The sequence below is a fragment of the Drosophila takahashii genome, chromosome X, assembly GCF_030179915.1.
Source record: "Drosophila takahashii strain IR98-3 E-12201 chromosome X, DtakHiC1v2, whole genome shotgun sequence".
Taxonomy (NCBI): domain Eukaryota; kingdom Metazoa; phylum Arthropoda; class Insecta; order Diptera; family Drosophilidae; genus Drosophila; species Drosophila takahashii.
The window spans coordinates 7,697,470-8,265,840 of NC_091683.1; the positions used below are offsets into that span (position 1 = coordinate 7,697,470).

The following is a 568,371-nucleotide window of genomic DNA, read 5'->3' on the forward strand; positions in this document are numbered from 1 at the left end:
TAGTGTGGAAATACTTTTACTCGGACGGAGGGCCGAGAAAATCGAGAGTGAAGGCGCCATCGCAATTAGGGTAGGATCACTGGGAAAATAAATTGGAACAGGGGGTCGACTTGGTAGATACCCAGGAAGTATCGATTTTATAATATAATATAATATAGCTCATTGTCAATTTCATTAACATTACATTTAGATTAAAAATATTAAATTAAATAAATAAATTCCTAGTAAAGGCACATACCTGTAGATGATCCTGATGCACTGCATCTTGAAGTCCAGTTCCAGCCAGATGACATCCCAATATATGAATCTCCTGGAGACACTACACAACCACCAACACCCACACCAACATTCGGTCAACTGATTTATCGGCACCTAGGTCGTAAATATTTAGCTAGAACTAGTTGGGAATTATAAGTACTCACAGGGGTAAAATTTATTTAATTAATATTATCCATGACGTGGCCCATTGTAAAATTAATTAATTTTACTCTTACATCAAAAATATTTAATTCAATAAATAAATACCTAATTAAGACAAATTTTGTCAAAAGTTCTTTTTTCATTTTTTAAATTTCCCAGTCCAGCATGCTCAAGTGTAACTCCATTTTACAGGGTATCTCTAAGGCAGACAAATGTCGTGTTTGGGAATGGAAAACGCGTGCAATTAATCAAAGTGGAACCGACTGCACACCATCCACCTACCTCCTTGTCCCCGTCCCATCGGATCTCAGAAAATGGCATGGGCTAAAAGCAATTTGTGATTAGAACAGCCACATGCGACAAGCTCCCCGAGTTGTTGGGCCTTTCATCTGGCGACAAGTCGCTACAGATACAGATTCAGATACAGATAGAGATATAGATAGGGATATAGAGAGCAGATATTTAGACATATAGATGGGGAGATCGCATCGCAGATCGACGGATAGATACACGTCGGTGGGTCATTATTTTCGGCCATACGAATATGCCGCATAATTTATTGGCATTTTTATTATAATTTTATTTATGATTGCTGAGTTTTCAAATTTGTTTGGATGTGCTCCGCTTTCGCCGAGCTTTTATTGTTATTGCCATTATGCAGATAGAGATATTGTAGAGATACAGAATACATTCCATACTATACTATACTATATATATATCGGCTTACTATATCTTTTCGCACAGCCATCTATTAAGATCACACGATGACATCGAAAAGGCGAAGACTCTCGAACAAATTGATGAGACAGGTGGAGCTGTACGAACTGAACAAGAATCTATATCCATATGGGTGGCAGGAATATGTTTCTGATAATTCCGCGGCGGCACTGAGAGATTTATTTAATTATTTTCATGTACACGATTTTCGATTTAATGAGCAGTTTACTGGGGCAAAACTGAATCGAATCAAATCGAATCGAATATTGAATGCGGCAAATGGCCAATTCCCATTAGACATTAGACATTGGACAACTGTATGAATACATGTACTATATGTATGTGGAAACTTATGAATCTGAATCTGAATATATATATATATTCGATCGTAAAGCGGCGGGAGGCGGTCGCAAAGGCGATCAAAAATGAGAAAATCAAAAATAGATACGGCCGCCAGCTTTAACGGTCGCCCAAAGTCGACGACTGCAACTTTTAATGGCAAATAAAACAAATGCCGGGCGGGCCAATCGAATTAAATGGCAAGAAATTTATGAATAAGGCAGCCAAACACACAAAACACAAAGTTGGTGGATCGTTAACGTTTCCTGTGGTTCCGCCCCCAAAACTACTTTCGGCAATTACTTTTTAAGGTTCCCATAAATGCTGCTTTTAAACTGAAAGGTGTGTAAATGGTAGCCATTTGTCAAACTTTATTGATCTGATTTTCTTTGAAAATAATTGACAGCTCTTTTTCTAATAAATGTTTTCAAACCAACTTAATTATTATTTATTTTTCAAAACTTTCTCATAATTACCGGTAAAACACCGCACAGCAAACTAATAAATATAGCTTGCCAGCATATTTTCGTTATGATTTCACAAATATTTCTAGCTCGATGGATTAAAAAACGTTTTGACAAAACGATTCCAAAGCCCCCAAAAGACAGATCTTTTGGCAGACTCCGCCAAGGAATTAGCACTCGTCGAGTATATAATTTTTAATTTATTATAAATAAATAAATACAAATACAGATACAATTATTTAGTTTAGTACGCACAACACAGAACTAGGAGAGGTGGCCAGAGGACTGTTTTGGGGGGACTACACTTGAAGCCACGTTTGTATGAAGCCACGTCTTTCGGGATCTTGAGTTCTTGAACTCACAGCTGTGTTTAATATAATATTTTAAATATTATTGAAAATATTTTCACTGCTAATATATTTTTAATAATTTAATTTAAGTTCTTGAAAACCTTTTTTATCTATGTAGACACACACAACTGTTTCAGATTACTCGAGTCCTGGCAAAGGTGGCTGGATACCGGTGAGCATCTAAGCCGGCGGAGGAGCAGGAGCCGTTCCAGGATCAGCTGTGCCCGCTGCCGCCTCCTTCTGCTCCTGCTGCTCCTGCTGCTCCTTCTCCAGGACCTCCAGCAGCTTGTCCGCCTCGGCGGCCTTGGCCTGCAGCTCGGCCAGCTTGCGCTGCTTCTCGGCCTCGTCCGCCAGCCGCTTGGCCCGGCGCTCCTCCTCGCGACGCAGCTGCTCCTCCAGGTGGCTGCGCAGCAGGCTGTCGCCCAGACCCAGCTTGTCCATCACCTGGGTGATGTCCCGGCTGTAGCGGAGCCGCGTGTTGTTGGCCAGCTCCTCGGAGCAGTCCTCGCGTCCCTGCTGCAGTCGCTGCAGCACAGACATCTTGGCATCGATCACCACGTAGTTGGAGCTCGGGATGAAGGCGTCGCTCTTCTCGTTGAGATACTGCACCAGGGTGCGCAGCGAATTCGAATTGGCCTTGGCGTTGATGGCGCCGCTGGCAAAGTCCTGCGACTTCATCATCTGCGCATGCGTGGACTTCTGCTTGCACTCCAGGCAGTTCCAGTTCGGATGCGGCAGCCCGGAGATCTCCGGCACCACCAGGCCCGTGCAGTTCGTGTCCCGGCAGTAGAGGCCCGAGATGAAGGCGCCCTTCTCCTGCAATCGAGAGGTCCAAGGGATCGAGAGGTTAGCGGTTGTAGGATGTAGAAAAAAAAATTTACATGAAACGTAGATCGATTTTGCATTATTTAAGATCAATTTTAATTTGTAAATATTAATATTTGTTCATGTAACAACGATATGGGTTTTGTATGACCTGAAATTTACATGGCCATATCGATTTTACAGGAACATGTTTTTTATTGTGTATGTATATATTTAATCAGAACTTAAAATCGTATAACCTGGTTTTGAACTAAAGCTTAGGTTAGATGTTTCCCAATTCTTTTACCTAACAGAACTATAAATATTAGTCATCTCGGAGGAAAGAAAGAAATTGAATTACTTAATTTGCTGTATATATCGTCTGGCATTAAAAAAAACCTGCCTTTAAATTTAAAGTTCGGATAAATAAATCAAAACCCTTTCTCGCACCCATGTTCATAACTTTATTTCTCTTGCGTATATTTATGGAGTTCCTACGTTTTATTAAAGATTCCACTTCTAAAATCCTTAAATTATAAATTATATGAAATATCGAACCTCATTTTTTTACACATTAACTTATGAGGTTTTAAAGATATAATAGTTGGATAAGAATTGTTAATTTGTTAATTGTTAAACAATACCTTTAATTCCCCAATTTTTATGAATTTATAAAGATAGGATACTTATTTAAGTAACATCACAATTCACCACAATTTATGGCCATTATTATCCGATGATCGACACATAATTATCAATCCCATCGATAATCGGCACACTTGCCAGGCCATCGATCACTTTGGGAACTAGCACAGCACTCGGGATACTTGGCGCGTGAATCATTGGGGCCAAATGTCTCGGCTAATGAAAAGCGCTTTCGCATTTCTGGGATTCCGATTCCGATTCCTATTCCGATTCCCCGATTTCGGTTCCAGCTAAAAATAATCCGAAAACGGATTGAACAAGCGCTCCAACAAGTGATCGCCGTGTATCTGCGATATGAATATGTATCTGCTGCCGAAGATCCGCGAGATTGACATATAAAAAATAGATGGAAAATTAAAATAAAAATAAAAAAAGATGTCGCTCCGTGTGCGTTTTAGAATTCGCTCGTGCGATCGATAAATATCCACACACAGGTTGTTAAGGATGTCGGCCACGTCATCCCCATAAAATTCTCAATCCGAATGATCGTTCGCCCAATTTGCTTGCTCGTAAATTAACTCGGATAATTAATGGTTCCGATCCGCAGACTGCACTATACAGACTAGACAACAAAAGTCAACTCTTTTGATATATGTATTAACCAAAAAAAAAGAATATAGGTACCTAAAATAATTAAATTCTAGTTGTGAAATAAGAAATAATTATACAATATTCATAAAACCCTAATTAAAACCTTAATCCTGTATCCTAATATTTTTCCCTAGAAAAATATACTTTTTGCCCATAGTATTCTGGATAAGAATCGGTGCGATTAGCGGATGATGAACACTTGGAGCGGAGGAAACCTAAATATAATACATAAATATAAAGTCCCTTTGCGGGAGTTCGCTGAACTATAGCTTGAATTATATTTAAAATTTATTACACCAACACGTGCCACAGTCAAGGGCAGGCCACTAGCAACTAGCAACAGTTGTGGCTATTTTTGACATTTAACAAATGGGCAATTTAAGTGGAATTGATAAATGGAAAAACTTTGTAGCGATGAAAACATTAGGGAAATGTATTCTTACAAATTATGGCAAGCAGAAAATATTTGTATAAAAAAGGAAAAAAAGTGAAGAAGTTTTGTACTTCTTATAAAAAATTAATTTATTTAAAACTGAGTATAGAAAATAAAACGAAGGTTTTTCAAGAAAAATCAAGACTAGAAAAACATAACAAAAACCTTCACTTAAATCCTTCCTTACAAGGAACATTTGTCAATTAAAATTTGTATTGTTGGTATCAAAGAAATATTAATTGTTTGTTTTGGCCTGAATTTAGCCATTTCGGGGATTTCTATAGCTCCCCGTCGATATTTACAACAGAAAGACTCGTTCTACAGTCTGTTTATGGTTAAATTAAGATGATTTCGAGGGTTTTTCGTTTAGGCATAATTCTCTAGGCTTTCATCATTTGGCCTCTGAGTTGCGCCTCGCATTCTCGGCGAATGTCAAACGGGAAATTACGATCCGAGGCGCTATATGTGGCCATGGCCAAGAAAATCTGTTTCTATATGCAAGCTGCTATGAAAACAAAAAGAACAACAGGCGATGCGGGGCGAATAAAAAATATATCAGTCGGTTAACATGAGAAAAATGTGACAAAAATCAAATCAATATGAGCAGAAAGATTCCAACGAAAACCGAAAACCAAAAATGCCACAAGATATATGAAAACCGAGAGTTGTGATTTTTAATTTGTGTTTTTTTTTAATTCCAACTTTTTGCAGGAATTTCTTTATTTCGAAGAGATTGCCAAACGAATTAAAAAGCTTTTGGAATCCATCTATTTATTTGTGATTTAATTGAATTGTTTTCGGCCCGTTAAAAATAAACAAAGTTGTTTATAGCCATGTTTTTTTGTTGTTGTGGCCTGCCACTTGTTGCGCCTGGAAAATGGAGGGAAAACGGAGGGAAAATCGGGGGAAAGGAAATCAATCGATGGCCAAGAACAACAAAGTCCGCCTCTTGTAATAATAGCTGCAAAAATCGATCTGGCCGCGAGTCTTTAATTGTTTTCGGATGAATTTTGATGGGCGCAGGAAATCCTTAATGAAACTTTTCGCACCCGAAACAATTGTGGCGAAAATCAAAAAGCATCTAACTGTGGAAATTGTCTTCTTTTGATTGATCGTGGCCCGAAAATGGGCGAAAATCGAAAATCGATTGGGAGCACGTACTTCAGTCCACAAAGACAATGCCGACCTCAATCGCCTTCGGCAAAACTATAAAGATGTTTGATTATTTCTTTGCTTAATTGGTTAAATAGTTTATTCAGCTGGCCCATCGATCATCGCTGGGATTTTTGGATCTTTGGATTTTCGTATTGGATTGCTGGCCAAGTGATTTCCGATCCAGAAGATGCGCAAAATAATTGTTCTTTTGAGTAATCATCATAAAATTAAGATGTTTAAGGGGGGGTATAACATAATCCATAACACTAAAAACTAAAAACTAACAAATTAAGGAACACATTCAAAGAAATGAAGAAGATTATGAAGTCCTTTATTAAATATTTCTATTAAAATAGTATTTATCTTTGGGATTTTATATCCCAAAAAATGGAATTCAATTTGTAAATATTTGGAAACTTTCTTAAATGAGTATTTCATTTCTAAGTGAGTGTCTTTAAACTAAGTTTGTTCTAAAAGGTGAGTTGTTTTCACAATTTAAATAGTTTATGTTTTGTACTATATATTTTAAAAATCCCGTCGGGCTTTGTATTTAGTAAATCTAAACATAATATAAAATCTATGAATACTAACTTAAATAAACAATTACTTGTATTTGATTTGTATTAAAAGTAAAAACTTATTACCTGGTTAAATAAAAGGTTTGTTTGGATAATCAAAAGATCGTTTTTAAAAATACTTCTTTTCTATCTATTTAAAACGATATTGAGCTTAAAAGTAATCTAAAATCTTAATATTAAGATAAGATTGATATGTGCTGGTCGTTTTTATATTTTCCAAAGATCGAGTTATAATAAAGAATATGTTTATCTTATTTTACATTACTTGTTCAAATGTATTTTATATGATGTGATAAAATATCAAGTTGATATGTTTGAATCATAGATTTGACATAAATAAATGGTAGAAGTGATCCTATTTCATATCAAATTTTTTTTCTGTGCAGATACAGTTCTCCATTATTAAAAATCCCTTATATTAATATTAAATTTAATATTTTATTCCAATTCACTCACCGTGGGATCGGAGCATCGCGGGCACTTGCAGGTGAAGCCCTTCTTCATCTTGAGGAAGAGGTGGCGCGCGATGTTGCCGGTGAAGAGCTTGGTGTAGGTGGTGGTCACCTCGAATCCCTCGGGGATGTCGATGGCGGCGCGGACGATCATGTTGTTGGTCTTCTCCTCGAAGGTGTAGTAGGCGTTGGGAATGCAGTCGTGGTTGACGACCCCAAAGAGCGGATAGAGGGCCCTGTAGTTGAACTCCTGGTTGTCGTTCGTCCGGTCGGTGGTCTTGTCGAAGCCGTTGGTCCTCAAAACGGCAACAGTGCGGTTCATGATCTCGATGAGCTTCTTGTCGGTGGGGAAGTTCTTGAAGCACTTGGCCGCGTTCCTCACCTCGGTGCGATGGTTGTTGTCCAAATTGGCCTGCAGGCAGTAGATCAGATCGCGCTGCTCCTTGCTCAAATTAATGGCCCTGGCCACGCAGAGCAGCCGGATGATCACCGAATTGGCCACATCCGGCTCGTTGGGTCCCCAGCTCTTGAAGAGATCGCAGTCGCTCTTGTGGACCTTCTTCTTGGCGCACAGGGCGCAGATCGGTAGACCGCATCCCTGGCGGCACATGAACCGCGTATCGGGAAGCATTTTCAGGCACACACTGCACGCATTCAGGGAGTCCTCCTCGTGCGCCGCCAATCCTATGAGCAGCGGGCTGTCCCGGAAAATAATCTCGCCCCTCTTCAGGCTCCGCGTGGCCACCACTCCGCGTCCCGCGATCCTCGACACTCCGATCTCCCAGGCGGGATCCTTGTCCTTGAACGGCGCCAAGTGGAGGTCCAGCAGCTCCGAGGTGCGTTTCGGGCAGATCATCTCGGGTTTTTCGGGTTTTTTTTTTGGGTTTTTGGAAGGACTTTAAACGTACGCGTCACTCAAAAAACAAGCGAGTTTTTCAACCGTGGCACTCGAACAAAAAATATTATCACAAGGAATCCTCCTCTTTCCTTAACACAATCTCTTATGATCTCTAGATTTGATCGCTTTTCTTCTCTGCCCAAAAATTCGATTCGCCTGCAGCGTTTGGTTCGCGACTGCCGTGAGTAAACTGTCGCCGTTTTCCAGCCTTACATGATTTTTATGTGAAAAGTCGGCGGAAAGCTGAAAATTCGAAAAGCTGTCGACGATCGCCAGAGCCGAGCGGTTAACGAAGATCTCCGATGATGTGGCGGTGGCATCTCTCTTTTCCCCCGCCGAATTTCCGACAGTGACGATACGATCCCCGAATTTTCGGCTGATCGATGGATCTGGGAGGAGGTTGTTAAGAAATGGGAAGGGAGGAGCCCAGACAATCCCAATCCAGGGCAATCCTGGTGTCCACTCGGATGGATTGATGAACAGCGCATGGTTGAATGCCTGCTTTGAAGGGTGCACTGGGAGAAATTACGATTATACAAGCTCAGGGTGTACCAGAAATCGCTTCATCTTTGAGTAACGTTTAAAGTAAAATTATTCCTTCACAGATAAAAAAAACTTAGTATATCCAAAGATTTCATATGAAATGTAAATATTCATCCATTGCGGTTTTTATTAATTTTAAATTTGAAAATATTACATTTAACATTTATCTATTTAAATTTTTATATTTTAAACTTTGATTGAAATATGAAATTCTTTCTTTTTTTAAGTAAATATGAATAACAACGAATCTAATATATTCGAGCCTAATTAAAATATTTTCTAATTAAATAATTCAATCTAAATTGTTTTGTATTAAAAATTATGATTTTGTAATCTTTGTCTTCAATATGCAAATATTTATTTTAACTATTACCTTTTTTATCAATGTTATTATATATTCCTTAAAGCGTTAATAAAATCCTACAAAATAACAGAAAATATTTCACATAATACATTTAAAATTTATATTCGTATTTACCTGTATCCTTATCAATTTGTTCTATTTTTTATAAATATTTCCATTACTTTATATTTATGATTTCACTAAGCCAAGTGTCGAATTCTTATCAACATTTCAAGTTTATGTTTAAGGTTCACAGGTTGGAATTCGGTTTTATGATCAGGGTCTGACGTTTGCGTAGCTCACTAATATTTGATTATATTTTAGTTGCTTTGTTTTTAATCAAGACTCGCTTAGGAAATGTGTCTTAAAATAGATATTAGTATTACCGGAAAATAATACCTCATTTTGGTAATTTAAAATGGGGACTTCTTAAATATTTGGTCATATTTTTCCTCCGTGCAGTTGAATGGACGGGCGGATGGATGGTGGATGCTACGATGCTGTGATTCTGCGGGCGGACGGATGACTTGTCGGCTGGCGGATGTACAGATATCCGTACATTCGAAACGAGTGTACGGGAATGTTGGCATACAGATACATTTACAGCCAAAGATACAGATACAGATCGGCATGGATTTGTGCACTTCTGACAGCGCTCTGGAGTTGAGCCAAGAATGCCGCCCATCAGCGGATGATGAACGATCTCCGCCGGGGTTTTGTGTTTCTGGCGGAGATTGGGGTGTCTGGGGTGGCTTAAATCACTCAGCCTCGCCCCTTATCTCGCCCCCTTTGATTAATACGTGTCCGCGGAAGTAACGACCCCAAGCAATGACCTCCGTAACCGGAATAAATTCCACCTAAATTAAGCAGGTACACTGAAAAAATGCTAAAATATTTATAGAAATGTTCGAAATAGCTTACAGAGTTCTGGGATTGTTATATAAAATTTATCAATATAATAGTTTAATTAATACGTGTCCACTGGAGTAAAGACCCCAAGAAATGATCTCCGTAACCGGAATAAATTCCACCTAAATTACGCAGGTGCACTGAAACTTATATTTAAAAATATTTTCAAAATAGCTTACAAAGTTCGGGGACTTAGTCAGGAATTTCTATGGAATATTTATCAATATAATATTTTTTTATTTCCATTCTTGGCCTTGGCATTGTAATTAGGCGTTTCAATGAAAACAAATCTTATCAGCCGGAAAAAGGGCGGTAAACATAACCCAACGATCTCAGATTCCACTGAAAATATATGTGTTTGTATATTCCCTAAAAGATTAGCCGATCTGAGCGCTCCTATAAAAACCGAGGCTGTTGCTATTGATCTATTAGTTTGTTATTTCGTCTCAATCGTAAAGCAAGCAGAAAAAACCATTCGAAATGTTCGTCGCCAAGATCCTGATTTTGTGCAGTGCCTGTTTGTTGGTCAGTGGCACTCCCCAGGGATTCGGAGGATTCGGAGCCCCAAAGACCCTGGAGGGCGAGGAACTGGTCGAATCCCAGCGAACATTGCAGGCATCGCTCACCAAACTGGCCGCCGGCGAAGGACCCCACTATCGGTGAGTCGGAACCCCAGGAAATTCGGGAATAGCCTTGATATTCCTTCTTCTTTTCCTTTACAGCATCTCCAGGATCATTTCGGCAACCACTCAGGTGGTCGCTGGATCCAAGGACGAGTACAACGTGGAGCTGATCGATAGGGAAGGTGTCATTAAGGTGTGCAATGTGGACATTTGGTCGCGCTCCTGGCTCCCCAACGGCATTCAGGTGACCTTCAGGTGCCCCAACGAACCGGAACTGGTTAGGACCCACAATGCCTAAGGAAATATCATGGAAATTTGATTATTACACAAAGAAAACATTAAAATCACGGAGCTTTTAAAAACTTCACAAAATATGTTTTCTGATCTAAAAACTGGGTGTAATAATACTATTTGTCAGTTCCCTTGAGTTCAGGAATTATCACATCACAAATTCCTCATTTAAATTACGAAATTTCGGACTGTTTGTATTTTGTTTTTTTTTTTTTGTTAATGGCAAAAATTAATCTTATTGATTTATTTTTGTAGCTTTACTAATTTGCGTTTTATTTTGGTATTTTAATTATTATTTGATATAGTTGCAGTTCATGAGCCCTTTAGGGTTCTTTGTTCAAATTATAATTTATTGTATACTGAAATATCATTGGAAAACTCGATTGAATGTTTATCAGCTAAAATTTACTCCTTTCTTGAGTCTTCGAATAATCTGTACTAATAACACTGCTTTGTTAAACTCTTATTTAAGTTATATTTATTTAAGTAAATAGTTATGTTAATATAAGTTAGCAGATTTATTGTTAACTATAAACCCCCAATAAATAAATAGTGTTAATACTGAATAATTTAGTTTTAATTCATGGGAAATTTTGTTGTATTTTTAAAAGTTGTTTTGATTCACTAACTGAATATTCTAGTCTCTGTTTTCCTTTGGGATGCTGATCATGCGTCGAGCAAGTGCCAGAAAATCAACCTAATGAATCCGACAAATTGCAAATTGGCCACTGCCTTCGCCGCCCCTTTCGTCACCTATTTCGAATTTCAGACTCTAGATTTCAGATTTCAAATTTAAGATTTCAGATTTGGGATTCCGATTCCTATTCCTATTCCTATTCCTATTCCCATTTCCACCCCCTTTTCGGTGCGCCCCTGGTGGCAGCGATGACGAAGACGCCTCACGTGCATCGAATGCATCGCAAATTGGCCAACTATTCCGCATTTTGCCTTCCGACAGCAGCAACTTTAATTTAATGAAATGCAAAATAATGCCAAGCAAATCAAGCAGCGCGAGAAGAGCAACAAAAACTAGCTAAAATATTATAATAAAATTCGATGTATGCAAATGGCTTGCAAAATATGCATATGCCGCGGAAAAAAAAAACTAGAAAAAAGTATCTCTAAAATACGGAAAAAAAACCAAACAATTTATTGGCGCTTTGACGCGTTTTTGCCATGCTCCGCTGGCAATGGGGAATTTGGCGCCACCATTGGCCATGTCGTCGTCCGTGTCACAAAGTTGCCACCGCGGAATATCCCATCCGTTTGGGCAAAAAACCAAAAAGCAAAAAATCCAAAAAATAGAAATAATTATTTTCTCGCCAGGTGACTGCACTCCAGCCTGCCTGTCTGTCAGTCAGTCGGCTTTTCACCTGCACTTCCGCTGGGGAAATTGAAATGCAAATGGAACAGCTAATTACAAGTTAATCGAGATGAAAACACATTGGTGCCGCTGCAAAATCTCGCCAACGCTGCACTTGCAACTAAAAAATAAGGCAAAAAATTGAAAAAAACATAGAGAACGGCAGCCAGATACTAAAATAATATTTTCGCAATTTATTACAAAAAAGAAAAACAAATGAAAGTCTGTTAGGCGGTAGAAGTCGCATTAAAAGTACCCTATAATTTAAAAAAAAAAAGAATATATATTAAAAAATAAATAAAATTACAAGTTAAGTTATTAATACATTTTCTAGATATATTAATAAATATTTAGCCCAACTAAACCCAATTTGTAATCAGAGTTTTTAAAAACATATAAATATTACTCATACGTATACAAAAATCACTCATACGCAATGTTGTATCTTCAATAAAATTATTATTTATTACAAATTTACATTTCGACTTTGATTCCATCATTCTCCCCTTAAAAATATCCTCCACCATATGCCGCACGAAAATAATCTATGAAAATTAGCTGAAAACCGAATGTATGCCATTTTCCCCGCTTTTCTTCTTGTTGCGCCGCCTGCTTTTTCCTCCTCTTTAATTTTCAGAGTCAATTAAAATTTGTTAATTTTACTTATAATTTTAAGGTAGGCAAAAATGCAATGCGACGACGAAAAACGACGAGGAGGAAAAAAAAAAGTGGCAATTAAAATATTTGCGCGACTTTGTCACGTCGGCAAACACAAAAACAGGCGTTGGGGGCGGTGGGCGGAGGCTGGGCGGAGGACGTGGCTGATGGCGGCAAATTTGCCGTCGAATGGACTGCATTTGCCGTATGGATGATCTCGCCATGGAAGGATAATGCCGCTGATTGGAGATATATATAGGATATATAGAGTGCTTCATTTATATCTATTTAGCTATTCAGCAAAATTAATGTGAATATAAATGGGAATGGTCTGTGTTTACCTCATATCGCACTCGATTTTAGTTGAATTGCTTGCTAAGAAAATGAGGTGTAGCCAAATAATAAGTTTATTAATTTATTAGTGAGTGAATAGAGTTCGTTTGGAGGTCGAAAAAAATAGTAATAGTAAAAATAGTATATTAAAAACCTATACAAAATAACGAAAAGTCAATTAAAGACAAGAATTGGGATAAATAATAAAGGTTATCCAACTAAATTTAATTCTAACTATTTTATAGCATACTTTTTGGCAGTAAGTAACTATTTTGTAAAATTTTTAAAGTTTTTCTTCATTTATTAAAATTTTTACAATTATTATAATTATTATCTAATTATTACAAATGAAAATTGAATGGAATTCCATTCAGCTAAAAATCCAAGAAGACCTGGGTATTTTCCAAAATTTGTGTAAGGCCAATCGGAACCGATGCGCATGAGTCCCCGTTCCCTCCGCCAGATGGCGTGCCAAACTTCATTCACCTCAATGCCAATTACACGGCATGGACATTTTCAAAGTCCCAGCCCCAAAAGTCCACCCACCGACCGCACATCTTTTTTTTGGCGAATTGCGAATTTCGCATTTGATTTTAATACACTTAAACGCAATCAATTTTATTGCTCTCGTTGCGGTTGCCTGTCGAATCGAATTCAATTTGATTTGCTTTTTGGGCTTCTGTGGATGCGGATTTGAATTTAGATTCGAATTTGGATTCCTTGGGTCCACAGCCACACCTGAAGAATCCGATTTGGCGGAGACGAGACGAGATGTGGCAGGGAGAAACTTGTTTACAAGCTAAATGCTGGCGTGGAATGTTACGAAAATGAAATGAAAATCGAAAATGTTGCTGCGCTCCATTCCAAATCCATATGCACATGATCTGCGGATGATCATGATCTGTGTATATATACTTTTTAAAAAATATATATATATCAGCGACTTATGTGCTAACATAAAACAGATGACGAACGGCAGCTGTGACTGCCAATTTCGCATCAAAAACAAAACTTGAAAAGGCCGATATCGATTTACCAAGTGCTCTTTTGATTTTCGAATTTCTCAAAACAGATGCCATTCGAAATGCTATATGAGCTGTTTCTTTAATCTTTATTAATTTCAGAAACAAATGTAAGATGAATTACCTAAATTTACTTGTAAAAATACTAAGTAGAACTGTTATCGCAGGGCAACCCATTTCCACTTACCAGGTTAGTCGGGTTGGATAAGTCCCACCGATCTTTGTAGAACTTAGTCCAGCTTTGCGACTGCAGCGGAGGAGATCTCCAACGGAATGGCACGGCGATCGCATATCTGGTTGCTCAGGGTGAGTAAATGAGATTTAGGCCCATTTGAACCGGTTGAGAGCGGAGATTAAGGGAACCACTCAAATAGGTCATGCATTTGCGGTTATACTGGATTATTCAGATTGCCGTCGGCTGCGAAGATTATCAAATAGTCGATATATAAAGCTGTGCGAGTGAAGATCAACATAAGAAAACACGGTCATTTTGTCTAAAGTCATAATTCTTATTTTCTGCCCTATAAGATCAGTATTTTGTCCGGCACGGTGTCAAATGAGATCCAAATATGGAATGTCCTACCTTGTTGAACTCGTTATAAAATTCTTAATCGATTTGCATTTAAACCAGAAAATTTTTAATTTTTTTCATTTTTTGCAAAAAATCATGATGTAACCCCTTGTCTAAAATGTGAAAATTGGGTTAAATATTTATTTTTTTAAATCAGCAGAAAAATGCACGGATGTTTATTACTAGGTTGTTAGCTGATCAAAACAGTACGCCTTTTTGATTTGGGACCATTTTTTCCCAAGTTACAGCAAAAAGTCAATTAAGAAAAATTTCAAATTTGCGCCAAAAATCAACATCCTGATTTTTAACCCAAAAAAATGTAGTATTTTGGTCATAAAAATTTAAATAGTGATCCAAATGTGGAATGTCATACCTCGTCGAACTCGTAATAAAAATCCCCATCGATCTGCATTTAAACCTGGAAATTTTTAATTTTTGCCAATTTTCGCCAAAAATTATTATCAAAAAAGTGAAAATTGGGTCGATAATTGATTTTTCCAAATCAGACTGAAAGTTTACTGATATTAATTATTAGGTTGTTAGTTGCCCAAAACAGTACGCCTTTCTTATTTGGGACCATTTTTGACCAAGTTACAACAAAAAATCGATTAGGAAAAATTTTAAATTTGCACCAAAAATCCAAATCCTGATTTTCCGAGCTTGTACTGAAATTCCCAATCGACTTGCATTCACAATTTTTTGCAAAAAAACATGAAAACATTTTTTTAAAAACTCAGTGCTGAACATTGAAAAACGTAATATAATTTTATTCAAAGAATCAGTTAACGAAGGGGGCACATTTCTTCCATTTCGACACACAAGAAGCACTTATATCCACCTAGGCATTGTGTTTCCTAACCAGTTCCGGTTCGTTGGGACACCGGAAGGTCACCTGGATGCCGTTTGGCTCCCAGCTGCGGCTCCAGATGTCCACATTGCACACCTTGGTGGCACCTTCGTTGTCGATTAGCTCCACGGAGTAGACGTGCTTGGAGCCAGCGACCACCTGAGAGGTGGCAGACAGGATCTTGGAGATGCTTTGCGATGAGAAAGGAATATTATTAGGAGTATTTCGGGGATTTTCCTGGGCTCTGTCCCATACCGATAGTGGGGTCCTTCGCCAGCGGCCAGTTTGGTGAGAGATGCCTCAAGAGTCCGTTGAGCACTGGCCAAATCCTCGCCCTCAAGAGTTCTTGGAGCCCCAACTGCTCCGAATGAATGGCCATTTGCACTGACCAGAAAACAGGCGGTGAAGAGGATTAGGATCTTGGCGAGAAACATTTTGCTGTTGTTTCGATTGCAACGAAATAAACAAACTGATGGATCGATTGCTGCCAGCTAGGTTTTTATAGCAGAGTCCATAGATTAATCGCCATCGGAGCGGTCCATTAATTAGTGCACATACATATATATTTCTCAGGGGATTATCGCATCGGTTGGGTCACGATTGCCTCCTTTTCGAGCGATAAGGCTTTCGGTTTCACTGACCGACTAATTCCAACGCCAAGGCCACAAAGTGCGTTTCATGTGAGACGACTTCTTCAACCCATGAAGAAAATTTTGGCAGTTTTTGGGAATCATTGATGTAACTTCTTATTTTATATTTAAAAAATTGGTTAAAAATTTAAAACAGTACGGATTTTAGCAATTGTTAAAATTACAATTGAAAACGGATAGAAAAGAGTACCTATTTTTATTTTTCCCGCCCTTAAAAATAAATATATAAAATCACAAAATTAATTTTCCAAGTCATTATTATAGCTTATTTTTTTTGGTAGTTATTATACATTTTCATAACCTATTATACATATATTAATAATATGTTATGAATCAAATTAATTTCCAATCCATTATTTTTTCCTATTTTTTTTTGGTAGTTATTGTACATTTTCATAAATATTATATACTTATATATATATTTTATTTTATTAATATCTTTGTATGAGAATATCTTTATGATATAGTATTTGTTCCGACCTCAGTCAGAATTACAATTTTTCCTTGTACTCAAAAGAGTTTCGGTTCATTTGCAGCTGTATTTACTGCTCCTTTCGTTGACATTGGATCCTTCAGCGGTCCTGGCCATCCGCTCGCCCCAGTCGCTGGCACTCCTGCGGGCTCGAGATCAGTGCGGCAGGCAGCTGACCCTCGCCCAGCGCCTCCACCTGGACAGGATGCAGTTCGAGGACGCTCCGCACGTGCGCCACTACCTCCATTGCTTCTGGTCGCGCCTGCGGCTCTGGCAGGATGCCTCCGGCTTCCAGGCGCTGCGCATCGTCCAGAGTTTCGGTGGCGAGAGACGCCTCAATGTGGAGCAGGCGCTGCCGGCCATCAATGGGTGCAATGCGAGGACGCGGTTTCGATCGGGATCGAGATCGGTTTCGAGATCAGGATCAGGATCCCAATCAAGATCCCAGGTCCCAGTGGTCGACTGGTGTTTCCGGGCCTTTGTCTGCGTGCTGGCCACGCCAGTGGGCGATTGGTACAGGCGCCACATGTCCGATGTCATCAATGGAAATGCCTAAAAATCGAATTTTATAGTTTAAGAATAAAATATAAAAAACTCATAAAAAAAAATATAAGTGTCAAAGAAATTTGTCTAAAGCTACAAAGAATTAGGATTGCCAACAGTAAGGTAAACAAAAATTATACATAAATATATAAATATTTGTAATTATTCAGTAAGTTATAAAAACAAGAATACTTCCATACAAAGAATGTGAATTCATGAAAATTCTACATTATAAATCAATAAAAAATAAATAAGCAAAGTAATTTTTCCATACAAAGAATTAGGATTGTCACCAACTTTTCTATAGCTATAAAGAATTGGGATTGCCAACAATAAGGTAAACAAAAATTATACATAAATATTTGTAACTAATTAGTAAGATATAAAAACAAAATTTTAGTATATAAAAGGGATTTTCCATATAAAGAATTAGGATTACCAACAAATAATAATAACCGTAAAAAAATACAAAAATATTTGTAATTACTTAGTAATTTATAATAAGTAAAATTCAGAATATATTCATATAAATAATGGGAACTCATGAATATAGAATATGCGCTACCTAAAGATATGCTGTTCATATTAATTTACAACTAATATTTAGTTACTTACTAGAGCATCCAATCGAATGTAAAATACAAGGTTCGGAACTCGGTTGCCAAGTAGTGTAGTAAAATGCTCAGTGTGGCTGCCTGGAAATCGCTTTGCCCGAAATTGTAGTAGGTCATGTCATGTCATAGCTGCAAAATTCGAAAATCTGCTACAATAGAGCCAATCCAACGCAGAGCCTTCGGCTGAGAGGATCGTAAAAGCAGGAAAATCAGGAAAAATGAAAGCCGGAAAACTGTGCGAACCGAAGTCAATCATCATGGGGCGCAAGGCGGGCAGGATGATGGGAGAGCCGCGAGGATCCGACCATCGCGACCCTGAGCCCCTGCAGGATCAGCAGGATCAGGGGCAGCAGCAGCAGCAGGCGCAGGGTGAGCAGAACTCGAAGGCGGCGAACAGCGGCGACGGGGGTCAAAGTGCCTCCGGATCCAGTGAAAACCAAGGGCAAGGTCAAGACTCAAACCAAAAGCAGAGCCAGCAGGATAATCGCGATAATCAAGAGGAGAACCGCGACCAGGATAACCAGAAGAAGCGCTGCGACAAGTGCGGCAAGAAGCTCGGACTCACCGGGGGATTCCCCTGCCGCTGCGGCGGCACCTACTGCGCCGTCCACCGCTACAGTGACCGTCATGAGTGTAGCTTCGACTACCGCGGCATGGGCGCCAACGAGATCCGCCGCGACAATCCCCTCGTCGTGGCCAGCAAGCTGAGGAAGCTCTAATCTCTAATCTGTAATCTACAATCCCAGGACCCCCCCTTCCCAATCAAAAAGGACCTGTCACGGCTATGACATGACAAAAAAAAATCCCGAGACGTCAAAAGCAACAACACCTTCTGCTACACAAAAGGGAAGACAATTAAGTGGTAGACTGCTATAATAAATCATCACCAATCACCACTCATTTCAATTTTAGTTTTAATCTGAAGAAGTTGGGAGAAGGCTATTTTTTTGATATTTCAACTCATGTTAATAATAATAATTTTCATCTGTCAAAATAAATTACTGCCATATTTTTTTTATATAGAAAATATATATTTATTAATGTACATCATACATACGATATTTATATCAGTTTCCGTATACAGATTTAAATTTTCATAAATAAAAACTATAACATTTTTGAAGGAAAGCCAAAATGCAAACTTTCAAACATTTGGATTAAATTTACAAAAATCAAACTAAAATGTTTTTGACTAATTTTTAGATAGATAAAAAAATATTTAAACTATTTTTGGTACAAAGAAAATGAGTTAAGAGTGTGTATACATATACTGAAAAAGTTGATATTTTAGTGTAATAAATTCAATGAGTATATTTTATGGTCTTTGAGTAGAGGTTAATACAAATATGATAAGCCAATAAAGCAAAAATCAAAAGCAATGCATAATAAGATGTTAAGAACAGTAGCCACAAAATCGAATGAATGATACAAAAATTTTCTTACAGTGCCTAAAAAAAATAAAAAATATATCTAAAATTTAATTTCTAATTTTCTTTAAATTCTTTTAGATTTCCGAAATGTAAGTCACTGGTAAATTTAAAAATAAGGAATATAGAACATTGAATGAAATGCAATACTCGGAATACAAAAACGTGGCAATACCTGCATATGGTGGAGTACAGATAATGGTCATTTGAGAATGGTTAAGTAGTTAAGTAGCGAAGGATCTACTTGAAGAGCAGCGGCAGGCGGCAGTGGGGCTCCGTCTCGCTGGGATTGTCCGAGTACAGGGAGATCGTCCTGGCTGAGAGATCGAAGATGCCCACGGCAATGGTCTTCACCACCTCGTCGCAGCTCTTGTTCTCCCGCCAAACGCAGTAGACGCCGCCGGAGACGTCGCCCAGCATGTGGCGCACATCCTGTTCGCTCATCGGCGGCTTGTAGCTACCGAAGGTCTGCATTCGCGAGATACTCGAGTCGATCATCAGATCGTTGGCCTGATCCTGCCGGATGCGATCGAACCTGGTTAGCAAAATATATAAAATAAATTAAATAAAATATAATAAATAAAATATATATTTCAACCCACTGGTTAACATGGTAATTATGCTCGCCCAGCGGCACCTCCTTGATGTTCAAATGCGACTCGTTCTTGCGCTCCGGCGAAGGAGCCATCTCCACATTGTAGCACATCTGGCGGGGATCGCTGGTTTTTGGGATATACAACATATATAAGATGGGAATCCTTAATTTTACATATATATTTCACATACGCCAGGAAGGTAAAGTTGATGGAGCAGGCATCCGCTGCTCCCACGCCCGCATCCTTGAGCACCCGGAAGGCATCGTCCACGTTGCTGGTGGCCAACAGAGCTCTGGTGATAAAGTGTCGAGCTGAGGGGGAAAATTTATAAAAATATAGAGTATTTTAAAAAGCTAGTTAAAAGGATTTTAAATGGATTATTCAATTTATTTATTCTTTGATTTTAATACTGGGTTTAATTATATTTGTGATAAATAAGTATATTTTCTCTAAAAAAATATATTTTTTAAATCTTTTTTTTTCAATGATAGATACTAAAACCTTCGCATAATATTCTCATACAATTTCCCGCATTTTAAGGGGAAAATGAATGCAGAACATAATATAATAAAATTATATTTTATATTTTTAATAAATGTTTTGACAATTTCTTAGTTGTTAAAATTCTTGATATTACTTTAGGAGTAGCAGAGATGATATATCGTTTTTTTTTAATTTAAAAAATATATTTTAAATTATTACAATAATATTTTATATTTTTAATAAATGTTTTGACTATTTTTTTGTTTCTAAAAATCCATATTAATATTTTAGGACTAGCAGAGATGATATATAGTTTTTTTTTTAATTTAAAAAATATGCTACATCAGTGGGTTCAATTAATACTTAATTATTATCACTTAAAAAAATGTATATTTTAAAGTAGGTATATTCAAATTGAAGTCTAGACATTAGGGCCTTCCAATAATATTATAATATATTTTCCCAGATCTTTTTAGCACACTTACGGGTCTTGCCGCTGCGCAACAGCTCCGCACTGATAGTGTTGATGCTGAAGACCAGGCCGTGGTGGTTCTGGCTCATCGTGTATCCCGGAAGGTGGCCGGCGTAGCAGAGGGACATGAAGTGCTCCTCCTTCACGTTGTACTTGCCCTGCGGCTTGTCGCTGATGATGTGGGCCACCACGAAGTAGTAGTGGTTGAGGGTCTCCGTGAGGGCGTCCTCGGTGTGGCCCAAGAGACGCTATTAAAAAATATTAAATTAAATTAAAAAATATTAATAATTATAAACATTATAAAAATTAAAAATCTACTCACGCAATTCTTCTGGTTGACAATGATCGTGGAGCAGCCGGTGGGTTGGTTTTTGCTGCGCGGCTGGTGCTTCAAAGCCTGCGGCAGAATCTCATCCAGATGCAGTAAAAATAGCTGAAATATATAATAGTTCTCAATTTATTATTTATAATATGTGCCCATAATTTGTTTTTAATCGCTTTGGTCATAAAAGCAGCTGCTGCGCTTTTGGCAACATCTTTTGCTGCACATTTTTCCATATATTTTTATAACCAGTTTTGCATTTTGCTAAAGTTTAATGTTAAGTTCAATGTCGTTTAACAAATATTTTAAAAGTATTTTTAAAAGTAGTCTCATTATCAAGTGATTAATAAACTGTAACGAAACCCAGTAATATAATGGCTCATTAGTTCTAAAACTTAAATGAGCGGGCCAATAAATTTGGAATAATTAAGTATTTATCTCGGGTATATATTATCTATTATTCTATCATCTTGGCAGCCCCTGCTAATAAGGCAAAGAATTGTAGCGACCGCAAGACAATAATAATTGTGTGTCTCATAAAATCGCCTGCTTTAATGCACTCATAATGCGACTAATTTGAATTATAAAATGCCACCGCCACCTGAGCGGCATAATGATCAATCCAAGCGATCCGACAATCCAAGCAATCCAACAATCCAAGCGAGAAAAGACCAAGACGAAGGCGACGCACCGTGACCATAGCCAGATATTCTATGTAGACTTGGCCAAGGTCGGTGCGATTTTTGCGTGCAATTAATTGGCATCGGAGAGGCGAGCGCAGAAATTATAACACATTATCGAGGCCCCCAAACTATCCGATCCGATCTCCATCTGCCCATGGCGGAGCTACTTAGCCATGCAAATGAGCCCGTTTAATTGATGGCTTCTACTTCTCAGCACCCTCTTATTCCCAATCTTCATTCCCATTCCCAATCCTACTCCCAATTTAAATTCAAACAATCGAATCGAATTCGAATCGCAGTTCGAAGAAGCCAAAGAAGGGTTCCTCACCGTCTTTCCTCTTTCGCCGGCTTCTCTTGACGGCTTTTTATTTATATGTGCGCCTTGGCCAATGACAAATTGGCTTAGAAAATAAGGTAATGAGTATAGAAGCTTTTGAATACCCTTCCCATTTAATAATTATGATATTCTAATAAAATCCCTCATATAAGAAAATAAAAACAAAATGTAGAAACTATAATATTATCCTCAATATAGAAAGGTAAATTTGGATAAAAAGAAGTAAGAAAGAATTGTTATAGATTTAAGTTCCTAACCTAATAAAATCCCTCATTTAAGAAAATAAAAAACAAAATGTAGATATAAAGATATTATACTGAATATAGAAAATATGTAAGTATTTAAAAGTTTGTTATAATACGAAGTGTAAAATTGGGAAAAAAAAGCAGTAAGAAAAATATCTTTAGAGATCCTAACTCTACAAGTTTATAAATGAGAAAAATAATTGTTATAGATTTAAGATCCCAACCGTAGCACGAAATCACAGCTAGCCAAGTGATCCCCCATAAAAGGGTATATAGTTTTGAGAGAGAGACAGTCACCTGGCTGAAAGACCGGCTGTCTATCACATCATTCTATTCTCAAGACCCCAGCAACGGAACTAGTTCAATGTCTGCGCTCTGCACGGTCAACATTTCGAGTTCTGTTCGCGCACAGTGGTCACCGGCTAATCACGACTGGCTAATTAACAGCGTATTTGTTTTTGTTAGCCACCTAATCGATTGTGCAATCGAATTAATTAAAACGGAATTAAAGGCAAACCATCTAATTGCACGATTGATTAGATAACATCCGATCGATTCGATTGCGATTCGATCCCATCCCATAAATATGGAATAGGCTAATGGCCAGTAGCCAATTACCACTGTACTTGGGGCAGTGCACTCGCAAATCGCATTTAATGTTGTCATTGGGGTTACAATTGGCAACCGAACACGCAACACGAAACTTGGGCCTCTTAAACTTGGGTTCGGACCTATAGATAGACCCCATTACCGTTAGAACTTGGAACTTTTGAGCATGTGAACCCACTCCCACGACGACGGGCCTTGCGGTGCGATTATTATTGTTTCGATTCGATTGCCATTACAATATTTGAGCCACAGCCAGTGCAATGCAATTATGTGTATTCGTTTTAATGGCCATTTAATTGTGTATTATATTATATTTGCTAAAATGCTTATTAGCTTATTAGCTGATTAGTTGACTAGCGGCCCGTTTACAGTTGGGTGCTAATTGTGTGGACTTGACTCACCTTATGGAATTCCACCTCCGCACCATCGGCCACGCCCTCCAATTCGCGAATGTACTGGGGGAAGCTGTCCTTCACCGATCCCAGGGTCTCATTGTAGATTTGCCCTGGAAAGCAAGCCAGATCATCATGAATCACTAAATCTTCACTACACCATCACTTTCGGTACTCACTGCCTTTTGGGGAATGATAGAGCGGCAAGTAGGTCTCGTTGAGGGGCTTCGATAAGATCAGAAAGTTCTTGATCATCGAGCCAAATGTGCGGCCCTGCAATTAAAATGTATTTTTTTTATTATAACATTTATTACTCGAAACGATTAAGTGCTTTCCCATTTGGACACGATCTCGGAACTCTCAGATCGATTCGCCAAAACGCTCGGGGTGTTTGTTTAATGGAAGACAACAATGAAATCGAAAACAGAAACAGAAACATAATCGATCACGACCGATCGGTGGGGTAAACAAAGCCACCAACTAAGACACAAAAAATATGAATAATTATACAAATTAAACAATATATTGAACACGTTGTCCGTTGTCCGCTGTCCGTTGTCCGTTGCAAAGTGTATAGAGTTTGACTTGAGGTAACCTTTTTGGGCGGGTCCCGAACATAGCGACATAAATGGACACGGATGCCGAGGCACGTCCATCGAAAAATGCTAAATATTTTATTACCGAAAGGAAAAGGTCCCTGAACTGCATAGCCAACAAGTCTTTCATTTTTAGAAATGCATTAAAATATTTTATAATATTTAAATATCAAAATGGGAATATAATTACATGGAATCTTTTCTTTACAATATAATATTACTTTATTGTTAGTTCTATATCTTCATAAGTTCTATTGTTTTTCAAGTGTAGCTAATATTCTTGGCCCGATTGGTAGAATAAAAAAAGACAGTTAGACAAAGCCACGAGAATCACGAATCTGCATTTGTAAACAGCGTCTGGGTCCGGGAGTTGTCAAACGAATCGAGGTCTTTGGGGGGCCAGACATTAAGATATAGCCCAACTGGCTTTAGTTTATAGCAACCGCAATCCAGATAAAAATGTGGGTTATCAGATAGAGTCCCATATAAGAACGACCCATTTGGGGGTGCAAAAAAGTGCAAAATTTCTAGTCTTTCATATCACAGGGAGCACTGCCTAAAAGAATCAATGGTTTGGTGGGAATTGTGTTCTACCTCATTCTCAGTTAAGTAATTGGGTTGAGATAATCCTAATCCATTAGGTCATCGTTTGTGGTTAAAATATGTAGCTAATTATGCTAGACTTTGGCCCAAAAAAATAATATTATATTTTATCTTTATGTGGTAACTTGATATTCTTTTATTTATATTTTTTAGTAGGCTATGAAATTATAATATTCTATATTATTATTACTGAAATTATTTCTTGATAGTTAGATTTAAATTTATAAATTTGAATGTATCCCCAAAATAAACAAACTCATTAAAAATTTAGCTGCCGTGACCGAAGGTAAACGAAAGTTCTTAAAGGTCGCAAAGGTTTTGGTGGGGGGAGTTCGATTACTTACAGTGCTGCCATTTTGTCCTTTTTCCGGACAGATCTGTCCTTTTTTTAACGGGTTTATCCGGAAAAAATTTCAAACATCCCCTATCCGGAAATCTGTCCTTTTTTCAAAAATAAGGTTTTGAGTGTTATTTTTGCCAGTCGAAAGTGTGTAAACCTGTTTTTATATGCTAAAACGCCTTTTTAACCATCAATCTTACAGTTCGGCACTTAAAAAATAATTATTTTTACAAATTATCAAAGAGACGTAAAGCAGTCGATGGATTTTCTTTATAGTACGATTTTTTCTGTAGCAAAAAAAAGAGGAAAACACTTTAAAAATTTCTCAACTTTTACTCTCTGCTTTTTTGTCAGAAAAAAATTTCAGATTTTTACGTCTCGTCGGGTTTGAGGCAGATATTGAATTTTTTTGTATTACCAATATAGTTACTTGAAATGCTCTTATTATTTTAATAATTTTAGATTATTACGTATACACACAAAAAAATTGCTTGGTAAAATTGACCAACAAAGATAGTTACGTAACTATTATAATAGTTACGTGTATTTTGTTTTTGCTTTGGGTTTGTGTCTTTGCTAATTGTGTGTATTTTGTTGTTGTAAAATGACTATTTACTTAGTAGAATTGACAATTTTGCTGGTTGGGGCCTGTTTGACAATTATTACAGTTGATTTTACCAAGTTTTTTTTTTGTGTGTACGCACAAAAATTTACCATGGTAAAATGTTCAAACAAAGAAGGATGTGAGTCGGGCGCAGTAGGTCATTACATAATTGAATTTAATATAAAATCCATTTAAATTAAGTAATTATATAACCCATTGGTAAAACAGAAAAATGGAGGCGCATTTACTTTTGTCCCTTTTTTTGTCCTTTTTTAAAATTTTTTGTCCTTTTTTTCCCTGTTTTTTTTGGCTTATCTGTCCTGTTTTTCAAGCTGAGTGATGGCAGCACTGATTACTTACCATATCGAAGCCCACTTCGTAGTGGGTGCCCCTGGTGTAGAGGACTGGGACCGCCTGGCGACGTGGCAGGATCTTTCCGGAGGACATTCTGGCTGGGAGATCTGAAAGGGTTCGGAACTCGGGCTTCTAAGTGGGGAGTTCTTATGAGTTCTTATCGCACGAAAGCAGTGAAAAGCTCTTTTGCTCTCGGCAAACACAAAATAAAAAGAAAGAGTCGCGTCCGTTGATATGATAACAAAACGTGAGTTGTAAACAAAAGTAACGTCTCGATTCGGATTCGGATTCGGATTCAGATTCAGAACATTGGCTGATTTGTTCTAGAGCGCTTGAAGGCAGAATTCAAACTGATTTGTTTTGTTTTGGCGCCGACGCAGGCAGGCGTCGCAGTCGCCACCGCTGCCGCAGTCGCTGTCGGCGTCGGCAGAGAGCGCTGCGGCGGCGTTATCGATTACGGCCGTTAGTTTAACCCATTAACGACCAAGTATACCTCGAACTTGGGCTACAAACTAATATTCATGATGGTTAGATCAGCAACATTTTTATTATATTTTATTTGGAAATGATGTTGTTTGAATCGAGTTTTATGACTCTAATCTATCTCTTTACAAAAAAGTGAAAGTTTAACGACTTTTATTTATTGCTGTTTTTAAACTAGACACTAAAAATGGTTTAATATATGTCACTATTTCATTTTTTACAAATATTTGCATCACCAAAAAACACAAAAATAGTTTTTCAAACATTCTGGAGCACTGCTTTTTCAAAACTTAATAATAATCTCTAACATTTTCAGATATAACAATAATATACAAATGTAAATACAATTTAAAGACTGTTTTATTAGAAAACTTAAATGTTTTAATTTCTGTAGAACCCAAAAATAAAATTGGATAAAATAAAAAAAAGTTTCTTCTAAAATAACAGGTTAAATATACTCACTTTGACCAGTAAACCCGAAGAATTCTATTCAGTTATTGTTATTCAACTATTTTCCAGTGGTATTTCCGATATGTTTTATTCAACTATTCCTTCCGTCAATATTGAACCGGCAATTCAAGGGTTAAAAGGGCTCTTGCTACTTTCAGATTCTATTAGGCAGAGATTATTCTACGATAATACGTTGAATTCCGATTATAAAGCGTTGGCTGTCAAAAATTCAGATATTAGAATGTTTTCGGCTGCTAAGTCAATTAGTCGTCGTCTAATAGGCTTTACGACTTAATGGAACGGTTTCGTTTTATTTTCTTACCCTCTTCTTTTGCGTATACGTAATATGAGTGCTAGAAATACCCGATATACCCCGAAGTACCCCCATCCAACAACTGACCATGAATATTTTCGCTTTTGTTTGCCGTCCATATAAACACGTTTTCGATTGTTTCGCTCGCCGTTTTCTTTTCTTTCCATTTATTGCTTTTTAACTGGGTTGGATTTTGCATTCCCCATTTTTCTGGTTAATTTCCACGCCGACTGAAAAGCGTGTGAACCGATATTTAATATTCATGAATTATAGATTGGAATTATAAATTGGTTTCGGGGATCAGAACTTTTTATCCATTGAATCGAGCAAATGAAATGCGAATAAATTACATTTCATCCCGAACTTCTCGAAATATATTCAATCCATATGATATGCCACTTGCATTTTAATTAAATTTTGTTTGGTTTTTTTTTGTTTTTATATGAGAGAGCTTTCAGAGTGGTAATGATAATGATACTGATAATGATGATCATGATAATGATGCCGAGGCGCAACTTTCTCAGTATCTTTTTGCCCATTAGCATCACAATTAAATGTTTTTATTGATTTCGTGGCGAAAAACACAGAGCGGTGCGAAACTAAAAAATATTTGTATTATATAAGTGAGAATTTCGATTATGAATGAACGCGCATTTGTATCTGTATCTGTATCTGTATCCATAGATACTGTAATTTCCCCGATAGTTCGAACAGATCAGGTCGCTTTCATTATTCAATTTGTATTAACTTTCCTTCGTTGTTGTTGCCGTCGTCGTTTGGCTGGCGGCTAGAAAAATATATGCATCGCATTTCAATAATAATGAAAACAAAAGTTAAAACAAATAAAACCCACAAAACCCAAAAACACCGTTGGATTTGGTGTTAGAGAGAGAGGGAGAGAGAGAGAGAATGAGATGCTGTCGAACGGTGGATTGCAAGAAAATGACATTTTACAGTTGCCTTTTACACTATCCACACTCACCTGCTTTTCGGGGATGTTAACTTTAAGATCATCTAACAAAAAAATGTAAATAGAAAAATAATAAAACTTTAAAACACGGTAATAGGAAAGAAAATACGTCATGGGATTTATTTTTCAGCTATCAATAGAAAACGTTACGCCCTATATTATTTTTCGGGGTACCTAACTATAAGATCATCTAACAAAAATTTCAAATAGAACGATATTAAAACATTAAAATAAATAAATAAAAAAAGAATACGTCATGGGATTTATTTTCCATTTATCAATCGTAAACGTTACGCATTATATCGGGAATAGGTCCATTGATAGGCCAAGACGTCAGAAATTGATTAATACATATCAATTATGCAAAATTCCTTTTGATCACAAAGAAAGCAGCCAAGAAATCATAATTCTCAGAAGCAAATGGATAAGAAACATAAGGGGCGTATACGTAATATAATGGAAAGTTTATTAGTAATCTTTTTTAAAAAATATCACTCTATTGCGTTTTAGTTTTATCAGTTTTAAAAACAAAGAAAAAAAAGTTTTTTTAAGATTATAATATTTTTTTTTAAGTTTTAAAACTAAGAAATATAATATTTTCACTGGTAATCTCTTTAAAAAATGAAAAACTGAAAAACTAATCTACGTTTTATTAGGATTATAACATTTTTTTGATATAACTATTTAACACTAAAAAATATAATATTTTTAGTAATTATTTTGTAATTTTGCGATAACAAAAAACGAAGAAAACCATAATCTACTTTTTTTTGAGACTATAATATTTTTTTTTAACATTTCTCTACGCGAAATATAATATTTTCAGAAATAATTTTCCAATTTTGCAATAAAGTATACCCACTTAATAGTACAAATCCCACGAATGACACACAGTGCTTATTTCGGGAACATAGGGCATTCGGGGGTCGACTGAGGGCCAAGTGCTACCCATTTCACCCGAGGGCCCGTAGGTCAAGATGCTTGTCGTCGCCACCGATGGAGGTTGTATATAAATTTTGACAAAAGAAAGACTTCGGTTTAAACCAATTTTGGCAAGGCGGCGGCCATAAGGTGATGACCACTCGACGAGACGACATGGCATGGATTGGCTCCCATCTGCTACTCCTCCTGATGCTTCTCCTGCCCATTTTGACAGCAGGATTTGGCAACGAGTATGTCCACATCAAGGTGCATGTACCCAAGGAGGAGTCTCCGGCGGAGGAGCCGTCGCACAAGGTGATCCACCACTTCCACCACCATCCGCATCCCCACCAGCTGCTCCGGAGTCGCGCCAATCGACCCAGACCCAAGCCGAGTCCTCTGCTGGAGAGCGTGATCCTCTCGGATCTGGACAAGCCGCAGCACATGAGCGAGCATGCCGAGTATCTCAATCACGCCAAGGAGCTGGCCGATCATCTCGCAGAGACCTACGCCAAGAAACCGCCTCCTCCTCCGCCTAAAAAGAAGGTCAACACCTACACCATCATCGAGGAGCAGCACCGTCCACATGGCTACGACTACGAGGATCACCATGAGCCCGCCGTGGAGACATATCGCGTGATTGAGTCGCGTCCCAAGCAGTCGGCGCATCACCATCATCATCATCATCAGCATCTCCAGGAGGCGGAGGAGGAGGATTATCATTATGCGAAACATCATCTTCATCACTCTTCGCTGGGCATTGGCGCCTATGCGGAGCCAGCTCCCGTGGAGGAGCACGTGGATCACCAGGAGACGGATTCGGGCTATAGCTACTCCCCGCCCAGCCACGCCTACATCCCGCCCAGCCAGGCGCATCGCAGCTCCAAGTCAAACCGGGTGCAACCTGCTTACACTTTAGAGGCTCCTCAGGAATCCTCCTCCTACGGATACGATTACTCCAGACCCTCCTCCTCTGCAAGCGGAAGTAGCAGCGACTTCCGGCCCTCCGTCCAGGTGCCCTCCTCCAGCGATCCCTATGGCCAGCAGGAGGAGGAGGAGGAGGAGCCGGTGGACACGTACGCACCTCCTCCGCCTCGCCGACGCCCGCGACCTTCATCCTCCCTCGTGGATTGGCCCGAGTCCAAGGGATTCAACAGTGCCGCGGCGGAAACCTACAGCGGCGTCGATAGCTACAATGTGGGCCATGTCCAGGGCTACCAGTACAGTGGGCCCTACCTGTAGGTGGACCAACGGGACCAACACCTCGCCTAATCTAAGATCTATTTATTGCTCTTTTTTTTCCTAGTCCCCTAAGTTGATTATTTCAGTTTTAAGATCTAAATGATAAATGAATAAATGCGTACAAACACTCAGAAAAATCAATTTGTGTTCTTATAATTTTAAAAATAACATTAATAAATTTTAAGGTTTAAATAATAAATGAATAAGTTTTTATTCTTCACCCAAAACAAAAAACTATATGAAATGTAGATCGATTTTACATAATGTAATATCAATTTTAACTTGCATAACCAGAAATTTACACGAACATATCGATTTTACATGCTTTTCTTTGTGTGTTATAATTTTAATAATAATAATAAAAACTAATATATTAAATCGGAATAACTATCAAGTAACGAAAACGTGGCCATTTTCTCGAAAGTTGATGTATAAAAAAAGAGACTGTCCAATTAGTGCACATAATTTGATCTTGAATCCACAAATAATTTAATTCAAGCACATAAAATTATCCATTTTAATGGTCCAATAGGAAAATGCACTCAGTTATTTAAGTACCATTTAATTTCCAACTTTAAATACTGGTTCACTTAGCCATCTGTTTTTAAGTACTATCTGCTAATTGCAATTATCCTAAGGCTGAACGCCGCCATTGAAAACCGCTTGTAGAACAAACATCAGAAATGAATGAGATCTTTGGAATGAAACTATTTTTAATCATTTAAAAATATTTCATCAAATGTAAACTGAAGAGTATAAAAATCACTATGATTACAAATAAATTATTCTCAAAAATATATCATAAATAAGTTCCTTTGAATGCATTCAAAAAAATCGATATGAAGCGAAGATCGATTTTACATTAAGTAATGTCAATTTTTATTTTTTTTTTTTTGATATTAAGAGATTTTTATTTGCTCTCTTCTTCTAAAAAAATAATATAAATATTAACTTGAAATTTAAATTTGATATGCTCGAAATGAGTAGTTCATGTAAAAACGAAATGGGTTTTTCATAAACAGATTTTACGATAAGAATATCTAATCCAATATCTATTATTATTATTTTTCTCAGTATTCTTAAGCACCCACTTAGGCTAATGGTATTAAAGCGCAGATCGGGCCTCCAGATAATTCCCTTTCGATGGGAAAAGTCTCCCCGCGCCGAACAGTCCACGATGAGCGGCCGTCTGGGTCGCGTCCTGCGGTTCCACCTGCGGCTCTACCAGGTGCTCGGCTTCCATGGACTGCCCCTGCCGGGCGACGGCAGTCCGGCGAGGATGCGGAGGCAGCTGATGGCCTGGAGCCTGTTCCTGCTGGTCTCGCTGAGCGGCCTGATCATCATGTGCCTGACCAGCGGCGAGGAGTTCCTCTATCGCGGCGATGCCTTCGGCTGTGTGAATGATGCCTTGAAATACGTATTCGCCCAGTTGGCCGTGGCTGCTATTTATCTGGAGACGCTGAGCAGCCAGCGGCATTTGGCCAACTTCTGGTGGCTGCACTCCAAGCTGAATGGGCAGCACTTCCAGGCGAGCCTGCGCAGCGAGTGCCAGCAGCACCGTCGCTACCTAATCTCCCTGTACGCCATGATGTGCGCCGAGCTGCTGCTCCATTTGGGCTTGTGGCAGGTGCAGCCGCTGACCAACCACATGCTCCTCTTCTGGAGCACCTACGAGCCGCTCGTCTGCCTCACGTACATGCGGAACATTCAGTTTGTGATGCATCTGGAGCTGGTGAGGGAGCAGTTGATTGCCCTGGAGCGGGAACTCGGCCTCCTGGCGGAGTACTCCCGGTTTGCCAGCGAAACTGGAAGGAGTTTTCCCAACTTCGAGGGTTTCCTGCGACGACGACTGCGCCAAAAGCAGCTCATCTACAGCGATGTGTACGACATGCTCAGGTGCTTCCTCGGCGCCTTCAACTTCTCCATTCTGGCCGTCCTGCTGACCATCAACATCCGGATCGCCGTGGACTGCTACTTCATGTACTACAGCATATATAATAATGTGGTTAATATAGGTGGGTGAGATTTTGCTGGAATAAAAAGATAATATATTAGTGATTTCATTGCAGACTACTATTTAATCTTGCCCGCCTTGCTGGAGATCCCCGCCTTCATTTACGCCTCGCAGAGCTGCATGGTCATTGTGCCGCGGATTGCCCACCAGTTGCACAACATAGTCACCGATTCCGGCTGCTGCAGCTGCCCCGATCTCTCCCTGCAGGCAGGTTTTAATTATATGTAATGATATATCTGATCCTCACTCTTGTTTACTCCAAAAGATTCAAAACTTTTCGCTGCAACTGCTGCATCAGCCGATGCGAATCGATTGCCTGGGTTTGACCACTCTAGATTGCAGTCTTCTTACGCGGGTGGGTTATCTTTAATCCTCAAGGAATCCTCGACTTCTCTACTCATCTATTCTTCTTGCAGATTGCCTGTTCGGTGGGCACCTACATGATCTACACCATCCAGTTTATACCAAAGTTCAGCAATCAGTACTCGTAGAAAAGGATTACATATTACACAGTCAACTTAAGGGTGCTAAAAACAAACCTCTAGAGTTTACATATTAAAGCTTTGTTATATTCATAAAATTATACGTAACTACACAAGTGTATTTATTTATATGTATATCTTAAACCAAGGAAAGGGCCTGGGTGTCACAAGCGTTCCATTAATTATGTATTAATTATTTACAAGGGCTCCTTGGCTGGCGGCTGGACGAGGAGGAGGTGGAGGACGAGATTAACCCCTCCATGGCCAACGCATTTCTTAGCTTTTGATTTGACTATCCGCAAGATACTCTCTGAACATAAAACATATATATTAAAGTAGGGGTAGAATCAGGGTTCGGAAAATAGCACACACTTTAAAATACATGATAAATGTCAAAGTGTTAAGGTCAAAAAAAAATTATTGACTTGTGTGTAAAAAATTGTATCCTACATATGTGAGAAACATAAATAACACACACATGTCATTTGTGTTATTTACACGATGTGTTATTAACACGACTTCGACTCGTAATGTCTGTGAAATGTAATTTGTTTTTAACAAACACAGTGTGTAAAAAACACGTCGTGTTAAAAACACAGAGTGTAAAAAACACATTTGAACGCTTTTGTATTTGACACACATGTCAAAAATTTTGCTCACACTGTAAAATACAATTTTTCATGTTTTTAACATGTGTGTCAATTTCCGAACCCTGGGTAGAACTACAGACTACCGACTAATGCAGGGAATATGGGTGATGCAGTTCGCTTGACTTCCTAATCGTACTCATGGCTCGACTCCCGCTTGGCAATCAGATTCTCGCGCTCGTCGTCGTTGCCCTCGATGATGGTGATGCCGCCGGAGCCGCTGCCGTGGTTCCGATTCAGCGCCTTCACCCGATGAACCGTCTCCGTGAGCCCGGATTCGGTGAGCACCTCCACCTCGTCGTCGTCCTCGTCCTCGTCCGGCACGGTGAAGTAGGGATGCGAGGAGACCGGTCGGAATTTGTAGCCCGTCAGCACGAAGAACACGTAGGTGGCCATCTCGCGGAACATCTCGTCCAGCCAGGCGTACTGGAACACCACGGTCATCTGCAGCAGGTCGACGATGATGCGCGTGAAGTAGATGTAGCACACGATCATGATGTAGAACTGGCGGAAAAGCTTCAGCTTGCGCAGATTGATGGCCGCCTTGCCGTCCGTTGCGGAGGCCTCGTGCAGGTGGCGGATGGACCAGACAATTGGGAACAGGATAGCGCCGCAGCAGAGCAGATCAACGAAGAAGAAGATGTTGTGCCAGGTGCGGAACTCGGCGTCGCTCTGGTCCGATTCATCCGTGATGATCTGGGCCACGTTGGCCAGAACCTGCAGGGCGAAAATGAGAGAGAAATTATAAAAAAATACATAGAAAAAGAGTATTCCTTTTATGCTTAAACTTTGCTTTTCGTATGCGTAAGAATTAGAGCCTGGTTTGTGTTAAAAACGCAAGAACACGTCGTGTTAATAACACATTGTGTAAAAAACACAATTGAGCTGTGTGTGCTAACAATTATTTTTTCACATTTTAACACTTTTGTGTTTAACACACATGTCAAAAACTTTGCTCACAGTGTAAAATACAATTTTACATGTTTTTAACATGTGTGTTAAATACCAGGTTTCGGAATTTAACACACATGTTAAAAACATGTAAATTTGTATTTTGAAGAATCAATTCTTACTAAGAATCTACGTCTTGATTCACCATGAACGTGACAAATTAGTCATAGGTTGCTCACAATAATTACTGATAACGAATGGAAAAAGCTTAAACTTCACCTGCAGCGGGATGACAATCATGAAAATCTTCTTGTCCTTGTCGGAGAGAATGTGCTTGATGAAGGTCCAGCCGGTGCCGATCAGCACGATGGTGATGAAGAGCACGGCGCCCTTGAGCAGGTGGGCAATGTAGTAGAGGATGGCCCAGGTCTCCACGTGCTCGCCGCGCTTCTCGATGAAATGGTAGTTGATCGAGTGGAACATCAGGGAGAGCGACTTGAGGAACACCAGCACGGCCATCAGGTAGTGGATTTTGTACACAGTGTGCCTGTTATAAGAAGATGCCCAATTGTTAGTTACATAAATCATAAAGACTGAGGATCACTCACTTGCTCTTTTTCAATATAAACACCCAGAAGAGGCCGGAGAGGAAGAAGAGCAGGCTCATCATGAAGTACAAAGCAGGCAGAGGCATCTCGCCGGCCGACAGATAGTTGCCATTGTTGTTCTCCTCGATGTCCACCTGGAAAACCAGATAAAACATTAGTTACAGCTTTTCATTCGATTCTTTTGATGCTACTCACATTAAACGACATTATCTTAGAGCTGTGATAGTTGGGACAGGCGTGAAAGTACAAATTGTAGAGGCCCTCGTCGCGGGGCGTGGCCACCAGCATGGAGAAGTTGAAGCTGTAGTAGTTCACATTGTTGATGGTCTCCCTGACCAGCGGCATGGTCGAGTCCTTGCACAGATCCTCCTGCGACTGCTTGAAGGAGCCGGCTGCATACAGATCATCCGACGAGGAGTCATCGTCGTGGGGAAAGGGATTGCCGGGATTCGAATCGGTATCCTCATTTTTGTTCTCCACTGGCGGCGTGTCATCTTGAACGGGAGCAGCTGGTGGTGGTGGTGGGGCAGCCACTTTGGGCGCTTCAACGGCTGCTGGTTTTGCTGGGGCTTCCTCCGCTGGTTTAACGGGCACCTCCTCCTTTTTAACGGGCACCTCTTCAGGCTCCCCTTCATTCTTATCGGCAGCCGGCACCTCCGGCTTGGCAGAAGCATTCAGATTGGCAGCCTGAGGAGCCTCCTCCTTGGGCAGCTCAATTTTACCGGCCACCGCAGCGGGCGAAGAGGATTTAATTTCAGACGGTGGCTCCGGATCCAAAGGATCCTCCATGGAATCGTCGGGACCCTCGGCGGAGTACGGTTGCTGGACATCGCGAGTGGTGCGGAAGAGCACCGAATCGCTGATCTTGGCCATGCGCGAGTTGCGCTTGGTTCTGGAGGGGATTTGGTTGTAGATGTGCATGTTGGCCCACTCGGGGGAGCACTTGATGCGCACTCTGCGCAAAGGGAGACTCAAATTAATTGGATCTTGGGGATTACCAATGAAAAAGCCCGCTTACTTGAGCTCCTTGAGGTCCAAAACGAAAAATAGAATGGGACCGCTGATCTGCGACTTGGGCGACTCCTCCAGAATGCATTTGTTCTGATGCGAGTCCAGGTAGGGATTCAGCTGGTCAATGGTGGTCTTGTCCAGCGAGAGGCCCAGCTGTAAGTCAGGGAAAATAGTGAGATCATTGGATAAAAGGATTAGTGAATAACCTACCAAATCAGTGGGCTGCTCCTCGTCGATCGTCAGCTTGCTGAGCTGCACATCCAAATGGCCGTTGGTGTAGAAGCCAAAGGTGCTGAGTGCGATGTACTGGCGTTGGTCATTCTGTGGATGAACCGGTGGTTAGTTGGTCAGTTGGTTGCCCAGGAGGCAGTTGCTCCTCTTTTTCTACTCACCCGAACTTCCAGGTGATGCTTTCTCCCCAGAACCGCTAGCGGGGCAACGAGGAGCGCCGCCAGTGCCGCCAGCACCACTATTGATTTAACATCCCCGCCGGGAGCACGCATTTTTCCCTAGTTTTCCCCGAGTTTTCCTCTGCGTGGCACTTGAACCCCTCGATTCCTCGATTCCGCAGGAAAATTCCGCCGCGGAGCTGTGCGTTCGAAAAGCGGCAATCGATTTGCCGCGACCGCCGTCACAGTCGCTATTATTCACACCTCTCACCTTGATAAAACAGCAAAGACTTTTCCTTTTTCGCTCGGGGGGAAAATTCTCTCGTCTGGAATTAGAGGTGGAGAAACACCGATAACATTAACTCAATAGTTATCGATAATTTCAAGGCCAGTGTGGCCGTAGGCTAGCAGCTAGAAAACGGCAACCGGCCCTGTGTTCGATAAAAATCCTTTGGGGAATCCCCTAATTCCGTTACATTTCAAAATCCCTTTTGAATTTATAAAGATGGGATAGTAATTTACACGAAATTCGTCATATTTTTATTAAATTAATTTCTTTAGGTACTAATTTAAGTTATTAGTGGAAATTTTGGGAATGCTCACCTTTTAAACATAAAGTTTTCTAGCCAAGAAAATACAATTTTGAGTTTTCTTCAAATGAAACTTTTAAGTTCTCGCTTGCTTTATTGATGAATATTCAAATTTCTAAAGACTAGGTGCTGGAGAAAAAAATTCAAAATATATAGCTTTTTATTTACTCCATGTAGCCCCCTTGGGAGGAGTCGGTGGCACCGAGGTTCTTCCGCGCGTATAGTCCCTGCCGCGGCTTGAACTTGCCATCGCCCAGGGTGATCCGGGCGGGCAGTTTCTTGCCCCGAAAGGTGGCCGCCTCGAAGGAGGGCGGTGGCGACACCTGCTTATCCTTCTGCTCCTTCTCCTTCTGCTCCTCCGGATTGGGCATGTGCCACGCCTGCTTTGTCGTACTGCTGGCGGTGGGCGGAGCAGTCGAGGAATCGCCAGACTCATCCACCGGACGCACCTGGGTGATCTGCAGCGTGCTCCGCTGCTTCTTCTTGTAGTACATCACCTCCATGCCGAGCGTCATCATGGCCAGGATGAGTCCGAAGAGGGTGGCGATGAAGACGCCGCCCAGACTCTCCAAAGTGATGCCCTCCTGGTCCTCGGACAGCGGACAGTTGTGCAGATTCGACTGGTTCCAGTACTTGGCCTTCAGCTCCTCGAAGAACCGATCCTTCTGCAGTTCGAGGATGGCATAGCTCAGTTCGTCGCCCAAATGGCTGCCCTGCTGAACGGCCACGGCATATGGTTGCTCGGCAAACACCTCGCCCACCTCGGTGAGATTACAGTTCCTCGTGATCTCGTACTTGATCTCCGCCGAGTCATGGATAAACGCATAGTCGGCATTCTCGTGGGCATCCACATTGGCGAATCCCTCCCGGGCATCCGCCACCGGTTGCGAACTGTTGATGGCCAGCAGGATGTGTCCATATTGCTCCTTAATAGGATAATCCCAGATGCGAAACTTCTTAAAGTCCTTGCTGGCATTCAAAGCCAGCTCCTTCCACATCCGGTACAGCGTATCCTCGGCGAACTTCATATTCACGAAATACTGATGGGTATCGGAATCTCTGACCACGGTGTAGTTGATCCTCGACTGGCGGGCCAGCTGCTCCAGTGACTGAACAGGCGTCTGCATGCGTTCCACGGTGAGAAAGGCGGCCAGATTGGCGGTAAAAGTGGCCAGCATGAGGACTACGAACAGCCAGTAAGCAGCCACCAACATCCTACCCGAAATCGCCTTGGGTGCCTCGCCGCCGCCCTGTGGAGTAAACGAGGTGAGGGCAAACCAAAAGCTCTCCCGCAAAGTAAACTCCCGGCAGGCATACGGATAAGCAGCCCGATTGTTCCGCGAGCTGTACGGCGAGTACTTGTCCATGAACCAGATCATTATGGCCGTGCCCACCAGCGCCGCCACGATGCTCAGCCAGACCTCCACGCGCAGAACGGTCATGAATTTGAATAGCGAAGTCCGACGCACAGGTTTCCTAATAGCAATCGAAATGCCCGTTTGTTCGTAGTAAGGAGGTAGAAAATCTATCACCTCCTCCCTTTCCGAATACATCTTCAACGCGGCAATGGCGAAATCAGTCTCACCACGAATCAAATCACCCACCACGCCATCCCATTCGCCGCGTTCGTTCACCTCGCCCATATGCCCCACAGCGGGCGCCAGAATTTCGTACTCAAAGTTGAGCTTCTGTGAGAGTCGCACGATAAAGTCAATGCAGTAGCCCTCCCAGATGGGCGAACCACTGCGATCGCGGAGCAGCTCACCGGTTCGCTCGTTGCGACGCAAATAGCTCCACGGAATGCTCTCGGCTGTGCCGATGCGAAAGAAGCGACGCGCGGGACTGATTGTCTCGTTGAGGAGCCGCATCTCGGCCACCGACGACCAGGCGGCCAGATCCGTTTTGGCCTCGTGCTCGGAGCTCCAGTAGCCGGCCGAGATGTTCACCGCGAAGGTCAAGCCGGGCAGGGGGCTACCGGATTGATCCTGGACGCGCGGCGGCGGCGAGGCGTAGGCCAGGAAGTTGCTCCAGTGCACCATGTCCAGCCAGTTGTGGTCGTCATCGGGGAGATCATCCCCAGATACCTCCGAGGAGGAGGACATGGCGGTGGCATTGCAGTCCTGGTAAATGCCCGATGGATACAGGGGACTCACCTGCGCCGCGTTTATCAGGCTGCGCAGCACATTCAGCAGCATGGCGCGCTGGATCTGGAGGGGATTGGAATCAGGATTAATTAGCGGATGGATAAGGGGTGCAAATGTTATGGTGTAATATTTATTTATTTTAAATCCCAGAACCTTTTCTATAAAATGTAGTGTCTTTTTAGGATTTAAGAACAGTTTCTTCAAAATATTCTGTTTTATACACCCAAAATTATGTATGTAATATCAATTTTAGCTTGATATGCGGCCCCAAACAATGGAAATACTGTTTCAAATATGGATTGTCATACCATTCTGAACTCGTTATTAAATTTCCTATTGATTGGCATTCAAACCTAAAGATTTTATTTTTTTGCCATTTTTCGTAAAAAATCATGAGGTACCCCCTTACAAAAAAATTGAAAATTGGGGAAAATTTTATTTTTGCAGGATCACCAGGGAAGTTTTATGAATGTTTTTATTATTTAGTTATCTGTTCAAAACAGTATTCATTTTTGGTGTAGGGCCATTTTTGGCCAAGCTATAGCCAAAAAACAAACAGAAAAAATTCAAATTTTTACCAAAACATCAGATTCTAATTTTCCATAAAAAAAAATTCGATGAAATATTATCACCACATCGTTATAAGCTATTTAAAATCGAAATTTGTAAACTATTAACTTCTCTCACCGTGAATCCACTTCCGCAATAAAGATCCGGCATGGGCATTGACCGGCAGATTGCCCGAGGACTCAATGTGAACCGGGTGCACAGTTCCGCCTGCCGGCGGTACTTGAATACCCGATCCCGAGTGTCCAGGAACACGAAGTGCCACTCCAACGGACGCTGGAAGAGTCCAGCCTTTTGGACCTGCCATTTAGGGGAAGAAAGAGGTTACAAATCTTTGGGGGAACCACTATAAACCGAGCTATATTCCGTCATAGTTCAAAAATAATAATAATTATAAACTAGAATTTTTATGGAGATCTTTTTAAAATCTTCTGGTTATTTAAATGTTGACCCACCTTGTCAAAAAGTCCGTTCATGGCGGCCGCCCGGGCGAATAAGGCCACATAAGTGGGCGGCGGGCGCAGCGAGCGGATGCGATCGAGGAAATTCTGGCCGGGATCGGTCTGACTGGCGTCCAGGATGATCGTGCGGAAGGGATAGCCAATGAGCATCTGCTGCATGGCCTCGCCGGTGTCGCGGGCATTCATGAAGACCATGGCCACGTTATTGGCCCGCTTCTGGCGCATAAAGTCCCCGAACATGTCCAGGAAGGGTCGCATCAGCCGCTCCAGACGCACGTAGCCGATGCCCAGGGAGCGGACCAGGTCGTAGCCCTCCTCCCAGTGGCGGTAGGTCAGGTCGATTACGGCGCTGGTGCCGACACTCGATAGGATTTCACAGACTACGAAAGTTAAAATTGAGAAGATATGATATGAAATGAACTGATACCAAATTTCATCAAAATGATCATTATATCTTATCAATCTAGAAAAATATTTTTAAATGATATGATATGATATAATATATGGGCCATATTAAGATAGAATTTATACCAAATATCATCAAAATGACCATCATATAATATCAATCTAGAAAACTATTTTTATATGATATGATACATGGGGCATAGGAAGATAGATAGAAGAAGATAGATTTATCAATATAGAAAAAAATTTTTAAGAAGAATGTCATATTTTTTTAATCCAATAAGCACATTTTTTGAGATATTAGATTAAAGAAAGGTTTACAATGTAAAACCAAGATTCAAGAATATGGGCCATATCAAGATAGAATTAATACCAAATATCATCAAAATGATCATCATATAATATCAATCTAGAAAAATATTTTTAACAAGAATGACTTCATATAATCCATAATCCAATAAGCACATTTTTTAGGTATTAGACTAAAGAAAGGTTTACAATGTAGAACCAAGATTAAAGAATATGAGCTATATGAAGATAGAATTTTTATCAAATAAGTACTATCAAAATGACCATCATATCATATCAATCTACAAAAATATTTTTAACCAAAAAGACTTTATATTTTTGTAATCCAATTTAAAAAGAAAGGTTTACAATGCTGAACCAAAATTCGAGAATACCATCAATTCCAATTAACTTACACCTCTGCATGTCCAAACCATCTTCCGAGCGGGTCAGGGTCAAGGACGTGTCGGCGATCCTAACATCCAGACGAAGGGCCTCCAGTTCCTTGAGAACCACCACCATGTCCGCATCGAAGTCCGCCCGCTGAACGGGCTCGATCCAAAAGGCTGTCAGGAGTAATCAGAAATTTAACTCTTCAATCGAGACGAATTTCCAAGAACACCCACTCAGCTTGAGAACCTCTGCGTTGGCCGGTAGAAATAACAGATGAACCATTACCATTAGTAGCAGCTCCATGGCTCCAACCGATTGCACAGACTTCTCGCCGGGATTTAAAGTGATTCGCGTCCTGGCGGTGTCGCAAACCGAACCAGCGCCTCAATTGCCCTCCAATTATGCCCAATTATAGGTTGCGTGCGGTGCTCATCATTGGGCAATATGCAATATGCAATATGCATATTTCAGCAGATGGAAATGACAGCTGAGAGACCTCCATTCCCACAGAAAGTCAAATCAAATCACCCGACGGATTGGCTTGGTTATTTCCTTATATTCTCTTTATCCGTTGGAGTACAAAATCAAATCATAAATTTTTGTTCGGTCGGGGCCTAAGTAATACTAATAATAGCAAATAAAAAAAAAAACGACTCTTAACAATTAAATCAACTGGCTATCAATATACAGCGCTATATATTTCTATATATATATTTATATATTAGATAAGAATGCGGATAATGAAACATAAATTAGTGATTCCTTCGGGGATATTCTTGTGAATGTTGTGTTGTGAGCAGGTTGTGCTGCTCCGTCTCAACTTACAGCGAAAATAAATACTTTAATAATAACGATCCCTGGGGCCGAATAATAATAACTTGGGCCCAAGGTAGTAGGTTAAATTCACTTCAAGACTGCTTCTTTTTTCTACACTTAACTAGGGTGATTGTGATTGCCTAGCTTTAGGTTTTAACGTTGAAACGATGATGGAATCAGGTGCCGTGAAGGTGCGACAGTATCGACTCGATGTCCTCGATCTCCACGCTGTGCGGCTCCTTCTGCTGGGCAGAGTTCTCCGGGGTTTCTCCGGTTTCTCCATCTCCATCTGCACCACCGCTGCTGCTGCTCGCTGCTAAAGGAGCTGAATTGCTGTGGAAATGATGAGGATAATTAATAAATGTTCAAAACTAGTTAGCTAGTAGAGCCCTGCGTGAATCATTCAATTTTTGTTTTATCATAGTATGCCATGAAATTTATGATTTGTTTAATTCAATTCTATGTGAAATACATTTAATGTTTTTCTAATTCATTTCAAAATTAATGAATGAAGAATTTTTAAGAATTTTTTAAGAACAAAAAGTGAACATTTTTAACAAATCAATGTTAACTGCTTAGAAAATAAAATTCATGCAGATTTAATCACAAAATGATGGCCCTTTCTTATTTAAAAGAAATTGTCGTTTGAATTATTTCGGAATTCATGCAATTCATTCATTCAATTCTATTAAACTCAAAATTCAAATTCATTCAATTCTATTAGACTCAAAATTCTAATTAATTCACTCGCATAAAAGAAACAATTTAAAATAATTCAGGGCTCTATTATCTAGTCACCACTTACATGGTGGCCACCTCCAGATCGTCTTCATCCTGCGGTTCGCTCCTGGACGGCGGCTTCTCCGCCAGCGGCGTCGAAGTGGCCGATGGCTGTTCTCCTCCAGCGGCGGCGGTAACTTCCGTTTCCGTTGCACTTCCTCCCATTGCAGCTGCTCCACTATTGCTGGTCAGGCGGCGTATCCGCTTCTTGGGTATATTCCGTATCACACTGGCCATTTGCTGGCCGAGCTGCATCAACTGTTCGTCGGCGATGCGCATCGTGTGCACCTGCTCGTCGTCGGTCATCATGCGCATCTGATAGTTGCGAAAGAAGCTCAGCGGCTGGCGCATCATGGGATTGCTGGATTTGGGTCCGTTGTCCGCATAAGAGTAGCTGAAAGTGCAGCGCTCCTGGCTGCTGCTCGGGCAAATGTCCTGCTCGTAATCGCTGCCTTCATCTGGTTCCGCTTTGGCTGGCATCTGCTTGTCGTCTTGTGGTTTCTGCAGCGGTGTGCTCTGCGTGGATTCCGCCTCGGCCACCATGGGCATGGGCACCCTGGCCTCGGCGCGCTTTTTCACAGGCTTTTTGGAATTGCCCTGGGCAGCTTTGGGTGCCTCCTCCAGCGGAGCAGGAGCTAATTGGGTAAAATAATAATTAATAATAATTTCTATTAATTTACAAATCGCAAAATGGTTCAATTTCCTATTATTTCTCATTAATTTTCCGATTGACCCTATGGCAGCTAAATGAACTACTATATGTTCAATTTTAATAAAATTAAAATTGAAATTCGGAAATATTTAAAAAGAGTCATATTCCAGAGTAGAAGAGAATACAATAAAAACCAACGAAGCAATCATTTTATTCCTATAAATTTGCATTTAAATTTCTGACCGTTCCTATACACTATATCATGTTCCGATTTTTCTAAATTTTATATGAAATTCATAAATATTTAAAAAATAATATTCCCAAGAGTGGAAGGTAATATTTAAAAAACAAGAGAGAACACTATACTCGACTATCTAATACCCGTCACTCGACTAAAGGAAGTGCGAGGGAGATGGATATATACAATTTTGATTGCGCATAACTTTTTAGTGAATGGTGCGATTTGAAAAATGTGTTCTACATTTCGATAGGTATAAAGATACACAACAAAATTGCATTTATACTTCTGGGAAATCTTTAAAGGCGCCGTTTGTGGGCGATTGTGGGCGTTAGAGGGGGCGTGGCGCCCGGCTGAAATAAACTTGCTCTGCCTAGGAAGCCCAAGAATATATGTGGAAAATCTCAACCTTCTAGCTTTTGTGGTTTCTGAGATCTCACCCTTTTACTCTACTCACTTTTATTGTCAATCAGTCGCGAGGATCGACGCATAGAGATCTTGGGCGGCTCTCCGTTGAGCGGCCTCTTGGGACGTCCACGTTGTTTTCCCGGCGCCGGTTGGGCGGCAATCTCCACCGCTGCCCGGCTAATCGGCGGCTTTGGTTTGTTGCCGGATGGCTCCTGCTTTTTGGCCGACAAATTGAGGGCGATGAGCAGGGCGGGATCCAGTTTGCTGGCTGGCGGATCGATTGGCGGCGCCTCTGGTGGATCTATCATCTTCTTGGCCGCCTTGGTCTTGAGCGGCTCCACATGCTCGCGCTTTTTAGGCGACTTGTGGGCCGTGGGATTGGCCAACTTGGCCGTTTCACGCATGGCCGTTAGCTTCTTGGCGGCAGTCTTTTTGCTTTGGCTCCTGATCGGTTGGGATTGCTGCTTGCACTTGGCCATGACACGCTGGCGCTTCTCGTCCAGCTGCTGGCGTTGGATGGCAGAGGGAGGTGGAGGAGCTGGAGCAGCAGGAGGATCTGCTGGAGGAGCTTCCCCACTGATATTCGCCTCCTGGGCTGCCTGCTCCTTGCTGGGCGTCAGCCAATTGCGTATGGGATAGCGCACCTCGCCATCCTGGCTAACCAATTGCCCAGGTTGGCTGTCCATGGGCAGTGCGGCATCCTGGGAGCCGGCTGCCTTCAGCCACTCCTCATCCTCCGTGCTGCTGATGTTCGAAAGGTTGTCGATGTTGAGCTGCTCCTGGGCATTTGCTTCCTGCTCCTCCTCCTTATCGTTGTCTTCCCTTTCGCTGTGAGAACTTTGCGAGGAGGAGGAGCTACTGCTACTCGATGAACTGGAGCTCGAACTCGAGGAGGAGGAGGAGCTGGTGGCCGAGGAGCTGCTGGAACTGCTGGAGCCCTCGATGATGGCCTCGGGCAGGCCGGGCAGCAGTTTGTAGTGCGGCAGGTCGGAGGAGGTAAAGGAGCCGGCTGCCGCGGATTCGGCACTGTCCACCGCCTCGCTGCCGAAGGAACGCACGCGGCGGAGGACGGTGGGTTCCAGGGAGAGGACAACAGGTTGTTTCTCCACCTCTGGTGAAAGCTGCCTCTCTGGTCTCTTGGGCGTGGCCTTATTATCCTCGGGATGCTGCTCTTTCTTCTCTTCCTCCAACTCTTCCTTGTTTTTAGAGCCCTCCTTTGGCTGCTTCTTCTCCTGCTGCTCCTCCCACTGCTGTATTGCGCACTGCGCATTCGCATCCGTGTGCTCCGCCTCGTCGGGACGATAATAGGAGCTGCCCGATGAGTATTCCGTCTTGGCGGCACTGCCCACGGGAGTGCCAGGCATCTGGCCAAACGGGGTCAGCCGGAAACCGGGCGTAATGGCGCTCAATTGGGGCGTGTCCATGATGCTCTTGGTATCGGAGCCAAAAAGGAAACTGCTGCTGGGCAGCTTGCCATATGGCGTGTCCATTGGCGGTGGTATGGCCATTCCAGGAGTGGGTGGAATAATAGCGGCTTCTTTTGCGGCAGTCTCCTCTTCCTTTTCTTTGGGAGAAGCCTTGAAAGGCGTATCCAGCAGCATGGCCATGTTGGGACGCACCAGTGGCTCCACCTCCACTTCCACCTCTCTCGTTTCGTCTATGGTTTCCTCGATGGTCTCGTCAATGATCTCCTCTTTGGGCGCCTCTGGCAGCTTCTTCTTTTTGATAGCCTTCGGTTTTTGTGGCGTAATAATCTTGATGTTGATCTTCTCGCTGGTTTCCTGCTTCGCCGTCGCCTTTGTCTTGACTTTTCTGGCCTTAGACGATGCCGAATTGGGCGTTTCCTTCTTTTTCGGACGCCTCGCACGACCACCGGTGGTCTTGACCTCCTCCCGCTTGGAGTTTATCTCTCTTAACCTATTTTCCAAGTCGGAATTGGAGCCATGCAACTGGCGCTGCCAGGCGGCCATGTCGCTCTCGCTAGCAATGGTTTCTTTGGGCGCCTCCGCCTTCTTCTCCGCCTGGAGATTCTCTTTGCTCGCCTCTGCACTGTCGTCGTGGGAGGCACTCTTCTCATCCTGATCCTTTTGATCCCCCTTCGATTCCGTTTCCGCCTGCGAGATTATTCTTTTGCACGCCTTCACCGCCGCCTGGCGCTTCTGCTTTCGCTTGGGCGTCGCAGCTGCCGGAGGAGCTGGAGGATTAGCCCTAATCACCGTCTGGTTGCTGCACTCCTCCATGGCAAATAAAGGCGGCACACCGCCTAATCCCTCGTTGCTGCTGAGATCGCAGGCTGCCTGGATGATCTCCACATGATTGATGATGGGCTTCTCCTTGGCTTTGGCCAGCAAACCAGGTCGCCGGGTGGAGAGCGGCGTATTGGGGTGAAGGATGGAACTACCAGGTGCTGGAGCAGAAACCTTGGGCGAGAAAGTTAAAGTTCGTACATGCGAGGTTCTCTTGCGGGGAGTGGATAAGCTACGGAAGGCCTTTACATTGATTATTCCCGCCGTCGAGGGCGTCACCCGCTCCATAACTTGTCGGGAAGAGTCGAGTGAAGCGGGTGGGGGCTTCTCCTGCTGCTTAACCGCCTCCTTGATCAACTGCACCGGAGGCTCCAAGCTGGGAATCGGTGGCGCCGCCTGTTTCTGAGCACTGTTGATAATAATCGAATTGGGGGGCAGCTGATTGGCCGAGAGAGTAATCGGTTCCGGCAGCGAGATCTCAATGTGCGAGTCATCCATATTGGCAAAGGCATCGGGACCCAGTTGCTGGGCCACCCACTCGTTGTTCACCAGAAAGGGCAGGTGCGAGAGCAACCCACCATTCGAGAGATACATGGGAAAGGTCAGCTGACCGGTGGTGGCGTCCACGCACACCTGACCGGCAGCCGCCGCCTCGGCATCCGAGAGCATGGAGGCGGGATCGGCAAAGTTTAGATTCAGCCCGTCGCTGGTGAAGCTCACATTCGAGGTATCCATATTGGCCACCATTTTCTGGACACTCTCGTTCGAATTGAGCACAATCAGCTTGGAGATGGAGAAGTTGGGATCGGCATTGCTGGCCGCCGAATTGCTGGCCGCCACGGCAGTGCGAATGATGAGCGGCGTTTGCGGTGGCACGGGATCTACAGGATCCACGGGGGGATCCGCAATAGCAGCGGGAATAACAGGAGCTGCTGCAGGAGCTTCCTGCGGCTCATCGCCAATCACCACCTCCTGGATGATGCGATCGAACGAGGGATCCTTCTCCGTGGCCTCCAGTATGTTCTTCACCAGGCCATCCAGCATCGCATCGCAGCTAACCGAAGGATTCGTCACAGTCACCGTCTGCAGGGCCACGTTTATGTTTTTCACCAGCGTCGCCTGAAAGTCCTGGTTCTTGATGATCGCACTGGCCAGTTCCTGGTTAAAATAGAGTTTTAGTTAAGTAATCAAATAAATAAATGATGATTCATCACATACTGGCATGCTTTGCGGCGTGAGCACGAGGGGATTGGACTCCGTTTGTGGCTGACGCGGCGTGGAATTGTTGCGCGGCCCAGGCAGCTCCTCCTCCTCCTCCTCCAGGTCGTCGGTGGCCGTGGTGCTCTCCTCCTCCTCCTCCGCTTCCTCTGGACCCACCTGACTGCCCAGGAAGCTCTGCTTGATCTTGTCGCGGCTGACGCTGCAGTAAAAGTGCGGCGGCAGCAAACGCGGTCGCTTGCTGAAGGAAGGCGAGGACAGGCTGTTCACGGGCGACTGGGTGCGTCTATAGGGGATTAAGTGGAAAGTTTGAGCATGAGAAATGTGAGATAAAAGGGGGAAAACTTATATACCCTTCCAAATCATTCCTATTATTTATCAATCGCAAAAGTATTACATTTCCTATTATTTCTTATTTACTTATGATATAGTCGTCCGATTTTGATAGAATTAAAATCGAAATTCGGAAATATTTAAAAAGAGTCGTATCCCAAAGTAGAAGGGAATACAATAAAAGCCAACGAGGCAATAATTTGTATCCTATTATATTCCCATTCATTTTCCGATCTTTCCTATGGCAGCTATATAATATAGTCGTCTGATTTTGACACAATTTAATTCGAAATTCAGAATTAGATAAAAAATGGTATTTCCAAAGCTAGGAGGTTATATGTTAAGAAACACCCAAGATATAATTTTTTTACGTTTTTTCCCCGATTATTTCTATGGAAGCTATATTATATAGTTGTCCGATTTTTTTTTAAATTTAATCCGAAACTCAGAATTGTTTAAAAAATAATATTCCTAAGAGACGAAGGTAAAATGTTAAAAAACACCGAAGCTATAATTTTTGTTCCATTATTTTTCAGGCTATTCCTATTGGTACTATATGAAATAGTAGAAAGATTTTGATAAAATTTAATTCGAAATTCAGAATTAGACAAAAAATGGTATTTCCAAAAGAAGGATGTTATATGTTAAAAAACACCCAAGATATAATTTTTTTCCCGATTATTTCTATGGCAGCTATAAGATATAGTTGTCCGATCTGTCTCATTCCGACTTATATACTACCTGCAATAGAAAGAAGACTTTTGGGAAAGTTTCATTCCGATAGCTTTCAAACTGAGAGACTAGTTTGCTTAGAAACGGACAAACGGACAAGGGTATAGAAAGCATATTTACAGGCGCCTCCTCTTGCGATGCGACGGTGCGACGCTGGGCTCGCCGGGGGTGCTGCTCCCTTGGGTGCAGCTGCTCCCATCGCCGGTGGCCATCAGTTCGCCCACTCGTTCGGAGAGCTTCAGTTGCTGCAGCTGCAGGCGCGTCTCCAGCGGCAGCTTCTGCACGGCGCCTGCAACTGGAAAAGGGAGGAGATTCAGTTATATAGCCTTTCTAAAAAGAAACCCCTAATCCTACCCAATCCGGTGATCTTGACATGCTCGCAGATGATCTCCTCCAGGCCGCCGTTGAGGAAGTTGTGCGTCTGGAGGCCCTGCTTGAGGGCCAGGAACTCGTGGCGCAGGTGCGGCGAAGTGCGGCACAGGGTGTGGGCGGCCCTCTTGAGATTCTGGTTGACCAGGTAGCCTGAAAATATAATCCAAAAATCAAGAATATGCTGCGGGAATATGGAATTCCAATGGGAACCTCCAAGGGGGCAACTTACCCAGGACCAGGCGCGCCACATCCGAGTGCAGGACTATCGACTCCATGGCTGGACACTCCCGGCTCAGCGGAGCATCACCACATCCAATCCACCAGGCGGCGTCGTCTGTTTCCTCGTTTTTCTTGCTTTTTTCGCTTGCGCGTTCTTGCGTTTTTATTGCCCGATTTGAAGGCCCGATATTTCACTGCCGCAGGCTTTAACCCTTACTATTCGATCGGTTTAAGGTCGGTGGTTTAGTTTGCACTAGCATTAACACAATTTCCTGCTTATTTGCCGACTATTTTCGTTTTGTTGTTGCCGATTGTGAGCAGCGCACTGTACAAACACACATAGGTTAGCATAGCATCCTGTGTTTTTTTTGCCGCCCGCCAAAACAACGCAGCAGGGTTGCCGCAGCGCCGCAATATCGATAGGCGGATGCGATAGTCGTGCGCGGGTATCAAGCGGTATTACAGTTTTCAGAGAATAACGTAAATAATAAAATTGAGATTAAGCCTGTAATTAATAACAGAACGAATTGAAGTATACAAATTTATTGTTACCTAATTGATAGTCTAATTTTGCTTGTAAATTTATAGTAAAAGAATGAAAACTGGAATTGTTTAGCTTAAGGCCCCGTAGCTATAGCTAAATTTAAGTTCGCCTGTAAATTTTAGATTATAGTCGAACACTTAAAACGATTTAAAATTAGAATACAAAATAAAGTTCAGTTCAGTAAACACAAAAAATATTTAAGGGGGATTCCCTAAACTGTTGAATTGCTGAATTGTTGAAAATTCAACAAAAAATTTCAGCAATTAAGGGAACGACCCAAAATGGTTCCTGTTGAATTTTCAAACAGCTGTTATTTGTTGAAAAATTTCACGGAACTTAAAGCATGTAAAATTTGATTTATTATTGCTAGTTACTCTCTAAAAGTGTTACCAAGGTAAAAAGAACCACAAATATGCTTTCTAAGTTGATTTTAAAATAAATAATGCGTACTGGTGATACTAAAATGTTACAGAGTTGCCACGACTTTTAAAAAAAGGTGACAACTCTGGCTTTTCAGCAATTCAACAAAATTTTCAGCAGCCCCGAGGCTGATGAATTGCTGAAATTTCTGAAAGTTGACTTTGTATGGAACAGCTGATTAACAGCTGACCAAAATTCAACAATTCAGCAATTCAACAGTTTAGGGAATCCCCCTTTAGAGATTATTGGACATTTAAGGAAATGCAATTGAAAGGCACTGATATTTCAAGTGAATACAAAAAAATAAATTAACGCAATTCAAAAACACTTATATTTCAAGTGAATACAAAACAAAACAAAATGTCTACTTCCTTATAATTTTTTTCTACATTATAAACACTTAACCGATTTTGGTAATAATTTAATTTCATATTTAATTTACACTTAATTGTGCTTGTTTGATCAAAATGAAATATAGAATGCTTTTTTATGTTCTAAAATGTTATTAAATGTATAACAGTTATATAACACTTTCTGTACAGCATTTATACAAAATGAAACAAAATATATTCAAGCCGATATCTGCAACCCACAAAACTATCGATAGGTTTTTGTTGCAAATACCTGACATCCCTGAAATTTACAGCTACGCAGCGTTGCCATCTGACAGAAAAGGCAAAACCGAATTGGAATAAGTAATTCCCGAGAATTAAATGGTTTTCCGGCTATAAATGGCCGCCAAAAGCAGCGAGAAGGAGAAGGGCGAGTCCCAGGAGCCGGTGACGCCGGCGGAGAAGTCTGAACCGGCGGCAGCCAGCGATCCTGGCGAGCTAAAGGCCAAGGAACCGGCGACGGAGGAGGCAACGCCGGCCAAAAAGGATGGAGGACGCAAGAGGAAGCGCCATTTGTTCAACTCGATTCGCAGCCAAATGGAGTTTTACTTCGGGGACGCCAACCTGAGCAAGGATCGCTTCCTGCGGCGCTACGTGGAGCAGGATCCATGTGAGTAATAAGCCAGGATAACTTAACCTCCACTTACGAAGCTTCCTTTCTAGATGTTCCCCTAGAGATCTTTCTCACGTTCAACAAGATCAAGACGCTCACCCAGGATGCGGAGCAGATAGCCAAGGCTTTGAGCAACTCGCAGCTCCTGGAGCTGGACGAGACCAAGCTGAAGGTGCGCCGCCGCACCAAGCTTCCCGATCATCGCGATGTCAACGATAAAACCCTGTATGTGGAGGCCCTGCCCGCAAATGCCACTCATGATTGGCTGAAGGAGGTGTTTAGCCGCTACGGACCGGTGGCCTATGTCTCCCTGCCCCACTATCCGGGCACCAGGAAGATCAAGGAGTTCGCCTTCATCGAGTTCGAGAAGAGCGGCTCCGTGGAGAAGGCGGTGAAGGCATTTGCTCAGATCCAGGGCGTTCTTTCGCTGGAAACCGATCCTGGAGAGCTGGCCAGCGTGCGTTCCTTCCAGCAGCAGCAAAAGCAGCAGGAGCAGCAGCCGCCGGAGGAGGCCAGTGATACCGTGGAGCCGCTGAAGCGAAATCTTAAGAGGGAGGCTGCCGAGAAAGAGGAGCCGCAGGAGGTGAAACGCCTCAAGCTGCAGGAGGAGCAGCAGCCCAGCGAGGCCTCCACGGCGGAGGAGGAAACCGGCAGCGAAACGGAGGAGGCGGAGGAAAAGACAGAGGGCGAGGCGGCTACCAAGAAGCGGCGACGCAAACGCAAGAAGAAGGCAATCGTAGACAAGCCGAACATTGAACCCAGCGCTCTGGAGCTCAAGGTGCTGCCCAAGACCAGCTGGAGCAGTCTGCGCAACAAGTACTTGAATCTGCAGCGTCGCCTGATCAGCGAGGCCAAGGCGAAGCTCTGGCGGGAGCAGCATCCCCATCAGCAGCAGCAGCCGCTGCACCACCAAAACCATCCCAAACCCTCGTCGCAGCTGCCCGAGGCGGTTAAGGAGGAGGAATCGGGTGTGGAGGTGCTAAGCGATGGCGGAGAACCCGCCGGAGATGCAGTTCCTGTACCTGCGAAGCGCCGCAAGGCAGTGCACAAGATGAACATGAATTTCTACGGCGCCGGCGGCGTGGAGTCCACCAAATCCGAGGAGCCCTCGCAGGAACGCACGCCCCTCTTCAAATACGAACCGGGATTAATTGTGGAGTGCTGCCTCCTCGAACCCTGCGCGAATGTCAAGGAGTTCAAGGCCGACATGCGTCAGTATACGGACATCAAGTACGTGGACATCAGGGAGGGCGATCAGGTGGCCCAGCTGCGCATGGCCACGCCCGCCGCCGCCGAGGAACTGGTGCGCCAGGTGAGCTGCGCCGAGCGGCAGCTCAAAGTGCTGGCCGGCCAGCAAGAGACGCTCTATTGGCGCAAAATCGAACAGGATCGCGAGGCGAAGCTCTCGAAGAAGGTGCGCGTCCAGCAGAAACGCGGTCGCGAGAAGGTCTCCAAGCTGCTGGCCAAGCACATCAAGTTCGATGACGCGGATGATGATGTGCAGGCGGCCGCCATGGATTGAGGGGGTTTACAAAGGGGTTTCAGAAGATTTAAGTAAGCACTGGTACATTTAAAAATAGAAGAAAAATGTCTGTGAAGTAATTTTTATTTTTAAAAGCAACTGGAGAGAAAAAGGATAAAATAAATCGGCTGATTTATGCGAACCTATTCCCAATACTTTAAATTACAGAAAAAATAAAAATAGAAGAAATATGTCTGTGAAAAAATTTAATTTTTAAAAGCAACTGCCAAGAAAAATGAATAAATAAATAGGCTGATTTAAGCGAACTTATTCAAAATACTTTTCATTTAAAATACAGAAAAGTAGCAGTAGAACATTTAAAAAAAGAAGAAAAATGTCTGTAAAGGAATTTCATTTTTAAAAGCAACTGCCGAGGAAAATTAATAAATAAATCGGCTGATTTAAGCGAAAAATTAATTAATACCAATACTTATCAATTAGAATACAGAAAAGTAGCAGTAGTACATTTAATAATAGAAGAAAAAATAGAAAATGTCTGTAAGAGAATTTAATTTTTAAAAATGAATTAAACCAACTAATTTCCAATACTTTATATATTTTTTTATAAAAATATAGACAGAGATCTTACAGGAATAAGAAAGAGATGGCTATAATATCTCTTTCGCCTTTTTATTGGTACGATCAATGGATAATACATAATATTCTTAATAGATTACACTTTTCAATTATTTATGTACAAGCTTCTAATTGAAGAATTCTCGTTAAAATTGCTATATTATTTAATGGTTAAATATGCCCTCGTATTTATTTACATGGTAATGGAAACATTTAGCTTATGATCTAAACTTTTGGCCTACAGTCTTCCCCGTGGATTCCCTTTCCCTGGTTATCCTAGTAATCCCAGCTTATATATACAGCGAACCATCCGCTGGCCCTAGATAATGCATCGAAATGAGCAGGACATCGATGATGGTCCACACGCCGAGGCCGCCGAAGCTGAACAGCTTGCCGATCCCCTCCTGCCAGTGGCCCAAATAGAAGCGATCCGCCCCAAAGCCACCGAGAGTGAGGCTAATTAAGAGGGCAGTGCTCCATCGATAGCCCTGCGTCCAATTGCAGCGCAGATTGCGGGTGAAGGATCGATTGCCCAGACAGAGGACATCCTGGTGAACCGTGCAGTTGGTCCTGAAGGGTTTATCCGAGGCGGAGTTGCAGCTGGAACGCTGGCCGCAGCTCTGTTGCCACATCTCCGTTTGGTAGCAGTAGCGGCAGTTCATCTGCCGCTGGAACTGCCGCTCCCCTTGGCACTGGACATTCTGGATCACCTCGCAGGTGACATTCACATCCCGACCGTAAATGCAGCCGTGGTTGTAGTTGCAACGAATGCAGGGGAAATGCAGGCGATCGCAGGGCGTCTCCTTGTCGTAGGGGCACAGCATGTTGTTGTTGTTGCTGTTGCCATTGCTGCTGCTGCTGCTGTAGGCGGTGATGTTGTCCAGGAGTCCACCTGTTGCTCCGCCGCCTCCTCCGCTGCCTCCTCCTCCACTGCTTTTAACCACCACTGGCGGCACATACACCTCGTTCTCGTTGGGATTCCCATTGCTCGCATTGCTGTTGTCCTTGTGGTCGCCCTTCGCGTCCGACAAATCCATCTGGTTGCCTCCGCTGGCCGTCTCGCTGTTCCTGATCCCCGTCAGCACGAAGATCGCGATGAGCACGATGGCCGATCGCATGTTGACCACAATGCACTGCCGTTGGAGCCTCATTTTTGGGCCACGAAAAGCGGTATGTTATTGTTATTTTGGTTTCGATGGGTGCGGGTGCTCCGAGTTCTGGTGGCAGTGTAGGACCGTACACGCGTGGCACGAAAATACCGAAAACCGCGAAGGGAATTAAATATTAAATATTTGTTTAAGGTTCCAGACTGAAGAATTTGCGAATATATTTATTTATATAAAGCTAGCTTAGGGGCTGTCCATATATTACGTAATCACGTTTTTGGTGATTTTTGACCCCCTCCCCCCCCTGGTGATCAAACGTAATCATTCAATAAAGCCACCCCCCCCCCCCAATGATTACGTAATCCCAAGAATAAAATTTTTTTTGTTTTAATCTATGGATTCAAACTGAGATGCAACCCAATCTTATATATTGTTTATAAATGGAGTTTGGTATGACACATTCGGTTCGTCTACGCTGAAATTATCTCCAACATACTCTTCGTCAAGCCATTCCAGGTCTTCGCGTCCTTCGTGTGATTGAACCACTAAACATTTTCTTTTTCGCCGCCCAGCCACTAAAAAAATTTTTTCTCTGCTTTCCTATCTAAGTTTGTAGATATAATTAAAGGAAACAAGTTTTTAAATAAATTCTTTAAATAAAAAAATGTATATAAAATGATTACGTAATCATTGTGCAAGACCCCCCCTCCCCATGTAATCAAACATAATCATTTCAATGACCCCCTCCCCCCCCTAGGTGATTACGTAATATATGGACAGCCCCTTAAAGTAAAAATATAAGCTAACTAAATTATGATCTCTTTAGCTCGTCTGAGGTGTGGAATTAGTTACTTTTTTTGTTTTATACTATTTAGATTTCGATTTTGTGCGAATATATTTAAATAGCCCAGTGCATTATAAGCAATATTTTTTTATATAACCTAAATGATGGTATGGTTAACAAAACTAAAACAACTACCAGCTACAGAGCCTTTAACTATCTTAATTTTAAGGTGAACTATAAAATGTTTTTTTGCATTTACATACAATTTTATTTTGTTGAATAACATTTATAAATCATATTCATTTATGTTATTTATAAGGTGAACACAAAATGTTTTTACCATTCATTGTTAATAAATTGTATATTTTTGAATAAATATTTAAGTAAACACAATAAAGTAACAATAAATTGAACATTTTCTTTTATGTGCCTGTTTGTCTGCTCCAAAACCGTCGAGGTATTTCCGCGGAATGTGGTCACACTGAATCTGCAAACGAAAAAAAAAACCAAAAAGTCGGCAAATTTTGCACCCGCAGTTTTTGCAAAAATATCACCGACTTTCCGTTTCTTATTGTTGTTAGAAATTAACGCTATATCGAGTGTGCACAAAAAGAAACAAGAAACAGTGCCAATTTACAAGCGGCTGGCGAAGAAAACGGAACTTTTGCACTGGGCCACCGCTTCATTCCCCCTCGTCGACGCCCCTCGCCCCTCATCCTCCTCTCTTCGGACGCCGCTGCTCGTCGTGCATTTTGTTGTTGTTGTTTCACTGGAAACGAATCGAAGACTTTGTGTTTTATTTATTTTTTTATTATTGTTTTTGTTGTTATTGTAATCTATAACTTATCGGTTAACCGCGATATATAGCGATATCGGGAAAATGTCGAAGAACAAGCTGAATTTGGTGCTGCCGCCGGTAAATACGGAGGCAACTGTTGCCGCCGCCACAGTGGCGCCGACGCCGCCGTTCAAAACCCCCTCGGGCACAGAGTAAATATGATACATATTATCTTAAATGAATTACTGGTTTTTTGGCCGCCCCTGTAGCCGTAGTCCCGTCACTCCCGTCCCGTAAATCCCCTCCCACCGATCTTATTTAAATTTTTTTTTATCTAACAGTAGGGTGTCAGGTGGCTAATTAATAACGGCCAATTGATTGATTCGAGGAAATCCCATCCGCCCAAGGAAGAAAGAGCGTAGGAGCGAGAGAGAGAGAGAGCTCTCTTTTGGTTCGCTGGTGTGGGTGGTAGTGGAACCTCCTCGATGTGACGCACACAAACCAACGCACCGCAGACAGTGGCGGGCACAAGAATAGTTACACAGCGAGAAACATTTGAGATATGGTTTGGGTTACAGCAAGTTACAGCAAAAAATTGATACGAAAAATGTCAAATTTTTACCAAAAATCCAAATCCTGATTTTGGCCAATTTTCGCAAAAAAAATAGTATTTTGGTCATAAAAACTGAAAGAGTGATCCAAATATGGAATGCCATACCTCGTTGAACTCGTAATAAAATCGCCAATCGATCTGCATTTAAACCTGAAATTTTTTAATTTTTCCAAATTTTTGCAAAAAATCATGATGTAAATCAAAAAGTAAAAATGGGTTAAAAATTAATTTTCCTAAATCAGCCAAAAAAGTGACAAGGATCAATTTCTAGGTTTGTTAGCTGTTCAAAACTGTATGTTTCATCGATTTGGGACAAGTTTTGGCAAAGTTACATACAAAAAACCACACTTCAAAGTTCGATTTTTACCAAAAACCGAATCTAAATCTACGAACATATCTGTTTTGCTTATTTATATAGGCGTCTAGTAATCTTAAAAAATAGTTCAATTGCTTTAGAAATTTGTTTTTTTCCGAATGGGTAATACTTAAGTAGATTATTATAAAATAACTAATCGTATCGGAATAAAACACAAGTTTTTAAGAATACCCTTCCCTCCTCCCCTTTCCATCACCCACTTTCAATCCACCCCCCGTCCCAATTGCCTGCACATTATACATTTTCGTTTTGGTTCGCAAAAATTCATTAAGAGGTTAAATTAAAGCACACACAGTTTGCTGGGGAAGCCGAAGACGAGCATCGATGCGCTGACGGAGACGCTGGAGGGCCTGGACATGGACGACACGGAGCGGAAGCGGATCAAGGTGTTCCTCAGCCAGAAGGAGAAGATCGGCGAGCTGTCCGATGAGGATCTGGAGAAGCTGGGCGAGCTGGGTTCGGGCAATGGCGGCGTGGTGATGAAGGTCCGGCACACGCACACACACCTCATCATGGCCAGGAAACTGATCCATCTGGAGGTGAAGCCGGCGATCAAGAAACAGATCCTGCGCGAACTGAAAGTCCTGCACGAATGCAATTTCCCGCACATCGTTGGCTTCTACGGCGCCTTCTACAGCGACGGAGAGATCAGCATTTGCATGGAGTACATGGATGGCGGTTCGCTGGATTTGATTCTCAAGCGGGCTGGTCGAATACCGGAGTCCATTCTCGGCCGGATCACGCTGGCCGTGCTGAAGGGCCTGAGTTACCTGCGCGACAAGCATGCCATCATCCACCGGGACGTAAAGCCGAGCAATATACTCGTCAACAGCAGCGGCGAGATCAAGATCTGTGATTTCGGTGTCTCTGGCCAGCTGATCGACTCGATGGCCAACTCATTCGTGGGCACCCGCAGCTATATGTCGGTGAGTAATCTGGAACTATAAAATATAGGGAAACTATAAACTTGCACAGAAAAAAAACCGATATGAAATATGGCTATTTCTACCTTATTTCATATCCATAAAAAGCCGATATGATTTATGGTAAATTTAAGATTCAATCATATCAACATGATATTTTATCATATCATAAAAAATACCAAATTTAGTATTATTTGAGCAAATAATATAAAAAAAGATCAACATAATCTTTTTTCATATCAAAATGATATGAATAACTTGATCTAATAAAAAGCCGATATGATTTATGTGAAATTTAAGATTCAATCATATCAACATGATATTTTATCATATCATAAAAAATACCAAATTTAGTATTATTTGAGCAAATAATATAAAAAAAGATCAACATAATCTTTTTTCATATCAAAATGATATGAATAACTTGATCTTTAAAAAATATCAAATTGACTATTACCATTTTTTTTCTGTCTGCTAATAATGGCTCCTTTGTTTCAGCCGGAGCGACTGCAGGGCACGCACTACTCGGTGCAGTCGGACATCTGGTCGCTGGGCCTGTCGCTGGTGGAGATGGCCATCGGCATGTACCCCATCCCGCCGCCGAACACCGCCACCTTGGAGTCGATATTCGCGGACAACGCGGAGGATGGCGGACAGCCGACGGACGAACCGAGGGCAATGGCCATCTTCGAGCTGCTCGATTATATTGTGAACGAACCGCCGCCGAAGCTCGAGCACAAGATCTTCTCCACCGAGTTCAAGGACTTTGTGGACATCTGCCTGAAGAAGCAGCCCGACGAGCGGGCCGATCTCAAGACCCTGCTGGTAATATTCGCACGTCGCAATATCTGCTTATAATTAAGCTTATTTTTCTTTCTGCAGAGTCACCCGTGGATACGCAAGGCGGAAGTGGAGGAGGTGGATATATCCGGCTGGGTGTGCAAGACAATGGATCTGCCGCCGTCGACGCCAAAGCGGAATACGTCGCCCAACTAGATGCAACTACGATGCAGATGCAGATGCAGCTGCATCTCGGCCCTCGATCTTCTCTCCCCTCCCATATCCGCATTTGCTCTTTGTTCAACATCTCGTTGACGCCGGGCAGAACAACAACTGAACTATTATTATTATTATTATTAAATCGAAAATAAAGAAATCGAAGTCATACCATGTATGGTGAGAGATAATTGAGATATGGTTGGGGAGCTATACCTAAAATATGGCCCATAATTCTTGGTTTTCTTCTGGTTTTCCATTGTTTCGGGGTCGGGGATCATTGTTTTTATTTTTCTTAACCCCAATATTTATGATAAGTACGACAATTACCTCGGAACTATAAAATATTTTTAGAATAATGGTTTTTTTAATAGACATTATAAAAAAAATCTAAGAAAAATAAAAGAAAAATTGCTTAATCAAATTTTTTTTTTATCATTAGACTTTGCTATCATAGTTCCCCAAAAAGAAAACCTATTATTTTATACGGGGAGTCCCCCTTTGAAATAAAATACTGAAAGTATTTTAGGCGTTTGAAGTATGTAATTTTTATCAAAATAATACAAAAAATCAAAGAAAAATAAAAGATAAATCGCTTAATCAACTTTATTTATATCATTGGGATTTTAAAATTGATGATTTTTTTCGGGGAGTCCCCCTTTGAAATAAAATACTGATGGTATTTTGGACGTTTGCGGTATGTTTATGCAAGCTGCCGCAGGGTCACACTGCGCTGCTGCTGCAAAAAAAACAATGTGGCCAGAGTTCCGCACAACAGCTGTGTAATTTGTATATAAACACATAAACCAAACACACACACACACGCGCGCATTGAGCTTGATAAGCGATTTACAGTTACACGGGATCCCAAACCAGCACGCAATTCAATTCCCGGCCAATTGAAGCCATTAAACGAGAGAGAAACCGAGAGAGAGAGAGGAGGCGACACCACACACACATACACAAACTGCAACAAGACGCAGCGTTCTTTGTTGCAAATTACCGTTGGGCCTCCCCACTTCCATTGGCCCCACCGATCCACGATCCGCGATCCACGATCCGCCAGCCAGTAGCTTCCAGTCGGCGCTCCGATGCAGACGTCTCGCTGAGGAAGAAGAAGAAGAAGAAGAAGAGGAAGTGGAAGAACTGGAAAGGAGCACAACCATGTCGGCGGTGAACCAGAAGGAGAGTCCCAGCCGGGACTCCACTGCCTCCACATCCGGCCACATCTCGATGCTGGCGGACAACACACTGGAATCGCTATCGCGGGACTACAGCCTGGGCAGCCTGAACTCCGCCGGGAGCCAGGACGAGTTCTTCCGGTGCCGCGACCATGCGGACAACATCCTCAAGCGGATGCAGCTCTACGTGGATAGCCAGCAGCTCTGCGATGTGGTCCTCATCGCGGGAATCGATGGCAAGAGGTGAGTGGAACGATCCTTTTTCAATGGAAATGAAGCATTCCCATTTCCATTCCCATTTCCTTCCCATGGAGACAAAGGAATGGAATATGGCAATTTCAAATTGGAAAGTTCATTAGCAATTCTCTCTCCCGCTTCCCCTTTACCCCCATCCCATCCCATCGCCACCCCCTCCCCCTCCCCCAGCTGACCTTCACTTGGGTTCTTTGTCTGCTCTCTTTGCTGCGCTGCTGCTGTCCCCAACGCAATTCCAACAGTAAACACTCACACGCACTCACACAGCGCACAGTCGGGGGCAAGACAATAGCACTGCGCAGATCCAAGTCCAGGAAATGCAGTTGCGGTCAAAATAATAGCATAAGCCAAAATGCAAATACAGCTGGTTTTAAGTAATTAAAGTAAATCAGGCATAAAAAATCGAATGTTTCACTATTTGCACAAGTGGTAAAAATTACATATGTAGTCGAGTTAAATACTTGTACTTAAGAATTTGTTATTTGTAATGCATAATTTAAAAAAAGTCTTACAAATTATCAAAGAATATTCCCAAAGGAATTCTAAAAAATATTTTTAGTAGCTGACTAGTGGAAAATTTACTAGACAACGTTTATTATTGAATTGTTTTTAATAACATTTTCGTTGATGTCAGAGTCATTTGCAATTTGTTTTGCTTATCACTAGATATGCCGATAAGAAGACTTATTTGTTTATCGCATTTATAATAATGTCAACAGTGGATAAACTATTTTCAAAGTTTATTGAACTCGTGAAAATTGCAATAATATAAAGAAGGTGATTTTAAACTTAATGGTTAATAAATATATTGTGTAAAACCTCTCAAAATAATAACTGGTTAAGGAAATGATATTTCTGTGACCGCTGCTGTAAAGTGAACCTTTCTGCAACAGTGCAGAAAGAGAGAGAGCAGAAGAGATCAGGATCCCGAGCTCCAAAGAGCGGCTTAGGGAGAGGGAAAGAGAAGAAAAGAGCCTCCCCGTCTTGATGTTGTTTTTGTTTTTGTTTTTGTTTTTGTTCGCCGAACAATGGCAATGCAACGCAACAGAGAGAGGGAGAGAGAGGGGAATATCCGTCTCAGGAAACAAAGACGAAGACAGCAGCATGAAGAGATATAGATATAACGATTTGCGATCTGAGTGCAGTTGCAGCTTTATTCGATTTCTTCACCCGCTCGCTGCACTCAACCGGTTTTGGATCGTGAAAACCTGTCGAACTGTGCCATGGTAAACAAAGGGAAAAGAACCCACCATCCCACAGTGGCGGTCATAAAAATAGTGCGAGTGAGCAAGGGGTGAACCAATAAGAATGGTTCCAAGTATCTTTACAAAATTGCAAACCAAAATTACGTTTCATTTTTTATAAAAATAATTGATATATTTTTAGTACCAGCGGAAGTTAGCTAATCAAAGCAATTTGCATAAATCGTAAATCTCTTAAAAATAAAAAAAAACATAATAGTTAAAATGATCAAATACCAAGACCCGCATTTACCAACTACGCAGAGAAATTATTATTGAAAACCAACTTGAAAATGTATCAATTAATAATTTTTGAATATAAATAAAATTATTATTTTCCTTCCAACATTTAAAGTTGAAAAGAATAAAAAAAACATATAGTACTTAAAATCATCAAATACCCAGACCCGCATTTACCTACTGGACAGAATTATCATTGAAAATCAATTTTAAAATGTATCAATTCATTTTTATGAAATTATTTAAAATGTTATTTAACATGCAACATCTAAAGTTAGAAAAGATCAAATACCTAGAACCGCATTTACCAACTACACAGAGAAATTATCATTGAAAACCAACTTGTAAATGAATCAATTAATATTTTATAAAAATAATTTAAATTATTATTTTCCTTCCAACATCTAAAGTTGGAAAGAATCAAGAAAAAAATATAGTAGCTAAAATCATCATGTACCAAGACCCGTATTTTCTAACTACACAGAGAAATTATTATTCAAAACCAACTTTAAAATGTATCAATAAAATTATTATCTTCCTTCCAACATCTAAACTGGAAAAGCATCAAGAAAAAAAACATATAGTAATTAAAATCATCAAATACCAAGACCCTCAATTACCAACTACACAGAGAAATTATTACTAAAAACCAACTTGTATCAATTAATATTTTATATTTAATTATTATTTTAGAGTCCCCGCCCACCGCCTGGTGCTATCGGCGTCCAGCGCCTACTTCTCGGCGATGTTCACGGGATCGCTGCGCGAGACGAAGGAGCAGGAGGTGACCCTCGGCGAGGTGCACGGGGATGCGCTGCATTTGCTGGTGCAGTACTGCTACACGGGCTTCATCGAGATGCGCGAGGACACCGTGGAGACGCTGCTGGCCACCGCCTGTCTGTTGCAGCTGAACGCCGTGGTCACTGCGTGCTGTAACTTCCTGGCCCGCCAGCTGCATCCATCCAACTGCCTGGGATTCGCCTTCTTTGCGGAGCAGCAGAGCTGCACGACGCTGCTGCGTTTGGCGCAGGCCTACACCTGCCAGTACTTCATGCAGGTGTGCCAGAACCAGGAGTTCTTCCAGCTAAACGCCGACCAGCTGGGCAAGCTGCTGAGCAGCGATGATCTCAACGTGCCCTCCGAGCAGGATGTCTTCCACAGTCTGATGTCGTGGGTTCGCCACGATTCCACGGCCCGCGAACAGCACATCCCGGAGCTATTGGCCCTCGTCCGGCTGCCCCTGCTCCAGCCCGCTTTCATCATGGATCATGTGGAGAACGTGTGCCAGGCCAACGAGTGCCAGCAGCTGGTGATGGAGGCCTTCAAGTGGCATTTGATGCCCGAGCGAAGATCTCGGATAGCCACCGAGCGGACAACGCCGCGCAAATCGACGGTGGGCCGCCTGCTGGCCGTCGGCGGCATGGATGCCCACAAGGGAGCCATCAGCATCGAGAGCTACTGCCCGCGTCTGGACAAGTGGACACCGTGGAAGCACATGACCGGTCGTCGCCTGCAGTTCGGTGCCGCTGTGATGGAGGATAAGCTGATACTCGTAGGCGGACGCGATGGCCTGAAGACGCTGAACACCGTGGAGAGCTTGGACCTGAATACGATGGCCTGGGCGCCACTCAACGCCATGGCCACGCCGCGGCATGGACTGGGCGTGGCGGTGCTGGAGGGACCGCTCTATGCGGTGGGCGGTCACGACGGCTGGAGCTACCTGAACACGGTGGAGAGGTGATCAGGAGGTCATCATTACGAGTAACTGAGTAGCCATTAATGAGTGGTAATCTTTCTACAGATGGGATCCCATTGCCCGCACCTGGAGCTATGTGGCGCCCATGTCCTCGATGCGCTCCACCGCCGGCGTGGCTGTTTTAGGCGGTCGTCTCTATGCGGTGGGCGGACGCGATGGCTCCGTCTGCCATCGCTCCATCGAGTGCTACGATCCGCACACCAACAAGTGGAGCCTCCTGGCGCCGATGAACCGACGACGCGGCGGTGTGGGGGTAAGAAAATAACACACTCTGTAAAAAACTTGTCTTATTAACATGTTAAAAAAAAGTTATTGACATGTGTGTTAAAAATTGTAGCTTACTTATGTTAGAAACATAAATAACACATACAAGTTATTTGTGTTATTTACACGACGTGTTATTAACACAGCGTGTTTTTTACACAATGAGTTTTTGACATTAAAACGTCAGAAATATATGTTAAACTGAAAAATCCACGCTTTTCTGTAGTTGAAAAAAACCATATTTGCTTTGAAACGTTTAAAAATAACAGTTAAGATATTATTTTCCCTTCGATTCGTTAATGTCCATAAAATTTAATTTTTATTTGTGTTAAAAATACAGTGTGTAAAAAACACGTCGTGTTAATAACACATTGTGTAAAAAACACAATAACACAATTATTTTTCACATTTTAACACTTTTGTTTTTCACTCACTTGCTCACACTGTAAAATACAATTTTACATGTTTTTAACATGTGTGTTAAATTCCGCAACTAAGTAGGCTGTTATTCCATATTGATTCCATACTGATTCCCTTTTCTGTGACCAGGTGACGGTGGCCAATGGCTTCCTCTACGCCTTGGGTGGCCACGACTGCCCGGCCAGCAATCCGATGGTCTGTCGCACGGAGACAGTGGAACGCTACGATCCAGCCACCGATACCTGGACACTGGTGAGCACGGGTTATGGGACTCCTGGTCTTCTTATTCTGATATCTCCAATCTCAAATAGATCTGCTCACTGGCCTTGGGCCGGGATGCGATTGGCTGCGCCCTGCTGGGCGATCGCCTGATCGTCGTCGGCGGCTACGATGGCAATCATGCGCTGAAGAGCGTCGAGGAGTACGACCCCGTGCGCAACGGATGGAACGAACTGGCGCCGATGGCCTTCGCGAGGGCCGGCGCCTGTGTGGTGGCCATTCCGAATGTCATACCGCCGGCGGCCCAACAGCCGCCGCCCAGTGCTACAGTTTAGTCTAAACCCACTCCACTTTCGGTTGCAGTGTAGGCTCGTTGAATGCATCGCATATGCAGGGGTAAAAAGGCAGCCTTTTCACGTCAATTTGAAGTGCAAAAATATCTTAAATATAGTAGAGAATTTTTTCCATTCCATAGAATTATAGTTTACCTTTATAGATATTTTGCTTAGAAATTGCATTTAAATAGCTCAAGTTTTGAATTATAAATAGTAAATTTCTTGTACAGGATGCATGTTAAATTTACATTACTTTTTTTTTGAGTAACCAGGATGTATTTTTATATTTTACTATTTATATTTATATTATGCTGGAATAATAACTCAACTTTGGAAGCCTAGATTTTAGATCACCTAGATTAGCTGTACTTTAGCCTGAAAGCGATGCACTTAGCGAAGGAACACTGTACCCAATTCTATAGTAGTTGTTGTTACTGTTGCCGTGAGCTGCTCGTGGTTGTTGCTCGTGTTCCCTAACCCGGAAAGTTTGAAACTGCAGCTCACCCTCGCCTCGCTCTCGTCTGTGTTCTGACATGATTTCCTGTGGTATGGCATTTACACCCTACACCCCGAATTCACCCACTTCCTCCCGCACAGTACCCAGTATTTCCCACTTTTCGGCTGCTATTTTAAGTAAACTAAAAGCGGAATAATAATAAAAAAGAATGAGAAATCTCATAGGTTTTAAGAAGTGCATGAATGCGAGGCTTCCAATCTAAAATCGAACCCTAGCTGTAATTAACCAACGTATTTCACACGATGATCCCCTAGATTTTAAACATTCTCCATCCCACTCACTCCCCATGGTGTCGTACGCTTCACACACTGCATGCCATCTCGCTCGCACCGGTGACGGGCCCACATTCCATATGACATATGTATATCCTTTATATCCTAGAAAAGACTGCGTCAAGCCAAAATTCCCAATTTTTGCATGTGAAGTGTGCGAAACCATTTGAAAAACACAATCGAAAACAATCAAAAAGACAGCTGCAATTGCTTAGTTTTAGTTAGTAAATACGTATTCCATGGAATGATTAAATTTCGACTTCTGCATCGTCATTTTGTACCGATATTACTTAGTAAATACTAGATGTGTGTGTGTGCGTACATCGAGCATTTATTTCTAATTGTTTATTATGTTTTTATTTCTTTCTTTTCCCCTTTTTCCCTTCGATTGCATTTAAAAAATAAAGAAAAAGAAGAAGTGGAAGCCAGTGAGATTGGATCCAATCTGCTATAATAGGCGTCCCAGATCTGTCGAGTTTGTCGACTACTATAACATGTAAATGCAAGACAGACAACAACTATAAACACTTAAGTCAAGCTACAAAAAACACAAGAAAAACGTAAAAAAAAGAAGATTTAAAAAAAGAATCCAAATATTACGTATTATTTTATATTTACACATATATATATTTTTACACAAAACATACACTGCATAAATGTATACACTGGATATGTATTTTTTGTAATAAAAGCGAAAATCAAAAATAGTTAGTTATCTGAAGTTTTAATATAATTAATTTTAAAAAGATATGTATATTTTTCAAATTGTGCCTAACCGATACCTCGATAGTCGCGCAGTCTGGCAACGCCGCGTGGCATATTTCAACTCTCGGCCGAGGGTCACACTGGTGGAAATTAAAAAACTTAATTTAATTAAACCAAAGGACTTAAAAAGCCACCTCAAAAAACGGCCAACGCTGGCGACATGGAAGCGGAGCAGCTGAAACGACTGGAGGCCAAGGAGGCGGACCACATCCCCGCCATCCTGGGCGAGTTCAACACGAAGGTGAGTGATGGGAATCTCCAGAAAGAGCTTACAAATGACCCCTCCCATCCGGTTTTTCATCGGGTTTTTTTTCGCAGAATGCGGATTTGCTAATCTTCGACAGCTTTCGCACGGACAACCAGTGGCACGAGCTGTGGCTGGCCATCTTTGGGATCCTGGAGGATCAGCGGCTGAGCCATTTGCATACGCAGTGCCTCAACACGGTGAGAATTCTCACGCGCGACGAGTTTAGTTTGCAGACGAACTACATCGAACAGGAGGTGAATACTTTGCTGCGGCTGGCGAGGATCGAAGCGGGTTCCCTGAAGCTTCCCGCCACTCCCGATGAGCTCAAGCAGCAGGAGCAGGAGCAGCCCCAGCTGGAGCCCAGCCAGGCGCAATCGGAGGTAATTGCGGAGGCTCTGAAATGCCTCTGCAATTTGGTCTATCAAAGCTCCGACTGCCGGAGGCAGTGCCTCCGCCAGCACTGCCTGGACGCGATCCTCAAGCGGGTGGCCTCCTCGATGCGGCATCCCTGCGCTCTGGAGTACTACGACATGAAGCTGCTCTTCCTGCTTACCGCATTGGAGCCTTCAGCCAGGTCGCGCCTACAAATTGATCTCAATGGATTGACCTACATGACCAAGTGGCTGGACGACAAGCTGGGCGAGGTGGAGCAGGCGGGCGAGGAGCAGCTGAACATCATCTGCGAGCTGCTCAAGGTGATGTTCAACGTGACCAGTGCGCCGGACAAGAGTCCCAATGAGTACGAAATTCAGAGTTTGCATTTAACTGGAGTCCTAAGGGAACTGCTCCTGCGCTTCGGGGAAATGGCCAGCGACAAGGATCGCGCGGTGGTCACGCATGCCATTAATCTGCTGACCAATATCTCGGGAGGCTGCCTGACGGAGTTAACGCTGCGCTGCTCCAAGGAGGAGGAAAAGGAGAAGGAGAAGGATGCAGAGGCCTCCAGTGCCTCTAAATCCCGCCAATGCTGCTCGCAGTGCTTCGAGAGGCGCAATGTGCGCAGCCTGGACGTCCTGCTGCGCTACCTCCGCCAATCGCTGGCCCAGCAGGAGGCGGAGGCCAGCTCCCATGAGCTACTCTCGCCCGTTCTCACTGTTCTGGTGAAATGTGCGCGCAGCGATCGCGTGATGCGTCATTATCTAAGACAGGAGATCCTGCCGCCACTGCGCGACGTCAGTCAGCGACCGGAAATTGGCCAGGAGCTGCGCAATCATCTCTGCCGCTTCCTCACCCTGCCCGCCATGATTCTGCGCGATCTCTCCGCCGAATTGCTATTTGTTCTCTGCAAGGAGGATGTCGGAAGGATGATCAAGTATACAGGATATGGAAATGCAGCTGGTTTGTTCGCCAAGCGGGGGATACTCGACTGCCGGCGAGTGGAGGGCACCGACTATTCGTCGGATAGCGAGGACAGCGACACCGAGGAGTACAAGCAGCAGCAGCAGGGCATAAATCCCGTGCTGGGCTGTATTGAACCGCCCAGCAGTCGGTCTTCGCATTTGGATGGGATTAGCGAGGAGCAGAAGGAGTACGAGGCCATGCAGTTGGTCAACCTGATCGAACAGCTAAGACAAGGCGGCATCGTCAAGCCGGCGCTGATCGACAAGGACGGAAGGCCGCAGCCGCTGGAGCACATCCTCCAGCTGCAGGAGGAGCTGCCGCAGCAGCAGCTCGACCAGAAGCGCAAAACCTAAGCAACTGATCATCCAGGGATTGAGCTGTGGCACAACTTCCAAATAATCACCCCAAACTGCATTTACTTAATAGGTTTAACGGTCGAGAATGCAGCAGAATAGCTTCGCCTAATTGTTATCCATATATTCTGCGTTTGATTTCCATTATTTTACCACTCCCAATTGTTGTAGCTTAACTATTAGCATTAGTTTTTAGCCAAAGCCATTATAATCAACCATATTAGAACTAATCTCTCTCTCTCGACTTTTATAAATTATTTAGATATGCTGACACTGGTCGGCATAATTATTTTGACAAATTTTTAAGTTAAATCTGCTCATATTTTGAACTTATAATAGAAAAGTTAGAAAATTAGACCATTTATTGTGAAGCTCAAATTTTCAACTTTTTTCCTGGGGCTTTAAACAAAAATTTTTTAATGCAAAGTTTTTCCCCATTAAAAATGAATATTTTCTGCAAAAAAAATTTTTTTTAATATTTTTCCTTGTATTTTTTATAATTCTTTGAAAATAGCTAAAAATTACAATTTTAGCCGCTTTTTCCTCCTTTTCAAACAAAATTTTACTGAGATCGTTCCATTCAAAAAATCATAAAAAATACAAGGAAAAATATGTTGAACATTTTTTTTTGCCGTTATTATTAATTTTGATTTTTAAGCCCCAGGAAAAAAGTTAAAAACTTGACTTTCACAAAATGTTCTAACTTTTCAAAGGGGTCTTAATGGGTTGAGAACATTTTTGCGTCATTTTAACGGAATTGAAGTGCTCTTTCTATAGGTGCCAAAAGTTTATATTATAAGTTCAAAATGTGAGTACAGTTAACATTCAAATCTGTCAAAATAATTATGTTCGTTATATGTTATATGTTCGTTGCCATATAGTTTTGCCTGTGATTTGTTTTTTGGCCATTCGAAGTTGATGCCATAGCATCCCATCCTTTTCCGCTTGAATCTAAATCGACAACTAACTAAGCAGAACAATCGTTGGGGTCTTCCAATTCCGGGAAGCAGATGATAAACACAGACAAACGAATAGAAATACCAAAACTGAATAATTCTTTTATATATACTGATCGGCAGATAGGCAAATTTGACTAATCTTTGTAATATGTAAGTGCATGTATCTATAAAAATTCCAATTATACACTTGGGATCTAAAACTCCAACCGTATCGCTAGAATCTAACAAACTCATCCTCACATCGTTTGTACCCAAAAGCTAAACGTTGTAAATTCCGCATCAAGGGGTAAAAACTTTTTAAAAGTCACGTGTCTTTATTCTATATACAGAAAATCCTATATAGAGCTTTATTGTGTTCAATTTGCTATAGCGATAGAAGACCTAATAATATATACATCAGAACGTAGTAATATCTGTTGCCGTTAATGTGTGTGCGAGTCTTAATGTGCGTCTATCCTAAGCTTAATAATAAATCAATCGACGTCTTGCTAAATCAATAGAACGAACGATTTTCCATATTTATGGGGCTCAAAAGGGGTTCGAAAATGCATTTTATTTCTTAGAAAGATATTGGGAAATGAATCGTAGTTATCGTAGCTTAATTAGCCTGGTAAAAAATAAAAAGTTAAATAACGATCCGATATTAAAACTAGCAACAAACCCAAAAAACCGAATAAGAAAACATAAATTAAGATGGGAAAAATATTTTTCTAGTAACATTTTTTTTGAATACTAGATTTCCTTTCAATTTTTACAAAGGACAATTTTTTGATTCATAATTTTTGAATACCATATTTTCTTTTAATTTTTACCCTTAGGGGGGTTAAGTCCAAATAAAATCTTAAAAAAAAAATAAAAAATTTTTAGGATCCTTAAATATAAAAAAAAATATTTATTTTTTCTTTAAAAAAAATGTATCCAAAAAAACCACTAACGAAAAAAATTTTGATGGAAAAAAATATTTTTCTAGTATCATTTTTTGTAGTATACTTTTTGAATACCATCTTTCTCTTTAATTTTCACCCCAAGGAGAGTTGGGTTCAAATACGATTATGAAATTCCCAATCATCAACATTAATTACTAAAAAAAAAATTTTTTCCCCTTAAAAAAAAATTTTTTTTTCTACTTTAAAAAAAAAATTGTTTATCTATAAAGTTACCTTAAAACTAAAACCTACTTATAAAGACGAATAATGAATGGAATGTTTATGAGGTACACATACTAGGAATAAGACTCCTGATTACCTAATAATTTCCGAACTAAAATGCAATATTGATCTATAACCTCCTTTCGAGGGTCCCGTACCCAACTTAAACCAAGGATTGACTAATGCTCTTTCGAATATGCTTGTACATATATTGCTCAGTGACTCTGGGACAGGGATTAGTTGACTCCCTGGGAGAACTTGGCCTCCTGGATGTCGTGGTGCCTCAGTCGCATGGGATCGTAGCGAGGACCTCCTCCTCCTCCTCCGCCGGCTGCCTGGCGGAGATGATGATGACGCTGGTGGTGAACGGTGTGGTGGAGTCCCAAGCCGTCGTGCTGCTTCTGGCAGGCCTTCAGCTGGGCCTTCATCCGCTCCTGCCGCTTGCGCTGCTCCTGCAGATCCTCCCGCTCCTCCCGCTCCTTCTGCTCCTGCCTGTAGTTGGGAAAGTAGCTGGTGAACAGGTAGTCCTGCTCCGATTCCCCCGATTCCCGCCTCCCGCTGGCCGGCGACGAGGAGGAGCAGGAGCCACTGGCGGCCACCGGCGGAGGCGTCTGCAGGTTGAAGGAGCGGAAGCAGCTGGCCCGATACACATTGGCCAGATCGGGCAGGTCGAACTCGTTGGTGTCGTCGCGGTTGAGGAACTCCTGGAGCTGCCGGTGGCGCTGCCTTTCCTGCTCCCGGCGGAAGAGCTCCTCCTGATTCTCCTCCTGATCCTTCTCCTGATCTTCATCCCGATCTTTCCGCGGCTGCAGCTTCTTGATGTGATAGCGCAGGCGTTCCTGGGTAAGGAGATCCTGATGGTCTTGCACGAAGTTCACCAGCTGCTCCTTGCACTTGGCCATCTCCTCCTCCAGGTGGTTGATCCGCTGGCGATAGCAGAAGATATCCTCCTGCTCCTCCTCCTGCTTTTCCTCCTTTTCCTCCTGCTTTTCCCGCTCCTTCTTATCCTTCTCCCTCTTCTTCTTCGTCTGGCTGTTCTGGGTGAGCTTCTTTACCTTGCGGGCTATCTCACTGAAGGCTTTGGCCGCCGCCTCCTGCTCCCGCATCTCCTCCAGCTGCTCGCGCTCCTCCTCCATCAGCCGGAGATTGTCGGCCATCCGCCGGCGCTGCAGATTCCGCCGCTCCTCCAGGATTCGTCGCTCCTCGGCTGGGGGATCCCTCTCCCCCTTGGATTGGGAGGATTTATCTCTTGACTTTATCTCCTTGGTGGTTTTCGTTCGCAGGGATCGATTCCTGCGCAGGGTCGTGACCTCCTGGATCTCCGGTGGGGATCCTTCGGTGGCGGCAGGAGGAGCAGGAGGAGGATGAGGAGGAGCAGCAGGAGCAGGAGCAGCGGCGGCGGAGGGCAGGGGCATCTGCGACTGGAGCAGCGCCTGCACATGGGCCTTGGCCTCCGCATGGAACTTGCCCTGCGCTTGGACCTGCGACTGCCAGGTGGTGGTGCTAGTGATGCTACTCTTCTTCACGGCAGCCAGTTCCCTTTGGAGCACCACCCGGTTGTGCCGGCACTTGGCCAAATTCCTAGCGGATTTACCTGCGGGAGCCGGAGGATTCACCGGCAGGACGACATCCTTGGACGGCGGACGAGGCTTCTGGAGGGTCGTTGGCTTCTTCTGTTCGGGGATCCTGCGGCTCAGGGTGCTCACCACCTCCTGCGGAGGCTGAGGAGGAGGATGCAGCTCCAGCTTCTTGTCCGTCTGGCTGGCACTCAATGTCCTGGGGGAGGAATTGGGATGAGTGGAGCACAGGTGATTTCTACAGTTGGGTTGAGTGTATAACCACCCAAAAAAAAATATGAAGCGTACATCGATTTTACATTATTTAAGATCAAATTGATATGCGGCCAGGTGAATTTAAACTGGTCGAAAAGAGTATTTCATGTAAAAACGATATGGGTTTTGCATGACAAGTTACATGGCCATATCGATATTACGGGAACATGCTTTTTTTATGAGTAGTGCGGTTGCGTTATAAGGTACTAATATTTATAATATGTACTATATTATATGTATTATCTCGTAATGCTTTTCTACAGAAATTTGTGATTACAAGATGATTCAAAGGTTGATATTACAAAGAAGCGTTGTTTATAAGGAACTTATTCAATGATCTAAACAGCTTTCCCTTATAGGCTAAATATTATTTCAGCTATTTACGACTTGGTATTACAAATCTTGGTATTTCAAATTAAATCATTACTTAAGAACCTTAATGTTACATTTTCTTAGAATATATAGTTTATAATCTAGATATCATGTAAAACTAAGGGACATGCATACTATTATTGAACAGTTAAAATTAAAGTTATCCTACAAAAGATATCGTGGTTCTTCAGTCCTTCTAGCCAAGGATCCCAAAAAATTAATAGTACAGTATAATTAGCTATGTTAAATCATCACTTAAGAACCTTAATATTATTAATATTCTTAGAATATATATTTTTTATAATCTAGATATCCTATAAAAACTAAGGATGCAAATAAAGTTATCCTAACAAAACATATCGTGGTCCTTCGGTCTTCTAGCCAAGGATCACAAAAAAGTAGTGGTACAGTATTAAATACTTTAGTATTCTATTGGCTTTTCTTAGAATATATAGTTCATAATCTAGAAATATTATAAAAACTAAGAAGGATGAATACTAATGATGAACAGTTCAAATTAAAGTTATCCCACAAAAGATATCGTGGTCCTTCGGATCCCAAAAAAGTAATGGTATAGTATTTAGTATTCTATTGGCTCTTGCGCTGATTGAGGCGCCTGGGATGCGGCGGTCGGAGCCTGGAACGATGCAGTCGCTCCTTCAGCGGGGGCTTCTCGGGGGAGTCCTCGGCCTCCTTGGCGGTGCAGTTGTCCTGCTCCCGGGGAAGGGATGTGGTCGTGGAGGTGGCACGCCTATGCTAGGGACGCCGGAACCTGGAAGAGGGGACGAGCAGCTAGAGAAGCAGCTCCACCAGCCCTCCCCCTAGCAGCCCTAGAACCCTCGTCCCTTATCCCTCATCCCTATAATCTCCCCCAGGAACTCTACTCACCTGGTTCGCGACACCACTCGCTGGGGCTTCGTCGTCGTCGTCGAGGAGATCTCCCGATTGCTGGAGGGCGTGGCATTGCTCACGGTGCGGGCACTGCCCCTCGACTCGCGGCCAATCATGTCGTACAGGTTGCTCCGGTACTGGTCCACTCCATACCGCACGTCGTCCTTCAGCGGCGGATGGATGTCCACCCGGAGCTCCATGTCCGCGGAGGCCGTGCGGAAGCGACTCACATACGGATGCTGGATGGCCGCCTTGGCCGTCAGACGGCCGTGGGGATTCAGGACCAGCAGGGACTTGACCAGCGATATGGCGTCGTCGCAGCAGTTCCTCAGCATCTCGTCCAGCGAGTGCCGGCGATCGCGATGGATCTTCTTGCTCAGCAGCACTGTGCCGAAGCTGGCTCCGATCGAATCGATGTCACGCTGGGTCACATCCGGCAGGGCCAACACGATTTTCTCTATCTGTTCACCAAAAAAAAAATTAATTTGAAATGTAGATCGATTTTACATTACTTAAGATCAATTTGAACTGGTCGAAAAGAGTATTTCATGTAAGAACGATATACGTTTTGCATGACCATATCGATTTTACGGGAACATGCTTTTTTTTGTGTGTTTATTAAGAGTTATTGCCCGAAAAGCAACTAGCATTATTCGAGATCCATTACCTGATTCACAGTGCTGGTGCCTTGGAAGAGCGGCTTCTGTCTTATCATCTCGCCCAGAATGCAGCCCAGACCCCACATATCAATGCCTTTGGTATAACTGAGGGGTATTTTGAAAATACATGAAGAGTTTAAAAATAATGATACAAAGTAGTAATTTAATTTATATAATATATGTAATATATATATTATGTATATAAATATTTTTAAATATTAAATAAAATAAATTACTAAATATTATTTAATTTATAGTATATATAGCTACTACTCACTTGCGACTGGCCACCAGAATTTCGGGAGCCCGATACCAACGGGTGGCCACATAATCCGTCAGCATGCCCTCGTGGTCCATATCATCAAATTCCGCTTTTCTTTTGGTGGAAAGTGTGCGGGCCAAACCGAAATCAGCCACCTTGAGTCTGGGGAAAGTGAAATTGTAAAAGGTCAATTCTACCTTATTGCATATCAATAAAATGCCGATATGATATTTTATCATATCATATAAAATACCAAATGTAGTATTTTTATTGAACAAATAATGTAAAATATTATATAAAAATGAAATGAATAACTTGATCTTTAAAAATATATCAAATTGACCATCACATATCGATCTGATCTTTTGTTAATTTATAAATTAGATCATAAGATCTCGTACCTGCATTTACTGTCTATCAGTATGTTACTGGGCTTCAGGTCCCTGTGGATGACATTGCCCGAGTGCATGTACTTGATGGCATTGATCAGCTGGTACATGACGAAGCGCTTGTGAATGTCCTTGAGGACATCGCCCTTCTTTATCACGTTGTGCAGGTCGCTCTCCATGAACTCGAACACCAAATAAAAGTCCAAATTGTTGCCAGCTCTGAGAAGTAAATATCAAATATATTGAAATACCAAACGATGGAATTTGGGAAACCCACTTGAAGACATCCATCAGGCGGATGATATTGGGATGGTGACGAAAGGCGCGCAGGAATATCACCTCGCGGTAGGTGCGCTGGGCATCGGTTTCATCCCGAAAGGCATCGAATATCTTCTTCAAGGCCACCGTGTCCTTGTTCCGCTTGTCGGTGGCCTTCCACACGATGCCATAGGCACCTTTGCCCAAACGCTAGAAAATAGTACCAAAAAAAAAAAAATTTCAAATAGTTTTGATTTTTGAAAACCTAGAAAATACTTTTATACGAATAAATCTCAAACGTAGAGTTTGGAATTCTATTGAATAGTGCCTTAATAGTTATGGGTGGGGTAGAACCGACCGCTCTTTAACCTCTTTTCATGAAAAAAAATTTTTTTAAATAGTTTCGATCTCAGAAAACCTAAAAAGTACTATAATACGAATAAATCTCGAATTTAAAGTTTGGTATTATGTTGAATGGTGCCTTAAAAGGTAAGGGTGGGGTAGAACCGACCGCTCTTTAACCTCTTTTAATGGAAAAAGAATTTTTTTTTTGGTCCTACCTTGCGGACATCGAACATGCGCTCCACATTTTGGTCCAGCTCGTGGATGCGACGCTCGTGAGCGGGAATATTCGGTTGGTTGGCCATTGGCTGCTTCTGATCCTGCTCCTTATCCTTATCCTGATCCTTAGCCCTGTCGCTCCCCTTGGCCCTTTTGCGGGCCCTGTCCTTGCGAACCTCCTGCTGGCTGGGATGCTGGGACTGCGACTTGGACTTCTTCGCCAGCTTCGACTGGATCTGGAGCACTCCACCCGGCGGGGCAAAGCCTCGACAAATCCACCACGAGGCAGCTTCACTGTGGAAAGGGATTAGAATGGATGGTTAGCTGGCATCCACTGTGGATGGTTTTGGATGGTGCTGTTGCTGTTGCGCGTGGCAGTGGCAACCGAGTGGTTTTGCGGCTCCAACTGGAGCATCTGGGGCCCTCGTCCTCGTCCTCGCGTGCTCGCTCCCATATGCAAACGGCATCAAGTATGTAAAATAAAATTAAACGGCAACAAAAGTAATGCAAAACTCCACGGAGAGAAAAAAAACTAGTTGAAAAGTAAGCTCAATAAGGAAGTATTTTGATATTACATTTAAAGATTATAATTATACTTCAAGATCTGAATACTTTAAAGATAAATAAGTAAAAATAGTCTTAAAAATATTTAAAGGGTAGATTATATTATTTGTAAGAAAGAAAATCAGCAAAATTCAATAAATATTAAAAATAAGCTCAATATTTTAGGAAGTATTTTTTTATATTACTTTTTAGATTATGGGAATTTAATATTTATTTAAAGTTATAAAGTTATACTTCAAGATCTGAATACTTTAAAGATAAAAAAGTCTCAATAGTCTGAAAAATATTTAAAGGGGATATTTTATTATTTGTAAGAAAGAAAATCACCACAATCAAAAAAATTCATAAAAAGGACATTGATCATAATCCATCAGAAAGGATCATCGTTTTCTCTCTCTGCATGCAAATGCACCGGAAACGGAACAACGGCCATAACGGGAGCACAAATAAAAAGCGGGGGAAAAAATAGCAAACGAATAAATAAATCGCGAGGCGGACCTGATTGAAACTGAATTATTGTTAGATCGATCGGGGAGAAGGCGAAAGCGAAAACGAGAGCCCCAATGGGATGTGGATGGCCTGGCAATGCCTACAGTGGACCCTCAAGTGCCCAGGGCAACGTCATGTTGCCACAGTGGAGCCTCCGTGCAGTGAACCCAGCTAAATCGATCTATTGATCTGATTTTGCCTAAATGTAAGTACTTACTAGAGTAGGTTCAAATATTACCCAAATTTAAACTGAAAGAATTGCTTTTAAAATATCTGATTATTATTATCAGATGTTTTTTTTTATAAACTTAAAAGTTACAAAATAATCTAAATAGATTAATTATTAAAAAAAATAAAACAAAGAGATTTATCATTTACAACTGTTTTCCTCTATAATATATGTATATCTTCAAGTTCTTTAAAAATATAATATTTTTCTAAAAAATTAAATAAAAAAAGTTATTTCACTCTCACGAAAGTTAATAGTGGAGAATATCAGGATGTTCACTGTATTACTGTTACTTCGCCTACTTCACTTATTGTTGCTGCAAGAAACGCCGCAAAACAATCAAATGGAAATACACGGCATGCAATCTGGCTGAACCAAAATCACCAAAAAAAAAACATGCCAAATGAATTTGTTTAACAAATAAATAGGCACAAGTACACTCATATGGCAAAGGGCAACACAGGGCAACAAAAGTGGAGTTATATCCTCGAGAAATAGCGTATGATCTATTTAAAAAAATTCAAATGATAACGTAACGGAATTTAGGGAAAATTGACTAATTAAATTCGTATTCCTTTAATTTATTGAAAATCCAAAAAAATCTCCCAGCCTTTGCATAGAAAAAGATAAGAGTTATAGTTAGATGAAATAAGAACTCATTATTAAAAGCAAAAAATATCCTCAAAATTCTGCCATGTAGGTTTACACGGTAGAAAATAGTTATATGTATTAATTACTAAATTTCTAATACTTGGAAATATATTTTGATTTTATCGAAAAAAAAGATCCTTAAAATTCTGTCTGGAAAATATGTATTAAATACTAAAAAAAATTTCTCAAATTTGGAAATATATTTAAATTTTATGCAATATATGTATAGAAGCTCCACTACATCATCTACTTTCTGTTGGCTAGTGTATGCCCAAAATAACAGTTACAACCGAGCGATTGAATTTGGCACAAAAGTTTTGAAGTGGAGCACGTCACTTACCCGTAAAAGGAGGCAGGATTCGTTGGATACGTGGGTTCGGTGGGCTAACTAGCAGACGAAGGGCCCCCGGAACTCGATGGATTTGTGGGGGATTGGGGATGGAAAGTCAACTGGCAATTTGCACAATAAAAATAAAAAATATATATATATATAATAACGGAACGGAACGCGAAACACACAAGATGTAACCCGAACTGTAAGGGATCGGGAATGGGGGTTATTATCTCAGGATAATCAGGATACACACACACAAACCTGCAGTCAAAGTGGTGAGCTGTCCTCGAAGTTCTCCGAGAAGCAGTTCAGGACCTTGAACATGGAACACAGAAAACAAAACGCGAAAAACAAATGCCTCTCGAAAATCCTTTTTTTTTCTATCTGATCCCGTTCTGATATTGGGTTCTTCCAAACTCTATATCTTCTCTCCTTCGGCTTTCACGGCTTTTCCACTGTCAACTCTTGAAATAGTCCTTGAATTTCTGGTAATTTTTCTGCTGTTTTGCTGGTTTTTGTATTCGGCTTTTTTCGGCTTCTCTTCTCGGCGGATTAGATGGGCTGAGATCCCGCCTCCAAGTTAGAAGACCGATTTAGTTTCGGATCAGCTGCCGCGACTGGAAAATTTAAATGTTTCACTCGCGGATCTGGCGCGCCTTAATTTGCACAGATTTGATTGGAATTGAAAATATAGATATATACTATATACTTGGAGTCGACATAGATGCGGATCCGGGGAGGACGAGACCATATACGGTATATCCTTCTCGCTTTCACGCTTCGGTTACGATTTTACAAAATAAAAGACTCGAATCGAATACAAAAAAAATGTGTGTGTTTTTATATTTTGGAATCGGGTCGTGTGTGAAGTAGAAAAATTCCGGACTATAACTGGCATGATCGACAGTTCGTCTGGGGCGAAAGCCAAAAATCGCCACGACTACTTGCTCGTCCAGCTACTGATGCTCGATTTCGACTGTTGTCCTGTTCCCCCGATTCCCGATTTTCGAGGTCCTGCCGTTTCCATTGGTTGCCCACCGCCTAAAAAGCAGGACCCATGCGTATCATTTACCCTAAAACGGGGTTCTTCATATTCACAAAGGGGTTCGGTGCACTTTTCTTATATGATTATATAAATGAACTAAAGTATCTTAACTGAAAAAGTAAAGAATAATATTGAATACTTAATAAAAAAAATATAACAGCCCATTTAAGTTTAATTAATAATTAAGTCAACAAAATATATTCTTTTTTCACTATTTAGAGCGACATATTAACTCACAAATTCATTGAAAAAAATATAAATGACTTTCCTGATTAAATTTACCACAATTTACTTTATTAATCAATTAACTAAATAATTAAGTCAACAAAATATATTTATTTTTCACTAACTAGAGCGAAATATTAATTTGCAAATTTATTGAAAAAAAAAATACATGCCAGAAATATTGACTTTCCTGATGTTCCTGATTAAATTTACTTTATATCTTATACTATATTATCTGTACAGTTTATAAATATTTATAGCAAAAAGGAATTCGCCTATATGCACTTAAGTTAAATACAAACTATTAACTTATTTCATAGTTACAGCGAAAAAAAACATAAACAGAACACAATTTGTAACTTTTTTGGGTATTACAAAAAATCATAAAGAAACAAAGAAAAAGAGTTTTCTTGAACGCAAACAATTTGCGATCTTATAAAATTAACACACATAATTCAAGAGGCTTAAACTAAAATTAAATTTATTATTAAACTATATAGTACCCTTAGTCTAGGCAAAATACAATAGATTGCTCTAAAATACTTAAGACAAGTTGAATGATTTCCCTGGTTGAGCTGGCCCAGTGTAGCCTTTCCCTTTTGCGGGCAGGTTGCTATCAATAAATGCATATTTGATGCTTAGTTTTCAATAACAAACAGGGGCGTTCCCCGATCCCGGCGCGTAGCAACCTCTTCCTTTCCTTTTATTCCTTTGGGGGAACTTAAATTATGTTATCCGGTTGCCCGGAGAAACGGGTAAGTGGTTAAAAATATAATAGATTTGTGGGCTCTCGTACAAAAGGGTTTCTTGCATGTCAGTTTATTGCTTGCTTTAACTACGCTTAGAGGAATGGAAATCTATGGCTTTCGCTGCAGGTAGATGAGTTGAGTTTGCTGCTGCAGCTGCGCCTGCTGCTGCTGCTGTTGCTGCTGCAGTAGCAATTGCTGTTGCTGCTGCTGTTGCTGTTGCTGCTTCTCCTGGTAGAGTTGCTGCTGCGCCTGCAGCTGCTGCTGATGCGCCTGCCGCCGCTTTTGCTTCTCGAACTCGGCCAGATGCTCCTGCTGCTTGCGCACCAGCTCGTCCATCACCTCGTGATTGTAGGTGGAGTGCAGCATCAGGCCGAGCAGATTGGCACGCGAGGTCAGTTGCTGTCGCAGCATGCGCTCCTGCTCCATCAGGTCGTCCATCTTGAGCCACTGGCGCACACGCTCCAGATCGATCTCCGCCCGCCGTATCTTCTCCCACGCGTAGTGCTTGAAGCAGTTCTTCTTCGGCGCCCGGCAAAACTCGCCCGTGGGACCGAAGTCCTGGTTGACCAGCGGCGAGCCACACACATCCGTGTCGTTCACCTTGGGATCCTTGCTGTGCTCGGGACACAGCACCCTTAACCGCTTACAATACGTCTTACTTGCCGGGTTGTAGAAGTCGCAGAACATATTGTTGCCCTCCATGCGCGTCTGGAAGATGCTGCCGAAGCTCGCCTGCGACTCGTACTTGTTGAAGCACTTCTCCATGTGCTTGATGGCCGTGCGCGAGTGGATCTCGTGGCCGCAGGTGATGCAGTACATGCTCTGCTCGTCCTCCATGTCGCCGGTGTCGTGCGGGTTCAGTGTGTCGATGGAGCTGCGATTGGCCCGCTCCACCACCATGTTCAGCTCCTCGGAGCGCTTCTCCAGCTCGGCGAGGGCGAAGCGCACGAGGGACTGCTTCGAGCGAATGCTCTCTAGGTGCTTCCTTGTGTCCTCGGCGGCGCGACAGGGCGTCAGGTTCCACTCCTGCAGGCGCTGCGGCAGAACCTGAAAAGGAATTACTTGTGATTAATTGTTTAGCTTAAAAAACAGGCCAGATCAGGCAAAGAAAACCGGGAAAAAAGGATAAAAAAAAACATTTAAAAAGGGCAAAAAAGAGAACAAATGTTACTTCTTCAAAATTTTTGTGTTTTTGTTACTAGGTTAAATTGTTTACTAATTTAAATTTCTTTATTGCTCAACCGATCGTTTTTAAATCTATCGCACATTTTTCTGTATAAAAAAACCGATCCCTTAAAAAGAAATTTTTTTTTTTATTTTGTAACATTTAAAACTTTTTTCTTTAAACGAAAAGTCAAATTTTTCTTTAAACGAAATCAAATTTTTTTTAGGAATAAACCTAATTTTTGGACTTTGGCAAATCGGAAAAAATTCTGGAATTAAAAAATTATAAAAATAATATGCAAAAGGTTTGTATAAATTACATCTAACCAGTTAACAAGAGAAACTCGAAAAGTTATTTGATTTTTTGATGATAAAAACCCAACCAAAACCAACGATTGGCAAAACTAACATTTGTTAACATTAAAGTAGGCTTAAAACCTTGAAATCGTATGGGAAATCAGAGATTTAACCCTTCTTTAAATTGATCAGGCGGACGAAAAAACGGACCTAAAAAAGGACAGATTTACGGACAGCGGATAATTGAAATTTCTTCCGGATAAAGCCGTTAAAAAAAAAGGACAGATCTGTCTGGAAAAAGGACAAAATGGCAGCACTGACTGCTAGCCAAGCAATGCAAACCTGAAAAATCCTGTTGGTGGCTAAATTAAAGCCGCACTTGTCGCTGCAGTACTTGCTCTGCGGCCTCGCCTGGCAGCAGCAGCCGGGTCCGTGGCACTGGCGCATCCCCTCCAGCTCGGGATTGAGGTAGACCTCGGGACTGGCCGCCCGCAGGTTCGCCTTCATCTTGCGATCTTTCGAAGCGGCGGCGGCGGCGGCGGAGGCTTTCTCCCGCTTCTTCTGCGGCGCCGACGCCTCCTTGCCGCCCGTCGCCTGGGCCACGCAGTTGCGGAATATGCAGCGCGGCTTGTGGCCCACGCGCACCCGGCAGGCGTCGCACTGATTGCAATTGGGACGCCGGCAGCCCTCGCAGGTGCCGCATCGCTTGCCCGCCTTCGGTTCGCGGGCATTGCTGTTCTTGCGCTTCATTGTTGCAGTCGCCGCTGCAGTGGTCGTTGTGGTTGTGGTGGCCACCGGCGGTGGCTGGAGGTTGGTGGCCATTGGAGCACCTGGAGGAGCACCCGGCGGACCCAATCCCGGGGCATTCAGACTCGTGGAGGCGGCATTCGAGGCGGCCGCCCGTTCGGTGGCCACCAGGCGGAATATGGTCTGCAGCTCGGGATTCTCCTTCTTGCAGCGGCGGCAGTAGTACTGCTTGATGTGCTTGGCCTCCTTCTCGGTGATCCCGATGCAGTCGCCGTGGTACCACTCCTCGCAGCCATCGCAGCCGCTGGAAGGGATTAGGGGTTAGCAGGGAATATCTCTGAAAGGATCACCACTCACATCATGAACCTGGAGCAGTCGGAGGTGCGGCAGATGCAGTACGCCTGATCCTCCTGCTTTAGAATGGTGGCTATCTTCGATTTGCGCTCCGGCAGATCGAATTCCCGGGCAATCTCCCGCCGGATCTCCTCTTTCTGGAATGATTGTGGGGTTGTGGTTAAAGGTAGATGCATTCGCCGCCTGCTTACGGTTTTCTTGTATTTCCGCTTGTCCGCCATGCCGCTCCAATCTCGCCGAGAATTCAAGTCCGCGATTTAACGTCCCGTCCCAGAAAAAAATAAACTATTAGGGATGGTGATGGCACTGCGAGCGATAGTCAGCTAGAAATGTGCGGGCGAGTTATCGATAGTTAACTTTTAACTAAAAATGTTATTGTTTATAACTTTTTAAAAAAATGCAATTGTCCTGTATTAATCATTTTTTTAATGATAAAACTACACAATTTTTCAAATTTTTAATATTATTTTTATGAATGATACATTATTTGAATATTATTGAAAACCACCCCCTAGTTTAAAAGCGTATTTAAAAGGCTTTTAGAAGTTTAAAACAATTTTTTATTGATTTCCAACTTAAACTTATTTGTTGCTACAAAATTTTAAAATATAATTTTTTTTTTAATTAATGAAAATTTTTTGATTAATGAAAATTAAAGAAAACCACCCCCCACTTTTAAACTATTTTTTGTTGAGTTCTAACATATTTTTAAGATTAGTTTAGTTTTTAAGTTGCTCTTCCTGCACCTTAAAAAATATCGGTATTTCGCGATACAAAAACAAACATCGATAGTCAAAGTAATTACTATCGCCTTTCTCCCACCTCTAATTACCGCGCATTTTGCCGCATCTTGTTAGCAATTTCGGAATTGAACTAAATGTGAATTAACCGAAATAATGGCGGCCCTGAGCAACCTGAAGCAGTGCCCGCCGTTCTCCACGCTGCCCGATCTGGCGCTGCGGCACAACCACATCCCCGAGCTGGAGCGCTATCCGCAGATCAACCTGAACAGCGAATTGATGGCCAATCCGGGCGCCCAGAGATTCTACGGCGGCCAGAGCTTCGTGCCCGTGGATGAGGGCGTCCTGAAGCGCATCACCCGCACCTTCTTCGACGGCGGCTTCTGGGAGTCGCTGGAGGAGGCGCGCAGCCCCAAGAGCCGCGAGCAGGCGCCCCTGATTGCCCAGGCGGGTGATTTGATAGCCAGGATCTTGGGTCTGGCCACCGGACTGCGGCTGAAGATCCTCCCGCACACCCAGGAGCTCAGTGCCGAGCGGATAGCGCAGTTTGTGGAGACCAGGTGAGTGGTGGGTTCGGCATCTAAAGGCCACCATTGACCACTTGCCTCCGATTCTTTCAGGGATTGGCTGAACAGCGATGTGCGCTTCCTCGCCTGGAACTGCCACTTCTTCAGCCTGGCCGTCGCCGGCGTGGACGATGTGGTGCGCATCTACTCAAAGAATTCCAACGCGGCCACCGCCACTATTTTGAAGGTAAGTAGACTCATAGGGAATTTGATTAAGAGGTCGACGAGGTTTAGCATTCCATATTTCTGTTTTTATGACCAAAATACTATTATTTTTGGGCGGAAAATCAGGATTTCGATTTTTGGTGCAAATTTGACATTTTTCTTAATCGATTTTTTGCTATAACTTGGTCAAAAATGGTTCCAAATCAAAAAGGCGTACGGTTTTGAGCAGCTAACAACTTAATAATTAATATCAGTAAACTTTCCGTCTGATTTGTAGAAATCAATTTTCGACTTAATTTTTACTTTTTTGATAAGGGGTTACATCATGATTTTTTGCAAAAATTTGCAAAAATTAAAAATGTTCAGGTTTAAATCCAGATCGATTGGGAATTTCATTACGAGTTCAACGAGGTGTGGCATTCCATATTTGGATCATTATTTCAATTTTTATGACCAAAAACTATACTTTTTTGGGTGGAAAATCAGGAATTTTATTTTTGGTACAAATTTGAAATTTTTCTTAGCCGATTTTTTGCTATAACTTGATCAAAAATGGTCCCAAATCAAAAAGGCGTACTGTTTTGGGCAGCTAACAACCTAATAATTAATATTAGTAAACATTACGTCTGATTTAAGAAAATCAATTTTCGACCCAATTTTCACTTTTTTGATAAGGGGTTACATCATAATTTTTTGCGAAAATTGGAAAAAATTAAAATTATTCAGGTTTAAATGCAGATCGATTAGGAATTTTATTACGAGTTCAACGAGGTATGACATTCCATATTTGGATCAATATTTCCATTGTTACGTTCAAATTACGGATTTTTTAATGGTAAAAAATCGAACTTGTAAAAATTCGTTTTTTGTTTAGTAGTGTTATTATTATGGTCTCTAAAATGATTTGCTAATTGTTAAACCTTTCTTTCCTTTAGAGCCCCACTCAAACGCAGATCACCTGCATGGCGTGGCGTCCGCTCTGCGCGGCGGAGATAGTGATTGGCTGTCGGCAGGGTCTTTGCTTCTGGGAAGTGGACAGCAGCCTGCACCTGGGACGCACCAATGCGCCCAGCAAGCTTTTTAAGCAGTGAGTATTGCAATTATCCCTGCCATGCGAATTATGCTCATCCAATTCCTCCCTTTCAGTCCCGCCAATCTGCCAATTACCTCGCTGCAGTGGAACAAGGACGGCACCCAGCTGGCCACCGCCTCGATTGGCGATCGATCCATCATCGTCTGGCAGCCGGACAACGGAATGATGCAGCCGCTGAAGCGCCTGGGTCCGCCGGGCTCGCTGCTCAAGTGGTCGCCGGACAACGACTGGCTGTTCGCGGCCACCGTTGACCGGGTGTTCCGCGTGTGGAACTGCCACCAGCAGTGGACGACGGAGCGCTGGGTGTGCGGACCCGGTGGCCATGTGCAGACAGCCTGCTGGTCGCCCTGCGGTCGCTTCCTGCTCTTCGTCAGCAGCGCCGAACCGATTCTCTATCGCCTGCAGTTCGTGCAGCAGAGTCTGCTCTCGTGTAAGTATGATTTATGGAAAGCTCTAGTCATAAGCAACCGCGGGCAGTCGGTTCCCAGTGTCTGTCCTTCAGTCGTGGACAGATACAAGGGTGCAATTGAAGGGACTGCCCCAGATAAAAGCCGTCAGGAACAGGTTGGCGGCTGCTGAAGCTTCCAGACCGCCTGTATAATGCTGACTACAAGATTTGCTAAGAGATACCATTGCTATTTGCTTTCTAACTCATATCTCCCTTGCAGCTTCGGCGGATGAGAAGGAAATTCTGCCCATCGCGGATTTAAACGCCTGCAGCATCGATGCGAATCGCACGCTCATCGGCGGTCCCGCCCAGCAGCTGGCTTGGGATCCGCATGGGAACTACCTCGTGGTCACCTTCAAGTCGACCAACTGCATCGCCGTTTTCCGCACCTTCGTCCAGAAGTTCGATCTGCAGATCTCGGCGGCGTATTATCTGAGCGGAGAGACGGCAACGGAGCATCCCAGCTTCATCTGCTTCCAGCCGCTGTACAAGGACAACGATCGATCCGTTCTGACGATCGCCTGGTCGTCGGGTCGTATTCAGTACTACGCCTTCGACTGATGTTGTTTTCATTGTAATATTTTATTTGATTTGGTTTTCGTAAGCGTTAATACACAGTTAAACAGGATAACCATAGTACGGAAAATGTGTGGGGATAGGGGATATTTATAATTGACTTTTGGGAAAAGAACAAATGGCCAGGAATTCGAATTCGGATCTCCCTCATTTGTCTCTTTCTTTTTCCACATTCGATTGAAAGATGCAGAGCGTTTCACACCTTTAAGGTGATTGAATCATCATCCCTACTAATTTAATTCTTTCCCTAAAACTGGTCCAACAATTGCAATTTATTTATTGTAAAATACTTTTACCTCCATGGAATATAAGCAAATTCAGACAAATTAACATATAGAATCACATATTTGCTCTGGAATCATGGTTCTTTTGTTCTGTTTTCTTTTACATTTAATATTTATTAAACAGACCGATTGATTATTGTCCGTAACCGAGTCTCCTATCACTCACAACTTGGCCTTAAAGCTGCAAAACGCTCCGCATAAACTTGACTTTAAATAGGTATATATAAATAATGGTATGTGTATATATATAGTATAGTATATAACGTGACTTTCGATTAGATAACAAAAAAAAACAAACATAATATGGGGTAAACGGTTGCTGAGGCAAAGGGATCACACTTGGAGCAATACTAAGTCATAATTCACAAACACACACAATGTATAGCTAATCGAGTTGGTCCCCCAGTTGTTCTAGATGTCGCCGAAGAAGTGTCCCAGAGCAGTGGCCGCCCTCATCCTCACCAGCGCCTGTTCGTCCTTGAGCAGCACGGCTATCTTGCTGGCCACCGCCTCCGTTTGCACGTTTCGCTCGCTGAGGAAGTTGTGCAGGATGCCTGATAATGTAAATTCGATTAATGTAAATAAAGGAAACTCCTTAAATAAGCTACTCACCAATCACGATGGCCGCACTGCCGCGCACCTCGGGCCACTGACTACGCAGCTGCGGCAGGCAAGAGTCGATAAAGTCCTGGATGTGATCGGTCAGCTCTTGGGCCTGAAAAAGAGCCAAATTATCTACATAAGTAATAAGTTAACAATAGAGAGCCTCAATAAACCCACAATCATCTTGACGAACTCCAGCACGAAGCTGCTGTAGTTGAGCTGGTGGCCCCGCTCCTCGCCCAACTGCTGCTGGGCCAACTCCGCCACTCGGGGCGCGTTGAGGAGGCGGCACACGCGCTGCAGAGTTCCCCGGCATGCCGACACAATGGCCGCCTCGCTCTCGCTGAGATGGAGGAGCAGCGGAAAGAGATTGGCGATCAGCTGCTCCCGCAACGCCTCCATCGAGGAGGTGGGCGAACTGCTACCGTCGTCGTGCTTGCCCTCGCAAATGTCGCCGAACAGCTGGATGGCCGCCTCGCGCATCTCCAGCGCATAGTTGCCGAGAAACGGCCGGATGCGTATGGCCAGGGACACGTGGAAGGACTCCACCCGCTCGCTGGGCAAAGCCCTCAGGATTCCCGACAGCCCACGCATGCTCTCTAGCGGAATGTTGATCAGGCAATCGCCCACCGGATCGTCGACGCCCTTGAGCAGAGCTCCAATGGCAGTTTCCGAGTAGCGCTTCGCCTCCTTCTCGCTTAATTGGCCCACGTAGCCCATGCCCTGGATGCTCAGTCCCCGCACCACTGCATTCGGATCGGAAAGGGCGGCTCCCAGGTGGAGCAATATGGAGGCAGCCAGCTCTCCGCTGGGTTTCAGCGGCACCAGACGCGAGAAGAGGCCCACGGCCGCCACCCGCTGACCGTCGTGCGGCGAGGCCACGTATTTGCTCAGCGAGCTGACCAGCTGCCTCATCTGCGGACTGCCCAGCTGCAGCTGCTGACCCAATCCAATGGCCATCGGCGTCAGCAGTTCGATGTAGTTGTGCCAGTCGGCGCTGCTCGCCAGAGCGGTGTTCACCGTCAGCACGCTGGCAATCTGCTCCATTTCCAAGTTGGTGAGAAAGGCCTGAAATTGAAAAGGAAAATATATATGTAGTAATTATTTATGTAGTATTAATTTACAAATCGCAAAAGTGTTAAAATTATTGTTTCTCATTAATTTTCTGATATGATATAGTAGTCAGATTTTAATAAAACTAAAATCGAAATTCGGAAATACTTAAATAAAGTCATATCCCCAGAGTAGAAGAAAATTCAATAAAAACTAGAATCAATAATTTATTTCCTATAATATTCCCATTAATTTTCCGATTGTTCCGATGGCAGCTATATAATATAGTCGTCCGATTTTGATAAAATTAAAATCGAAATTCAGAATTAGAAGAAAAATGGTATTTCCAAAAGTGGGAGGTTATATGTTAAAAACCACCCAAGATATTTTTTTTTACATTTTTTTCCCGATTATTCCTATGGGAACTATATGATATAGTTTTCTAATCCGGCTAGTTCCGACTTATATACTAACTGCAAAAGAGAACAAAATTTTGGGAAGGTTTTTAGCCCGACAGCTTTAAAACTGAGAGAATAGTTTGAGTAGAAATGGACAATCGGACAGATTTACGGACAGACATACGGACAAGGCTAGATTGACTCGTCTAGTGATGCTGATCGAGAATAGAGAAATACCTGAAACGTTTCCAGTGCTATTTGGCAGGGATTGAGCTTGATCAGATCCTTGTTCGGCACGAAACCAAACTTGCTCTTGCCCGACTGCGGCTGGTTGGGACTGGGAGAAGCGTTCACGGGATTCGGGGCGGCCAAATTGGTGTAGCTGCTCAGCGAGGTGAGCAGCATGCAGAACATGTCCGCAAAGCGAGCCTCCAGTTGCTAGAAAACGCAGAAGGTTACTAACTGTAATAGGGAATCCCCTCCAGCACTCACCCCCTTGATGTCCTTGCAGGGCAGCATCTCGTGGAGGGCGCAGAAAATGGCAAATGGCTGGCCACTGGCCAATTTCAGGGAGCGCTCCTCCTGACCGCCGCCCTCCTGCAGCGAAGCGCCGCTCAGCAGCTGCAGGAAGTTGTCCAGCGTGATCCCCGTCAGCTCGGGATCGTTGCACACCAGATGCCAGTACTCCACCAGATTGGGATCGTAGGGCAGCGGCTGGGCCAGCATCTCGGCACAGACCAGCTTGGGATGATGCTTGGTGAGGGCCACCAAGGCCTTAAGTACCCCCGACTTGGCCCTGGGCACCTCGCACAGCTGCAGGGCCAGCAGACTGTCGCGCACCAGGTCGGGAATGGCGTGGAAGAGCTCCGAGCCCTTCAGCTGGATGAAGAACTTGAGCACCACGCTGGCGCCGATGGTGGAGCTCTGCTCGGGATCACGCAGCGAATGGAGCAGGGTTTTGCTGTAACAAAGAAGTTATATATATAATTAGATATAAAATTAGAGTAATATTAATCTGCCCTGAATTTCTGAATTCAAAATAATTCATTGAATTATTCATATTTCAAATAGGAAGCAAATCCCCACCAGAACTGCAGATACTGGAAGCTGGAGATGCGCAGCGCTATGATCTTGGCTATGTCGCCGGCCAGGTTGTAGATCTGCTTGGGCTCGTCGGTGATGATGTGCTCCTTGATCGCCTCGATCTCCTTCAGCCAGTCGGCGGAGCTGTCGATGCTGGCTATCGTCAGCGTTTCGTAGATGCACGCGATCTCCAGCGTCTTCTGCAGTATGTCCACCGACACCTGGCGCACGGTGCCATTCGAGTCGATGCAACGGGGCACAATCTTGCCCAGCATCTGACCAGTTTGATTGAATTTCGACGGCGCCTCGCAGCCTATCTTCATGGCCTTAATGTAGACCTCCAAAGTGTTGTTGAAAACATGGCTGGCGCAGATTCGCACCTCGGAGTTGCGATCCCGCGTCCAGCCCTCCAAAATGCCAATAATCAAATCCAGCGTGGCCGGCGAGGCGTCCAGTTCGACGATGGAACGCACCAAAGCGTTCAGCTGGGGCAGCGATTCGTTGAGGTGCTTGGCCAGGAAGCTGTTGCGCTCATCCTCCTCCTGCGAGTCAAACTTCATCTTTAGTTGCTGCGCGCAGCTAAAAAAGTTGCGGCAGGCGATCTCGAAGATCACGCCGCCATCCACGCACTCCTCGGTATCGGGACCACCTGAAAAAAAGGGTAGGATTTAGTCAGATAATTTAACACACATGTTAAAAAAATTGTATTTTGCAGTGTGAGCAAAGTTTTTAACATGTGTGTCAAAAACAAAAGTGTTAAAATGTGAAAAATAATTGTTAGCACACACAGCTCACTTGTGTTTTTTACACAATGTGTTATTAACACGAAGTGTTTTTTACACACTGTGTTTTTAACACAAATGAAAATTACATTTTATGGACATTATCGAATCGAAGGGAAAATTAAGAATCTTAATTGTTATTTTTAACCGTTTGAAGCAAATATGAAATCGTGCATTTTTCAGTTCAACATATATTTCTGACGTTTTTATGTCAAAAACTCCTTGTGTTGAAAACACGTTGTGTAAAAAACACGTCGTGTAAATGACACAAATAAACTGTGTGTGTTATTTATGTTTCTTGCATATGTAAGCTACAATTTTGTACACACATGTCAATAACTTTTTTGAAATTTTTTGAACATTTAACATGTTAATAACACAAGTTTTTTACTCACCTATTCGTATGAAATCTGTGCCCAGCTTGAGGATGGTGGGCAGCAGGGGCAGGTCGTGGAAGGGCGCCTCGATGGGTATGTTGAAGACCGTCTCCATGATCTGCTTGCGGTGGCGCAGCGGTGCCGGGAGCTGCTCCTTGGTGGCTATCAGCTGGTTGCAGATGCTCAGCAGCGTCTGCAGGATGGCCGACATCAACGTTTGATCCTTGTGCACGGCCAGCTGCTGGATGAGGAAGCCCAGCAGGGTGTCATCCTCGTCCAAATGCTGCACCGACTGCAGCGGATCGGCCTCGTCCATGATGCGTCCGAAGGCCTTGACCACCAGCAGGTTGCTCTTGTAGTTCTCCAGCTCCTTGTGCGTGTCCTTGATGAAGTGCAGGTTGCTAAAGAATCCCGTCGAGTGCTTTCTTCCTCCAACCTGCGCCAATTCGGTTAGCTTCTTGATGAGATGGCCCAAATGCTGCCGGGATATATAGCCCAAGGCCTGAGCACATGGTTCTATGCGTCGCGCGAAATCCGCATGCCTGACATGCTTGTCCAAACGCTCCTGCCGCGCGCTCGTCACAATGAGATCGATCTTGGTGTGGATGCAGGCCACATCTGTCACCTGCAGCAGGGTGAGGGCCACCGCCTGGAGCAGCATCCCTCGCTCGGCGCTCAGATCGGGCAGCTGCCACTCGGAGTGCGGCAATTGCATGGGATACAAGTACATTTGATCCGCCAGCTTGCTGGCCAGTCGCTGGGCAAAGTTCTCATCCAGTCCGCCGAGAAACTCATTTGTTTCCAGTATGAAATCATGCAGCAGCTGCCGGTAGGCACTCTCCCTGTTGATCTGCAGCAGGAGATCGGGTATCCTTCGCTCCCACAGCTCCTCCAAGGCGGGATTCACCTGGGGATGATAGTAGCGCAGGAAGCTGAGGATATTCGAGCAGCGTTTGATGCATTGCTGGTTGCCCAGGAGGGCCAGGCACCTCGCGTAAATGGTCTCGGCTCCGGGGACCATCACCTTGCCGCGTTTTATCACTCCGCGATCCTCGCCAGCGGCGCCTTCTGGCGAAGCCTGCTCTGCGGTGGCATCCTCGCCAGCTATTTCGTACTCTATATGCGGTGACTTGGCAAACAGACTGGCCAGGCACTTGGCCAGATTGCCGCAAATATCCGTGTAGTCCAGCAGGATCAAGTAGTTCAGTAACTCCCTCTTGAGCAGCTCGTCCAGGGTGCCCACTGTGGAGGCCAGCATGTACAGGGTGTTCTCACAGCTCAGCGCCAGATTGGCGTGCTCCTCCTGGCTGCCCTGCTCCTGGCTGGGCTTGGAGTACCTGCAACTATGCCGCACCACGAACCAAACGAACTCCTTGTCGCGAATGTGCGACTTCTGAGCCAATGCCACAATGGTTTTCAACAGGGTGAGCTTCATTTTGATGCCCCTTTCACTCAAGATTAGTTGCTTCAAACACTCAATGCTCGCCGGGATGCGGTTCTCTATGTTCCCGGCACACGAATTAAGCAAATGCGTGAGTATCAGCAGGGATTTCATGCGCTCCCTTTCGCTATTGTTGCGCAAATGAATCAGCAGGGTGTCCATGATGCGGGTGGAGTACGGATGATGGCCGGCGGCCAGCAGATGGAAGCAGCGCAGCACCTCGTAGTGACCTTTGACCGTCTGCGGCTTCTCGTAGTCCGGATAAACGCAGACCAAATCGAACAGGTGGGTGATCAGAGCATCTATGATGCCATCCAAAACGGAGGCATTGAGGGCGAGATTGGTTTTGAGCACCGAGCAGAGGAATTGGGTCACCGCATTCCTGTCCACGCTGCGTCGATAGAGGGCTAGGATCTGGGGCACCAGTCGAGCGGCCTGATCCTGAATCCGATCCTTCGGCAGCAGGGGATACATGCTGGATAGCGCCTGGAGTATCTCCACGCAGACCTTGGGCTCGCGCGAGTGCAGCCACTGGTTGAAGAGCACATCGTAGGCCACACTGATCTCCGTGGAACAGTTCTCCTCCTCCCCCTTGCCGCATTCCTCCAGCAGAGCTTCGCTGAATCTGCCTATGGCATAGGCATGCGCCTGTTTGATGTGATCCTGACGAATCCCGCCCAGCTGCGGCTGACTTCGGCTTAGTATGGCCTTTATGTGGGGCACCACACCCGCTGGATTCTCGGTGGCCAGCAGCCCGAGGCACTGCATCAGCATAAAGTGGGCCACGCCATCGGAATTCGTGCCCTTCTCCTGCAGGGCCTCCATCACCTGGCCGCAGCTCTCGGCGCTGCTGCGTCCGATGGCCACCAGAATGCGCTGGGCGGGATTCTGGATGAGGGGCACATGCTCCGGACTGCGCGTGAGTTCCTGGAGAGCCAGGGCAATCAGTTTCTGGTTGGCAGCCGGCGGAAGGGGAGTTTCTGCGCCCACCACGCGACGAATGCAGCTGAAAGAGGGAGATTTTTGGGGATTAGATTAGGAAAACTGTCTGATAAATTCATCTACTCACTCCAGCAACATGGCCACCGTTTGATCACTCATCTTCGGCTGCTGCGACCGGTGCTCGCTAAGGATCTCCGCCGCCCGCTCGGGATGCGTCTCCAGGATCTTCACGATCGCCTGCTGCATGGCAACCCGCACCTGCTCATCCTTGTCCGTCAGCCCGTCGAAGATGTTGTGGAGAACCCCTGTGAAGGAAAAATATTATAAGTATTATACTGAGGGTAAGAAAATAATTGATATAAATTATATTAAAATATTTATGTTGATCCTAAAATTATTAATTGAATTTTGGGTTTTAAATATTACTTTTAATACTCATACATTTGAAATCGGTAATTTTTAACATTTAAATTTAAATTTGTTTTTTAAATATCACCTTTAATACCCATCAATTTAAAATCGGTAATTTTTAACATTTTTTAAATTATATTTTTTAATTGATGTGAAAAATAAACTTTTCCAAACTCGTTTTGAAAAATTTCTGATAAATATAAATCATTTTTCATTTAACTAATGACTATGACTACATAATAGAGATATTTTGCATTACAGATAAGAAAAAAATGATTCAAAACCATGTAGATGAGTGACAATTTATATACTCATAGAAAACAGTCAATGGAATTATTTAAAGCAATTAAATATTGAAACAATGGGCAGCATTCAGAGAATACGAGGCACTAGATCAAAGTCAAGTTTACACTAGAGCTCTATTTAAAGGTCGCAAAAATAGCACAGAAAACGTTGATACATAACTTAATGGTTGGGAATTATAAAAATAATCGTAATGGTTTTTTCTAATCAGTTATAGCTTTTGTAGGCTTGAATTGGGATTTAAAAATATAAATAATAGTAATAATAATTTAATTTGAGACTCTTTAGATTTTTGTAAAATGTGGGAGTTTACATAATATTAAAACATTTTCTTTTCATCGAGTGATACTATTTTGTTGCACACAACTGTGTGCACATTTAGTACAAAAATGCTGATAAGGACCGAAGTTTCTTGACATATTTGCATAAATTAAAGAGTTTTAAATCTTTTGGTATGTGGCATTATAATGAAATGGTCTAGAAATTAGCAGTTTAGCTAGCCTATTAATAATTTGGCCAAAAATACGTACGAAAATCGAAATATATGAGATACACGTCATCCCAGAGATACAAAAGTCCAATTGGATTGGATTTCGGGTGAAATTCGAGAGGACTTTACAATGTGCCGTTATTTTTTAGCTATGACCCCAAAACACACACAAACACACACACGTATCAATGGTGAATCAATTCAAATTGCATTTGCAATTTGTGGGTGTAATTGTGAAATGTTGTTGTATTGATTTGTCATACCAATAAATTGTTGTTGTTTATTTCTGTTTGTTTGTATATATGCTTTTTTAGGGCTTCCACACACTCAACAGGTCGCCATAATACACACACACAGGTCCGGCTATCTCTGTCTCTCTCACTCCACCCCCTGACGTTCAAAGGATTTCCCGTTACTTTTGGGCGCTCATGTGTGCGTTTCGCCTAATGCGTAGTTTTATTTTTAGAACAGGACAAAGGGCTCCTCTTTATCTTTATCACTAATCTGAATTGGAGCGAGGGAGAGGGGGCGAAACGCCCATTTACATTTTAGCTTTAGTCGTGTGTGTGTGTGTGAGTGTTTGGGGGGTTTCTAGCAGAAGATTCATGGGTTTAGCTACTACACTTTTTCTTTGTTTTCACATTCATCCCAGTTTTTTTACCTTCCAGAACCGTGGGCTTATCAACGGGCGCCGCTGAAGAAGAAGAAGCAGCTGCAGCGGTATTTCCAGTGGCGGCGCTATTTCCAGCAGCTGATTTGTTGTTGTTGTTGCCCGTCGCGGAGGAGGAGGATCCACCCCCACCCGAGGAGCCGCCCCCTCGCTCGTCCATCTTCTTGGTGGAACTGCGCGTTCTCTTCCACTTCTCCAGTTTAGCGGGATTTCGGTTAGCGATAGACTGACGGGCACTTCTGGATCGCGGAAAACCTCGGAAAAACAAGCGAAAAGCGTTGCGAAATTGTTTTTGTTTAACTGCTGGTATGACCGTACTCGTAATGGGGCCAAAAGCTGATCAAATTCGGAAAAGCGCGTTTTCAGCATCAGCAAGGTTTCACACCACGACAATTGGGGTTTCCTGAGAGTTAGCCGAGACACGACCCCGACGTCCAACTGGGAAAATTCAAATATTTCTATTATAAAATATAAATATATTTAAAATTCATAAAAAATTTAAGATATAAGAGTTATAAGTTAAGGTCTAAGTTAGAATTAAAAATCAAATTAAAATTGTGGTTTTCTAATACAAATAAATTAAGTTAGTGCCAATAAAATTGTTTTTTTAAATTACTTTGTCAAAAGCATTATAACTTTTCTTAACTTAATAGCAAACCCTTTGATTTTCTCGCAATTTCCGCATCCACAGATAAGCCGCCGTTTTCCCACGCTTAATTCCCAGCGATAAAAAGTATGTTTCCCTTCAGCATGATAAGTCGGAGGTAACTTTTAAGTAAACACTATTTAAATTGTTAGAGCCTTTCCCTTGCTGTTTTAATTTGATATCAGTATTTTGTATTTCGAATTTTGACCACAAACCAAGGCTAAACCACAGTAAGTTAGGCCCAATGATAACCCCTTATCACCCCTTTCCCTAAAATAACACATGTCATTTAAAGTCGGTGTTTTCTTTTCTCCCAACAAAACACACATTTTTTAATTAACATTCTTGTTTCGATAAAGCCACTATCATGAAAATGTAAAACGGTATGTTTTAAAAAGAGATAATCATTCACTTTATCATAAAACGTAATTTTTTAATTTTTCTTAATGATAAGCATGACTTTTATTATAATTTAAAATATAATTCAATTTGTAGTAAAGCTATTGAGAAAAACAACTAATTTATAATAGAAAAAATTAAAAAAAAATGTATTGACTATTCCGGACCAAAATTAATAATTAATTTCTACGTATTTTTCATTATTTAATAAAGAAATAAAAAAAATTATTTTGAAGTTTTAAGTTAAACTAGCTCTTAAATTTTCAAAGGCATTTCCCTTGAATCTCAAGTCGCGCAGCTGAATAAAGAGAGCGGCTTTCCTTCTGAACTGCGTGGTGGTGGATGAAATGAAAATCCACCAATGTGGCTTGAAAACCAAATCAGTGGGCCAATCACAAGCCAACGGGGCGGGGCGTAGAGCAAGGCAAGTGCAGGAGCGAGCGAGAAAGATATAATTTTCTGCTTTAAAAATCAAATGAATTTAATATGATTTTTAGGAATATTATTTAATTTCCAATTTAAAAAGCAGAGCTTGAATTAAAAACTTGTATATTTTCGAAACCAAAGGCGGTCAGAAAGAGAAGGAGAGAGGGAGAGAGCCGGGCCATTTAAGAGAGCCAAAAACGCCCCAATCGAAGAGAGCTGCCGCTCGTTATTGGCTCGCAAAACAAATACAAAAAAAAAACGTAAAACGTAAACTCAAGCGCGCAGTCAAAAGTTAAAAGTCAGTTTCAGTTACATTTTGGAGTACGACGCGCGAGCATTATTGTTTCCATGTTCCATATTGCTAGCGAAGGTTTTAAGTCAACATTCAAAAAGCAAAAAAACCTCGCTTTCGCGTCTCCTTTTTTTTATTTTGTGTGCTTAAGCCGCTAAAATAAATAGCCAGAAAAAAACTAAAAGTGTAAGTGAACCAGGAAATTTCCCCACAAAAAGCGCGCCAAAATTTCCAAACTTTAAACAATTAGCTCGAATTTCACCACAAACCAAATCCAAACAAAAGAAAAGTCAAGTTCGCCAGAAACCTGAACATAAACCAAGTGATATACAGTTTCTCAACAAACTAAAAATAAACACAAGTTCTATAAAGTGAAACTAAAAGAAGAATTTGGGACCAACAAAAATTAGGAAGTGCAAATTGGACAAAGTGTTCTAAAAAAAACTTATATTAGCTTATTAGCTTATATTTAATAAATTGTTATTTTTAAACTCAAAAGACATTTTTTAAAATTTAAGATAGACCTCTTCTTAAATGTTGCTGTGAAATTTAAATAATTAATGAGCTGTATTAATTTATAAAATTAATATTTTGTAAAAGTTTACCTTTTTTACCATATAATATATAGTATTTTTTTTTCTTTATACTCTTGTTTATAAATACAGCAAATGTTTACTTAAAATGGAGTCGGCACTGTATGTTATTAGATTCCTTCCACGAATTAATAATAGAATTTAGAGCCAGAAAAGAAGGCCCGTCCAAACATAAAATAATATTAATTAGCCAAGTGAAGTGCAAACAATAACAATAATAATAACAATAACAAATCAAATTGAATCAAATAAAGCCAAGAAAAAAGAAATCATCTGGCAGAAGCATGCTCGAAAACAACAAAAGCAGCAAATTCAATGTTAATTTCTGTGACTAATTTATCAATGTGCGAACTAAAAACGCCTTAAACTAGGCACTGGGCTTTGCTTCCCCCAAGAATGTATTTAATATACATTTTAAGCAGACATTTTAGTTGAACATTGAACATCATTTGAGGGCAGGAAACCCACTTTGTTTTAATAGGTCCATTAGAAATTTAAATCTCTAAACTTTAAAAAAATAAAAATTTAAATAATAAAACAATCTTTTCTAATTATTATAATATAAGAAAAGTGAGAAAATTGTTTCTTCAAATCATCATAATTTCTTTGGTAAATTTATTAAAGCAAAGTATTTAGATTTCTCATAGGGATTTAATAAAGTTCCAAGTAAAAAAAATACGATTTCCTTATATCATGAAAAAATATCAATTGTTTTTTGTGTTTTTGTTTTTGTTCTTGTGAATCGTCTAGAGATTAGAGTTTATTGATGAGTGAACAAAAGACACCGCCTGTAGGAGTGATAAGCAGCGACCTGGGACCCGCACACTGAGAGAAAAGCGCGGAGGATCAAAGGTCACCGCCGACGACGAATGCATTTGCATCTCCTGGTGGCAGCCAATCCATCAACGCCTTCAGAGCCATCTGAGCATACGGGCTCGGAGTTGGAAGCGGGATTGGAAGCGGGACTGGAAGCGGGATTGGAAGCGGGACTGGAAACGGGCCTGGAATTGGAATTGGAAGGAGTGGAACTGGGAATCGGACTCGGATTGGGTGAGCAACTGGGCAACTGCACCACTGTGGCGCCCGTCAGCGTCGCCGGTCCCGGCCGCCTGGGTCGCAGCATCAACGGCAGCGGCGGCAGCCACCACCACCACCACCTGCACCACCACTACGCGGCCCATCCGTATCATCACCATCATCCATACCACCCGCCGTATCCCCCCTACCCGCCGTCGGCCCCTCATCCGCCCTCCTCCTCCTCCTCCGCGGCCATGGTCACCTCGTCCTCCGCCTCGCCGACGGGCAATGGCTGGAGCAGCACCACCGGCGACTTTAAGGGCATCACAGCGGTGGCCACCTCAGTGGGAGCAACAGGAGGTGGAGGATCAGCAGGAGGAGCCACTGCCTCCGAGGTCCTGGCCGTTTCCAGTAGCGCCAGTGTGGGCAGCAGTTCGCCCACAGGTGGCGCCAGCAATGGTACCGCACACAGTGGCCACAGCGGACACACCGGCGGTCACAGCAGTAGCACTGCAAGCAATGGCAACGGCAACAGCAACAACAATAATGCCAGCAATAGCAGTAACAACAACAACAACAACAACAATGCGGTGCATCAGGATCTTTTGTGGATGGAGCGATTGGTCCTGAAGCGACAACAGGAACATCCTGGGGAATTGGGTAAGTTTTGATGGAAGATTACCAAAAAAAGCTGGTCTATTATTACAAGAGATTATCTTAGAAAGATTAGGAATTTTAGTGCTGAAAATCTTTGATTTATAGATCCCTAATTACTTAAGTGCAGAACACTTTTCATAACTTAAAGAAATGATCTCTAAAATATTATATTAAAAGTGATTTCAGTGCTTAAAATCATCAAATTAAAGAATAATATTTATTTTTGTAGGGGAAACTTTTCATAATTTAAAGATTTATGTTCCAAAAGTGATATTTAAAGGTAAATTTAGTGCTCACAATTTAAGAAGTATAGTTCCATAATTATTTTAGTGCTTAAAATCCATGTTTCATTTCCAATTAAACAACACAATAGATAAATTTCATTGAATATTTATATCACGTACTTTTAAAGTTTAAAGATCTTTGAGATCCATGATTAATATCCTGAGAAAACCACCTAATAAATATTAAATAGAACTTACTTCACATCTACACAACACCCTAAAACTAAATTACTTCAGTAATATTTTTTTAACATCAGAAACGAATTGTATTTTTGATCCAATATCTGTGACTTACAGAACCATAATTCCTCTCGTTATCCAAGGAAGGTATTTTCGTTCCCCTCTAAAAAAATCAACACTTTTAGCTCGTGTCCAAGTCGAGATTGACGGAGACCCTAACCCGTAGATAGATCTCCGATAACCCGATCCCCAAAGGTGAAGCGCACATTCTTTGCCACATCCTTGCACAATGCACTTCTGGGGCTTCCCCATCATCGCAATCACGATCATCGCAGTTAGCCTTATCGGATTCCAGTTCCATCACGACGATGATGGGACAGGCCGCGTCGGAGTATGCGTAAATTGATATCAATAATTGTTATTGATATCAACGCACGAGTCGTTCCCCTTTTTAGCCATACTTTTCCCCCATTGCCCGTTGAACTTTCCTCCTCCTTGGCGACGAGATGATATCAATGACCCAGAGCGGCGAAAGCTGCTAATGAAATCTCAGCTCATCGCTCCCCCAGTTGAAAGCCGAATCGAATCGGATCGTATAATTAGCTGCAGAACTTGAAAACAGGTTCCACCAATTCTGCTCGGTGTGTCCTTTCATAACTTGTGCTCAATGAAGTCGCCGGGGAGGTGAATGAGTGGCCGCGATATCGAATTCCAAGTCTCAGGACTTTGCAGAGGTGATCTCTGGATCTCGGGATTTTATTATTGCATTATTGTGTTCAAGGATCAAAAGAAAATTAGTTTTTGATCTCGAGTAAAAGTATTATTAGATAAATAAATAATACTTCTTGGATCTCGAGATTTTATTATTATTTTATTGTGTTTAAGGATAAAAAAAAATAGTAATTGATAAATATTTACCTACATATTATTTTTTATGAAAATATATGGATCTTAAATATCTAAAAATAAAACAAAAATAAAACCTTAGCTATTTTTAAACCCCATCCTTTAAAAACTGCCTTTCAAATTAAATGCAATGATTATCGCAATTAGATTCGATATTTTTGGCTATTTTCCCGGCAGACAAGAGTAAATAAATCATTCATTTGGCCCGGCTCCACACTTTGCTCCACTTTCGACACCAGGTCAACTGTCAACTGTCAATGCGATAGAACGATAGAACCCCCGACCTCTGATAATCTGATAACCATAACCCCTTCCGGTCCGCCTGACATTCCCTCGCTCATTAATTAATTATGCACCGCCGGATGGCGGGCAGTGGTCGAAGGACCCCGGATTCTGGATGATTGATATTTATGGACCGACGCGAAACTATAAATAATTGAATATTTTTACACATTTTGATGGCCCTGAAAATGGGATTTTAATCAGAGGACCCTTGGCTAATTGAACCTCTGATTTTTGATTTTTCTGATTTTTTCTTTTTCTGATTTTGCAGTGCGCACGAGCAATCCGTACTTCCTGTGCTCCGCCCTGCCCGCCCATTGGCGCTCCAATAAGACGCTGCCGATGGCCTTCAAGGTCGTCGCCCTGGCGGAAGTGGGCGACGGCACCTACGTCACCATCCGGGCGGGAAACGACGAGAACTGCTGCGCGGAGCTGCGCAACTTCACCACCCAGATGAAGAACGACGTGGCCAAGTTCAACGATCTGCGTTTCGTGGGTCGCAGTGGAAGAGGTGAGTGCCGGAATAGCCACTTGGGAATTATAAGCTAATAGAGTAAATGGTCACTTGGGAATTATAAGCTAGAAAAAATTGGCAACTTGGTGATTTCCGGAATAAACACTTGGGAATTATAAGCTAATAGAGTAAATGGCCACTTGGGAATTATAAGCTAGAAGAACCTGATCTCGAAATAGGTAAAAGGAAATGTAAATAGTGGGAAAGTAATTTACGTATCTATTATGATACTAGAGTAAGGAATAAAAAATGTATTAAAAATGTGCGGAAGGCTCTGATATTTTTTATTTCAAGAAAAGGACCACATTTGTGGTTTAGTTGGGGTTTAGCATTGCCAAAATTAGTGACTTCCTCAATTCATTTCAATGCATTTCCCTTGCCAAGTGTCGATTATTAAGGGCCCAAAGAAGGCTTCCCACAATTTCCGAAAAGTTACTCATGAGCGGAAGCTGCAGGTTTATCCTTTGAAATTCTTTCTAAAGTGCACTGCAAAAATAATTCAAGCAATGAAAGATAATTCATTTAAAATGGCTTTCGTTTTTTAAAGGTTATTATAAAGTTCTCAGTTTATAGTACCTATCATATAGATAAAATATATATCGCTCTTCAGACTAAAATAATATATTTCCCTGAACTCTGTATTTTTTTCGTGTATCCTATCGTATCCCCGAAAAATAATGAATGTATCGGAAGTGCATTGATTGAGTGACAAGCCAGAGGTTCTGGAAACCCCCCGTTTTGAACCATCCCCAAGCCCAGTGACTAATGTCCCCTGTGAGAAGGATCAATGGTACAGCAGTCGTCACATTAGGCTGCAGTTGGCGCTGTCCTCGGGGCAACATGCAACATGCAATGTGCAACACGAGCTTCTCTTCGGCTGTTGCATAGCCATATATGTATATGATATGGAAATAATGCCGGATCGACTGAGCCGGGTGATCACGCAATGCCCGGGAACCTTTTGGGTCTGGTAATCGATTTGAACCCACAATTAATGCGATTGTATGTTACGTTATGTTGTGTTGTGTGTATGTTGCATAGAATTGGCAGCAGCAGTTGGCTAATTAGCTGCAACTGTTGCCGCCGCTTTTGTGACCCTAAGTCCACTAAGTCAGCCCACCAATGCAGGACTCCTACTCCTCCTTCTACTCCTTGCAAATTGACGGCTCGTGCCGCAAAAAGGACCAACGAAAAAAAAAGAAAAACAGAGAAATAATTACAGCAACGGCAGAGGGCATGCAAATAACAAGCTAATGATGTAAGAACATAAACGCTGACCAAATTGTCAACGGCAGGCAGCAACAGTTCACTTTACCCACCATCCACCCACTTTGCCCCGCGACTTCAGCGACCCCAGCGAACCGCCGCCCACTTTTGACCTTTCGGCTGGCTGCGGAATCGCGGACATCATGCGGCGATTTTTGATTAGATGACAAAGCGAACGAAAACAGATGGAAGCGAAACCATCGCCATCAGCATGTCAAGGGGCACAAAATGCTGAACGTTGAGGAAACGACCAAAGGATACCCTGGAAAGCTAGTAAAGTAATACCAAAGTATTCTAAAAACAAAGAATTCCTTAACATTTTTTTTTAATATTTATTTACAATGGGAAAATGGTTAAAAATATTTTTATATTTTTTAATATATATATAAAAAATATATTTTTATTATATTTATTATATTATCTTGCCTGGAAAGCTTGTAAAGTAATACCAAAGTATTCCGAAAATAGGAAGTTTTATAAATATATTTTTTAAATATTCATTAACAATTGGAAAATAATATATATTTATTAGTTATATGTTTATCAATTACTACTTATATTAATATTTATAAATCTACTGATAAAAATATCATTTTTAAACACACATTATTATAATACTTATTATACTATCTTGGCATAGAAAAGTTAGGATGTGATATTATTATTATATTCATTATATTATCTTGCCATACAAAAGTTAGGCTTTGACTCGGAGTTTATTTAGCCTAGTCTATACGAAGTTTTCACTTCAATACAGGGTATCAACCATCACAATTGGCTCCCGTTTTGTATTTTCCTGCCAGTTTTTTTGTTGTTGTACCAGTGGCTAAATGGATGGACAATCGCTATATGAAGTGGGGGCGTGGCAGTTTATCGCCTTTTTTTTTTCGTTATCCTGGACATGGCATGCGTCGACATGTTTTTAATTTGCCCCCTCACAATCTAAATACGAATCGCAATCTGATTCGGACATTACCCTCCATGTTTAGACTGATTTTGGGAGCGCTTAATTACAAACATCAGCATCGACATTATAATCATCATCTATCATATCAAAGGACTTGACTTTTTGCCCGGCGATGGGATTAAAATGTGGAAAAAACAAAGCAAATGAAGGACACGCGCCACCAGGAATTCATAAGTCGCATCAGGATTTATTTTGGCAAAAGGGGTGGAAGTAGGGTGCCCGATAAACTTGAACAGGTCCCTTCTGATCCGACTTAGTGGTTGAATGGGCGGTTTGCCGGGCGAAACGGTTAATAGGATGAATATTCGGGGAAGGCATTTGCTGGGGAATTTTCTCATTAAATTATAGTTATGCGAAAAATAATAATAGTTAATTGAAAGAGATTGTGAAAATAAGATCTAGAAAAATATTAAAATACTTTGAAACTTAACAAACTCTCCTCTAAAAATTCTGACTGATAAACAATGTTTTTATTATTTTTCTACACAAGAATATTCAGGCACTATTTTTTATCAGGCTGGGAACTCGCTCGCGTTCTTTATTCTTCCGCCTTATCAAGGATAGATCTCGACTTCCCTCACAGAAGTTCCCAGCCGAAAAAAAAACAGCCAGTCTGATGTAACACTCATACACCATATAAAGCATATATGGTGGGATATCGACATGGGGTTTATCGGCAGAAACAGAAACAGAAAGCTCGGCGAACGAGAGGTTCCCACAGAGTCGTCGTCATGAAGCTTCTTGCCTAGTCTTATCGGGTCCACAAAGGCGATGGATGGATGGCTCATGGATGTTCGATGTTCTGGGTTATAATACTTATATTTAGACGTGTATATATATAGACAAGGCGAGATTACCGACTGACTGACTGTCCGAGTGCGTGGTCATTGTTCATTGATGATGACTAATTTGTAAAGCGAGAGATCCCAATCCCAATCTCAATCCCGATCGGAATCGGGATCCATTATGACCATTATCGCTCCCATTTCGGGGTCTTTAGTGGGGTAACCCGAAACCCGAAACCCAAAAGACAAAGACACCGGGCAATAACATTTTCCAATTACTCTAACGAACTTTTACATACGATGCTCCAGTTTCTGCGGCCATTTGAGAAATTAGCCCCCCGAAAAAGGAGCCGGGCCTATTTAACAGTTTCTCTCCGTGCACACAGCTTCTGCGGCACTTGATTAATTTGGTTTTTGGGTTTCGGGTTTGAATCTTTCTTCTTACATCTAATACGAAACATATGAGTCGAACACGCATGGCTTTTGGGGGCTATAATGAAGACATTTCGAGATTTCGAGATTTCGAGGGACCAAAACGCTTTCTAACTGATGGCCATTCGTGGTTTCGGTTAATGAACCCATCAAATCTTCAATTATCTCGGCCAGTCCTTCATTGTGTCTAGTTTGAAGGCTTTGGATCCATTTCTGTGCTGCATTTCCATTATTTATGTGCTGGGCCCAAAGGTCTAAAGTTTGGAGAACCGAACAATAGCACATATTTATAATCATTTCTCTTTCGTTTTTTAACTAAACAATGACATATTTCTAATCTGTTTTTTTTTTTTATTTTAACTAAACAGTAACACATTAATAATCGGTTTTTTTATGTGTTTTATTCAAATAACAAAGATTATACATTTACTTATTGTCACATTTTCGTAGGCCAGTGAATCACAGTCCTTCGATTACATATGCTTGACTAATTCATAATCATAATCTAGAGCAAAATAACACTTCCTTAACTCGAAAAGTTATAACTCATACATGAATAATTCTATTATTATTTATATGATTTGGATTAATCATTTTCCCATGATTTTACTATCTTATCTAAATAAGTATTTATTAAAAATTGTGTACCTTACCTTTAACTCTTTTCTGCCTCCAAAAAAAACCCCTTTACCAATTTCCTGATTCCTCCTGCAGCATTCAGAGGTCTTAATTAAAAGTTAAATGCAATTTCCATCAAGTAGGACTATCAATGTCTGGCCATATACCACCCCCCTATGTAGAGCACTCTCCATTCGGAGATGGAAGATACATAGAAGTGAACTTTGTAGATGGGTTTGGGGATGCGACTGAGGTTTCTGCGGTCAGCTTCGATGGGTCTCCTTCCCTTTCTCCGCTTTTGAACCTCTCGTTCTGTTCTGTTCTCTTCTGGTCCTGCAACAACAATGTCGCTTTGTGGGTGTTTAATTATATGTACATGTATTTGTACTGACCATCCATCCAGACAGACAGACAGACTGCTAAAATATCGAAATAAAAAAAAAAATAACACGAAATTCATTTCGCATTTCCCCAATCGATAAAAGCCAACGGTGTCTAGTTTAATGGCCATAAATAGTGTAAACATTCGGTCAAGCCCAGAAAAAAAAAACACCTTCTGGCCACAATGTTGCCGCTCTTTAAAGATTCGGGGGGCAGTGAAATGAGGGGCGTGGCCGGGCGGAAGACAGGTTGCAACATTTCCTCATTTTATGTGCACTTCGAAAACGACTTTGGCGGCAGTCATTAAGGCGGGATAAACCAAATTTATGTCAAGGGTTCGAACAAATTGCACCGCCGGCGGTTCGAAAGAGTAGACTTTACTTTAAAATGGGTAATACCCTGTGCTTTAAAAATATAGATCGCTTTATAATATATTAAAAACCACAAACAAGCACTTTTCAACTAAAAACTATATATAGTATACCAAATAAAAGCATGTATCTTGGCATACCGCTGCCGTAAGGGGTTCTACCCTATATATGAAACATCTAGAGGTAAGACGAGGCCATATACCAAAATTCATAATAATAGCTCAAGGGGTTACCGAGTTCACTCAGACCACAAACTCACACTTTCGCCTAAAAACCAAAAACCAAGAAACCATAAGGAGTGCAGTCATCATAAAAAGGGGTAGACCTCCGACCAGAAACACGAACGACGACGCGTGTTGCCTTCGATTGGGTTTTTGGTAATTTCGGGAACTGGCAAATTGATTCGGTAGCCCAGTGAGGTCGTCGCATAAATCCTCGGCGGACATTTACGACTCAATTCCCGCATTTGCAGCCTCCTCTAATGCCTCGCTTTCTTCCGATCTTTGCAGGGAAGAGCTTTACGCTGACCATCACGGTGGCCACGAGTCCGCCACAGGTGGCAACCTACGCCAAAGCCATCAAGGTGACCGTCGACGGACCCCGGGAACCGCGCTCCAAGACAAGTAAGTGCCACAGATCGTATAATCCTGAAGATATGGGGATAGAATTAGTTATTAGGTGTGAGCAGAGGTTTTTGCCAAGGGGTTTACATTGAAACTTACTACTAGACCATAGCATATTAACAGATTTTATAACGATATGATATGATATATGATGTTATATTATCAGATATTATTTAAAATATTTACCATAAATATTACTGAACTTGAATAATAAATATTTTATTATCAGATGTTATTACGATATGATATATGATGATGATATATGATGTTATATTATCAGATATTATCAAATATTTCCCATAAATATTGGTGAACTTCAATAATAATCGGTTCTCAATACCACATAGTTTTTTTCCTTGTGTAGCACCCTTCTCAAATGAAGAACATGACAAACAAACATATGTAAGTGGCTACATTATTTTGCCAATTAGCAATTATCACTTGCCACAACTATGGACAACAAAAGAAAAACGGGGAAAGTCGTGAAAAGCCGTCCCGCTGCGTTTTGGGTATCGGTATCGTATTGCAACATGTGTCCATGTAATTCGTAACCGTATTCCGGAGTCATTTGGCCAGCATTTAGACAAGTGTTTAAGCCGGGCCAATAGTTAAGCCGATCTGCTCAATTGCCCATAATCCTTAGACCTTAATTCCTAATCCCCACTTTCAAGTCGAACAGACGGTTCTTTTGGTAGCTCCAGATATTCTTTGATCATATTTATAAGGAATAGAAAGGGAGATCATTTGATACTAATAGATCATAATATAAATAGATATCAATAGTTTTTGGAATATCGTATCGATTTAAGAGACCATTTTTTTTTCTTTTCTTAAAAATTCATTATATAATAATTTTTTTTGTTACCTTTTAATAGCTATAGTTTTTAACCATCACAAATTTATTTTCCGTGTGTTTCTTCTGTATTTCTCTGATCTTCTCTGCCTTGAAGATCTAGATCCTTTCTTCTTCTGTCGATGTTTTGACATCCGATGATCGCCATTTTTCATTTTCGATGTTCTGTCATTCGGGAAGGTGTTTGAAAAGTGCAGCCGGTTTTAACGGACTTCATATAAGGATGGGATGGGGCAATCGAAAACGAAACGAAACGCTTCTGCTTCTTACGGTTTCTGAAAATTTTGCGGTTTGCTAAGAAAACCTTTTTTTTTCTCTCTCTTTTTCTTTGTTTTTGTATCGAGTTTTTAGTTCGTGTAATGCATATATGAATTAATTTTTTCCTCTTGATATTTCGTTAATGCATTTTTAAGTCTTCGCTGCAGCGTTAATCGCATGTAGGGAAGGTAACACTATATATCTGAATGCATATATATCGTTTGGGTATATAAAGAGCAGCTTGAGTTTACCTTGAGGTGAATTAAGATTGGAATAATAAAGAGTACTGTGCAAAATGGAGTCACTCTTTGTGTTGTTTCGGTTCATGCAAGACTCTTGTCTTTCGTTTGTTTACGGTGTAATATTAATATGCTTATCATATAAATGGGGGGTTTTCTCTTAATAATAAAACTAAAAAATATTTTAACCAAGAGTTATCTTTATTTAATTACAAACTATATGAAAATGGAAGGGTCCGGGGTTCAAAACCCACGTTGTTTAGAGATTTTTTCGTTTTGTTTCATGATAAATACTTTTTTTTAAATATTTCTTGGCTTTTGCCTTCTGTTTATAATGATGAATAGGTTAAAGCATACAAAATAAGGTTCAAATCCTGCGATTTAATGATAAATTTTTTTTATCGAATTAAATTGGTTTCGCTGTACTAAAGAAATCTACCCTTTAACTCCCCACAGGTCCAAGGTCAAAAATTTAAAAAAAAAAGTTATTATATAACTAAATAAAAATGCAAGGGTCCAGGGTTCAAAACCCATGGTGTTTAGAGATTTTTTCGTTTTTTTTAATGATAAATACTTTCATTTAATATTTCTTTGCCTTTGCCTTCTGTTAATAATGGTGGATGGGTTAAAAACATACGAAATTAGGTTCAAATCCTGTGACTTAAAGTTAAATTTTTTCGCTGTACTAAAGGATCCACCCTTTAACCCCACACAGGTCCAACGGGTGGGCCCCACTACCGAGCCCTCGGCCTTGGCCAGCGGCCCTACATCGACGGCTTCCCCTCGACGAAGGCGCTCCACGAACTGGAGACGCTGCGCCGCTCCGCCAAAGTGGCCGCGGTGACGACGGCAGCGGCGGCGGCGGCCACGGCGGCAACGGCGGCCAATGCGGTGGCAGCGGCCGCGGCAGCGGTCACCCCCTCCGGGGGCGGTGGAGCTGGGGGCGTGGCCGGCGGAACGGGCGCTGGCCTGGTGCAGCAATTGAGCAGCAATTACTCATCGCCGAATAGTACAATCAACTCGGACTGCCAGGTCTACAAGCCAAATGCGCCGCACATCCAAGGTAAGCACTGTTAAAAAAAAGTATTAAGTTATGTTTCAGATTTAAGTGCAGGGAGATAAAGAGATACTTTTACTGATAAACGAAATTTACCTACATTTTATACGAGTTTCAAAATGGAAGATATCATGCCTCAAATAGAGATATCTCTTTATGATTATATAAATAAGAAGATATGGTAGTGTAGGAATATCTAGTTATTAACTTTAAAGGATTTACTTTCAAAATAGATCAGAATTTTAAAGGTTAAGACTATGTATTCCAATATTTAATAATTTTCTTTTATTTGTATTTTATTTATCTTCAAAGATAAAACCAAATGGTTTTTGAAATTTTGAAATGGAAATATAGGGAATTTTGTATCTTTAAACCCATCTGCCTTCAGGTGACTTGTTCTCAGTGTACCTGGCTTTCCCCCTCACAATCCCCTACCCTTTTTTGAACCCTTTCAATGGAGTTGTTAGCGATGAAAGCCGGCCACGCTTGAGAATTTATGTGTGATGTCTGTGCAGCTTCGTTGACTGGCACCAGGCTGCCTAAACGATTTAATTGAGTTAATCAACCTGCCATACACCCCAGCCGTACACCTCGTCTTGATTTATTTTTGGTGTGTTTATGGCTCGCTTTGTTTTTGGCAGTCGCTCGCTAATTTATTTATTTTCCCAAAGCCGAGCTTAAAAATAGTTCAGAGTTATTGTCGCCGGTAGACGAAGTCTGGGGCTAAATATATATATATATATTAAAATTCTTTTGACTCTGTATAATATTCTTATAAAAATAAAAGAGAGAAAACAGATATCTGGAAAACCCCATATTCGTTTATCATTTCAAAAAATATTCAACAAAGAAGAAACATCAAGTTCCTAAATTAGTTTATTTTATTTTAAATTATTTTATAAAAATCCTTCTTGTTTTTAGTATATTTATAGTTCTATATTTATTGATCAGAATAATTTTTTGCAATAGCGAAAGACCTCCAAAAAGTCCGCGTTTTATGATCAGGAAATCTTTGCAGACATGGATAATGAAGCATTTACCATGCAGCCGACTTAAACCGCATGCCACGCCCCTATTTGGCAACCGCATGCGAGCGACCTTATGTGGGCTATATGGCCGATCCTCCCCAGAGTTTCCTCCCCCTTCCCGCCTTCCCCCATTCCCGATCCCAACTTAGAGGCCTGGCCAACAGCACGCGCTTAAACGCGGCTCTAACCAGTTCGCACCAAACCATCTGCACCATATAATATATATATTATACATATCTCCGATCTATTATCATGTGTATAATATGGGTGGCTATTTTTGGGTTGCCATGAGCGAGCCTCGCAGACAATGGAAAATTTCATTTCATTTGGGTTTTCATTCAATTTGCATGGATTTTGATGGCGACTGTAAAATCTTATCAAAATTTCGGTGGATTCGTTGTAGTGGCCAGAGTAACTGGAACCGGCCACTGAGTCACGGATGGATATGAGGCAAGATGAGTCAGTGGCCAGTTTGGAACTAGACGAATCTGAGCCACAAATCGCCGTGTTAAGCCGAGACTTAAGCATTTTGCTTATGCTAATTAATTTATAAATGTTTCTCTTTCGCTCACCCTTTCTGCGGCGCAAAGTCGCCTGATTTTCGTAAAGATCTGGCAGATCTATAACATGTTAATGGTAATATTTAAAAAACAATTAAATGGCATTTACAAATTTATGAAAGGGGAGTATAAATAAATTTTGTGTTTATTATTACTGAAAAAGTATAGCGATTTCATAAGAGTATTTATACGAGTTTTACAAGAATTTTTATCTGAGTTTTTATAATAACTATTTTTTCTTAATTGAATTTTTTTTATTTAAGTAAATTTAAATTATAAACTATTTCTTATAATTTTACAAATTTAGTTTTCAATGGGCATAACATATTTTAAATATTAGTTTCAGGAAAGGTGGTATTTAATTAAGTAATTCCATGACTTAAATTTTGTGTTTGGCTTATTTTTTTATTTCCTAGGGTATCAAAAGCCTGTACTTTCTCCTCCTACTTTTCGGCTTTTAATTCAGAGGCGGGGGCAGTTGAAGCTAAAGTTGAAATAAACGCGAAAACGTATTGTCAATGGGGAATGACACATCGTTGTCTTTCAATTAGCCCAAAAGCAAAAGCGGCCAAAACAGCAGCAACAATAATAGCAACAAATGCAATATGTTTTGGTTTTTTTTTCGACTGCTGGAAACCGGAAATGCCCCAATCGAAGCGAGAAATCCACGTCTGAATCGGAATCGGAATCGAAGCCTCTATGGGGAAAACACTCGAGGCGCTTTTGTTGTTGCTGTTAAGTCATAAATATTTAAATGTGGCGCTTAAGCTGTTAATTTACACAATATAAGACAACAAAAAAAACAGAGTCGATCGGCAAAAGGCGGGCATTCAGCGGAAATCGTTGCAAAATTCAAAGAATTCGGGTTGCGATTATGGCAAAAACAAAGAAAAAAAGATTTGTAATTTGGAGACAGGAAAGTGGAGCAGAGGGTTCATAATGATAATTGATGATAAGTGAGGGCCTAGACAAGAATGCAGATCTATTTTTTTTGGGGGGCAAATAGAAACTCTAAACTTAAAAAAAGCAGATGTTTATACTTAAAACTCAAGGTCAAAAATAGTGTATTTATATGAAACAATGAGATTTCGGTATTTCCAATTTTATCATCTCGGCTAAATAATTGAAACCCAATCTCTATAAAGTGAATCCCATCATCAAGTGAAGAAAACCCCAAGAAACGCTTAAAGTTGTGTAATAATTTGCATTGATAGAATTACCTAAGGGGTTTTGGAAAAAGGGAAAAGAAGTTATTGTTGAATTAAATTTTTTTTATATTTTATAGTTAAATTTATTTATTATACATATTATATTTATTTTTTTTTTCTTGTATAAATCACTTAAAGAATCACTTAAAAGAAGTACAGAATAACCCTTATAAACCCAACTAGAAATCCTCTTACTTTGTATGATATGATTTGCTCTTAACACTCATCCTTCTAATTGTTTGTGGTTCAAACACCTGTGGCCGTCCAGCAGTTTCATCATCATTATTATTATTCCGCATCCCGGTGCATTTTGGCATCTGGTCCAGAATCGAAGCTCCGAAACTCACGCCTTCGTGTTTGCCTTCATTAAAAGGGGGGGAAATATGCAAATTTGGCCACAGTTTGGGGTTAGTTTGGTATTGGTATTGGAATTTTTTTTTTGTAGTTGCGGGTTCCCACTTTTGGCCACAAATCAATCCAAATGCGGTTGCGCAGCTGTTGCAGCTTCACTCGAACAGTTTGCCGTTTGCAGTTTGCAGTTGGAGATGCAGGCTGCAAGATGCAGCCATCAGTGGGTTAAGGGGGCCTCAAGGGGTTAAGGGAGTGACAACAATGTCACACATATTGAAATGGAATCTTTTTGGCCCATAAAACGGCCAACTGTGGCGAGTTTATATACCTACCTATATTTTTTGTTGCTTTTTTTTGTATTTATTTATGTTACCAATGGCCGCAGTCACTTGCTTCCCTGCTCATCAACATCACCATCGCCCCCTTTTGAAAAACCCAATCCCGAGACCCAAAAAACCGCAAACTCACTTCCGTTTCGCATCGTTGTTGTTGTTAATGTACAAGTACTTGCCTTTTTTCTACCTTTTTGCCGCCATTTTGCCGGCCAAAAGAAGTAAAAAAAAAAAAAAATAAAGGGAACACCTATAAAAAATGATGTAAAAAAAAGGGAACTCCATTCACACCAATAAAAGCAACAACCACTACCACTACACTTCGGCCAGACGCACTTTAATTAAAATTACTTCAAGACTTGAAAGCTATCTGCTGTTGCACTGATAAACAAAATGTGTGTATAAAAGATATTGCACAAAAATAAGATAATAATGTTAGAATAGTATAAAAATATTATGAAAAATCCTAATCAACTTATTTTTCAATTTTTTGAAACAGTAATTACAAAAGCATTTGTAATAAATAATTAATTTAGGATACTTGGTAAACATTCTTAAAATTAAAATTATTATTATTTTTTTAATTCGTAAAATTAAAATTATGAAACTGTGATTATAAAAAACATTTATTTAAATTAAAGTCATTGAACATTCATTTAGGATATTATTTTAGGATTTTTGTAGGCTTGCAGATTTCTACCCAATTTACCTCCCTCTTCTTTTGTTGGCTTTAATTTTTGGCCAACTTTCGAAGAAGCCACCACTCGAAGACACTTGACTTATCCGCACACAGTTTGTGGTTTTCTGTCCGAATGGATTGATCAGCCTGCATCCGCATTTCAGCCCTCTGGTTGCCACTTTTTTTTTCTGAGCGGATATATGGCCAAAATCGAAGATATCCGGTTGAAGCCGTGGGATCGATTGGAAGTGCAAGAAACTTGTTAGTATTTTCCAGGCTGGCATTTGTATATCTACTATATATAAGTGTTTATATAAGTCTGGTCCTAACCCTTTTTTAAACCCTCCTTTCCCTTTGCCTGTTCACATTGCGTATACGCAATTTCAGGGAAGAAAATAATTCGCATAATTCCACGTGCCCGCAGCTAAATTACAAGGTTTGACCAACGGCTATGACCCCTCTTTCCCCGCCCCTGGAGCCCCCTTTGGAAGCCCCCTCCACCCCCCTCCGCCTTCCTCCATAACTTAACTTGGCTAACTTGGCTTTCATCCTGTTCGCCTCGCTTCATTGCAACCTCATTTGCCTAAGTTTGCGGTGGTCCACCCTGCCCGTTAGCCCCCCCTTAACCGCCGCCCATGTCTTGAGCCTCATTTTGCCTCACTGTTGTTGCTGCAACGCAATTTGCGCCTTAATTGAAACATTAAAATGTGATAAGTGCCGGGTGAAAAGTTGCATGCAACTTGCAATTTTCCTACCTTTCATTAGTCGCCGCCCCTGTTTTTTTCAGAAGGGGGCGGGGGCCGTACGTGCGTACTTGGCATATTTGCTCTGCGTTTATTATTTATTATAGTGCGTAACTAATTTCCCCCTTTTGGAGTGGAATTTTTTATGTCTTTGTCTTTGGTGACAGCTAAATTACGCAGATAATTTAGAAGAAATACTTAGAAGAGTACCATAATTAAATGAAGGTTCTATGTTCTCATTTTCCTATTAAAAATATACTAAAAAAGTCAAAATTAAATTTATTTAAATTCCATTTTCTTAGGAATATATTTAAGAGGTTTATAAGGGTTAATAAGTAATCTTTCGTAATATTTGGCTACCTGAGCCTTAGCCTTTGCCTTTCCTTATTTCGTTTGCTATTTTTCTTTTATCGCTTCTAATGAATTTGATTAATTAAGCGACATTTTTGTCGCTGCTTTTTTTGGCAGCTGACACAAGGGCGTGGGTGGGCGTTTTTAAGGGGGGAAACTTGCGTAATTAATCAAAATATGCGAGAATATTAAGATGGGGCCGCGATGTCCCGCTGGTTGCTCGGGAAACCCAGTTCCAGTGTCTTGGAATTTTCTTTCGTCTTTTCGCTTACCTTTAACCCATTACTGTGCGCTGCAGTCACCGTGGGGTTAAGAGAGGGGGGGGGGGGTTAGCTGGTGGGTGGTACTATAGCACACATGCCCTTCCCATTCTCCCCGTTGCCATGCATATGAAATGATGTTTTCAATTATACCTTTGGACACGCCCACGCTTGCGACTGACAACTTGAGGGTTAATATCTTGGGGGTGGGGCAAATCAAGGGTTAATTGGGCTCCCAGCTGGCACTCATTTACCTTTTCTCTTAAACTCCCTGTTCTTTTTTTAAGTGTAACACGTTTATTTGTGTTCTTTTATTTATGATATTTTCCAACGATCTTATTTCTAATCTTTCAGAAATGGTAAATATATCATACAAGTTGTACCAAAGTTTTTTTTACATTTCTAAAATTATTTTACTATGCAATATAGCCCAAAATGCGTTTGTTTTTTATTAAATAAAACTTTATTTTAATTAGATGCATAAGATATATGTAGCTGAACCTTTTTAAAAGATTACAATGAGTCTTATCGTACCAATTTGATTAATCAAAATATTTACATACTTATAAAATAATAATGGATTTTAAATAAATAATTTTAATTAATATAAAATAATAGGTTACAGTGGGTCTTAAAGTACTTAAATATATAATAATGGATTTATCATTTTAAAATGTTTATTTATAAAGTATTTCTTATAAATATTTTATATATTATAATAGGTTACAATGGGTCTTAAAGTACTTAAATATATACATACTTATATAATAATAATGGATGTACCATTTAAAAATATTTTCTATATTAATTTAAAGCATTATCATGGGTTAATATAATCTAATTTAGATAGTTAAGAACTGAAAAATGTTTAATAATGATTTATAATATTTTTTCTATTTTCAGGACCCGATATGATGGGCGCCGGTGAGTGGACGGGATCCTCGAGCTCGGCGGCTGCCTACTACCATAGCCACGCCCACCACCCGCACGCCCATCACGCCCACGCCCACGCCCACCTGCAGCACCAGATGGCCCTGCCCCCGCCTCCGCCGCCCCCCGCAGCCGCCCCCGTTTCGGTGGGCAATGGAGCCGCCATGGGCGTAGGCGTGGGAATGGGCGTAAGCATGGGCATGGGCATGAATTACGGCGGCTACGGGGATTCGGCCAATTCCCTGGAGGCGGGCCAGTATGCCGCCCATCTGCCGACCGTTCTGCCCGAGATGCATGGCCATGGATTCGCCAGCGATCCCTACCAGACGGCCAGCGGTTATGGGAATTCCGTGAGCGGCGGAGGCAGTGCCTCCAAATCGGAACTGGACTACGGAGGCGGTGGCTACAATCAGGCGTGGTCGAATGGCTATCAGAACTATCAGTACGGCAGTTGCCTGGCCACCGCCCAGTACGGTCCGCAGGCGGCCCCGCCCCCCCAGCCGCCGCCCCCGCCGCCGGTGGTCCTGTGTCCGCAGCTCTACTCCACGGTCAACCAGAATCAGATCCACCTGCATCTGCACAGCAGCGAGAAGTTGGAGCAGTATCTCGGTACCGCCTCGGGGGCGGAGCACCTGACCATTGGCTCGCTGACGGGAAGCAGCAGGTCGAGCATAGAGATTGGCCAGGATCAGTACCACCAGCAGGTGCAACACCACCCACAGCAGCAGCAGGGGCAGCAGCAGGTGCACCAGCAGGTGGAGTCCACGGGCGAAGTGGGTGGAGCAGTGGCGAGTGGCGGAGTGGAGCCGGCGAGGCAGGAGGAGGACGTGGGCGATCTCACGCAGGTGTGGCGACCCTATTGACCCAATCGGATCAGCAGCCACCGAACAGCACCACCCATTGCCACCACCCACCCACCACCGCTGCACCTGCACATCGAACTGAACTAGGAGAGGATCAGGATCACCAGGATCTCCAGGATCACCACCACAAGAACTGTACAATTTTTTTTTCGTTTTTTTTTTCATAGCCTAAGTAATTTCAGTAATTGTACATAAAAGAATGAATACCTTTAGGAGATCATAACATAATAACATTAATTCCAATATTATATTATTGTTTCCGAAATGCCAGAGAGTTTTGTTGCAGCATTAAATATATAATAATTAATATGTAAATAATGGAAATTTTAGATCTAAGTGAAATTGGAAAATACCTAATATAAACGCAGAGAGAGCACTTAGATAAACATTTTTTTTACTAGCCCTTAAGCCTAGAAAGATACTCGATAAAGCCGCACAACTATCTATAAATATTGAAATACCTATGTATACATTTTTTTTCTGTTACTTTGTGTGTGAATCTGCCAAAAAGGATTCGAGATGAAAGTGAACGGCGAACGATGAACGATGAGGAGAAGACTATAAATAAAGTTATCGTATTTATTTAAAACTCATTTTGTCAATTGAGTGTGAAAAAGGGGTAAAAAAGGTAAGAAAAAAAATGGTTACTTTTATATATCACCAAAAAAATTGCATTTTCCACTGGCTAAGAGAAAACTGTGCAGAAATCAGCAAAAGCTGACCACATACTTAATTATGCGCATATTTTAGATTAGAAGCAACAATGGCGGAACAACAAAAAAAAATACAACGCTTGCAACAATTGCGAAAAATCATGAATTTTTGAGTGCGAAGCCTTAAAAATGCGCGTGTAAATAATAAATTATAAATTATTGCCAAACAGAACCACAAAGTGTGCACAGGCCATCCCAAAGACCTCGTTCCCCTGGAAGATCTCCAATCTCCGATCTCCGATCTGCGATCTCTGCCAGCTCTAGTTCCATTTTCATTTTCAGTTTTTCGCCTCTTCTGCGGTCGCTCCATGGCATACATAAATTGGAGAAGCGGCAACCCCCAGAACCCCCCAGTACCCCCCTTCTCACACCGCCTTTGGGTGCCGCCATTGTTGTTGCTTTGGCAGGCAAATCAAGACGGGGCAGTCAAGTGTTAAATTGCAAAAGACATTTCCATTGTCGGCAATTGCGAAACGGAAACCCTAGACAAGAGACCCGAGCTCCGAGTCGAGGTGGGGTCTACCGATAATCCATACCCTATAGTCGATCCACTGCAAATAATCGATCGATCAAACGTAATCAGGGATCTGAAACAAAAGATTTTCAAACTACTTTATCAGAACTTGGAAGTTCTCAATGAAAAATAGGATTTAGGGTTGCCAAACCTTTGTAAAAAGTTATTTTTTTACCATTTCAAGAGATAATCCATACTCTACGGCCGATCCACAACCTAATCAGGGATCTAAAACAATAGGTTTCTTAACTCTTTTATCAGAACTAAGAAGTTCTCAACGAAAAATAAAGTTTAGGGTTGCCAGACCTCTGTAAATATTTTTTTTTTTTCATCTCAAGAGTTATTAAATGAAAGTAAGCTTTATATTTCAGTGCAGAAGCCAGATCCAGGCAAGCGTTAAAGATATCCTCTTCATCTCCCCGCGTTTCATAATTCCCCCCTCCCGTTACCTGAAGCTTTCTTCGGGCTTCTGCCCGACACACGTCTCGTCTTCCCCCCTCCATTCCATGGCTATAGCTCCGGCTATATAGTAAGTGATCCACGCCAAGATCTTGCGGTGGCCCAGAACAAAGGGGACCAGAAGGCCAGGCTAGTAACTTTGTCAGCAGTTTATGATGGGCGACTTGAATTACCATCGCGCGGAGGAAGCTGATGACTGACCCCCGATCCGTGGGCTAATTAACTCCGAGCTGCAGCGCCAAAACAACCAGCAGATGTAAGGCCCATCTTACAGGCTACCGTGTGTGGATGTGTGGATGGCAATCATGGGTGGTCCTGTCCAGCGTTTCGAGGGCGGAAAGTGAAGCCTGCTCATCATGAATGAATCGGCTTGTGAATCGAGCTAAATTACAGCAGTGAGCTTAAGATAGGCAAAGGATGTTGACCCACTTACAGAAGGAATACAACAACTAATGTACTTTTAACTTAACAAAAATATTGTGATATTTTACACACACCTGTTTAGTCTTCTAAATAGTTTGAAAAACCCACTTATGAATGGACCTCTGTAGCATTCCATGGAAATTATGCCTTATCATTGCTATGATATCATCAACCTGATTTTGCCAATTTCAACTCATTTAACCTTTAAATTAGCAAATCAAATTAATTGTGAATCATCATTATCAACATTACGCATAAAGATTATAAAAATTTAATGGGAGCACAGGTAACTTTTGTGAGAATCGCAGAGAAAGGCGGTGCCTGTCTGTTTTCCTCCCTCCATCCCTCTCATCCTTTTTGTGCCTTTATTCATTAGCTTTTGAATGACCAAAAAATGGAACAAAAGCAAGAAGCAACTAAAAGCTGCTCCCCTCACCCTCTCTGTACATACATTCATACATACATAAGCTTAAATAATGGAAAAAAATTAACAAAACAACAAGAACTGTCATCTCGCTCTGACACGTGTTAAGCTAGTAACGGTAAATGTAAATGTAAACGTAACGGTAACTGTGCTACTTTCAATGCGAATTTCACTACGCTGGCAAGCGAGTTAAAATTAAGTTGTTTTTTGTTCTTGTTTCTCTGGTATTTTTTTGTTTGGGGTGCGTGTTTTCCACAAATAAACCAAAATGAAATCCGCAACAACAAAATCAAACGAAGCGGAACATATTGCAACAAATACAACACGAAAGCGAGCTGTTAGGCGCCACCCACAAAACACACAAAACACGAAAAAAAACCTAAAAGTGAACTCAAAAACAAAAAGCAAAGAAAACACAAGTGAAAAGCAAGAACAAATAACTGTAAGCGGCGACAGCAATGTAACCACCCACAAAAAAGAGAGAAAGAGAGTGCAGCATCAGCAAGCAAGAGAAACGGTTAAAAAAGAGAGTAAGTTTGCGCTGAAAAGAAGAGAAGTAAGAAGAGTCGTTTATTACAATAATAATTTATAACAATTTTAGAGATTTAGTAAAGTATTAAAAAGTTTTAAATAAAATATCCCTTTTAAAAATTCCTTTTAATATATTTTAGACTTTTTAAGCTAAGTGAAACATCTATTCTTTATAAGCTTTATATAAGAATGGTCCTATCTGTTGTTTAAATTTTTATTATTTTAGGTAGTAATAAAAGTTATAAAAATCCTACTCTTTTCACAAACTCCTTTTAATGGATATTTAATATTTTTAAATGTTTACTAAAAATCCCAGTCTGAAAACTTTAAAATCTTCACATTCAGCTGCTACTAACTCTCTTTCCATTCGAGTCTCTTCTGCCACATTCAGCGCTTCTCTTTTAGCCTCTTTATTTGTGGTTTTCGTCAGCGGAACTGCGTTAAAAGGCCCAAAGTGATTCATTGGATCTTTGGGTTTTTAGCCGTTGAGAAGTGCGATACGATACCATACTATATATTCGTATATTTTTGTATGAATGGTCTGTTAAATCAGTGACCCCGGGACCTATCATAAACCTCTCTGTGATGTGCTAACCCGGTTAGTATTATGTATTGGAACAGATTTTTTTTTAGCCAAGTGGCGATTTGGATTAAACCCAGATGACGCTGGACTTTCCCCCGGCAACGTCACTCTGACGTAGCCGGCACACGTTGCGTATGAGTAATGTTTGGAATCTGGATCGGGGGTCCCTAACCCATCTAACCCACCTATAGATATATTATACTATACACATAGATCGTTAGAGTGTCAAAGGGACGGGGGGTATCATCATTATGTTGTCAGAGCTGGCGGCACGCACGCCACACGCTGTTGCATTTGGCCGAAAGTTGATTTTTTGCGCCAAATTGTGGAACACACCTGGTCCTCGAACTCAGTACCTCGCCAAATCCCATGTGCACACTGGAAAAAATCATATTGATTGGATAAGAAGAATATTGGATTTTTTAAGCAGAAAATAATTATTTCCTTATGTTATAAATGGGTCAAATGTAAGATTTTTCTTTTATTAAATATTTAATTTAATAAATTTACAAAAAAAAAGTTTTATCAATTATCGAGTCGTTATCGAGTAGGTTTTATATAATAGCTAAAACTGAATCAAAAAAAAACAATAGTTTTTTATAAATATTCCTATTAAACACTCAAGAATATTATAGGTCGCTTTTGCCCCACCATCCTCCGTTTTATGCTAGAATTCCAACTAAAAAATATTCTTAGGCTGCATAACTTCTCTCAGTGCAGCTTCTCACACCGATCTGTAGCTTCGATTTCGTATGTAAATTTGATGCTTTGCCTAATTTGCCTTTTTCGATTTTTTTTCCCACTTTTTTCCGGGCAGCAATGCAAGCAAATGAAATTAGTTGCGCTGGCCGACAAAAAAGCCCCATAGAGGACTTTTTGGACTTTTTGGAGGCGGTGGCAGTGCGGCGGTTCGGGGGCGTGGCCGGGCGGTTGGCGACTAATGTGTTGGCATGTGTCAGACACGCATCAAACGCAGCGACAGCCGGCAAGGCTGGCAAAAAGGGCAAAAAGCGGGCACAGGATGAGGTCAAATGGGAAATGAGATGGGTTCATATGCGCACTCACCTGAAACCCAAAGGGTCCCACTAGAGATGAAATACAGTACTCATACGGAGTTCGTATGCTGGCTCAATTAAAACCAAATTGAATCTAATGGGACGCACAACTAACTTTCGTTGGGAAAATATAATGTGGCAAATTAAAAGAATGTGGATTAAATATTAATTAAGGAGCTTCAAGCGAACGCAAGCCAAAATTAATATGTCTAATTTAACGGAAAAATGTGGGAAAAAGTTTGAGAAAATTATAAACTTTTCAGCAAAATACAAATTGCACATAATTATATTCAGGAAAAATTCTCCAACATATAACTAATAAAAGAAATTCTTACGAATTATGCTAGGGATTTTTAAAATCTTCAGAATGGTCTAGAATTTGATATATTTTATTTTGGTAATTATTTAAATGTCAATATCTTCTGACGCAAGTCGAATGAGGCCTTCGGATAGCGAAGATGATGAATCCATCAACCCTTTGTTTGATGGCCAAGATGACTACGAACTTTGGACGGGTGAATCAACTTTAGTCATACTAACTCATGTGAGGCAGCATAATGCGAATATCCCTTGATTCACGGATTATTCACGAGCGTAGATTAATGGGTGTCTATATTTAGGTATCTATTGACTTATTATTATTATATGTCTATTATTTGGCGTGACACGCCACAGCAATGGCGTTCATCTCTGGACTTTTAATGCTGCTACACTGAGAGAAACTATGATTTTATGATTTTGAAGAACCCCTTTTTTGATGTGAAAATAGAAAAACCGTTGTTCAATTAATTAGCAAATAAATGATATAATAAAAAATATAAGTACAGAATATCTAGTAGTGTTAACATTTGTAAATATAAAAAAAGTTTTTATTACACTTTCTATTTCTATTTAATTAATTGTTTTATTAGCAAAGTATTTTTAATAGCAACGTTTAGTTCTCTTTTAAAAATTTATTAATAAATTATTTATTCTTATAAATTATAATCTGTAAAGTTCTTGGTTCTTATAAATTTATACATAATTTCTCCCAGTTTTCCTAGAGGTTCTTATAAATATATATACAATTTCTCGCAGTGCACGCGTTGCACTCATTCTCTGAAGGTCATAAGGTGGCCACCGATGGGTGAGGATGTGTGGTGACTGTTGTTGCTGTCGCTGATGTTGCTGCCGTGCTGCGATATTGCTGCTGCTGCTGTTGCTGCTGCTCCTGTCACCCGCCAGCAACTTTCGATGATGCGTCGATGATGGCAGCTCGGGGGTCGTGGGTCAGGGGTCAAATGGGGGGAGGGTGCGGGGTCTGGGATACCTGTGAACTTGATTAGCGGTTTTCTGCCGCTGCCGCTGCCACTGGCATATCCCCAAAAAAGCCGCGTCGAGTGATTAGCGATTGCTAGTTGCTGCTGTTGCTGCCACATCATTATAGCTACTTTATTAGCCTTTTGATTATTTTAGCACCAATTTGTTGTTCCCGTTGTTTCGGCCACTGTTTCTGTCGCCCCAATACCCAGGGGGTATTTATATTCTGAGTGGTAAAAGATAAAATGTGTATGCTTTTTAGTGCTATTAAATTTAGGAAAAAAAGGAATAATATTCTTCATACATTTTTATGAGTTTTAATCATTTTTCTATATGTTTTTTTAAAAAACTCCCCATTTCTTTTTTCACCCAATTAATGGGTACTCCCCATTTGATTCCATTTCCCAGCACTCTTTTTTTGTTGTTATCGCTGTTTTGGCGTCCAACCGCATTTGCTTTGATGTTGTTGCTGGGATTTCGAAACCGCTTATTAAATATACGCAATGCAAATAAAATAATAGGCACCATGGAGCCAAAATACTTGGGCGAAAAAAGCACTGCAATGGCAACAACGAAAATGGGATAAACAAATTTATTTGTTGGCTAATTGAAAAATGAAAATGACTTTTTCCCTTCCGCGAGTGCGTATGTGTGCGTGTGTTTGGTTTTTGTGCGTGTGAAGCGGTGAAAGTGGCCGAAAGTGTGAGTGTGTGGGTGTGCAGGAGGCGGAAAAGTGGGAAAAATTTTATTTCAGGGGAAGCTACCAAACCGAATTGGCCAAAACAAATTCGATAATTTTATATTAAATGTTCAGGCTTAAGTTGAAAACAATGTGATTTATTATCCTTAGCACTTCTTTAATAAAACACTTTTAAATTCCTTTTTTTAAGACTTTAAATAGTCCTATTGACTGTTTTATCCCCAAAAAGATCAGAACTTCTGGCAAGCTTAAGTATCAGTCAGAATCTGCTGCACGTTTGGGAAAAACCCGAGAGTAAACACTTTATTTTTGCGCCCAGCTCATTTCTTTATATGGCGCAATCGAGCAATATCAACGAATAAGTAATAGTCGTACAGAAAATGCACTACAAATATTTAAAATAAATGTAGTCTATATTTTTAAATATATTTATTAATAATACTTATACTTGTGATATTCACTAAGTATATGATTTTTATTGACAGTCATATACTTGTGATTATATTTTTAACAAGGCATTATAAATCTAAGGCTACAATACAAAAAATATATATATTTGGTTTTAAATTAAAAGCGATATGACTCACTTTATTGTAATCATCAAATAAAACAATCATCGAATAAATATTTAAAAAAATATTTTAATATCTGTGAAATATTTTATGAAAAGGTAACTCAATTTTGAAAATATAAAAGCCATTATAATCATTTTCCCTAGTTTTCCATATTTTTAAAACTTTTACTTATTATTTTTCTGGCCAAAGCATAAATACCCCGATTTTCCAAAGACTGTTTAATAGTGACAATAGGTTCCCCCTGAATGCGAATCCAATGAGACAGTGAATCATCCTCCGATTGAAAGGCAGTGACGATCGGTGACAACGCAATCGACTCCCCAGCCAAATAGTCGGACCTCAGCCCTACATATAGATATATATATAAACACGATCCGGCGATCTGAGCGCGTGCACGTAACCCACGGAGACCCATCCATGAACTTGGCTCCCATTCGCAGTACCCAAATTCCCCATTTGTATGCAAGACCCGATGCGAAAAGCGGTAAATTCGAGCGAAAAGCCGGCAACAAAGTTGGCCAAAGCAACACGGCAATGGAAAATATACAACAAAAATATAAAACAAAAAATTAGAGCTAGAAAAATAATTCTAAAAATGAATAAAATATAAATTAAATTAAATATCTAATTTAAAATCTTTATAAAGCCATAAATAACTCATAAATAAATACAATCTTTTGTTTTAATAAACTGTTAGAACTTAAAAATGGTTACCCCCTTTAAGTGTCTGTTTTCTCTCAGTGCCGCAACAATGCAAATTAACAATTAACGCAGGATATTTGGTTCAAACCGCAGGTTAGCCGCGAAGGAGCCAAATAGAGATTGCCAATTTGGCGGCCTCTCACCTCGGCTTTCGGCCCATTCATCCATTCATCCCGGCGATCATAAATCAAAGCCAAAAACCGGTTTCAGTTCGTTTCGTTTCGTTTTCCTATCTACTCGAAATCCGAAAGAGAACTCCATGAGGTAGGTTAGTGTTAGGTGGAACTGAGAGTGTTACCATCTATACCAGATACCATATACCCCATATACCCCCTACCATATAGTTCTATATCTCTGCCCCTATATCTTCCAATCTGGAATCTGTCACTGGCAGTTGCGCGTGCCAAGTTGAGTCATCTGAATAATTTCAAACGGGGGATTTTTCAACTCCGAGGTGTGGGAAAAAGCAACTACAAATAGCGGGGCTGAGCGAAAGAGCATTTAATTCTAGGGTATTGCGACTACAAAATACCCGCTAATCGGGAATTTTAGATAGTTCGATGGGAGAAAGAAATGTTGAAATTATATTTAGAATTAATTTGAAAGAAATAATAACTGTTTGAGTTCATAAATCAAAGGTTATGGCAACACTGCGTATAAGTGATAAATCTATTAAATATTCTGCAATCTGAATCTTTTGCAACGCCTGATTTGAAATATTAATAGGTGCTTTCACAACTTTTGACCGGGCTACGCCTTTTTTTCGATATGCCAGAATTTCCAGTGTTAGCCCAGTTTTTAACCCTTGAACATTCGTGGAAGCGTGCGAATTCCTCGAAGCCAGTTTAAGTAAGTGTTCTATTAATACCCAGAGGAACAGAGCAGCAGATCGGCAGGTGGGCCGAAAAGGTGGGTGAGATTGACCGAAGGGCATTTTTCAATTTGACAAGTGAGCCCCAAAACCGCAAGGTTCTTAACTACCTCTATTTATTGGCTCACATAATAGATGCAAAGGGTCCTGGGTACTCTCCTCCCCACATGCTTCTCCATTCGTGCACTGGTAAAAATGTATTATTTAATGAAATAGTTTTTAAAAATTTTCCAGAATTAAATAGTGAGAAATATTTTATTTTCTTCAAAACTAGGAACTTTTAGTTATAATAAACTATAAAATATGTAATCTATTTTCAGGTTTATTAAGTCAAATATTTATTTTTAAATTACAAAATTATCCTAGAATTTGTAATATTTTTAAAAATTCTCCTTGCCAGTAAATTGTGAATTTTTCTCCCAGTGTGGTGCTGTCCTGACTTTTGCCATCCTTTATTTCAGGGGTTCCTTCGCCAATTTCTAGGGACAAGTGTGGCCCCCATTTGGAAATGCAAAAACGCACCGGATGCACCGGCCGAGGGACATGCACTTGCAGTTCCAGTTGCCCCACCCCCGTTGCACTTGCACCCCTCGGAATGGTCAACCCCTTTCTGACCTCCCTTTGGCTGAGCAGACAACGAAACCTACAATTTGATTATCGCAATGAGAATTGCAGCACTTGGCAACGACAACGATTCACTTGGTTCGTAGCCTCCGTTGCCTTGAATTCAGGATGGGTTAGAAGGAAAGGGGCTAACTGCACCCCTGCAAGCTCCAACCCCCTCTTAAAACTCCGGCACCCTTCCGAGTCGCGTTCGCATTTTGTCAACATGTGTAGCTGTCTGTTTTAATGGTCAATTTCTCACTCTAAATGGCTGCCGGTGCAGGAAAAGGCCGAAGGAGAAGCCCCCGTGGAAAAAGGAAAATGGGGCAGGAGTTTCTAGTAAAGCCCCTGGGCTACGGAAAAATCCAAAGAGAAGAGGCCCCCGGAAAAATACTTTATGCCATTCAATGTAGACCCTCTAATTTAAGTAAAAAGTAAATAAAAATAAATATACAGTAATGTTTATAATGTGCAACTTAAATACAATAAAGTAAATAAAAAATATAAAATTTATTAATTTAAAATGAAAAACGTTAAATTAAATATTTAAAATATTTATTTATTCAAAATGTGTCTAAAAGTATGAAATGAATGCAAGAGTAGTCGTCTTCCTTTGGAATTCATATCATTTTTGGGTTACTAATATATTGTAGCATACTTTTGGACAGCTATCTTAACATTTAAAAGGGATTTCTTTTTCATTACTCTGGAATCTGCTTAATAACCATTTAAACGAAGATCTCTCCAAAGTTTTTATCAAATATTTTATTTATTTTTAGAAGCGTATTCCGTAGTCCCATTACCGCAAAAATTAGTAGGCCTTTGCCATTTTTTCTTGGGCCCCCTTTCAGTCCGGAAGATGCGAACAGAACGCATTTTGCGGCCGGCACACAGGTTCCTCTGTCTCTCTGCCTCTGAATCCGAATCTGAATCTGCATCTGAATCGGAACCTGCATCTACATCTCCAGCTCCTCCTCCAGCTGCAATTGCGGAACACAATCTCCATCTCCATTTCCATCTCCTGTTGTCCAGTTGTCCTGTAGGAAAAGGACAAAATGGGACAGGACTAGAGCCACAGCATTTTGTGACTTCTGCCGTTGGCCGGAAGTGCGGCCCAGGCAAAGGAAGTAGTTAGCTGGCCAATAGCCAGGCTAACCAGGCAACCTGCTCCTCCACATCTCCATCTTCTAATGGCAGCAAATCATTTACAGATGTCGCAACATTTTGCATAAAAATTTGCTGTCACAGAGAACACGAGAGTTGGAAAGCTGGGGGGAAAACTGCGGGGAAAGCCTAGACCACCCACCATTATTGGTAGCTTAAACGCTTTTCCAAGCAGGAAATGCATTTTCATTTAGCAGCGGAAGTAGCTGCAAATGAGCTTTTAGTTTTTGCTCACCTTCGCTCACCTGGCGGCGTTCTCGTGCATCCGCATTTCCGGTCCACCTCAGATCCTCCCTTTTTATCCAAATCCAAATGCACATCCCCATTCCCTGGGACTCCCACCTTTCACCTTCCACCTGTTGCTGGGTGGAGCTGCTCAAGCATTAGCATTAGCGGCCAGTCAATGGCCCATCGAAGTCCTCGTTTTCGGATTTGGATCTGGGCTGGGATTTGGTTTCGGTTTGGTCTCGGTCCAGCGCCTCTCGCTCTGCGGAAATATGCGTCTGCCACACGTCCGCCAAATGTCGCCATGTGTGCGTAAGCGGAGTGCACTGGAAAAAATACTAAGGTCCCTAAGTGATTTGTAACTTACATAGAAAACATTGTTAAGGCGTAATTTGGAATATTTTAAATGGTTAAAAATATGAATAAAATTTACAATTAGCCACGTCATCAATAATGACAATAGAAAAGTGATTCCTTCAGTAGGTACTTATAATTCTCAATTAGTTCTAGATGAAAATTCATGACCTTTGTGCTGAGGTAACTTGTGAATGTGTTGGTGAAAGGTGGAGTGATTGAAGAATATATGTTGGGATAATAATATTATGTACCTTATTTAATTATTTAATATTAATTAGTTAAATTAAAAAGTTTTAGTTACTCAAGGTAAGCTAAGTATTTTATAACAGATATAAAAAAAGCTAAATTAAGCAAGCTATATACTTTTTAACCACATCGTTTAGAAATATGAAATATCAATAATTTCGAAAGATTGTTTTTCTTAATGCAAGACCATACCGTAAAGTTACTAGTGTATTTTTCTCAGTGCACTTGCAATCCTAGCGAGTTAATGGCCGGCCGCGAACTTCATGGGAGATTGTGCGTAGGTGAAATTTGTTTTTAATCGTGTTAGCCACCACTTGGAATTAGTTTGGTCTGTTGCTGTTTTATCAGCGGGCGCAAAACCCTCATCAGTTCTCAGAGGGGTCACCATTCGCTTGGGGTCACCACACAAGAATCACATGGCTATGATGACTCAAGCAAAGGCGGAACAGATGGGTGAAGACGATTGTTCAGCAGGAAGATAAGGGGTTTGCATTGTTTAAAATATAACAATTTTTTCTTGTTAAAGTTTCCAACTCAAATGTCCTTCTAAATCCATTAAATGTTCTATTTAAATTAACCATGCTAAATTCGACCCCTGAAATCCTGAATATCCCCTTCCGGCAAAGGCGATTTACAAATGGCCATTGCGAGTAAATATGTCAAGTGCAGGCGGTCGACCCCAAAAATAAAATTAAAAAAAAGGCTGAAAATAAAAACACACACACTCGACTACCGACTGTCGAGTACCGATTTCTCCTCTCCTCCCAAAAAGGCCGCAAAAATGCTTTGGCCCTTTTGGGTGCCTGCATTTCCGGTTGCACTCAGTGGTCAACGGTTCCAGTGTAAATTGGTCAACTAAATTATGCAGCATCAGTTGCAGTTTGCAGTTTGCAGCTGGAGTTGCAGTTGCAGCCAAGCTGTAGGTCCAGGATCTCATCCCCCTAAAATCCTGGCCCTTTCCCACAGGACAAACCATCGACACCAGGAGCAACAGCTGAGTGAAATTTGCATTCCATAAAATTTTAAAGCTAAATAAAGTGTCGCCACCTCGGGTCATGTTGCCATGTTGCTGCTGCAAGTGCAATTCATGTTGCTCCTGTCTGAAGAGCTGAAGTGATACGAAATTATTGTGAGAAGCCAAGAAGGAAATTCGGTTATTGGCTATGGCCAGGAAATATAGAAAGGTTTAAGCCACTTGAATAAAAACTGAATAGTGGGAGAGAAAATGAATAAATTAGTTTGCTAAAAACTTCTCTATAAATTATAAATAAATTTTAATTTTTAACGGAATTTGTTTAAACTTATCTGTAACCATCACAAATTTATTTATTAATATCCCAAAACATTTCTGATTACCTATTAACTTTGAGATAATCTTATAAACTATATGTTTTTATTTATATTTTTATTGGTTTTGTGTTAGTTCTTATTTCCAAACTAGATATTATAAAATATATTATCATTATAATATTAATAATAATAATTAAATTTCCATTATTATGTAGAAATAATTCTGAATCAGTTTGCATTCCTAAAATTTAGTTGTAAGCTAAAAAATCCTATAAAATTGGTACCTATATATTTTGAATAAAATAGTTTTGTATTAATTTTGGTTAATAATCAAATTCTACTTCGAATTTTAAGTAGAGGGCCACCAGATTTTCCGATCCCATTTCACTTCCAATCATTTTTCGGGGTCAAATGCCCAGCCTCCTTTTTTTGGTGTTGGCCATATTCTCGCCGGCCAGAAAAACATATGTTCGCGGTCTTTATTTGGTGGTCAACCGGTTCAGTGCCGCCCACTTTCCGCCCCTTAACCCCCTGATGCCCCCGGTGCCCCCGCTTGACCCCGGCTATTTGTCACTTGCAACCGCGACGGCCATTTCCGTCGGCCAGTCGCCATATTTATGCAGTTGGTCGCCGTAGGTTTGTATGTAGTTATTCGTTCGCCGCTTTTTTGCGCTCTTTTCAAGTTTATGCAGTTGCGAAATTGCTGACAATTGATAGGCCATGGCAGTGGCAATGGAAGTGGCAGCAGCAGCAGCCAGTGGACCTGCTTTCAGCTCCAGTCTTGACTTGGCCCCCGTTCGGTGGCCACAATTTAGCGCGCGGCGACTACCGAAAAGTGCAGCAGCAACATCGAAGCACACTGAGCGAAAAGGTCGTTGGTTTCATAAAATAAAAAAAATTGTATTCAGTATTTATATTCAGTATTAATTTTATTAATAGCATTTTAAATATAATAACTAATTTAGGGAAAGGAAAGCAATTGTGGTCATCGACAAAAAATGTTGGCAAATGAAATAAAAAATAAATTGCAAATTATATAAATCCATGATTTTTAAATAAAGAGCTTATCCTTATTGAATACCTATTAATGGATATTTTTCAAAATTAATATTTCTATACTATTATAATACTATTATGAAGTTTTAAATAGTTTACTTAAGGAACTTGGCCAAGTCAATATATTTTTTAAATTAATTATATTTAAATAATTTTTTTCCAGTGCACCAACAAGTTGAATGCAGATTGGCTCCGAACTCAAACCCGGACCCGTCTCTTGATGAATGCACAAATAATGGGGATGCATAATGCCAAACAGGAAATAAATTATGCTCAGTCGGGGTCGGGGATTCGGCATTTTTACTGCCACCGTAGGAGGACAGACGAGAACCAACTGCAAAGTGCGGACTGAAAACTTCAGACATCAGACGGAAGACAGAAAATCAGAATCAGAAGCACAGGCAGCGTAATAACAACAATCATCATGATTATCATTAGCATTAGCAGCGTCATCATAGCGATACAGCCAATCATCATTGTCAATCACAATCAGAACACTAGACAACGAAAAGGGTTTTCGAAAATATTAACAATATTTCGGAAAATAATTAACTAACTTGGATATTATTAGATACTTTTCATTGACTAATTGGCTTCCTAAATGGTTTTTTTACATTCAAGAAATCACTAAAATATTTTAAAATTTTTGAAAACTAGTTTAAAAATTTTTAGGTTTAAAAAATTGTATATTTATTATTATGATATTAGAATATTAATAAATATTTTTTCGTATATCACGAATTATTTGTATTAAGACTTTTTAAAAACTTAGTTTCTGTCTTATTATAAATTCATTTCTGCAATTTTTTCCATTTATTTCGTAACTTTGCTAACCAGTGTAAGAGGATCATCATCGCTTTGGCCGACTATGGGCAGGATAATTTTGTTTGATTTTGATTCTGATCGAATTAGCGTAAAATTGAGCGTTCGTCAACTTTTGGGAGCGGGGTCGCGACCAGTCGCTGATCCCTTCCAGCGCCATGGTAGGGGTATGGATATATAGAAGTCGAATCGGAGAATCGGAGTCGGAACGTGGGCTCATTGACAAAGTCGGAGTTCAGATCTTCAGATGGCGCAGGCCGCGTGCGGGGCATTAAAGAGGCGTGGAAATCAAGACCCTCCAGATGATTTGCATTCGCTGTTTCTGCAGCTTCACTTAGAGAAATTAGAACTTAAAAGAAAATAAATAAGTAAATAAGAAAATAAATAGTAATTTTATTAAATTAGTATAATGGACATTTATCAAAACTTCAATTTTTTCAATCAAAAACGATTTTAAAATAAAATATGTAAAAATATGAATAATTTTTGATGATTTTTTGCGAAAAATTAAAAATGAGTAAATTGTCAAGGTTTAAATGCCAATCGTTAGGAAATTTAATAACGAGTTCAGAAAGGTATGACAATCCATACTTGGATCAATATTTCTATTGTTACGGTCAAAAAACGAGTTATTTTTTGTAAAAAAAATGGGATCTGGGTTTTTGGTAAAATCAGTTCTTTATTATAATACATAATTTTATTTCTTATTATTATTTTTAAATATTTTATCATTTAAAATTTTACTAACCATGTTGCAGTGCTGCTTGGGTCGGCGTAATTGACCAGGTTATTTTGCGCTTGCTTGGCCCGGCTCCTTGGGGCAAATTGATTTTGCTTCGTGCCTCATCAGCAGCGACAATTGCCCTTGCGATGATCGCCACGATGATTGGGCTTCCTGGGCTTCTTGGGCTTTTCTTCGTGCGCTCACGTAGCCGCTGCTGCTGCTGCCCCTGCCCCCTCACCCAACCCCCCTGCTGGACATCCTGGTCCGCCGCCTCTGGTGGCTGCTGCTTTTGTCCCTCTCGACCGGCTACCGATGTTTCTTGCGGTTTCACACTTTGGTTAAGGTTCCTGCCCTTCGCACTCGGACTCGCACTCGCGGTCAGCTTTCAGTCATTGGGTCACGGCCTGCCTCCTACGGGAGGACTACCTATTGCCCAAATAAAGTCGACCTCAAAATCAAAATTAACCTGGCCCTAAAGTCACTTTGTTTTATTAGTAAACCAAAAGTTAATAAAAATCAATTAAAAAATGAAAAAATATCAGTTCTAATTGTTAATTGTATTGAATTAAATTGTATTAAATGTTAGATACAAGTTTAAAACTCTAATATAAGTAGGGATTTAAATATTTTCATTATTCTTAATATTGTTTATGTGAGTAGTGCATTAATTTATAAGAAAATCCTTGTAGCACCAGGAAATACGAAAGAAATAAATACAATGGATTCCAGGAAAATTACAATATTGTCTAGTAAAATAAACTAGTTTTATAAACAATAAGAAATAGGATATAAGAAAGATATAAATAAATAAATACAATGGATTTCAGGAAAATACAATATTGTCTAGTAAAATAAACTAGTTTTATAAACAATATTCCCTTACCCAAGATATTTCACCAGCTTTGGCAATATCCTCTACTAATTTCCCATCAATAAAAACAATTCATAGTTCTTCTTACAAAATGCGAATTTTAATAGCGGCGGAAGGCCGAAAAAAAGTTGACAATTGGGTTACTTAGACTATTACAAAAAGCGGTTGAGACTTAGAGCGAACTTAGGGCGCCTATTTGATGTACTTGTCCATGAACTTCTTGTGGAAATCGGAGCGCAGGGCGTCGTTGACGAAGTGCGTCTTCTTCTCGGGCGCCGAGCGGGCGCAGTTCTTGAACACGACGTCGTCGTCCCAGCGGCGCTTGATCTTCAGATCGCCACCGAGGCCAGAGGCACGTCCCGCGGCGGAGGCAGCGGTTCCTGGTTCGTAGTTAATCAGCGGATTGCCCGACAAGATGTTCTCCATGCGGATGCGCTCGTCCTCCTGCTTCTTCTCCGACTCGCGACGCGCCGTCTCCTGGAGGCGCTCCTGCTTGATCTTCTGCAGCTCGGCCAGCAGGGCGGCATCGTCGTCATCCGAATCGCTGTCCGAATCGGAGCTATCGTTGTCCAGCGGCTCGTCGGCGTCCAGATTGGCGGCCTGCTGTTGCTGCAGCTGCTGCTGCTGCTGCAGGGCGTCGGGTTTGGCTCTCTTGCCAGCGGGCGCACTGTTGGCCTCGATGGCCTTGCGCACAATGGAGGGCAGCGCCTTGCCCGAGGAGGAAGTGGCTCCCGGACCGGAACGGGCCTCGCGCTCGCGCTCCTCCAGCTCCTTGCGGAAGTCCCGGCCGCGGATCTCCTCGCTGGTGCCCTGGCCCGTCTCCCTGTAGCGAAACATATATCGATTAGGCCTTGGTTTACCCGCAAATCCCTTAAATCGAGTACTACCTGTATTTCAGCTTCGTGTGGCCTGGCAGATCGCGACTGGAATACTGCTTGCTCAGCGCACTCAGGTCCTTTTCGCCGCGGCCGGAGCCGCCGCGGGCGGGGTCAAAGGTCGGACGCGCGGCTGTGGTCATTTTGGGCTAGCTAATTATCGTTTAAAATGGTTAAATTCAGTTAAAACGAAATGCTTCTAATTGCGTTTATTGCTTTATTCCGCCAGTGTGGCTGTGGTGCTACAACAATAGAAATACCTACATCAAGGGTGTTCCTTTTGTGTTTTGCCTATAAAAAGGTTCGAACCTTCGATAAGTGTTAAGTAAAGACACAAACCGTGATAAGCCCCTGTCCGATGGGCAGCACTGGCCAATCAGCTGTTTGTGGTAAACACGCGCGGACCGCCGCCGTTTTAGCCAAATAAATCCGGATAAGTTATCCCCATTTCGGTGCTTTAGGCCGATTTTAGTTCTATTAAAGAACCCCCAACCGAGCCCACCCCCAACGACGGCCATGCTGGCCAACCTGCAGGCCCACAGCGGCCACCTGTTGCGTCAGAGCCTGCGAAACGCGAGGATTTGGCGGCGAAGCTGGGCGAGCACGGCGGCTGGAAAGGATCAGGATGCGCAGGACGACAGCCTGACCATCGGCGATGTGAGCGTGCGGCTGCGCAAGCCCAAGGATCCACAGCTGGTGCCGCAGCAATACGGTGAGCATTAGGGGATGCCAAGATCTCCGGGAAGTACAAAGGTCAACCAAGTGCCTTTATCTCTGTGCCCTGAAGATCCAGTCCATCCCATCATTATATCATCCCATTAGCTCATCTTTAATCTATTATAATATAGATACATATTTCTAATATAATATAATATAACTATTAGTGATTTCCTAATTGTAAAGACCATAAAAGGATTAGTATATCTTATCATCATGATTGTCTTTTGGAGTACAGCTATAAATTTAGTCCATCCTATTATTATATCACATTAGATCATCTTTGATGGAGTAGGATAGGGCATACATTCATATATTTAATATAATTGTTATTGATATCCTAATTGTAAAAACCATAATATGATTTGTATATCTTATCGTCAGGATTGTCTTTTTAAGTAAATCTACTTAAGAGTAAATTATTCCTTTATTCCTTTTCCCTATTCTATAAACGGAGTATATTTCTTAAACTCACAAGAATCTTTACTATTTCCCGTTAAAAAATTAACATTTTGAAAGTAAATTATTCCTTGAGAATAATATTATAAGTATGTATGTATATGTAGATATTTGAGAATTCCCATCCCTTAATTGGAGTATATTTCTTAAACTCTGAAGATTCTGTTATATTTTCCATAAAAATATCAACATTTTTAAACTATTTCAACTATATAATACAAAATACCTTTTAAAAAAAATCTTCTTAAATTAAAATACAACATAATATTACATTTATAACGTCAAGTTACCAAAGAACCTTACATTTTCGAAAAGATTTCGATTACGTCTGAAAAATACAACCTAAAAGCTGTAAAAATACAAAATAACAAGTAACCAAGAAACCACCCAGAAAACCTACTATTCAAGGACAACTGCAAGCTCGAGATGAAGGAGGCAACCAAGAAAAAGCAGCAGGAGTGGATCAGGAACGGCCATGGGAAGTACTCGGATCTGGGATCCGAAAAGGGCTTCTTCGAGATGACCAAGAAGTCGCAGAACTTTGTGTGCCACTTCTATGCCAGCGGCAACGAGCACTGCAAGCTGGTGGACAAGCACCTGAGGATCCTGGCGCCGCGACACCTGGAGGCGCGTTTCTGCAAGGTGAACGCCGCCCGGGCTCCCTTCCTCACCCGCCGCCTCCGCATGGAGGTGCTGCCCACCGTCGTCCTGGTGAAGGACAGCAGGACCAGGGACTTTATCGTCGGACTCAGCGAACTGGGCGACCGCGCAGACTTCGCCACCGAGGCGATGGAAAGGCGGATCGCCCTCTCCGGGACCATCGATAAGCAGCCATCGAATGGGAAGAGCGCATCGAATGGAAATGGAAACGGGAACGGGAAACCCAAGTCCAACTTGAAACGCCCAAGGAAATCGAAACGCGGCCACTCCGGATAACTCTGACTATCAATACCCATATATTTTATAGAGCACCCTTATTCGGCTGCCTTTCCACGGTTTTTTTGCCTTATATTTTTGATCCATCATTACTAAACTTGGGACCACTCAAAATTTAAACTATATTATATTGTATCATATTATAAACACATTTGGCAGTTGAACTTTTAAAAATGTACCACAGGCTTTTATAATTATCTATGCATTTCTGCTAAGCATCGAGGAAAATGTATTAAATTCCATGTTCAAAATAAAACAGTTGTGTTCTTAGTGAATTAAGAGTTTAAGGTACTTTATAGCTATATCATCCATTATAAATATTTTACAAAGAGCCTTTCTAGAGGTTCCAAACCTAAGTTTTTAATATTTAATAGTTAATACGAATTTTTCTTAATGAATTAAAAGTTTAAGGTACTTAATAGTTATATTACATATTATATATATTTTATAAAGAGCCTTTCTAGAGGTTCCAAACCTTTAGTTTTTATTATTTAAAAGGTAATACTTATTATAAAGTAAATGTATCCTTGGGAAGTAAGATTTGATATATGAATATTCTGTTTTTTATCCCGATCCCTAGTGAAATACGCTCTTGATCCATCATTACTAAACTTATTATTTATTAAATCAAATATTATATATACTTTATAAAGAGTCTTTCTAGAGGTTCCAAACCTATAGTTTTTATTATTTAAAAGTAATACTTATTCTAAAGGTTATGTATTCTTGGGAAGTAAAATCTGTTATATAATTATTCTGTTCTTTATCCCAATCCCCAGTGAAATACGCTCTTGATTTATCATTACTAAACTTAAGACCACTCAAAAAATTGTTTGAACTATATTATATCATTGGTTATATCATACATATATTATAAATATTTTATTAAGAGCCTTTCTAGAGTTTCCAAACTTATAGTTTTAAATATTTAATACGTATTGTAAAGTAAATATATAATTATTCTGTTCTATATCCCGATCCCTAGTGAAATACGCCCCGGATGGCAGCCTGCAGCTGTCGCAGTCGGCCCTGCACCACCTGCGCTGGATGCTGCAGAAGGACGCACTGCGTCAAGACATGTTCCTGCTGGGCCAGCCGGGCCCGCTGCGCCGCCAGCTGGCCATGCAGTTCCTGGAGCTCACGCAGCGCGAGGTGGAGTATGTGGCTCTCAGCAGGGACACCACCGAGAGCGATCTGAAGCAGCGACGCGAGATCCACGACAGGGCGGCCATCTACTACGACCAGGGAGCAGTGCGTGCCGCCCTCAATGGTCGCGTCCTCGTCCTCGACGGCGTGGAGCACGCGGAGCGGAATGTGCTGCCCATACTGAACAATCTGCTGGAGAATCGGGAGATGCACTTGGAGAGCGGCAAGTTCCTGATGTCGCCCGAGCGCTACGACAAGCTTTTGGAGGTGGGTTATTGCTGTTAATCCCCTGGTTAAACCAGCTAATCTTTATCTACTATCTACAACTAGAAACATTCGCGGGAACAGCTGGATGAATGGGGGTTGTTGAGGGTTTCCGAGGAATTTCGAGTGGTGGCCCTCGGTCTGCCCACGCACAAGTACAAGGGCACTCCGCTGGATCCGCCACTGCGCTCCCGCTTCCAGTCCCGCAACGTGACCACCTACTCCTACGGCGAGCTGTACGAGGAACTGCAGCAGGAGGCGCCCGCTGTGCCCGGCGAGCAGCTGAAGCAGCTACTGACCTTCGCTTTGACCCTGCAGCAGGCGGATCCTGCGCTCCAGCTGCCGGATTTCCCGCTCCACAACCTGAGATTGGGTGTCAGGATGCTGGTGGGTACAGCAGTTGATGAGTAATGAGTTTCTTAATCACATTTTAAACTCCCTTAGGAGGCGAATCCCTCTCTGAGCCTGCATGATATCATCAGCAGGATATATCCCTACCAAAGCATGCTAAAGTCCGACCAAAAGAAGCGCGTGGAGGAGCTGCTCAAGAAGCTGGACATTCAGTTGGTGCCCAGCGGCAGCGTCAAGAGAATCGCCAGTAGGACTGGAGATCAAGGGGAAGTTGTACTCAACCTAGATGAACTGCAGCTGCAGCTGCCCGGAGGAGAGACGCCTTCTTCCGCTGCCACTACCTTTGTAGATCTGCCCCATCAGCGACAGGCGCTGGCCAGTCTGCTGCAAGCCTACGCGGTGGGCGATGTGTGCCTGGTGGGCGAGAAGGGCGTGGGCAAGCTGACCCTCACCCAGGAGCTGCTCCGCCTGCTGCAGCAAAGCTCAGAGCCCATGATGCTGTACGAGGACATGACCAGCAGGGACCTCGTCCAGCAGCGGATCACGAGTGCCGAGGGCGACACCGTCTGGCGGGATTCGCCTCTAGTGCGGGCTGCCAAATCGGGATCCGTGGCGGTCCTGAATGGCCTGCATCGCCTGCACAAGAGCACGGCCAGCGTTCTGCAGCGGTGAATATATATTCCATTACCTTAAATACACCCCTAACTAATCGCATTTCATTCTTTACAGCCTCATTCACGATCGGGAACTGCAGCTGTGCGATGGCACTACTCTGCTGGGCGCCCATCGCTACCAGGCGCTGCTCCAGCAGGAGGGATTCACCGAGGACAAGCTCACCGCACTCGGTTTCCTGCCCATGCACAGATCCTTCCGCGTGGTGGCCCTGGCCGAACCACCGCGTCCTGGGGGCGGACAACCCAATTGGCTGACTCCCGAGCTGCTCAGCCTGTTTCTCTACCAGGAGCTGCGTCCGCTAAGCCAGAGCGAGGAGGAGGAGCTGCTGGCACAGCTGTGCGGTGGAGGACTGCCCGCTGGCATGGAGCCGCTGCTGAAGCTGGCCCAGCTGCTCAGATCCTCGCAGGATCCACTGCTGCAGGGATTGGCCGGCACGCTGTCCACGCGGCAGCTGCTCAAACTGGCCCGCCGCCTGGCCGCCTATCCTCGCAGCGAGCTGAGCGATGTCCACGAGATGCTGCAGAACACATTCCTGGCCAGATTCATGCCGGCCCTTTCACGTGGCGCTTTGGAACAGGCCATCCAGCAGGTGGGCATACGGCCAACGGAGTTTAAGACCAAGAAAAGCCAGAAAAACCAGATAGCCGTTGAGAATAACACCCTAAGAATCGGCTCCACGCACTGGCCACTCGGCCAACCCAGCCAGGAGCAGCTGTCCAAGGTGCCCAGCACGCTGTTCTACGAGATGCCGCAGCATCTGCAGCTGCTGGAGCGCCTGCTGCAGGACTACCTCATCGGGGAGCACCTGCTGCTGGTGGGCAACCAGGGTGTGGGCAAGAACAAGCTGGTCGATCGCCTGCTGGAGCTGATGCAGCGGCCCAGGGAGTACATCCAGCTGCACAGGGACACCACCGTCCACAGCCTGACGCTCCAAGCGACGCTTAAGGATGGCCAGGTGTCGTACGAGGACAGTGCGCTCGTTCAGGCAGTGCGATCCGGCCACGTTCTCGTGGTGGACGAGGCGGACAAGGCGCCCGTTAATGTGACCTGCATACTGCGCACTCTCGTGGAGAGCGGCGAAATGGTGCTGGCCGATGGCCGGAGGATTGTGCCAGCGGGTGCCGGCGGCAGGACGCCCAACTCCATTGAAACGCATCCCGATTTCCGACTCATCGTACTGGCCAATCGCCCGGGATTTCCCTTCCTCGGCAACGATTTCTTTGCCGCTTTGGGCGATGTCTTCAGCTGCCATGCCATCAGCAATCCGGATCCGGACTCCGAGATCTTCCTGCTGCAGCAATACGGACCCAAGGTGCCCATCAAGACGCTGCGCACCCTGGTGAATGCCTTCGGGGAGCTGCGAACTCTGGCCGACGAGGGCATGCTCAACTATCCCTACTCCACGCGCGAGGTGGTGAGCATTGTCAAGCATCTGGAACGCTACCCGGAGGAGAACATGTCCGAGGTGGTGGGCAACGTGCTCGACTTCGATCGCTACCAGCCGGAGGCCCTGCAGCAGGTCAACCAGGTGCTGGCCAAGCACGGCATCGAGTCGTATGCCGAGGAGGAGATCCAGGCCATCAGGCGGCAGAAGAAGCTGCAGGCGTCCGTCAAGCGGCACAGCGGCCTCGGCGTCTCGGGACCGAAGTTCGGCAAGCTGGACCCCAAGAACGAGCCGCATGTGGGCGGGAATACGTGGGCCGGCGGCAGCGGGGGCCGCGACACCGCCGGACTGGGCGGCAAGGGCGGTCCCTTTCGGCTGGACAAGGGCCACAAGGTCCATCAGCTGAGCGACGAGGAGAAGGCCGATGTGCCCGAGGAGATCAAGCGGGCCGCACGCGAAATGAACCGCAAGGCGTTCGAGGAGAAGCTCAAGGAGATCAAGATGTCCGCCCACGACCACCGGCTGTACGCCCAGTTCAGCGAGCCCAATCGCAAGCAGGTGCAGCAGCTGAAGGCCGTCCTGGAGGCCATGCAGACGAAGAGCAAGGAGCGCCAGTGGCAGAAGTACCAGACCCACGGCGACCTCGACGACACCCGACTCGTCGAGGGCATCACCGGCGAGAAGAACATCTACAGGCGGCGGGCGGAGGCCAATCCCTGGGCGGATCACGTCCAGGAGAAGCCCAACCGACTCAAGCTGGTCGTCGATGTCTCGGGTTCGATGTACAGGTGAGTGCGATGGTTCAGCAGATCGTTGGGATTTTTGGCGTAGGACCATTTTTGGCCAAGTTACAGCAAAGAAACCAAAGAAAATATTCAAATTTTTGTCAAAAACTGAAATCTCGAAACTGAAATCCCGAATTTCCAAAAAAAAACAAACAAAACCCGTTTTTTCGCTATAACAAAGTAAATACTGATTCAAAGTATGGATTGTCATACCTTTCTGAACTCGTTATTAAATTTCCTAACGATTGGCATTTAAACCTTGACAATTTATTCATTTTTAATTTTTCGCAAAAAATCATGGGGTACCCCCTTATAAAAAAATTTAAAATTGGCGAAAATTTTATTTTTCTAAAATTACACGGAAAGTTTTATGGATTTATAGCAAATTTTGTTATCTGTTCAAAACAGTATGAATTTTTGGTGTAGGACCATTTTTGGCCAAGTAACAGCAAAAAAACCAAAAGAAAAAATTCCAATTTTTGTCAAAAACTGAAATCGCGAATTTCCAAAAAAAAACCAAACCCGTTTTTTCGCTATAACAAAGTAAATACTGATTCAAAGTATAGATTGTCATACCTTTCTGAACTCGTTATTAAATTTCCTAACGATTGGCATTTAAACCTTGACAATTTATTCATTTTTAATTTTTCGCAAAAAATCATGGGGTACCCCCTTATAAAAAAATTTAAAATTGGCGAAAATTTTATTTTTCCAAAATTACACGGAAAGTTTTATGGATTTATAGCAAATTTTGTTATCTGTTCAAAACAGTATGAATTTTTGGTGTAGGACAATTTTTAGCCAAGTTACAGCAAAAAAACCAAAAGAAAAAATTCCAATTTTTGTCAAAAACTGAAATCGCGAATTTCCAAAAAAAAAAACCAAACCCGTTTTTTCGCTAAAACGTTGCAGTTTTTTCGCTATAACAAAGCAAATACTGATTCAAAGTATGGATTGTCATACCTTTCTGAACTCGTTATTAAATTTCCTAACGATTGGCATTTAAACCTTGACAATTTATTCATTTTTATATTTTCGCAAAAAATCATGGGGTACCCCCTTATAAAAAAATTTAAAATTGGCGAAAATTTTATTTTTCCAAAATTACACGGAAAGTTTTATGGATTTATAGCAAATTTTGTTATCTGTTCAAAACAGTATGAATTTTTGGTGTAGGACCATTTTTGGCCAAGTTACAGCAAAAAAATCAAAAGAAAAAATTCCAATTTTTGTCAAAAACTGAAATCGCGAATTTCCAAAAAAAAACCAAACCCGTTTTTTCGCTAAAACGTTGCACTTTTTTCGCTATAACAAAGTAAATACTGATTCAAAGTATGGATTGTCATACCTTTCTGAACTCGTTATTAAATTTCCTAACGATTGGCATTTAAACCTTGACAATTTATTCATTTTTAATTTTTCGCAAAAAATCATGGGGTACCCCCTTATAAAAAAATTTAAAATTGGCGAAAATTTTATTTTTCCAAAATTACACGGAAAGTTTTATGGATTTATAGCAAATTTTGTTATCTGTTCAAAACAGTATGAATTTTTGGTGTAGGACCATTTTTAGCCAAGTTACAGCAAAAAAACCAAAAGAAAAAATTCCAATTTTTGTCAAAAACTGAAATCGCGAATTTCCAAAAAAAAACCAAACCCGTTTTTTCGCTAAAACGTTGCACTTTTTTCGCTATAACAAAGTAAATACTGATTCAAAGTATGGATTGTCATACCTTTCTGAACTCGTTATTAAATTTCCTAACGATTGGCATTTAAACCTTGACAATTTATTCATTTTTAATTTTTCGCAAAAAATCATGGGGTACCCCCTTATAAAAAAATTTAAAATTGGCGAAAATTTTATTTTTCCAAAATTACACGGAAAGTTTTATGGATTTATAGCAAATTTTGTTATCTGTTCAAAACAGTATGAATTTTTGGTGTAGGACCATTTTTGGCCAAGTTACAGCAAAAAAACCAAAAGAAAAAATTCCAATTTTTGTCAAAAACTTAAATTGCGAATTTCCAAAAAAAAACCAAACCCGTTTTTTCGCTAAAACGAAGCAGTTTTTTCGCTATAACAAAGCAAATACTGATTCAAAGTATGGATTGTCATACCTTTCTGAACTCGTTATTAAATTTCCTAACGATTGGCATTTAAACCTTGACAATTTATTCATTTTTAATTTTTCGCAAAAAATCATGGGGTACCCCCTTATAAAAAAATTTAAAATTGGCGAAAATTTTATTTTTCCAAAATTACACGGAAAGTTTTATGGATTTATAGCAAATTTTGTTATCTGTTCAAAACAGTATGAATTTTTGGTGTAGGACAATTTTTAGCCAAGTTACAGCAAAAAAACCAAAAGAAAAAATTCCAATTTTTGTCAAAAACTGAAATCGCGAATTTCCAAAAAAAAACCAAACCCGTTTTTTCGCTAAAACGTTGCAGTTTTTTCGCTATAACAAAGCAAATACTGATTCAAAGTATGGATTGTCATACCTTTCTGAACTCGTTATTAAATTTCCTAACGATTGGCATTTAAACCTTGACAATTTATTCATTTTTATATTTTCGCAAAAAATCATGGGGTACCCCCTTATAAAAAAATTAAAAATTGGCGAAAATTTTATTTTTCCAAAATCACACGGAAAGTTATATGGATTTATAGCAAATTTTGTTATCTGTTCAAAACAGTATGAATTTTTGGTGTAGGACCATTTTTGGCCAAGTTACAGCAAAAAAACCAAAAGAAAAAATTCCAATTTTTGTCAAAAACTGAAATCGCGAATTTCCAAAAAAAAACCAAACCCGTTTTTTTGCTAAAACGTTGCACTTTTTTCGCTATAACAAAGTAAATACTGATTCAAAGTATGGATTGTCATACCTTTCTGAACTCGTTATTAAATTTCCTAACGATTGGCATTTAAACCTTGACAATTTATTCATTTTTAATTTTTCGCAAAAAATCATGGGGTACCCCCTTATAAAAAAATTTAAAATTGGCGAAAATTTTATTTTTCCAAAATTACACGGAAAGTTTTATGGATTTATAGCAAATTTTGTTATCTGTTCAAAACAGTATGAATTTTTGGTGTAGGACAATTTTTAGCCAAGTTACAGCAAAAAAACCAAAAGAAAAAATTCCAATTTTTGTCAAAAACTGAAATCGCGAATTTCCAAAAAAAAACCAAACCCGTTTTTTCGCTATAACAAAGTAAATACTGATTCAAAGTATGGATTGTCATACCTTTCTGAACTCGTTATTAAATTTCCTAACGATTGGCATTTAAACCTTGACAATTTATTCATTTTTTGGTGTAGGACCATTTTTGGCCAAGTTACAGCAAAAAAAACAAAAGAAAAAATTCCAATTTTTGTCAAAAACTGAAATCGCGAATTTCCAAAAAAAAACCAAACCCGTTTTTTCGCTATAACAAAGTAAATACTGATTCAAAGTATGGATTGTCATACCTTTCTGAACTCGTTATTAAATTTCCTAACGATTGGCATTTAAACCTTGACAATTTATTCATTTTTAATTTTTCGCAAAAAATCATGGGGTACCCCCTTATAAAAAAATTTAAAATTGGCGAAAATTTTATTTTTCCAAAATCACACGGAAAGTTATATGGATTTATAGCAAATTTTGTTATCTATCTATAAAAACCAAACCCGTTTTTTCGCTATAACAAAGTAAATACTGATTCAAAGTATGGATTGTCATACCTTTCTGAACTCGTTATTAAATTTCCTAACGATTGGCATTTAAATCTTGACAATTTAATCATTTTTAATTTTTCGCAAAAAATCATGGGGTACCCCCTTATAAAAAAATTAAAAATTGGCGAAAATTTTATTTTTCCAAAATCACACGGAAAGTTATATGGATTTATAGCAAATTTTGTTATCTGTTCAAAACAGTATGAATTTTTGGTGTAGGACCATTTTTAGCCAAGTTACAGCAAAAAACCCAAAAGAAAAAATTCCAATTTTTGTCAAAAACTGAAATCGCGAATTTCCAAAAAAAAAAACCAAACCCGTTTTTTCGCTAAAACGTTGCAGTTTTTTCGCTATAACAAAGTAAATACTGATTCAAAGTATGGATTGTCATACCTTTCTGAACTCGTTATTAAATTTCCTAACGATTGGCATTTAAACCTTGACAATTTATTCATTTTTAATTTTTCGCAAAAAATCATGGGGTACCCCCTTATAAAAAAATTAAAAATTGGCGAAAATTTTATTTTTCCAAAATCACACGGAAAGTTATATGGATTTATAGCAAATTTTGTTATCTTTTCAAAACAGTATGTATTTTTGGTGTAGGACCATTTTTGGCCAAGTTACAGCAAAAAAACCAAAGGAAAATATTCCAATTTTTGTCAAAAACTGAAATCGCGAATTTCCAAAAAAAAAACCAAACCCGTTTTTTCGCTATAACAAAGTAAATACTGATTCAAAGTATGGATTGTCATACCTTTCTGAACTCGTTATTAAATTTCCTAACGATTGGCATTTAAACCTTGACAATTTATTCATTTTTAATTTTTCGCAAAAAATCATGGGGTACCCCCTTATAAAAAAATTTAAAATTGGCGAAAATTTTATTTTTCCAAAATTACACTGAAAGTTTTATGGATTTATAGCAAATTTTGTTATCTGTTCAAAACAGTATGAATTTTTGGTGTAGGACCATTTTTGGCCAAGTTACAGCAAAAAAACCAAAAGAAAAAATTCCAATTTTTGTCAAAAACTGAAATCGCGAATTTCCAAAAAAAAACCAAACCCGTTTTTTCGCTATAACAAAGTAAATACTGATTCAAAGTATGGATTGTCATACCTTTCTGAACTCGTTATTAAATTTCCTAACGATTGGCATTTAAACCTTGACAATTTATTCATTTTTAATTTTTCGCAAAAAATCATGGGGTACCCCCTTATAAAAAAATTTAAAATTGGCGAAAATTTTATTTTTCCAAAATCACACGGAAAGTTATATGGATTTATAGCAAATTTTGTTATCTTTTCAAAACAGTATGTATTTTTGGTGTAGGACCATTTTTGGCCAAGTTACAGCAAAAAAACCAAAGGAAAATATTCCAATTTTTGTCAAAAACTGAAATCGCGAATTTCCAAAAAAAAACCAAACCCGTTTTTTCGCTATAACAAAGTAAATACTGATTCAAAGTATGGATTGTCATACCTTTCTGAGCTCGTTATTAAATTTCCTAACGATTGGCATTTAAATCTTGACAATTTAATCATTTTTAATTTTTCGCAAAAAATCATGGGGTACCCCCTTATAAAAAAATTAAAAATTGGCGAAAATTTTATTTTTCCAAAATCACACGGAAAGTTATATGGATTTATAGCAAATTTTGTTATCTGTTCAAAACAGTATGAATTTTTGGTGTAGGACCATTTTTAGCCAAGTTACAGCAAAAAACCCAAAAGAAAAAATTCCAATTTTTGTCAAAAACTGAAATCGCGAATTTCCAAAAAAAAAACCAAACCCGTTTTTTCGCTAAAACGTTGCAGTTTTTTCGCTATAACAAAGTAAATACTGATTCAAAGTATGGATTGTCATACCTTTCTGAACTCGTTATTAAATTTCCTAACGATTGGCATTTAAACCTTGACAATTTATTCATTTTTAATTTTTCGCAAAAAATCATGGGGTACCCCCTTATAAAAAAATTTAAAATTGGCGAAAATTTTATTTTTCCAAAATTACACTGGAAGTTTTATGGATTTATAGCAAATTTTGTTATCTGTTCAAAACAGTATGCATTTTTGGTGTAGGACCATTTTTGGCCAAGTTACAGCAAAAAAACCAAAAGAAAAAATTCCAATTTTTGTCAAAAACTGAAATCGCGAATTTCCAAAAAAAAACCAAACCCGTTTTTTCGCTATAACAAAGTAAATACTGATTCAAAGTATGGATTGTCATACCTTTCTGAACTCGTTATTAAATTTCCTAACGATTGGCATTTAAACCTTGACAATTTATTCATTTTTAATTTTTCGCAAAAAATCATGGGGTACCCCCTTATAAAAAAATTTAAAATTGGCGAAAATTTTATTTTTCCAAAATCACACGGAAAGTTATATGGATTTATAGCAAATTTTGTTATCTTTTCAAAACAGTATGTATTTTTGGTGTAGGACCATTTTTGGCCAAGTTACAGCAAAAAAACCAAAGGAAAATATTCCAATTTTTGTCAAAAACTGAAATCGCGAATTTCCAAAAAAAAACCAAACCCGTTTTTTCGCTATAACAAAGTAAATACTGATTCAAAGTATGGATTGTCATACTTTTCTGAACTCGTTATTAAATTTCCTAACGATTGGCATTTAAACCTTGACAATTTATTCATTTTTAATTTTTCGCAAAAAATAATGGGGTACCCCCTTATAAAAAAATTTAAAATTGGCGAAAATTTTATTTTTCCAAAATCACACTGGAAGTTTTATGGATTTATAGCAAATTTTGTTATCTGTTCAAAACAGTATGCATTTTTGGTGTAGGACCATTTTTGGCCAAGTTACAGCAAAAAAACCAAAGGAAAATATTCCAATTTTTGTCAAAAACTGAAATCGCGAATTTCCAAAAAAAAACCAAACCCGTTTTTTCGCTATAACAAAGTAAATACTGATTCAAAGTATGGATTGTCATACCTTTCTGAACTCGTTATTAAATTTCCTAACGATTGGCATTTAAATCTTGACAATTTAATCATTTTTAATTTTTCGCAAAAAATCATGGGGTACCCCCTTATAAAAAAATTAAAAATTGGCGAAAATTTTATTTTTCCAAAATCACACGGAAAGTTATATGGATTTATAGCAAATTTTGTTATCTGTTCAAAACAGTATGAATTTTTGGTGTAGGACCATTTTTAGCCAAGTTACAGCAAAAAACCCAAAAGAAAAAATTCCAATTTTTGTCAAAAACTGAAATCGCGAATTTCCAAAAAAAAAACCAAACCCGTTTTTTCGCTAAAACGTTGCAGTTTTTTCGCTATAACAAAGTAAATACTGATTCAAAGTATGGATTGTCATACCTTTCTGAACTCGTTATTAAATTTCCTAACGATTGGCATTTAAACCTTGACAATTTATTCATTTTTAATTTTTCGCAAAAAATCATGGGGTACCCCCTTATAAAAAAATTTAAAATTGGCGAAAATTTTATTTTTCCAAAATTACACTGGAAGTTTTATGGATTTATAGCAAATTTTGTTATCTGTTCAAAACAGTATGCATTTTTGGTGTAGGACCATTTTTGGCCAAGTTACAGCAAAAAAACCAAAAGAAAAAATTCCAATTTTTGTCAAAAACTGAAATCGCGAATTTCCAAAAAAAAACCAAACCCGTTTTTTCGCTATAACAAAGTAAATACTGATTCAAAGTATGGATTGTCATACCTTTCTGAACTCGTTATTAAATTTCCTAACGATTGGCATTTAAACCTTGACAATTTATTCATTTTTAATTTTTCGCAAAAAATCATGGGGTACCCCCTTATAAAAAAATTAAAAATTGGCGAAAATTTTATTTTTCCAAAATTACACTGGAAGTTTTATGGATTTATAGCAAATTTTGTTATCTGTTCAAAACAGTATGAATTTTTGGTGTAGGACCATTTTTGGCCAAGTTACAGCAAAAAAACCAAAAGAAAAAATTCCAATTTTTGTCAAAAACTGAAATCGCGAATTTCCAAAAAAAAACCAAACCCGTTTTTTCGCTATAACAAAGTAAATACTGATTCAAAGTATGGATTGTCATACCTTTCTGAACTCGTTATTAAATTTCCTAACGATTGGCATTTAAACCTTGACAATTTATTCATTTTTAATTTTTCGCAAAAAATCATGGGGTACCCCCTTATAAAAAAATTTAAAATTGGCGAAAATTTTATTTTTCCAAAATCACACGGAAAGTTATATGGATTTATGGCAAATTTTGTTATCTTTTCAAAACAGTATGTATTTTTGGTGTAGGACCATTTTTGGCCAAGTTACAGCAAAAAAACCAAAGGAAAATATTCCAATTTTTGTCAAAAACTGAAATCGCGAATTTCCAAAAAAAAACCAAACCCGTTTTTTCGCTATAACAAAGTAAATACTGATTCAAAGTATGGATTGTCATACCTTTCTGAACTCGTTATTAAATTTCCTAACGATTGGCATTTAAACCTTGACAATTTATTCATTTTTAATTTTTCGCAAAAAATCATGGGGTACCCCCTTATAAAAAAATTTAAAATTGGCGAAAATTTTATTTTTCCAAAATTGCACTGGAAGTTTTATGGATTTATAGCAAATTTTGTTATCTGTTCAAAACAGTATGAATTTTTGGTGTAGGACCATTTTTGGCCAAGTTACAGCAAAAAAACCAAAAGAAAAAATTCCAATTTTTGTCAAAAACTGAAATCGCGAATTTCCAAAAAAAAACCAAACCCGTTTTTTCGCTATAACAAAGTAAATACTGATTCAAAGTATGGATTGTCATACCTTTCTGAACTCGTTATTAAATTTCCTAACGATTGGCATTTAAACCTTGACAATTTATTCATTTTTAATTTTTCGCAAAAAATCATGGGGTACCCCCTTATAAAAAAATTTAAAATTGGCGAAAATTTTATTTTTCCAAAATCACACGGAAAGTTATATGGATTTATAGCAAATTTTGTTATCTTTTCAAAACAGTATGTATTTTTGGTGTAGGACCATTTTTGGCCAAGTTACAGCAAAAAAACCAAAGGAAAATATTCCAATTTTTGTCAAAAACTGAAATCGCGAATTTCCAAAAAAAAACCAAACCCGTTTTTTCGCTATAACAAAGTAAATACTGATTCAAAGTATGGATTGTCATACTTTTCTGAACTCGTTATTAAATTTCCTAACGATTGGCATTTAAACCTTGACAATTTATTCATTTTTAATTTTTCGCAAAAAATCATGGGGTACCCCCTTATAAAAAAATTTAAAATTGGCGAAAATTTTATTTTTCCAAAATCACACGGAAAGTTATATGGATTTATGGCAAATTTTGTTATCTTTTCAAAACAGTATGTATTTTTGGTGTAGGACCATTTTTGGCCAAGTTACAGCAAAAAAACCAAAGGAAAATATTCCAATTTTTGTCAAAAACTGAAATCGCGAATTTCCAAAAAAAAACCAAACCCGTTTTTTCGCTATAACAAAGTAAATACTGATTCAAAGTATGGATTGTCATACCTTTCTGAACTCGTTATTAAATTTCCTAACGATTGGCATTTAAACCTGGGGTACCCCCTTATAAAAAAATTTAAAATTGGCGAAAATTTTATTTTTCCAAAATCACACGGAAAGTTATATGGATTTATAGCAAATTTTGTTATCTTTTCAAAACAGTATGTATTTTTGGTGTAGGACCATTTTTGGCCAAGTTACAGCAAAAAAACCAAAGGAAAATATTCCAATTTTTGTCAAAAACTGAAATCGCGAATTTCCAAAAAAAAACCAAACCCGTTTTTTCGCTATAACAAAGTAAATACTGATTCAAAGTATGGATTGTCATACTTTTCTGAACTCGTTATTAAATTTCCTAACGATTGGCATTTAAACCTTGACAATTTATTCATTTTTAATTTTTCGCAAAAAATCATGGGGTACCCCCTTATAAAAAAATTTAAAATTGGCGAAAATTTTATTTTTCCAAAATCACACGGAAAGTTATATGGATTTATGGCAAATTTTGTTATCTTTTCAAAACAGTATGTATTTTTGGTGTAGGACCATTTTTGGCCAAGTTACAGCAAAAAAACCAAAGGAAAATATTCCAATTTTTGTCAAAAACTGAAATCGCGAATTTCCAAAAAAAAACCAAACCCGTTTTTTCGCTATAACAAAGTAAATACTGATTCAAAGTATGGATTGTCATACCTTTCTGAACTCGTTATTAAATTTCCTAACGATTGGCATTTAAACCTTGACAATTTATTCATTTTTAATTTTTCGCAAAAAATCATGGGGTACCCCCTTATAAAAAAATTTAAAATTGGCGAAAATTTTATTTTTCCAAAATTACACTGGAAGTTTTATGGATTTATAGCAAATTTTGTTATCTGTTCAAAACAGTATGCATTTTTGGTGTAGGACCATTTTTGGCCAAGTTACAGCAAAAAAACCAAAAGAAAAATTCCAATTTTTGTCAAAAACTGAAATCGCGAATTTCCAAAAAAAAACCAAACCCGTTTTTTCGCTATAACAAAGTAAATACTGATTCAAAGTATGGATTGTCATACCTTTCTGAACTCGTTATTAAATTTCCTAACGATTGGCATTTAAACCTTGACAATTTATTCATTTTTAATTTTTCGCAAAAAATCATGGGGTACCCCCTTATAAAAAAATTTAAAATTGGCGAAAATTTTATTTTTCCAAAATTCACACTGGAAGTTATATGGATTTATAGGCAAATTTTGTTATCTTTTCAAAACAGTATGTATTTTTGGTGTAGGACCATTTTTGGCCAAGTTACAGCAAAAAAACCAAAAGAAAAAATTCCAATTTTTGTCAAAAACTGAAATCGCGAATTTCCAAAAAAAAACCAAACCCGTTTTTTCGCTATAACAAAGTAAATACTGATTCAAAGTATGGATTGTCATACCTTTCTGAACTCGTTATTAAATTTCCTAACGATTGGCATTTAAACCTTGACAATTTATTCATTTTTAATTTTTCGCAAAAAATCATGGGGTACCCCCTTATAAAAAAATTAAAAATTGGCGAAAATTTTATTTTTCCAAAATTACACTGGAAGTTTTATGGATTTATAGCAAATTTTGTTATCTGTTCAAAACAGTATGAATTTTTGGTGTAGGACCATTTTTGGCCAAGTTACAGCAAAAAAACCAAAAGAAAAAATTCCAATTTTTGTCAAAAACTGAAATCGCGAATTTCCAAAAAAAAACCAAACCCGTTTTTTCGCTATAACAAAGTAAATACTGATTCAAAGTATGGATTGTCATACCTTTCTGAACTCGTTATTAAATTTCCTAACGATTGGCATTTAAACCTTGACAATTTATTCATTTTTAATTTTTCGCAAAAAATCATGGGGTACCCCCTTATAAAAAAATTAAAAATTGGCGAAAATTTTATTTTTCCAAAATTACACTGGAAGTTTTATGGATTTATAGCAAATTTTGTTATCTGTTCAAAACAGTATGAATTTTTGGTGTAGGACCATTTTTGGCCAAGTTACAGCAAAAAAACCAAAAGAAAAAATTCCAATTTTTGTCAAAAACTGAAATCGCGAATTTCCAAAAAAAAACCAAACCCGTTTTTTCGCTATAACAAAGTAAATACTGATTCAAAGTATGGATTGTCATACCTTTCTGAACTCGTTATTAAATTTCCTAACGATTGGCATTTAAACCTGGGGTACCCCCTTATAAAAAAATTTAAAATTGGCGAAAATTTTATTTTTCCAAAATCACACGGAAAGTTATATGGATTTATGGCAAATTTTGTTATCTTTTCAAAACAGTATGTATTTTTGGTGTAGGACCATTTTTGGCCAAGTTACAGCAAAAAAACCAAAGGAAAATATTCCAATTTTTGTCAAAAACTGAAATCGCGAATTTCCAAAAAAAAACCAAACCCGTTTTTTCGCTATAACAAAGTAAATACTGATTCAAAGTATGGATTGTCATACCTTTCTGAACTCGTTATTAAATTTCCTAACGATTGGCATTTAAACCTTGACAATTTATTCATTTTTAATTTTTCGCAAAAAATCATGGGGTACCCCCTTATAAAAAAATTTAAAATTGGCGAAAATTTTATTTTTCCAAAATTACACTGGAAGTTTTATGGATTTATAGCAAATTTTGTTATCTGTTCAAAACAGTATGCATTTTTGGTGTAGGACCATTTTTGGCCAAGTTACAGCAAAAAAACCAAAAGAAAAAATTCCAATTTTTGTCAAAAACTGAAATCGCGAATTTCCAAAAAAAAACCAAACCCGTTTTTTCGCTATAACAAAGTAAATACTGATTCAAAGTATGGATTGTCATACCTTTCTGAACTCGTTATTAAATTTCCTAACGATTGGCATTTAAACCTTGACAATTTATTCATTTTTAATTTTTCGCAAAAAATCATGGGGTACCCCCTTATAAAAAAATTAAAAATTGGCGAAAATTTTATTTTTCCAAAATCACACGGAAAGTTATATGGATTTATGGCAAATTTTGTTATCTTTTCAAAACAGTATGTATTTTTGGTGTAGGACCATTTTTGGCCAAGTTACAGCAAAAAAACCAAAGGAAAATATTCCAATTTTTGTCAAAAACTGAAATCGCGAATTTCCAAAAAAAAACCAAACCCGTTTTTTCGCTATAACAAAGTAAATACTGATTCAAAGTATGGATTGTCATACCTTTCTGAACTCGTTATTAAATTTCCTAACGATTGGCATTTAAACCTTGACAATTTATTCATTTTTAATTTTTCGCAAAAAATCATGGGGTACCCCCTTATAAAAAAATTTAAAATTGGCGAAAATTTTATTTTTCCAAAATTACACTGGAAGTTTTATGGATTTATAGCAAATTTTGTTATCTGTTCAAAACAGTATGCATTTTTGGTGTAGGACCATTTTTGGCCAAGTTACAGCAAAAAAACCAAAAGAAAAAATTCCAATTTTTGTCAAAAACTGAAATCGCGAATTTCCAAAAAAAAACCAAACCCGTTTTTTCGCTATAACAAAGTAAATACTGATTCAAAGTATGGATTGTCATACCTTTCTGAACTCGTTATTAAATTTCCTAACGATTGGCATTTAAACCTTGACAATTTATTCATTTTTAATTTTTCGCAAAAAATCATGGGGTACCCCCTTATAAAAAAATTAAAAATTGGCGAAAATTTTATTTTTCCAAAATTACACTGGAAGTTTTATGGATTTATAGCAAATTTTGTTATCTGTTCAAAACAGTATGAATTTTTGGTGTAGGACCATTTTTGGCCAAGTTACAGCAAAAAAACCAAAAGAAAAAATTCCAATTTTTGTCAAAAACTGAAATCGCGAATTTCCAAAAAAAAACCAAACCCGTTTTTTCGCTATAACAAAGTAAATACTGATTCAAAGTATGGATTGTCATACCTTTCTGAACTCGTTATTAAATTTCCTAACGATTGGCATTTAAACCTTGACAATTTATTCATTTTTAATTTTTCGCAAAAAATCATGGGGTACCCCCTTATAAAAAAATTAAAAATTGGCGAAAATTTTATTTTTCCAAAATTACACTGGAAGTTTTATGGATTTATAGCAAATTTTGTTATCTGTTCAAAACAGTATGAATTTTTGGTGTAGGACCATTTTTGGCCAAGTTACAGCAAAAAAACCAAAAGAAAAAATTCCAATTTTTGTCAAAAACTGAAATCGCGAATTTCCAAAAAAAAACCAAACCCGTTTTTTCGCTATAACAAAGTAAATACTGATTCAAAGTATGGATTGTCATACCTTTCTGAACTCGTTATTAAATTTCCTAACGATTGGCATTTAAACCTGGGGTACCCCCTTATAAAAAAATTTAAAATTGGCGAACATTTTATTTTTCCAAAATCACACGGAAAGTTATATGGATTTATAGCAAATTTTGTTATCTTTTCAAAACAGTATGTATTTTTGGTGTAGGACCATTTTTGGCCAAGTTACAGCAAAAAAACCAAAGGAAAATATTCCAATTTTTGTCAAAAACTGAAATCGCGAATTTCCAAAAAAAAACCAAACCCGTTTTTTCGCTATAACAAAGTAAATACTGATTCAAAGTATGTTTCCTAACGATTGGCATTTAAACCTTGACAATTTATTCATTTTTAATTTTTCGCAAAAAATCATGGGGTACCCCCTTATAAAAAAATTTAAAATTGGCGAAAATTTTATTTTTCCAAAATTACACTGAAAGTTTTATGGATTTATAGCAATTTTTGTTATCTGTTCAAAACAGTATGAATTTTTGGTGTAGGACCATTTTTGGCCAAGTTACAGCAAAAAAACCAAAAGAAAAAATTCCAATTTTTGTCAAAAACTGAAATCGCGAATTTCCAAAAAAAAACCAAACCCGTTTTTTCGCTATAACAAAGTAAATACTGATTCAAAGTATGGATTGTCATACCTTTCTGAACTCGTTATTAAATTTCCTAACGATTGGCATTTAAACCTTGACAATTTATTCATTTTTAATTTTTCGCAAAAAATCATGGGGTACCCCCTTATAAAAAAATTTAAAATTGGCGAAAATTTTATTTTTCCAAAATTACACTGAAAGTTTTATGGATTTATAGCAAATTTTGTTATCTGTTCAAAACAGTATGAATTTTTGGTGTAGGACCATTTTTGGCCAAGTTACAGCAAAAAAACCAAAAGAAAAAATTCCAATTTTTGTCAAAAACTGAAATCGCGAATTTCCAAAAAAAAACCAAACCCGTTTTTTCGCTATAACAAAGTAAATACTGATTCAAAGTATGGATTGTCATACCTTTCTGAACTCGTTATTAAATTTCCTAACGATTGGCATTTAAACCTTGACAATTTATTCATTTTTAATTTTTCGCAAAAAATCATGGGGTACCCCCTTATAAAAAAATTTAAAATTGGCGAAAATTTTATTTTTCCAAAATCACACGGAAAGTTATATGGATTTATAGCAAATTTTGTTATCTTTTCAAAACAGTATGTATTTTTGGTGTAGGACCATTTTTGGCCAAGTTACAGCAAAAAAACCAAAAGAAAAAATTCCAATTTTTGTCAAAAACTGAAATCGCGAATTTCCAAAAAAAAACCAAACCCGTTTTTTCGCTATAACAAAGTAAATACTGATTCAAAGTATGGATTGTCATACCTTTCTGAACTCGTTATTAAATTTCCTTACGATTGGCATTTAAACCTTGACAATTTATTCATTTTTAATTTTTCGCAAAAAATCATGGGGTACCCCCTTATAAAAAAATTTAAAATTGGCGAAAATTTTATTTTTCCAAAATTACACTGGAAGTTTTATGGATTTATAGCAAATTTTGTTATCTGTTCAAAACAGTATGCATTTTTGGTGTAGGACCATTTTTGGCCAAGTTACAGCAAAAAAACCAAAAGAAAAAATTCCAATTTTTGTCAAAAACTGAAATCGCGAATTTCCAAAAAAAAACCAAACCCGTTTTTTCGCTATAACAAAGTAAATACTGATTCAAAGTATGGATTGTCATACCTTTCTGAACTCGTTATTAAATTTCCTAACGATTGGCATTTAAACCTTGACAATTTATTCATTTTTAATTTTTCGCAAAAAATCATGGGGTACCCCCTTATAAAAAAATTAAAAATTGGCGAAAATTTTATTTTTCCAAAATTACACTGGAAGTTTTATGGATTTATAGCAATTTTTGTTATCTGTTCAAAACAGTATGAATTTTTGGTGTAGGACCATTTTTGGCCAAGTTACAGCAAAAAAACCAAAAGAAAAAATTCCAATTTTTGTCAAAAACTGAAATCGCGAATTTCCAAAAAAAAACCAAACCCGTTTTTTTCGCTATAACAAAGTAAATACTGATTCAAAGTATGGATTGTCATACCTTTCTGAACTCGTTATTAAATTTCCTAACGATTGGCATTTAAACCTTGACAATTTATTCATTTTTAATTTTTCGCAAAAAATCATGGGGTACCCCCTTATAAAAAAATTTAAAATTGGCGAAAATTTTATTTTTCCAAAATTACACTGAAAGTTTTATGGATTTATAGCAAATTTTGTTATCTGTTCAAAACAGTATGAATTTTTGGTGTAGGACCATTTTTGGCCAAGTTACAGCAAAAAAACCAAAAGAAAAAATTCCAATTTTTGTCAAAAACTGAAATCGCGAATTTCCAAAAAAAAACCAAACCCGTTTTTTCGCTATAACAAAGTAAATACTGATTCAAAGTATGGATTGTCATACCTTTCTGAACTCGTTATTAAATTTCCTAACGATTGGCATTTAAACCTTGACAATTTATTCATTTTTAATTTTTCGCAAAAAATCATGGGGTACCCCCTTATAAAAAAATTTAAAATTGGCGAAAATTTTATTTTTCCAAAATCACACGGAAAGTTATATGGATTTATAGCAAATTTTGTTATCTTTTCAAAACAGTATGTATTTTTGGTGTAGGACCATTTTTGGCCAAGTTACAGCAAAAAAACCAAAAGAAAAAATTCCAATTTTTGTCAAAAACTGAAATCGCGAATTTCCAAAAAAAAACCAAACCCGTTTTTTCGCTATAACAAAGTAAATACTGATTCAAAGTATGGATTGTCATACCTTTCTGAACTCGTTATTAAATTTCCTTACGATTGGCATTTAAACCTTGACAATTTATTCATTTTTAATTTTTCGCAAAAAATCATGGGGTACCCCCTTATAAAAAAATTTAAAATTGGCGAAAATTTTATTTTTCCAAAATCACACGGAAAGTTATATGGATTTATAGCAAATTTTGTTATCTTTTCAAAACAGTATGTATTTTTGATGTAGGACCATTTTTGGCCAAGTTACAGCAAAAAAAACAAAAGAAAAAATTTCAATTTTTGTCAAAAACTGAAATCGCGAATTTCCAAAAAAAAACCAAACCCGTTTTTTCGCTATAACAAAGTAAATACTGATTCAAAGTATGGATTGTCATACCTTTCTGAACTCGTTATTAAATTTCCTAACGATTGGCATTTAAACCTTGACAATTTATTCATTTTTAATTTTTCGCAAAAAATCATGGGGTACCCCCTTATAAAAAAATTTAAAATTGGCGAAAATTTTATTTTTCCAAAATTACACTGAAAGTTTTATGGATTTATAGCAAATTTTGTTATCTGTTCAAAACAGTATGAATTTTTGGTGTAGGACCATTTTTGGCCAAGTTACAGCAAAAAAACCAAAAGAAAAAATTCCAATTTTTGTCAAAAACTGAAATCGCGAATTTCCAAAAAAAAACCAAACCCGTTTTTTCGCTATAACAAAGTAAATACTGATTCAAAGTATGGATTGTCATACCTTTCTGAACTCGTTATTAAATTTCCTAACGATTGGCATTTAAACCTTGACAATTTATTCATTTTTAATTTTTCGCAAAAAATCATGGGGTACCCCCTTATAAAAAAATTTAAAATTGGCGAAAATTTTATTTTTCCAAAATTACACTGAAAGTTTTATGGATTTATAGCAAATTTTGTTATCTGTTCAAAACAGTATGAATTTTTGGTGTAGGACCATTTTTGGCCAAGTTACAGCAAAAAAACCAAAAGAAAAAATTCCAATTTTTGTCAAAAACTGAAATCGCGAATTTCCAAAAAAAAACCAAACCCGTTTTTTCGCTATAACAAAGTAAATACTGATTCAAAGTATGGATTGTCATACCTTTCTGAACTCGTTATTAAATTTCCTAACGATTGGCATTTAAACCTTGACAATTTATTCATTTTTAATTTTTCGCAAAAAATCATGGGGTACCCCCTTATAAAAAAATTTAAAATTGGCGAAAATTTTATTTTTCCAAAATTACACTGAAAGTTTTATGGATTTATAGCAAATTTTGTTATCTGTTCAAAACAGTATGAATTTTTGGTGTAGGACCATTTTTGGCCAAGTTACAGCAAAAAAACCAAAAGAAAAAATTCCAATTTTTGTCAAAAACTGAAATCGCGAATTTCCAAAAAAAAACCAAACCCGTTTTTTCGCTATAACAAAGTAAATACTGATTCAAAGTATGGATTGTCATACCTTTCTGAACTCGTTATTAAATTTCCTAACGATTGGCATTTAAACCTTGACAATTTATTCATTTTTAATTTTTCGCAAAAAATTATGGGGTACCCCCTTATAAAAAAATTTAAAATTGGCGAAAATTTTATTTTTCCAAAATCACACGGAAAGTTATATGGATTTATAGCAAATTTTGTTATCTTTTCAAAACAGTATGTATTTTTGGTGTAGGACCATTTTTGGCCAAGTTACAGCAAAAAAACCAAAAGAAAAAATTCCAATTTTTGTCAAAAACTGAAATCGCGAACTTCCAAAAAAAAACCAAACCCGTTTTTTCGCTATAACAAAGTAAATACTGATTCAAAGTATGGATTGTCATACCTTTCTGAACTCGTTATTAAATTTCCTAACGATTGGCATTTAAACCTTGACAATTTATTCATTTTTAATTTTTCGCAAAAAATTATGGGGTACCCCCTTATAAAAAAATTTAAAATTGGCGAAAATTTTATTTTTCCAAAATCACACGGAAAGTTATATGGATTTATAGCAAATTTTGTTATCTTTTCAAAACAGTATGTATTTTTGGTGTAGGACCATTTTTGGCCAAGTTACAGCAAAAAAACCAAAAGAAAAAATTCCAATTTTTGTCAAAAACTGAAATCGCGAATTTCCAAAAAAAAACCAAACCCGTTTTTTCGCTATAACAAAGTAAATACTGATTCAAAGTATGGATTGTCATACCTTTCTGAACTCGTTATTAAATTTCCTAACGATTGGCATTTAAACCTTGACAATTTATTCATTTTTAATTTTTCGCAAAAAATCATGGGGTACCCCCTTATAAAAAAATTTAAAATTGGCGAAAATTTTATTTTTCCAAAATCACACGGAAAGTTATATGGATTTATAGCAAATTTTGTTATCTGTTTAAAACAGTATGTATTTTTGGTGTAGAACCATTTTTGGCCAAGTTCAGCCAAAAAACCAAAAGAAAAAATTTCATTTTTGGCCAAGTTACAGCAAAAAAACCAAAATAAAAAATTCCACAAAAACGATTTCATATATTTTAGGTTTAATGGCTACGATGGACGGCTGGACCGTCAGTTGGAGGCTGTGGTCATGGTGATGGAGGCCTTCGAGGGATTCGAAAAGAAGATCGTCTACGACATTGTCGGCCACAGCGGCGAAGGCTGGGAGATTCCGTTCGTGACCGCCGGCAGTCCGCCGAAAAACGACAAGGAGCGATTCGAGGCCATCCGGATGATGCACGCCCACTCGCAGTTCTGCTGGTCGGGCGACTCCACGGTGAAGGCGGCGCGGGAGGCCTGTTCCACGCTGGGAGCGGAGCAGGACTATGACAACGCCATTGTGGTGGTCCTCAGCGATGCCAATCTGCAGCGCTACGGCATCGCTCCCAAGGATCTGGCCGTGGCCCTCAAGCGGGGCGAACCGAAGGTCAAAGGTTATGCCATCTTCATTGGCAGTTTGGCCGAGGAGGCCGATGAGTTAGTATTATTTAGTATAAACTCGAGGAAAACCTTACTTAAATACTACCCTTTTGTAATCCGCTCCAAAAACCTTTCTTTAATTTCGTACAAATCTTTTTTAAATTACCGTTCCTAACTATGGCTCTTCTTCCTTCCAGAATCAATGCCGAAATGCCGGCGGGACAGAGCTTCGTCTGCATGGACCTCACCAAGCTACCTCACATCCTACAGCAGATCTTCACTTCCTCGCTGCTTTAGTGCAATTTTCAGATCCCCACAGATCGTCTAGCTTAAGTTTATGTTGATGATTCCAGTTTTATAGTTAGGCCTGAATTGAGTCTATAAATCGATTTTTGTGTAAAAATGTATAAAACGTATAGCAAAAACTGAGAAATGGCTTTTGTTTTGGGTGGCATACTTACGAGGGAGAAGACATTAAAAAGATCGATTTCATGATGCATTTTTATTTGTATTGTTTATTAATTGCCTTGCTGTTTATGCTTGCTATTTGATTACTTGTCATATAATTTACAAATTACATAAGTATTCAATACAAAAAAAAAAACAATTTAGAACTCGAGGATTTCTCTGGCAGGGATTGCTCTCATTCTGGCGGGGGTTACGGGGAATACAAAAAATAAACAATTCGTGGTTTTACATTAATTAAATTTGGTATAAAAATCTAAAACAATTTCTTCCGTTTTTTGTTTTTGTTTTTGTTTTTTTTTTTTTTTGTTTTACTTTTCTCGTTACATTTTACATTACACTCGATTTTTGTTTTGTTTTTTCTTCTTTTCTCGTTTTTTTGTTGTTTGTATATGCATTTCTGTATTCATATTAAATATTGTTGCAAATTCATGAATTAATGTGTTAGCAAAAAACGCTTAAATATACGTGTGTATAATATATACTCTTGATCCGTAATATAAGGCGTGCGAAATACGTGGCTAGGGCAGCATGATTTTCACCGACATCTCTACAACTGGAAGTTAATATTCGACAATTGGAAATTCTAATAAATATGGATAAAAAAAAAAAGATCGCAATGCCTGTGGAAGAAATCGAATGCAGGGGCGAAAATCGCTGGCCCAGAAACTCATGTCGCACACCTCATTGCATAGTCTATACAAGTTTTGATCCTTGCAAATTCTCATGATCTATGGGGCAGGGAAGAGGGTCGGATTCGGGATTGATCGCCTTATACATGTATAATTCTCTCTCTCTCTCTGTCTCTTTCGTTCTCGATCGATCGCATGAGTGTCGTGTATATAGCCAACTTTCTTACTATCGCTAGAAATTGCCATTTGCATTTTGAATTAAAAAAAAAAAAGAAAACCAAACTGAAACTTGAATTGATCTAAGAACACACACACTTGGGGATCGGTATAAAAGCTAAGTTCACTTAAAAACATAACAACAAAGTTGGAGCCCATTTGGGCAAGCAGGCGTACGTAGTCGGTAGTCTCGAACCGAAGAATTCTCATGCGTTATTACACTTATGTACAGGAAAATCAAAACTGATTAGATTTGAATTGGACGACATTCAAGTTACACGGAGTTAGGGCTCTCTTACGAATTCTAAGTAAATGAGGGCGGGGAAAGGAAATAAATCTCTACTGGGAGTCAGAGACAGTGCGTTTCGGGGTGATTTGTGTGAAGGTGAAAATGCCATTTGCTGCTAATCATTGTCCTGAGTAAGAAAGTAAGTGCGTTAAACTAATAGAATGACTTTGAATGAAACCTTAGGTGGCTGAATAGACAAGGGCCACGAAACGCACTGTCCCAACCTTTCGCTTCACTGGACTGAGAAATTAAGGGAGTTAAGGGGAGGGAGGTAGTTCTTACAAAACGGGTTTCTATTTACAGGCCTTGGTTTATAGATTAGACATACGACACTTCCCGTCCAGATCCCTCTATATTATCTCTGAATTCCAAGCACAAATCGGCTACTCCTCCTCCGAATCCCTTCAACTTCTTCACCTATTTACACAAATGACAAAGTTCTCTGCACCTGGGCCCTGACGTAGCGTATCCTATATACATTATATGGCATAAATAGGTGTATAAATTTATAAAGACTAATGTTAAACACACACATGCACAGACGTACAGACGTACAGACGTAGACAGGCACACATACACAAACACGTACAAATTTTGGCGATTTCTTCAAGTTGATTGCAAAAGGTTTCCATATATGTGTGTGTACTATATGTATAATAGATTTAGCAGATTTAACGCACTGTATTTTTCCACTCGTGTTCTCGTTTTCAATTTATCTCATATTCTCTTTATCTCCATCTCTCCATTTCGATCATGTTTATAAAAAGCATTAAAAGTATAAATAATCTTCCAAGGTGCATTAAAAAAATAATCATAAAAACAATGCATACAAATTACATAATAAAATTACTTAAGCTTTAGAAGTAGCTACAACAGCAGTGCAACTTATATACACACACATCTGGTGTAAATAGTTCTTTACATGCTCGTTCAAATCATTGGTTAAAAAAATTAAAAAACAGGCTAGTTTTCCTCCCTAAAAGAAGGTTGAAAACTTTCGTTTGTTCTGATTCTGGTTGTGGATCTGCTGCTGCTGCTGCTGCTGGTGATGATGATGATGATGGCTATGGGTTCCTATTCCATTGCTTATCGGTTTCAGGGGCAGCACAGGAACGCAGGCATAGGCAGCCGGCTCCAGTGGAGCAGCAACTGGAGGAGCCACTGGAGCTGCTTGACTGGCGGGTGGCATCAGGAGCACGGGCACCACCACGGGTTATACGGAGATCTCGTAGTTCATGTCGTAGATGCTGGCCCTGTCCGGAGTTCCCGAATTGGAGGCGTTGTTGCCTTGCAGCAGGTTACCCTGCTGCTGATTGTTTCCCACCACCGATCCGCTGCCGGGTATTCCTCCGTTCTGCTGCTGCTGCTGCTGCTCCATCGACTGCATCTCCATCGAGTCCGTCATCTCCAGCGCCCGCACAAAGCTCATGGGTCGAGTGGGCGTCTGCTTTCGCTTGATTTGCGGCGAGGGCTGCGTCTGCAGGTTGCCTCCGCCCGTATTTCCCAGCGGATTGGGTGGAAACACGGCTACTCCGCCGCGCAGAGCCGGCTGATAGCTGCTGGTTGGGTTGCTACCCGTCACGCTGGCCAGGCTGCCGCTGCTGCCGGCTGCTCCTGCCGCTCCAACCGCCGCTCCGCCGCCTCCGTAGCGCACTATGTAGCTCTGCTGGCCAGCTCCGGACACCTGCGGCATGGTGGTGGGACTCGTCGGATTGGAGCGATGATATGAGGCTGCTGCTGCCGCCGCCGCTGCCGCCTGTTGCTGCTGCTGCTGCTGCTGGATGGCATAGTCCTGGAGTCGCGAGTGCGTCATTATCAGCGGATGGGCTCCTCCGCCCGCCTGCATGTACTGGGCATGCGGCATCACGCCGGCGGAGGCTCCGCTGCTGGACAGAGTGCCCGCACTGCTGCCGATTCCGCTGCTAACCACCTGCTGCTGCTGCTGCTGACCGACGGCACTGGTGAATCCCGGCGACGTGTCCTTCCACATGTAAACGCCTCGCTGCGGACTGCCGGCCAGCTCTCTTATGTTATCCACCGTGTTGTTGGAACGCGCGTAGGACAGCTCGTTGCCTCCACCGCCTCCTCCTCCCCCGCCGGCTCCCTGGCGCACCAGTTCGCCCTCGGAGAGGAAGCGCCGCTGCGGACTGCCGCCGTAGGCCGCCTGCGCCAGAGCGGCGTGCTGCGGATGAGCAGCATGGATTCCGGCGGCCACTGCTGCCTGCTGCTGCTGCTGAAGAGCTGTGGATGAGGAAAGGATTGATTAGTATCGGTTAAAAATTGATCTGAGATCACTACTCACCCTGCTGCTGCTGCTGGTGCTGCATGAGCACGCGCTGCTGCTGGAGGAGCAGCTGCTGCTGCTGCTGCTGGATGCTCGGCGCCTGCGGATGCTGCGGCGGCAGGCCGCTGGTGTACTCGTAGTAGGCCGCCGCTGCTGCCGCCGCCTGCTGCTGCTGCTGCTGCGCCACCGCCTGGGCGTTCAGACCAATAAAATCGGGGCGTCTCGGCTGAGTGGGCGTGCCCGGGTTAGATCTGTTTAAGGTTACACAGGAATTAGTCAGCGATTAGATTAGATTTAGTTATCCAGCCAAGCAATCGTAGTAGTAAAGCATGCCGAGAGAGAGCGAGCTCAAAAGCTGCTGCAGCGGTTAGAACTTAACGGCTCGGTTAACTGACGGTTAGAAAAACAATGGCGATCGATGAGCGAGAGACAGAGATATATAGTGGATATAGTGGGTGTTCTGATCTGATCCGATCGGATGGAAGTGAGGTTTAAGATCGTTTAGTCACAGAAAAGGACCGTTAGCGACACACAAAAATTCTTAACCGGAGGTTAACTCAATAAGGCATTTAAAGTCAATGAGATTAGTGTTAAATGCAGCTTATTAAATATCTATATTGCTCTTGTATCCTAAACATTTAACAATCACATGTGGGAAGAATAAAAAATCTTAGAGACTTTAACCGGGGGTTAAAAATCTACCACTCACAGGAAAATCAATTAGTTCTGTTTGCAGTATTCTTTTTTTTTCATATTAAATAATAAGCCACCAAGACAAAATGATTGGCCAGACTGAAACAAATCGACACACAAAAATGCATAACCGGAGGTTAACTCAATAAGGCATTTAAAATCCATGAGTTTAGTAATAAATGCAGCTTATTAAATATTTATATTGTTCTTGTACCCTAAACATTTTAAAATCACATCTAATAAGAATAAAAAAATTGTTTAGACTTTAACCGGGGGTTAAATATTTTTTTATTAATTAATAAGCCACCAATGATTATCCAGACTTTCCATAGGAATCCTTTGGGGAATAGAGAGCGGCTTTATCGAATCGCTTGCTTCTGGCGTCCCCGCACCGCACCTCCTCCTCCTCCTCCTCCTCTGTTACCGGCCAATCCCAGGGTGATGGTGCCCAGCAGACCACTGTTCGCCACCCGCTGGACAAACACAACCACTGTGCGCGGCACATCGGATCGCACCACCTGGACCACCAGGTGCAGCATGTTGACCACGCAGTAGAGCAGTCCACAGAGGAGGATCAGCGGGGCCAGCACCAGCTTGGTCTGCACCGAATAGCGGCTGGTATCCTCCATATCGAAGAACTCCCAGAGATTCGCGTTGCCGAGGAAGCGTTTCCTTAGGCCCACGGCCTGATTCTTCAGCCAGCTGAAGTACCAGCACAGCAGAAAGAGGGCATGCGAGGCCACGCAGCCGAGCACCAAACCGGCTAGCGTTATGTAGTCCATCTTGGAGGAGGAGGTGGCGGCCACTTCACCCTCGACCAGGCCGCTTCCGTAGGCCTTCAGCAGGGATTGGGCCAATAGCCAGCTCTGCTGGGAGGTCAGGCCACTGCCACTGGGATTCTGGGGAGGATTGGGGACCTCCAGCTCCTTGCGACGCTGCTTCTTCTCACGCCGCCGCCGCTGGGATTGCTCCTCCTCCTCCTTCTCCTTCTCTAGTTTCTCCCTGGGAAAGTCCAGCTCACTTCTCCTGGGCATCCGAACGCCTCCGTTCATCAGCAGCGCCCTGTCGCCCTGGCTCACCCGTTTGGGGAGGACTCCTTTTGGGAGCTGTCCATCTCCGCCAGCTGACCCGCTCTCCTGGGAGCCACCACCTCCTCCTCCACCCGCCCTGAGCCGCGAGAGCTGCGGAGGCGGCGGCGGCGGCGGCAGTGGTGGCAACCCACTCATCTCGTACCGCAGCCCATTGAAGCTGAACTGCCGGCGGGAGCGCAACTGCGGTGCGGTGGCCACCGAAATAGGCAGCGTTTTGTCCAGCAGATGCAGGGATTGCTTTCTGCTCATGGTGGCTTGTAATTTTTCGTTGGCACTGGGAATTTTCAAAGGGCTCTTGTGGTTTCTCTTGATTTAATTCCTCTGCTATAATTATCACTTTGTGTTTGGAACGTCGAGGAACAAAAATGGAGCCGAGTGCCGAAAGAGAAGACAAAGGTATACAAGAATTTTTCTGGATTTTGCTCCGATTTCGAGAGATCGATTCTGAGTTCCGTCTTGGGTGTACAATACCTTGTGAATGTGGACGCTTTTCTACAATTTTTACCCCGATCACTTTGATCTCCCAGGATTCCAAAATATTAACTTAAATAGTTTAGATATTCTGCCCAAGGTAATATCAGTCACGATAATATTATATTATTTTATGTTATACATTTAAATATTTATAAAATATTAGAAAGAGAATGCTAATGTTAACCACACGTTAACCTCATGTTAAGTTCAAACCAGAGAAGAAATCCCTCATTAATTCGAAATGGCAGCGATATTATAATCAAAAACCACAGAGATGAGAGAATGTCGAGGAATGGCAAAAAATGGTCAAATGGGCGAGGAAAACCTGGACCGCGGGTTAAATGCGAATATGAGGGGGTGAGAGAGGGTTAAAGGCGGACGCAAAACAAAAACGGCAACCAAAATGAACGGAAACGGAAACGAAAACGTAAGAATGAAAGCGAAACGGAACGGAACGAAACGAAACGAAAGGAGAAAGAAAGAAAGTAAAACTCACCTCGCGCGGCAGAAAGAAAGTAGAAGGTGCTTAGTAGAAGGTCTACGGATAGCGGTTTTTGGATTCGGTTCGGTTCGGTTTTCGGTTTGCAGAGTGGTTCGCGAGTGGTTCAAGTGGTTGCCAGTGGATCAGTGGTTCAGTGGATCAGTGGTTCGGGTGAAGGTTGAAAAAAGAGCGAAGAACGAAGAGCGAGCGGAAGAAAGAAACGACGAGGACGACAACGAAGACGGGTGTTTATTTCTTATGTGCGAAACGGAACGGTTCGGTTTTCGGTTCAGTTTTCGGTTCCCCTCTGCATTTCGATATCATTTGCTCCTCTTTCGGGCTTAACTTACACATTGCTTTACTTAGTTCGTATTTTTTTGGTTATTTATTCTTCACTTTGCATAATCTTATAAGGTATTCGTATTATTTATGTTTTTGTTTCTTGGGTTCTCTCTGTTGTTTCTTGTTGGACTTCATTGTTTTGGTTTTTTTTTTCTTTCGTTAAGCTAAGCCTAGGAATTAGTACTGTTCTCAGAATTTGAGTATTGACTACACATCGACCGAATCAATTGATGTCACACACACAAAAAAAAATGGGAAAAGAAAAGTGGGAAAAAATAATTAATTAGTTTATAAGATGGGAGATAAGGGAGCCGACGAGAGCGAAATGAGTGGTAGGACAACCAAATGGATGAGGGGTACGCAAAGGTGCAACTAAATAGTAGGGGGTGTACAAAGAAGCGGGGTCGTTGACCCACAGGGCATCTCTTTCATTTTCGCGCTACATATCTATCCCGTTTCTTTCTACTTATCGAGAGAGGTGGGTGCGAAAGGAAGAGCGATAAGGGGGAGTTCCTCTGTTATAATCCCCAGGATATATGTACTTTTTTTAGATTTCATCTTAAATATAGTACGAGTCCTCTTCAGATTCTCACGCCTACGCGAAAATTACGCAAGGCGGCGAAGGAGCAACGCAAATAAACAAACAATCTAACGGCAAAGCTAAAGCCAAAGGTGTGGGCTCATCGAAAGCAACACAACTACACAAGCACTGGCACACATACACGGAAATCCCTTAACCCCTTGAGATCCATAAATTTATAATGGGTACTTTTAAAGATTTACATGACATTGGGTTCTTAAAACTTGTACAATTATTTTTTATGACAAGTAAACCAATATATTTAATAATGATGTATATAAAAACTAAAGATTATAAAGCAATTATAATCGTATATTATGTGAATATAAAATAGAACAGGGAATAAAATTAAACAAATATTTAATACTTAATAAAAAAAATATTCTTGAATCTCAGAATCTGATATTTATAAAAACTAAAGATTATAGGGCAATTATAATCGTATCTTATAAAATATGAATAGAAAAATAAAAATAAAGTTTAAAAAATATTTAATGCTAAATAAATACAAAATGTTCTTGAATCTCAGGACCAACTAAATAGCCAGTTGTTCGAAGAGGGTTAAGCTATACAAGCAGCGACAATAACAACAACAACAACAGCGAGGGGCGGGACAAGTGGGTGGTAAGAACCGTGGGTTTTTTGGTTCTGGAGACCGTGAAAACATATGGCGGAAAATAGAAAATCGAAGCCGAAAGGCGCACTCACCTTCGCACTGGACTCGCCATCACGAGGGGCGTGGCCACGCCCAGCGGCTTGATCCGCTGCTGCATTGTGGGCGTGGCCGTGGTCGTCGCGCTGCGTTGATTTTGTGCTGCCACCGCCGCCGCCGCCGCTGCCGCCGCCAGTGCCTGTTGTTGCTGCTGCTGCGTTCCGTTGACGCCGACGGCGACGCCATAGCCCACGGGATGGTCCGGCGATAGGGCGTCGCTCGTGTAGCCCCGCTGCGGATCCAGACCCCTGGGGAGATAGCAATCACAATGGGAATGGTCAAAATCTTGCCGCCACACTTGTTGCAACTTTAAAAATCTAGGAATTTCTAGGCATCGGGGGGAAAGGCTAACTAAAATCCCAGGAGTAATAAAAATAGCCTACGGTCATAACCCATTTATCAGAACTCTAGGGAGAGTTTCATAACAACATATATAATGTTAAATATACAAAAAATAATCTAAAATTATAATCAGTTATTATCAAGAACCTATTTACAACTATAAACAAAATATTATTGTAATTCCTATAGAATTAATTATTACAGTATTTATTACTGAATACTTAAGATGAACTTCAATTATAAAAAAAAAGTAATTCTGTACAACGAGTCGTATACGCGATTTTTTAAATTTCTTAGGGATTTTAATCAGTTATTATCAAGAAATTATTTAAAACTAAACAAACAACAATTATAATTGTTCGTCTTATAGAATTAATTATTGCAGTTTTTAGTACTAAATACTAAAGTTGTACTTATAAAAAAATTAAGTCGTATACGCGATTTTTAAAATTTCTTAGGGATTCAAAGTGAAATAAAAGTTCTCTAGTTCTCTGCCTCAGACACTCTATAATTAAGAAATCGATTATATTTATAGTTTAACCCACTTAGTACTACAAGTGATATATTTAGAGCACCTTCTTATAGGGCCATCAATTAACTTTCGGTCTGCATAATGTATGGGCAAAAGTTCCCGGAAATCGGGGTAAATTATCTAGTGCGTGTGCCATCCAATCGCCTTTAATGGCATAGGGATAGGGCTAGGGATACACTAATAAAAAAATAGTTTTAGAAACGAAACTATTGTTATATGAATTCTACACTATTAAGTGGAAAATTTGCATCAATAAGATGAGGTTTAAATTGAAACTTTCGGTATAAAAATTAATACTTCTGAGTATAGAATTTGTATTATATGTTTATACCTAATCTAGTATATTTTTAATACAATGCTTAGAGAGTTAACACTTTTTTCTTTGGGTGTATGGCTAATTAACTCACCTGGGCCTCGCGTGCGGACTGTGACGCGGATGGTAGAGACGCATGTGGCGCGGTGAGTCCCCTCCGCCGCCTCCTCCTCCGCCGCCCGTGGAAACGCTGCCGTTCAGGCCGCCGCCATCGCTCACCTGCGGCAGGTAGAAGCTGCTGGAGTTGTGCCGCTGCAGCGGAGGCGTGGGCTCGCAATCCTGACTCTGGGAGGCGGGCGGCGGCTCCAGATCCGTGTCCGAGCACTCCCGTCCAGGCGAAAGCTACGGTAGCGAAAGGGGAACATTAGTCATCCATGGACACTCGACTCGCGAACACAGGCGAAAAAAGAGAGATGAGATCGACACAGACTTAGGCCTACATTTAGTTGCGATCATTTCCAAAAATAACAAAGATAAAAAACACAAGGATGGAGGGTAGAGAGAAAAACTGGACGGGTTCAAGTTTCATTTTCACACATTTTAATGGGTTTCGATAAGGAAATTTAAGAAAACTTGACGAATTTTTGGATTTCAACACGCAATAATAATAAAGATTTAATAAAATCTCACAACAAAGTGTGTTCTTTAGATAATAATTATTTTTACTGATAAAATCGAATTTAATTTAAGTGATCTGAAATCACATTAAATCCGAAATAGTATAACAAATCCTGTGAAAATGAAAACCGTAACAGAAAACGACAGAAATGAAAAGAAATGAACACAAAATAAGGAAACTGAGGGGGTTTTTTTTTGGGTGGGGGAAGGAGGATAGTGGTCAGTGGGGTGAAGTGGAGTGGGTGGGGTGGCTCCTCCTTCTAGCCCCTCGCCCCCAGCTAATTAATTGTAGTTTGAGTTTAAGGCATACGGTGTCCTGTAAAGTGGAAAGCATTACTTTCCGCAATGTAATTAACTTCAGAATTCAAAGTGGGCAAGAAATAGTGTGGAAAAGTCAGAGAGGAAAACTCGAAAAAGCACTGCGTAATTTCTAAAACAATAAGTGAAACGGAAAATTCGATTAACTGTGAAAACCTCGAAGCAGTTGAAAATTACTGAAGTTTTCCAATTCGTTGTAGTCCAATATTAAAAAAAAAATCAAATTTATTTTAGAAAAAAGTACTCATAAAATATTTCCCAATAATTTGTAATCTTTCGAATTAGTTGGAGTGACAGACAGGTAGAGAGAGGACAGATAAAGATGCAATAAAGAGTGGAAAGTAGGGGGAGAAGTACTAAATTTTGACAAGGAAACGAGAAAATAAATTATAATGGGCAATAAATTAAAATCAATGATTCTCAGGGGCAAGTCAAGGTTAAGGTCAATCAATAAAGAATCCATAAAATAAGAATTAAATTTTTGAGTTTTAATTTGTTTTTTGTTTCTTTTTTTTTAAATATCTTTTACCTTTCTCGGTGCTTGCAGTAAGTGTAGTTTTTGGTTTTGTTTTCTTTTTTTTTTAGATCTTTTGCTGGTTTATTTGGAGATGCGACCAATTCTTTTCGATATAAGTATGTATGCTATATACTTCTATATATATATACTGATATAACGACAGCGCTGGGCGGCATATACAAACGATATATACGCAGTAACGGAAACGGAAGGGGTTAAGGTGCCCAGCAAAGTGAGAGCGAGTCAACAAAATGGTAATTGTAAAATAGTAAAATAGGGGGAAATGCAGCGCAACTAATAGCGGGATATTCAGCAACTTAAAAAACGCCAACTCAACAGATTCAATTTCAAATTCATGCATGCAAAGGGGTTTTTTTCGGGGGGTGCGAAGATAATTTCAGGAAATAACTAGAAATCAGGATAATGAAAGTGGGAAAAGACAGCGAAAACACCGCTCCGGTTGCTCCGAAGTTTCTGATTTTAAATTGAAAATTATTAATCCTTCCACTTTTCTCAGCTGATTGCACTGGCGAAACTTAATCGGCAGCAAAGTGTTTTTTAATTGGTTTTGCTAAAAGTTTATGTTTATATTTTATTTTGATTTCGTTTAAGTTTTCTCAGGAAGATTTGAGATTTTCATTTTACTCAGTTATTAAGAAAATAATCGTTTTTGCTTTAAAATTTATAGTATCATTTTTACAGACGGACGGAGTTCTATTATAATTGGTTTTATTTAAGAAGACATTTAACGAACTGCGGTAGTTTTATTTACTTGAAATATTAAAAACAGGATTCTGTGTTATATTTAGAAAGTAAACTAAAATAAATACAATTAAAATTAAGGAAAAGATGGAAAAAGTCTTAAAATTGTTTACATTTATTTCAGAATTTATAGGCACACAGATACATATATACATTTTCGCCTACGGAGCCTTCACTGTATTTTTCATGAGATGTCAAGGACAGTGGAAAGCAATTACAATGGAGGGGGTGTCAACAAAGGGGGAGGGGGTGGTGGGGAGGTGGAAAAGTTTTGAGTGGGTGAGCGTTGCTTTCTCTAAATGGGTAAATGGGTGTGCATCATTTGGTTTGCTTGTCCTTCAATTAAACGGGCGTGGCACTAACTAACTAACTAACATCCCCTTTCCTTTTCCCTTCCTCTTTTTTTTTGCCAGGAAAAGCGGAAAAATAATAATAGTAAATGCAGCAGAAGAAGAAGAAGTGGAAGCGGCAGCCAAAAAGTTTTTGCAGTGCAGAGGAAAAGCGGTTTGGGAAAGTGGAGAATGGAAAATGAGATTGAAGGATGTGTTGTGTTGTGGAGCAGCAGCTGGGAAAAGCGGAAAAACTTTTATTCGCCCACGCAGAGAACGAGTAAAAACAACAACAACGAGAACAACAACACAATGATACTTCAGAGATTTCTCCGATATATATGTAAAGCTCTCTACAGGAATATATATATATATACGAGTGATATATATGTTTATATTTATATCGATTTTGTAGTTAATTAGTCAAAGCATTAAGCGGGTGAAGGGACCTTTCGGGGGGCGGGGGGCTGGGGGTTATTGGGGGATTACAGCAAATGATAAATCATACGAAATACGAAATGAGCAAAGGAAAAATAATGCAGTAGAAACAGAGATACAAAAGTAGAAACCAAAGAGCAAGAGGTCAAGAAAATCAAATGGAAATTGTTTACATTGAAGCGAGATGGGAAATGAAAACAAAATCAAAAACATAAACATAAACAAACAACTGTTAACGGTTACAATTACAGTTAAGTAAACACAAATTACGATTACAACAACATTAACTAAGCCAAACAACAACAACAACAACAGGTGGCCTCAGCAATCGCTCAAGAGAATAATTAAGAACCCTTTTATAGGGAATTTCAAATACTTGTAATTTTAGAAATATTTGTTTTTAATTAAGTAAATAAAGTTTTTAATTTTAAAAAAATGGATAGAGAGAGAGATTACTTTGGCACACCATTTATAGGGATATTAGTTACAATAGATATAGGATACATAGATATATTTAATAGGAATCTGAGTTTCGCATAGCAACTGCTTCGCTTTTCTCGGTGATATTGCTAAATCTTGTTGTTTACCCACCTTACTGTAAAGCGTTGTGCTGCCCGACCGTTGATTATAACCATTGCCCTCGGCCATATAAGTCTTTACCTGAATTCCGCGCTTCTCGCGACTCGCGTCGTAGAAGGAGCGTGGTGAGTACTGCACCGCAGTGCCGCGCATACCGCCCCCGCCTCCCCCGCCGCCCGCTCCTCCGCCGCCGGCGGCCGCGGCGGTCCCATTGCCGCCTGCCCCGCCCCCGGCGCCCGTCTGCTGGCCGCTCCGGTCGTTGCAAATGGTGCTGATCGCCTGGTTCTGCACCTGCGATCGCCGCGAGGCGTACTTCTTCGGGTTCAGCAAGCTGTGGAGATAGTTTGGGATTAGTAGAGTCCTAAAATATTATATTAACTTTATAATAGTTCTATATTTGCATCTACTTTTAGAAATAAAACATGTTCTTTAATTGTTGGAATATAAAAACTAACCTTTAAAAGCTCTTAAAGTCTGTTTATGAAGTTTTTTTAATTTTTAAGAAACAAAAATTAGAATTCCTCAAATTTCTTTGATAAGGCAATTTTTTAAGAGTTCGTGACACATTTCCTGTACAACAGGAATTTTTTAATCGCCACAAATTTAAGTAAGACTTATTTTACAAGCTATATTAAAAATTAATCCATACAGTTTCCGAGCCAATTTAAATCAAATGTGTCATTTGCATTATGTCACTTCAAGTGAATTTTTTGTAGTTGATTGCATATGCTCATTGAACGATTACAACATTTCGTGTTGTTGAGTGAAAGAATTTTTCATTTAAAATTCATATTTAGTATTCTCTATTATGCGGTAAAAATATACATATCCCCAAGGAAGCGAAAACTCAAGATAATTGGCTATCAAAATCGCAGGTTTACAATCTACAATACTCTATTACTTGAATTCACAATGAAATTGCCTCCCCAAGGACATGTAATTTGAAGCCAATAATTGGCAGTCCAATTTGTATATTGGCGAGCATTATAGCAATTTCCGCACAACTCACCTGGGATACTGAGGTCCGAACTGTGTGTAGCAGCAGTTGTGCCAGCAGCCGCGCGAAAAGGGATTGTAGCCGCCCTTGAACTTTCCCGTGACCTGTTCGTTGGTCGTTCGACCCCGCGACACCAGAACCATGTGGAAGCCGGTCAAACCGAAGATGGGGATGGCCAGAATGGTCACCAGGCCCATCAGGATCATGCTGTGTGTGAAGAGAGAGTTAAGCCGAACCAATGGGGCGGTAAAATAAGTGGGCCTACGAAACGGATCTATTTTACCAGATAAAAATATCATTTTGATATTAAATCGAGGGATCGAATATTTATGAAATAACCAATGTATAACCCAAAAATATAGTGCAAATTGCATTTAGGAAAATTAAATAAATTTAAAAGAGTCACACATTTACATTTATCGCCGTTTTCACGTTTTAACCTTAGGTTAAATTTACTAAACGGACGAGAAAACGGGACTAGAGGCTAAGGTTACCTCTTCAATCAATATTTAACCAACAAATATTAAAAATAAATAAATAAAAATATTTTCAAAAATTATAGAAAGACTTTCTTTGTGTTTGCAAAAGGATACGCGACAATGGGCGCCGTCTCCCTGATGTTGGGCATTATCTTCAGCACGTAGACCAGGCACAGCGAGAAAATGCTCAGCATGTGGATGGATAGCGATACGAGGAAGAAGAAAAAGAACCTGTAGTTCCGCCGCCCAATGCAGTTGTTGACCCACGGACAGTGATGATCGAAGGTCTGGAAGGGGATGATAAAAACGAAGTGATAACCATGGATAGACTATACACTATAGATTGATAGACAACCTACCTCTATGCAGTGATTGCAGACGGAACAGTGGGAGCAGCGGGGCGGGCGGTAGAACTTACAGGTGACGCACCACTTCATCTTGACGGTGATGCCGTTGATCTCGGCATTCTTGTAGAGCGGGGCGCGCAGCTCCTCCTCGCAGTCTTCGTCGGGCGAGGCTAGAATGCAGTCAAGTTTAGGCCGTGACGACTGGCTTTGGCCCCTGCTCAGCACGCTACATACCTTTGGGGATGATGCCCGGGTCCATGAAGGTGGCCAGCGTGAAGTTGGCCAGCACGAAGAATGTGATGACGCCCTGGTAGGCCAGCACCCATGGATGGCTCTTCACGTAGTACTGGCAGCTGTGGGCGAAAGATGGGGAAAAATCTATTTAGTATATTTATTTATAAAATTATAATTATATTGCCATTAAGCTTATAAGCTAGTAATTAATATTTAAGCATTTTGGAAATGCTTCTTAGTAAGTTGAATATTTAATCACATTTGGGACGAGCTTAAAAGCCACTCAAATGGCCAAGATATTGACCCTTTTCCGAGTTGTCTAGTTGCCACAAAGTTATGCGGCTATACTATATGATTAGTGTTCGTCTAGTTTCTAGTTTCAACCCTAATTAAAACCGCTTACCGAACAGGTTTCAAAAAGCTGCTGCTCGCACACACACACTCACAGAGAAAAAAACTTCGATATGAAATAGGGTAATTTCTACCTTATTTCATATCATGTCAAATTGATGATTCAAACATATCAACTTGATATTTTATACCAAATGATATTGGATATTTAAAATACCAAATTTAGTATATTTTATTAATAAACATTTTAAAACAAGCTAATAATTATCTGCATTATATCAAAATGATATGAATAAATTGATCTTTAAAAAATATCAAATTAACCTGCACGTATCAGTCTCTTGTAAATTTTTTTTCTGTGCAGCCGGCTGAAAGTGGTTAAAAAAACCCTCTACTGGCATTCCATTCCTTACATAACGAGGAGGGCAAGATTAATTCCACAAGCGAAGAACTGTGACGACAAATTTGATGGCTTTGCAATCAGCCTTTTTGGGGAGGCAGATGGCAGGCGGTCGGTCGCTGTAGCTTTTTCATGAAGTAGGCCGAAAATCGGTCGAAAATCCCTCGACCACATTGTTGACCATTAAGCAAGAGGTGGCCAAGAGACCGGGACACCGGGACATCGGGACACCAGGAGGCCAGGAGAGCTACGGCCCAAGGCTACGGTTATCCAACGAAGCCCGCCCGTTGTGTCGCCGCAATCACTTTAGAGTCTACTGAACCGGAACTGTTTTGTCGGTTGAAACCAGCCCCCCTCTCGAAGTCCCCAACTCCAATCGACTTTCCCTGTACAATGTGCCACCACCCCAAAGAACTCGACCCGCATCGGAATCAAAACGAACCGAAACCGAACGGAATGTGCAGCTAGCCTTAACCCTTTTGAACCCCTCGAAAATTCGTAGAACTTGGAATATTTAATTTCGAAAAATTTGAAGGCATTTTAGACAAAACATTGTAATAATAAGATATATGTAGATTCCATTTAGATATTATTTTTAAACCAATTTATAAATATAGTTTCCATATATAGTTTTAAAAAAAGTTGAGATATTAGAAAAATGGAAATATATTAAAAATAAAAAACAAAATTGTAATTAATATTAAGTAAACATCAGAAATAAATATACTATGGTCACTTTATAAAGATGGTCCTCAAGGGGTTAAGTCAACCACAAGAATGTTGCAATGTTGCAAGGGCGATATACACGTGTCCTTTAGCCCATTTCCATTTCCGTCTGTCCTCGTCCCGCCCTCCCAACTTTCCCACTTTCCCGCTTTTCCTCTCCACATTCACAACCTCTGATGCATTTGCAATGATGTGCGGAACTTTCTGCTGGTTTCGGTTTACGGGCTTCTGTTTACGGGTTACTTAAGGTGAATGTATTACTTTCTTCCGGTATTTCTCACTGCATTACTCCGCTCTCCGGCTTCCGGCTCGCTTTTCCCCATTTCCCGGACTGCTGGCTGCTGAAAGGCAGACCGCCGTTGAATTCTAATGGATACACTCATCCTTAATGCAGCCACCATCATCATTTTGCAGCTCATCATCAATCTGCACATCGTTCTTCGTCTTCTTATTCGGCCATTTTGCGCAGTGCATTTGTGTTCTTACAGTGGTCATTCGGTAGGGAGTTTTTTTATTATATTAGGAAATATTTTTTTATAAGAATGTCACTTGATGTTACAGCCAATTAAAATGTGATGAAAGTACAAACTTTTTCTAATTTCTCTTTGTTTTAAAAAATGTTTTAACTTATCAAATTACCACTGTGCTGCAACTGTGAAATTCTATTCCCATTATCATCATCTGCACATTTCTCCTCCCCTTGGTGCCATCAACTTCATCATCATCATCATCGTCGTCGTCGGCAGTCCTTCGCTGCATTATAATTGGCAGAATGACCTCAGACTGTCAGTTTTCCATTTCTACTTCTACTTCTGCTGCTGCTTCCATTTTCTTTTATTTTCCTGCCATGTCCTGCCAGTTGGTTTCTCACTGCAGAAGCTCTCAGGACAATTGCCTAAAGCCGAAGGCATTTCACTCCTTTCATTTTGCTTCCTCGCACAGATTTCCACTTTTCCCTCACGGCGATGGCACACAAATGTTCACACCTTACTTATCCGCATATCTGCATTTATATATCTGAATATCTGAATCTGTTTCTGTTGCTGTTTCTGTGCTGGCTTCTGGTTTTGATTTATTTCGGGCAGCCTTATCGCATTTATTCCAACGCTTACAAAGCAAAGAGCTCCATCTCATCCACTGGCATTTGCATACAATTTTTAGAATGCAAATAAAACCGGAACGTAGCGACTCTCAATTCTCAACTCTCAGCACGTGCCAGGGATTTATGTTAATCGCAGTGAGACAAAGAAAATGGGAAATCGGGGGTACGAGAGGTCGAAAAAAAAGGGAAGAGGAAAAGTGGAGAAACCTCAAGAATTTTGACGAGCGAGCTGCTAGAGTAATTAATTAAACTGATGTTTATTATGAACTGCAAGCCAAAGCCGCACTTTATTAATTAATTCCTCGATTATACAGTTTTCACTTCCCACTTTCCGCACTTTTTATAAATTGCCGTTAGCAGCCAGATTAAATTTCAGCGATTTTTTGCAGCAGCTTTTCTTTTTAAATCGAGCCAATATTGGGTTCTATATTGTTAATTATTTATAAACACTGCACCTGTCTATACAAAGCTTGGATTGCACGATTCCCATTAAGGCGCCGGGCAATGAAACCAAAATGGAACCATCAATTGGCCAATGTTAATGACTCGATTCAAAACTTACTATTCACTTTGTGCAGGAATCTGAATCTAATCGACTCGCATCGAGTATCAAAATGACAGCTCACCTTCCATCTTCAATATATATATAAATATATATAGAAAATCCCCCTAGCAACGTGATTGTCATTGCTAATTGAGGGTGTCGCCATTTGGGAGGTTAGAAAATAAATATATAAAAAATAAGAATAGGTAAATATTAAGAGGAATATAATAACAAAATGCATTTCGCATTTATAGGAAATAGTATTCGCTCCAGAGATCTCTTATCTCCCAACCGATGCCCGATTACAAGTCAGGTGTTCGGCTGTATAATCCACACATATACTACAATATAAATATAGGTATATTGCTCTTGTTTGCTTTACTTTTCAATTTAGCAAAAATGTTTGCCAAGTCCCGGGAGGGAAATCTGTTTACATTTATGCAAAGTCAGGCAGAAAAGAGGGTGGCCAAAGCCGAGCAGAAAGAGTTGGCCCAGAAATGACAAAATAAAAAATAAAAAAATAGAGAAAGAAATAAAATAAAGTGAGGCAGTAGTGAAAGACAGGCACAAGGATTTGCCGCTGTCTTATGACAAATAATTCATTTCAATTTCCTGAAAGGAGGGTGAACCCAGGGAACCCAAGGAGCCGAGGAACTGGGGCAAACTAGCAAATCAAATTAGTGACAAGACCGCAACAAGGACAATAAGCACACACTCAATGATATATACACATTATATAGAGGGCCTAAGGCCTCCTCCTCCCACTGAAACGCCCAGGCAGCAACCCATGCAGGATGTGGTTGACTTCAATTAATGTTGTGCGCCATCAAATTGAAACAAATTGCCAAGGAAAACAAATAAACAGTGCTTTGCATTGATTGAAATATAATTTTAGCGAGGCGGTTGCTTGAAAAACAAATCTTGGGGGAGGAGAAAATGATATAATGGCATTATAAGACAGTATTGATCAGGGGATTTAGTAAGTGTCAAACCAGATTTAGATTAGAACTACAAATCTTATTGGGAAATAATCAAGTTCTTATCTCTCAGTTTTTCCACCTCGATTGAAATCGACGGCCCTATCAATTTCAATTCCCAACTAAATTCCTGCAGTGAAGATATTTTATTTCTTCCCCCATTTTCAAGGTGAAGGAAAATTACCACCCCTTTTAAAAATCCCCCTGAAAAAAAGAGCTTAAAAAACTACTTTCGCGTGGAGTATTTTTCAAGAGCATTTCCTGCGGACGGGGGGTTACAGAAATCTAGGGGCTTCCGATGTTTCAGGGAGACACTTGCAGGAAATTGAATTCCTATGTTAAGCGGTTGCCACAAAGACAGACGACAGACGACTGGCAGCCGCGCAGTGGGGCGAGGATATTGTGAGGGCCAAATGGCAAAATGTCACATTCAGGCGAAATGTGACAAGTTTATGGACACACAGCCCCCCTTTTCACCGTGTCATAAAGATGGAAAGTCAATTACCAGGAGGAGGGACTGAAGGGCAGCGAGGTCAACTAAGAACAAACCGCAAAAACGATTTCAATCGGCAATTAATTGACTTGACACACTGACACCTTCACATGCACAAACATATAGGAGGACTAAAGCACACTGCGGTACATTAAAGTAAGGCTTGAATAAAATTTAATTTACTATCTAATGAATATGATATTATTGGGAATAATTATGAAGAATTATTATTATTATTAATATGATATTATTATATTATTAGGAAGAATTATTACTGAGAATTATTAGTTACTGTATAGTATTATATTTACAATACTAGTTTCCCAAGAAAATTTAATTAAAATTTCCTTTTAATTTTACTGATTATCACCTTACTGATATATTACCGTAAGTCAACGAAACGCACTGTACCCGCTGTAAGGCAACTTAAAGGCTGATTGGTGGTCAGGCCAAAACGGGGCAAGACTATGGTTAAAATAGCAAAGAGCAGAAGCAGCGACAATTTCGCATTCGATGGCAGCTGCATTAATTAAAAACTCAAAAAAATGGCATTGCTTTTTATGCGTCAAGCAAAGCAAATGGAAACCCATTTCAGTTTCGGGCACTGTGCAACAGGTTACAGTTTCATTTCGCAGGCAGAATACCATATATAATTTTTTGAGATTAATTCCAATAGGAATTCCTTTAATTTATTGCAATTTAAAGAACTCTATAATTTTAGTTCACACTTTTAGACATAGAAACTGCAATTCATAGAATGACTTTTTGTTGAAATCTCCACAGATAAGTAAAATGGAATTTTTGTAGATTAGTGTTTAGCGCGATGATGACGAAAACTGGCGAATCGTCGCTGTCGTCACATTAACCCCTCTGCGCCCAAGCTCCACTCTACTCTACTTTCCGCTCTTCTCTCGCCCGCAGAGTATAAAAATATCCTACTATCGCCAAAACGAACAGAGTAAACGACGGCTAAGCATTAGTCACCAGTTGAGTACGAAGACCCAGCTGAAAAAAGCAAGGAAAAATAAAAGAAAAGAAATGAAAAGTACAAAAAATACAAAAGGAAAAAAAACAGAAAAAAAACAAATTTGCTTCGACCATGGGCAGCCGTCGCCTCGACTTTGCTTCTGACTTATCTATGGGGGCTCTTTTTTTCACCCGTTTAGTTTCTTTTTTATTACACATGTGGACGGCTGTCCCATCCGCATAGTTACAGTGGGGGTCAAGATAATAGAACTTTTAGTTATACAAATAGTTTTCTTAATTTAAAGGACCCTTTCGCACCTTTTAGGCCTTAACTTTCCTTTTAAATAGATATTATAATCTTTTTATAATTTTAAAGAATTATTTACTCGAATCTAAGTAGATTACTTTTATAACCTGTTGTATTATTATTATTTACCTAAGCGGTTTTATTCTTATATTGTATACGGTTTACATTAAAGATGATTATGAGATCTATAGTTTTTAATGGTATAATAAATTAAGAAATGAGCTAGAAATATTATTATTATTAATATCACTCATTGTTACCCGAGACCTTGACTCGGTTCCAACAGTTTGCGGAAGAGGAAGACATCCGTGACCCTATTCTCTCACCCCGAGCTGTGGTTGGCCTCCAAACGGAGGTTCTCCTGAGCGACCCGATAAAAGGTGCCAACCGATAAGCGAGCGGCAGTGGGTTAAGGGGCGGGGTGGCGCCAGAGGGCGGGGACATCATGGTTAGTTATTTAATTTTTGTTTTTGCCACTCCCCCAATGGATGAGGAGGGGGAGGGGGCAGGGGAAGGTGCGAAGAAGGTTAAACGGCCCGGCTTTTATCAGTTACCAAACACTGGCGCTGCGAACAGCTGCCAATTGCTGCCGTCTCTTTCTGCCCTCCTCTCTCTCTATCTCTTTCTATTGGTTTCCATTTTCTGCAAAATTAGCGATAAATGAATCAATTGCCTTTTACTGGGAAATTGACCATTTGCCTGCGGTGATAACACTCGCTTTTCAATGCCGACGATATCATCCGCAAGACAATTATTACGAAAATATTTACAGCTGTTTTACTACTTCCATTGAACCGTAAATTTAAAGGCCATTTTCCGGCTAATTTAATTGATTTAAGTCTAATAGAAGAAAAACTTCAAGTGCAATTGTTATCCTACCGAGAATTGAATTCAATTAAAATATTTTTGGTAATTACTTGGAATCTTCCTTTGAGTAATTTATTTATTTCTGCCACAAATGGACTAATTTGTAACTTGTAACTGGTTTTTTGGTTTAGCCTCGGGAAACATTTTGAGTTCGTATTTGTCTGGCCCACTCTAAGCAGTCGAACATCGTTTATCCACAGGTAAAAATAAAAATGTGTCAGTTTGTTTTTTTTTAGTCGGTTTTTGCCTCTTTTAGCCGCCTTTATACGCAATTATTGGGCAATCTTCAAGAAGAACAAAAAAACGAGAGTGTGGAGCGACAGGTGTTGGGTGGGGCAACGAAAATTCACTCAGCCAGGGGGTGGTGGGGTGGAAAATCCCCCTCCACACACACGCACACACTCACATCACACAGTAGAAGAGCACAAACGAAATGTAATAACAAGTTGGGGCAACTTTTTGGACTAGCGCAAGTTTTTGGCCGACAAAACGACGGGGAGGATGAGCAAGCGAGTCTCGAGTTACCAAGAGATTGGGGCCAAAGCGGGATAATCAGGCAAAGTGGGGGAGGGAGCCCCTTCTACCCACCACCCACCTCCCATTCTGTTATTTTTTAATAGCTGTCTATGGCAAGTCCTTCAGTTTGTCATGCGCCCTGTCAAAAAATTTATGTAACTGGGCAAAAAAGGTGGGGGAAGCCAAAAAAAAAATTGATTTTCCGGATGGGCATAAAAAAAAACTGGGGATTTTGGGCCAAAATTGGTTTTGAAAATGTTGGGAAATATTGTACTACTGCCAAGGTCAATCAAAAAAACTAAGTAAAAGAATTTGTTTGGACCTCTAGACACGCATATATCTTTTGTTGGCATAACCCAATTTTCCTCTGCTTTTCTAGCGCTTCTTTCAAAGTTTGTTTATTTTCAGTGCGAGTTCGTGTGTGTTTGTTACAAAATCAACGCTTGAAATAAAATTATTTAAAATAGCAAAAAAAGAATTTGGAAACATGAAATGGGATTTTGCCAAATTGAATTAAATTGATTAATCGTGAATAGATTTCTCAATTTCAAAGAGATTTTAAATGTATTATATATTGAATTCTTTAGACAAAGAGCTTAATCTAATCTAGGGAAGTTTTTAAAACCTTTAGAATCAATAATTTTGTTACTATTTAAAATCCTATCTTCACTCACATTTTCAATGCCTAATCTTTATTGATGGCTGTAAAACATTGGCGAAACTAGTTACACAGCCTTAAGCCTGTGTACCTGTTCAAATTGAGTCAACAGAGTGCCAATTCGAAATGTAAAATTGTGAAATTGCAGAAGATTGATTGATTAAGTCTCAGATCTCATATACGAAGAGTTTCCCCCTTTTATTCCCAGACTTTTGGGCTCGAATTGGAATATTCTGCTTATGAAAGCTGAAAACATTTCACCGAAGTCAACAGTTTTTGCCTTCTTTAATCTGGTTTTCTTTTTATGTTTTCTTTTTTGCTTTTTTTTCGGTTTTTTTTTTGGGCATTTTGTGCGTATTTATGAGGGGCCGAGTGAAATTAAATTTGGATGGATGGCCTCTAGGGCGTATGCGTAATATGTTTGAGTGCATACGTATACGTTATATGTGTGAGTGGCAAACAAATTTTGTGCGTTTGTTTGCCAACTAAAAATACACTTGTCCCTTCCGATGTCGACATTTTCACTTTGTTTTTCCCCTGATTTCCATGTTGACATTTTCCCATCCCAACAACTCTTCTCCTTTGTATTCGCGCCATTCGCTTTGCCAAAAGTTTCTTAAACTTTGCGTGAAAAAGTGCCTAATTAAAAATTTTAATTAATATTCAAAAAAAAAAACGAAAAGAAAAAAGGGGGAATAAATAGATAAAGAGCAAGAATCGGAGCGGAAATAGGCATTCAACAGGAAATTATTCGACTGAAAACAAAATAAAAAGCCGTCAACATGATTGCCACTTAATCCGCTCAATAAACAGTTAAGTGATAAAAAATTAACGCTTTTTTCGTGACTATTTGCCTGGCCATGAGAGAAATAAATCGAACTTAATGGGAAACGTATATACTAGGAGTTCATGCGGGTTTGCCTGTACATATTGGCAGAATAAATCATGGCGAAAGTAGAAAAACAGCGGAAAAGGCCCACAGCGAAGGGCCAGCGTCATTGACATTGGCCGACAAAGGGTTAAGAGCATTATTGCAGGCATTATTGCAAATGAGTAATTGTTAAAGGCAGCGTTGCCAATTGAATTCTATCGATTTCCCCAAAGGGGAGGCCGCCAGAGAAAGAGAGGTCCAAAGTCACGTAGAAAGAGATGCAATGCTTGCACCTTTTCTTGAGCTCTTTAAACCTGCACTGCAACAAAGAAGGGGATTTATAAGGAACTTTGGTGATACACAAGTTACTTATGTACATCTAAAATACAGAGAGATTAAAAACAAAAAATCTATTTTCCCTGCTAAAGTTTATCTGCTTTTTCCAATTATTTCTTAAAATTTTTGCAGGTGTAGAGTTAAACATTTTGCCGGCTTAGGTTGAGGATAGGATTTGGCCAAGAACAACAACAATGGTGGCAATAACGAAATGGCATAACAACAAGAACAACAGCAATTTCAAGCAGCATTCGAATGACACCCATACTTATGAAAAAGCAGTGGCGTAGTCAAGGGGATTTTAGATATTTATAATGTTTATTTTAGAAAATTATTTAATTATGTTTAAACTACACCCCCTTTGATTTTTAAAAAGAAAAATAAGTCTTGTTAAAAATAAGAAGAACCATTATTTCTAATTTTTAAATATAAAAATATTTTAAAAAATTAAAATTTGTAATAAGAAGTCTTGATGAAAATTAGAAGAACTTTTTATGCACTATTTTGCATTTTTCTAAGCCCCCCTTGTGCCACGAAACTAGGTACGCCTCTGCCTATGGCCATAGTTTGCAGGCAGTGTAAAAATGGAAAACAGGAAGAGGGTGGCTGTGGGCGTTCGGTGGTTCAAGGGGGCGTGGCAATGGCACCCGGCTCAGCTCACCTCGCTGAATTTGCTTTTTCTTCTAGTTTGGCAGCTTCTTCTTGGCCGTTTTTTGTTATTTATTTTTATTTTTTCTATTTTTTTTTTGCCCATCCCTGACATTTGTTTGTGCTTAGTTTTGCTTTTTCCCTATAGTACTTTTCTTGCCACGGCTGCTTTTTTGCACATTGCTTTTTATGGCAATGGCCGGCGGATATTATCAACAACACAACTGCAAATGCTTTTGTTATTATTGTTATTATTATTTATCAGGGCGACGACGGCGTCAGAAATTTATTTTCATTAACAAGTTGGACAGACGAAAAATGAAAAAAAAAAATTTAATCCAAAGCCATAACAAAAAGTAACTCGAGTCCGGCAGACAAAGGGAAACTGAAACTGAAAGAGTAGTAAAAACGAAAATAAACCCAGTCATGTGTGGGTAAATCTTTTCCAGGAACTCAACTTGCAGCGACTTTTATTTGTCATTAGTTTTCATCAAATTTCTGCGGCTGTTGGGCAGAAAGTTGTGATTAATCCAGTGCGAAAAAGGTGGGGAAATATTTGGGAAAGAATTAAGGAAATAAACTAAATTCTAAAGGTAAATAACTTCCACTGTCTAATATCCATAAATGTGTTTATAAGTTTCCAAAATGAAAATGAAAACTTATCCACAAATTGACTTATAAAAGTTAGTTCAATGCCTTAATGCCTTGAAACTAAGGCAACACATTAAATGCAACTAGCTAGTAATTGCATTAAGTTCGGGCCGATTATATGTCAAAGGTAAACACATTATCCCTCAAAGTGATTATAAACATGAAACTGTACGTATTAATTGGAGTGTGCGTTTGAAAGCTCAGCCAGGTTATTGAATATGTTGGGGCAGCGGGGTATTTATAACATATATTGTTGGCTGTTGTGGGCAACTCCGAAGGTCAAAAGACAAAATGTGTAGGTTTACAGAGAGAAAAGTATGTAAATAAATATCTATATAATAAAATATATAAGAAACTTTAGCCACTCCACCTAAAAAATATTTCAAATTCATGGATCTACAGTTTTTAGGTGTATAATATTTTTCACATACAATCTAAACAATTGCTAGTCACCTTTTCTCCCAGTGCACATGTAAAACATGAGTGGGTGCTGCGGCTCAGGTGCAGCACAGCTGCAATCAAGTTGGTATTTATGTATAATTTATATCGCGTGGTTGCCACAAATTCGATTCAATTAGAAAACGCTCGTGGAAAATGCTGAAAAGCCATTAAACATGCGGCGGATGGCAAACGGGTGGGGAAAATCGAAATCAAAGAAGCCAAGGCCGTTTATTCAGCATCAAAGTCAAAAAGTGGGCGGCCCTGTGATGAGGGTGGTCCGTGTGGGCGTGGCTGCTGCTGGCACAGGTCACGACCTGCGAGGAAACACAGACACACGAACACACAACAACACACACCAACATAGAAACACTCGTGCGACAGGGCGAAATGGTTTTTGTTCTTGAAACATGATTAACATAAAATTAAACGATCCGAAGAAAGAGGCAATTGCTAGGGTTCCTTCCCAGTAAATTGCTTTGAACCACCTGCTGTCATTACTTTAAAATTATTATATTATTATAAGATGATATTAGAGTAAATCTAAGGAGTAAATTCCAAAAAAAACCTATACATTTTTAAGATATGGTGTTTCCATTACAATCCGTCTTATCTAAAGAAACGTGTGATTATTTTCTCACTATACTATGATACCCCATCCCGAGTTTTCTTTATCACAAGTGTCGCCTAATTGCTAGCGAAAAGAAAAACTTTGTTTATTATAATTAGTGGACAAATACACAGAAAGTCCCAAATGAGGGGTGGGTGTTCGAGTGTTTTTGGGGGGAGGGTTCCCAGACGAAAATCCCACAAGGAGAAAAAAAAAGCAATACCAAATGAATATCTCAAGTGGATTCGAGTGAAAAAATAGAGGGAATCTAAGGAAAATGGCCCAAATACACTGGAAGACAAGCAAAAACATTTTTGTTTGTAACTAAACTATTATGAAAATATTTACTCGAGTATTTTTTGTACGCTAAACCAATTAACATTTTAAGATTCTATGAGAAGCTCGCAAATTGACCACTAGAAGCTTACGTTTCCGTTCGATGAAGTTCGGGGTGCTCAGTGTAAGTGACAGTAATAAGCAATAAGTAAAATAAATGAAGAAAATCAAACCCCGGCGACCGCTGGGACCGAGAAGAAGCAGAGGAAAAGAGCTCTACAAGTAAGCAAACTTGGGGCAGAAAAAAAAAATAAATGTAGTCCTTGAAATGCTTTTAACACAAATTACAAACAACATTTAATTGGGTCGAGTGCTGGGGTTTTCTAGAGGCTCTTCTTCTGCGAAGCTTAACTTTACTGACCGAAAGCGGTTACTTTTCTCCTTCTATTTCCGTCCTTTGACCATATTTTATTTAAATACATATTCCGTGAAAGACTAAACCGAGTTTATCTCTTCCCTGGCCGCCACTTTCCACTTTCCACCCACTCTATTCTACACTTTTCTCGCATTTTCCGCCACCTGCGAGAATTTTCTTTTGATGAAAGTTGTCAGAGCAACAAAACGGAAATTTAATTACTTGAAAATTGTGTAATTAAAGTCACTTTCACTGGGCAAACACAACCTGCAACCCCTTCGCTAAGCTTTTTTTTCTTCAACCATTTTCCTATAATTATCATCTAGCTTCTTCTTTATCGTTTAGCTTTTGGCATTGGAAAATCTTTGGCAAGGCTTTTGGGCAAATAAAGTTAGTTTCTTGTTTGATTTAATAAGTTAATTTATTCGCCATAAATAGGAAAAATATTTTAAAAATTAAAAAAAAAAAATTTTTTGTAGGGTAAACATTTAATTTAACATTTTTGTATAGATAAACATATTCGGCGCTATAAGTCCAAGAAATCCTGTTGTGCCAAGTGCGAAACGGGTGGATGGGTGGATATTGGATGATATGGGGAGCATAGGGGCTTGAAAACTTAACGACAAAAACAAGCGCAAACGCAAACGCAAACAGAAAAAGCGAAACAGCGAGGAATAAGCATCACTCTGAGTGGTGCGGCTTCTAGAATTTCAATGAGGGGCGGGGAAGTGGGTGGTGGGTGGTTTTTCTGGGGTTGCGTGGGTGGCTAAAACTATTGTCCAAGCTGTTGTTGTGACGCAGTTGTGTTGCCGTAGTTTTTATCGTTGTTGCCTCCCTTTTTCAGTTTTTTTTTTGTTTTTTTTTTTTTTGGTTGTTATGTAGCAACAGTTTTGGTCTTGCTTTTTTTCAGTTTTGTGCCCTGCCATGTTTTACTTAATTTTCTTTTTATTTCCCGATTCGGTTTGTTTTGTCAAGCGTAGTTTTCTGTGTTTTTGTTTTTTTGGTGATTGTAACAAAGGCAACCTGTGGCATTGAGTGGGAAAATTCAACAAAATACATATATATAAAAGAGCGAGGGCAGGCGAAAGGGGAAAAACTAGCAATAATGAAATATATTCCGTAATTGGACTTTTGCCAAACCGACCCGAACCTCCTTATCCGAATTTCCTACACCACTCCCCATATCAGAATATCAGATGACGTCGCTGGCAAATCAAACAAAAGCTGAAAACTATTCAAGTACACTGCTAAAACTAGGGGTTATAATATATCTGAAAAACGGTCAACTAATTTAAAATTATTTTTCAACAAAAAAAAAAAGGTTTTTTGTTATTAATTGTTTCTCGAGCTAATAGAAAATATACCACAAATTTTAAATATTTTTTTCTTACTTTGCCCACTTTTCTCTGAGTGTGCTGCGGCTGGACTAAGCTGGTTTTTGAACCTAGGCGATATTTAATACGCCTGCCGCGTGCCCAAAACTCCAGATAACAACAAAGCACAAAGGGAAGGCCTAATTAAATAAACAAATTCCCAAACTAGGCGACAAGGGAGGCAAACAGAGTGCAAAACTCAAGTGTCGCCGCAAGAGTCAAGTGAAAATGGAAAAGTGTGGGGAGGCGGGTGAGGCGGCAAGGGGCGTGGCTCTTCTCCTGTGACTGTGAATTACTCACCAGACTTAAACAAAGAGCCAGTCGGCAGTCAGCATAGATAACTGTAACAAAGGGAAACCCGAAAAAGCCGAAACAAGAACAAAGGTACAAGAAAAGTGCACAGAGAGAAATTGTGCATTGTGTATTTAAAAAATATATTTAAAGGGGCCGTTTTTAAGCAAAAATAATTTGTTCTAAGAAAGAAAAATGTTTAATTAATTCGAGGAAATATTTAGAAAGTTCGTTTTCATTTCTTTATGTGTACTTGCAAATCCACAATAGGTGAAGAAAAAGAAGAGCCAAAAGTCCTCAGATAATGCTAGAAAAATGGTTTGCATTTGATGAAAAACGACCAAATGCCAAGCGTAGCAATTGCAGCTGCAATTGACCACGAGAATTCGTCATTAAATGGACGAAGCTGGAAAAGTGAGAGGGAAAATTGGGGGAAATTGTCTGGTTAGTGGGGGGAAGAGGGGGTCTGAAACTGACTGCTTAATTGCTATTTTGGTTTCGTTTCATGTGCTAATTGTGCACATGCTATGCAAATTTGTTGCTCCCTTGGCCTTCTCGTCGCCTCCAAAAAAGTTAACCAAAAAAGAAAAAACAAAAGTGTTTATACCATGTGAGATATCACGATGTCTGTTACTAAATTAACTCAATTTTAAATTAATGAATAATTTAGCTTTGTTTTTAATTACAATATTAACAAGTATTTCCTTTTTTGCTTTGAGAGCTTGAGAAACAAATTTTTCACTTAATTATAGAGAATATTTCTTTACAATTATAATTGAAAGGGATATATTAAAAATATTTTATAAAAATCATTCATTTTATAAATGTCGCAAACATTTCCCTTTTCTTATCTAGATAAATTCATGGCACAGGCAAACAATCTGTCAGTTTTTATTTTTCGATCCATTTTCCCCCCGGCATTTTGAAAACTAAAATTTCTTTTTACGACCAAAATACATGAAAACAATTTGCGAGGAGAAAAAAAGCCATGAAAAAACCGCAGAGAGCAACTGCAAATTGAGTGCCAAAAAGGGGGATGCGGGCGGGAAAATGGCGACTGCGAGATGGCGATGACTAAGACAAGGAAAATCGAGGGGGGGAATAGGGGGCCAGACTGGATAAAAACGAGCTGCTGTCCCACATATAATAATGCATTACGGCCCGTCGTTATAATCCACGAAAATGCGAGCAAAATAAATAAAGTGGCAGCAACAAAACTACAAACTACAAAAGATGTGGGTGGGAAAGTGGGGTGGGGTGGGCTGGCTGGCGGATAAGTGGGCGGCAGACGAAGGCCGAAGGGTCGTCTTGGATTACGCTACTCCATTCCGAAAGTGCGCGTGTGTGGCTACAGTAAATATTGCCTTAGGCCCATCCAATATTCATGAACTTCTCGCGAACTCTACACAAACTACATGTAGCAGCAGTATGCAGTTCCACTTACAGATTGCTCTAGTTCTATAACAATGGAGGAACTTTCGTTGAATGGGGGTTTTCGAAATTCAAAGTGACGGATATTCATTTGTCAAATTAGTTTCTCGCTTCTCAAAAGTCAAAAGCTGTCTCGTAAATAATGGAAATATGCATCTCGTTGAACTCGTAGTAGAATTCCCAACAGATTTTTAATATTTTTAATAATTTAAACACTACTAAAAACACGATATTTTTTCACCAAAAAAATCTGTATTTTGGCCAGAACAAAGAAAATAATCATCCAACCATGGAATGCCGTATATCGTTGAACTCGTAATAAAATTCCTATTCGATTTGCATTAAAACCTGGACAATTTAGTTTTTGGCCATTTTTCGCAAAAAATTGTGATGGTACCCCTTATAAAAAATCAGAGAATTGGCCAAAATTTTATTTTTTTAAATCAGTCCGAAAAGTGATAGGGATCAATTAAATACCTCGTTGGCTGTTTAAAACAGTATGTACTTTTTAAATAGGACCATTTTTGGCCAAGATATCGCAAAAAAACTGTACTAAAAAGTCATATTTTTGCCAAAAACGAAAATCCTGATTTTTCAATTAAAAAATCTGTATTTTGGCCAAAGCTAAGAAAATAATGATCCAACTATGAAGTGTCATACACCGATATTCTCGTAATTAATTTAGGCCCCCAAAAATCGAATCTTAAATATTATATCATATTTTAAATATGCATGTATATTTTAAACAGTTTTACTTTGTTACTTTGTTGTATTTTTTTGAACACAGCTGTACATAAATTCTAGAAAATTTCAAATTCGTCGTGGGGAGTTTATATCTCTTTTGAAAATTATTGCTAGTTAAAAATATATGGTGAAAGTCTACTTACGGATAGAAGAAGAAGAGAAATGTGGTTAAAAGCAGTACAATCCAGGCGAAAGTCGCAGGAATGTAGCGCGTTTTCACATCGCATTTGGGCATTTTCCTATTTTCCTATTTGTTGGTACGCTGGTTGTTGTTGTTGTGGTTTCAGTTGTTGTTGTTGATGCAGTCTCTCTTTATTGCTGTTTTGTTGTTGTTGCTCTCGGCCAATGTTACAATGCCTCTAGTTGTTGTTGTAGTTGATTCGCTTGTTGTTGCAATGTCGTTGACCGTTTTTTTTTCTTGGCAATGAAATGCGTTTGGTTGCTGTTGTTGTTTTGCTGTTGTTGCCGCCGATGATGTTGCTTTTGTTGTATTTGTTGTTGCCGCTTGATGACGTTTCTTGGCTTGGCTTTCTCTCTTTCTATCTCTCTCTCTCTCTGTGTATGTTTTTTTTGTTTTTTATTTTCATGCGGGAGGGGGCGGGGCAGAGAGAGAGGGGGGCGGGAAACGAGCGAGACGGCGAGACGAAGCGGCGACGCGTGAAACGGGATCGGCGGCGTCGACGGCGGCAGAGGCAGCGACGCCGGCAGCGCGGCTTTCAGATTCGCGGGAAACGGAAAATCGGGGAAATCGGGGAAAAATTCAGCTTCGACTTTTCAAAGTTCTGGCTTTTGAAGCGGCTGCTATTTTGGGAAATCAAAAATGAAATCGAATAAAACGGATTAGGCACACACATTTTGAAAAAAATAGATATCACTTGGTTTTGCACTTGGAAAAAAAAGTGTCACATTTTGAATTTGCTAAAAAAACATGCACTCGCACACACGCATTTAATTTAAATAGGTACCTAAATAAAATTAAAATAGATTTTCACGCGGAATGAAAGCCCAAACATTCAATTTAAACTCCTAATTTTATATTTTAATTTAATATTGAAATAAGTGCTCCAAATTTCAAAATATATCTCGCTTTCGCTGTTTACTTTGGTTTCAAATTCCTGCCACTCGAGTTGTTTACTTTATTTTAAATTTCTATAATTTATTCCAATTTGTTTGCCTTTCTCCCTCTCTTCTGCTCTCCTTCTCTCTCGCACCAAAGAGCGATTCTTGTTTTCAGTTCGGTTTTTCGCAAAAGTCCTCTCGATCTGCCTGCTAGTACTTGTATTAGTGTTAGCCGTACTAATCGCACACATGCTCGAAATTTATATCCAGCCGAAATAAAATCTAGCAAAAAAAGATCGTTGACTTTCCCTGGTTTTTCATACAACAATTTTCATTTTTCATTCGCCTTTTTCGTGTTTCCCCACCTTTCTTCGTTCTCTTTTCCGCTGCTTCTTCTTCTTCTGCCGCACACACACACCACACACAGGCACACACACTCGCACGCACGTTGTTGCTGAAACGTTTTTTGTTTTTTATTTCGGCGTCGCCTGCAATTCCATGTTAATTTTCTTTCCCGCACGGCGCACTGCGAACATTTAACTGGGCACTTTTCCGGTCTTGTGCGATTTTTCTCTCGGCCCACAGGGCGGCGGGCGTTCGGATTACGAAAAAATAAATAAAAAAAAGCGGAGCGTACGCATAATTTCGTTTCGTGATGACCAGAGTAGTGGTGGGAGAAACGGCGATGTTTTCATCGCTGCGATGTTTAAATTTCCAAAAACATCGATGTTTTTTGCCGCAATCGATGTTTTTGTCCCATCACCAGGAAACGTAACGTAAGCAAACTTAAGTGTCAGTTTTAAGTAAGAGGAGAGAGGGAGAGCGGCATCTATGTTTTCCGACGACAGTCGATGTTTTTGTCCCATCACCAAGAAACATAAGTGTCAAAACGTAAGCAAACGTAACACCGGCTCATCACCAATTTTAAAGAAAAACATATCGATATCGCAGGTAGTTTCTGTATTTATATACCACTTCCAATGTTGATAAAAGTAAATACCGCGTGGATTCGAGTTGAGTTGGAATTGATTATAAATTAAATAACAAATTTCTTATGCATCTCGTTTGCCTTGTTCAAATTCAAATCAGTTCAAGTTTTGCGCCAAAAAACTCGAGCAAAACAGGCCCACAGGGTGATTTGTTTTCAGTATTTACAGCGTTACGTAGTATATACCGAAATAATACCAAGCATTAGCACGTACACACACCCATCGCCTATCGATAGCACGAGTCGACATCACGCCTGCACATATCGATTGCTTTTTGTTGTTGTAAAATTGTAAAATAAAAACCATTTGCAAATTTTGCCTTAAAAAACGAATAAAACCAGCTTTTGGCGAACTTAAGGGCCGCAGCGACCAGCGAACGCGCAGGACACAGTATTATTCAGCACTCGAGGGCAGCGGAGAGGAGGAAGCGAGCGCAGGACAGCCGGGAAACGCGGAAAACACTTGGCGGCTTTTCGCGAGACGCCGACTTCCGCAGAGGAAAAGCGAGGAAAGCGAGGAAAACCGAGGAAAAGCAGACATGTCGCGAAGCGTGCGGGCGGAGACGCGCAGCCGGGCGAAGGATGACATCAAGCGGGTGATGCAGGCGGTGGACAAGGTGCGCCACTGGGAGAAGAAGTGGGTGACCATCAGCGACACCACGATGAAGATCTACAAATGGGTGCCCATCGCCTCGGCCAGCGAGAAGAAGTCCAAGCTGGAGGCGTCGCCGAACTCTGCGGCCAACCGCCGTCCGCCCACCGGCTCGCAGGGGGGCGTGGCGCCCGTCGGCGGCGGCGGCGGCGGCGGAGGCAGCGGCAGCAAGAGCGACAAGGAGAACTCGCAGAAGGGCACGCCCACGCCGCCCCAAATCACGCCCAGCTACCAGGGACTCACCGCCGAGGACTCCAACACCTGTAAGAACTTTTGGGGGTCATTTACTGTAGCAACTAGACACTAGTAACCAGATAATGGGTCTATTTTTGGAAGATTTGTTTAGGATCTTCTGATTTTAGGCTTTAAAACGGCTACTGTACCGTCTAGGAGCCCTTTTCGGACCTTTTAAGGTCATCCATTGTGGAAACTAGACACTAGTAACCAAATACTAGTAACCAAATACTAGTTCCATTTAAAGGATTTGTTTAATAAATTAAGATTTTAGGCTTTAAAACAACTACTATAGGAGTCCTTTTAGAACCTTTTAAGATCATCCATTGTGGAAACTAGACACTAGTAACCAGATACCGCGTCTTTATTTCAAAGATTTGTTTAGGATCTTTTGATTTTAAGCTTTAAAACTACCACTATGCAGACTAGAAGCTCTTTTAGAACCTTTTAAGATCATCCATTATAGAAAATAGACACTAGAAACCAGATACTTGGTCTCCATGTGAAAGATTTGGTCTAGAAATTAAGATTTTAGGCTTCAAAACTACCACTATGCAGACTAGGAGCCCTTTTTAGAACCTTTTAAGATCATCCAATTGGCAATTTTATGTCACATATCTGTTCCACATCTTAAATTTCATTTAAAACCCTTTATTAAAGGTTTTAAGACACCTAGTTACCTTTTGGGTTTCAACAAATTGTAGATTTTATGTCACATATCTTCTCCACATCTTAATTATTCTTAAAAACCCTTCATTTAAGGTTTTAGAGCACCTATTAATGTAGCTTAGAGCACTCATAACCTTTTAGGTTTCACCAAATTGTACATTTTATGTCACATAACTTCTCCACTTCTTAGATTTCCTTCAGATACCTTGATTAAAGGTTGTAAGGTCACCAATTCGCCTCTAAACACCTAGTTTACATACTATATAAACAGATATTCGTAGTTCGATCGTCAAAACACATGTTTACTCTGTCTAATTCATGTTTATTTCCCTTATTTCTCATTAATCCATCAGAAAACTAATCTCCCTCTCTTCCCGCAGGTTTCTCCGTCGTGTCCGACAGCCAGGGCGCCGACTTCGTGTCGAGCATGCCCTTCTCCGAGGACTCGAACTCGCAGGGCAGCGATGGACCCGTGAAGCGGCTGAAGACGAGCGACTAGCCAAACATTCGCAGCCACAGCGCCTACAGCAGCAGCAGCAACTAACTAAGAGCCCTAGTTAAGTTAGATTAGCACCGACAGCAGCGAGAGATCGACGATGACGACGACGAGAGTATCTGCCTCAGCCCAAGACTTAAGCAATTCTCCTACTCTAACAGTTTACGACCGGCGATTGACGCCGCCGAAAGCCCCATTCAATCATCATTGCGGCGGAGTCGGCTGCCGAGTCGATAGGTCCATAGCATTAAGCGCTCAATTGTAGCAACTTATTTATTAGAACGGCACGCGAATCGATGTCCTGCGAGAAAATAGGGGGTTACTTTCAATTTCTATACGATTGGACAACCAGTAGTAAATAAATAAGTGTACTAACATTTAAAACACACATTTTTTTCACACGAAATTGGCTCGAACAGGATTTGTACTTATCCGCCACCTGATTTACCACGTCGCCTTTAAACGCTTTTCTACGCATTCAGTGAATGCAACCGACTTGAAATCAAGGCGTTTAAAGGTGAATAGTGGTGGATTTCAGGCTGCGAAAGGGTTATCAAATCAAAATGAAATTGAATAGGATAAATCACACTTCCCACTATAAATTGTGTTAATGTATAGATACACAAAAACCTAACCAGTAAACCTCTTTGTAGCTTAACTTAAGATAATTACCAACTACCACGAAAAACATGATGAAAGCGCACTGTTTTTTTTTTTACATTTTTTTATGATTTTTCTTTATTGAATGTTTTAGTTTTCTTCATCTTACAATTTTCCCCCCGTATGTATAATAATAAAAAAAAGGTTTATTCTTTCAACAAATAGTTTTTCATTTCATTCGTAGTTTTACTCTTATTATGTTCTGGTTTTTGTTTTTGTTTTGTTTTTCGTTATCCATTATGTAGCTTGACATTAAATATACAATTAACTTCACATATAGCGTTGTATATGGCCCGATTGGCGTATACAGCTTTAGTTTCTTTCATCTTTCACTAAAATTTATGCTAAAAACACGCTTAAATGAAGGGAAGCACAGATTTTGCACAGAGAACGAAAATGAAAAAAATGCACACACATTACGACTTTCGACGAGAAAGATAAATCATAAATCATAAATCATAATACAATTCATAAATCGATGATATAATTAAAAAATAAAATATTTATATATTTATATATATATATTATATTGTTGATGTGTAAAAAAACACGCGCGACAAGTTTCAACTACACACACAAAACGAAAAAAAAATAGAAAAGCAGATTGGCTTGCGCGATGACCAAAATAAAGGGAGAAAGGAAAAGCTTCGCTTTTCTTTGTTTGTTGCACAGTGTAGGCGGTTGGGTTTTTTGGGGGGTTGGGGGAGGGGATTGCACGTTTTGTAATCATTTTTGGAATGTATTGCGAATTTTGAATCGAAGAAGCGAGAAGCCAGGATTCTGATTCTGGATATCTAGCACTTTCCTGCGTCCTGTCTGTGTGTGTTTGAATAAATAATTAAATTAGAATTATCATAAATAGACATATGTATATATGCATGTGCGGGGAATGCTCGGTTTCTATCCTGGATTTTTGTTTTGTTTTAGTTTTAGCACAAAAGTGTTCTCTTTCGCCTGTTATACATTTAGTTTCACACATATATATCATTTGTTGTATAGTTTTTAGCTCGCTTTTTTTGTTTGTTACGTTTTTTTAGAAAAATATATAGAAATCCTAGCTGGGATTGGGATCCCCTAATTGCCTTGTGTATACATATAGATATTTTGTTTTGTCCGATTTACATACATATATAGTTAATATTGTCATTTAGCTTTCAAAAAAATATACTTTTTGCCTTAATTTTGTTTCGTTTTCATCGTTCTTATCGTTTTTGCTTGCTTTTTACAATTCTCCTGTTGCGCAAAAGTATCTTGGTTAGCAAAAAAAGCTTTAGTTTCACACAAAAATACAAAAAAAAAGTACAGTAGGCTACAAAAGTTGGCTTTACAAAAGTTGCTGTGTGTTTAGTGTTTTTTGTGTACATTTATAGTTTTTGTTTTTTCTTTTTTAGTAATTATTTAATAATAATCGCAACAGTTTGTTGGTTTTCTCTTGTGGGGGGTTGCATATGTTTCTCATTTTTTGGATATGTTTTTATTGCCGTCCCCTGCCCCCGAGGACCTCCTTCTCCGCCTCCTCCTCCTCCTTCTCGTTAAATTCCTCCTCTCTGTGGGTGGTGGTGTGTGGTTTCTTTTGGGGTCAAGGCTAGACCTTGGTGGTGACCTTGCCAGCGGTGGCTACCTGCCAGGATTTGTGATGTTTACTACTAGAGCGTCCCTGTCCCTGCTGCTGATGTTGCTGCTGCTGCTCCTTCCTTTGCTTGACCAGTCTGTGTTATGTCTGCAGCGGATAGCTGTTCTCCGGATGCTTCTGCTGCTTCTGCTGCTGCTGCTGCCGGCGACAGCTGGCCATCGCAACTGCAGCCGATTGACGGGCTTGATATCAGCACTCGGACTTGTCCTCCTCCACCAGGAACTGGGTGTCCTTGCCGGTGTCCGCCGAGGGGTCCAGCTCCCTGGTGCGCAGCTGCAGCTGCGGCGACGCCTTGTGCGTGATGCTGCTGGGCGCGATGATCGCCGAGGCGGGCTCCGTGAAGGATCCGCCCGCATGGTGGCCCATGGCCTTGCCCTTGGCCGACGGTTCGCCGGGCACATCGTAGATGCCTAAAAAGGAAGCAAAAGATTGGATGGATTAGTTACAGTTCATATATAGTTTTTACGGATCTAATCTAATTTATTATAAACTATCAAAACAACACAGCTATAAAGTATGCAAAACACAAAAATCGCTAAGAAAAATCAAATTTTCGATAAAACAGAGCAGTTTTTTCGCTAAACCAAGGCAAATACTGATTCAAAGCATGGATTGTCATACCTTTCTGAACTCGTTATTTAATTTCCTAACGATTGGCATTTAAACCTTGACAATTTTTTTATTTTTAATTTTTTGCAAAAAATCATGGGGTACCCCCTTATAAACAAATTAAAAATTGGCGAAAATTTTATTTTTCTAAAATTACACGGAAAGTTTTATGGATTTATAGCAAATTTTGTTATCTGTTCAAAACAGTATGTATTTTTGATGTAAGACCATTTTTGGACAAGTTACAGCAAAAAAACCAAAAGAAAAAATTCCAATTTTGTCAAAAACTAAAATCCCGAATTTCCAAAAATAAAAACAAAACCCGTTTTTTCGCTATAACAAAGCAAATACAGATTTAAAGTATTGATTGTCATACCTTTCTGAACTCGTTATTAAATTTCCTAACGATTGGCATTTAAACCTTGACAATTTATTCGTTTTTAATTTTTCGCAAAAAATCATGGGGTACCCCCTTATAAAAAAATTAAAAATTGTCGAAAATTTTATTTTTCCAAAATTACACGGAAAGTTTTATGGATTTATAGCAAATTTTGTTATCTGTTCAAAACAGTATGAATTTTTGGTGTAGGACCATTTTTGGCCAAGTTACAGCAAAAAAACCAAAAGAAAAAATTCCAATTTTTGTCAAAAACTGAAATTGCGAATTTCCAAAAAAAAACCAAACCCGTTTTTTCGCTAAAACGTTGCACTTTTTTCGCTATAACAAAGCAAATACTAATTCAAAGTATGGATTGTCATACCTTTCTGAACTCGTTATTAAATTTTCTAACGATTGGCATTTAAACCTTGACAATTTATTAATTTTTAATTTTTCGCAAAAAATCATGGGGTACCCCCTTATAAAAAAATTAAAAATTGGCGAAAATTTTATTTTTTCAAAATCACACGGAAAGTTTTATGGATTTACAGCAAATTTTGTTATCTGTTCAAAACAGTATGTATTTTTGGTGTAGGACCATTTTTGGCCAAGTTACAGCAAAAAAACCAAAAGAAAAAATTCAATTTTTGTCAAAAACTGAAATCACGAATTTCCAAAATAAAAACAAAACCCGTTTTTTCGCTATAAGCAAATACTGATTCAAAGTATGGAGTGTCATACCTTTCTGAACTCGTTATTTAATTTCCTAACGATTGGCATTTAAACCTTGACAATTTATTCATTTTTAATTTTTCGCAAAAAATCATGGGGTACCCCCTTATAAAAAAATTAAAAATTGGCGAAAATTTTATTTTTTCAATATCACACGGAAAGTTTTATGGATTTACAGCAAATTTTGTTATCTGTTCAAAACAGTATGTATTTTTGGTGTAGGACCATTTTTGGCCAAGTTACAGCAAAAAAACCAAAAGAAAAAAATTCCTTTTTTGTCAAAAACTGAAATCCCGAATTTCCAAAAAAAAAACAAAACTCGTTTTTTCGCTATAAGAAAGCAAATACTGATTCAAAGTATGGATTGTCATACCTTTCTGAACTCGTTATTAAATTTCCTAACGATTGGCATTTAAACCTTGACAATTTATTCATTTTTAATTTTTCGCAAAAAATCATGAGGTACCCCCTTATAAAAAAATTAAAAATTGGCGAAAATTTTATTTTTTCAAAATCACACGGAAAGTTTTATGGATTTACAGCAAATTTTGTTATCTGTTCAAAACAGTATGTATTTTTGGTGTAGGACCATTTTTGGCCAAGTTACAGCAAAAAAACCAAAAGAAAAAAATTAAATTTTTGTCAAAAACTGAAATCACGAATTTCCAAAATAAAAACAAAACCCGTTTTTTCGCTATAAGCAAATACTGATTCAAAGTATGGAGTGTCATACCTTTCTGAACTCGTTATTTAATTTCCTAACGATTGGCATTAAAATCCTGACATGTTATTTTTTGGCCATTTTTCGTAAAAAATTATGATTTTTGTCCAAGTTACAGCCCAAAATCGATATGAAAAATCAAATTTTTTGCCAAAAATAAAAATCTTGATTTTCCACCCAAAAAAAATACCCCTTATCAAAACTAATTCTTAAGGATCGGCTTTATAGATCTAGTTATAGCTGTTCATTTAGACTCACCCGAGCCGTTGCCCATGCCTGGATCGGCGGTGGTGCCCGACTGCACTGCATCGTACATCGGATTGGCAAAGTCGCGCGCCTTGTTCGCGTTCACCGTCTGCAGGTTGTAGCCCTCGATGGGCGCCACATCGCCGGCCCCCGGTGCGGATGCCCCCGGGAAGCCGCTCTCGCTGAACTCCACATTCGACCCGTGGCGGAAGGTCACGCTCTGCGACGAGGTCATCGCCGGCATGCGAGCCAATTTGCCACTGGAAGAAAGAGAAAAAATATAATGATATATTATATTGTAATATCAGAACATTTTTTTGTTGCATACTTTTTGAATACCAAAATTCCTTTAATTTTTTCTACCCTATGTATTTAGATAATTTCACAAAAAAAAACATGTTCCCGTAAAATCGATATGGCCATGTAAATTTCAGGTCAAAACCCATATCGTTTTTACATGAAATACTCTTTTCGACCAGGTCAAATTTATCTGGCCGCATATCAAATTGAAATGTATCTTAAATAATGTAAAATCGATATGGCCATGTTAATTTCAGATGAAAACCCAAATCGTTCTTACATGAAATACTCTTTACAACCAGGTCAAATTTACCTGGTCATATATCAAATTGAAATTGAACTTAAATAATGTAAAATCGATCTACGTTTGATATAGATTAGATAGATTACAGATACTTACAAAGGTCTCTTCCGGATGACGTACCAGGCGCCGGCGGCGGCCATCATCACCAGCAGGATGACCATGATGGGCACCACGACGGCGGTGACATTGGCGCCCCCATGACCAAAGGCTCCGGTGGTGCTCGTCTCGCAGTGCTCGCCCCGGAACTCGGCCAAACAGTCGCAGACGAGCTCACCCTGGGCATCCTCCTTGCAGAGCCCGCCGTTCTGGCAGGGACAAATCCTCGGCGCCGGACGCGGATGCTCGGCGGCGGCATTACAGATCACCTCGGCGGTGCTGCGATGCGAGGGCGGCGGACCGGAGGCGTCGGGACAGGCGCACCGATGGCCGCCGGGCACCAGGAGGCAGAGGTGCGAGCAGGTGGAGTTGTCGCACGGATTGGGCAGCGAGGTGTTGTACCGCTTGTCGTGGTAGACCTTCAGGCCGGACGGATTGACGAGGTTGCGATGCAGCACCACCTGCACTCCGCGCCCGAACTTATCCTGGCGCACCAGCTCCCCGGTGTCGCGTGTCATCCAGAACATGTTGGATTCGAAGAGATCGAGGGAAACGGGATGCCTCAGCTGGTCACCCTTCACAATGGCCTTGCGACGCGAACCATCGGCCCGCATCGATTCAATGGCATTCAGCTTGGTGTCCACCCAGTAGATGATGTGATCCTGCGAGTAATCGATGGTCAGGCCGGCGGGATGACGAATCTGCTCGGTGATCAGCGGTCGCCGCTTGGACCCATCCATCCAGGAGACCTCTATCTTGGGCGCGGAGCCCGCATCCGACCAGTAGATCCTGCCCAGCTGTGGATTAACCGCTATCGAAGTGGGCACCTCCAGACCGGCATTCACAATCGACCTGCGATACCTTCCATCCGTCTTGGCCACCATCACTCGACCACGCGGCTTCGAGCCCGTCCTGTCCATTTCCGTCCAGTAGAGATTCGAGGCCAGCCAATCGACGGCCACGGCGGTGGGTTTCGATCCTCCCTTCATGTTCAGATCCTGGGCAAAGCCAATCTTGGCCCTGCCATCGATGGCATTCACCATGTACGAACGCTTGATCGTCTTGTCATAGCTATCCGCCCAAAAGACGATCTGCTGCTGGGCATCGTAGTCCAGTGCCTCGATCCGCTTCTCCTCCGCAATCACATCGAATTCCTCGCGTTTCTGGAGGTCCAAACCTCGGATCTCCTGACCGTTGGCAAATACCAAAATGACATCCTCCTTTTCGGCACGACAAACGCCACTCGAGCCGTCGGTCAGATGGAAACCCTCGCGGCAACTGCACGAGTAGGTGCCATTGAGATTGTGACACTGATGCGAACACGTGTGCTGTCGCGTGAGGCACTCGTCCACGTCGGAGCACTTCTTCTTGTTGTCGCCGGCTATGATGTAGCCGGGATAGCAGGTGCATATGTACCCACCGTCGGTGAGATTGTGGCAGTGATGCTGACACCCACCGCGATTCTGTTCGGAGCAGCTGCTCGTGTGGTGGCAGCCCAACTCATCGCTGGCATCGCCACAATCGTCGGAGAAGTCGCACACCTGCGAGCGTTCGATGCAGTGCTTGTTGGCGCACTGGTACTGGGTGTACAGATCGCAGGGCTTCTGTTTGCTGGCACACAGGGTCATGTTGTTCTCATCACTGCCATCGCCGCAGTTGTCCACACCATCGCAGATTTGATAGCGAGCCACGCATCGATGATTGGAGCACTGGAATCGCCGCAGGGTATCGCAATTGAAGTCACTGCAAACGCTGGGATCCTCGTCGCTGCCATCACCGCAATCATCTGTGCCGTCACAGAGGTCCGACAGCGAGACGCACAGGTTGTTGTTGCACTGGAAACGCGACTCGGGACAGTAGCGACCGCCCGGGAAGCGCGGCGGACAGCCCACCTCGTCGGACATGTCGCGGCAATCGCGATCGCCGTCGCAACGGAAGTAGGAGGCTATGCAATGACCGGAAGCGCACTGGAAGGTGCCGTTTTTGCACTGATAGCCCTCGCAGTGCATCTCGTCCGAGTTGTCGCCGCAGTCGTCCTCATGATCGCACTGCCACCGGGAGGAGATGCACTTGCCGTTGCCGCAGCGGAACTCCGATTCGGAGCACTCCCGATAGCGACCCTTGCAGACAGCCTCGTTCTCATCGCTAGCATCGCCACAATCGTCCGCAAAGTCACACATCCATTGCCTGTTTTGGGTTAAGCATTGGGAATTAGCAAAGGAAAGTTAAAAAGACTTTGAGGATTAGTCAAACACTCACTTGGGTATGCATCGGTTGTTGCCGCACTTGAAGTCCGTCTCGGGATTACACTTGGGGCAGTTCTCTGGCAGCTCGTCGCTGTTGTCCCGACAATCGTCCTTGCCGTCGCAGAACAGCCACTTGGGAATGCAGCGGTAGTTCGACTGACCAGGGCATCTCTGCCAGCCGGTGGTGCAGTTGCGCTGGCGGCACATGTACGCCGGCTCATCGGAATCATCGCCGCAATCGTTGTCGAAATCGCACATCCACAGTTGCGGAATGCAGCGGCCATTCTTGCAGGCAAACTCCGTCTTGGGATCGCAGGTGCGCTTGACTGAGAAAGAGAAGAGAGATCATTAGGTATTGAAAACGCTCCGCCCCACGTTGGGCGCCAAAAGGTTACTTTCAACTTGTTTAACAATGCAGTCTTATTCTGATGCTTAGTTCGTTTAAATTTTATAATTTTAAGAAACTTTATGATTTTATAAGAGAAAAGAGATCATTAGGTATTGAAAATGCTCCGCCCCACGTTGGGCGCCAAAAAAGTTACTATTAACTTCGACATATTATGTTGCTTAGTTAGTTTACATTTTATAATTTTAAGAAACTATGTGATACTATGAGAGAAAGGAGATCATTAGGTATTGAATACACTCAGCCCCACGTTGGGCGCCAAAAAAGTTACTCGTAACTTGTTCAACAAGACAGACTAGTTATGATGCTTAGTTAGTTTACATCTTTTAATTTTAAGAAATACTCACAGCACACGGCGGGGTCCTCGTCGCTGCCATCCTTGCAGTCGGCATCGCCATCGCAGCGCCAGCTGTCCAGGATGCACCTACCACTGGATTTGCACTTGAAATCGGACAGCGGGCAGGGTAGATCGCAATTCTGTTCGTCGCTACGATCACCGCAGTCGTCCACGCCATCGCAAATGGTCGCCGAGGGTGTGCAGTTGGTATTCTTGCACTGGAACGTTCCGGCCCGGCAGTGTCGCGCGGCACAGGTGGCTGGCTCATCGCTGCCATCCTTGCAGTCCTTCTCCCCGTCGCACTTCCAGAACCACGGTATGCACTTCTCATCCCGACCGCCGCACAAATGCTGCCCGGCCGTGCAATTGGCCACGCAAGTCTTCATGTCCCGGGCCAAGTAGAACTGATTGGGACAGGCGCACTTGAAGATCGGAGCTCCCTCCTCGATATAGCCCTCGATATTCAGGTACGTGGACTCCGGCGGTGGAGCTATCAGGCAGAGATGCGAGCAACCGCCGTTGTTGGTGCCACAGGGATTGGTGTAGGGCAGTTGCCTCAGCGGATGATTGATGTGCAGGTCGTAGGGACGATGGGTGGTATTCCTCAGCACCGTGTAGTTGGCACCATGGAACTTGTTGGCCCGCACAATGGCCTTCAGATTCCAGTCACTCCAGTAGATGTAGTCGTCGAAGAGACTCAGTGCAAACACATGAGGCACCTTGCTGCCAGAGAGCACCGTATGCCGATGCCTGCCCTCCAAATCAGCATAGGCTATGTAGTCCAAGTGGGCGTCCGCCCAGTAAATACGATCCGTGAAGTAGTCAATGGACAGGGCATTCGGCCAGGCGATACCGTCGTTCCAGTTCAGGATCCTCGAGAAGTTCGAACCATCCATGCCCATTTTGGCAATGTAGGCTTGCAGATGCCAGGAGGTGAAGTACAGATAACCGATGCCAGGATGCACGACAATGGCACGCGGATCAACGACACCACTCCTCAGGGTCTTGCGTTTGGTTCCATCCAGTTCGGAAACATCCAGGTTCTTGGAGTGCCTGTCCAACCAGTAGAGCTTGCGACCCACCCAATCGATGGCGATGCCCTCCAGTCCATGGGAATCGTGCCTGATCACAGCCTCCCGCTCCGGCGGCATCTCGTCATCTGCCTCCCCATACTTGGCCCGGAATATCGTCTTGGCCGTCACGTCGCAGAAGTACATGTACTCCTCGCGAATGTCAAAGTCCAGGGCCACCACATTCATCAGATCCTGGTGCATCAAATTGTACTGATGTCCATCCACCGACATATTTCGCACATAGTACTTGTTGGTGAAGATCAGCCAGGGTGGTATCTTGTCCTTTCGCTTGCACGTGTGCTCATCGTTCTGCCGCTCGTAGTAGGTCTCATCGCACTTGCAGTAGAATCCACCCGGGGTGTTCGAACAGTGCTGGGAACAGGCGCCCGGCTGCTCCAGGCACTCGTCCACATCCGCACATGCCTTGCCGTCGGCCAGAAGTCTGTAAGGGATGATGGGTTAATGAACTATGTGACTAGGATAATATTAATAATAAATAAATTGTACATTTTTTTTTTTTTTTTTGAATTAGTGATTTGACTTGATCCGTTTTTAACATAAATGTGAGGATTCTAGCGAACTCAAGGTCATAGTTGGTTATAAATAACTTAACAATTTATCGTTTAAATAAATTGTAAAAAAAAAAAACTAAAATAAAAAAAAAAAAAAACTTCCTTTCCCAGTCACAACTCACTTGTAGCCCTCATTGCAGTCACAGTAGTAGCCCGTCAGCGTGTCCACGCACTTGTGGCCGCACTGATTGATCTCCACCTTGGCGCACTCGTCCACGTTGCAGTGGGCCGGCTCATCGGACTCGTCGGCACAGTCGGGATACTTGTTGCACACCAGATTGTAGTCGATGCACTGGCCATTCGTACAGGCGAACTGTCCCTGCGGACAGGTGATGTTCTCCTTGGCGCAGCCCACCTCGTCCGAGTGATCGCCGCAGTCGTCCTCGCCATCGCACCTCGACTGGTTGCGGATGCACTTGAAGTTCTGGCAGGTGAACTCCTGGGCCGAGCAGGTCTTGTACTTGGAGTTGCAGAACTTGCCCTCGTCGGTGCCGTCGCCGCAATCGTTGTCATGGTCGCAGATCCATCCCTAAAAAGTATTTTTTTTTAAATATTTTCCAAGGGGTAGAGTCTTTTTTAACCCACCTTATTGATGCAGCGTCCGTTGCCGCAGGTGAACATGTCCTCGCCACAGGGTTGCTGCGTAGCACAGTTGTGCAGGGTGGTGTTCTCGTCGGCTCCATCTACACAATCCGGATCTCCGTCGCAGATCCATTTTTTGGGGATGCACTGGGCTCGCTGCCAGGACTTGTTCTCCACGCAGGTGAATTCCGTTTCCTCATCACACTTTCGGTCATCTGGGGGTTAAGTAAGGGGTTGATGGTTAATTTAATTTAACTTTTTTTATTTTATATGCCAGTCACATTGAGTTGATATTATTAATTTTCCTCACATACTTAATTACTAACATCAAATATTTTGTAGTTTTCTAATTACTATTATATTATTATTTTATTTTTTTTTGAAGACAGGTCTTGAAAGGTAGTAAAGGAAGTATTCACTGCACTAGAGCTACAAATATTTTGTAGTTTTCTAATTACTATTATATTATTTTTATTTTTTTTTATTTTTTTTTCTTTTTAAGACAGAGGTTTTGAAAAGGGTTAAAGGAAGTACTCACTGCACTACAACTACAAATATTTTGTAGTTTTCTAATTACTATTTATTTTATTTTATTATTTTTTTTTTTTGTAAGTCAGAGGTCATAAAAAGAAGTGTTCAAAAGTACTCACTGCACTGATGCCGGTTGTCCTCGTCACTGTTGTCCAGGCAATCGTTGTCACCGTCGCAAATGTAGATTCTGGGTATGCAGTTGCCATTGTCGCAGGTGAAGAGATCCCCGAAGCAAGTGCGTCCTTCGGACTTGCAGTAATCTGGTGGCTCGTCGGCGCCATCGCCGCAATCATCGTCGCCATCGCAGTACCAGGTGGCCGGAATGCATCGGTGGTTGGGGCAGCGGAAGCTGTTCGTGGGACAAGTTCTCTGACCACAATGCAGGGGATCCTCGTCGGAGTTGTCGCCGCAATCGTTGTCGCCATCGCACAGCCAATAGGGCTCCACACAGATATTCGTCTTCTCGCACTTGAGATGATTCGCCGGACAGGTGGTGTTCATGGGACACCTCTCGTGCGTCTCGTCCGAGGTGGCATTGTCCTTGCAATCGTTCACCCCATTGCACACCTGGGCCTGGGGAATACACCTGCCATTGCCGCAGGTGAACTCACCATCGACGCAGGGCGGATAGGTGCAGCCCAGCTCATCGGAGCCATCCTTGCAATCGTTCTCGTGATCGCACTTCCAAGACTTGAAAATACACCGACCATTGTTGCAACGGAACTCATTCGGCGAGCAGGAGTGATAGGCACAGTAGTTGGGATCCTCATCGGAATTATCCCCACAGTCGTCGTCGCCATCGCAGGACCACATCCTCGAAATGCACCTGCCATTCTTGCAGTAGAACTTGCTGGCCTCGCACGTATTATTCCTCGGTGCACACATCCTTCCCTCGTTCACCACCTTCGTATTATCATCGCATTTGCACTCGGCCTTGCCATTCGGCGCCGGGTGACAACTCTGGGCACATCCCCCATTGTTGATCCTGCACGGATTCACATTGCACTTCTGCCGATCCGCACTGTAGATGCGAATGTCTCGCGGCGAATCCTCCAGTCGCTTCACCATCTCCACCATATTCGCACCCGTGTGCTTCTCCGCCCGGTAGACACCGCGCAGCTGGAGATCCGTCCAGTAGATGTAGTTACGGAACACGGTGATCGCGAAGGGATATATGGTGGCGGCCACCAGGAGCTCCCTGTTCTGACCATCCAAATCGGATCGCTCGATCTTCTCCCTCACCGCATCCGTCCAATACAACCTCCTCTCATCGTAATCGATGGCCAGGCCACTGGGCTGCGACAGGTCCTTATCCACGATCGCTCTCTTCAGAGATCCCGCCATCGTCGTGCGGAATATCTTGCCAGAGGTTCCGAATCTTCCCCAATCCGTGAAGAACAGCGTTCCATTGCAGGGATCCAGGACAATCGCTCGGGGACGCTCCACCCGGGCAATCATCACCAGTTCACTGCCATCCAGATTCATCGCATAGATCGAGTTGTTCGAGCTGTCCGTCCAATAGATCTTCGACTGCGTCCAATCGTACGCAATGCCCTCGGGATTGATGCCCTTGTTCAGCACCACCGTGATGTCATCGTGTCCCGGCTTATTCGCCTTCGTATAGGCGATCTTGGCCCATGGGCGAATCTGCGTATACAACATTCGATTGTCCGCGAAATCAAAGTCCAGACCCACGACATTCGTGAGATTAGTCAGCGGGGTAAAAGGCACCTCCGTGGAATGGGGATCGAGGTTAACGGCTCGAATTTCGGTTCGTGTGGCAAAGACCAGATACTCGTTGACCACCTCGCACTTTCGCTCGTCGGCACTCAGCTTACCCGTCGCACACTCGCAACGGAAATTCCTGCCCGATGGACCGGTGGCTCCCCCTTCGGGTGGGAAACTGAAGCACAACTGATCGCAGCCGCCGTTGCCCAAGTGGGCACAAGGATTGGTATCGTCCTGCGGCTGATTGTTGATATTGTAGATCGCAATGTCCCTCAGCTTCTCCAGATTCGTCCTCACCCTGGTGGCCGTCTCATTAGCACTGTGCTTGGAGGCCTTGAACACGGTCATCAGGTTCCTGTCCACCCAGTACACGTCGTTCAGATAGACAGCGATGCCCATGGGATTGGGCAGATCCCTCCGAATGACCTTGCGATTGGCCCCATTAAAGGAGATCTTCTGGATGGTGTCCAGTTTCGAGTCCACCCAGTAGATGTCATGCGTCTGCATATCGATGGTTAGATCGCGTGGCAACGAGATCCCCGACGTCACCAAAGGCGTCCACTTGCTTCCGTCCAGCAGAGCTTTCCCAATCCTCGGATGCTGACCATAGTCGATCCAGTAGAGCAGCCTCTTCACGGGATTCACCGCGAGTTCACGCGGTGCATCCGTGGTGGTCTTGACCAACACCTTCCTATTGCTACCGTCCAGCCAGCAGACCTCCACGTAATTCTCATGCGGATAGACATTGGTAAAGTACATATTACCGGCCACCCAATCGATGGTCAGTCCCCGGATGCCATTGCTTCCGATCCCATCCTTGACCACATGCTGCAGATCGGTGCCATTGGGTCGCGACCTGAAGATGCCATTCCAGTAGCCCCGATTGTATTCCGCCCAGTAGATCCATTGCTCCCGATACATGACGTCCACGTGGAGGATGTGATGACCAGGTCCGCTCACCGGAACCATGGCCTCTGCACTGTCACTTAAGCTATATCCCCTGATCATGTCCAGCTGGGAGACGACCGCGAAGGTCTTGTAGGCCACGCAATTGATCTCGTTCTCCTTGCGATAACCAATGCCGCAGGAGCAGGTCCTCGTAGCTCCCGATCCCGGAATGCAGAGATGCTTGCAGCCGCCGTTGTTCGTCTGGCAGGGATGCTGCATCAAAGCGCGCTTCTTGTAGATCATCATCGATCTCAAATCCGATTCATTATCCACAATTGTCTTGGGATTATCGCCATGCGGCAGATCGATTCGCACAATCCGCTCGTACAAGGGATCCAAATAGTATAGTCGGTGATCCAGGATGCCCAGACTCCTCGGCTTGGCCATCGGATGCGAGTCCTTCATCACAATCAGCGTGTGATCAGCTCCGTTATAATCCATCGAACCAATCACCGCCGGATTGCTGGCACTGTAGTAGAGCATCTTCTTCTCCGTGTCCACGGCCAGCGATTCGGGATGGGCAAAGTCCTGGAAGACCACAATGGGGTTCTGCCCATTCATGTCCACCCTGCCGATCTTGATGGGCACCTCCAGCACGCCCTCGTCGATCCAGAAGAGCTTGCCGTCGGTGGGATCGAGCACTATTTGCTTGGGTCGCGACACCGAGTTGGCATAACCATCGTTGGCTAGGATGATTGTCCGGTACTTTTGCTTTCCATCCACTCGCACTGCCTCGATATTACTGGCCACCCGGTTGCCAATGTAGAGATTCCGACCCAACCAATCGAAGGCAATGGTGTAGGGTGCTCCGACAATGCCGCTTTCGGTGCCCAGGAAGAGGGTCTTGTTGCCACCTCCGTATGGTGTCGTATAGATAGTGCAATTCTCGTCATCATCCTCCCTGCCCTGCACCCAATAGAGGGTCTCTCCCTTGCGATCAAAGTCCAGGCCAGTGCTGCTCTCGATTCCAATCACCGGAGCCAAGGCTCCTGCCCTCGCATCGCCACCATTCAGCGGAAGATCCACTATCTGCGTGCCCTTGACGACCATCAGGAAGGGATTCTCCTCCTCGATGCAGCGACCCTCGCTGAGCAGCTTGAAGCCCGGCTTGCACTTGCACGAGTAGCCCTCCGAGGCGCTGGGACTCAGCAGACACAGATGCTGGCAGCGTGCTGAGGCACAGGGATTCGGGGTCATCGGCTGCAGGGAGGCATGATGCACGTGGATGGACAGCGGTTGGCTAATCAGGTGCGAAACCACCGTCTGATTCTTGCCCCTAAACTTATTCGCCGAGAGAACCCGATTCAATTGCCTGTCCGTCCAGTACAGGGTATCCTCGAAGAGGGACAGCGAGTGCGGATGCAGGAGGTAGTGACTGCTGGCCAAAACCTGCTGTCTCCCGGTTCCATTGTAGTAGCAAAAGTCTATAAAGTCCAGCTTGGAATCCGCAAAGTAAACCCGCTTGGTGGCTATGTCCAGGGTCAAACCATTGGGCCAATAGATCTTCGTATTGATGATCGTCTTCCTCATCGTTCCATCCATGCCGATCCGCTCCACCCGCGGATTCTCACCCCAGTCCGTCCAGAAGATCCATCTTGCCCCGGGACTCGGATCGATGCACATGCCTCTGGGCTGAGTGATGTTCTCTCTAACAAGAACCAATCGATTCGAACCATTCTCCGCCGACACCTCGATCGTGTTCAGCTTGCTGTCCAGCCAGTAGAGATTCTGGGCTATCCAATCGTAGGCCAGTCCCTCCACCAGATCCAATCCCGTGTTGATAATCTCCTGCGGTTCCATTCCCCTATCCAATCGCGAGATCTTCTTCAGCTTCATGTCGCTCCAGAAAATGGTGCCCGTGTGCATGTTCGAAGCGGTGGCCACCACATTCTCCACTATAATGGGCACCCTTTCCAGTCCCTGTTCCTTGAGATCGGCCACTAGGATAGAATGCCTATTGGAGATGATCAGGAAGGCGGCGGTGTGATTGACTGCCTTGCAGGTGTGCTTATTGGGCTCCAAAATGTAACCCTCTTGGCAGGAACAGAAGTACGAGCCCTTGGTGTTCGTACACTGTTGAGAACAGAGACCCGGGGGATCGCATTCATTAGTGTCTATACAGGTATAGCCATCTTCTCCGATCTCCGAACCAGGTGGACAGATGCACAGAGCTCCATTCGGGGTCTTCTGACAGAAACTGGAGCACTGACCCGCCTGATGTTCGCACTCGGCGAGGTCGCAACCTTCACCCTCATCGGAACCATTGGGACAATCGGCGGTGTCATCGCAAACGGAGGTTATGTTCACGCATCTCTCCGAGACCCCGGGACATTGCCACTGACCGTGGGGACACTTGAAGGGCGGCGGAACACAGGCATGCTCGGCACCCTCATCCGAGTTATCACCACAATCGTCCTTGCCGTCGCAAATGTAGGCCTTGAACACACAGTTCGTGTTGTTGCACTTGAAGAAGTTCTGGGCACAGGTGATCTGACCGCAGTCCTGCTCATCCGAATGATCCGAGCAATCATTCGAGCCATCACAATGCCAGGCGATGGGTATACAGAAGCCAGTAGACTTGCAGCGGAAGTGCTTCTCGAGATTACACTGATTCGGGCCCATGGGCGGGCAGCCCACCTCGTCGGAGCCATCGTTGCAGTCCGGTATGCCATCGCATTTGTACGACTCCTCGACGCACTGCCGCAGATCGGCGCACTTGAACTGATTGGCCAGACAGGAGATCGGCGGACAGTCCTTCTCGTCCTGCTTGTCGAAGCAATCGTCGTCGCCGTCGCACACCCAACTCTGCGGTATGCAGTGACCCGTCCGCGGACACGTGAACTGGAAGTAGGCGCAGGTCTTCTCGGCACAAAAGTCACCCTCATCGCTGCTATCCCCACAATCGTTCTCGCTGTCGCACTTCCACATATTCGGAATGCATCGCCCATTGGCGCAGGCGAACTGCGAGGTGCCGCAGGTCACGTTGCCGCATTCCTGCTCGTCCGAGTTGTCGCCACAGTCGTTCTCCTGGTCGCAGCGGAAGTTCTGCGGAATGCAGCGGCCCGATCGGCACTGGAACTCGTTCGATCCGCAGGTGGGTTCTGTGTGGGGGGAAAGCACAGGAGGATTTAGTAGGTAAGTTCAAGAGAATACAATAAAATTGACCAATGAAGATAGTTCACTAACTATAAAAACTAGTACTTTAACAATGAAAATATTCGTCCTTGTATTTCTTTTTGCTTTGCGTTCTGTCATATAGTTAAACCACTATTAAAATAGTTACTATAGCTTACGGGATGTGTGTATTTAGTTTTTGTACCTTGAAACCATTTTAAATAGTGGTTTTACTATGAACAATACGTTACCCTAACGTAACTTCTTTAAAATAAAAGTATGCAGCAGTAATTTTACAAATCTTCTGCGTTGCCTTATTTATGATTCCCAACTGGGTCTAGCCCTTCATGAACCAAGCACAAGTCAGATTCTGAGTCAGTCCTAATGACTTCAAAAAATTACTTCAAAACTTATTTTCTGTCTATTAATTAAGTCTTCTATTAAGTCTTTAATATAATTCTTTACTTTATAAGTTGTAGGACGAAGTCACTTTTGGAAAAGGTAATTGGACAACTTTGGACAAATTACTTTGCTGCAGAGAAATAACTATAAATACTTGTATATGCACTATAAAAATAGTAAGTTAACTGCAATTTATGGTTTGGGCACATTCAATAATTTTTTACAGTTGCGTAACTATTTTTTATAGTCACCCTTACGTTTAAGTATTACGTAAGAGTAACTATTTACTTGGTAGAATTGACAATTATAACAGTTAATTTTACCAAGTGTTTTTTATACTATATAAACTCACTCGTGCAGTTCTGCTCCTCATCGCTGTTGTCCAGGCAGTCGTCGTCGCCATCGCAGACCCACGACTTGGGAATGCACCGCTGGTTGTTGCACGTGAAGTCCCAGGAGTTCGGGCACGGCTGCACCGGCGGCTCGGCACTCGGATCGGGGATGCAGCTCATCTGATCCTCGGCCAGCCGCTCGCCATAGGGACACGAGCACCGCGACTGCAGGCGACCAAAGGAGGGTGTACCTCCATTCGTTGTAGCATTCCCTCCTCCAATCGGAACCGCAAAGCAGATCTTCTGGCATCCCCCGTTGTTCCGGTGACAGGGTTGCGTCTCCGCGATCCTCTGAACCTCGTGACTGTACACCTTAACCCCATACAGCCTGTTGGTCTGCGGCTCCCTCACCATCATCTCCTCCTGCTCGCCCGTCAGCTTGTGCAGCCTGATAATGGCATCCAATCGCCAGTCCGTAATATACATCCAATCGTTGTGGATGACAATCGAGAAGGGATGTCGCACCAGTCGCGAGTTCACTGTCTTGATGTCCGTGCCATCCAAATTGGCATGTTGAACATGGTCTAGCAAGGCATCGCACCAGTAAACCCTATCCTCCTTGAAGTCAATAGACAGACCATTGGGCCATCCCAAAGTGACGTTCTTGAAGACCAACAGACCACTGCCATCGGTGTTTGCCCGCGTGATATTCGCCGGTCGATCCCATTCGGAGAAGAAGATGAAGCCGCGATTAGGGTGGACCACAATGGCCCTTGGACGTTTCAAATTCTTCAGCAGAGTCCTGCGATGAGTGACATTCCTCGTGGACAAGACATTCAAGGTGCCCTTGCGTGAATCGATGTAGTAGAGATTCTTAGAGGCCCAATCGACAGCCAGTCCCTCGACGCCCTCATTTTGGGAGGCCAAAACAATCTCGCGACCTGTTCCATTTCGATGCACCCTATAGATCACATCCTGCAGAACGTCCGAGTAGTAGATGAACTCATCGCGGGCATCGAAATCCAGGCCAACGAAACGAGCTCGGCGGGAAACCACTGGCATAATGGCATCGCTGAAGCCCTCGATCACGGGCTCTAATACTTTGCCCTTGATAAATCGCTGTTGCGAGTACATGAGGAACTCGCTAACCGGTTTGCAAAGCTTCAAGTCCGTCTCCAGTTGATAGCCCGTCGAGCAGGCGCAACGGAAACCCAATCCCGTGGGAGCTCCCTTGACCGCGGTGACGATGCACATATGATTGCAGCCACCATTGTTATTGCCACATGGATTCGAGACCCTCGGTTGACTCAGTGCATGCACCGCAATGATGCCTTTGGGCTCCCGAATGTCCTTGGACTTGTGGGTCACCTGAATGGAGGTGGGACCCTCGAACTTGTCCACCGACATGATGCCCTGCTTGGTGGCATCCGTCCAGTAGATGCGGTTTTCGAACAGAGCGAGTCGCGAGGGACTAGGCACTTGCTGTCCTCGAAGGACCATAACCCTATGACCACCCTCATAGTCTACCGACTCAATATAATCCAGCAGGGAGTCGCACCAGAAGACGCGCTTGGCAATGATGTCCACCGTCACGCCGCTCGCCTTGTAGGCAGCCTCCGAGACAATCGAACGGGCATGGGTTCCATCCATGTGGGCACGGAGCACTTGACCACCATCCGCCACGAACATCAGACCAGCCGTGGGATCCAAAGCGAGGTCGGCGGGCGAGGTGAGGTTTGAACCTAGGACCACGGCATGCCATTGACCACTCAGCTCGAAGACATCGATCTTCTGACCCACCAAATCGGCCACATATATCTTATCGCCCACCCAATCGACGGCCAGAGCTACGGGAGCCCAGGTTCCGGGTAGCGTTTGATCGAATGGCGAGACAGCCTTGTTCTGTGCATCCAGAGGCAGAGATTGAACCTTCCTTGTCTTGATGTCCGACCAGTAGAGCGTATTCCTCGCATAATGGAAGGTCACTCCGGCCGCAGCGGTGGCATTGGCCAGTACCATAGGTTCACTGCCATGCGGCTTCATTTGCATTATGGCACGATCGTGGGCGAAGATCAGCTGCAGGTTATTCGCATCCGGGGCAATGCACTTGGAGTCGTTGATCAGCGTGTAGCCCTGGGCACACTGGCAGGTGTACGAGCCCAGGGTGTTCGTGCACAGCTGGTCGCAGTGACCCCACTCGGCGCACTCGTCGAGGTCCACACAAGTTCGGTTGTCCGGGGCCAGCGATTGACCAGGTTTGCAGTAGCACACGCCTCCGGTCAGCGAGGGTCCGCACTTGAACTCACAACTCAGAGCTGGGCAAGAGGCAATCGCTGGAAGTGGTAGGGGAAAATAGTATCAGTTGAAATAGGTTACATTTAAAAATTTTTTTTTTTATTTATTTATTTTTTTTTTTAAGAAATCCTAGTTTTTGGCTGGCAAATGAATTTTTAATTTTAAAATATAATAGTATCATTTAAAAAAGGTTACCTTTTTGTTTATTCATTTTTTTTTAAATTTTTTTTTTTTTTTTTTTTATGAAGTTCTAGTTTTTGGCTGTTTTACAGAGATCTAAATTACAAAGAAAAGAATTTTTGAATTTAAAAAGATTAAATGTAAAATAAGAAAAATCATGGGGAAATTTAAGAAGATAATATAGTAAGACCAAAAATCGAAAAATGAATTCCTATATGCACAATAGCTTCGAAGTTCCTGAGAATATTTGCTAGTAGAGGATCGGCTTTCCCCTGAGGAATAGATACTCACAACAGTTGGTCTCCTCGTCGCTACCATCCTCGCAGTCCCGCTTGCCGTCGCACAGTTGGGACTTCAGGATGCACTTGGGTGTTCCGCTGGCGCCTCCTCGTGGACAGAGGTGCTTGTTGTCCGGACAGGCGATGGCCGTGCAGTTGGCCTCGTCGCTCTTGTCGGCGCAGTCGTGGTAGCCATCGCAGTGGAAGTTGTACGGAATGCATAGGGCGTTCGAGCACCGGAACTGGGCGTGGTGGCAGGGCGGGAAGTCTAGAGATAAAAAAATTAAATGTATTAGTTAAAACGAGGTAATTAGAAATAAATATATATAGATTATTTTAAATATAGTATATATAACAAATACAGAAGAGGTTTCCCGCGAATTCTTTAGTTTTTTATCACATATCAGTTATATTAGAAAGGCAAGTAAATAATAAAGTTATATTATAAAAAAGTTTTCCCGCGAATTCTTTAGGTTTTTTTAAGAACTTCTTTTTGTTCTTCATTGAATTTAATTTTCCTAATATTATTTAGAAATTTGTTTTGTCAATTCCACTTACTGCATCCCTGTTCGTCGGAATTATCGCCACAGTCGTCGCGGTGGTTGCACTTCAGAGCGGCATCGATGCACTTGTGTCCATTGGCGCAGCGGAACTGGTCGAGGCGACAGGAGACGCCGCTGCAGCCCTCCTCGTCCTTCCCGGTGCGGCAGTCCAGGTAGCCGTCGCAGCGTTTCTCCTTCGGCACACAGGGTCCGGCCAGGCGGGCGCCCTCCGCGGGGGCGGCTCCATTGGGGGCGTTGCAGAAGACGTCCGTGTGCTGGCACTTGCGGTAAGCTGGAAAATTAAAGGAAATTATTTAGAAAATTTAAAAATAAATACATTAGAATTAACAGCAAACCCTAAAGAATATAATAATTATTTAATAACTTATTGATTGTTTTAAAGAAGAAAGAACATCAAAGGCATTTAATATATGCAGAATATAAATCATTAATCTTAGATTAATCCAAGTTAATATTATACCATATTAAAGTGGCTCAATTGCATATTTAATTTATATATTTTGAAGGCCTCCGCCACCCCATTGTTTTGGAATTTTGGCCCAGCACAAGCACCCCCTGAGATAATAATCTGTACATGACTGCACTCAATTAGGCCTCATTTCGTGGCCCTCCATTGTGATTAATTGCATTTGCATCGAGAGTTAAGCTCTTGACCCACAGCCCTTCGTCCATAGAAGTTGTATGGGGCCGAGTCAATGGCTCAATGGGGTTTCCCTGGATACCGATGCCCTGCCCATTGTCCAAGACAGAAGCCCTTTCTCGGTCCATCAGCCAGCCAGCCAGCATTTTAATGGGGCAGGGCCTTAAAAATGGCAGGCCAAAACTATTTGTGCTGCCAAAGACATTAAATTTTGATGCCAGACATTCGGTTGGGGCTCCTGGCTGGGCACGCATGGCGTATACATAATGCATGGCCGCTGTACCAATGTCGGGCGTGATTGTCTGTCCGTTCGTTTGTCCGTTCGTCTGTCCGTTCGTCTGTCCGTTCGTCCATCTACCCCGGATTGTGCACTTGAGTTGTGTGTGTCGGCAGGCAAAAGTGCTATAAATTATCGAGTAGTTGGTTGCAGGACCCTCCTCCCGAAAGCCACACAAAAAAGGGATGTCGCTGGGGAAAAGATGGAGGTCGAGAGTACCCCTTACTATCCAGATTATATAAAATTATTATTTTCAAGATCTCTAGAAATCTTAGGGTCATAAATATAATAATATTAACAATTTTTTTTTATTTTAATTTGCAATCCACTAGCTTAGCATTATGTGTAATCAATCCTGGCCATATAAATTTACAGGGTATCGGGAGGAAACGGAGGGTGTGGACCTGTCAAGGGTTCGGTTAACAAGAAAGAGGTAGCAGGGAAAGTCGTGCATTTGAATGACTAAATTAGAGCGACTGCTGGCGAATCGGGGCTTTAAGAAGATGATATATGTGTGTCTTTGGCGGGGACATATGTTAGTATACAGCAGGGTGAACATGCGATGGGTTAAAAAAAAAATACTAAGTTGGGGTACCCTAATGGAATTCTTTGTTAAAATAGGATGTAGGTACACCCAGAAAAAAAAATGACCTAAAATGTCAAAAAATGGCCTAGAATTTAGGTAAAATTGGCCTAAAACTGGAGCTAAGTCCTTGAATAGCCTAAAATTTAGGATTGTATGACCTAAAATGTTAGGCCATTAATGGCCTAAAATGGGGTAATTTTTGGCCTAGATTTTAGGTAATTGGCTGCCTTAAAATATGAGAAAACCCCTATCAAAAATTTTAGGCTTTCTTTGGCCTAAAAATTTGTACTGAAAAATGTTTCATATTATAAAGTAAATACAGAGAAATTTATAGCTAACTCGAGGTCAATGTCGGCTTAGTCTTCAAGAAGTCGTCATTATTCCAACACACAAAAACGAGCGAAGAGGCTTCACAGTTCAGCAGTGAAATCGCTGTTTTATTCAACGATGGAAGTGGGTTACCATGCAAGCCGCGCTATAACTGGTTGGGAATTATAGCGTCGCTAGAACGGTATCAGAGTTCCGTGCAAATTTATTTAGGTAAAATTCATTAATTTTAAGGCCCACGATGACCTAAAATATTAGGCTATACGGGACCTAAATAGTAGGGCAAATATACCAAAAATTTAAATTTTTAGGCAGTACATGACCTAAAAAGGAACTTTTAGTCCATTTAAAATGTTTTAGGCTATGCATGACCTAAAATGTTGTCCATCATTTTTCTGGGTGTAGATACTGCTTCTTATATTGTTATTATATTACTATAATATTATGCTACGATATGGCTCTTTTAAAATTTAAATAAAAATAAAGTTATTGAAAAGAATAAAGTTTTTTATAAGCAAAATCAAGTTTAATCAACCAACTGCTGTTCTTAATTATAAAGTTCTTAGTTTCTCCCAGGGAGTTTCCACTGTGGGTGCTTTTGGGTTCCAGTTGATCTATGCCTGTTCCCCCTTCCTGGACATCATAAACTTGGCAACGAGTATTTTATGGATATGTCTCCCGCTCCTTGAGCCGCATTCCCTGGCCAGGACTCCAGCTCCATCCTGCAAAGCATTCCCAATCCCCCCGATTAACTCCCGGAACATTAGCGTGGAACTGGGGGCCACAGGACCCCAACGGGAGCATCCCAGTGTGGCAGGGCAAACTTAATTAGTGCAAGTTAAACAAGCCAAGTTGTATAAATATTCCCCGACAGCGCAAAACTTTCTCCAAGCAAAACAATGGAATGCGTATCCTGCGCTGCGTCTGTGTAAGTGTCCTTTCCCTGTCTGTGTGCGAATGGGTGTATATGTGTGTGTGAGTGCAGGTAAAAGCAGTGCAGAAAAATAAATTATATAAAATATACACTTAACAGGTGTGTGGCTGCGAATTAAGTTGGCTTTAAATATTTTAATCTCAATTATGCTGTTTTTCTTAACCTTTTAGCATTTACAATTAATTTTAGAGGTGTTTTTTTTTATAAAATAAATTACAAAGCCGAAAGTTAAGATCTATAACCCATTTTTATTTTTTTATAACGCATACGTCTCGTGGGATATTTGAAATTCCTACTGCTTTAGTTATTTTTAGTCCAATAATTTATCTTTTGATAATTTAAACCTTGTATATAGTAATTTTTGTTGTGTAAAACTATCTGCTTTGTTGGTGCTCCCTGCTGCTTTTCCTATTGACAAAGTGGAGCAGCGGAAGCGAAACTTTGTGAACCTCCAACTCCGTTGATCATAAAAATGTGTCACGCACTCGGGGCAACCCCTCCACTTTCCCCCTGCACACCCCCTCTATAGAGAATTCCCACCCCAACTGTCTGGCATTTAACATGTTCTCCTCTGCTAATCCTTCGACCCCTTGCAATTTGTAGGCGTGGCCATGGCCAAAAGATTTACGCCAAACAATTTGTTGCAAACTCGCTTTCTTTCCCTTCCCTATTTGCACTTTTCCATTGCATTAAAGCCATAACATAATGACAAACGAGGGGCGTGGCCAAATAATAATAATAAAGTTATAATGAAAACTAAATGCACCGCAAAATAGGCGTGTGACCAACATTGTGACTATTTAATGTGTAAAAAATATTATTTTAATCGAACGCAATATTATATCGAAAATAGTAAATATTTCCATAGTTTTATATTTTTTTAAACTCTTTCACTGTTTTTTTTTCACACTTTCCTCCTAACTAATTTTCCACTTGCTTCCGCTTGGCTGCAAAACTTTTGGCCCTAAACTTTAACCAAAAAGCGCGGGGGTTTCTGCATTGTTGTTGGCACTTTATAAACAACACCCACTGCCTTTCGCATTTTTACTCTTTTTTTTTGTTTTTTTTTCTCTTAAACCAAACACTTTCTAATTGGGTTCTCTGGTTCTTTCGCTCGCTGTTTTCTCAGCATTAACTTTTATTGCAAGCCAAGACTTTTATGCGTGTACCAAGGCCAAGAAGAGGGGCTTTTCGGGGGAGGGGTGGTGGTGGTGGGAAGGCTTAAGGGGTGTGTAATTACGCGCGACAAGTGCCACGCCCCCTTCCCTTTCCGCCCTCCGCCCACCGCACAGTCGCGTCACGTTTAGCTGCAGTCAAATAAACGTCAGCTGCAATCGTCGCCACTCAGAGAAACTCGGAGAAAAAGGGGAAAGCTCAAAAGAGAGAGAGAGGGGCGTAGTGGGGAGGGGGCTTGACAGTTTATGAGACAGTTAACAGTGCTGAAAACTTGGCTCTTGAACCGCCAAAAATGGTAACCCACAGAGGACAGCCAAAGGACACGGGTTTCAAGTTAAAAACTAAAGAAAATATACTTTAAAATTGCCATTTAATGAGCTAAAAAATAAGTACATTGTTTTAAATATCTGGATTTTTTAATATACCTTACATAAATCCTAAGTAAACAGTAAAATAAATAAAAATGATTTATTTAATCATAAATTTGTCTCTTTTAGGAGAAATAAATCATTTTTAACTGCGATAGTTATAGTTAAATAAATAAATCTTTCAAAAACCTATAGCCATTTTAATTTTGATTTTTGCGAATAACTCTAAATAATATTAATAACTAGTGATTTGCAAATGTAATATATCATTTTGTAATTACATACTTTAGATAATTTCTTCGAAATATTTGAATATATATTTTCTAGATTTAATTTGTCTTCTTTGTCGTCATCACTGAAGGATGGACAGTTAAATGAAATGAGGTGGCTATAACATTAAGTTCTGCGGACAGGTATTGAAGGGGTGTTTCGAGGGGCCTCTGGTAATGACGGCTTAAGCTCCTCGCTCTCTTTGGTTTTACGCACTTTTTTACGCAGCAATATCTGCCTCATTAGATGCTGCCTGCAATTAAAAGCGAAATGCGGAATGTCCGCCAGGAAAATTCCCCACTAAAACCCCTCGCCCCTTTTTTAGCCGTAAACAAGTAAAAGTGCTTCAGCCTCTATTTATGCTTCAGTTTCAGCTTGTTGACTTGCGACCGCAACGCTGCGAAACGCGAGTGAAAATAGTCGGGTGGAAAATGGGTGGAGTGGGTAGATAAGGTAACTTCCAAGTGTCTTTCCTTTCACAGCAGACGTCTGCTGTTTGTTCTCACAGTTATTAGTTGCTTAGGAGGTGTTCTAATGCCCACAAGTGCTGAAGCATAAAGGCACTGGAAAAAATGATATCATCCAATTTTGTTAAACATTTTTAAGTTAATTGTAGAAGCTGTTGGAAATGAAATTTATATTTTATAAAATACTATTCCAAAAAATAATAAAATACTATTCTAACCTTATAAACTAATGCATTCAATTTCAAAGGAATTTTTTTAGTTTTTTCCCTAATTATGTTTAGATTCTCTTTAAAAAAAAAACATACTAAAATATATTATTTCCCAAATAAAAACTGTACAATTGCTTAGCAACGCTCCAAACTCTAAAAATCTAATTTGCAGACAAACAATCTGTTTTGGGTGACAACCGCAGGCGGATCCCTTGATTTTAATTGCACGCACCTGGGGAAATGTATGCAATTTCCATCGCCATGACTACCTGACTACCTCACTGACTACCTCACTGCCTACCCAGATATCCCTGATATCCTGATAGCTGTGTGTGTGGACTATCTCTGCATCCACTTCCATTTCCACATCCACATCCATCTCCCTGCTCGCACAACACCTGAAGTAATTAAATAGTTGAAATAAGCCCGCTCTAATATTTATATGCCATAAATTAAGCAAACAAAGGCGAACGAAGGCAAACAAACACAGATACACACACACACACACACACATAGGGGGTTCTAAGGGCTGCCACCATGGGCGGGGGTTGGAAAGGGGGGATGTCACCCTGACTGAAGAAGACGACGCGTTGACACGTACGCAAAATAAATTTGTTAAGAACGCAATAAGAGTGAACATTTTGTCGCCATTTAAGCGCGATAAATTATTGTGCAACAAAGTGCGACAGGGACAGGAAAATACATGGCGCGGGCGCAGGGAAAGAGAGGGAATACTCTCGTTTCACGCCAACATCTTATTAAATTAAAATGAAATTTAAACTTGATCTTGTGCCGGCAAAACTTTCAGCGCCAGAAAGGAATGACTATCTAGCCAACTCTTCTACTTTTTGGCATCAGAGTTGCCTATAAAATAGCTGAAAATAGTTTAGCCTAATATTTATTATCAGAAGAGGATATAATATATTACAGTTTTAATAATAAAAACTAATTTTGTTTATGAGACTTTTTGGAAATATTAGACTTTAATTTTTTTAATATTTTCTTTTTTGCAATGTGATAAGAAATTGGTAGTTTTAAAAAGAATTACACATTTAGTTTGTAAAGTAAAGTTAAGATTAGTTATTAAAATACATTTTCGGGTTCTAAATTTTTTTTATTTAATATAAATTATAGATTTTTGGTCTTAAAAATTCTCAATAATTTTAAATTAGTAATTAAAACTTGGCTTTCAAGTTAGATAGTTAGATAGCTAACCGATCAGGCCCGTTTCGAGCGGACAAATTGGCCTTCTAGCCGGGTGCTTAGGTGTGCGAGCGGGACGGCCTGTGGCGGTGCGAGGGAGAAGGTGAACGCAGGACAAAGTTGTGGGGCGTTTGTCTAGCCGTTTTCCACATTTTCCCTTGCCCCTCGCTTTCCACCAAATCGGAGTTGGAGTCGTCAAAGCTGCCAGCTGAACTTGCACAAAAGGATGCCGGAAAAGCGGCGGGTGGCGGTAAGGCGGAAAAGTCGGAAAAGCGGGACACTTGGAAATTGGTCGCCTCAAAGATATTTAAATATTTGTTTGCCAGTCGGTGTGTGTGTGTGTGTCTGTATGAGTGTGTGCGGGTGCATAAATCTTAAATAACAAGCAATAAATGCTCTACAAGTCTTGGGCACTTTTCGGCGATTTGCATGGACATGCTGCCATCCTGCTCTGGCCACTATCCCCCTCTCTCTCTTTCTGGCCTTTCTTCTTAGGACTCTCTCGGCAAACTTTTAATCAAAATGTGCGGCTCACAGTCTGCTGGCTGAATGCACTTGAACTTTATGCCAAAAGGAAAGTGCGGGGGAAAAGGCCGAGGAAAGCGGGAAAGGCGGGGAAATCGGGGAAAGCGCCGAAAGAGAGGGCCCGATAAGTCGGAGAAAGAGAGGGAGCTACAAGGCTTTCCACCCATACAAAGTCCAACCGGGCGAGAGCTGTTGAAAATGCATTAAATTCTTTGCTCAACGAGCAGACAACAGACTTTCGAGTTGAGGTGCTGGGAAAGCTGGAAAGGCGGGAAAAGCGGGAAAAGCGGTAGTGAAAAGTGGAAGAATGATGGGCCAAAAAAAGGACGGCCGGTCTGTCAGTGGATTATTAAAGTCCTCAGCGATAAATATTACCCCAGAGTCAAAGGGCCAAAATTAATCGTTGGCCGGAAAAAGAAAAGTCGAAGGAAAGCTAACTGCTGAAAATTAGTCTGCAGAGAGTGGAAAATTTAATATATTTCTTAGTTTCAATAATATACCTTAATTTCTATTAATAATTTTATTTTTTAGGATCCAAAAAACTATCCTTTTTACTCATATATAACCCTAAATTAGGCCTCCACTTTAATTTGAAATAAACATAAACTCAAAGTGAATTTTTATTTTAAAGACTGCTTACTTTTCAACCCAACAGAACTGAACTTCATTTGCGATTCCATCCATGAACCTCTCAACAGAAACAACTTTGGTCGGCCATCATCAATTCCACTAGCTAAAGGGTTAACCCTCTCAGCGCTTTTAACCCCCGTGGCCCACGAAATGGATTTATGGCCCCACATCAAATTGATCCATTTCTGTTCGCCCTGAGTTTTCCTCGCTAATTTGCGGCCTTTACCTTGGGGATTTCACAGATATTTCTCTCCCTTTTCTCTCTCGATATATGTGTATTATGTCTGTAAATATTTCGGGTTTACTTGTACGCTTGTGTAATTTAGTTGAGAAAACAAGAGCTGCGGTCTTCGGTTACATCTCTGTGTTGAAATTTGCATAAATAAAATTGGCATAATAAAATGCAAACATTTTGCTTAGCAAATTGTTACAACACCACCCCGCCGTCGCCCTCTTGAAAGGATTCAAGGATTCCTTTTTGGGGACTTGGGATGAGAAGCTAGTCAATATTTGTGGAGTCAACAAATTTGCATGGAAAGCGGGAAAATGCGAGAAAATGAGAGAAAATGCTCGAAATCCTTGAGATTGAATGGGGTTATCTACTGCTTAGGAATACATAGTGTTTATAGGGTACTCACTGCACTGGGCCTCGTCCGATTTGTCCTCGCAATCCTCGATCATATCGCAACGATAGTGCGGAGGGATGCAATAGGTCTTGTTGAACACATACTGCCCGCAGTTCAGCTGGGGAGTTTCGCATTCCGGTGGGGCTGCAAAATTGGTTAAAAAATTTATTACAAAAGGTATGCAAAAAGTAGTTTTTAAATGGTATTCCCGGTTTTTCACTTTCACATGTCAAGTTAGCTGTCTAAAAGTATGCAACAATATATTTTTTGCACAAAAGTGATATAAGTTTATACAGGGAAACCAGCTATTCTTTATTCACTGCATACTTTTAGATACATATGATTTTAAAAACCTAGCTAAAACCCATATATTGATTAAAGATAGGTGTAAATTTTGAGATGTTTGAGATCCAAAATTATTTATATTTAAAAAACGCATAATTTCTTTTTTTCCAAATTTTCTTGAGTAGATTAAAAACAATTCAAAAATGTTCATTGAGCACTTTCTGCCATAATCAGATATTCGATAGGCACGCGTTCGATTTAATTAATTTCGGAAATTCCTGCGGATAATAGCCGGACTGAAATTCGATTAAGCCATTCAACGAATCGCCACCGCTGAGCTCTTGAATATTTCCTCGGTTTCTTTGGCAACGCGAATGGCACGGCCCACTTAATTACTGTCTATAATTTCATATTTTAATTATGGTCCCCCCCCAGAATTTCCAGCGACTATAGCTATTGGTACTTACGGCACGACTGCATCTCGTCCTCGCCATCGTCGCAGTCCTTTTGGTAATTGCAGACCCAGTGGTGCGAGATGCACTTGCCGTTGTTGCAGCGGAAGGAGTCCGTCGGACACTCGGTATTGATGCCGCCTGTGCTGCCCAAGCTGCCACCTGGAAAATGCGGAGGAAAAGCGGGAAAAGCGTATCAGTACGGAGGGCTCCTTTTCTCGGACTAATTGGCATGTGAACGCCGCTTTGTCATCCGACTTATCAGCAAGTCGGTTCGAAAACATTGCTAACAATCAATGAATGGCCAGTAAACAAACTGAAAAGTTGGCCACGACACTCGGAAATAATATTTATAATAATAATATAATTATAATGATATTTGTTTGTATTTAATATTAGCTTTTTTTCTAAGCAATTTTTTAAATACATTGTTTAGTCCTATATAAAAGAATGATAGTAAAAGCAATTAATTTATTAGAATTTAATAAAATATATAGTTGGAAAAATAAATAAAATATATAAGATATCAGAAGGCGTAACCTCATTTTTATACAATTTTTTAGACAAATAAAATGTATTCATTTAAATCCTATTTCATTATTTTTGAATAACTATTAAAGTTAATCATTGAAGCTAATCAAATGATATACATATTTAACAAGAGAAAACGTATAATTTTCGTAGCTGAGCTTCAAAGAGTGACTTCTTTTTTTTTTGATTCACTTGAATTATAAATGCTTTTCTGCTAATTAACAAGCTGAGAATGCACTTTTTTCGAGTGTGCAAAAAGGAGCTTGGCAAAGGCAAAGGAAGGGGAAGCCTGCTGAAGCTGCAGACAACAAAAGACTGTCATAAAATGGCAGCTGCAAGGATGCGCCTCAACTTTTGTGGCTGCCAAAGCCGCCGCGGCTAATGGCCTTGTCACACACACACATATATACACACACATGAGGGAAAATAGGAGGGAAAACGGGAGGCAGGAAAAACTGCAACAGCAGAGGCCAAGGAAAAAGGAGCAGGCAAGTCAGAACGCGACCGGAAATGCTTAGCTGGGATTTCTTCTCGACGGAGCCAAAATGCCGGCGAATGTGGAGCAGGGGCGGGGGCAAAGGGGGGCCAAAGGGGCACACGGGAGGTCGACTGTTCAGTTTTTGGGGCCAGGGCGCTGACAATGTCATTTGTTTCCGGCTACGTGCACTCTGCACGTGCCCAACTTTTTGCGGCCAAGCGGGAGAAAGTGGAGAAAGGCGCAGTGGAGCATCCCCCCCTCTCCACCTTTTATTTCCCGTATTTTTCGCATTTTTGCCTTTTCGCTTGCACCTGCTCCAGCTGCAGTGCAACTTGCAATGGCGCATCTTCGATGGAAGTTGAAACCGAACTTCAATTAAGCCCGATTCGATGTGAAGTTAACCGAATTGGCACAAACTAAAGCCAAGAATTGAAACCGAATTGAGAGCGAAATGGAATCAGCACAAAGAACGTGTCAAATGAAGACAATAGAAGGCGAAGAAAGAAAAAGCTTTCAAGATAATTGAGAATCTAAAATGATTTCAAACTATGTACATTTGAAGCTTAAGAAGGAAATTTACAAATAATTCAATTTTAAAATATATTTATAATTTAGCTTCCCCTAATAATAATTATAATATTTTATTTAAGCTAATAATACATTTTAAGGGCATTTTAAGAAATGTTTTTTATTATTTCTATCATTTTATTAGATTAAAATGTAGCATACTTTCTTCTTAAACATTTTAAATCAATCAAATTAAATATTAAAGTTGTTTGTTGGCCGCGTAAACACACACATGGCCACACCTTTTCCCCCCTTTCCCCACGTTTTTCCATCCACCTTTGAAATAACCCCGAAAACTTCATGTCTAATTATGCATCTAATTAGTGAGTGCATTCTCCGTTTGGCAATTCATGCCGAAATCATTTTTGCCGCTTCCGCTGCCATAATAAGAGGCAAACCACAGACGACAACCCGAGTTAAGCCCCCCTTGCACCACCGTCCCTGTTTTTCCTGCAATTCATTGCGAGTTTAAGTACGCATGCCTTGCCACAGAATGAAAACGGAGTCATGTTTTATCACGGCGCATAATTCACATTCGCATTTCGGGGGATTCCTCCTATAATTGCGCCATGCGAAACCTTTCATTCATGCATTATGCTGCCCGAATAATAATAATAATAATAATTGGGGAAATGCCAACAGGGCTGCAAAAGCGCTGTGAAATATATGTCAAATTTAGTGCTGAATATTTAAATATTTTCTAAAATATTTCAAGGACTTATCATTGCTGAATATTTAAATATTTTACAAAATATTCAAATATTTGTGTTGGGTATTACATTTTTGATGAACATTCGAAACATGACATTTAAATTTATTTAAAAATACTCTTTATTTGAATAGTTTTTCCACCACTGTCTAAAGAGTTGTACTTGCTGAACATATAAATATTTTACATAATGTTGAAATATTTTTATAAGTTTAACATTACATTTTGATATATTTTTGAAACATGAAATTTAAATTTATAAAAAAATTATATTTATTTCAATACTTTTTAATCGATTTTCAACCACTGTCCAAGGACTTGTCCCGCATCTGTTTGGGGAACTTTTCTTACTTCGTTTGCTCGCCACTTTGTTGTGGAAAAAGCCTCTTGGAATAGTTTTCGGCTGGCAGGAAAACTATTTTGGTGTCCAAGTTAAGAAACGAAATAAAATGAAATAAAAGAAAACAACAAGCTGCCTTTGATGTGCCCGCACAAAAGTTGCTCTACCCGGGAAATGGGGGATAATGACACAGGGCGGCGGGAATTTCCCCCCGATCACCCCGATCCGCACCCAAATCCAACTTCAACTCGGGAAATTCCTGTCCTCCCATCAACCGCGACAACATCAAAATGCACGTTATTAAGTATTATGTTGCCGTTGCTGCTTCTATTTGTTTTTATTGTTATGGGCCATGTTATGGCCATGTCCTGCTCCTTTTCGCCATTCTCCATTCGCCATTCTCCTGCCAACAGCATCAACGGTTTTAAGAGCTTACAAAATATTTTGTAATTTTGTCACGTCTCAACTTTGGCGACGTCACTTAAAATTACATTTAACACAAAAAGCAGGCAAAAAATACCCAAACAAAGGGACCAGAAAGGCCAGGAAATAATGTTTGTCTGCGATTTTCCTTGGCACTTCTACTTTTTGGAGGGGGTAAATCAAAAATAGATGAATGGTTGGCTGGACGAGTAGATGGATGGTTCAGGCATTTCCCACGCGCCCCACAAAAATATAAGAAAAATATTTCATATTTAATATATATATTACATTTTCTCCTAAACGAATTAAAAATAAAATAAACCTTCGGTTACAAACTTTTCTTTTTCTTTAATCCCCCCAAAAGTGTTATATATTTTTAACAAAAATTACAAACACCGATGGATTATCGGGCAAGTGTGTTTTCTAAGTAGATTGAAGAGCTTTTCCCCATCAATTTTGTATTGGGCTTTGAGTAGTTTTTAAACTGATTCGTAATCTTCTTAAGCTTCAGAGAGGTGAAAACAATCGGTTTGGCCACTGGAAATTGTGAATTTTCAGCCACTCGAGCCCTTTTCAGGCTTTTGATTTTTAACTGAACATCCAGCTTAGCCCCAAACATAAAGCTTATAAAGTGACTGAAGCTCTCAACTCCCCCATCGCTTGTGTTGCTGAAACAAGCATAAATCAATGTTTACATTTTGACAGAAGAAAAAATGATTTGGGCCAAATCAAAATGGAAATATGCATTTCTGTTCTAAGTATGTCATGAATAGATGGCTTACTATTATACCACACTGCAGAAAAATGGGTTTACAATTTTTTTAGATTTTTATTTACATAATTATAATAGTTAGGATATTTTTCTCAGCTTGAGTGGGTTTAAAAAATATTTTAAAATAAGAAAACTTCTGAAATAAATACATTATGGCATACAACTTTTTTATACAAATATTAAATCCTATTTTTAGAGTTTTATTTAAATTAGTATAATAGTTGGGATATTTTTCTGGGTGCATCACTGCCCATGACCATGGCTTTAGTGGGTTAAAGAGCAGTCCCCGACTCTGAGGCCACCCGAAAAGTGCAAGCCTTGCATTTGGAATCACCCCATCCGCATCGCTTTCCCTGCCATACATTTATTACCATGAATTTCCATTACTCACTTAAAGAGGGGTAAATCGGGTGGGGGCGTGGCCGCAAATACGGCAGTCAGACAAACGCGTTATGGGAACTGCGGAGCCGAGCTTCCCGACTTCCCTCGACTTCCCTCGCCTCCCTCGAAGATTCATCAATGAATTTATCAGTTTTTATAGGCAATTTATTATTTATTGATGGCTGTGCCACTGGCTAAAAGCGAACCCCAGGGAGTGGGTGGTTTCGTTATGGATATGAATACTACCCGGAGAACGCAGAGTACCCAGTATATCCATCTCCAGTCGCACATCCAGCCACATAGCATACATTTGAGGGCCAGACAATAACTGGCAACAGCTTTTCAAACTCCAAACGATTCTTTCTCTCCCCTTTTTTTCCCCCACTCCTGCTTTTCTTTTCTTCTTTTTTTTTTGGGACTTTTTGAATAATGGCAGGGGCATGTGGAGGGTTTTGAGGCAGTTTGGTCATGTGGAGAGTGCATTTGGCAGTCATAAAGGAAGCGAAGCCAAAAAAGCAGACGAAGCCAAAGAGAATAAAATAATGGCAAGTGAAAAGGCGACCGACGACCATGGGAATGCCCTGATAAAAATGGGTTAATATGCAATATCTTTAAAAATATAATATACAATGAAATATATTATAGCTATTTTAATTTTCAGCTAGGTATTTAATTAAATACCAAAAATACCAGAAATACGAAAAACTAATGGAAAATATATCTGAATAAATATTTGATAAAGTAAAATTAATATTTTTTAAATGTATCCCTTAGCAGATGAACCTTGTTTTGGGATTCAGGAAAAGAAAACTCCCAAGAGCCGCAACATTCAGCCGGAAAACGGAAAATGGAAAATGGCAAGAGTAATGCGAAAGCGATGAAGCCGCGTCATAATGTCCGGCAAATTGTTGCGGGCATTCGTATCGAGCACGTCTCAGTTTACAATGTTTGCCTTTGATTTCCCATTCAGGGCATTAAAATTCCTCGGGCGAGGGGTATTTTCTAGAGGTGAGATGTTTATGGATCGATTTCGATATTTATCGACATGAATTTATGCTAATCTCGGTATTTAAATGTCATGCGATATTCCCAACTATTTAAATATTTATGTATTTTATTATAGCTTCCAGCTTTTAATGCTTTTTTTGTGCTTCTAAATCAGGTAAAATTTGAAAGTATCGATTTCGATGTTTATTGAAATTTATTCCCCGCTATTTAAACATTTAAATTATAATCCATCTTTGAGCAAACATATAGATAGATCTATTCATCACTAGCATTTAATTATTTAATATTTTCGTACCTTCTCGGGAGACTATCCCACAAATCGGCCCAGCCAATAGCCATATATCGATGACCACAGCCGCTTAACCGCCTCTTAACCCCGCCTTAACCCTCCCCTGACCAGTAATGTGATTTCGTACGTGCTCCGAAGCGACAGCAGATGGGCAAAGGGGCGCCGAAGGGCGTGGTAGCTCGTGATTAATTTATAATTTTATATAAATAATTAATTGCGCTGCGAAATGCGCCATAAAATGCATATTCCGGCATTAACTTATAAATAAATTCGTGACACTAAATCACATGACAAATTTTCCAGTATTAAATGTGATAAATTTCAAAATGCAACAACGAAATAAAAGCGAAAAACAAGAAATAAATATCAAACAAACACCGATGTGCTTTCAATGCATGCGAAAGTAGTTGCAACAAAAAAAGAGCAAGTAAACGAAGCAGCATAATAATAATTTATTTCGGTATGAGGCGCATAAATGGAAATAAATTAAATATTTATGCAGCACATAACCTGGACGGCAAACGGCAAACAAAGGCCAAGGAGCAAAAGAAATTAAATAAATACAAATATAAATAAGCAAATAAATATGGCATCAGAGGGAAAGGGAGGAGGACAAGAACAAACAGACAACGGGGCTCAAAACGACAAAAAAAGGCCAACAACCAAATGCAACTTGGCCAAACAAAATACAACAAACATGAATAAAAAAAAAACGGGGGGCTTCAGCAGAGATGCCGTTAATTATGCCACCAAAGTGAGATTCTTTTTTTAACGAGTAAATTATTATACGCTGTCATGCAAATAGTTGCAATAAAAAAGGCAAAAACTCAGACACACAGGCGCCAGAGCATGGCCATAAAAGAAAAGGGCGTGCGATGGGTGAAAAGGGGGGGGGGTGGACAGGGGCGGGGGACAGGAGCTGCCATAATTGCAAGCTCGAAGCCAACTCCCAACCCAAACGGCAAACTGCAGGCCATCCAGCAATCCCACCCAAAAATCACACATAAAAAATTGCAATTTCAAAGCGAAGAAATATGTTAAAAGTTCTGAAATTATATTTTACAAATTTTTTTATAAATGTTAAGTAATTTAATTATTAAGTTTGAAAAAGAAGGAATACTTTAATAGATTTTACTTATCCTAAAGAAATATTCTTATTCTTTCAATTTGCAAATATTTTTTAATCATTTCCAAAAATAAATTTTTTTTGTCTACAATTTTTTTTGAATTTTCATTACAAGTTAGCTGCATTTTTTTGCAGTGCTGCCCCTGCCCTGTCCTGAGACTCATTTGTATGCACACAGGCGGCCTATTATTTTTAGCGCTGACGTGGGCGACGACGCCGCCGACCCGCAACGGCTGTGAAGGGTTAATGCGACCGCGGCAACAAGCCAATGGATGGATACCGTGGATCCCGTGGATCCCGTCCTGCCCCCCAGTATCCCGCGTCCCAGCTCCACGACGTGTGGACCACCGATGCGGACGATGACGTTGACGACGACGTCACAGCCAGCGGGCAAAGTAAACAGGGAATGGTCGGCGAGAGGGGGTTCGATGAGTTTTTATTGTATTATTTTTCAATTTCTTGTATTCTTCATACTTTTTTTAGGGTGCTATATATTAAGATACGTTATACATAAGTCATTTAAAAAATATAAAAAAGTTTTTTGCTAGGTATTAAATATTTTATAAACAAATTGATATAGTTTCTTTTTCAAAATATTCCATTTAATATTTTTAATTTAATTTAAATAGTAACCTATAAAGCCCCCCTCGCACTTGCAGCTTTCAACTGCAGGTCAAAAACACAGATACACACACGCAACAAGACGCAGACAGCCGCAATTTATATTTGATGACCTTACGCACATTCAATGAGCAAAACAAGGGCGAAAAGTACTTCAAAGGACTTTCGTTCGGCATCCAGGATACAGGATCCAGCATCCAGGATCCACGAACCGTATCCGGAACACGACGACCAGTGCACGTATTAATAATAATCCCTACGATCCGAAAAGCTGGCATAATTAATGGCCTACAAACAAGCAGTTCATAAATTGTCGAACCTTCAGAGAATCAGAAAAATGGGGAAAAATACCACTGAAAGGACATTTAAACTGGTTAAAATTAAATATTATTATTCAACTATTTAATATTAAGTTTAAATATAATAATCATCTGATATTTTATGGTTCCCGAAAATTAAAAATATTTAACTTACGGTTTAACCTTTGGTTAACTTTTTGTGAACAATTGTTTTGTTTTAAATTGACGCATAAAATGTGTAAAAAATTTCTAACAATGTTGGCTTAATTTGTTTGTCAATAGTGGCTATAATGGAGGAAAAGGGGACACAGAGAAGGGGAAAAGCGGGAGAAAAGCGGCGGAAAAGAGATTTGTACGTGACATTGCAGCCAAGCTGGGAAACTGAGCAAAGTGACTCCATAACCACGTTGTGCAACCGAAAACACCAATAACTAAAGAGAGTAAAAGCAACAAACAATTTCAAACTAGCTCAAGCAACAAACACAAAGAACAACAAAAACTCAAGTATAAACTGATAGGCAAAAACAACAATTAGAGCGGCAAACTTGGCGATTTAAAAGCCACTTTTAGCTATTTTAAAAGGCTAAAATTCGTATTTTTATAAAAAACAATGTGTATTAATTAAAAATGTATTTTAAATAAAATATTTTCGTTTCCTCAAGCTATTTGTAGTTTAAATATTATTTGCATATTTATCGATTGCTTTTTATTAACAATACATGGCGTTTGTATTAAAATATTTCTTAAACAAACAAACAAAGAGTTTTTAGCTTTCTTCTTTCTTATTTTAAAATAAAAAGTTTACTTTTGAAGCGAGTTGTTTGCACTATTTTTGTTTAGCTTTTTTCGCTGATATTTGCCAGCTCAAACGGCAAAAAAAAAAGAAAATGAAGTGAGGAGAAGGGGAATTCCCGCTATGTGACACACGGGAGAAATTAATGCCTGCCAAAATGCGCGCCAGCCTGCCTTTCTTTTTCGCCCCCTCTCTTTCACCGCCTCGCCACCTGTCTCTTTCTACTCCTCGGCACGTTCCCCAAACAAATAGAGCGAGAGGGAGGCTGGGGCGGAAGAGAGAGACGGGGATAGGGAATAACGTGCTAAAAGCAGAGCTCCGAAAACAAAAATGAAAAAATCAAAGAAAAACTCAGCCACCGAGATTTTTAGCGACAGTAAAAAAAAAACAGAAACACACACACAACTTTAATGTGCGAGAGAGAGAGAGGAAGAAAAGGAAAGAGAGAGGGAGATGTTGAGGTTGTCATCTCATTCTTGAGTTGCTTTTAGATTTTAAAGCAGGTCTTTATGTAAAAATGCAAATTGGCAAAATGGGATAAGATTTATTAAATAAGATATTATTGGATTTGAAAGTAAGCTTTCAGTGTAAGATGTTTTTATAAACGAGTGCGTATACGTAATATTTAGGAAAAATATTTAAAAAAGGTATTTTTTGAATTATAAACACTACAAAAATTTAAATGAAGGTTTTTTTTTAAATTTAAATATTTTAAAATTCAAAAAAATATTGAAATATTTAAAAAAAATCTTTGTAACATTTTAATGGGTAATATATCGTTTGATATATATTTTCTGCCTGCATTCCTTAACACTCGCTAGTTTTGTTCCCTCGGCTCAGCTTTAAAATTGACACAAAAGGATTTTTCCACGCCCGGTTTTGCTTTCCTTTTTGTTCGTGTTGTTGCTCGGCTTTATTATGGCTTTCTTTCCCGCCGCCTTTGCCTGGCCCCGCCCCCTTGCCGCCCCTTCATCCTCTTGTTGCCTTGTTGTTAGTGAAAATCCCTTTGTGCTGGCCCAAAGGACAATGGCATTGACTCGATTCGGAGTTGAATGCAACCTGGCATACAAAATGCAGAGGAATTCTGGCGAAGCGCTGGCGTAACTTTAAGTGGCCATAAGCACACGGCGCTGGAATCTTGATGTGGATGATGCTTAATGACCTTGAAAATAAGGGGCTGTTGTCATGTAATGGAGAACAAAAGTAATTGCAAACTGAGGGATTTTCTTAACGTGGCGAAGAAAACAACAAGAAGGTCAAAAGAAAAGAAAATCGAAATTAAATTATATTATAAATTATACTTCTAAAATAAATATTAAATACTTCAAAAGAATTTATAGGAAACTATTTATTTATTCATAATAAAATGCAGACAAAAAATAAATCTTTAATTTATAGAAATTTTTTTCATTAAAGTCGGGTACTTTCATTTCACCAGGGGTTTTCTTCTTTCCTTCTTTTAATTTTTCTCTCAGCTTTTCCTGATTTTCCTGCTTTTCCAACCATTTCCCTACTGTGCAACATTTGTGTCGCATTAATTTGAATTTGAAGCGCGTTCAAAATGAAATCACGCGCACTCCGAACCAGAGGGCAAAAAACACTGGGCTGGCCTTTCGGGGGTTAAGGGTCAGGGGGTCAGGGGGTCAGGCGGTTAAGGGGGTCGGGGGGTTAAGGGGCAGTCGGTGTGACCAGCCCTGATGTTGTTTATGGTGGCAGACGGCGCGAAATTAGCATTAGGCCAAACGATGCCAAACAATTTCGCTGCCACGCCCCCTGCTGCCGCCCCCGCTTCCTCCCGAAAAACAATGGCCGTTGCGGCTGGGGGTTAAGGATTGGCGGCCAAGGGGGGTTAAGGGTTAAGGGTCCCCAGCCCATCCGCGTTGCATGCCAGCATTATTGGAAAATGCATTTCGGCTTTTAATTGCCAGCAATTGATGGCCTAAAGGGAAAACTTTAAACTTTAAGGGAAAAAACCCAGCATGGGCGTGGGTGGAAAAGTGTGGCAAGGGGGGTGGTTAGTGGGCAAGCCCCTCGGGTGTCGTTGGTCAATCGCAGCCAAATGTGGAAGCGTTAACCCTTCACTACACTGCCGTCGCCCCTTTTAACCCATTTGGAGCCCACAGCCAATTTCTCCCCATTTTCTCATCGCCTCTTTCGCTGTTAATAATCGATGACTGCAGCAGGGTTAAAGGCAAGGGGATAGCGTTAAGGGAAGGGGTTAAGGATTGCCAGCAAGTGTCGCTGGCCGCACAGTCGTGGCCAGTGATTTAGGGTCACCAGCACACGGCCAAATTGGCTATGCATTCACCCGCGAAAAAAAAGGCCACAATCCAACCCTCAACCAAGTGAAACAATATTAGTTACACTTGAAAAAAATGAATTAGAAGTAGCTTTGAATATTTGCTGTTTCAACAAATACTATTAAAGAAAAGAATATTAACTTCTCTTTTAAGGCTTTCTATTTATACCACGAGAGGTGTCTAAAAGTATGCAACAATTTATTTTCATTTTTCAAAGCATACATTTAGGCAGCTTTTTAAGAGATTTTAAATTTAGGGATTTCTGTGCCGTTTCGAATACTTTTAAATTCATTGCTGAACTAATTTAAGAACTACATTTTTAAGAAATTTCAAAGAGTTGTAGCGTATACGCCATGTTGAACCATCAAAATGCAGGCCATTTTCAAGGGGAGTTTTTAAGCAGGGGTGCAGCTTATGTTTTAACCCCCTGCTGATGCATGGGCGGTGGCTTTAGGGGTGGTGGCGACTTGGCTTAGTGGTGCGGAAATATTAAATGCGCCACTTTGCCGCACCATGCATTATTTTTCACTTCCGCCACTGGAAATGGCCGCCGATCAGTCATCGAGGGTTTGTCCCACCTGCCAAATAGCTTCAGAAAAAGTGCCGCCTGCCCCTTTGGAAAAATGCATTATTCCGGGTGGGAATGGGTAATTTTTGCAGTGGGGTGGAAAGTATGGAAAATATTCCAGGAAACCGTGTTTAAAATTTTTATAGTTTCCATGCATATTTCAGGTTTTAGGGGTCTTAAAGTGAAGCCTTCATTTAAATGAGGAATAAAATAGTTTTATGAAATGATAACAGTTCACCTGGCTTTTTAAATGATTTAGCGTTAGCTTTTCTGTCATTGCATATTTTTGTTTACCTGGAAAGAGAAAGAATAAAATTTATAAAATTAGTAAAATATTTTATAATTTAAATTAAGGTTACAAATAATTAAAACGTCTTCAAAGAACCATCACTTTCTTTAATAAACCCTGATTACGAACCCCTTCTTAGCACAAGTGTTTGTTTAAATTTTCCCTTTGAATCGCAGCGATAATCCCGCACTCTTGATATGCAAATGGAAAGCCCACTTTTTGTGTTTTCGAATTTGGAAAAACCCTATGGCATCTACTGGACGAATGTCAATTGCAGGCGATCCAAATAAACAAACGAGAATTAAATGGAAATAAAATGAAATGGCTCAGAGCTGTGGGTAAAAAAAAAGAAGAGAATGCCTTAATTAAAAGCATATTATTCCCATGAATATTTTGTTGAGGCCCCCTGAAAACTGAAAACTGGATGCTGGGAAACTGAAAGCACAAACAGCAACACTCCGAAAAGGGGAGAAAAGGATTTACAGTCCTTTGGCCATTGTTTTCGGCTGTGGCCATTGTTGCTCTGCTCTGCCGGTTGCAGATTTTGCCATCATAAAATATTCAAAACATTTAAGAAATTTTCTGTGACAATGGCAATCTCCTTCCTTTTAATCCTGGCCCATACCAAAACACAAAAAAAAATATACAAAACAAAACAAAAGCTGAAAATAATAACAAAATTCCACTTAAATTGCGCTTTTAGTTTTCCTCACTCACACACACACACATACAGACACACTAGTTCTTCTTCTTCCTCCTGGTTTTCCATCTTGATGCAGCGCCATCTTGCGGCCATTTGTAAAATGTCACAAAACGAAATGAAAATTGAAAATAAAATTGAAGAGCCCAAGAAAAGCGGTAGGCAGCGGGGCAGGAAAAATGAATTGAATTATTTGACTGCCGGAGAAAATGCTTCTTAAAATATTAATTGAAATATTTAAATGTGGAAAAGCGGACAGAGGAAGCATCGGACTTTCACAAGTGCCGAAATGCTTTGGCAGAAAAGTGTTTTCAAAATGGCCTTTTCATTCGATAATTGATTGGAATCGTAAGGGCTGTCCTCAGTTTGGCATATTTACTTTTGATATATGCAGCATACATTTTATTATGGAAATAATACGTTTTGTAACTCTATACTAAATAAGAGCTGGCAATATTTTGCTTAAATTAATTTAAAGCCATCAAAAATAAAATGTATACAAACTATTGTTCTTTTTTCGGAGAGTTTTTTATTTTAAATATTTTAATTTTTTTTATTCATCTACGTACTTATCTTGTTTTAATTAATTTTTCCTTTTGCTTCTGAAATAAATTTCATTGCTAAAACATTATTATTTTCTGCAGTATTGTTATTTACGGAACTGCACAAACAAAATGCAAATGAACAAAAAGGCAAATGGCCAAGAAACTATATAGTAAGCATGAGCATATAAAAATATTTGGAATTTTTGTATATCGTTATCTATAAATATGCAAGGGGCCCTGCCGCACACACACAGCATACACAAAGAAAAGCTGCAAAGGCAGGCGAGTGGTGCCCCGAGGCAGTTCATAAACTTTCGAGTAAATTGCAAACTTATGCACTTCGTCCGTCGCCTTTTACCTGAGTTTGTTTGCATGCAAATCGAGAGCGGTTTACCTTTACCCATTTAACTTTTTCCCTTTTTCCTAACCATTTTCCCCTCTGAAAATTTGACTGCTTTTCCGCCAAGTTTACTGACTAGCAGCCACTTTTCATGTGTCGCTTCGTTTGTCATGCAATGCTCGCGGCGGCTCCTTAGTCGCATTTCCTTCTATTTCCCCCCCCATTTTCCCCACTTAACTATACTCAAATGACAACCACCCTTGTACAATATACTATATGCTATATTTGCCCCCTGAAAACCCTTTCGTTTTGACTGCATTTCGATGCATAACATCATAATATGGAAAACGATTCTATCTGAGCACATGGGCAAAACTAAATGGTAACATTAGTTTGGGGTGTGGGAAATTCGTTCTCGTTCCGTTTTCCCACAGCACTTTTCCACGGGGTGTCAAGAGGGGGATTGTGGGGTGCAGGGGGCAGCAGCGCAATAAAAGTTAAGTTCCATTTGTGGCTTACTGCAAAATGCAGAATGCAATAACAAAACTCAAACTCGAGTCGACATTTTTATGCATATTTATGGCATGGTCATAATAGCAACGGCAACAACAAAAACAGTGGTCACAATAGTAATAGCAAGTGGGTTAAGGTATTACAGAGCACCTCATGGGTTAAGACATTATGGTAAACGCACTATTTATGTAGGAACTAAAAAAAAACAAGCTCGGGTTTTATTTTAATGGCGTGTTCTCACTGTTTTTAAATAAAATATTAATATAACTTTTTATTATACCATAAAATATATGGTATGAAAAAACAATTTAAATAAATGTTCTTAAAGTCTATATAAAAATATTTTTTAAATCTCTGGAATCGATATGAAACTTTTATTCTCATAATCCCTTACAAATTTATAGAATTGCCAAGCGTTTTTTCTCTCAGTGCAACCAATAACGATAGTGCGTTCCGAGGGATTCTCTTAAATTTCAGTGCCCAGTTCATGATAATGCCCCGATTCCAGTTGTTTTTGTTAAAACAAAACCATTTTTACTTTAAATGCAAAACTGAGGCAGAAAGAGGGAGGGAAAGAGACGGCATGAGCGGCGGGGGAGCGAAAGGGAAGACTGCGAAGTAAGAGTGGGCGGCAAACTGAAGACAAAACAAGAAAAAAAATGGAGCAAAGAGATCCTTGACACAGAATGCAATGAAAGTCGCGATTGTAGCTGTTGCAGGGGAAATGAGTGGAGAGGGGCGTGGAGAAAGGTGCGGGAAAGGAGAAAATGGAGGGGAGAAAGCAGGGGGTGTGGGCACCAGAAACTTTCAGTTCGTGCTCTTTGCCTCTCGCTTCTTTCTTTCTAGTGTGAAGTGCGGGAAGTGAGCGACGGCAAATGAGTTTCTTGTTCTACACCCTACACCTGTGGCCATTCAAGGGTATGCCTAATTTGACCTAAGAATAGGTGAATAATAGCCCTTTTTGACTGTATGATTTTTGATTTCAGAAAATATGTATTTTTCACCAAAAACAATCAGTTGTTTGGCCAAAACTAAGAAAATAATTATCCAAATATGGAATGCCGTACATCGTTGAACTCCTAATGAAATTCTATATTGATTGGCATTAAAACCTAAAAATTTTAATTTTTGGTCATTTTTTGCTAAAAAATAAGGGCTAACACTTATCAAAAATGTCAAAATTTGCCAAAAATTAATTTTCCTAAATCAGTCTAAAAAGTGATAGGGATCAATTAATTATCTCGTTAGCTGTTCAAAACAGTTTGCATTTTTGATTTGGGACCATTTTGGGCAAAGATATAGCAAAAAAACTGCACTAAAAAGTCATATTTTTACAAAAAACGGAAATCCTGATTTTCCAACAAAAAAAATCAGTATTTTGGCCAAAACAAAAAAAATAATGATCCAAATATGGAATGTTATACATCGATAAACTCGTAATAAAATTTTCAATCGATTGGCATTAAAACATAAAAATTTTAATTTTTGAAAATTTTTTGCAAAAAAATTGTGATGTAAGCTTTTATCAAAAATGTAAAAATTGGCCGAAAATTTATTTTTCAAATTCTGCCTGAAAAGTAATAGGGATGAATTCTTTACCTCGTTAGCTGTTCAAAACAGTTTGTATTTTTGATTTGGGACCATTTTTGGTCAAGATATAGCAAAAAAACTGTACAAAAAGTCATTTTTTTACCAGAAACGGAAATGCTGATTTTTGGGTGGCTTTACATGAATTTTAATTAGTTCCTGTCTAATAACAGCGCATAAAGAACAGGTACTAGTGAGTGCCTCGAAAGTCGCGTATTCTGGTTATTGTTTTGCTGTTGCAAATATGATGTCACACGCCAAACTACACGAGCAACGAAAGCAAAAACAAGGAGCAGTGTTGGCCAAGTTAATAGCAAGCGAACGCATTAAGCAGGAGCGAGGGGAAAAATTGAATTCAATTTTCTTGCATGGGAATGATGGGGAAAACGACGCGGGGGGAGGGGGCTGGAAATTGCTTTCGCTGTTGTTGCTGCGCTATTAAATAGTGTTGGAAATAACACATTTCTGACACCCGACTCCGGATCGAGCTGAAGCGAAGGCTTTTCAGGTCGCTGGCGGGGATTTTCTAGGGGGATTTGCCCCACTCCAAACACCTACCCCTCTTTTGAGTTTGTCGAGGACCGGATGTGAGCGCATTTAGGGCGGTATTTATGAGACACGCCCTTCGGTCGCCCCATCCCCCGAAAGGGCTTACGTGTTAAAGGTAAAAAAAAAGGGGGGGAAAAGGGTTAAAGTATTTTAAAATATTCCAAAAGATTAGAGACCTGCCAAAACCGTTCAGCTTAATCTATACAGCATTTTGGTATTATCTTTCTGTAAGTAATTAAAAAATAGGTTTTATGTCTTAGCTTCAGAACAAGAAATTATTAACAAAATGATTAGGAATTCATAAATACTGGGGGTATTAAGGGAAAACTATGAAGAAAATATATAACTCATACGCAGTGTTGTCTGGTTTTCAAAGTAAGATTATAATTATAATTATATATCCAGACAATAAATAAATTATCTATTATATTGAAATCTCATATGAAAAGGAGCTACAATTTAAATGTGGTTCCTCGTTAAATGATTGTAATAAATTCCCGCGATTTTTGATTGATGGCGCTAACAATTGACCTGATTTTGGATTACAGGGTTTTGTGCAGCTAATTCTGAATTGTAAATTCTAAGCCCGGAGTTCGTGCAAAGATCCGCCCATTCCCATTCCTCCAGACCTCCGGAACCCGAAAGCCAATTAACAGTCCGTGCCGTGACTGTAAGTGCATGTTATGTTTTTGCCGCCTTCCGGTGTCTCCTCGCCCCCTTTCGTCCCCCCTTTTTGGCCCATTGTTAGTGCAAAGTTAGCATAGTAAAAAATAATTGAAAATTCGCACAAAACAAAACACGTTGCGGTATGTATGAGTGTATATGTTTGTGTGCGTGTTGTGAAATTTCATTTTGCTTGAACTTTCATTTCATTTGTGCCCGCATTTGTCGGGCATTTTTAAGCGAGGCTCTGGGTTTTCCATTTTCCACCCGAAAACCACCCATCAAATGCCAAATTAGAGGTGTGCGGGAAACACCTGCCCCCTTCTTCTTGTGGGCGTGGCAATTGTTGTAAGGAGTCCAAGTGCAAACGTTTTGTTTTGTTGGCCGAGATTGGAGCGCGCTTTTGAAATATTTATGCATGCAAATTCAACCGAAAAAACACGAAAAACGAAAGCGACAAAATGAAATGAAAGGCAAACTACCGGGGAAAAAAAAATCTCACAATAAGATAACACAACTGGAATATTTGTAGAAGTTGGGGGTGGCACTTGAAGATATCACATGCTAATTTAAATTAAAATTCCTCAAGTTTTTGTTTGGTAGAATTTATTTGAATTTTTGTGGGATATTTAAAGAAAATTTAATCAAAAGAGAAAATTATCAACAAAGTTTACAAGATTTCCATCAAAATTATGAATAAAATATAGCTCATACGCAGTGTTGTCTAGAAAATGAAATAAATATGACTCATACGCAGTGTTGTCTGGTTTTTAAATCAGTTTAACCTTTATTATTTTAGTATTAAATATTAGCTAAAAATTACTTCAAATTCCTTAGCTTAAATAAAGACGAAATGTAAATACTTAAGGCCAATAAAATGTAGATTTTCCAGCTTGCCTAAATGCAAACAGTTTACCTGACGCTAAGTAACTGTCTTCTTTGATTTTCTTTTGCCAAATGGCATACTCATTCGACTAATTTGCCATTTGCCAAAGAACACACACACACATACGCACATATAGCCGCAAAAACATACACACATACACGCCCACATAAATGGTTGTCCAACTTTGGTTTTGGGTTCAATTTGGTTTTTAGGGGGGTTTTCTGGTTTTCTGGGGGCTTTCAACAAATCTTGCCAATCAATGGCTACGTGAGTGCCAATTACACACGCACACAGAGACACCGAGACACCCACACAACCACACACAGACACATAGACACGCACAGACACCGATACCCAAACGCCTGCATTTATATGTGTGCGTACTTAGATAGACAGAGTGACTAAGCATCTATCTGCATCTCGGTTAGATGATGATGGTAGTTGTGATTAGGCATTAAGCCCACATAGGGGAACCCCCTCCCCCTTTCTCTACCCCTTTCCCTCCACCCACCTACACACACACCCACACTCGCACACACAGAATCCAATACACCGTAGGACACATAAATAAATTATGGAAATTAAACATGAAATTGTACAAAACCTCGACACGAATGCGACAGCCAAAAGGATCGGGCTGTCATACAGAGTTTGTGGCAGTGTGCAAAATACACTGGGAGAAATAATTGCATAGAAAAGGGAATTATTTTATTTAAAATTTAAGCTTGCCTAAAACTGTATGATATGATTTTTTTAACAAGTTTGTTTTGCTAAACTAAAAAGCTCTTAATTTTATTTAATATATTCTTAAAAAAGATTATTTTGCGCGGATCCTAGATTTTATAAATTAAAAAGGTAAACAAATTTTAGCCTCTAGAATTCTTAAAATTTTTATTGCAAACTTGTAGATCTTTTACAAGTGAAAATTATTTGATCTACTATTGTAACCCGTTTTACCTCCCTTTTTTCTCTCAGTGCGCTGGCCTAAGGTGCTGTCTTTTGGAGAGCCTCCGATAAGGTTTGCAAATTGACGGAAGCAACACATTTGCAGCAAAAGACAGCGGCGGAACGGAAGGGGTTCATGCGGAAGCCAAGGAAAATGCATGCAAAGCAGCTGCTTTCCCCTTACTTTTCTCCTCACCTTCACCAATCTCCGCCCCATTTTGTCAGGGTCTTTTCTGAACTCAATCTCCTGGCAACTGCCAACAACTTTGTCAATGTGGCAGCACATCTGTGACCAGGAAAAGGCACAGGGCGCCCCAGGGGGGGTGGGGGGTTGGAGGAAATGGGTAAAGGGGGCGAAAAGGGGGTGCAATTCCTATTCCACATTACCTGTCCCTCTGCTCTGAGTTTTGTCAACGTGTTGACAGCTATGATGATGATGTGTCCCTGCCTTCTGGAATATCTTCTAGCCCCTCCTGGACCAACCCCCTACCCCCTACTCCCACCCCTTCTCTCCCTCTTTTCGCAGCATGTTAACAATGCACGACAAAAGCGCATTAGAGGCATATGCGTCTGTCTGTTTTCTAAGTAAGTGTGTGTATGGCTGCCCACTGCTGGGGGTCACCAAACCCCCCATTTGCAACCCCCAACCCCCTCCACCGCCCCTGAACTTCTGCCCTCTGTTGTGGGCGTGGTCCGCTTGGTTGGTTGCATTCAGCATGTCGCAACGATTTGTTGCAAATTGTCGCACACATGGCAGGAGTGGAGGGGTGGAAAGGGGATGGAAAGTAGGGTGAAAGGGGGTGGAAAGAGGGGCTGAGGGGGTGTTGCCACCTCGGCTCTGTTGTTGCATTTAATTACGCGTGTCTGCGCGCCAAAGTTTACTTTGTCTCGCCATCACACACAGAGAAAGCGAAAGAGACGGCCATAGGCGGTGCGAAAGAGATGCCAGGGCGATGCACGTGCAACGTGTGGCCTGAAGTGTGTCTGTTTGACTTTATTAAACATGCCCCGACTGCACTGTTACCGAACAAAAAGCCTCGCATTAAAATATAAATTGAAATTGGAATAAAATAAATATTAAATAAATAATTAAATAAAAAAAATATTCAATGTATATTCAGTTTATAAAATCCTATTAAATTAAATTGGTTAAGTTAAACTATTTAATTATATGTAATTGCACAACCTTTCCTAAAATAGGAAATTTCTGAAAATATTTTCCAAAATGTATAAATATAAATTTGATGAAAACTTAAGTAAGTTATAATACAAATAAAAAAATAATTAAATAGAATAATATATTTCAAGAAAATCAATTTTATTCAATGTCTTTTCAGTTTATAAAATCCTTTTAAATTTAATTGATTAAATTAAATTAAAAAATATATTTTTTACACAACCTTTCCTAAAATTGGAAATTTCTAAATATTTTCCAAAATTTGTAAAAAATAAATTTGATACAAAATAAAGTTGGTTAACTAAAAATTGAGATATAAATAAAAAGTAAAATGAAGCAAAATTCGAAATATTAAATAGCACTTTCTGTTAACCCCCCTTTTTCTCCCAGTGCACTCGGGTGGGCTGCAGCGGCCTGGCCTAACCAAATGTGAGCCCCACGCGCCGCCAGGAGCAGTGCCTTTGAGTGACAGCCTAGATTGGGCCTTGTCCTGTCCCGGGCACGTACAATTGAATGAAATTGCCGGCACAACGGGATCAGGGACGCCAGGCAGCCAGGATGCCAGGAAGGACTTCGGGGAAGGATGGAAGACGACATTACTGCAACAATGCTGATGGTTAATGTGTTGCAAATCAAAATTAAACAAGACAGATGCGAGCGAGCGACCTGCCAAAATGCTGCAGTTAATTTAAAATGTCAGATTAATTAAATGCAAATAAATGTCAATCGTGGCCAGCCGGTGCCGAGTTGGTCAATTACAGCCCCCGCTCTTAACCCCCTTAACCCTTAACCCACTGACAGTTGTAAATTAAATTTCATAGCGTGTTAAATGGGCCGTGAAATGTGTCAAAAATGCGTAAAAAGAGGGGCGCGGGGGGTTGCGATATGATGAATGCTCCTTTTGTCAGTTTGTCAGTTCATTTTGCAATTAACGCGGCTCTATCTCTATCTATCCATCTCTATCTATCGCCGGTACCCATCTCTCTCTATCCCCTGGCATTTCTCATTAGAGTTAAGCATATTTTTGTTGCATAACTCAAGGCGACCGAGCTGAAAAACATTGAAATATGCATGAGAAAGAGACGGGGCGAAACGATTTGCATACTTTTTATACAGTTTCATACACATTTTATTGTTGCCGCCCCGCTGGCGGAGTAAAAAAATTTACGACATATTTTTATCGAAATTATCGGCATAGATAAAGTCCTTGCAGCTCTCGCCTGGCAATAAATAATAATTTGCCGCATAAAATCTCATTTTGTGTAAACATTTTCGGACAAAACAAAAAAAAACTACGTAGGGAAAGTGTTTGGCATGCAAAGCGGAATGCCCCCGGGGAAATGGGGGAGGGGCGGTGGAAAAGCTGGGAAAACTTTTCGGTTCACCTCAAAAAAGCGTCGGGGAAATCAACGAATAAGGGAATACTCTTACTGATATTTTCTTAAATTTAAAAAAAAACCTAAATATTATATTAAATTTGTACCTATAAATTTAAAGAATTTCTCAATAGTACACATTTCAATTTAACTTTAAAATGCCCTTAAAATTCTCTTTATATTTACTTAGATATAAGTTTCGAAAATACATTTTAAAATTTTGATTTTATTTTTTTTCCAAAGAGCATTATTTCTTGGCACCAACTGGGGAAACTAAAAGTGCTTGTTTTTTTTGTACCCTCCAAAGAGGATCTACTGTAGCCCAAGGACATGGACAGGAGTATGCTGTGAGTTATGTCGAAACGAAAAACATCTGGAAAAAAAAGGACGGGAAAATCTTCGGCCGCAAAAAATAGGTCGGAAAACTGTTGGAATGCCAAGTGAAGGCAATGCCAAAGCCGAAACCAGAGTTGGGAATACTTTTAGGCGTTTGCAAAAACTGCACAACATCCCAGCAACCTCCCTCCCAAATTTTCATCCCCCCCTTTGACGCGGTGTGGAAATGAAAATGTCGCGGTCTGGCCAAGTGGTCAAAAGTTGTTCGTTGGATGCGTCATAAAAGCGGTGCACCCCTTTAACCCTTGGCCCTCCACCCCCCTCCCCCAAAAAAGGGAGAAAAATTAAAAAATAAAAAACATAAGCCCAGCGAAGGGGGTTTCTGGATTTATGGTCATGTGGATTGCTTAAAACGCCCGACGCTGACCATGGCCATCAAGTGGAGACGACTGTGCGACCAACAAAAATATGTTGTGAAATATTTTACAATTTTTTATTACACCCCTTCCACAGAAAAGCCTGCGGCCGAGGGTATCTGCAGGGTATGCCACGTTTACATACGTTTTAGGGAATATTTTGTGGTCGCTTTTCAATAAAAAAATTCATTTGGATCAGAACAAATTGTAAAATATTAAAAGTTAAATAAAAGAGCATGTGAAATGCATTTAATATTTATAATTATTAACTGTTTTATTATTTTAATTTGTATTTCATTATTTTTTTAGAGTTATTGTGTAGTATGTAATTTAAATATTAGGCTGGGTATTTAATTTTCGTTTCCTTGATAGAATTTTTAAAAAGTACAAGGCAATTTAAAGTTATTTTTTATAAAGTTAATAGCCGTTTCCTGTGTTTCTCTTCTTTGTTTTATTTTATAGTGGGATATTTTCGTGTCGTTTCCCCTTGGAACTTCACCCTCTTCTTGTGTGTAATTTTTATGCAGCAACGCGCCAGTTTTAATAGCAAAGGGGGGTCAGGAGCCCCTGAGCCGGGGGTCAAAGGAGCAAAGGGGGTGGGGAATGGTTCGTTTGGCCACTAGGGGCAATTGAAATGAATGTTTGCTGTGTTAAAGGCTGCGATTTCGCTTTGTTTTTCATTTTTGGAGGGTCTCTTTTCTGCAAAAGGGGAGCCTTTCCACGCCTCTCCCCTCCCCCTTAACCCTTAGTGTAGTCAGAGAGTTGTGTAATTAACAGAAACGAGGGCGCTGTGGGCCGTAAGCCTGACAAATGGCTTATTTAGGCAAACGCAAAGCCAAAGGCAAGGATATTCTCACAGGCTCCACTATTTCACCTGTATTGCGCCCGCTTTTACGCAGGCCATCAAAAATCTTAAATCCCCCGGAAAATGGAAAAGCCGAAAAGTTTCCTAATCAAGTTGGTTCAATGAACCACGTGCGATTCATAAAATAAATAGAAAAAAATAAAAATAAAAGGAAAAAGCTGGGTGCTAGTGCATGACCCAAAAAATTGAAATCAACATAAATACACAAAGCCAGCGGTGGCAAAAAGGGGCAGACTTGGAGCCATTGGCCCCACAAAGCCCCGAAAAACCATAAATTCAATTGGAAAATTTACTGTCAAAGGAGCAAAGGGATGGAGAAGATGGGTGCTCTGTTGATGAACACAAAACTGTTCGTTCCACGCTCGACGCTTGTCAATAATGTCAATCTATCGGTGTTATTGCTGCTGTTGCTCCAATGTCGCTGCGGGTCATAAAAATTTTGACATTTCAAATGCGACACTAACAACGCCGGCAGCAGCCACAAAAACACTAAATAAAAATTGATACAGTCACGGAATACAAGTAACATTTGATAAAAATACCAAATACATGCATCAAAAGAGCAATCATAAAAATAAAAGCGACATTTATAGGTATTTAGACCATCAATATGTAAAAAAAAAAACTACAAAACAAGGTTACAAAAATATTTGGAATAATAAAAATATAAACTATTAAATTGTGGTGCATGGAATGCACATATAAAAATGCTTTAAAATATTTACAGCATTAAAATGTAAAAAATAAACTACAAAAAAGGGCTAAATAAATATTTAGTATTAAATTGTAGTTCCTTAAAATATATAAAAATGCTCTAAAATATTTACTGCATCAAAATGTCAAAATAAACAACGAAAAAAGTGTAAGAAAATATTTAGAAATAAATTGTGAATAAAAAATCGTTTATTGGCTTACAATATTAAATAATATAAAGGTTCCAATTCTGTTCTAATTATGACATTATTGAAAAAAAATCGTTTTCATAGAGGAAAATATTTAAAGTCCCCTAGAGTCTTTCTAAAATTTAATTTTCTCGCTTTTTTTTCGTTTTTAAGCCAAAACCTTTTAGACGTATGGGCCTTCAACTAGTGTTGACTGTACGTCTGCGGACGAGCATAAAATGTCCCAAAAATGTTGCCCAATAAATTTCGGGGGGAAAAAAGAGAGCGTTTACCATTTTTCCCCGTTACTCATATTGCAGCGTTTCAGTTTTTTTCGCTGCCCAAAATTTACTGCACAGACTTCAAACTGGCCAACTGTCAGCTATAAAAGCTTCCACTTTGCTGCTTCTGTTATTACTGTTGTTGTTGTGCAGAAGTGGTCATCGCAGGGGCGGAGAAAAAGGGGTTGTATATGTTTTAGCATGTTTTTCGGGGGGGCGGAGGAGAGATGTTGAATGGTTTGTCTAAATCGAACTTTGTTTTCGGGGGGGTCAACTTTTATTTGTTTACATTTTTTCCTTTCCGAAAAAAGCAGATTTGCTACATTTAGCGGACTTTAAGTTGGAATTTCTAGGGAATTTTGGTTCGAGGAAAAGAAAACAGGAATTTAATAGAATTTTATTTGTGTGGGAAAGTGGGATTAAAAATTAATAACAAAACATTTCAAGGTGCCGGTGGCGAACAAAAGGTCCCTTTTGTATCCGTCTCGCTTTCTTCCTTTCTCTGACCCTCTCTCCCTTTCTCCGCCTTTCTCCGCCATTCTCTCCTTTCTCCGTCTGTCTCGTCTCTGTGTGCAATAACAATCCGACAGTTGACATGAGCGTGACATTGCATGGTAGCATCAACGCCATCATCACATGCAATCAACGAAAGGAGGCGAAGGGGGGTGGAAATGTGGGCGGCGAGAAGGGGGTGGCCACTGCCACATGGCCAATGTCAGGAAAAGTCCTCGCTCGAGCGGTTTACAATGAGCCCAAAAACGGGAAATGTAAGTGAAAGCAGTCAAGACAATTTTCAAGTAAGGACTACCAAAATGTCCTTGGAAAAAAATTATTTAATAAAATATTTAATAATTAATATTTCAGCATTTATAGTTTCATAAGATTTTATTAATTAGTTCCCATTTTTAGTATCTATTTTTTTTAATATATTTTTTTAAACAGAGATTTATTCATTATACTCAAACAAAATTTGTAGAAAATTCGTATTATTTTCATTATTATTGACAATATTATCATTGACAATATTATTAATGACAATATTATTGAAAATAATACGAATTTTCTACAAATTTTGTTTGAGTATAATGAATAAATCTCTGTTTAAAAAAATATATTAAAAAAAATAGATACTAAAAATGGGAACTAAAAATAAAAATTAGTAGAGTACTTGAATACATTAAATCCAAAGCAAATACCTTATAAACCCTTTGTTAATTACAGGGTACGAAAACATCGAAAATGCCGGCAGCAACAACTGGAAAACAGAATTTTGCCACAAGAGGACACGAGCCCAAAACTGTAAACACTTCTCCTTAGGCTTAGGTCCAGGTATCTGACTCTCTCTCTGCTATTGCCCTTTATTTTCCCATTTTCCACCCCGCCCCCTTATCAACGTCTGAGGCCGCCCACTTTACTGGCCATTTCGACTGGCAGTTGTCATTATTCATACGCACCGTGGCACTCCAAGTGGCAGCGCGGCGGCAGCAACAATAACAAATCGCTTTAACAGGCTCGAAAATTGTTTTCGCCTTCAACTTGGCTCCTTGATAATCCCGCCCTTACCCCTCTGGGGAAAATGTCCCGCGAGGCCTGAACATTTTTCAACTTTTCCTCTGACTGTCTGCTAAATGTGCGGAATTTTTCCCATTTTATGGCAAATTTCGTTTAACATTATCCATCATTTTTTGTGAGGTAAGAGAGAAAGTATGTAAATATTTTGTACTTTACCAACGATAACTAGATAATAAGTATAGATGTTTAAGAACTTGTATAATGGATAATATGCATGGGATAGGATTTAAAAAGCTATGATCTATAGTATATATAGATAGAATTTCTTTCTATTATATATATATATTATTCATTATACAAGTTCTTAAATATTTCATAGATTTATTTTTATTTTTTGCCAAAATCTTTCGATTGTGGAATTGAGAAACTAACACCATTTTCCAGTCCCTAATGATTTTCTTAAAGTTTTCCTAGTGTTCGTCTTCCGTTTTGTAGTGCTGTTCCGTTGCCTACTTATGTGGATGAAATAATTATGGCTAGCTGCTGGCCGGAAAAACTTTTCCCAACTGAACTCGTCTCTCATGTCAATGGGACACATCCTTGTATCCTGTCGCCGGCGATTTCCGCTTCTCTTCTTGCCCAGTGGCCAGTGGCCAAAAGGCAGCTGGAAAATCAAGGAGGAAAACTCCACTCCACATTTTTTCCGACATTCCCTTCTCTGTGTGAGAGTCGTTGGGGCGAAATCAAAAGGCGAATGAATTGAACCGTTTGAAAGCGATGGAAAGCGTTCAAAGGGGGTTAGGGGCGACGGTGGAAAGTGGTGAAAAACAAGTGTAAAAACCATTGCCATTGACCGACCGGTGGAAGGGAAAAGCCTCTCCACTCCCCAGCGACATTTGTTGCCATTACGTCTAAATTGGCTGCCAGGATTGTCTCGTCCTTCGGTTCGAGTGGTAAACGCTCTGTTATTGTTATTGCCCTCTATCTCTATAGCTCTGCTTTTATCTATCTATCCCTTTCTATCTCCGAAGCTCTTTTCGCTCTTGTTCTTGGAAAAAAATAGAAAGCTCGGGGAAAATGCTGGCGAAAAAATGAACAAACGACGTGAGAATAAATTGACAATTTCATCAATTTGTCGTGTCGACGTGTTTACCATTTTAGCTTTTATCAAACGGTCGGAACTTAAAGCCAATCGCAACCTATGTTATCCACGGTTACTTGCTGTCTCGCTCTGAGGCAGACTAGCTGTCTCTTTCTGGCTGTGAGTTTTTAGGTTTTAAGAGCTTAGGGAAGGGCTCAAGAATTAATTTTTAAAATATTCTATTCTTTTTTCCACAATCTTTACATTTAAATAGTATATTTTTCCAAGTATTAAGGGGAAACAGCCAGTAAATTGCCAACAGATTCCATAAACCCGACTTGACCGTGTCGGATTTCCTTTTGTGCTGCGAGTCTCGAGTGCAGATTGTCCTCAAGCCATGGCCCCAACTTTGTCAGCAACAAGTCGAGTGCTCGTCAATCACTTTAGTTGGCAGAACTATCATGCGTAGTGCCTCCCCCCTTTTGCACCGCCCATGTTATCCACACCCTAACAACCCCTTGCTGCTACGACGAACGACGTTCATGTCAATTAAAGGCAAACATCAGAGGTAAGCCTCCAGCCAAGAGCCATCGAAATTAGCTCCACATCTAGGGGGTTAAGGAACACAAAGGGGTTAAAGGTTGTAAAGGGGAGCCGGGAAATGGAGGTAGAAAGCATAAAGAAAGTCTTGAAAAATATCTATGATATTACATCAAGAATGTAAATAAGATTTTGATAATATTTTCTCATTTTTAGGACTACTCTATAAATAATTTAAATAAGGTTTTGTATTTATTAACCCATTTTTAGGACTTGTATGAATGAGAATATATTTTTTTATAAAGGTAAACATTTTTGTTAGAGCTGCAAATGTGTGTAAAATTTCTTTTCTTTTTTGCACATAAATTTCTCCATTAAATGACACTAAATTAACAATTGTTTCAGTGTTTTGGCTTAATTAAAATAGCTGCAAAAATTGCTTCTAGTTTTTTTTTTGTTGTTTTTATTTTAGCCATCGTGTCACACCAACGCCTCAAAGCCAGGGTAACAACAACAACAACAACAAGAACAGCAAAAAAGGGGTCAAAATGCGGCAACGGGATCTGATGGCCAAAAAACAAAGTTGGTGGAAAAAGTGTGCCGGAAGGAAGGAAAGCGCGCTGAGTTTTCCGTTGTCCCCATAAAATGTTATACATCCTGAACTGGGACGCTGCATATTTAGCCGATGTATTTCAGCAGCTATCTCTATCTGGCATCGCTCGCCGTCTCTTTCGCACTTTCCGTCTGCGGTGTGCGTGAGTTTGGCGAGTTTAAACGCAGTTTTTATGGCCCTACTTCCGTTTTGTTTTATTCATTCGCGCACAATTTGCGCTACATTATTGTTTTTATTATTCGGCCACACACACACACATGTATAAACTTTTGTATATTTAATTTTCAGTCGATTTAGCAACAGGGGCAAAAGGATACGAAACAGGATTCACCTTTCTTTAATACTTTTTTTTTAATTCTCTTGAAAAATACTTTGGTTTATTTAAATACAATTTTTCCTCATTTTATTATTTATATTTTCCAAGTAGAACATGCTAATAAATTTAATAAAATCGAAAGTAATCACAAATTAAATAACTAAAAAACTCAACTCCATTTTGCTCAAAATTTAATTAATAGAAAATTCGGTGGCAGGATAAAGTAAGTAAAAGTAAACTTGAGGTGGAAAACACCTGCCACGCCCCTTGTTTTTTTGTGCTTCCTGTATTTTTGGCAAAGTTCCATTACGTCGAGTGTCAATTAAGTAATCGCTAAATTGAAATCTCATCGGAAGTGATTTTGTGCGCTTCGCTGGCATTTTTGGCTTTGGCCTCATAATGGGGATAAGAGGGGGCGGAGGGCGGTGGGCGTGGCGGATGAGGAAGAGGAAGTGGGAAGAGGAACTGTGCGAACTGCATTCCAACAAACTTCCGTTTCCGTTTTACACACCTTAACACACACACACACACAAAGATTACAATTCAATTTGGCGACGTCAGCGTCTGCGGAGGGACTCGGATTTTCCACAGCCAGGATTTTCCAGCCTCCCCACTCATTGCCCATTTCCCATTTTCCACTGCTTCTTGCCTTTTCTGCTTTTACCAATCGCTTCCTATAAACGGCAAATACTTTGTTATAGACAACCCCCCTCCCATTTTACTCTATTTTGTGTTTTCCCTCCACGTCAAATCCTTAATCCCCATTCTTTCACAGGCAGAAACGAGCAAATTACCAACTTTGGCGGAAATTAAGTGGCAGACGGGGCTAAAAAAAATTAAATGAATGGCAAAAAGGCGGGAAGAGAATGGAGAGACAGCAGGAGGTTCAAATTGACAGCTCTCGGGAAACCGATCACCGAAATTGGCAAAAGAAAAGTCAGTAATTTAAGGGAAAAATAAACATTAAATACGCACAATAAAAGCAATTTGTTTTAATTTAAAATGTAAATTATTCGACTGCTTTAAAACTTGTGTAAAATATACAAATAAAGCCTTATTAAATTAGCTGCTTAATTTATGCATAATAATCTTTGAAAATCGGACATTATTGAAAAATTGCAAAATGAAGAGCCGCGCAAGAAATCAACTAAATGCAAATTAAGCCTCAGAATCGAGTTACCCGTTTTAATTAAACAATGCAAAATGCGGCTGAAATTAAAGACTGCCGCTGCAGACAAACAAAAATCGGAGCCAAAAAAAGAAACCTTAGCCCAAAACGAAGCCAGAACCGAAAAATAAAAACTGAAAAACCCCAAGGGACCTGAAGCACTTAAACACTAAAACAGTAAAACACTAAAACACTCGCAGTCAGTCAGATAGTCAAGTGAATTTAATTTTCCACACGACTGCGGCGGCGATTTTCGCAGCGGAAGCGAAAGAGATGGCTGCTGGTGAAGAGAGAGAGACGGCAAGAGACGGGGCAATGCAGCTGGCATGCGTTGATTACAAAAACCAAAGCGTCAGCGACGCTGCTTAAAAGTAGGCAATGGAAAAAGTCGTTGTCGCGGGGGGTACACTTGGAAAAAAAAGTAATGCCCCTTAGTAACAACGCAACAATTGCAACAATTAAATTAAACGATTTAAAAGTGTTTATAAATTTGTTTAATATAAGGAAATAATTAAAAAAAATTGTTATTTCTTTTAAAATTGCAAAACTGATTCTAAATAAATTAATTAACTATTATAAACAATGTATAATGTCGCTTTTGCAATTTTAAAATAAGTATTTAAAAAAGACAAGAAATATTTTCCTTAGATTAAATATTTTAAATATTTTATTTTCCTGTGTGTGATTAGTCTTTGTGTGTGTGTAAATTAAAAACTTTCACTTGCTGCTTTCTCCTCGCCAGCTAGATTTTTATGCTCATTAAGATACCCTTTAAAAGAAGTAAAATATTAAACAGTTATAAAATAGTTAAGTAAAGCTTAGAAAAAAAAGTAAATATTTTTTTTAACATTTTTAAACTTTTTCTTTAATTGAAATTAACATTTTTGGTTTATGTCAGAAGGAGAAGAATGGCACCTTTGTCAAAAGTTTTGCAGCCAAGTTATTATAAGCCTGAAATAAGAGTTTTTTTTCCCTTAAAACGATTCCTTTTACAGGGTATTTTTGGGGCATTGATAGTTGTGGCGAATTTGCTGTGATAGTTTTTTAAGTCGCTCTCCTTTGTGGGCAGCAGCTCCTTGCACTTGCAACTTTTTAGGCACGCCCACAGCTCAGGCAAGCACTTAATTTAACAATTTCCCTTTGTTGGCCACGCCCCCTGGCCCTCAACCGCCCTCTAACCCCCCTCCACACGCACACACACCTGCATAGCTGGAGAATTGGTTGGTTTTTCCTTTTCTTCTTGTATTTTTCAGCTCTTCAAGGCTTATGCTTTTAGGTTCAAAGTGCACTTTGGCCTGGCAGCTGGCTCTTCTGTTTCGAGGAGCCCCCCACTTTTCTCACCTCAACGACCTTCGCCACCTTCTGTCTCCCTCTGACCCTAAATGCTGTCTCTCTCCGTCTCTCTCTCTCTCCTTTCTAAGGATGCTGACAAATGCCTTTTATAGGGAAACTGCCGTTGTTGTGCAACTTTTTTGCACCATTAAGGCAAGCAGTTCGTCTCAAGGGCCATTCGAGCCGGAAAAACTTTCCCCAAAGGGAAAAGTCTGCGGCGGCGGGCCTCTCATAAATTTTAATAATATTTGACTTTTGCTGATGGGCAGAGGGATGGTTCATAAAGTTAATGAAATTGTTTAATCGCTTTCGCTAGCAACAGTTAGCCAGGCCAGCGGCAACTTTCAATAAAATACTAATTAAAAGGATATTTAAGGCGGGGGATTGAACCGCAATTAAATGCGAAAATAGCCGGCTAAAATTCACAACTTGAGCTCTCTCTCTCTCTCCATCTCTCTTGGCTAAATAAACAGGCGACAATATAATAAAGTTGCGCATAATAACATGAAAATTATCATAAAACATGGGCACTGGGGACAAAAATTGCTGGCACCGCAGCAGCAAAAGCAGCAGCAACAATGGCACAGCAGCAACCACAGCAAGGACAACGAGGACAACAAGGACAACAGCAACATCAGTTAACTGCAGCAGCAGCAGCAGCAGTGGCAACAATAACAGTTGCACACAAAAAGCCAACAGCAACAGGAGCAACCAGCAACCAGCAACGTGCAACCTGCAACAGGAGCAGCCAGCAACGTGCAACAGCAACAACTGTGCCTCCTTTTTTGTCATTCCAACCCACACGCTCAGTCACGTCAGTTATGAGCCATGCCACGCCCCCCGGGGAGGCGCACAACAGAAATACGGCAACTGTAATGCGTATACGCCACGTGGCCAGAAAAGGGAAAAAAAAAAGAAAATGGCTGGGCGGCAAAGAAATGGCCGGGAAATTGCCAACGGTGGCTGCATTTTCATGGCTCGTCGGCTTGATTATTTTTATTTTCATATTTAAATATTTCTTTTAATTGATTGCCAGGCCAGCAAAGAAGAAGCTGCGACAAACATTGCCAAAGGGTTAACGGCAAGCACTGAGAGAATCTTTTATAAGGTTACCAAAAAATTATGGTAAATATTTGTAAGTTATCAGAGAACAAACAATTTTTTAATGGGTAAAGTTGTGAGCTAATGGGGAAAGTTGTGAGGGTAAAGCTTGTGAGCAAAAGTTTTTGGTAAAGAAATGTAAAAACATTTTAAATTATAAGAGAAATACACCACAAGCATTTATAGAGATATTCACTTTAATTTCTGATCTCTATAAATACATTTAAAAGTCAAGCAAAATAGTTTTGGGTCACCTTCTTTGCAAAAAATTATTTTAAAAATATAACACATTTTTTTTAAAGGTAAAGCTTTGTAAAAAACACTTGACAGTAAAAATGTTCAATGTATTTCCGAGATATGCACAATTTGTGTACTTAAACAATTTCCCATGACACCAGAGCATTTCGCAGGCCTAAAAATCCCCAGCTGCCGTGAGAGAGAAAATCATGGCTAACACTACTCAATAACCGTCAAAGGGAAATCGTCAGAGCCCGGTGGAAAAGCGAATGAAATTCGTGGGCGGCGTGAACAAATCTTCTTTTTCCTCTTTTTTTTTTGGATCCTTAAACGAACCGCACGGGCGGCTCATCGGCAGTAAATGCTGCGCACAGTAAACCGCAGTGGCAGTTGCAGTTGCAGTTGCAGTTTCCCAGCTGCACTCACTGCCAGTTGCAGTCGTTGGTCGCCAGTTACCATTTACCATTTACCAACCAGTTGCCAGTATTTATGGCCGCAAATATTGATTCTTTTGGTTCGCTTGGCGTCTGCTTAAAGGCAACCGCTCACAGCCGCTCTTCCTATTGGCTTAAACGCTTCTTTTTGCCTTCATTAAATATAATTAAGTTGGTTTTTTCGCCCGGTATCAGCAGTTAAAAAGTGCCCCGTAATGTTGAGTTGCGAATGGATAAAAACAGCGAAGAGCAGCAGCAGCAGCCGACGCGGCGTATGCGTAATGTGGCCAAAAATGAGTTGCGGAAGGAGTTGGGGGCAATTTTGTGACATAAGTTGAGTGCTTAACGGGGGTAAAGTAATGCCTACGAGGTGACTTTTTTTTGCATTAGATTAAAGAACTAGTTAAATATACCCTTTAAAAAAAGTCTGGGGCCCACACATTATTTAAATTGAAATTGAAAATCGGACCATTCATTAAAAAGTTATGAGCAAATAATGCATTTTCCGATAGGTGGAGCCACTTTTAAGCACTATTTCTCTCACGCTTATTCAGCTGATTTAAATTCAATTTAGCGTGTAGAATTTTCCCTACATTTTTTAATAGCTTTTTGAATTTGGTTAACCAATTTTATTTGTCCAGTAAAATGTGTACTTTGGTTACATGCTCCATTGGGAACCATTTCGGTTTGGATTTGCTTTTCTCAGGGGGTAAATGGATTTGCTTTTTGCTCGGTGACCACAACTCAATAAAGCCGGCAATCAGTGCATCGCAGCGCACAGCAACTGCATCAAAGTTCAAATCCCACATGCACTTTGGGCCAAAAACCCCAAGGATTCGGATTCATTCGCCCGACATCTATTTTATCCTTTTCCCTCGGTTTTTCCTTTGTTTTTCCTTCTTTTTTTTTTTGGCTGGCGCTGGAGAAACTTTCAAGTGGCGGAAATGCGTTTAACACGTAGCCCACCATCGCGTAACAAGTGTCACGGTGGTTTCTTGTCTCTTTCCGCGCTTTTCCACTTTTCCCAGCTTTCTTTGCTTTCTCCATTTGCCCATTTGTATCTCTGTCTCAGGTGCACCGCATTGTGGCATTTGAAGGACTTTTATTTGCCGAGCAGGAAAAAGGGGAAAGGCAAAAGAAAACTTTCTGCCAGGTGAAAGATGTTAAAAGAGAGCGAGAGTTTTGCTTCCACACAGGCAGAAAATATTACAAGCTACTATAAATTAATAATTTAAGTTTTAAATAAATAATTTGAATTTCAAATTCATTATATGAATTATAAATAATTTAAAAATTATTTATTTATAACTTGGAAATCAAATATTTCTCTCTCTGCTCTTTTAGGCAATCGAATTTGACACTTACACGTTGTTTTGGCGCCCTGCGTTTAACCCATTGCAGCCTGTGCACTTAACCCCCCGGCGGTGAATGGGGGCTTTTTATGCTCTCAGTCAGGACATGTGCGTAGTAAGGGGGATATGGGTCACCAGCACCACCACTACCAATGCCGCAGAACCTCCAACTGTTTGATGAGGTGGAACCTTTGCTATTGACACATGCCTGCCACTAACCGCCCTCCGTTTCACCATTGCCTTCCCCTTTTGACTGTCAGGATCTGAAAACTTAAGGAGGTCCTGTCCTCCGCTCCTTTTCTGCATGCAAAACGGGCAAAAAATTGGATGGGCCCAACAAGGCAGAGATAAAAGGCAATGAAACAAGAACAAGCTGAAGAAAAACGAACGAAAAAAAGAAGACATGTTGACAAGTCGAAGAAGTTGATGCTCTCTTAACCCCATGAAAAGAAAGTAGAAGCATCAAAAAAATATATTAAAAGAAATTATGAAAAATAAAACATTTTGAGAATTTTAATCTATTTTATAAATATTTTTTATAAAATTACCTATTTTTGTTAATTTTTATGTCAATTCCTTCTAGGAGATTTGTGCTACTTCCCTTTTTTGTTGCTGACACTTTTACATATTAGTTTAGATAAATCATTGTACATTTTTCAGGACTTTGTAATATTTGTATGATATTTAATATGTATTATCCATCTGATATGCTTAAAATTTCTTTTACTTGGTCACTTTGTTTTAAAAAACGCACCGCTTCCTGCTGCTCAGAAAAACATCACGCACACTCGCCGGATGGCAGTTTTCTAATCCTTTTCAATGTCTCTGCTGTTTGAACAGAAGGCAGCAAAAACAGAGACCCCATTTTCTCAGCCACTATATGCCATACTATACTATACTATGCTATATGCTCGATCTAACATTATCCCTCATTTCTTTGCCAGCGGGTGGGGGAAGTTTGCTTTTGGCTCTGGCCAACTTTTACTCACAAGTGAATAAGCCCCGGCGATTGCAGCTAGCTGAAAATGGTTGGAAAACGGGGGAAAATTGGGGATACAGGCGGGGGACTTTCAATCTGGGCGTGACAGTTTCCTCAGTCGATTGTGCCGGAGACAAGAACGTAGCTCAAATATTTGCTGCCAATATTTACCTGCAATAAGAGAGAGAGAGAGAGAAGCATTTAGTGGAAAGTGTTGAGCGGGTGGCGAATGCTTAAAATTATATTACGCATACGCAGTGTGTGTTGCACATGCAGCGCATTAAATCCTTAAAGTCTGGCGTATATTTCCCTGCTATTTTTTTATATATTCGAAGCCTTAAATTAAAAAATGCCTGGCAGCTGCTGCCAAATGATGAGGAAGGCGGGGTGAAAAGCGTCTCTGCCACGCCCCCTTTTCAGCGAAGGGCTGGGCGGTTGAAACGGTGGAAATTCAATCGAGAGCGAAGAAAGCCGCAGGCGGAGCAGGTGCGTCCTTATCGACGTCGTCGCCTCCCTTCACTTCCCTACGCCAAAACCCCTTTTCCACCTCCCCATTCGACTTTGCCATCACGTGCCAGAAAAGTCGTACAGTGGGTTCGAAAAATTCAATTATTTCTGGACAACAAAACTTTTTAAGTTTTTATTATATTTTTATAAAAATCATTAATTATAATCAAAGATTTTTAAAATATTTTTTAAATTATTTTTACTTTCTTTTTTTCAAAGTTATGTTGTGAAAAGAAAATATTTTACTGTATTTAAATATTTTTTATAGCATTTTATTTATTTGCCATTCATAAAATACGCGATGCCATGTCTGTTTTAATTCCCAAAGAATAGGCGAAAAATCCTCAAAATATATTTTTATATTATTTTTTTGGTAGTTTCCAGTTTTTTTTGGAGCCACTGTGTGATACTATCAATGAGACGGCTGATGAGGCGAGGGGCTGTCGAGGGTTAAGGGCAGGTGGAAGGTAGCGAAGCACATTCAAAAATTCGTTTTGCTGAAAAAATATCAATTCGAGTTCATCGTAAAACGTTTTTACCTCGCGAACGTGAACCGAAAGCCACCCTTTTCCCTTTTTCCCTCAACGACTTACGCAACATTTTAAATGAATATTTAGGGGAGGGAAGGGAATCATGGAGATGTCTTTCAACATTGTGGCCACAATTTTCGTTGAGTTCGATATTTATCTATCGGTTTTCTTTATTTCTGCGGATTTTATCAACTTTTTGTGTTGACATCTTCTTTTTTGGTGGGTCGTCAAAGCCATTCATATGTTGTTAATGCCATCATTAGAGAAAAGCTTTGGTGTAAAATCCGGGATTTAATGAAGCATTTTTGGCAAGGAAATACAAATAAAGTTATTTTTTCTGCTTAATCTCTGTGAAAAAGATTGGTTATTTGCTTCCTGTGGACTTTTAATGAATGCAGTTTTTCATATGCAACACTGATTCCTTACAAAAAGTAAGATTATAGAAAAATATTTATCAATTCTTTTGCTTTGCTATCGAAAAGTAAATTCAAAGGCCTGACAACTCTGGTAACGGGCTGATTAAATTCGCTTTGGTATTATATAAAATATATTTGCAAAAATATTTCTGATTGGCAATAACAGACTTTAAAGTCCCTAACTTTTTGGATTCGTAATAAGAATTTCTTATTACTGTGCTAATGAAAAATAAATTTAAAGGCCTGGCAACTCTGGCGGCGTGCTGATTAAATTCGCTTCGATAACAATTGTTGTCCTCCAGCGGTTGGCGGCGGTTTAAATTGCAATTCATTGTTTGCTCATCGGCTTTCTTTACACAATTCCCTTTTTGAGTGCGGGAAATGGCAGTGGAAATGGCAATGCTATATCCACCGCCGCAGTGCTCCACTTTTCCACTTGGCAGCCACTCCACTTCGGTTTGACCAACTGGCGGAAGTGGAAGTGGAGGTGGAAGTCGGTTTTGTGGGTGACGGTTTCCTTGAGGCTTAATTAAAATTTATGCCAGTCTTCAAGGATACAGATACAGCGATACAATATGGCGCCCAACTCTTTTTCGTTTTTGCGATGCCGCGCGTCAGCATCCCATTTCCATTTCCTGCGATGCCATTCAATCCCAAGCCAAGATGAGAAACAAGATCGCGAGTGTGGGCCAATTAAAATGGCAAAAATAAAAGCGAAATAACTGAAATATATATAGTATATGTATTTAAATCACTCGGGTTTCCACTGACGGTCCATCATCAATGCACATGCATATAGTATATATATATAGTATATATTCCTTAGCTGGGGGACCAAGACATTTCCGCCAGTTGACGACGCTCAGTTTTCAGTTTGCTCTGTTTGATAGAGCGTATTATGCTAACATACACACGCCCCCTTTTTTTTTGGATGCACACAAATCGAGCGCAAGGGAATACAAAATACAAAATAATGGAGAACCAGAGATGAGAAATGAAAAATAGGAGAACAAAAAAAAAATATAGCAAGAAATCAGGGTATAAAAAAATGAAAGCCCCAGCTGGATGGGAAATCAGGCAAGAGAAATCGCTAAAATGCGAAAGAAAGCAGCTAAAAGAGTCAACCATAGATAACGGTAAATCTGGCCAGGAATAAAAAAAAAGAAAGGAAAAGAAAAGCGAAGGAAATGGGTTTTGAATATTACGCGTTGATTATGAGCAAACTTTTTGTTTACTCTTTTGTGTGGGTGGAAAAGCAGAGAACGATTACAAGATTTATGGTATTTTTTTCAAGGGTTCGAAAAAGTAATCACTTTGACCAAAAGAAAGCCAGGATATAAATAAAAGAAAGAATTTGATTTTTTTATTTTTTTTTAACAGCTTGAAAGTCAGCAAATATATTTTTAAATTTTTTCCCTTTACATTATTTAATATCGAACCAACTCAACTTTTGATTGAATGAAATTTTGCCATTTTCCTGCTTATCCGAACTTTACCTTTATTATGTCAGGTTTCCTGCTAATTTGATGGGGGAAAAGCGCATTTCTTTATTGAATTAAATTTGATATTTTCCCTAGAACATCGCGATGCAGATATAAGTATCTCGTTTTGATTATGCTCTTAGGGCGAAAGACAAAACAATATTTTGCATATGATGTTGTTGCTGCTGCTGCTGCAGTTTGGTGATGTTGATGTTGTCGCAGTGCAGCAAGGATGACAACAAAAAATAGCAACAATAGGGACAACGAACAGCGAGGAATGCTGCAGGCAACAATAAAAGAGCAGCCAAGGATGCAGGGGGGATATAACATTATCAATAGCGCTCATCACACGGAAAACTGGGGGAGGTACATATATACGTATATATACGGTAGGGGGGATATAGCCACATACTCATCTGCAGTACAGCGACAAAGAAATGTAAAGGAAATTCTACTTTGTTGCCGGGCTACGTTTTCCACTCGAGCGCATTATTATTATTTCTCTGCTGCTTTCCTGCTTTCGCCCATTTTTACCATTTCTCCCCGCAGTCTCGGCATGATGAAGAGCCATCGCTATATCGCCGCCATATCTGCTGCATCTGTATCTGGAGCCCTACCTATATATACCTACACTCCGTAATGATGTGGATGCGCCCTTTTTGTTGTCGCCGCCGAAACATTTTTTTCGACTTTTCCTCTTTATTTTTGTTTTGTTGACAATTTTGTGATACCCTGTTTTAATGTATTGGCATAAATTAAATCCTAAAATTAGGAACTACATTTTTGCTTAAAATATGAATATTTCTTTGTGTCTTTTTGCTGTAACTTGGGCAAAATTGGTCCCAAATCAAAAAGGCGTACTGTTTTGAGCAGTTAACAACCGAATAATTAATATCAGTAAACTTTCCGTCTGATTTGAAAAAAATAAATATTTGACAAAATTTTCACATTTTCGATAAGGGGTTACATCATAATTTTATGCGAAAATTGGCCAAAATTAAAAATTTCCAGGTTTAAATGCAGATCGATTGTGAATTTTATTACGAGTTCAACGAGGTATGAAATTCCATCCTTGGATCACTATTTCAGTTTTTACGACCAAAATACTATGTTTTTGGACGGAAAATCAGGATTTTGTTTTTTGGTACAAATTTGAAATTTTTCTTCATCGATTTTTTGCTGTAACTTGGGCAAAAATGGTCCCAAAACAAAAAGGCGTACTGTTTTGAGCAGCTAACAACCTAATAATAACCACACGTGCATTTTCCGTCTGATTTAAAAAAAAATATATTTGACGAAATTTTTACATTTTTGATAAGGGGTTACATCATAATTTTTTGCGAAAATTGGCAAAAATTAAAAATGTTCAGGTTTAAATGAAGATCGATTTGGAATTTTATTACGAGTTCAACGAGGTATGGCATTCCATATTTGGATCATTATTTCAATTTTTATGACCAAAATACTATTTTTGCTTGGGTGGAAAATCAGAATTTTTAATATTTCAGCAAATTTTCACATTTTTGATAATTTTCATTTAACTATTTTAGAATTCTATATCATTTTTAGTTCCCATTATTCCCATCTGCGTTTTGTTCACATTGCAAGTGAATACTATATTTTTGGGGAGTGATATTTTAGAGGTTTTGCGGGTGGCATTTTCCCGAGAAGGGGCCGCAAATGCGGTTTGATGTGTGTGAACCGGTAAAAAGTGAATCTGACTATGAGCCGCTCGAAGCCGAGTACTCCAAATTCAAATGTGGAAAGCAGGATTTCCCGGAGACGAACGGGGAAATGGGAGATGCCCCGCCCCTTTTCCTCAGTCCTCCCACATCCTGCAGGACCAAAATATGCTTGCTTATCTGGTTGTGTGTGTGTGTGGCAGAAATGAAAATGCCAGTTTAATAATGCTTTGGCAAAAAAGCATTTGCAGATTGCTTTCCCAGCCCCGCTCGATTTTCCCACCCACATGGACGGACGGAGAGGCATTAGAATTGTTGCTGTTGCATTTTGCATGCCACAAAATTATGCAGAGGATGGGGAGATCTCTGGTTCGGTTTCTGTGGCGATTCCCTTTTCTTTTTTTCTGTTGCTGCTGCTGCTCTTTTCATGGGGGAATCCTTCGATTGATGGATTCGGGGGCCAAATCGAACTGGAACTGAACCGGAACACTGAGCCACTGAACCGCACTTTCCAAGGAAGGCCGACAACAAGTTTTCGAGTGATGATCGAGAATTGTGGGGCGTTCGTTAGCCATTTGATTGGCCTGCCACTGAATGAGCCCCTAAGCGAAATGCGAAAATCAGGTGGCTTTAAGAGGATATTTTTGAGTCAGTAAATCTTTCAAAGTGAGCTGGCAAAAGCTTAACTATAAGCTGATTTGGAAAATATTTAAATGGCAAAGGTGTGGACATTTTTAAAGTCATTTATGGGCTTGAAGAATATTTTGAACATCTTAATTTTCGTAATATATCGGATAAGGGTATCGATTGAATATTTAAATTAAATATATATAATTTAAAGCACCATTTAAAATTTAATTTAAATTATTTTTCCTTGCTGCCAGCTTTCTTTCCCCGCAGAAGCTGAAAATACAAAATAATTACTAGCAAAAGGCGAAACAAAGACACCCACTGAAAGCGAACCACTGAACCGAACCACTTTAAATTGAACCGTCTGGGGAAAAAAGTCCCTTGTTAATTTGAGTCACATGCGAAGAAATATTGATTATTTGGCCGAGGAAGCGGTGGCAAACTGAAATGTGGCTGAAAGTGGGTGAAATTCTGCTGCCGGGGAGCCACTGAACCACTGAACCGAACCGTTTTGCCAACATTTTGCCAGCCATAGTTTGCATACCTGCATTGTCTGCTCGCCAGAGACAACAGAACAGCAAAAAGATGAGAACAGAAAAAAAAACAGGGGGGAAATTTGAATTTTCCCCCCATTTCGGATGCTGCCTCCTCTCAAGGGGATTTTCCTTTCGCTCTCGTGTTTGTAACATTTTCCTTTTTTGATCGCCGGTCGCTTTGCGTTCCACTTTGCAAATCAATTAAGACTAGTTTCCGCCTAAAAGTATGCCAAACGCCTCCGAAACGAAGGAAAAAAGAAAAGCGGAAAAGGAGGCCCAAAAAATGGCAAAGTTTTGCATGTGAAATGCACTTTCCCCACCGCCCTTTCCGCCTTTTCCGCCACATTGTTTTGCCAGCATGTAAACGTAAATGTCACTAAGAAGTAAAAAAAAAGGGAGAGACATAAAGAGGAAGGAAGGAAAACACACAGCAGGTGAAAACGAAAGAAACCGAAATAGGAGCACAGGTGAGGAGCAGGTGTTTTATGGCACATGCAAAACTTTAAAGAAAGTTTATATGTGTCGTCCCTTCCATGTTGCATGTTTAGTTCTCCAACTGCAAAGCTACCGAGGGAAAATAGAGAAAGAAAAAGAGACACACAACCAAACAGAACTGAGCAAACTTGTGTATTAAATATATTTTGTAAAATTGTTTTGTGGCCTGGCCAGGAAAATTCGAGCAAACCTCGGCAAGTTCTATCAAGAGCACCCCGCTGGGGCTTAGAGTTACGAAAGGAAGTTTGGAGAGGTGGATTTCGGAGGGATTTCAGGAGGACGGACACCTGGAAGACGGGTTCCCGCAGTTTGCTCGGCTTTGTGTGACCACAAAAACAATTATCCCCAAAAATAACAATGGAATACTCGAAACAATTGTGACTTTAAGTGACCTTTTTGAAACTGAGAAAGTAACTGGCCTTAAACTTTAGTTAATTGTGTATTTATATGGGGTTTTTCTAGATAAATTCCATATATTCCATATCATATACTCATTAAATTTCTTTTATTTTTTTTTAGAAGGGAAAATAATTTTTCCAATTTATTCCAATATTTCTCCCTGGCGCCCTTTCACATTTCTAGTGTATTTTCTCAGCTGTTACATGGCCACCTTTATTTTCCCAAACGCTTCTCTGTAGTATTTTCCTCTGAATTTTTGCTGTTGTTTAATTTACAGTTTTTAGTGAATTTCCCTCTCTAACTCACCCGAAACAAACGAAACAACCAACGAAACTAGCAGAAAATCTTTCCATTGCTGCTGTTGTTTTTTGTTGTGCAAAAATGCATTTACGTGCGTTATTTACTTATGCAATTCGAGAGAGTTTAACCAAAAAAGAAGACGGAATTAGAGAGGGCGGGGGAAAGGGGGGATATATACAGACAGACCTAGTACAAAGGCAGGAAAACAAAACAAAACTCTAATAAATTGCTGGGCAATGCTAAACGGGATGGCCAAGCTCCTAACCGGGCTCTAACCGAGTTAAAGGCCAGAAGTACGACCAGAGGCCTTCTCTGTCTATTCCTATCCCCCCTCTCTTTCTAGACCCCCGTAACGCCGTCTCTTTCCCTAACGAGCACCGAGTGCAAATGAAAGTTTTGCATTTTTCAGCAGGCCAAAAGAGCCAAACAACCCAAAGAGCAGTTTACCATTGCCATTCCGAATGTGCCGGGTTAAGGTTTGGGCTTGGGTTTTAGCTTGGCCGGCATGGGTTAAGCCACTATCTCAGTGCTCATATGCCAGAAACGGAAGTGCAAGGAAATGAGGCTTAAACCGCACACACACTCACGGCCACAAGCGAATGAATCGCCGGCCGGACAATTGAAATGTGAGATGGGAATGGGAATGGGAATGGCGATGGCGATGCCGATGAGAATGGAAATGGAAATGGAAACTACCAGGACCAGAATGATGATGTGAACCAGTCAGTCAGAGATCCAACTCTCCAACTCTATCCAAGTTTCCAACTGGAGATGATAAAACAGATCAAATAGAACATTGTTGAGAAATTGTGGAAACCATTGTTGAAAGTAAATGAGTATTAAAATAGTAGCAATAAGTAACCGCAGATGATATATGGGTTCTATAACTAAAACCCATGAAATATAACATTGTTGAGACCATTGGTGAAATTGTGGAAACCATTGGTGAAACTCAACATAAATATATAGAACAGAAATGAAACCGTTGGTAAAACTTATCAACAGTAGGGACACGAAGATAATTAGTGAGAATAACCAAAAAACATTAGTGAGATGGTATTTCAGATATTGTTGAAACCATTGGTGAAACTAGCGAAAGGAAAATTGTTGAGATTATTTAAAATATTTTAAAAAGTAAATAAGTTAACTGAGATGTTGAAAATACCTTTTAATTGGAAATAATCCTGATATGATGCGAAATTATTCATGGACACCAAATTACTTGTGTCCCATCTCTAAAATTTGGCTTCGCCATTCGGATGGCTAACAGAAAAAACCGCAAAATTATGCGGCTGCATAGAGCTTATCCCCATACCACTACTTCATTGTCCTTGTCATTGCCCAAAAAACCGAAATGAAAATGTTGGCTAAAATTTAAGATATTTTCGTGCTACATCATTTGCAACATTTTAGCATGCGCCATTGTAATTATCCAAATTCCGAATAATTACCAAACATTTTTCCACGTCGTCAGCATCAAATTGGAAAAAACAAAAGGGGGCGAAGAAGGGAAGGGGAGATGAGTTAGTGGCTTGCCAACTGAGATTTTGGCAGCATATTGCGAATGAATTAAGTGGAAAAGGGGAAGACTGAGCATGAGTTGGCAGCCCAGGGAGTTGGTAATAGAAATTGGAAAAGAAAACTGGGAAAAAAGAGGGGAAAAAGGCGGCCACAAATCAGACAAATTTATCAACTCGAACTGCTGAATAACAAGAAATGGCCACAGCTGTCCAAAAGGGTTTAACATGGCTGAAAAAGGGAAGTGGATAGAGCCGGGAAAGTGAATTGGGATATAAAGAGATATGGATCTCGGTAATTGAACAGCTATTAGAAACGTAAGCACTGGACAATTCAATTGTTAAGCATTCTACATTTAAAGGTTCTCTTTCATGAAATTAAATATCTATCAACTTCATTTCACGAATCATAAGTTTTAATTACATTTTTTCGCGAGCTTTTGTTTTGCCTTGTTTACTCATTTTCCGCATCCCTGCACCCTGCGGTTTATTTTTTAACAAGTTTTCTATTTAATTCTTCTTTTTGTATTTTATTTTATTTTGTTTTCTTGCCACGGAGATCTGTTCGCACGCCAAAACTAATATTACGCATACGCCATGGCAACCAGTGGCGGAGAGGCGAAGGGGGCGGCATGCAAATGCATTTTGAGAGCATTTCAAGTTGACTACAAGGAAATTACACGCTGTGCGCGCGGGCAAAAGTTTTGCTCCTTCTTCTCGAGCATTTAAAATTGGAAAAGGGGAAAATTCTCTTTGCCACGCCCCCACGCCTTCAAGCCCCCCCACCTGAACGACCGTTTTCACGCTAAAGCGCTTTTTCAAAAGTTCTTCAAAACTCAATTCGCGCCCGCTTTTCCTTCCTTCGCTTTTCTGGCAACAAACCTTGAAGGTGTTTTCGTGTATTTCCCTTTTTTTTTGGGGAACAAAATTCAAAGGGGTAGAAAAAAGAAAAGAAAAGTTTGGTCTGCCAAATAAGCCAAAGGCATTTAACAAGGGTTCCCCACTCGATTTTGCCCTGCAGCATCAATCGCATAGCCGTGCATATATTGGGCATATAACGTAAATATTTTCCGCTCTTTTGATGATGCTGCCAAAAAAGTATGCGGAAAATAGATAAAAAATGTTGCGGAAAATATGAGGAAATCATGAAATGGAGCAGAACGAAGCCCTAAACATCCTGCAAAGTTTTTTTCGATCAAATTTTCAATAATATGGAAAAATACTAAGTAATATTTTGTTTTATAAAAATAATTTAACTTTTACCAGACTTTTTGGATCTTATTAGCAGAAATGTGTATGTCATTTACCTGGAAAGAGAACAAATAATACATAAATTGATTACATTATGGTATTAAATAAAAATTGTAGAATATATAGTTTGTTATACATTTTTATATATATTTATATTTAAAGCAAGAGCAGCAAAAATGTAGATAAACTAGAACTTGGTTAGTATTTCTTTCGCCAAACCAATAAACCCTCACCCCCCAAAAGAAGAGAAGTCCAAATTCCCCAGAATCATTCGCAACTAATCAAACGAGAGGGCAAAAAAAAAGACTTTCAACTCGCCGCCTACACAAGCAGAAATTGGAGGCCAGTCATCAGGGTTTTTTTTTTATCATTCTGCCATCCTTGTTCCTATTAAGATGTTGTAATTGTGGCCAAAATCGCTGCCAAGAATATTCCAGAATTGGCAGCAGACCGAGGATGCTGGCAGGGGCGTGGCAAGGGGGGCAACATGCGGCCAAGTGGTGAGCCAAAAGCATGTTAGCCAAGTCAAGCGGGCGGAGGAAGCCGTACATATGTATATATCTATATATATATGTGTGGTCTTCGCCCAGCCAATCTGCGTGCCTTTGTGAGCATTTGCCAAGATGCAATCCAGGGGGAGGGAATTTCCCTCCATTTTCCGCATTTTCCACCGCCCGCTTCCCCCTTTTTTGCTGACCCGCCGCAGGCGTGCGAACATGGCGAACATGTTGGCTCCTTGCAATTGCCAAGAAAAGGTTGCAAAAAATGTGGCAAAAAATTGTGAAGGGAAAGCGAGGAGAGAAATAAAATGGGAAACAAATTTACTATATTTGAGGTATTTTTAAATTTAAATTTTAAATATTTTTCGACTCCTAAAAAGTAAATTTTAAATTAATTTAAAACTACGATTTTTTTGTTATCAAAATGCCATTTGTCTGAACTTTCTGTCATGGCTAATTATTTTTTTTCTCAAATAAATTTTGCCTGTCAATGAATCAAAAATGATGGTAATTACCCATGCTTCGAATACTACTCGTTCCTCATTAAGCGCTTATTCAAGCTTTTAATCCATTTCGAAGCACACACTTTTGTTTATTTGTTTATCGAATATTAAAATCCACTTAAGGACTTTAAGTACACTCCACACTTTTTCCCAGCCAATTAAATGTCCTTGGCTTATCGACTTTACTGAAGGAAAATAAAAACGATGCAGGTGAGAGAGTTAGGGTTGCATATGACCTATGAACTCGCCTCCTTTGTGGGCGCTGATGCGTTGAAGTGTTGCCCCTTAACCCCACTCCCTCCCCCTTTCTCGCCTTTAACCCTTAACCCTTGGCCTGCTCCTCTCAAAGGAGTTTGTGCCTTTGCAGCGTTTGCATATTTCTCAGTAAGAAAATATCCGTCGATGCATTTCAATGGGCAATCTGTGTGTGTGTGACCAAATCAGTTTATTTTTGGCTTACAAGCTTAAGCCAGCTCCAGTTTCCTCCGTATCTAGCTTATCCCATTGGCCACTTTTACGCCGAAGAGAGGTTTTCAAAGCAAAATGTGGTTTTGAGTGAAATTCAAAGGATACACAAGGGTTCACAACTAATTTCACTTTGATCTCGAGCCTAGAAAAGAGATATGGAATAGTATGTGGTATGTATGACCCCTTTGAAAATATTCCACAAATAGTAGAAGAAATTATTTTATTTATATTTTTCATATTAATGAAATATATCCCTTTGTAAAGTAAATAAAATGAATAGATATTTTTTCTCACAAAAAAAGGGAAAATCCATTAAATAATTGTCACAACTGTTTGTTCGTTTGTGTGTGTGCCTTTTAAGCCACTCATAAACCAGAGTTGCCCTGGTCATGTTTGAAGCACAAATTTTTAATTACAAGCAAATCTGTTGACTCCTTTTTGCAGCCAAAACACACATAAAATGTTGCCAACAACTTTATTATTGCCATAAATAAGCGGGGGCGGTGCAGCTGCCAGGGTTGCCAGGGGTGGCGAGATAAAACACTGCGGATATTGGGCCACGTAATGCGATAAGAATTATATTTATAGGCGAAGCAAGTGCATTTAATAATGATATTTTCCGCCAACGAGCTGCAAAAAGTGTATGCAATAAAACTGCATTGGCGCAAAAAGAGGGGGCGCAACAGAAAAAAAGGGTTGCCAGGCTAAATTATGATGCAGTAAACTGTCTTTCGCCCGCACCAACCCCCCGGCCGACCGTAGAGTTTGCATGTTTTTAATGTTTATTGCCCTAGCGCCACCTGATTAAGTTATTATAATTATATTACCCAGCCACCTCTTGAACCGCTTTTTGCACACTGGATCTCTCTCCATAATTGCATTGCATTAATGGAGTGCATTCGCAGCTGGATAATGTTTGTAAAAATTAATCGTGGGCAGAAGAATGATAAATGTTTGTCACCGAACAAGGAGAAAAATGCGGAAAATTGATATTTTAAAGGGGATTCTCATTTGAGAAATGCTCTTATATTTTAGATGTCTTTAATTTCATTTACACCTTAAAGATACATTTTCCTGGAACAGCAAATCAAAATTTATGTTAATCAAGGTATTTATTACCCAATTATCCCGGGTTTCTATTCAGAAATGTTTTCCGCCGGCCAAGATCTCGAACTAATTAATCAGGGGTATTGTTCCGAGACTTAATTCTGCCCAACCGAACTTAATTACCCCGGCAGCCCTTTAGCAAGGAGGACTTATCGAATGGTGTGTTGTCATGTCTTTTGGCTAAATGAATTTTGGCAACACTGGTGGTCTTTTGAATTTACCTTTATGCCAGCCTTATCTCGGGATTAAAAAGGGACAGCACCCGGAGGGCTTAACCCACTGAGTAGAGTAGCTAATAAACACACACATACACACAGGACCAGGGTTGCCAAATTTCACTACGAAACAGCTGAAATTCGGTGTGTGTTTTTCTTATTTCGCTTTTGTTCTTGTCGCTGGGTGCCATATTTAAGCAATTTACTTTGCCATTGAGTGGCGGTGTGTGAATGATATGCAACGCAAACAATGCACACACAAAACACACACACGCAGCCTGAAAGAGACGGGGCGAGGATGTGCGAGCGAGAGGGCGAGAGCTCTGAAATTTATGCTGTAAGCGCCGCATGCAAATAATGTTAATTTAAATGCGAGTATCATCGTCAGTGGCAGCAGCAGCAGCACAGGAGCAACATCACAGGAGCAACCTGCAACAGCAGCAGCATACTAACACACTGCCAGCCACACACACACAAACATATACAACACACACACATACACCGTATACATATGAGTTGACAGTCAACAGAGGCAACATCGAATTCCCAACGGCCAGGCGAAGTTTGCTCTCCTTGCAGTCGGCCTACAAATGGATCCTGAGTTCTGAGTTCTGAGCTCTGAGTCCTGAATCCGGGATGAAAGGCTCCTGGCAAAGATTTGCTCAGGACCCCAAGACAGTTCGCAAGTTGCTGACCCATATCGTCGTGTATTCATTCCACATTGGTGTTTATTTAATCTCAACATTATTTTTGCATGCCGTCAACATCGATGGCAAGAATCTCTTGGAGAGCTTTCCTCAAGCAATGAAAACTTAATAATTTTAGAAATATTTTTACCAAGTTTTTGGGATAATAACAACTTTTAAATTTTTATCAAATGTTAAGAAAAATAACTAGTGAAACTTAAAAGTTTTATAAAATATAAATATTACAAAGAATTAAAAAAAATTTCCTATTTCTGTGTTCATTTCATAAAATCAGTTTATTTTTGTTTGGAGAATAAACCTTAATAATATAGAAAGCATTTTTTCTTAAATTCAGTTTGTGGTCAAAGCCCTTTTCCATATTTTTTCAGGGTATTAAATTATGGCGTTTCGAAAAAACTGTAGTGTTTTTTGCTAAGTTCTAGCCTGGCAGCATAGATTTCATAGTGCCTGTTGTTCAAAGTGCTTTTTGCTCGTTTATTTTAAAGTGCTTTAACCAAACGCCAGTAAACACAAACAAACATGGGGATAGGACATAAATATATTCACGGATATATGGCACGGTTCATTTTATATATATACATATATATATGTATAAGTATATATCCCTCGACAGACAAATTTAAAGCGCAATTAAGTTTTGCGGCCTAGACGAGACAGAAGTCAGTGTTCAGTAATAAAGTGAAGCGGCCATTTCCCGGTCGCAAGTGCGGGGAAAGCTGGGAAATGCCGGGAAATGGTATGTGGGGAGTGGAAAGTGGCACAGGTGTGTGTGCCATATATAATGTGCTGTGTTGCTGTTGTTGCCACTGCCATTTGCTATTGCTCCTCCTGTCCTCCTGTCTTCCTGTCGGCAATCCTGGCGATTAAGCCGATAATGATGATGCTGATAACGCCGATAATGACGTTGATAACGACGATGTTGGTGCAATAATGCCGCCACCACCAGGACCACAACCAAAAACAGATCCCCCCGTTATTAATGCTTCATTATAATGCCGTCGAATGTCCGATTTCCGCCATTTGGGGGCGTACTTAAACACCACCCACCAAAAGCAGCTCAAGTGACGCGCATTTCTGTAAGTCCCCGGAAGAATTTCGTGGCCAAAAGCCATTAGTTAAAAAAAAGACTCTAAAATTAACAGCTACGCATGGAAAAAAATCCATAATATTCACAGAAAGCAAATTAACTTTGCATAGAATTTATAGTTAACCCAAAGAAATTTTAATTTTATTCATATGAAGGTATTAAATTTACTAATTGTAATAAATTTAAAAATGTTTATATTTAATTTAATATGACATTTTTTTTTTAATGACGTAGAATATAATACATATAAATATAATAAATAAGACTAACTCCAATATTTTCAAACTTCATCATTCAATAAAATATTTGTACCTTTTTTTTGTGCATTATATATAAATATCATATACCTCTATATATAATAAACGGAAATTTAATTAGTAGGCACACAGCAATCAATCTCGGCAAATCTGGCGAATCATCTTTCTGGGCCAGAAGGAAAAGGAAAACGGCAGCCGGAAAAGGAGGACTCGGAAAACTGCCGTAAGCCGAGGAGCTAAGCAGGCTCAAATGAAAATCAAAATGAGGGGAGGTGCCAGCGAGTGAGGAGCACATGAAAAATTAATTATCTGTCAGTCAAGTGCGATCTCGATGATGGAGTGGCGACAAAGGCAAAAACGAATTCAATGTTGGATGTTGGATTGGCAAAAGAATTTGTCACTGGCCAGATTAATCGATGTAATTAGGACTTTTGTTCGAGTTTCGGCAGCTTAATTAATATCCCTTTGATATGTTATATCTACTTTTAAATGAATATCTTGATAACAGTGGGTTGCTGTTGCTGCTGTTATAGTTGCCAATATTGTTCTATTGTTCTTGATTTTCGAAAGGCTAAAGGTGTGGCTTTGCATGTTGCAATTTGTGTTTCCCACTCATGTTGCTTGCTTTGTATTTTCCTTAAAAATATAGATATATTTTCCCCCCCCCCCCTAACTTTATTGCTCTGACAAATTATATGTATATTTTGCTTGGTAGTTTTATCAAATGTTGCTGCCTGTCATCGATGCCTTAGATTTAATATTGCTGCACCGAAATTCCTTCAATTTATCTAGCTATTTGCTCTAAAGTCAGGTGTAGAATATCTGAAAAATCTTTGAAATTGCCAAATAAACAAGGGGTCCTTCTGTGCTTTATGCATTTGTTACTTGTCATGTTTGCTGGCAAGTGTTGGCCATTTTGGAATAATTGTTGGTGTTGTTCTCGTCCCACTTGGTTTGGCGGTCTGCGGTGGGCGGTTGGACGGAGATTGCAGATTGGAGATGGCAAATCGAGGGGGCGGTGGTCAGTGGACACTGGTAAATGGGCCAAGCCCAGGACGAAAGGACGAAAGGACCAAGGAGCGAAAGGAGCAAGGCCCAAAAGCCAAAACCAAAGCCAAGCTGGGCCTGGTTGTTTGGTTTTGCTAGTCAAATTACCAAAAATAGCAAATGTGAATCGGGCGGGACAAGAACATGAAGGCAGCAACACCAACAGCAGCAACACCAACAGCAGCAACAGCAACAGCAACAGCAACAGCAACATGACAGGCAATTCTCCGTCTCCTTCCTGCCCCTGTCCCTCCCTCTCTTTCACTTACTGCGCTATGTGGCTAATTACTTTCGAAAGTCAAGTTATTAGCGTGATTACAAAGGCATTGCACATGAGCCAGGACAACAGCAACAGCAGCAACAGCAACAGCAGCAACAAGCAACATCGGAAGCCAAAGAAAGAACAACAAGAAGCAGGAGAAGATACACAGAGAGAGGAAAGGAAAGGGGAAGGTCTAAAGAGGGGCAAGAAACAGTGGAGCAAACTTCAGTAGTCAATTTAAAAAATATTATTTAATAAATGTAATTGATTTATCATTTTTTTCAAGCTTTAATATTTTTGAAAAATATTCTAACTAGATTCCTAAATTTATATTAATTGTTAGAACAAATTGGATGTGGCATTGTAAAATATAAAATAATTATAAAATTGAAATATTAATATTTTTTGCATATTTTAAAATGTATATTAATTTAACATAAATAAAAATTACTCAGATACCAAAGCAAATTAAAATTTTATTTAATTTCTCTCACTCTTTCATCATTTCTGAACATTTGCCTTGATTAAGCGTAATTTCCGTCTTAATTGCTGACATTCGCTGATTAGGGAAGGGGATTTTCGCAGTTCGAAGGACCACTGTGCGATGTCCTTGCAAGGCAGCGGCAATAACAACATCAACAAGGCGGCAGCCTTACATGAAAATTAGCCGAGCGTTGCCAATTGGGGCGGTAGATTGGGTGGTTTTCGAGTGGCGAAGGCGGTGCGCCCATGTGGTTGCCGTGGCAATTTCGCGGAGGCTGCAGAGCGGCACATAATAATGAAAATAATCATAAAAAGGCTACAGGATGTTCGGCGGGGCAGGGGCTTATTATTTTTTGGCTGCAACAAGGATGCCAAGGATGTAATTGCCGCCGGGCAGCGCTAATGTTGCTGCTGCACCGCCCCCATGTTGCATGTTGCACAGTTAAATGCCGCCAGCAATCAGAGAACCGCCATCGTCATCGTCATCAGCCAGCAAAAGCATTTGATTTTCAAATTTCACTGCTCACTGTTTTTCTTTTTATTTTCTCCCCCCTTTTTTTAGCATTACATTTGCATTTCTTTTTTTGTATTTTAAACGCGAATGTGTGCGCTGGTCACATTTTAATTAGCGTGGAAATTAATTGCCACCAATTAAGGGAAATTTTCAAATGGACAAATTGATAATTACAGGGAATCACAGAGAAAAAGAGAATTTCAATTATTCGAGCGTAACTGAAATGTGCCGAAAATAAATGTAGGCAGAAAAAATAGAAAGTAACAGAAAAAAGAGGAAAAACCAAAAATGTTTACTTTTTTCTGGATATTTTTGGGAAATAAAATGTATAGAAAAATGCCTTTTCTTTAATCAGTTTAAGAATATATTATCGTCTGTTCCATGCAATCCAATTTAGTTTTTCCAGCCAGCTATTAGCTTTAATTAGCCAAGTTTTATGGGAATAGTTGAGGTTTTGCCAGGATCTCTTCTGCTATTTTGCTATTTTACTCCATTTTATTGCATTCTATTTTATGTTGTATTTTTGTTGTAATTAAATTAACACATTGTGCTTGTTAACAAACAACTTTTGGGCTTTGGTGCGTGTCCCGCAGGGGATTCCGTGTGGATCAGAGAGTTTTTCCCAGTAGCTCGGGGATTTCCCCACCCCCTCCCCCTTGTTACCGCACTCACACACACACACACACACATAGTTGTGTACTTGGGGGCAAGTGCAAGTCAATCAGGCAACATAATGAACTAATTGAAATAATTGCCAGGCTGCATAGTTAAAATACATAAACAAAGTCAGTAAACAGAGACGTGGAGCATCCCCCCTTTCAAACAACTTGGAGGGCTTGAAAAAATAAAATACCATTCTATCTTTAAAATGCCCTGAAAAAGTTGTGTCTTTATAAATTTTAATAAATAAAATTATAAATCAGAAAAGTATTTCATTATTATTTTAGTCATTATTATTTTATTGTTATTATCATTTTTAATTAATTACTTTAAAAATACCCCCGATCAGTTATAAATAAATATTTTAGAATATTTTTCTAAAAATTTTGTTTGTAATACACAAAAATAAAATATTTTTAAATCCAGTAAAATACATATATAACGAGATAAAGAGAAAATACCCTTAGATTTCAGGGTATTTGCACTTTCCATAGCATACTTTGCTGCGCTGCTAAGCTGCAAAAGCAGACAAACAGCAACTGGGAAATTCATTTCATTTAAACGCTTTCCTTGGCCAACCTAACTGTGCAAGAGAGAGGGCAACAGAGTGTGCGACAGGGACGGCAACACTTAATGGACGCTTGCCTTCGCAAAACTTCTTTTCAGAGCACGAAAGTGGGTGTGCGGAAAAAGGGGGCTGGGATTTTTTTCGGGGGGGTCTAAGGGCCAAAGGTGACTAGGGGAAAAAAAGGGGATCGGAGGTGGATGGGCGGTGGGCGGGGCAGCTTAGGCTAAGGAGCCGGTGACGCTGGCCGCATTGGCGCTCAAGCTGAAAACGCTTCCAACAAAAAAATAACTTTTTCCTCCCCCCCTTTTTTCCTCGCTTTTTGCACGGAAAGTGCAGGGGTGCGCAGAAGGGGGGTCACGGGGCCAGCCGAAACTTTTCACAGCAATCTAACCGTTTATGCACTTGAAAACTCCCGGGCACCTATGCACAGTGAGCACTCGTTGAAGTGAATAAAATGAGAGAAAATCAAGGGGAAAAAAAGCTAGCGAATGGTAATCAATATTTAAAGAGTGCCGATAGAGGAAGTTATTAAATACAAATTATATTGAAATAACAGAGATTCAATAAATATAACTTAAATAAGAAAAAAATTTTAACACGCAGTTTTTATATAGTAAGAAAATATCTATTTTTAGTATAAATATTTATTTGATTTATCTTTATATGAATTTGATTTATTTTACATTCAATTGGATTTTACAGAATTTTCTAGCAAGATAATCAAAGTTGGCAAATATACATTAAGCGCAGATTGGACACGAATCCACAGTAATCACACCGTAAAGATTTCAAACTAAATAAAAAAAATGGATAATTAAAAATTTTTAATATTTCAATACTAAAAATGATTAAATAAATAATGAAAGAACTTTTTATTACTTTTGTGTTTTGTCGACCCTAACCAAATGCCCTTTCAGCTCCTATAAGCCCAGTAATAAAAGAAAAATAAATCCTGCTTAGTCAGCACTCACTGTGCCAACCAAATGGAGGATGGCATGGGCATGGGTATGGGAAAGGGAAAGGGGGCATAGGTCAGGCAGGGGGTCAAAGCGTTTGGGGCACTCAACCGTCAATACGTGATAAAAGTTGTGCTGCTGCTGCCGTTTCCGTTTCAGCCAAAACGAACGAGAAAAAAACAGTAAAAATACATAGAAACGAAAGCTGAAATCCAGTAAAAATGCACTAAAATATTTGAAATGTGCGTGCAGGGAAAAAACCCCTTGAAATGTGAAAGGAGCGGGCTTCTGCCCATAGAAACTTGTTAAAAGGTAATTGATACAAAATGACGTTGAAATTGAAGTTGTGCTCGAGTCCTGCCACATATGTCCATCGCCCCGTCTCCCTCTAACCGCCGTGCAACCATCTCTCTCCCACTGACCAGTCGAGCAAAAGTTTCATTTGCGAGTATTGAACGTCCGCAGCAATTTTCTATTTAGCCAAAGAAATTCCCACAAAACCATTTAAAGTTATCGATAATAGACAAATAGGTGGAAGGGAGTAGCCCATCTAGATATATATATGCATTTCCATTCGATATGTTGGCTAAGTCAAATTTAAAGCGGGGCCAAACAATAGACAAACAAATAAGAAAAGCAAACCCAGAAGTTTTCTTTCCAAAAAAAAAAAGGAAAAATAATGGGAAGGGAGTAAGAATAGATGGGTGAAAAAAAAGGAAATTGGAAAGCGGAGGGCAGCAGACAGTTTTGCTAATAAACAGAACTCGAAGAAGAGAGGAGAAATTTTCATAGCAAATTGGTTTGTGCTGCGATTGCGATTGGCTTGGAGTTGAATTGGAAAGAAGAAAAACTAAGTCAAAATGCAAGGGCACTCGACGAAATCTTTAAGCATTTTAAAAGGATTTTCTTGGGGAAAATTTAATATTTATTACGGTATATATTTATTTTAAATGAGGAAAATCAGTTCTTGATATTTCTTTATTTTAAAAATATTTAAAAAATATGAAAAATGTAATATTTCCTAAAGATTTTAAAAGTAGATTAAGAAATATTTTGCAAGATGGTTTAGAAATATTTCCTTCAGTTTATTACCCCTCAGGTATACAAAAGACGGCTAGAGGAAAAGGAAAATGCCCCACTGCTCAGACAAGCGGAAATCCTTTTATGCCAATTTTTACGGAAGCGGCCATATTTGTGGTAGATAATCGGTTAGCATCTCCCTCGCACCCACTATCGCCGTCCCTTTCGCGCCGCCTCAGGCTGTCTCTTTCGCTGCTGACGCGGCAGCTGTTGCCGTGTTGTTTGTCGGACGCTCGTGCTTCAGTGAACTTTGACCGCAGAACGGAGGACTTCTGCAAATGAGCGAAAAGGTCGCTCCACTTTTTTGCTGATGTACGGCAAATATATTTTTATATTTTCTTCGGCTCAGCAAATCTCTCACTTAAATAGAAGCCATTGCTTTTTTTTTGTGTGTTATTTGCCTAAGCTTTTAATCGAATTAATTGCCTTTGGCCCAAAGATGAGCCTTTTGTGGAGCCTTCAAGTTTATGAAACTGAAATTGAAATTGCAGCCAAATGATGTCCATTATTTCTTGGGATTTTAGCCCAAGGACAAAGTCCTTGGCATCCACTTGAGCTTTTCCGGCATTCAAGTGGCCATCAATCAATCCATTAAAATTATTCCTTCAATTGAATTACAGCCAAGAAGGCAAATGGAAGAAAGTTGGCAACTAAGTTAAGTATTTAACAGAAAGTTGACGAAGCCAGAACAACAGCGATCTATAATATACAATGTTTTAAAATAAATTGGGATGTTTTCAAACTTCATGTGGAAGATATTAAGACATAAATGGAATGCTTTGCACCCGAAATTCCGTTGTATTTAATGCATTTGATAAATTAGATGATATGCAAATTGTACTGCCCCAAACTTTTGGGAAATGTGCAACAAACTTTCGAAGAATGTTTCCCACGAAACTATTCACCAAAGTGTAGCCAAAGCCTCAGGCGCATTCCACATACGCCCCGTGGGCCAGGGGAAAAGGGGGTGGTAAAGGGGGTGTGGCAAAGCCATACAGGTGCACAGCCACATGGAAAGTAAATTGCATTTTATATTTTAATTCGCACATTTATGGTTTGGCATGCAAAACAAAAGTTGGCATAGGCGAAAAGAGTGAAAAAAGAAAGCGAAACGAAACGAAAGGAGAACCCAAACGAGTCCTGACTGCAAATCCTTGAAAGCATCTCTGCTCCTGAAGCCCACACACACGTGGAAAGCCGGGCAAAGGAGGGCGAAATTATTATAGAAATAATATGCACTTTATGTGCCACAGGTCGACGGAGAGTCCAGAACACCGGCTCTTAAACTCCATTACCATTTCCATTTCAGAGATGCAAGAAAAAAAGCTCCTAAACGAGGCGAAATCCAAAGCCAAGGGCGTCGGAGGACCAAAAAGGATATGCACAGCATATTGTGAGCCACTCCCTAGCAGATATTTCCATCTTTTGGGCAGTATGACCGAATTGGCCATGAATTAAAATGTACAAAATTTAAATATTTAATACAAAGCGCAGGATAAAATACAATGTGGCACATGGAATACAAAGCAATACTGAAAAGCGCTCAAACAAACAAAATAAAACAATAAAAAATAGCAAACAGCTCTGAAAAGCAGGTTACAAAATTTGTAATTACCATGTGAGCTACATTAATTAGTTTGGTACAATCAAAAACTTGTTTCAAAGCCTTTTACAAATTTATTTATTTATAAGTTTTAGTTTTAAATTTTTTAACTTGGAATGGGGGAGCATTCTTTTATATTGCACTATTTTTTTAAGTTTAATTTATAACATGTTTCGCCTATAATAAAGAAATTAAGAAAACGGGACGCTTTACACGTAGGCCTGGTCACACATCTTTCGCCAGCCTGGTCACACTGTCTGCGCATTGCAAACGTGCCGGCGGCTCTGTACTGCCCTCCCTTTCGCTCTCACGCCGCAAAACGAGACAAGAAGCCAGTCGGACGTGGCTTAACTTTAACAGTTATGTGTTTTTGCTGCTTCTGCAAGTAAATTTGCATGTGTAACGGTCAGTCGTCAGCTGCACAATGCTGCAATGCACCCACTTTCCAAGCGCCCACTCAACGAAAAAGCCAGAACAGCTGACAGTCCTTGTGTGAAAAATGTAATTTCAACGTTATCCTGACGTAATGCCAACGTTATCTGCTTGCACACGCCTCTCAATGCAGCAGAAAGAGAGGGGTGGTGGGCGGCAGTGGGAAAGGGACGGAGTTTGGGGCGGCAGAAAGAGACGGAGCACAGGTTATGCATATGTTGATGCTCCATTGTGTGTGTGCAGTTTGCACAGGAAAAAATGTTATCAATTGTCAATAAAACATGCAACCACTTTTCAGTAAATCTTTTTGGTTGCCTCGTTTACACTTTCGCTCCTTTCGCATAATTAAATATATATTATTTCAATTTGAGGCCCCTCTTAATAACTTAATTCCATATTTTTAAGCTGCAATTATTTAACAAAAAATGATTAATGCAATTTTTTGTTTGTGGATAATCGCAGAGTCAATTTACAACTTTACACCTTATTGATTATTCAATTGTATGGCCATAAAAATAATGCAAAGGATTAAATAAATAATAGAAAAGCTTTTGGAGGCTCAAATTTAAATAATAAAATAATTAATTAAAATGTGAAAATAATATGAAATATTTGTAAAGGATTAGGGCCAATTTGATACACTTCTTCTTTTGGATCAGTGCACTTTGGCCGTTCACTTCAGCAGTTAACTCTGTCACACTCCTCAGACTCTCTCTTTCTGTTTGCGTTTGGCCATCTCTGTCACATTGTTGGCAACAAATTTTGGTTTATATTTATTGCATAAATTTTGATGGTCATAAAATGGAATTTGCCATAGACAAAATTGTTTTGAATTTTAATTTACTTGTCAGGGGGACAAGAACAACAGAGGCAGCTGTTGGCTGTTGGCAGACAGGTGCAAAAGGCAATGTAAATGTAATAATAACCGAAATGGATTTCGGGGCCTGTCACACCGGGCGAAGCGCCCCCAAGTAGGCAACGAATTTCGAGCTCCCGTCCAAAACACACACGCACAAATCCTTTTCGTATCCTCCAAGTCCTGGTCATTATTAATTGGCAATTGTGTTAAAGCCACAAATGAAACGGGGGCCACAGAATGTGGGACAGGCGGGCTTTAATCTTCTCGGGGCAGCTCCTCAAAATTGCACTTTGTACGATTCGAGAGTCCCAAATAAATGGCAAATGGCAAATAGCAAAGGCAACTGACAGCAGCAGGACGAAAATCCTCCTTCGTTCTTCTCCTTTGGCCCTTGGAAATAGTTGGAAAATGTTTTCGGTAAAAGTTTAAGGGGGAATCACATTTGCGCAAGTAAATATAAATATGCAATGAATTCGAGCAATTACGGCAAATTGGCAGAGAGACAAAGGAAAAACTGAAGTCAAGCCGGAAGAGAATATATATTTTTGTATTGTTTTTATTGAAGGAAGAAGATTAAATTGCGGGAAAACCGAAGGGCAGGGCAACTCTAAAGTATGGCAAAATAAATTCCAAACAGAAATGATCCAATTTAGTTTATTAAATATTATTATAATTTTATTTCTGTTATAATATTTATTATAAAAAGCACCACTTTCTTCTAAGTAAAATACATAGATGCTAGTTCAATTTATTTACCCAACTTGATAGATTACCCAAACCCTTTTCGAATTCGAGACAGATCAATTTCCGCTGGATAAACACTTCTTTTTCGTGTAATCTATTTTTTTTGTTCTTCTGTTTGCTCAATTTTCGGTCAATTCAATTTGTAGTTTATTTATATGTTTCATCTTGGACAGTTCTACGCTCGCCAAATGAATTCTCCCAATGCCTCGGCCTTTTTTTTCGCCATTGACTTTGACGAGCCATCGAAATCACTAGTGCCCACTCTATCGCACACAATCTTTCCCTCTCTCTCTTTCCTTTGCTTTCTGGTCCTTTTCCAAACGCCTTGTGCTAATGTCAAAGTAAGTCAACCGCTTTTGTTGACTCCTCTTTGACTTTCAGTCGCCGTCGTCACTTTTAGTGCTAAGCAAATTTCGCAGTCAAGTAACTGGTGCACTTAAAAAAAAGAGGGGATAAAAGTGAAAGAGAAAAATGTTCTGATTTTAACCCTCTATGCTGTACACTTATTTATAGAAAAATTAGTTTACAAATTTATTTAATAATGTGCAAAAATAGATTGGTTTTTGTAACGTATAATTTCAATACTTTTCAAATCATTTAAACATATTCAAAATTTTAAATATTCTAAATTATTCCCACAATTTTTAAATATTCCTATAATTTTTCAACATTTTTTAATAATTCTATTTATATTAAATTTTTTCACAATTTTTAAATATTTTTAGGTGTTAGAGTGACAGGAAAAACCTTTCACTAAAATTCCGTCTCTTTTTGGCTTAATTAAAATTGCCCGCCCATGCGAGAAAGAGAGAACGATAGCAAAAAAGAGAGAGAGGAGGGAAGTGCACCCAATTGTGTTCGATTACACTGTCGAACAGGAGTTTCGGTCTTTTCGGTCGCTTCGTTCGATAACCATATCGAATGTCTTGCTCAAAGTGGGAAAATATGCAAATGATTTCAACTTACCTATCAAAGCAAATAAACACACACACACAGCACAGGGACACATGCATGTATTGGTGTTTCTAATTGGAAATAGTTAGTTTTCGTTATCAAAAGATTTTTTACCTGCAATGAAAGGGATAAAATTTGTATGAATATTTGGTTTAATTAATGCATTGCAGGAATATCAAAGTAATCACATTTAATGTGTGTGTTCGGGCAAATGGTGATTGTTAATGGAAGCCGCTTGCAAGTAATTCCATTGCTAAGTAATAATCTGTAATTTGCGTACGAGATTTTTCGACTGCAGGGAATTGGCAAAATCGATGTTGTGCCCCCTCTTTTGCATAAACCTAATTAGTTTTCTCACAAGGAGCCGAAACACAATGGGAATCCCAGTGTAATCTTCGATTTCCAGGCTCAATAATCCACATGACCGACCGACCGGTGGGAAATGTTGGAAAAGCAATGGGAAATCGAAGAGTAAGGAGCGAAATGAGAAATGGGAAATGAGAGGCGACTGCAAGTATTGTCATAGAATTTATGGTTGAACTTTTATGTTTCACTGTTGCTCTGTCATTACCAGGGAAATGTACACAAACTGTGGTCATAGCCATTATTTGGATGTATTTTCTTTTAGGTACTGTACAGTGAAGCTCTACTAAGAAATACATTAATTTAATGATGTTAATTTTTAATAATAATTTAATTTTTGGGTCACCAAAAGAAAGAAAAAAATTATCAACGCTTAACATATAAATGTAGATTTTAAAATAATTAATAAACAAAGTTTTGGAAGTTTTTCCTTTTCCGATTGGAGACCTATAATCTAATTTACAGGCTTTATAAATGCAGTTTGGGGTCCCCTTTTGCAAACTGTCATACATTTTAGCTTGACATTTTTTTTTCGTGAATATTCACCCTCTAAGTGTGCCCACTGTAGCTGCATGGACATTTGTCTGCGACTAAAAAGGCGCGCTTCGCTGCACTTGAAATGAAGTTGTCTGTGTGCCAGTGCGTCTGGCTGTCAGTGTGTGTGTGTATGTCCTTTGTGCAATGTCTTCATATCCTTTCCGCCGGTGCATCGGTGTGTGTGTGCTGTGAGCTGTATTAAATATTTTTCTGCTTGCATTCAAAGCAATTGCGAACTGCTTTTCATTTGCAGTCGCCGTGTGTATCTGTATTTGTGTGTCTGTATCTGTGTGCGTCTGCAACTAATCTCATAAATCCCAAAGGTAAATATACACAAACAAGGAAAAACGCTTAAAAAGAATTGCTCAAAACTTCTCTCTATCTGTGTCACATACATCGGCAAAAAAAGAAAATGGAAAGAAAATGAGAGGGGGAAGGGGAGGCGGTGGTTTTCCGCCTGGCTGTCACTCTATATAAATAAATGCACCTCTATTTATATACATTTTTATTTACTTGCCTCCCCCGAGTGGGAATGCATTTTATTTCCATTTAATTTGCGGTCTGCAGCGCTCTGCAACTAAATGTTTTTGACTTCGGACATATCCTTGATATCCTCGAAACTCGAAGCGAAAGCCCAAAAGAAGGGGAGGGAAGGCAGCATATAGCATATAGAAATGGAACGACTATCTCCGAGGAATTCACAGCACACAGAGAATGTATTCACACAGAAATCTATATAAATGCTTAATATCAGATGCAAATATTCAGCCGGCAAATTCCACCGAGACATTGCCCATTCAAATCGATTGAGTTGAGTTTCTTCTTCCTTTACTTTCGAACAAATAATCGAATAATTTTCGACTCTATATGGGAAAATATAAGGAGGCCAAAAGGCACTTTCTGTGGTCATCATAATTGTCTAGAGAATTGCAAGTGCTTAAGTTATACCAAAAAAGAAAAAGGAGGCCAAGAGCTGGCTTAGCTCGGTTATCGGATGACTTATCCTGTTTACCAAGTCGAAATTTCATTTAAATATTCAAATTTTGAATTTATTCACCATCAAACACAAAAACACTTTCAGCAACCACAACATATTATTGCCTACTTTACAGTCAAAAAACCAATTATTTTTTGTACAAAATTGGGATCTGATTTTTTGGTAAAATTTTTGGTTTTTTTATTTCTTATTTTTGCTGTAACTTGGGCAAAACTGGTCCTACACCAAAAATACATACTGTTTTGAACAGATAACAAAACAAGAAATAAATCCATGACACTCTCCGGGTGATCTAGCAAAAATAAAATTTTAGCCAATTTTCAATTTTTTTGTAAGGGGGTATATCATAATTTTTTGCAAAAAATGGCAAAAAATAAAAATTTTCAGGTTGAAATGCAAATTGATTGGAAATTTAATAACGAGTTCAGAAAGGTATGACAATCCATATTTGGATCAATATTTCCATTGTTACGGTAAAAAAACGCGTTATTTTTTGTAAAAAATTGGGATCTGGGTTTTTGGAAAAAATGGGAATTTTTCTTTTTGTTTTTTCCTGTAACTTGGCCAAAAATGGTCCTACACCAAAAATACATTCTGTATCGAACAGATAACAAAATAATAAACAAATTACACTTTTGTCTATCTACTTAACTTTTCTATCTTAAAGAAGAAATGAAAATAAAAGGTAAACACTTAACAATCTAGCAAGTTGAACCCTTTGCTTTTCAATTTCATTTTATTTTTCTACTCCATTTGTTGTGCAAGCCATTTTCGATTGAAAACGTTGGAGTCTGTGTGTTTGGACATCAACGCTTAGTGTTGGGCAATGTCAACACCTCCTTTTCAGGTCTGAAAAGGGGTGACGGGGGGATGTTTCAGCCCCTTAACACCCCCCTTCCGGTTGGCAGTTGTGTGTGCGACTTATTTGCTGAGTGACACACAAATTCGTTTCGGCGACAAACGCCTCGACTTTGACTGGCCCAAAGTTATTGGGTTTGCGGGTGGTTCGGATGGGTTGTGTAGGTTGATGGGGTTCGTTCCCAAGGATGTTTGAGTTGTTAAGCTGCTTTGGGGCCCTCACATGTGCTGGAAAGTGGTCAAGAGCGTTGTCCATTCAGTGTTCACTTTGTTGTCCTCCTTTTATCCCTTCGCTCCTTTCGCTCCTTTCGCAGTTCCTTCGTGCTCATCCTGTCATGTTTTCCGTGTATATTTATCTGCCATTTTTATGCGATACTAAATTTTGCGTGGCTGTGTGTGTTGCGGAAAAACGAATCTGCAATGTGCAGCGTCATTTGATGGTCGAATACATTTTCCTTTCTATTTTCTGCACTGGCGCAAGGAAATGCGATAGCGGGATTTTGTCGAACATAGCCGGCAATCTTAAGTGTCCTGGCAGGTTAAAGTTATGCTATTTGTGTCTGACCTCAAGTATTTGAAATCGAGTCGGGGTTTAAATTATTATGAGATGTTTAAAGAACTGAATTTGTGGCAAAAGATTATAAAATACATAAATATTTTAATCTAATATAAATTAGTATAGACAAATATAGGTAATACTAATTGTAATAAATTTATTAATTTCCTTTTAAATTATATAAATTCTTGTTAATGACCCAAATGACCTTGGCTTTTTTCTTAGTCGTTTGTTTCGCTTTTTTGCCCTTTAAATTATTTGATACACATACGAAGGTTTTTCTTGCCTCTCACTCACTCGCGCACATCATAAATATGCTTGCCCAAAAGTGCCGTTTTGTCACTCTATCCCTCCATCTCGCTCGCACTTGATGCGGTTGCTATTGTTGTTGTTGTTGGCCTTGCATAGAAATTACTTTTACTGGGGAAATGGGATTTTCGTTGTTATTCTTGTTGCAACACTGCGGCGATTATGCGACGCCAAAGCAATTTTTGGCCAGAAAGAGAGGAGGGGAAATTACGAAAGAGCGAGAGGGATAATGTGGGTAAAGCTTTCAATCTTCTGCGGTATTTTCTATGCAAAAAAGAAAACGCACAGATTGTGGAAAAGCACATTTTTAGCTCTCCATTAATTCATTCTATGATATATGTTTAATTTTTTTAATATTTCAAAAATATTTCTCTTATTCAATTAACAAAAATAGTTTTATTTTATTAATTATAAAGAATTTTTTTTTAATTTTTCTGTGTTTGAGTTTATTTTGCCATTTTCCTTTCCGTTGTATTTAATTTGATTATTTCTTTTTTTCTTCCATATTTGTGTTGGCAATTTGCAATTTCCTCCGCACAAAAGTTGCATATGCAGCACACGTTGCGTATGCGTGATGTCAGCAATGATTAATTAATGAAACAAACAAGAGAGTGCGTAAGCGTAAGCGAGATGGATGTACAGATAATGAGCGAGACAGCTGCAGAGCATAATCGTTAAGAGTAAAACGATTAATTGCTCACGAAAATTACGACAAAAAAGTATTAAAATTTGATTTTAATTTCGTATTCACGCATCGCTTAGTTGCAAATCCATTGGGTACAGTGAAGACCAGCGAACATGAAAATAATCAAGTTCAAATCCATTTCTTGGGTAATCGAAACTAATTAGTGGAACTCAGGGAAAATTACAGATTTTCCTCACATTTTTTTCCGCCCGTTTTTGCGCCCTAATGGCTGCCCACAAATTGAATAATTGCATGAGTTACACACACACACAAAACGAGCGAAAAAAAAAAATGGGAAAATTCAACCAAAAGCTTGTTAAATTTCCCACGCTTCTTGAAAGAAGCAAAAACAAAAAAAAAAAGCACAAGAAAAACGGCGACAGAAAAAAAGAAAAGAAAACTTCAGGGAGGAGACTCACACATTCATACAAAATCATGATAATTGAATCAAATTGCATGTCAACAGTGGATTAGCAAAGCGAGAGAGTAGAGGGAAAATTATATAAAAATTGCATTGAAATGATTATTTGAGAAAGTAGCAGAGAAATTGCCGCAGAAGCCGAAACTTGTCCTTGTTCCCACGCACATGGGCTTACATAAAAAAGCACATAGATATGTGTATGTCTATCTATAAAATATATAAAACAGACTCATTTGAGGCTGAAAAAACCCACAGCAGACAAATGAAGAGGCGAGGAATAAAGCTGTGGCCAGAAAGGCCCCTGGAGAAAGGCGCGGAGAAAGGAGAAAGGCGCAGGGAAAAGGGTCGTTGGCAACATGGGTTAAAGTGCTCGCTTCTCCCTGCGAAGCAAAAAGAAATTGCTGATAGAGTGGGTTAACCCAAGTCCTGATGAGGCACACTTTGGTGGTTCCCTTTTCCCTTTTTCTCTTTCTCTATCTTTAAAACAATGAACTGCAAATTGTGCGCAAATTACATAAAAAAGTAAACAAAAAAAATTATGGCCCAGAGTGGGGCAACAAAAATATAAAGAATAAATAAACAAGTAAACAAAAGGGCAACCAAGTAAAACCAAATAAAAATTCGTTGAAAGAGCTGCTCGGAATGAGTCAGCGAAAAGAAGTACATTTCGCATAATGCACCACATGGCGTATGCTTGATATGTGGAAGCATAGCCAAGAAATTAATGGCAAAAGAGAGCTTAAGTCAAGTGCCATGAAGGAAACACATAAATTAATTATTGAGCTGATAAAAGCAACAAGTATAGCTGGGGAAAAATAAAAATAAATATTCTTAAAATTTATTACGGCAAGAAAAATAAAAATTTAAATTAATAAATTTGAATTATAATAAAACAGCATTTTACAATACAATAAATAAATTAAACTAATGGAAAACACAATCTAGATAAATTCAAAAATAAGCTAAACTAAAGCGAAACCCATTACACAAAAAATAAAATAAACTTCAAGTTCATCTCAAAGCTAAAAGCAACCACTTAGCACCCTTTAAAATTTAATCGATTTGAGTTGTGCTGCTCGCACAGAACAGAAACCGCTTCTTGAGACATTAAGCAAATATTGAAACATAAATTTCAATTTGTGCTATTTCTTTTTTCAGCGATGTTTGTTTATTACTTGGGCATATCAATTTTGCCGGTGAAAGATTAAATAAACACAAATGTGAGCCAGGACGTTGGGTGGGCGGGTGGTAGTGGTAGTGGGTGTTGGGATCCGGAAAAGCCCTCCTCCATTCCTCGGAAAAAAGTGCATTGGCATATTAAGCGTCTGTCTGCAGGGCACAAACTCCAACTCAAACACAAACAGAGAAACAGAAACAGAAAACAGAAAACTGAAAACAGAAACAGGCAAACGTGGTGTGCACATTTTATTTTATTTTATTTCATTTTTACGATTTTCATTTTCATGTCTGAAAGTTTTCTTTCAATGTTTCTGTGTGTGGCAACAACGGCAAGAGGCAAAAGTTTCAATTTCTGCAATTGTTGAATTTTTGCACGCACAAGAAATAAAGATGAACGAACACACCCATGCGGCGCGGTTACCTCTCGGCACATCACATGCAACGATAATGTGAATGACCAGGGACCAGAGAGACTGTTTCAGAGACTCAAAGCTGAGACTGAGACGGAGGACTGGAGACGGAGGCGGAGACCCAATGGAGCTGCCATATTGACAATGGGACTGGAGACGAGCGCGCCAAGTTGCAGAAAATTCCAGAGTCCCAGCACAGTGGGTTAAAGTCTTGGGAAAACCAAGGACTTTTTTAGGTAAGTGTTAGCCAAATAAAAAGTGCCACTTTTCAAACCATAAATAATTTTTAAATTATAATAAATTAAAGTGAAATTTTAAGAGCCTGAAATAATTATTTAACAAAAATAGTAAACACAAAATAAATAAAATTAAATAGAGACCAATTTTGAAATTAAATTAAAAAATAATTAAATTTACACCGCAAAATTAATTAAAATTGTTAAAAATGCGCAATAAATAATAGAATTATAAAGTGTAACTAGAATTTAGTTTTTACAAATTGTAAGCAAAGTTAAATTGCATTTGAGCAATAAACTAAAATACACAAACAAAAAAAAGGTAAAAGTAAATAAAAAGGCATGTAAACAAGCCGAGTCGGTCGGTAAATCTAGTCGGTAAATTAGGACCGGTTTCAGCAATTCGCGCCGATGGCCAATGGACCTTGACCACTGTGGCCGGTGGGTCGGTCATAACCGGGCTCAATGCGAGCCAGTTGCATTTTCCATTGGCCATTGGCCGTTGGCTTGCCGAGTACGTGCTGAAAATGAGCAAAAGTCTCAATTCGAGTGCCTAATTAAATCAGCATCACTCTATCTGCCCGCTATGTGAGGTCGACTGCAGGCGATCAATCGATTGATCGATCGAAATCGAACATCCGATCGTTCCAAATTCAATTACTTATTTCAATAAGCCAAAGTGTCAAATGCTAAATATATTTCCCAAAAACAAAGTTCAATTGGCTGCAGAGAGATCGTTGAAAGAAGTAAAAAATATATTATGATTTTAATTATAGGCAAAAGGTCAGTAAACACAGGGCGTATACATGATTTTATGGCAAATAGGTAAATTAAATATAACTTATAAAATAATTTAATCTAATATTATTATTTCTTAATTTAAATTGAATATATATATTCTGAAGAATTTAACTTCTTAAAATCTTTCATATTTTCCTCCGTTTTCCTGTTGATTTTTCCTCCGCTTATTTTTCCGTGACACAGTTTCCCCCGAATTCATTATCACTTTTCCAACTGGTTCGCAGTGGACACACCTCTCCATCTACATCCATCTACTATGTTTCGCATTTTCCCCCTTTCTTTCTGCGTATCAATTATGAGTCTTTGACTTGGTTTAGCTTTAAAAGCTGAGCAAAAGGAAAAAGGAGAGAAAAAAAAACCATAATAACCCAACAATTTCCGCTGTTCGGTTGTGGAAAAACAAGTTTTTCTTGACTTTGACTGTGACTCCTTGGGCTGGTTTTTGGTTTTTGGTTTTGGCTTTGGCTTTTCTTTTAAGGCGATTCGGTTATTAAGTTGGCGAACGGGAAAGCCGGGCCGCCCCTTCCTGTTGGATTTGCATAACCTGCTGCTACTTCTATTTCCATATCTATTTCTGTTTCTCTTTCAATTTCTATTTGTTTAACCCCTCGAAGAAATGGACAAATCAATTTGCTTGACAACCGCACACACTACACACTGTATGTGTGGCGGCACCCACGCTCGAAATCGAATTGAGTGTTGATTTATTGGCCATGATCTGATTTTGAACAAACAAGAAAACCCATTTAGCGACATGACCAGGAATAAATAAACATACGAGTACGAGTACAAACAAAAAGCATGGAAGAAGGGGGCAGAAAGAGACGGAGACAGAGGCGGAGAAAGAGACGGAGTGACCGGCGTGCGAGCGAGAGAGAAGCATGTCAAATGGTGCACATAAATCTAATTGAATTAGCGTACGAAAATCAAATCAAAAAGCAAAAGCACCCCAAAAATTGACACTTTAAATCGAAAGACCCAAAGGCACAAGTGTGAAAAGCATAGAGAGTTCAATGACCGCCGATCGTTGACTCCTTTGAGAAATATATACATATATATATACAATATGCACATCGATATGCAATATTGGTCAAATTATTTGGCCACGACTTTGATAAATTCGATTTGAGTCGACAGAGATGAATGATTTTGCAGGGGAAAAAGAAAAAGGGCGCCAAAAATGGGTCACCGCATTTGTACAAGCTTCTTTAACATGTGTAATATATATTTTCGATACACGTAAACAAAATGGTAAATTATTTATTTAGATTCCAAATATCCAAGCCAAATTGTTTGTAAATCAAAAGTGCAGCCTGAAAATTTAGGCAAAGCAACTAGCAATTAAAGCGACTTTGTAGTGAACATGACTTTGAATTTCATTCGAAGGCAACTCAATTTAAAGTCAATTAAACTGTTCAATTGTTCATAAAACATTTGACTGCACAAACAGTGGGCCACAAAAGTCACTCGAGCGGATAAAAACAGAGTGCAAGAGTTGCCCCTGAATTATTTAGCAATTTACCGGATGGAAACCGAAGAACCAGAGTTGTAGAACGTACAAAAAAAGAAGAAAGGAGCCCCCCCTGACGAGATGTCACATTAACACTGCTTAGCAAGCAGTCGAACACGTGTCTGACAAGAGAATCTTCTTCAACTATCCATCAAAAAGTTCCCCAACCCAGCCACCCGAAAAAAGCCCCATCCATATATGGTGGATATATATATATATATATATACCATTCTCTTCGCATCAGTCACGGTTTCGTCCCGTCTCTTTCCCTTCGCCCCCTGCTGTCTCTTTCCCACTCGCTGCGTAGACAAATGCTAATAGCATGGCAAATTTAATTTTCACACTCACTTTGTGCGTGTGTACTTGGCTTTCGGTGGTGTGTGTGTGTGTGCGAGTGTGTGTGAGAAGTGATTTTGGGTCTGCTTCTTCTTCGCGCTGCGGCTTTAATTGAATTTGCTGCGTTTTTGTTTTGCTGTTTTATTAGTTACAATTTTTGCGCTCAATTATGCGAACGTTAATTCCATTTTTCAAAGCTACAGCAGATAAAACCAAGAAAATATATAATAACAAATATATATATTATATTTCTATTACAAATATGAAAAGGTGTATTTAAAAATTATACAAATTATATTTGATTAAAACTATTCTTTTAGAAATTAGAGTAGGTAATTCACAAAAATATTAGATATAAAACTTATAAACTATTTTGGTTTACCAATCATTTTTTGAGGCAATGTTTTTCTGATTTGTAATATTTAGAAATTTATTTCCAAGTTAGTTCGATTTATGGGATTTCGACTGTATCTGTGTGTCTACCTCCGCTTTATGTTTTCTAGATTTCGTTGATGTTTCTTTGCTTGTTGTTTCTATCCCTCGGTTTTGGTTTTTGCTTTTGTTTGGCGCGAATTTTTGCGTTTGCTGTAAGCGCCATTTAAGCCGACGGCAGCTGTCAGTCGCCCCCTCTCTCTTCCGCACACACTACCCGTCTCTCTCCATCTGCTTTTATCTATTTTAACATGCATGTGCGAGGGTGTGTGTGTGCATGGGTGTATGGGTGTTTGTTTGGATGAAGAGGTGCTTTTAATCGCTGGACGGGAACAGAAATAAAAAATGGAGTAGCAGCAGCCAACTAACATTGCATATTGTCCAGTACACATATTCCCTTTGTGAGTTGGCAACCCCCAACTAGGGTTGCCATCCCTTTCGCTTTTCCCCAAACTGAAAACTGCTTTAATAAAGTTAGTTAGTTTGGATTTGAGCAGCAGTATTTGATTTAATATTTTCGACAAACCGCAAGGCTATAGATTAGAAAAATCTGTCAAAAATGATGGGCAAAATAAAAACTTAAAAAATTACGTATACGCCCAGTTGAACCGGCTTATCAGAAAACCGCACTAAACCAAGTATAATGTGACCATTGTTTTGTATTAAGTTACCCCAGTTTGCGCTCGCCTAATTATGATATATATCTGCATTGAACAGCATTGCAAATTGGAGCTGTCACATATCACGCATACGACTAGTTGAACAGCCAAATCACTCAAAACTGTCAGCGGTTATTTTGGTTTTAAGTTCAAAGTTCTGTTCGTTGGGAAAAGAGCGATTTTCAGCTGTCACAATTTACAAACACACGCACATTCTACGTACACACAATTTGGATTTAGAGTACCAATAATAATAGTAAAACATTATAGAGTAAAACATATTTCTTCACTAATTGTAAAAATATGAAGTACGTATTTAAATTAAATTTAAAAAGGTTATATTTAATAATAAAAATATTACATTAGAAAATTAAATTAAATATGTCGAATATTATAAAAAAATATTTAAAACCGTGTTTATTATATGATTTACAATTTTCCTTGGCGCTTTAAATTTATTGAAAATTGAGCTGCATTTTCCTGCCGGCAGCTTTGTGTCAAGATTAAATATATGTTTGCCCTTTGCTAAATCCTCCTTGGATCCTCCTCCACTTGTTGTCCTTTTGGCATGCTCAAGTTTTTGTTTTTCCGGTTTTTCCACTATCTGCATTTTCTTGTTGTTGTTGCCACGTTGTTTTTCCTGCTGTTTTTGTTGGGCGGTCAACCTGACATGTGAGCCACAGGCACGAATACAAATGCTTAAATTGTGTGGCGTATTTGGTAGCTGCAGGCTTTAATGCACAAAACCAGAGTCACAAGACAGGATGGGATGAGGGGGGATTTTCCATTTTCCCCCTGTTTAGTAGTGTGTGAAAAATGCGCGCCACAGCCAACAAATTAACAACAACACTTGGAAAACGGAGAAGAAGAAATAAAATCTACACACAACATACAAACACACACTCGTACGAAATAAAAAAATAAAAAATGGTTAGAAATTGGAACAATGACCGCCAAGTGCTGCCAACTCTCTGTCTCCCTCTCTCTCTCTCCCTCCATCCCTCCCTCTTTTTCCCACACAATGTTTTGGTTCATTCATACATTTTTGTAATTTTTTTGTATTAACGTTTGTTTGCTCGTTTTCGTCTGCCGCCTTTTTTTCGGCTAGATATTTAAAGACTTGAATTTCACGGCTCTGATTACAGACTTCTCTTTTTGGTCACACAAAGTTGCTTAAATTTAATGGATTGAAAAAGGTATTTAAATATGACTTGCAATAAAGAAATTACACAATTAATGTCGCTTTTGTTAAAAAAATAAAAGTAATTTTCCTTTATTTTAATATCAATGTAATCAATATAACTTTATTAAATTTAAATGTGTGAATTATTGCCGAGAACAATATGTAATTAAATGCTTTGGTTTTACTTTAATAAACTTATTCACGCCCAACATATTGAATTACAACTGTGTGGGCCTCAAATTCAATTATCGAAAAATGTTGCCGAATTAAGTGAGTGAAATTCAAATCGTGTCGAATGATTATGGGTATTAATTAATTATTAATTCGCTGCATATTTGTTTACATACAGTATGTGTGCAATGATTTATCCAGGAAAAAAGGTATTGAATTCTTTTTCATATGTTTAAGACCCCAAGCTGAATTTAGGATAATTTAAGCGTGCAATTTAAAGAAGTTAACCTAGTTAGTCTTCATTTTTCCTTGCAGCCATTGAAATTTGCATGCTAATTTGATTGATTTCACACAGAACCCCAGAAAACTTCTGCTGATTACCTTTGTTTGTCTGCCGATTTGTTTATGTTTATGTTCATTCCAATTCCAATTGCAACTCTCTCTGGAAATTACTATCTCTGTGAATTACCCGCCGGCTGTGTTTGCTCAATTTGAGCATATTTAAATATAATTTGATTTGCCAGTTAAATGGAAAATGATTTATTAAATGTGCGTGCGTGTTTTTTTCTTTTTTTATATTTTAATTTTACCCAGTGTCTCTCGCTCGTTTGCCTTCTGCTGATTATTATTGTAGTTTAATTAAAATGTTTATTGTTTTTATTTGTTGCATGTTTTCACTAAAATTGCAGCAAATTATTATGATGAAAAAAAAGAAAAATATAAAAGGTAAACAAGCAAAGAGACAGAAAGGAAAATTAATACAGCAATCATGTTCAATTTTTATCTGCGAAGATTTAAATCGGTTTTGTTTGCGTTTCAGGTTGTGGCGACTCGGGATTTTGTCATTAATGGCAAACAAGTTTATCAAACAAAGGCAGTTTTTTTTCTAGAATATTTATTTTTATGCATTTTATTTATTATACTTTTATTTAAAATTCTTTAGCAAAGCTAAAAAATATAAAATTTTATAATTTTACAAGCAAAAATTATTATATTTTGGTGTTCAGAATCTTCACTGTAGATAGTTCTCGTACCCCTAAAAATGTCGCCATTTGAAATTGGTTTTCACATGCTGTTGTGCACACGTTTGCAAATCTGTTCGCCCCCAACTTGATATACTATATAACAGACCATATATGTGTATATATTTCTACGCCTGTGTATTATTAACTGAAACTGAAACTGAACTCTCAAACTCTCAAACCCCTTCGCTTCTCGTAACGCTGAACAATTTGGATTTTGCGGTTGCCCGGGTTGATTGTTCGTTAATTGGTTTCAATGCCTTGCAACCGCACTGGGCCTCCGTTTTCCCTCGTTTCGTTTGGGTTTTGGGCAACATCCTGCCGCCATTTTCCACCCACCACCCGTCACACCCACTTTGCCCCGCCTATTTTAGCGAGGAGGAGGTGGCGAATTTATTGCACTTGAACTGCACTCGAAGTGGAGCAGAAAGAGTTCTTCATTCGCGTTTTGTAATTGGATTAGTTCAAGTTTTTCTATAGCAAAATCAAAGTCCATATATTTGAATTGCGTGTCAGAAATTATGTCGCCAAAGAAAAGCAATTGTCAAGAACATAAATTGAAAGTTAGTAAGTCAAAAAAATTTTCAAAATATTTTAAAACGTTTTATAAATTAAAAAAATGTTTTAAATAATATTTCTGTTCTCTTAAAATGTTTTTAAATTATCTTTGTCCAAAGTCAAAAGATTTTCTCTGTGAACAAACGAAATAAAATAAAATTATTTTTCTAGATTGTTTTAAGGTTTTCCTTAAAATTATATAGTATAAATTTTAGAATACATTCTTTGATATTTTGCTCATCTCTGAAACCCTTACTTCCGATTTGTCTCGCTTATTTTATCCCTTCTCCTTTTAATTTTACATATTTCCTTGCCTTCGGGTCAGCCAAGAAGAACGATAATTTAAACATTTGCGCATAATTTATTTAATGCTCTTTGAACGTTCCCCACAGTCAAAGTTTTCTAAGCCCCCGAAGGAAAGAGAGGGAGACAGTCAGGGGAGTGAGACGGCAGATACAATTGCCAAGATTATTATTATTGTTATTATCCCACATTGTTGTTGCTGCCTTTGTAAGTCGTTGACTTTGTCCAATTGAGCTCGATGAATTTGTTAATTGCGTTGATTATTGGCATTTATTATTAAAAATAATACATAGTATTTGCCTATTTGCCATTGTTGTTAATTTTATAATTATTATTTGCTGCTCTCCGGTGGCCTTTGAGTGGCCCAAATATTTGTGCGTGTGCAGACAAAAACAAGAGCAGCAGCAACAACAACAACAACGTTTGGTTTGGCTACATGAAATTGCAATTAAAAGCCGAAGCCCGAAAGGCATTTTATGCATGAAATATTCCGGCACGGTGGGTTAAAGTGTTTTTTTGTTTTCAAAATCACTACGCCTTTGAAGTGGAAATTAAAATTTTTTAAATTCTAAAATTTCTGCGGCTTAATTACCGTTTTGTAGTAATTTTCCGTTCCCATGTTTATTTGTGGTTTTTCAATGTTCCAGCTTATTAAAGTATTTGCTCCACAGTTAAAGCGACAAATTTAAAGAGCTTAACGTTTATGAAACAATTAGGTATTCATGTAAATAATTACATTTCCTGCTCGGTGCTGTTTTCCCTACTTTAAGAGCGGAAGTAGTAAACCATTTAAAATTAGAGGAATGCCTATGAAATAATACATAATTTATTACCATACGTTAATTAATTCAACTAATAATGATTAAAGAAAACCATTCATTAACCCACTATATAATCCCTGCAGTACTCGAATTCAGGCAGAAGAACTTAAAAGGACTTAATGGAATTACAGCCGACAAAAGCTTATGTTTTTTTTTTCTACTCTTTTTTGCACTCTGGGAATTTTGCCACCCCGAAAACTTCCAATTTCCGAAACTAAGCAAATAGAAGCCCGTAAAGTCAATGGAGGAGCAGCTGGCAGAGCATCCGCCTCACTCCCCCTCTCTTTCGCTCCCCCTATAGCCGTCTCTCTCTCTTTCTGTCGCCATCTGCATGTGGTCGCCTTGGGTCATTGATACGTAAACGAAAAGCATGAGAAAATTGACAAATAGGCGACACTCAAATATTTGCACTCTCAAAACCCACACACACACACACACTCGGGCTGCCAAGGAAAGAGAGAGAGGGACCGAGTCTGAGCGATAGAGACAGCTATATCACAGAACAGTGAACTTTATTCAACGCTTTACCATCTTATCTTATCCCCAAGAAAAGGTTCATATTTGCGTTATAACCAAAAAATTCCAGATTATCTCTTGATATTTTGCATATTTATTGTATTTGCGCTGCACAGACAAGAACATTTCCATACTTAATGCGCGCAATTAATTTAAGTACTACATTATTTAAAAAACAATAAACATGGCGAAATCAGCGAGACCATAAAAGAGAACAGAAAATCCCGAAATTGTTTTATGGCCGGCGAAAAAGTTTAGTTATGGCAAATTAATTCGTTTCCGAATGGCTAAGTAGTTCACATGACTAAATCAGCGCGATTTCCGCATGATAAATGGACTTTCGGGGCAAGCGGGCCAATTAAAGTTGAAAGAGAGATTTTTTAATGGTATTTAAGCTAACCGATCGACGCGGATCATTTGTCTTATTAATTTATTTCTTTTTGTTTTTAGAAATTTTGCACATGATTAATGCAGCTAAATTGATTTTCTTCGAGAATTAACTTATAAAATAAATTTAATTAAGTATTCTGAACATATAATTTTTTTTTAGTCACGTTTTAATTTTTATGAACACTTTCCCCTTAAAGCCTAACCTTTGTGCCATAATTCCATCGTCCTGCCATTATTACTCAATCAAACTGCCATTAGAAAGCCAGGCTAATAGAGTGTCATCCATGTAGCGCCCTCTCTTTCACTCCCCTCGCAGCCATCTCTTTCTGCAGTCTGGCACTGGGACATCTTTGATTTTAATTGCATTTCCATTTTGCCCCCGATTCAATCGCCACTGACATTCGACTTCGATACTCGACATTCGTAATTCAATTGTCCAATTGCCCCCCTTTATCCCCCTCCCTCTTGCCCACTGATTGGGGGGATAGAAAGAGACGGGGAGTTTGTCGAAAATGTTGATTCAATTATTCAAGGTGACGACGCATCTCAAATAATTGAGTTTCGCTTTTATCATTCGGCTCTTTCGAGTTCCTTTATTTTGTGCCATTTTACAATTTGATTACGTCAGCCTGAACCCAACGCCTCCTTCCTATCCGCCACCCCCTCCGCCCACCGCCCATGGCAACATTGTCAGCTTTGATTGACATTCAACTTCGACTGACAATTGACCGTCAACAATAAATTGTTGCATGCAAATTGTCGTCAAATCAACAAAATCGGCATGGAAATGGCACAGAGAAATGTCACAAAAATGAAAATTTGCAAAAAACAAGAAAATTAAGTGACAGGGGGAAATAAAAAAAAAAATTAATGAATGTCACTGGATGAAAAATTCCCACTTATTATTTGTGGTCCGCGGGTGGAGAAGGGGGAGGGGGGATGGAGCCTATTGATTATAATGGGTTCGGAAACAATAAAAATATATTTCCATTTTTGCGGTGGCAAAGTTCAGATAAAAATGTGCATATATCCATTAAAAAAATTGTTATTAATTCGATTCGGTTTATGAATATGAGAGTGTGGCTATAGGATAGATTTTCAATTTTGTATCGAATTTTTATAAAATTCATATACATTTTTAATAATATTTTGTACTCCAGAAATCCTCAAAAAAATAACCCCTAACACACCCCAAATTTTATGACTCTATTAGCATATCCTCCACATCGCACTAGTTAAGTGTAGCAATTTGTGAATTAATAAACTTTGATTAGAATGTTTGTGGACAAATACCCAAAACAAAGGCCGAAACAACACACAGAAAAGAACAACACACAGATTCCGGGGGACAATAAATAGAGCAAAACAACGACAATGGTAGTGGCAACAACAACAACTGGACAACTGGACAACCGACCAGGCAACATACATGGGCAACAAATAGCAACGATAATGTCAATTATTATTAACACGAAAAGCGCACGCACTCGATCCACAGCCGCCGCAGCCCCGCCCCCATTTTCCCACCGCCTTTCCCGCCTTTTTCGGCCATGCATGAGCAATTTTCGTGGTCAATGGCGTCGAACAACCCACATCCCCACCCACTTCCTCTTGACCACAGGCACGGATGACAACTACAGTGGAGATTGTGTGGAAAGGAAAATATTTAACACTCTCTGAAATATATTTAATTTGTTATCGATTTTATCGATTTTTTCTTTTCTATAGATTTTAACTAAAATTTGTTATTATGTCCAAAATACAGTTAAAATATAAATAAATATATATATTTAACGCTCTCTGAAATATATTTAATTTGTTATCGATTTGATCGATTTTTCTTTTTGATCGATTTTAGCTAAAATTTGATATTATATCCAAAATATATATTATACGAGAAATATATGAATTATATCCCACAAAATAGTTGACCTATGTACCATTTACCTCTGTAGTTGGAAAATGCGGGTTCTGGGAGGTGAGTGCGCTGGCTACGCTGGCGATACAATCAGCTACAGTTGGTGACCGGCACCGAACAACAACTAAACAACTATGGCAACAACAACAACGACAACCAAACAACTGGCCACAAATCAAAAAATTTGTAAAATTCTCTATTTTTGTGGTGGGGTAGGGGGCTACTAACCAACCCCCCTTTAATTTTGTATTTTGTGCTGTTTAAATAGCCGAAAATTGCCAACATTTAAATGCAGCCAAGTGCCACGCCCTTAATTAGGCGGCTTATATAATTTTCCGAACGAAAACGAAAAACGGAAAACGGGGCCCAACTAGTTCGTTAGCGTGTGTTTGTGCGCCCGATTTAGTTCGACTGACTTTTGGCTAATTAATAGGCGCGTGTTGCCAACAATATGCGAAATCTACGTGGCCGACATGGTTTTTAACAAACTGTCCAAAAAGCCGAAAACTTTCGAGACCCCACCGAAAAGTTTGCGTCAACTTTTTTGGGAACCCAAATTTGACTTTGGATTTTGGCGCACACAGGTACGAAAAACACGTAGTTTGGCAGCAGGTAAAAGCGATATCTTATCACTTAAAAATTTTGGGCAATAAATTATAATAATGTATAACTAAATTGTATGCCTGCGCGGGGAATAGCCAAACCAATGAAGCTGTCAGCGAGGGCCGTTTATAATTTATTAACCAGGCAAATGGAAAAATAGAAAACATTTTAATTGAATGTAAGAGAAATAAATTGAATCCGCCTTAAACAAAACCCTCATCGCATCGAGGGCCTCAATCAAATTAAAGATTTATGATCCCCGGGCAAAAAAAAAGAGAGAACAAAAAATCTAGACAAGACAATGAATATCAATTAGGGGGGGCCGAAAGGGGGTCGAAGGGGGCACTTAGAGCCCCGGCTTTTGATTAGATCAGCGGGCGGACAAAGGAAAAATGAAAAAGTAAAATGAATAAATATTTTCTGTTGCCTCTAATTGACGTAAATTAATAAGCAGTCGCCATCTAATGTCACTGAAAGTCACCAAGTCGCAAAGTCACATTCACTCAGCCCCGAAAAGGTCAGATATCTACGTCAATGTCAAGGGGCAAAAAGCAAAAAGCGCTGCCTTATCAACACTCGAGGACCAAAGGGAAGCATCATTAAAAATTTAAGCACTCGCCTTAAAATTTGATTTAAATTCCCTCGTTTTTTAAAGTATTTTTTAATTTGTTTCTTCTTTTGTTGGGCCGGAATTTTTTTTTGTATTTTAATTTCTACTTATACTTTCTGTTCTGTTTTGTTTCTGTTTTTTTGCCTACTGCGGGCGGTCGGAGTCATTAAGTCAGCTTTGTTCCGCCTCAATGCCGGCCCCGCCCCCCATTTTCCGACCCCCGCCCCCTTCCACACACACACACACAAATGTTGGGCGAATAGAATCAAAACAAAGGCAAACAACAACAGCACTGGAAACACAGAGAAAAAATTAAATAAAAAACAAAAATGTGACAGCAATTAAAGCCGGAGTCTTCTTCTCTTTGAGATGAGGGAAAAACGAAATGGGGGACATTCTCAATTGCAAATGAGACACAATCAGATGAGGCTGCTGCCAAAAAAGCACAGGGAAAAGCGGAAAAACGGAAAAGCAGGATAGGGGAATTTATTTATTCGACTTGGAAATTACCTCTAGAAATTTAAAATATTTTAATTGCATTAACAAAGCTGCCTAGAATTAAATAAGATAAATAAATCACCTAAATCTAAATTCGTTTATTTTTATAAGCACCTCAAAAACACTTAATAACTTCTTTATAAATAAAGATAATAACTTTTCGCTACTCGGCACTATCATTTCATTAATCTCCCCACCAATTCCCGCCTGCATCATTTAGGCAGTACTTAAGCATAAAAAATGAAGGGAAAAAAACAACCGAAAAACAAAAAACAGAAGGCGAGCTGAAAAGAAGCTCATAATTGCACGCTAAACGCCATTTGAGTGGACATTTTTGTGAAAAACAACTCCAGCAACAAAGTCAAGGGAAGTGCTATGGGTTAAAAGAAAAAACAGTAAGTGGGTGGCGAAAAGGGGGCGGAGGTGGAATCTCGGACCCGGAGAAGCTTCCAGCTTGGAATCTTAATGAGTGGGCGGCAGATGGCAAGTGCAGCGGCACCAAGTAAACCCAAATCCCGGCCAGAGATGGTCTAAAAAAAAATGAGGAAAACCATCTGGAAGGGCTTAAGTTTGGGTTCAAATTTTAAAATACCCTGGAATTCTTTTTCGAAATTTTCAAAAAAATTTGTTATAGAATATTTAATATTTTTGTAGCTTACTTGCTTTCATTTAAATTCTTCAATAATAGTTTTTGCATAATTTTTTAAAATGTAGTTACCTGAAATTAAAAAGAAAATTTATAAGTTTTAGTATTAAATATTATTTTAAAATTATCTTAATTTTAAAGAACATTTTTAAAAATTCATTTAAATTAAGTTTTCATAGTTTCGGAAACTCTGTTGTCTTAATTTTTAATAAATAACTAAATATTAAATTAACTGGAATTACAATATGTAAATGTAAATGTAAATAATTTCCTTGGCAAAGTGTAAGCCCCATTTAAACTAAACGAAATGTAATGCTAGGTATATTTAATTGGCTTTTCCACACTCGCCGCTTGGCTTGTCATAAACGTAATACCCTCTTTACTCTTTATTCTTTATTCTTGGGTGGCCCAAAGGTAACTGGGCCAGCTGCAATGAACGTTGTAAAGGGGGTGGCGTTAGGTGATTAACGGAGGGTTTCGCGTGTTTTCTCGGGGCAAAGGAAAAAAGGTAAAGGAAAAGTAGAGAAAAGTAAAGGCAAAGGCAAAGGTGATGCTGCCTGCATCGGGTGGAATGCGAAGCCAAGTTAATTTATAAACACTGAAGATACTTAAGGGACTGCAAGGAGAGTGAGTCCAAAGTTGAAATCCTAGCCAAGGGTATGGAGTTGCAGCAGAAGCAAAAGGTGAATAAGTGGCAGATGAAGTGCAAGATGATATCCCGAAGTCACCTTGACTATCGGGGCTATCAGTGTGTAATCAATCATTGAAGTGGCTTCGCCGGAAAGGGGGATTTCCATCCAAAGTCTGGCAAGTAATTAAAAACTTTCCCGGTGGAAAAGAGTGCTGCAATTTGTCAGGGCAACGAAACAAAAAAAAAAAGCGAAAGTAAAAACCAAATAGATTCCCCCCTATAAAATTTCAACACCAGAACATTTGGTATTTGCAATTGGCATTTTGCATTCGGCAGTCGAATCTGTGATTGAGCAACTTTGGGGGTTGGGTTTTCCCCAGAAGGTTATAGTGAAGTTGGTCAAGAGCTTTGGCCTATACCAGTATGGTACATAAGGTATTTTTCCGCCAGAAACTCGGCACGCCGCAGAGATCCCATCGCTCGTGAGCCTTTGGAATCCATGAATGAAGCTGGCTAATGGTTATGGCCAGGCTTTAACGGAGCAACTGGTTCTGCCATCATCATTATCATCACTTGGCTTTTGCACATTTTTTACTTTTCAGCCATTTGAATGTCGGCTACACTGAGATTTACTAGTTTAAGATGATGTAAATTATTTGTTTTTAATATTTTTTGGACGATAAAAACCATGTATAACTTTTTTTTAACCCTAAAATCCATTTAAATCCGTTTTTTCAGGAGTATATTTTTGTCTCTCTATTTTCAATTAAATTTCTGCTAGTGTAAACACCTCGACTAACTAAACTGCATTCAGTTTAAATGTGTCACATGCCGAGAAAGAGAGGGAACGACTGGAGCTACTTGAAATTTGCATTGCAAAGTTGTTCCCTCTTTTTTTTTTACTATTTCTATTTTTTTTTTCAGGTTTGGCCGGAAGGCGAAAATGCCGCCGCTAGATGTCGCCACTCTCGACACTCTCGCCCCCTCTCTTTCGCGACAACGCATGCTGTCTCCCTTTCGCGTTGCGTGTGTCGAGTGAGTGTTGACTTTTATGGTCATTGACTTGTCCCTCCTGTCAGTGGGACACACAAATACACACCCCCTCCTTCTACGCCCCTGTCACCTGCATTTTACAGGAGCTAATCAAGCGATTGCAGGTACAGCACTAATTCAATCACACCATTGCGAGTCCCCCTTTTAAACGCACTTTTTGGAAAAGCTTTTAGGAAAACCTGGAAGGGGAAAACGTGGAAAAAAGTAAATTCCTCTAACGATGTGCCAAAAGCATTTTAAGCCGAAAAAGAAGGGTACAAATGTAAGCATCCATGGTTTGCAAAAAAAGGGCAAACTAATAAAAATATATATGTATATTAAAAATTCGCTATTTAAGGTACCTAAAAGCTGTCAATATTTTAGGTTTTTCTCTGAAATTCAAGATGAACAAACAAAAATTACTATTTCATAGTCACAGATTATTATATTTTGGATTATGATATATATAAATACTAATAAAATTATGTTTTTTAAAAGAGTAGGTTAGCTTTTGAAAATGTTAAAAATTGGCTAATAAAGGTACCGAAAAGTATGCAATATTATTTTGCTTAATATTTGCATATATTTATTTTTGATTTTATCTTTTAACTCCTATGAATTTATTCCTAAGTCAATAACAAGAGATATTACTCCTAAATTCTAATTTAAATATGTTGCAGTTCCTAATGGCCACCAATTTCAAGTGACCACCATTCGACGACTCGTATGCAAATTTAAATTGTGTCCCGCTATTTGATATTTTTATTTTTTGCTTTCCAAGCGCTAAGAGCATTAAGAGGGGTGGTGGAGGGGGCGTGGCCGATCCGGAGGAGATGCAAAAATAACGTTAAATGTATAAATTCTCGCATTTATTTCATCGCATCGCCGATGCAAATTCGTTTATGCAACTCAATAAAAAAAAAACCGAATAAAAAACACAAAAAAATAGTGGGATCGTCCGGAAGGTTGGCCGTCGCCGAAAGGGAGTTGCGAAAAAGTAATCATAAAAAATCACGGCCCAAATGGTTTTTACCCTCGACCAAAAAGACACGGGTGTTGATGCCTATGGGGTATACGGAGTGCTTTTTGCGCTTTTCACCCAGAAAATTGTGCCATTCAATTAATTTTGCTGCTGTTTGGCATACAGTGCGTTTCGCAACAGTGCGCCATAAATATATATATATTTCGAAAATGCCCCACTAGCTAAATTCATCCATCGAAAGGTTATTGAGCAAATATAATTTCAAGAATATTGAAAAAATATTTATTTCACTTAATTATGGGTTTATTTAAATGAAATGAAATGCTCTTACAACTTTGAAACGCCACTTACTTTAAAAACACAAATGTAGTTGATCCGGCAAACTTCACAATAATTGATTGTGAAATGAAATAGGGGCAAAACAAAGGAATATATTTAATAAAAATATACAAAAGGAAATCTACAGGTGTTTCAACCGACTGTCGACTGTCGCTAATCAATTTTCCATTTCCATTTCAACCCAATTAAAAGAGGGAACTCTCTTCATTAGGCATATGGCGGTTGCTCAAAAGAAAATATGTAACTGCATCCGACAAAAAAGTTGATAGACAGAAAAAACTAGTATTTTTTGGCAAATTAAATTCGTTCCATTTCGTTGGCGCAGGACCCAATTTAATGGTTGATTAAAAAATAATAATAAACAACGGAGACCCGGGGCTTGAAAATCGATTTAATCCCCCTGCCTGCTGCCCCAAAGGCTTTTGCCAAACTATTTGCTCAGCGCCCATCGACAATAAACGTAAAAAAGGGATATATATATATATATATATATAGATATATATATGTAGGTACTGGTACATGAATATGAAAGGGAATATTTTAAAACTTAATATTGTTTGGGGATATGGCGGACCCGGAATATCGAATGACGAAAGGCCAGAGTGGCTTAATCGAGTTGCTATCAATTAAATCGGAAAAGGTTTTAAACGTTCGTGAAAGATGGCAAAGTGAAGAAATATAAATATTAAATTAATTTTATAAAAGTTTTACTTATCAAAAAAATATATATAGTCTATGAAATAATAATCTTTAATAATATATATAAACGTCGCTCTTAAATTTGATTTAAAATATTGTAGGGACCCAATTTGCACACACTTTTCAATAATATTGCAATAAAAGCCCAACATTGTCATGTGCCCTTAATTTAGGAATTTCCAACATGTTTATCGATTACGACGAAAACTTTCCAATTGAAAAATGTCCGTCAAAACTCCAATCAAAACCTCATTATTGACATTGATGGCGGCTTACAATCGTTAGGCTGTTTTGGTTGTTGTTTCTGGGGGGACAAAGAGCCCCTTTGCCTCTCTGGAACCCCCTTTGCCACTCCCGTTTTTCCATCATCATTGTTGGTTACATAAATTCGCATTGTTGCTGCCGCGCAGTCTGTAATTAATTATTCAAAAACAATTAACTTTGCCAGCCGGCACACCCACACATAGACACTCACATAGACACTCACACACATACTAGCACACACCGAGGACAGGCATTAGAAAGCACAGTTAGAATGCATAAAATATGCTGCCTCTGCATGTGTGTATGTAAAGGTAGTAAAGGTATGCACGCTGCCATATTGTTTGCATATAGAGAGAGAAGAGAGTATATTCGCTGAAATAAACCCTCGCTTTTCCATATTCCCTGCCCCATTTGCCCCGCGCTTTCCCCACCGTCGGAGAAAGTTTTTCGAAAATCCCGAAAATTTGTTTAAATTTCAATTAAAATAGTTTGCCGCCAAACACGCCAGTTATGTTTAAAGTATTCACTTAAGGGAGTGTTTTAATAAATAGTTTACGTTTCATAACTAAACATTCAACATTTTAATTAAGGACTAACTTTATTAATTATTTAACAACATTAAAATGTTATGTTATTTTCAAATATTTAAAGCTGACATTAAACTTTAAGAATTTCTGAAGTTGATTTTATGTTATTTTCAAATATTTAAAGCTCACTTTAAACTTGACTTATATTTTAACCACATTTTATATTATTTTCAAATATTAAAAGCTCAATTTAAGCTGAACTAATTTCTAAACCACGTTTTATATTATATTAAAATATTAAAAGGTAACTTTAATAATTATTTAGCCACATTTAATATTATTTTTAAATATTTAAAGTTCACTTAAGCTCGTAATAATTATTTAATAACTATAAACCTTTATTTCAATTATTCCTCAAGGCTCAAGTCAAACCAGATTGCAGAATAATCAGAAAATAATTAATTCCAAGCGGAGCATTTAAGCCTTTCATCCTGAATTCGCCATTCGCCCTCTTCACTGTTTGATTAGTCAACTTATTTATTTATTAAACATGTTTCGTTTCGTTATTGTGTGCGTCTGGCTTTCGCTTTTGTGGTCGCTGAGGGATGCGGATGGAAACTGTAATGCGATTCCAAGTATTTATTTATTATTACAGAGTTTTGCAAATTGATTCGTTCCGTTGAAACGCATACATATATTCCGCATATCGACTTGGAGTCGAGGTCGATTTGCCTGTCAATTAGAAGGGAATTACGACCAGAAAATGCGGAAAAATGTTTGCAAAATATGTATAGGGAAATCCTTCGTTTCTGTTTAAAACTGCATGGGCATGCGGTTGATGTCTGCCTTTTGCCAAAAACGTTAATGCCCAAAATGTTTTGTCTTCTTTTTTCGACTTTGCTGCCATAATTGAAACGTTATCGATCCGAATGCAGTATTTATTTAAATTAAATGCGGTGAAACTACAAATTTCAAAAACATTTGCAAGTGTTCCCCGAAATGACAAAATAATAACAAAACGAACTGCTGCGCAAAAAAATTTCAAAAAATAAAATAAAGAGGAAATTTTCCATTTAGATGCGCCGCACATTCGTAAATGTGGAAAAAACCAGGCTAAAGCAAACCGAAAATATTTCGTAAAGAATTTATGAGCCACACACAAATTAAGTGAACTTTGTGCAACATTTTGGAAAAATCCCACTCGCCTAAAAGCAAAAACACATAAACTAATAAATAGGTAACTTAATCTCTGGCCAAATTGAAAAGGAGAATTTAAAACGAGTTTTCATTTTACGCCGGCCGTCGGTTTCCCGGAATTTTCGTTTTATTCACTTTGACTAGGGCTTAATTGGTTGGGATTTGAATGATCTGCAATTAAAGCCTCAAATGAATCGTTGAAAATGCTGAGAAAATAAATCGAAAGGCAATGAGGGGAATAAACTGCTGGCCGAAAAATGATTAAATTAAATTTGAAACGGAAAACAAGGAATTAAATTAATGATGCCCAGCTACTTAAAGGGGTAATCTTGGCAAGAGATCTAAACAACTAATAAATACTTGATAGTTTTATAATATTTACTAAGTAAAAAAACTGATGTTATGGTAGGAAACCTGTTATTTGTGTTTATTTCCATCTCTTCCAGTAGATCTCCTCCATTATTATAAATTTTTTTCAAGAAGCGCGACCAATTGATTTTGCAACAAAATTGCACAATAATGACGAGATTTTTTTTCAGGTTATCTGCATTTCATCGGCACATTCTTCTAATAGTTTCGTGTAGAATATCTAACAGAGTGGACCTTTGTCTTAATAATATAAATGGAAAATTCAAAACAATTAAACCGCATATTGAGAATTTATCACTCATACGTCATGTTGCCACTGCTGGAAATATTTGATTGCTCCATTAATTGGGGATTTCTTAAAATAGTTTTAGGAATATTTAAAGTTTGTTGTTTTTTATACATTGTATTTTGTTGTAAGCTTTAAAGTCCCTATAAAATACAGTATTTCGTACCTATGTAAAAAGTGAAGTTTCACAGTTGTTTTTTGGTCCACTCTAGTGTCTCTCTATCTCTCTTGCACTCTTTGAAGACAGTGCACATGCACTGAGAGCAACGATTGTCTGTGTGTCTGTGTGTCTTTCTGTCTGCCTGTCTGTGTGTTGTTGGAATTGTTGTTGCTGTCATTGTTGCCCTTGTTGCTGTTGTTGTATTTGTTGTTGTTGCTTGAAACGGTGATCGCCGGTGCCTGGCACGAAATGCTGCACGTCAGTGCGAGCGAGACGGGGCGAGGCGGCGAAAGAGAGGCAAAATGAAAATAAATAAATGAAAGAAAGAAATACACACAGAGCAACAAGGCAACAACAAAACGGCGAGCAATAAAGAAATCAACAACAAAAGTAGTAACAACAACGACGACGAGAGTGAAGAGCAACAACAATAAAGGAAAAAAATTGTTTATAGCTGAAAAATACCTTTGCGGGAAAGAGACAACATAAAATAAATAAAAAAAGAGAATAACAAAAATCAAAAAACGACCGGCTGACCTATGATGTTATTACCGGCGATCATCTCTCTCTTTATCTCTCTCTCTTGCTCACTCTGCGAAGCGAGACGAAGAGAAGAAGGAGAAGGAAAGAATGCAACAATAACAACAAAAAACACAGAATCATAATGATAAAAATAAGATGAGATGAATCTTAATTTTTAAAAAATGTTCTTTGATTAATTTCACTATATATTTTTTGTTTATAGTAATCAAATTAAACTTAAAATTATCTTTTAATTTCAAGTACTAGCCTATTCTTGAAATAAATTTCAAAAATGGTTTCTAAACAAAGGATTCAAGCAGCGAACTTTAAAATAATTAAAATATATAAACTTATCATCTATTTTGGGTTCTTGTTTTTTTTAAATATGCGTATATTCAATGTAATTAATTTTGATAAAATAAATAAATAAAAAATACAGATAGGTATATTTAAAAATGGAAATCCTACAAAATAAAAGAACAAATTTAATTAAAATATAAGTATCAAAATTTGCAGCGACTTGGCAACTCTGGGTGCTGCGGCAACAATTAGAGCCGGCCGGCTAGCCAGAGGAAAAAAATGCAAAAAACGAAAAAATCAAAAACAGCAAAAAAAATAAGGCAGTCAAGCATGAGGCAGCGACGGCAAATGCAACTGCAACTGCGTTCGGAGATTGCAGTTTGAACTGGTTTTCACCTGAGCTTGTCAACTCGACGGAAAGGAGGCGGCGAGGGACGCACGAAAAGCCGCTAGATTTGCCTAGAAATTGACTGGGATTTCAGATCGCCTTGGCGACCGACATCGAGGGAGACCGGAATACACCAATGAGCATATTTATTGACATTGGCATGCAATTTAAACGGCCGCGACAGTTGCGCATTGAACATTTGCCAAACAGTTGGGCGAAAGTAGACAGCAGCGGTCAAAATAATAGGAAGAGTGATATAAAACCCTGTAGTCAAATCAGGATCTTAATTTTCGATAAAAATTTGGCATTTTTCCCAATTGATTTTTTGCTGTAACTTGGACAAAAATATTCACAAATCAAAAAGGCGCACTGTTCTGAGCAGCTAACAACCAAATAATGAATATCAGTCAACTTTCCGTCTGATTTAAAAAAATAAATATTTGACCTCATTTTTACATTTTTGACAAGGGGTTACATCGTAATTTTTTGCAAAAAATAGCAAATATTAAAAATTTTCAGGTTTAAATGCAGATCGATTGTGAATTTTATTACGAGTTCAACGAGGTATGACATTCCATATTTGGATCACTATTTCCGTTTTTACGGCCAAAATACTAATTTTTTGGGTGAAAAATCAGGATCTTGATTTTTGGTAAAAATTTGGCATTTTTCTTATCGATTTTTTGCTGTAACTTGGACAAAAATGGTCACAAATCAAAAAGGCGTACTGTTCTGAGCAGCTGTCAGCCTAATAATAAACATCAATGCATTTTTGGGCTGATTTAAAAAAATAAATATTTGACCCAATTTTCACATTTTTGACAAGGGGTTACATCGTAATTTTTTGCAAAAAATGGCAAAAATTAAAAATTTTCAGGTTTAAATGCAGATCGATTGTAGATTTTATTACGAGTTCAACGATGTACGGCATTCTATATTTGGATCATTATTTTCTTTGTTTCAGCCAAAAAACTGATTATTTTTGGTGGAAAATCGGAATAAGAAAAAAATAAGATTTGTAGTATTTTACATCCATTCTAAACGACGATTAAATTATTTAATATTATGTCTATTTTTATTGTACTAAAACTTTATGGCTTCAACTGAAGCAACTGAAGTCGGCTGCTGTGATTGATTTTTTGCAGTGTAAGCTTGTGTGTGTGTGTTTGCGTTTGGTGGCAAAGTTTGCCGAGAGCCTTTTGGGTTGGTCAAAGTATTAGCAAAGTTATTTGCCCGCAACGGGCCAAGCGACCGCAACAGCAGCAACATCAGGCAGCAGCAACAGCGGCAAAGGCAGCAACTGCAGCCGTTGCAGCAGCAGCAACAGCAGCAACAAAAGGCAACTGCAACACACACTGCAATTAACTTTGCGGTCAACAGCCACCCACTGGCCAACTGCCTTTTGCCTTTGTATGAGTGGAAATGCCCCTGTATTGGTGTGTGGAAAGAAGAAGAAGCGCCAGTGGCTTTGGCTGCTGATGCTGCGGTTGCCTTGCCGCTGATGTTGCTGCTGCAGCTGATGTTGCTGGTGTTGCTGCTGCAGCTGATGTTGCTGCCGTCGTCTGTGATTAAAGGCCAAATGACAACAGCAACAAGCGGCTGAAAACGAGCTGCAGCTGCGAACTAAAGGAAAAAGCGAAATATAAATACTCTTTTTTAAGATTTTTGATTAGATATTCAGATAAGTTTAACGCTGCTATGAATATTTCTAATAATAATTAAATTTAAAAAGTCATCAAAGAAGTTATAGCGTTCTTAACGGAATTTATACCCATTTTGTTTTTTAACTTTAGTTATTTTATTTATTTTTTTTTTTAATTTAGTAATAACATCTTGTTGCAAAAAACCTTTATTTTTTTTAACTAATTGGCTTTAAAATTCCGCAATCCTTCGATAAAAAAGCAGGGTATCAAGTTGGCAGTCCACCAACGACAACTGGCAGTGCGTTGCATTGCATTTCATTGCATTGAAATGGGTGTCACTCTGTAACTAGCACATTCGCGATAATGATAATGCATAATAATACTGATGATGATGATGGCGATGATCATGCGGCTGATTATGATGATTATGATGAGGCAAGCGACTCCTTCAAACTGCGGCATTCTCTCGTTGGCTCGTCATCAACAGCAGCAGCAACATCAACATTGGCGTCATATTGAAACTGGAATTTGAATCCGGTTGCCGGTTGTTATGAGGACACCCCCCCCCCTGTCTCCTTTGCGAAAATTTTGTTTGTGCCATGTTTATTAAATGCCATTAAAGCCATTTCTTCAGCCTTTGGCTTTTGCTCTTTCAATGGGGTAACTGCAGGGGGTTTTTCGGGCCTCAGGCCTCGGCTCTCGGGGGACACGGAAGTGTGCGTCACACTGTGGGAGAGTTGCATTGTCAGCAGCAGCAGAAGCACAGCTCAAATGTCAAAAGGTACATCAGCAACAAGAACGACACGAGCAACACGAGCAACATCAGCAGCAGAAGCAGCAGCAACATCAGCAGCCAAGCGCAATCAGCAAATTGCATTAAATGACTTTGTATTGCAATTGTTGGCTCTCTCACTGATATATCTTTGATGTACATTGTACATGTATATATATCGGATATATGGTGGGTGAGCAAGGGAATCTCGGCTTTATCGGAGAAAGAGACAAGTTGCAAGTTGGAAAAGTGAAAGAAAAATCTGTCGAATGAATGCGGTTTGCACTCACAATCATAAGTGAAAATATTTCGATATTTATTATGTTGTCGAAAATATTAAAATTTATTTATCGAAGTTTTTATTATTATTTATTTATCGGAATAAATAATAATTTTTCTTTAATTAATAAATAATGTATTGTTTTTTTTTTCGCCTTAATAATCGATAATGGTTAACACGAAATCATAAACCATTAACTGACAACTGGCTGACAGCCGGCTAAGAGCGCTAGATAAAAATGTTTTGTTTCTTTTTTTTCACACGGATTATCTTGTGAATCGCCTGACATTTGCTTAATTCCCCCGGGCTTATGCGATTTTAGCTTCAGTTTTCAGTTTAAAGAACCCAACACAGTTAGGCTTAAAATAGCTCCAGCTTGGACATTTATCAACCACTCCCCCAGTTTCACAATTCATTTTCCTACTCATTTTTCATTTGCTTTAATAAGCAATTTGATCGCTTGTCTTGACATTTACTGTTTACACACATTTCTTCTTTCTCCTACACACAGTAAATACTCGTAGTAGTTGCCCATGAAAGTCCCCCCTGCCCGCCTCTTTTTTCCTCTTTGCAGCCTGCATCAAGGGCAGAAAATCTGAAAATCTGTGGCGCACATTAAAACGTTTCACTTAATTAAAATCAACGGCAACACAGGAACAGCAACAGCAACAGAAGCGAAAGCAACAAAAACGGACTGCAAAATGACCGCCCCCATATATAAAGTATGGTATTCCGTAGTCCCCTACGTACACTATATATACAGGCGCTAATAGTCCGATGTGAGTTCGTGTGAGAGCGTTGAAAAAATACAGCAACAAAATGTAGAGAAAAAAAATAAGAATTCAGAGCACTGCCAAAGACGTGGCTCGAGAGCTTCCAGCATTTTTTCTACTTTGTGTGACTAACGACTTGAAATTGCGCTTATTAAGACTTCCTGATTCATAATTTCTGGCAGCACTAGCAGCAACAGCAATAACAACTATAGACAAGTGGCACGTCGATGGGCTAACGAATGGGAATTACCCAGTACTACAAAGTACTTCAAAAATAATAAGAGAAACCCTGCTAACGTATCTCGATTTATACATTGTATTATGCAGTTAGAAAAAAGTAACTACAAAGGGCCATGCAAATGTTATTCAAACTTGTGTGAAATGATTATTTTTATTACCCCAAACCAGTTTAGTACAAATACCTAAAGGTGCAGTCTATAAATTTCTAGCACTTCAATTAAAAACGAAAAATGCATAAAGTACATTCGTTACTTGATTTATTTGACAATAAAATCATTTCCAGGAAACTTTAAAAAATTAAATTACATTTCAGAAACATTGTAAAAGTCAGTTGTACAAATGTTATAAACTTGTTTGAAGGGCTTAATAAATTAGTTTAAACAAAAGTTAATGAGCCTAAGCAAGTTTTGTGCATTAAGTGATTTTCTAATTAAACGCGAATTCTTGAGAATATTAATTAATTTACATATTAGCCTTACCCAAGTATTAAAGAAACATTGTAAAATTCAGATTTACAAATGTTTCTACAAAGGGCAATAAAGATATTGTAAAAATTTGATTGAAGTGTTTAATACATTATTTAAATATTTGAGTTTATGAGCCACAACAAGTTTTGTGCATTAGGCAATTAAGCAAGTTAACGTGAATTCTTTGGAAAATAAATTATTTGAATACAAGCTTGTTCCAAGGAACCTTTAAGATGACATTACTCTTTCGAATACCCTGTACTTTAAAGAGCAGAAAGCAAAAGCCACGGACTTGGCGCACTTTTACGCCATCGACTTGCCGCGAAGAATTTGCGGGGAATGTGGTGAGGGATTTGCTTTTTCTCAGTCTCCACTCGCTGTTTCCCCCCACTTTTCTTTACCTTTTTTTTTTTTGTTTTTATTTCTTTTGCTTTTGTTGTTGTCTGGCTTTTGTTTTTTTGGCCTGTAACGATTTTTGTAATTTTATTAATTTTTTGTTTTGCCCTCCCTGCCTTCCAAGTCAGCCAAATCTCAGTGTCTCTTTTTTTTATACATGTACGGTTTGGTTTTGTGGGCTGACTCTGCTTTCTTTCGATTGTCTTCCTGGGGTTTCCTCTCGCCCCTCGCGGCGTTCATAATTTTCGTTTGGCATCGAGGGGCTTGAATGGGGATGGAATGGGATGAAATGTTGGTCATGCTGCGGGCAAGATTTTCAAGTGACACGACCAGTTACCGCCACACACACACAAACAGTCCGGTCCGCTTTGTGCATTAATTTGCTGGTGTGAAGTGCTAATCAATATATGGAGGCAGAGGCAGCAGATTAAGGAAATGCAATTTCCACACCGAACGGGGGTGGAAAAAGTCACAAAGTCCCCCTAATTTATAAGTCAAACATGTCGGCGGAATTTGAGAGGAATGTTGCCGAGTCAAAGCCAGGGGATCAATGACATTTAAGATGGGGCGGGCCAAAGGATGGGCAAATGTTTGGAATTTTAAATTAAAGCTATTTGATGAAGCTAAGGATTTATGAATCCATTTATAAATAAACAATTAGGAAGCCACAGTTAATATAGTATTTAAAATGTTTTTAATTTGCTACAAATTAAAAAAAAAAAAAAAAAAAAATTCCACGAACTATTTCCAGTTTTCCATGGTATTTGTGTGCTCAATTTTACTCGAACTATTTTTTTCCTTTTAAAATTCAAATTATTGGAATGTGTTTCTTCATTTGCATCTATTAATTATTTCCGAATTTCGATTTTTGATTTTAAATTTAAATGTCAAGTAGATTTCGATTTATGGTGAACGTGCAGAAAACCGAGCGCACTGTTTTATAGTAGTTGGCGGGACTCACCTGGTGATCCATGGCGGTTGCGCGGTCCTTCGGTGCGCACGGCGAGCAGGGTTTCCAGGTTGCTGAGGGCTACGAGGGCCAGTAGCAGCAGCGCCAGGGTTGTCAACTGGCCGCGGTGCTGGCGGTAGTGCTGTGCTTCCTGTTGCTGGTGCTGCAGCCTCGGCTCGGCAGCTCTGCTGCTGTCCAGCTGCGGATGGCGGTGGTCGCCGATGGGCGAGGATGGCGCCGAAGCTGAGGCGGAGGCCTCTGTGACCTGCAGCGGATCGGCTGCCGGGTTGTCGCCCTCGGCGGGGTCAGGGGTCAGCAGGGTTGTCGCCGGCGGCGGTGGTCGCCAGCGGGAACGCATTCTGGCCTTGTTGGGCGGCTTGCGACCAAATCCGAATCCAATGCCCATGGGCGTCGGATTCATTTTTGGTTCGTTGGTCGCTTCGCTGGCTCCTTCGCTCCTTTGCTTCTTATCCGTGGGTTTAGGTTTGGATTCTTTTTTGGGGTTTCGGTGACCTTCTGGTGACCTCTTCTCTGCCCACCGGTCTTCTGTCTTCTGCCTTTGAGAATTCCCTCTCTTCTGGCTTGATTTCTCTATTCTTTTTCGAAATATTTTTGTTTGGTTTTTGTTTGGTGGGCTGCTGCTTTAATGAAATAAGCGGAAAATTAACGCGTTTAATATTTTTAATTTATTTGCTTTTGTGGGCGTTGCCGCGGGGGCACTTGAAAGAGCAATTAATTAAATTTAATTAAATTCCCCCCCGTTCGTCTTATTCCGTTTGCTCTTTTGCCTGCTGCTAAACTTTTTTGCTTATGAAAGATAATTGCTGGCTGTCTCGTTCTCGCACTCTCGCACTCTAGCCCCCTCTCGCTCTCGCTCGCTCGCTCGCGTTGGCCCTATCTTTTTAACACTTTTTACAATAATTGAAAAACTTTTTTCGGCTGCTTTATGTGAACTTTTGCCTTCGGCGTCTTTAAACTTTTCTCGTCTCTTCCCGCGATTTTCCTTTGCGTATTTATATTTTATTTTCGTTTTTTCCTCCTCTTTTTTTTACGTCGGTTGTTGTATTTCAGACACTTGAAAAATAAAAATTAATATGGTGCGAGGGAGATGGCGATGGCATCTTGTCGGTTGGTTGCTGTTGTTGTTGCCGTCTCTTTCGTTTGATAAGGAAATTGCATATCCCTTGGAGTTTTTCACTGCAATCCTGCAAGAAGAGGAGAAAAGTTAGCAAAATGTTTATCCAGAGTATTTTTCAATTATTAAGTGAAGTGCGATTAGTTTGTGGAAAGTTTTCAATCAAGAATTCGCTATATAACAATTGCCGTTGGCTTAATATTTGAATACTTTTAGGGGAACATCAATAACATGGGTATAAGTAATTTCTTAAAAAATATATTTCTTACTTTTTCGGCTCAACTATTATGCAACTCTTTTTAATACAACCCAAGGCACTCCAACTTAGAATCAAGTGGCATTACCGCATCGAAAGCGAAACGAGGAAGAAAATAGAACATTGAGCAGATTACATTAAATTAAAGCACAAATGAATTGCTCGACGAAGCGAAAGCGAAGAAAAAATAAGGCAAACTGGAAAAACGTGGATGTGAAATAAATAAAAAGTAAAGTATTAAAAAAATGAGCAACAATCAAATACAATAGCTGGCGTTGGAGATCATAATGTGGAGGGTTGGATTGTTGGGTTCGGGTTCGGGTTCGGGGAGTTGGGATCCACATACAAGTGGAAAATCACGCACATCGTCTCAGAAAAACCCCGAAAAGGGGGAGTGGGCGGAGGTGGGTGGCTCATGCGGTTAGGTCAGATTGAGGATTGAGGAGTAGTAGACCCGGCGATGCCAACGAGTCAACAAAAGAAATTGCTAATGTGCGCAAATAAAAATGGTTCAAAAAAAAAGTACACACACACACACTCAGCCAGCACTAGACAATTGAAATTGAAAATCAGTGAAACCTGTTTTCACACACAAAAGCTCACGCACGCCAAGCTTAGGCGCACAAAATTTAAGAAAAAAAAAAAGAAAATGAAAAAAAAAGAAAATGAAAAAGAAAGAAAAACGAAATGAGAAAATGGCAAATGGAAAACAAAAGACGACAGACGAAAAACCAATGCAAAAGCTGGGGTCAAAGATGAAATGCACTCGAAGCGCAGTAAAGAAAAGAAAGAAAGGAAAAACATTATATAAATTGTCAACCACTTGGGGGAATGTTAATAAGGCGGAAAAATAGGTAAAACGCTTGGGCATCTTAGATATTTGCCATTAAAATAATTGTATTAAATACCACTGCAAATATGTAATATTTTCAAGTAAATTAGCAAGGAAAAATATAAACGTAAACTATTATTCTTTAAATTTCAAACTCATTAAATTCAAAATTCCAAATAATTTAATTCTTGCCGAACTATTTTTCTTTAAAATCTATAAAATTAGAAGGCGAATAATGACTATTACTATTTAATTGTTAATTTATTTTTTCTTAAAAATCTATAAAATTAAAAGGCGAGCTATGAACATATAAAGTTTATATAAAAAACTATTATTCTTCAAATTTGAGATAAGTTAAATTCAAAATTCCAAAGAATTTCTGAACGAATTACTTTTCTATTTACTTTTTCTTAATATTTTCTTTTATTTATTTTTATTTGTTTATCTAATAAAATTGAAGGCAAATCATGAACATTCCCATTTCCCAAATTTCCCTAGGCTCTGCTAAAAAATCATTTTGCCGCCTGCAAGTCGAGGGAAAATGCAGGAAATTTTCGCGCAGAGAAAATCCAACATTGCCCCATGGGCGGCGGGCTATCATCAACATCAGTATCAGTATTTAGCCCATGGCCCATCGTCATCTGCGACATTTCGCTGCGCAAATGAAAAGTTACGCGAATCAGCAGCCGCCGCAGCCGCAGGGATCGGTGTGTGATGATAGAAGGTGGCATATATTGATGGGGGGAGGGGATGGGGTGGCTTTTCTTTTTGGCCAGGCCGAGCACACCTGTCCGTTTTCATTACGCGGCAGCCAAGAAATTGCCAAAGCCATTTTCGAAAATGGCCGCAAAAAAATGAGACAAGTAGGGGAAATGGGTGGGTAGTACTAGAGGACAACGTCATAACTTGAAATTGAAATGGGAAGGGGGGAGGGAGGTTTGGCCTGCCTAACGATCCAATCACGCGACCATCTCTAAGCTCCCCCAGAAAATCATTTTGGATCTGGATTTATTGCACTCTCCCCGCTTTAGAGCACCAGAATCCCGCTAATGTTCGCGCTGAAAAGCTCTCAGGAAAAATAAAAAAAAAAAAAAAAAAAGGAAAAGCTGGGGAAGGGGAGGAAAATGGAGGGTGGCAAGGTCTTCCTGCCAAAGACGGCACCGCAAAATGTTTTTGGCCAATTGGCCACACGCGGCTCGGGCATCAGGTGCGCATTATGTCGGAAAAATATGAAATATGATAACAGCGAAAAAACAAAATAAATATATAAATAAAAATTTACAACAATCGAAAGGAGAGGCCGCCGCCGCCGCCGCCGCCGACAAGCAGACAAGCCAATAATAAATAAAAGTAATGCCATAAAATATACTCCAAAGTAGGCAAAAGTTGCCAACAAGAGGAGCAGAAAAAAAAGGGAAGCTGGGAGTCCCAATTGAAATATTTAAATTTTGTTTCACATTAAGGAAAAGTATTTATGGGGGGTTGGCTGGCGAGGAAATAAAGCGGAAAATAAATGACAAATTGAAGACGAGTCAGGGGGAAAATGGGAAAAGCGTTTGGGGCGCGTCATGGGAAAATCTTTTGGGATGCTCAAAAAATAATCAGGACTTTATAAATATAAATATAAAAATAAGTAAATTGAGATAAAAATATACAAATATTTTATTAAACTTTATCTCTTCCACAAGATAAACAATTAAACTTGCAAAAATTGCACATGAATAAAACGCCGCAATACTCCCAATTTTTATTTTTTTTATTTAAAACTTTTGCCTTAATTCCATTGCGCTCAAAGGCAAAAGCTTTTCCCTCTTTTGTATGCCGCACATAAATTGAAATATTCAATTGGAAAAAAATCCGACCAATTTCCCATACCCGAATTTTTCGCCGGCTTTTTTTTCTTGCTTTTTCTTTGACCTTCTGCCATTGTCAACTAAATGTTGATGGAGGTTGGTACGTCACACAAAACTCCTCCTGACCCCTCGACCCCGCCGAGCTTTGATTTTCCCTCCACAACTAGTCAGCAATTTTCCACCGCCCCATTTTGCCAGCTCCCCATCTTCACTTTTTCCCGCTTCTCGTTCTCACCTTGATTCATCATTGTTTCGTGTGTTCTGGCTTTGATATGCTTTCATTGCGAGATTTGCGATTTGCGAATGTTGGAAAATAGGGGACTTTTCATGCAGAGAAAGGGGGGAGGGGCTTTTTGTGTTGAATTCTGCTTTTGACAAATCGGGGCTAAAAATTCAATGGCTTTCCAACGTTTTTGCATGCAGCGACAGGAGATAAAAAGGTGCCAGAGAAGGTGAAAGATGGCTGAGATATACGCAAGAAAATAGTCCAAGAAAATTGGGTGGTACTTATAAAAAAACAAATTTAAAAATAATTCTAAATAATAATTATTATTATAAGATTTTTTAGAATTTTTAAATATTTGTTATAGCAATTTAGAAGTTAATTTATTGGTTTTAAACCCATTTAAAGGATTTTATTCGAATATTATATAATTTTATTTGGAAAGCTAAGTAAAATACAAGTACATACATTACAAATTTAAGATATTATAAAAAGTTTGTAAAGTAAAGTTGAAAAATTTGAATAAAAGCCTATAATACTGCTTATAAATATAAAAGTCGTATGCAACTGCAAAATATTATTTCGACATTATTTTTCCCAGTGTATATGGGCCAGAGGAAAAGAAGAAAACAGGTAAAGTGACTTTGCGGCGCCGCATTCGGCTTGAATCAGCCCCTTTTTTTCGCCCCCCTTTGGAATCTTCTTGGCTTGTTCTTCTTTTAAGCTAGATTTTTTCCCTCTTTTTTTTGAACAAGCTCAAAGAAATTCTTCTTTCTTCAGCTCATTCGTTTTTCTTGATGTTGTGACGACTTTTGCTGTTTCATTCTTCGGCTTTTCCTCGTTCTTCTGTCTTCTGTTTTTGGCCTTATGTCTTATGTCTTATATCTTGTGTCTCTCTGGGTTTCTGTTATTTGGGTTAAATATCCGAGTGAAAACTGTGTTAATGGGTGAAGTTTATATATATCTGCATAGAGCCAAACATATGTGTGTAAGCGGTTCGCAATTTTCTAGCTGCGTTTGCATTCGGTCAAGAGGTTTTTCGCCAAGGCTGCAGAAAACAAGCGGAAATGGCAAAACTCAAAGAGGAAAAATCTGATATTACATGTAAAAAAAACAAAATCGTAAATAATTCGATAAATTTAAGTACAAAAACCCATTAAATAAAATACTTTACTAAGATAAAGAGCAGCGGAAAAAATCATTTGCCTGCAGTAAAGCATTTCGCTGATAGCATTAAGGTAATTCGCCATGAAAGGAAAACAGGGAGAGAACCCGGGTCCGAAATAAATCTAATTCCTTGGCTCCATTTACACACACACACAGTGCTGCATAAAAGTTATGCAACGGCAACATAAATCAATTGCCCTCGTCATTTTCATTTATTTATTACGATGTTTTTTCGTTGGCCATTGAAGAAGGGGATTTCGCCCAGTTTTAACCGCTACCCCCGCTTAACCCCTGTTAGCCCCAGTCCCCCCTTAACCCTTTTTTACACCGCATCGCATCGCCTCACCTGCGCGACGACAATGGTAAATATTTTTATTGTATTTCCTTGGTGTTTGTGCTGAGCTCTTTTTCCAGGCACCCCGATACCGAATCCCCGATTCCCCGATTCCGATCCGATCCCCTTGCCGCTGCTTTTCGGCTTCGATTTCAATTTTCGGGCCCAAGGGCAGATTGGGCAAAAGGGTGGCTGGTGAGGGGGGGGGGGGGGGGGGGGGAGTGACGAAGGGGGAAGCCAGCCAGAAATCCCTTTTGCCACTTTTGGACATTGCCATTTTTCGCTTGCCACACACAAGCAGTTATATATCCAACTGATATTTATATGGTTCTCTTTACACAGAAGGGCATGTTGGTTAATAGGTAGAAAAATAAAAAATAGTATTTATATTCTACTTATTCAACAATAAAAATATAATTTTGATTTCTACTTATTTTTATAAATTGTAATTAAATTTAATTCAAATTTTTTATCAAAGAATTTTATTAAATTTTAAATAAATTCCAACTAATCGGTATTAAATAGCCTGCACATAACCAATCTCTCTGTTATCCTACGTATTTCTCTGACTGTCTGTTTCCGGGTGTTTTACTTTCTTTTGGTTGTACAAACACCAAAATTCTTCGCATAGACTCCGCATTTAACTCTCCTTTGAGCTCACAAGCGAACGAAAAGCGAAAAATTCGTAACAGAAATCGAAGATTTCCTCTGTTCTTTTTCTGTTATATTTTTTTTTTGTTGTTTTGGAGGTGGGGGTTTGGAAGGAATGAGTTTGGTGAGACGATGGAAAACCTTTCGGGGCTTTTCGGCACGATTATCCCTTTTCTGTGCACTCAATTTGTTGGTGAAAATGCCGGAGTGGGGGAATCCGGTGAGGTGCTTATGCCCTTTGAACTTTTGCCCACTGACTGACTGACTGAATGACTGACTCACTGAATGAGTGAGTGAGTGACAGCACATCGCTGGTGCCTGGCATTAAATGGCTTTCCAGCCTTAAGCTATAGAGTTTCGCTTTTGTTTTCACACGGCATCGGTATCGGTATCGGTGTAGATATGGGCTTAGGTATAGGTTATAGTATATCCCCCATATGTGATGTCTCGCCATAAATTAAAAGCAAACGAATAATAGATCCGAAGCCCTCGAGGGCCAAAGAGAGAGCGTCCGAGCAACGAACCACATCCGAAAATCGAAATCCGTAGTCCACAATCCACAATTCAAAATGCAAAGCCATTAATCACAATCAGCAATCGGTTAAAGGAGCCAAATCATGCCGAACAGCAACCAGATTAGTGCCAATAATAATAATAATGGGAATAATAGCTCAACTGTCATTTAAAGATTTATTTATCCCAAAAAGAAAACTTACAAATGGGGCGTGGGTGGGTAGCATAGTTTTCCCATTTTCCATTCGCTCTTTTCTTTTCAAAAACTGAAGCGGAAATTTACGCACCAACTAGCATAATTAATGTCCAAATAGAATGGCAAAATGACAAAAGATTGTTTAGGGGCGATTTCGGGGGCAAAGAGCTAAAATACAGGGCAAGAAAATGCTTGATTGCGGATTTTAAAAAAAAATCGGATTTTCAAAAACTATATAATTTATAATCTTTAAATAAATGTAAAATCATAAAATCTTATAAATACCTTAAGAATACTTTAAAAGCATTCCAAATAAATAAGATATAGTTTTTGAATATCAAAACAAATTATATTTGTTTAAATGCTTAATATATATTTTTTTAAATCCTCTCCGTTGCATAAATCCATAAATCCTGTTTAAATTAAAAATCCCATTAATTTCGCCAAGTGTAGCCCTATCTTGGCCCTAGACAAAGGTCAATTTCGACCTCTCCGTTTTTCTGTTTCATTTTTTTCCCTCTTTTAAAGGAAGTTGCAATGATGCGGGCCTCCAGAGCCGACGATACTGGATGGAAAATTGAGGGAGCGCCAGAGGAAGGCGGCGACGAACTGCATCCGGAAAAATTAGTGAGCGGAAAATGGGAAAAAATCTGCGCTCAAAGTGAAAGCCATGGCCGTAGCCAAAAGCCAAAGCCAAACTAAAGCCAATAGATAGGCACACAGAGAAGCCGAGCTGCAGTCGAGAGTGATGGAATGAAATGGACTTGACTTGACTTCGAGTCGAGATGACTTGACTTGACAGCCGGCCCAGCTGAAGTGTCGAGTGTTGTTGTACATTTTCCTGATTTTTCCAGGCTGCCTTTGTTGTTGTTCTTGACACTACTGGATTTTTAGAGGTGCGACATACAGCCGACACACCCAAAAAAAAAAGTAGAAAAAAATACAAAAATGCCAATGAAGATGGACAGAAGCCGCCAACCGAAGGCGGAAATATGCTACAGTGGAGTCTGCAAAAAATGGAAAAAAAATTAAGTGAAAACCCCAAGCCAAAATGGGGAGGAGCAGCAGTCACAGTTCCAGCCAGCTGCGACCAATTTCAATTTCAACTTCGCCGCCGCTTCTCATTGCTAGCAAAATAACAATTTTCAATAATAAAAATGTTGCAAAAAAAAACGGTGGTGATTGAATCGGGGCAAAAGGGCTAAAGGGGGACTGTATATATAGTTTATCAAGGAGGAGAGATGACGATCTATTGCTCAGCTGACCATGGATGGCATCTAAAGTCAAGTCAAACTCCAAACAAAAAAAGATGAGGCCAAGAATTCAGCTGAAGATGTGAGTTTATAACTGATAGTTGTCCTGTGGCATTGGGGTAAAGCGTTATTTATTTTTTGGCATAGCAAATGGTGGGACAAGCTAGCTTAAAAATTTTAATTTCCTATTTTAAAAATATTCATTTATTTTTTGACCTATTTCATAAATAACTATGAAACTATCTCTAAAAATTTTTTCTTTGTATTTGATTTTTTTCGAGTTCTATTTGCAAGCCTCACCAAATGTATACAAATAGCTTTAAAAGCTCCTTATAAATCCACATGAAAATCAGAGGTAAGATAAAGACTATCTGATTTCATATTTCATTCTTGAGACCAATAAATAAAATATTATAAATTAATTTAAATTTGAGCTTTAATCTTGGGACAAATTCCATATCAATTATTGAATTTCAAGCGATAAATTCAAAGTGAAAATTCAAGTGAAATGAAATATTATTCAGCAGTGATGTCTTAAATTTCATATGTCGCCTTATCCAATACAAATTGAAACATAAAACATATGCAATGGAATTTTAGAATATCTGTTTGTGAGGGCACTTATTGAATTGCCGGCGATAAATCATAATTGAAAGAGCCACTTAAGCGAAAGTATCGCACTTCATAAATCTCAAATAAATCAAAATGGATGGAATCGCTTGAGAGAAAATATCTGGAGTTTCCTCAGAACGCAGAAAAGTTAGTTGTTTTAAAATAGGATTTTTGACCACGGTTTCGCAGTCTCGATTCGAAAAACAAACTTGTCGAGGGACATTATTTTTGTCGTCTCTTTCTGATTGTTTGCCCGTTTTTTTTTTATTGTTTGGCAACATTGAACTTGAATGGGTTGGCCGCTCATATCGAATTTATAGACAACATACATACGTATAGCCGAATTTCGGCGTTTTATGCTTTTACAACAAAAATCCAATCAAAATTTTCGTTGGCAAAACAATAAACGAGCGGGGTTTTTGGGCGGGGGGAGACCAGAATCTAGAAAATCAAATCAAATCCATTAGAATGCCATGTAAACGATTTGAAAAATGCGTGCAAATGCAATTAGATTGTTGTAGTTTCTGTTGTTGTTTTCTATTTTCTGGCCACCTAATGCGATTTGATGGATGCACATTTTCGAGGGGCTCGGCCACGCCCCCAAAAAAATATATATAGGGGCGCGGTGAGGGAGGGAGTTCATGCTGTGAAATCCACATACAATTAATCACGGCTTGGCGCTTCTCGGCAAAAAAAAAAATAAAAAACAAAAAAGAGACATTGGAAACAATTTGCCCTCCACATGTTTCATTGAAATATATATCCAGATGTTCAGAGTCAGAGTCAGTAAATTATTTCCCCCGATAGCGGAATACTCTGTACGCCGTTTTGGTTATTCAATACCCTTTATAACACTTCTGGCGAAAGGAAATACGTTTCGGTATCAATTTTTTGAGTTAGTCATAAATATCTAAAAGGTATCGCATGACAGTGCAAGATTTCTGCAAAATGTGCTAAATATACCTTTATTTACTGTGATTCATAACAGTTTTCTTAGGACTTTTTATTCATTCAAATTTTTATTCTTTTATTTCTCTAAAATCTTCTCAAAATATCTGGTAAATAAAGTTAGGCCCCCAACTGAATGGCAGAGCATTTCGTTGACCAAGAGCAAACACGAAATGAAGGCAATAAAAGCAATTTATTAAATCGTCACATGATCGCAGAACATTTTTGTTTGTTTACGATTGCATTTGTATTTTTGCTGTATTCTTTTTTTTTTATTTCTTTAATTTTTATTTTAGTTATTTTCCTTGGTTTTCTACCTGTCTCTCTGTTTTGCATATTTACTCACTTATTTATCTCGATGCATTTACCATTTATGTATCGAAAATGTGTGTATATGAAAGAGGCTCAGGCTCCCCCAATAAAATTCATCGGCAAATGACCAAAAACCGAAATAAACATGAACAATATTCGTGTTAATTTTATAATTTCCAGTCACGTTCGGTTATTTGCTTTGTCTTTTGCACATTTTGCGACTTCCAATGGCCCCAAAAAAAAAAAGAAGAAAAGGAAGAGCAGGGCGGGGCTCGCTTCCGATGGGAATTGATATAATTAGCCCCCGAGCTTAACCCATTTTGGCTGGTTCGCAGCGAAAACAAAGCGCATCTGCCAGCCACTTGGAAATCACGTGGGTTTCACAAGACGCTTTCACACTTTGAAATCACGTGAATTATTAAAATAATATTTAAACTAAACTTTACTTATACTTGAAACGCGACTATAAATAAACCTGAAACTTTGTGTTTAGCTTAAATAAATAAATACATTGGCGCATACCAAAAAGTAACCCAATGGGGTGAAATATTTTACCCCCATATCATGATGGTTAGGTCTTTGACCGCTATGAACACTAATCTTTTCGATTTGAGTGCATGTCCCAAACGAAAATTTCATATTAAATCGCTCGGGGCTTCCAATCGCCCATTGACCCCTCCTTTAACCGCTCCCTAACCCCTTCTTAACCTCAATTCACTGGGCGCTCACACATGCGAGCATAAAGATTTTCTGCGAAATGCAAAATGGGAAGCCATAGAAAATGATTGCAGGCCAACTGCATCGATAATTATTTTAATAGATCACCCTCAAACGCTCTCTCTGTTTTTGTTTTTGTTTTTGTTTTTGTTTTTCTTTTTGTTTTTGTTGTTGTTGTCGTTTTCCTACCTGTTGCCCGGTTAGCCGGGCTTTTTCGCCCCTCGCGGGCTAATGTGAGGTTTCGGTTTACATACGCTGGCGCACTTCGTAATTTTCAACTATTTTCCATTTCCCTGGCCAAACACACACACACACACACAGCCAGCTTAGAAAATCTCCGTAGAAATAACCGCACAACAACCAAAAAAAAAAAAAGAAAAAAATAAATACACAAAGAGAAAAACCAACACAGTGCGAAGGAGACGGAGAAGGCGAATGCGAAGACGACAAAAGGGTCATTCACATTGCGGTGTGCGTGGCCCCCCTTTTTTTCCAGGCCGGGCCAAAAGGAGGGGGTGGGGCTACGGACGGGTTGTGGGTAGTAGTAGTACGAGGGGGGTTTTCGAGGGGGGCTTTACGAAGTACCACAGTAGCGGATATATCGGGCTGGCTTCAAAGCAACAGGCGAGACAAACAGCAACAATGCGGCCGAGACAAGTATCTGTATCTGCGACCACGTTTGTTTTCTGCGATATCTTTTGAATACATTAGCGACTCTCCACTCTCGAAAGTAAAGAGACAAAACCAAAGCCAAAACCAAACCGAACAACAAAATAATAGGCACTATTTATTTGCTTTTTTTTAACATGTGCGAAAAGATGTTCGATGGCCGGCAGAAATAGCGAATTGTGTAATGAAAGCTCGTCAAGCAAATCACTTGAGATGTAGATACGCTCAAATGGCCTTACAAAGTCGCAGATACTCGTCGAGATTGTAGGGGAAAATTTTTTGTTTTTTTTTTCTATTATTTTTAAATGTTTTATTTTTTTTATTTTTTTGAAAACATCACAAATTAAGTCTGGAATAAATACAATGTTATACACCCCATATCAGATTTATTAGCTTTCATTGCTAAACATTTGATTACTAGCAATATTTTATAAAATTCAAAATTAGCTTTACACTTAAACCAATTTTGATTTTTTTTTTATAACTTGATATTTTTTTAAAAAATTTTAATTTTGCTTGAATTTAAAAATTAAAAATACTACTTTGCTTATAATTTGACTTCTATTTATCAACAGTTTAAAAATATTATCAAATCAATAAAATATTGACTTTATTTTTAAATTATTGCTTGCAATTATAGGCTCTATTTAATCCCTATCCCAAAAAGTTTTATAAAGCTAAGTAAAGTATGTATTAAATTACTTTAGTTTAAGCATTATCATTACAAGACTATAAAAACCAAGAGCTTTATTTAATAGTCATACAATGACACAAGTAATTTGTTTAATCCATGGCTTTGCTCTTTCTTTATTCTCTTCTTCGACTTCTCTTTTATTTGTTCCTACTTTTTTTTGGGATTTGTAATTGTGGCCAGCGTATCTAAGTATCTAAGTATCCAAGTATTTGGGTATCTGCCGCCTGGCGCTCATGTATCCGTGCGGTCGGCGCTTTCTTTTTTCGGACAGTTTAATGAACACAGGAAACGGAAATCGTTTTGTAAGTGTCTGTGTTTCTGTCTGCCAAATGAGTTGGGAAAAGAGAGGAGCAATACCCAGAGGGAGAGAGAGAGAAGTATAAGTAGAGAGACCATGAGCAAATTCAAACATTTTCCATAATTCAAGTCTCGAAAATTCCAAACATCTATATGTATGCGTATGTTTTATGTGAAAAGTTTGGTCGGTAATGTCAGAAAAAAGAGCGCCGGGCCAGAGTTTATCTTCCGTTTGATTTTCCACTTGCCTTGTTTTCTTTGTTCATTAATTAATTGCATTTGATTTTCGCCCCGAAGGCGTATAAAAAATAAGTTTCAAAACTATTTGAAACATAATAAAAAAAAAGTTGGGCTTGCCAGCCACTTTGTTCTATATCTTTTTTTTGTTATAGAGTTATCCAATTTTATTTTTTATACTTTATAGCCGACCGCGAGCGTTTACCGTGCATACTAACTGACTATTAATGCGAGCAGCAGCTGAAGGAGCAGAAGGAGCAGCAACTGGCCCGGCGGCAACACGAAAAAGTTTCAACTCCATGTGGATCCCAGTGGCAAGAAGAAAGAAGCAGCAACAGCAGCAGCAGCAACAGCAGCAACAGCAGCAGCAGCAACATCAGTGCAAACAACATCAACAACAGCAGCAAAAACGCAATTAGCAGCAGTAACAACGCCAGCAACACTTACAACAGCAACAGGCAACAGCAACAGCAACAGCAGCAGCAACATATGTGCACAAGAGCAACATCAACAGCTTGAGATGAAAGCGGCAAGAGCAATCCAATTTATAAAATCATAAAACTATGCCCAACAAGTGGAAAATAAAGGAAATCCTGCAGTTATAAAGTTTGTACAACTAAATAGAAAGCGAAACTTGATGGAGTTTCAAGAGATTTTATTTTGTTTGGTATCAAAATATTAAACAATAATAAAAATTAATTTTTAGAAGGCAATTTTTTCGTTATGCCCTATTTTAGTTACCTTTACTGCGTCTAAAAACCAAAACATTTGCAGAAACCAAAGAGAAGGCAGCAATAAAATGGAAACCATAGCGAAACCGAAACGAAAACAGGCAACCAGAAAGAGAGCCAAATTTAAAATGTTTGCCTTTGGGCCATAAACAAGAAACAATTGTTTTTTTAGCAAATGAAGGGAGAGAGTTAAAAAAGGGGAAAATATAACACATCAAGAAAAAACTATATAAAGAAATTAATTTACAAAAATAACATTATAGAAATAAACGATTTTTGAAATTTAAAATTTTTTAATAGAACACCTTTTTTTAAATAAAATTTTTTATTTTTTATTGATAACAGAGTTTAAAATTTTCCTCCAGTGCTGTAGTTTTGCTACTAACTCCTCTATCTTTTTCCGTTTCTTTACTTTTTGTTGTTGCTATAATTTAGCTACCTACGTTTGTTGTTGATGAGGATGCTGCCAGCAACAACAACAACAGCAATAAAAACAAAACAACAAAAACAAAACGAAGGGAGAGTAACGTTGACGGGCTCCCAAGCCCATTAAAACTGAACGTAAACCAAAAAATTAGGTTGCCACCAGACACACACACACAGATGCTCAGTCGCAGACACACACAGATACTCAAACACACACACACACACGTGCACATGGCAAACTTTGAGTCACTTGAAAATTTTTGGATGCCAGACAACAACAAGAACAACTGGGGAAACTGAACAATAATGGGAGATCGGGGCAGCAGGATGAAGATGAGAATGAGAATGAGCAGGAGGATGAGGAAGAGGAAGAGGAGTAGTGGGTGTAGCTAGTAGGGTACCAGGGTTCGAGTCCGGGACCCGCACCTTTTTTGCCATATCTCTCGCATAGCCGAAAATAATGAGCATACAAAATTTATGAAACACATGCACACACCACGCCGAAAAGATGGATGTGGAGATGAAGGGAGATGTACACAGATATGGCGGGAGTTGGGTTCGAGTACATGGCAAAAAAAAAAATTGAAAAAAAAATAGTGTAGTATTTGAGATTATTATTAAACCATTATTAAATGGTTTGGCTCGGCAATATTATTTTTTAAAATCATTCAAAACATATTATTTTTTATTATACTTCTTAACTTTTTTTTTTATGATGAGAAAAACTTTTTTTTTTGTAGGACCATTCAAAATTTTTTTTTTTCTAATGATAAAGATCCGTTTAGTATTATTATTTTATTTCACTTTATAAAAAAAAGACCTTCAATGACTTTTCTTTTGAGTGCATCTTTGAGGCATCGCACATGGTCTGGCATTTGAAGCGTTCTCTAGTTTTGGTTTTGGCCAGATACAATTGCAGATGCAGCAGAGGAAGATGGGACCCGGAATGAGGATGATGACTGCGATGATGATGGTAGAGTGCCCCCTAGATCTCCCCCTAGATCTCCCCCTAAATCCCCGCCCCTGTCAGTCAGTGTCCAAACTGCGAACGCGTATTCATAATGAGACTCCAATCTGACGGTTGTTATACCCTCTTTGTCCAACCCCCCCTGCAAACACCACCTATGTACGCCATACAATGCTCAGATAAATTGCTAGAAGTAGCTACTAATTTGCAGTTAGTCGTTTCACAACAACAACAGAGACAAAATAGCACAAAACGGAGTAGTCGTTGCTGGGAAAAGCAGCAGAAGACGAAGGAAAACCGGCAGAGAAAATGACAGGAGGGGTGGGGGGTTGTTTTCGGTGGGGGGAGGGGGGTGGTTTTTGCTGCGAAGAGAACATAAAGTAGAGTTTTCTGGCATCGCATGGCCAGCATTTTCTGCTCCATGCCGTGCGCTTTGACTGCATCTAATGACACTAATAAAGTTGCCCACTGATGATAATCTGTCTCTGGCACTCCACTCCACTCCATTCTCCATTCTATTCCGGCGACCATCTGCCCATCCCCCAGGATTTTCTGGATTTCCAGGAGCGAATCCAGAACAGAGGCGGAAACAGAAGCAGCAGGATATGACTATAAAAAATATCCAAGCAGCGGGCTAAATAAGCTCGAATAATACACAAGACGATGCGCTTATAAAAAGAAGAATTCCCTATACAAAACGACTGCAAGAGTGCCCTAAAAATAAATAAAAAATAATAAAAAAACATATGTTAATTAAAAGAAATATTAATTAATAAATTAAAAACAAAAAAAAGATATTAAATAATTTGAAAATTATTCACCCCACAAAATATTAAATAAAAATAAAATAGTTAATAAAACGAATTAAATTAAAATGAAAAGTAAAATTCCTGGTAGACTGATTTTCTTTTCAATCCAAAAGACATCATAACAATGCGGACTAATCGCATGTACACCCCAAGGAACCCTTCAATAAAGCCTTAAAAAATACTCGAGAGCCTGCAAATTGATTGATCCCAAGATATGCAAAAATAAGCTCTACCTAGCACTCTACAAATAACTGGCCAAAAAAAAAAAAAAACGAAGCATAAAAGTGGGAATACAACAAAGTTAAGCTGCTTGCAGCACTCAATTCAAAGCAGCTTTTTGCCCCATTGCAAGTCGGGCCAATAAATCTGCTCACCTTATCGCAGGTGACTCGGTTGTCTGCCACACCCGATCAAGTATATATATATATATAGTAAAAGAGGTGTTTTTTTTTTTTAGGGGGACTTCGTCTTTGTTTGGCTGAATTTTAGGGGGTTGCCGCAGAACAATTTCAAGGTGCACTGACTGTAACAAATATCTTCATTTAACTTCCTTCTTCGTTTTTGTGCCGTGGAACATCTGGAGGTCCTGTAGCTGTGGCTCGAGGTCCTGGGCCACCGTTATTTACATTTTATGGCACACAAATTTTTTAGCTCGACGACGACCAACTGAAGCTGATGGCTAATTTAAGTTTGCTTTATTCTCTGAACCCCGGCTTTCTTGTTTAGGCAAATATTTATGATCGACTTTTATTTGGCACTCGGGGCAAGGTCGTCGCCAGTTTTCAGTTTTCAGTTTTCCTGCTTTCCAGCTTTCAGCTTCCTTGCCTCTCTGGCTTTTGACATTTCGTTTGGGTTTTCTCGGGGTTTTTCCAGGGGGTTTTCAGGGGGCTTTCGGGGGTCTTTCGCCCCAGCAAGTTTGCCAAAGTTCATTGTGGTTAGTTGGCTCTTCGCTTCGCCTCGATGTTGCACACACTGAAATTTGTTGCCATTGTTGCTGCGCTCTCTGGTATCAGCCGCAGTTGTGATTATGTCTATAAGTTTTGCCAGCACTACTTTGAGTACCCATCAGCAGCAGAGAACGGGGGGCGTATTGTGGCCCAAAACAGTCGCAAAATTTAAGGCTAATGAGTGTAGTGTCCATTTGCTAAGTAAGCCTCCTTTGAGTCTTGCTTTATGTTAAATATGTGTCGTTTTAAATTGCAAAATTATTACTATTGAATATTAAGACCTAAGACAATTTTAAAGGATTTATCCACTGGCAAATAATAAATAAATAAATGCTAACTAATGTTTAAAAAAAAATTTTTAATTTAGTTTAAATTTAATAATAATATAAATAAAGTTATATGCAAAGGTAATACATTTATATTATGACTCCTGACCCAATTTAAGATATTTTAGGGGAGTGTAGGGTAAGGTGACGAACGATTCGTTTTTTGAATGTAACTTTTGTAAAAATCACTATTTTTCAAAAGTGTAAACGCAGAAAGTTGCTTACATCTACTGAGCATATTCCTGTAAAATTCGAAATTCGAAATTCCAATGCAGCTAAATCCCACAGCGTTTGGCGTGAACCCTACTTTTTTTGCACTTTCAAAAGTTGTAGGGTAATGTGACGAACGATTTGTTCTTTAATGTAACTTCTCCAAAAATCAATATTTTTTAAAAGTGTAAAAGCAGAAAGTTGCTTACATTTACTGAGCATATTTCTAAAAAAATTTGGATTCGAAATTTCAACGTAGCCAAACCCCACAGCGTTTGGTGTAAACCATCCTTTTTACAAACAAAAAAATACATTTTTTTGTATATTATTTACGGAAAGGTTATTTTCGATACGGAAAAGAAAAAAGTAATAAGATAATACCCAAACTTACAAAAAAAAAATGGTCAAAGTGCAAATTTTTTTTTAAATTAAATTAAACTGACGTCACTATTAAAAACAACAATAAAACTGCAGCAGTAAATGTTATATGGTATTATTATATTTTTTTTACAAATAATCAACGATAACAATTAAAATTCTTGAATAAAAAAAGTTCGTCACAATACCCTACAAAAGGTTCGTCACGATACCCTACAAGGTAGACTTGGAGTAAAAACGGTGTCACTCTCAAACGGCGCAAAAGAAAAAAACGCGAGGTACCAAAAACTGTTGATAAAGATCTCATGTATACGTGCATATATTTGCCTGATTTTATTTTCCACTCATCTTTGCTCTGGCACTGCTGAAACACAAGTAAATTGAATGGGTTTGCTAGTTTGCGCACCACATTTTTAGCGAAAATTACCTCACGAACAAATTACGGGACTTCTTATTAATATTACTGTAAATACATTGTCGACACGATAAGGGGAGACGACTACATTTATTTGGAATTTTTGTCGTGACGTCATATATGAGATTCGACGAGTTCGTCACATTACCCTACTCGTCAAATTACCCTACACTCCCCTACTTAATATTATTCTACTTTTCATTGCTTGTAAATTTAAATTAACTCACGTCCCCACCATTTGACATAAAAACGTGTCAATCGGTTTATAAGATCTTGTTTAGACATTTTTCCAAATACCAGGTAAGTAATATTCGATTATTTAACCCACCGTTTAATTTTAGTTTTATTTCATTTTTATGGCAAGGGCAATTCTGGGCACCCGAAAAGCGTTGCAAACGGTGAAACTTTTTAGTTAAGCAACTTTTTCGGTACGACAGTTCTGCCCCACTCTGTTTTGGCATGTTACTTTCTGCTTTTCGGTACTTTTAATTTGTGTGTAAACCGATGCAAACCAATATTTGAACTTTTGCCATGGCTCTGAGCTCTGAGCTGAAAGCGAACCAAAACGAACCCAAATGTCAGCTCATTCATTAACTTGCGCAAAGGTTTTGTGAGTCTCGTCTTCCCTGCTCGTTTTCATTATTCCATCGGACAGTAATTCAAATCCAAATGGCAGGCCACCATAGTTCAGAGATTGTGTCTCTCTCCCCCGAAAACACACGTACATATAGAGTACAGTATGCCGTCCGACCGAAAAATATATTCAATTACAATGAGAGGGGTTTTGCGGGGTTTGGGTTTTGCGTTTTGGGTTTTGCAGTTCGAAAAGTTTGTGACATCGAAAATGTGCTAACAAGGCAAAGGGTTCTAATTAATATCGGTGGTCGGGCTAGAGTTGCATCGATATATCCGATAACAGGTGACAATGCAACTGTCGCCATGGCTTATGGGGTCGCGAATTAAATAAGTTCGATTTCAGCAACTTCCGATGCAAAATTGGCTTAAATATTTACTAGAAATGCGGGCAAACTTGGATTTTAGTCATTAGGGATACTCTTTTTTAACCTATCGATTTCGTCTTATCGAAATGCAACCTTGCTTTTGCTTAATTTATCGATTGTATTTTTATTCTTTTAAAGGCCGTTCAAACATTAATTGACAGCTTGTATTAAGCCAATAACAATGCCATTGAGCCATTGAAAATCGAATGATAGGTATTAATAATGGTATTAAAACAGATCTCTGTAAGCCAAGTCTGTTCATTAATTAAGCTGAATGAAAAAATGCTACTGCTACTGAAATCTCTCGATCTCAACTACCAGATCGCATTAGTCATCTTTTGAGAACTCAAAGCCCCTGATAATGATATCATTATTGACTTTGTTCGACAAAAAACAATACGATCTATTGATCTCGGGGAAGATCTTGACTTTGACACATCAAAGACTGCCAATTTCTTTGTTGTTGAGAGGGGAGAAAACGTTTGGGCGATCGACGAAAATAATTATACCCGAATTATCGTTGCCATTAGAAGTATTCGGCCCATCTTCGCGGGCCGCCAACAATTAAAGCCGCAGCAAAATGAAATGAAATTAGCATAAGCCATTCACATGACTCTTTCTGCTTTTCGGAGTCGCGAAGCTGCTTTTTTTCATCGACTTTTTGCAAGAGAATCAGAAATAAGAAATAAGAATAACAACAACCGCCAAAGCCACGTATCCACTACAGATGCTCGGCAACTTTAGCAACATTTCAAGATTTCTAATTCTTATTTGCCTCGCCGCAGTTGTTGGTGTTGTTTCTAATTAAGTTTGCTGTAGTGCTTGGATTTTTTCTCTCAACTTTATTTATATATATCTATTTTTTTACGTTGAAGCCTCGAGACCTGTTTTCTGTGGAACCTGGGCACCCCCCGCTAAATCCCCAGTTCAAAGGGAGAGAGAGCGAAGAGGGGAAAACTGGAATAATTCTGGGCTCGGGGGAATTTCTATTCTCGAACATCTATAACTATATGTATACCTAAACGTATATTCGATTGTATCAACACATTATTTGCAAATTGTGGCTTTAAATAATTAGCAAATAAATTATCTGTATAGAATGGAGTATTCCTGGAAAACAATCTGACGGATGCTTCACGTGAGTATCTGAGCATCAGCACCCCGAGTGCAGTTGCTAATTAATAAAAACTTAATTATCCGCTGCCCCAGCCGGAGTAGTAGTTATATTATTCGAAACGGAACTGGCTTTGAGAAGAAAATAAATTAACGTCGACTGGGGTCATTCGAATCGGGCGTCCAAAGTGTTGAAAGATTTCATAAATTAGAGGTGCATAAATCTCCTGTTTTTTTGTAGTAGGGTGCCTATAATTTGTTAGATTTTTTGAGATTTTATAAAATAAAATAAACGATTTAAAGATGTCAAAATGTAGTGGTGCATAAGTCTCTCTTTTTTTTAATAGGCAAAAATAATATTAATTTTTATAAATATATTAAACGATAGTCTGATTAATTAATATATTTTTGGCAGTTCAGGGTCGCAAGAATAAATGATACTGAAAAGCACACAAACCATTGCTGTGCAAAATGAGAAGAAACAACATTTTGACCAAGTTCGAGGCCACATAATTGAAAGCAAATACCACGTACCTTTCAATTACAAATGTTTGAAATTAATCTTGCCAATCTTTTGGGCACTTCCTCATACAAATTTTTAGTCGAGTACAAAACAAGCGGAGGCTTTCTCGAAAATTATCTCCGGTGTCTCGTTCGTTTGAAAATGTCGCTCACGTTTCGGCAATTTGTTTTCAAATTTCTGCTGCTTATTTATTTTTCCCCCAAAAGCCGGAGGGATTTCTCCTGTTCCTCGGAAAAACAAACAAGAGCCACTGTTTGATTTTGATACTGCCTAGGCGCTATGATCTCATCGAATTCAAGGCCTAAGCGAAAACCACAAGATAAATAAATAAAATGAAATGAAATGGAATAAAACACGAAACATATACGGCCGATAATTGCAATGCACGAAAATCAGCACGTTCTCGTAAACTGAAATTTAAGCGATGCGTTGTGCCCGTTTTTGCTGTTGATTAACCGATGGGAATCAACTGCGGAAGCGGAAAGCAGAAAACGGCCCAAAACTTGATTAGCATTTTGGGGCCCGAATCTGCGAAAGTGCTGCAATTGTAACTGCAATTAAAATGCAATTGTTCAAGAGCAAATCAGACACACTGACACACCCGCACGGGGAGCGATGTGCTAAACGAAAAATTCCACACAGCACAATCGAGTTTGAATTGGTTTGAATGGGTGAATTTCTATTTCTATGCCCAATGAAGGTTTAAATTGTGCACTGTCAATTAAAGAATTATATGGGAAATATAATTAAATTTAAATATAAATATTTATAACTATATATTAAAAATCCAGAAAATATAAGAAAATTCAAGTTAAAGTTCAAACAGAAAAAGCTTTTAGCTACAACTCTCTCCACGTGAAACCAAGCAATTACCCGGTGTCAATCAATTCCCCCTGCACAAATGCCAATTTCTAATTAAATCTAATCAATTAAGCAATTCAATCAAACACTTTGCAGTCGGACCAATTAACGTCCGGATTTCTCCCGGTGCATTTAGCCAATGCAAGCAGGACTAAAACGGAAAAAAAGAAAAGATTGTCATGCAGATTACCTGCGCCTGCCCACCTGTCAATGGCATTTGCATATGGATTAGGGACTTGTGAGCGGCAATCCCCCCTTCGCTCTCGATATCCTTGCGTTACCTCGAATAGTTCCACATATGTTGGTTGGCATTGCAATTTGTCAACATGACAAATACCAAAAAACTGCAGTCGAGTTGAGTTCCGGACGGATGGACGGACGGACGAAAAGACAGGTGGTAGGGGGAGGGAAAACAGCAGTTGGTAGGGAGTAAGGGGCCTCGAAAGAGACAGACAGGCATCAAGTAGCGGCATCGTCTGATTGGCGAACGTTTGCTAAATGTATGCATGAAAAATGCATTAGAGCCGCCGCAGAAACAGAAGAGCAGCACCAGAAAATGGGCTTCGGGGGTCAGGGGTCGGGAATCGGGCGGAATTGGGTGTATTGAGGGTATCCGGCTCGTAGGACCAAATACAACAAGTAGCTAGGCTATTGTGTGGCTTTTACAGCCCAAAAGGTTACCTATTTCTTAAACATTACATTTTAAAAATATGTATTTATTAGAGAAAGAAAGAAAAAATAAAACAATTGAATAATTTAATTTGAAAATATTTGAATCAAGGTAGAAAATATTTACTTTAAAATAATTGATGAAATATTTAAATTGACCTTTAAATTTACTACGATTTTAATCAGTGCACATTTATTTACTTTTTTAAATTAAATATTCAAGACACAAAATAGAAAATTAAATGCAAACATTATCAAAAATATGCCCCTCCGCCCACCAGATCCACAGGGTACCAGCCCAGTTTATAGTGCACCAAATAGACGACATCCTAATGATGACATGCCACACGGAACAACAAGAGGAGACGACGATGATGATGCTTCTGGTGCTGGTGCTGCAGCTCCTTCTGCTTCTTCCACTGCAGCAGCATTTCAATTGCCATCAGGGTTTGGAAATGCATTAGACTGAGCCATCCTTCGAAGGCTGGAGGTTGGAGGTTTCCCGGGCCCCCGATTTGCCATGTGAAGTGAGCGAGAAACAATTGAGTAAGTAGGTCTGTTATGGAGACACCACCATTCGATATAAACGGCGAAGTGCAGGATGAGCTGGCGGCTTTTGAGGACTAGTCCTTCATAAGAATTGGATCTCTGGGGCTTCTGTTAAAAAAGGGTAATTATTGTGCGATTTTAATTGCAAGCCTCTAAGAATTATTATTCAAATATCCAAAGATTTAGTATATTTTCTTTTAAAGCTATATAACTTGTTCAATATTTTGGACACGTTTCTTGTTAAAAAGTCGTTCAGTTTCTCCTTCATCTTTCTTAATCTGTTCCACCTCGCACACATCTCCTCTTTGAATGGATCCGAAGTTTCCAGAGACTCCGAAAAGTTCTAAGTTAAATTTAGCCAGGCATTCATCAGTTTCCAGCCTGCCTGCACTGAGAAAAATGTACAGTACTATTTACTAATTTTTATAATTTTCACAACTCAACCTACAAAAAAAAATTTGTATGTTAAATAACTTTTTTTTTCATATGAAAATAACTAGGGGTTAAGATATTAATAAAATTTGTGCATATGTATGAACATGCCAAAGATTTTTGTGTTGCGTTTAAATTTGGTTATCTCGCACCTTTTTTCTCCCCGTGTACCCCGCCCACGTATCTTTTGTGCTTTGTTTGGGTTTTTGTGATAAGCGGGACCCGCTGAGCTTCGTAAACTGCCGCAAATTTAAACGAGATAAATGCTGCCTAATTGCACACAGAAATGAAACTAAATACGGTGGGCGGTGGGTGGTGGCTGGTTGGTGGGAGGAATTTTCCGGGCGAAAGTCGCCGAGTGGGTGGCGAGTTTTCAAGCAGCGGGCGAAAGCGGGCGGGCGAGCGGAATGGCACATCAAATTATAAACGAAAGTTCTCAAACAATTTAATCAGCGGCAACAAACAACAAAAACATTTCACACACACACACACGCAGTGCAAGGGAGAGGGAAGACGTCAAAAAAGGACAGCAAGATGCTGGCTCCCCCTAAAAAATCTTGTAAGATCTGGTTTCGAATGCATTGCCATCGAGGAAAAGGACGGCGAACAAGAAAAAGGCAATGAGACAGAACGAAAGGGGAAAAATCCGTAAGTTCCTGGGGCGTCGAGGGGTCGGAAAACCCAGAGGGTATGGGCCAAACTGAAAAACGCAGAAAATGCAGACCAACAACAAACGGGTTGATGAGCGTTAAGGGAATGCCACTAAAGTTAAGTTAAACAAGCAGACAACCACAAATTAGAACGAGTCTTAGAAAAGCAACTTGAAGATACGTTTCTTAATTCTATATGTGTACCAGAATGCCTTAAAAAACTGTAATACTGTGGTAAAATTAATGTAAGATACTAGATAGACTCGGAACTTCAAGTTGGATTGTCTTCGTTTTAAAGAATATGATTGGGTAGCTCAAAAAAGGTCTGCATACCAAAACTGGCTGATTGAGTGCCTATAGAACCCGAGTTACAGATGGTACTGCAAGTACGAAAAATGAATGGGGGGGTTGGGATGTGCGGGAGGACAGCTTAATTTACCGCTCGACCGGCAAGCGACAGCTTCCACTTCTTCTGGTTCACATGTCTTCGTTTGCCTAACATTTTCCAAAAGATTTTCTTTGTTGTTTTCTCACATTTTTGTGTGTGTGCAACGTAACACGTTTTCCAATTAAAATTACAAGAAAATTGTTTTTTTTTTCTTCTGATTTTCTGGTTGTTATTGTTTTTGCTTACCTGTCACTGGCAAAAAGAAGAGCGTAATCCAATCCAGAGAGAGAGAGTGAGAGCGCGAGAGCGGCACAGTGCGATAGAGAGAGAGAGAGAGAGAGCGAAAATCCTTGTACTGGCACTTTTCTTTAAATTTTCTTAAATAGATCCTTCTGTTGTTGCTTTCTTGTTGTTGTTTCTTTCTTGCAGGCCAAAACAACAGGTAAAATCGAGAAAATGTGGGAAAACAGAACCAAAACAGAAACCGAAAAACGGAACAGGCAAAAGGGCAAACACAAAAACAGAAAATAAATGAGAACAAAACACAAACTTTGGCAGCACTTGAAAAAAAATCGTTTTCCTTTTGAATAGAGGGACAAATTTTCTCGATTTATTTAACGAGCGCGTTTTTGTCGGGGCTTTTATGTGATTCTTTTGTAATTATTTAAATTTAATTGCGGTTGTTTTTTATTCGCTGGCGAGAGCCGCGTTTTTCGAACTGCGACGGCGCGCCTTTGGAAACCAACTGAAAAAAAACACACGCTCTGAAATCGCTGAGCGAGAGAGGGAGAGAGCATGGGTGAAAGAGAGGGAGAGAGCGGCGACGTCAGCGCGAGACACGTATGTCGTTCAAGTCTTTCGTTTTGGTCGTTCTTGTTCTTGCTGCTGCGTTGGCGCAAGCGAGAGAGAGAGAGTTGAATTTCAGGTGTGGCAACCGGCAAAATCACAAAAAAAAATCTTTTTTTCCGTACAAGTACACAAGAGACAGAGCGAGCGAAAGAGAGAGAGGGAGACGAAACATCATTATGATCTGTCGGGAACTTAATGAGAACAGTTTTACATATGAAGACTACTTGTTCTTGTTTTTGCATACCGATTTTCGACCTATATAGCTTAGAAATACGTATACAGGGCTTAAATTCTTTGAGTTGGCGGGCCCAAAAATAGAATTCCATCAATCGGAATTGAAATAACTAATAAGGAGAATCAAAAACCTTTTTCAAATCACTTTTAACACTTGTAAAGGGTTAAAGAATCACTTATATTATAACAGAGATTATTAGCATTTAAAAAAATATAAGACAGTTTCGAAACTCATCAAATATAAAATCAGTAATCTTTTTCTTTTTTTTTAACATTTAAGAATTAATTTCTTATAAAAATTATCTCTTAAAGTATAAAATTACGTGAATTTTGATAAGAAAAGTTAGCGAGATCCATAGGTTGTTGGCTTTAAAGAATTCTTCAGAAGGAGGTTTCAAATCCTCATTTTCTTATCAAGCACATGTCCCAAAGAAGCTGTCTTAATACCCCAACTCTAGAAAACTGGAAATATGTGGTTAGTACCAATAAATTTGATCTTCATTATTATCTCTGGTGGCTTGTAGATTCGTGGTAGATTTGTTATGGATTTGTAATACTTTTCAAGCGCATGGCATGGATTCTTGGCTCGGTTTCTTCTCCCTCTCTCTCTTTCTCTCTCTTGAAAATCGGGTCGCTGCTTAGTTATTCCACACAGGTGTGAGTGTGTGTGATACCTGTTTGGACACACACACATCGTCTAAGCCAAGTTGCCTCTTTTCACCTTTCCTTTGGCCATCAAATTCCGCTCTTACTCTTGCTCTCGCTCTCACCCGCTCGCCACCTCTCTTTCTGGCCCACCTTCTTCAGGTGGGAGTGGGAGGGAGAGGGCGAGTGTCGCAAGTAGCCGAGATTCGATTCTTCTTCTTGTTTTGGCTGCCTTTTGTGCTCGCTTCCTAATCCATTAACTTCTCTCTCTCTCATTTTATAGCCCTCTCTCCCTGTCTTCTATGGATTCGTTCTGGTAATTCTTCTTCTTTCTCCACCATTAAATGATGACGACGCACTGCTACCCAAGAAGAAGAACCCAATCAAAAAAATAAATCAGAATTCAAAGATTTTATTAAAATTCAATCAATCAATCGCATAAATGACAGTTCGATCTTCGCAATGATGAATGAGTGATATCGGATCTAATATCTCGGCAATATCACCCACTCCCAGCCGGCTTATGGAAACCATCGTTTTGGAACTAGTCAATATTCATTATATCAAAAAATATTGATTTCTATTCAAATACTTCTATAACTGGAACCCCTAGTTGGAAAAGTTCAATAGTCGATTATACGCATTCACCCTACATAAAAAATAATCTCATAAATATTCTGAGCATATTTTAAAAACTTTATTAAAATAGCTTATGAATCATGCACACTATATTGAAAATATTATCATGATCAAAACACGTTCAAGCTAAATGAAATCACCCCCAACTAAGATCATAACGTGTTTATCTACGTAAATCATATTTTTTTGCAGAGAAGATCTGATTGAAACGTCATTGATAAAAGCGTTTTTCTAGACAGCTTAAAACACACACACACACACACACCAAATTGATGACCAATTTTGGTGACAGGTATTTTCTTTGTGCGACGTTGGCCATATAAATAATGTGTGTATTTTTTTTTTTGCCACGCTCAACGATCAGCAGCGACAACAATTTAGAAAATTAGTTGCACACTCAACGAAACTCGTTCCATTGGCTTTCTAACCGGCAATGAGGCAAGCAGATCGGTGGTACAGTTAGCGGGGGTCTCTTTTAGAGGGGGTCTCCAGGGGGGTTACGTGTGGCAGGGGGACTCTCCCATTACATCTGCATATGTGGCATGCAATTGGATCTGCCTGGCATATTCCAGATTGCCATTCGATGTGAGTTGCGGAGTAAGCGAAATGCGGAGAAAAAATCGAGAGCCCATGGAGACATGGAGAATTCTCGAGCGGGGGAACCAGTTAAATTGGGAGCTCCAGTTGCTAGGGAACTAGTATGGGGCTACGACCGACGTATCAATATCACATACCATCGATATCTAAGCGATAATTTTTGCATTGGTAAAACATAAGAAAATAAATAGAATGTGAGATCTTTCAGGAATATTCCTAAAAGTCTTTAAAAAACATTTCAAAAGTGTTTTGAACATTTTTTAATTTTTTTAAAAATGTGCAGGAATATTAACTGCCTAAAAATATTCACAAAATTTATAAGTCAATTTTCATCAGAAAAAATCCAACTTATAATAAAGTTATCAGTTGAATTTTGTCGGTAACAAAAGATCAAGTGTATATTTACTAGATTAAACCAGAAAGTTTGATGGAAGCCACTAACAAAAACTCGAATAAAAATTGTCTCGCATAAAATAATTTTGGATTTTCCATGTGAATGCATAACGAATGGTTTTCGGAAGTAGTAATAGCTCTAGAAATATTTTCGAATATTTGGTTTATTCGTTTTTGTTTGGTTTTTGTAATAACTCAGGCCAATTTTACACTTGGACTTTTCCCAGCTAGTCAAATTTGCTCTCGAAGTGGAAAACTTTCGACTGTGAGTGTTTCGGTGTGTTGTGGCAAATATATAAATTTGTGAAATTGTCAGTGCCACAAGCAGAGATGATTTACCGCCCCGGGGGCCATGCCAGCGACTCATTTATCAAGCAAAAAATAAAGAAACCCGAAAATGAAGAGAGTTCTAAGTTGCGACTGGGAAACTTTCACCGGGTGCTTTTTAACCGGGGGGTAACCGCGAAGTAACCGGGCGGTAACCGGGCGGTAACCGGAGGGGCAAGGAAAAGGCGAGGAACTTGAGAATGGGAAGTCGTAGCAAATCATTTTGAGGGTCTGGTCTCAAAGTCTCTGGGTTTTATCCTGGCCAAGTCATAAACAAATACGCCGCTGCCGTTTTGTTTACATTTGCAATGTTTGGACCCTCGACCGCCGCCGTCGTCGTCGCCTTTTGGTTTTGGCCAGAGGTCTCTTGGCCAGACTGGTTTTTCTCTGGCCAAAAAAGGAAGTTGCTCGTAAAGTGGCGAAAGCCGCCAACTGACCCAACAACAAAGTGTGCAAAATACAACAATACAAAAACAACAAAAAATTGCAAGAAGAAAAATCGTTAAATAAAAATAATAAAAGCGCTTTCTTTCTGTCTGCCCCTTTTGTTTTGCGTTTTGGCCTGCGTTTTTTTTTTTTTTTCTGCGATTCGAATTATGTTCCATATTTTCTATTTCGATATTTAGCGATTTTGATTTTCACTGATTGGTTTTTATTTTATACATTTTTTTCTTTTCTCTTGCACAGCAAAAAAATTAAGAAATATTTACCGCACTCACTCGAAAAAAAACTCGAAACACTCAACAGGATTTATCTTAGAGAAGGTCTTTCTTTCGTTCAGAGTAGCTCCGTTTACTTTCCGCTCTGATATATTGTTGGTAATATGTTCTGGCTGCTGTGGGCCTCGATTCGGGTTCGGATCAGAGTCAGTATGGCGCACTGTCACCAAAGTTAGTTAGTTATTAGCCGCGCTGGCTGACCGTTCACGACGACGCTCCGCGAGCGACTGAGGGACTGAGCGACTGACCAGCGGATGCCAGCGGAGCCAAGGCGCCCCGCCAACCGACCGATCGAACATCCAACCAGCTGGCCGACGAGCCGCCGAACATGTTGCGTTGACTCCATCGGAGTAGGAGCGCCGCTTTCGAGGGGGGTCTTTCCAGAAAATAAACCCATATTCATCAACTTACAGTTACCATATCATCGAAATAATATATATATTAATTTTTTAAATAAGAGTCAGAAATATAGCCCATTCATTAAATAAGTTAACAAGAGTCAAATTCAATTGGAATTAAAAAAACTTATTTTGCAAGTAGCTTAAACACAATTTAATGAAAATTATACCAAGACAAAATCTAACATTTTCTAATTTAAATGTTATGGATTTATTTGATGATTCGTAGAAACCTAAAGTTTTTAGGGTCGAAAAGTTAGGGGATAATGGTTAAACACTGTTTAATTCTCTCTAAGCTAAATAGAACAAAAACAGTTTTAGCCTTAGTTTTGTTTCAGTTTTTCTCGTTTTACTATTTGTAAAATACAAAATTATTGTGCTTACAAAACAAAAAGAGATAAAAAACTTTTTCACATTCCAAAAAATTAAATTAAATTATTTAAAATTGCTTCGTACGAACGAAGAGAATTTTGGTACACCCAATATCCTTGTTCAAATATTTATTAATATTACATGCACCTAAAAAGAAGTAGCCCCCCTCTACACCTGTGACACAACGCCACATGCAACATGTTGCATGTTGTGTTTTCATTCAGCAGCAACATGTTGCTGCCACAGTGCGTGGTTCTAATTGACAGTTTTCCTTTTCGTGAACAACTTGTTGAGTTTATTGTTGCCTTAATGGGGTGCTTATCTGCATCTGCCCCGCCATCTCCATATTTCCATATCTCCAGGCCCCCACTCTCCCCGCCTCGCGGATTATTGGAGGACAATATTCCCCGGGCACCCCGGGTAAATTGACGATTTGAATATTTACATAAACGATTCTGATTACAATTGAATTTATTATTTAGAGCAGCTACTTAAGCTGCTGACTCGCTGTTCCTTGGGTAGGTGGGTATACATATGCCTATGTTTATATACACATATGTGTATACTTTTGTCGACTGTCGCTTGGCAAATGATACCTTTCTCAGAAGAGACTTCTGTTTATTTTTCTTTTCGAAGGCGAAATCTCGGCACGTAAACAATTGCATGTTCGATGTTGGCAGCAAACGCGGCTCGAGTTGCAACTTTTCCGGCCCTTCAACAGGTTGCCTGGGTCCTCTGGGAAAATTCAAAGTCTTCCGAGTGTTATGTAAATTAAAACAATAATGGGATACGTATTTATTTAATTTAGGGTGAGGTTATAAAATAATATGCTTTAAAAGTTAAAGTTTTATTCTGCTTGATAAAAGAAAAATAATGTAATGTAATATAATATAATTGATACAACCACTTTGCGAAACATTTTTAATTTAACAATTTTCTTTGTTGAAAAAATCAAAATCTGTTTTACAGTTTAATAAGGAAGTTACAGTGTAATTCATAAAGATTAGTAAGAGAATGGCTATTCACTTTTCGAGTGTATCGAAACTATTTTGAGGAACCCTTTTCACCGCCTCGTTCCGCGGAAAATCGCCATAATTGCCGGCAAGTCAGTCACCAAATGAACAGCTGTTTCGGCTCTTAAAAACTTTTCCCTACCTTCTGGCGTTCCGCATTCTAGGAACGGGGAATGGGAATCGGACAATTTGAGGCTTTTTAACGGTGGAAAGCTGTTTCGCCTATCAGGTGGCCAAGTAGAAAAATATACCCTATACGATTCAAATGCATTTCCAGTCCCAGCCAGATCGTTTTCAGAGACATCACCGAACGTTACGGATTATTAAGAAACTTTGTTATCGCTAAGGTAGCGTAATTCCCCCAAGCCCTATTCCAGAATTCGAATTAAAAACATTATCATTAAGATATATTATTGAGTGTGGAGGGGAATGTATTTAACAAAGAAGCAAACCACCTTTCATGCATAACTCAAAAGCGTGCAGTTCTTATTTATTTATCCAGAGATTCTCGCGCGTTTTAAGACCAGGGTCACTGGCGAAAGCGTGACCCGCCCGAAAATAATCAAAATAAATGTATTAACCATCCAAAAGCAGCCGTTGAGCATGTTCTCGAGTGGCGGCGCGCCAAGGTCGCTCACTTGATCGCAATTTAGCTCGATTTGTCTGCTTAATAAATGACTGAAACTCACAGATATTATGCACAATTATTACAAATAATAAATAAAAAAAAAACCCAAACTCAAAGACTTAATGTTCATCATATGCAACGTTTTCAATTTTCAGTTTTCGCAGTCCCAAACATTTTAAGTTGTGTTGCTCATCACAGCCAAAAGTAAATAAATATAAATATTGGTCTTTATTTAACATTTTTTGAGATAAGCCAAAGATTTGATAAGAAAAGTATATATTTTGACTAAGGGAGAGGCTTTTTACATATTATTTAATATATAATGTAAAGTATTTAATAAATAACTATTTAATATTTAAAAACTATAAAATTTTAAAATACTACGCAAATAGTAACTGAGTTTACACAACATTTGCTCCCTTTAATCGGATCTCTATAGAATTATCGCGTAGTCCATCGTGTATTTTGTCTCCAAATTGGTTTTAACTATTGTTCCGGATATGTAATTGGATCCAACGGAAATGATATAAGGCAAATTATTGGGCGGCAACAGGTGCATGTGAATAATTGGAAAAGTTTGACAGGTTAACACGGCAAATATTTGTTAACTGGATTTCTATTTATGGAGCAAGAAATTTTCCACGTCAGCCCTAGGAAATTGTTTAAACACATAAATATTTATTTTAATTTATTAAAACAAAAGCATTTATATTATTTAAAATAAAAGCTTAAATATTCAAAAGGCTTTTAGCAGATATTTAAATCTAATAACTGGTTTTTGCCAAAAATAAACTTGAGCGTTTACTACTTTTAAAAGCTACCGCTTTTGAGCTTTAAGCTGTGTAGAAAGATTATAACGGTGACGTTATTTTTACCGTTATTCTACTTTCTACGCTTTCTTTCAGGTGGTGAAATATCCACTAAAAGCTTTCCATTTCCCTTTTAGAGCTTATGTTAAACCTCTGGAGCTTTTCAAGAAATGTTACACCAATGTTAATTTAAGGAAATCGTTTTCTTTATTTAATCTTTGTATTCTTAAGTCTACTGTAAGTAATCGTTTTAATTAGTAATTTTAATTTCTGTTGTGGATTCTATTCTGCGCTTTCCTCCGCTTTTGCTTTCTTACGTTTCTTTATTCTTTATTCTTTTGCTTTAGTTTAGTAATAATATTCATTATAAGATACGAATAATCTCAAACACAATAGAGACAGAGACAGAGCGACACACACATATTTGTATTCATATCATTATTGCTAGGACACAAAAAATAACGATTTTCAAATGAGTTTTTAATAAAAAAAATTCACAAAGAGTGCCAGCCCGGGAAATGCTTTTGTATTGTTGGGTTTTGTTCCTTCCAAAGTTCTTTTTTGAGAATAGTATTTTAAGGCTGGATTATTTGGTTGGCGGGTACAATAGATTTACAAATGGATTTTAATGAGATTCTGGAAACTTCTTGGTAAATAATCCTATAGTTTCTGTAATGGCTGACACAACTTCGTTTACATATATATCCCCGATTTTTTTTTGGCAAACATAATGGCGAACTACGAGTACGTCTAGTGTTTAATTCATCTTAGCTCGACCTACAAATTATATGTATAGAATATAATCTGCAATATATAGGCATATCTTCTGTATATATTTCTTTAAGTATATTTTTAATATTTAAAACTCTTTGTAACATTTAATAAAGTTAAACATTGATTGCTCTTGCGTTGTGACAATAAGTTACTATATAATCATATAATCAATCTGTCAGTATGTATACATATAGTTCATTTCTATAAATATATCTTTTACCTCCTTGGCTTCTCATAATCATATATATTTTTGCCATCGTCTCGTCTTGATTATCCTTGACTATGTTTAATAATAAAAAAATTCACTAGTTTTGTTTTACACACACGTCTTTTTTGTATTTTTCCTTCGTCGTCCAGCGACATTTTCTCAGGTCAAAATAGAGGAAGGGGATTTTTCTTGTTGGGTATTAGGTGTTTTTAAGTTCTCTCCGCTCTTTTCTGTGATGTTCGGGGACATTTTTCATCATTTTCCTGGAGTGCTAAGAAGGCGCAATCTCGTTTCCGGTTCGAACAGAGGAACACGAAGATAAAATTAAATATTCCAGTATTTTGTTATGTACATTCTAAATATTATTATGATGGGGATATACGTATATACCCTATGTTTATGTGTTTATGTTTACTCTATAAGCAATAACAACACCGAGACTTATTTAAAAGAAAACTCCATCGACTTTAGACCATGATGATCTTTTTAATTTCAATTTCCATTCCAAGTTTCGGGTAACTTTTTTTTTAACAATTTCTAGAGATTTGAAATCACTCAAAAAGATTGTCTAGGCTTTAAAATATTTTTCGTAATCATTTAAAAAAAAACGCATTTTTACATAACAACATTTTATATAAATAATTTTGTTGACAAAATAAATTACTGCTAAATTAAATGCAATTTTGAATAAATTAAAATAACTAAAATAATGCCTAAAAAGATCCCTTTATTTAATAACATTTAATTGCAATATTTTAGACAACCTTTCGGGTGATTTCAAATCCTCTAATAGCTGGCCACAAAACCGAAATAAAATTGATGAAATCTTTTTCGTTATGCAAGTAATATTTTTTTCTTAATTGGGGCTTCGGATTTCGGGGTTGGCTACTCGAACTAAAGGCTGGCTGACCTGCTGGGCTGGGCAAGCAGCAAGCCCAGTTCAAAAATAGTTGATTTTCCACTTCGTTTTATTGCTGGTTTGGCGATAAATCGTTTGCTCTTAGCCTAAGGTTTTTATTTTCTCCACTTTAGAGTTTAGTGTTGGGTCTTACACTTCGGTTTTTATTTAAGGTACATGGTACATTTGTCAACTCTCTTGAATTTTGATTGCACTTGTTGATTGAATCAATCGGGGGCTAAAAATGGTGACCGCACACAAAAAAAAAACTTGGTAAAATCAACTGTAATAATTGTCAAACAGGCCCCAACCAGCAAAATTGTCAATTCTAATAAGTAAATAGTCATTTCACAACAACAAAATACACACAATTAGCAAAGACACAAACCCAAAGCAAAAACAAAATACACGTAACTATTTTAATAGTTACGTGACTATCTTTGTTGGTCTATTTTACCAAGCAAATTTTTTTGTGTGCGGGTAAGCTGGAAAAACAAGCTAGATCGAAAAAGCACCTGAGGATTTCCACTTTCTGTTTCATAGATAAAAAGTCTGTGGGATTGCATCTTAGTATCTCTGTTATTGGTGGTTTCTTCCATGCGGTGGTTGTTGGTTCACAAAAATCTACACGACATCCAAAAAATGAGGAGTAACTAGGTCCTAAGTAAATAGTTATTTTTAAGTCGCTTTTTTCCGTATTTTTTGTCTTCGTTTTCGCTAGTTATTCACTAATTTATCAATTCCTGAATATACAATATATAGATTTAATTTCATGTTGTAGTATAGATTGATTACATAGAGTTGTATTTTGCTTTTTAATCGATTGATGATGGAACCTGTTAGAAGAAGAACGGAGAGAATTGATTTGATTTAATTTAACGTTAATATTTTTTTTTGATAAAAATTCAAAACTATGTGAATTTCTTTCAGCAAAATAAACTAATTAATTAAGCAAAAGTAACAATTAAAATTAAAACATATATTAAATGATATATATTGTAGAATCAAATCTTCAGCAGATTGTAATTCATAATAATTACAAAATGGTTTAATTTAATTTTTAAAACAGACAAATAAAATTAAATCGTATATTTTAGAGCTTAGATGCCTTAATTGTAGAGTCAGCTCTTCTGCAGAGATTAATCGTTAATAATTTGCAGCCATCTGTTAGAAGCTGTAAAGCACTCCGCTCAAAGGACACTTGGTAATTTCAGGCCATTAATTTTGCCCTGCACGATTATCGTGCTTAGCGAGGAGGACAAATGCTGATGTTCGCCCACATTTTGCCAACCAAATGGCCGTCGGCAGTCGGCTAAGCTAAGCGCAGTTCAGTTGGCAATCGCAATCGCAATTGCATTTTGATTTTCTATAATTAGTTTCCGGGGCGCCGACTGAGTGGAATGGAAATGAAATGCAAACTAACACGCGTTTCAATTAAGAGCTGCTGCTGCCTCCCTTCCCCTTCCTTCTGCCACGCCCACATTAAATTAGCCAGTGGACAGTGGACAAACCATTAAAAACACGAGCCATCTCCTTGGTCATGGCATTGGCATTGTCATTGGCATTGATGCAGCTGTTGCAGCAGAATATTACTCACACGCCACGTTGGCCGAACTAGGAGGAGGAGGAGTGTAAGGATGCTGTGTCCTCGTCCTTGGCCCCCATTTTTCCCAACCACCCACAAACCCCTTGGTGGCCTTGAGCCAAAAGCTGCATTTCATTATGTATGTGTTTGCTGTGCGTGTTTTTTATGTTTTTCATGTTTAGCTGCCCGGCAGTGGGATTATTAAAAATGCACACAGCCCATTGACAAATGTCAAAAATAAAATGCAAGAAATTCAGAAGAAGAAAAAAAATATACAATTTTCCTGCTGGTTTTACCCAGGCACTTCAGACACCTGCAATTAACGGGGACCCCCTTCGAAAAAAGGGTTCCAAATAATTTGTGGTAAATTATGAAAAACTACGCCGGAAATTGTGGGCTAAGCGATTAAGTTTGAATTTATGCCAAAGAAATTGTTTCGAAAGGTATATATAATAATAATAAACTAATATATTTTAAATACAAAATTGTAGAATATAATTGTAAAAGTAAAAAAGTTGAAAAAACCCGTAATATTATTTTAATATTGAACTCAAGGCAAAGTATAAATTAAAATCAGTAATAATAGTAAAAATAACATTCTTTAAATAAATAATTATAAAATATATATTTTTTAAATAAACTAATAAAAACACAAAGATATCTGTAATATATTTTTTAGCATTAATTTAAAAACAAATTGTAAATTAAATTGAAAAAATAAAAACAAAAATCATTTTGCCAATGAGTTGGCTGAAATAGCGAAATGAAAGATAAAGGTTTCTGGAAATTGCACTTACTTTGGGTAATTGTTCCTTTTTGACCATTCGGGAATTATCATTGTTTCGAGGAAGGGTTTCGAGTGTGTTGCGCTATCTTTGTTTTCCTTTGTCCTTCTTCTTTAACACTCCAATTAAATATTATTTGCAATTATCCTTGCACGAAGGGGGTGGCATATTTTTTTTTAAGTCGTAAATGTGGGCGATGGGCGGCGAGGGCGGGCGACATTTGTGGGCGTGGCACATGGCACAGGTGTTAACCGAAATTGCTGGCAATCAAAATGGTCGCGATGCGTTTTTCTCTGTTGCTTTTCACCGACTGCTTTTCGTTACGTTTGTATTTTCCCGCTTTTCCTTTTTGTTTTTCTTTTTTTTTCGACCAATTCTTTTCATCTTAAAACCGCTCGCCATCTCGCTCTTTGTTTAACTGCAGTTTTTCATTTTCGAAGTTTAATATTTTCTTTTTTTATATTTTTGGTTTCTGTATTTTTTGTTTTTTTTTCTGTTCCCCCGCCCACCATTCTTTGCCATTTTCCGTGCGATTTTTTTCGTGCGGTTTTGTGGTTTGTTTGTTTGCTTTATGCGGCAGCCGCGAAAAGCAATTTCCCGGCGGAAAATCGGAGGGGGCAGAGCGTTGTGTGGGTTGGTTGGGTAAAAACACGGAATGTTAATAAAGGTCCAGTTGCAGTTCGAGTGGCGGAGCATCCAGGCGTTTGTTTGAATTGCTCAGTGTCCATCCAATCCATCTGTCCATCCATCCATCCATCCATCCATCCCTCCATCCATCCCCCCAGATGTCCTGCGTATCCTCGAGCCGCTTATGTCTGCACGGGCACATTGCTGTCGGCCTCCTGCAGAACGGGCGCTGTCCAAACGCCGCTGCCGCTTCGCGTCTTCCGCTGCTGCACGATGCCGTCCATGATGTCCAGCTGCAAGTTGTGCACGCTGCCGCGATGGTCGGTCAAAGGCGGTCCAGCGATGACGCTGCCCCGGCGACTGCCACTGTAAAAAATTTTTAAATAATAAATTAAGTTTTTATATTTTAAAATTTTTTAATTTAAAAATTTGTAAATATTTTTTAAAATAATCTAACCATTTTCATTTTTATTGCCATAAAATTGGTTCACTAGCTTACAAGTTATAACTTCTTAAAAATTGTCTACATAAAAACTTTGCCCAATTATATGATGGCAACCCTACATGCGATAACCCTCCAATTTCATTTTTTGTGTTTGGTTTGACGAGCATTATCACCTAAAAGATTACGAAGAACATTGCTTAAAAATGTAATTTTGGGTGTCCAGTTTTTAGTGATATTTTAGCTGTTCTTATTTTAAAATATATAGCTTGCATTTTTTTTAATATTTATTAGTTATTTTTCACTATGCTGCCCACCTTTCCAATTTGTTTTAATCCTCATTTTAAATCACCACTTCTTCAGGTGCCTAGACAAGAACAGCAACAAAAAAAATTGCGAAACCATTTGACATTTCAGGCTGTTTTAGGAGCTGTTTCAATTTGTACTTTACTGCCTGGCCAGTCCCCACATCCACATCCATGTGCAGCGATAGTAAGTGGTTGATGGGTCTGCGGTTATCACTTTAGCATAAATTATACGCCCCGTTGTCCCCGAGGCCGCTCATCTTGGGCTCGTAAAGTGCGACGGGCGTTTAATGGACACGCAACACGGGGAATTTTCTCTATTGGCCTGGCCAAGCTGGATGGGATGCAATTTAAATAGCCACCACGGGCATCCAGAACTTGGCCAAAGTCAGGGCCAAAAGAATTGGGAATATGGTCAGAACTTTTGGCTAGAAAGTTCGATCAAAAGTTGTCAAAAAATTAAGATTTAAGATTGAACAACTTGAAAGATGAGCTAGTAATAATTGTATTTTTGCCAATATTCTAAGATTTTCTTTCCTTGATAGCCAGCAAATGAAATCATCCTCAAGCTGTAAACTTATCTATAAATTTTCAGAGATTTTATTGCATCTCCGCATTGATTGCTGGACTCATTATTATTGGGCCCCATCATATGGCAATGACCGGTCGCAGTTTATGACAATCTCATTATGCCTCTGGTCATTGCCGCCCCATCCCGCCCATTTCCTATTCCACGCCCTGGCCACGCCCACTTCCGTCTCCGCCCTCCATCACCCATTAGGGTATCAAAATGTTGCTGTCACAGCACAAAAGCTTGGAAACAGCCGGCGGCGCAATTCAATTAGGCCCGGTACATAGAGTCGCAGATAGGAAAAGGGCAAGAGCTATCCAGACAGAGGGATATGTGCACAGGGAGAAATATTGTTTACTACTGTTTTAGATTTTTTTTAGAATTTTAAAAAACTTCTTTAATCAATTACTGAACATCGTACTATTTTATTGAAACCTCTGAATATCTTATAAACCAATAAATTAAGATTGATCTTAATTCTGTTATGTTCTTTTCTATGGATTGTTTCTATTTTTATTTGTACTATTTTTTTTAGTATATTTTCCAGTATTTTTACTATTAAAAAATGATTTTAAAATGTTTGTATCTCATTTTAGGTTTTCTTTTTAGTATCTAATATTTTTGTAGTGTACTCGTTAACAAAGGTCCTGCGGTTGCGTGTCCTGCTGCGCGAAACCTCCGCACTTCCGCTAGCTAATGGCTAATGGTGAATGGTGAATGGGCGAATGGCGAATATGAGTGAGTGTTTTTACCTGAAGGATACGCCGGAAATGGACTCGCGGCGATTGCGTCCGAATAGCGTTGGCGGCACCGCCGAGATGGTCACCACCGAGTGCCTGCGTCCGCCGGCCGAGGGATTGGCCTTCTGGGAGAGCGTGGCGAGGAACTCGACCTCCTTGGGACTCAGCCCGCCGGTCTCGCCGCCCACCTCCGACAATCGGCGCACCTGGCTGGCGGTGATGCCCTCGGTGATTTGGAGCGAGGGCAGCGAGTGCTTGCGCCTCTGCTGCATGTCGGGGAAGGGGCAGAGCAGGTAGGGATTCACCGGCGAGTCCGGCTCGGAGTCGTCGCTGTTCGAGCGCCGCGTGCCGACGGCGGTCGGATCGCAGCCGCCGGCCGCCCCCTCAAGGTCGTCGCCATCCTCGGCGGTGTGCGACTCCTCCACCACGATCAGCGGCTCCTGGGTGCTCAGGTTGAAGACGGGCGTGAACGAGGAGCGACGCATTGTTCTGAAATGGTCAAAGTTAAATAAATGTAATATGTTTCGAATAAACCTATCTTTTATAGCACAACTTATATTTAATACAAAAAAAAATATCTAAAAAAAAAAACAAAAAATTCATATTTTTACCAAAAACCCAGATCCCAATTTTCCACAAAAAAAATCGTTTTTTGGCCATAACAATGGAAATATTGATCCAAATATGGATTGTGATACCTTTCTGAACTCGTTAGTAAATTTCCAGTCGATTGGCATTCAAACCTGAGAATTTTAATTTTTGTCAATTTTTCGCAAAAAATTATGATGTACCCCCTTATAAAAAAATTGAAAATTGGCGAAAATTTTATTCTTACACAATCACGCGGAAAGTGTCATGGATTTATTTAATATTTTGTTATCTGTTCAAAACAGTATGTATTTTTGGTGTAGGACCATTTTTGGCCAAGTTACAGCAAAAAAACCAAAAGAAAAATATTCAAATCAGATCCCAATTTTTCATAAAAAAAATAATTCGTTTTTGGACCGTAACAATAGAAATGTTGAAATCAAATATGGATTGTCATACCTTTCTGAACTCGTTATTAAATTTCCTATCGATTGGCATTTAAACCTGGACATTTTATTTTTTGCCATTTTTCGTAAAAAAATCATGAGGTACCCCCTTACAAAAAAATGGAAAATTGGCGAAAATTTTATTTTTCTACAGTCACACGGAAAGTGTCATGGATTTATTTATTATTTTATTATCTGTTCAAAACAGTATGTATTTTTGGTGTAGGATCATTTTTGGTTAAGTTACAGCAAAAAAAAGGAAAAGGAAAAATTCATATTTTTACCAAAAACCGAAATGGCCGAATCAATGGAAATATAGATCCAAATATGGACTGTCAATATTATTGTCGATCTGTTATTATGGAACAGATAAAACCTCGATTTTGTTTTGGATATTTCAAATTTTTCTTTGAGTGCAGCTTAAAAGCGGAGAAGTGCTGTTGACATTTTGCGGTCACTGTGCACAGGCGGCAACTTTTCAACAATCAAATTCGGTTAGCAGAAATTTAAATCAACTGCGAAAGTTTGCCGCAGCTGAGCTTGATTTTTGCGGCCCCAACTTTTGTTTACTTTGATTGTCGGATTGTCCAACGGAGGCGTTGTGTAAATTCGATGGAAAAAAAGAAATGAACAAAAATGGCAGAGACATAAAGACGATGGGAAAATAATGAAAATGAAAACATGAAAACATTGAAAAGTGTCAGATGAACAGCGAATCAATTTGACGCTCCATAAAGCTCAACTGGATTATTGAAATATTCATGGTTTGGCCAGTAGTTATGAATTGTGGCTTTACATATTAATACCCGTATTCAAATAATACGAGAGGCACGCAGATAATCAGTTTAAATCAACCCTTTTTTTATTTTGTTTTGGGTAATATAATCTCTTTGGTCGTTTCGCTTTTAATTAAATAAATATTAATACAAGCATTTGCAATGGTTTTCGTTTGTTTTTTGTTTAATTTAATTAAGCTGTATGCTACATGAGTGTAATGTTTAAATAATCACACTAATTTTATGGCCAGAGAAAAGTTGAAAATTGGTTGGAAAAATATGCATATAAATCAATATTTAGATTTCTTTATTTACAGAAAGATAAAATTAACTCCTCATCTTAATTTGCAGGTAAATATTGGTATAAATTTATAAAATCCATAAATATCACTTAAATACACCCCTAATTACCCCTTAATATCCCATAAATATCCCTTTCATTTATTTAATAAATATTTATTTATTGCATAAATTCCATAAACACATTTAATTAGCGAAAAGCCTATTCAATAAAAAACCCATAAAAGTGGTTTGACATTAAAGAAACCCCTGATATTGCTGAAAAAGCCCCATTAAAAACGTGCAATTTTGTGGCACAAAATGTACTTGACAGCCCCTATTGGTAATTAAAGTACACACTGTATTGAAAAAAGGGAAAACAAATGCGGTATTGTTACCTTGTATTTTTAACGCAAATCCGAAGCCCAATACATTGTGCGAACCTTTATTCCCCCGTTCGCCCTTTAATTAGCCTTTGTGCATTATAATTACGTTGCAGTGCCGCCAAGCGTACCGGAAATTGTGGGGGCGTTAGGACAAAGCGAGGATATCCTCGAAGGGGCAAATCCCAAAACGAAATGCAAAAAAAAAAGAATGGAAAGAAAAGAGAAGAGAAAAACTCGGAAAAACAAAAATGTGTCAATTAATTGAATTGAATTCAAAATGAGGAGGAAAAATCATATAATATACCTACACAAGTAAAACCCTTTCTAGGTCGTCGGAAAAAAGAATGGGTAGAAAAAATAAAATAAAATACCTTTCGGCTCCGGGACATTGCGCATACGCCGCTTGGGCCAAAAAGCCGATGCGAAATGTGCCGAAAATGTAAATGAAATTGTTATTAAGCATTAGAGGCCCATCAGGAAATCGCAGAAGGGAAAAGAATCCTATTCGTGTGTGGGCAACAAGACGCCGGCTTAATTCGAGGACCAGAGATGAGAGCCTGACAAGACGATGTCTAAAAGTTAAGAAATTGCCCGTCTCTTTTATCTCAGGATTCATGGTGACGGCACTTTTTTAAAGCTGCGCTAATTTATCAAGCTAAAAAGAAAGGAATACTGATGGACGAGCTAGAGATACTATCGGAAAAAAGAGAGATTTACAAAAAAATAAACAAAATATTTTTTAAAATATAAATAAAATATAAATACATTTTATATTTCCTATTCTCAATTTTTTCTATTAAAAAAAACCGGTAACTAATAATATTTTCAAAACTCTTTGTTTAATAGAATTTTGTAACAAAATCTTGTTATTTCCAAAGACTATTTATAAATAAATCTTTCTAAAAAAGCTTTTTTATGTAGCACTTATATTTTCTACATTCCCAAACTATCTAAGGATTTTGTAGCATCTTTATTACTGGAATTCGGCTGTCTTCATTGGCGCCAAAAAGCTGCCAATTGCCGGGAAAAATACACCCAGAAAAATGATGGACAACATTTTAGGTCATGCATAGCCTAAAACATTTTAAATGGACTAAAAGTTCCTTTTTAGGTCATGTACTGCCTAAAAATTTAAATTTTTTGTATATTTGCCCTACTATTTAGGTCCCGTATAGCCTAATATTTTAGGTCATCGTGGGCCTTAAAATTAATGCATTTTACCTAAATAAATTTGCACGGAACTCTGATACCGTTCTAGCGGCGCTATAATTCCCAACCAGTTATAGCGCGGCTTGCATGGTAACCAACTTCGATCGTTGAATAAAACAGCGATTTCACTGCTGAACAGTGAAGCCTCTTCGCTCGTTTTTGTGTGTTGAAATAATGACGACTTCTTGAAGACTAAGCCGACATTGACCTCGAGTTAGCTATAAATTTCTCTGTATTTACTTTATAATATGAAACATTTTTCAGTACAAATTTTTAGGCCAAATAAAGCCTAAAATTTTGGATAGGGGTTTTCTCATTTTTTAAGGCAGCCAATTACCTAAAATCTAGGCCAAAAATTACCCCATTTTAGGCCATTAATGGCCTAACATTTTAGGTCATACAATCCTAAATTTTAGGCCATTCAAGGACTTAGCTCCAGTTTTAGGACAATTTTACCTAAATTCTAGGCCATTTTTTGACATTTTAGGTCATTTTTTTTTCTGGGTGTAGAGAAAAACACCCACAGACGTGTGAGTCTGACTTTGGCCAATGCCAAAAATGCCAATAATGAGCGTCTATTAATAGCGAGCAACGGATATTTGCAGCGATTTGATTCGATTTCGTATTGAACCTTTTGACCCCCTTCCTCCCCTTTCCGCTTCTACTTCCTTGGTAAGCAGCATGTAATTAGCAAAAGAGCTAACACACACACACACACGTACGCCTTTAAGCCCGGGCAAAACAACAAAAGGAATTGCCGAGGAGGGGAGAGGAAAAAAAAAGGGAAAAGATTACCTCATTTAAATTTCTCTTTTGGCGCGCTCGTGATGGAAATGAAAATTGACAGGCGTCTCTCCAGTCATTGCCTCTCTTTCCAACACAATGCAGCCGTCTCTTTTTTGTGGCAGAGAGAAAGAGATGGAGAGAAAGGTATAGAGCGAGACGGATATAGGTTGTTAGGGGTTAAGGCAGAGGCTGCCAAAAATTCAAATCGCTTCTTTTTTTTCGCTTTGCCCTGCTAAGTACTCATCGTGTGAGCTGACAGATAGACCCACGAGGGACTGATGAAAGTCCAGGGAAAAGCACGGGGAAATGTCAGTGAAAAGCGGGGAGAAAATCGAGAAAAGTTCTGCTGACTACAGGAACTACAATGGAACGGAAGGCAAGGCAATCGAGTGGCTCAATTATGATATATACACCCCCCGTCCTTCGTTTTTAGTCCCTTTTTCGAATTGATTCGAGGCAACAAGGTCACGGAATCGGTATCGTGATATTTTAGGGGATGCTTGGAACTCAGGAACTTTAATGCGATTAGGAAAGTTGAGGCCCGGCATTTTATTATAGCTCTGAAAAATCCCCATAATTAAGGGAAGGAGAAAATCCAATGACTAATTACAATTAAATATATAAAAATAAGTCGGTGTATTTAATAAATAGGTATTATAGTAATAAAACCCTAAATATATAATTCCGCAATTAAATATTATTTATGAAATTATTTTCGTATTTATTTATTTGTATTTAATGCAGAGGGAGCTGGCATGATTTACTCTGAGTATCTCTCTCCCTCAGGACCTTCGGAAAAGAATTTGTATAAAAGATTTATTATGTATTTAAATAACATTAAAAATACGCACAATGCATCACAGGCTGGGACCGTCCACAAAAAAAAAAGTGGAATATAAAGAATACAGACGCCGATTCCAAAGCGAATTCCCTGCGAGGCCTTCGACATTTTTGCGCGGCGTGAGTTCGATTCGGGAATTTTTTTTTCTCCTTTTTCCGGTTTTAATTCTCGGCGTTGGGGGAAAAAGTGGGCAGTCAATTTGAGTAGCACTCAAACATTTAAATTTGATTTATCGGGGCGAAAGCGGCAGGCAGAAGCCTCGCCAGGAAAACGCAATCAACTTCAAAATGGTTTAATTAGAACAGAACCAAAATCGAAGCGAATCTAAAGCGTGACCCTTGAATGCGACACCCCGTGGACCCAGAACAGCGCAGATAGGCGATACGGTCAATCAAACACAAACACCCAAATCAGACCCCAATCCCCAGGCGATGGAGTCGTCCACAATATTTTACACTCTGATAAAAGGGGACAACATTTGTTCTAAAAAAATATTTTCAAAATATTATATTCTAAATATTTATTTATCCGAATTGCATACGTATATTTTACTCACTTTTCCTTAAAACTTAAAAAGATTATTTAAAAAATTAAAAAACCTATTTTCTAGAATAAACTGGTTTCCTGTTTTTTTAATACGAACTAACTTTATAAATATTTTCTTTAAAAGTAATTTCTACTTCATCAATTTTAAAGAGCTCGGCTTTTCGGTTCTACCCCCTTTTTTTTCAGTGCAGCCACCCCCAAGTTTTGTCTATGTTTACATGGCCGCCCGCTTAAGTCGGCCTGCAAAAAGCGTATTTCAATTTAAATTTATTTTTATTACATTTAAGCGGATTTTCAATGGACCAACGACCGAATGAATGAAAAAAATAATTACTGTGACAAATATTTACGAATTGCTGGATTTAAAAACCATTTGAATGGTTGTGCTATATTTAGATTAAATTTATTTATAAACGCAAAGTAAAAACCGCAATCAGCTTTAAAAAATGAAAAAATACGTGAAGGTTGAAAACATCAAAATGGTTATTATTTATAAAGATTAATTGTTTCAATGGTTTTGTATTTTTTGTAATGAAAATAAAGGACCGCTTTTATTCACTCTTTACTTACTAACAATATAACAAATTAATATGCAAAATTAACTCACTTACAAAAATGCGCCAAAAGGTTGTCTAAATATTATTCAATGCAAATTCGCTGAAGCGGGCAGATATTGACATTTAGTAATGCATTTCGAGTGCTTGTTTGCTCTCAAAATAAATAAATGATAAATTTTTCATCGGCCAATTATTCCGAGTCAGTTGTTTCGATTCCGATGAACGGCAATTGATAACATTTCATTGAAATATATACGGTTAAAAGCTGTTTATAAATATATTTCTATATATTTTTCTTTCGATTAAGATAGATGGCCGAGAATCTGTTGCTGCCGCCGAAAGTAAATAAATGACCAAGAATGTCAACAAGAAAAATGTTTGGCCATACAGCAATATAAACAAGGCTATGAATTTTTCTCGCTGCCAGTAAATCTAAATTGAATGACACGGCCTGAGTTCAATGGCAATAGTTCAGAGGTCACAAACAGGACCCCAAAAACAGGTGCCAATAATTTATTTTCATTTTATAGAATTTCTCTGGAAGGTCACCAACCAGTGCTGCCATCGCTTAGCTTGAAAAACAGGACAGATAAGCCACAAAAAACAGGGAAAAAAAGGACAAAAAATTTAAAAAAAGGACAAAAAAAAGGACAAAAGTAAATGCGCCTCCATTTTTCTGTTTTTACCAATGGGTTATATATTTACTTAGTATAAATGGATTTTAAATAAAATTCAATTATGTAATGATCTACTGCTCCCGACTCACAACCTTCTTTGTTTGATCATTTTACCATGGTAAATTTTTGTGCGTATACGTAATAATCTAAAATTATTAAAATAATAAAAGCATTTCAAGTAACTATATTGGTAATACAAAAAAATTTAATCTGCGTCAAACCCGAATAAGAGTCGTTGAAATTTTTTTCTGACAAAAAAGCAGAGAGTAAAAATTGAGAAATTTTTAAAGTGTTTTCCTCTTTTTTTTGCTACAGAAAAAATTGTACCATAAAGAAAATCCATCGACTGCTTTACGTCTCTTTAATAATTTGTAAAAAAAATTATTTTTTAAGAGCCGAACTATAAAAATGATGGTTAGAAAGGCATTTTAGCATATAAAAACAGGTTTATACACTTTCGACTAGCAAAAATAACACTCAAAACCTTATTTTTGAAAAAAGGACAGATTTCCGGATAGGGGATGTTTGAAATTTTTTCCGGATAAAGCCGTTAAAAAAAGGACAGATCTGTCCGGAAAAAGGACAAAATGGCAGCACTGTCACCAACACGAGCTAAAATCATCAAAAGGCTACAGAATTCCAGGTAAACACCTAAAAAAATTCCTACAAAGTCAATACTTAAAAAATAATATTTTTAAAAATGTTGGATGCGTATTTTCGATATAATAATAAATTATTCAACATTGTCTTTTTCCGAGTCTCCGCTTCTACAATAAATCACTTTTAAATCAATAAATATTCTTTTTCAAAAGGATATTTTTTCCAAGTGCTTCTCTCTTCTCGGAATGATAAATTGAGCTCTTCAAATTTCATATCTTCATCTAAGGCAGACCCAAAACAATTTGCTGACCCAACCAAGGGGATAAGGGGGGAAAATTCCATGGCAATGACATTGGAACTGAGTCAAGGAAAAGCGGAAGTGGCAACTCCATAAGACGCTTTCCCCATTTTCCGCCCTTTGTCCTGCTAATAAATGACGGCGCAATGATTTTGCGTGATTGTCGGCACGTGATGGCGGTGCAAATGACTCCCAAAGAGTGTGAAAATCATAAATGCGGAATGAAAATTTCCAGGCCATCGTCTATGGCTTTTCCTTTTTTCATATGTATGTATTTTTCACCCAACCAAATTTTTCCCCAAAATTTATTGATTTCAATTGCAGGCGGCAACAGGCAACAAAATGTCAAATGATTTCCAAATATGAGCTGGGCGTAAAAAGTATATAAATAATGATCAAGTAGGGCGTAAAAACTTGTTGATGATAAAAATAACTGCTAAGTAAATAAACTTTTATAATAAATAATTTTATAAAAAGTTTAACACCATAAAATAATATAAAGTTCAAGAAACAAAAATTGTAAGTAAATTGTTTAATTGTATTTATATAGTTTTAATAAAGGGTGTATAATTTTTCATATGTTCTAGGGAAAATTAAATCAGAAATTGAATCACTCAGAATTGCGGACATCGATTTGATGCCCATCAGCCATTTTGCAGCATTAAAAGGATGGGCGAAGGACGAGGCCCTTAACCGGAAGTGCAGGACTTTAAAAGGGTCCAAATGGGTTCCTGCCCACTTCCGGTGGGTGGCGGAGGGACAGCTTATGGCGGCATGATTGAACCGCACCCAACCGAATGACGAAGTCGCCGGTACTCAGTATTTAATCACGGATTAGTCGAGAAACTTTGTGCCTCCGCAGGACCTCGCTTGTAATGAGTTCTGAGCCCAGGACTCTCGAGGCTTTAGAACGAGTTTGACAGGAGACGTTGAGGATAACAAAACAAGTTTTTGAGTGCCAAAAGTTTTTCGTTTTCGTTTATCTCGCGCTCTCTCTCTATCTTTCTCTCTCTATCCTTCGTTTTCCAATGCCTGCAGTTGGTTTTGCCGCCTTCAATTATTATGCCGAAATTGGAAAACTGCAGAGGCGAACGAGTGTGTCAGTCAGCCAGAATTTCTTTGTTTAATTTACCCCCAAACTATTTCACATCAATTTCAATTACTCTGTTGGCAAATGGAAATTTAATTGGGTTTTTCTGTCAATGATTTGGAGTTTCAAGGGAACTTCAGTCCAAAACAGTCCCTACAAATTTATCAAACTGTATGTTGTTTAAAGTAAACAGAAGAAATATGTGAATAGTCGATAACTACTCATTAGTTTAAATATTAATAATAATTAATCGATACATATTTCTTTCTTTCATTAAATATAATGTATACTTTCACTTTCTTCGAACATAAAATAAATTAAATTTTACAAGCTTTAAAAAAATATGTAAAATAGATATTTTCTTAAATAAGAAAATATACACATTCTTCAATAATAAAACATATATTTTCATATTATATTATAGAAAATATATATTTTTTTACCTGTTCATGAAATTAGGTTAATCGTATTGAAGGGAAATAAAAATACAAAACCACATTTTCTTTTCATCCATTTCAGCTTAATTTGGACCTGAGTCATTGTATTTTAAATTATTATTTGATGATGATTACACTTATTAGATAAGAAGGTTCCTTTTAACTCATGCATTACGCTTCTCGGTTTCGGTTTCGGTTGCCATTTTCATTTTCATTTCACTTTCCATTTCATTTCACTGGGTCTTTAGGTTTTCGGCTCTCGGTTCTCGGGGTTTTCCCTTTTTATGGCCCATTGTCAATTTACAATTTGCCTTTGACATTGTCCTCATTTGAGTAAATCAAATGGTTGTCGTAAATGTCTGGCATCTACTTTATGGCCCCCCATATAAATCCTATTTTGTTTATCTTAATTCACCCAATACGGAGTTCGTTTTCTCGGCCACAAATCGATAAAGTTGTGCTTTATTTGAATTTTCCATTAATTCCAGCTCATCAAAACAAATTCCGCCCCAGGTTTTCTCTACGTTATTGATTTTATTTTTGCTTCATCTTTTTTTTTTTTTAGCGATGTGTAGCCCACGGGAGACTAATCCCAGTCCAGGATGTATGTATATATACCCTTGTATATTGATATGCTCAAAGTGAATATTAATTTCAATTTGAATTGAAAAATTCAATTGAAAGTGTGCCGCTGGAGGAGCGAAAAGAAAGGAAAAGGTGGAAGAGTGTTTGCTCGGGTCTCCTTTTATTCTGAGTGACTTTCAAGAGCCTTCCCAAATTCCATTTCCATTTCTCCTCTTTTTTTCTCTTTTTTTTTTGGCCTGCTTAGCACATTTTAATTTTGGCCGACACCCGAGAAGCACCTTTTGAAAAACAGGAAATTGCTCAAATTGAATTCTGTGATTTCCCACCCACTTCCCATGGTCCTTTTGCAGATTTTCCGTCTGCATCCTGTGGCACTCTCAAGTGCATTTTAATGGATTTTTAGTTTTCGGCAGTGAAATATACATATATATGCAATGAAATTGTCAGCATGCAAATGGCAGGTAAAATTCAATCTCCTCTCTTTAGCTTTCATATTTTTGGCTTTTTGAAAAAGGAAAGGCTTATTCTTTCGTTTGACTAATTATTGTATTATTCAGAAAAATAAAATGGAAATTATACCCAAAGAAACCGAAATAAATCCCTACAAACAGGACGACTTTGATTTAAGCAACGACATGGCATTTGAATATAGAGTGTTATCCTAGGAAGCAGCTGTGTAGCCCATTTCGAGACCATTTCATTCGAAGCGTTTCAGTCGAAAACGTCAACGGCGAACACGGCGTATACTTAATGGCCAATTGGTCTCGGGACCCAAATAAGTCGACTACATTTTCGTGACGCCTCCTCCCTTAAGGGCTTTCACCCCTTTTTGCGCCGCCCCTGCCTAAGCCTTTGAGGCTTCCGCTTTTTGCAGAGGGGGGGAGGAGGGGGGTGAAAGCAGGGTGGGCAAAGATTTTTCCAGAAGCTGTTGCTGCCGCTGCTGCAACGACACATCGTTATCCCTAATGCCTGATGGCTTGAATAAAAGCTTAATAAATATTGCGAGCGCCCAACTTTTTGTTTCTCTTTTTTTCTTCTTCCATTTTGGAGGACAAGCCATGACGAGGACGAAGGAACGAGGACATCTCCTGCTCTTGGCTTTTTTTTGTTGTCCTCGTCCGCCGCCAACCAAAAAAAAAACAAGACTGTAAAAACACCAAAGCTTTAGGTACTCTAGATTAAATATTGGAAAAACAATAGAACAAAAAAATATAAAAAAAATACTCGTTTCTATTTTTTGTTAATTTAAACAAATAAAATGTATACGTTTTATTATAGAAAAAAATTTTTTTTTATTTAATAAATATTTCTAGTTTTTACATATATCATCTTAAGACTATCTTAATAACAAGTTTATTCTTTTTTTTAAAGTTCACTAGTTTTTTCCACGTACATAATTGAGAAAAAAATAATACCTTTAAAAAGGGTATCACAAATTTACGTTGCCTACCACGTTGTCATGCGAGTGTATGTGTGTTTAAATGTGTATGTAATAACCAAGACAATTTTTTGTCATTTGTCTTAAAGCCACAAAAAGCAGAGAAAGGTAGACAAAAGAGAAAGAGAGACAGAGTGAGACCTTAGACTTTGCTTACTGTTTTCGGTGCGTATCAGAAAAATACATTGAAAAGTCGGGCTAAATAACGGTGTGGCAAACTGATGGAAGCTATTGACTTTTAAAGCTTCTTTTCTATATATTTCAAAAGCTCAGATGCTGAAGAATTTGTTAGGAAAATCTAAACAATTTGTAAAGTTTTAGTTTTGTATTTAAGAAGTACTAAATGAGAGTATTTATTAGCAAAAGGGTTTAAAAATTTTAAAAACATTCTGATTGTAGAAAAATATTCTTAAAATATTTGTAAGAATTCAAAAAATTTCAAAATATTTTATACAAAATATTTATCCAAAAACTTAAATTCCTAACATACAAACCATATACTTTATAGTCATCATAAAGTTCTTCCTCAGACGCCTATTAAATTCCCTCCATCTCCAGAAACGCACTTTTGAGGTCTAGTGAAAACCATAGAAGCACCTTCATACCGAAATTCGATAATTGCCGCTTTATGAAGCCATAAATTAGATAAGCACATTATGGGCAGAGGAGGGGGCTGGTGGGCTGGCAAGAGAAAGCGATACCCGCACACATGCCCGCAAAATACTGGAGAACATTCCCGTGGCCATGGGCAAAAATTCAGGAGAAAGTTTTCGTGGCGCTTCAAAGGCGAACAGCAAACTGCTAATTGCTTGGAAAATGAATATTATGCCAAAAGGAAAATTCACGAAAAAAAAAATTATGATTAATGCTTGCTAATTAATTTCGGCGCTTTGCGAGAGGAATCAAAAATGGAATCGAAATCAAATCGAAATAAATAACGGCCAAAACTTTTGCGGTGACATTTTTTTTGTGTCAATTTTCATATGCAAATCGAGTGGCAAAAACAATTGGCAAACTTTTTCTAAGACAACAATAAAAAAAATAAGAGAATGATAAAATAACGCGGAGGGAGGCTGAAAATCAGGGGGGCGAAAGGAAAACGCACAGAAAGGAAGAAGACGGCACGAGGAAAAATCAACAAGAATATAAATATGCAAATGAAAAGGCAACGCAGATGTTCAATCAACAGTTGACTGCCGTTCTCCATGGACTCTCCGCATAAGCAAACATACACCCACGGCCAAGCAATTATAACCATAAAAAACTTTTTTATTTAAAAATTCAATATAATAACAAAGAAAATTAAATAAGTTATTTTAAAAAAAAATTCTCTATTATTAGCATTTGAATTTATAGAATAGATTTCCCCTTAAATTTTACAAAAAAAAACGAAACAACAAACTTTTTTTTTAACTGTTTGTTAAACTGTTTGCAAAATTTCCCAACAACTAAAACGAAAAACTTTAGATAACTATGCTCTTTTAATCCCCAGCACATAAATAATCCAACTTTTGTAGTAAATAATTGTATACCCAACTGATATCGCTAATTTCAACATTTAAAACTTTTTTACTGTTTATCTTTTTTTCGAGCTTCCACATTTTTTCTGCCCCCGGGGTCACAGGAATAAAGAGCGAGAGGAGAAGAGCCAAAGAAAAGCCGAGAGAGGGAAAAGTGAAAGTGAAAAACTTTCTTTCATTTCACATTCCACTCGGCTTGTTATGGCGTACCTTCGCCGCTTTTTCCACAATTTTTACTTTTCAGCCTGCTGGGCAATCGGTTTATGCTGTTGACAGTTCAATTTTCCTAAACAAAAATACAAGAAATACAACAACAAAAAAAAAACTTTACTCAAATAATACAGAGAACTATGGGCAAGCCGAAATAGGAATTGGGAACAGTCGTCACCTTTCACTTGGCCACATTTGTGGCAACAGTCAAAAGCAGCCGCAGAAAGTGCCGGAGAAGCTCACACACTTTTAATCAAAGCCAAAGAAAGAAGCCGGTAGAATCAAGGCCAACAAAGTTTTTAGTAACTCTTGTGAAATTATTTGATGGTTAAAGATAACCTTTTATTTTTTTTGATATAACGATCTTAACTGCTCTTCTTATAACTAACTTTTATTACGGTGCAGTACATTTTCTTATTTGAACCAGCGCCCTTCTCGGCGATTCTCAACGTACACAGTTAAATGAGAAACAAATTTTTAAAAGAAAAAATTTCAGATTTAAATGGAATAAATTCCAGAGTCTCTTTTTGGACTTCAGCACACCCTATAAAATATATCCCTGTATTTTATCAAAGCGATTTCCCTGCTCTTTCGACTTTAGCCACTTCTCGGAAATCACATGCGGCAACTAATTAAATCCTTAAACAACAGAGAGCTTCCATGGAAAATCAATCTCACCAGCCGTCGTCGCACCAGCCTTAAAATTACAAGATAATGTTTTTGCATTATAATTGAAGTTTGTAATTGCTGTGAAGAGGAGTTTTTGCAGAGCGGGAAACTTGGCGACACAAGTTGTCAAGGCAATCAACTTTATTGCCCCGCAGCGCACATGTCTGCACCACCCCCACCCACAACCACCCACCACCCACCACCCCTTGCTTAAGTTTATGTTATTGTAGTTAAGTAATGCTCATGTGTGTGTGTGTGTGCGTGTGTATCTCGTGACATTTCACAGCTTCAAGGCGCTTTTTTCATTATTTTTCGCTCATTTTACACGCAAACAAGCAGGATGGGGAAAAACTGTTGCCACATTAAAATGCACATAAAAATCATTAACCCAAAGACGCCTGACAACGACGAGCTGCCGGGGAAACCAGCCAGGCAATTGTGTTAATGGCGCCCCCGCCACGCCCCCTTTTCCGGGGCGCTTTTCCCCGTGTTTATTTCGGCATTACAGTAAACTCAATAATTTCGCCTACTTAATGTACAGTTGTCCCCTGTCTGCCCATCAACAGGTAGGAGTTGTCGTTGCCGCGCTCGAGAGCACTTCCAAAAAAATATATCTAGAATCTTTGTAATATAAAATAATAGACTGGGATTCATTTAAAATAATAATGGTACACAATGAAGTATGTGAGTAAATCCATGGTATGAATAAAAACTGAAATATTATATTAAATTTAAATAAAATTAAATATTCGCTGTATTTATTTCGCATAAAGTCTCTAAGTAAATCCATAGTATAATTCTTTTAATTACTGTTTTTCTAAAATCCATTCCAAGAGTTTTATTCATGTTGTTATAGTGGTATTATTTTTAAAAATCTCAAAGAAATACATATATTACATTTATTTCATGAAATATCAATTATTTAAGAATATATTTTTGGTTCAGTGCCCTGCACGTAATGTTGCTTTCCTTCTGGCATCCTCAAAATGAAATTACAGTCATTCGAGTTCTGCGAGTTTGCTCCTGTTTATATGAATGCCCGTGGAGAGTGGAGAAAATCAGAAAAAGGTTAATTTGCAATTATGTTTTATGTGTTTGCCTTTGTGTGTGTGAGTATGCGTGTATGAAAACACTTGAGGCCAGGTGTCCATTTTGGGTTTACCTGTCCGATTTGCCGTCTCCTTTTTGCCAGTTTCTGCTTTGATAATTTCTAAAGCATACTTTTTGGGGCAGAAACTGAAAGCCAGTGAAAGTGAAAGCGAAAGCGAAGGCAAGCGGAATGAGAACGGGAATGGGAATGGAAATTGGAATGAGAATGAGTCGGCGGGGAAAAACAAAACTTGGCGTCTGTTGTCTGCAATAAAATAAATTTCATTTAATATTATAGTTGTTGCTACTGTTGTGTACTCCCGCTTATTGTTCTTCTTTATGTTGTATCTCAATTGTTGTTTGGACATTTTGGAATCATAAAAGTGAAGAAGTTGGCGGAAAGAAAAACTTTCAAATGCTTTTCGTATACACTTAAAAGTGATTTCGGGTATAAAGACTTTTTACAAGTTTAATTTAAAATATTAATAATACATTTAAATTTGATTAAATCTATTTTGCTATAAAAAGTGTAACCTTTTATTTAGTGTGACCAGTTTATGGAAATATTTTATTTATTTTTAACTATTTCATGAGTGTATCTATCAATTGATGTCTCCCTGACTTTTTCTCATCTTGTTTTTGCTCCACTTCAATTGTTTATCTTTTGGGATGAAATTGTTGTTCCCAGGATCCCCGCACATTCCATCACGTATCCGTTTGACTTTGAGACGTTCTCTGGCAATAAAATAAGTTGCGTGTCCTGCGAGGATGACATTTGTTTTAGTGTGGCCAACGAAATGAATTTGACACGCGTTAATTAAGTTGCCTCCGGCCATCGAGTTCGTTCCGAACCACAGCCACTTCAACAAGAGGCACAGTAGAATTCCAGTAATTAAAACCCATACATAATAAATATAACAGAAAAATAAAAACGAAAAATATAGGCAATCATAAAATATAGAATCAAAATAAAAACAATATTTACAGATCAAGGACAGGTATTTAATAATCGCAAATATTAAATATTTCTGATAATCATGCCAACAAAAAACCCATTAAATAATTTAAATTTCCTTAAAGTCTCCACTCAAATTAATAATTTGTGAGTAGTTAAAAATTCAATTACGTAATTTTCCTTTTATAAAGGAAATTTGTGAATATTTGGTTTCATCTTTGGACGGCAGACTGTTTCAGGGAGATTTGGCCAAGGTTGGAAATCAATTTGAGGCAGCTGCCGCCAAAGGGAAAAGCGGAGCGGTATGCAAATGAAATGAGCAAAAAGACAAGTGAACCCTTTTTTAATTGCACACACGACGGGCCAGGAATAAAATGAAGAGAGAGAGCTCTCTTTAAAAAAAAAAGGTATCCAGGGGACCGTGAAAAACCGCAAACCGGTGGCCCCAAAACAAAGCTCAAAAACTCAAAAACATTTTATGACACCACACACACAGAAACACGCACAAAGGGGCATTTAAAACGTATTCAAAATGCAAGTTTAAAGACGCCCCAAAGTATGCAAAGCACTGGCAAATAACATAAAATACGAAATACGGCTGCGGCCGCCGCACAAAAGTATTTCCCATAAAAAGCGCCGAAAAAGAAAAGCCACTGAAAACTCAACCACAAAAGGCACCCAGGACATAATCACACACACCCCCTCCCCTTTTTTCCCTCCCCCGTTTAAGGCACACACACACAAACACATCCATATCTGTCTGGTTTACAGAGACCCTCGAATGCAAATTAGCTTCCTTCGCGCACGCTGGAAAAACCCTTTGCCATATATGCAAATGTGCCGCAAACTGGCTTACATTTCACATTGCTCATACGCACCGGAGGCCGCCGAGGAGAACTAAGCCACAACAGGGACGGCAAGCCAGGAAAAAAAAAATGTTATACATATATATATTGTAAAATGTAGACCTCTAACGGGGGACGAAGGGTTTAATGAGTGTTTTTTATTAATTCATGTGTAAAAATCAGGTCGAAATAAAACAGTTTGAATATAAAACGGAAAGTGTGCGATGCGAAAAGTTTTATGCGGGTTCCAAAGGGATGTGCAAAGGCTGAAAAGTATAGGAAACTTTTATGGAACGCGACATTAATAGCACACAAAAAAAGTCGGTTAGATAAGAGAGTTGAATTGAAGTTGAAGTAGGATTTTATACACAATAAATCACTTATAATTCGCCTTAAATATATTTTAAATAATACAATTTTAGTGCTAAACAAATAGATATAAATATTTATTGTACGATTATTTAGATCTTTATTTAATTAAAATTTTTGTGGGCTTGGGAATTTTTTATTTTTAACCTAACTAACCTTAATCAATTCTGAAATTAATAATAAATGAATTAATATTTAATAAATTAACCAAGAAATAGAAATACATTTAAAAAAACAATCAAATATTTCCCCTGAAAACCAAAGAAAGCTTTGAAAATCAAAGTTTTTTTTTATGCATAAAATTCCTTTGGAAATATTGCACAATATTTTTTGTATACAAAATTCAGCTTCACTTCTTGCTCTGAGCAAAACTTCGAAAGTTTTCTTACTATAGATTTCTTTTATATTTATTGAAAGTTCACCAAAAAGCTGATCAATAAAGGGAGCTGCCCGTCATTAACAATACGAAATGTGCAAGAGGAAAATATTTCCGTCTTGATTTATATTGAAATCGGAACCCATAAAGACACGCCCAATTAGCCTTTAAAGTTTTGCGCCATAAAGCAAATAATAAATCGCATAAAAATGGCAAAAAGCGACGACGAGAAGCGTAGAAAGCGTAAAAGAAAAGAAAATGAGAGGAAGATGGTAAGAAAACTGGTAGATAAAGTTCGTCGCTCAGTAGCGGCAACCAATTAGGCCAAAACAACACACAACTCATCCCCCGATTTTGGCCCGAAGGCAGATTTTGGCTTGCTAACCGAACGGAAGGATACGGCATCCAAAAATCTCCTTTTCGACGGTAAGGGGATGCCGACGCCACACCCACCGACCCACCGAACCACCCACATTTCCCAGTGAAGTTTATGCATATTAAACAGTTATCCAAGCGGAATGGAAGAGCTGCCGGGAAATCTGGCTGGGAAAAGCAGGGAAAAGGGGCCAGGAAAAGGGGGCGGAAAAGTGGGCAAGTGTGTGTAACAGGAAATGAGAGCCATGTGAGCGGAAATTCCACATTACAAATTATGCAAATCACATGCGCTTTGATTATTTCACATTTTATTTTCATTTCTCTTAACCTTCGACCTTAACTAACCTGTTCGTTTTCGGCCATTATTTAGTCGGTGAAATTCAATTTGAATTGTTTATCGTTTGTGGGCGATGCTTTCACAAGTGTTGTATGCGGTAAATGCCATACAAATTAATTCAACGGTAATCAATCGTTTAATAAACATTTATACAAATGCTATTTTGCCCGAGTTAAGTAATTGTGTTCATAATTAAATATTTTTTTTTCGTCCAAGAGAGTCAAAGAAATTACGATTTAGATTTAATGATCTCAAATAATTAGTTAAATTACTGTTTTAATAATCACTTTCCTAAATAATTAATTATTTGCTCAAAGCCCATTTAGAGAATTGAAACCGATATCTTATGATTTACGCAAATCAAAAAGAAGTGCCTACTCTGCTTTAATTTTATGGATTAAATTTGTCAAAAGGCTCTCTCAGTCTCGGAATAAATCAAGAAAATGTTTACCATATAAATGGCTTTGAAAGCCATTCACTTCATTAAAAGCCCCAAATACTTTGGCTAAAAATAAACACGAACCAGGTTTCGAAGGCAAATGAAACGAAACGACAGGCCAAATTTAATTCCATCGCATTTGAAAACTCTTCATTTTGAAATCGGAACGTGCCTCGTTTGACATTGGTTTCGATTTACATTTGGTTTCATGTTGCCCTTTTTTATGGCCAAGATTTAGATTCATTCTTTTGTCGTAAAGTGTGTGTGAGATTCTCTCTCGTTTTATTGAACCCAATTTTGGCTGCTTTTTATATACATACTATACATATGTACGTGTGTATATCAAAAGGATACAAAATTGGCCCTGGGCTGATTTTAGCTTGGTTTCTGGTTTTTCGGTACATTTTTGTCTCCTCCGATTCTTTGGCAACATTTTTCCTTAATTTATTAGAATATTTATGAGCATTTACAATTTTTGCTAAAATTCTGTCATCGAATATTTTGCTTGTCGATTCTCGCTCGTGAATTTTTCCGCATCGTATGGCAAATATCATTTACATGCTCTGAGAGCTCATTTTGTTTTCACATATTTTTCCATAAATTGCGTATACGCCAGCGGGGCCAAGGTCAAGGACAAGGATCCATCCACTCGCCTCGAAGGTCTTACTCTGCATTAGCTTTGTGCTTATGGAAGAGGGGGATAGGGGATTTCGGTAGGGTTGATTGGGCCCTGAATAAATCCATAGGCCCATAATCCGAAGAGGATTTTGATCGGATTTCTGGTGCTTAAAAGCTTTTTGAAAATGAATATATATCGTTTAATATCAATATATTTTGTGTTTTTCTTTTAAGATGAATAAATAAAATAGATTTACTTTAAAAACATATATTTATTCCCTCAAAGGATTAAACTAAATCTATAGTGAAAATAAACAAGAAATTTAATTTTTGAAAATATTTCGGGATTCTTATATATTTGCTGATATTTATTAAAATTAAAATACAATTAAATTCAAATTAATTTACCTACATATTCTTTAACGGATTGTTTAAATTAACCCCTCAATAAATTTAAAGTGAATCTCCAATAAAATGAGCAGCTTAAAAGGTTTAAACATTTTCCACCCTCGAATTTTCCAGATGCCCGGTCATTTAATCATCTTCATTTGCCGCTCCTGATGCGATTAGCACAAGAGTTCCCTTTAGTCTTCAGTTTCAGTTTCAGCTCGTCAAAATGGTTGGCAGTGACATTCAGCAAAACTAGATTCGTTGTCAGGTTTTGTTGCTTAAGCGATTTTCACTGTCCGAAAAGAGGGGGTGGAGTGGGGCGGTCCGGAAGGAAAATAAGCGGGTGGAAAATTCACTGGCAGAAATGCAACAACTGCGTTGACAGCATTCCGAAGATGTCGAGATTTTCTGTGGAGGCCGCTGCTGCCAGTTCTTGTTTTCATCGCCACTTTTATTTCGCCTCCTGTTGCAACCAATCCTTTCCTTGCCCGCTTTCCAATTTCCACTCTCCCCACTCTCCCTTCACTTTTCCTTATTTTCCTCTCCCTTGCGCAACTGTCATATTAAATACTTTTTCGAAATTGCAATTTAACTTTTATAGAAAGACAGGAAGGCAGTGGGTGAAAGAAAAGCCCTGCGAAAAACAAACACCAGGCGAAGAAAGGGAGTTTTCCGCCAACATCTTACAGTGGGCAATCGTTAGTAATGGACAGTTGTGTTTTAAAAAATATATCATTAGTTTGGGACAAGCTGGAATAATTTTAAAGCAATAAAAATTAAAGAAAACATCCGTACAAATTAATTTATATACATTCACAATTTATATAAGAGACACATATGTTTTCTAGGCCAATCCTTTTTCCATTTAATGTCTTATATTGCCAGGCCTTACTGTATGTCCAGTAACTTTTCTCTTGAGCAAACAAATAGTCCGGCAAGTCCCGGAGTGAACAAATCTACTGGCAAATGGCGTTCAAACCATTCGCAGCTTATCAATGGCGAACGGAGAATGGGAAAAAGATGTCGAGAGAAATGAAGAAAAGCCGGGAAAATGGGGGCAAAAAGGATATATTGGAGGGGATTGCTCTAACAATATAAAAAATAACTCAACAGTTGGCAGCAGTTGGCAAGCGGATGTGTGGCATGTGTGCGATGCGATAGTTTATTGAAAAATTTCCTCGTCCACCCCTCTTCTATTTTCACCACTCTCTCTTCGCCCAGGCTAAAATTAAAACTTTCCCCAGCGAAAAGTGGGCAAAGGAACCGGAAGGATTGTGTCGCAAAATAGTTTCCATTTTTCGTTTTACACTCTGCTGGATTTTCCAACGAAAAAGTAAAAAACGAATACCCTTGGAAGCGTGGTAAAGAGAGAAAACAAATTACTTAAGGAGCAAACCAAAAGTTTGCAGCACCAAAAATAGATAATAAAGACAGCTAACAACGCTTTCCCCGGCAGGAAAATCCGAGCATTGCTGCCGAGGAAATTTAATATGGAAAATTCGCTGGCAATCGAAGGAAACCAATGGCAAGAAGAACTCCAATTGAGACAACTTTACAGTCGATCCGAGGGGAAATTAACCGTTGAGAAAAGACGGAAGCGGAAATTCGATGAGTCTAGGGGAAATTATGGAGGAAAATCTAAAGCGAAACTATAAGAAATGGAAAATCTTGGTATTGTTTCAACCAGGCTATAAATAAAAGAGAAGAATATTAAAGGACATTTGATTAATGGCTCTTATTAAAATACATTTTAAATGTATAAAAATAGTATATAAAAATATATTTTAATTCGCCTATTTTCCTTTTTTTTCATTGAATACTTTTTAACACCTTATTAAGTGAATTCAAAACCCTATTATATTTACTTAGATATGTTTAAATTTCCTTAAGTTAAAATCAGAAATAATAAATATTTGCACCAAGTAAATTGCGTATGATTATTGTGGAAAAACTTATATAAATGTTTATGCTCCCCACCGACGAACAAGCCATCATAGACCGTCGTTTCGTCCTGCTGAGCGAGATATAATGAGTTTTTTAATAAAAACTGACGCAGTATAGCAGGATATAATGCCGGGGTGACGCTGCCCACCCACCAGGACCTCCTCTCTCTCACATCCATCAGCACTCCCCATTCAAAATTCAAATATACGGCGTCACCTTTCATTTGAAGAGAAGGCAACAAGGGTAACTGAAAAATATGGGAGAAGGAAGCGAAGGAGCCGGAGAAAACAGGACAATAGAAAGGCCAAGAAAATATGAACAAAAACAAAAAAAAAATCCCAACAAAAAATGTAAAGGTTTGCACAACTCAAAGTAATTGAAGCGAGACTTTTTGACTGGTCGTTTTACAACGAAATATACAGAAACTGTACGAAGACAGTGCGTTTCAGGGCTGTATCTCGGCCAAAAATTGAATTTAGGTCAAAAATTTGATTTTTCTTATCGAGTTTTTGACTGTAACTTCTCCAAAAATGATCCCAAATCAAAGAGATGTACTGTTTTGGGCAGCTTGCGACCCAATAATTAATATCCGAGCAATTTTTGAGTGATTTAAAAAAATTAAATTTTTGGTCTAATTTTCACATTTTTGATAAGGGGTGACATCACAATTTTTTGCGAAAATTGGCAAAAATTAAAAATTTCCAACGAGGTATGACATTCCATATTGGGATCCTTATTTCAATTTTTATGACCAAAATACTGCTTTGGCTTAGGTGGAAAATCAGGATCTTGATTTTTGGTAAAAATTTAACTTTTTATTATGGATTTTTTGATGTAACTTGGGCAAAATGGTCCCAAACCAAAAAGGTGTACTGCTTTGGGCAGCTTACAACCCAATAATTAATATCCAAGCAATTTTTGAGTGATTTAAAAAAATTGAATTTTTGATCCAATTTTCACATTTTTGATAAGGGGTGACATCATAGTTTTTTGCGAAAATTGGCAAAAATGTAAAATTTTCAGGTTTAAATGCAGATCGATTGCATTTTTTATTACGAGCACAACGAGGTATGACATTCCATATTAGGACCATTATTTTCACTGTTTCAGCCAAAAAAACCGATTATTTGGGTGCAAAAAAACGATTTGGGTTTTTCGAAGTCCGAGTGCATTTTTTAAACATCTTATAGTGATTTTCAAACTCTGTAATGAAAGGCTCTTAGTAAAACCTACAAGCATTATAGTATTTATTTAAGTGAATTTAAAAAAGCACAGAATGACAATGACTTGGACCAAACTCTTATGGCGCGAACTGTACGTAATTATTTGAAGTTATCTATATAGGCATATATACTTATGTATATTTTTCGTTTTGGCAAAGCTGACCGAGCCAGTTACCTGGGCATTTGTTGACCTTTTGCTGAATTTTAAACGCCATTCGCCCCAGGTGCGAATGTCGTGACTTGAATTACCGGCCTTTTCTTGCCACGCACCCGAACTTTTCTTCAATTTTCCTTATTTCAGTCTTTTCTTTTACCTCCCTTCTGCTGCGGTTGACCCCAGCTAAGAGGAGCGGGGAAAGGTCAACAGCCGCTAGGCCTAGCAATAAAAAAATAAGAAAGAATACGAATCGAAAAAAACAAAAATAAAAACAAAATGCGAAGGAAGGAAATTACTTGCGCGATTCGTGGAGAAATTTACATTTTATTTATTGTTTAAATTTACCTGTACAAACAATCAGCCAGCTGAATTTATTACAATTTATTTCAACCGCGACTTTAGTTCGAACCAGAGGCTTAAAAACATTAATTAAACGCCATTTCTGTGTAATATATGGAATATATGAGTAATATATATTCAGTATGTGACCCTTGGCCATCAGACTAATTAATTTAAATAGCTATTTTTCCAGCGCTTCAGTATGAAAAATATATGGACAGAATACAAGGCGCAAAAATTGAAAAAGAGAGATATTTACTAAAATATTATAAAGAATTTCAGACAGTTTAACATCAGAATTTATTGACTAACCTTCATATTGTTGGCTGGGAATTACTTAAGTTATTTATTATTATTATTATTTAATTATTCTGATTTTATTAAGATGTTTCTCAATATTTTTTTAAGCCGTACAAGAAATTCAAACAGTGACTTACTTTTGAGTTACATAAATTAAGTTCCTTTAACCAGATTTTGTTCGATGCTTACCTGAAATAAAAGTAAGAAAAAGGATTAATTAACAGAATAATTTAATATAAGAATAAAATATAGTAAAATAAGTATGTATCACCCTCAAGTTTATTTATAAAATCGACCCTCAGCCTTGAGACTAATTAATTGAAATACCTATAAATAACGAGATTTTCCGCCAAAACAATTAATAAAACATTGGCGTATAAATTCGCAGCTGGCTAAAAAATATCCATGCATAATACATCGTCCATCAATTGGAAGTGTATCGCATTACGGGCCATGTAAATGCGGATGAGGACCTTCGACTTCCTCTTCCTGCGGCAGGAAGTGAACGAAACGAAAGGAGGCAAAAGGAAAAGGCGGCCAGGATAAGCAGGTCGCCTAAGCTCCGACCTTCGAGTTCGTTGCCTTTGATGTCGCCCAAAATGCTTGAAAATGCATATTAAATGTGTGGACTAAGTGGGTTCATTCGACTACTTGACAATTAGCTAATAGAAAGTCGAGTATCAACATCTATAAGGGGAGAAGGGAGTAAAAGGTTCCAGCTTAAGACTCAACCAAAAACGAAAACAAATATAAAATTTCTTAAAATGAAAATCACACAGAAAAGTAATTTTTTTAATAACTAAAATATTATTTTTAGTTTACAAAAAGTAAAACATTTTTAATTTTGAACTAGGTCTAATATATTCAGCAGGAAAAAATCCTTAAGTTATGATAATACAATCGCATAAAAAAGAAAATAAATAACAAAAGCAGCAGCTGCAAAAAACATAATTTTAAATGAAATGTTTCCGTAACTTTTTCTCTCTTCCTTTTCCTTTTCGTTTTTTTTCTCTTAATGCTCGTTTTGATATAAATTGTTGTTGCTATTGTTATGCTTCCTTAATTTTCAACTTCAAAGTTTCCATTTCGTATTCTTATATGCACGCGTTAAGAGCCAAATGTTAGGGGGTATCAAGGGGTTATAAATAATAGTAACAATGGTAAGTAATAGTATAATAAATAGTAACAATGGGAGATAAAAAAGTATGTTACAAAAGTATGTTCATTTGTTAACCACACAGATATATTATTTCTAATATATTTCCATATTTTGTATCTTAAAGAAGGTAAAATACTGAAACAATTTAGCAACCCTTTTTATTTATATGTCTAGGTTTTCTTGTTATAAAAATACTTTATAATATTTCAAAAGTATTTCATTTTTGGAAATAAATTATTTTGAATAATTAAAAGATGGCTTCTGCATTTTGTAGACTTAACTGATTCGCCGAATAACTTATGTCTTTTTGGTATTTTAATTTCGTAACTCCTATATTTTTCCTATCAGAATTTCGCCCTATTTAATGGGTATTTCCCTTTGCTATTTTGTTTTACTTTCTTTTTTCGACATGTTGAGCAAGCAGTTGCAGTTGGCTGCGACTGAATGAATGAACAATAACGTAACGAGACTTGAGCAAGTTGCGTTAAGCAAATTAGAAAGGAAATTCGCTCGCACACACACACACATGCACACGCTTTTCCCCGAGTTTTTCAAGGAGGCGAGAGGCGAGAGACGGTGGGCGTGGCCGGATAAAGGAGGCTGGCAAGGATGAAGTTTTTGTTTTTTTGGGGGCCGTGTCGGTTGCTCTGGCTATTTCATTCTTGAAGTGCGCACTTCACTCGAGTAATTTGCCACGACACGCGCACTCACACACACTCTTGCGCACCCACACTAGCACACTCGCACGCACAGCTGGCAGCCATTTTGACATACACACACTCGCACACACACTCACGCACATGTGCTGACATTTAGATTGAAAAACGAGCCAAAAAGCAAAGGCAACATATAATCGAAAAATGCTTCGCCAAGGGGAAATGATACAAAGCAATGTTTTCATGTAGCCGCCGCCAGGGGGCGTTACAGGTGTGTATATGCACAGTTCGGGGCAAAATAATAGCACCAAGGATAAATAGATACTTTGAAATGAGGTGGCTATATAAGTGGTTTTATAAAAAATGTAATATTTTTATGATTTATTTTTATAAGATTTTTTTCAATTTAACAGCACAGTAAATTATGAACAAAAAATTTTAAAATATATAATTTTTATTACAATTTTTTTATTAAAATGTTTATTAACGTTTTGAAGATATCTCAAAAGTGAGATTTTATAATATATTAGGTGCTATTTTCTTGACCACCACTGTGTACACCTGTGTGTATGCATATGTGTGTGTGAGTGCCGACTGTGCGTGTGGCAAGTGAAGTGAAGTGAAGCGTATGCTAAATTTTTATTGAAGTGCATACAGACAAACATGCCCGAAGACAGTTCACTCAGCCGGAGGGAAAACTGTTGACACTGCCCCCGTAGACTTTTCCATCCCCTCCAGCAGAACTCATCCCCCCATCTTTCATCCCCCAACCCCCTCGTCCAAGGTCGCAGCTTGTCGCTGGTAATTTTCCTGTGTAACAACAACAAAAGCCGCAGCAGATAAAGGAGAAGTGGCAGCCAAAGTAGATAAAGCCGCTGGAGTCGAAGCCACCTTAAATACAATTTAAAACCGTAGCCGTGGAATGCACTGCGAGAAAATAATCTAAAATCAGACGCTCAATATTTGATTAAAAAAAAAATTATTTTACATACAAACTTAGTTCCACCATTGAAAAAATAATTGAATTTAAAAAACAATTTATTAAAATTAAAAAAAAATTCTCAAAAAAAATAACTATAACATACAGAATCGTAATTCTTATATAATTTTTAGCATTTAAAAAATAATATAAAAATTACCAAAATTGTTTAAAAGTTTAAATTTCCAAATAAAAAATTGCAAGAAATTCGTGGTTTTTCTTTCAAATATTACAATTCACCATGAACTTTTAGATTACGCGAGATTTCGATTATCAAAATCAGAACAGTTGGACAGCGAAAAGGCGAGTAAAGCGTTATTAAGTGAAAACCGGAACAGACGACAGCTTGGGAATGATAAAGAGACTTAACTGATTAGCTGGTGTTGAACGTAATATCACTTTTTTTTAATTAAGTAAGTACTTGTAGATACCAAAGCTTCGCCATAAAAAGTGGGTACGAATTCTTTTCCAAATCAGTTTGAAGTGTTTCGTCATTGCGAAATAGTTATCAAAATGAAATATACCGTGCTTATTTTATTCGCCATCGCGGCATTTGTTTTGCCAGCCTTCGCAGGCAACGACTACCTTTGGGGCACAATCGGGGACAACGACTACAAATTGGCTAAGGATACGGTTAAGAAGGCATTTTTCGTTGGCCTGAAGGTGAAGAAAACGTATACATTTAAGCAGTCGGTAAGTAATACTCATATATTCACTGATTATATATTATTAAAAATATCTGTGATTTTACAGGACAACCTTAACGCGCTCACCATCACGGCAATCAAGGTTACGGACAAAAAGAAGAGCCACGGTGCCACTGCCGTACTCAAAAGTGGAGGTCCTGGATCGAAGGGAGCTACCATTGCCTTTACCTCAGACAAGAATTATGGGATCAGTGATGTTGTGGAAATATGGGGTCGTTAAAGTACATTTCTAAAATCGTGTCTTTGTGCCCAAGGAATTATAACTAATGCATGAAAACCTATCGTGTATTTTCCTTTCTGTATCACCATTTTCCAAAAGGAAAATCAATGAAACAAAATATTATTCAATATAATTTCTTTCTGTGTTGAGGAGGTTACATTGGCTTAAACACGGGGCGTAGAAAATAAAGCTGAACAAATCGGGAACACCAACAGCGATAACAACAAAAGCGATAAAATATATAGGTATATATGGGGAAAGTGAGTCGATGCTTGAATACACTTGAAAAACTGTTGACAAAAAGCAAACAAATTAAAATTGGTGACCCAGAACTGCAATTTTAATGACCATAACATGAAGCTAAGGTATCCGCTAGATTTTATAACAATTGCATACAAATTGTTGTTTTTAAAGCTCAATCTTTTAATAAAGTGTTTTCTTAGTTTCCAATGATTTGACAAAATATATGAAAAATATATATGGTCCATAAAATGAACCTTAGAAAGCCGTTTTCAAGATTACGTTTGAAGTTTGTTATTTAATACAAAGTATCAACATTTTGGCATCATTTTTAATAAGTTTCCAATTATTTCACCAAAAGGTGACCCAAAAATATTAGTATTTTTTTGGATAACATCTAAAAGTTCCTTGTTTAATTTTCCTTTATTGATGAAACACATTTAACTTATTTTAATTATAGCTATTTCTAATTTGTCGATCACGTGCAGAAAGGTGAACCAAAACTGAAGGCCAAAGGAATAAATAAAGAAGGCATACTTTTGGGGTGGTGCTGTGCGGTGTTTAATGGTTGTGGGTGGTTGTTGGGTGGTTGTTGCTGATTTTGGGTGGTGCTCCCGGCAGGTGGCGCTTCCCCGATTGCACTTCTATATTCCACCGACACAACGATGATGACGACGATGGCGACGACACAAAAGTTGAGTTCAAACACTCAATCATTTTTACACTCGACTATGCACACACACACTGCAAACATCTGTTGTGTCCACACACACTCACACTGAGACACTCAGACGTGTTGACAGCACACGCACACAGGTGCAGCGTAGCGTTTTTGGCTATAAATAAATTTTCAATATTTTTCCTTCTCACCGCAGAAAAAAAAAAAGAAAATGGAGGGGCAGGCATTTTGAATTTTCTATCACAATTTTTGCTTCTTTTTTCTTTACTTATTTTTTTTTATTATTTTGTGGCTGTCGGGCGATAACTGAATTGCAATTGAATTTAATTATTTTTAGCGCAAACACGCTGGTGGCGCAAAAAAAAAAAAGAATGTCGGTTACGCTTTGAAAATCCTGTGGGGGGAATTTAAAATGTTGTTCAGCTGCGCAACAAAGCGGAAATTTTGTGTAAGCCGTGTGTATCCCCAAAAAAAAATATACATATATATATATATAGGTATATGTATAAAAGCAACTCAATCAATGTGCTCCAACGACTCAATTTCAAACTTAGGAGTGTCAACACTTTCGGAAAAAAACACCTCAGTCGGGCAATCGCAGCAGTGCGAGCGAGAGGGCAGCTGTTTGCTTTATTTATTATTAAATATAAATAATGAAAAATCAATAGAAATTTATTTATACATATTCATCAATATATGTATACGAATTGCGCCCAACCGAGGACATCGCCAGCAAAATGAACTGGCTCGCACAAAAATACAGCCGACTGCGAAAAAATTGATCTAAATATATTTTAATAAACATTTTTTCAACTATTATGGATATGCTTTGAAGTAGTTTCACAGAGAAATATATATAATAAATCGATTTTAAAATAGAGCTGCATATATAATTTCAGAAAAATAAAAAGATTTTAGAAACTCAAATAAATAGAAAAATTAAAAAGAATTAAATATTTTATTGAAAAAAAGCTTATAAATTTTAGTTATTATTTGATATTTTTATGCCTTTTTTAAGTTATTATTGTCAGCGCTATTATTGTGCCCCCTATCGTACCTACAGGCCAAAGTTCATGAGACGGGGCAAAAAGGGTCAGCAGCCACAGGCGCGGGGCTTCTGTTCTCAGTGAGGGAATTAACTTTAGGATAAATTTGTCATGTTGTCGAACCAAAAAAAAAAAATATATATATACATTTATGAGAAAAAGCCAGAAAAAGAGCAAGTGGGGGAAAACATCGAAGGATAACTCAATTATTTATGATGTATGCATGTGCATGTAGCTGGCTCTAACCGGATTAAAGGGTTCGGTTCGGCCCAGAGGTGTTATACTCGTGACTTTCTTACTTACACGTACTTACGAGCATTCCGGACAAAGTTATTTTAGCCGACAATTTCTTGGTTTCCCGGGCTGTGCAAATATTTTACTTCTAACGTAAAGCCCACTTAAATGTATTTAATTACAACTTTTTAGCAAGATTAAGTTTTTACATTGTTGGTATATTTTATTTAATTGATTGATTGCTTTCTTATAGCAATTCTGTTAGGGATTTCCACAGAAATTAGTTTTTAAAATTACCTTTAAATGAAAATATATATTTTTCGAACGTTTTAAGATTTCTTAGATTCATTTTTCAACAAATTATTTTTTTTATGATTTTTTTTATAAGCTAAGACAATAAAATAACTTTTTTTTATCAATGCAACAATATTTTTGTAGCCCAAAAGTTAATTTATTATTTTAGTTTATAAAAATAACAAATTAAAAAAATTATATGAGAAAACAAAATCTTTCGTGTAAATATATATTTTCATTTGAAAAGCAGTACACATTAAATACCACAGGTAGTAATTTAATCACTTTCCTACTCAATCACACATCCTGCAATCCAATCAGCCTAATCAAATCCTAATAACTGGCAATGCAATCCAGCAGATAGCCGAAGGTAAAACAAAATGCCAACAAGTTTCAGCAAAAAACCCGCCTCGTTTGCCACAATAATAATCGGATTCCCAGGGCTCGGGCGGAGATACTATATCTTTTAAGTTGTCGAGTCGAGTCCCATTGGGGCGTTTAGGGCAGATGGAATACCAGCTGTATAAAAGAGAGATCTTTGCAAATTGAACACTTTTCACCCTTTTCACTTATTTCACCCACTGCCAAAAGGCAACCCCCCTTTTGGCTTTCCACTTTCAACACTCAAGTGGCAATAAAGTAATAAGATTGCAAGCTCCCCAGTCTCCCCGGTTTGTTTGTTGCCAACTTGTATTTAAATTAATTGCATGGAATTAGAATTTTATTGCCAATCGCCATGGCGAAGGAACAAGTTTCCGGATTATCCTGAAGGAGGAGGGCGGATGGGGATTTACATTTCGAGTTTCCCAACTTCGATTGTCCCGCATTCGCAACTCTAATTGAATGAATGCGAAATTCAATTTTCCATTGCATTATTCATGGCGATTTTTCGGTGGTCGCCAGCATAATTGCGGTCAATTGAATTTGCAAATTGCCAATTATAATTACAGCAAACGGCAACCAAAAAAGGGAAACAAAACTCGACGGCAAGCTTAGGCGAGGGGCGATTCCCATATTAATTGAAATGAAAATTGCCATTTCAATTAACCGGCGGTCTTTCGAGCGCAGACACAATGCGATTTGGACAGATAAGCTTGCTAAATAAATAAAATAAAATAAGAATGCGAGTTGATTAAGGAATAATAAAAGATATGTGGATATTTTATTTTCAAAGAATTTGATTATTAATTTAATTTAATTAATTAATTTAAATTCTATTTCCATTTTTAAAATAATAATTATTTAAAATAATAATAACTGTATCACCAAAATATTTAAAAAAGTTTATTCACTTTAAAATTTCAGATATCCTTGCGCTAATCGTTTAATTACCAACATTTCGCCATTAACAACCTCGTTATCTATTGCAGTTAATTAACTGCTAATACCTCAATTAGTTTTCCATTCTGATGGCTTTCCATAATTAGTTGTCTTTTCCTCCGTCTTGATTAAATGGAGTTGCGTTTGCATAACACATAACAAAACCATCGCCTTACACAAACACAAACACAACAGGACACAATCCATCCATATTTCGGCAATTAAAATGCATTATCAACTGTCAATTGTCTTGGGCTCCGAAATGTATGCTGCCGAAATGCTCAATTATCCAAGTTAATTGGCATATGACAAGAGAGTGCTCAGTTATTGCGATTGAACATTTTATTCCCCATCATTGATTGACAACACATAAAAGTCTTGAACAATACATCTTAATTGCGTTTCATTTCTAGGCTCAATCAATTGCACTCAATTTAATACATTTCCCTAAAAACCCTTTATTTTAAAATATGCAAATAATTTAGGCCTCTAATTTAATTTAGTTTTATTTTATTTTAAGTTTTAATACACAGATTAACTTATATTAGAGTTGGAAAATTATCGATGGCTTTTTCTCAATATTTAATGTGTTTTCCCTTGAAAACATCGATGTAATCGAACAGATATTGTAAAAATATCGAACATATCGATAAAGCTAAACTTTATATACAAGTTTTTTTGGTTATATTTTATGTTAATATTTTATTTTTAATGTTATTTTTCCGAGTGCACTTGTGACTGCATCACCAAAATGTTGAAATTCGACCGATGATAATGACAATGATTTGTCCTCAAGATACTCAAACTCAGACTGAGGTTATTTCGGGCTATTTGAAAATGGGTGGGAGGATGGGTTGAAGGTCACAGTGCTTTTGGGGGGTTTGTGGGGGTAGGGGACCTCTTTGGGGGCTTCATGTTTCATTTCATTTCGGTTTGTTACGCAATCAAAATGACTGACAGCTAAATATGCATATTCAATTAGAGAGCGAGGAGTTGAAAGGAAAAGGCAAACAGAGGCGTAGGTTGGGTTTGCCTCTGGCGATTAAGGACCTCCACCCAAGCACACACACAAACACACAGAAATTCACCGAGAATTTCGCCTTGAGATTCTTCTAATTGGAGAAAAGCAGACGAAATTGCAGTTGCTCAATTTTGGTGGTTTCTTTGCTCCTGAATTTTCCGGCTTAAATCAAAGAAGCCACAAAGTAAGTAAAATCCAACTGTTGTTTATATTTTCTTCGTTTTCAGCATGCACATTGTACACATTTAACTTTTGGCATTTGAGGTTATTTAAAAGTAATAAAATGCAAACACTTTTGCTTGTTTATTTGGAAAGACGACAGACAAGAAATTAAATATTAATAAATATATATATTCAAATGTATGTTAAAATAAGTGTTAAAAATCTTGGTATTTTCTTATACCATAAATTTTTAAAATAAAAGCAAACGGGGTAACCAAGTTGAGCATTTCATTTGTAACTTCTTCCCTGTTCACTTCGACACTTTATTTTTTTCCTGAAGAGTCGTCTTAAGGGGGCGGACAACAGGCAACGAAGTGCTGACGAGTGTCCTGGCCACGGGTAAGAGAGGTGCAAGGAGGCGGACAAAGAACGAGGACCCCCTGAAAAAGCTTGGAGTGCGCACACTTTTCGACACTTGTGGCACACGACTTGAGAGTGAGATTGGGGCAGATAGGCAGATCAGAGGGCACATAACAACCAACGGATGCCCAGTAATTTATAATCATGATTTTTTACTAAGAAATTTAAAACAAAATGTTAAAAATAATTAAAATGTTTAGCAACAGTAATCAAGGTTTAAAAAATCATACTTTTTTAAATAACTACATTTAATTATTACATTTTTTCGATAAAATTCAGTGGTAATATATTTTTTATTATTTAATTATAATTTATTTAAATTAATTTTTATCTAAAAAATGTTAAGCTGTGTACAGTATTAAGATTAATTAAAGAAAATTCTAACTTACATTAAAATTTTTAGCAACAGTTATCGAAGTTTAAGAAAAGCTTACTATTTTAAATAAAAAAATTTATTTAAAAAATGTTTTCAATTTCTATTTTTATTAATATAATTAATATACATTTTCCTAAGATTTTTTTTACTGGGTATACCAATTTGAGGACCCCGAGACCCCCCTTAATGTGAGCTATGAGTGTGTGTGCGCCTGTTGAATGGGTGGAACAAAAAATAGCAGAAGCAATTCCTTAAATAGAAGCAGCCACCAGGCGAGCGCAGGCTTTAACCCTTGGCTGGCCAAATGGGTCATTAATTGAGGGATATCGGAGAGGGGGTCGCCGTGCGAATCACCATAACTGGAGTGGCTCTTCGGCTGTTCGGCTGCTCGGCGTCATGGGTTAAGGCTACAAGGATATGGCCATTGGCCATTGGCCACCAATGTCCTTCAGCATCCTTCTCTCTCGTCACCTGTCAGACTCCTGGCTTTCGTTACTTTCCTTCGTTTTCCCGAGCTGACCACTTACTCCTGGGGGCCATGTGCGCTTTATGGCCTCGCATACACACCACGCCCATAAATACTCCAGATGTGCGGGTCCCCAGCGTTCCAACATCACCATCATCATCATCATTGCTCCTAAGCTGAATCTTTATTTCATTTCATTTTCAGCGCAATTTTTGTGCCGAGTTTGCGAATAATAGAAATCATAATGGAAACGCCAGCGGACAGGAAACGGAAACGGAAACAGGACCGCACCGCGGCCATCACAAGTGTGTGTATTCGTGCACATCTGAATTATATATAATCGCCAGAAAATTGCAACGAATTTACCCGACAGCTGAGAAAATACGAAATGTACAATTTATGCGTACATATGTAAACACAAAATTAATTCATATCATGTTTTTATATTTCCAATGAATAATATCCCATATTTACATAGCGTGTTATTAATATTTATTTTTAGTAAGAACATGAGTAAGAACTGAATTAAAAAGGAATAATATATTGTTTTTAAATGTGTCTTCCCTTGGCAAAAACAAAAATAGAAAGATCAATATTTATATTTCCTAATTTTTTTACCTCTGTTTATTTTTGTTTCATAAAATAATATCCCATATTTATTTCGCATATTTTTTTAAATTATTATTTAAATTGATATTTCCTAATATTAGTTTTAATATTTATCTGCTATATTTTTGAGCTTTTTTTGCCCTTTGTTAATTTTTTAATAAAAAGCAATTAAACCTACTTGCTCCCACTCTTTAATCCCATTTTTTCTCATTCGAGCTAGAAGTTTTAAAGCCTTAGGTTTCTGGCCACACCCAAGTTGGCCAACAAACACACATCGATTGTTTTGCCTGCATTGGGGGATGCAGTGAAAATATTGTTGCCCGGCTGCAATTTTTTGTTTGCCTTTTTCCCGGCTGCCTGTCGGCCGCTTCCTTTCGCTTTGCCTTCCTGTTTTCCTATTTTCCTGAATTTCCCTCCTTTTTTTCTCCGCTTTTTTGGTCCATCAATGCAGCCCCCCATTGGCCCCCCTTTTGACCCGAAAGAGAGCTATGCATGCACACAGTCTATAAATCATCCGACCAGACCGCAGATGCTTCCACAAGGCACTCAATATATTTTGCCAATTTTTAGCCAGCCCTCCTCCTCTGGTGTAATGATCCCCTGGGCAATAAAAGAGGAGTGCCGGTATTCACCTGGGGGATTTTGCAGAAAAGTGGGTAACCTTTTGGTAAAACCAAGGCGAAATAGTTATAAATTCTATGGCCACTGCGGGAGATACATTGTTTAAACTTTCGAGCCCAATGAAACAAAGAAAATTCGAATTCTTGATAGTAAATGTTGACTTAAAACAATGAAATTTTATTTTATAATTATAAATTATTCCTCTTTTAAGTTCAGTTCAAAAATTGTAAACTATTTTCTTAAACCTTACTTTAATAGTTTCGAGGCAATCGAACTTTAATTTCTCTAAAAACTTTATTATCCTATTATAAAATTTTGCCAGTTTACTAAGTACCGCTAAGCTGTGCATAATTCTTTTTAATTCCAATTTCTTTCAATTCTTTTTTTTTCCGCCCAACCCCCTCAAAAGTTTTCCAACAAAAAAATGGCAGAAACCGGAAGCCTAGTCATAAAATTCGTTTAGCTGGCAACCAAAGGAGAAAGTGGACAATGGGATACAGCGGATGTTGGAGAAGGAGAAAGTGGAAGGGCATGGGGATGGAGAAAAGGCAACCCGAGAGATTTTCAATGCACTTGGCGGAACAAAGGATGAGCTGCAAATTTTGGACTCATAACGCGGGACATTTTCGCCATTTTTCCACAAAAAGCTGAGCATTTTTGTATACAGTTTTAATAAAAAAATTTATTTAATTTAGAAATGTTCAAATTATTAAAAATATGTATCTATGCGGATTAATGGGCAATAAATAACAATAGTTTTAATTTGTATTTATTTATTATTTACAAATTATTAAAAATATGATTTATGCATAGTTTTTTTTTATTTTTAAAAATTATGTATTTATGCAGATTAATTTCTTCAATATTTAATCAATGTTAGTTTTCTTATTTTTTTGTTATAATGTCTCACAATAAGTTTTACTTGATGCCCATGTGGCGTATACTTGATAAGTAGTAGTAACAGCTAGTTAACATCAAGCATACGCCGCATAGGCCCGCCGAGAGTTAAACATTGTGCAATTTCCCCCCAATGGAAATTGCTTTTCCCGCCAGAGAGGAAAAGTGGATGGCAGCAGCTACTAGCTGAGCCAATCAAAGCGCCTGCCATAAGTATGCAATGTTCAATGAAAGTTTCGAGCAAACAAGTTGCAAGTTGATATTTGCAGAGCCTTGATTGTGGACGAGACCGAGCCAACGGGCTGCAGGGAGTTAAAATCAATTTAGACCATTGTTTGTGTGGATGCAAAAAGAATCGAAAGAAAAAAAAAAAACAAAATAAAGAAAAAACGAAAACAAACGCCCTGAAAATGAATTGTAATAAGCTGATTATCTGCTGAACGCATGACAATGGATGTAGAAAAAAAACAATTTAATCCCTTTCTGCCTCCCCCTAACTCTCTTCAACCCATTTTTTCGTTTTTGGGGGCCAAACAAAGCAATTAAAAAATCACAATCACATAAAAGTTGATCCCATTGAGGGATGTGTCACGCCCTCAGCTTAACGAGTGCAGAAAAAAAGGAGGGTTGCTGGTGTGGAATTTCAAGGTCGCAAATTATCAAGGTCCCCCAGCTTTGAGCGCAATGAAAAGTCCTTTCATGCAGCACACTTGAAAAAAGAAAGATTAATTAAAGGATTTAATAAAATACCAATTCAAACTAAAAGTATTTTTAAAGTATAGGTCCCAAAGACGCAATTATTTGTAAATTAGTTAATAATGAAATAGAAGGATTAATAAACCATTTAATAATTAAATAAGAAAAAATCCAACTTCCACTGAACAAGACGAAAAACAAAGAAAAGTACTTGTTTACGCTCTTTTGAGCACAAAAAAGAGGAAAAAAACACTGTGGAAAAAAGGTTCTATAAAAATAATAAAACTACCATGACTTTAGATTTGTTATAAAATTGTAATTTAATAAAAAATAAACAAAGTAAATTTATATAATTTGGCAAAGAAATGTGCCCTATCTGCGATCATTTCCATGCCCATTTTTCTTCATTTCTTTGCCAGTTTGTTGCCGATTTTTGGCCAGAGCAAAATGCGGGCCTAGTTATTGCCTTTGTTGCTGCCACATCAAGCGTAAAATATTTGGCCAGCCACACAAGGACTCTTCGCCACACGCACAACGTGTAATTAAAAAAGGGCCAGGCAAACCCAACGAAGAAAAAAAAGGAAAAAAAAATACAGTGCGGCAAATTAAGACCAAACGCCTCCCGTTTTTTTCTCCTCCTCGACGGCTAATTGGTGTCGTTGCAGACAGACTTTTGTTTGAAGTTAAGCAAATAACTGCGGGCTGACCATATCTATATACAGGCGAAGGAAAAAAAAAACAACATTTGTAAATGAAAACTAATGGCCACTTAAAGCCCATAAAAGAATCTGGCCAAAAACGAATTGGGATATTTGGCCAGTGGGTTAAAGGCGAACCAGAGAATCCCAGCTCCCACAAAAAAAAATTCGCACGAGGCACAGCAGCTACAAATCAAGTGTGGCCCCCAAAATGTAGGCAACAAATCAAGTTTTCGGTTCTCCATCAAGGCGAAAAGCGAAAACCCAATGCAAAATGTTACTGTAATAAGGGCGCCCCAAAAAAGTAGGCTACAAATGGATTGCATTTCCTGCAGCTCCTCGATCTACTTCAACTAATCGAATTAACTCAGCAATTTATTGGCGTTCCGACTATTGCATACCTAGCAATATTAAAGAGAGGAATATTTAACTAATATATCCTAACTATATTTAAGTTCTAGTTTTAGTTTATTTATTATTTGAGAATTTTTAGTGTAAACTTTTAATTTAAAGATAATTTGCTTTAATAAGGTAAATGTAAAAATACTATTATTATAATAATTATAATAAGAAAATTAAAACATAAAATGAATCCAACTAAAATATTTAAGGAAATTCTTCAAGGCCTTAATTAATAATGCTAAAATTATTTAAAACATAGCTAAAAGATTGTTATAAAAGTGCTCAGCTCTCAAATTACCCACCTAGACTGCAAGTCGGATCCTCCCCATTGGAAACTCAATTACAGGGTATCAAAAGTGGAACAAAATTGTGCACTTGGCAGTGGAAGTCGGGTAAATAGCATAAACGAATCAGCTAAAAAATGTTCAAGGAGCAGTGCTCAACGGATGCACTTATGTAGCTCAGTCCACTTGAACATTGATTCCCTCTCTCTCTTTCTTCCGCTTGGCTCGCCCCCTCTCTTTCGCACCCCCGCTGCGTGCAAAGGGCACTTGGCCCCGTCTCTTTCTCACCCCCCATTCGCCGTCTCTTTCGCCTAAACGAGAAAGCGCTCACTTTGCTGTCCGGCACTTTTATTTTTTGTAAATATTTTATTACCCGTCCTACTGCTGCCACTTTTCCCCTAGTTCTTTATATATTTGTATTTTTTTTTTATTTTCACTTTTGTGTTAGCCATGGTGGAAAAGTGTTTAATTGATGCTGCGCTGCTCTCAGTGTGCAATCCTTATGAAAAATGCACAGGACTCGCCCAGAAATTCCCTTTGAGCTTTGCCCCCGCCCTTACTATCCATATCTTTATTTTCCTGAAAAACATACCCGAGATTAGATTAAGTAGAATGAGTAGAGGGGGCCAAGTTGATTTTGCAAAGCAGCAACAAACACAAATAATTATATTAAAACGAAATTCTAGGGCATTTGAAAAGACGACTACGGAGGGTAAACATGACCTTAGTTTTATAAACAATTCTAATAAATAAAGTAAATCTTTTTTAGCATTTATTTTTACCGATTATTGTTGTTTGCTAAAACTACATTACTTGCAAAATTTGTACACAGCTAATGTTGTAATTTAATCATTTACAAATAATTAAAATGCAGATTAATTGGCAATAAATACCTATTATTTAATTTTTTTAAGTATTCCATTGAAATTAGTAAATTTTGCCAGTGAATCAAATTATTAAATTGTACAAAAGATTTAAAACAATTTACAAAAATATATATTTATACAGATAAATTGGCAATAAATACGTAAAATGTATTAAATTAAAAGGACACATAAAAAAAGTAAATTTGGGTAGTCAAAATAAATTGTTGAAATAATCTAATAAAACCTTTCGCCGAAGTCAAGTTGGCAATGTGGCAAGTTGACGATTTAATTTGATGTCGGGTTGCGGAACTGCCGCTTGATAACTGATTGCGATTCGATGTGACGGCTGTGAAAAGTGGAGAAAAGTGGGGGAAAGTGTGTGGAAACTCTTGCGAATAAGGGCCGTGCATTCGCATGCGAGATGCAAATGAAGGGGCATGAATAAGTAAATGAACTATCTGCCAACCTGGCACACACGCACACATCTGTACACTCACCTATGCAGATGAGCTAGACTAACACACACACACACAGACACAGCTATTTTTCCCGCCATTCAGTGATATATCTCATCTGCATCAAGTGCGTTGCGCAACAACAATAGAGAAAAAGGGGAAAAAATGCAAAAAAAAAAAAAAAGAAGAAAAAAATGCGAAATCGTGCAAAGTGTCTGTAAACATTTATTTCAAAAATTTATGAATATTGCTCTCGCTCGGCAAAGGCAGCGGTGACAAACAACAATTCCTTTCGCCATTCGCCAACCCCCTCGTATCCTCCCCCTCATATCCACCCCTTCATATCCTCGGTCCCATTCGGCTTTGAAATTGTTCAGGCAATGGCATTGTTTACCCGCTTTTCTCTGTGTGTATATGTGTGAGTTATTGTTTCGAGACATGATATTTTACTGTTTTGTTATGGAATTCAACAGGGTATAGCCAGCAGACCCTCCCAGCCATGCAAATACTATATTTAGCGCATTAAAAAAAAACCTTTAAAAGTATCACTTTTTAGAACTAAGCTTACTTCGTCACTAGTTTTAAGTTGTAAGTATTTAAGTCTCTCTTATAAAAATAGTACGTGAAGATTTATCACAGAATTACTAAATGGCAGTCAAAAAATTTTGATTGATTTAATCAAAATCTATATAATTCAACATTAAAAAACGGCAAGTAGCAAATATCACCCAGAACAGCTTGTCATAAAAATCTAAAAATATGTAAAGTATAAAGCTAAAATTGTATATAGAATACTAGCCCCTTTTATTATGTTTTATTTGTACTACATTTATTTTTAAAATATTTAAGTTTTTTCTTGACTTTGTCTTGGAATGTAGTTAGGATTTTTAATATCCATTCTGGTTTTTTTCTGGTATTGGCAGCAAAAACAAATAGTTAAATATAAGGAGAGGCCAATCCAATTTGTTTAAAATGTCAAAAGTTGTTTAATGCCTGGATGCATTGGTTATCCTTTCGGTTGCTCAACACCTAATTGTTGTTTTCAACTATTCCAGTTTTCCGTAGTTGGATCATTAGAGGTTTTTCTGTTTTCCGCACACGAGGAATCCGAATGTCGGGAAATAGTTTTCCCCTTCGTTTTTCTTTGCCACTCCTTTTGCGTTCCCCCCCTTTCCTCTCCGTTCCTTTTTCTTTTTCTTGTTGCGTAGCGCATTACAAATGACAGCCGCCTGTCACACACACATGTGCAGGGGGGAAAGCCACACACACACACACTACACACACAAAAAGAAAGCCACACAGACAGGCACACGTGTTTGAGTCGTGCCATACATACATGGCCATTAGTGTTGTGTTGTTGTCGTTATCATGCACAAAAAAAAGTTGTCGTCTCTGCTTAACTTTACGCTGCCTTACTCCACTTTACTTGTAGGTCTTCCGAAGCCCCCTTAACACCCAACTGTCCCACGGCCTTAACCCCCTATTACCCAGTTTTTGCCACACTGCAAATCCTTTTTTTTATTGCCTGCGAAATTCTAAGAAATCTTATTTTTAATCCACAAAAATTTTAACCTTTTAAGATTTTAGAATTAAACTAAACATATTATTTTTATAACTATTGAATAACTTTGATATTTTGTTTTTCTGTTTTTATTATAATTTTTTAATGCAGCCAGTAATGTTAAACAAAATCAAATAATCTTAAACAAATTTAAAATCTTAAAACATTTATTTCATTTGTCCAAATGAGAGCAAAACTAAACTTCTGTAAATCAAGTCAATTACATTTTTCTGAGATTTAATTTATAAGTCAAATAGCTTATACATTTTTTCATGAGTTACCATTTTTAAAAACGAGGGTAGTTTTTAAGACTTTTTCAAATAGTTTCGCCCTGTGTTTTTGCTCTCATCCTTGACAAGTGCTGGTCAGAATTTTCGGTAGGAGAAACTTTAGTTGGTCAGCCAAGTGAATTACAAGCTCAGCCCTTAACCCCCAACTCACACCTTGTTTTTGCCGGAATTTTCTCGCTTTTCCGTACCCAACCCGCACATTCCGCCTGTTAGTTGTTATTTAATTATCATTTTTCATTCTTGTTTCGGGTGTGGAAAATGTTGTCATCGCACATGTTTGGAGAGCTTCGGGATTTGGGGGTCATAGGTGAAAGGGGGCGGGGCTTAAAAGGGGGGCCTTGATCCATCTGGGAAACTCTTGTCTGGGAGTATTTCGGGAAATCTTTTGTGTTAGCCCGCCCAGTATGCAAACCCAGTTTGCAAATGCAATTATAATTTCATATTTCAATTCGACTACAGTGCGGAACATAATGGAGAAATCCGGGGTTTATTTTTGGTGGCGAAACACGTGGAAATTCGGCAGGGGAAAATAGTTAAATTTCGAATTTTCAGGTAGGTATTTTTAATGTTTACTTAGGATACAACCTTTTATTAAATCTAATTTATTAAATTGAATATGAAATACCTTTTTTGTTTAACCATTTTTTACTTAACAATTTCTCTCATATATCTCATAATTTTTTCACTTTTTTAATTTTTTCTCTTTGCCTTGCGTTTGTCATTTTTCAATTTCCTATTCTTTTTGAATTTTCCTTCGGCACTCCGGTTTTCTTCGCGTTAATCGATTTTTCATTCTTAATTTCTTGTCTTCATCGACCATTTTTCAATCACTTTTTGGTACTTTCGCTTTCGATTTTCTTTTATTTAATCGTTCTATTTTGTTAGCCATTTTCTCAGCTGTTTTTGGGCCAATGGAAATATCCTTGAATTACAGTACATATATAATTTTGGTTGCTTTTCCTTACATATCATTATGCAAATGAACCAAAAATATTTGCCAAAGCAACGCAAACGTAAACAAATTTTATTATTATATTTTTGTCATAAAAACCCAAGAAAAAAACAATGAAATGTCAACTACAATCAATTTTTGGCCCAGGACACTCCACACCTTTTGAGGCGTTGACGAAAGGGTTTTCCCCGCTCGATTTTTCCCATTTCCTTGAGACTTGGCGAACATTTTAATGAGATTTTCGAATTCCAAAGAAATTCAAAACGTAGCTTATTCAACTTTTTCTATGTGTGTGTGAGCCACACTTTCTTTCTTTCCCTAAGTGTGTGTGTGTGTGTTGGGGATATTTGTATTTGTGGCAACAGGCAACAAGCCAAGTTAATTAGCAAAAAGCAGATAGCGTCACACAAAAAAGGAGCAACCAACTAAGGCCATCTTAAGGTCTGATTGAGCAAAGTGGGTGAAAGTGGATGAAGAGAGGGGATAAGGGGGTAAAAAGGGGTTGAAAAGGGGTGGCGGGAACGAAGGCCAACACAAAAATGGAAGGTGGCTGCTGAATTCTGCGGAGACCTCCACTTAAGTGCGGGTTTTTGATGTCGGCGCAAATTGCAAAGAAAATGATTTATTATCTGCAAAAGGCAATTAAGTAAAATTGCTTGAAAATTATTTGCACCCCTTCCTCCAAAAGAAAAGGAAAACAGAAGCACAACCAAAATAAACACAAGTGACAGCAACTCTTTAGGCCAAAGCCCAAATAAATGAAAAACGAAAAACAATTGGTGAACTGGTGGTCTTTCAATTATATTTAAATAATAATAAAATAAAAATTATAATTTAACAATAAATACATTTCAAATAAAATATTTCCATGATATTTAAATACATTTTATTTTCAACAAATTTTAAGAAAAACTTTTAATTTGTTCTGAAAAGTACATAATAAATATCAGAAAATTTTGTACGTTTTCAACAAATATTAAAAACTGTTTACAAACTTTTTCCTTAGACACCAACAATTAAATGGTTTTTGACTTAGTTTTCACCATTTGTTTTCAAAACTATTTTTTCGCATTACCAAAAAAACAATTTCAACAATTATGGCAAAACTAAATTCCAATTAAGCGCAAAGTTTTTTACGATAACTATTTTACATTCATTAAAAAGTTAACACGTTGGCAGCCAAAAAGTTTGGTTGAATGCGATAGAACCCAAAACAAAAATCCAATATAATTTTCAGCATATGTTACTATGTGCTTAAATTGTCCCCCAGTTGGGAACAAAAAGTTGAAAATTTGAAATTTGATACACTTTATTTGCCAGCAGAATTATGTATCCTTTTGTCCAGATTTTCAGGCGACTTTAAAATGTCTTTGCATTTCAAATTGGAAGCACCGCCAGAAAGGAACTCACCTTCCGCCTCGGTCCTCTAATTCCACCGCTCATCCAACATGATTTATAAGTCGAATTAGAAAGAGCCACACGACGGGCAGGAACAAGAGTGAATTAATTACGAATTCAAGCCCGAAGAGGTAATTAATTCACTTCATTTTCTTCCCCAGCAAAGTTGGCTAAAAACCAAACCAAACCAAACTCGAGACTCGACTCGATTCAAGTCAACCATTTTGTTGACAGACAAACAAATGCTGGGCTAAATAAGCAAACATGTGCACAAACGCACCCACTAGGACATTCATGAATTCATTGCTTACATTACGCCAAGGATGTTTCAAATCAAATATTTCTTTTCAGATTTTCTCTAAAGCAAGTTATAATTGCCCAGCAATTTGGCAGGAGTCTTTCGTATACTTCATAAGAAAGTCTTTGCATTTCGTAAACAATTTAAATTAATCAAAGCCAGGTTTTTAAGTCGTCACGTTTACAATAACAATTATGATTTAAAAGTGATATTCCTTTTCATGTATTTTAAAAGAAGTGTTACCTTTTCTTTTTTTAATTTTAAAATATTCATTTATATTGAGAGATATTGAGATCTTTTTTTTCGAATTTTTTTACGAAAATAGTGCGTATTCAAATTGATTGATAAATTTTAAAATATTTATTAACATGAGTAGTATTTATTTGTTTTCAGATATGTATTTTTGATTATAAATAAATTTTTATAAATCTTTGAGTGCCTATTTTTTAAAATCTCTTATTTATTTCGTATTTAAGCTTTGTTTAAGGTTATGTTTTCGGGAATTATATGTATCCAAATTGAATTGTTAAAACCTTTAAAAATTCCTCTCTGCTAAAATATTGGAAAACGTATCTTTTTAAATGGTTTTTATTTTGGTTGGTTTTTGCAAACATAACTCGGGTCTCCGAGTCGGAAAGGGTCCCATTTCGACGTTGAAATCCGCCATATTTACATTTGTCAAGCACTCCACTCACCTTTGACTGCGGTGTTTTCTCTGTCTCTTAAGCTTTCTCCGCTAAATCCTTCTCCGATTCGGAACGCAAATGGGATTCAAATATTTGCCACACTCACTTTCACTTCGGCTCGGGTCGTTAGATTGAATTGAAAAACGGTATTCGAAACGCTTTTGGCTCACCTGCCAAAGCTCTATTTAATCAAGATTCGATTTCTCTTAGCTTAGCACAAAAACCAAAAAAAAATATATGTTCAGCACTTTCGAAAATATTTCGAAAACCGGATACCAAAGCCAGTAGCTGTGTGATTTTAAACTGTGACCAGTGACCAGTAACCAGTGACTTTCGACTGTGATTGGAGTTGCTGAATTCAGAGGCTGAGAACCGAACCGCACGAGAGTCTGTTGACGAATGAGTTTGAATGGTCGATTCGAATCCTTAACAGTGGCAGGACAACAAGTTGTTATGTCCTTAACAGCGCTGCTAACAGGCCTGTTGAATTGGCAAGTGATAACAGAGCCAAAAGCTCCGCCAAAGGGAAAGTTTAGCCGATGCAAAAACAAAAAGCAAGCTAAAGATTTCCGCCGCCAGATGGCGCCAGAAGTTTTAAAAATATCCTTAAAAAGTATAGAAAATATTCAAAAAAAAACCATTGGATGATTTTTCCAATTACCTATTATTTTTAAAAAATATACACACCCAAACAAAAGTATATTTTTATAAATGTTGAAACAGAAATATAAATACATATCAAAATATTAATTTTTGCCAAAACTTTTTTTTGGTTTTTCCCATTTTGAAGCATAAAAACCACATTACATTTATATTTTTTTTCAAATTTTATTGTTGTTTTTTGTTTTTGTCGTAAGAAAATTTCTCTTTATTCATCGGTCGACTTCCTGCGACTTCTCTAGCTAAAAAAAAAACTCACTCCAACATCGTTCGTTCCTAACAGAAAAAGAATGACAATCAAGTTTGAAATTATATGGATGGGGGCAAACGTAAAATAAAACACAAAAGGCCATCAATTGATTTGTAATAATAGGACTAATTTAAATGTATCGTACAATTGGAAGGTTTTCTTGTCTTACACCTCAATTAATGGGACTCGCTTCCACTTTTCGCTTGATATTCCCTTTTTTTTTTAGATCGACGGCTCATTCTTTAAGCTGCTCTTCTTCTTCGCTCTCTATAATGTGTGTCTTCAACAAACGAAGACAATTTCACAAAAGAATTTCTTTAGGTTACATTTTTGTTGGTATGTTTTTTTTTATAGTTTTTTTTGTTTTGTTTGGAGTATGTGTGCAGTTGGGCATTTCAAAGTTCAAATTTCTAAAACAAATCTGTGGAAACGTTCGTTTAAAGACTAACAATCTCTCGATAGACGAAAAAAAAATTATGATAGTATTTCTAGAGATGATCTCGAACATGATTCATGCGCATAACTAATTAATTACGAAACTGTATGCTCTGCTCTGCTCCCTGCAGGATGAAAATGTAGTTTGCTGTTGCTGCTGCTGCTGCTTCGGCTGATCTTGCTGCCGTTTTATTGGTGTTCTTCTTCTCTTCGGGATATGTGGCAGTCTTGAGCGGATTGGAAACCTAATCATCGCCAGCGGAACGCTTGACCTTGCGCTGCTTGGGACTCTGCTGGCTGGCCGCCTTGGGACTGGCCTGCTTGCCGGGCTTCGGCGAGGTCTTGGGCGTCTTGGACTTGGGCGGCGACTTCTGCAGCGCCCGCAGCGTCTCCTGTGGCACCCAATCGTAGTCGATGGTGCTATCGTTGGCCGTTCCAGTTTCGATCACCTTCTTGGCAGCGGCACGCTTCCTCTTGCCCGAGCTGCCCAGCAGATACTGCTGTCCGATGACCAGTAGGAGGACCACAATGCCGGCCAGCAGGACGTACAGGAAGAAGGTCTCGCCATCGAGTCCCTCGTCAACCTCGGAAATCAGCACGGTCTCATTGAAGACAGCCTCGTTGTACTGAATGCCATTGGCATCGCGATAGGCCAGTGCAATGTTCAGTCCAAAGGGACGTCCGGCAAATTGATCCGAGGGCAGGAAGGTGTACGACACCGTCGATTCGAAGCCGGGCTTCACCTCACGATTGTAGGCCACCGCCGAGAAGTTCTGGATGAAGTAGTTGAAGTCCATGGGATAGCGGAAAGAGGCCTCCACCGTCTCGATCACAAACTCCTCGGCTCCCTTGTTGGTGAATCCGATGAGGAACTCGACGGGCTTGCCGCCGGGCAGATCCAACTGCTGGCCAGGCGTGTACAGGGGTTTCGTGAAGAGCAGATAGGTGTCCGCATTCGGTGAACTACTGCTGCCCGTATCGCTGTCCTCGTCCGCCTCCGCATCCTCGCCGGTCACCGCTCCCTCCTCGCCGTCCACATCGACCAGGTCGTCCTCCACGGGCTCGGCGGCATAGGCACCGAACTTGTTGGCTTTAAAATGGATAGCAAGAGTGTTTTTAAATAGGCGTTTTTTATGGGTGAACCAAAATAAAGGTTGATATCTTGATTTTTTATATATTAGCAATGTATGGAACCATGATATTTGAAAAATAAGAATTGTTTGTTATGTATTTTCAAGATTTTATAGAATTTCTATTTGTGTTTTTTTATGGGTGGATATGGTAAATCCCCGTGAACCAAAATAAAGGTTGATATCTTGTTTTTTTATATATTATTAATGAATGGAACCATGATATTTGAAAAAACAACTATTGTTTGTTATGTTTTTTCAAGATTTTATAGAATTTCTTTTTCAATTTTTTTTTATGGGTGGATATAGTAAGTCCCCGTGAACCAAAATAAAGGTTGATATGATTTTGTTATATATTAGCAATGTATGGAACCATGATATTTGAAAAAACAATTGCTTTACATTTTTTTTAGATTTTATAGGATATTATATATTATACATATATATCCCCTGTAGGCCAGATAGCTATCAGATTTATCAAAAATATGCTACGATGGCTTGAACTGTAGCTTGAAACCTTGACATGGCAACTAAATCGCATAAATTTATATCGGAAATAGGGGATATAGTTAACCGATTGATGTGAAAGTTGGCCATAATACAGATATCCATTAAAAACACTATTGTACCGAGTTTAAAGCCTTGATCTTGAAAAACAACCGAAATAACAGCCTTCGAAGTCCGGCCAAATCACGAGTAAGAGCGAGATGGCCATATACGAGGGGGGCTCATGCCAACTCAACAGTTTCCGAGTGTGCGATGAAAATTTGACCACCGAAGATGAATGAAAACCAGCGGAATACGATAAGAACAGATGATTTACGGTGATATTGGGCCTTCGAATGGTAAAATCCACGTAGCAAATGGAGATGCGTCGGCAGTGTGCCACGTAGACGTATAAAGTGAGCGCCCCCACCCCCGCCGCCACCACCGATGAGATTGTTATTTATCGCGAGGGCACTGGGAAATATATAGGTGGAGATCTACTTACGCGAGGAGAAGGTGCAGATGACGATGGGCAGGACCATCAGCATTAGGAACATCAGATGCCTCATCTTGTCGGCCGTTGTTTTCTTCACAAGCACACACGGAAATTCGGCTGGGAAATCGGCTGGGGGAAAAAACGCACACGCACACACAACCTTCGCGATCGAGTGAAAATGAAAGAGTGACGACGAGCGGCGCGGAATAGCGGCGAAAACAGAAGCCGAAGTTTCACGAAGGCGGCGCACGACTTTCACTGTCAAATGTCTACGTGGTGCCACGTCTAGGGTTGCCAGACGTTCGCAGCGGGGGCCTCGAATTTCGCTTGGTTCGGCTTTTCCAGCCACCCACCTAACGTTTAGTGCTAGGCCATGAATAAAACATGTCCTTAAATAAATTCAAATAGCCTTATTCACACTCGATTTACGCGATTAAATAAATATTTGCTTTGTTTTGTTGACATTCACTCGGCTCGACAGCCCTGTTTCACAGGCTGGTGTTGGAAAACGCCACAACTGTCAGTGCTCGTGTATTTAAAAATTATTCACTTAAAGGGGGGAGAAGTAGAAGACGGATTATTTTTAGAAAACGAAATTAAGCTTAATTATGAGATTTTAACAGCCAAAAACCATTTGGAGCCGGTGGCAAACGTTATGCTGGCACTTTACAGCACTCTTTTTATATCGATAGGCATCTGGCCAGTACTCATTTTCTATCGATACTTATTTGTGACAGTGCTGCCAACTTGGCTGTTTTAGGTGAGTGCGCTATTTTAAATTAGGAAACATAGCTAATTATGCTTAGCCTTATAAAATATGGTACACGTATAGTTATTTTTATGGAACCAACATTTACAAGTTAAAAACCAAAACAAAATTTACAAAAAATTCATTTTAATGACCACGAATTGACTAAAATCAAAAACAAATGACAGATGTTATTGCATTTTTGGCTATTTAAAGGTAATACTTGTTTTATTCAAACATTTAGCTATTTTTAGTTCAGTTTGTCTTTAATAACGAATACACAGTTTCGTTTTGCTGATATTGGTATAAACTAAGCAAATATTGGTATTGTAAATAGAAAATGTTATGCACCCACCACATACACCTCCTGATTTAGTAATTTAAAATGATTTATTTTGTAGCTATTTTATAGCCAAGGCCCCCAATCGATAGTTGGCAGCGCCGTTAATCGCACCTATCGCACCGGCCGCAACGCAGCCAACTTCACGTCGCCGCACCGATAACCGAGCAACTTCCTTTTTGCTTGCGGCTGTCAATTGAAGCGCAACTTGCACGTGAATTCTCTGCGAATTTAGCGATTTAACATGGACAAACCAGTTGTTTGGGCACGCGTGATGAAGGTTCTGGGCCGCACCGGCTCCCAGGGCCAATGTACGCAGGTGAAGGTGGAGTTCCTCGGCGAGCAGAACCGCCAGATCATCCGGAATGTGAAGGGACCCGTGCGCGAGGGCGACATCCTGACCCTTTTGGAGTCCGAACGCGAGGCCAGGAGGCTGCGCTAATTGGCGACCCGCTCGAGAGGGTAAGTCTAGATCTTGGTAATCCCTGGAGCATCCTCTAATTCGAATTTTTCCCCTCCATTTCGCAGACCTTTTTTACACACTGTTTTTGCACGCGGCTTTTTTCTGAGGAAATCTGCGGACGGCTGCTGCTGAAATATTCTCGTTATAAACAAATGAAAATACACACCTAATTCGCCAGAAAAATCAGCCAAAATGTGTTTTAAATAAATCTCGAGAGCATTGGAGAGCGCCGCTTTTCTACGGATCGAAAAAAAAACGAATCAAAGCTGTGTTTTGGTTTCATTTATTGGACCTCCCTTTTTGTTTTTGTGTTTTTGTTGAGTGCCCAGTGAAAATTGCCCAGAAAAGTTTTAACGATTTCCCAGGGAAATCCATCGCCTATCTGCCATTGAACTGAAATTATCAAGAAATGTATGGCTGGAAATCGTTAAAAAACACATGGAGAAAGAATTTCATAAAAGTAATTTGGTGTCATCGATTTTCCCAGAAATTCCAAGATTTCCTTTGAATTAAATCCTTGGAAAAGTTAGTTTTTTTTTTTGTTTTATGATTACCATAACAGAAATCTAAAGATCGGCAATATTTTCCATATCCAAATCATAAAGTTACTATGGTTATCCATAAGAAATCCAAATAGCCGTAGACAAATAAAATTGTTGTATTAAATACACAAGTAAAAAGTTCACAAGTATCCTATAATATTTTCAAAAACATTTAAATTTCAACTCCTTTGTTTTAAGAAAGATTGTACTTGATCTTAAAAGAAAGCTCCCATAAATCTTTATAAAATGTTCATTATGATACATGCTCTGCCTTTAGCATGTTTGCATATATCTGCAGATAGGGCTTTATCAAAATAGGAAACTTAATTTATAATGGCACTCTAAACAAATAGAAAACTACAGTATGCAGATAAACCACGTATTTCACACGAGGATTGTTTGTATTTTCTTTTCAGCCACAACATTTAAATCACAATAAAAAGGCGGTAAATCTAGGCAGTTATTTTACAAAAGATATAACGATATTTTACAGAAAGAATAGTAATACGACTAAGAAGATCCTACTAACAAACTACAAGACGAGTGGAAAACTGGCGAGCTTTTCGATTTTGGCCAGTCCCAGTGAAATTCGAGCTTCGGCGTGTTCAGGCAATTGAAGATCGGATCTAAAGGTATCCAGCGAGGATTCCGGGGCCGCAAATTTCGGTTGCAGCTGGCGCAGATGGAGCTCCAGATATTTGACCTGGTTCTGCAGCAGCTTGAGGGATTCCTCCAGGAAATTCCGAAATTCTATTAAATTTGTGGGCGTCTTTTGGCTTTTGCCTTGCTCTTGACTCAGCTGCAGGCAGGCGATCTCGAAGTCGGCTACTTGGACGGATATCTGGGCTAGTTCATAAGCAAGTTTCAGTCTGTTGAATGGAAAGTAATCGCAGTTAGCAAAGTTTCGCAATTTCTGGCGGGGATTAGACCACTTACACGCTGTCCTGCAGGCTTTGGTAGACATCCTGGCACACAGAAAGCAGGGCAAAGGTGGCAGCTTGATTGGTACTATAGTAAGGGAACATATTAGCCTGGTTCAAGTTGGTTAAATTAAGTTTTTACCCCTTAACCAGGCGATATCGTTGACTCAGTTCCCACAAGCGGTTCGCTCGATTCGACAATTCAGGTGTTTCGGCTGCTTTCACCGCTAGATAGCTCCTTATGCTGGTGGCCAATAGCTTCAGCTGTTGCTCCAAACTGGTCTTGTGGTGCTCCAAACGATCTGCTGGCAATAACATCGCGTAAAAGCTGTGAATTGTAATTTAATTTGTAAAATGTGCGAGCCACACCATTCGATAACTGTCATCGAAATCGGGTCGCATCGTTATCGGTGTTGGTGAACATTCCTTGTGCGATATATATCGGATTTAATATTAATTTTTTAAAATTTATTTATAGGTTGTTAGCTGCTCAAAACAATACTCCTCTTTGATTTTGGACCATTTTTGCCCAAGTTACAGCCAAAAATCAGTAAGAACAAGAGAGAACGCTATAGTCGGGTTGTTGTCCCGACTATCTAATACCCGTCACTCAGCTAAAGGGAGTGCTAACGCTGTGTCGGATTGGTGTCCCGACTAATAATCGTAACTCAGCTAAAGGGAGTGCGAGGGAGATAGATATATAATTTTTGATTGCGTATAACTTTTTAATGAATGGTCCGATTTGAAAAATGTCTTCTACATTTTGATAGGTATAAATATACACAACAAAATTGCATTTATACTTCTCGGAAATCTTTAAAGATGTGGGCGCGGGACCCATTTTAAAATCGTTAGTGGGCGATTGTGGGCGTTAGAGGGGGCGTGGCGCTCGGCTAAAATAAACTTGCGCTGCGTAGGAAGCCAAAGAATATGTGTGGGAAATCTCAACCTTCTAGCTTTTGTAGTTTCTGAGATCTCAGCGTTCATACAGACGGACAGACAGACAGACGGACAGACGGACAGACGGACAGACGGACATGGCTAGATCGACTCGGCTAGTGACCCTGATCAAGAATATATATACTTTATGGGGTCGGAAACGCTTCCTTCTAGCTGTTACATACTTTTGCACGAATCTAGTATACCCTTTTACTCTACGAGTAACGGGTATAAAAATCATCAAAAATCAAGATCCTGTTTTTCCACCTTAAAAATCAGTATTTCGACTATAAAAACGTAAATAATGGTCCCAATATGGAATGTCGTACCTCGTTGAGCTCGTAATAAAATTCCCAATCGATTGGCATTCAAACCTGGAACTTTTAATTTTTTTCCCATTTTTTTCAAAAAATCATGATGTAACCCCTTATCAAAAAACCGAAAATTTGATCAAAAATTAATTTTTTTAAATCGCTCAAAAAGTAAACGGATTTTAAAATATGGGTCGTTAGCTATTTACAACAGTAAGCCTTTTTGATTTTTGTCCAAGTTACAGCCAAAAAACGATAAAAAAAAATCATATTTTTATCAAAAATCAAGATTCTTATTTTCCACCCAAAAAATCAGTATTTCGACCATAAAAATGTAAATAATGGTCCCACAATGGAATGTCATACCTTTCTGAACTCGTTATTAAATTCCAAATTAATCTGCATTTAAACCTGGAAATTTTTAATTTTTGATTTTTTTGCAAAAAATTAGGACTTCTAACTCTTTATTAAAAATGTGAAAATTGGGTCAAATATTTATTTTTTTAAATCAGACGAATAGTTCTCTGATATAAATTATTGGGTCGTTAGCTTCTTAAATCGACAAGCCTTTTTCACTTGGGATAATTTATCTATTCAACCGATTGAAGTTAAAGAAAAATAAGTGGTTTCCAGACGGGTCAACTCTTCAGTTGAGCTTGGCAATCGCTTCTTCAATACTCTCGCCACCAAGGATGATCATCTTCAGGTATTCAAGGCCATTCCTGGCGGCCTCCCTCCGAGCTTCCTCCATCGACGCACCACTGCCGTGACAGACGCCCACTGGCGCCATGCAGATGAGGACCAGGCACTGAAACTGCTTGGAGAAGGTGGTCTCCTCGATGTCCACGTAGGTGACCTCAAATTGATTCTCCACAGCGATCTCGGTCAGCAGTTTCTTGAAGTCAATCTTGGTGCTCTTCAGGCAGGTCTTCCGTAGGCCCATCATTTTTGGTCCCATTGGAGCTTTTGGGCTCTTCTGCGATTGCTGCGATGCCTGGTTTTTCGGTTCACCATGATCCTTCGGTTCACCAGAATTCCCCAGTAGGCGAGTGCACATTTTCTGGGCGGCCATCCGCTTGGCCGCCTTCCTGGTCCATCCCGTGCCCACCTCGCTGAACTCCTGGACCAGGCAAATGACCCTGTGCTGCTTCTCCTCGAGCATCCTGTCCTCTGATTCGTAAACCGGGGAAGCCCAGCGGCGTTTCACGCAGATCTCGTTCAGATCGCGGATCGAATGCTCATCGACGATTCTGGAACAAATTAAGTTACAAAAATAAATTACTCTAAGTTCATTTAAATTTTGCAACACAATGTTTAAGTATTTCCATTTCCCTTATATTCGTTTTAATTTTAAATATATTATTAAAATAAAATGAACATTAGAAAAAATGTCTCTGGACAAGAGGACGCCATCAAACCCGCGTCCTGAGACAGTAATGTAGAACTGTCAATGTTATAAAATTGTTCTTTCCACACTCATGTTATGTTTCCAGTTATTTGTTTCTATGTTCTAAATTATGCGTTTTATAACCATTAAGTTGGTTGATCAACGCTATAAATAAAAATATGCTATATAAAAAGAAAAAATGTAGGAAAAAGAAAGCCTTTGGCATAGAAATAAAAAACCCTTTAAGCTTAATTGCACGAAATGAACGGTTCGGTTCTCAAGAATTCACCGCATTTTCTGGAAAAATTCGAACTATAAAAAATATAAAGGGGAAACATTTGGAAATCTTCTTTGCTCTACTTATTCTGATTTCCTTAAATTTGTTTAAATTTTAAATATATTTATAAAATAAAATAAATTTAAAAATAAAATTAACTTTAGAAAGAATGTAGAGAAAGGAAAGCCCTTGGCATAGAAATTAAAAACCCTTCAAGCTGAATTCCACGAAATGAACGGTTCGGTTCTAAAGAATTCACCACATTTCCAGGAAAATTCGACCTATGAAAAATATAAGGGGAAAAATTCGGAAATCTTCTTTGCTCTACTTATTCTGATTTCACTAAATTTGTTTAAATTTTGAATATATTTTTAAAATAAAAGAAATTTAAAAATGAAGTTAGCACTAAAAAGAAAGTGGGAAAAAAAGCCTTTGGCATAGAAATAAAAAGCCCTTCAAGCTGAGTTCCACGAAATGAACGATTCAGTTCTCAAGAATTCGCCGCAATTCCTGGAAAAATTCGACCAACGAAAAATATAAAGGGGAAAAATTCAGAAATCTCCTGTGGTCTACTTACTCTAAAGTATTTTGACGATTGGAACCACCGTTGGGTGTTCCAGTCAGGGTTTCGATGAGCAGCCGAGCAGCCTCATGCTTGCCAATTTTTTTGGAGCGCCCGGAACCAACGGCGAAGTGAGTGACTTCCTTGTCCTTGAAGAAGACGCGAAACCAGAAGTTCACCTCGGCACCGGATCCCTCGGTCTGGAGCAGCTCGTAGGTGGGAACGAGGCTGCGGCGGGATAGCAACTCCTGCAGCAGGGCAACGGGTTGTTTTGAGGCGCTGGCCTCGCGAAGGAACCTCAGCTCCTCTTCGGTGGCCTTGAAGTCCGGATTGGGCAAACTTTCCTCTTTTACCTCTCCACCAGTGGAGTGGCCATGATCCTCCTTAGGATCTTGTGTTTTCTTTTGATCCATATTTCCGTGGCTCTTTTATTAATTAAAGATACAGTCGTCGTTCGATTTTTGATCGAATGCATTGACAGCTTTACAAAAAAATGGCGCTCTGTTGAAACAGCTGTCGATATTTAACAATATCAACCCTGTTGGCCAAAAAAGAAAATGGCGAAACGGCGCGGGAAAAGTTTGAAAATTTAAACAAATGACAGATTTTACTATTAATGTGACAGATAATAATCTAGAACACCTTTTGATCAATTATTTTTAATTATACCAAGTAGATTAAAAGCAGTTGTTATTAATATACTACCCATACCAATAAAAATTGAAAAATTTAAGAAAGTTTTATTTTTTATTTGCTTTACTTTAAAATTACGCCTTAAACTCTTTTTAGGCCTGCAAAAATATTATATTCTTCACAATAAAAATTATTATTTCATATTATTTTCAAGATCAAGGGTTGGATTCAACCGCCCAGCAAGTATCTGGGTATCTGGTAGTTGGAGTACACCCCATTGAAGCGTATCACCCAGCCGACGCCATCGTAGTTGACCGTCTTGTGGAAGCGGACGACCACTTGGCTGCGCTGGCTCTTGTAGTATTTCGGATTGTCCTCGCCACAGAAGCGCCTCACTTCTACTTCCTCGCCAGCCTCGTCCTTTTCCAGGACCTGAAGGTAGTCGGTGTGACAGGTGGTCTTGGAGCCCAGATTGAAAACTAAGTACAGGAAAGGAATATATTAGTGATCACTAATCTTAAAGCAATATAGTAGTACCTTCGAAATTGAGGAAAACTTTATTGTTGCTCGGCACCCGGACAATCCACTGGCACTCGGAGTTATTCCGCACATTGGCCGGATAAAAGGGATTGGCGAAGATGCCCTCGGTGTTGTAGAACTGACCGCCGCATCCGGGCCCCTTCTCCACGGGACTGGCCAGATAGGTGAGATCCAGCGAGGTCAAAAACGACCCGGTCTTCATGTGCAGTCGCAGTTCATCCGAATAGCTGAACAGGCTCTTGCCGACGTCCACAAAGGAGCAGAAGCGTTGCAGCGATTTATTTTGCCTGTCGAAGACCTCCATATATTCCGTCTGGCAGTCGTAGGTGCCGAAAATCAGTTCCGTGTAGTACAAACTCAGCGTGTGATTGACCGGGGCACGGATCGTAATATCGCAATCGTCGGTCTGCGAAAGATGTACCCTTCCCTGCAGACCATCGTAGTGCCGCTCGGACTTGGAGTTCAGCCCCACCTGCACCTGGAATCCGGAGCGCTGCTCCAAGCCCTTCGATCGGAACCGCAGGTACACCTCGTTGGCGTTGGCGTAATAGGTGTCCGGCCTCACATTGCCGCAGTAGACGTGCTCCGTGGCAAAGTCAAAGTGATTGTGTCCGGAGGTCTGGCCATTGAAGACCAGCTCGCTGCCAAAGCCCTGCTCCACCTGTTCGGCATCCTGGGTAAATGATAGATGTATAGGTTAATATTTAAATTAATTAAAAGCATTATGGGATTTGGGAACTTTAAGTGAGGTTTTGGGTCACCTTTTGGTTTTGTATCTTAGAAGTTGTCATGAATAAATATTTTTTAGGGAATTAAACTACTAAACTTATTAAACTTTAGGTAATTCCTTTTCAAATATTTCAAAAACTCCATAATCGGGGTCACCTATTATAAATCTCAAAATCCTATTCTGAGAAATGTTTATAATGCGAATTTATAAGGAAATTAAACCACAAACTAATTAAACTTTGAGTAATTCCTCTACAAATATTTCAAAAAATCCATAATCGAGGTCACCTATTATTTAGTTTATAATCCTATACTGAGAAATGTTTTATAAGGAAATTATACCACAAACTTATTAAACTTTGGATAATTCCTTTACAAAAATTTCAAAAAAATCCATAATCGGGGTCACCTATTATGAATTTCAGAATCCTATACTCAGAATCTTAGTATAAATCACCCTTATATATGGGTAATGCAGATTTTTCAACTTACTATATACAATTTTGGGTAATTCCTTTACAAAAAGTTAAAAAAATCCATAATTGGGGTCACCTATTCTTAATTTCAGGATCATATACTTAGGATCTTATTATAAATCACCCCTATATCTTCCTATCCTCAACGATACTCACCTCACTGTTGTAGACCTTCAGGTAGTCCTCCACACAGCTGCCATTGGCATCGGGACCATGTAGATCGAAGCTGACAAAGTTCATCCGCAGCGGCGTATCGCCCTTGATCCGCCAGAAGCAGGCCACCCCGTTGGCGTAGTTACCGCCCGGCGTCCTGGCCGGCGAGTCAATGGTCACCTCCTGCCGCTCCGAACTCAACGCGATCTCCGAACTGCCGCACAGACGGGGCACGGCGTTGATGGTGACCTCGAAACCGGAATCGGTGACCCTCGTATCGGTGACGAAGCGCAGGAAGAGCGTGTGCCGCGAGGTGCTCAGCGTGGGCGGCTGATCCTGGCCACAGAAGCGTCCAATGATATCGGCAAAGGGACCGGCGCCATCGCGCAACTCCACATAATCCTTGGAACAGTCATCCGACTGCTGAACGTGGAAGTGACTGAACTGCACGCTGATCTGCTGATCCGTGTTCACCCGGAAAACGACATGGCAGTCGAGACCGAAGTCATAGCCCTCGGGATTGTAGAACTTGCTGTACACATAACGCGTGGATCCATTTAGCGAGATCTTCTCATCGCAATTCTGCATGATGCGAACGAAGGCACGGAATCCCCGCGACGGATCCCGCTCATCCGAGTAGCTGTGTATGATGCCCCGCTCCTGCGGAATGCTAATCACCGGGAGCTCTTCGTTCATCCGCCCGCAGAAGCGTCCCCTTCGCTGTCGTTCATCGGGAATGGAACCCGCAAAGATTTCCACCCCATCATAAGCACAATTCGTGTGCGGTTCAAAGTCAAGGAGTTCGAACTTTACAATGAACTTGTAGCCCACCGGTGCCGTGAGATTCCAATAGCAATCGCTGCCCGGCGGGAGGTTGTTATCCGTGTGCTGCCTGGGTGATTGAACCACTCCCGTTCGGCTGATTACTCCACCGCAAAGGCGACTCGAGTAACGCACCTGGAATCCTCGGCCCGAATAGCTGCTATCCGTTTTGAAAATCAAACTTATGGACTCCTTGGCCCTGTACTCGTGATTGTGCTTCACGCCACAGATGATCACCTGCTCCGGGTCCCGATCCTTGTCCTTGGTAACCACGGTGACATTGTCAAAGAGGCAAACGGATATGGGTGCCTGTTCCAGATCGAATTGCAGGAAGCTCACGAGAACGCCACCGGATAGCGGATCCCTCGGCACGATCGTCCAGTTGCATTGCAGATCCTTCTCGTAGCTAACTGGAAAGCCCGGACTGCTGAGATTCCTTTCCTCATCGTCGGCGTAGAGAAGGCCACCGCAATTCCGCTCGAATTTGGCCAGGAAACCATCGCCCACGACATCGCCGTCGGAGCGAAAGATTAGCCGCAGATACGGCGATGTGGTGTTGATCATTTCGGGGGCCACACGACCGCAGATCCTCTGGAGATCCGTCCAATTGCCCGAGGATTCGTTGCGCTGCTGGACGAGCAGATAGTCCTTGGCACAGCCGGCGCTATCCTCGATATAGAAACGCCCTTGGAAGGTGAGACCGATGTGATAGCCCGAGGCAGCCTCCACCTCCCAAATGCACTCGACATTATTCTTGTACTGCTCACTGAAATCGATGGCTCGATACGGATAGGTCAGCTTGCCGCCGCATCCCGAACCGTATTTAACGGACACATTGAATGTCGCATTGGGTGCGAAGCTATCCGAGTGGTATTCAAAGAACAGGCCACGCTCCACCACCACATTCACAGCCGCCGGCTGGTTGCAGAATAATCCCAGCGAGGGTGAGTTCTGGTCGGGTCCATTGTACACCTAAAAAGAGAGATTCCTCCATTAAATACAGAACAAGAGGGCACGCTATAGTCGAGTATTTCGACTATCAGATACCCATTACTCACTACATTTTTTGTCCATAACTTTTTAATGGACTTTCCGATTTGAAAACTTTCTTCTACATTTCGATAGGTGTTAGTAAACACAACAAATTGGCATTTCAACTTTTACAAAATCTGTAAAGATCTCTTTTAAAGCGACTGTGGGCGTACGAGTGGGCGTGGAATATTAGTTATTAATCCTAACCTTCTAGGTTTTGTAGTTTCCGAGATCTCAGCGTTTAAACGGACGGACATGGCTATATCGACTCGATATAAATATAACATATTTCAAAATTATCCCTACTTTAAGATAGTGATGCTGGCAGGCCTCTTCCGTGGATCCCGGAGCCAGCGGAGGCGTCGGCAGGTTGACACCGCGCACCGTCACCTCCAGCTGGATGTCCTGCGGAACCACCTCGTCGTCGTTGACGGCATCCGCATAGGATCCAATGGCCCAGGCACAGTCGATGGGTCCCTGTATCTCCGCCATTCCCGTTGGCTGGCTCAGCGTCATATTGTCGCCCGGCTCCAGGATATAGACGCCGCCGCAGGACTGCATGTTGTAGGACAGGACGAGGCTGGACAACGAGTTGCGGTTGTTGGACGAGACAACCAGTTGGATGGGGAAGGGCACTCGGATGGAGGGGAGGGGTTTGCCCGGTGTGGGTGCCTGGTAATTGCAGAGGATGCGCTGCATTAGGTGCTCCACCTGGTCGACGCGGTTGATCCTAAGCGGCGAGAGGAGGGAGCAGAGATGCGTGTTACGCATCATCACAGAGCTCGAGTTGTACTGCTTCACCTGGAATAGAAAGTTCATTTAAAAAGGAGTTTACTTGCTAAGTAAAAAAAACTAGCTGATAAGCAACTTATCAAAATTAATACATACAAGTTCCAAAATGAACTGCTTTTGGCATATTCATTCAAAAATGAACACGTTTATGCATATTCATTCAAACAGGCTTATGCATGTTCATTTAATGCAATGAATAAGTTTATGCAGTTTACTAAGTAAAAAAAAAACTAGTCGATAAGCAACTAATCAAAATTAATTCATACATAGTTTAAAAATAAACAGGTTTATGCATGTTTATTTAAAAATAAATAAGTTTATGCAGTTTATTAAGTAAAAAAAAAACTAGATGATACGCAACTAATCAAAATTAATACATAAAAGTTCCAAAATGAACTGGTTTTAGCATATTCATTGAAAAATGTACAAGTTTATGCATGCTATTTTAAAAATGAACGTGTTCAAGCGTTCTTTCATTAAAGGAAAATCAAAGAAAATCCTTTCCTCACCTGAATCATGATGGTGCTATTAACCAGCGGCTCAATTTTGTAGCTGCAGTGAATCGGAATGCTGACATTAACCGGCTGAAACACAATCTCCGTGGTGACATCCCTTTGGATGCCGAACTGCTGGCATCTGCTGAATCCCGAGGCACTGAATCGCAGCTTAATGCCGCGCGTCTGGCCGGTGGGCAGCAGGAAGGCATCGATGCCCATGGTATTGTCCGAGGACATCACCTCGGCAGGCGGATCGGCGGTGTATCTGCCCAGGATCGACTGCATTTTGAAGTCATTGGCCACGGTGAGACGTCCACGGAAGTGACCAAAGCCATAGGCCATTGGGGTTCTCCAACCTTCGCTCACATTCCGATTGCCCATATTAAAGTCGAGGATCTCGAGGCGAACTCGCCGTCCCTTGGCCACCTCCACGTGCCAGACGCAGTGCATCGGATGGTCGACACCCATGGGATAGCCAGGCGTCTGGAGGACTCCCACATTGGCGTTGATGGTCTCACCGCAGCGGGAGCCCAGGGATTTATAAGTAAACCGGAAGCCCTGATTCTCGGCGGGAATTCCATCCATAAACCGATAGCGGAACACAATCTTGTTGGTCTCGCTCAACAGGCGATGTTTCTCGTTGCCGCACACGGTCAGATCATCCACGACCTTCTCCTCCTGCTCTTCACCATCCGATCCTGCGAAGGCATCCATCTCCTCCAGCCGCAGATGATTCCGCTGCGAGCAGCTGCCATTCGCCAGCCGTGGGATCTGCATAAATTCCGTTTCCAGCTCGATGGTGCTGCCCTTTTCCAGCTCAATGGTGTACACACACTCCTCCAGCTGCTTGCCTTCCTCCTGGCCATGGTGAATCTGGAGGAGATCGCGCGGTGGTGAGGCTATGACGCCCTCGCTGCCATGGAAAGAGCCACCGCAACGGGCCAACTTCAGGCTGGCATTGAAACCCATGTGCGGCTCCGAGACATCTGTGTAGTAGCGAATCCTCAGCTGATTGCCAGTGGAGTAAATCGAATCCGGTTTGCGATTGCCACAATAGCGACCGATCTCGTGCTTCAGCTCCGTGCTGCCATCGTTGACCAGGACGTACTCCCTTTGGCACTCCCTCGTCTCCCCATCCGCTTCGACCAGATCGAATCCGCCCTGAAAATGCAGCACTATCCGATGTTCCGGCGGCGCCTGTACAATCCAAATGCATTCGGAATGGGGATGCGGCAGATGTGGATAATACGGTGTACTGATGATCTTCTCATCGGAGCTGCTGGTCAATTGAATGCGACCCGAGCAGGCGTGGCCTAGTTCCTCGAAGCGGAAGGTCATCAGGAAGCGGGGAGGACTCGCATAGTGGAACTTGACATACGCCCGATTGGAGGTGGTGTTTAGGATCTCATTCGCCACATCCTCACAGTATTTTCCACGGCCCAAAAAGGGTGAATCCTCATCGTTGCCATTGCGTAGCATTAGGAAATTGCGACAATCATTTGCGGCACTGTTTTGTAACTGAAAGTCGGGGAAATCGATCTTGATCCTGCGACCCTGACGCACCTTTATAGTCCACACACAATCCTGATTCACGCGGGGATTCAGTCTCAAAACCTCGGTGATGTTCACCTGACCTTGGGTGGCCGTAATCTCGGAACCACAGCCCGTTCGTACAAGCCCATTAAAGCCCGTTCTATTGACACTAGGATCCGTAGTGAACTCCACTCGAAGATAGGGTTTCCCATGGAAGATTCTCTCATTAGGAGCAGTGGGCAGCGTGCACAATCTAGCCAATTCCGACCAGTTCTGCAGATCACCTCCACTCGAAATCCTCACATAGTCCGCTATGCAATCGTTGGGCCCGCCAAAGACCTCCAAATCCAGGTGACTCAGCGTGAAGATGGCATGCACAGCCGGATCCGAGGGCACCAAAGTCCACGAGCACTTCAACCCATTGTCGTAGCCATTCGGATAGCCCGGCGAATGGAATCCAATGGCCGAACGATCGATGGTGATTAACTGACGGCCGCCGCACAGGCGCGTCTGCTCCTCGGCCGTGCGATTCGAGCGAAGAGCCTCCTTGGAGAGACGCTCCCAGGTCAAACGGAAGGGACCCCGGCTGGCCGTCAAATAGACCACATTGGTGCTGGAAAGGATCGGCTCTTCTAGACCCATCATCTCGATGCGGGCTCCAATGTCCGAATAGCCATCGTAGAAACGCAAATGTGGCTGGTCGACATCCCTCAAATGGTCCACCGATATCGCCACCACATACTCCTTTTCCACCGTTATGCGCCAGCTGTACGGATCGGTGTCCTGGAATTTGCTCGGATAGTGCGGCGACTCGATGGCGCCGTCAGTGCCATTCAGCTCGTTGTGGTGTTCTATAAACAGATAAGAGAAATAGTATTTCTTTTTATAATTTTAAATGATTTTTCAACAATTTAATTATTTGCGAATTCTTTAGGACAAGAAGAAACCAAATTAAACACCCTATCATATTCCCTTTTTTTTATTTTTTGATTTGAAATTTTTAATAAAATTAGACAGCGAATTCTTTAGAACAAGAGTTTAAATTTAATTTTTAATAATTCGCGAATTCTTCAGGACAAGAATAAACCAAATGGATATTAAATCTTTAACAAAAGTAGACCGCGAATTCCTTAGAACAAGAGTTTGAAAAATGTAATTATTGCAAATTCTTCAGGACAAAAAAAAAACAAATATGAAGCCCCTTATAAATTTGTTCATGAATTTTTCAACAGAATTATACCGTGAACAAGAGTTTAAAAAATTTATTTTTTATAAAATAATTTGCGAATTCTTTAGGTCAAAGAGAACCTACATATAGCACCCTTATATATTTTTAAAAATGTTGTAATTCCACACGAATTCTACAGAATTAGTCTTCCGAACTTGAATTAGAAATTTCTTCAAAATCGTCATATTCTTACCATAGTTATAAGAGGCCATGAATCCCTCGCCCACATTGTCATCGTCGCTCTTGAACTTCATCCAGATCGAACCGCTCGAGTGAATCACCCCGGGCACCTCGTTGCCGCAATAGACTCCGATCAGTTTACCGTTCTCCGTCTCCTCGCGCACCTCCAGATAATCCCGATTGCAGCCATCCGACTTCTCTAGGTCCATCGATAGCAGCGCCAGGCTGATGGAATTGCCCGCGGAGGCTTCCAGCAGCCAGGTGCACTCGATGTTCGGTGGATAGGAGGCGGGATAGTAGGGCGAAGTGAACCGGCCGGACAGAGCGTTGTACAGGCTGCCGCAGGCCGTGTCCATGGTCATGTAGTGGCCGGCGAACTCCTCGACCAGCAGCAGGGGCACACTGATGGCCAGCGCCTGGCCGTTGGAGATCAACGCCGGCGGATGCGAGCGGCAGAACTGGAGGCGCGGCGTTCCCTTGGCCTCCGTGCCCTCGTAGATCTTCACGCCCATTTGGAGGCAGTCGCCCTCGGTGGGATATCGGCTCTCGGCCTCCTCGCGCAACTTCACATGGGTGGGCGTGAAGATGATGTGCTTGTTGGGCTCCTGCGACTGGAAGACAAACAGACAGGTCTCGTTCCGCGGCGCCTGACGCGACATCTCCACGTATTCGAAGTCGGTATCGTCGATGGTCACCTGCAATGTGCCAGCATAAATTAAAATTATATTTTGTGATCTTGGATGTTGAATAAATTAAATCATATTAATATCTATAGTACCTTTTATATTACTAAATATATGAAAATAGATTTTTAAAAACGTTTTGTTAGTTTTTCTAAGGATTTTAGACAAAGTTATAGAGATATTCAGAATACTCCTTAAAATAATACATCTATTTATTATTATGTTAAAACAGATCGATTAAAAATTGCTTATGGAAAAAAAAGTTTATAATTTTAAATGAATTTTGAATTAAATTACATTAAAATAATATCTATAGTACCTAATCACTAAATAGATGAAAATAGATTTTTAAAAACATTTTTTAGTTTTTCTAAGGACTTTTGTGATTTTGGATGTTGAATAAATTAAATCATTATAATAAATTAGTACCTATTAAATCACTAAATATATGAAAACAGATTTTTAAAAACATTTTTTAGTTTTTCTAAGAACTTTAGACAAGGTTATAGAGATATTCGGAATACTCCTTAAAATAATACATCTATTTTCACATTAAATATATCTATAACTTATTGAAAACCCCACCGTTTGGCCACACGACTCGTGGAAGTGCAGCCGGAAGCCCTTCCTCGAGACGGAGTCATCGCTGATGAATCGCACCACCGCCAAATTGGTGGCGGACTTTCGAATGGCGGTATCTTGCTCCTCATCGCCGCAGACCTTGAACAGCTGCTGACCCTCGGTGTCGTCCTCGGCCAGATCGTAGCCTTCCAAATAGTCCCAGTTGCAATCGTAGCCCGACTCGAGATCAAGGTTCTGCATTTCGAAGACGATCTGGTGGTGCGGCGACACCTCCACCTGCCATTCGCAGTGACTGCTGACGGGATATGATTGCGGGTAGTTGGGAGACTCGATCACTCCGTTGCGGGCCGAGATTTTGCCACCGCAAGCTGAGGAAATGAAGGAAGGATAGCAGTAAGTAAGGTGTTAATATCCTTATAAAGGTGTCTGAAAGTATACAGTAATATATTTAAGATCTAGAAGATAGGCAGTATTTTTCATTGCATACTTTTATGCACCTTTAAAAGTGAGTTCAAAAACCTAGTGATTCGGATGGAAGTATAGCTGTAAGTAAGGTGTTAATTAATTTTGTTAGTAACAAATAGATTAGGAATTCCATTTGTTGTTAAAAATAACCTAAATTTTTAGAGATAACCGATGAAGGCACAGAAATCACTTGGAATTTAAAGGCACTTATGAAGGTGTCTAAAAGTATGCAACAATATATTTAAAATAGATTCTAATCGGAAAATCCTGCTGGTCATTAAACCAGATATTTATATAAATTACTTCTATACTCCAAAATAATAAAATGATCCAAGAATCACTCTTCAAATTTCTTACCAATCAGTTCTACATTAATCCCTATATCCTACTCACTTGCTTTCACAGTTTTATAGGTGGCAGAGAATCCCAGTCCATTGTGCGAACCATCCGATTGGAATCGCACATGCAACCTGTGCCCGGCACTGGTGATGACCAGCTTGTCCGTGGATCCACAGTGGCGTTCGTGGTCCGCCACAGAGTACTTGTGGTTGGACACCTGAAATCATTCCATTAGATTACTATTACAAGTTGAGAATCCAATCTCACCGTCAGCGCATCCTTGGTGCAATTGACGCTCTCCTCGAGATCCATATTGAAGATGGTCAGCTCGATGATGCTGTCGCGCTGGACGGTGATGAGCCAGTAGCACTCCAGGTCGTTGGGATACATGTGCGGTCTATTTGGCGAATCGAAGGATCCACTTTCGCCGCGCAGCTCCTGGAGGCAGCCATCGATGCGGTAGTCCAGCTGGAAGTTCACAAAGCTGGCATTGTGGACGACGGTCAGCACTTCGCCACTGGCATTCAGTGCTCCTGGGGCAATAATGCTCTCTATATTTTTCCCATCCATGATATACAGACCACCGGGCATCTGGGTACTCGGCATATGCTGCTCCGCCTCGTGTCGCTCCAAATGGGAGACTTCCAGGCGAATGCGATTGCCTTTGGGCGCCCGAATGGTCCAGCTGCAATTGATCGGTATCGTCTCCCAGAAGGGCTCCATGTAGTTCAGACTCTCGATGGTTCCCGTGGTGGCCGTCAGATTTCTAACGCAATTCGCCTTGAAGGATATACGAAAACCTCTTCCAGCATTTGAGGAATCCGTATCGAAGGCCACCGTCGCCTCACTCGTCTCCAGCTGAATCAATTGATTCTTCTGATCCGATCCGCACATCACCTTGTCGGGCGTCTGATTGGGTTGCTTGATGCCCGCGTAGATCTTCACGCTGTCGTAGTAGCAGCTACTCAAGCCCTCCACATCCATGTCATCGACGAGCAGGGAGACTGCGGAGCCGGGATGCACACTAATCCGCCACTCGCAGTGCGACAGGTGGGGATACGAGTTGGGGTAGCGGGGCGAGGAGATGGCTCCCATATTGGAGCGCAGATTCCCGCCGCATCCAAAGGCGGCGACGCGCCAACGTAGGCGGAAGCCTCGACCATTAATTGCCGAATCCGTGTGCAGATGCAGTCGCATCTCGTGGCTAAAACTGGGTATCCTCGCCGGTATATTCCCTCCACAAAACCTTCCTATCAGCGGCGATGTGTCGGCACCGCCGTTCCTTATCTCCAAATAATCCGCCGAGCAGTTCGACGACTCCTCGAGGGCAAAGTTCTCCAGCTGAATCTCGAGCAGATGACCCAATGTCCCCGTCAAATGCCAATCGCAATCCAAACCGCTGGAATAATTGGCGGGATAATCCGGTGAGGTGAGCTCACCACTGGATGCATGAATGTGACCACCGCAATTGCCGCGTTCCTCGAACGAGTAGCTCAATTCGAAGCCGCCGTCCGATTCGCTGTAGTCCGAGACGAATTTGATGACCAACTGACGCGAGTGACTGACCAGATCCTCGGGCAAATGGGAGCCACATAGCTTAGCCAGCGGCTTGGCCTTCTCATCGTTCTGCTGGGCGGAAAGGCTATCGTAGATCTCCACAAAGTCAAAGCTGCAGTCCAACGATTCCTCCAGATCGAAGCTCAGCCAGTGCAGCCGGATGGCCTTGTTGGCCGGCGCCATTATCACCCAGTAGCAGTTCGCATCATCGGCATAGTGACCCGCCGAGGATTCCGGCAGGCGGATGTGCTCACCGGAAAGAGTGTGGACTCCACCACACTTGTCGCTTCCCGCCGACACCGACTGGTACTCGAACTTGAAGCCACGACCCGAACTGTCCGCATCCGTGGTCAGGTGGAACTGCAGGAAGTTGGTCTGGCTGACAAAGATCTCCGCCGGCTGGTTCTTGCCACAGAAGGGTCCAAGGATCTGGCGGTTCAGGCCATCGTTGATCTGTGAAAGGGAGGGTAAGTAAGTAAGGGTATGTATATGGGCACTTCCAAAAAAAAGTCCACCAAGCCAAAAACCTTGAAACTTGAATAAAACGTATTTCCACATGATTTTGCCCCGATATTAGTTTCTAATTAGTTGGATACTGAGCTTAACTACAAATTTGGAGTATAGTTTGATTATTTTTATGACAAACCCCACCAATATACGCAAAAATCAGTTTTTGGCTCTTTTTTTGTTATTTTTTGGACCTGTCTTCTGTTGTTATTTTATCCTATAGGAATGCTAATATGTGACATTTTTCTGTACTGAATGCTTCATTCACATGCTAAACTGTTAAGTTAAAAGCAAAACATCCAGCAATTGAGAGATAGAGGTAAAGAGATCCGCTTTACAAAACAGTCGGAAAAAATGTCCCGAGCGACATGTCCCGAGCGAATGTGGTTGAACCTACATTAAAAAAAAACGGCAAAGAATTTTTGAGTAAAACCAAAAGCATTTCACAGCGACATGTTTGAACAACATTCTAAAAAAAATCGCATTCAAATATTCCATCAGAATTTGCTAATTTCTGGTGTTGTATGAACTTCCCCGAAATCCACTTCTATTTTTGTCCCGAGCGAATACGGCAGTTTTTTACCGATATCTCAAAAACTAAAAGTGGTACAAAATTAAGATTTTTACCAAAAATAGAGCTTGGGAAGAGTGAAAAGAAAAGCCCATAATTAAAATTAAAATCCATTGTTTTACAATTTTTTTTCAACTTCAAAGGTGTGCAAATGTCCCGAGCGACATTTTGGAAGTGCCCATATACATATGTGGTATATAATGCAAGAACTGCAATTTTTGTTGTTTTTCGTAATTTTTTTTTATTAATAAGGAATTGTGCTGGAATTTCGCAACTTGGCATATTGATTGCATTGTTCTTATATCATTTTAAACAATTTTTAATTTTTGTAACGATTTCCATCACTTTCGGGGAAATTTATTTTTTGATCAATTTTCGCATTTTTGATAAATTAAACAATTTCCAAATTTAAATGCCAATCGTTGGGGAATTTATTTACGAGCTCAGCGAGGTATTACATTCCATATTTGGATCGAAATTTTCATTGTTACGGGCAAAAAACTGCTATTTTACGGTGGAAAATATGGATTAGAATTTCAGACAAAAATTTTGCGGCTTTTCAGTTGTAATTTGGACAAATTAAGGCCTACAGTTAAAAGACCGACTGTTTTGAACAGCTAACGACCTATACTAACGATCCCCATCACTTTCTGCGAAATTTATTTTTTGATAAATTTTTCCATTTTTTAATGATAGTTACATTAGGATTTTTTGCAAAAAATTACAAAATTTTAAGATTTTTAGGTTTGAATGCCAATCGTTAGGAAATTAAATCACGAGTTCAACAAGGTATGACATTCCATAATTGGATCATTATTTCCATTCCTACGACCAAAAAACTGATATTTCAGGGTGAAAAATATGGATTTAAATTTTCGACGAAAATTGTCCTTTTTTTTATGGTTTTATAGTCGTAGCTTGGACAATTCAAGGCCTACAGCTAAAAAACCGACTGTTCCGAACAGCTAACGACCTATGCTAACAAATCCCATCACTTTCTGGGAATTTTTTTTTTTCAGCAATTTTCGCATTTTTTGATGAGGGGGTTAATAATTTTTTGCAAAAAATTACAAATTTTAAACATTTCTAGGTTTGAATGCCAATTGATTGGGGATTTAATTACGAGCTCGGGGAGGTATGACTCTATATTTGCATCATTATTTGAATTGTTACGACCAAAAAACTGATATTTTTGGATGAAAAATATGGGTTTGAATTTTCGACGAAAATATGGATTCGAATTTTTTCCGAAAATAGTCCCCTCTTTATATTCTAATGGCTTTTTCTATGAATATCTGTGCCCTGAAACTCACCCTCAAATTGGTGGTTGGACAGCCAGGATCATCGTCTAGACTCTCGCCGTCGTTCAGTTGAAAATCAATCCTCTTCAAGTTGATAACCGTATTGGAGGCCGTTCGAATCGTATAGGTGCACAGCCGGTCGCTCCTGGACAGGTTTGGATAGCCCGGTGAGGTGAGTGTGCCCTCGGCACTGTCCAGTTTGAGGTCACAGGCCATCCGATAGTTCAGCTGGAAGGCACCCGAGCGGGCATAGAACTTGATTTTGAGGCGATTGAACTGCGATGTGAAGGCGGGCGGATTCAAGCGGGCCGCGTCCGAACCGCAGATCTTCTCCTGCAAACTACTGGCGCCCTCGTCCGTCACGTCCAGCACTTCGAGGCAGTCCTGCGGCTCCAGCTGCAGGCGCACAAACTGAATGGCTATCTGCTCGCCCACGGCCAAATGGATTTCGTATTCGCAGGAAACTCCACCGGGTTCCGAATTGGCTGTGGAGGATTCGGAAATGGTGCCCTGCTTGGCGGTGTAGACGCCACCGCAGCCGGGCACCCGCTCCTCGACCGAATAGTGCAGCTGGAAGCCCGTGTCGCCGCCATCGGCGTCCGAGTGGAAGTGGATCTCGGCCAGGTGGGTGGCCAGGAGCAGCGGTGCCGGAGCTCCGCTGGTGCAGTACTGGGCCAGTTCGCGGCCGGAAATGGTGTCCTTGATCTAAGTAACAAGAAAAAGAGGAGGTGATTAATAAATTAACAGGTGGAATACAAATATAAACTCGTAAAAAATTCTAAACTATTGAAATTAGCTTCCAAAATGTTAACTTATTATTAGTCAATTTATGTACTTCACAAGTACAACAAAATGTTATTTTATTATTAGTTAATTAATGGAATAATAATAATATATGTACTTATTCTTTCTTTGATTAATCCAACATGTTTAAACATATTACTTTTTTATACAAAATTTTTATTTTCATGCTTTTTAAAATATTTTAGTACTTTGTAAATAATAATATCATAAGGAATAATAATGATATATGTACTTATATTTTTTTTATGAATGCAACATTACTGTTACTGTTACTTTTTAATAAATATTCATTTTCCACGCTTTGTAAAATATTTTCGTACTTTTTTTACAAGTACCCATGGTATTTTGGCTAGAATGTTTTTTTATAAAACGATTTGGCTTTTATTGAATCTATTATTTTTAAATCAAAGAACTTTATAGGGGTTTAAAAATCCTTGTATAGCTATTAAACACTATGCTACGAAATATTTTTACTATCTAATAACCTTTCAAAAACCCAAACTCCTAGACTCACCTTCACATAATCGAAATTGCAGCTGTCGTGCTGCTCCAGCTGGAGAGAGAAGAAGGTGAGCTTGATGCGCTTGTTGGTCGGGGCCACCAGTTGCCAGCGGCAGTCGCGGTTCTTTGGATAATTGCCCGGTGATCCCGGCGAGGCGAGGGTTCCATGGGTCTCAAATTCCAGCCGACCGCCGCACTGCGGCTGCATTGAATTCCAGCTGAGATCGAAGCCCTCCCTGGCCGTCGAGTTGTCGGATCGGAACCAAAGATACAGTTGATTCCCTGAAGAGACGATATTCCCGCCGTGCGGCAGATGGTTGCCACAATAGCGTCCGATTATCTGGGCAGCCGCCGAGCGGCCATCGTTGATCTGCAGCCAATCGAAGCGGCACTCCGTCGAGTCCTCCACATCGAAGCTATTGAAGGTGACATTGACCACCAGCGATTCGTTGGTGCGAATGACCCAGGCGCACTGGGCATTGTGCTCGTATCCAGTGCCCTCCGGCGGATATTTCAGACGTCCGCTGGGCGCCGCCAGCATTCCGTTGCAGCTGCTGAATCGCGTGTCGCACAGGCGACCCCGGTAGCCCGGCATGCACTGGCAGACGAAGCCATCGCCAGTGGCCCCCACCGTCGGCCGGCAGCGTCCGCCGTTCTTGCAGGGATGCAGGTCGCAGGGACTGGCCATCGGCTCGCAGATCGGCTGCTTGAAGCCACTGGGACACAGGCAGGTGAAGTTCGAGGGTCCGGCGTCCAGGCAAATGCCATCGTTCTGTTGAAACAGAGAGAAGGAAAGGGATATTAATAATCACAAAATGGGAAATTAATGTCATAAAAAGGTTCTTATAAAATATTTCTATAATACATTTTATGCTTCGAAAAATGTGCAATTTTAAACTACTATTTTACCATAAATATATTTGTTATGCATATATTTATGAAAACAAAAAAAGGCTTAAAAAGGTTTTTATAAAATATATCTATATGACATTTTATGCTTCTAAAAATTTGCATTTTTAAAATGCTACATATACTTACATATACTTTTATGCTTATATTTATGAAACCAAAAAAAATTGTTTAGTGGTTATCTTAATTTTACATATTTAGATATGGTTTTTTACATTTCATTTTAATAATTTAATTTTTATTAATACTAAAAAGTTTATTATTTGTGTCTACTATTAAAGAATTATATATTTACTAAATAACTGTTTTTAATGAGTTATAAACTATATTCCATATCCGTATTCTACATCCAACATTTTCAAGGTTTCAAGCCACCTTTAAATTTAACAAGTGGATGAGAAAACGGATCCTAAAAGATATATAATATATATAAATATATAACGAGAAAAAACTTTAAAAATATGTAAAGATTTAAATTAAAAAAAAAGATTAAGGCCGTTAAAAATAAGAAATATATAGTTTGCTATTTTGTACATACTTTCATAACTATTTATAAGATTTTATAGCCAAAAAAAAACTCCTTTTAACTCACCAGGCAGGGATTTCCAGCGCAATTCGTGGTCGTTCCATTGACGCAGCCACTTGGACCGTATCCCGAACCCACCATGCCCACCGGACATCTGCAGGTGGCGGTGCCGGAGATCAGGAAGCAGCTGGCTGTCGGGTAGCAGGGATTGTTGCTCGCCGGACAACTTCTGGGCCGCTGGCCGGTCTGGATATCGAAATCCTCGGCACTCCGCTCGCACTTCCGGCCATCGCCCGTCCAACCCAGCGGACACTCGCCGCAGTGATACGATCCATAGGTATTTATGCAGTCCACCTTCGGACTGAGGCTGCAGCCGCCGTTGTTCGTCTGGCACTCGTCCAGATCCCGGCAACTGATCCCGTTTCCCGTGAGGCCGGCGGCACAGGGGGCGCAGGTGAAGCTGCCCGGCAGATTGATGCACTTGGTGGAGCACGGCCTGTAGGCCGCCGAATCGCTGCACTCGTCCACATCCTCGCCACAAACGGGCGTCACGCCATTGGACTTCCAGCCAGGCTCACAGAGGCACCGATAACCGGCGCTATCGGCACTCGGAATGCAGGATCCGTGGCCACACAGCTCCCAGGCACTCGACTGCGAGCAGTCCGCCTTGCGCTGGCTGCAGTGCATCCCATGCCAGCCCGGCTGGCACAGGCAGCTGTAGGATCCGAACTGATTCTGGCACTGTCCTCCGTTCTGGCAGCCCAGGTCGGTGCCCTCGTACAGGGCGCACTCGTTGACGTCCACCTCGCACTTGGTGCCCTGCGCAAAAATAAAAATAATATGATCAATCAATTGTTTATATTGTAACTGGGAATATTAGGGCATTGTTTATTGCTTAAGAATTCGCGGAATATTAGGGCATTGCTTATAAGGTTAATCAAACCAACTAAGGTAAGCCAAAAGAATTCGCGTAATATTTAGGTGTGCTAAAAAATAAAACGTCATATTTAGATGTGCCAAAGAATTCTCGTAATATTTACAGGTGCTAAAGAATTCGTGTCCTATTTGGGTGAGCTAAAGAATTCGCTTGAAATATAGATGTGCTAAAGAATTCGTGTCATATTTAGAGGTGCTAAAGAATTCGCACCACATTTAGATGTGCTAAAGAATTCGCGTCATATTTAGGTGTACTAAAGAATTTCCGTGATATTAAGGTATGCTTAAGAATTCGCGGTATTTTAACCTCTGTGAGTGAATTACAAAGGTGAATCCGAATTATTTTTAATATTTATGTGAAACGAATAATCAGTTATCTATTTACTTATACGTGGAGGTCTCTAGTGGGAACCTTTTTCTACATATAGAATATGTTTTGGTACCACTTCAGACGCCCCCCATTACTCCCCTTGTTTTTCTGAGTTCTCAAGGGAATTTAAATATGTGAGCCCACCTCGAAGGCCGCGCGGCACTGGCATCGAAAGCCGTTGAAGGTGTTGTAGCAGGTTCCTCCGTTCTCGCAGGGTCCACTGGCACAGCTATTCGTCTCCAACTGGGTCTTCATCCGATCCACCTTGTTCTCCACTGCCCTCAGTCGGGTCTGGAAGCGACGCATTAGGGCCAAGGATCCGCGAGTTCTGTTCCAAGAGTTCCAAAGGATGAGAAATATGTAAATCTATCTTATTTTTATACTAAACTAGTTTAGCATGTTTTAAAATAAGCCAATGTCCTCGCATCCCAATATTCGTAACTGGAGCTTCTATATCCTCTGAGATCTGAATAGGTTGCTAACACTCTTTGCACTCACCTGTTCGTCTGCAGTCGCAGCGTGGCATCCAAGCCGTTGACCCCGAAGACCCTTCTCTTGAAATCAGCCATCTGATCTGCCAGCTCCCGCACATCCACGAAATCCTCGCCGGTGTTCCATTCATCCTTCGGGCCATTCGGCCGCTTCTTGCCGCCACCGGTGGCCATCAGGAGCTCCATCACATCGAACTCCTCGTTGATGGTAAGCCGCGAATTTCCGCTCAACCGAAAACTAATATTGCGATTCGCTCCCGACTCAAATATCAAATTGCCATCTTTGCTTATAATTTTTGGCCTAAAAATGGGCGGTGTTAATATTAAAATTTGTTCTAACATTTTTATATTTTCAAATCCTTACGAGTTGACAAAACCCTCGGCAAAAGGCCAAATATCCGTAATAATAAAGATGGCCAAACACAACAGGAGTCTGCTTCTCGCAGATCCTTTCATTTTGTCACTTTACCAAACAATTTCACCGAACAAAAATTAAAACATTTAATAATCACTATAAAAAAAAAAGATCCGTTCCGATGGAATATCAATGTTCGACTGTGCTGCTCCCCGGATTCTTGACATTTCAGATCAACTCTTGGTGGAGCGGTGGGCGTTTTTCATTTGGAAAACGCCCATTAAACCCATTCCCATTTGAAAAAAGATAAGCAGCATGGCTTTAAAATCGTACACACACATATATTTTTTTTTTGAGCAGATTTCTCAGCCGATTTGGGTTTGCTCTCGGTTTTCGGTGCTGGCTTAGGGCGCTAATAATATCTATTACAATAGCACATAAATTAGATCGTTTAGCTTAGGGTTAGTTCTTCTCAAAATGTAAAAACTACAGAGGAGTTATCCTGTTTTCGCTTTCCCATTGCAGATTTTTCTTTACAATTACTGGTGTGTGTGTGTGTGTGTTTTCAATAACATATATAGAACAGACTCTGTTTTTGTGAAGTGTGGGGTGTGTGCCCAAGGTGTTGTGACTTAAGTACAGGCTGTGCTCTACATAGATCTCTGCTCTCCGTGCCAAGTGCTGGTGTAAAGTCTAGATAAGTTTGCCGTGTAGGTTACAAAATGCACAAGAAATGTTCGATAACCAAATGACTTAACATTTGCTCTGAGGAACTATGGATCAGAGATCCTTAAATTCAAATTCAGCAAAATTAACTTATGCAAAACAGTTAGAAGAATGATCTAGAATGAGTCCAAAAATTAAACAATCATCAAATTAAAAAGTAATGGAAATATTTTCCTAAGTAATCAGAAATTTCTTATAAATTTACTTGAGATTGGGCAATTTTAGATGCTCTATAAAATAAATCTTCCTTGATCAATTAACGATTACAATTGGTTTTACAATACGTTTGCATTTAGTGTGCTTGGTGGTTGTTCAGTTTTGCTTGGTTAGTCGGTTAGTTAGTGGTGGTTATGATCGATTTCGATCGCAGTTCCATTGTTCTTTGTGGTCTTGGTGGCTAGGTGTTCAGTGAATGGGATCGGAGGAGAGCTTCATTGGCTGGGTCTGCTGTTATATCTTATACCTATGGCTTGCCATACAATTCTTTGTGGTTTCTCTTTTTTTGGCCATGGAAATATGGGAAATATTCATGCCTTGCCTGCCTCTACATAAGATACATACTTCTTTATATATGCTTTAATATTTAAGTGTATATATAACGTAAGTGTGTATAATAAGAATCACAAAGATGAAATGACTTGCGTTTAGAGTCCGAGTATAAATAATAACAAAGCTGGGCGCAATAAGATCCGGATCTCGGTGCTGTGAGCAATGTTGTTCACAAAACGAAACTATGGTAATAATAATAGAAATAATATTAATTACAATATATGGGGGGTGCCAGGACACGCGCTACACGATAAATAAATATTAAAAATATACACTCGACAGTTGAACTTTCTGCTTAGGTTGGTTTAGGTTTAGGTGTAGGTTCTTTTTCTCTTGGTTACTACTCCTCGCGTCTTCCAGAATCCTCCAAAAAAATCGGTGCTCCCTCTTCAGTTGGCGGGCGTTGTGACTGCCTTCGGTCGCCTTATGTGCTCCGATTTGTGATAGAGGAATTTATAGCTTGACTTTTGCTTTTCCGTGTGCTCAACAAAGGCATCTGTCAATTAAGAGGATTATATTATTATATATTATAATATTAATAAATAAATGTACCCACCAAAGGAGACATAGCCCAGGTTGTCCGTATCCAGCGCATAGAAGAGCGCCTGGGCTTTTTGTTCATTTAGCTTGCCGCCAGCATGTCTCATTAATCGCACAAAGCTTTCCCTGTCAATTTGCTGACTAGATTCGCTATACAGCTATTTTAAAAATATACATTAATTGTAATAAATTCAAGAGTTTTAATATATCATTATATTACATGGATCAGGGCCCGCAGGAAGGTCAAAAGATCGGAATTCTTCAGTTTGCAGAAGAGGGAGCAGAGCAGGAAGCTCTTCAAACTCACAGTGCCCATGCGGCGCTAAAAGAAAAGAAACGGAAGATACGAGTTAGAAAGAGGCAGGAAGTATGGAAGTATACGATCTAAAACTTACGTGATCAAGCAGGGCGAAGAGCTTGTGCAGATTGGTATTCTTCAGATCCACCTGGAGCAGCTCCCCAAACGTGATGATGTCCAGCCTGTCCGTGTTGGACAGCCGGAGGAAGCCCTTGCACAGCTCCGCGTCCCGCTGGCTCTCGATCAGGCCCAGCTTCTCGATCGTGCGCTCGATCTCCACGATGTCGCCGGGAAAGGGGATCTTCATGTCGCGGGCCCGACTCATCACGATAACGTCCTCGAAGGAATAGTCCGAGGTGGGTACTCCCAGGGCCCTAGAAAAAGTTCGGTAATTAGTAGGTATTGAAATAACCAAGTGATCTTAAAATTGTATTAACTTACAATTTAATTTTTTGCCTTAGAATAATATAGTGGCTAAATAAATAATTAAATAATAGGTATATTTACATCTTCTAAACATCTCTAAGGAGTTTTCTTATAAATCATATATTAAATATCATGTAATTGATCTCAAATTCTTTTCACTTTGCTTTCACCATGCCCTAAAAATTCTCTATATCAAGTATATATATTTATGCAATCTGTAAACCAGTTCAATATTTACTTTTCATAAAACTATAAACTAGAAAATTGCTACTATAAATAGGAATGGCAAAGGAAATGACCTATTTAATTTGAACAAATTGTATATTTGCAAATATTTCCATTTCTGAGAATCGAATGGGCTGCTGATCCACTTACTTGGCCATCACCTCGCGCACATTGTTGGCATACAGATTGGCATCGGCCACCTCGTCCTCCGACGGCGTGTAGACGGGCAGATACTCGATCTCGCAGCGGTTATAGAACTGCGTCATCGTCAGCCAGAGAAGTCGTAGCCTAAATTAAGTAGAAAATTGTAAATTACAAAAATATTCAATACGAGTATGATTTTATTAGGGAATTTTAATTCCAATATTAGATCATTTTTTTAAGGGGGTTAAATTGCTTCAAATGGAATCCTAAAACTAACGATAAATATTTTAAAGAAATATTCGAGTATTCAAATTTATAAATACATTTATTAAAATGTGCAAAATGAAGCAAATTAAGATTGATTTCATTGTATCGATTTTAATATACCAAATAGAATAAAATAAATAAATAAAAGTTATATACTAATATATAATATATTATAATATAGTAATATACTATTTTTTTACTTTTTCTGATGTTTTTAAAGTAAGATAAAGTAAGATAAATATCATAGATAGGTATATAATGAAATGAATAGTTTTTATTAGATCTTTGATAGATAGATTTGATTGAAAGTTGCCAGAAATTGAGTTCTTTGATTGGTACTACCTTAAATATTGGTTTTTTACAGCTTCCCTTAACTTTTTAAGATATATACTCTACTCACACTCCCGGTCCGTCCCAGGTCCAAGTGAAGGTGTCATACTTGTTCGGATACTTGAGGAGCACCGGCTGCACGGGCACTCCGGGATAGAATGCACCCGGCTTGAACTTGATCAGGGCGGTGCGATTGGTGCAGGTGCCCTCGGCGAAGATGACCACCTGTGGCCAGTCGTCCGTGGAGCGAGCCCGGTCCACAATGTCCCTGATGGTGTTCTGTCGCGAATTGGGATCCTCGCGCTGCACATAGATGGGCTGGGCATAGTTGATGATCCTCCCGAGCAGCGGAATGTCCGCCGTCTCCCGCTTGGCCACTATCGAGGGCGGGCCACTGGCCACGACCAGGATGGAGTCCACGTAGGAGGAGTGCGGCGCCACCACCAGAATGGGTGCCTCCTTCGGCGTCGCCGCTCGACCCTTCATGGTCACATAGTGGAACGAACCGAAGGTGTAGACCATGCGCATTCCGCAGGCCGTCATGCATTGCATTTGTCTAAAAAAGGTGTAAGAAAAAACATGATAATTAGCCAGAGATTTAAGAAGATATCATGTGATATTCGCACTTACTTCCGCCAGCCGGTGAGGGGTTTCTCCTTGAGATCATCCAGCGTCATTCCATAGAGTCCAATGCAGGCAAACATCCAGGCGGAGATCAGGGAGAGGACGCAGCCCACCACGCGGATGGGCAGCAGCAGCACTGTCAGCACATAGATCTGCAAAAAAATATGAAAAAATTTAATATAATAATAATTATAGAAAAAATAATATCTTAGATCTTTAATGAATTGAAATAGTTCTAGGGGAAGTTTTTTTTTTTATAAGGAGAGACCTTAAAAAAATTAAACATATGATCTTACAAAGCCCATTCTTTTCCCATTTCAAGTTTTATGATATTCATATACCCATCCCCAAACCTAAAAAAACACTTTGTTTAAAAAAAATGTAATTTCATTAAAAATCTTTTTAAAAATTATATACAAAAGTCAAAAAGTCTATTTTTTAGCATGATATATTTTAAGACCTGTAATATATCATTGATTAAAAAATTAAATTTCAATAATCCCTTTTTTAAAAATTCATATAAGACCATTTTTTGGCTTATTTGATATTTTAACCCATTTTTAAACCTGTACAAAAATGATTTATTTCTTTAAGATTCTTTTTGAAATTCTTGAAAATGACCAGAAAAACAACTTTGTAAAAAAAAAACAATTTCATTCAAAATCTTAAAAAACTTATATACAAATGTTAAAAAGACAATTTTCAAGCATGATTATATTTTAAGACCCGTAATATACTAAAATTTTAAAAAATAAAAATTCAATAATATATTTAAAATTGAAATATTGATATTGAAACCCATTTTTTAACCTGTAATATATCTTTATTCCAAAGATTAAATTTCTTTAATATTTTTTTTGAAATTCTTATATGACCTTTATTTTGTTTATTTGATTTTACGGCTTTTTATTGTACATTGAGCTAACAGATCATAGAAATATATATCTTAAAAGTGTCTTCCATCAGAGTTACAGAGTTCACTTTTAAGACGGACTATATTTACTATTCACCACTGTCAGCTTTTGATATGAGATTTGATATAAGATGGGGTTCCCAATTCTACAGCACCAACGATAGCCAGGCGCCCATGAGGCAGAATCCCCCGATGGTCGCATATGGTTGCATCCACTTCTCGCCGGTGAGGGCGCGATAGTACATGGAACCGCTGAAGAGCAGGGTGCCCGTGATCATTAGCGATCCGGTGAGGAAGGGATTGTGGGCCAGGGGCATGGCCATCAAAGCGAAGGAGTGCAGGAAGTGGATGCGATTGGCCACATCGGCGTAGGCCTGCGAGTCCAGCTGCTCCCGTACGCTGTCGAGATCCCGCAGGACGTACTTGCAGTAGGCGCCCATGAAGATGGCCGAGGCTCCGCCGATCCCCGCCAGCCGCACGAAATGATAATGGCATCCGGCGAGGCAGTACAGTGAGCTATGCGAACGCACAAAGGAATGCGAGGAGGGTTGGAAGATCAGGATGGCATCCTCGTAGGGACACTTCACCGTCCTATGATGCAAGCCGATGGTCTGCAGAAAGGCATTTGCCGATGAGATGATCAGCTGGCTGACGGGATTGCCCAGTATGAGATAGTCCAGCGTTTCGGCCATCGACATTTTGCTCCAATAATTTTTTTCCAATAATTTTGACGCCAAGCCAAAAATGTTTTTAATGTACAGTAGAACCTTAATAACACAAACACTGCTGTTCACCATCCGCTAGAAGTGCAAAAGCATCGTTGTCGACTGCAATCGATTTTTAAACTGCCTTTTTAACAGTCGAAAACATCGATTGTAGGGACTTTTTATTGGGTGACATTAGAAACAAAGAAGATACATGAAATATATATTAAATAGATGAATAACAACTCTTTATATCCCAAAAATCTATTTAGTATTTTTATTGACAAACAAAATTGTAAATTATCATAAAAATCAGACAGATTTTTATAAGAAAAAATATAATATATCATAATAATTCATGGAAGAAGTAGTAAATAAAAAGTCTATAGATAAGATTATTATTATTATTAATCCCTGTATCTCTACTTTCCCAACTTAAAAATTTTACTAAAAATTCAAAAGAATATTATATTGTCTTTTGGGGTGCATGAGCACTCAATCGAAACCTCGTTTTGCAATCGGACAAAATACGAAATACGAAACCGTAAGTTAATCACGTATCCCTTATCGGATAAGAGCCCAATCACATGACAATGTATTTGCATTAATTCAAAATATATAGACCCCACAAATCAATGGGTCGCCAAACATTTCCATGTTTACATTCGCCAACTGCCAATAAGCGGGCGTTAATCGCGTTGATAGCGATATATGGCGACTTATCACCTTCAGTCAAGTGGGGGCCCGTCGGGAACTGGGTGGTATATACTGTTCACTGAACTTTGGCTGTCGATCCGGCCCTCTTGATAAAAGCGGTTCCTGGAAACGGCATGGAAATCGACCGAAATGACCACCCGATGTCTGGAGAGCGGTCTATTAAAATAGAAAAGCTCTAGCGATAATCTATATAAGTAGTATTATACTATGGGATCAGAGTTTCATTTTTCACACATTCCAAAGATCCCTATTCTAATCTCTATTTATAAAAAAAAAACTCATTCAGATGCTTACGGTATGTGTATATTTAAATATACAGCCAAAAGCAAATTAGTAGGTCTATAAAATGTTATTTTATATAAAATATAAAAAAAATATTTATTTAAATATATATAAAATAATTATATTAACAAAAATTACAACATTTCTTTTTAATTATTTTCTTGACCGCTAGTGTTTATAGAGATATATGGCCAATGTTACTGCAGGCCAACTAAATGGGGAAGTATCAACAATGTCAGGGTCATTAAAGTGCCTTGAACTTTGCTCGGAAGCGAAATGAAAGCGAAACGGGTTTTTGTATTGTGCACGCAATGGAATCCCCCTTAAAAACCCCACTTTTTCGCCAGCTCTCAAGCTTTAAATTTATTCATATTATTTTAGTGGGTCAATGGCTCAATAATTGCAGTTGAGACAGTTGATCTTATATATGTATGTTTGTATTTAAATATACTTGACTGCAGTTATCAATTTTGTTTGTTGGTTTTGCAACCATTATCGTTTATTATTCAAGACTTTGAAACTTGACTCAGCGATAGCGCCACATGGGTGCGTCACTGAGATCGGTTATAGTACGATTTCAACTGATTATATAGTATTTGTTTACCTCGCGTGATCGTTGAGACAACTTACAAAATATGGGTTAATGGGAATATATAAAGATTCCGTTATGTAATATTAAATAAATAGTTTCAAGTACTATTTATTCTTAGGAAATCATTCTTAGGTTATTCTATATTATTTTTACGAAAATTTTTACCAGGAAAGGCGATTATTATTGTTTACCTAGTATAACTCAAATGCATTCTAGATAAAACTCATGGTTCCTAGTCATTTTTCAAATAAATCTCTATTTATTTATAGTACGTATTACAAACGTATTGTCGGAAAATGAAAATCCCTACAAATCCCGTAACCAATGGCCACAGCTCATTTGAAACACGCCATAAACGGTGATTGCAGTGAATCAGCCAGACAATTAATCATGAGTGAAAGAAAAGGTATAGGTTTGACTTTTAATTATAACTACATATCTCTTTAAATTGATATGAAATAATGTCGAAATGACAGAACAAATGATTTATTATTATTATGATAATGGGGTTAAAGATGATTTGAAATTTAGTTAAAATAATTTCAGAACAGAAGTACTTATATAGAAGTTCTAACATATTTTCAAGAATTCATTTTTTTTTATTATAAAATTTTTTTCCTGTGCATCTGTTAACCGAAATTAGACCATTTCCCGGGGCAAATCTGCACTGATCCGTAAACAAGCCGAAACACTTGTATTTGTTTTTGTTTATTGTTGGGTTATTGCCACTCGCGGCAATTAGCGTTAAGTGCAAATAGCGAGCTTTACCAAAATACAGGAATTACAGATGGGGTGGGCCGTAATTACAGGGTATACAAATGTATTAACAGCTGGCAAATTCTCCCATTAACCCACGTGCAAGAAACTAGAACCGTTTTGCTGATTATCGGGCGCTTTAAAAGCAATAAAACACCTGACGTTGCAGTGTCGGGTTAATTGGTGGGGTGATACTACATATTGGGGGGTTTCAGGGTGGTAAGCGTGGAACCAAAAGCCTTCTTATATGACAAAAGCGGGAACCGTAAAGAAATGAAGAAAAAAATGGACAAAGAAGTCATCAGACTGACCATAAAGATACCCGGTAATCTAGTAAAACCCATTTGGATTTCTTTCCCAGATTCAGACAACAAAAGTATTTTAGCGTATTTGTCATTACTTGGGGGTTGCGTCATTGGTAATTTACTTAACTTTATTTTTAGAATCAACAAGTGGGTATTATTAAATCAAAATAAATGAGTCAGTATATTGATGAACTAACATTCACAATGTTTGTATGGTAGTTTTGAAAACACAAGATGCGGCATTTATAATAATGCATTTTGCAAATTGCAATTGATTCGTTGTAAATGGCAATTGGCACGGTAAATGGCAGGTGTTCTAAGAGACTTCCATGGAAAGGCATGGTATTATGTGTATTCTATGGATTGTTTAATTTTAAGCTATTTTATAATTTATAGAGCTCTATGTATCAGGTTATTAGTTTAGGTTTGTCACAAAAGTTTTTATAATATCTTTTAAATGAGCATTATTCTGAACCCCTATGTATATTTTATAATAAGATAAGATCTTGAGGTCATTGACATTTTGAAAACGTATCTGTATGCACCCCTATTTCTTTTCTTGAGGCTTATGCAGATATAAGTCAGTTCCTTAGATCTTGGTATCTATGAGATACATTTAATTTTAGATATATCTGTATCTTTTTATCTCTCCTGCTTTATCTTTCAGATAAATCCCGCAATACTATACAGATTCCACTATATAACAATAACAAATGGAATTTATTGAGCCCCTATATCTTTTTATCCCAATATACCCGAAAATCTCTTTCGAGCACCCATTAAATGAAAACGGGAATAAAGCGGAACAAGACAACCATTGACCTGGTGAGTGCGAGCGAGAGGCAGGGATTTCAGCCGATGGCAACAGCAACAACAACAAGAACAAAAACCATAACAACAATAACGGCACACATGCCAAAAGAACCGGCGTCGCAGCAGCAAAAAGGCAACAAAACTTGGGGCGTAACAACAACAAAGAGAACAAGAAAATCATACGATTCTCGCTGCCGACAGCAAAAAAAGGCAAAAAAACGCTGACGTAGGCAGAGACGTCGACAGAGCCAGATAAAAAAAAGAATGAGAAGGAAGAAGCGGTTAAGAAAGAGGAAAAATAACAACAAACACAAGAACATTGACCAATGTAACGGCAAATGCATGTCAAGTGCAATGCGAAGGAGAGAGATGGGGCGAGAGAAAGTTCTGTTCTCTCCGCTCACCGCTCTCACTTCTCTCCAGTGGAGATCGCCAGGGGCGCGGATGTTAAGTGCAATTTGTAAGGGGTTTTAAAATTAAAATTTTAATTTGAAATTAAATTAATTACATTGAACGACTGTTATAAATATGTATACTTTTTTTAGGGGACCTAAAAGCATAACCCCCTTTTGGATGCGCGCCTGGAGATCGCACATGTGCCCGATTTGCATGAATGAAAGAGGGAGATGGAAGGCGGGAGGAGAAGAAACAGGGGCGGGGGAGGGGGTATCAGGGGGACTCACCTTGGCCACCTCAATGTGACTGTCGATTTCGATGCGATGGACAAACGGATTTATGTAGTTATACCCCTTGGAGGCCCATGTATCCTCCTCGGAGTCCCGTTTCGACAGGCTGGCGGCCACTCCCACATCGCCGACGCCGCCCATGCCGCCCACGCCGCCCTTCACCCCCGCCGGCGGCACTTCCTCGCCGCCCGTTGGCTTAATTGTCGACGTTGTCATTGCCCCCCGTTTTTCTTCTTTTTCTTCTCAATCACTTCTTTCTCTCACTTTAGTATCACACCACGCACTTCCACTCCCGCACAGCGGTTAAAAAAAAAATGATAAAATAATAATAATAATAACAATGGTGGTTCGATATTCACTGGTCACTCTCTCTCGACCGCCGCTTTTCGAGTGGTTTTCGCTTTTGAATTCCGCTTATTCGAATTTATTCGGTTTATATTCGCGTGCCAAGCGGTGCCATATATCCCATAGTATAGTTATTGGATTCCCTCGAACACAACACAACAACAAAATACGTTTTGCAAACTCGCACTGCGCAATTTGGCAACACTTTACGCGCCGCGTTGTGCAGCACTGCTTGGCCAGCCGATATATACCAAAAAAATACCAAAAGTAAATACTGGCTTCTTTTTCTGCTGATCCGGCAACTTTGTAGTTTGAAAAGATCGTTATAATAGGCTGCCTTTATTAAAAATAACCCAAATGACTGAGAATTATGCGTTTAAAAACATACGATTGATATAAACGAAATAGAAAACCCAAGGTATTCAAATTTCCAAAAGTTCTGGCAACACTGCCACGGAAGGCGCTAAAAATTCAAAACATTAGCGCCCCTTTGACCGTTTGACCGTTACCGTTTCACGTGCTTCCCAGACATCGCAGCATCGCGCCACCCAATAATTTGTATTTGTATTTTTATGGCACGAGTCGGCCTAATCTTAGTCTGGCAGCAGACCAGACCCGCAGTTCACGGCCCCGCCGTCTCATGTGTCCGAAACGTGTTTTGTTTTTTGCCCGACAAAAACCAAAAAAAAGAAAAAAACCGAAATCAAACTTTACGATCTTCATCGAAAACGTTTCCAAGGCAAGACACCTAGTTAGCAAACAAATGTCTAGGCTATACTATACTACTATTATGGCTTTATCAGCGACCCAACCAAACCGATCCGATCCAACCAGTTTTATTCCGTTGCGTCTTATGGTTAGTTTTTCGAGATAAAACGGGTTTTGGGTTTCGCCGATGTGATGATCACCTGCAATCTTATATGTAGTATTTCGGCGTCGTATTAACTGTTATACGCCTGCGCCGGTGACCTTGACGAAGTTTATTCGCCGCCCTTTACCCCGTGACCTTGCGCAACTCGATTCCGTTTGCCCGAAAGCGAAAGAAGCGCCGGATTGTGGGGAGAGTTTTACATAGTATCAGTAGTATCTATATAGTATAGTAGTTCTTCTGGTTGACCAAGCCCCCCTTTTCCGCCGCCCACCGCGTAATCAGCCAACCGCTGAATTCCAAGGCCGAAAGAGCGATTTTTAATGACTGGCCGCGCTTATTAATGGACTTCTTATACATATAAATAAATATTCATATGTATATTTAAGTTTTGCTATTTTTATTCGTCCAAATTGGTTAAACTAATATTGTTCCACACAATGAATTTAATAATAAATATAAAAAAAGTGGTTAGCTGGGAAAAATTAAACTACTTACCTTTCATTAATTTAACTATTTTTAAAGGCAGATTTAATGTTCTGTAAAATTAGTCAAAAGTTTAAAAATCTCTCTCTCTCTCTTTATTTATCATTTATTTTTCATACATTTTTTGCCTATTGCTCTGTATCTAAAATGAAATATTTTTTGACCTTGTTTGTTATTTTAAAAATAGTTTCTACGATTTTCGAATGTTTTAGGTTTTGATAATTATTTTTTTTATTTATTATAGTGTTATGTATGCGATTAAATGTGGCGAATATGTGTTTATTTTATTATACCGTTAAAAGTTTGTACATGTATTTTACTGATTTTGTTAGCTTTAAATCTGAAATTTTATATATTTGATATTTTAAACTATTTCGGACGTTTAAAATAAAAGTGTTCATGTGGATATTATTTAAAATAAATGTTTTGGATTTGTTTTAGTGTTACGTATACCATTAACATGTGCGTTTCTCTTGCTTTGTCTTTTTGTATTTTATTGACATTTTTCTGTGAATTTTCCCGGGAGATTTTGAACATTTTTTATGGGTTTTTTGTCGCTAATTTTGTTTCTATCCATTTTCCCCATTTAATATGTTTTTTTTTTCGTTGCCGCCGTTATTCTGTCAGATGAATTTTCCGGCTTTTGGCCGAGCGTCACGTGAAGTTATTTACAGTTGCCAAAAACGTATTATAATTAATGACTTTTGTTTATAAACGAAGGCCGGCGATTTTCACAAATTTTCCATGCGGTTTCGTTGGCTGCATTGACCCCTTCGAGTGAGAGCGAGATGGCGCAGAAGAGAGAGTGGGAGGGAGTGCAAAGAGCGAGAGAGAGTGCGAGTGGGCGACGTCATCATCATTGACGTCACAGTCGACACACAGAGAAAGAGCCAAGTATCATACGATAAAATGCTGTAAAAAATCGATTATTTTGTATATACAACAAAGGCGATGAGCAAGCGCACATGGGCGAACCCCCGAATACAAGCACAGAAACACCCACACATATGTGATATATATACATATACATGTGCCATGGGGCGAGCCCCCAAAACTGGATTCCCAAAAGCGTACTACAAACAAAAGCGAAAAAAAAACGAACGTCAGTATGACAGTTGAAGGTGACACAGGAGTCCCTGGCAATAGGACATGTATAACAGTTCTGTAATCCCCCACATTGGCTGACGAAATCGGTGGAATTCAAGGCGTGGTTGGTGGGCGGCGTATTCCCCCGACCCTTTCCCAAAAAAAAACCCAACTGGAACCAGTTGATTTTTTTGTTTTATTCCATCTGGTGCCTTTGTCAAAGGGGTTTTACTTCAAAGAACCTGTTATAAAGATCAGAAGCATGGTAAATTCCCGTTTTATCTAAAGTATCTAAAGGTTTTGAAGAACATCTATGGATCTTAACTGAGGAGAGAAAAAATCCATTCCTAGACAATTTCATCAGTATTCTTTTCTTTGGATAATATTAGGTTATATCATACAAATCAACTTATAAAAATTAGTGTAAGTGTCAAAATAAAACTAAAATTAATTAAAACTTTTTCTAAATTATTTGTTTTAACGAATTCACAAATGTATTAACTAATCATATATATGATTAATGATCTTTCACAGTTCATTCCATTTCAAATGATTGCTGCAGACCGTAAAACGTAAAATATTTGCAATTCAGCTTTTTTAATCACTAATGTTTAAATCGTAGATCTTTTCCTTGTTTCCGTTTCTAATATTTTTTCTGTATACATTTCGATCATTCACAAACACAGTTTGGCTGCACTTGAAATGATATTGCTCTGCTCAGCTGTCATCATTGCTCATTTATAAAGCGCTGACTCATCGTGCTAATGCACCTATTATGTGGCCTAATCATATCAATATACAAACCAGTACAGTAGAAACCCGTTTGGTTTTTTTTAGAATTTTTTTTAGAATTAAACACTTTGTTTATTCCTCAAGGGAACTGCAATCCGAATTTTATAGAAACAATCAATTCGATAGAGAGAATCTTCTGGGAACTTGGGAACTTTTCATAATATTGACCAGAAAAAGTAAAAATAAATATCGTTGAAATTATATATTTTAAAGATCACTGTGCTGAGACACGCCCCTCTTCGAGCCCCCTCCGAAGTGACTTGGCCCCTATTTCCTCTTCTTCAACCTGCTGCTAGCCTCTTTTTCCCCCACCCACCACCGCTCACCTATTTCGCATTTCAGCAAGGCAATTTCCGTAACTGCAGATAAGAAAAAGAAACAACTGGCAACCACTCCTTGTCTCGTTTGTCATTAATATAATCTAGTTGACTTTATATGTACAAAAGCACCTTTAAAAAGATTACTTTGAATTTGACAGGCCGTTTGCAACGCAATGTTGGGACCACTTTGAAGATATAATAACGCCTTTATAAGTACAAGATAAAATATTGTAATTATATTGAAGAAATAATAACTCAGATATCATTTTTTTAGTTTTAGATATTTTAAAGATTTATATCAAGAAGATTTCACAGGATAAAGTCAATATTGCATTAGTTACAGTTGTTGGTTTAGTATGGTGAAATAGTTTTCAATAAAATATTACTTAAAATTCAAGACATATTAATATTTCCAATAGTTAATTGAAGATATTATAGTTGTAATAGTGCTGTTTCTAAATTTAATCATATTGGATTTATTATATTTTATAGATTTTAATAGATAAGATCATTGAGAGTATTCGGCACTTTGGTGTTGAATATAGAAATTATTCTTTTTTTTCGTTCGATTGGCGATTGTGTGTTCCTGAGTAACGGAACGTGTAACCGAGCCAGATAAACAATTAATCATTTCTGTCGCCCCAGCCAACGCACACACACGCACGTAGACACACCTACGATTATTTATAAATATGTATATTTAAGTACGAGAGAGATGGGGGATCGTCTCTTCATAAAAAAAAACCTCTTGAAATCGTCAAAAGTCACTGAATTTTTAATGCACTTTGCACTTTGTGAGTTTTTGGCTTGTATTTTTGGAGCTTTATTACGCCAAACTGGCGTAAACAACTAATGGATTTTGTTATTGTGGCGAAATAATTTCGCAAGACACGTGCAGCACCTTGTGTGGGAGGGAGAGGGAGTGGGGAAACGCAAAGAGGCAGAGGGAGTTGTAGTGGTAGTAGTTGTTGTTGTTGCTTTGCCCCAGACGTCATCGCACTCTCGCCCCCTCTCATTCCATCTTTCTCACGGGGGGCGTGTGAGTGAATGGAAGATGTCTACAGCAGGGGAAAAGAAATTAGCAAGACAGTGACAAATAGTGGTTATTTAGGCTTACATTAAATATGTATTTAACCAATTATTTGCAATGAAGCATGTTTTTGAACTTTTCAAGTAGCAAATGACATTTTGATTGAAAAATTGATATTACTTAATAGCCATGACTTCCAGCTGCTATTCGTTGCCCCTCGAGTGTTGCTGTCTGGTCTTGTATAACAGTTATGAGGCCACATGCCAGCACACACGTTTGCAGACATGCCCACTTACATACATATGGGTTGTTCATACATTTGTATGAATGTATTTATGTACGTACTCTCACTTGTAGTTGGAAACGCTTTAGTTGTTGTTGCCGTAATTGCGGACGAGCCTCTTTGCAAAAAACAAAGCTGAAAAAAAAGCGAACGCAATGCAAAAACAAATACGCAGAAATGCAGTGACCAAAATGAAATTGCACATGAAATCTAGCTGCAAAAATATGAAAAACCCATGGGCAACAACAAAATTCCATTGAATGGAGAGCAAGAAATAGAAGAGCGAGAGAGGGAGGCGAACTTCAAACTGGGCGGCACGTACACATACAAAGGGGGCGGGGCGGGGAGACGAGCCCCACGGACACTGAAACAATACACATATATGTACATATGTATGCACATGTATTCGAGGATGTTGACGCGTCGCCAGAACTTGAGAATTCCAAGAAGCGGTAAAAGGGGGCGGAATGGATCGGGCGGGGGGAGGGGGAAGTGGCGGATAACAGCTAAGCAAACTCGCTCTCCCAAAATTCTAGGTAAACTGAACAAGCCGCTCTCTCTCGTCTCAGCTGGAACGGCACTGTTATACTAATACTAATGCCATAGGAGAGGCAGAGCTCAAAGAGAGTGGGAGAGCGGGTGGAAGGGGAAGAGGGGGAAGGGGGCGGACAGGGGGTTCAAGGAACGAAGCCAACACGCAGGCCAAAAAGCCAAAAACTGAATTTTATAGCGACTTGTAAATGCGCTACTTTTATCAAAAGGTTTTTATGAGTTTGTAAGAATAATTGCATATTTAATGGCAACCCACCTTCAAATATAAAATAAGAAATATAAAAGCTAAAATCGCACTTGAAACCGGATTAATAATTAAAATTGGTATTACGAGCATAGGAAAACCTTTATTTTAGTCCAAATATTTAGCTTAAAGTAGGCTTTGTTGAACGGGCCAACATGTCGTATGAGTAATGTACGTATACGACATGTTGATCATATAAATAAAACATTTGTTATGCAACGGCAAATTTTACTAGCAATAAATTTAATATATGTAAAGAAATTTATTACAAACTAAAATACACAAGTAAAAGTTGTGTAATTTAATTTGTTCATAATTAAATTTAAAATATAAATATTTATTCTCTTTGATAATAAAATTAAAGCACAAAAAACAAAAGTTGGTAAAAGATTTACCAAATTTGCGATGTTAATGCACCCCACAATTTGTAGGGTATACAACCAAATTGCTGACGACGACAAACGGCGGCTCTCTCATAAGCGGAAGCAAAAAGAGAGAGCTTCGCCGCCTAGCCCTTGTAGTTCCGCGTTTATGCGGTGGTAAATAACAGGATGTTAAGGGATTTGTAGAGGTTAAAAATCAATCAATTTTATGACCAATATGGAAAATACCAAAATTTAAATTTTTAATTAATCTTATTAATAATATCAAATAATTAACATGATGCCAAGAAATTCTAAGGGGATGTAAATAAATTAATTGTATGATTAAATATGTTAAATACCAACATTTACATTTTAAATTTATCATATTATTAATATCAAGTTTTTCGAAATTGTAAACGTAATCTTGAACTTTTACTTGTTTGTAAGAATGCAAATTCACGATAACGGTGCACCCGCATAAACGCGCGTTTAACACTGCTCTCGCTCTCTCTCCCCACTCTCCTCCGCCTCTCTGGCCCTCCACGGCCCATTGAGCATTTGTAGACCCCAAAGCGGCGTACATATACGCGCCATATCTCCAACCATCCCGCCCCAAAGCGATTTTCAGTTTTTGACCTTCAAGGTTCCTTCACGACGCGCAAAACGGGAGAGAGCGAGCGCCGGCGTCGACGTCGCCGTCGGCAGCGCGGCGGCAGCGGCAGCGAAAAGTGAGCGAACGGTCGGCGAGTGAATTCAATTCCGTAAAAAACGTTTCGAGCGGCGGACGCGTGCAGCGGACGAAAATAAAACACGGAGAGCGTAGAGAGCGTGTGTGGAAGCAGTAGAAAACTGAAAACTGAAAACTGAAAAGTTGAAAAACCCAAAAGACTCAAACGAAAAACAAACCCACTCGAGACCCACTGAAAATTGTTGAAAACAACGCGAGTGTCTGTAAAATAGCACCCCAATTTTTTTTTGCCGTGTAAGAGTGTAAGAGGAAGAGAATGGATCGGGAGCTGAACGGGGCGATGAGGAGCGTGTCCATAAATAGCGCCCAACAGAATGGTCACAATAACGGTGTAGCTAATGCTACCGCTGGCGTTGATGAAACGGACCGCGTGGGCGTGGCACCAGGAGGCGGCGGCGTACTGAGCAATGCGACAGCGACAAAATCGCTGGCAACCACAAATGTGGCTGGCAAACAACAACCCACAGAAACGCAAAAAAATTCAACTAAATTCCCGCAGAGCCCGCAGCAAATTGCACTCTTGTCCGCTGCCGAGAAAACAAAGATGGTGCACGAGTTATGTCAGCAGCTGCTATTGGCCGACGATCAGGTGCAGGAGCTGTGCTATCGCATCCTACACGAGCTGCGCCGCGGACTGGCTAAGGATACGCATCCCAAGGCGAATGTCAAGTGCTTCGTTACGTATGTCCAGGATCTGCCCAATGGCAATGAGCGCGGCAAGTTCCTGGCCCTCGATTTGGGTGGCACCAACTTCCGGGTGCTGCTCATCCATCTGCAGGAGAACAACGACTTCCAGATGGAGTCCCGCATCTATGCCATACCGCAGCACATCATGATCGGCAGTGGCACGCAGCTCTTCGATCACATAGCCGAGTGTTTGTCCAACTTTATGTCCGAGCATAATGTGTACAAGGAGCGACTGCCCCTGGGCTTCACCTTCTCCTTCCCCCTGCGCCAGTTGGGCTTGACCAAGGGTCTCCTGGAAACCTGGACCAAGGGGTTTAACTGTGCAGGAGTCGTGAACGAGGATGTGGTTCAGCTGCTGAAGGATGCCATTGCCAGGAGGGGCGACGTTCAGATCGATGTGTGCGCCATCCTGAACGACACCACGGGCACCCTGATGAGCTGCGCCTGGAAGAACCACAACTGCAAGATCGGCTTGATCGTGGGCACCGGAGCGAATGCCTGCTATATGGAGCGCGTGGAGGAGGCGGAACTCTTTGCCGCCGAGGATCCGCGCAAGAAGCATGTCCTCATCAACACCGAATGGGGTGCCTTTGGCGATAATGGAGCCCTGGACTTTGTACGCACCGAATTCGATCGGGATATCGATGTGCATAGCATCAATCCCGGCAAGCAGACCTTCGAGAAGATGATCTCGGGCATGTATATGGGTGAATTGGTTCGCCTTGTCCTGGTTAAGATGACCCAGGCGGGCATACTGTTTAACGGGCAGGATTCGGAGGTTTTGAACACCCGCGGCCTGTTCTTCACCAAGTATGTGAGCGAAATTGAGGCCGATGAGCCGGGTAACTTCACCAATTGCCGACTGGTGCTGGAGGAGCTGGGCCTGACCAATGCCACCGATTCGGATTGCGCCAATGTGCGCTACATCTGTGAATGCGTCTCGAAGCGGGCCGCCCATTTGGTGTCCGCCGGCATTGCCACGCTGATCAATAAAATGGATGAACCGACGGTGACGGTGGGCGTCGATGGGAGTGTGTATCGCTTCCATCCCAAGTTCCATAACCTGATGGTCGAGAAGATATCGCAGCTGATCAAGCCGGGCATCACCTTTGACCTCATGCTCTCCGAGGACGGTTCGGGTCGCGGAGCAGCGCTGGTGGCGGCCGTCGCCTGTCGCGAGGACATACTCAGTGGCAAGAGGAAGTAGGATCAGGATCAGGATCAGGAACTTCTGAAGCAGTCCTAGGAGCAACAATAACATCCACAACACAGACACGAAAAACACCTAGTAAACAACTAGTAAGAGCCTCGCCAACTCACAAGGGCCCAAAGATATACGACGGAAAAGAAAAGAAGCTGCCACAAAGTAAAAAAATCAAAAAAAAAAAATCTATCATATCTACAGGACATTTGTGAGTTGGCGCGGCTTGGCTTTAGTATTTTAATTAGGCGAAAAAACCAGGTTTTTAACAACTAAAACAGAAGCGTAACAGAGAAAACCAAACCAGCCCCCCCACTAAGAGACAGAAGATCTGTGGCATTCTATCTCTTTCTCTCCTAGTTAAAAACAAAAACTATGCTTAATGATCGATTTTCGATTTTTGTTGAAGATTTGTTATGCTATTATATACATATATATATATAAATTTTACAAAAAAAACTATAATAATGTATATGTTTGCGTATATATAGTACAATTTGTGAAGCGAATTTCTTTTCGATTGAAATTTGGTAATTTCCCCGCCCAAAACCCCCAATTTCCTTCCCCATCAAAAAAGCACCGACAAAAACGGAGATACTTAAGAGCAAGCGAGAGAAGAAACTGTTATACTACTGTGCTACAAGCATTCTAGCATATCCTGCAGGACAACGGAAAGAGAAACTGTAAACCGCACATTGTTAAAGCAAAAACGAAAGAAAAGCAACAAAAAACAAGCCGCTAAAGAAGAGACAGAAAGAGAGAGACAGAGAGAGAGAGAGGAATACTAGGTAATGCTACGGTGTCCTTTCTGTAATTGTAAATGTTTATATAGAACCTATTACGAAGCGTTATATGATAATACTGCATACATATATATTTACATATATATATATAAATATAAATATGATATATTTAGCCACTATATTACTGATTTTTTTTTGTAATGTATTGCTTGTCTTTGTTTAGTGAATTTGTTTGTTGTTAACACTTAAGCAGGTAAAAACTAAACAAAAAAACTGTTTTTTTTTTCTTTTGATATAGAAACGCACTTTGTGAGTTATTATTTATGTAATTGTACATTTGACCTAGTTTAGTGTTTAGTTCTTATCTTAGTTTCTAAATGTCGTCGAAGAAGCCCGCAATACAACCAATATATATCCCCTCCACCCCCCGAAAACCCAACCCACAGAGCCCTTAATTATATTTAACTATTGTTTACGAACAACAACGGAGGAAATGCGAGAAGCAAAAGGCAAATAAGCGAAATGAAAAGCAAATAAAATTTGTTCTTAATTCATACACAAGTAATTGTTATTTATTTCCAGTATGATTTGGTATTTAATGGTGTTTCCAGTATGATTTGGTATATTTTCGCTATGATTTGGTATTGATTTCGAAATGATTTGGTTCTCTTTTGGATATGTTTTGGTTTTGGTAAGGTTTCTCATCATTTTTGCAGCTGCTGGCCGGCATGCTCAGGCAAACAACAAACTTAACAACAATTCGCAATCAAGGCAAAAAACGAAGACACATTTTTTTGGTCTAATAATAAGCAGAGGAATCCTAAGAAATATGTTATAACGAATATAGGAAAAGCGAACCAGTGTTTCTATTTTTCAAAAAAAAAAACCAAAAACAGATTGTAAAATAAACTTAGCCCATGTTAAAAGATAAAAACCAATTAAAAAACTCTCGTTATCAAAAGGCGATTTAAACATAAATTACACAAAAAAACTACACACATAAACCACAAATCGAAGGCTTGGAGGAGATGAGATGAATTTAGTAAATGATATAAACAAATGGAATGTTTGTGAATGACAGTGAAACAAAAAATAAAAATGATTGAAGCAAACAAAATGCAAGAAAATCGAATGGAAAACGAAAGCGTGTTCTCTTGGGTCTAAATTTGCGGTATCTACTTATTTTATTTGAAATTTTATTGCCGCTGCATTTTTTTATTATTTATTATTGTTGCCGCAGACTAAAATTATACATCATCAGAGGCAATAACAATCAGTCAGCACTTTGCTAGCTCAATTTTGTTATTTATATTACTCGAACATACCCTGTATATAAAGTGGGCATATTGATTTCAGGTTTGAAACAGTAAGAAATATTTTTATAACAGATTTTACAACATCCTTAAGCGATATTAAAGGTATATTATAATATTGGGAAGTACGTAAACCCCCCTTTCGCATTACAGGGTATCTACATCGCTGCACTTGAGTCTTACGTAGTTTTCTGCTGCTTTTGTAGTCCATTTTAAATTGAATCATTTGCAGTTGAGTTTTCGTTTGACGCATTTGAATTACAAGTGGGTATCCAAAGGCAGACAAAAGGCTTGATTGAGCCATTGATCGTAAATGTATATAATATATAGGGAGGAGGTATAGGGGTGACTGATGAGGCGGTTAGGCAAACGTTCGATAGCAAAGTCTGGCTACATAAAAGTGAATTCGATCGGCATCGGAATCGGAGGAGCGGGGGAAAAAGTACCTATTTTCTATTATAAAACCTCACAGAGCTCGAGTTCCGCGAAAGTTGTTTATAGAATTTCAAATGAAAACGATTCTCGTGAAACCGCACGAAAGACAAAACGAGACGGCGATACACTGCAATAATCTCAGTCAAGTCGCGATCACGTTTTACTGCGGCACAAACCCAATTTAAATATCTCGAATGCAAATTTCAATTTACTTATAAATGCCGAAAGCAATTCCGACTTGCGGCTGGCGTCGGGAATCCCAAATTGGTGATACCCTTTGGGTATTAACCAGATCGAAAGTGAGATGTTTTCCAGGCAGACTATTGCACCGAGAAAAATTTGTAAATATATTATAATATTTTCTATATTTGTATTTAAAAAAAGAAATATTTTTATAGCTCCTAAAAAATCAAATCTTAAATATGTGAATCATTTATTTTAGTCAATTTAAGTACCTAACTATTTTTACCCCTATCTTTTAAGCCAATTGAAAAGCCCTTGAAATCCCACTGCAGTCGCCTTAACCCTTAACAGTGCTGCAACCCCACTTAGCCCCACTTAACACCTGATGCCCTTGATTGTCCCGCCTTCATCCCCATGGAGGCCAACTAGGTTATCCTTATCGCCCTCTCCATGCAATCACAGTGCAGCGTCAGTGATAAGGGGTTGAATTTTCTGGAAGCCCCGATTAAATAATTCCCACGTCCCATCAATAGTTTTCGTTTTAATTTCACTTGATTGTGCTTTCCAACTTCTTGCGAACCACGCTGCGTATGCGTAATTTAATACCATAAGGTAGTTTCTGTCACATTACAAATTCAATTAAAATTGCCTGAAAATAAGTTTAAGAAATACATTTTAAAAAATAATATAAAAATTAAATTCGCAGAAAAAAACAACACTTAAATCGATTCAACCTTTTATTTATATACATATAAAAGTTAGATCAAATACCTTCTGCCTCGAAGATCTTTCACCCCAGAAATATTTTCGATCCAAGTAAATAAGACGTGCAAAAGTTAAATAATTTATCAAAATATCGCGTATACGTCACCGTGTCCCCGAATCAGGTGGGCGTTGACCACGCCCCCGGCGAAAAGTAGCAGCCGCCTCCTACGTCAGTGGGAGGAGAAAAGATTTATCATTGGGCGATTGGCGAGTCAACAAAATTCTTTTCAACATTTTTAAGAGCCTCTGACAGCTCTTTTTGTTTTTGTCGAAATTTTCGCGTTAATTTTGCGGCAATTTTACAAAATATGCTTTGTATTTTTCGGTGCGCCTGAAATAGTTTCAGTGAGCTAGATAATCGAAAATTGAATACGCAATAATATAAAAGAGATATAGAGAAAAGGGGCCGGCAAAAGGTTGCAGAACTTGACGGCTGACAAATTTGCTCACTTGATCTGTAACTATCTCGTTGTCGTTCTCCTTTCCTCATTTTATAGCCCCCTCGCACCTTTTCGAGCTGGTTTTGTTGTTATGCAAATGCTAAAAAGCATTTCAAACGACAGCAAAATGCAATTTTCGAAAGTGTGAAATGGAAATGCAAAAACGAAAAGCGAGAAAAAAGGCAACAATCATGTGAGTGCCAAGCAACAACAATTGCGTCTTGTCTGTACACAATCATATTCAATATTTATTCTCGCCATGTTCTACGTTTGTTTTTTATTTTTATGATATTTTTCTATTTTTTTTTTTTGCAGTTTACAAGAGAACGATTGCTGAACAGTGCTGTACAAAGTTATTTGTCCTGATTCAAATTAAAATGTATTATATACAGTGTGACCTTACAGCCTCATGTAAATTTAGACAGAATTTTATTAGCATGGTCACACTGAGATTACAATATTTTCTTTGACTGCTTTTCCCACATATTTTAGTTGTTACTCGTGAATCAAGCTTTCACTAGCGGATATGGAATGCAAACTCAAGTCGAAATCTTAAAGCAGGTCGAAAGACTTAAACCAGTTTAGACAAATGCAATTCACATATAATCATGGCATCAACATCAAATGACAGGAAGGAGATCAGCGCCAATGGAAATGTTGGGGAGGTGAAAGGGGCTAGACAATTTTCCAGGAACCAACTACCCAGTTGCCAATTTAAATCGGAATTATTTTTAAAAAGTCGGGAAAAAAGTTGAAGTCATGAAAACTTGATTGTAACCACAAACATTTTGATTGCTCTCCCGAGTCTTGATACCGAAAAAGGGCTAATCAAATCTTTGTGATTAACATGAAATCGCTAAAAATAGGGTGATGTAACAAGGTTTTATGGATTCAGCAAAGTCATTTCTCGTTTCTGTACATTTGATAAAAGCTATTATCAAATTCAAGTTCTATTTCTGGTTTGACATTCTTTGACATTCTCTTTCTTTTCCTATAACCAGGGCCATATCTCAGATATCAAATCTTATCGTTCGGCAACCGTGATAAAACCTTTGATTTCGCACTCGGTAGCTTGGACTTGACAATTGCAATATTCTACGATTGCCAAGATATGGCGAATAAAGATTGCAAATAATCGCTTAATATGTGGGTATTTAAAGAGTCGCGAAGGTTTATATCTATAGCTATATCTTCTACTTAAAACATAATATTGGTAGAAGGGGTTTATAAATCAAAATTACATACTACAACTTTTTTAACTAAATTCCCCACTGGGTTCGACATTTTTCTACACCAACATTCAAAAACCACAATCAACAATCATCCACAGATGGTTGCCGTCACTTCCTTTGGCGATCTTGTTTTATGGCTGTTGTTTTCTGCGAATAATTGGGGTTATTAGTTTATAACTCTTTTGTTTTTCTGCGCCATGAACACAATTTGTTGTTGGTTGTTGAATACTTTTGAGTGCCAGTATGATCGGCGATCGTGTGCTTTGCTGGGAATTTTTGAACAATTAATTTGTTGCTAAATTGCTTTAATTACATTTCAATTAAAAACCTCAAATAAAACTAAAAATACAAGTAATTGTCACCAGAAAAAAAAGCCCAGAAAAAATGAGTAATTAAAGTAGCAGGGAAAGTACAAACAATACAAAAAACCGTATGAGATGAACTAAATTGAGTGATATAATACGGGTAATTAAGATGAAGATCGTATGGGGATCATCAATCACCAGGTTATTTTTGAGTTGTGTAAAAACAAAGCATTTCTTAATTTACAAAAGCTTAAATGTTTCAACAACTTGCATAGCAAAAAGTTAACAATTTGCAATAATTTAAAATTTCAAATCTAAAACTTAAGGCTCATAAACAATAATAAAAGTTAATTGAACTAGTCTTGAAAAAAATGTAAAAAAGTTCTTAATTCTATATTGCTTCATATATCACTCAAAAGGAATCGCTTTGCTTCGCGAAGTGTTAATAATATCTCATTACAAAAATCCAAACAACAAATATTTAATGAGAAAACTTAAGTAATGATACGATTGTCTTGGGATCCGTTATTAGAACACCCGATCATCCGCAGCCGGATTTCAAGTTTACACAGTGCCCAAGGCCAAAAACAGTACAGTTGCCTCCGGCGAGACCTTACGATGGTCATGGCCATTCAATTGATGATGTAAGTGAATTGAATGATTGAATGAAAGTGCGACGACTCGGTCCGTTTGCCTCAAATGCACGGGACCACAGACCAATTTAGCGGACCGAACCGCTGGAAACGGGTTCTATGGGCACTACGGGTACTACGGGTATTTTCGTCTCAATTAATGGACCACTCTACTTGGAGGAACTTGCTGGGCATACAAATTTATTTGATCCAGACACTTGAGTCAATTGGCAGACGGCTAAACACGAGACTTTCGTTAGCAGTTCTTTTGAATTTGTTTGCTCAGCAAAATGATCTATTAATGGAGGAATTGATGATGTGGCTGATTGAAAGGCATCGCTGGGAATATTAATGGGGGAACTCAAAGTTATATAATATCTTAGTAATGATTTAAGTCATATATTTTTAACCTCCGGTTAAAATGGATTGCTCTTAAAGTTGTGTAACCTCTGGTTAAAGTGATCAATTTATATTGTAATGTGGATATGGTAAGAGTATTTATGAAAGTGACCTTAAATTAAGTTCTTAGAGCTAAAGAAGCAGTAACCTCCGGTTAAAGTTAAGTACCAATGGGAGTATCGATTATTAATATAAATTGTTGTTTATGCAAGTGGGGAAATTCGAACCCAATAAATCTCCGTTCTGTGGCATCGATCGTGTGTGAATCGTGGGCGGATGGACGTGTGTGGTATAAATTAAACACCTTTCTGGGGCGCTATAAACAATAACAACAGAATCGAGAGCTAGCAAAACAAATCGGAGCAAAGCAAAAAACAAATAGCCAATAACCAATAGCGGCAAACGTAAACAACTGGCCAATTTGAGTGCAAATGGGACACACACAGCTCGGCTGATAGCCACACAGAGAATGCCAGTGAGACAACAGGGAATAGATCACGTTTCTGCATTTCTCATAAAGCGAGCACCCTACACCCCGAACCCGAGGTACTCCAAATGTCCAGACGTTTATGCACTCCCTGGAAATTTGCTGCGGTTTCGAAATCGGATCGTATATCTTTAGTTCTTGGAATATAAACAGAAAGATAAGCCAGAGAGAAGGTATTTATTTCGATAAGATAGTGCTAGTGCAAGTGCATTTATATCTATCTTCATACAACCCTGAGTTTTGAAATCTTATGATAATCTTATAATAATAAAAAATAGTTTTCTAGACTTTATCTACCCATATTCCTTAGTGATCTCTTGATCATTTAGTTAGGAACCCAAAGTTCATATCATTAGCTACTTATAACTCTAATATAATAATAATATAATAATAAATAATAGTTTTCTAGATTTTATCTATCCATATTCCTTAGTAATCTCTTGATCATCCAGTTAGGAACCCAAAGTTCACATCATATGCTACTAATAACTCTGATATAATAATAATATTAAAATAAAGAACAGTTTTCTAGATTTTATCTACCCATATTCCTTAGTAATCTCTAGAACATTCAGTCAGGAACTCAAAGTTCATATCATACTACTTATTTATTGAGCAATCATTTCGATTACAGGTGACTAACCGGACGACTGTGACCCCACGACAGAACTCAGAACTTTGAACCGAACTACAGGGCGCACTTTTACACCCCCCACATTGGTTCATTCATTCATTTGCCAACAAAACACAAAACACTGGGCCCAGTCATTTAGCAACTATTCAGTATTCAGCCAGGGCCATATATACTACGATAATTACCTGAAAAATGTACTATACTGCAGTATACGAAAACAAAAGCAGCAAACAAACAAAAACGAATGCAATGCAATTCGATCTCGAACTGGATCTCGTTGTCTTCCGCTTCTCAATTGCCGTAAAACGCAGTTTGAGTGGGGCTATTGCATAAGTATCAGATGTAAATCTAACGATAACTTGGGATTATATTGACTGCGGATGGAATATTTTGGGATGTAGCTTCAATTGGACCAAACGAAGGTATTTATATGGAAATATATTTATATATTTGAGGGAAGTCGAATAAAAATTCCAGATCCCTCGATTAGCGCAGGTCAAGTGGCAAAGCAATCTATAATATAGCCCTCCTCAATTTTAACACCTCGAAGCTGAACCCTCTTTTTGCGCTTTTTGTTTACGATTATAAACAATAAACATATTTATGATCGGTCATATAGAATAAAACTCACGAAAACTCGACAATGGAATTTGTGCGAATTTTTGTGGGAGAAGCACTGGGTGGTGGTGGCCCCATGTCAAGCACATTGGGAGTGTAATTAGAATTGTTGCCGAACCTCAAGTTGATAAGCCCACATATATGGAATAAAATGGATCCAAGAGGAGCAGCGAATACCCTTAATCGATATCGTTTCGGAAGGTTAAAGCAAGGTTAAGGTGGGATTATGTAGTAAATACCACGGGTTTACTTGGGAAGTATTCTTAATAAACTATTTATAAGTCGCGGAAGGCTGATTAAACTTAAGAGCGTTTCCCGTTTTAGAACCCAAGTTCCAAAAGTGACCAGCTATAAATACGCAATAATCTTTGCTCTCCAAGTGAACATATCATATATATGAAAAAAAAAAAAAAAGTTTTATAAAGATTGCCCAACCGAAGATCATTAAAGTTAGTTCTGTTCATACCCCCCACTTGACTGATAAGCGAATTCAAATGGTAATGCTCGGCTCAACAAGTTTTTGCCATATGTTTTTTTTTTGGACCCCAATGAATGGACCTCTGTAGTTTTTATTTTTATTGACTGGCGCACTAGGAAATCGGTCCCTTTGATTAACAGCGAGAATTTACTATGTACTTGTGGAGCGACTAGCCATAATGGTTTTTACTATACGCGTTTGTTGACTCATATATTATAAGATTAAGTTTTAGTTGGGGCTGATTCATGGGGAAAATAGTGGCAATCTTCAGATAATAATATTTAAATTTAACTTGGTATACCTGTTTTTACCCATTTCTGATATCTTATAACTATTTTATTTTTACCAACTTGTGACCACAGCTGATTTACCTAATGTTTATCTACCCTTCCCGAAACTCAGTTCCATTAAGGCTTGTTGTGCTGAGAGATCTGGCCGGGCGATAAAGTCAATTCACCCCAATCGACGTGATTCCCAAACGAGTCCGATGGATGAAAGTAAAAGTGCAAAAGCCAGTGCGCCGATAATACCCCTCCAGAACTCAGAACAGAACCCCTGATAAGCATTTAACGTACCCGGACATTGGGGTTATATGCGTACTCCAAAATGTAGTAAAATTCGCCTCTGCTGTCAAGCAGTAATTAATTCATGTTTTATTTTATTTTGTTTCGTTTAGTACTATCTCTTTCTATATATCTTCCAAAAATCAGTCTCTTTTTTTTTGTATACTGAGTGGATTTACTATTTTCGGCCCCGAGATTGATAAACACAGTCATTGGCATTGATTGGCCCCCCAAAAAAAAAATGTAGCCATTCCTTTTGTCAAGTACTTCCAACGAATATTCCTCCCCGGGGTCCGCTTATCAAATCGAAAAAGGAAATATATAGAAATTAAAATGGTCTAGCCGTTGGTGGTATACAATTGCATAAATCAAATATTGCCGGGCCAGAACTTTCCCTATCGAAGGAATTCGATCGGCTTTTGCCCCCCGCCCGATAAGCTTTGCGTTCCAGACTCCGGATGCGGCAATATTTTACGGGCAGGCCTACGAGTGCAATGCGAACGGTGATCGATAGTGCCGAGATAATTCCAATAACCTTGAGATCTCAAGTGCCTCGGCGGGGGTGCAGTGGGCGTGGGCCATTCTGATCGCATTCCTATGGCTTGAACGCAGTTTGCCAATTATAGCGTTGTGTTTATTGATCCCCAAAGCCCCTAAGCCCAAACGATCATACGATGCTGTCCAAATTTCATTCATATTTTAATGGCTTCGGATTCGATAAGCTATAACTATAGCTATTGCTTAAAGAAAATAGGTAAATAAATGTTTTTAAAAAAATATATCTTGTATTTCCTTACGGTAATAATTAATCTGATCGTATTGGTTGGTTTCTTTGCTAACCGAAACGGTAAAGTTTAACCTATTGATCGTATCGGTTATTTGTTTGCTTACTAAACTATAGTTTTTGTTTGAGGAAAACAAGTAAATAAATGTTTTTATAAATGTATAACCTTTTTTTTATTTTTCATACTCAACTTTTTTGGTAAAGGGTAAAATATATCATGTATTTCCTAACGGTACCGTTTAATCTGATCGTATAGGTTGGTTTCTTTGCTAACCGAAACGGTCGAGTTTAACGTACTGATCGTATCGGTTATTTGTTTGCTTGCTAAACCGGTTAGAAAACCTTATCGTAACGGGACATTTGTTTGCCAGCGATAACGGTTGAAACCAGCTGTTTGCGTGAGTGGAAAAGTTTGGCCAACTGGCTCGTCGATGCCAATCAATATCAATAACGGCACTTAACAAAGGGCCAGGCGACAGATAGAGATAGTCGGACACACAATTGAGTGTTTTATTTCGGTTCCCTCGCTTTTTTGTCGCCAGTTCGCTTGATGGTTAATCAATGGCAGTTGCTCAAATATGCAATCAGCGGACATAACCTCAAAGGGCAGGCTCAAACACGCCCACGTGCCAGAAAGAAAGGGGGCGAGATAAGAGAGAAAGAGAGAGGGAGGAGAGGGCAAAAAGTGTGTCAGTCGGCACACACACACACACACACACACCCGCTGAATCCTCTCCCAACGAGAAAAAGCGTGGGAGTGGCAACGGAAAAAGTTGATACAAAAACCGGGACTGATTGTGTAATCTAGAATTATGTAGTTTTGGACCCACTACGTATATGTATGTATATATAGCCATATGCCCGAGTATGGTAATCAAGGCGAACTTATCAAAGTCAGGCGTACGAAATTACTGCAAGACACACGCCGTAATTGTTGTTTTTCTTCTAGTTTTCTGTTTAATTTTTCTCGCGTTTTTTTTCTGTTTCCATTGTGTTTTGCCCTTGAGTTTGTCCTTTTTGAGCAGAAGCGTCGGCAGAGGCTTTTGTTGTTATACGTGGCGGCGCATGTAAACTGGTTTTGGTATAACAGTTTTGGCCAGAGAGAGTGCGGCTCTCTCTCTCTCTCTGGCGGCGGCCCACACCGACACACCAACACACATGCGCAGGCCGGTGACGAGCCTCCTACGCGAGTATGTGTGTGTGTGAGTGAGTGCTGCACGTGTTGCCAAACGCAGAAAATACGATAAAAAAAAACAGAAAAAAAACCACAGCAGTTGGAAACCACGACTAAGAGATACCCGCTAAACAAAATATGTTGCCTACTTTGTGGCGTCACTTTGCAATTTTTATCACGCATACGCACTGTTGCCTTTGATGAAATGTATTATTTTCCCATACATATGTACTATGTCGGTGACCTTGACAAACCTTTAATTAAATTTTAAGTGAATTTTAGACCACTTGTCGGCATTTATTAGTCAAAGTTTTGATATTTTATATCCAACCAATTTTTTAGATCATTTTAAACATCTACGATTTTTTATTCATTTTTTAAACGTTCTTAAACTGGAAATCTAATATTTCTTTCTTCTTACATCACAACTAATGGGTATCAAAACACCATGACCCCACCACCACGTGAACCGTTTTGGGGCAACAATTCCGACTCCAATTCCCCGTCGAGATGATGATGCAAGTGCTTCTAATTATAGCCCGACGATTTTGGGCGCCTGCGCGATGTCCTGGCGAAAGGTTAACTTAAGGTGAAATGGCCACAGGTTGCTGCCCACGCACACACACACAGAGGCGCCACGTGCTTGCATGTGCTTACATAAGCGTTGCGTTTGTGTCTGTAAATGGTAATGAACTGATTGCAGTTTCCAAGTATTACATATATTTATGAGATAATTGCGAAGATTATATTATATTTTTTAATTTCTTTGGTGTCCGTTTTAATACCCAATATTTTGGTAAAATTTAGTGCGCCACAAGCACTAGTTTTCTATTTATTGAAGAGATTTAAAAAATCAACGGTCATTTTGCTAAACCCAAGTGGCAACGTTTAAGTGGCAGCACTAATAGAGAATGGCAGCGCTACAAACAGTATTTTTCAGTATTTTTGGTATATTATATATTGGGAGGATGACTCGGCTAAGCCTAGCGAGGACACCAACCCCCTTAGAGAAGAGGAAACATCGATAGTCGCTATCATTGGCCTATCGAAAGCTTATAAAGGCGGAGAAAGAGCGATATAGATTTGTGTGCCATCTCAAGCAACAATGGTTGTTGTTCGAAATCACCGCAAATATTGTATATCCCCCAGTTAATGCAACATAACGGTATTCCCGTCCCCGCATAATGACAACCGACGAGAGCATAATGGAGGAGATGCTGGGTAAGTGGGGCCTTAAATTCACCCCCGTAAATCCCCAAAATTCAGCGCTTTTCTTTCCCCACAGAGAGAGCAACAAATCCGGCTAAGAAAATCGACGAACTGGGCGTGCAAATGTTCTGCATTGTGGTCAAAAGCAACGCCCAGTTGGTCCACAAGGCGCAGGAAATGATTGTGGCCAAGGTGCGATCCTCCAATATAACGGAGGCAACGCGAGCGATTTCGGTACGTGATTACTCCTCTTTTTTTTTTAATTTTCCTAAAAATCACCCCCCTTTTCTGAAAGGGGTGTGTGTACATGTGTGTGTGGGGCTAAATGATTGCCCACTGAACCCACTCACCCACACAGACATAAAACACCGGCGCACAGTGGGCCGTACAGTGGGCGAAAGGCACACAAAAACACACGCACTTGTGTGGCTGCGTTCCATTCGCAGCAAAAACAATAACAACAACAATAGCAATATATTGTTATCATTTTGTGGTCGAAATGTGCGCATGTATTGCACTGTATTGTTTTGCCACCTGGGTACAAAAGCAGCTAAAATAATATGCAACAGATAGCGGCATTTTCATAACTACCATTGTGCTTCATTTACTTATTTAATTTAATTTACTCAAAAAAAAAAATTTATTTAAATAAGCTAGGCATATTAACTTCTTAGGAACTTCCATTGTGCTTCCATTACTAATAAAAATTTTTTTTTTTTTGTAAATAAATTATTTCTTTAAATATGTTATGAGTCATTTACTCCAAAGGAACTTCCTTTGTGCTGCACGTACTTATTTTTATTTTTAACAAATTATCTAATATAAAATCCAGCAGCTTGTTGTTTTAAAATATGTTAATATCGTAAACTTTCTTTGTGTTTCCATTGCCTTTTAAATTTCATTTTAATTTATAATATTCTTATACCCCTATAAAGAAAACAATTTATAATATCCATTATATCATATTTTAAATCGTTTATTTTATTTGCCATTTTAATACTTATATTTTTAAATAAATAAAAAACAGAAATGAGAAATGATATATACGTTATTTTTTAAATTTTGTATCATTCAAGTTTTAAAATTTTGTAATGGAATATGCAGTATTCAAAACAAAATTGTTAGCAAATATATTAAAATAAATTTATTTAGATATTTTAAAGTTTTGACTAATTAATGATTATTTTTTTATTGTTTTTAATTAAACGCCTTTAATTAAATGATATAAGTATTTAAGGAAATCCCTTATTTAAGAGTGTATTTATTTTATTGGTTTAACAAAGTTTAAAATATTTACATATATTTATTAAATATATAATAAAATAAAAATTATATACAAATACCTTAAGATTTTAAAAACTCCTAATTTTTTCAGCTACTGGAGGAGTGCATGACGCAGTGCGGCGACGACTTCCAGGACGAGGCGGCCAAGTTCCGGTTCCTGAACGAACTGATCCGCCTGGTGTCGAAGAAGTACATGGGCGCCGAGACGCCGCACGAGGTGAAGCAGCGGATCATGGAGTGCCTCCTGCTGTGGACCACCGAGTTCCCGCAGCGCCTGAAGATCCGCGACGCCTACGACATGCTGCGCAAGGAGGGCGACATCGAGCACGGCACCACGGAGGCGGCGGTGGCCAAGCGGGAGAGTGTCCTCGGCACCATCGACGAGGCCATGTTCGCCAAGCTGATCAAGAGCAACAATCCCGAGAACTACAAGCGAGCCAACATCCTGCTGCAGTATCGGATGGCCCAGGAGGCGCGACGCAACGATCTGCTGGCCCAGCACCGTCTGGTCCTCAGCGAGGTGCAGGAGACGATGCAGCTGCTCAACCAGATGCTGGACACCTACGACCCCTCCAACCAGGACGTCAGCGAGACGCTGCACGAGCTGTACAAGAGCTGCAAGAAGCACAAGCCCATCTTCCAGCATCTGCCGCAGCTGCTGGACGACTCGGATGCCCAGCTCGTAGGTAAGAATCACCATCACCAGAGGCATCAGAGTGGCCTTTTTCACGCCTGTGATGCGCGAATTCTTTAGAGAATTTCAATCAGAAGTTTAAAACGCCGTGAAGGAGACATTTCCGACCTTATAAAGTATATATATGCTTGATCAGCATCCGTTGTCCGTTTGTCCGTCCGTCTGTCCGTTTCTGCTTAAACTAGTCTCTCAGTTTTAAAGCTATCAGGCTAAAACTTTCCCAAAAGTCTTATTTCTTTTGCAGTTAGTATATATATCGGAGCGAGCCGGATCGGAAAACTATATCATATAGCTCACATAGGAAAATACCCAAAAAAAAAAATTTTAAAAAATTAAATATTGGTTGTCCTTTAACAAATAACCTCCTACTTTTGGAAATATGATTTTTTATATAATTCTGAATTTCAAATTAAATTTTATCAAAATCGAAACACTATATTTTATAGCTGCCATAGGAACGATCAGAAAGTTTATGGGAATATAATAGGAAATAGATTATTGCTTCGTTGGTTTTTATTGTATTATCATTTACTCTGAATTTCAATTTTAATTTTATCAAATTCTAACTACTATATCACATAGATGCCACAGGAACGATCGAAAAATTAATGAGAAATAATAAGAAATTTACCCTTTATTCGATTTGTAAATTTATAGCTATGATCTGCAAGCTAGCTTCCTTTCTTATTCACACCTGTGATCCGCGAATTCTTTAGAGAATTTTATTTTAACTATTTTAGATTATTCCCTTAAGAATTCGCGGATTTGTTTTAACAATGTTAGTTACTTAACCACTTGAATCTATCTTCACAGCCGACACCCTGGATGCCAATGGCGCCCTGCTGACCACCATGCAGCGCTACAAGCTACTGGTGCCCTCGCCCACGAGGAGCACTGCTCCCGCCCTGACCACCAGTACTCTAACATCGACATCCTCGGCAAAAAGCACTTCGACCAGCAGTTCAACTGCAGCAGCTGCTAGTTCCAATAATGCCCTGCTGCTAAACGAACTGCTGGGGGATTTGCTGATCAGTGGAAGCAGCAGCAGCGAAAGTCCGCCGGCAGCAACCACAAACATACCAAATACCGCCAGCAGTAATTCCAATGTTACAGCAGCCACATCCTCCAGTGGTGGAGATCCTTTGGCCGACTTGAGTGACATCTTCAGCAGCGCTCTGGCCGAAAGCGAAGCCAAGCTGCAGCCAAAGCAGCCATTCCAGAATGCCAACACCTTGCTGGAGCCGCAGGTTCTCAGCCAAAACTCCGCCACCGAGGGATTGGCGAATGGCAATGAGGGCAGCAAAGTACCGGGAACAGCTAGAAAGATGCCGCAGATCGATATGCTCAGCGAGGAGCTCTTCCAGCAGATTCTGCCCGCCCAGGAGCGAATGCCCAGCTTCAAGCGGGATCCCGAGAAGCTAACGCTGAACGATTTGGCCCGCGAACGAATGCAGGTGGAGGCAGCTGCTCCTATTCCTATCACCCCTCTCCCTTCTGTTCCTTCCGAACCGGTAGATGATGTTCCCCTGCTCAGCGAGGATGTGGATAAGAGCGAAGAAGTGGCGGCTCCAGTGGCTCCCCTCCCCAGCAAGCCTCTCAGCGAGATTCACGTGGAACTGGACAATATCCAGGCCACCGGGGAGCAGCGCATCGTGCTGGACGATGACGACCTGCAGCTCAGTCTGAACTTCACCAGCGATCGGCCCGGCCATCGTGTGTCGGTGATTGTGATATCGGCGCAGAACAAGAGTCGCCAGCCAGTGCGCGACTTTCAGTTCGAGGCGAGCGTGAAAAAGGTGGGTAAATGATTAAGATACCATGAGAAAAAGGTATTAACTCTCTTAACTTTTTAGCCCTGCAAGGTGCGCCTGCTGCCGCCGACGGACAGCCAGATGCCGCCCCACAAGCCCTTCCGCCCGGCCACGCCCATTAACCAGGTGATGCTCCTCCTGAATCCCACTGGCCAGTCTGTGGATGTCACCTGCATCGTGGGCTACAAGCTGGGCGACGATCCGGATCCCATCAAGGAATCAATTGTGGCCCAGGGCATCGACTATGTGGATTAGAAACTGGCCTACCGTCCTTTTAACAAGACATCCGAAACGATAAAAGTCAATTTTCCCCCGTTCTATTTTCCAGTATCTAAAAGATAAAGATTCTTAATTTCCGTACTGTATGTATATTTATGCCCGTAAGATTTTTATTCAAATTGTCGTACTATAATTATGTATCAAAGGTTTATATAAATTATGAAAAAGTCGCTACAAAAGCCAAGCGCTCATTTTCAGAGGTATTCTCAATTTTCTCTTGAATTGTGGGTGTTTTTTTTTGTGTTTTTGATGATGCTTCAGTTCTGGTTGGTGTGTTGCATCTGCCCCCTTAAAAAAATGCCGCATTTCCTAACGATTGTCTCGCTTGCTTGGCGGCTAGTGAACTTTAAATGGGTTTATGAGCATAGCTGGCAGTTGTTTTTTTAACGAATAGGATATAGAACATAATTTTGAGACTGTTTTTTGGTAAAATAAAACCTTCAATTAATTTCAACAAGGAATATGAATAAAACTACTAGAAAATCAACGCCTAATTAACATAAATTTAGATGTTCGGTGTAAAAAGGATGCAAGGGATTGCTGCCCACAGGAAAATCCACCGCCCGCTTGGAGACAATCAACACTCAGCTGGCCGAAAAGCTTACAAATTGCCTAAATTCTAGCGGCTACCTGCTACACTACTATTTGCCCACTATTTCGTCCTTGAAGGACAGGGCAGTGATGGCCTTCGTGTGGCCGGTATAGTCCCGCATGGGCTCCTTAGTCTCCAGCTTCCAGAGACGAGCAATTCCATCGGAGGAGGCGGTGAACAGCCACTTGGAATCGGCGCTAAAGGCGGCATCCCACACCCAATAGTTATCGATGCGCAGCTCGCACCATTTGTTGGGTTCATCTGGCTTCTGGAAGTCCTCGGTCTTCCAAATGGCCACCGTTCCATCGCCCGAAGTGGTCAGCAGCAGCCGCGAATCCGGACTGAATTTGCAGCGGAGAATGTAGCGCTTGTGCGCGGGAATTTTCTTTGTAGGCCGCAGCGTGCTCATCTTCTGATCCTGACTGCTCAGCGACCAAATGTAGCACTTCCCTTTGTTATTCGCAGCGGCTAGGTAACGACCATCCGGGGAGATAGCCACATCCTGTATGGAGGAGTCCACCTCGGGCACGATGCGCTCGTGACGCTCCGACTTGACGTCCCACAGAAAAACGCTGCCATTCTGCGAGCCCATGGCAATCTCCACTTGATTCGGATGCAAACAGGCGGCATTTACGGGCGCCTCGCAGTCAAAAACACGGGAGCAATGCGGCGGAGCGGAGATCATGTCCCAGATGCGCACATGGTGATCCTCGCCGGCGGTGAACATCCAGTTGCCGTCCTCCTGGAAGCCCAGACGCGTCACATTCTTCTGCACCCCATCGAAATTGATGACCGGAGCGGTGCAATTGGACTCCAGATCGTACAGCCGGATGCACTGATAGCCGCAGGCCGCCAGTCGCGTCTTGTCCGGCGTTCTCTCCAGCGCATTCACTTGCTGGAAGATGAGATATGGATAGATATATGGGGATTTATAGGGATCTAAGGATAGATACCGAGGTCTCCACGAAGCGCATCGTCTTTATGCAGTTGCCCGTGTGCGCCTGCCACACCTTTATCGTGTGGTCGTAGCCCCCGGTGGCCAGGATCAGCTGCTGTTGGTCCCCCATCCTTGTGTTGCCTTGTATCACCGGTTAATTGACAATTTACGCGATGTTTTCATTTGTTAAAAAATAAGAACTACAATAACAAGACTGTTATCGATAGCCGGGCGATACTGTTGGTCTTGGCCAATCGATAAGTTTCGCCGTGTTGGTAAGCGCGTAATTATTCTTAGCGCATTCCGCGTTTTACTGTTACAAATTTAAACTTTTAAATTGCAATTTTTTTTTTCGACTGGAAATTTTTTAACGAGTTCAGAAAGGTTGACAATCCATATCTGGATCAATATATTCATTGTTACGGTCAAAAAACGAATTATTTTTTTGTGAAAAATTGGGATTTCGGTTTTTGGTAAAAATTTGCAATTTTTTCTGTTTGTTTTTTTGCTATAACTTGGCCAAAAATGGTCCTACACCAAAACTGAATACTGTTTTGAACAGATAACTAAAAAAGAAAAAAATCCATAACACTTTCGGGGTGATCCTGCAAAAATAAAATTTTCGCCAATTTTCAATTTTTTTGTAAGGGGGTACCTCATGATTTTTTACGAAAAATGGCAAAAAAATTTAATGTCCAGGTTTAAATGCCAATCGATAGGAAATTTAATAACGAGTTCAGAAAGGTATGACAATCCATATTTGGATCAATACTTATATTGTTACGGCCAAAAAACTAATTATTTTTTTGTGAAAAATTAAAATCTGGGTTTTTGGTAAAAATTTGAATTTTTTTCTGTTGGTTTTTTTGCTATAACTTGGCCAAAGGTGGTCCCACATCAAAAATGAATACTGTTTTCAACAGATAACTAAAAAATAAAAAAATCCATAACACTTTCCGGGTGATCCTGCAAAAATAAAATTTTCGCCAATTTTCAATTTTTTTGTAAGGGGGTACCTCATGATTTTTTACGAAAAATGGCAAAAAAATTTAATGTCCAGGTTTAAATGCCAATCGATAGGAAATTTAATAACGAGTTCAGAAAGGTATGACAATCCATATTTGGATCAATATTTAATTTTTTACGGTTAAAAAACCAATTATTTTTTTGTAAAAAATTGGAATCTGGGTTTTTGATAAAAATTTGAATTTTTTTCTGTTTGTTTTTTTGCTATAACTTAGCCAAAAATGGTCCTACACCAAAAATGAATACTGTTTTGAACAGATAACTAAAAAATAAAAAAATCCATAACACTTTCCGGGTGATCCTGCAAAAATAAAATTTTCGCATGATTTTTTACGAAAAATTGCAAAAAAATAAAATGTCCAGGTTTAAATGCCAATCGATAGGAAATTTAATAACGAGTTCGGAAAGGTATGACAATCCATATTTGGATCAAGATTTCCATTGTTATGGTCAAAAAAAGAACTATTTTTTTGTAAAAAATTGGGATTTTGGTTTTTGGTAAAAATTTGCAATTTTTTCTTTTGCTGCTTTTTAGCCAAGTAAAAATGGTCCTAAATAATAACGAAATAAATGTTTAATCCCAAAAAAATTAATAATTTAAATTTAACCAGAAGACGCCGCAATAAAATAGCCAATAGGTTATTGGAAAGGAAAGGTTTATTTGTCGAATAACTTAGCAACTGGGTCTAGCCCGGGACCAGCGTAACGTACAAGGATTGGGGTTGAGTGGGTGAGCGGTGGCCCTCTACTGCTGAGTGGCCGGAGCAGTTTCCGCCGCCGTGCGGTTGGCCTCCTCCGGCTTCATGGCGGGGAAGAGAAGAACCTCCTGTGGAAAAAGCAAATGATTTAGCAATGATTTCTTCTTCCCAAATTTAAAACCCACCTTGATGTTATTGGAGTCCGTGAGGAACATGGCCAGCCGATCGATGCCCATGCCGAAACCGCCGGTGGGCGGAAGACCGTACTCCAGGGCCGTGCAGAAGTTCTCGTCGACCAGCTGGGCCTCGTCATCCCCAGCCGCCTTATCGCTGGCCTGCTGCTCGAAGCGTTCGCGCTGCACGACGGGATCGTTCAGCTCGGTGTACGCGTTGCAGATTTCCTTCTTGGCCACGAACAGCTCGAAGCGCTCCGTCAGGCCGGGCGTGCTGCGATGGTACTTGGCCAGCGGCGACATAATCTGCGGATGCTCGCAGATGAACGTCGGATTGATGCAGAACTCCTCGATAAACTCGCCCACCAGCTTGTCCAGCAAACGGGCGGTGGTCCGCGGCGCGGGGCACTCGACCTGGTGTTTGGTGCATAGCTGCGAGAGGAACTGATTCGTCTCGGGCGTATTGAAGGTATCGGCAGCCGGGAACTTGACCTGCAGCTTCTCCTCCAGCGTTTTGATCATGGACACCCGCTTAAAGGGTGGCGTAAAGTCAAGTTCTTGCTCGGGTCCCTCGGGACCCTCTGGGTGATAGATGACCTTGTAGGATCCGCGGATGGCCTTCACCATGCCCGCGACCAACTGCTCGGTGATGTCCATAATGTCGGCGTAATCGGCATACGCCATGTAGAACTCGCAAGTGGTGAATTCGGGATTGTGGGTGAGGTCGATGCCCTCGTTGCGGAACTGCCGACCGATCTCGTAGACGCGGTCGAGCCCGCCGACCACCAGCATCTTGTGGTAGAGCTCCGGAGCGATGCGCATGAACAGGTCCATCTTGAGGTCGTTGTGATGGGTTACGAAGGGCTTGGCAGTGGCTCCGCCGGCGATCATGTTCATCATGGGCGTCTCGATCTCCAGGAAGCCGAGGCGATCGAGGAACTGGCGAACGTAGGAGATGATCTACGGGGGAAAATATAAGGTAAAATAAGCTTCAGAACTTGAGAACTAGAGCCCTGCGTGAATCATTCAATTTTTATCATAGTATGCCATGAAATTTATGATTTGTTTAATTCAATTCTATGTGAAATAAATTGAATGTTTTTCTAATTAATTTCAAATTAATTGAATGAATAATTTTTATGAATTTACTAGATTTTCTTTGTGCTTTCTTTTGAGAACAAGAGTGGAAAATTTTTAACAAATCAATTTTAACTGCTTAGAAAACAAAATTCATGCAGATTTAATCACAAAATTATGGCCCTTTCTTACGGAATTCATGGCATTCATTCATAAAATTCTATTAAACTCCAAATTCTTATTAATTCAATTCTATTAATCTCAAAATTCAAATTCATTTAATTCTATTAATCTCAAAATTCAAATTCATTTAATTCTATTAAACTCAAAATTCAAACTCATTCAATTCTATTAAAATCAAAATTCAAATTCATTCAATTCTATTAATCTCAAAATTCAAATTCATTCAATTCTATTAAACTCAAAATTCATTCATATGAAACAAAAAATTCCAAATAATTCATTGAATTTATGCAGGGCTCTATTAAGAACTGCTTTGTTTTCCCTACCTTGGCGCGAATCTGGAAGTTCTCGCGCACTTTGTTGTTGAGGATGAGATCCAGGTAGCGCTGGCGGTAGCGCGTCTCCTTGTCCTTGAGCCCGAAATGCAGATGGGGCAGCATGTGAAGGCAGGGCGACAGCAGCTTGATCTCGCTGGGCATCACGGAGAGTTCACCCTTCTTGGTCTTGCCGGGATGTCCGACGACGCCGATGATATCGCCTCGCCTCAGTTTGGCCGTGTCAGTCTCGAATTCCGCCTCCGACTTGTAGGACTTGGCGCTAGCCATCACCTGCACCTTGACGCCCTCGCCGCGCAGATCGTAGAAGATGAGCTTGGCGCCCGACTCGCGGATGGCATGGACACGTCCCGCCACGCTTAGTTGGACATTCTCCAGGGTTTCGCCTTCCTTCAAGCTGCTCTCGTACTTCGCGATGAAGTCCTCTAGTGAACTGCTCACATGGAACTTGTGAGGATAGGGATCGGTGGTGGGTGAACGCTTCAGCTCCTGGACGGCGGCGGAGCGGAGCTTGAAGTATTCGTTGGGGGAGATTTCCTCCTCCTCTGCGCTGCTCTTCTTCTTGCCAGCAGCTCCTTCGGTCGCAGGAGCAGCGGCGGCTGCCTTTTCCGCCTTTTCCTTGGCCTTTTGCTCGGCCTTCAGGCGGCGCTTCAGCTCACTAGAAAAGTGGGAAAAATGTGGTTTTAATAGATATAAATAGATAAATAATAGACGTTGAAGATTCTCCCACTAGGCTGTCATAACAGGGGGCTAATTCACAAGAATCCCTTTATGACAACCTGGCCAACGGTGCGTATGAGTAACCCACAGTTTGGTCTGCTTGCTCGGCTGCAGTTGGCTGCCGCTCACGTGGAAACCTCTGGTCTGTGACCAAATCCGTGTCGACTTGACCATTGGCCACGCCTCCTGCACGGTTTTAAGGGCGCAGCGGGCAAACATAACTAGTTTTAGGAAGAGTATTTCATCAGCCGGCGGACCGAAAACGTTGCTTTGCCTCAACCTAACCTCAAAAACGGGCTGCTGCTGCTGCTTCGTTGGCCTGGTAAACTTTTGCCCAGTTGCGACACTTACTTCTTGGACAGTTCTCCACTTGCAGCGGCCATGCTGTTGCCGGTCTACGTTGCTCGCCTGGTTAAGCCGGAATTCTCGAAAAGCGGCGCAAATGTGAAGCGCCACAAATGTAAAAATAAAGTACACAACCAGGGCTGCCAGACGCGCTGAATTCAAATGGCCGCACGGTCAGGTGGCAACTCTGGGGAGCGGGAAGTGTGACCGTTGCAGGCGCTCTCCTCTAGCTTATTGCACCATTGCCATCTGGTAGCACTGTTTTGCGATAAAAAACTATTCTTTAGCTTTGCAACTTTAATTAACAATTAAACAATTGATAAAATTAAAAGGCGAAAATATAGAACGGCCGGACTAATGGCAGTGAGCGGGGAAATGCGCGGGTCGAAGGGCAGCCAAGGTCACAACGCGGAAGTAGAGCAATTGCAGCTGTAACTGTAACCGTTAACCCTGGGCAGGGCGCGGGGGTTGGGTTGGCTAGGGGAAGAAGAGGAGGCAGAGTGGAAGAGGAAGAGCACATCTTGAGTTCCGGAGGCGGAGGAGAAATGGAGCTGCTGGACAGGAGCCCCGTGGAACCCATAGCAGTCAGCTTGCAGCAGGAGGGGGAGCAAGAGGAGGAGGAGGAAGACGAAGAGGAGGAGGATGATGCCAACAAGGAGGAGGAGGCCTTCTACGATTCGCGCAATGGCAACGAAAGCGATGAACTGGAACAGGCCTTCCAAAGCGCCCTCACCCTGACCAACGATGTCCAGGTGAGTGTGAGTGAGGTGGAGGTGGAGCAGGAGAAGGAGGAGCAGCTTCCTGAGCATCAGGAGCACCTGGGCGCCTGCGCACTGGCATGTAAGTAGCTCCAGAATAACCATAACAATTACTTACCTCAACCCGATCCCTTTTAACAGCCCCCAAGGAGGAGGAGAAGCCACCCCGCCACCAGACGCTGCTCTCCACGAAATCCTGCGAGACCAATCCAGCCAACAGTGCCACCCTTTCGCCCACAAATTCCTACAACGGCAGCATCGGCAGCGATGGCGGCAGCAGCAGCGTGGGCGTGGGCGGCGGTGCCCGTCGCAAATCCTGGACGCTGTCGCCTCAAAGCGGCGGCTCCACGCCCCTCAGCGGCGCCAAGAAGAAAACCAAGGCCACCGCTAGCAACTCCCTGGCCAATGGAGAGGGTTTTAACCTATGGGTGGCTCGCGAATGCTTTGAAACAGTGCCCGCCGAAATGGTGGATAGCCTGAGCATGGCTGAGGTGGAGGAGGAGCAAGAGGAGGAGGAGCAGCAGGAGCAGGAGGAGGAGGAGGATGAGGAGGACGAGGAGGCGGCTGCCGTGGAGAGTCTCCTGGGAGCAGCCGCTGCCCTCCAGGCTAGCACACATGTGCAGCGCCGTCAGCAGCAGCAGAAGCAAGAGCAACAGCATCATCATCATCATCACCATCTGCAGCCGCAGCATCGTCCGCTGGAACGCTCCTGGCCGCCGCGTGCCGTGGGTCGCGATCTCAAGCTGCAGGGCGATGTCTTTCAGTTCGACATTCTGGACACGGACGAGCGGCTGGCCGAGATGGAGATGGCCCAGTGCGGCAGCTCGAACAACTCACCACTGGCCACGCCTCCCGTGCGTTTCAAGCCGCTGCTGAAGAAGAAAATCGGTCCGGATAGCTACATCAATACGATTAGCACGCAGAAAGTGCCCGTGCATCAGAGCTATGAGTTTCCCACCTTCCCCAGCTCCTCCTCGGGTGTCGGATCCTCGTCGCAATTTCCCCATCTCCGCCAGCACCGTCCACTCACCCGAGCTCTGTCCAATGGCAAGGCTAGCTCCTCGGAGGATCAGGCCTCGCCGCGACTCCTGCTCTCGCCAAAGCGTCCCCGAAGTCCGCCCTCCGGCTGCTCCACGCGCAGTGCCTCGCCGCTGGATCTCAGCCTCAGTCCCGAGCAGCATTCGCCCACCAGAGGAAGGGGCGTGGGTGGCATCCAGGATGCTGGGACGCCGCAGCGACCGCAGCAGCGGCTGCTCAAGCGCGTGGGCGGAGGAGCCGGAGGAGGAGCCACTGGTTCGCCTCTGGTGTGTCCTCCCACGCCAACTCATCATGCAAGGCGACATGCCCGCCTGCAAGCCGTCACTGCCAACTCCAGCGGAGCAGGAGAACCCAGTGTAGTCGCCCCTAGTCAATTGGAGCCGCCGCCCGATGAGGTGGTGCATATTAGTAGCACCCGTTTGCCCTCCATTCCCGAACGCAGTGCAGCTGCGGCAGCGGCGGCGGCGGCAGCAGCAGCGGGAGCAGCTCTCATGGAACCCGGAACAGGTGTTGCAATGTCCAGCGGAGCAGCGGGAGAGCCACCACTGCCGCCGGCGTGGGAGGCACGCATGGATAGCCACGGGCGCATCTTCTACATTGATCACACGACGCGGACAACCTCCTGGCAGCGACCAGGAGCGGCACCAAGTGGCGGACCAGCCGGGCGGGAGCAGCATCATCGCCAGCAGCTGGACAGAAGGTATCAGAGCATCCGGCGCACCATAACCAATGAGAGCAGAGCCGCTCAGCTGTACAATCTGCCTTCGTCGGGTAATCCTCCAGTTGCTGCTCCAGGTGCTCCTACTGCTCCTCCTCCTCCCCCCGCCGCTCATCCCGCCATCCTGATGCTCTGCCGCCCGGATTTCTACTCCCTGCTGCACACCAACGAAGCTGCGCTGGCCATTTACAATCGCAATGCCGCCTTGAAACACATGGTCATGCGCATCCGACGGGATCCGCAGTGCTTCCAGCGGTATCAGTACAACAAGGATCTGGTGGCGCTGGTCAACACCTTCGCACAGATAAGCAGGGAACTGCCGTCGTGCTGGGAAACGAAGCTGGATCAGTCGGGCAAGCAGTTCTTCATTGACCACCAGCATCGACGCACCTCCTTCATGGATCCCCGCCTGCCGGTGGAGTGTCCTCGGGTGGTGCGACATCGCCAGCAGCAGCAGCAAACGCAGCAGCCGACAAGTGGCGTGGGCTACTATTATCCCGATCTGGTGGATGGCAACTGCCTGTCGGCCACCAGTGGGCATATAAATGCCAGTCCGGGATCCTCGGTCTCTGGAGTGCCGCCCCTGCCGCCGCCCAGGCCCTCCTCCTCCTCCTCCTCCGCCGCCTCCTCATCCGCCGCCCGGAGCAGCCATGGTCATGGCCACAACTGCACCACCACGGCGGCCATTGCCTGTGCCTTGAGCATGGATCGCTCGGCGGGCGGAGCAGCCGGAATGGGAGCTACCGGAATGGCCGCTGGGTACGAGGATGTGCCCATTGCCTACAACGAAAAGGTGGGATTTTTGTCTGTTTTTGAGTTAGCAAGATTAGCTGATTTGAATCTCTGTTTGATTTTAAAGGTCATTGCCTTCCTGCGCCAGCCAAACATCCTGGAGATTCTGAGAGAACGCCAGGGACAGCACACCATGTCCCGGCCGCTGCGCGAGAAAATCAATATACTGCGAGTGGAGGGAGTTCCCGCTCTCGAGAGATTGGGCCACGACCTACAACTGACCATTTTGCTGAGGTGAGTGCAACGACCTTTTACACGAAACTGGAAAAAAGGTTTAAACGAATTCAAATTGTTGAGATCTTCCTAACAATTTATTGCAATTGTTGATAATAGGGATTTTTAATTATTTATTTGTGATTTGTTAGTGATGTTTACTGAGGATCTTATAGTACTAGATGGACCTCGCAGCCCTCGACTATACAAATATATCAGATTATGGGTTTTTTCTTATTATTTTCTAGTGGATTATTTAGTTAATTTTAGGGAAAAGAGATTATTATCATATTATTGACAATATAGTTGAGTTTTCTTTATAATGATCCTGTATTATAAATTCAATATACATTTTGAGGTATTTTACATTAAAATGGGGTTAGTAAAATATATCTAAGATCCATTTAATATATATATATAATTGTTAGACATGGGATTATATGCAAAACATTATTCTTAATAATCGAATTTGAGATAACTTTTTTTTTAAATTTAAATCTTAATTTTGAATTTAGGATCCAATGTCAAAATATAATATTATAATATTTTTTCAAGAGGAAGGTTTTTTTTTTACTGGAAGTTTATTTCTTTTTATTTTTTTAAATTGAAGTTTTTCCTTTTTTTTTAATGGAAGTTTATACCTTATCATTTTTGTTTTTAATGGAAGTTTATTCCCTATTAAGTATTAAGTTTTCAAGTCTGCAGTTATGATAATGTAAGATCATTATACATTCGCTATCTCCTTAAATCAATAGTTTATTTATAATAGTCTAGTACTCCAATTGATCCACCTGCCAGACAGCTGGAGGCCCTCGGAACTGGCGTGGTGCTAATGAACCCCTCGCCATGTTCCCGCTCACATGACGCACCGGTGGCCGTCACTCAATGGCTCCACCTGCACTTGACGAAGGTCCCAAATGCGAATCCAAAGCCAAATCCAAGTCCAAATCCACCTGGCCTGAAATTGCATTGCTTTGGTGCGTCATTTACTTGGCTTAGCTTGGGTTTTGTTTTGTTTTGTGGATTTGATTTAGAGCTGGTTCTGTTGGCTCCAATCGATTTTGGCGGCGGTCCTGCTTGAGTGCTCCGCATATGAGTGCGCTTAATTGCTTTTGAAAACCGTGTCGAAGGTTGTTGGCTAATTTTCCAAAACGCCAACTAGACAACAAACCACCTACCCACTAAACCACCAACCCACCAACCCACTGCAAGGCTACAGCACTTCGTCTTGGCTTCTAATCTCATTGCTCATTGTCTAATTGAGCGTGTTTCTTCAAAAAATACATTTATCGCACCGCTTCGACCACGAAAATTGAGGAACTGCAGCACATGCAGTCCGCTGACCTTAATCTTAATCCCAATCTCGGCGGCAGCTAAATGGAAAATGAAGTCGACAGATTATGTCGGCGCCTCTCAAGCTCTCAACCTATCAAACCATCAAGCCACCAACAATTCCGATTCCAATTCCGATCGAACCATTTAATTGCATTTCAATTAGCCAAATTGTCGCGCTTCATTGGCAAATGAGCCGTGGGAGTTTTCGTTATATTTATTGAGACTGGGGTTTAAAAAGGAAATATCAAGTTGTAGATATAATCAATCTTTTGGTAGATGGAGTCCTCATAGGAGGCTTTAATTTGTGGATAACAATAGAGCAGGGTCACCAAAACAATAACTTATAACTTGGCAAAATGCAGTTTGATTTTGGATTGAAAAATTTTCAAAAATTTAATTTTAAAATCTGGTTTGAATTTCAAATATAATTTTTGTCCAATTGGGAAGTATTTAAAAAATGTATATTATAATTATTCCAAATAGAAAATACAAAACATTTAAAATAGCTTCAAAAATTATTTTACAAAATTCATTTCATTTATTTTAATTTATGTCAGCACTACTTATTAAAAAAATTTTGAATATTGGCTTTAATTTGAATAAAAAATAAATTTTTTCCAATAGTGAATTTTGGTTTCAAAATTGCCTATTATTATTATTCCAATTAGAAATTACATAATATTATAAATAGCTTCAAAAAGCATTTAAAAAAATATTTTCATTTATTTTAAATTATTTCAAGTCTACTTAATGAAAAACTATTTAAAGTCTTGTTAAAAAAATATATGCTAAATGATTGATAGGAAAATGGTATATGCTTAAGCATAAATCAGTTTAACAATCTTTAAAGCAAAAAAAAAAAAGTTCAATTAGTCGGCTGGTCCATTTAACTGCCAGTTAACTTGTTAAGAAAACTATTTACACAAGCATTCGAAACCAATTGGATTGGGGAAGCACACACATATGGATATGTGGATACTATGACTCTACTCCCCGTTGAACCGGCTTAGATCAGAATCCGCAGTCCCAGACAATCTGCACTTGGCCATTACTCATATATGTTCCTCCACCCCTCTTTGCAACCCCCAAAAGGGGGTGTTCCACCTCAATGAGCAATTAATAAGCCGCCTAAGAGTCAGCAAATACGCGCATCTAGTTATTTACACATTTCGCCAGTTGGTTAAATGTTTTGTTTATTGCTAAATTACCCCTGGTAAAATATATAAATAACTGAGGGTATTTATAGTGCCTGGATGGGACATTCCGAGTCCGTTGTTTGGAGGAGCCACGCCCCCTTTGGGGGCAGGGCAACGCCCTAAAGCCGGAGCAGCTGCCCCATAAATATACGGCACTCTCCCCCGACTAATCCGCTAATTCCCCTCGCCCTCGCTTCCAATTTAACCCAATTCCAAATGAAGCATAATTTATTGGCCAAATAGAATAGCAACTCCAATTCCGAAGCCCAGTTCCAATCCCCCAGCGATCGTCTTTCTTTTTAGGCGGGGGTGTGGCAGTGTCGTCATTATTATCATTACCATTATCATTCGTAGACTCGAGTAGTAATCGTCATCGTTCAACTTCGTCGCTGACAAGTTTTCAGCTGGCCTTTGTAATGATCTTACCTCTGGGGTATTACTAATTTTCCTACGAAAAACTGTAAAGATAACATTAAAATATTTATTTAAGTAAATTCATCAACAATTTGCAATACATTTTATAATCCATCATGTAAAGAAAATATTTCACAGTTACTTAAAATATTACAAAAAAGTCTTAAAACATAAAAAAATTCGGAAAATATAAAAAAATTTTAAAATAAATAAAAAAAAATTTTAAAAAAATATATATATATTATAAAAATATTTTTAACATGTTAAAAAGCTTTAAAGAAATGTAGTAAATATAAATTTAGATGCTTTAAAATATATTCCAAAAGTAAAAATATTGAACTAATAAGCACATTCAATAATTATAATATTTAAAATATTAAAATATTTTTTAAAAATATTAAAATATTTTTTTAAAATACTAAAATTTTTTTTAAAAATCTAAATATTTTTTAAAAATCCTAAAATATTTTTTAAAGTTACTAAAGAATTCTTTTAAAATATTACAATCTTTTTTACAAAATTGAAAATAGATTTTTCCAAAAATGCTTCAAATTGGGCATTATCACTATGGACGGCAGTCCATGTAGTGACGAAGCGCACCAGGAGAGTGTGCGAAGGCGACTACTATTATATAGCCGCAAAATTGAAAATCTGCTGTGATAGTCCAATCGTAATGTGTAATACACCAATCGAAAGGTATTGCAAAAACTTAAAGGATTGCATACCAAGACTTTAAGAAAATCGATTGGCTTGGGAGAGAGAGCGGTGAAAGTGAAAAAGTGAAAATTTCGAAATTTGGAGCTGTTGGAGCCGGTGGGGATAAATGCCCCCTCGCAATGTTTTAGTTGTATTCCTTTTGAAAATACCCGTCGAATGAGGGGTCATTTGTCAAAATCCGACGTTCCGTTCAAAAGTTATAGCCAAAATAAGATTTTCTTCTTCTTCCCAAAATGAAAATTAATTTCTGTTTGTCCACTTGTCCAAAATATGTTTTTTAAGTTCTGAAAATTTGATATGACGTTCATCACATCGATATAAAAAACTTTTGTTCTACCACTTTTGGAAAAACTAGCTAGTTTAGCGGGAAAACAGCTATAAATAGCTAAAATTCGGAAAGCCGTAACTTCTATACTACTAAAGCTACAGACTTGTGCTGCATCTCGTTTGAAAGGTATTTTTAAATGCTATAAACGCCTTCTATATGCAATTTGAGTAAATGTAATAGTTAAAAAGATATGAACAAAATAAAATTTGTTTAAACTTTTTTTTTAGCTTTTTTTTAATTTTCTCAAAAACGGCTCTAACGATTTTCCTTACAACTTTAAACTGTATAGCCCTTGAGATTCCTTAAATTTTGGTATATAACACATTACTGTAAAAAGTCACGTTTAAAAGTTATTTTTATACGAAAATAGCCACTTTTGCCAGCTCGAACAATTAACGCTCCCTGAGTATTGAATTTTGTGGGAGGGTATCCGAACTGTATTTTAGGGTCATGGAATCAGTAAATTTGCACTTAAGAGTTCCATATAGGAATCTTTTGTTCTACGACTTTTGGAAAAAGCCGCTACTTTAGCGGGAAAAAGCTAAAAATAGCTAAATTTCTTTAGTTTGTAAGTTCTACACTACTAAAGGTACAGACATGTGCTATACCTCGTTTAAAAGGTATTTTAAAATACTTCAACGCCTTTTTAACTTAATTTGTTAAAATACAATAGTTTAAAAATTATGATTGACCAATTTAAATTTAAATGTATATATTAGCTCCTATGAGAGCAAATGTAAACAAACAAAAACTTCTGATATCAAATAAAAACACCTCTTAACGAGGTAAAAAACTAGTGACGACCGCACCTTCAACATACAAAAGTTCTGATATCAACATTTGTGACGAAAAATTATTACACTCGTCATTAAATAGACTTTCTAATATTTTCTCATTCGGCACGCTGCAATAGAAAATGCCTGTGAAGGGAAAAATGCTGGAATAGTTTGCTAGGGCGGGCCGAATGAGAAAATATTAGAAAGTCTATTTAATGACGAGTGTAATAATTTTTCGTCACAAATGTTGATATCAGAACTTTTGTATGTTGAAGGTGCGGTCGTCACTAGTTTTTTACCTCGTTAAGAGGTGTTTTTATTTGATAAAATAATAAAGTTAAAAGGGCATTGACAATATGACACATTATTTTTGTATGAGGAAGTTACCAGTGGAGTTGGGTTAACTGCTATTTGCCGTTTAAATTTGACCCGTAGAAGGGAACGTTCGCTTTTTTAGTTGTTGCCGTTGTTTTCGTTCATTTCGTCGCTTGTTTACAGTTCATTGGGCTTTTGGGCGGCTGCGCATGCGTGCATGCATACGATTCGATTGGATTGGGATTGCGACTGAGGCATTGGAGCATTGGAACATGGGAACATTGGGGCAGTCAGACAAGGAGACATGGATACATGGAGACATAAAGACAGTGGCCGGCGTCTGTTGTGGCTTCCGTTTTGGGGCGTGCTAAATGCGAGGCGTGGTGCTACATAGTTCGAGTTGGAAAAATAGGAGTGGGAGTGGCTGTCGTTGTCGTTATTATTGTTGTTGTGGAGCAGAGTGATGAGCGGACAATTATAACCATGACCAATGCCACACACTCACCCACCCAAATGCCATGCGAATGGAGAATCGGAATGGGTATGGGCATGCGAATGGGTTTAAGCATGGGGATGGGGCTGTCGTCGATCGTTTGAAGTGCACTCCTCATGGGGGTGACTCAATCGCAATCGGTGGCAGCGAGTGCCGAATCCAAATCCGAATCGGAACCCAAACCTAAACACAAACCGAAAAAACCGAACCCGAACACGAACCCGAAGTCATGCCGGCAACAGCTGATAGGCGGTACAGTGGAACCAGGTCTTACGGTTTGGGAACACTTTTATTAATCTTAGATTTAAAATCATTTCAAAAAATCATTTATTAGAGGGTTATAAAAAAGGGTTAAGATCTCTAGAATTTATTTACATTTTATAAGGGAATGTGAATATTATTGGATATTTTTAGTAGCAGTATTTAAGTATTTAGTAATATTAAAAACGTTTTCGGAAAAATTTTACTTAGTTGTCTAGAAAACAGTTGTATACCAAAAATAAATTGTTTTTTTCCAGTATATTTTTTTCTATAACTACTAAATTGATTCTTAAAGTTTGGAAAAAAGTGTGTATTAGAATTAATGGGCTTTGAAATATATATTACAAATTTGTTCTGAATATATATTTTTCTATAATTACTAAAAGGTTTTTTGAAGTTTGGATAATGAATTCTCTATCCAAAAAAGTGTATTAAAAATAATGGGCTTTCAAATATATATATTATAAAAAATATTATAAAGCTTCTTAAGCAATATCCTTTCCTGTTCCGAGTCCCCTGACCATCTGTACCTCAATCTTGACCCCTTTTTCGTGACCCACTGTGCTGTGATCGCTGCGACTTTGGAGTTGGGCGGATTCCGACTTCGGATTCATTGGAACAGCGCTGCACCGACTCGATCGCCGACGCCGCCTTGCACAAAAACAACAAAAAAAAAAACCAAAACAGAAAACACAGAAACAGAACTAAACGAAACGAAAAGCCGACCGAAAACAAAACCAGCGAATAATTAAATAATTTCCCTTGGCGCTTAAATTGAATTGAATTTCATATTTATCGGTTCGGCGGCTAGACAAATGCCAGCATTCTGCAATCGTCGGTCATTGGGGTAGCATATGGTGTACTAGCTTTGATATCGCGTATCGAGGAGCATAAACCACCACCCTGTTTCTATTAATTTTTTTGTGGTGAAAAGCGAGAGTTTGGAGCTCTGTTTTGTATTACTTTTACTTTTATTTTTGTTGTTATATATTTTTATATATTTTGTTTTTTTGTTTATCTGTGACTCCGCCGGCTTCGTTCCGTTCGTTTGGCCGCCGCTGCCGCTTTTGCCGCTTCTGCCTCCGTTGCGACTTCGTTCCGTTTGTCGGATAGTGAGCTTCTATCACCAGAAAGCAGAAGCATTTCAACAGTCGCAGCGCGAGCACACATCGTTCTCACCCGTTCCCGTTAAACGAACCGATAATAACCGATACCGAAAACCGTTTCGCGCCTTTTTTAAATACCCGTTTTAATCAGAATATACCCGAAATATCCGAAAGGTTCGATCGCCGGTGATCTCAGTGATGTTAAACCTTTTGGCGCCTAAGGCTCTTTTAGGCGCACAACAAAATGGGCTTTCTTTCGAAGGCTGCCTACATCGTGTGGGCCGTGTAAGTATTATAGATTCATTATTCGGTAATCAGTAATCGAACCCCTTTTAAAAACCATCTGGGAAATCCCCCTTGACAAGGGCCCGGTGACCCTGTTCTCGTTTAGTCATCGTTTTGTGGTTGTAAAGTACCCCTATATTATCGATCGATCGGTTTTAGGGAACTTTTTACTTTTTATTTAATTCATGAAACTTTTTTTGAGGAACCCCAAATTGTGTTTTATTTTTATAGGATAGGGAATCTTTTAAAATCTGAAAAATGGTAAATATTATATATTTTCAGAAGTTAATGTCTCTTGTAATAGATCTTAGTTCCCTCTATTTTTAATCCTAACCTATTTTGTAGATTTTTAAGGAATGTTTTATTTTTAAAGTATTCTTTTTTGTCGTTTCACACATTATATTTCCTTTTTTCCGATACTTCCCAGAACTGTTTACTCATCTATTGTCCCAGTCTCCCGTTTCCCAAGCACTTCCCACAGAAAATCGCATCTGAAAAGTGCAGCGCATGCAAAACGCGGGAGATGGGAGATCACATCCTGTCCGTTGGCTCATTGCATCCGATTTTGTTTACCATTCCGCCGGCCGTGCACTTTTTCTAGCCGCGCAGATCGGGTTCCATCTGCTGCCGGCTCCCATTCCATTCCCACGTTGCAGCTTTCCGATCTGGATGCAACTCCGGTTGCCTTCGGATGGCAGGAATGCCGTGGAATGCCAAGTAAACAGTTTGCACAAATTATGAGTAATTTGTGTTTTGGGGGGATGTGGGAACTCAGAATCCATCGTATAAGAAAATTCTTATTATTAAGCCGAGTGTCCGATTGCAGAGTTCCATGGGATTTCTAGGCCCCCAAGGATATTATTGGTTGGGTTCGGTTCAAGTGGTTCGTTTACATTACACAATTACTTTGAGCAGACTCCCCGAGCACTTAGTTTATGGCTTATCAGGTTTAGATTTCACCAATAAAAAGGCCGAGTGTTGTAACTATTTGAATTATTTCGGATTAGATTTCTAATAGCTTGCCTAAGAGTTTTATGAGGAGTGTTTGCTTAAAGACATTGAAAGACTAATGCCGCAGTTATAAGATCATATATTAAATAAATGTTTTATTGGTAAAATATATACTTGGGAATAATTAAAAACCCATTCAATTTCTCTAATGTCTTTTAAAATATTATTTCTTTTTAATATTCGAAAATGATATAATATGGAAAACATATTCAATTTCCTATTAAAATATAAATAAATAACTCTTTTATTGGGAAAATATATTCTTGGAAATAAAAAAAAACCCATTACATTTTTTCTAATATCTTTTATAATAATAATATGAAATACATATTCATGGTTACTGAACCCCAAATACAAACCCCTAAATATGTATTCCAATCGTTGTGAAAACACAGCCGAAAACCTAAATGGGTTAAGGCTCCATTATCGCCGCCTTCCTTATCAGCTTATCGTGGTATCTGTCGCCCCTTCCTCCTCCTGCCCCCCAGTGCATCTGGTTTGAATCGCATAGAATGGGCACCCCAAATCAGTCGTCTGCCTGCTTCAGTTGGATTGGGATTCGATTTGACCAAAAAAGTTATCGTTTTGTGATTTCAGTTTTCCGTTTTTTTATTTTGGTGTTCTGTTTTTTTTCGGTGCCTGGCTTTTTGTGAATTTAGTGTACTGCTAATTGAGAATCCATTTCGGATTTACAACCCATCAAATGGGTCTCTTTTCCAAGTTCGTCTACACCTTCCACATGTGGGAGAAGTACGTGAGTCGTGAGTCGCCACAGATTCCTGTTAATATATATTTAAATGTTTTTTACTGTCCCGACCAGCATAAAAGTGTTCTGCCTTCCCCCCCATCATATCATATTTCGTAAAGTTCGCGGCAATTCCGAAAATATTTAGCGAATAATGTGGGTAAAAGTCGGTGGTGCATTCATTATTATATGATAGCCTAAGAAATGCTAAAGAGGAGTGCGCTGGATGGATATGGATGGATGAGTGGAAAGTGAAGTGGGAAGTGTAATAAAATTTAAATTATATTATATGAGAGAGAGAGATCTTCAAGAGAGCTTAAAATGCTACCCGCATGAAGGGAATTATTTTTGCAGTCTGTATGGATTTAGGAAATGCTTGCTATAAAAAACTGTATTATTATTTAAACTTATTCATACTTAGTTAAGATAACATTATTTTTCAAATATTAAAATTAGTATTATTTCTATCTCTACAATTCGATAATATCACATTAAATATCAGGATATTTATATTTAGCAAATAGACGGTATTTGCTTTACCTCTAGTTTATAATGTCTCCAAGTTTTCACAAATATTTTATCATCGCTAGAGAAAGAGTTGCTCTTCAGATAATGCCCTCAACGACTTTATCAAAGGCAATCCCTAGTATTTCCGCACTTTTATGGGCTTTCTTTCTCGAGGAAAAGTCAGTGACCGGGGGCAGCCTATTGCGATTGCATCAAGTGTGTTTATAAATTTATAAATATCGCTCAGTGGCCCCCCGGCACAAAGGGGATCGATGGTTCTTTGTTGGGTGGATAAGTGGGTGTCACCAGCAGCACCACCATCACAAAAACCAATTGCTTTTGCGCGCTTTTTTTTTTTCTCTATTTTCGATTGGTTCTCATTTTCCCGCAGTTAATTTGCGTTAATTGCAGCTTCCTGTTGTTCCAATAATTTTGCAAGAATTTTTCATTAAATTTGAAAGTAATTTGACACGGCAGCCGGCAGTCCATTAATTGATCCATTTCCATCTGCCGCAAAAGTGCCGAAAAACGTATTACTAATGAATTGAGAGGGGAATTAGTCACTTCCGAGCGAAGCGATAATTGCAGGCAAAACTGTTACTCTTGTCACTACTATCCATTCCGATCCAATACGATATGATTTAAACCCCTCCCCACCGAACCCAAAAAAATATATAGCACCTACCCACAACAACTGCGGTTGACCGCCATAATTTGCGTTATTAATTGGCCAATTTTCAATTTCAAGTTGAAGGCCGTCGGAGCAAAAGCAATAGCAATAGCAAAAGCAAAAGGCAAAAGGCGCAACCAAATAGCAATTTAAATTATGGATTAACTACTTAGAATCGGAATAGTTAGTTATGGCCAATAAATGAACAAGAAATAAAAAGCTGGAAGGAAAAGTCTGAGTTGTTCTGACTTTGGGCGAAGGTCGCCTTTGACCTAATCGATTGCATTGATTGCAAATCGAGCGATTCTTCCGCCTGGCGGTGGGAAAACTTTGAGGGTCTATCGTTTTTTTTCTTTTTTTTTTTGGGCGGAAGAAAGACGAAAGAATCAGTCAGAAGAGGCTCTTCCAAATTGTGCATTCAAGGCACTCACATATTAATGCCCATGACAAATCACTTGCCCTCGCGACCTTTTTGCGCTGGTCATCTCTGGTCTGATTTCATCACCGCCACTGAATTCAATGCAAATCGGGGTTCTATATAGACGCTAGATATTAGATGTTAGATGTCGCCGGGTGACGTATCGGCCAGCTGCAATCGTATGATTTCCTCAGTCTGAACAAGTGTTCTTAGCTTGATACGTAGTTCGAATTTCGCCATCATTATAGAGATCAATTAGTTGTGGTATTTTAAGTGATTACTAATAGCATTTTCCAGTCATTTTATGGGTTCTTTAGGATGTTAACAAAGATTTTAACTAATTATTTGGGTGGATTTTGTTTTGGTTCCATTTATATTAGATGATTTGAGGATACCAAAAATGATATAATATATAACCATTTATATTAAGGTCTTGTACTAAAATGTAATAGTTAATTACTGAAGATTATATCTTATTGGATTCTATAAATATTAAAGGATTTTCAAATATGATACAATATTTTTATATATTTTGTTTATAATTAAAAAATTAGTTTGAAAATATGATATAACATAATCCATTTCTAATTAGCTATCGTATTTAATTTTATTATTATTCTTTTTTTTAATAGGATACTAAAGGTTCTTTCTAATTAATTGTAATATGTATTTTTAGAACCCATAAAAATTAGAAGATTTGCAAAATTTTCAACTATAAGCAATAATATTAAAAAAAAGCTCTCTAGGCATATTTTTTCAATTTTCTACGATTTTCTCGCGGTGCCCATGCTGCCATATGGTTTAATCTTCCAAAGTCCGAAGCGCATTTATCTCCTTTATCCGCTATCAACGCTATTTATTTGAACACTCCATGTTTGTTGGCCGGGCGTCCTTTCCGGGCTGTCAGACGGGGATGTGGATGTACTGCGTGGGCCAATCAATTGACGGATTAGCCATGAGCAGTCAAAAGCACCGCTAGTTGTCACATTGGAGTGGAGTCACTAAAATGACGCCACCAATGGCCGTAGATTTATGATTCGAGCCCCGTAGTTAATCGCTTTTTGCACCGACTGCAACTAATTTGACTTTGTCTACCTATCTATTTTCATTGCGCAGCCTGTTTGAGCAGGAGATCATGAGCTATGTTCCTATTGAAGAGCGCAGTCCCCAGGGATCGCCGGTGCTCAGTTCCCGGATGCCGCAGCGGGCGCCGCCGCCGTTTCGCAGGGATTTCGAGGCCAAGCTGCGCAGCTTCTACCGCAAGCTGGAGTCCAAGGGCTATGGCCAGGGGCCGCACAAGCTAAAGTAAGTAGATTAACCTTAAAGTAACCTAAATCACAAAAAAAAACACGCCGGGATCAAATCGATATACGCTTGGTAAATTTTTGGTATTTATACGCATTCCGTTTGGAATACCAAAAAAAATCAGGAAAGAGAACAATAAGCAATTGCATTTCGAGCATATCAAGTCAAAATTGTAAGCACATAAATGCGGGATCAAATTGAAATGCGCTTGGTAAATTTCTGGTATTTATACGCAAAACGTTGCCAATACCGATTTCTCTTTCTCGGAGATTCTCTGATTTCACCAAAGAAATTAATAAGCAATTGCATTTTGAGCATATCAAGTGAAAACTGATATCAAAGCATTTCAAATCGATGATCGTTTCATATCAAGTGTACATTAATTATTATTTATTATTATTAGTAATTATTATTAGTTATTATTATTATTAATTAAAATCCCCTTTTCACACAGACTCCACATCCGACGCAGCCATTTGCTGGAGGACGCCTTCCGTCGCATCATGTCGGCGAACAAGAAGGACCTGCAGCGCGGCCGCCTCGCCGTCCTGTGGGACACGGAGGAGGGCCTGGACTACGGCGGACCCTCCCGCGAGTTCTTCTTCCTGCTCTCCCGCGAACTGTTTAACCCCTACTACGGCCTGTTCGAGTATTCGGCAAATGATACGTACACGGTTCAAGTGTCGCCGCTGTCGGCGTTCGTGGACAACTGCCACGATTGGTTCCGCTTCAGTGGTCGTGTTTTGGGTCTGGCCCTCGTCCATCAATATCTGCTGGACGCCTTCTTCACGCGGCCCTTCTACAAGGCTCTCCTGCGACTGCCCGTCGCCTTGAGTGATCTGGAGTCGCTGGACAATGAGTTCCATCAGTCGCTGCAGTGGATACGCGACAATGACATTGGAACGGGCGTGGATCTCGGTCTGACCTTCTGCGTCACCGAGGAGCTGCTTGGTCGGGTGGTGGAGCGTGAACTGAAGCCGGGCGGCAAGAACATCATTGTGAACGAGAAGAACAAGAAGGAGTATCTGGAGCGGATGATCAAGTGGCGGCTGGAGCGAGGCGTTCAGGAGCAGACGGAGTCGCTGGTGCGCGGCTTCTACGAGGTGGTCGACTCGCGGCTCGTCTCCGTCTTCGATGCCCGTGAATTAGAGCTGGTGATAGCAGGAACCGCCGAGATCGACACGAACGATTGGCGCCTGAACACAGAGTATCGGTCGGGGTATCACGACAACCACCAGGTGATCGTGTGGTTCTGGCAGGTCATCGAGCGGTTTAGCAACGAGCAGCGTTTGCGTCTGCTGCAGTTTGTCACCGGCACCTCGAGCATTCCGTACGAAGGTTTCTCCGCGCTGCGCGGATCGACGGGACCGCGGCGTTTTTGCATCGAGAAGTGGGGCAAACCGAATGCCCTGCCCCGCGCACACACCTGCTTCAATCGGTTGGATCTGCCGCCCTATCCCACGCCCGAGCTGCTCTACGAGAAGCTGCTGCTGGCCGTCGAGGAGACCAACACGTTCGGCATCGAGTAGGCAGCACGTGATATTATTGCACCTCAGCCGCCGCACTTTGTTGCACCCAAAAAAAAAAAACGCTTTATTTCGATTTTAGAAGTTTTTTTTAGAACTTGCCTAAGTCTAGGAATTCGGGGTGATGCAGAAATCTCTGAGAAAACTATTTAAAATCAATTGAATTTAATTTTTTGAATGCTAATCCCTAGATATAATAAACGAAATTTGAAGTTTACTTCGTTTCCCTTGAGAAAAAATTAGTTGTTAGCTATTTCTAGGCGCCTAAATTATACTGGGATTTCTGCAACACCCCACCCCGATTGTACTGTAGTTATTTATATACGTAGGTTACCCGTCCCCTTCAAAAGAAAACAAAAAAGAGAAGAAGCCTAGCCATAGACAGACTCGCTACTTTAGGCATCCCACACACTAGTTCGTAGACAATTTGCCTTCGCCTTCGTTTGCCGTTCACTGAATGGAAGTTACCTCAAGAGCAAAACGGCTTGCCAGCGCCGCCAGTCATTAGTCCTAAGATCTTAAAACCCAAACCTTATAAGACCCCCATAAACTTATAAACTGTAAGCCTAAGGATCCTTCGCTTGACTCTGCCTGATTTACAATCGAAACGATGCCAACTGCCTCTAGAGAAATTTTCAACGCCTAATCGCTGCTCCAGATTCAGAAGTTCAACGGGGGCCCCAAAGAAAAAAAGGAGAGCAGAGCAACTCTACGCCAATACTTAACTAGCTTATAATGTTGTCTTAGCCTTAACTCGAATTCCAACTCAAATTTGAACACTCCCTAGATGTGTGCATTCCAAATAAGCGTATTGTGGATGTCAGTTATTATATAGCATATAATATATATACCCCTATTTACCCCTCTCTCCTTTAACCCAAACAAAAAAAGTATGTAAACTGTTTTTGAATTTACAAAACCCCTTAACTATCCGTGCGGAGGCTGCCGTGTGCTTCCTGCGGCCTGCCACTTGACCAAATCTCTGGCCAGGACACAGGACTCCACATGGCGGCTCCGATCGGGTCTATATGGTATATTATATATACACATTTTGGCTGCTGTTTTGCCAACGATTACAAATTGGTCCAGTGCGTTGCTTCGGCTTTATTGGTTATTTCGGCGCATAAAATTAATATGGATTATATTTAACGAAAACATACAAAAATTCGAAACGTAGCTAAATAATTATAAAAAAAAGAAAAGAAAAAAATAAAAAAACAAATTTTTTAATATTAGTATTGATCGAAAGCGAGAGCGAAACGAAACGAAAAGATAACTAAATGGTGATTTGTTTACATGTATTTTTGGCATTAGTTAATACGGAAAGCGAAAGAGACGGAAGGCCAGAGATGGAGAGAGATAGAGCGATAGACAGAGCTGGAGACAGTGTCAGTGAAAGAGACAGAGATAGAAAGATAAAAAGCGCTTTTTGAACTACTTATTGATAAATGAATTGTTTTAATGAATTATTAATGTGCGTGTATTTATGAACAAATTAACTATAATTATAAACAAATAAATGTGAGCCTTTTACTTCAAAAGCAAAACTGTAATCGTTGTGTTTATTCATAAACTTTGGATACTTGCCCAGTATTTCGCCCAATGATTTTTTGGGTGGAAAATCAGTATCATGATTTTTGATAAAAATATGATTTTTCTTACCGTTTTTTGGCTGTAACTTGGACAAAAAAGGTCCGATATCAAAAAGGCTAACTGTTTTGGAAAGCTAACGACCCAATTAATAATATCCGTGCACTTTTTGAGCGATTTAAAAAAAATGGCTTTTTGATCAAATTTTCGCATTTTTGATAAGGGGTAAAATCATGATTTTTTGAAAAAAATGAGAAAAAATTAAAAGTTCCAGGTTTGAATGCCAATCGATAGGGAATTTAATAACGAGTTCAGAAAGGTATGGCATTCCATATTGGGACCATTATTTACGTTTTTATGGTCAAAATACTGATTTTTTGGGTGGAAAATCAGGATCTTGATTTTTGATAAAAATATGATTTTTCTTACCGTTTCTTGGCTGTATCTTGGACAAAAATGGTCCGATATCGAAAAGGCTTACTGTTTTGGGTAGCTAACGACCCAATAAATAATACCCGTGCATAATTTGATCGATTAAAAAAAAATTATTTTTGATCAAATTTTCGCTTTTTTGATAAGGGGTAACATCGTAATTTTTTGAAAAAAATGGGGAAAAATTAAAAGTTCCAGGTTTGAATGCCAATCGATAGGCTATTGAATAACGAGTTCAGAAAGGTATGACATTCCATATTGGGACCATTATTTAAGTCTTTATGGTCAAAATACTGATTTTTTGGGTGGAAAATCTGGATCTTGATTTTTGATAAAAATATGATTTTTCTTACCGTTTTTTGGCTGGAACTTTGAGAAAAGTCCTGAAAAAAAGAGCCCCCAACATTTCCGCTTAATTAAGTCAAATAGTATTCGATTTTCTATATATTTTATCCACAATTTTCTTTTGTTACTTTTATTTGTTTTTTAATTGCAAAATGCATTTTGCTTTTACATCAAGTTGTATTTTGGTTTCGTTTGTCTTCATGAAATGATAACATATATACTTTTATATGCCCTTAAATATTATGCGACCATTTCTCTAGGCTAAGATTTCCATATTTTGGGTGTGGATTGTGGATCTTGGACTGTCCTGTCGCTTTTATGTACAGTGCCTCCCTGTGGTTTTGAGCTGGGTTAGTGGGTTTACTGGATTAGTGGTATCTCTTATTCAAGTGCGCGACAAATGCGAGTATTCAATATGCGGGGAAGTAGCGGCTAGGCTAGTTGGATGCTAGTGAGTGGATAGATCTAGTCAAGAGTTGGTTAAGGGTGGGCTGGATCGATCGATCGATCTTGTGAATGGTATTTCGATTATCGACCTTCGATTTTACAGTTGTGCGCAGCAAAGCTTTCTGAAAGCATCGTGATGCACATGCAACTTTTCGAGTACTAGGTAATTTCTCTTTACACCTCGTTCGAACGGAAAACAAGGGCTTGTGACTCTAGCTAAGTTTTAAATTACACTTGAAGAAATTTTGCTAATTTTCATACATGTGTTAATACATAGATATATATTTTTATTTATATATATATATTTTAAATAAATTCTTTCCTCCACTCCGAGCCAGGAGCCTACAAAAAATATTTATAGTTATCATTTATCATCGTATTATCTTCTTTTTGGTTTTGGATTATGTGTCAAGCATTATAAAAATAGAACATCCATCGATCTGGGAGGTGAGTGGTGAGTACTCATTATGCAATCTGGTTAAGTTTCTTCTTCTTTTGTTCTTTGTTTCTCTCGGAAAAGGCCTTTGAAAGAATTGAAAATGGTTCTGTTCCGGTTCCGTTCGGTTCGGTTCTGTGATTAATATATTATCGTAGATTGTAGATGTAGATTATGACTGGCTGTGTGAGAGGAGAGTCTGTGGCTCCAGCTCCAATTTCGACTTGCATCTTTCATTCGGGTTTGATCACAGCTTTTACAATTCTAATGATATATGTACGTGTGAGTGGTAGAGTGTGTATGGTGTGTGTCTATCTGGATTCTTAGATTCGCACCAAAAATACTATTTATTCCGTATGTATTTATTATTTACATGCATACAAACATGACGAGAAAAAAAACGTATATTTATCTTGTATCTTTTCTGTGTCGCAGTATATTATATATGTAAATATTTATAATACTTTCGCAAAGATGCACGAAGAAAATGCATTCTGTCCGACATTCACATACACATAATTACACTTAATATTTCGTTTTTACTTTTGTTTTTGTTTCAGTTTACTTCTGTTCGAAAAAGCTGCCATTCTTGACTTGATTCATAATTTCATATAGATCTTTATCTTCTTGTTATTTAAAAAAGTAATACAAAATATGTTTGGTTTTCCTTCATTTATTTTCATTACGATTATTAATCCGTTTTTAGATTCGCTTGGCATATGAAATATGTAGGAAAGAAGGCATGTTAGATATATTTTTTTTATTTTTTATTTTTCATTTTCTGTTTCTGTAATACTCGCTTTCTGCGCTTTCAACTATTTATGTTTAGTTGGTAAAATAATGTTTAGTAAAATTCACTACGACGACTCTCTGCATGATACACTTAATTTTGCTCTATTTATAAATATTTGTAAAAAATTAGTAAAAAAATTGGGGGGGGGGTAAGAAACAACAAAAAAAAATACACATTTAACAGCTTTTGGAGGCGAAGAGAGTTTTCTTTTTTTTTTTAGGGGGGTGGGGGTTTTGGGCTTCAGTTTCAGGAGGGCTTTGGGCTATTTCTTTTCGTATGCAACAACATTGAACAGTGCTTAAATCTGATTTCTTTTTTTTATATATATATTCGTTAGACATATTCCTATATGCGGTACGTAGATCTAGGCATATGCTATATAAGTTATGTAACTAGTTGGCTGCTGCGCCGCTGCTTTTAGGAAATTCGCAACTCGCCGCAGCTCGATTACTTTGGGGGCTTGAGATGGGTTTGGGGTTCTTGGGGGGAAATGCACAAGATTTGTCCGCTCCTCGGGTTGGGTCCGCCTCCGATCTTAACTTTCCGCCGGACGGTTTGTTGTCCTCATCCTCATCCTTTATGCCTTCGTTGTACTCCGCACTTAATCGGACTCTAGTTAACTTTGTCATGGTTAAACACTCTTCGCTGTTTATAATATTTATTCTTGTTGTTTCGGCTTTCGCTAATGCGGCTGTTGTTTTTCTTTTAGGTTTCTTCTTTATTTTTAGCTATTTGTTTTTCATTTAGTTTAAATTTAATTTAAATAATGTTTATATATATAGATGTTTTTGCTATACAACTATAGCTTGGTATGTAATAATATTTAAAAAAAAAATAATAGATTAACGTAAATTTGTTACTCTACTCTCTCGTCTCGCCTCGTCCGGAATCCATTCTCCATTCTCCTTGCATCATCATACACATATATCATATATTATATCATATCATATCATATCAGGACGAACATCTAGTTGGAAAAAGGTTACAACTCCAATTTTTAGCAAAGGTAAAACATAAAATTATTCTGTATACAAGTTGTTTTCTCGTCCATTTATCGGTTTCTCCCCCTAATCTACTCCGAATCCTGTTCGCGCTCATCGAAGCCGGCCAGATCGACGGTCTGCAGCATTCCGCGCGAGTAGGCATACTCGATGAGGGCCAAATGGCAGAACACATACTGATCGGGCATCTGGATGGAGTAGGCGCGCTGCGATCGGATCTTCTCCACAGTGCCGCGTATATCCGCCGTGCCCACATCCTCCAGGCGCGATATGCAAATGTCCAGGGTGATGAATGTGCCTGTTTGATAATTATCAGTCAGTTAATCTGATATATAGTTAGCTATATAAATTAAAACATACCTGTACGTCCAATGCCTGCACTGCAGTGCACCACAATGGGCGGTCCGCGGGCATGGCCCGCCCAGGTGTCGCCCAGTCCGTGGACCAGCTGCGCCTGCTTCTCGCGCACCTTCTGCAGAAAGTTCAGCATGGCCATGGCCGAGCTGGGCACCCCATAGTCCGGCCAGCTGGTGAACTGCCAATGTGAGACATTGCGAATTTCGTCAGTCTGTTTAGAAATAGGGGAAAAATAAATATAAATTAATTATATATTTCTTGCTATATTGATTTGCTTTTATTACCTTAATGTTTCTCAATTCCAACGAGGCAACCATATAGTCCTCGTTGCACTCAACGCTAATTGTTCGCACATGGTAGTCGCCAAACTCTAAGGAACTTTCTTCAGTCGGCTCCCAGTACTGGCCGCATTTAACGCGTCCGCGCTCCATAACGCGCGTCGTCATCACTATAACTAAACAATGTTGCTCCCAGATCATGCGCCAAAAGTCCTGGGATGTCTTTGGTAATGGACCTGCAGGGCGATTATTATTCATTAATTATTTAATACAGTTTATATAGTTTAAATAGTTAAATAGTTTTTTAGTTTATATAGTTTATATAGCTTATATAGTTTTAGTATATAGTTTATATAATTTATATGGCTTATACAATTTATATAGATTAAGATCCCCCACCTTATATATAGTTTATATAGTTCTAGTATATAGTTTATATAATTTATATAGCTTATACAATTTATATAGATTAAGATCCCCACCTTGAGTTGAAATATAGGCATTCTTCTGTTTGTAGCCATCGACGAAATTCGCATTTATATAATCCGACGGCTCGTCGCCGTCCTCGTTGGCCAGCACCACTCGACTGTGATCGTAGCAGAGGACGTCTGTGTAGCGATTCTTGGTCAGATTGGCGCGCATCCTGCAGTTAAATCATATGATTAATATATATAAATATTTAGATAATATTTTAAAGGACCCACCTCGCATGGAGGAAGGTGCCCTCGGGCGCCCTATTCCGTATGTCCGCGTACTCCTTGATCAACCCATGGCGTCCGCGCTGCTTGACCATCTGGACAATCTGATCGATGGGCTTGGGATCGCCCTCCTGGCCGGCCAGACTGTCGTCGTCACTGAATCCGGAGGAGGCGCTGCTGGGTGGATTCTCCGACCAGAACTCGTTGCCTCCTCCGTTGGTGGTTGTAGTTGTGGTGGTGGTATTGCTAGCAACTGCTGCTGCTCCAGCTGCTCCTCCCGCTGCTCCTGCTGCTATTGTGTTGCTGCTACTGCTGTCCGCCGCACCACTCGTGTTGAGCTTGAGGGGATTGGCCGCTGTGGCTGTGGCGTTGCTGCTGCTGCTGCTACTGCGGTGGCTGGGACTCAGTCCGTTGATTGTGATGTTTTCGTTGGGCTCCGCTGATGCTGCTGCTCCTGCTGCTCCTCCTCCTGCCAATCCAGCTGGACCCACTCCATTGCTGACCGTCACCACGGTGGTATTGTTATCGCCCAGCTGGTGGACGGCACTGATTATCGTGGCTCCCACCGTTGTTGTTGCCGCGGTATCCGTTGCTGCAGGATCCGTTGTGCCATTTGTAGCAGAACCAGATCCTCCTCCACCCACACCCACACCCACGATATTCGCCAGCAGCTCGTCCTCACGATTCGTCATCGATTGGCGGCAGCTGAGCAACCATGTGGCGTGATCGACCTCCAGCGTGCCACCCAAGTGAATGGGCAGCGCCTTGCGCGGCACGTGCAGCGCCAACTGGGGCACCGATACAGTGAACACTCGCTCGCGCAGCTTCTCGCGCACAAACAGCCGGAGGATCTTGAAGGGTGCCTTGAACCAAAGCGGCGCCGTCACGATAAGGACCTTCTTTAGACGCGCCGGATAGCCGCCCTGTAATGAAGAAATTAAAGAAGAATAAGTATGGTAAGTTTTCGGCATTAAATCAATAAATTTATTTTGATTTTTTAATCAGTTTCTGTAATATTTATTAATATGTATATTATACATTGTATAACCTAATTAAATCCTACTAAGAAGAACATTTAAATCTAAGCTGCCTTTCCCCAATCTTTTTGCATAAGAAATTCCAAGTAAAAGTTATTTTTTATTTTTTATAAATATTTTCTAATATATATATTTTCTATAAATAATAATATAATAGAATATGGTAAAGGCGGATAAATTCCCCCACTCGGATGAAAAATGAAAGGAATTTAGGTATTTAATATGTATGCAACAAAAAATTAGTTTTGATATCCCCCACTATTAAATCCTAAGTCCGTCACTGAATAATTTAATATAATAATAATATAATATAACAGTTTAACTCCAAATTAAACAGTATCCTTTCAAAAATTAATTACCACACTTCATTTAGACATCACTTTTAATTAGTCTTGTCCATTAATTATTGATTTCATGTCTCTAATTGTCGCGGCGAGTAAGTGAAAGTAAGATTAATGTCTGTGCGAGCTTCAAACATGCAATTAGACTAGCGTATTCCCAGGAAGTTTATAATGAGGCATGGTCGAGAGCACATCGTTCATTATTTTACTGGGAACCAATTTCTGTAGCATTTGACATTTTCGCTTAATATTTCGGTCTTGAATTGTGCACTTTTCGCCAGAAATCTGCAGCTTTGGTTTTGCATTCGAAGCAGTGAAGTGACATTTTCGCCCCCTCGAAACTGCAGATGAAACTTTCTAATTCACCGCCCACCCACAACCCACACAACCTCTGTAGTTTTTCCCAGAAATATTGATAATGAATACTGCTGTGCCAAAAGGGGGCCAAAAGAGGGGGTGGTGGAGAGTCCACGCGTGCCTGAAACCAGAGAGATACAATTTGTGAGTGGGCCACAGAGTTTCCAGGGAAACACATTCATTCTGCAATAAACCAAGTTGACCTGCACATGGCACGAGTTCCGACTAAAAAGCTTTGCATTTATTAATTAACACGCAACGCAACCCAATGAAATGCTCGGTTCTCCATTGGCAGGAGAGGGGCTTCAAAAAAGAACATTCGTATTTCCAAGGAAAATTTATTGTGGAAACCCTATACTTTTAATCACAGAAATCTCTTTCAACCCAACAATAAGCACGTGTACGAAACATCGGATAAAGCAATTTTTGTGGTAGATGAAGCCTTTATTTAAGTTTTGTAGAGTGTCTTTTATTGAGGGGATTTATTAAATTTCTTAAAAAGAATTTTAAACTCCCCCTAAAAAGTATTTACATTTTATTTGATAGTTTTTTCCGAATTATGTATATTTTTTTTACATTTTTATGTCAATTTGTTTTGGGTGATTTTAGCTACTTCTCGTTTTTTTATAAAGAAGTTTATAGAGTAATTTATATTTAATTTATATTATAAATGATTTTAAACTGACCTTTTATAGCTTAAAGATTAAAATTTAATTATTTTAATGTAAAGATTACTTTTTAGAGCAGATTTAGATGCTTAAGAGGTATAAACTATATAGTATAAATGTTTTTGGCTGACCACACATCGTACTGATTAAGTTGAAAGGCCGCCAGGTAAAGCGGCTAAAAGAAAAATGCGACAACATTCAACGGTTCGGTTGAGAAAGAGGAAAAGTGGGTGGTTGGGCGGTTGGGTGGTGGGGAAAAGCAGCAACCGGCAACCTTCACCCAGTTGGGCAAATGTTGAGCAAATTTCATTGCGGCATTTTTCGTCGATGGCACATTGAGATACAGCAAAAACAACAAGTGGAAAACTTGGCTTCACTCAAAGGTAAAATGTGATTTCCCAGAGAGAGAGAGGGAGAGAGAGAACGAAAGAAAATTCAGAGAGAGAGAGCAAAAGAGAAAGGGGTTGTGGGTGGGTATGATTTTGATTTTAGTGTATATGTAACGTATACAGATAAATATATCATCCATGCCATCATTATTTAGTTTATTGGCCCCAAAAGCAGTGCAGCAAGCAGATTAAGGTCAGCAAGCAGTGTGGAAAAAAAGAGCGCACAGAAAGTGCGGTAAAATCAACAGCAACAACAACAAATGCACTTTAATTAAACGCACAATCACAACCAATATAAACACACCGACACACACACACACACACACACAGTCGTGTGTTTGTGGGAAATTTAATTAAAAGTTCTTTTCGCAGTTTACCTAAAAAATATTGTCGTTTCTCCTGCGTTTCTCTGCCTCTCATTTTCGCCCCCTTTGTTTTTCACTCTGTGCATCTGCTGCTGCTGTTGGCTCAATAAATTCCAGTTAAAGCTCTAATTGGCAACATTTTCAATTAAGTTGGGTGAACTTTGCCGCCCCCTTTTCACTCTGCTTCCTCCTACTTTTACTCCTTCATCTTCATGTTCTGCCAAAGATTGCATCATCAAATCATACACACAAATGCAGGGAGCACACACACATATACATTCATATGTGTATAAACAACTTCCTTTCATCTACTGCTTCTCCTTCTTCATTTTAGTCTTCTCCTTCTTCTGCCTCCTTTTGCCTTGCCCCCTTTTGTATTGCCTTTCAGTTTGTTTTCATGTGCACTTTCACTTTGATCCCAACACACACATACAGACACAGGTGAATTCACCTTAAAGTACCGTTGCTTTCAGTGTTGCACAACTTCTAAGGATGCTATGCTGGTAAGTAGGCAATATTATTTTAACGGTTTTTTTAGTGTTGTTTTTTTTTTAATTTACCTATTTATTCAAAATTATTTATTATTCTCCTTTAAGAAACAGGTGTATCCTTAAAAATGTATCCCAGGTCCTTCGATTGTCGTATTTGCATATAGGAAATACTCAATTAATTCCATTTATAATCTACTTGACCTTGTCAAAGTCCCTCTAAATACCATGTAATTTTAAAAGACACCACAGGTTAGAGTAATTTAATCTCTAGTAAGAAATTTGCACTACAATTTAATAGATAAATAAATAAAACACCTTTAAAAGCACGCAACATTATTTATTACTATTTTAGTTTCCTTCAGTTTTTTATATATATTTTCATATTTTCGCGGGCAAATTAATTCCCATGTCCTTTACTTGTCCAATTTGCATATCAGCAGTACTCAATAAAGGCAATAAATAATCGACTTTTCTCGGGTAGTTGTTTTTTTTTCCCTTTCCTTAACTTGGCCAATAAATAATGCAAGGTGCGTGCTTCGAGGAAATATGAATGGTTAACAATACCAAAAAAAATAATAATGAAATATTGTATAACATTTCACGTTCCCCTCCCGTGGCATGTGAACTTTAGGGGTGCTTATGAGTCATAATTGGGGATATTCGTACGTGGTTTTCTTGTATATTGTAATACTAAATATATATGCATATACCGAAACTAAAACACTAAAATCGAACTTGTCGCCCGGCGAGGCGAGTTTCAGGGTCACAAGCCGCCCATCCGCTTTTTCAACACCCCAATTTCTGGTTATTCCCACATCCAATTAGAATCCAATTGTGGGGCTGGCGGCGGCGGCGGCAATCCAATAATAACAATCACAATGTTCAGTCAGCCACCCCAAATGCACACATTTAATTGACAAACACACACGACCCGACCCACACAAAAATGAAAAAAGAAACAAATAATAAAAAAAAATAAGAAAATAAAAGAAAAAAACACAATGGCAGGTGGCTGCTACTGTTCTTGGCCAGATTATTTGCCTTCAGGGCCAAAAAGTCTGCGCAAAAGTTGAATGAAACTTGGGCATAAACTTGAAGCATCCACCTTCGCGTCTCCGGATTTCACCCTTTCACCCTGCCACGCCCCCTCAGGAAAGGAGGAAAAACGAGACTAAGGAGGAATTTTCCCGATGCGACTCTCGAGTGGGCAACTTAACGTGCCTTGGCATGCGTTTTACTCCCGCTTCTTCCCGATTCTTCCCCCGACGACTTCTTTAGCCATCCCACTTCCCGGAATGAACGAATCCTGGTTACTTGGCTGCAAGAATTGTGTGCGTGGGATGCTGGGGAAATTGGATATTGTTATATGAAGTTTATTCCTGGCTAAAGCTAAAATTAGCAACTTTGGCGGTACAGGGAGAGGCTCTCAAGAGCCTTATTATGCACAGAGAGAAAAGGATGCAATAAGTGTAACTACAATGCATCATAAAAACAAATGTTAGTGTTTAAGGTTAACCAACAGTATGCCAACCATTGAAACAATAGACCTTTACAACACTAGCTCATGGGGTCTTGTTATGATAACACTTTCCAACACCATGTCACAAAATAATCTTTCACTTTAACACAATAAAATTGTTAATACAATAGACCTTTACAACACTAGCTCATAGGGTTACATTGAGGATTGTGTTATTATAACACTTTCCAACACCTTTCTTTCAAGTGTATAATATCTCACCTCAAGTGCCACAATCCACTTTCAGTCGGTGCTGAGAAATATGGAGGTAAGCTGGCTTAATTGGACGGCTTCTGGGAAAATCTGTTGCAAGCAAAGCATTCAATTTCAGCTTAATTACAATTTTCATCATGGTCAAGGGGAAGTCCAATCAAAGCAGTGTAAGGATACTGTGTGGGTGATAAACAATCAATTTGGATCACTTCCACGAATAACAACCAATAAAGGAGCAACCCTTGCGCTTCGAATCATTCGAATCAGGTTCTATAGTTCCTTGAAATATCAATCCCTTAATTAACGAGAAGCTGATTTGCATGCGTAACAGCTTCCGTTTCTGGGAATCTATAAGATGCAATACACATATGTATGTGGTTGCAATCTACAAATGTCAAGGGGCAAACTCACAAGGAATCCAATTAGACAGGAATTTCTGCGGAATTGACGCAATCAAAGTTGAAAATGTTATCAAGTATACGCCACGCGGTCCCAACCATGTGTAAAATAAAAAAATAAAATAAAATAAAAAAAATAGGCAAATATGTTTGCCTTTTCTCCGACCATTTTTCTCAGCCATATTCCACATACATATGTATATTGAAAGGGGGCGAAACAATAAATAAATATGTGAAATTAGCCATGGCCAAAATTGGTAATGCGTTTTAAGCTTGTCCCCGTCTTTGGGCATGAAACGAATTTGTCGTCGGCGTTGGCCAAAAAAGGCGAAAGCGGCACGCACAGCAAACAAACCGATAAACCAGGAGACAAAAGAGACAAAGCGAGAAGCAAAGGGAGGAAGAGGCCGAGGCCCAAAGACAAATGAATAAGCGAACGTGGGGCCAAAAGATCATGGGAAATGGCCACATCGATAAGTTATGATTAATCAGCATTATTCAATTATCTAATTGAATTTTTAAAAATAAAAAATATAGAAAAAATGATACAAACAGAGGTTCGTAAAATAGCTTAAGTACAGCTTAAATCAACTTTAAATATCTAAATATAGATCGTTTTTTCTTCTTTTCTACAAAAAACCAACCGAGCCAAGAAATGTTTACAATGAAAAGGTTCCAGTCGAAAGCAAAAATAAAATATGACAATATGTCAAAAGGCAAAAAAGCTTAAGCCGCAAAACAAAATAAATAATAAATATATATTTTTCGGCTGCAGGTGGAACAGTCACACAGGCCAACGCCAAGAAAAAGAAGAGTGAAGACCGTAAGATATCCGTAAGGGGAATCAATATTTGATGGCTCAGGCTAAGCCATGCTAATTGGAGAGCTCTTCACGCTGATTGACTGACGGCTCTCGAATCGAATCGACTCGACTCGACTCGACTATCGCACACACATGCGATGTGGGAGATCCCAACCGAATCGAGGCTTATTTGCCCGGAATGATATGTGTAAGGCCGCAAGCCAATCAATTGAAAATCCCTTGGAGACACGGGTAAATACTTAAAACATTTGTCATACGAAAGGTCGAAGGGCTGCACATGCGATACATTTAATATTTATCATAAAGTATGCAAACACTTTAGTTTGTAAATTATCAACATGGGCAGGGTAAGGTAAGTAATTGGTTTTAAATGGTTGTGTATTATTTATTAAAGTAGCTAGTCGATAGCTAATATCGATAGTTACGATTTTTGATTAAGTGCGTATCGATAACTGTTATCAAAATTCCGATTATTATTAACTGATCCCTGTTTCTAAAGGTTATTCATAAATTACCTTATCCCCTTGAATTACCAACTGTGTTAAAGTTCCGATACGCACTGTAACTAGGTCTCTTTCTTTGGCATATAGAAAAATGACGTGACACACACACGTATGTGTGTATATTCAAAAACCCACAGCAGGGGATATAAATCAAAAGGTAAGAAGTAAAAAGTGGCAGCAAAAAAAAAATATGTACGCGCCATTGAACCAATGCCAACAGCTGTGTTTGATTGCCTCCACTTGTTCCTGCTCATTCTTCGTACTCCTCCTCCGACTCCTGGTTCTACCACTCCCCCAAAGGCCCCCTCCCGGTATTATTGGCATATTTGCCTATGTGGTTGTTGTTGATTTTTGTCAAGCTCTGTGAATGACAGCCGCAGCAGCAGCAGCAGCTTTTGTTGCGCCAAAAGAAAACAGCGGAGCGGACAGGTAAGCGCAAAGAAAACAAAAGTCGCATATCACCTGCCATTAATGGTCGACGAGACTGAGAGAGAGAACCCCAAAGGTATCTGCAGAAGGCAGCTAACTGGCTAAGAAAACTGGTGTCTTGGCAGTATAAGCAATGTTAAATAAGCTCAAATTTTATATAAATCAACTTTTAATAGGCATGGCTTTGAAAAAGTTAAAAAACGATTAATTCGATTACCAATTTATATCGATAAGTCCGATTTTTAATGAATAAAACTAAAATACTAATTAATATCGATAATTTGAATACTGTTTTTTATCGTTTTTAATTAAATGAATATTTACAATATTTTTTTCCAGTTTTTCCCTTTTTAAATTTCCAACTTTTTTCCCATTTAATCTATAAATACTCCTTGCTGGATTTCCCTATTTAATTTCCATGGGCTCAGAGCGCTGATATCCCCTGAAGAGCGGCTTCCTCCACCGACAATAGTTTCGCATCCAGCCGGGCTAACCCAATTAGCTGACCTACTTTTCGTCGCCCAAAGTCTTTGGCTTTTGGCTAATTGAACAGCACACATAGGGCTATCTATCCTCAATCGGCGAGATTTCAGCCTCTTATTGATTAATAACCATGGAGTAGCTGTGATTTACCTAAGCACCGGAGATCAACTCAAAAACGTGAATCACTGCGAAAGCCCAGGCTAATGAATCATAAACAAAATTCAAATTAAAATTAAATGTTTGTTGTCCACAAATAGCCAAAAAAAATAAAAAAAAAACAAAAAAAAACTGTTTTCCTTGAAAACAAAAGACAGCGAAAACAACAAATAGAAATGTTTTTGGCGAGGTCTTTACAAATCAGTCAGGGGGCGAGACTCTCTGTCCATATACATATTGTACATATATCTTTCCATATAACCCAGTATATATATCTGTATATATCTGTATAATCATGTACCTGAGTCGCGCGTTGGCGTTGTTATGGATTGTTGTTGATTACTGCGATGTTGTTGCTGCTGCTGTTGTTGTTGTTGTTGTTGCCGCCACCGCCGCTGTCTAATTATTCAGATTTTTATTGTAATATATAGTTTGGTTCGCACAATTAAATGCTAATTGCGTGCACTTTCAATTGAACAATTTTACATAACTTTTTGTTGCGTTTTTTTTTTGTTTCTTTTTTGTTTTTGTGTTGACTGATGATGATGATTCTTGCCGATTTGTCACATTACACAATGGGATGGATGCACATCCTCTCTTTATCTTCTTTTCGGTTTAAACGACAGACATACGGGGGTTGGGTTGTTAGGTTGTTGGGATTGTTGGGGGTTTCAATGGGGAAAAAACAAAACAAAAATACGCATTTAAGATTGAGATTCTTTCGGCTTCAATTTTAGTTAAAGGTAAGATTTTAAAAAGTCTAATACTTTTCTATATTTTAATTTTTTTCCACCCGGCTGTGGGAATCCGCGAATTTGTTGCTGCAACGTGCGTGCGAAAGAACATTCAACAAACTAAAGCTGATTTCAGATACACACACATACACACAAACGCCAAGCACCGCGAGAGTTTTCCACTTTTCCTTGCACTTGGGGGAAAAAAAAAGAACAGAACACACAATTAAATGAATGTTTAAACTGTTTAGCAGGAGTATTTTCGGTTGAGCAATAATATTGAAAGCATTTCGCAGCTTTTTTGGTTTTTGCTTTTTCTCAGTTCAGTTTTGCAATACAATATTTCGATTTTCCTACGCCTCCGAGTTGAGTTGTCTCCTCTTGGCCGCTGCGTTTGATTGGATTTTCTCGCTTTTCTTTATGTAGTTTGTTTGTTGCGCGTCGTCGTGGAAAGCTGAACTACGTCTGACTGCTGCGGCTGCTTTATTTTATTTTTTTCGTTTCGTTTTGGTTTTTTCTGATATTTTTTTTTGCCAGTTTGCGGCTGCGTTCTCGGCGCACGCGCTCTCTTTTTTGGTTGCCACCACCATCGGTGGAAAAGAGCGGACGAGCGGGTCAGTGGGTTGCTCTCGCCCTCTCCCAGGGCAACCCTAGTGGACAACCGGGGGGTTGTTGGGAGCGCGAGGGACGGAGAAAGGAAGAGCGAGAGAGCGAAAGAGAGAAAGCAGTGGTGCTAGGGGTTGTTTGGCCAGTGCAAGGTTGCATGCGATGCAGCTGTCGATTGCCGCGAGTGGGTGGCTCAAGTGGTTGAAGTTGCCAACAGGGTTGCCAGCCGCATCTAGGAAGCAGCATATGCGGCGCCTGATATGTATGGTTTTGAATATATTTTCTAAAATTCTTTTAACTAGCTAACAGGGCTGACAACCCTCTAATATAATCATGGCATAATAATTAACAGGGTTGTCAGCTTAATCAACAACTCGCCAAAATATCCTAATCGTTTCCGATTAACACAGATTGCTTAAATAACATGACTATAAATAAGGCTCGAAATAGTCATCGAAGATTAAACAAAAACACATTAGCTAATATGGAGAGATCAAATGGCAAATAAATACATTTAAAAGTGACCTATGAGTGAGATCCAATATTTGTTTTTAGACTAAGCTAATACAGAAAAGGTAAAACTTTATTTTAGAGGCATTTCCCGGCCAACAAGAAGGAAATGGCTACTATAAATCGGCGAGAAATACTAATTGCTTTGATAAGATAAAGCTTTTCTTCGGTAAACCCAATCTTAATGCTATTTTTATATAGCCAAAGTAGTTAGTCGCTTTCATAATAAATCAAAAATATGAATTACGCAAAAATGTCAGTTCCCTTATAAAAAAAAAGTAATTTGCGAATTATCAATAGGAGTAATAGACAAGGATCCCACGTTCAAATGTCATAAAACTGTTTACTGTGGTATTTAAAAAGTATATAAATAAGAAACACGCCACTATTTGCCTGAACTAGTCATGCAAATGAAACTTTTGGACTTTTCGGACAATTGTCAGACTATCTTTATTTTGTCGAATTTCACTCGTATTTCTGTTTCTTTTTTTTTTTTTGATTTTCCGGAACCACTCTTGTAATGCGGAAGCGGAGTAGTCCACGTTCCGAGGGCGTACAATTCTCTCGCTTCTGGTGTATTAATTTGCATTTAGAGACTCGGGGGTCTGGTCTAAACATTTGCGTCAATGTCGAACGGCTGTGGCAACAAAAAGCACGTTGTAAAAATAACACAAAACAGCAGCAACGTATCGACGATCGAGCAACAATAACAAAAGCGTTAACATATCGAGACGGCGTCATCGGGTATTAATCGTATATTTAAGCCAACTGAGCAATGAATGAACTGCGCGCCGCTTTTCCGAGCGATCTATAAATACTACCAAATTATCCCGCCGTCAATCACTGTTTGATCAAGTGTTTGTGGGCCAAGTGCAGCGGCCAAAAATAAAGAAAAAAGATGAAAAAAAATAGGAACACACAAGAAAACTTTCACACGCGGGCTTTTAGGAAATGGGAAATGACTTTTCCATATTGACGCACATTTTTACCGCTCTTTCGCGCTCGTAGTTCCTTGGCATGGAGTGTCTGTCTTTCTTCGGATACAATCTATTACAGTCGACTAGAACACGTCAACTGAATTAGTTAATCAAGCAAAAGCGTAAGATAGCCACAAGCGAACCAGCGAAACAAAAAGAGCGCGCCCCCAAGCTTTGCTCTCTCTCGAGCTCTCTCTCTGTCTCATATCATGTTTATGGTTTGGATTTCATGAATTACTAAAAACGCGATAATAAAATATGCCTTGTTAAATAACTGAGTTATTCAATGATTGAGCAAGTTTGGCGTTGATATGCGAATAATATTAAGTCCATATAAATTCTGCATTTGGATAATTATATTTTTGGAGCTTTTTAATTAAATTGCATTTAAATAATTGCGACATTTAAAATAAAATCTAAAATTCGAATCCCATCATAAATACTTTTTCACAATTTCATAAAATGCTTAACGCATAAACATAGCCTCTCTTTCTCTCTTCCCCGCTCTCTGCGTAAAAGTGAGAGTGAAATAGCGTGGGCACATTCCACTCTCTCAAAAGCATATGCATGAGTGTATGTGTGCGTGCTACGATCTCGTCTATCTTCACATTGCGACAACGCTGCGTATGCGTGATGATCCCAAAAAAAATTGCGCATACGCGCCATAGTACAAGCCAGAGTTACCGTGTTTCCCCCCATTTTTTTTCTGTCGCCATGACGTCACGAACGTCGGGCTTACCGCCAACGCAGCTTATCTTTGGTCCGCTCTCTCTCTCTCTCACGCATTCCAAAAAATAATACAACAATTATAAAAACACTAAGCACGCGCCAAAGAGAACACTTACTGGTGGACACTCTCTCATTCTCCCGCACTTCCTCTTCCTCTCCTCTCTCTCTCCACCTCCACCTATTGCCATCTCCCTCTGACCACTGGTCTTCCATTTGCGAGGGAAGAAGCTCGCCCACGCCGAATCGTTTTCATTGTTAACTTTATTTTTTGTGCGTTTTGATTTTCTTAGCAGAATGGAATAAATATATATGGATGGATATATATATTCATACAATCGTGCTCAGAAAAATAGCACTGTTTATTAGAATAGCAAATCGGGGTTACCAATTTAAGAATTTCAAGAGCTCTGCGTATTCTTGAATGATATTTTCTTTCCATCGCATTTCTATAAGTTTGATTTTAAACTACATATTTCGATATATGGATAGATATTTATATTCATACAGTCATGGTCAGAAAAATAGCAATTCGGGGTCACCAATTTAAAAACTTTAAAAAGTTCTGCCTATTCTTGAATGATATTTCCTTTCCATATCATTTCAATATCTTTCATTTTTAAACTACATATTTCAAAAATTGATTTAAAGTCCTTAATATCACAATTTTAGAACTAAATCCATTTCTAATTAAATATGAGTAAAAGATAATAGAAGATAAGAAATACTGATTGATATTTGTCTAGCCCAGCTTGTACAACTGAGTGGGTAGATTAAGTGTACAAATATTGGTGGGTAGATAATACGTATATATATGTATATGTACCTCTGAAGAGGCTTTTTGGCAAATTGATCGAAATATGACGTTTTTCAATGCCGGCCGGCGATTTCTCAGTGTCCCCAAAACTCCCCCATAATACTCGTACATACATACATATATTATATAGACTTTTGTTCATGGTATGATCTCTGTTAACTGTACATTGCCGGCAGGGACGTCGCAATTTCAAGACAAACAGCAAAACAGCAAAGAGCGCAAAAATGTGGGACTCGAGCAAACGAAACGCAAATGAAATGGAAAACAACAAACTGGGCTGCTGATGGCTACCTGTTGTTGTTGTTTTTGCTGTTATTTTTTTAGTGGGTGGGGGTGGCAGGAGGCAGGAGGGGGTGGTGACAGTGGGTTGTCCCCAATCAAAATTACGTCTTATTCTGTGTGACTAAGGGAAGGAGTTGGGTACGTAGTTGTTTTCATCTTTCGCGTGGGCACACGAAAACCACCGCCCACGCACCGCATGCTGCGATAGCCACGCCCCCTCAACGCCTACCTCCCACCGCCCACCACCCCCTTGTGCGTGTTAGTGTGGGTGTGTACTTAGAGGGGGTTTCCTTTATTTTTTTGTTCAAGCGCTGATTGTGTGCACTCAACTACTTTCCACAACAAGGATTTCCCAGTCAGGTACGACAGTAATATTTTATGGGAGTTCATGTAAAAACAAAGCGAATAACTAACTTTTATGGGCGTAACAGTTGAATAATAGAGAAAGCACCACAACAACAGTACTCAAAAGGGCCTACAGGCCACCATTTAAAAAAAAAAAGTACAAAACTGGAAAACAATTGCACACAATTTTAGAATTTATAACTTTGTAGCTCCAGGTATTTTTAAGTTATTAAAAATTATTAAGTTATTGAAAAATCTATAGATTGGATTAAGAAAAAATTCGAATACAAGTTTTATTAAATCAAAATTTCCAGAGAAGAACACTGGAAATGGAATGGTATTACTTGATATCAATTATTATATAACCTTTTCAATTATGCTAAAACTGCAATAAGAAAAAATGTTTTAAAAAAATCAAAAAACCAGAAACTTGCTAAATTCAAAATAGATTATAAGCTTATTGTTATAATAGGAATGAAATAAAGGCCATATAAATTTAGATATTGCCCAATAGCGACTCCATGATCTGATCCCTCCATCCCATTCCTCCCACTTCCTTTCAATCAACAAGAACCACAAAGTAAATATGAAAAGAGAAAAAAATTTGACGCATGACATGAAAAGCCAACGAAACGAGACAGAAATTTTCAGCTTGAAGACATTTTTCCGCCATTCCGTTGATAGAGAATCCACAGGCCACTTGGCACACAGAAACTCGGATAGTTGGATGCGCGGATACTGATTCACAGATACGACAAACAAAAAAAAAAACAAGAAAAAAACTGCGCATATGGGCACACACCAAATGAGAAATATCTTTTGTATTAATAGAGGCATGTTTAATATTTTAATTTCAGGGGCCGCCGTGCCACGCTTCGTGCCTTTGTGGGGCAAGCTGGGATTGGGTTGCGTTGCGATGACGTTGACGCTGACGCTGACTTTTGACTTGCTAAGAGAGCCGGAAGTGCCACAATAGGGCAAACTGCAGGGGGCAGACACTCTGATGACAGGCCATCCCACCTGGAAATATGTCGGATTCTACTCTAAAACAGACAAATCTCTGCACAAACTTTGTTAGCTTTTCTTAAGGGTTTTGTGGTTAAATGGAAAACTTAATGCATTGACTCTTTAAAAAGGTTTTTAGGTTTTTCTAATCAAAACCAAATGTCTAATGCAACAGGTCAAGCTTAAATTTTAATAATTTACACTTAAACAGTCAATAATTATTTTCCCTTTCAACAAGTAGCTATACATTCTATACTAAATTGTCTATATTGAGAGCTTTCTTGAGGTATATGATCTCTGGTGATATAAAAACTTCTTACTCAGTCTAAGAAGGAGCCAACAAAAAATCTTAGAAATAATTTAGAAACCCTAACAATTGTGTTTCAGTTACATTTAGTAATTTGCCAGCCTAATTAACTGCCCAAAAGTATGCCACTCCATCGAAAACTCACCTTGAGCAGCGTGAGAATCTTCTGGGAGAGGTCGTAGTCAAAGTTCGAGTACTTGGAGCCGCTCATGTCGTAGATGAAGACGAGTCCCGCGCGCTGGGTTTCCGAATCCTGGAGCGCACTGTCCAGCTGATAGACGATGCCCTGCAGCGTGGTCGTGTGCGAAACGCACAGCGGACTGTGCCGATTGGCGGTGAACAGGGCGATGGCGGCCCCGCTGGAGGTGCGTGCAGGCTGAAATATAGGGAAACGGAAATGGTTATCAGGAAATTCAATAAGCGGATAGATTCACACACTCACCAGGATGGTAAACTTGCCGGTCTGCAGCTCGGAACGCAAGGGCTCCACATCGGGATCGATGTTATAGAGATACTCCTTCAGGCGGATCTGTTCATGCTGCTCGTACAGTGAGACCGCTCGCGGTATATCGAATTTACGGGCGTACAGAAATTTGACGGCTGTCGTATGCGAGATGTGGCGCCTCACGGGCACCGCCCCTCCACCTCCCCCTCCATCACCTCCATCTCCTGGCGCCGCCGGTAATTGCACCTGCAGCTGCTGTGGATGTGCTGGCAGCGGCGGCACAACTGCTATCAAGTTCTGCGTACTGCTCGCCGAGGAGGAGGAAGCTGACGGGGATGTGGCTGTCGTCGTGCTGCAGTTAGCACCCAGGTTGTTGCAGAGATCAATGAATTGTTTCACAGCCTGAAAAGTAAATCAAAAAGAGAAATTAATTAGAGCCGCCATGAGTTCATCAAAAGAATCGGGTATGAACCAGAATTTCCTTGAAATAAATATTATTCAAATATTCAAAATATTCCCATAAATATTATTGACTAGTTTTTAAAGAAAAAAAATTGTTACAATAAATCCAAAAGGAATTTAAGTAATTTCCGACATTTTTTGAGGAAACATTTTTCAAAAATACTGTTATCAGCTCAAAGTTTGAAGATCAGAGGAAATCCTTCTGACAGTCACAATAATTTATGGGAATTTATGGTTATTCCGAGACCTAAGATTCGATTCCATTTACAACAGCTACAACTACAACGATTACTTTGCGATTTTATGGGAAATAGTACTGTGACAGTACAAGTTTATCGCTTAAATCCAGTATATCTGTACAAATATCTTCGAGATCTTGAAAGATAGCCTCATTAAGAGCATCTGCGGCAAGAGAACGGGTTAGGTTTCAATGGGACCTCCATATCATAACCAAGTGAATTTACGACAATTGGTTAAATTACGGAACTAGTTCTGCCACTCTGACCCACATTAAGTGGTCGACTGGTTTCCGCTTAGCCATTGCCCATTTGATTCATGGGCATAGGATTGAGGATGGGATAGGATAGGATTGGACTGATGGAACGGGTTGGGGATTAATAAACCGGCGGTCTTTACGATCGGCGGAACTAGTTCAGAGAACTGACGTATCCATAAAATTGTGCAGTTTATGGAGTGATGCAAACTCTGTGTTCTCACGATATCGTGATGCTGTACAATTAAACACGGCTCCGCGATCATCTTTCATTTTGAGTTAATGGCTCACGCCCATGATCACATCACTCAGCTGTTTATATATATGTATATAGTATAAATATAATGCACATTGTGCAATGCACTTCTTATCTTCGAGATTAGGTGTATAAATGAGAAATATCAAGAAATGTGCCACCTTTTGGCATTTCCGTCTTTAGTCGAATAATCTGTATTTAACAATATCCGCGAATAAATTCGATTACGCTTGTTCAAATACATATAACACTGTCGTTACTTCTTTTGCTAGAGATAATATATGTATAATACAAGTGTAGTCTCAAGTTTCTGGCAAAAAGTGCAAGTTTCATTCAGTTCTTAATGGGTCAGTGGGGTGTGTTTGACCCCCTTTTCACAACAAGGTTAATGCAATCCGAGGAGCCCAGCCAACAGACACCAAAGTGTCGGATCAACGAAATTAAAGCATTAAACATACGCTTTTGTGGGAATTGCTCAATTAAAGGCAATTCGTCATTATTATTGGCGAGCCAATTGAGGCCTCTTTCGTTATCTTGCTCTCTTTCGCTATTTTTTTTGGGATTTACAGTGTTTATTCGGGGTCTTCTGCTGGTTGTTACCATTAACCAGGTGCAAATTCCATTAATTTCCAATTGCTTCATTCAACTTGCTTGGATTGGAGCTTCTTCATTCATCGATTTTCTATGCCAGCTAATTAGACAATCCAAAATGCCAGGCACGAGCACATATTATTATACATACAAGCGGCCCAGAACGGAACTGATTGGAACCGACTGAAACCGATCGAAACCCACCTGTTCGCGGCTGCGACGTCTTTGATACAGATGCACCATGGTCTTTTTGCGGTTTCGAGTCTAATTTTGAATCACTGACGTATCATTCGCACTTCTAACAAAACACCTGAACAAAAATTTGGGATATATCCTGTTTATGGGGGCTCTCTGGGGATCGATCTTCGCTTCCCTTTTCGCGACACGCCGCGTCCGAAGTTTCTTGTGTACTGAAAACTGCAAACACTCGCGGCCACTTGGCTTCGATCGCCGGGCAGAGCGGAAGGCAGCGCTGTCGACGTCGCAATCATCGTCACCGACTGATAGCAGATACACTGGGAGAAAGACTATGGCGTTTTCGGTTAGCTTTTTAAGATACGAAAGCCCAGAGAGAGCTACAAGATATATTACAACTAGCTTAAGTTGGGTATATTCGAGTTAGTAAAGATCAAATGGGAATAGAACAAATATTATATTATGGTAAAGTATAGTCTCAATTGCTTACAATTTTTAATTGGTTTCTATATTTATAAACATTGATCTTGTTAATATAATACTTTTTTAAGTATTCAGAAACTCGAATTTGAAGATGAAATTTTTAAAAAATTTAAAGAGTTAATGAAGCTTTTGTATCATCTTCAGCATTCTTCAGGTTCTTTAAATTTTGAAGTATAAAATAAAATCATATTTTTTTTGAAATTTTGTAGATAAGAGTCTATAATTTTTTGATCTGTGTAGCGGGTCTGCGCTGCTGCGGTTAACGAACTGCAGGGGCAGAGAACACGTTGAGCGATTTCTCGGAAGCGAAGACGCGGGCGGCGCCAGCGGAGGCATACCAACAATTTGAGTCATGCGGGAGTCGCCGGCGGAGACGGAGCCACCATATGTCACCCTTCGACCGGTGCACAGTGGGCCAGATCGGTGATAACGGCAATGTTTGATTAGTGCTGCGACAAGCGATAACTTATCTAGCAAATTGTGTTCGTGAGAACTCGAGCTTTTATCTGGCAAAGTTCGCAGAAGTTCCCATTAAGTGAACCAAAGCCTATCAATTAGCATGAATTGGGTTCTACGAGCTCACGTTCGTTTGCGAATTCTCATAAATTAATTTGTATTTTTTGTGCCTTGCGACAAACGGAAAATGCAAGTTCATGCTAAATATTGGTAAAATTGTCATTGATTTTTTGCAAAACAATTTGGATTCCAATTTATGGGGAAACCAAAGACAGATAATTTGCGTTTCGCACGAAATGCTTTTTCTTGAGAAAGTAACTAACTAAATGTTATAAATAAATTTATGGGGGGGGTCATTAAGACACAGATTTCTTTGAAACGATTTTTTTAAAGATAATTATAATTTATGTTCATATTTTTTTTTAGAAAATATATTCACATTTTATGCAACACTTTTGACCCAGTGTGCGGGTCCAGGGATTCCTTCGAAACGGCTTCGAATCCGGATGATGTGAGGCCCAAAAGAGAGGTGAGCGATGCTATGCGTCATCGTATTTATGATCCTCACCTCTTGCCCGCCGATCGTGTTTGTTTATCTCGCGTCTTTCTACGAATACATTATATCGCAACGGAGTCTGGAACGGGGGCTTAATGGTTATGACATAAGATATGTATATTCAATTCAGGAGTCATCGAAAATGGAATCCAATGACTGGTAATAGGACTATTTCGGACGATATTGTCCCTTGGAAATGCAGTTTCAAAACGAGAAGCACATGTATGTTAAGTGGAAGTGGAACTAGATATCTTTGGGTATTTGTTTACGATGTGTCATTCGTCGGTTGTGGGTTTGTTGTTAAAACCAACAACCTAGGCCAACCTAGGTCACCGAGTCTTGTCTAGTTTTAGATACCCGCTAATGGCCCCGCGGGCGCTACTTTCACTTTTGCGGGCGGGTCGAGGCGGGGCTGGACTGGAAATCAAAAAGGTTTATCGGAGAGAGTCGCCCGAATGCCCCGGATTGTGACTAAGTTCATTGGAATGGGTCAGCTTGTTTGTCTTGTATCTGCTGATGCGCTGATGTATCATTTCCATGAAAATATCTCAATCAATCATATGGTTGAGAAATGTTTACAAAAGATCATTAGTTTGTTTTGTGGTTCTGAAGGAGTTTTTAATGATAAATCTTGTATGTCGTCGTTCTTAATTTATCAACCATAAAATATTTTAATATTTTTTAACAGTCTAGAAATAGCATCTTAAAAATCTCGACCATATTCTTTAACAATTAGCTATGCTATCGTAAAGAAAGAAAAGAAAGAGATAGAGAGGCGGAAGGCGGTGCACTCACTTCCGGTTTCGGTAAACAGTTCGAGTCAGAGTTCTGGTTATGGTTATGATTACAGTCAACGCAAATCCCCTGGCCAGAAGAGCCAGTTAATAGAGCAACAAACAAAGCAGCTCCGCCAAGTCTTCTTAACTGTTTGCATGCAAAGTAAAAGCGACAGACCTCGCAAACTGTTTCAATCCGTTCCATTCCGTTCCGTTCGGTTCTACCTGGAAACTGTAAAACCGCTCGGGGCCATGGCTAAATCGGTGTCTCCGATCTCTGGAGAAGACTCTTTGCTTGCCGTTAACGGCCGCTGAGCATGGAAGCCGAAAGCTGCTGGTTCTAAAAAATCAGCCAACGATCAGCGATTGGAAAAGTCCCAGCCAAGACAGTTAGATTCGCTTGGAGAAAGACCAAAACCGAAAATCCAAAACCAAACAGCACATGCATATTGGGCGGAGAAAGCAGTACTACTATCGACTGATCATCGCAGTAGTTACTGCACACAGATCACTCATCATTTATGATTTCATTGCTGACTAATCTGTGTAGTAAATGGAGCATTAAATCAGAATAAATATATTTACGCTGAGTTGCAATCGGGTGGGTCAGTTAGAAGAGCCAAAACAGAGCTATATAATTTTTTTAATGATTTTTCCCGGTATTCGTATGGTATCAAATAAATATAGCATTTAATTTTCTTAACTTTACCTACAAATTACAATCCTAAAGAGCTTATTTAATGCAGAATTTAAATAAAAATCTGTTAAAAACACACCTTATCCATTTGTCGCATTGTAACCATTCAGTGAGCTCGGAAATAACCCTCATCAAGTGAATTCCGCAGAACCACCCCCACGATCCTCATTTCGCCATTATTTACGGCTTTATTCCGGCTCCTTTCGACGATTTCCTTTCACAGGATGCAGGATATTGCTGACAGATTGTTGTCTGAGAATATTGCACAGTTTCCACCGAGGCAGGAAACGCACAGTGAAGGGGTTTGCGTTTTTTTTTTTGCTAGCAGAGGGGTTAGGAGGGGCTACTTCCTTTCACACTTTCGCAATTGATTCGAAATGCTCTGCTAAAGCGCATTTATTATGCTTCCGCTTGATGCGCAGTCGCAAATTGGTTTACGGGGAGTGATGATATGGGGGGGCCTTTGGGATGAGGATGGGGAGAGCAGAGAAGACCTGACCCCATAGCGGATTTATGGCAACTTGAAGCGGGACAAAAGACCGCTCAGTTCGCATTTTGCCGCTACAGTTCAACTTCACTAGCGTGAACCACGTGAAAAATAAGTTAAAAAGATTTTCAATTCGTATTCTTGGGATTTTATGAAAATCTGTACATATTTTTAAACCATTTTGAAAAAGAACTTAATTAATTTTAGGAAAAGATACAAGATATAAAAAAGCGATAAGATCTGTTCATTAAGAATATCCACTATGCTATTCAAACGGTTTATCTTCATTGTCTATCCATATGGTTCCCCCCTTTTCAGCCCCCCCTCCCCATTTCGCCACGCCCATTTGCATATGAACAAACGCTTTTAGAGAGAAATGCTAAGAAGCAGCGGCGAAATTTCATTTGCATGCGAATTGATGTCGGGTCTCCCGTTCAGCTCGTGTTTCTTGTGCGATGAGATGTGTTACATATGGTACGAATCCGAGTTCCAAACGGAACTTGGCCAATGGCAGAAGAAATGCGAGGCGAAAAACAAAAGAAACCAGCTGTTGGCTTACGAGGAGGAGGAATTGGAGATGGAAATGGAACATGATTTCATACTACCAACAGCAGCAGCTATTATTTTTCGGAAATATCTTATAGCATATTTCATGGAAATAGGTGAGTAATTAACATGTATTTATGAGCACAACATATGGATGGGCAAAATGTAGGTGTTTCGTAATAAGGGCATGCAATTCTTTGTACTTTGGAATTTAAACTTGAAATATAATAAAAAAACATTAATGGATTTTAAGAACTGCCTTTTTTAGCCTTATTTAATTGCTGATTTTATGTAAAGACTACAAATATCTCAAGTTCCCAGATCTAACACTCTTTTTTCCCGGTATTAGGCAATTTAGTACTAGTTTTTTTGGTAACTCTCTTTGTTCTTTCTTCAAATTGAGTGTAGAACTTTTATTTAATGTCAGATCAGATAAGATAGGTTCTTAGCTACCACTTGGTATAACTAAGATGGGTTCATTCTTTCTCTCACTCTCTCTCTTAAGACAAATACAGCATCAGCGATAAGTGAGTGAGCAAGTGTGTTGTTCTGGCTTTCCCGGTAATTCTCAGGTGGGATGCCAACTTTAGAGAACTCTTTGTTCGATGCTAATGAACTAGAGAAGAGGAAGAAAGAACAACGGGGGAATACACCTCATCTAGAAGCTCCAAAGAGAGCAGAGCAACAAGTTGAAAAGGAAAAGAAGGAGCAAAAAAGCCAACAAAAACTATCTATAAATAGCCCAGCAAAAACACTGCAAGTGAAGGAGAAGGAGAGTAGCTAACAACTACACTGAACAATAACGGAATAAACAACAGAATCCCACATAAAAAATCTTTGTAATTAAATCTTATTTGTATTTAAATCTTTAAAAAATGTGGGTATTTTAAATAACATGGAAAACTATATTCTGTCCTAATAACATATCAATTATTTTTAGTGTAGCACAAAAGAGAGGCCCATGGAGAGAGAGCATCCTGAGATGAGAGGGCAAAGCCAAGCAAAGCTTAGAAAGTAAAAATCTCAGTCATGTGTGAGAAGGAGATGGATGTACGCACACACACACTTTCACACACCTTGGCAAAGCACAGGAAGAGACGCTGATGACAGCCGCTATCCTGCTCGCTCCTACTGCCACTGTTGTTGTTCTTATCCTCCGGCTTGTCCTTATTCCAATGCGTTCGCTGCATTTTGATGCATTTTTCTCACACACGAACAGCAGAACGAGCTCTATATTGCACACACAAAAACAAATAAATAAATAATAATAGTTTAATTCCACATCACAGCGAAGCGACGCGAACGCACGAGGCGGATGGATGGATGAGACGAGATGAACGCGCGGCGACTGACAACAAACAATGAACAACGAACGGCGAAACGGCGAGAAACGCAGCCAGCAGCCTCTGCCAACGTCAGCAGAGGCGTTGCGCATGCGCAGAAGAGAAAGAGGAAGGCACAGTGGGCCAAACAGGCAAAAGGTCAGTGGAAAAGCAAAATTCTAGTTCGAAATTAATAGTTTGTATTGTGAGCTTAAAAACCTAAAGCTATTTTTCTAATTTTTCATGTCATATTTAGACATAAAATGTAAGTCTCGAATCGAATCATTATTTTATTACTAAACATGACGCGAAATAGCTTTAGGTTTTTAAGCTCACAATACCAAATAATATAGGTCATAGGTTTTATTATTATACGACTAAAAACTATTGCTTAAAAAATGGCAAGAAATATAAGTTCTTTAATCGTCAAAGGAGGTAATTTGCACCACTGTGGAAGCTGAGCGAATGGAGCTGCGCAGTCCGCCCCATTACAAGGCGTTGCTTTTGTTGTTTCCGCTGCTGCCACTGACACAGTTCAATGTCAGCCGGCGAAAGAGAGAGGGGGGCGAGGCTGAGAGAGAGAGAGAGCGGGGGCCAATGTTAAAATTAAAAGGATGCCCATTAACAGTGATCATGATCTGTTAATCGCCAGCAAATACAGTGGAAATTCCCAAAAACTTTCTCTAAATAACAAAATAAGAAAAAAATAATACAATTTAAATATTTTAATATTTAAAAAACCACTGATTTTTAACTGCAAATATTTTTCTAATATTAAACTTGAGTATATTTCTAATTGAGAAATACAAACAAAGTTTGCAGAGAAAGAGCCCACTGTATTCTAACAGAAGTGCGCAGCTCGCTCAGTTGGAAGCCGCCAATGAAAATGTATAAAAAATGTGAGGAAAATAACTAAATCAAGCTTAAATCTTAATGCCCAAAGGCACGGCTCGCTGAGCGGCTTTTGTGCTTAATTTAATTTATTTTCTGTGCGCCGCTCATGACTTCTTATGAAAGTGTTAAGAAATTTCGCCACAGTTTCGAGTGACGTTGGAGAAAAAATTTCACTTGCTTCGCGTACGATTCACATATGTATGTAATGTACATATGCGAGTGCTTTTTGTTTTCTACCATTTGCGCATGATTATTGTTATTATTTTTCATTATTATTACGCTTTCTTGTGGCGCGCGCTCTCCCGTCTCTCGATTATTTAAACAAAACGCTCGCTTAAGTCTGTCTGGGTTCCGCCAGGGGGCGTGACATTGAGACAAGACAAAAGACTCGAGCATCACGCTTCTCCTGCTGTTGTTGTTATAATTATTATAATTATTATTACTACTATTGTTGTTGCCGCTGCCGAGCACACATCAAGCTGAATAAAAAAACTTTCTTTTCAATGCGTTTTTATACACAAATCCGCATCGAAAAGAAATCACCGCAGCTTAAACACACATATGTTAATACCGATGTATCGATCTGATTGCTACAGTCTGACTTCAAAAAGGAAAACCCACAACAAAGCAAGATTCAACGCCTCCTACAAGTTGGAAAAAAGTTGTAACGTGAAATGGTAACAAAGAATACAAGACATGAAATTTCTAAAATAATACTATTCGTACTTTGTTTTAAAAAAAAGTTCAAATAAATTAAAATTCTGATAATAATCTCTATCTATCTATCTCGAACCCGTTAATCTTTTAGACTCGTTCGAGTTTAGTGAAATGCGACTGTATTTGGCGCCCTCAAAACGAGTTTGATCCACAAATTAGCCACCGCTGGTGACCCCATTCCTCATAGAAAGTGATCACAAATGGGATTAGGGGCGTTATTATTATTCCCCCTCCACCAATAAATATGTACATATATATGTATGTATATCTATGGGGTTACGCAATGGAGCGAGATTCGGGTTCGGAATGAACCGAAAACAAAAAAAAACCTAGTAACTGCCTTCGATGATGCGACACATTTCTCCAGTTGGCCATGGAACGTGACTAAGCTGAGCAATTGAAAGCATTTCTCGTTCTCCATTTCTCCGGCTAAAAACTTCTTATGTCATGTTCCCCGACTTTAAACTGCTTTATAACGAAGTTTTGTAATTTACATTGAAAATGCGAATATACAAAGAAAGTGCTTAAAAGAGTGATTATAATATTATTTTCAAGATGGTATTATTTATTATAATTAAAATCTCTTTAGGATGAACCAGATAAGTTCCTAAAATATGCATTATACTTGTATTATACAAGATGGTATTATACATCATTCCTTATACTTGTTTCAATAATATGATAATTAGTTAGTAATAGATTATTTTGATAAGAACTGTTAAAAAAGTAAGATTCATCAATTAATACCAACATTATTTTACAGATATGACTCCAAGTTTGGTTGTCGAAAAATAGCAAATGTGTTTTGATAAAGTCTGAAAGTCTGCGGCAATAAACCTATGGACTTTAGGCGTACTTGGCAGCCCTTCGAGTTCCCATATCTCGCTCCTCATCCCTCCACTCCACTGTGGACTCAATTAAGGCTGCCATATATATCCATTCCCCTCCTGTCCAATCCAATCCGTTTTATGCTTCTGGCACAGCCGATGGGCAAACTGCCAAGGGAGCATAAGAGCCTTAGAAAAGCAAACAAAACAAATGAAATGTTGCCTTTTTAATTATCAGAAATGGCTAAAAACTTCTGAACAGGAGAGAGGGAGAGCCAAGCCAAAAACAGCAACATGTTTTTGGGGCCCTATGTAGGCCAAACAAATGAAAAGCCCTCGGTCGCCACATTTAGCGCTATACCTTTACACACATATACTCGTACCTCCCCCAAAACTTATTTCTTTTGCACAATGTAAATCGGTCAAACCAATCAAAAGCGAAAAAAGAGCAACAATGCCCCCTAAGAGTTCTTTCAACTTGGTTTTTACGTGCTGGTCTAAGTTTTACACATGGAAAAAGTTAGGGAAATATTATATAGTCTAATAAGATTACTAAACAAAAAAAGACATGTTTATATTTTTCAAAAAATATATTCAAAAATTTTATTTTAAACCTACACAAATTTACAATCCCTAAGATTTTAAATCCCCAAAATAGATTTTTTTTCCGTGTACCATAGTTGTGATTTTTTGTTAGAAATGGTTAAAAGCCCGCGGCATTCGAAAGTGTTGAGGATGGGATCAAGACAAGTTGGGGAGTCGAGAGATGAGAGATGAAAGATACGGATGAGATGGGGACACATGTCATTGTCAGGCCGTGGTCCAAATGCAATTGAGAAAATATCGCAATGAAGACTTGAGCACGACACAATGAGTCGAGTCGAGATAAGATGAGATGTAGAAGATGGGGAACAAGAACAGCGGAAATGAAGACTCAGACAATGGGACCTTTCGCATTAGAAACTATATATTTGTGTACAGAACTAAACAGAACCAAAGAGCAGCCAAAGTAAAAGCAAAGCGAAGCCAACAACTTTGGTAGTAATTGTGCAAAAGAAAGCCAAAGAATTGGGAAGAGCCAAAGAATAAGAGGGATATGGAAAAAGACCAAAAAGTTAGATATATACAGCACAGTGGGTACTCGGTAAGAGAGAAGATAATTGGTATTATGTGAGGATTAACTTTGTAATGCAGATAAGTCTTAGTAAATAATAAAAAATAAAAAAAATTAATTAAAAAAATATATTATCTATATATCTATATATATCTTTTGTGAAATTTATTTATTTTTCATTTCACTTTTGGATAACACCTTAAAAACTGATTTAAAATCTTTATAATTTATCATCCCACATCAGTTTCTGTAAAAATTTCATAGCATACATTTAGGCACCCAAAAAAATGATAAGATTTCCTGATGATAAGTAGCTTCCGTATAAGTGTTTAGGTTCCTAAAATATTTGCTATCCCTATCTAGTATTTACTGTACTCGCAAAGAAATCATCGCGGAAGCAGACAAGTCAAATCCCAGCCAGCATCTGAAGCTCAGTGGCGACGGAGCATCAGCGGCAGATTGGGATTCGGGTTCAGAATCAGAATCAGAATAAACTGGCGGCGGAAGAGAACTGGGACTCTGGGTCTCTGGTCTCTGAGAGCCACTCACCCGGTCGGTCACATGCGAGTGTGCGAGTCGAGTGTAGGGTGAGTGAGTTCAACAACCTGCATGATTGGCATGGAGGCATGAGGAGGCAAACAACAAAAACGAAACACAATGCCCTAGCTGCACACCAAGTACTCCTCTATTTCCTCCTCCATCCCACCATCCAGTGGGATCCAAAGCAATCGCAATAGCTCCAATTATGCATAAGTAAATGGAAAATCGTAATAAGCCTCTGGTCGAGGGATCTGGCCACGATTAAATGGCCGGAGTCAGATAGCCAGACGGCATCCATTGACCCACTTTGGTGGCAAATGCACATCCCCCGCTTCTTTGGCCAAACAATCGAAGGGGTTAACAATGCAGGAAGCACGGAAATTAAGGCCCATTTGTGGAGATTTAGGGGAGGATAAACTTTAATTATTTTTCTTTCTTTAAACATCAGATGTAGATTAAAAAAAAAAATTTATTGTTAAAAGGCAATGTAAAAATGATATAAAATTTAAAAATTGTAATTAAATTCAAATTTTAATCCAGATTTTAAATACTGAGCTTTTTTATCAGATATAAAATTAACAAAAAAAAAGGTTTTATGAAAAAAAAAATTATATACAAAAGTGAAAATGATATAAAATTTTAAAATTATAATTTTAATCCAGCATCTAAATAAGATCAAGTAAAAATACTGATAAACACACACACATATATTCCACAACCTCAAATCTTTATGGCTAAGTATATAATTAGTAAATAAATAACACATCTTTATACAATTACGAATAATATACAAGTAGGTACAAAGAACTATTCAGAGCAATTTCCACTTGCACCCATATACGAGAGTATCAATGAAATATTCTCGAGCAATCAGATTCACGCCTATATATTCCTACATATAAAGTGTATATGCCATAAATAAATGGCGCAATTGAATTTTCCAGATGCAAAAGGTTTCCACTTAAGTTACTACGAAGTAGTTTGCTTAAAGAGATTAGATTTTCCTTAGATATTTGCTTTTGGGTCTTTTAGAGTACTGTATTTAGTTTAAGTTTATGGTTTAAAGCCTGTCGGACATTAAAAGCTACCTCTTCAACTCCCGAATGTGCAAAGAAAAAATATATATATATTCTGTAGGGAGTCTCTACACACCTTTTGTAGTTTTTATTATTTTTGCATTTGTGGGCTTGTCTCTGCTCTTCTCCCCTATATATGTCTCTATATATATGTTTTTTGCGCCTGCTTGTTTATTTTCGGAATATTATTTTTGCTAGGCGCTCGGGGCTACCAGAGAATTGGAGGGAAAAAAATAAAAGAAACACCCCCTCCGTCGTTCCAGTTTCGATTTCGGTCCGGGCGGCTGTTCCACTTCGGGTTTCTGTGGGCTGTGGGCTATGGGCTATGATAAGGGAGCACTGGGATTGGGATTGGGCTGACCCACTTCCACCCAGTCTAACGTACACACATGGGCCCAGTCCCAGTCCCAGTCCCATTTTATATTTTTTTATTCGCCGCTTTTCGTTTTTAATGAAAGTTATTGTGGCCGCTATCTGTGGCACAGCCCTCGCGGCTTAATCAACGCAAATGAGGAAGCCCAGTCGAATCAAGAACACAGGCATAGCAACAGGCTGCCGTGCCGCATCCTGATTTTCATCCTTCTCTCCGACTGACATGGGTTATTGTACTCCGACTGGCTGACTGGTTGGGTTCAAAATCCCGGCACAAGGATGCCATAATAAATCCAGGGCAACCGAAAAGGGCAAAATGTTGCTTGGAAGGAAGGAAGCCAAGTTTTTGTGGGCAAAACGGGGGCGGGGGGACGAGCAGTCAACTGCAATGGGACACAAAATATTTCATAACTTTGTAAACGCTTGCCAGGCAGAGGTGGAACTGAAAAGGGTTTTGGGGGAATGGTTGAAAAATGCAGCAAAGCTTTTTTAAAGGTGGAAACACAAGAGCCCAGGGAATTTAGAGCTAATTATTTAGGGGGAGTTTAAAAGTGATTTTAAGTTTTGAAATATTTTAATAAAATAATATAGATACATTTCATTATGTTTTAAATTATATATAGGTTACAAAATGTATAAAAAAAAATTTTTTTTATATTATAACTCCCAACAAGTGGGATTGTAGGATGAAAGAAAAATATTTTTTTTTTCTTTTATTATAACTCCCCAAAACTTTGGATTGAATGTTTTTTTTGCATATTCCCAAGGTACCCCCTCTCCAAAATAAGAACACACCGCCACTGGCACAAATAAATTTATTTGTGCACATGGAACCGAATGGAGGATCCCGAGAAACCAGAGTGTTGTCATTGTTGTTGCCCGACTGTCTGCCCTTTTTATGAGCAATTTGATTTATGCATCGAGCAGACAGACAAACAGACAGATAGACAGACAACAGACAGATGGGGGTGGTGGCATCCACATCCACATCCACAAAAGTTGGCAAATATGCAACAATGAAAACGCAACAATTTGTAGTTAGTAATGTCAATTCAAGTGAAATCAATTGTGCGCACACGAAATATGCGCAAATTGCGGGTGGGAGTGAAAATAGGGAGAAATCGGTGAAAGACAACATCAAAGGATGCCAGCGGGAGTTGTCATTTTCAGGACTTTTCCTCAATGGAATCCGAGTCCTTCGAATGCCACAAGCGAAATGGGAAGTCGACATTGAAATGCCGAAAAAGTTATGTCATTGAACCCACAAGTATTCGAGTTATAGCAGTTTTTTGATTTACGTTGTAATCTTTCAAGATAACCCACTAAAAATACTTTAATATTCTAATTACAAATAATTAATAGCTTAGAGGTTGCGTGTGAAAACCATTTTATGTACAATAGTTCAATGATTAAAGTTTTATTAGAAATATCTTAGGTTTCTAGGTTCCTATATAACGCAAATCAGCTAAATAAGCTTTTTTTCCCACCTCATCATCACACGTGCAATAAATAGCAACAACGATAAATTTGCATGAATGAAAATTTCGCTTAAAACCAATTTTGAAGACCCGAACACAAAGTTCCAAGGAAATACGAATTTACGGGGTGGATGGTTTTCGGGGGGGATCTTTAGAGGAAAATAAATAAATTATTGGGAAAGCACATAAACAACGCCACTTCCGATTGGCGTAGAGAAAACGGGCAAATGGAAATTGTGAAAAACTGACGACTACAAAGGAATTTCGATGTACAAATTATTGAACCCATTTGCAAAATGACAAATAAATTTCGAGGAATTATTTAGCCAATTTTAAGAGTTCTGGGAAGACTTTGAAAAAACTATTTCAAGCTGCAATAAAAGTTGTTTATTTATTTTCCCCAAAAAGAAAGATGAAAGGAAATTATATGATATAGATTTTTAGTGGACTGCAGTGAATTTATAAATTTAGGCAATAAAAAATGGGAATTGGGTAATATTAATATATTTTAATATTTTGATTTAATGTATTTTGCAAATTGTACAAGGAAGGCAAAAATTTTGAAGTTCTTTGAATCATATAAAATCATAATATTAAAGAAACAGTTTTAAAGTAAAATAATTTATAATACTTATTATTATTCGAACAATGAATCACTTAGTAATTTTAGAAACATTTAAAGATTAATTTGTATAATGGTTTATCAGCTATAAGCTAAACTTAATAATGTTGGAGAGTTCAAGTGACTCCCATTTTTTTAAAACATAAATTTAATGTTTTATTTTGAAAATTTAATGATTTTAGTGCATTAAAAACAAGCTATAAAATGATGGAAATTTTCAAGACCCAATTAAATAAATATATTAACTCGCTCTCTCACTCACTCCGCTCTTCTTCTCCTTCTCCGTCTCTCACCCTCTCGTTCGCACCCGTTAAGTGATTAAGCAAACAATGGCAGTGCATTTGTGTGAGTGTGACAGTGGGATTGGGAACAAAGATTTGTGCAATGCAAAATTGGCCGGCTTAAAAAAAAACACACAAGAAATTGCTGCTATTTTAACGAAGGGAAAGCGTTTTTCCTCCATTCGTTTTTGTGTTTTTCTTTGCTTGCAACTAAACCGGTTTTTGACCCTTTTGCAGCAACAAAAACAACAACAACTGCACTCCGGAAATCACTTTCCCTAATGAAGCGAACCCACACACACACATTAAGGCCTCTTGTTGTTGTTGTTGCATTGATAAGAGAGCTGCAACGGAATGCGAGTGGGAGGGAGACGAAGCGATTGCGGAGGGGCGGGGGCGGCACGTGTTAACCGACATAAACACGCACACACACTTGCCATATGTACATGCCCATATACATATATACATTTATTGCAATTGCGGAACAAACGCACAAATACCGTCACACAAAAAGTTTGTCCAGCTCACACACAGGTGTGTTCGCACACCGACACACACACAAACGCACGCACAAAAACAGGTTGAAGACGAAAATTTCGCCAAACGTTTCTCTCTGATTTTTAACAATAAACTATATTTATTTGTTTGTTTCTTTGGATTTGTTTGGTTTTTGGAAGCGGAACTTACGAATTCTTGTTCCTCCATTTTTTGCTAGAAGTGGGCGAGCGGCGATGGAAACATCGATTGATTTGTGTTTCGGAAACTTTGCAGTCATCGATGTTCGCTGGCGACTATCGGTGTTTACTTATTTATCGGCGGCACTTTTTTTTAAATTTATTTATTATTAAATTAAATTTATCATTAAATTTATAAATTGTTATACCATTTTTTTAAACTAAAAACCTTTAATTTGCTTCGTAACATCGATGTTTACATTTTATCGATGGCGACTATCGGAGGTGGGTGTCCTCGCTGGCTTAGCCGCGTCACCCTCCTTCAGACCGTTTGGGAAATTTGAATTTATTATTTTTGGGTCACCAATTCAACGGAATCTTGTAAATAACACGAAACCAATAAATCAAAAACCTTTCCACTTGATTGTTTAAAATTTTTAATAAATAAAACTAACTACACACAAAAAATAGGTTCAATGGGGGCAAAAAAAAAATCGTTTGAAGGCTTCGGATGGCCTAGGCCTTGGATGGATTCTCTTCGCTGGTGGGAATGGGCGCGATTTCCGCCTTGGTCTCCTCCAGCAGCTTGGGTTCTGGCTTGGCTAGCGGTTCGATGGGAGCCGAAGTGGCTGCCACCGGGGCGGCGGGCTTCTTGGGCGCCGGCTTGCCAAAGATGGCCTTCTCGATGCCCAAAATGGGAGCCTCAAAGGCCAAGGTGGCGAAGATGGAGGCGCACAGGGTGAGGCCGAAGTCGTGCCACCAGCGGAGGATCTATAGGAATGGTATATATGATTAGGAAGCTACCTTATAAGGAAGAAATATCCCCTATCTTACCGCATCGTAGTTGGAGAAATGGGTGTCCGTCTGCAGACGCGCCGCGTTTACCAGCTGGACAATGCGATGGATGACGTACATGCAGTAGCACAGTCGGCTGAAGCCCGTGAAGAAGCTCCAGGAGAGGAAGTCGTTGATCAGACCCCCGTGACCATTGTAGCAGGCCCAGACGATCCAGCCGATGGACAGGGCCCACGAGGTCCTGCTCAGCGGCTCAAAGAAGGCGCCCTCAATCAACGGCGAGTCGGGAGTGTCGGGCAGGATGCGCCAGTAGGGTCCCCACATGCAGGCCAACATTGTGCCGAAGGCCACGAACCAGCCGGTCAGCACCAGGGGCTTCGTCATCGGAATCTGGCGACCGCGATTGCGGGTGAACAGGAAGTAGCCGAAGATCACACCGATCAGCCAGGTGGGAATGCGCGTGTGGGTGGGATAGTACGTAAGCCGCTGGCGCAGATCCACATGATCGTCTTGGACGCGGAATAGCGTAAAGTCGTTCAGCATAAATGTGGCAAAGGTGCCGCCCAGGCACAGAATCAGGATGATCACAATGGGCACCAGGGCCTTCTTGCCCCACTTCCACAGCGGGATGAGGAAGAGCGGCGACAGGAAGTAGAGCTGGGTGTCCACGGCCAGGTACCACGATTGCGAGATGCACTGAGGATTAGAGAAGAAGGGTTTAAGATTAATTAATAATATTTCTAATAACTAAGGATTAACAAGAATTCGGCTGGAAGGACCAAAGGGATGAAAAGTATTGCAAAGTTCCAAAACTATTAACGGTAGAATCTTAATATAATTTATAAAATTTACTTTAAGATCACCACCGATCAATTAGATTACAAAGAACTAAGGAATAACAAGAATTCGGTTCGAAGGACCAAAAAGTACTACTGATAGAATTGAATAGATGTAACATTAAACTATCTTAATAGATGTAATGATGTTGAAACAAATAGAGATTTGGGATCATCACTGATCAAACTAAGGATTAAAATGTTTTAACAAGAATTCGGCTCGAAGGACCAAAAATGACTACTGATAGAATTGGAATATATGTAACATTAAAAGGTTTTTAAAGTATAGAAAATATCTTAATAGATGTTAAAACAAATAAAGATCACTTACAATGCTGTAGGGGAAGGCGTAGTTCTGGACGTAGATCAGCGTGGCCCACCAGGTGTCGGCGCACCGCTTGTCCTGAGTGCCCAGCTTGAACCACATGGGTCCGGCGCCCGAGTACTTGTAGAGCGACATAATGTACAGGACGACGACGGCCACGACCGGCGTGAGGCGGATATACCGATGGAAATACATCATGGGGATGTTCAGCTTGCCCTTGGTGCGCTCCATTTCGCGGAAGGCGCCCCAGCACATCAGCAGGCCGGACATGAAGAAGAACGTGTCCACGCAAAGGGAGCCGTTCTGGACCAACATCGAGTAGGGGGTCTGGACCCAGGTGTAGAACTTGTTCTTGTTGATGTGCGGCAGATCGTAGAAGGTCATGTAGCCATGGCCGAAGACCACCCACATCATGCTGAAGCAACGCAAGCCGTTCAAACAGTGGATCACATTCGGATTGTTCACCTTCTTGACGGTGAAGATCTTGGGGGCATTGGTCAGCACCGAGAAGGCCACCAGCAGCGGTTTCTTGGGAGCTAAGCCACAAAAAGAGGTTATACTACTACTATATAGTATACTTTGGTATTTCCAACTTACCTCCATTGCGGGTCTGGATGTAATCGTAGACACTGCTGGCCAACATGAAGAAGATAATCGTCGAGAAGAAGATGCTGTTGGCAATAATAAATTAGAAATATTACTAGGTATAGAATTTGGCTTATATAACATATACTTACATGGCGAAAATGTCAATGCCGCGCAGCTCGATGGGTGCATCGTATTTGCAGCGCGCCTGCGTGACCATTACGCTTTCCGAATCGGTATAATCATTGCCATACATTTTGGTGATGGCATACTTGAGCAACTCGTCGGTCTTCTCGGCACTGCAGGTCTTGGGCACACAGATGCCCAGCTCAAAGAACTCCGGATCGGTTTGCTTGTAGCTAATGCGGGTGAACTCTTCGCCACGTTTCTTGACCGATTTATAGAACGTAGTGATGTTCAGGCTAGCCAGGCAGTACTGTCCGCGGACCTCCTCGGTGTGGGTGCTAGTCGCCGCCACGCACTCCTCGTACTGACCCATGCTGATCGTGTGGCCCCAGAAGAGACCCATGGGCAGGCGACCCCAGGTGTCCGGAACTGCAGGTGATCGATACAGAAAAATAGCTTTATTAAACTGTTATCGTTTTATATAGAAATTTTAACAAGAATTTATGGTAATCGGAAAGTTATTGCGTTGTATCTATCCGGCTCGAAGGACCACATATAAATATTTCGAGAAGCCACTCTTGACTTTCAAGTACTGTATTAATTTAAAGAAGTACCCCAGTACATTCGAAAAAGAATTAATTTTTTTTTCTTTACAGATAAGACTAGCAACTTTCGATTCTGCACCTGCAGGCTTTATGCTATGGGGGATTTGCAGCAGCGATAAGACGTCGATATGATATGGGATAGATACGATTAGTGCTGCGACTGCGGACCTTTGAATCGTCACGGCTCTTGTGCAGTTTACTACTCGGAATTGATTTATGGATCTCGTAAATTGCACTCCACTTCAAAACGTCAGCGATACGAATAGAAATTATGAAGTATGAATGGAGTTGTGAAATTAAAAATCACATATTACGAAAGGTTGTTAAAGTTACGGATTTATAGGGGCCTCAGTTGGTTGTAGAAAATATGAATGGGGATTGTGAAATCAGCGAAACGCGGTTACGCCGTTAAATCAAGTTTCAGGGGCTATTTTTAAATAGAAATAGAAAAAACGCGATGTATCACCGGATCAGATCGGATCAGTCTCATTCTTAATCTTTTAATCTTCCTAATAAATTATAATACAAATTCCCATGCAATATGATATCATGTGGGAAATTTCGCTAACATTAGCCAGATCTTATCGCTGGCAATTCAGCAGCAAAATTGATTTGAAATCGAAATTATGGCCCTCATAAAAGTGAAATCAAGGCTAAATTGGATTTATGAATGACCAATAGGGGAATTTGCAGTGCAGATTAGGGGGCAATGCAAAAATTCAAGTGGATTGCCGGCAATAAAGGAGAGGTGATAAATTAGATGGGATATTAATACGTTGTAAATCTGGAGGATAGTAGAATCCGCGTGAACTATTAACTAGTAATAGTATAATACTTGTATTAGGATAATAATAATTAAATATCCAAATTTAAACTAACAAAGGACAATTTTCCGATTCAAAACAGTAAAAAAAAAAATAAAAAATAAAAAAAAATAAATAAATAAAAAAAAAATGATGAAATAATCACAAATGATCATTAAAAAATTCATAAAATAAAAATAAAAAAAAAAAATAATATTAATAATTAAATCACTTCAAATCATGATCACTTTATATACCAAAAGTCCTAACAATCTATGTGAATGAGCACTTCCTGATAACGATCCCTGATCCCCAGATGGAAACCATCTGTATATAATGCTTACACTCCAGAGCCCACTCCTCCGTATTGTCGATGGAGTCCCGGATGAAGGCGACATCCCGATCGCAGAGGTCGTCGTCGTAGGTTCGATCCTCGTAGACGCGGGCCACCTGATTAGTTCTATTTTGGAGCTGGGAATACTGCGAGGCCAAATTGAAGAACTGGTGGGCCAGACTGCCGCTCAGCGGAGTGGAGTGTCCGGTGAGTAGGTAATTGGACGAGGAAGAATCCTGGGCGCCGACGGCCGCGATCAGCAGCGCGACTGCCAGGACACTGAAAAGGTCCTTCATGATCCTGCTACGTGGATCGTATACTATGATCTCGATCTCTGGAGAACGCGTCGCGACCACCTGAAGGTGGAGTGTGTTACTGAGTGGGCGATCACATAGATCGCACGGCTTTTATAGGCTAGTTCCTATAACTATTTCTTTTTTTTTTCGGCCACCGTTTTGAGTGGGCACTCAAGTAGCTGGGTTGGTTGGATGACCAAGCAACGCCCGCCCCTGGAGTCTATAAATATTGAAAGCCACTGGTCTTGGAGCCCCAGTAGCCCTCTGATAAGGGTAAGGGGCAAGCTCTCTAATCAATTGGCTTGCATTGCCCACTTTATTGCCCCGTGTGTGTGTCTTATCTGGCTAACTCAGATTACTCCATACTTTTTGGCTGGATTCACCAAACGGATTTGTGAAACGAAGTCCAAGCGTCCATAAATCCATGTCAAAGACAAAAAAAATAGTAAAGATTGCAGACAGTTCATCATATTATCAACCCCGAATACGATCCACCAGTTAGATTCGGTTTAATTAAATTACCCACTGCTAGGGGACTTTGGTCCCACGAGTGGCCCACCTGAACAGACAATTATCCGATAATTTCGGTTGGTATGGGGAAAGTCAAGGTCGATTTGGGGAAGGGGTTCCTGAAAATACGAAGAATGACTATGGCACCTTTCATAAGATTAGAATACTATATAATTTAGACAGTATCTATTGGAAAGGGGAATTATATAATAGGAAACTAGAATCATTTTAATATCAAATGATATAATACGGTGAGTGCGAGAAATATTTAGATTAAAATGGTATTATGAGGAAATGATTAAGAATTAAATGTGATAAGAATGATACAACACCTATAAATAAATCAAAAAGTATAAGTAGAAAAAAGTTACAGCATACAAAAATATATAATAAATGTTGAGATAGGACGGTTTTGGGTTCCTGCTAAGCCAATCGAATAGAAGTTTCCCCGAATAACCACACCCCAAAAAAAAGCGACCCAACACTTCCCAGAATTTAAATAATCTCGGTCGGGGCGCCGCGGAAACGAAACCATTTCAAGGAGGTAAACAACCAGGCAGTCGATAAACCCGACGAAGAGCATAATCAGCCTTATTTCATTTACTATATCAGGCAATCGTATCTCCGATCCGAGAGGCCACTTGCCCCTGTCTATTGAGATCGAGTGCTGGCATTCGGCATTCGGCATTTCGGAAGACACTCATCACTCACTTGAGATGGAGTGCGGAACCATCGATAGGAAAACCGCAGGAGTGCAATCTATATATCTCTCACTCTCTTGAAAGAAAGCAAAATTTGTTTATGGCGTGGGAACAACCTAAGAACACCCGTGACTCGGCGGTAACTTGTCGACCAACCCAACCCAGACCAACCCACCCAAATCTTATCTGCCGATTACAGATTACCCCGGTTACTAGCTCAAGACCAGCTGGGCTGCTCCATAGAATTAGATTTACTAGCGCAGGAAATCATTGTAAACCAATTGTACCAAAAACTTTTCCACACCGAGAGAATCGAATCTCAGTCGGATGTGGTGATCGTAAATTAAGAGATAAGACCGCCTGGCTGGCGAAATTTTGGAAGCCAAAGGTACAGGTTGAATCAGATGAATGAATCACAAATTGAATCACAGATTAATTAAATTATAGCTTAAGTATTTACATTTACAATCATAATATCCCTTATTTATTTCCAAATTTCTTTCTAGAATTCCGTGAGATTCGCTTTTCCTTAGAGTGATGTCATTGCAAGGTCGCCTGATCGCGTATGTTTGCCTCCATTTGGACTTTGCGACCCCCCGCTGAAGGTCTTTCGTACTACTCATTCGCCTGGGGTGGACCTGCTTCAGATGAAATCATGCGCGGATCCACGGGGGGTGGTAAGGGTGATATGTCACCGAATACTAAAAAAAAAACAGGTTTTTGGCCGACACAACGGAAATATTGATCTAAATACGCATTGTCATACCTTTCTGAACTCGTTATAAAATTTCCAATCGATTTGCATTCAAACCTGGAACTTTTAATTTTTTGTCATTTTTTTCAAAAAATCTTTATGTAACCCCTTATCAAAAAAGCGAAAATTTGATCAAAAATTATTTTTTTTAAATCGCTCAAAAAGTGCACGGATAATAAAATATGAGTCGTTAGCTGCCCAAAACAGTAAGCCTTTTTGATATCGGACCATTTTTGTCCAAGTAACAGCCAAAAAACGGTAAGAAAAATCATATTTTTATCAAAAAATTTTTATCTTCATTTTCCACCCAAAAAATCAGTATTTCGACCATAAAAATAATGGTCCCAATATGGAATGTCATACCTTTCTGAACTCGTTATTGAATTCCCAATCGATTGGCATTCAAACCTGGAACTTTTAATTTTTTCTCATTTTTTTCAAAAAATCATGATGTAATCCCTTATCAAAAATGCAAAAATGTAATCAAAAATTATTTTTGTTAAATCGCTCAAAAAGTGCACGGATATTAAAATATGGGTCGTTAGCTAGCCAAAACAGTAAGCCTTTTTGATATCGGACCATTTTTGTCCAAGTTACAGCCAAAAAACGGTAAGAAAAATCATATTTTTATCAAAAATCAAGACCATGATTTTCCACCCAAAAAATCAGTATTTCGACCATAAAAACGTAAGTAATGTTCCCAATATGGAATGTGAACCTCGTTATATTACCAATCGATTGGCATTCAAGCCTGAACTTGCAAGAAAAATCCACATCATTCTTACATACCTTCTTAAGGACTATAATAATAACCGTATACCGTACCACTAAGGTCCACCTCTAATAGCCATATCAGGGATCATGATTCGTTCCGAGGCGATGGGATCTGCACACATATATCCCTCGGGGCTAGAACGTCAATTGGCCGGGGGCACTTGAAACTGTTTTCGACACATTATTTATAGATGTTCCAAGTGACGATGGCACGGGTTGATAGTTACGGATAATTCCCAGCAGCGCACGGCAATCCATAAAATAAACACCGCCCGCTATAAAAGAAGAGCGGTACGGACTTTGCACTCCAACAGCCGCTGTTCTCCCGACTTCCGCCTGGCGATATACCCACTATAAAGGAAAGTGAAGCGACGTCTTTGGAGCTTAGGGGCCATAAATCCTTCCTGCGGCGAATGTGAATCATATCGACCCAATAATTCAAGGGCTCTCCACTCCACTCGTAACTCTCGATTCTGAATTCCCCGAACCCAGACGCACCTGCTCCCTTATCACCAACTACGTTTCGCCATTGAGTTCTATTTAAATTTAGGCAAATATGCATTGTATATGGGTTGTGTGGTATGCATGGTCCGACATTATTTTTGGACCATTATCGGGCGTGTCAACAGATTATATAATCACTGCTTAATCTTGGAATGGATTAAAATGCACTTGGAATAATTATAAGGAGAGTTACCGTTCCCACATAAAAATCAACGTTTCGTTTTAATTTCATAATTTTTATTTAAATTAATTTATTTTACACTTTCAAGCAAAGTATTTAGTTAATTACAGTGTTGTTGTTTTTTTTATTTTGTTGTTTTTGTTTGCTTTGTTTTGTTTCGCTTGGTTCGCTGTGATTTTGGATCAATACGACAAAAAAAGAGGGGAAATAAGGTGGTAGGAAATAGAGATTGGTAGAAACAATAATAATATTAATAATTATAATCATCGTAATAATAGTAAAAAAAATATTTATATATTTATGTTTAATCATACACTCATGCAATGGATGTGTATGCGTGTGTGTGTTTGTGGGGGGTGGGGAGTATATGTGTGTTTTTTTTGGGAGGGGGTGTCATTAAATTAATGAAATCTGATAGAAAAGTCAAAGTCATCTTATCAGCTTAACTGTCGCACTATTTTACAAGTAGGTATTATGTCGTAACGGTTTATCTTTATCATTTATCATTATCATTTATCGTTATCGTAATCATTAGCATAAACATTATCGTACTCATTATTATTAGTTATTAGTATCAATCGTTTTTACTTTCGTTCTTCCTTTTACCGCTTTCTCTTCTCTTCTCTTGTTTTGTTGTTTTGTTTTTATGTTGTTGTTGTGGTTGTCGTGTTAGAACTAGTTTTTACTAAGGCTTGGTTTACTTTACACTTGACTTATCTATCCTTCGCATCCTTTGTGTTTTTTTTTCTCGAGTTCATTCTTTTTTTGTGGGTTTTCTGGGCTTTTGTTATAAGAAATTACATTTTGTATGCATAATAATAAACGCGTTTTAGCAAAGTGCTTCGTCTTCGGTTAACGATTTTCGTTTTTCTTTTTTTTTCCGCTGCTACTGCATTTAGAATAAATGTTCATTTTATAATTTACAAGTGTGTGGACTTAACTATATATATTCCTCGCTCTCTCGTGTGATCGATCATACCTATATATATATATAAATGTGTATATAGCGCTGGTTTTTAGACTAAGGCTTAGAATCTAGGTATCATCCGGTTAATGCGTTTTGTGTTCCTCCTAAGTTTTCTGGATTTCTGGCTTCCGGCTTTTCTTCTTTTACTTCTTCTTCTTTTCATCATCATATATAATTGTAATCACAAATAGTTTTGGAATATGCTCTCTCTCTAACTTTCTTTCGCTCTTTAAGCCGCTCTCACACACAAAACGGTTAAAAAACGATAATTGATGTGTCTTTGCCACTCGCACTCGCACACTCACTCAGCCACTCTCTCTATCTCGCTCTCTTTCACACCCATAACTTTGTTCATTGCTGCTGACTGTGTGGTATAAAAACAAAAACAATGCGCAGAAAAAAGCTTTTTCTCTCTGTCTCCCTCTCTCTCGAACATCCTTCATTTTTTTTTGGTTACTATCGTGGGTTTAATTAATATTTAAACGCTGCGCCCGCTAATCCGATAACTTTTTTTTTTTAGTTTTTTCATTTTGTTTATTTTGCACCAGCACGCGGCGCCTGCGTTTTGAAGGCAGCGTCTTGTTATCGCAACTATTACCGATCAACGATAGTCGATAAACAATTACCGATCATTGTTCCATACGTTAAAAGTACAAAGGCATTCGGCGGCAGAGCCCAGTGACTTGAGTATGTTTTCGTTTCTATATAATAATATTTACTTTAACTTGCTTTATTTTTAGTTTTTGTTTTTGGTGTCTGTTTTTTTTTTGTTTTTTTGATTGTGTGCAGCGCAGCGTGGGTTATCGGTTTTATCGGTGGCAGGCGCAGCTTTTTTAGTTGGTTTTCCAATTTTTTTTTTGTTGTCTTTCGCTTAGCTAAGGAAACTATGCGCGTTTCGTTTAAAAACACACTAACTAAAAGTATATATCCCGATATATTTATATATATGTATGCCATATGCGTGTGTGGCGGTGTAGATCGATCTATTTATAAACGATATAACCGATTTTTTCGATATATGTATGCGCGGCTTACGAACTAGGGCATTGGATTTTACAAACTGTCGCGTACGTGACCTACTACACCTATCAGTAATCGTTAATCAGTAATCGGTAAATATATATATATTTATATATATTGTGTATTTGTATTTGTATTCGTATGTGTGTGTGTGTTTTGGGGTATTTACAATTTAATGTTAGTTACTTGCTGATGTCGCAATTGAAGGCATTTTTATGCGCAGTGAATAAGTATCCTAGTATCTAAAATTTACAAAATCCCCTCCATCTACTGTCTCGCTCTCTCGCTGTCTCCTGTCTCTGTCTGATTCTTGGGCGGCGGCAACTGGTAGAATGAAAACAGTTTGAAAACGAAAACAATATCCTGCTTCTAGTCCTTCTAATCCTCCTAATCGTCCTACTCCAAACATACCATCTTAGATGTACGAAAAAAAATCATATTTAGACATGATATATATCATCCGATTTATGAAAGAACCCAGTTGTCGGAAACTACAGACTACGTCTAATAAATAGTGATAAAACTAAATCGCGTTTTAGCCTAAAAGTTTATAGCCTAAATGGTTTTTTGTTTTTGTTTTTCTTTCGTTTTAGCGTTAATAAATAGCAATCAATCCTGCGTCCCCCGTTTTAAAAAATCCTTCTTCCTGCTTTTATTTTTTTTGAGACAATTGGGGGTTTTGTTGGCGCTCCCTTATCCTTTTCTTTTGGCTATCACAAAATCAAATACTAAGTTAAAACGTCAAGTTATTATTAGGTTGCTATGTACAATAGGTTCGAAAATAATTAAATGGATGTATAATAAATCGAGGAATTAGGAACGGAACGCGCACACGCACACAAGCACACCGACACGCATACACACTCAAACACACACACACGTGGGGGCGAAGTCCTTACGACTAAAAATCCTTATTTCAATATAAACAATCAATTCGTGAACAATTTGTTAGAAATTACAACTCTAATTAGTTGTCCTACGTACGCATAATAATATATATATATTTATATGTTGTAAATGTTAGTTCCTTACTTAGTTCAAGTACCCTAAAACTGTTTTCAAAGCATTTTGGCTATTGCTATTTTGTTGCTCTTGTTAATCATACTCCTTTCGTATCGCTCCCCCGGTCATCCTACTCCTCTGCTAATCTGTTTGGTGTTTCGTTTGCTACTGTCCTGATTCCTGATTCTCCTAATTGTCCTCCCAACTCTCCGCTCTCCTCATCCTCGGTTATATACTTATGGTTGTCTGTCAACTGGAAGTGATTAAATTGGGTTCAGATGATTGGGGGGGTTAGGTTATTATCGGATTGGTTTAGGTTTGGTTTAGGCTAAGGATGAGGATCCTCGATTTCAAATACGATTACGATTCAGATTCCCACCGATCTGCGATCTGTGTATAAAAATATGTATTTACTCTATGCGTGTTCCCAATTTGAAGCTCCTATAAGGAGCACTTAATCAACTGCCGATCGATCGCCGAACAGGCACATGTTCACTATAGGCTATATATTTCTTGTGCGGATGCGGATGGTCGGGTGAAATGTCGTCGTCATCGTCGTCGTCGGTCAACTGGCTTACAACACTACAGGGGTACAAAAAACTTAATTCAACTTTACAACATCATCTCTCTTTTCTCTTCGTTTGTTTTTTGCTTTTTTTGTTAGTGGCAGAGTCACAAAATAAATAATTTTACGTTATAAAACATTGCGACTTTCTACGCAAGTCACTAAGGAAAGGTTTTTAGCTTTTGCTCAACGTTTTAAACGCTGTCTGCTGTCTGTCTGTCTATAAGTCCTCCTGATCCTGTATGCTCTTCTATTTCGGTTTCAGTTTTCAGTTGAAAGAACGAATTGCATTCATTAATTAATACATGGTGTGTGTGTGTTAATAGGGCATATGAAATATATGATATATATATTTGCTTAAACGCGGGCCTTAACATGGAAATCGAATCATAATGCTTTGTTCAAATTTTGTCCTAGACTTAAAAATAAAGGGCTGGGCGAAATATCTTAGTCTATAGTACAAATTAGGTGTGATAGTTGTTGATTTAATTATATGAATAACGCTATACAATTAGGGGTGCGGTTTTTGATAAAAAAAAAATAGATAATTATATATAATATATAGAATATAGTTGCGTAATAGTCGTTAAAGTTTAACACACACTGGTGATCCCTGCTGGCTGATGATGATGTTGCTGTTGTTGGTCGTCTGGTTTCTCTGGTTTACCATTCTTCAGTCTACGGCTGCTACCAGCTGCTGTTGCTGCACTAGAGCCGCTCCACAAACTTGGTCAGCTGATCGGAGGCATCGGGCAGGGCTCCTCCGGCATTGCCCACACCGCCTACGTTGCCCACATTCACGCCCACTCCGACTCCGACGCCCACGCCGACGCCTACGCCCACATCCTGTGGAACTCCGGGCAGCGGCGACTGATGATGCATCCCATGATTGTGCATTCCATCGTGCGGCGGCCCCTGCGGCGCCGGCGAATGGCTCATCACATGATGCGGCGAGGGCTGGGCCCTGGGCGAGGCGGAGGGAGCGGCTCGAGGCGAGGGCGCCGAACGCGGCGATGGCGTCGGCTGCGGCGAGCGAATGGGCGGCGAGGAGCGGGCCGATTGCATCAGCTGCTGCTGCAGCGAATGCGGCGTCGGGGGACCCATCACCTGGGCATTGGGTCCACCACCGCCGCCGACCACCGACGACGGATTCTGGGCATTCTGGGCATTCGGCATGGCCACCTGCATCATCTGTTGCTGCTGCAGCGGTTGCTGTTGCTGCTGCTGTTGCTGCTGCTGCATGCCCGGCGGCATGCCCACGCCCATCTGCTGTTGCTGCTGGCCGGGACCGGGCTTTACTCCGACTCCAACTCCCACGCCGACTCCCACTCCAACGCCCTGCTGCTGTTGCAGCATATTGGAGGCTGCCGCCGCATTGGCCATCGAGTACTGATCGCCACCGGGCACGGCATTCGCTCCGCCGGGAACTCCAACGACGCCGGCGCCTCCAGCACCGCCCACCGCATTAAAGTTGCCCGCTCCGCCGCCGCCGCCACCGCCGCCGGGGAACTGCTGCTGGCCGGGACCGGGTCCCGCTCCGCCCATGTGCGGACCACGCTGGCGCTGCGGATACGGTGGCGGGTACTGGTTCATCTGCATGTAGCGCATCTTGTTCCAGTTCTGGTTGGGCACCTGTGAGGGGTGGTGGAAGGTTCACTTAGTACTCACAGACGGAATTTAAGGGATTAACTTTGGTTTGGCTAGGAATACCAAGATTATTTCAAAGAGTTGTGTAAATATTAAATCTCATAGATAAACCTCTCAAAAAAGTTACTCCTAATACATATTTTCCATGAATTAGTTTAATATTTAAAGAAATAATAAGAAACCCTGAGGGAAATTTAAATATTATAACCCAACCGAGTTCCTTAAGCTAATTTATAAAATCAGTTACATGAAATATGGCTTAATTCCTATAACAACTTCTTATATAACCCCTTCAAAAGTACATTAAAAAAATTTTTTCTAAGAATTAGTTAAATTTGTATAGATATAATAGGAAGTCCTGATGAATATTTTAATAAATGTAACCCAGCAATTTCTTAGGTTCTCATAAAAAAACTGAAGCTAACATTTCAGGTAACATTTTCAACAAATTTTTAAGAATTTTTATGAATATTTTAAGCTTTTGTTAAATATTTTAAAATATAAACTGAACAATTTTAATTTTAAAAGAAAAAAGTATTTATAAAACAATTAAAGGAATTTCTACCTCATAAAGAAACCATGTTGGCTTTAATTAATATTTTCAACGAATTCTTACAAATTTATATGAATGTTAAAAATCTCCGTCTTTGATCGTAATTTAAATTTTAGATTTCTAAAGTAATTTAAGGGATTTCCATTAATGACGAACTATAAACTACAGAACCTGCTTTCAGTTAGTGTCCAAGATGGGACTTTCTAATAGTATGCGGTTGCTTTCGGTCACTCACCATTCCTCCCTGAGCGGAGACACCGGGCGACATGTTGGGCGGAAGGCTCTGCAGCATCATCGCGTTCTGCATGTTGGGCATGCGATGCTGTTGCCCAGCACCCGGTCCTCCGGGTCCTCCCTGCTGCTGCTGCTGCATCAGATTAACCTGCTGCTGCTGGTTGGGATTCATCTGCTGCGGATTACCGCCCTGCTGCTGGTTCATCATGTGCTGCATCTGCTGTTGCTGCATCACCTGTTGCTGCTGCTGCTGTTGCTGTTGTTGCTGCTGCTGCTGCTGGGGATTCTGCGGCCCATTGCCCGCCTGCTGCTGCTGCTGCAAAGCTCCACCGCCGGGACCACCGGGCGCTCCGCCACCCGCCGCCGCATTTATCTGCGACTGGTGGCTCTGCTGGCGCTGCTTGATGATCGCCGCCATGATCTGTGGATTCTGCTTGAGGATGGTGAGTATGTGCTGGTTGCTCTCGTTGGTGGGATTGTTCTTGATCTTCTGCATAATCTGTGCGAGTTGCTGGGTATTCAGGCCACCACCAGTGCCGCTTCCTCCTCCGCCGCCGCCGCCGCCGCCTCCTCCTCCTGCTCCCGGCGGCGGACGTACGCCGCCAACAGTTCCGGCCATTGGCGGTGCTCCCATTCCTCCCATGCCGCCCATTCCGCCATGCTGTCCTCCGCCGCCGACGGGCATTTGGCCACCGCCCAGCTGATTGGGCAGGCCGCCCATCATCTGCTGCTGCTGCTGCTGCTGCGGTATCAGATTCGTCTGCATCAGCTGCGTCGGCTGTCGCATGCCGCTGGCATTGTTGGCATAGCGTGCCTGGGGATTACCACCGCCAGGATTGCCTGCTCCGCCGGCTACTCCTCCTCCTCCACCGCCACCGCCGCCCCACTGATCCATGGAGAGCAGGTGATTGACATTCATGCCGCAGTTGCCGGAGCCGGGAACTCCTGGGCCACCGGGGCCGGGATTGCCACCGCCGCCGGCGCCCAGTTGGCCAACTACGCCTCCAACTCCAACGTTAACTCCTCCAACGACGCCTCCTACGCCGACACCCATGCCGCCCAGCTGATTGACCACATTCGGATTGGGTCCTCCGCCGCCGACGCCGCCGCCCATCGGGCGATTCATCTGGGGCGGCGCCATTGGAACGCCCTTGCCAAAGTTGCCGCCATGCGAGACCTGCTGACGGGCCGCCTCCTCCTGGACCTGCTTCACCACCTGCAGGACATTCGGCGACGGTGAGTGACCGCCGCCGGGCTTCATGCCAATGCCCGGTTGATGCGGATGCGGTGAGGTCATTCCGCCCATGCCGCCGGCTCCGCCAGCTCCTCCAGAAACGGGCGAGGGCACTGCGACTGTTGAAGGCGACATGCCGCCCGCTCCCGGCGGCATTATGCCCGCCTGGCCGGGTAAAACTTGTTGGCTAACCGCCACGCCGGACATTCCGACCACGGGTACTCCGCCTCCGCCGCCGCCTCCTCCGCCACCGGAAACGATGGCTGGAACTGCAGCGGGACCGGGCAGAGCGGCCGGGGCAGCTGTCCGGGACATGAGAGCCACACGACGACGCAGCAACTGTTGCTGTTGGAGTCTGGAAGGGAAGAGAGGAGATATGTTTTAGTGGGGAGAACAGTGATCAATTTGACGCCTTCAATTCAGTAAATTAATACAAATCAGGGTGAGGAAAATATCACACACTGTAAAAAACTTGTGTTATGTTAAATACCAAAAACTTTGAATTAAGTTCAAAAAAAGATATTGACTTTTGTGTAAAAAATTGTATCCTACACATGTAATTTGTGTTATTTATGCGACGTGTTTTATACACAACGTGTTTTTAACACAAAGAGTTTTTGACATTAAAGTGTCAGAATTGTATGTTGAACTGAAAATGAACGGTTTTTTAGTATAATAATTCATACATGCTTTGAAATGGTGAAAACTAACATATGTAAAAAACACGTCGTGTTAATAACACATTGTGTAAAAATCACAAGTGAGCTGTGTGTGTTTTTTGCTTTGTTTTTTTTAAACAATTTTGCTTCATGTTTTGAACATGCGTGTCAAAATTCGAACCCCGATACAAATTGGCGGGCAACAAATCAATATACAATCAATTAAATCAAACTCACTTCTGCTGGAGCTGCTGCTGCTTGAGCTTGTGCTTGATGTTGGGACAGAAGGGCACGGGGCACTTCTGCTCCTGACAGTGCTTCGCGTGGTAGCAACAGAGGGCGATGAGCTGCTTGCAAATGGGACAGCCGCCGTTCGTCTTTCGTTTGCAGTTCTTTGTGTGCTGAACGACGCGCTTCATCTTCTGGCACGATGGCAAACGGCAGTTGGCATCGCGACACTGGCAGGCGTGGACCAAAGACTGAATGCAACGCTGGATGGACTGCTTGCGGGCCTCCTGCGGATTCGCCTGCTTGTGATCCGCCGGCGCAGAGCCGTCGTCGATGTCGAAGCCGAGCTTCTCCATCTTGTGCGGATGGCCGACCTTCTCCTTGCACACGATGCACAGATCAAAGTCCTAGAGGGAGTGGAGATGGGTAGAAGATCGAGATTAGCATTGCTTGTTTAAATATAAAAAAATTTTAAATATTGATATTTTCGATATTTTTACAATATTGTATCGATAATATCGATTTTTTTAAAAGGGAAAAAGAGTAAAATCTAGAGCAATAAATAAAAATTATAATGATTAGTATAACATCGAAAATATCGATAATGTCGATATTTTTCAAACTCCACCTTATATATTCTATTTTCAAATATTATCATATATTTTTAATGGTTAAGAGCTTTAGTTGAAAATCCCCTTGGTGAAACACTGATCACTGACTTTATGAGTAATAGCTTTTTGAGTGGTCCATCCATTATAAGATCGAATATATCGATAATGTCGATATTTTTCAAGCTCCTTATATATATACATTCCAATTTCAAATATTATGAAATACTTTCAATGGTTAAGAACTTTAGTTAAAGATCCCGTTTGTGAAACACTGATCACTGACTTTATGAGTAATAGTTTTTTGAGTGGTCCACACCCGATCGCAAACCCCCTTATCACATTTCCCACCTTATCTCTGTAAAAATGCCTAGTAATGAGTAAGCAATGAGTTTCTTCTTTAAATTAAAATGAATAGTCTGCAAAGATTCCATCATATAACCATAATAAATACTCACATCACAGACGGTGCAGTGGAAGCGAGTCTCCACCGCCGTCTTGCAATTGTTGCAGGTGTAGACGAACTTATCCTGGCCCTGGTTATGCAGCTCGTACAACATGGACAGCGTGGAGAACTGTGCCCGCCGCAGCGACGAGAACTCAAAGTGCTTGTCGCGGGCGAGGGTGAGGAAGGCATCGCGTCCGTCCATAAGATCGCATGTGAGCAGCGGATCGGGATCCTGGATGGGCTGTTGAATGCAAGAATATAAAAACCAAGTTAGTCCCCCTGAACGATGGCCAAGATCAGACATATGTACTTACCGCTAAACTCGCTGCCGACTGGGCGGAATGGAGACGGATGACAAAGAAGACCTCCTTGTGCTTCTCCATCGTCGCATAGATTTTGGCCGAGAGATCGTTGCCCGATTGGTGCTCATTGGACTTTTTGCTGTTCTTGCGCTGCGCCGCCTTAGATTTGTTTGACTTCTTGGCCTTCTTCTGGCCCTTCTTCTTGCCATCGCCGCTGACCTCGTTCTCCTCGATCGAGAAAAGCTGCAAGGGGTTCAATATTAGTATTATAAAATGATATAATATAAACAGATTAGAGCCCTGCATGAAATGGTTCAATAAATTATTTTGAATTTTTTTGTTTTATATGAATAAATTGGAATTTTGAGTTTAAATTTTCTACATTTTGTTCTCAAAAGAAAGCACAACAAAATCCTGGCAAAAAAATTATTCATTCATTTATTCAATTGGAAATGAATTAGAAAAACATTCAATTTATTTTACATAGAATTGAATTAATGTTTTTCTAATTCATTTTGAATTTTTCTGATTTGTTTAAATGTATTTCACATAGAATTGAATTAAATAAATCAGAACTTTTGTGGCATACTACGATAAAACAAAAATTAAATGGGCTCCAATACAGATATATATATTAAAACTATTTAGCAACTTACATTCGCTGCAGCTGCCGCCTCGGCGGCCTCGGCCTGCTTGCGTTTCTCCTCTTCCTCCTGGTCCAGCTCCTTGATGCTCTCCTCCAGCACATTGGGCCAAAAGTCGCCCTCGAAGTAGGGCAGCTCGGCTGCGGAGCCCAGCTTGTCCTCCATCGCCTGCTTGAGAATGTCCTTGTAGTCCTGTATGATGCGCTCGATCATGCCCTTGTCGAGCATCTTCTTGTACCACTCCTGCAGGCGCTTGGGCTTCGGGATCTTCTGGTCCGTCGGATGGCAGTGGAAGATGTAGTCATCGCCCTCGGACGGCGGACAGGCCCAAATGTGGGCCATCGTGTAGCCCAGCTGCTTCACATAGTCCATGTAGCCGAGCAGGATTTCGTGATAGACCGCTGTGCGGTATTGTCTTGGCCGGAAGAAATGAACCGAGTCCAGATAGGCGATATACACACGCCGCGTATTCGGCGCCGGGCACTCGGATCCGTATTCCTGGACGTGCATGCCAAAGAAGCAGACATCGATGCCGTCGACCTCCTCGAAGGCGAACAGGGCCTTGGCCCGATACGGAAACTCGTTCATCATCTCGCCCTGCTCGACGAAACGCCGCCGCATCCCAGGTTTCACCTCGACGCACTTGTCCGATGAGCTTACGACACGGATGTGCACCTCGCCGGCGCCCGCCTCCTTCTTCTTGAGGAAGTTATTCACCCGCGTCTCGATGTAGACGCCCAGCTTGGTGGTCGGCAGGCGCTTCGCATTGAACTTGTTCTCCTTCCGCTTCGAGTTCTTCTTCTTCAGGCAGTTGTCGCACACAAAGCCGCCGGGCCAAATCGAATCCAGCCAGAGGACACAGATCTGGTGCTGCTTGCGTCCGCACTCCTGGCAATCGACAAACGGCTCCAGCTCCAGGTGATCGTTCTTCATCTCCTTGAACTGGTCCTTCTTGATTTGGCTGAAGGGTAAGGGAGATGATTGGAAGAGGTTTATGAGAAAGGGAAATTTTTTAATGAAAACCTTAAATAATCTAAAACCTTATTAAAACCTTTCGATACCTATTTAAAAACAGCCTATACTATTTATCAAAGTTAAAACTAATTCCTTTTTTTGGAACACAAAATAATCCTTAACAAAAATTCGAAAGTTGCATTTTTATCTGAGATAACATTTTAAATTAAAATTAAAATTTGGTTTCAAACTAGAACTAGAATTTTAACGATATTTTTAATAATATTTTTTAATTTGCTTTTCATATTTTTAAACCTATTCCCAAAACTAATATCTTTACAATAATAAAACTATTTTTCTCATGACTTGATAGCATATAATCTCCTATAGGATCATAATTTTAATGAAAACTTATGAGAATTGTTCTATAGTTTCTAAAAATAATCTTTTTTTTTTGAGAATAAAAACTAATCCTTAAAAAATATTCAAAAAAAGTTGTACATTTACTGGGTTCTATACTCACGTTTGCGATTGCAGTGGATCGTCGCCCAGTGTGACCGTATCGCCCTGGATGTCGTTAAAGCACTTTTGGCAGTAGGTGTATCTATTTGAGGCGACACCGTATTCCTTTAGACTGTTGTTTTGTTTTTTTTTTGTTGTTCGATTGCGTTTGTTTATATTTTGTTTTTTTTGTTTATTTTTTACGATTTTAGTTGATGGACGAAATTTGAAGATGGCAGCCAAAAGGGGAACACAACAACACAGGCGTGTGTACAGGTGTATATGGGTGTTCAGGTGTTCGGGTGTACAGGTGTTCGGATGTACGGATGTACAGGTGTGCGTGCAAGCGAGATGGTTATATGCATTTAGTCAATTGCGAGAGTGTGTGAGTGTGGTGGTTTATATGTTGTTTTTATTTTTCATTTTGTTTTTCGTTGTTTTGTTTTTTTGTTGTCAATTTTCACACGCACACACAGAGATTGGTACACACACACAGAGACACAAAGTTTGATAAAGACACGCAATAATACAGTTATGAGGTGACACAGATTAACGGGTAGTATTATTATTATTATTGTTTTTTTGTTTTTGTAGTAGTTGTTGCGGGGGAGAAAAGGAAATCAAAAAATAAACGTAAAAAGAAAGAAAGGAAGAGAAACAAAAAGAGTGATTTGATTTGCATTAGAATTTTTGTCACATTAATACAACAATTAGGGGGTAGAATTATTATAGAGGGGGTGTTTCTTAAATATCCCAGTAGCATTACGATCTTATGTTCTTGTATACTTTATAACATTATATACACATATTACACATAGAAAATAAATTGGATTTCTATATTGATTTTTTTAAAATCATATCATAAATCTCATATGATCGTATGGTATTTAATTACAAACTGGGATACTCAAGTTTTCTTATCATATGAGAGATCGGTTCTTTATCATATAGAAAATCCTTACTCTATATGGATTTTAAAAAAATTTTGTCATAAATCTCATATGATTGTATAGTATTTAATTACAAACTGGGATACTCAAGATTTCTAATCATATGAGAGATCGGTTCTCAATCAGATTATTGGATTATTAAGGAACTATGTTAATTTTTAATCCGTTTTGGGTTCGTTTTGCTCGGTTCTGACTACTCGAAAAATGTGGAATGTTAAACCTCGACTTGGAAAGCGGGAATTGGATATAGTTTCTGGCCATGATGGATGGCAAAAGCGGCGGTTTTTAAGGAGTGTGTGTGTGTGTATCGTTGTTGGATTGTTATATCTATATATTATATATATTTTGCGCAATGTGCAACATTTAATATTTTTTATGTACACAGCAACATTAGGGATAAAACACACACACGGGGGGAAAACACAGAAGAGAGAGAGAGAGGGAGGAAAGGATCACAAAGGGAGATCAAGGATCAAAAGCCATCAAATTAGTGCACAAAACGGACATTTCTTATATTTTATTTATATATGATAAAGATGCTGAGAAAGCAGCCATCGAACATTCACATGGAATCGGTAAAAGAGAGCAAGCGGTTTATAACTAAATCACAGGACCTGTTCTGGTTTTTTTGTTAGCATTTGAAGGGCCTAAATATATACTTAATATATTTTTTGATAATTTTTTGTTTTTATACCGAAACAGGCCTCTCTGATTACAAAACATTTTTTAAGGACTCGCAAGCGGTTTAACTAAATTACATTTCACACATCAAACAGAGAAACAGAAACGAAACGGAGCCAAGCAAATAGTTCTCGATGGGGGATCGTATTGTATAGGATCGTATCATATAGGATCTTATCGTTTAGGATCGTATTGGAGATCAACACATACCTGTTCTGGTAGCTGTAGTACTTGGCGTCCCTTGGAATCGTACAGAGCTGCTTGCCGTAACAGCAGAGCACCTGTGGATTGAACGTGTACTTCCGGCCGCAGCAATAGCCGAGTGCCTGCATCACAGGATCAATCTCCGCCTCAAAGACCTCAGAGAGCTACAAGAAAATATTATATATAAATTACAAATCCTTCAAGATTTAAAATCTTTATAAAACCCACCTTTGTGCAATAGCGATAGACCCGCGATGTCTTGCGATTATACAGCCAGGCATTGTCGAACATCAGCCAAACATCGTCCACATACTCCCAGGGATCACTGTACTTGCCATTCTGGATATTGGTGCGTATGGTGCCCAGGTCCATGGGCTTCTTGACGATCTCAAAGTAATCGGGAATGCCCAGAGCCTGGGGATCGACGGGATAGCGAAAGGGCACCGATTCGGGCTCCTGACGATAGAGCTTCTCCAGCGTTGGCAGCAAAGCGGTGCGCAGCTCTTCGGGATTGAATTCTAAAAGGGATCGGGGGAGTTATTATATCAGATATATATATATATATATATATTTCAAGGTTCGGAAATGTAAAAAACATGAAAAATTGTATTTAACAGTGAGAGCAAAATGGTTGACATTTGTGTCAAATACAAGTGTTTTTTACACAATGTGTTATTAACACTACGTGTTTTTTACACACTGTTTTTTTTAACACAAATGAAAATTAAGTCGAAGGAAAAATGAAAAATCAATATGATATCTTATTTGTTAGTTTTAACTCAAAGTATGTAAGAATTCTTATACTCAAAAACTCATTGTGTTAAAAACACGTTGCGTAAAGAACACTTTGTGGAAATATCACAAATTAACTGTGTGTGTTATTTATGTTTCTAACATATGTAGGATACAATTTTGTACACACAAGTCTATAATTTTTTTAACATGTTAATAACACTAGTTTTTAACACTGTGTGTTATTTTCTGAACCCTGATACAATATCTAGCGAATAAAACTTACGGCATTTCTTCTTCTTGTCACCCGCATTCGGAGCCAGTGGTTCCGGCACCAGTGGTTTCGTATCCGTCTTCGGTTTAATATCCACACCACCACCGACACCGCCCGAAGCTCCACCATCGTGGGCCCCGTTGATGTTATCCTTGCCGCCGCCGGCGCCACCACCGCCACCGCCTTCACCATGATGCTCGCCCGCCTGCGATCCTCCGGCCTCGTCGACATCCATGGCCTCCGTTTTGATCTTCACCTCGCCATCCAGACCCTCCTCCGTCTTGATCTCCATTTTGATCATGCTCGTCCCATCGTTATTCACATTCTTTCCCTTTCCACCGCCCGTCGAGCAATCCATTTGCGAGCTATCGTTATTCCCGCCGCAACTGTCGTCCATGAACTCCTTCTTGATATCATCGTCTTGCTTAATCGAGTCCAGCTTGCCCTTGGAGGCCATGCCACCGCCTGTATTACCACTTCCACCACTGCCATTGGTGTTCTCCCCAGACGGCGAGGGCGTCTCATCGTCATTGTCCCGCGCCGCCGCCTCCAGAGCGGCCATCTGTGAGGAGAGACTGCTGCTGCTGCTCATCATGCGACTACTGGAGGATGTTGTCGTTGTAGTTGTGGCTCCTCCGGATCCCGTTGCCGCTCCTCCCGACAAGAGGAGCATTGGATTGCTAGCAGGCGTCGTTGTAGAGCTTGTGGTTGGCGTGGAAACCGAGCTAAGTGGCGTTCCAGAGCCCGCCGAGGAAGCAGAGGATGAAGTGGAACTTGCACCCGCTGCAGTGGCTCCTCCACTGTTGCTATTGTTGCTCCCACTACCGCTTCCACTACTCGCACACGTTGCTGCTGCCGAGGCGGGCGTACTGCTGGCCGCCAGACCGACGGAGGCACTGGTCGCCGGCACTGGAGAGGCGGGTATGTAGGGTGGCGTCCCCGGACGATTGCTTAGCGGTTGTTGCATCAAACTGCTCACCGATGGCGGGTTGTTGTTGGCACTGCTGCTGCTATTGTTGTTGTTGTTCGAGGGCGTGCCAATCGAGGGGCCGTTGGAGAGGAAGCCAGGCGATGGACTGGGCGCGGAAACGGTTACATTGGAGGCACCTCCTCCTGACGCTCCCGCTCCCGCATTCATGGCCTCCAAACTCGTGGGCGTGGGCGGCATGTTGTTGAGAACACTGCCAGGTTTCTGTTGCTGCTGCTGCTGTTGCTGCTGCTGTTGCATTGGCGAACTAAAGCTGTTGCTAGTCGCCTGTTGCTGCTGTTGCAGGGGTGTGGCATTGCTGAAGGGCGATTGCGGCAGCAACATTCCCTGTTGTTGCACCTGCTGTTGCTGCTGCTGCTGTTGTTGCTGCTGCTGTTGCTGTTGCTGCTGCTGGTGAATGTGTCGCTGCTTCATCATCTCGCTGAGCTGAGGATTTGCCCCTGTGCCGCCGTTGGCATTGATAAACTGCTGCTGTTGCTGTTGTCCCGGCACTGGACTGGTCAGAACATTGGTCGTCTGGTAGGGTGATAGCGCTGGATTGACCACCATGCCACCGGGACTTGGTCCAGGTGGACCGACCAGCATTTTCCCAGCTCCCGAGTTAGGAGGTTGCTGCTGCTGCTGCTGTTGCTGTTGCTGGGGGAACTGCATGCGCTGCTGCTGCTGCAAAGCGAGCATATTGCCGCCAGGCGAATGACTGCGCATGGCCACCATATTATTGGTGACGCCTCCAACGCCTCCGACTCCTAGAATGCTGCCAGGTGGACCCTGTGGACGCAATTGTTGCGGGGGCATTACACCGCCCATGGGACTGATGCTCGGATGAATGCAGCCCTGCAGGGGTTGCTGCTGCTGGGGGATAACTGCTCCTCCAGCTCCTGCTCCTCCTCCTGCTGCTGCTCCTCCCGTTACTCCTCCCCCTCCCGCTACCGGATTCGCTACGCCCTGCTGCTGCATCAACATCTGCTGATGCTGCTCCTTCCTCTTCAGCCGCTTCTCTTCCAGCTCCTTCTGTATCTTGTAGATCTTCTCGGCCAGCAGATGATAGTACTCCGACCTGGACTTGGCCATCTCGTACATATCCTTCTCGACCTTTTCCGCATAGGAAACAAGATTGTGCATACGCTTATCCTGCATGGTCGTGGGATCCGAGGTGGGGAAGATGGCCTGCACGAGTTTGTGGACAAGATGATTGCGCAGATCGGCGGTAACCGATTCCCGCCAGTCTTTCTCGTTGTCTCCCGGGGCATTGGAGTTTCCACCGGCGCCTCCTGGTCCGCCTCCTCCTCCTGGATTCTGGTTGGGATTACCAGCGGTGCCGCCACCTCCTCCACTACCACTTCCCGTGGTATCGGCTGGCATTAGGACACTGGACACACCGGCTGCCACTTGACCACCGCCTCCGCCGGTTGCTCCTGCGCCCGCTCCAGCTGCTCCGGCACCCGATCCTCCAACCACATGGCTCTGCGGATGCACTTGGGCCACCTTCAGCTGCTGTTTGCTGTTGTCATTGGCTACTCCCGCTCCGCCGGCGGCTGCACCACCGAAATTGGCATTGCCAAAGCCACCGACATTGACGGAAAGTGGTGCTGGAATGTTGCCACCACCCAGCTGGGCGGGATTGGGCTGCTGCTGCTGCTGTTGCTGTTGCTGTTGCTCCACCATGTTGGCCAGGCCACCGCGTCGTCGGTTCTGCCCCTGCTGCTGCTGCTGTTGGAGCATCTGTTGCTGCTGCTGGTGGAGGCTATTCACATCGTTGGGCAGGACATTTGTGGGATTACCGCCGGGATTACCGGGTCCCAGAACCCGGACAGCCGGCTGAGCGCCTTGCATGCGAATCACAGGCGGCAATCCTTGCTGCTGCTGCTGTTGCATTCCACCAGCGGGGACGGGGGATAATCCCACCTGGCCCATGCCATCAAAGCGACGGAGTTCCTGTTGCTGTTGCTGCTGTTGCACTTGCTGCTGATGCACCTGCTGCTGCTGTTGCTGCTGCTGCTGCTGCGTCAACTGTTGCACCATATCGGCTGGGGTTTTGGGACCACCTGGTGCTCCGCCGGCTCCTTGCTGCTGGGGAAGAACTATGGCTGTGTTTTGGCCACCAACTCCGCCTGGGGCAACCTGCTGCTGTTGCTGTTGTCCCTGCTTCACACCATCCACCACGAGACCCGTGAGATTGGGTTGCTGTTGCTGCTGCTGTTGTAAGCCACCTGCTCCTCCAGCTGCTGCTCCCGCTGGAGCTCCTCCTCCTCCTCCCGGTGCTCCTGCTATTCCCGCTGGACCTCCTCCACCTCCACCTGGTGGCACATTGGAATTTTGAAAAACCGAATGATTCTGGCGAAAGGGATAGCAAATAATGCAGCCGCTATTCGTGCAGGTCTTGTAGTGCAACAGGATTTGGCGCGAGGAGGCGCAGTGCTGCATGGTGCAGTCCTTGCTCTGCTTGCAGGTGCCCATGTGGGCCAGCACCGACTTCATCGCCTTGCAGTAGTTCACATTGCAGACCTCTCGATTGGGATTCAGGTTCTCCCGTCGATTGCATTTGTGGGCATGCAGCAAGAGCATCAGTTGCTGTTGAATCTGCCGCTTTCGGTCGTCGGGAACATCACGATTGGCGCCGCCGCCACCGGGACCACTGGCCTGGACAGGAGCTCCTCCGCCGCCTGCTCCTCCCGCTGGCACACCACCTGCTCCCGCTGCATTGGCCACCACAGCTAGTCCGACTCCCTGCTGCTGCTGCTGCTGGGAGGTTCCCGGCTGCTGCTGCTGTTGTCCTGGGTGACCGAGCAACTGATTGGGTTGCGGTGGTCGCGGACCCATGGCTCCCGCCTGCTGTTGCGCCAACATCTGCTGCTGCTGCTGCTGCTGGGGATTGCCGCCTACCAGCTGGCCAGCGGCTCCCACGGAGCCATCGCCTCCCAGTGTGGACATGGGAACGACGGTGCCCACGGGTCGATTGCCCTGCGGCATGCCCGGCACAACGCCTCCTCTTTGGGCCATCTGCTGGGCGAGGAGTTGCTGCTGCTGCTGTTGCTGCTGCTGGGGATTGTTGCCTCCGCCAGGACCACCATACTGACCCACTCCATAAGGCAGACTGTTGAGTTGACCTGGTAAAAAGAGGGGAAAATGCAAAATTAGATACCAAATCAAAAACAAGATAGGAGATCTTTCCTATTAATTATCAAATCACAAACATTTTCAATTTTCTATTATTGCTCCTTAATTTTCCGACAATTCCTATGGCGATTTTTTCTAAATTTAATTCAAAATTCATAAATGTTTAAATTTTAACTTTAAAAAGCTATATGATATTATCGTCCGATTTTGATAAAACTAAAATCGAAATTCGGAAATATTCAAAAAAAGTAGAGTAGAAGAAAATACAATAAAAACCAAAGAAGCTATAATTTATTTACTCTTACTTTCCCATTAATTTTCCGACAATTCCTATGGCAGCTAGATGATATAGTCGTCCGATTTTTTTTTTTAAATTTTATACAAAATTCATAATTTATTAAAAAATAATATTCCCAAGAGTAGACGGTAATAATTAAAAAAAAACACGGAAGCTAGATTTTTTTTTACGTTTTTTTTCCGATCTTTCCTATGTGAGCTATAAAATATAGTTGTCTGATCCATCCGGTTCCGACTTATATACTACCTGCCATAGAAAGAAGACTTTTGGGAAAGTTTCATCCCGAAAGCTTTAAAACTGAGAGACTAGTTTGCGTAGAAACGGACGGACAGACGGACGGACAAACGGACAACATCTTCTTCTCAGCGTTGCAAACTTCTGACTGAAATAATCAACTAATCAACAACTACTTACCCATTTGCATATTGGGATTCTGCATGCGTGGTCCACCGCCACCTGGTCCATTACCCGGACCACCGGCTCCTCCGGCGGCGCCCATGAGATGCGGACCGCGTAGCATATGCTGTTGCCCCACCATCCTGCCCATCATGGGTCCATTCTGCATGTGCATGCCCTGATTGGGGGTCACAACAGCTCCGCCAGCTGGTCCGCCACCAGCTCCTGGACCTCCAGGCACCGAAACACCTGGCTGCTGCTGCTTTAGATGATTGACCATGCCGCCCATGCCGCCGCCAACGCTATTGGTCAGCACCATGTTGCCCAGATTGCCCTGGGCAATGGTGTTCATGCCTGGAATTAAATAAATTAACGTAATATTAATATAATTTATAAAATATATAAAATATTTAAGAGGAGCATCTCCCACCTGGTATGGCGTTCATGCCATTGTTGCCATTATTCGATATCGACATGGGCATCGAGTTGACCATGCCCATCTGGGTGCCCACCACCTGCTGCATGCCACCCTGGTTGGGTGACTGCAGATTGGGCGACTTGCTGCCCAGCTGCTGCATTCCGGGCACCACCATGGCTCCCTTTTGTCCCTGCTGCTGCTGTTGCTGCTGCTGCTGCTGGAGGAGATGCTGCAGCTGCTGGTGCTGCATTTGACTGATCCTGTTGGAGGCACCACCGGAGTTATTGCCACTGCCGTCGTCGCCGCCGCCTGTTCCGGATCCGTTGCCGCCGCCGCCGCCGCCGGCTCCGTTCATCTGGGAAGGCACCACGCCCACGACGCCCACATTGACACCCACTTGGGGTCCGGAGTTTGGGCCTCCGGGTGCTGGTGGTTTATTGGGTCCACCGCCGGCGGGATTTGGTCCGGATGTGGAATTTGTGGTCACGCCGGAGGCGCCGCCGCCTCCATTGCCGCCGCCAGCTCCGCCGGTCAGCTGATCCGACCAGCCGCTGTTCGAGGACACCAGCTCATCGGGCAGATTCTCCTCCAGAAAGTAGGAGATGTCCGCTGCGGGGAAGAGATCAAGAGAAGGGTTTTTTTAATATTATATTCTATAGATCTCCAAACTGATTCATTTCGTAGACCGCAAAAATGGTAAAATCAAAAAATTTTATTAATTATATGGTGAAATTAATAAATTACTGTCTTTTAAAGGAATTCACATTTTATATTTTAGATAGGTAAAAAAGAAAAATAAGCTGTCATATCTGTCATATTTTTAATAAGTACAACTGTCATAAAGATTGGTTATGATATTATAATTATATTTAATATAATAAAATACTATTGGAATAGAAAAATTTGCTGTCATAGCTGTGATATTATTTAAAAAATATCCCTTTTTTACAAAATTCATAATCGAAATGTTTCAAAAAATTTGCTAATGATTGGTTATAATTTATATTTATCTAATATATTTTTAATATAATATAATACTATAAGAAAAGAAAAACTTGCTGTCATATCTGTCATATTTTTAAGAAATACATCTGTCATAAGGTATTTTTAATAAATTTCCTACTTAAGTGTCTTAAAAAATTTGCCTATGATTGGTTATTACATTATAATTATAATTACAATATAATATCATTTTATAGAAAAATATAATACAAGAAAAATTTGCTGTCGTATCTGTCATATTTTTAATAAATAAGACATTTTTTATAAATTCCCTAATCAAAATGTCTCAAAAAATTTGCTAATGATTGGTTATGATATTATTATTATAACTATAATTATAATATTATTTTCCTAAACCTTTAGAAAGATTTAAATAAAAAGCCGGCTTTGCTGGGAATTTTCTTTGGCCTGTCAAAAAGTGACAGTTGGAAAATGGGAAATGGAAATGGAAATTTCTGGACTCCGCTATACTCACTTGGATCCATTTTGACCCGCTTCTGGGGCGGTTCGTCTAAGTGATCGGCCATCATATAGAGTTAGTTGGATGCTTCCGTCGTTGTGGACGCGAGCGTATCCAAAAAACGAAGACGAAACGGAAAACCTTCAGGGGAAAATGAAGCGGAGGGAAAAGCGTTGTTGTTCCGTTTTTCCTCCGCGTTGTTTGCCGGTTTCTTCGATTTCTCTTTGTTTGTTTGTTCCGAGTTTTGGTTTTGTTTTTTCTTTCGTATTATAACAATTTTAATCGTTCTTTTTTTTTTTTTTGCTACAACTTTTTTTCTCCGTTCTGATTTATAAACCGACAACGTTGAAGTTCAGTCGTAGTCTGATTTTCTGTCGGGATTGTCAAAGGAGCTCGAGCTGCTACTTTTTGACAGTTGTTGCACGGGTTGCCAGAAGGTTTGTATTTGTTTGTTTAGTGTTTAGAGTGTTTAGTTTCGATTGATTTGCTGTTGTTGTTGGTTGTTTCTGGTTGTTGTTGTTGTTGGTTGTTGTTTTCAGACACTTTGCAACACACAGAGGGCACACACGCACAATACACAACACACAAAGAGGCACTCAAAAGGCGTGGCTGGCGAGGATTGGGATTTGGTATTGGTATTGTTGGTATTGTTGGTATTTTGGGATCTTAATGGAGGAGCTGGTTGCAATTGTTGCTGAGGTGTTTGTTGTTGCTCTAGCTTTAATTATTAGTTGCAACAACGTTGCCGGCGCTATCGTCACCGCAACCTGGTCACCTGGTGGATATGGTGACCGCGTCCGCGTCGTTGTTTCGCTTCCACCCACTTCGACTCCTCCTCCGACTCCTTCTTCGACTCCTTCTTCGACTCCTCCTTCGACTCCTCCTTCTCCCGCTTCCGCTGATCCTGGAGGACCGCGCAGCCACCACCGCCTCCTCGTTGCGGAGCCGTTGAGATCGTTGTCGTTGTCGCCGCCACTGGCGCTTTGGCCAGCAGACAACTTCTCCTCCTCCTCCTTCTTCGACTCCTTCAACCGCTGCTGGTTCTCTTCCTCTTCTTCGGCAACTACTACTGAAACTCCTTCCTTGTGCTTCCTTGGCTGCAATTTGTTGTTGTTGTTGCTGCTGCTGCTGCTACCGCCGCCGCTGCCTGTTGTTGCTGTGTTGTTGTTGCTGCTGCCGTCGTTCTTGTTGTTGTTCTTCTTATTGTTGTTGTTGCAATTGTTGTTTGTCGAACAGCAGCAGACACACGCGTGCATTTTGTGTTGTTGGGCCCCAAAAACACCAAAAGTTGACCTTGGCTGGGCGGCTCGTTGTTGTTGTTCTTGTTATTGTTTGTTTGGTTTTTTGTTTGTTGGTTTGTTGTTTGTTGCCTGCCTGCCTCCACACTGAGCGAAAATTAACGGTTGTTGTTTTGGCTCTCTCTCTCTCTTCCTCTGCCTCTTCCCTTTTCAATCCGCCTTTTTCCGCTACTTTACATCTTTTCTGCTATTTTGTTTTTGGCGGCTTTTTTCGGCTCCGCTTATTTTCTTTTTGATGTATATACTTTACTATTTATTATTTATGCGTGTGTGTATATAATTATTATGCACTTGATTCGGTTTTCGTTTACAATTAAAATGAAAAAAAAAAGCAATTCACATTGTTGGCTGTTGTTGTTGTTGATTTTGTTGATTTTGTTGGGTTTGTTGTGTTTCGGTTGTTTTTGTTTTTGTTGCTGGCGCTGCTTCTGCTTCTGCTGTTGTTGTTTTTGCCGATGTTGCTGCTGCTACTGCTGCCGTTTGCCGCTCTAACATTGCACATAAACTGTAAACGCACAAGAATACCAAGGGAATAAATAATGCTGCCTATTAGAATTATTATTGAACGAACACTCGGAGCACCGCACACAAATCAAATCGAACCGAAAGCAATAGCAATATTTATTTATTTTTTTAGCCGCGCGCGAGTGGCCGAGAACGAAACGGAGGGGAAAAGGGAAACGGAACGAAACGAAACTAAAGGCAACGAGACGAGACGGCGATAAGATCGGGGGCGGACGAGAGAACTCTTCTCGCTGCACTCTGCGCCGCTTGACGACCACTCGCTCTCTCGCTCTCCGCTCAGCTCTGTTCTTGTCTCGCAATTTTATTCGCCAATACTATGCACTGTACTCGCTGCTCTGCCCGCAGACGTGTGGACGTGTGTGTTGGCCTCTCGCTCTTTTGGCGCACACCACGAAAATGAAAATAATAAATTTTATTTTGCCGCCAGTTCCCAACTAAAAAATAAAACAAGTGCCGTCGCTGGCAAAATTATGCATTAAATGAGGCACCGAAAAATTTAAAGTCAACGCCGTTAAGCTGGGGGAGGGAAAAAAATCACCCTTTTGGGGGCAGAAAAATACTGCCCAGGCAGGGCTAAAAATCAACTAAAAATGCCAGCCGGCTGAGCCAGTAGTTTACAGCACAATTTACATTTTAAATGGCCGAAAAAGTGGCCGTATTTTGATTTTGCTTCCGCATTCGAGCGGCCATCATATGAAATTCAATTTGTTGGGGCGGCGAGTGGCGAGTGGGGTGCGAGCGGGACGACCGTAGGGTTAGTGGGGCTGGCTGACAAAAGCTTTCACACACGCACGCACGCACACACACTTGGGGCTTGGGGCGCGCGTACAGAATTCTCACAGCGACGCCAACGTTTTCACCACACACAGTTACACACACACACACCGAAAGCAGCGAGTTCGTGCAAGAGCGAGCACGAGTCCGAGAGAGAGAAAGCGTGCGCTGGTATTGGTGCCGAGCGGCATTGGTGTGCATACACACACGACGGGTAAGCGGCAATGAGTGCGAGGAGCATTGGAAAAAGAAAGAAAAACAGACGTTCAGAAATATATTCCATTTTTTTCTGTGTTCGCTCGTCGTTTTCGTTTCAAAGTTTCTATTGCAGAAATTTTTTGTGTTGTCTCCGCCAGAGCGTTTTTGATTTTTCCCGGCCCGCACAAAAATCGCAAAATTATTCTGAGCAAATGCGAAATTCGAGAAAATGTCGTAGAAAATTTGAAAAAATTTCCGGCCACATTTCGGCCGGTTGTCAAAATTTTACACCACAACCGATTGCCACGCACTAAATTTCTAAATATTCTTCGCAATTTTGCCGAATTTCGGTTTCGTACCATATATTTTTCACATTTTCCGGCGATTTTAGAAAAATCCCACAAACTTTTTCGCAACACTAAAACAAAAAAATTTCAGTCCGCTTGTGTTAATCGTTCTCCGAGCCAAAAATGTTTTTGCTTCAGTGTGACCGCGGCTGGCCGTTCAAATACACCACCGAGCACGAAATACACTAAAATTGACTGTTCGACACAACACGCGAGTGGCTCTCGTCGCTCTCTCGCTGCTCTCACACGCTGTTTTCGCCCTGTTATCGCCCTGTTAGGGCCCGAAATCCGTACAAATGCCGCTGCTAGCGCGCTGTTGTCGCCGTAACAGCTGTTAGCCGCTGTCCAAAGCCTGTTCCGCTCTCGCCACGCGCTCTCTGAGAGCCGATACGCACACACATCCGCACATATGGCGCGCCAGATAACGAAGCAGCGAGTCCAGAGATGCGCCCTGCTCACCGGTGACACACTCGCCGATATTTTTATGCGGCCGCAGTCACTGCTTGGGTCACGAAAATTGCGCACAAAGAAGTTTGGAGGAGTGATAACTTTGAAAAAAAAATTCTGTTTTACTGGCATTTAGTTGGAAAGGTTCGGTTTCTTGTTGGAAACAACTTTAATAAATTCTAAAATATTTTCTTTTAATTGCGATAAAAAAAATATTTCAAATAGATACATTCGAAAAATTGTACTACGAATTCTTCAAGAAAATATCGCCTCTTGCTAAGAAATATTTCAAATAGATACATTTGAAAAATCGTACTACGAATTCTTCAAGTAAATATTGCCTGTTGCTAAGAAATTCTAATTAAGAATAAAGTAACGATCTTTACAGGCAATCACGAAATCGAGTCACTGGCTTTGGCGCATCTCTAGTGGGTGCAGTGCGAGCGTGTTTTCAGCTTGCTCTCGCCGCGAGAGCGAAAAAGAGAGTGAGAGGGGGCAAGCCGAAAAATCAGCCGCCGCAGGATAACACTATCGTCGTCCTTGTCCGACGAACCGGTGGCCATGCAAACAACGCACAGAACAAATTAATTTTCAAATTGTTCAACAAAATGCCCCACTGGCCTCCGATTTTACCCCCTCTTTGCTACCAGAATTTTAGCGATTTTTTTTGGGGCCGCTCTTCCGTTAACTTTCCCAGCACTTTTTCGATTTTCGCGCGCTGTCGTATTTATTTACAATTTTTTTGTTAGCGGCCGCCGTTGTTTGTTGCACATACACAGCGCACACAGACACACGCTTTTACTCTGACACACTGGCGCACGCACACCGACACGTTGTCACCGAAACGAGCGGGACGGCAATATGGCTGGCTGGCCGTCGGTGTGTGGGTGCGACGGAGATGGCACGAGCGAGACTCCAACGAGACGGGTCAGCGAGTCAGCGAGAGATTTGGATTCGGATTCGGACTCGATTCTCTTTTCTCTTTTGCGATTGGGAATAATGCCCGACTTTTAACACTAGATGAGATGCGCTGGCTCTGGTTATTTAATTATGCTATTTTCCTCGGGACATTGCAAATCGGCGGCATTTAATTTGCCGCCCAGCACGCCACACAAACCGATAGTTCCGATCCAAACGTCACTGCTGCGCCTCGCGTGTACAATTTGCGCCAATTTTCCCCCCTTTTTCTCGTCTTTTCCGTTTCAGCCCAGCACCGCTCCTCCTCCTCTCTCGCCACATTCTTATGCGGCGAAGTGATGCCCCTTCGGCTACTTTGTAGCCAGCGAGCGCTATTAGTCATTATCTAGCTTTTTTTATTCAGTCGATTTTTATTGTCATTAGTATCATTACAGATTAAATTAAAATTTATAAAAAAAAAACGTTTCAATCAAGCAATCTTTTTAAGGCGCTTTTTTTAATAAATAACACTGAGCTAATAAAATTTGCCAGAATATGGCAAATTAAAGTGTTAATTTTAATATAAAACACAATTTTACAACTATTTTATTTTTTAAAAAATTCTGAGATATTTTCTAGATATTCAGAAATGCCATCTCTTAGGAGCAAGAAAATTAATATTAAAAAAAAAATCTATTTTGATTTGGGCAATTTCGATAATTTGGGTCATATAGAAAAGGTACACGCAAATCGTGCGTTTAATTATATCAATTTCTTCTTAAAGTTGACAACTATTATAAATTTATAAACTACATAACTTTAGATCACAATTTAGTGTAAGCAATCCAAAATGAATGTATAAGTATTTAATTAACCTACTTGAACAATATTTTATTGCGTTTGTAATTAGTTTTATTTGTTACAGTTGTTCACCCATTTAAAATAGACAATTTATGTTACTTGAGTTATTGAAACAGTTATTTTGCGATATAATAAGCAATACTTTAAGAAGCGAATTATGTGCCTTTTATATGTTTTAAAATTTTAAGTTTAATTTATAATAAATTTACAGAAATTGTTTTTCACCACATAAAAGGTGGGAAAATGCGTTTAAAAATGCCGCCAACAGTGTTGTAAAACTTGTGAATGCTATTTTATCCAAGTCTCTCACCATGGTTAGCGGATGCATTCACCATGGTGTGAAGGTGCACTCGCTTTCACGGGAGCTTGTCTCCGCTATGCAAGGTGGGTGTATCTGCTAGGTAAGGTGTACTCGCTAATTGCAGTTGCACAATGACAAAAACCGTTTTTTAAATATTTAAAATGTATCACAAACGTATTTAAAAATATAAAAATTTAGAAGTAGGAATAGGCGGCTTCGACATTAACTTTTACAATATTTCGCTCACATCACTCACATCGCATACATCTCAACTAAATTTTATTAAACAAAAATAACGAAATGGATAAAGTTTATATGACTCTAAGAAACCGAGTTGTGTACTACACCGAACCAACAAGAAGAGTGCGAAGGACCAGAAGGGTGCAGAGACAAGCAGATCAAAATGATATGCAAGTGGTAAAGCCAATCGAGCCATCGCCGTTACCGGCAGAAAATGGGAGTGACCAATCGAGTGATAGCGAAATGGATCTGGAGATCCCCTGATATAAGGTAATTATCTCCATAAAGATTATATAATTATAGTAATATTCTGAATCCTCAGGTTATATTTGCTTAAAGTTGGAGGTGCGTTAAATATGTTGTAATTTTTGTTAATATTTTAGTGCGAGTGAAATTCAAATTCCAGTAAGTAGTCCCTGTTTATTATTATAATAAATAGATATTAATGATTTCCCATCACACAGGTTGTATTTTTAGTTGAAGTTTAATTTAAATTCTGGTAAGTCAACAGTAAAAAATTTGCATATTAGTAGTATTTCATTTTAAAGTATTAATATTTAATTGAAAATTTCATATCTAATATTTAACGTCATTAAAAAGCATTTCAATTAAAAATTAAAGTTTAATATGCTTAAATTTACTATAAACTGTTATATTAATTAATCAATTAAATTCAAAGATTCGTATTGCATATTTAAATTAATAAAAAACGTAATATTTCATTTGAAAATATTTGAATTAAGCTGGAAAATAGTAATATTTAATTGTAAATTGCATTATTACGTTAAAAAGAATTTCAAATAAAAATAAAAGTTAAAGATGCTTAAATTTGCTATAAGCTATTAAAATAAATATTGTAAATATTTAAAATTACAAAAAAAAGCAAAGCAAAAATATTTAGATTGAAATAAAATCTTTGGATTTACTTTAAATTTGATTGCATAATAACCTCGAAATATTTTTGATTTCCAATCGCACAGGTCGTTTTTCTTTTTTTGTCGTATTTTTGCCAAAAATATTTAGATTGAACATGAAATCTTTGGATTTACTTTAAATTTTATTGCATAATAACCCCATAATATTTTCGATTTCCAATCGCACAGGTCGTTTTTCTTTTTTTGTCGTATTTTTGCCCTTTGAACCTGTTGTGCCGCCAGCGAAAAACTGAAACAAAAACGCATCGAGCGAGGACAATGGAGCTGCGGCAGGTTCTAAGGCTCTAAGGCTCTAAGGCATCAAAAGAACAGCGACTCGCAATTTGGAATCGGACCAATTAGTTGTCCTTTGTCCTGGCACCTTTGTCGCCTGGATTTTCGCAACACGGCGCACATTGATTTTTCCCATGGCTATTTTGCCACCGTTTTTCCACTGTTCAGGGGCCGCCAAGGAGTCCTGTTTCGTTCTCGAGGATCCTTTTGCCTCTCCCTCTTCTTCTTCTTCTTCTTGTTCGTGGACCGTGGAAGGAGCGCAGCGGGGCGTGCGGAGCAAAGATCAGAGAAACGCTCCGCCGCGGGGCGCCCCCTCAACTGATGATCATTTCGACACCCCATTTATGCGGCGGTCTCTTGTGTGCTCTCCTCTCCCCTCCTCTCCTCTCCACCGGTTCCCTTTGGTCAGCTCCTGTTCTCACCGCACTGCGAGAAATACTAGCACTTTGTTTTGGTCATTATAAAAATAATGAACCTGTTCAGAAAAAATGTTATTATAAAAATTTTAAAAATATTTTTAATCAAAATTATGAAAATATTAAAAAAAAGTTGTATTTACCCCTTATAAAAATTGTGCAAATATGTTAAAACAAAATCATACAAATCTTTGAAAAAGGTAACATACCCTTTATAAAATTGTACAAATATGTTTAATCAAAATTATAAAAATCTATAAAAATTGTTACATACCCTTTATAAAAATTGTAAAAATATGTTTAAACAATATTTTAAAAAAATGTTTCCCGGTTAATATACAAATTATAAAAATGTCATACATGTTTGCTTCTTTTAAAAATTCATAATAAAATATGATTAATAATTTAATATTTAAAATATGAACTATATGGTTAAATTAAGAAAATAAGAATAAAATACTTTAAATATTTGCTGTTGGTTTTACCATAATTGTTCAAGTTACTTCTTTAGAAGTATTTTTATTTTTTTTCCATGAATGCTTGGATTTTTTTCGAGTGCAGCAACAAGTGTCTCGAGTTCGGACATCTACAGATTTTTTTTTTTGCGGCCCTAGCCAAGTGATTTCCCGGGAAGTGTTAGAATCCCCTTGTTTCGGCACTCTTTCTTCGCTCCCTCTCCCCTTCTCCATCTCTCTCTCTCTCTTTCTACCCCTATTTAGGGGCTGTAAATTGATGCTGTTGACATTTTTAGTGCAAAACGGTCCCCGAGGAGATCTCTAATATCTTGTTCGCGGTTCTGGGACCCCTTCCCCTTTCCAACCGAAAGACACACGCTTCGTCATAAAAGAAGAACACACGAAAAGTAGAAAAAAATAGAAAAAACACACACATGGAGGGTAATATTTATTATTGAAATTAAAATTTATTGTTCGATGCTATTGTTTTTTTTTTGGTGCCTTCTTGTGTGTGTTGTTTTTTTTTGCATCGTTGCCGCTTGATTAGAGAATTCAGTGGAAGTCCAAAGATTCGAATTCGAGATCCCGAGAGATGGCCACAAGTGCGCCCCGAAAAGGTCAAAGGGGGCGGGGCACGACCTTGCGATGAGGCCAGAGGATTGCGCAATCTGTCGTCAAACAGCCGATCGATCCAGTTGGGTAAATCGAGTGGAAATTTAAAGGGAAGGGTGAACAAAATGTAGGGGGCGTTCGGAGGAATTCCCTTGCCATCTGTTGCATCTCGTGGATAATGCCGGCAAAAAGTAGCAGATCTGATATCTGTATTTTTATAAGGTTTTTACAAACAACATAGAAATACAAAAAAATACAATTCATTTAAGGAAATTAATTTATAAAACTTATTAAAATTAATTATGAAAATGTACAAATAATTGTATTATTTTTAAAACTTAATAATATTCAATAGAACATTTTAATCTGCAAACTACAAAACCCAGAAAGTCAGAGATCTTCTACAAAAGTCAAAGATAGTTAGCGATAGGTAGATAGGTAGATTGAGTTTCCGAAACAAGAAGATAAGATATACAAAGTCAATTGGCGAAAAAACCCCGGAGATTAATCTAATCTTCGACGAAGAACGAAGGGGCAAAATATTTGCAGACAGTGAAAGGATTTAGATGCGAAAATCCCCATAAATCCAATTAACACAAATCTGCATAACGGGTTAACGTTGAACGGTTGCGGGTCCTTTCGCAAAGGCGAAAAAAGGATTACGCTCCGACGAGCCCGGCAATTTCAATTGAATACTTTGCCCAACTCACTACCTGATTTATCTGGCCTCTCTTTCGGATTACCGCAGACGATCCCTTGACTTTTCCTGCTAAGCGATCGTAAAACGTGGATTATGCATTTATGGCACCCCGCGGCAGCAGCGAAACCACCCAGCCACCCAACCACCCACCGCCCATCGCCCACAGGACCTTTGGTCAAAGGGTGCGGTTTAATCCGAGACCACCAAAAACCGATGGGAGAGCCATATAGCTGCACTGGGCAAAAATACGATTGGATTCGGTAATTCACCTTTGAGTTACTTTAGCACTTAACATATATTTTTACCATAAGAATATTTATTCAAAAGTTGTATAGCTCTTACTGAAAAAAACGAATTATATTTTTGGTAAAAATTGAAATTTTTCATTTGGCTTTTTTGCTGTAACTTGGCCAAAAATGGTCCTACACCAAAAATGAATACTGTTTTGAACAGATAACTAAATAATAAAAAAATCCATAACACTTCCCGGGTAATCCTGCAAAAATAAAATTTTCGCCAATTTTCAATTTTTTTGTAAGGGGGTACCTCATGATTTTTTTGCGAAAAATGGGAAAAAAATAAAATGCCCAGGTTTAAATGCCAATCGATTTGAAATTTAATAACGAGTTCAGAAAGGTATGACAATCCATATTTGGATCAATATTTCCATTGCTATGAACAAAAAACTAATTATTTTTTGTGAAAAATTTGGATTTGACTTTTTGGTCAAATTAGAGTTTTTTTCTTTTGGTTTTTTTGCTGTAACTTGGCCAAAAATGGTCCTACACCAAAAATACATACTGTTTTGAACAGATAACAAAATAATAAATAAATTCATGACACTTTCCGGGTGATATGGGAAAAATAAAATTTTGGTTTTTTGCGAAAAATTGACAAAAAATAAAATTCTCAGGTTTGAATCCCAATCGATTGGAAATTTAATAACGAGTTCAGAAAGGTATGACAATCCATATTTAAATCAATATTTCCATTGTTATGGTCAAAAAAACGAGTTTTTTTTGTAAAAAATTGGGAATTGGTTTTAAGGAGAGTTTTATACAAAATTATTATTCGTCTTTGAATTATGTTCATTAACATAACTGTTATATAGTTTTTAAGAAAGAAAGTAAATAAAAATACTTTTATTTCTCTGCGTGCAGAAAGCCAGAAGATGTCGCATTAATCTGCCGAAAGGATCAAGAATCAATAATTACGATTCAGGCGTAACCGAGTCGGGGGCTAGGTAGCAAAACATGACGGGATTATCCTGGAGGAAGGGTTCGTCCGCTCTCTCTCTCTCTTAGGATTAGAGATTAGAGACGTCGATCCGGCGAAAAATCCCGCGGATGAGGAGCTTTGATGCGACGAAGTCAAAACTTTTCCAGCTTAAACCTAGATTAGGCGTCCCGCGATTTACCTCCGATTTACCTGACCCCGCTGATCTCTGGATCTCCGCCTTGTTTGGTGGGCTCGTCGCGGCTAATCAATTGATTAGCGCAATGGTCTCGGAATGGTTAAGATTCTGGTTCTTGGGGATGTGACTGTGTTGTGGACTAGAGCAGCGGATTGAATCCCTATATCCTGGAGTCACTTCCTCAAAATAGATTAGGCTTCATTTTGCATAATATTTTGAGAGATTTACGAATGTTGCTTCCGATTTGGTTACAGTCTTAAGTGTAAGGTAGGATTATTATCTAGTACAATCTAATGTTTCACTGTTATCTGTCGTTATAGACATTTTCATGGAAATTTAATGATATTTAAGGGATGTATGTTGGCTTACAAAGGATAATAGTTTTATATTTCTTTCGGTTTGTTATTATAAAGATTGTTTTATTAGAAAATGTATTTGTATACCCATGTTTACCTATAGATCTTTTCCTTTAAAGTTTCCCTTTTTTCCCTGCTCCCAAACCCCCAAAAGCGATTTTCCAACTTGACCTAGTGGTACAAAAAAGTGGGCGTTTTCTTTTTGGTGGGCGGTAGGCGGTGGTAGATAGGGATAGTAGGAACTTTCCATGCTGTTGCTGCCGACTTTTTGCTAATTGATTATGCGGCGACGTTGTGGCCCAAGGACAAGAACAAGAACAAGAAGAAGGAGAAGAACAAGGACAAGGAATACACTCCTGTCTTGCAAAAGGAGGTATAATGGGGGTGGAAAGGGGGAGGGGAGGGGAGGGGCTGGGCAGGCGCAGGCAGACGGTCTTCAAGTCTAGTTGACTTCAGCATTGTCATAAATCTTCGGTAGCCAAAAGGAGCCAGAGGAGCACGAGACAGGCTCCTTGTTGTTGGCCTGGTTGCTTCAATATAATTGTATCTTCCGTTTCATTACATGTTGCCCAGAAGTCCCAGTCGGATGCCCACTAAAGCCCAAGTTGGGTATCTAAGGCTATCAGAACTTTTTCACTTTTCCCTAGATTTTTCTTATTTTTATACCCTTGTAGAGGGTATTATAATTTCAGTCAGATGTTTGCAACGCAGTGAAGGAGACGTTTCCGACCACATAAAGTATATATATTCTTGATCAGCACCAATAGCCGAGTCTATCTAGCCATGTCCGTCTGTCCGTCTGTCCGTCTGTCCGTCTGTCCGTCTGTCCGTCTGTCCGTTTCTATGCGAACTAGTCTCTCAGTTTTAAAGCTATCGCGATGAAACTTTCCCGAAGGTCTTCTTTCTATTGCAGGTAGTACATATGTCGGAGCCAGCCGGATCGGACCTTTATCTTAAGGCTCCCAAACAAATATAAGAAAATTCATTGTAACTTTGTAGGAAGTAGGCGTTTTGATTCTTGACTACTTAAAAACAAAATTGAAATAAATCGAAACGCTGAATCTGGAATCCCTGGAACTGCACCGAGTGAGTATTCTTTTATCTACAAGGGTATATAAGCTTCGGCTGGCCGAAGGTAGCTTCCTTTCTTGTTATCTTGTGGAATCTCATATTCCACTATTATCTTTTATTATAAAAAATCTTAAGAAAATTGTATGATATTTAAGGGATTTATGATAGCTTTGGGAAGGATTATAGTTGTTTTCTCATTGAATTAAAATTCGAAATGCGGAAAAATTTGGGATGCAACACCATTTTAACGTAATTTATTGGCATACCAATTTTAATAACAATTAAAACATTTTTTGCATAATTTTTACATTATTATTGTGAAATTTTATAACCCAAAGGGTAGTGCGAAAGTCGAGAGGCCATTCAGGGGGATCGTTTCGTTTTGGGAGTCATCATTATCTTTTCACAGCAGCAGCAAATCGTAAAATTTGTGGCCCAGGCCCACGTTGCGTATGCGTAATAAAAAAGACGCCGCATAATAAAAAGGGAGCGAAAAGCAACAACAACAATTGTGATTAATATGCGGCACACAAACAGACATTCACACGCACACGCACACATTGAGCATGTGCGATAGAGAGCGAGAGAGAGAGCTGCTGTCTCTTTTGTGGTGGTGTTTGGTCAACGCCCCTTTAAATACAGTTATTTCATTGGGCCGCGACCACAAATTTATTAGTTTTTATTGTTATTGTATTGATATTTGAATTATGCCCGCTCCCTCTTCTTCTTCTTCTGCTTCGTCTACTTCTTTTGTCTTCTTCTTCTTCTTTTCCCTTGGGGTTTCTGGGGAGTGAAATGAAAAATTAAATGCCATTAAACAGAAATTTTAATTTAATTAAAATGATGAGCCATACTTTTTTCCGTCTGCTTGCTTTCATCGAAACAAATTGAAGGGCTAAATGGGTTACGGGCATAATGGGAATTTAAGCAGATATTCGTGTTTGTAATGAAGGTACTTGAAATGTGTAAAAAATCGGAAAATTTATGGTCATCTTGTGGTGGGTGGGAAAATATTCGAAAGTGGTTTGAAATTGAAAATAAAATAAGGTTAAATTTATTATAATAATAATTTTTTAAAACAAACTGAAAAAGGTTTCAGGGAATCCTAGCTACAATATTTTTTTAAATATATTTGATACACCGCAAATTGAAAAAAAATTTACAAGGCTAATTTTAAGGAAAAATCCCAAGATAAAATTATTTTTTATTATTTAGTTGAAACTCAATTTAATTTAATAAATTGTAATACTATATATTTTGAGATGAGTAAAAATTATAAAAAATAGTTAAAAAGTAAAATATTCCATAAATGTCAATTAAAAGTTCTAAGCTTTTGATTTGGCTTAAAGATAAATCCAAATTTTTGTCTTAAAGTTTAATTTTGACCACAGGTACAACAACAACAACCACAACAGCAATATGAGAGCACCAAGGAGCAACAACAACAACAACAGCAACCCAATTGCTTTGACACACAAACCCACACATAGAAATTAAAACAAAACGCCCGCGGCAGCAGCAGCAGCAGCAAAAACAACAATACCAAAGGCAAGGAGAGAGCACCACCAACTACTCAGTGCGCGAAAAAGAGAGCCAGAGAGTGCTGTTCCAGGGAGTCACAGTTAGTTGGCCATGGCAAAGCAGAGCGAGCGAGACAAAGCGAGCGTGCCCGGAAGGCACGAAGAAAAAAAAACAACCACCATGATTGTCGTCCCCCCAGCATGGCCACAGAGAGAGCGAGCGAGAGAGCGCGCGAGAGGGCGCGTGGCGAGAGCAGCATGGCGGAGCGTAAGCCAAAGCAGGACAGCACTAGCGCTGCGCTGCTGCTGCTGCTCTCTGCCCCGCTCGCTGCCCGCGCCGCTGCCCGCAGCCAAGTGATTCGTTTTGTACGTTGTTAGACTCTCTCGCCGCGTTTTGGAATTCAGTCGGCAATCGACGATAATTACCGGTGGTTCTATCACATCACGCGCAGCAGCAGCAGCACGAAGAAGAAGAAGAAGAGGCAGTAGCAGTAGCAGAGAAACTCGCTCGTTTTCGGATCTATATATATATATATACGCATATATATATGTACTACGAATTTTCGTTTGCCTTTAATTTGTTTGTGTTTTTTCCGTGTTCTCCTCCGCATGTGCATGCAATTACGTGCGCCGCGGCAAAAGACTATAATTATAAAACTAAAGTGAAAAGCGTGCCATAATTACACGAGCGAATATCAATAAGTGCGAATAAGAGCGAAGAGCAATGTGCGAAAATTGCTAACGAAGTAGTAGCCGAAAAAAAAACATAATCGCAGATTCCAAAAAGAAAAAACCTTAAAATCCAACGAAAGAAAAGCTACCGTTTTTCAAAATGATCGATGCGGCCTGCAATTACCTGAATCTCAATCTGAATCCGAATCCCTATGTGCAACAGCAGCAGCAGGCGGCGCAACAGCAGGCGGCGCAACAGCAGCAGCATCATCTTCACATGCAGCAGGCGCAGCAGCAACTGCACTTGTCGCAACAGCAGCACCAACAGCACATGCAACACTTGCCGCAGCAGCAACAAATGCA

The 568,371-nt window shown here is 39.8% G+C and overlaps 47 protein-coding genes, 2 long non-coding RNA genes and 1 pseudogene across 78 annotated transcripts in view; 21 read left to right on the forward strand and 29 right to left on the reverse strand.

The window, feature by feature from the left end:
• Positions 1–2,120: 2,120 nt before the first annotated feature.
• On the reverse strand, positions 2,121–8,111 carry SmydA-9 (SET and MYND domain containing, arthropod-specific, member 9). Its single transcript, XM_017150654.3, has 2 exons — positions 7,013–8,111; positions 2,121–3,106 (listed from the first exon to the last, which is right to left on the reverse strand). The coding sequence occupies exons 1-2, from the start codon at positions 7,862–7,864 to the stop codon at positions 2,471–2,473; spliced, it is 1,488 nt and encodes a 495-aa protein (XP_017006143.2). The 5' UTR covers positions 7,865–8,111; the 3' UTR covers positions 2,121–2,470.
• A 2,041-nt stretch (positions 8,112–10,152) lies between these two features.
• LOC108063502 (sarcocystatin-A-like) lies at positions 10,153–10,658 on the forward strand. The gene is made up of 2 exons (XM_017150616.3): positions 10,153–10,360; positions 10,424–10,658. Exons 1-2 carry the CDS (start codon positions 10,182–10,184, stop codon positions 10,620–10,622), a joined length of 378 nt encoding a protein of 125 aa, XP_017006105.2. The 5' UTR covers positions 10,153–10,181; the 3' UTR covers positions 10,623–10,658.
• Positions 10,659–14,159: 3,501 nt separating this feature from the next.
• Positions 14,160–17,533, forward strand: Obp8a (Odorant-binding protein 8a). The gene is made up of 2 exons (XM_070218715.1): positions 14,160–14,296; positions 16,595–17,533. Exons 1-2 carry the CDS (start codon positions 14,264–14,266, stop codon positions 17,084–17,086), a joined length of 525 nt encoding a protein of 174 aa, XP_070074816.1. The 5' UTR covers positions 14,160–14,263; the 3' UTR covers positions 17,087–17,533.
• On the reverse strand, positions 15,321–16,088 carry LOC108063499 (sarcocystatin-A-like). Its single transcript, XM_017150613.3, has 2 exons — positions 15,664–16,088; positions 15,321–15,598 (listed from the first exon to the last, which is right to left on the reverse strand). The coding sequence occupies exons 1-2, from the start codon at positions 15,840–15,842 to the stop codon at positions 15,400–15,402; spliced, it is 378 nt and encodes a 125-aa protein (XP_017006102.2). The 5' UTR covers positions 15,843–16,088; the 3' UTR covers positions 15,321–15,399.
• Positions 17,534–17,785: 252 nt separating the features above from the next.
• LOC108063504 (uncharacterized) lies at positions 17,786–18,587 on the forward strand. Its single transcript, XM_017150619.3, has one exon. The coding sequence runs from the start codon at positions 17,906–17,908 to the stop codon at positions 18,404–18,406; it is 501 nt and encodes a 166-aa protein (XP_017006108.2). The 5' UTR covers positions 17,786–17,905; the 3' UTR covers positions 18,407–18,587.
• Positions 18,588–18,799: 212 nt separating this feature from the next.
• On the reverse strand, positions 18,800–26,084 carry t (C45 family peptidase tan). Of its 2 annotated transcripts, XM_070218956.1 has the most exons (9): positions 25,757–26,084; positions 23,433–23,526; positions 23,263–23,366; positions 20,988–21,098; positions 20,679–20,913; positions 19,901–20,021; positions 19,717–19,833; positions 19,359–19,649; positions 18,800–19,289 (listed from the first exon to the last, which is right to left on the reverse strand). In XM_070218956.1, the coding sequence occupies exons 1-9, from the start codon at positions 25,841–25,843 to the stop codon at positions 19,172–19,174; spliced, it is 1,278 nt and encodes a 425-aa protein (XP_070075057.1). In that variant the 5' UTR covers positions 25,844–26,084; the 3' UTR covers positions 18,800–19,171. The 2 variants fall into 2 exon arrangements, with proteins under 2 accessions (XP_070075057.1, XP_017006142.1); XM_017150653.3 differs by having other exon boundaries at positions 19,157–19,649.
• A 2,910-nt stretch (positions 26,085–28,994) lies between these two features.
• Positions 28,995–30,252, forward strand: LOC108063501 (atrophin-1). The gene has a single exon (XM_017150615.3). The coding sequence runs from the start codon at positions 29,041–29,043 to the stop codon at positions 30,127–30,129; it is 1,089 nt and encodes a 362-aa protein (XP_017006104.2). The 5' UTR covers positions 28,995–29,040; the 3' UTR covers positions 30,130–30,252.
• A 955-nt stretch (positions 30,253–31,207) lies between these two features.
• Positions 31,208–32,684, forward strand: Gr8a (Gustatory receptor 8a). Its single transcript, XM_017150639.3, has 4 exons — positions 31,208–32,144; positions 32,199–32,350; positions 32,409–32,498; positions 32,560–32,684. Exons 1-4 carry the CDS (start codon positions 31,229–31,231, stop codon positions 32,632–32,634), a joined length of 1,233 nt encoding a protein of 410 aa, XP_017006128.2. The 5' UTR covers positions 31,208–31,228; the 3' UTR covers positions 32,635–32,684.
• Positions 32,685–32,690: 6 nt separating this feature from the next.
• On the reverse strand, positions 32,691–36,525 carry LOC108063518 (protein GPR107). 2 transcript variants are annotated; one of them, XM_070218556.1, is made up of 8 exons: positions 36,175–36,525; positions 35,993–36,103; positions 35,790–35,935; positions 34,967–35,726; positions 34,772–34,905; positions 34,443–34,710; positions 33,363–33,989; positions 32,691–32,935 (listed from the first exon to the last, which is right to left on the reverse strand). In XM_070218556.1, exons 1-7 carry the CDS (start codon positions 36,283–36,285, stop codon positions 33,402–33,404), a joined length of 2,118 nt encoding a protein of 705 aa, XP_070074657.1. In that variant the 5' UTR covers positions 36,286–36,525; the 3' UTR covers positions 32,691–32,935; positions 33,363–33,401. The 2 variants fall into 2 exon arrangements, with proteins under 2 accessions (XP_070074657.1, XP_017006127.2); XM_017150638.3 differs by having other exon boundaries at positions 32,691–33,989.
• A 400-nt stretch (positions 36,526–36,925) lies between these two features.
• Ir8a (Ionotropic receptor 8a) lies at positions 36,926–41,322 on the reverse strand. Its single transcript, XM_017150618.2, has 5 exons — positions 41,253–41,322; positions 41,043–41,192; positions 39,928–40,313; positions 39,593–39,772; positions 36,926–38,968 (listed from the first exon to the last, which is right to left on the reverse strand). Exons 1-5 carry the CDS (start codon positions 41,320–41,322, stop codon positions 36,926–36,928), a joined length of 2,829 nt encoding a protein of 942 aa, XP_017006107.2.
• Positions 41,323–41,555: 233 nt separating this feature from the next.
• mxc (multi sex combs) lies at positions 41,556–49,396 on the reverse strand. Of its 2 annotated transcripts, XM_070218625.1 has the most exons (8): positions 49,044–49,396; positions 48,797–48,964; positions 48,563–48,737; positions 47,378–47,663; positions 46,409–47,317; positions 43,963–46,333; positions 42,641–43,250; positions 41,556–42,168 (listed from the first exon to the last, which is right to left on the reverse strand). In XM_070218625.1, the coding sequence occupies exons 1-8, from the start codon at positions 49,087–49,089 to the stop codon at positions 42,012–42,014; spliced, it is 4,722 nt and encodes a 1,573-aa protein (XP_070074726.1). In that variant the 5' UTR covers positions 49,090–49,396; the 3' UTR covers positions 41,556–42,011. The 2 variants fall into 2 exon arrangements, with proteins under 2 accessions (XP_070074726.1, XP_017006120.2); XM_017150631.3 differs by having other exon boundaries at positions 43,963–47,317.
• A 1,268-nt stretch (positions 49,397–50,664) lies between these two features.
• On the forward strand, positions 50,665–52,790 carry Larp7 (La related protein 7). Its single transcript, XM_017150647.3, has 2 exons — positions 50,665–50,999; positions 51,053–52,790. Exons 1-2 carry the CDS (start codon positions 50,729–50,731, stop codon positions 52,522–52,524), a joined length of 1,743 nt encoding a protein of 580 aa, XP_017006136.2. The 5' UTR covers positions 50,665–50,728; the 3' UTR covers positions 52,525–52,790.
• Positions 52,791–53,109: 319 nt separating this feature from the next.
• amx (TM2 domain-containing protein 3 almondex) lies at positions 53,110–54,339 on the reverse strand. The gene has a single exon (XM_017150610.3). The coding sequence runs from the start codon at positions 54,249–54,251 to the stop codon at positions 53,391–53,393; it is 861 nt and encodes a 286-aa protein (XP_017006099.2). The 5' UTR covers positions 54,252–54,339; the 3' UTR covers positions 53,110–53,390.
• Positions 54,340–55,463: 1,124 nt separating this feature from the next.
• Dsor1 (mitogen-activated protein kinase kinase 1) lies at positions 55,464–58,852 on the forward strand. 2 transcript variants are annotated; one of them, XM_017150642.3, is made up of 4 exons: positions 55,464–55,980; positions 57,053–57,683; positions 58,179–58,505; positions 58,563–58,852. In XM_017150642.3, exons 1-4 carry the CDS (start codon positions 55,871–55,873, stop codon positions 58,674–58,676), a joined length of 1,182 nt encoding a protein of 393 aa, XP_017006131.1. In that variant the 5' UTR covers positions 55,464–55,870; the 3' UTR covers positions 58,677–58,852. The 2 variants fall into 2 exon arrangements, with proteins under 2 accessions (XP_017006131.1, XP_017006130.1); XM_017150641.3 differs by having other exon boundaries at positions 55,465–55,980; positions 57,044–57,683.
• A 611-nt stretch (positions 58,853–59,463) lies between these two features.
• On the forward strand, positions 59,464–66,083 carry LOC108063514 (kelch-like protein 5). 2 transcript variants are annotated; one of them, XM_017150633.3, is made up of 6 exons: positions 59,464–60,100; positions 62,287–63,330; positions 63,395–63,602; positions 64,163–64,285; positions 64,345–64,581; positions 65,784–66,083. In XM_017150633.3, the coding sequence occupies exons 1-6, from the start codon at positions 59,841–59,843 to the stop codon at positions 65,874–65,876; spliced, it is 1,965 nt and encodes a 654-aa protein (XP_017006122.1). In that variant the 5' UTR covers positions 59,464–59,840; the 3' UTR covers positions 65,877–66,083. The 2 variants fall into 2 exon arrangements, with proteins under 2 accessions (XP_017006122.1, XP_070074899.1); XM_070218798.1 differs by having other exon boundaries at positions 59,465–60,100; positions 64,345–66,083.
• A 130-nt stretch (positions 66,084–66,213) lies between these two features.
• On the forward strand, positions 66,214–69,543 carry ric8a (ric8 guanine nucleotide exchange factor A). Its single transcript, XM_017150643.3, has 2 exons — positions 66,214–66,382; positions 66,460–69,543. Exons 1-2 carry the CDS (start codon positions 66,302–66,304, stop codon positions 68,080–68,082), a joined length of 1,704 nt encoding a protein of 567 aa, XP_017006132.2. The 5' UTR covers positions 66,214–66,301; the 3' UTR covers positions 68,083–69,543.
• Positions 69,544–70,384: 841 nt separating this feature from the next.
• On the reverse strand, positions 70,385–78,579 carry Erk7 (Extracellularly regulated kinase 7). Of its 3 annotated transcripts, none has more exons than XM_070218796.1 (9): positions 77,942–78,579; positions 77,687–77,796; positions 75,413–75,707; positions 74,872–75,062; positions 74,607–74,813; positions 74,221–74,367; positions 73,952–74,048; positions 73,282–73,745; positions 70,385–71,965 (listed from the first exon to the last, which is right to left on the reverse strand). In XM_070218796.1, the coding sequence occupies exons 3-9, from the start codon at positions 75,497–75,499 to the stop codon at positions 70,426–70,428; spliced, it is 2,733 nt and encodes a 910-aa protein (XP_070074897.1). In that variant the 5' UTR covers positions 75,500–75,707; positions 77,687–77,796; positions 77,942–78,579; the 3' UTR covers positions 70,385–70,425. The 3 variants fall into 3 exon arrangements, with proteins under 3 accessions (XP_070074897.1, XP_070074896.1, XP_070074898.1); XM_070218795.1 differs by having other exon boundaries at positions 77,687–77,880; XM_070218797.1 differs by lacking the exon at positions 70,385–71,965 and adding an exon at positions 73,014–73,165 and having other exon boundaries at positions 77,687–77,880; positions 77,942–78,577.
• Positions 78,580–79,264: 685 nt separating this feature from the next.
• On the reverse strand, positions 79,265–82,580 carry Cfp1 (CXXC finger protein 1). 2 transcript variants are annotated; one of them, XM_017150646.3, is made up of 4 exons: positions 82,453–82,580; positions 82,265–82,398; positions 81,503–82,211; positions 79,268–80,746 (listed from the first exon to the last, which is right to left on the reverse strand). In XM_017150646.3, the coding sequence occupies exons 1-4, from the start codon at positions 82,480–82,482 to the stop codon at positions 79,808–79,810; spliced, it is 1,812 nt and encodes a 603-aa protein (XP_017006135.2). In that variant the 5' UTR covers positions 82,483–82,580; the 3' UTR covers positions 79,268–79,807. The 2 variants fall into 2 exon arrangements, with proteins under 2 accessions (XP_044251143.1, XP_017006135.2); XM_044395208.2 differs by having other exon boundaries at positions 79,265–80,746; positions 82,265–82,550.
• Positions 82,581–83,086: 506 nt separating this feature from the next.
• Positions 83,087–85,904, forward strand: Aladin (aladin WD repeat nucleoporin). The gene is made up of 5 exons (XM_017150630.3): positions 83,087–83,561; positions 83,622–83,754; positions 84,668–84,819; positions 84,879–85,255; positions 85,494–85,904. Exons 1-5 carry the CDS (start codon positions 83,158–83,160, stop codon positions 85,832–85,834), a joined length of 1,407 nt encoding a protein of 468 aa, XP_017006119.2. The 5' UTR covers positions 83,087–83,157; the 3' UTR covers positions 85,835–85,904.
• Positions 85,905–86,412: 508 nt separating this feature from the next.
• On the reverse strand, positions 86,413–94,995 carry c11.1 (maestro heat like repeat family protein c11.1). Its single transcript, XM_017150628.3, has 9 exons — positions 94,678–94,995; positions 92,940–93,117; positions 90,448–92,876; positions 89,274–89,919; positions 88,680–89,148; positions 88,425–88,625; positions 86,914–87,804; positions 86,746–86,848; positions 86,413–86,687 (listed from the first exon to the last, which is right to left on the reverse strand). The coding sequence occupies exons 1-9, from the start codon at positions 94,844–94,846 to the stop codon at positions 86,545–86,547; spliced, it is 5,229 nt and encodes a 1,742-aa protein (XP_017006117.2). The 5' UTR covers positions 94,847–94,995; the 3' UTR covers positions 86,413–86,544.
• Positions 94,996–96,517: 1,522 nt separating this feature from the next.
• lz (lozenge) lies at positions 96,518–116,147 on the forward strand. The gene is made up of 6 exons (XM_017150608.3): positions 96,518–96,635; positions 97,793–98,719; positions 100,640–100,879; positions 106,212–106,325; positions 108,391–108,738; positions 115,148–116,147. The coding sequence occupies exons 2-6, from the start codon at positions 97,912–97,914 to the stop codon at positions 116,035–116,037; spliced, it is 2,400 nt and encodes a 799-aa protein (XP_017006097.2). The 5' UTR covers positions 96,518–96,635; positions 97,793–97,911; the 3' UTR covers positions 116,038–116,147.
• A 16,175-nt stretch (positions 116,148–132,322) lies between these two features.
• Positions 132,323–133,357, reverse strand: c12.1 (spliceosome-associated protein CWC15). Its single transcript, XM_017150614.3, has 2 exons — positions 133,132–133,357; positions 132,323–133,067 (listed from the first exon to the last, which is right to left on the reverse strand). The coding sequence occupies exons 1-2, from the start codon at positions 133,260–133,262 to the stop codon at positions 132,437–132,439; spliced, it is 762 nt and encodes a 253-aa protein (XP_017006103.2). The 5' UTR covers positions 133,263–133,357; the 3' UTR covers positions 132,323–132,436.
• A 152-nt stretch (positions 133,358–133,509) lies between these two features.
• Positions 133,510–159,516, forward strand: c12.2 (von Willebrand factor A domain-containing protein c12.2). The gene is made up of 7 exons (XM_044395485.2): positions 133,510–133,831; positions 136,217–136,644; positions 136,708–137,028; positions 137,086–137,660; positions 137,722–139,839; positions 158,703–159,137; positions 159,278–159,516. The coding sequence occupies exons 1-7, from the start codon at positions 133,636–133,638 to the stop codon at positions 159,375–159,377; spliced, it is 4,173 nt and encodes a 1,390-aa protein (XP_044251420.1). The 5' UTR covers positions 133,510–133,635; the 3' UTR covers positions 159,378–159,516.
• On the forward strand, positions 134,587–135,473 carry LOC108063517 (thioredoxin domain-containing protein 9 pseudogene; annotated as a pseudogene).
• Positions 159,517–159,567: 51 nt separating the features above from the next.
• Positions 159,568–191,873, reverse strand: Zdhhc8 (zinc finger DHHC-type containing 8). 6 transcript variants are annotated; one of them, XM_070219079.1, is made up of 11 exons: positions 191,560–191,873; positions 190,279–190,936; positions 174,145–174,263; positions 173,923–174,065; positions 173,678–173,850; positions 173,097–173,291; positions 172,169–172,418; positions 168,621–168,868; positions 167,336–167,587; positions 162,985–163,217; positions 159,568–162,923 (listed from the first exon to the last, which is right to left on the reverse strand). In XM_070219079.1, exons 2-11 carry the CDS (start codon positions 190,368–190,370, stop codon positions 161,896–161,898), a joined length of 2,733 nt encoding a protein of 910 aa, XP_070075180.1. In that variant the 5' UTR covers positions 190,371–190,936; positions 191,560–191,873; the 3' UTR covers positions 159,568–161,895. The 6 variants fall into 6 exon arrangements, 4 of the variants coding, with proteins under 4 accessions (XP_070075180.1, XP_044252129.1, XP_070075179.1 ...); XM_044396194.2 differs by having other exon boundaries at positions 172,100–172,418; XM_070219078.1 differs by having other exon boundaries at positions 173,923–174,080.
• LOC108054714 (uncharacterized) lies at positions 163,914–165,245 on the reverse strand. Its single transcript, XM_017137777.3, has one exon. It carries the CDS (start codon positions 164,997–164,999, stop codon positions 164,019–164,021), a length of 981 nt encoding a protein of 326 aa, XP_016993266.2. The 5' UTR covers positions 165,000–165,245; the 3' UTR covers positions 163,914–164,018.
• Positions 191,874–192,427: 554 nt separating the features above from the next.
• Positions 192,428–195,819, forward strand: BCL7-like (chromatin remodeling complex subunit BCL7B-like protein). The gene is made up of 2 exons (XM_017137773.3): positions 192,428–193,097; positions 194,118–195,819. The coding sequence occupies exons 1-2, from the start codon at positions 192,722–192,724 to the stop codon at positions 194,234–194,236; spliced, it is 495 nt and encodes a 164-aa protein (XP_016993262.2). The 5' UTR covers positions 192,428–192,721; the 3' UTR covers positions 194,237–195,819.
• Positions 195,820–196,572: 753 nt separating this feature from the next.
• mgl (low-density lipoprotein receptor-related protein megalin) lies at positions 196,573–345,115 on the reverse strand. Of its 4 annotated transcripts, none has more exons than XM_070219215.1 (15): positions 344,886–345,115; positions 316,201–316,826; positions 224,491–224,637; positions 223,751–223,882; positions 215,496–215,771; positions 214,951–215,205; positions 212,205–214,517; positions 205,780–211,437; positions 205,133–205,344; positions 204,670–205,076; positions 202,913–204,417; positions 202,173–202,485; positions 199,914–202,100; positions 199,226–199,473; positions 196,573–196,936 (listed from the first exon to the last, which is right to left on the reverse strand). In XM_070219215.1, exons 2-15 carry the CDS (start codon positions 316,607–316,609, stop codon positions 196,716–196,718), a joined length of 14,283 nt encoding a protein of 4,760 aa, XP_070075316.1. In that variant the 5' UTR covers positions 316,610–316,826; positions 344,886–345,115; the 3' UTR covers positions 196,573–196,715. The 4 variants fall into 4 exon arrangements, with proteins under 4 accessions (XP_070075316.1, XP_070075317.1, XP_044252217.1 ...); XM_070219216.1 differs by having other exon boundaries at positions 316,201–316,829; XM_044396282.2 differs by having other exon boundaries at positions 316,201–317,393.
• On the reverse strand, positions 289,606–290,449 carry LOC108054708 (uncharacterized). The gene is given in 3 exon segments (XM_017137768.3): positions 289,606–289,782; positions 289,785–289,822; positions 290,386–290,449. Coding segments are annotated over 3 exon segments (279 nt in total).
• Positions 345,116–350,463: 5,348 nt separating the features above from the next.
• Positions 350,464–399,809, reverse strand: LOC108068097 (uncharacterized). Of its 2 annotated transcripts, none has more exons than XM_017157501.3 (4): positions 399,436–399,809; positions 355,053–355,529; positions 352,368–353,348; positions 350,464–350,821 (listed from the first exon to the last, which is right to left on the reverse strand). In XM_017157501.3, exons 2-3 carry the CDS (start codon positions 355,523–355,525, stop codon positions 353,165–353,167), a joined length of 657 nt encoding a protein of 218 aa, XP_017012990.1. In that variant the 5' UTR covers positions 355,526–355,529; positions 399,436–399,809; the 3' UTR covers positions 350,464–350,821; positions 352,368–353,164. The 2 variants fall into 2 exon arrangements, with proteins under 2 accessions (XP_017012990.1, XP_070075355.1); XM_070219254.1 differs by lacking the exon at positions 399,436–399,809 and adding an exon at positions 378,872–379,005.
• Positions 382,007–382,512, forward strand: LOC108068098 (uncharacterized). The gene is made up of 2 exons (XM_017157502.3): positions 382,007–382,221; positions 382,282–382,512. The coding sequence occupies exons 1-2, from the start codon at positions 382,042–382,044 to the stop codon at positions 382,453–382,455; spliced, it is 354 nt and encodes a 117-aa protein (XP_017012991.1). The 5' UTR covers positions 382,007–382,041; the 3' UTR covers positions 382,456–382,512.
• Positions 399,810–400,234: 425 nt separating the features above from the next.
• Positions 400,235–403,088, reverse strand: l(1)G0320 (signal sequence receptor subunit 1 l(1)G0320). Its single transcript, XM_017157492.3, has 2 exons — positions 402,893–403,088; positions 400,235–401,861 (listed from the first exon to the last, which is right to left on the reverse strand). Exons 1-2 carry the CDS (start codon positions 402,954–402,956, stop codon positions 401,017–401,019), a joined length of 909 nt encoding a protein of 302 aa, XP_017012981.1. The 5' UTR covers positions 402,957–403,088; the 3' UTR covers positions 400,235–401,016.
• A 1,049-nt stretch (positions 403,089–404,137) lies between these two features.
• RpS28b (Ribosomal protein S28b) lies at positions 404,138–404,620 on the forward strand. The gene is made up of 2 exons (XM_017157506.3): positions 404,138–404,433; positions 404,500–404,620. Exon 1 carries the CDS (start codon positions 404,216–404,218, stop codon positions 404,411–404,413), a length of 198 nt encoding a protein of 65 aa, XP_017012995.1. The 5' UTR covers positions 404,138–404,215; the 3' UTR covers positions 404,414–404,433; positions 404,500–404,620.
• Positions 404,621–405,365: 745 nt separating this feature from the next.
• On the reverse strand, positions 405,366–406,278 carry LOC108068101 (uncharacterized). Its single transcript, XM_017157505.3, has 3 exons — positions 406,039–406,278; positions 405,913–405,984; positions 405,366–405,845 (listed from the first exon to the last, which is right to left on the reverse strand). Exons 1-3 carry the CDS (start codon positions 406,212–406,214, stop codon positions 405,509–405,511), a joined length of 585 nt encoding a protein of 194 aa, XP_017012994.2. The 5' UTR covers positions 406,215–406,278; the 3' UTR covers positions 405,366–405,508.
• A 1,514-nt stretch (positions 406,279–407,792) lies between these two features.
• LOC108068009 (protein Loquacious-like) lies at positions 407,793–409,866 on the reverse strand. Its single transcript, XM_017157349.3, has 2 exons — positions 409,388–409,866; positions 407,793–408,396 (listed from the first exon to the last, which is right to left on the reverse strand). Exons 1-2 carry the CDS (start codon positions 409,783–409,785, stop codon positions 407,793–407,795), a joined length of 1,002 nt encoding a protein of 333 aa, XP_017012838.2. The 5' UTR covers positions 409,786–409,866.
• Positions 409,867–410,100: 234 nt separating this feature from the next.
• On the reverse strand, positions 410,101–429,071 carry Cubn (Cubilin). Its single transcript, XM_017157408.3, has 15 exons — positions 428,894–429,071; positions 428,537–428,830; positions 428,183–428,366; positions 426,799–427,551; positions 425,311–426,069; positions 424,005–424,697; positions 420,324–422,066; positions 420,111–420,273; positions 419,256–419,620; positions 418,001–418,682; positions 415,059–417,430; positions 414,064–414,558; positions 411,907–413,697; positions 410,543–411,218; positions 410,101–410,484 (listed from the first exon to the last, which is right to left on the reverse strand). The coding sequence occupies exons 1-15, from the start codon at positions 428,983–428,985 to the stop codon at positions 410,234–410,236; spliced, it is 11,313 nt and encodes a 3,770-aa protein (XP_017012897.2). The 5' UTR covers positions 428,986–429,071; the 3' UTR covers positions 410,101–410,233.
• A 1,030-nt stretch (positions 429,072–430,101) lies between these two features.
• LPCAT (lysophosphatidylcholine acyltransferase) lies at positions 430,102–439,317 on the reverse strand. Its single transcript, XM_017157475.3, has 8 exons — positions 438,779–439,317; positions 433,020–433,165; positions 432,460–432,945; positions 431,799–431,936; positions 431,095–431,371; positions 430,920–431,021; positions 430,716–430,857; positions 430,102–430,655 (listed from the first exon to the last, which is right to left on the reverse strand). Exons 1-8 carry the CDS (start codon positions 438,995–438,997, stop codon positions 430,549–430,551), a joined length of 1,617 nt encoding a protein of 538 aa, XP_017012964.1. The 5' UTR covers positions 438,998–439,317; the 3' UTR covers positions 430,102–430,548.
• LOC108068078 (transmembrane protein 256) lies at positions 433,863–434,831 on the reverse strand. The gene has a single exon (XM_017157477.3). The coding sequence runs from the start codon at positions 434,721–434,723 to the stop codon at positions 434,073–434,075; it is 651 nt and encodes a 216-aa protein (XP_017012966.2). The 5' UTR covers positions 434,724–434,831; the 3' UTR covers positions 433,863–434,072.
• Positions 439,318–445,903: 6,586 nt separating the features above from the next.
• On the forward strand, positions 445,904–449,092 carry Hex-A (Hexokinase A). Its single transcript, XM_017157457.3, has one exon. It carries the CDS (start codon positions 446,157–446,159, stop codon positions 447,792–447,794), a length of 1,638 nt encoding a protein of 545 aa, XP_017012946.2. The 5' UTR covers positions 445,904–446,156; the 3' UTR covers positions 447,795–449,092.
• Positions 449,093–460,035: 10,943 nt separating this feature from the next.
• On the forward strand, positions 460,036–464,460 carry Gga (ADP-ribosylation factor-binding protein Gga). Its single transcript, XM_017157433.3, has 5 exons — positions 460,036–460,194; positions 460,259–460,416; positions 461,558–462,152; positions 462,974–463,956; positions 464,014–464,460. Exons 1-5 carry the CDS (start codon positions 460,158–460,160, stop codon positions 464,224–464,226), a joined length of 1,986 nt encoding a protein of 661 aa, XP_017012922.2. The 5' UTR covers positions 460,036–460,157; the 3' UTR covers positions 464,227–464,460.
• A 33-nt stretch (positions 464,461–464,493) lies between these two features.
• On the reverse strand, positions 464,494–466,022 carry Lst8 (MTOR associated protein, LST8). The gene is made up of 2 exons (XM_017157436.3): positions 465,796–466,022; positions 464,494–465,737 (listed from the first exon to the last, which is right to left on the reverse strand). The coding sequence occupies exons 1-2, from the start codon at positions 465,907–465,909 to the stop codon at positions 464,892–464,894; spliced, it is 960 nt and encodes a 319-aa protein (XP_017012925.1). The 5' UTR covers positions 465,910–466,022; the 3' UTR covers positions 464,494–464,891.
• A 1,422-nt stretch (positions 466,023–467,444) lies between these two features.
• On the reverse strand, positions 467,445–470,501 carry LysRS (Lysyl-tRNA synthetase). Of its 2 annotated transcripts, none has more exons than XM_017157435.3 (4): positions 470,343–470,501; positions 469,263–469,929; positions 467,689–468,636; positions 467,445–467,631 (listed from the first exon to the last, which is right to left on the reverse strand). In XM_017157435.3, exons 1-4 carry the CDS (start codon positions 470,372–470,374, stop codon positions 467,551–467,553), a joined length of 1,728 nt encoding a protein of 575 aa, XP_017012924.2. In that variant the 5' UTR covers positions 470,375–470,501; the 3' UTR covers positions 467,445–467,550. The 2 variants fall into 2 exon arrangements, with proteins under 2 accessions (XP_017012924.2, XP_017012923.2); XM_017157434.3 differs by lacking the exon at positions 470,343–470,501 and adding an exon at positions 470,080–470,212.
• Positions 470,502–470,550: 49 nt separating this feature from the next.
• Positions 470,551–488,810, forward strand: Hecw (Hecw ubiquitin protein ligase). 3 transcript variants are annotated; one of them, XM_017157427.3, is made up of 5 exons: positions 470,551–471,176; positions 471,236–473,643; positions 473,710–473,876; positions 485,549–485,737; positions 486,192–488,810. In XM_017157427.3, exons 1-5 carry the CDS (start codon positions 470,882–470,884, stop codon positions 487,264–487,266), a joined length of 4,134 nt encoding a protein of 1,377 aa, XP_017012916.2. In that variant the 5' UTR covers positions 470,551–470,881; the 3' UTR covers positions 487,267–488,810. The 3 variants fall into 3 exon arrangements, with proteins under 3 accessions (XP_017012916.2, XP_017012918.1, XP_017012917.1); XM_017157429.3 differs by lacking the exons at positions 470,551–471,176; positions 471,236–473,643; positions 473,710–473,876 and adding an exon at positions 480,774–481,081; XM_017157428.3 differs by lacking the exons at positions 470,551–471,176; positions 471,236–473,643; positions 473,710–473,876 and adding an exon at positions 482,597–482,842.
• On the reverse strand, positions 483,682–484,630 carry LOC138913954 (uncharacterized). The gene is made up of 2 exons (XR_011419848.1): positions 484,446–484,630; positions 483,682–484,366 (listed from the first exon to the last, which is right to left on the reverse strand). It is a non-coding gene; the product is annotated as an uncharacterized lncRNA (long non-coding RNA).
• A 3,190-nt stretch (positions 488,811–492,000) lies between the features above and the next one.
• Positions 492,001–524,577, reverse strand: Ptpmeg2 (Protein tyrosine phosphatase Meg2). Of its 5 annotated transcripts, none has more exons than XM_070218273.1 (8): positions 524,495–524,577; positions 508,564–508,968; positions 508,267–508,497; positions 493,647–494,563; positions 493,425–493,585; positions 492,949–493,178; positions 492,668–492,875; positions 492,001–492,605 (listed from the first exon to the last, which is right to left on the reverse strand). In XM_070218273.1, exons 1-8 carry the CDS (start codon positions 524,510–524,512, stop codon positions 492,379–492,381), a joined length of 2,397 nt encoding a protein of 798 aa, XP_070074374.1. In that variant the 5' UTR covers positions 524,513–524,577; the 3' UTR covers positions 492,001–492,378. The 5 variants fall into 5 exon arrangements, with proteins under 5 accessions (XP_070074374.1, XP_070074372.1, XP_070074371.1 ...); XM_070218271.1 differs by lacking the exon at positions 524,495–524,577 and adding an exon at positions 515,641–515,918; XM_070218270.1 differs by lacking the exon at positions 524,495–524,577 and adding an exon at positions 515,623–515,918.
• A 324-nt stretch (positions 524,578–524,901) lies between these two features.
• LOC108068099 (nose resistant to fluoxetine protein 6) lies at positions 524,902–529,267 on the reverse strand. Its single transcript, XM_017157503.3, has 6 exons — positions 528,901–529,267; positions 527,175–527,577; positions 527,035–527,108; positions 526,444–526,973; positions 525,316–525,972; positions 524,902–525,252 (listed from the first exon to the last, which is right to left on the reverse strand). The coding sequence occupies exons 1-6, from the start codon at positions 529,184–529,186 to the stop codon at positions 524,998–525,000; spliced, it is 2,205 nt and encodes a 734-aa protein (XP_017012992.2). The 5' UTR covers positions 529,187–529,267; the 3' UTR covers positions 524,902–524,997.
• Positions 529,268–533,235: 3,968 nt separating this feature from the next.
• nej (nejire) lies at positions 533,236–553,851 on the reverse strand. Of its 2 annotated transcripts, none has more exons than XM_070218503.1 (13): positions 553,712–553,851; positions 552,247–552,843; positions 551,835–552,170; positions 547,030–551,112; positions 546,240–546,529; positions 546,018–546,175; positions 544,199–544,279; positions 542,734–543,682; positions 542,090–542,320; positions 541,786–542,016; positions 540,729–541,126; positions 538,600–540,187; positions 533,236–537,796 (listed from the first exon to the last, which is right to left on the reverse strand). In XM_070218503.1, exons 1-13 carry the CDS (start codon positions 553,764–553,766, stop codon positions 536,873–536,875), a joined length of 9,921 nt encoding a protein of 3,306 aa, XP_070074604.1. In that variant the 5' UTR covers positions 553,767–553,851; the 3' UTR covers positions 533,236–536,872. The 2 variants fall into 2 exon arrangements, with proteins under 2 accessions (XP_070074604.1, XP_017012882.2); XM_017157393.3 differs by having other exon boundaries at positions 544,199–544,309.
• A 121-nt stretch (positions 553,852–553,972) lies between these two features.
• On the reverse strand, positions 553,973–558,520 carry LOC108068038 (integrin-binding sialoprotein-like). 2 transcript variants are annotated; one of them, XM_017157395.3, is made up of 2 exons: positions 558,403–558,520; positions 553,973–555,499 (listed from the first exon to the last, which is right to left on the reverse strand). In XM_017157395.3, exon 2 carries the CDS (start codon positions 554,950–554,952, stop codon positions 554,293–554,295), a length of 660 nt encoding a protein of 219 aa, XP_017012884.2. In that variant the 5' UTR covers positions 554,953–555,499; positions 558,403–558,520; the 3' UTR covers positions 553,973–554,292. The 2 variants fall into 2 exon arrangements, with proteins under 2 accessions (XP_017012884.2, XP_017012883.2); XM_017157394.3 differs by lacking the exon at positions 558,403–558,520 and adding an exon at positions 556,851–557,014.
• On the forward strand, positions 557,006–557,893 carry LOC138913785 (uncharacterized). Its single transcript, XR_011419633.1, has 3 exons — positions 557,006–557,429; positions 557,511–557,615; positions 557,674–557,893. It is a non-coding gene; the product is annotated as an uncharacterized lncRNA (long non-coding RNA).
• A 1,039-nt stretch (positions 558,521–559,559) lies between the features above and the next one.
• The window catches only part of btd (buttonhead), an 11,849-nt gene continuing 3,037 nt past the window's right edge, over positions 559,560–568,371 (forward strand). The window contains exons 1-4 of one of the 4 annotated variants that reach the window (XR_011419721.1): positions 559,560–559,854; positions 559,907–559,989; positions 560,049–560,083; positions 565,659–565,732. Coding sequence is in view for 2 of the 4 variants with exons in the window: in XM_017157358.3 (XP_017012847.2) it covers positions 568,169–568,371 (203 nt within the window). In the remaining 2 variants the exon portion in view is untranslated. Of the gene's footprint in view, positions 559,855–559,906; positions 559,990–560,048; positions 560,084–564,135; positions 564,884–565,658; positions 565,733–567,207 lie in introns of those variants that run through there. The other 3 variants (XR_011419722.1, XM_017157358.3, XM_070218906.1) reach the window with 3 other exon arrangements.

Bases quoted from the DNA above. Each gene is read 5' to 3' on its own strand.
- LPCAT (XM_017157475.3), bottom strand. From the start codon at position 438,997: ATGACAACGTCGACAATTAAGCCAACGGGCGGCGAGGAAGTGCCGCCG. The intron at 433,166-438,778 runs GTGAGTCCCCCT...ATTTTTTTGCAG, and splicing joins GTCACATTGAGGTGGCCAAG to ATCTATGTGCTGACAGTGCT. The intron at 432,946-433,019 runs GTAAGTGCGAAT...CACCTTTTTTAG, and splicing joins CCCCTCACCGGCTGGCGGAA to ACAAATGCAATGCATGACGG.
- Zdhhc8 (XM_070219077.1), bottom strand. From the start codon at position 190,370: ATGCCCAAATGCGATGTGAAAACGCGCTACATTCCTGCGACTTTCGCC. The intron at 173,292-173,677 runs GTATCCTTTTGC...CTTCACACACAG, and splicing joins GAGACGGCGCCCATTGTCGC to CATGATCCTGATGGGCCTGG. The intron at 167,588-168,620 runs GTGAGTTAATTA...CTATCTCCCCAG, and splicing joins AGTCCGCACGCGAGGCCCAG to GGGTCTGGATCCGCAGCGGG.
- mgl (XM_070219215.1), bottom strand. From the start codon at position 316,609: ATGAATCCGACGCCCATGGGCATTGGATTCGGATTTGGTCGCAAGCCG. The intron at 223,883-224,490 runs GTAAGTACCAAT...CCAATTTTGCAG, and splicing joins GGACGAGATGCAGTCGTGCC to CCCCACCGGAATGCGAAACT. The intron at 215,206-215,495 runs GTAAGTGGAATT...TTTTATCTCTAG, and splicing joins TTCCGACGAACAGGGATGCA to ACTTCCCGCCCTGCCACCAC.
- c12.1 (XM_017150614.3), bottom strand. From the start codon at position 133,262: ATGACCACAGCCGCGCGTCCGACCTTTGACCCCGCCCGCGGCGGCTCC. The intron at 133,068-133,131 runs GTAGTACTCGAT...GTTTCGCTACAG, and splicing joins CACACGAAGCTGAAATACAG to GGAGACGGGCCAGGGCACCA.
- ric8a (XM_017150643.3), top strand. From the start codon at position 66,302: ATGGAAGCGGAGCAGCTGAAACGACTGGAGGCCAAGGAGGCGGACCAC. The intron at 66,383-66,459 runs GTGAGTGATGGG...TTTTTTTCGCAG, and splicing joins TGGGCGAGTTCAACACGAAG to AATGCGGATTTGCTAATCTT.
- Ir8a (XM_017150618.2), bottom strand. From the start codon at position 41,322: ATGGAGCTGCTACTAATGGTAATGGTTCATCTGTTATTTCTACCGGCC. The intron at 41,193-41,252 runs GTGGGTGTTCTT...TACTCCTGACAG, and splicing joins CGCAGAGGTTCTCAAGCTGA to CCTTTTGGATCGAGCCCGTT. The intron at 38,969-39,592 runs GTGAGAGAAGTT...AATCCCCTCCAG, and splicing joins ATTGCGGAAGTGGATTCACG to ATCCAGCGCGCCATGCTGCT.
- Gga (XM_017157433.3), top strand. From the start codon at position 460,158: ATGACAACCGACGAGAGCATAATGGAGGAGATGCTGG. The intron at 460,195-460,258 runs GTAAGTGGGGCC...CTTTCCCCACAG, and splicing joins CATAATGGAGGAGATGCTGG to AGAGAGCAACAAATCCGGCT. The intron at 460,417-461,557 runs GTACGTGATTAC...TAATTTTTTCAG, and splicing joins AGGCAACGCGAGCGATTTCG to CTACTGGAGGAGTGCATGAC.
- LOC108068078 (XM_017157477.3), bottom strand. From the start codon at position 434,723: ATGGTGAACAGCAGTGTTTGTGTTATTAAGGTTCTACTGTACATTAAA.
- LOC108063499 (XM_017150613.3), bottom strand. From the start codon at position 15,842: ATGTTTCTCGCCAAGATCCTAATCCTCTTCACCGCCTGTTTTCTGGTC. The intron at 15,599-15,663 runs GTATGGGACAGA...CTCATCGCAAAG, and splicing joins GGCGAAGGACCCCACTATCG to CATCTCCAAGATCCTGTCTG.
- t (XM_070218956.1), bottom strand. From the start codon at position 25,843: ATGTCCTCCGGAAAGATCCTGCCACGTCGCCAGGCGGTCCCAGTCCTC. The intron at 20,914-20,987 runs GTGAGTAGATTT...ATTTTTTAATAG, and splicing joins TTGTCAACCAGAAGAATTGC to CGTCTCTTGGGCCACACCGA. The intron at 19,290-19,358 runs GTAGATCCTTCG...CACCATATGCAG, and splicing joins CGCCTGCCGCTGCTCTTCAA to GTATTGCCACGTTTTTGTAT.
- Dsor1 (XM_017150641.3), top strand. From the start codon at position 55,871: ATGTCGAAGAACAAGCTGAATTTGGTGCTGCCGCCGGTAAATACGGAG. The intron at 57,684-58,178 runs GTGAGTAATCTG...CCTTTGTTTCAG, and splicing joins GCACCCGCAGCTATATGTCG to CCGGAGCGACTGCAGGGCAC. The intron at 58,506-58,562 runs GTAATATTCGCA...TTCTTTCTGCAG, and splicing joins CCGATCTCAAGACCCTGCTG to AGTCACCCGTGGATACGCAA.
- LOC108063501 (XM_017150615.3), top strand. From the start codon at position 29,041: ATGACCACTCGACGAGACGACATGGCATGGATTGGCTCCCATCTGCTA.
- c11.1 (XM_017150628.3), bottom strand. From the start codon at position 94,846: ATGGACGAGCGAGGGGGCGGCTCCTCGGGTGGGGGTGGATCCTCCTCC. The intron at 92,877-92,939 runs GTGAGTAGATGA...TCCCTCTTTCAG, and splicing joins ACGGTGGCCATGTTGCTGGA to CTGCATTCGTCGCGTGGTGG. The intron at 89,149-89,273 runs GTGGGGATTTGC...TCTTTGTTACAG, and splicing joins TTCCAGTATCTGCAGTTCTG to CAAAACCCTGCTCCATTCGC.
- mxc (XM_017150631.3), bottom strand. From the start codon at position 49,089: ATGGAGTCGATAGTCCTGCACTCGGATGTGGCGCGCCTGGTCCTGG. The intron at 48,965-49,043 runs GTAAGTTGCCCC...TTATATTTTCAG, and splicing joins TGTGGCGCGCCTGGTCCTGG to GCTACCTGGTCAACCAGAAT. The intron at 43,251-43,962 runs GTGAGTAGAGTA...TTACCCAATTAG, and splicing joins GCGACTGATTGACAATAAAA to CTCCTGCTCCGCTGGAGGAG.
- LOC108068098 (XM_017157502.3), top strand. From the start codon at position 382,042: ATGAAATATACCGTGCTTATTTTATTCGCCATCGCGGCATTTGTTTTG. The intron at 382,222-382,281 runs GTAAGTAATACT...GTGATTTTACAG, and splicing joins CGTATACATTTAAGCAGTCG to GACAACCTTAACGCGCTCAC.
- c12.2 (XM_044395485.2), top strand. From the start codon at position 133,636: ATGCTGGCCAACCTGCAGGCCCACAGCGGCCACCTGTTGCGTCAGAGC. The intron at 133,832-136,216 runs GTGAGCATTAGG...CCCGATCCCTAG, and splicing joins GCTGGTGCCGCAGCAATACG to TGAAATACGCCCCGGATGGC. The intron at 139,840-158,702 runs GTGAGTGCGATG...CATATATTTTAG, and splicing joins GTCTCGGGTTCGATGTACAG to GTTTAATGGCTACGATGGAC.
- Cubn (XM_017157408.3), bottom strand. From the start codon at position 428,985: ATGAAAGGATCTGCGAGAAGCAGACTCCTGTTGTGTTTGGCCATCTTT. The intron at 428,831-428,893 runs GTAAGGATTTGA...GCCCATTTTTAG, and splicing joins GCCGAGGGTTTTGTCAACTC to GCCAAAAATTATAAGCAAAG. The intron at 419,621-420,110 runs GTGAGTAGGATA...TCATTTCCTCAG, and splicing joins CTATAAAACTGTGAAAGCAA to CTTGCGGTGGCAAAATCTCG.
- Hecw (XM_017157427.3), top strand. From the start codon at position 470,882: ATGGAGCTGCTGGACAGGAGCCCCGTGGAACCCATAGCAGTCAGCTTG. The intron at 473,877-485,548 runs GTGAGTGCAACG...TTCATTGCGCAG, and splicing joins CAACTGACCATTTTGCTGAG to CCTGTTTGAGCAGGAGATCA. The intron at 485,738-486,191 runs GTAAGTAGATTA...CTTTTCACACAG, and splicing joins CAGGGGCCGCACAAGCTAAA to ACTCCACATCCGACGCAGCC.
- Lst8 (XM_017157436.3), bottom strand. From the start codon at position 465,909: ATGGGGGACCAACAGCAGCTGATCCTGGCCACCGGGGGCTACGACCAC. The intron at 465,738-465,795 runs GTATCTATCCTT...CTCATCTTCCAG, and splicing joins TGCGCTTCGTGGAGACCTCG to CAAGTGAATGCGCTGGAGAG.
- LOC108068101 (XM_017157505.3), bottom strand. From the start codon at position 406,214: ATGTTATTGCCAGCAGATCGTTTGGAGCACCACAAGACCAGTTTGGAG. The intron at 405,985-406,038 runs GTAAAAACTTAA...CCCTTACTATAG, and splicing joins CGATATCGCCTGGTTAAGGG to TACCAATCAAGCTGCCACCT. The intron at 405,846-405,912 runs GTAAGTGGTCTA...TCCATTCAACAG, and splicing joins CAAAGCCTGCAGGACAGCGT to ACTGAAACTTGCTTATGAAC.
- LysRS (XM_017157434.3), bottom strand. From the start codon at position 470,210: ATGTTTGCCCGCTGCGCCCTTAAAACCGTGCAGGAGGCGTGGCCAATG. The intron at 469,930-470,079 runs GTGGGTTACTCA...CCACTTTTCTAG, and splicing joins CCGAGCAAGCAGACCAAACT to TGAGCTGAAGCGCCGCCTGA. The intron at 467,632-467,688 runs GTGGGTTTTAAA...CTTTTTCCACAG, and splicing joins CGGACTCCAATAACATCAAG to GAGGTTCTTCTCTTCCCCGC.
- Obp8a (XM_070218715.1), top strand. From the start codon at position 14,264: ATGGCACGGCGATCGCATATCTGGTTGCTCAGG. The intron at 14,297-16,594 runs GTGAGTAAATGA...GTTCATTTGCAG, and splicing joins CGCATATCTGGTTGCTCAGG to CTGTATTTACTGCTCCTTTC.
- LOC108063502 (XM_017150616.3), top strand. From the start codon at position 10,182: ATGTTCGTCGCCAAGATCCTGATTTTGTGCAGTGCCTGTTTGTTGGTC. The intron at 10,361-10,423 runs GTGAGTCGGAAC...TTTCCTTTACAG, and splicing joins GGCGAAGGACCCCACTATCG to CATCTCCAGGATCATTTCGG.
- LOC108063518 (XM_070218556.1), bottom strand. From the start codon at position 36,285: ATGCGTGCTCCCGGCGGGGATGTTAAATCAATAGTGGTGCTGGCGGCA. The intron at 35,727-35,789 runs GTAAGCGGGCTT...CCCTTTGCGCAG, and splicing joins TTGGACCTCAAGGAGCTCAA to AGTGCGCATCAAGTGCTCCC. The intron at 33,990-34,442 runs GTGAAGTTTAAG...TTCGCCCTGCAG, and splicing joins TGATTGTCATCCCGCTGCAG to GTTCTGGCCAACGTGGCCCA.
- LOC108054714 (XM_017137777.3), bottom strand. From the start codon at position 164,999: ATGAGCAGAAAGCAATCCCTGCATCTGCTGGACAAAACGCTGCCTATT.
- Larp7 (XM_017150647.3), top strand. From the start codon at position 50,729: ATGGCCGCCAAAAGCAGCGAGAAGGAGAAGGGCGAGTCCCAGGAGCCG. The intron at 51,000-51,052 runs GTGAGTAATAAG...CTTCCTTTCTAG, and splicing joins CTACGTGGAGCAGGATCCAT to ATGTTCCCCTAGAGATCTTT.
- LOC108068038 (XM_017157395.3), bottom strand. From the start codon at position 554,952: ATGCACGCGTGTGTCTGCTGCTGTTCGACAAACAACAATTGCAACAAC.
- LOC108068099 (XM_017157503.3), bottom strand. From the start codon at position 529,186: ATGAAGGACCTTTTCAGTGTCCTGGCAGTCGCGCTGCTGATCGCGGCC. The intron at 526,974-527,034 runs GTAAGTTGGAAA...TTTGTGGCTTAG, and splicing joins CATCCAGACCCGCAATGGAG to CTCCCAAGAAACCGCTGCTG. The intron at 525,973-526,443 runs GTAAGTGATCTT...TCTAATCCTCAG, and splicing joins ACGCCTTCCCCTACAGCATT to TGCATCTCGCAATCGTGGTA.
- Cfp1 (XM_044395208.2), bottom strand. From the start codon at position 82,482: ATGGCGGACAAGCGGAAATACAAGAAAACCGTAAGCAGGCGGCGAATG. The intron at 82,212-82,264 runs GTGAGTGGTGAT...AATCCCTTCCAG, and splicing joins GACTGCTCCAGGTTCATGAT to CGGCTGCGATGGCTGCGAGG. The intron at 80,747-81,502 runs GTTTGCATTGCT...ATTCCTTTTCAG, and splicing joins CCACCAACAGGATTTTTCAG to GTTCTGCCGCAGCGCCTGCA.
- amx (XM_017150610.3), bottom strand. From the start codon at position 54,251: ATGAGGCTCCAACGGCAGTGCATTGTGGTCAACATGCGATCGGCCATC.
- nej (XM_017157393.3), bottom strand. From the start codon at position 553,766: ATGATGGCCGATCACTTAGACGAACCGCCCCAGAAGCGGGTCAAAATG. The intron at 546,176-546,239 runs GTGGGTTTTATA...ATTTTCTTGTAG, and splicing joins TCTATCGCTATTGCACAAAG to CTCTCTGAGGTCTTTGAGGC. The intron at 541,127-541,785 runs GTGAGTATTTAT...CACTCCCTCTAG, and splicing joins TCCACTGCACCGTCTGTGAT to GACTTTGATCTGTGCATCGT.
- LOC108063504 (XM_017150619.3), top strand. From the start codon at position 17,906: ATGAAAGCCGGAAAACTGTGCGAACCGAAGTCAATCATCATGGGGCGC.
- Gr8a (XM_017150639.3), top strand. From the start codon at position 31,229: ATGGTATTAAAGCGCAGATCGGGCCTCCAGATAATTCCCTTTCGATGG. The intron at 32,145-32,198 runs GTGGGTGAGATT...ATTTCATTGCAG, and splicing joins TAATAATGTGGTTAATATAG to ACTACTATTTAATCTTGCCC. The intron at 32,499-32,559 runs GTGGGTTATCTT...TTCTTCTTGCAG, and splicing joins ATTGCAGTCTTCTTACGCGG to ATTGCCTGTTCGGTGGGCAC.
- lz (XM_017150608.3), top strand. From the start codon at position 97,912: ATGCATTTGCATCTCCTGGTGGCAGCCAATCCATCAACGCCTTCAGAG. The intron at 100,880-106,211 runs GTGAGTGCCGGA...CGATCTTTGCAG, and splicing joins CGTGGGTCGCAGTGGAAGAG to GGAAGAGCTTTACGCTGACC. The intron at 108,739-115,147 runs GTAAGCACTGTT...TTCTATTTTCAG, and splicing joins AAATGCGCCGCACATCCAAG to GACCCGATATGATGGGCGCC.
- SmydA-9 (XM_017150654.3), bottom strand. From the start codon at position 7,864: ATGATCTGCCCGAAACGCACCTCGGAGCTGCTGGACCTCCACTTGGCG. The intron at 3,107-7,012 runs GTGAGTGAATTG...TCTCGATTGCAG, and splicing joins CGCGATGCTCCGATCCCACG to GAGAAGGGCGCCTTCATCTC.
- Hex-A (XM_017157457.3), top strand. From the start codon at position 446,157: ATGGATCGGGAGCTGAACGGGGCGATGAGGAGCGTGTCCATAAATAGC.
- LOC108068009 (XM_017157349.3), bottom strand. From the start codon at position 409,785: ATGGATCAAAAGAAAACACAAGATCCTAAGGAGGATCATGGCCACTCC. The intron at 408,397-409,387 runs GTAAGTAGACCA...AATTTGTTCCAG, and splicing joins AATCGTCAAAATACTTTAGA to AATCGTCGATGAGCATTCGA.
- Erk7 (XM_070218796.1), bottom strand. From the start codon at position 75,499: ATGGCCAACCAACCGAATATTCCCGCTCACGAGCGTCGCATCCACGAG. The intron at 75,063-75,412 runs GTAGGACCAAAA...ACTATTTTCTAG, and splicing joins GCATGTTCGATGTCCGCAAG to CGTTTGGGCAAAGGTGCCTA. The intron at 74,814-74,871 runs GTGGGTTTCCCA...TTTACTTCTCAG, and splicing joins CGCCTGATGGATGTCTTCAA to AGCTGGCAACAATTTGGACT.
- Aladin (XM_017150630.3), top strand. From the start codon at position 83,158: ATGGCGGCCCTGAGCAACCTGAAGCAGTGCCCGCCGTTCTCCACGCTG. The intron at 83,755-84,667 runs GTAAGTAGACTC...TCTTTCCTTTAG, and splicing joins CCACCGCCACTATTTTGAAG to AGCCCCACTCAAACGCAGAT. The intron at 85,256-85,493 runs GTAAGTATGATT...TCTCCCTTGCAG, and splicing joins GCAGCAGAGTCTGCTCTCGT to CTTCGGCGGATGAGAAGGAA.
- LOC108063514 (XM_017150633.3), top strand. From the start codon at position 59,841: ATGTCGGCGGTGAACCAGAAGGAGAGTCCCAGCCGGGACTCCACTGCC. The intron at 60,101-62,286 runs GTGAGTGGAACG...TTATTATTTTAG, and splicing joins GCGGGAATCGATGGCAAGAG to AGTCCCCGCCCACCGCCTGG. The intron at 63,331-63,394 runs GTGATCAGGAGG...ATCTTTCTACAG, and splicing joins TACCTGAACACGGTGGAGAG to ATGGGATCCCATTGCCCGCA.
- BCL7-like (XM_017137773.3), top strand. From the start codon at position 192,722: ATGTCGCGAAGCGTGCGGGCGGAGACGCGCAGCCGGGCGAAGGATGAC. The intron at 193,098-194,117 runs GTAAGAACTTTT...CTCTTCCCGCAG, and splicing joins CGCCGAGGACTCCAACACCT to GTTTCTCCGTCGTGTCCGAC.
- Ptpmeg2 (XM_070218270.1), bottom strand. From the start codon at position 515,754: ATGCAGCGAACGCATTGGAATAAGGACAAGCCGGAGGATAAGAACAAC. The intron at 494,564-508,266 runs GTGAGTTTTCGA...TCTTCATTACAG, and splicing joins AGATTCTCACGCTGCTCAAG to GGCGGCTATCCGGCGCGTCT. The intron at 493,179-493,424 runs GTGGGGATCTTA...ATCGCCCTGCAG, and splicing joins TGCCTATATTTCAACTCAAG to GTCCATTACCAAAGACATCC.
- RpS28b (XM_017157506.3), top strand. From the start codon at position 404,216: ATGGACAAACCAGTTGTTTGGGCACGCGTGATGAAGGTTCTGGGCCGC.
- LOC108068097 (XM_017157501.3), bottom strand. From the start codon at position 355,525: ATGCGTCGCTCCTCGTTCACGCCCGTCTTCAACCTGAGCACCCAGGAG. The intron at 353,349-355,052 runs GTAAAAACACTC...AATTTTTTACAG, and splicing joins ATTTCCGGCGTATCCTTCAG to TGGCAGTCGCCGGGGCAGCG.